The following is a 506,840-nucleotide window of genomic DNA, read 5'->3' on the forward strand; positions in this document are numbered from 1 at the left end:
TCTTTCAGCCTCCTTCTCAGTTCCCCAGTGGGGAGCCCGACTTTCCTTCATTCTCCCCTTCATCAGTCACACCCTCTAGAGTAGCGGTCTCGGTCGCCAACCTTTCGGACCTCAGGAACCATCAGTGGCCTGCGGACCACTGTTTGGCGACCGCTATTCTAGAACATCCTTAATGCGCCACATACACACACTCGCCACGTGTCAGGCGTCTCACTGCCGGGCACGTTTCGTTGCCTTACTGGAGTTCCCAGCCCTGGTCCAATTTTTTTTGTTTTGTTTTTTTGGTAATCCTCATCTGAGGATATTTTTCCATTGATTTTTTTTAGAGAGGGAGGGAGGGAGGGAGAGAGGGAGGGAGGGGGAAACATCAATGTGAGAGGCACATCGATTGGTCGCCTCCTGCACACACCCTGACTGGGGCTGGGGATCAAATCCAAAACCCAGGTATGTGCCCTTGACCGGGAATCGAACCCGCAACCCTTTAATCTGCAGACTGACGCTCTAACCACTGAGCACACAAGCCAGGGCCTGATCCACTCTTGCCTCCTGCAGATTTTGAGGCGCGCTGCAGCCACCCACCGCAGGAGTTTGAATGCCCGAGAACACCCACTCCTCTTGTCAAGACACCCAGAAACCTTTCAGGCTGATGAGACCCCTAAAGGAAACCCTTGTATTTCACGCATAGTGACGCATGCCAGAGGCGTGCATCGGCGAGCCATTTAGTCTGGTTTCCTAAGGTCTAGAAAAGATCCTTTAGGCTTTTGATTTTGTGCAAATGGTATCAGGTTGGGCCTAATTTTCAAGTGAGCAGATTCCAAGTTGTGAAATAGAAAGAGGAAGAAGGAAAGCATTGTCTATAGTGACACTAGGGTGGGGTGGGGCCTCCCCAAATAAAGGAAAACCTGACTCTGAAGTCCTGAGTCATAAACCTAGACTGAGTCTGGGGTTAGAAAGGAAAAAAAATTTAGGGAAATGGACACAAAATTGTGAACCCATTCCAGTGTCCCTTAGAATGTTTTCTGAATCCCTGGGTTTATGTTCCTACAACAGTTGTTCTGAATGGAAATGAAAGTGTATAAACCATAAACTTAAGTGTTTTCTTTTAATCAGGCAGCTTAAGTGATATTTAATTTGTGAGAATCAGAAGGTTATTTTCTTCGAAGTCCCCTAGTCCAGTGGTCGGCAAACTGCCGCTCGCGAGCCACATGCAGCTCTTTGGCCCCTTGAGTTTTTAGCAAAGGCCAGGTTAGGAGTACCCTAATTAAGTTAATAACAGTGTACTTACCTATATAGTCTAAGTTTAAAAATTTGGCTCTCAAAAGAAATTTCAGTCGTTGTACTGTTGATATTTGGCTCTGTTGACTGAGTTTGCCGACCACTGGGCCCTAGTCCATATCAAGGGAGGGACCAAAAATGTCAAAACCAGCTTTCTGGCTCAGACGAAAACTTGAGTTCTGAAACTGCAGTCTGTGTGTAAGAACTTTTGACAGCATCATGTGAATGTGTGAGCCTGCTGGGTACAGTAGTGTCTGATGGAGAACCCCGTGAGCTACATGCTGGGGCCTCTAGTAGAGCTGGGATTTCAGGCAAAGCGGTTTGTGTGGGGAAAGCGGGTCCCAACTCCTGGCATCACTTGGTCTCTTCTGGTGCCCCTCCCCGCTTCAGAGAAGTGCTGTGCCCCCCACGCCCTCCCCCCCCTCCCCCCCCCGCAGGGGGAAGCCCAGTCCAGAAGCCCAGGTGGCTGACTTTTCTGTCTTAAGATTGCCATTTCATTTCTTTTCAGTCAGTTTTGCTCTTCTGCCCTCTTGGCGGTTTTGTGCGTGGAGTTTACCTTATAAGATTACGTAATGATGTACAACAGCGGTCCTGCATTATATCTGAAAACGGCTCGGCCTAGCATATCTATGCAGATGTTGTAACCCCCTTATTTCTGTGACCTGTGACTGACCCCAGCCTCTCCTACGCACAGAGCTGCCAGGGTCACAGAGGTCTGTAAACCAGGCAGAGTCTGCACCTTGGAGAGAGCAGGTGTCCGGGTAAGTGTGGCCTCCTCAGCTGGCAGGGCCATGTGGTAGTTAGACCTGCACAAAGAGGAATGTGACGCCAGCGGCTGCTGCTGCCTGAGGGACCTGTTTAAATGGGGGTGTGCACTCACTTTGTTTCAGTAACAGAGTGAGTCAGGCACAGCTTGGGAAGAGCCAGTCCCCGCCGCGGAGCAGCAGACCCTGTGCCTGAGATGGGAGCAGAATGGAGGGAAGGCCACGTCCCACCCCCGCCCAGCCTTCTTCTTGCTGATGGCCGGTGAAAGGGACCGTTTCAGAATGTTTATGAAATCTCTAAGTTGAGAGCTCAAACCCACTCCAAAACGATAAACACAAGTGTGGGGATCAGATTGCTTTGGGGCAGAAGAAGGAAGTGAATAGGGTGGGGGAGGGCACGGGCGTATTGAGTGTCTGTTTTACTGTTGTTTTTAATATCTTACATAGATATTAAATAAAAAGTTTTGAAACCTTTCAAAGAAATCTCACCTCCCCTCTTAAGGGCTTGCCGACGGCTTCTGGAGATTCAGCCCGGAGTGCCTTTGTGCACCCTCTGTTGGGAGCACCCCACGCCCCAGGCCAGCTGAATGTGACTGCAGCCCAGGGGTGCTGGAACCAGGGGTAGATGTGCCTCGGGGAACTTCTCACCCCACTCCCCTCCTTCCACAGGGAAGACACTTCTGGCAGAGCCCTGCTGGGCCTGCGGAGAGCACTGCATTGCTTAGGATGCACCATGGATGAGGCGTTTTCTTGCCCAAAGAGCAGCAGACCTGCCCGCCCCCCCGCCCCCCCTGGACTGTGCTGTCTTGCCTGGTTTGTGATTTGGGTGGGAATTAATCCACTTCAGTCCCGATGTCTGATGCTCCCAGCTTAGCCACGAGGGGGTCAAGCACCGCCACAAGTGAATGCAGGGTTCAGATGGGCTGGGGCTGAGGGAGAGGCTGGTCCCCGGGGCCAGTGCCTGATGGGCAGGAGGCAGCATTTCAGAACCAGCCCCAGCCCTCCAGGGACCCTCCAGAACCAGCTGAGTGAACCTGACAGGTAAGCAGCAATTCAGCCAATGCCAGTGATTCTCTGCTGGCTGCCTCCGTACACACCATAGGCCCCTGTGGGCAAGTGTTGCACCACCAACTCCACCCCGGCTTCTCTCATGTACGGTCCCTGCGGCTGAAGAGAGAGTAAGTGAATGGATGAGTAAGTGGGTGAGTGGGTGAGTGAGTGGGTAGGTGAGTGGGTGAGTGAGTGAGTGGGTGAGTGAGTGGGTGAGGGAGTGAGGGAGTGGGTGGGTGGATAAGTGGGTGAGTGAGTAGGTGAGTGAGTGGGTGAGGCAGTGAGTGAGTGGCTGAGTGGGTGGATGAGTGGGTGAGGGAGTGGGGGAGTGGGTGGGGGAGTGGGTGAGGGAATGGGAGAGTGGGTGGGTAAGGGAGTAAGTGAATGGGTGAGTGAGTGGGTGAGGGAGTGCGTGAGCAGGGGAGTGGGTGGGGGTGTGTGTGAGTGAGTGGGTAAAGGAGTGGGTGAGGGAGTGGGTGAGTGGGTGAGGGAGTGGGGGAGTGGGGGGGGAGTGGGGGAGGGAATGGGAGAGTGGGTGGGTAAGGGAGTAAGTGAATGGGTGAGTGAGTGGGTGAGGGAGTGCGTGAGCAGGGGAGTGGGGGAGTGGGTGGGGGTGTGTGTGAGTGAGTGGGTAAAGGAGTGGGTGAGGGAGTGGGTGAGTGGGTGGGGGAGTGGGTGAAGGAATGGGAGAGTGGGTGGGTAAGGGAGTAAGTGAATGGGTGAGTGAGTGGGTGAGGGAGTGCGTGAGCAGGGGAGTGGGTGGGGGTGTGTGTGAGTGAGTGGGTAAAGGAGTGGGTGAGGGAGTGGGTGAGTGGGTAAAGGAGTGGGTGAGGGAGTGGGTGAGTGGGTGGGTGAGTGAGTGGGTGAGGGAGTGGGTACACAATACTAACAAAATCTGATCCCTGCCTCTGGGAATGGCCACTATCTTTGATACAAATGGCACAGGCCAGAAGCCTCTTTTTCCTAGGTTGGGGACTGGTCATTAGTCAATTCATATTAAAAACTGGATAAAGGGCAGAATTTATTTAGTAAATATATTGTTAACTATATCAACTACATTAAATATTAATATATTATTAAATCTAAATATTTGAAGTTAAAACATGACAATGTAATTAATTCACCAATCTGCTGGTATCACTGTAGCCAAGGTCTTCTTAAAAAAATCATAGTCGTCCTGATTAGAATTTTGTGTCTTTCATTATCCACACCCTTATTATGAGTTCCAGTTTGGATTTCTTTATTAAGGTTAGCTGAGAACAGGGTAATCAAGAACGCATGCCATCCTGGATTTTTATGTTTTTCCTCAATGTAACCAGGACACTCACACCTATTTTAACAGCAGGTTCGCTTTTCGTTAGCAATTCACCTTTATTGGACTTTCGAAAGCGTTAAAACCACTCCTTCTTTTCAAATGTGTGCTTTATCGGTTTACATAACAAATGGTTCAATTGCTTAATCTGGACACCGGCAGGGAAGCTTTGGGAGCAAACACAGCTGTCTGTGGGTGAGCCCGGCACTTCCTGGTGGGGACCGAAGGACAGGGCGGGCGGGGAGCCGCCAGCAGCTGCTAGCCGGCAGGCTGAGCGCTGGGGGCGACCTGGGACCCGCGGGTCCCCTGAGCTGGCTGAGCAGAGCCGCTCATTGAAGTGCTGTCAGAACGACAATCGTCAGACCGTGGAGTCTCGGTGTGGGAGACCCGCCAAGGAGGTCTCCCAAGGGCAGCATGAAGAACGTTTGGGGGCCTCTGCCCCTGACTTAGCCCACTTCCTAGATAGGCCCCTAACCTCCCCGGGCGGGAACAAATGAGGAACAGCACGTCACTGGCTCTGGTCCCAGCATCTCAGGACAGTGGTTCTTGCTCAGCTCCCCAGGAACCAAGCCTCTTCTCCCCGCTCCCAGCACCCCTGCCTCACACAGTGAGTGTCAGGGAGGACATCCATGCCCTGCCCTGGTGGCTCGGTGAATTGGAGCGTTGTGCCGGACACCAAAAAGGTTGTGGGCTCGATTCCCGGTCAGGGCACATACCTAGATTGTGGCTCCATCCAAGGTTGGGGTGCCTACGGCAGGCAACCAATCTGTTTCTCACATCCATGTTTCTCTCTCTCTCTCTCTCTCCCTCCCTCTCTTTCTAAAAAAACAATCAATAAAAACATATCCTTGGGTGAGGACTTTTTTAAAAGGAAGGACATGAATCCAGGTGGACAGGACAGTTGACGGGGAGCCCCTGAGCCAGTATTCCCATCTTGCTCTCCCTGGCTCTGCTCCTTTCTTTCCTTCCCTTCTCTCTTATTTATTTATTTATTTATTTATTATTTATTTATTTATTTATTTATTTATTTCTAATTCTCACCTGGGGATATATTTTACATTGCTTTTTAAAGAGAGTGAAAGGGAGGAGGAGAGACAGAGAGAAACATTGATGTGAGAGAGACACATCGATTTGTTAACTCCCATGTACACTCAAGCCTGCAACTGAGGTACATTCCCTTGACTGGAATCAAACCCTCGGCCCCTCAGTCCACGGGTCCATGCTCTAGCCACTGAGCCGAACCAGCTAAGGCCTTCCCCTCTCTTTTCGGGTTTCTGCCTCCAACATCGTGTTTTACTAGATGGGAGAGTGAACGCCAGCCAGAGGCAAAACCGGAGATCGCAGTTAGGCCACCCACACCGAACACGAAGAGAAAGCCAGGAAAGATACAGGACAGATGGTGGGGACGCCCGTGAACTCATGGAAAACCAGGATCCACTAACTGGTCTCACACGAAGAAATCACAACGCTCAGAGCGGTCTGGAACCGCCAGTGACTCGCCAGGGCCAATACCCCCCTCCCCCCCAGGCCTGGAGCCCACGTGCCAGGGTGGGCTTACTTTGTAAAACTGAGGAAAGAGGCAGCGCTCTCCAGCCTCCCGGGGAGGTGCTTCCAGTACTTGACCTCTCACCTCCTTCCCCGTCTTCGCGTCCCCTGGAACGGGCGGGAAGTGGCTGCATTCACAGCTGTGCCTGAGCAGGGGACCTCAGGGAGGCCACGGAAAGCCCGGTGCTTATCGCTGGTCTTCTCCGTCACCCGCCGACACGTGGCAGCACTCTGTGAATAGAAAAGACCAGCATGTGGAAAAACTAGAGATCAGATTAGCAGACTTCTGCAGAAGTACCTAACAGGCTGGGGGAAATCCTCTTCAGGCCGTAAGACGGGCGGTCTGGGCATGAGAGCTGCTCCCCGAATCTGTCATCACCTTGACCCTGGGGGAAAGGCAGAGCAGAACTGTCCTGAGTGCGCGGTGACGCGGTGACACGGTGACCTGGCAGGAACACGCAGGCCCCGCGCTCCGCCTGCAGCCCCAGCCGCCGCTCTGCCTTCCCGTCGGTGTTCCCTGAAGAGGAGACCTGACCGCGGGCTCACTCTCCAGCATCCACCCCACGCTCACTCCAGAGGTGCCTAAGAAAACAAGGGGGAATGACAACATTCGCTCCGTCTGGGCTTCTGTCAGTCTCTCAACCGATTGTAGGAAGTGCGATGTTTCAAAGGAGAGAGCGGGGTCCATTTATTTTACCCAAATGGGGGAGAGAGAGTAAGAATACTGTACCAGTGGGCCGGGGCTGCCGTCACTAAATCCCACGGATGGGGGGACTTGATCAACAGAAGTGTATTTCCTCACAGTTCTGAGGCTGGAAGGCTGAGGCCAGGATGGCAGCAGGGCTGGGTTCCTGCGAGGCTTCTCCTTGGCTTGCAGATGGTGCCTTCTCTCTGTCTTACGGGTCTTGCCTCTGTGTCCTAGGGCCCTCCTGTGATGAGGATGCCAGTCCCGCCCTAAGGACCTCCTTTTAAAGACCCTCTACAGCAGGGGTCCTCAAACTTTTTAAACAGGGGGCCAGTTCACTGTCCCTCAGACCGCTGGAGGGCCGGACTATAGTTTAAAAAAAAAAAACTATGAACAAATTCCTATGCACACTGCACATATCTTATTTTGAAGTAAAAAAACAAAACGGCAAAAACACCCGCATGTGGCCCAGGGGCCGTAGTTTGAGGACGCCTGCTCTACAGTCACATTCAGAGGCACTCGGGTTGGGACCATGTGAACTTCGGGGAGACACAACGCATCCCCTAACAAACCCCTTGGGGGTGGAATTAAGGAACTGCTGCTGACAAAGGGACACACCACTCCACCATGGTGACGCTGCTGGGGCAGAGAGGGGGCCGGTGGCTAAGGCAGCCCCTGGGGGGCGGGGGGCAGCGTGTGTGAGACAACTCCGTCTCTCTAGCCTCCGGGTTTTAGGGGCAGCAGCCCTTCACGCTTTTGGATTGAGCTGGTGAGGTGACTGCATTTCTGCCATGTGCCTACCTCAGCGCATGGCACCTCATCGCACCCTGCCCAAGGGGATGGATGGATCAGGCGTCAGCCACCTCGGCTGCCTGTGCCATTGCGGAGCTGCTGGCGGCGACAGAGCCCGGGCTCCTTGGAATCGCAGTGTCTGAGCCCGGCCGGCCCGCTGGCCTTAGGGAAAGGCTTCCACCGGGAGCAGCAGGGCACCTGAGCCAGGGAGCGCCGTGCTGCCCACGTGCCGTCTGACCCGTGCACCCCGGGCCGCGTCCCACAGAGGCCAGGGGAGCTTCTCAGGCTCTGACTGTCCCCTACACAGCCACGGGGTGAAGTGAGAAAGCGAACTGCAGGGGAAGCTGGGCAGCGGTAGCCCGTGGTGTGCGGCGATGCGGGAGGAGCGGTGGCTCTCGGTGGAGATGTGCTTTCTGGAGAAAGCCGAGCGCCGCGGGAACATGTGGGTGTCTACGAACTTGGCTTACGAAACTCTCTGTTCTTCCTCCTTAAAATGTCAAGTGATTAAGATTCTTAGAAGTCATCATGAGACCCTCCACCCAATGGCAGAATCCCCCGCACTCCTCTTCGGGGGGGGGGGTGCCCTTTGTGCACCCCCAGGCTGGGACTGGGAGCCCTCGGCACAGAGTCCCGACCTCAGGGCTGCCCTGGGCCCCTGGACTTCCCTCTGGACGGAGCTCCCACAGGGAGGGTGAGGACACCCTTTGGCGGGGCCTCCGTGGTGGCATGGGGTTATTTGGATAGGATCTGAAAGACGAACCATGACATTTAACCTTTTTCTTTTTTTTTTTTCTTTTTAACCAACTAGTGTTTTAAAGCCAACCCCTCTCACTCCCTCTCCCAAGCCTCGCCTTCCCAGGGGGTTCCGAGGCAGGGTGGGGGCTAGGGCTGGGGAGGTCCGGGATGGGCTGAGACTCCAAGAAGAGTGTCTGGAAGGAGGGCTGCTCAGAAACGGGTCGGTGTTATGGGTTGAATGTTGTCCTCCCAAAATGTAGGCTGAAGTCCTAACCCCCAGTGCCTGCACATATGCCCTGAACTAGGGTCTTTTCGGGTTTAATGAAGTTTAATGACGTTAAGATGAGGGCATGAGGGTGGACCTATCCAAGATGGCTGGCGTCCTTGTAGAAAGACAGAAATGCCGTGTGGAGCAGACACAGGGAGAACGCCGGTGAAGATGAAGGCAGAGCCGGTGATGCATCCAGGAGCCAAGGAACTCCAAGGATTGCCACAAAGACCCGGACGCTGGGAGAGGCCTGGGGCAGACTCTCCCTCACAGCCTCTCCCTCACTGCCTCCCCCTCACGGCCTCCTCCTCACTGCCTCTCCCTCACGGCCTCCTCCTCACTGCCTCCCCCTCACGGCCTCCCCCTCACTGCCTCCCCCTCACGGCCTCCCCCTCACTGCCTCCCCCGCACGGCCTCCCCCACATGGCCTCCCCCTCATGGCCTCCCCCTCACTGCCTCCCCCTCACGGCCTCCTCCTCACTGCCTCCCCCGCACGGCCTCCCCCACATGGCCTCCCCCTCACTGCCTCCCCCTCACGGCCTCCCCCTCACGGCCTCCCCCGCACGGCCTCCCCCGCACGGCCTCCCCCTCACGGCCTCCCCCTCACGGCCTCCCCCTCACGGCCTCTGAGGGAGCCAGCCCTGCTCACACTTGGATGTTGGACTCTCAGCCTCTGGAACTGTGAGAGAATCAGTTTTTTGTTGTTTTAAGCCACACAGTTTATGGTACTTCATCACAGCAACCCTCGCAAACTTATACCATGGGCAAGAGATCAGATGCTGGCGTGGGCATCCGAGGAGGGCCAGTGGTTCTCACTCGGGAGCATGCGACCAGATTACCCCAAAACCTTGCCGAAACACAGCGTTGGGCCGCACCCCCAGGGCCGTTGCTTCGTAAGGTCTGGAGTGTCAGCCAGGAATGTGCGTTCTAACAAGTCCCTGGTGGTGCCGATGCTGCTGGCCCGAGGACCACGCTTTGAGAACCACTGCTCAAGGGGCCCCTGTGGCCTGGGCTTGGACCTCTGGCCCCGGGAATAGATGTACATCCCCGCGGACTCGAGTCGTGCCAGCTCACTTGGAAAACTTAGTGGCCGCAAGCAGGTGTCATTTTAAATGACCCCTTCAGTCTTAAATGATTTACACATGTATTGGTTCATGGACTCCCACAATGAGCCCATGTGGTAGAGAGTATAGTCCCCTTTTTTAAAAAAATATGTTATTATTGACTTCAGAGAGAAGAAGGGAGAGGGAGAAGAATAGAAACATCAATGATGAGAAACATCAATGATGAGAAACATCAATTAGCTGCCTCCTGCACACACCACACAGGGGATGGAGCCTGCAACCCAGGCATGAGCCCCGACCAGGAATCCAACCATGACCTCCTGGTTCGTAGGTCAACACTCAACCACTGAGCCATACCGGCCGGGCTATAGTCCCCATTTTTATAGACGGGGAAAATGAAGCTCAAAGGGAGTGACTCCTCTGCAGGACTCCTCCTCTGGCTCCCTGAGCTCAGATTCTGTACTCAGAGCCCGGCCTGGAGCATCCCTGGCTCATTCAATCCTCAGAACTCAGATTTCCCTGATCTTTGTAAATCACACCCATTGTCGCCTCGTCTGAAAAGAAAGGCATTCACATCCATCCACAACCAGTTGCAAACCTGTGTATCTGGGCTCCGCTCACTCTCCCACCCACTGTGGCCACTTCCTGCTGGATCTCATGACCTGGGTCCTCTTTCCTCATCCTCTTGTTCCCAAATGCCATCGGATGTGACTTCCTTCTTCCTGCTTCCATAGGTCTTAACAAACTGGCCCCCAGCTGCTGTGGAGCTAAGAAGCCCGGCATGAGAAACACCTGGGAGGATGGTCGGGAAGGATTTGTAAGGTCTGGCGTTGGACAGTCCTGCTTGCCTGGCCCCTCTCCCAGGAGGGGCCTCCAGGTGATGAAGGCATCTCTGGTCGTCACACCTCCTCACTGGGCCGGCTGGCCAGGCCCCTTCTTGCCCCATCCATGCCCTTGGACAAGTGCTGGGTTGGTGCAAACTGGGGTGGAGTGTGAGCTTTGAACCCCAGCCAGGTGGGCACCTATGAGATTCACTCAGAGAGGCAGACATAGGGTGCAGAGGCACCTTTCAGCTGAGTTCCAAATTCTCTGAGTCTCTGACTCCCCACCTCCCGCAGGCCGGAAGCGCCTCTACGGTGGGCGCTGACCAGCGCATCCCCAGGACTGGTGTGCAATGCTGAGGCCTGTCTGGCCACGGACACCCACAGCCACGTGTCTGCAGGTAACCCTGGAGCCAATCGTCCTGCCCGCTCCCAGTCCCGTGGAGCCAGAGTTAGGGGCAGAATGGAGGAAAAGCGTGCCCAGAACTTTAACATGAGCCCCAAGGGCTTTTGATGGTGTGCAATGTACCACACTGCAGGAGAGGAATTATCCTCACCCACTCAAACCAGTGAGCACGGGCTGAGCACTCACCCTCAGTACAGAGGAGGGCTCAGCACACACATTTCTCGGGAACTCCCAACCTGGGTGCCACCTGAGACAGTCCCCTCAAGAGAGAGCATAGTGTAAAGCTCCAGTAGGAAGAGAGTCGAGTGCCCAAAATGCAGTCAGAAATGTCAAGATGGCAAGCGTCAGGTCACCAGGAGCAGAGAGGGTCCTGCTGGGCCAGGGGCTGAGGGCGACTTCAGAGAGGGCCTCATCTGAAGTTTGAGGGCTGGGGAGGGGAAGGAGAGGCGGGGGGCGGGGGGCTGTGCAGCGGGAAAGGCAGCTGTGAGAAGGAGCAGGGCGGGCTGGGGCCCACGCGAGACAGACAGCCCCCTGGCCCTGGTGCTCCCCGCGCTTGGGCAGAGAGCTGCATGTTCTATTTTACTAAATGCAGAATCGCCCAAGTCAACCGCTCTCTGTACGTTGCTTAGACTCAGGAAGGCGCAACGGAAGCTTTGCCGTGTCTCATGGAAGCAGCACCTAAGGGGATCGGACCTGCCAACCTGCACCTGCACCGATGAAACCGAGGGCCTGTCCCTCTGACTGTCTTCCTCCCCCAACGCTGTTCCCCATTAATCACACAAGCCGTGCGGGATGCTTTCCCAGGGCACAGCTGTCCAACTTCTCAGGCCACAGTTAACGGAGTCCCTTCGACCCACCGACCCCAGGCATCGGGGCCAGTAGCTTGGTGTGCCTCCTCCCCCTGCTTTCCGACCTTTCCAAGAAAACCTTGTCATTTTTGTAAATGTTAACTCTAAGTTTTTACCGATTTTGGTTTGGAAGAAGGATTATTTGTGCTCGTTAGAACGTTCTGCTTCCCTAGATTTGAAACGTAGTCTACATAATTGATCTAGTGCTCAGCCGACAGATCTTTTGGTGATGCCTGTATTTACTGTGGAAATGCTCTTTTCCAGAAGAAACAGCACAGACCCCCCCAACCCCAGCAAGGCTCAGGCACTTCACTGTTATTTATCACGATGCACTGCAGGTGGATGAAGTTCAAGCTCTAGGGTGAAGTTCAAGCTCACTCACCACCCAAGACTCTGTATCTACCGTACAAGACAACTTTTTAAGCCATGAAAATCTTCTCAAAAGTCGGGGGTCTTATACGCCGGAAAATATGGTAACCCACCCATCATTTGGCAATAACTCACTTTAATTCTAAATTGTAAATACCGTATTTTCCGGTGTATAAGACCCCCGACTTTTAAGAAGATTTTCCTGGGTTAAAAAGTCGTCTTACACGCCGGAAAATACAGTAGTTTTGTATTTACCATTTTGTGTTTTTTTCTGTTTTAAAATTATTTATTAATTATTTTTTTAATCCTCATCCAAGGATATATTTTCCCATTAATTTTTAGAGGGAGTGGAAGGGAAGGAGGGAGACACACAGAGAGAGAAACATTGATGTGAGAGAGACACATCAATTGGTTGCAACCCAAGTACGTGCCCTTGACCGGAATCAAACCCAAGACCCTTCAGTCCACAGGCCAGCACTCCAACCACTGAGCCAAAACAGCCAGCGCTATATTGTTTGCCTTAAAGAACCCTCCCACTCCCCCCTCCACACAAAAATTACATACACGTCAGGCCGCCAACCCCGAACCGCTCCCTGGATGCAGTTTTAAAGCCATTAGACTTTATTCTCCTCTAAGGGCAGAGCCTCCAGCCTGGTGGTGCTTTGTGTTTCTGAGGAAGTTCTCACTGGGGAAGAAGAAGAGGATGCTGACGCCCTGAGTTTTAAAATGTCGAGGAGCCATTCCCTGTAACGTGTAGATGCAAAGAAGTAAATGAGGGGGTCGATGGCACAGTTCGTGTTCATGAGGGACACGGTGAGCTGCAGGGACACTTTGAAGGCGCTCTGCTCGGGGCAGGACGGCAGGTAGAGCATCTGCCTCACCATGAACTGGGTGATGTTGAGGTGGTAGGGGCTGAAGCACAGCACCAGAGCGACCAGCACCACCAGCGTGAGCAGGCAGGCCCGCCGGTGGTGCCCTTTCTCACTTGTCAGAGGGTTGTCCCGGGCTGTCCTGCACAGCTTCACCGTGATCTTCACGTAACAAAATAGCATGACCCCCACCGGCCCCCAGAAGCCCACGACACAAGCCCCCAGGACGATGGCGGACAGCCTGAAGACCTTCTCAACGCTGTCATACTCCATGCAGGTGACCTTGCCTGCCACAGGTATGGTCATGGTTAACAAGAGCAGGGGCACCGTCTGCAGGACCGCCAGGGCCCAGACGGCCACGCAGACCAGCTTTGCTCGGCTGGCACTGCGGAGCCGGGGGCGCTGGTGGGTGCGGACCACAGCCAGGTAGCGGTCCACGCTCACGCACGTCATGAGGTAGATGCCCCCGTAGGTGTTCAGGTAGAATATGAAGGCCGTCAGCCTGCAGAGCCCTTCCCCAAAAGGCCAGCTGAAGTCCAGCGCGTAGTAGGTGATCTTCCCAGGCAGAGCCAGTGTGAACAGAAGGTCGGACACCGCCAGGTGGACCAAGTAGACGTTTGTTGAGTTGCTCTTCTTGTCCTTTTGACGGGCAAGGAAGAGGGCGAGGGTATTTCCCAGGGTGCTGAAGACCAGGAGGACTGTGTAGAACAGACAGAGCATCACGCTGGCTGCCCGGGGTGGGTGGTGAGGAAGGCAGAAGCTGGCATTGTGGGAGATGCTGCTTGGGGTGGCTGTGCTGGAAGCCATGTCAGAGAGGTCCTTGGGGAGACAAAAATAAGTAAACTGTGACACTGAATCTGTGAGGTGACAGCTCTATCTAGCAATAATTAAGAGTTTGCCTAGGCAACATGCACACGAAAAACACATCTTTTCAAGTAAACTTTTTGTTGAAGTGTAACGCACTGTTCCAGTTACGATTGCTGCGTAACAAATCACCCCTGAGATGTAGCAGCTTAAAACAAACTTTTTATGCTCACAGCAGATTTTGATCAGGACACTGTGAGAATGGCTTTTCTCTGCTCCTCAATATTGGGACGCTCAGCTGGGAAGAGTCAAGGGCAGAGGCCAGGACCATCTAGAGGGGACTTCACTCAGTGGGTGGCAGGTAATGCTGGCTTTTGCCTGGACCCTTAACGGGGGCTGCTAACGAAGGCACCTGTGCGTGGGCTCCTGGGCCGGGCTTCCTCTCAGCATGGCAGCCTGAAAGGAATTAGATTCTCACATAGCAGCTTGAGGCTCCAAAAGAAAGCATCCCAGTGGCTGGGTAGACGCTCCATGTATTAACCACGTCTTTTATTTTCTGTGTTCTGATGTAGTGACCGCTTGCTGCCTTGCAGGGAATGCCCCTTCCTGGGTTAGCCAGTTCCTTGAGTGTGTCTTTCAAATGCAGACGAACCCATCCAGAGCCACACCTCAGCCAGCTCTTTGTTGGACTCTTACACTCTGGGCCACTATTTCCCCCTCCCCCCGCCCCCCTGTCCTAATCACCCCAGGGCCAAGGTGCCTGAAGACCAGGAGCAGCCTGGATGTCCCAGAGCCTATGAAATTATTCAAACTAGCCAATCCGACACCTGCCTGCCCCGCCTTGCCTGTTCCTTTCCACAGAAACCACAATAAAGGCCCTTGCCCTCACTTCCGCCCCTCTCCCTCTGCCTCCAGGCTGACCCAGAGCTTCCTGTGGGGCCCTCTGTGATGTGGTGGGCCCCTTCTTGGAATCTCTAAAACAAACCCTCCTTTTCAACAGCAACTGTCTCCTGATCTGTTGGCCTTACGGAACCTCACATTTTCCATCGGGGCACTGCGCCGCCGCCTCTAACCTCGCCTGCACCGTCTCTCCTGCCACCCCCTGTCAGTCACGAGCCCGCCCCGAATCAGGAGAAGGGGACAGAGCTGCCCCCTCTCAATAGGAGGAACGCCAAAGAATTTGCAGCCATTTTAAAATCCAACACATACACGCAAAAATGTACGCGAATCGTAAAAGTACAGCTTGATGATTTCCACACGGTGAACACGCCCTGTGATTAGCACCCGGATGAGGACACTTACCTCATCAGCCGCCCAGAAGCTCTCCTTCACCCGCCCGCCCCCCCCCCCCCCTCCACTCAAGGGCGACCACCACCCTCACTTCTGAAATCACTGCTCAGGTTCTGACCGCAGTCCTTCCCACGCCCCAGAGGATTAACCTGCTCAGAGACTCAGCGAGCAGCCCTAGGCGGCCTCCTCCTGCCTCCATCCTGCCTGCTCCTTCCCGCACCCTCCCGCCTGCCCCCCAGCTCCCCCTGTGTCCTCCCATTTCTCTCTTCCTCTCTCGCACAAACACACACGTGCACTCACACTCTCACTCTCACACACACCCCTGTGGCGGTGCGACCTGCCCTCCCCCCTCCCCCCCAGTGTGCAGGCTGATGCTGCCCAGGGAACCGAACCCCCCACTGACATCGCTGCCTGAGGAGTAAGCTCTTCCAGTGCCTCTAGGGCAGGCTCCTCTTCCTCCCCTCCTTCCCTGAACAATCCGGCCTCAGGCACGCTGAGTTCCAGGGCACCATGTGGAGTTGGGGACTATGGGGAGGGGGCTTCTTGCAGGAGCCAGAGTCCCAGTAGGGCAAGGAGCATCATCTGGGGGGGGGGGGGGGCAAATTGAGCTCAGGAGGGTCCCAGCCACAGCTCAACTCACCTTCTAGAATCAACTTCCCCAGTCACAGAGCGGCTAGGAGACCCCTGGTTCGAAGTAGTGTGCCCTTTCCCTGTTTGTTCAGGACTCACAGGCCGCAAGCATGGACTGGCGCCCGAGGAGACCCCAGCCCTTGGCCATTGTCCCCCGCTTCCTGACTTTCCCGGCCTCTTCCCCAGGACACAGCACCAGGCAGCCTCGCTGGGCCTGGCCCTCAGCCCGGGGGCCTTGGGGCTCACCCGCAGTCACTTCCTCAGCCGAGGGTGCCTGAGCCCTCCCTTCACTGCCTGGCACAGCACACAACCCCTCGGCCCGCTAAGTGCCACCTCCTCTCTGAAGCCTCTGAAAACTTTGTGAGCCCCTCCACCCTCGGGGTCACTTGATGGCAACTCTCAGGTGTGCCTCTCACAGCGAACACTCCCCAGTGAACCTCAGCAGCATCCGCACCCAGGATGCTGCGGCCTGGCCTGGGCCTCCTTTTTTTTTTTTGTCTTTGGCACAAAACAAGGGCTCTGGACCTTGGGTCCTGCTGGCAGCCCCTGGTCCCCCTTCCCAGAGACACCCACAGAGAAGTCACCTCCACACCCCGGGGAGGGGGCAGGTGCTGTCACACTGTGCGTCTAGTTGTGACTATTTCCTCTGTCCTATCTCTGTGTCCTCCACGGGCTGGGATTTAGGCCATAAATGTGACTATCAAGCCACGGGAGTCAGTCTGGGCAGATCAGACCCAAATTCAGAGCCCGAGAGAGAGGGGCACACTCTCGGGCCCTAACACCTGTCGTCTACACTGCTTCCAGAAGGTTCTAAAGGTCACCCCTGGCATCTGACTCAAGGGAGCCAGCCTGGGCCTCTCAGCAGTTTTCCCTTGAGGCTGATGCTGGCCGTCGATCCCTCTGGCCTGGCCTAGCTTTCTGCCCAGACGGGAGTGGCAGGGACCCCTGGCCGGGGAGCTGGGGCCGGGCAGGGATGTTCCACCCGCTGACAACAGATTCAGAAAGCGGGCATGTGAAGAGCAGCTACAACCTGAGCCTTTCTCTCTGAGCCCCAGCACCCGTCTCCTGCCTTGAGGAGACTCACCTGCGGTCCACTTACCTGGCTCACCAAGGGCACGTGCAGCGAGCCCACAGAGCCCTGGCCAGTGGCCAGCTGCCTTCCTCAGGTGGTGCCTGCGCCCTCTGCTCTGCAGGAATGGAATCAGTTCACCACACTGGAATCCACACTCTTGGGGCTTCACCCACTCCTGCTGAAATTTTTTTAAAAAAGGAAACAAAACGGGGTATGATCTTCCTGCCACAGGACGTGCACAATCAGCCACAAGACCTCCCAACCAGGCCTGGCCCCCGTGGCTCCCAAGAACGAGGGAGGGAGGAGAGTCGCTCTGGGAAGCCGCTTTCTGTTCTCTTTCTGTGCCCCACACACAAAGGCTGGGGTTTAGACCAGAGACATGACTACCAAGCAGCCACCATTCTCCCCTCTCACCCCCCAAGCCCCCGCCACTGGAGTGAGGGCAAGGAAAGCGAGAGGTGCCATGTGGGGACTGGGATAAGCTCAGCCTCCTGTAGGCAAGTGGAGGGGAGACAGCCGGGCTCAGGATCTCCTGGATTTGAGGCCTTAATGGTGCCCGACAGCCACATCTGCGGTCCTGATGGACAGCAGTCCGAGGGCTGCACGAGGCAGGGCTGGGCAGCTGGATGGTCCCAGCAGGGCCGCCGCTCTTCTCTCCCTCTCGTTTCCCAGCAGACGGTTTTCTCCACCACACAGCTGGCTAATAAATGAGGTATCGCGCCCGTCCTGTGATTGGGACTGTGCCTCGCTCCTGATAGTCATCCCTGGCTTTCTCTGAACACCTGGTGAAGCCTGCTTCCGTCAGCAGCCAGCTCTCCAGCCCGCCTGAAACACTCCCCGAGCCCCTGTGCTCCAACACTGCCTCGGTTTCCCCCAGTCCACAGTGTGGCTCAGCACACTCCCCTACAGGCCTCCCACTGACAAAGGCCACAGGACCCAACTTTTCCCAAGTATAAATCGGGTCCTAAAAGATGTCCCCCGAAGCTCCTGATCTATTGGAGAGAAGTTTTGTAAAGAAGCCCTTTCTCACCAGAAGCTTACCATTAACTTCCCTCCCGGCACCCCCAGAAGGAAGAGCTAATGCAGCATCCAGAGCTGCCTGACTTATGCACGCTTCCCAAACCCGCGGGGAACCTTCCTCCGTGTCCCCAAGACATTTAGGGTTCTCCTAGAGAAAGGTGAGACCCAGAAGGCTGCTCTTCCTGGGATGGGTGGAGCCCCTGCGGCTGCAGCTGCATCGGAGCTTGGTGACCACCCTGGGTGTTACCCTGGAAGCAGCTACACAGGGCACTGATTTCTGACACCATCTGTGCCTGCCCAAGAAAGCAGAGGTGGCACCCCTATCTCATCTCTGTGGCTTGCACGTCTGTGTTCCGTGAGCATCTTCAGCCCCAAGCGTAAGCAAGTGTAGCCTGGTGTGGTTTAGTTCCGGGTACAGCAGCTGTCCGGGGGCTCTGTAAAGCCAGTGCATCCTCCCCTCTTTTTTAAAAATTGAGGAAGAAAAGGATTGAGAATGGGTACAGATGTATTTGTTTCCTTTTTCAAAAAATCTTTTGAATCATTAATGGGACTTCTGGACACTTTTAAATAACCTATTTATTCACTCACCCATAGTGGATGTCCACATTACCCTGAACTTCCAGAACTAGCGAGGGATACCACAGCGACAAACCTTCCTTCTGATAAGCAGGCAGGTGAGACCGCTATGGAGAGACAGACACGCAGAGAGAGTGAGTTCAGGACCTCAAGGGAGTACCCGGGAGGAGGCTCTACCAAGTCCTGAGTAGGCAGGGAGGTTTCCCAGAGATGAATACATAGGATGGGGAGCAATTTGCCAAACATATCCCGCCACTGAAGCAAAGGGAAAGAGAGCGGGGAGTTGTGCACTTGATCTTTGTGTCACTTTCACTCATATTTCATTGAACCACACAAGTCACATGGCCACGTCTAACTTCAAGAAGACAAGGAAGTGAAATCCTGCTATGTGCTGGGGAGAAACACTGGGAAACCAAAGACACCACCAAATGAGTCTGCCTCTCCATCCCAGGACTCATGTGTCCAGCTACCTACGGGTGACCGCCTCGGCACACAGGATCAGGCCAATGTGTTTAACTCCTCAGACCCATTCCACCTCCTGGATTGGCCCATCTCTACGAACACTGCCCCCCAAGGCTATCCTGCAAGCCTCCCTTGCTCTCCCTCAATGTGCCATCAACCTGCCACGTCTCTTCTACAACATGCTTGAGGCAGTGGCCATAGAGTAGGCTTTGCCATCTCTCTCCAGCAAGCCAACCACAGCTTCTCGTTCCCCAGTCCTGGCTCTCGACCTTGACACTCCAATCCGCTCTACATTCTCCATCCCATGGTGAGAATGAGTTTGCTAAAATGTACAGTGGCCCTACATTTCTCTAGAACACGACCCTAATTCCATGACCTGGCATTTGTTACTCTCTTTGCCTGAAATGCATCTCCCCCCTCCCACCTGTCCTAGGTCAAGTCAGCTTACTAGTAAATCATCCTCAGTCAAGACAGCTCTGGCACCTCTCCTCCAGGCAGCCTACCTTGACTGCTCCCATCCCCCCACTTCTTATACATAGATGCTCATCTTCTGACCTCCCCTGGTACCCTACACATCTCTATATTAGTGTACACTATAAATTATACCATCGTTTGTTGGATTGTGAGCCATTGTGAGACGTGATGAGCTTTCGTAAATTTTAGTCTCTCTAGGGCCTGACACAGGCCTTGGCATGGAAGAGGAGCTTAGTGAGCGATCTCTGAACACAGGAGCAGTGGTGAGGTACTGCTATTCTAAGCCTGCCTACCACAGCTCCTATTGTTTCACCTCATCAGAAGCCTTCCCTGTATTACTCATGGGGGAAGGGATGCAATGTAGTCTAAGACATTCACAGGATATTTTTGAGTCAGGAGTCGGGGTGTCTGCAGGTCACTGAGAGCCACATGATGCTGAACCTGGAGACAACAGCTGGGGTTGAAAAGCCATCCCTTCTATCTTCCCATGACCTCATCGAGTCACCAAATAGAGGAACCCAGTAGACGCACCTGTCCAGTCTTCCCACATTGCAGATGAGGAAGCTGAGGCCCAGAGAGGTGAGTGAAGTGAGTCATCCAAAGTCATACAGGCAGCTATAGACGGCCTCAAAGCCTGGACCAGCCTACCTCCCACGCAAATGCTCTTCAAGAAAAAGAAGATGTGGGTGCCTCCCACTCCATCCCACGAACAATGAGAACGTAAGCAAACCCTCAGTTAGCTAGAACCAACCCTATTTTCCTTTATCTAGACCAGTGATGGGCAACCTTTTGAGCTTGGTGTGTCAAACTTCGCCAAAAAACTGAGCATAACTCGGGTAGTGTGTCAGTTTGAGGAAAAAACATTATTTTGCAAATGTTTCATCCTCAGGAGCAGCAAATGTTTCATCCTCGGCATGCGGCCGTCTCAGCGGCCGTGTGTCATCAGAAATGGCTATGCGTGTCAGTGCTGACACGCGTGTTATAGGTTCGCCATCACTGATCTATACTCTTCCTTCAAGAGGGACTTGAAATTTGATTGAATTACTTCTTTCTCTCTTTCAGTCAATAACTCTTATTTATGCATCCTTCATGCTCAAGGCACTGTGCTGGGCACAGCTGATGATCCAAGAGAAAAACACACCCTTTCTTCAGATTGTGGGAGCAGGACATATATGCCTGCACGTTAACCAAAAAATGTTAAGGGAAATGCCAAATGGGTAGTTCAGGCAATCAAGATAGTTTGCAAAAATTTCACAAGAAAATGCCCCCAGGAGAGATTTAGTCAGAAACGTAACTCCTGGGGAGATTCCCTGGGCTCCACTCAATCCCCAACCCTGATCAATGCCCACCTGTGACCCTACTGTGCAGTCTGACTACACCGATGAGCCTACAGCTGAAAAAGCACAGAATCAACAAAATGAGATGACTTTGTAATCAACTGTGTTCAACTTTCTTCTAGACCCAAATTCCTCCCCAGGGCCCTGCACAGCGCCTGATCGGTCACCACTAACCGATGTGTGTTCGGGGATTAATGTGTGCATTGTTCTATCTAAAGGTTACCTATGGCAGAGGTTGAACCCAAAAGGAGTATCTCCTGAACTCTTAGTTGTTCTGTTAGTAAGCTTTTTTTTAATTGAAATACAACATACTCACAGAAAAATGTCCAGGTCATAAACTCAATGAATTTTTATACAATAAACACACCCATGGAATTAGCACCCAGAGAAAAAACCAGAAGCCCCTTCTGTGCCCCCCAGAAGTCCCTTCTCATCACCACCTCCCAAAGTTCTATCACGTAGATTACTTTTGCCTGGTTTTGAACTTTATATAAATGAAATCACATGGCATATGTCCTTTCAGCTCTGACTTCTTTTGTTCAACATTATTTTGGTGAGACTCACTCATATTGTTAATAGTTACAGTTCTTTCACTCTCATTGCTGTACACATTCCTTTGTGTGGATGTACCAGCCCTTATTTACTCATTTTCCTGCTGATTAACATCTGAGTTGTATCCCATCGGAGGCTCTAGTGCTGCTATGAACATTGCTGAGCACACCATTTGGTGAATATACTAGTATGTATTCATTTCCATTGAGATATGCCCAAGGCAGAATTGTTGGACTTCAAGGTATGTACATGTTCAGCTTTAGTTGATACTACAATTAGTTGGTATTTAAAAGAGAAAAGAAGGGCAATGGAGAAAAAATTGTAATTACCTGAGAAAAATGTAATCTTAACATCTTATCAATGAGGCACTTATCTTCAGTGATTGCAACAATTAAATTTTTAAAATAATATTGGAGTATACTAGATATTGGGTAGTCCAGTATTTTTCAACCATTGGATTGAAATTTACAGAAGTTTTTAAATTTTTTATTATGGTGGAACATACATAAAATTTACCACTTCAAGCATTTGTAGTGGATTTTGAAATTATTTTAGTAGGTCATGATCAGAATTTTTTTAAAAGAGAAATAGAGTAGAAAATGAAACAATAAAAAAGAAAATGCATCAGTAAGCATAAATACTATTTTGTGGAACTTTTGTTGTAGTGTATGTGCTCTGAGTCAAAAAATGTTTGTAAAACATGGGTCTAGTTCAACTCTTTCAATTTACAGAGTGGAAAATATACTAAAAAATGTAAAGTGATGTTTCTAAACGTAGATTTAACTAGACCACGACATCCTAGCTTCCAATTCAGAGTATTTTCCAACTCCCACCTCATTATCTTTGCTGCCAATCTTTTCAAACTTATGGGCTAGATTCTGGGGCCCTATCTTTGTGGCCCCACATTTTATTGGTGAGAAGGCTCTCAGGGTCCCTGCCCAGTAGGCTACAGAAGGGGCCAGAACCCCGTAATCGGCACCTTCTGTACCTATTAAAACCTGGGCACCCCATTTGACCCTATTTACCTTAGGGTCAACCAGGAATAGTACAAACCTAGAAATTTAAAAGAAGAGTGGGGAAAGGACCTGTGGTTTGACATTTTTCAGAATTTTTTTCTCTTTGGTGTGTTTCAAGCGCAGAGATCAGGAAAGGAAGCACTATAAATAGAAGGGGACCCAGTGGGGAGGGAGGGCTGGGGGAGGAGGAAGTGTGTTCTGAACACCTGCTTGTCTCTAAATCTAGGGCCTTGATGGGGCTTTTCAGATGGCCCTTCCCTACCCCAACCGTGCGTCACCCCCAGCCTCTTATTTAGACCCTCAAAACTAGGGCTAAAGTCTAGTGTCTGGCCTAGGACACCAAGATCCATCCCCAGCCTGGCACCACCCTCCACTGAGGGCTCCTGGGAGGAGGGGATCTGCCCTGTCTTGAACCTAAGTTCAACTCAGGGCAACTGATGGACCTCTTGAGGCATTAGCTTCTCACCAGCCCAGTGATGTCTCACATCAATTAGGTTGTGTCTCCCCCAAGTGCCAAACTCAGCCATGTCTTCCCAACCTCTTAGAATAAAACCCACCCACAGCTTACGAGCTAGCACTTTGGCCAGGTAGACACAGCAGGAGGGAAGGGAAATGAAAATATGCATCTTGAGGCTGTACCTGGGTAGCAATGTGTTTTACTGAGTGTAACTTTGCTTGGGGGCTGACCTTGGTGGGAAGGGACGGAAAGGCCAGGCCATGGAGAGTGTTGCGGGGGCAGACTTCCCCCTCTGTGCTTCCCCACTTCACTCGCTGACCACCTTTCAGTCCTCCCAGCTGCAGCCCCGCCACCCAGAGCCTGTTCTCTACTCCTCACCCGAAGCTCCTCTCACCCTTCAAGCTCCCACCTCAATATCACCTGGGTTGGCCAAGTTCCCTTCAAGGACCCCTCTAAATTAGAACTCCCTGTTGCATGATGGGCCCTTCAAACACCTTATGTGTTGTAATTTAGCTTTAATTTGTGTGATTCGGTTAATATCACGCTCCCCCAACAAACTGTGAACTCTGAAGACAGGTCCTTCCGAGTTGGTTTTGCTCATCCTTAGATATCTACCTTCTGACACAGTGTCTGCACTGGAAATGGTGCTCTATTCATTACGTGGGAAAGGAGAGGTGGGAGGGGAGGAGGAAAATGGGGAGGAGGAAGAAGAGAGAAGAGAGGATGCAAGGGAGAAGGGAGAGGGTGAAAGAGAGAAGGAAGGGAAGCAGAAAGGGGAGGTTGTGAAAGGAAGGAGGGAGGGGAGATGGGGAAGGGGAAAGAAGGGAAGAGGGGATTCTGGGGAGAAAGGAGAGAATCTAAGGGACAGAGGGAGAGGCGAGGGAGCCAGTTATCAGCAAGGAACCAAGCAGTTCTGAAACACCCAAAGCCCCACAGCCCCCAGGAGAGAGAGGGTCCTGTCCCAGGTTCGGAGGAGGCCTTTACCAAGGTGACTGGGCACAGAGGGAGAGCTTGAACCCAGTGTAAAAAGAGGGTGGGTACAACTGACCTAGGGCTTTGGTTCGGCCGACTGGGGAGCTAAAGCTGAGCTGTCTGAGACCATAAACTGCACGGTTCACTCAAACAGTGTTCAACCCTCACTCGTCTAAGGTTCTCAAAGAACATCCATTCTAGGAGGGACTCAATAGACTAGTCTGCCTGCTTTACTCTATGGAGGGATGATTGACATACTCTGGAATGCAAGCTTTCTGAGTGTGGTTCAGTGATTTTTAAAGCTGTGCAACCATCAGCACAATCCAATTCTATAATATATCCCCATCACCCCCAAAAGACCCCTGTGTTCATTGGCAGTCACCTCTCATTCCACCCAGATCCAGTGGACCTGTAACCTGCTCCTTCAGATTTGCCTTTTCTGGGTGTTTCATAGAAATTGAATCATACAATGTGTGCCTTTGACATCAGGCTGCTTTCACTGAGCGTCATGTTTTTGAGGTTCATATTGTAACATGCATGTTTGTTTCCTTCTATTGCTAAACAGTGTTCCTTGCTTGGTTTCTTATCTCGAGAGGAAAAAGATATTTTCAATCATGTAGAAACCACTCCTTCCTTCAAGGACTTAGCTGAAAGGGAAGTTGGCCCAGGAGAGGCTTCGTGCCTGGGAAGTGGAGAGAACATCCCGCCATGACGATAGTGAGACGGAAAGCATACACTGGGCGGGGAAGGCGCAATAAGATCACAGTGGGATAGCGCGATGAACAGAAACCAGTTGAGGAAAAAACCTCTCCTCTGTTTCAAATATCAGGTGCATAAATTGGTAGTGCCAGACTAGATAGCATCTTGGGGCCGGGGCGGGGCGTGAGGCTGTAATAGAAGAACTGAAGAACCCTGAATTTGGAGAGACAGCCTTAGGGCTACACATCAACAAACCCACTCCTGGACCAAGTATGAGAGTCCCCAGTGCAGATTAGGCCTCAGGAGCTTTTTCAGTCCTCCAGATAATTCCAAAGTACAGCCAAGATCAAAGTCAAAGGTGACTGACCGCACACTGAGGTCACTGGGCACCCAAAGTAATGACCTGACTGCACAAGGATGGACGGTTCCGTGTCTTCCTTTCCAGAAGTGGAATCCTGGTCCTCCGCCAACAGCCCCATGCAGACCTCCTCTCCGCTCCTGAGGACAATAGCTACCAGGAGGGTGCAGCTACTGTCCTCACAGCCTCCACCAGTGCCCTGACGCTGACCCCACAGAGGAGGCCTAATGGCGACACAGAGACGGCCAGCTTGTCACAGGACTGAGAAGGCCAAGTTCTCCTATCTTATTAAAGAGAAAGGAGTTCACAGGTAAAGTTAGAGTTGGCAACATGAATGTACAACATGAGTACATTTATAAAGGAAACATGCCCTGGGATTAAGCACAAGACCAGTTTGATGTGTCTACATCTACGCATTTTTCTATGCATTTACTTCTGTAGGTAAATCCACAGATATATAGTTTTATGTTTTGTTTGTAAACGAATGATATGATGCCCAAAGAATTATGTGAAACTTGCTTCTCAATATGCCACTAAGGTCATGCCATGCAGGGCTCACAGCTCTGCTTCCTTCCTAAAACAGCTGCACCAGGGGAGGTGATGTTTCTCATTTAACCATCCCGCACAGATGAAAACTACAGTGTTCTCAACAGCGTTTCCTTCTGAAAATGTCATTTCTGCAAGCCTCCTTGTACATATATCTTTGCGCACATGTCCAGTTTTTTAAGTACATATATTTTTATTGATTTCAGAGAGAAAGGGAGAGAGAGAGATAGAAACCTCAATGATGAGAGAGAATCATTGATCGGCTGCCTCCTGCACACCCCACACCCCAGGCATGTGCCCTGACCTGAATCAAACCATAACCTTCTGGTTCATAGGTTGATGCTCAACCACTGAGCCATGCTGGCTAGGCCATTTTTTTTTTTTTTTAATAAGGTAGCTTCTTAGAAATGGATGTCACATTCTGGGCTCTCCATTCAGCTTTGCTCATGGGTCTGCCTGTTTCCATGCCTGTGGTGTTGCAGGGGCTATAACACATGGTTTCAGTCTTGGTTATACTATGGATTCTGTTGCTCCTGTGAGTAGGCTTCCTTCCTCCTTGCATTTCTAACTGGTTATAGTTAGTGATTAGGAAAACCATTGATTTTTATCAATTTGTATAAAATACACATAACAGAATTTACCATTTTAACCATTCTTAAGTGAACAATTCTGTGGCATTAAGTACATTCACATGGCGTGCGACCATCACCACCATCCAGCTCCAGAACTTTTTTCATCTTCCCAAACAGAAACCGTGTCCCCATTTAGCAACAACTCCCCTTCCCCGCCTCCTCTCAGCCCCGGGCAACCAGCATTCTACTATGTGTCTTTATGAGTTTGACTACTGGAGGAACCTCATGCAATATTTGTGCTTTTGTGGCTGGCTTCTTTCACTTAGCATAATGTCTTCCAAGTCCATCCATGTTATAGCATGTATCAGTACTTCATTCTTTCTGTGGCTGAATAATATACCAGTGTACATAGACAATGAACCTGAGCTGCTGGGCTGGGCAGGACTGAGGCAAAGCTGATGTGTCTGTGGAATGAAAAGGAGGGAGAAAAGGAAGAAGAGGAAAACTGAGAGACCAGGCAGTGCTTGGGAGAAAGGAGAAAAAGAAAAGGAAGCAAACCTTGGCATTGGAGCATCCAAGGCCAGCCACTGGGAGAGGCAGTCTTGAAGGATGTTTGCTGTAATTACAGACTACTGATTGCTTTTGTGCAACCGGAGCCCACTGGCGAGCAGGGAAAGGGGCCACATTCTGTCTGCAGCTGGAGGACACCATGCAGGTGCAGGGTAGGAGCTGAGGGCACCTGGCTCCAAGCCACCTCAAGGTTAAGGAGGTGGCAGAACCTTGCACCTGAGCCGAATGGGAATTGCAAGATGACAGGACAAAGTACAGCTTGGGAGACAAAAGGTCTAGGCTGGTGTTTCTTTTTTTCTTTTTCTTTTTTAATATATTTTATTGACTTTTTACAGAGAGAAAGAGAGAGGGATAGAGAGTTAGAAACATGGATGAGAGAGAAACATCCATCAGTTGCCTCCTGCACGCCCCCTACTGGGGATGTGCCTGCAACCAAGGTACATGCCCTGGACCAGGAATTGAACCTGGGACCCTTCAGTCCCCAGGCCGAGGCTCTATCCACTGAGCCAAACTGGCTAGGGCTAGGCTGGTGTTTCTTAATCGAGTGTGTGTAGATCCTTCAAATAACCTGTGAATAGAACTCGGGAGGTTCATGAACTCAAATGGGAACTTTTTACATCATTTTGTTTTCACTGGGGCAGAGCAGATGAGTTAGGAAATGTCCCCTTGGGTATGCCCCACCAGGGAAATGTCCATTCTAATCGTCCTGGGATCCTTTTTTCTTGGAAAAACTTACAGCTCTATTTTCACGAACTTCTAACTGAAATTGAGCATTTCCTTCTATTAGGAACATAGGCAACAACCACTTCGGTTTAGCCATAGACAGAGAAAAACAACGGACATTTTTATATCACACTTTAGTTGTTGCTAATAATAAAATATTGTTAAAACTCATTAATACTTTAATCCTGTGGCCATGGGCCTGTGGGTATTAGGAAGAGAGTGGCAGTGCAGGACCCTAGCACCAGACTGAAGCAGGCGGCGGCGTGCCCCTGGCCTTTGATGATGTCATTCAGTCCAGCACATCCTCTGTAGGCCACAGGTGGCCCCTAGGGCAGTGGTCAGCAAACCGCGGCTCGCGAGCCACATGCGGCTCTTTGGCCCCTTGAGTGTGGCTCTTCCACAAAAGACCACGGCCTGGGCGAGTCTATTTTGAATAAGTGGCGTTAGAAGAAGTTTAAGTTTAAAAAATTTGGCTCTCAAAAGAAATTTCAATCGTTGTACTGTTGATATTTGGCTCTGTTGACTAATGAGTTTGCCAACCACTGCCCTAGGGCAGAGACAGGCAAGGCGGAGCCCTGCCCTGGGGCCTCGGGGGCTGGGAAGCACACAAACAACTGCAATGTGGGTGTATTCGTGGTGTATTTATGCCACGAGAGTGAGAGCACAAAATACCGGTTGGTGTGGTCAGACTGGGTTTCTCATGGGAGCTGACATTTGAACTGTCTTTTCCAGGATATATTAAGAAGTGTGCACAAGGACATCAAACTTTCCTTTCACCAGAAAAATCCCTCATCAAGCGTATGTGTACCTCAGCTTAGAGTTCAGAGGGGCAAAAAGGAATTTCCCCTGGCTGTGGGGCTGAAACAGGAAACCACCCAGAAGCCCTCGGCTGGAGGAGGCCGGGAGTTCCCAGTTCCCCAGGACCAAGTGGATATTTTCACAGGAAGCACCTCTGGGGGCAGCGCATCTATCCTCCCTCCTCCGCATCGAAATGGAGGCTCCACGAGCTCACAGGTGTTGTCTGTTCCGTTCGATGATGAATCCCAAGCACCTGAGCCGGCTCAGATCTGGCCCCTGCATGTGTTGGTTGAATAGGTGAGTGGATCCAGCCACATCCTTCCACAGCCGAGGGGCCAGCAAGACAGGCAGTCCTGACTCTGCCTCCCTGCCTGGCGTGTGTGTCTCCCACTCGTCATGGTGCCGTGCTCTCTATGTGACCCGGGAAAAGCCCCACCGAAACCCCAGTGGGTATGGAACTGCTTCTCAGCACCGAGCAGGTGAAGGGCCCACACCTGGCTGCTCAGGTGTGAGCTACCCCTGCTCTCCTCCAGGGTTGCAGTTTTGCTGCCGCAGGAGCTGGAGGGTCGTAGCAGGTGTCTCAGCTGCCTGGATTAGGGGTCCTTTTCCTCTGAGTGTGGTCCAAGCTGGAGGCATGAGTCCCAGGTTAGTGTGGACAGAGGGCTGGGAGCATCCCCCCTGGAAACCCCCAGCTTTGGGCTCACAGTGGGTGGGAAGGTTGCCTCCTCACGGGGCCTGACCTAAGCTGGTGGCTCATGGGTAACAGAAAGCACAGAGCATTTCTACATCATCTCTGTTCCCTCCAAGCAGTGGTATTAGTCAACAGAGCCAAATATCAACAGGACAACGATTGAAATTTCTTTTGAGAGCCGAAAACCGACTTCTGCGCATGGGCCACGAAGTTTCAATCGCACTGTTTGTGCGTGCCCACACGTGGTATTTTGTGGAAGAGCCACACTCAAGGGGCCAAAGAGCCACATGTGGCTCGTGAGCTGCGGTTTGCCAACCACTGCCTCCAAGGATGCTCTGGGCTGCATTGTGTCTCCCCCTCACCCCCACGCTCCGAGCCTGCCACATTCATCTGTGGAAGCTCTAATCCCCAGAACCTCAGAATGCGACTGTATTTGGAGATGGGGGGGGGAGGGGGCGGTCTTTAAAGCGGTTATTAAATTGAGGTCCTTGGGGTGGGTCCTACTCCAATTGGATTGGTGTCCTGATAAGGAGGGGTTAGGACACAGACACTCACAGAGGGAAGGCCATCTGCCAGCCAGGAGAGAGGCCTCAGGGGAAACCAGCCCTGCTGATGCCTTGCTTTTTAGACTTCCAGTCTCCAGAACTGCGAGGAAATACATTTCTTAAGCCCCCCAATCGGGGGTGCTTTGTTGTGATAGCCCCAGAGGAGCATCTCACGCCATAGATTTTTCAATGGGCTTTCAGAGGCAGCACCCTCACTTTCTGTCCCCACAAAGCAGACATCAACAGAAATGCCCTGGGGAGGCTCAGAGGCCTCCTGGCCGCAGGAGGGGTTATTTGGTTACTTGGTGACCTCATTGTGTGCTCAAGTAAGAAGAGCAAGGCCGCAGAGCTAGAATTTCCCAGAAGCACAAGCTGCTCCTTGCTGATGTCAGAGGACGCACCCACGGCAGTCAGCTGAGGTTTGCTCACGGAGGAATCACACATGAGCAGGAGAGCCACAGGTGAGTCAGGCCAAAGGGCTAATGTCTACAAGGAGGTTAGTGGGTTTCGATGTTAAAAAAAAAAAGTTATCTCATGCCATGCCTTTGTCTTTTTCCAAGTTTGCTAGAAATGTGCTGACTTTTATTATTCTCGGCACAAAGAGAGTAATAAAAATAAGTCCTGCTGTGAAGTTTCATGCCGCATTCAGCAGCCAGTGTTTACATTTCAAACGCCTTCCCCTGGTTCCCAGGAGAGGCGGCAGAGGACTCTGGGAACACCGCCCATCCCACATCTCACCCCGTCTCTCCAGCTCCCCGTGCAGAGAATGGTCTCCAGCGGGGCGCCACTTTAAGCGACTGAACCCCCGCTTCCTCCTCAGAGGGCCCAGGAGATTTTGTCTGTTTCCAAAAGAAGCTTGAATGATGCCCAGATCTCCTGCCCGAGACCCTTGCTGTGTTGCCTCACGTCCCACCATCCACGCGGCCCCAGGTTAGTGAACCCCTCTCCAGGCGGCTTGCAGGACCCGAGGTGCAGGCCGTGTTGTTATCTGGCCCAATTGCCACACTTTCTGGCTTCGGTTTCTCCTGGTAAAGTGAGAATAAGACTGACGTCCCCTCAGAGCGCCTTGGTGAGGATGAAGGGGGTAATATACACATGAACTTGTCTGGGGTCGAGTAAATCCTGTGTCTGGCCCCTTTCTTCCCTGGCCCTCCCTTGATGGCAGGACTTAGCTCTCCTCATCACCCAACATAACGCTGGACACACACTGAAGTCAAAATGAATCCCTGGCCTCCGTCTCACTCCACATGTCACTCACCTGTATCCAGCTCAGCTGGGACTGCCTTGGAAGAATGCAAACTTTAAACTATTTTTCTTATCAAAGTAATTCATGCTGCCCTGCAGGTGTGGCTCAGCGGTTGAGTGTCAACCTATGAACCAGGAGGTCATGGTTTGATACCAATTGGGGCACATGCCCAGGTTGTGGGCTTGATCCCCAGTAGAGGGCATGCAGGCGGCAGCTGATCATGATTCTCTCTCATCATTGATGTTTCTCTCTCTCTCATTCTCCCTTCCTCTCTGAAATCAATAAAGATATATATACTAGTAGCCCTGTGCATGAATCCGTGCGCCAGTAGCTCGCTGCTGCCCTCCAGTAGCTCTCCATCTGCTGCCCCACCCTCCTGTAGTTCGCCCTGCCCCCCACCCCATAGCTTGCTGCCCTGCCCCCTCCTGTAGCTCTCTGCCACCTGCTTGTAGCTCAATGCCCCACCCTCCTGCTGATCTGTGATCCAGTCATTACGCAGTCGGTTGTTACACTTCATGGCATAACAACCATTTGCATATTACATCTTTATTATATAGGATATATTTTAAAGTAATTCATGCTCCTTGTATTCAGTTTGGACTACTAGTATGTATGAAACTATAAAGAAGAAAATAAATATTATGACAAACTCTAACATCTAGAGAGAATCATTGGTTAATATTTGAAGCAATATTTCCTTCCAGTCTTTTTTCTATGCACATGTGTCCCCAGTCTGTTTTACTCAACTGCCTGAGCTTTCTGTGGTGTTTGCTCTAGGCAGTGGTTCTCAACCTTTCTAATGCCGCGACCATTTAATACAGTTCCTCATGTTGTGGTGACCCCCAACCATAAAATTATTTTTGTTGCTACTTCATAACTGTAATTTTGCTACTGTTAATGAATCATAATGTAAAGATCTGTGTTCTCCGATGGTCTTAGGCTCTACAGCAGCGGTTCTCAACCTGTGGGTTGCTAGCAGGGTTGCCTAAGACCATCGGAAAACACAGATATTTACATTACGATTCATAACAGTGGCAAAATTACAGTTATGAAGTAGCAACGAAAATAATTTTATGGTTGGGGGTCACCACAACATGAGGAACTATATTAAAGGGTCGCGGCATTAGAAAGGTTGAGAACCACTGCTCTAGAGCAGTGGTCGGCAAACTCATTAGTCCACAGAGCCAAATAGCAACAGTACAACGATTGAAATTTCTTTTGAGAGCCAAATTTTTAAAACTTAAACTTCTTCTAACGCCACTTCTTCAAAATAGACTCGCCCAGGCCGTGGTATTTTGTGGAAGAGCCACACTCAAGGGGCCAAAGAGCCGCATGTGGCTCGCGAGCCGCAGTTTGCCGACCACGGCTCTAGAGCATCTCAGAGTAACTGCTCAGCTTCTAGGGTCTCAAAGAAAGGACCTACAGCAGAGCTGCATTTGATAGCTCTTCCTCTCTCAGCAAGTGAGGTGTTTGTATTGTACACAACCTCTGTGTATGAGCTCACATGTCTGCCTTGCGGAGAGTAAAACCTGCTCCCATACCAAAAACACACCTGAGAAGGCTGCCAAGACATCTCCTGCCTCTGGGCTTGTAATGAGTGCCTATTTAAGCTAGGTAAATAATTCAGAGGGAAAAATTTCTCTGGGTTTCTTGGCATTCTGTCCTGTGCTCTGAAATTTAGATGAAGAAATATAGTGATGGTTTTATTCTGGTTAAGGACACACTAGCCATGGACCCCCGAGCTGAATCCTTTCCCCAGATGGAGGCTTCACAAAGGCCATCTAAGGGCCTGCACCCCTGCACCTCTCAACTGTTTCATGGTTGCTCATTCCTTATCTTACCAAAATCAACCAGTGTGCCCAGTTAGGCTAAGTGGGTCTGCGAGGCTGGGCAAATCCATTTGACCCAAAGCCTTTTTAGGCAGTGGCAATGCAGAGATCCTTTTGCTCTGTTATAAGTCATGTATGGAGCCCAGCAGGGTTGTTGCAAGCCTCTCTTGATTTGGGGCAGTGTGTCCACAATTTCACACAGAAGTAACAGCAGAACCACAGTTTTGGTGAGTGATTCTCATATCATTGCAGTTTGGCTTCCCATGATGGGTGCTTTTGAGCCCTGAAATCTTCCCTTGGTATCTGTGCCCCTCCACCTGTGTGTGGAGGAGCCCAACAACCCTTCAGATGCACTTAGAGGTGTGCAGGTGTATGTTTATATATGTGTGCAATGAGTGTGATTTTGTGTGCATGAGTGTGTGTATGTGTGTGTGTGTGTGTGTGTGTGTGTGTGTGTGTGTGTGTATAAAGGGATGGAAAGGGAGAAACACTCCAAGTTCAACCTTACACAATTTCTCCTTTGCTAGGTCTAATTTTTAAATATATATATATATATTTACTGATTCCAGAGAGGAAGGGAGAAGGAGAGAGAGAGAGAAAAACATCAATGATGAGAGATAATCATTGATTGGCTGCCTCCTGCACTCCCACACTGGGAATGGAGCCCACAACCCAGGCATGTGCCCTGACTGGGAATTGAACTGTGACCTCCTGGTTCATAGGTCAGGGCTCAACCACTGAGCCACACCGGCTGGGCAACTAGGTCTAACTTTTTAAACTGTTTTGATCATGAAAATATCTGCTCCTCCTTACAATTTTTCTTCACCCTGAAATATACTAAACCGGCTCTCTGACATCTCCCGAGGGGGTCCCAGATTGCAAGAGGGTGGCCAGGGAGGGACATGGGAGGTTGGCCAGCTGGGGAGGGAACGCGGGAGGGCTCCGGGGCGTGTCCGGCCCATCTCGCTCAGTCCCGCTCGGCTGGACCCCAGCAGTAAGCTAACCTACTGGTCGGAGTGTCTGCCCCCTGGTGGTCAGTGCATGTCATATTGAGCGGTTGAGCAGCCTTAGCATATCATTAGCATATTACGCTTTGATTGGTTGAACAGCCAACCCGACAACTGGATACTTAGCATATTAGGCTTTTATTATATAGGATTTCTGTATTTTATTTATATGTGTATTTATCTATGTGTGTATGTACACACACACACACACACACACACAACCTCACTTGTAACTTGAGGGAAAGCTCTGAGTGGCCTTAAATAGTTTGAGCTGACGCTTATGCCCCCTAGTGGTTGAAAGGCAGCAAGACAGGGTGACTGGTCCGTGGTACTGAAAATGTTTTCTCTGGGTGAATGGGAGTTATTTCTATGTTTTAATTATTATTACCATTATTGTTGTTATCACCACTTTCTATCAGCTATTATTATTCACGAGGACACTATTAGCCATATAGCCTCAAACTGTGCTACGAAAGCACTTCACACACCTTATTTCAGGAAAGACTTGTAACAACCCTCTGGTGTAACTATTGTTAGCACTGGTGTTGATGGAACAGGAAGCTACAGCTCAGAGAAGTTGCATAATTTTCTCAGAATCACACACTTGTAGAAAATGGGTCTAGGACTTGACCCCAGACTTGATCCCTGCTCTTTACCACTGCCAGTTAGAGCAGCATTTCTCACATGTGAGCTGCATGTGGACCTCTTTCAAAGAAAATACTTTCTTATGAACCAAACTAGTGGCCCGGTGCACAAAATTCATGCGGGGGTGGGGTGGTGTCCCTTAGCCTGACCTGCACCCTCTCCAATTTGGCCTAAACTGGCAGTCAGACATCCCTCTCACAATCCAGGACCGCTGGCTTCTAACCACTCACCTGCCTGCCTGCTTGATCACCCCTAACCACTCTGCCTGCTGGCCTGCTTGCCCCCAACTGCCTCCCCCACCGGCCTTCTCACCCCCAACTATCCCCCCTCAAGCTGGCCTAATCACCCCCAACTTCCCCCCCCCCCTTGCCTGCCTGCTCACCCCCAACTGACCCCCTGCTGGCCTGATGGCCCCCAACTTCTCCCCCCGCTGCCAGCCTGATCGCCCCCAACTGCCCTCCCCTCCTGGCCTGATCGCCCCTAACCACCTCTGCCTCAGCCCCGCCACCATGGCTTTGTCCAGAAGGACATCCGGAAGGTCTCCCAGAAGGTCTCCCGGTCTAATTAGCATATTGCCCTTTTATTAATATAGATAACATTGACACTCCTTTGAGAAACTGCATTAAAAGTAAAACCCTGTAACTGCAGGTGATCCCCGAGCATCATCATAGCCATCCATATGGCAAAAGATTCACCTGCAAGGGGCTTCCCTAAAGGGCATCCACTGAAATGAAAGTATAACTAAATGTAATTCCCAAGGGACATGGGGAAGGCACTAACTTCCTCCATCAATTCTGCAGAGCCCAGTAGGAGAAATACTAGTGTAGAATATGGGGAAAGAATAAAGTGGTTGGTGTCCCATTGTCCATTTAATAGTGCATATAAGAGAGTTCCTCACTGGCTGGCCCTTTAATTGTCTATATTTTTATATTCCATAAGTGTTTTCTTGGACTGCATTTGAAAGTCCTGAGTCGCAGAGCTTCAGAGCTGCCTTAGGCAGTGTTCTCCCCGCGCCCCTCCCCACCCTCCCCTCCAGGCAGAGAGAAGACAAAGGCTGCAGTAAATCTGATTGATTAGGAAGTGATTCCAGGGGGCAGGATGAAGAACAGGAGAAGCAAGGAAAACCATAGGAGACTGGCTCTTGAGTTGCCTACCAGGACCTTCTGCAGAGTGTATAGAGTGACCTCAGGGTTGTCAGCCTTCCTGAGGGAGGAGTGGGACATCGTCCTCCCTTGCTCGGCTCATTATCCCACTCCCCACGGGTGCAGGGTCCCAGGCACGCCCCACGAGGTTGTCTGTGGAGCACTGAGCTCCCGACAAGCCCCACGTGGTCTGCTCCTTTCCTGTAGCCACTGTGACAAATCACCACAAACTGGGCGCCTTCAAACAGCAGGTATTTATTCTCCCACACTTCTGGAAGCCAGAAGCCCAACATCGGTTTCACTGGGCCGAGATCACGGTGTCCTAGAGCCTTGCTCCCACTGTTACCAGATGGGGTCTGGGCCTCGAGTGGGTCTGCCTCAGGCCGGCCGGTGGTGTCTGGGTGTTTGACTTCGTGCAGGAAGGATTTCACAATATGGGTCCAGATGATTTTGAGAGTACGTCTATTAAAGCTGGGGACAGGGAAACAAAAGGATGGCTTAAGGTAGAAGAAGCACCAGGAGAGAGCCTAGGCAGGGCTGCTTTAGCTCACTGGGAAGTCAGAGGAAAAGGGGGCCTTGGAGACAGGTCCAGGGGGTTAGCCCAGGATGAGCTGCCACTGCCCATTGCTCCCCCGATTGCAAGTCTCATGGGGACCCTTAAAGTTTAGGAGAAAGAGAGCAGAGATGCAAGATGTGGGCATGCTCTAGCGAGTACACCCCACAGGTCCCTTGTCTTAAGACTTCTTATCTTTCTTTGGCCTGCGGGCGTCCTAGGGGAGGGCTCAGGGGAGGGTCTTAACAGAATATGCATTATCTTTCCAGGTGTGTCCTTCAATATGCTGATTCATTAAAAAGTGTGTAGAGAGGGGTCAGGGTTATTTTCTGGTTAGTTTTATTTTTAAAGAACGTCATCAAAGAGGGACCGAGGCCAGTCTGCCCCAGGAAGGTCTGGAATGTGTCATTGCTCCTAAGTGTCCTTGGTTAGGGAAGACAAAACCTGTGACTCCTTACCTGGCTATAAATTGCTCAAGTTGTGTGGCCTTGTTTAATTATTTTGTCTCAGTTTTCCTTGTTCCACTTGCCAAGGAATGTCCCTAGCTTCTCACTATCCTGTCTCACCTCTCAGGCTCTGGGGGGAATCCCTCCGGGTCCCTTCCAGCTTCTGGTGGCTTCCACGTTCCTGGGCTTGTGGCCCATCACCACATTGCCCTCTCCTCTGTATGCGTCACATCGGCTTCTTTCTTCATCATTGTGATGGCATTTGGGGCCCACCTGAAGAATCAGGGAAATCTGGTCTCAAGATCCTTAGTCACGTCTGCAAAGAATAAGATGGCATCTGCCCGTTCCAGGGATGACGATGTATATATGTCATTGGGGAGCCATTTTTCAGCCTACCACAGGTAGGAAGCAAGAGATAAGCCTTGCTCCACAGCAGATGGAGGCGCCTTGGAGCTGGTGATCCTTCCTGGGGCTGGAAGCACCAGGGCAAGAGATGCCGAAGAGGATGACACTGCACACCTTTTCCTGACAGGCCAGAAATGTTCTGGGCCAAAGGATACATGTGTTTGCAATTTTGAAAAGTATTGCCAAATTGATCTTAAAAAAGAAGGGATACCAAAATGTATTAGAATGTCTATTTCCCCACATTGTTTTTACACAGTGTATTATCAAATATTTTTATCTGTGCCAATCTCAAAGATGAAAATGGCATCTCAGTATAATTTTAATTTGTATTTTTCTTATTAAAGTGAAATTGAACATCTTTTTTATCTGTGTACAGCCTGTTCTTTCTTTGACCATTTTTCTTGTTGTTTTTTTCTTGTTCATTTTTAAAACTCTTTACATATTAGGAAAATTAAGCCTTTGTATGGGGTATGTCTGTGCTAAAATAGAAACTTTATGTCATTGAAGCAACATTTTTCTTTAATTTTGTGAATTGTAATAGTATAACTGATTACACAAGGCAATTTTCTTATTTACTTCTGAGAATCATCTATCTTATCTAATAAAAGAGTAATATGCAAATTGACCAAAACTCCAACACACAAGATGGCCACCCCCATGTGGTCAAAGATGGCCACCCCCATGTGGACACAAGATGGTCACCACAAGATGGCCAGCAGGGGAGGGCAGTTGTGGGCGATCAGGCCAGCAGGGAAGGGCAGTTGGGAAGGACCAGGCCTGCAAGGGAGGGCAGTTGGGGGGGGACCAGGCCTGCAAGGGAGGGCAGTTGGGGGCAACTAGGCCTGCAGGGAGGGCAGTTGGGGGCTACCAGGCCAGCAGGGGAGGGCATTTAGGGGCGACCAGGCTGGCAAGGGAAGGCAGTTAGGGGTTATCGGGTCAGCAGGGGAGGGCAGTTGGGGGCAACCAGGCCTGTAGGGGAGGACAGTTAGGGGTGACCAGGATGGCAGGGGAGGGCAGTTAGGGACAATTGGGCCAGCAGGGGAGCAGTTAGGCATCGATCAGGCTGGCAGGGGAATGGTTAGGGCAGTGATGGCGAACCTATGACACGTGTGTCAGCACTGACACACGTAGCCATTTCTGATGACATGCGGCCGCTGAGGCAACTGCCGAGGATGAAACATTTGCTGCTCCTGAGGATGAAACATTTGCGAAATAATGCTTTTTCCTCAAAGTGACACATTACCCGAGTTATGCTCAGTTTTTTGGCGAAGTTTGACACACCAAGCTCAAAAGGTTGCCCATCACTGGATTAGGGGGTGATCAGGCTGGCAGGCAGAAGCGGTTAGGGGCAACCAGACAGGCAGGCAGGCGAGCGGTTGGGAGCTTGGCGTGTGACAGTTGTGTGACCGCAGAGGAAGGAATCCAAGTTTCTCAGCAGAACACCAAGGACTTCTTTCGTGTTCTGAACCTTAATAAGAAATGTGATACCTCACAGCACAAGGTGCTGGCAGTGTAAGTGTGTCCTCAGTCTCTGCCTTATTTTGCTGCCACATTCAGCCTCAGTGTCACTGATGCATCCAGAAGGTTCCGCAGCTTCCTCAAAAGCCTTGGGGTGCACTGTCTTTGACATGAAAATAGCTGCGGACTTCAGCATCCTGGAGAGTCAGAAGGAATTTGTGCATCGGTACTGCCAGCACCGTAAGGAAGAGCCCCGGCTTCCCATGCTGACCTCCGCCTGCCCCAGCTGGGACCAATATGCAGAGCATGTGCTGGGTCACCCCATCACCCCCACCTCTGCACGGCCACATCTCCCCAGCAGATCATGGGCTCTCTGGTGAAGGATTACTTCACCAGATGGCAGAACCTGTCCCCAGACAAGATTTTCCACGTCATTGTGGCCCCGTGTTATGACAAAAAACTGGAGGCCCGTTGAGATGATGTTCCCACAGCTTTGCATAGTTCCCAGGGTGCTGACTGCGTGTTAACCTCAGGTGAAACTGTCCAGATAATGGAGCAAAGTGACCTCGCCTTGAATGACGCCGCCGTGGACACTCTGTTTGGAGACATGAAGGAGCAGGTGAGGCTCCACGAGGGTGCCAGCTCTGACGGGTACCTGGCACACATCTTCAGGCACACGGCCAAGGAGCTGTTCAGTGAGGACGTGGGGGTGCTCACCTACCGCACCCTGAGGAACAAAGACTTCCAGGAGGTCACCCTTGAAAGGGACAGAGAGGTTCTGCTACGCTTTGAGGCTGCTTACGGCTTTCGGAACATCCAGAAGTGGTCCTGAAGCTGTAGAGGGGCAAGTTCCCCTGCCACTTCGTGGAGGTCCTGGCCTGCGCTGGGGATGCCTAAGCGGCAGGGGCCAGGCCCAGGTGGATGACAGGGCACTGTTGCGGCAGATGGAAGGCATCTATGCTGCCATCCCGGTGTGGCCCCCGGAGACCAGTGCCCATGTGCAGGAGCTGTACTAGGAGTGGCTGGGGTGAGGAGTGGGGCGAGACTCCCCCTGGGCCCAGGTGGCCCTGCACACCACCTAGCAGGGCCCAGGGCAGCCTGCCAGGACATCAAGTGGTAAAGGTCCAGCAGACGCCCGGCCTGCAGGCCGTGTGAAGAGGGGTGTCAGACACATGAAGGAAAGGCTTAGCATCTCTGTCATCGCTTTGGTTTTCAGAATTCCCTGCTCCCCATCTGTAGACTCGCTCCCTCTGAGGGGTGCTGTCATCATCACATGGGTGCAACTGGAATATCGTATCTCGAGAGGATTGCCCCAATGTACGTATCCTTTTATCCAACGATGAAAAAATTCCAAAGAACAAGAATGGAGACAGACTACTGTCCTTTAGGCTTAAACCCCCAGAAGTGTCCTGCGAAGAGCTGAGACTTGGTTCTGCCCACGCGCCTCAGAGAGATTGGATGAGGAAATGGCCCGGTTTGGCCCTGACTTTACCCACTTATGTTACTCTTGAAGGTGTCTTTGCCACAATGTGAATAAACTGCCACCTTTTGGAATAGGGGCTCATAGGAAAGTCTGTATTCCCAACTTTTCTTGAAACAGATCTATGCAGCTGTGGCCACCGTCCTGAGATCAGGTCCTGTCAACCAGGTCCTGATGCTGGGAATCAGGGGGCACTGGAGTGGAGGCCCCCCCCCCCCGCCCCCGTGCCCTTTTACATTCAGGGATTGAGCTGAACTCACTTTGGGGGAGGCCTGGCAAGGGTGACAGGTGTCACAGATGGAAGGATGGAGAATGGAGAGGCGGACACCCTGCTCGGTCCCTCCCTGGGTGGAGTCAGGCAGATGAAGGCCGGCCAGCCCACCCCACAATTGGATGAGATAGCGTCCTCTGTGTCCACCTCTCACCCCGTGGGCCCGGCCACGCCCCTCAGCTCCAGGCAACCCTCTGTGTTCCAAGATAGCGTGCTCTGCCCTCACATGCTGCTTGCCCTAAGTGAGAAGGAAGAGAGCAGTTGGCCCACAGACAACTACACAGAAAGATAGGGCTCACGGCTGGCGAGCGCAGTGGCAGTGGCGGGAGCCTCTCCTGCCTCCGTGGCAGCACTAAGGAGCAGCGAGCTGAGTGGTAAAGAGCAGTGAGCAGGCGGTAAGGAGCGAGGGTCCTGGACTGCAAGAGGGATTTCCAACTGTCGGCTTAGGCCCGTTCCTCTAAGCCGGCAGGCGGACATCCCTGAGGGGTCCTGGACTGCGAGAGGGTGCAGGCCGGGTTGAGGGGACCCCCCCCACCCAGTGCACGAATTTCGTGCACCGGGCCTCTAGTATTAATATATTTGATTAAGATGGTAAGCTTTTATAATTGGTAAGCTTCCCAAACTTAATCTTTAGGTTAGTTAAATATTAAATCTCTTTGTGGAGCCTACTTTTCTTTCTCGAGGTTTTATTTAGTTCACACTGTTTCTATCGCCCTTCATATGTCCTGATGGTTCACATCCTGCCATCATCCTAAGCCCATCAAGTCCCATACCATCAAAAACACGTGCCCGGTTGTTCCCATCCATAAGACCTCTCCCTTTTCTCGGTTCCTGTAGCACCTAAAGTGTGAAATTCGTCCCACAGTGTTTCACACAGCCCAATGTTGTTTCCTGGGTGTTCCACACATGTAAGACTTACCCTCCTAAAAAGCAAGGACATCGTTCATGGTCTTCACACACTTAACACTCTCCCAGGAAGGAAGTCCGAACACAAAAATACTAACTGAAAATCATCTTCAGAGGTTCTTAACCTATGTTCCAAGAATAGGATCCGAGGTGTCTGAATTACAGCTGGAAGGGACGAGGAAGGAGCCCCTCCTAACGACCGCGGAGGGAGAATGCCCTTCCCACACCGTGATTTTGGGCTTCTGGCCTCCAGAACTGTGAGGCAATAAATGTCCATCGTTTTAAGCCTCCCCGTGTGTGGTACGTCTGTATGGCAGCCTAGGAAACTGGTACCCGATATCTGTAACTTTGTCACCAGTAGAAATCATATTTTCATGCAAGATTATTGTTGCTGCAGATAATCTCAAAATATTGTTTAAGTTCATTTCCACGTTGACATTACCATAATAAGACCCAAAGATAGATTTTTTATTTAATTAACTAATAAATAACAAATTTATTTTAAACTATTTTGATATTCTCATAAAATGATTTCCTCTCTTATTTTCTTCATTATATTTTATGCATTTTAAAACATTATTCTGAGGAGTCCCTAGGCTTCAACCGGAATGCCGGGTGACTCCATGGCCCTAGCAAGTTCCGCCTTAGCTGCAGTATTCAAATATATCCAGGAGAGGGCGCTAGAGCACCAATGCAAAACTTCGTATACATTAATACTGCATATTTTACTGTATTTTCTCCCATTGCAGCAACAGAAATGTCCTTTAAATTCATATATTATTTTTAGAGTACTAATAATGTAGTCAGTATAATCAGAATATGAAAATACTTGCAAGCCTGCTATCCTATTAACTTGTTAACTCTTAAAATTTCCATACCATTTTTAAAAAATATTTTTTTATTGATTTCATAGAGGAAGAGAGAGGGAAAGAGAGTTAGAAACATCAATGATGAGAGCGAATCATTAATTGGCTGCCTCCTGCATGTCCCCTACTGGGAATCAAGCCCACAACCGGGGCATGTGCCCTTGGCAGGAATCTAACCTGAAAGATGTGGGAAATGTGTAGCTAGCAATGGACATTACTTTGAATAAAGCACTTTTGATGTTGCTCTTGAAATTATCGTGTTTTCTTTGATTACAAAATCTGCATTTTTAACCGGTTAATGGTTAATCTGCATTATTAACTGGTAAGCATTAGCATTAACCAGTTAATGCAAATTGTTAACCGGTTAATAATGTGGGTTAAGCACTAACCGGTTAATAGTGTGGATTAAGCCCTAACTGGTTAATAATGTGGATTAATTATTAACTAGTTAACAATACGGATTAAGCCCTAACCGGTTAATAATGCAGATTAAGCATTAATCGGTTAATAATTTGGATTAACTGTTAACTGGTTAATAATGCAGATTTTGGAATTCTCAAAATAAATCCACTTTTCATCGCCAGTCACAATTCAATGCAAAAAAGATTTTCTTTCGTGTTGTTGAAGCAACACTTTACTGTTTTCCATTTGTCTTTTGTTCAGTGAAGTGGCACCTTTCCTTCCTTTAAAATCTTTCCCATTGCTTGTAAATGATCAGAAGTTGTTTGCTGAGCAACGTTTAATCTTTCTGCAAGTTGTTTTTGAGTTTGACACGCATCTTCATCCAATAATGCTTGTAATTGTTGGTCTTCAAACTTTTTCGGTTGACCCGGACGTTCTTAGTCTTTCACATCAAAATCATCACTTTTAAAGCTTTTAAACCAGCATTCACAAATATCTTGAGATGGAGCATGTTCACCATAAGTTTCCTGAAGTATATGATAACTTTTTTCTTCAAAATAAAGTAATGAATTAAAACTTCCCGCAAATGCTCTTTTTTGGCATGAAATTTGACATTTTTAAGTGTAAAAGTATCTATGATGTTAACACCTTCAGAAAATTTGACACAAAGTTTTGAAGCTTGTTGTCAATACAACAAAATAGCATACATATCAAATCGCATATAAACATATGTGTAACTCCATCTGTTAAAAAATCCGCATTATTAACCGATACACCTAGTACATTAGGCTCAATGTTTGTTTAGCACATGGCAGGAGTGCCTGAATTTGAATTCCCTCAGAATCAGACACTGAGACAAGGATTCCAGTGCAAGTACTTTATTTTGGAGAATATGAAAACACCTTAAAGGAAGTAAAGAAGTAAGACCAAGGCCCTGGCCAGTATGGCTCAGTTGGTTGGGCATGCACTGAAAGGTTGCTGGTTTGATTCCCAGTCAGGGCACATGCTCAGGTTTCAAGCTTGACCCCCAGTTAGGGGTGTGCAAGAGGCAGCTGATCAATGTTTCTCTCTCTCTCTCCTTCTCCCTCTCTCTCTAAAAATCAATTTAAAAATCATTTTAAAAAAAAAAGGAGAAGGAGGAGGAGGAGGAGGGAAGGAGGGAGAGGATGAGAGGAGGAGGAAGAGGAGGAGCAGGCAGTCAATGTGTGGTCAGCAGTCAAGCTCGGAGGTACTGTGGACATAGAGAGCTTGGTCCTTCTAGGGAAACAAAGTGGGCACGGAATCTCAGGGAGGTGATGAAGCTGGGGTATTTATACACTAGCTCCTGTCAGCCATTGGTTGAGGCTGCTCCTGGGGGGGCATTAATTCCCTGTCCCCAGCATAAAGATAACCAGAGAAAGTCCTCCAAAAAGGGAGGAAAAAAAAAAAAAAGGAGCTTCTGGCCGTTTGGAGTTATTCTGGTGTGCACTGAGGTGGTTTGAACAAGGAGATGTAGGCAGAGCACTGAGAGAGTGCATACAGGGGGTATGAAATGGTGCCCATCTATTCACAAGGGGCTTAAGTCTCATCAAGGCAAGATGTGAACATGTGGCAGAAATAGAGAGCAATCAACGAGATACACTGACATGACAAAGACGATCTGAACTATGTGCCGTCAGGAAGACAAAACTGGCGACCACAGATTGTAAGAGTCCATTCATATAAGATGTCCAAAAAGGCAGATCTATAGACTGCTGGAGTAAGAAACATCCACATGTATCAATACATTGGTTCATCAATTGTAACAAATAATCACATTAATGCAATATGGTAATTATAGGTGTTGGGGGGGGGGTGGTGGTAACGATTTTCTGAACAATTTTTTTGTAAACTAAAACCTCTCTAAAAAGTAAAGTCTATTCAATTTTTAAAGCTTTTTAAGGATCTGATACCTAATGATGTAAATTAAAGGTGGAGAAATAACTTTTAAAAAAGAAAAAAATATCTAAAGCAGGAGAGCATTTTTATGAGTTTATTGAAGCCTAACTGATGACATTCCAAGGAAGCAAGATGTCAAATGCTCCAGAGAACGACAATTTTGCACCTTCTTTTATACATTTGGGATTGAGGACAGAAAGTAAGGGAGATTACATGAATGTGAGACAAACCAAGGCAAGGAAAGCTCTGTGATTGGATTATATGATAGTTAACAGGATTATGTGCTCTTTTGCGGGTGGTTAAGCTTCTGGGGGATCTAAAAAAGAGGCATTTCACAGGTGTATTAACCTAGATGCACAAAAACCATGTACAGGGCTTGCTTAAGGCAAAGATGACCTTTTAGCAGTGTGGACAAAAGGGGCCACATGCTCACCTGACAGCTCAGGGGAGGCCTGCATGGCAGTCTTGCAAACTCAGAGACCTAAAGTAACCACAAAGGATGGTCTGAAATTAAACTTTAACTAAAAGCAGTTATGGTGGGCAGTTACGTCCTAGGCCGATATCTTCACTGACAAGGTCAACCTTTACCTTAACTGAGCCTACCTGTCTTTTTGCATCTATGATAACATACCTTTGAAATGTCTGGGTAACTTGTAACTTCCCTTTTTCTGGAGCCCCTGGGGCACAACCAAATGTGGTGGGCGCCAGGACAGAGACCACAAATTCCTTCATTATCATGTTAATTGTTCCTGCACCCACCTAAGTATGTGTCCATCCTTTTACTTTTTATCCAATCCCAGGGGTTTCCCCAGCTTTGCTTTATCCCACCTCCTTAATCTATCACCAATGAATTTCATGTAACCCACCTATGTCCCTCCTTTGATGGCAATGTATAAATACAAATGTAACCCGCCATTCTCCGGAGAATTATCTCAATTCATTGAGGTTCTGCTTCCCGGCATCTGTTGACAGTTTGGCTCAAGTAAACTCATAAAAATTCTTTACAGGTTTCAATGTTTTTTTTTTTACGTTAACAGCAGGGAAGTTATAGACCACAGGAGTGAACACCTACCATGACATGCCCAGTTAGGACTTTGTGATCAGATCACCCTGTCAGGTTACTTTCCGTGAGAGTTATTACAGAGCCCCCTTTCTGTCTAAAGACCAAAAGGCAGATCCCTGGCTGCCTGGAGCTGGGGGTGGGACCAGGAGTGGTTGACTGAATAGCCCAGAGGGCTCTTCTGCAGGTGATGAAAATGTTATCAAATTGGGTTGTGGTGATGTCTGCACAACTCTGTAAATGTGGTAAAAAACCACCCAATCCTACACTTAAAATGAGTGAATGTAAGGTATGCGAACTATACCTCAATAAAGCTGTTTTTATTTATTTTTATTTTTATTTTACTGCTGAGGCTCGGTGGATCTCCCGTGCCTGGATGAGGACACAAAAGGCCCAGCCTGCAAGCGGATGCTTTATTTTATAGTCTGATTAAAAAAAGGGTAGATTAACATGTATACAAATGTTCTTGTTTTGGCAACACTGCTGCACCTCCCACAGCCCACTAGCTACTTAGGAAGGAATTAGGGTGGGCTACAAGGTCAGGCTTAATTATGCCAGGAGAGCTCTGCCCTCCAGGCCGTGCCTTGTTGGTGGACCTGCCACAGGTCAGCCCTAGGCTTCACCCTAGACTCATTCCCTACCTCTCCCCTTTTTGTTTTTGTTTTTAAGCTACTACAATTAAAATAAGCTTGAACATAATTCTCTCTTTTAAAACAATAACAAAACAATGCTAAAGCAACACAGCAATAAAAGAGAAATCAAACTACAGACATGTTAACATTTTTAGCTACTAAATGAAAGTTTCTTTGGCTGCTGGCATATATTTATTCAGAGTCCTCGGACTTGGCTGTGCAAGACTTTGCAGAAGACTGATAGCTAACCAATGCTAGCATAGCCAGAACCATGGTTGAGGGCATAGCTTCCACTTCTTCCTTTTCTACCATCTGCTGGGCTTCAGTTGTTAGCTTCTTCAGCTGACCCCATGTTGGCCCCTTGGCCCCTAGCTTAGCCTTCGTTTTCTTCTTCTCCCGCATTGCTGTCATCAGGGCAACTCTGTCTTTTGAACAAAGGGACACAGAGCTTCTCTGGGTCCATTGTGGTGACGCATGGAACGCTCTGGCACCCAAAATGGCTGTGCTGCTCCTTCTGGAAAGATACTAGCACAACTGCTGCCCTACATCATTACTGGATCTGGCCCAAACCATTGTCCAATTTGTGCATCCTTCCACTGGGCTAGACTGGACAAAAATCATACACCTATGGATGAGGACAGTGGGAGGAGGGTAAGGGTATGGGGTGGGGGGGTGGGAACTGGGTGGAAGGGAGCTATGGGGGGAAAAAAGAGGAACAACTATAATAATCTGAACAATAAAGATTTAAAAAATGTTTTAAAAAAATGCTGCTGCCTTGCGCAAACCATTCTGTATTTCTCGGGGGCAAGCTCCTCAAATTGTTAAGCAGTGCTCTCAGTGTGTAATTCATTGCCCTATACAATCATTAGGGATTAATTCTAGGGGTCTTAAACCTAATCAAATCTGGCAAATGGATGTCACCCACGTCCTGGAGTTTGGTAAGCATAGATGGGTACATGTTAATGTAGATACCTGATCCCGCTTTATCTTTGCGACTCCCCAAAAGGGAGAGAGTGTCAAGCATGTAATTAGTCATTGTTTAGCCATCTTTGCGGTACTACAAACTCCCTTAGGGCTAAAAACAGACAATGGACCCGAATATGCTAGTTCTGCTTTTCAGCACTTTTGTCAGCACTATCAAATTTGTCATAAAACTGGTATCCCTAACAACTCTCAAGGACAAGCTATATAAGAAAGAGCCAATCATACTCTTAAAATGCAATTACTAAAACAAATAAAGGGGGAGACAGATGTTATGTGTCACTTCAAAACAAACTCAGTCATGCTCTTTATACCTTAAATTTTTTTAATTTCGATGCAGAGGGTTGTACAGCAGTTGAAAGGCATCGGGCCTCCAATACAATAAAGCTGTGTTTAGAAAATGGTGCCTGCAGGCATGGGTATTCAGGGCCAGCCTTGCTCCTCTGTTAAGGTGACCAGATGTCCCACTTTTGGCGGGACAGTCCCGATTTTTAACAATTTGTCCCGCGTCCCGCAGCGTTTTAAAAAGTCCCGATTTTTGGAAAGAATGCACGACAAGCTAGGGAATAGCGGGAGAACGGGAAGGGAATATACGGTTTTCGGCGGCCATGTGGCTATTTAGCCAGGATATGGGTTTTATATTATTTTTGTTAATTTTATAATGTTAAACTTTAATAATAACAAATAATTATTGAGAACTGATTATCGAGAACTGCTTATCAAAGTTCGCATTGTTGATCAGTTGTTAGAATTCGACCACCACTGTTTGGACTTAATGAACAATGGCATTTTTTGGGTTTGGCAACGACAAAAACATTTTATAACTGTCTCGCAGACGATACACATCGTACTGCGTGCTAGTAAGCTAGTTAAACAAGTGATGTCATTACAAATCAGCTATTCAGATAATTTAGGTAAATAACTTATTTATTTATTTCATAAATACATAAATTTTCTCGAATTTAGCAGACAGTACTCGTATTATTTATATTTTATAGTGGCGGCAAAAAGTCTAGCACCGGCCTTGAAAGTGACACTTATGACTTACATTATGGCAAATTCAGAGGAAAAATAATACAAGTTAGTATTGTTATTATTTAGAAAGAAATATAGGATTAAAATAATTTTTAAAATATAGTTACTTTATAACAATCAAATTAATTTAATTTATAAACTAACAATAAAATATGTTCATGCAATTATGTACCTACTTACTGTGTTTTTAAGCAATATGTATATAATAATTTATAATATAATTTTAAATTATTTTTTTAGATTTTTAACATAATGAGTAAGAAAAGAAGATGCAAATTCAATGATGATCTAAGAAGTGAATTTCCTTTTATTAAAAAAACCAAAAGCGATTACAATATAGACCAAATTTTTAATCAAGACCCCTCCCCCCCCCGGGCCGAAACCAGTTTGGCTCAGTGGATAGAGCGTCAGCCTGCTGACTGAATGGTCCCAGGTTCGATTCCGGTCAAGGGCATGTACCTTGGTTGCGGGCACATCCCCAGTAGGGGGTATGCAAGAGGCAGCTGATAGATGTTTCTCTCTCATCGATGTTTCTAACTCTCTATCCCTCTCTCTTCCTCTCTGTAAAAAAATCAATAAAATATATTTAAAAAAAAAAGACACCCCCCCCTCCCCCGGTCAATGGTGTCCCACTTTACCAATGTTAAAATCTGGTCACCTTATCCTCTGTCTACCTGCATACCTGCACACTGCGCTGCCTTGGACAACTTTGCTGCTGGAAATCAATCCATCGGATAGTGCCTGCAGTGAGCTGGATAGTTACCTGATCTCTCTACGTTTTACTTTCTTCATCTGGACAGCGGACAGCATTGGGTGTTTTCTGACAATCACAGGAGTACCTAGAACCTCAGAATCTGATAATACTGTATTGATACAAGGTGCCATTAGAGATGATTTCTTGGCAGGATGAAGCATAAATTCCATAAGGAGGTAGTCAGCCAAACAAAAGTGGATTGGGAAAAGCATCCTAGCCCCAGGACACTTTATAAAATGAAGGGGCTTTAAAAATGAATAATGTAACACCGCTAATAAGAGCACAGCACAGGCCATAAGGAAAAGTGCACCAGGGAAGAAAATGGCAGTGAGTAGCTTTCTAGATGTGAGGCTTTCAATGATTTATGTGGTTGGTAGAAAATCTGGCTTCCGGAAACTTCTAACTGAGCTTGGGGAGGAATGAAAGGAATTTCCATTAGTTACTCCAGCTCTTACTCAGTCCTGATAACAAAAGAAAATGGAAACCGCTGAAGCGTGCTTCATTTAACCAAGATTACTGATTTGATTTGAGCAGGTTATAAACTGAGGGGGGAGGGGGGCATGCCTCAGATGATTGGTTGAATTAGGCCACGCAGTCCTCAGTTTTAGTCAACTCATTTCTAAATGCCAGTCCAGAAATTTCTCTTGCATTAGACACCTCTTAGTAGCTCAGTTTTCTATCCCGATTTTTCCTCAATGCAAGTGTTTTGAGATTGAAGTTTATTAACTGCTAACAAAATCAAGTCAACCGATTAAAATTATTTGGAGGTGGGTTTCATGAAATATTACCTTATGGGTGTCTAATTTTCAGGATAAAGTTTATCAAAACAAGAGAATCCTGTATCTGACCAATCATTCAAATGATTTTGCTTATAGAAAACTAGAGGCCCAGTGCACAAATTCATGTACCAGTGGGGTCCCTCGGCCTGGCCTGCAGGATTGGGCCAAAACCAGCTCTCTGACATCCCCCAAGGGGTCCCGGATTTCGAGAGGGTGCAGGTCAGGCCAAGGGAACCCACTGGTGCACGATCGGGGCTGGGGAGGGATATGGGAGGTTAGCCAGCCAGGAAGGGACCACAGGAGGGCTCCAGGGCATATCCAGCCCATCTTGCTCAGTCCCTATCGGTTGGAGCGTCTGCCCCCTGGTGGTCAGTGCACATCATAGCTACTGGTCGACCAGTTGACTATTTGCCTCCTGGTGGTCAGTGCACATCAGAGTGAGCAGTTGAGCAGCTTTAGCATATCATTAGCATATTATGCTTTGATTGGTTGAACAGACACTTAGCATATTAGGCTTTTATTATATAGAATAATGATCCTACTGGTGATTTGTATTATCTTCTTTATTTTTTCTGAATTTTACAAATATTTTAAAACATATTGGTGTTGTTTTACTTTAATTGTAGGCATTTTAACTTATCTAATTATACCAAATAATGCATGAATAGTTTCTACTCATAAAAGATTCTACTCATAAAAAGTGAAGTCCAACCCCAACTCTCTTTTTGATGCAGCTGTAACTACTGTAACAGTTTAACGTGCATCCTAGTCATGCTTTATTATACTCATTTGTAGTTTCCATGGTATTATATGTTTTGATTATATGATATGTCTGTTTTGATTATATGATATTTCTGGATGATCTTTAAAAATATATGTACATAATATACACTGAGTGGCCGGATTATTATGATCTCTGAATGCATAATAATCTGGCCACTCAGTATGTGTGTGTGTATGTGTGTGCGTGTGTGTGTCTGTGTGTGTATATATATACATACACACTCACACACACACACACACACATATATATATACTAGAGGCCCGGTGCACGAAATTCGTGCACGGAGGGGGGTTGTCCCTCAGCCCAGCCTGTACCCTCTCCAATATGGGACCCCTCAAGGGATGTCTGACTGCCCGTTTAGGCCCGATCCGGGTGGGATCACAATCCAGGACTGCTGGCTCCCAACTGCTTGCCTGCCTGCCTTCCTGATTGCCCCTAAGCGCTTCTGCCTGCCAGCCTGATCACCCCCTAACCACTCTGCTGCCAGCCTGTTTGCCCCCAATTTCTCTCCTCTGCTGGCCTGGTCACCCCTAACTGCCCTCTCCTGCAGGGTTGATCACCTCCAACTGCCCTCCCTTGCAGGCCCGGTCCTTATCAACTGCCCTCCCTTGCAGGCTGGGTGCCTCCCAACTGCCCTCTCCTGCTAGCCATCTTGTGATGGCCATCTTGTGTCCACATGGGGGCAGGATCTTTGACCACATGGGGGCAGCTATATTGTGTGTTGCAGTGATGATCAATCTGTATATTACTCTTTTATTAGATAGGATAGAGGCCTGGTACTGGGGTGGGGGACAGCTCGTTTGCCCTGAAGGGTGTCCCAGATCAAGTGGGGGTTCCCTTGGGGTGTGGGGCGGCCTGAGCGAGGGGCCAGTGGTGGTTTGCAGGCCGGCCATGCCCCCTGGCAACCCAAGTGGAGGCCCTGGTATCTGGAATTTATTTTCCTTCTACAATTGAAACTTTGTAGCCTGGAGCGGAGCCAAGCCTGGGGCTCCCTCCGAGGCTGGCAGCCATTTCTGTTGGGGTTATAATTGAAACTTTGTTAACTTAAGCGGGTGGGCCCAGCCAGGGTGTGCGGAAAACTTTGCTTCCCCTGTTGCCGGCGGCAACCCTGGCCTTCTCTCTCAAGCTCCATTCTGCCGCCATTTGTTTGAATTTGTTTACCTTCTATAATTGAAACTTTGTAGCTTGAGTTGAGGCTTAGGCCTGGCAAGGGCAGGCGGAAAGCTTGGCTTCCTCTGTTACCTAGGAAACCTTGCTCTCTGTGGCTGTAGACATCTTGGTTTGGGTTAATTTGCATGCTCGCTCTGATTGGATGGTGGGTGTGGCTTGTGGGCGTGGCTTGTGGGTGTGTCGGAGGTATGGTCAATTTGCATATTTGTCTATTATTAGGTAGGATATATATATTAGAGGCCCAGTGCATGAATTTGTGCATAGGTGGGGTCCGGCCAGGGGGAGGGGACATGGGCAGTTGGCCAGCCTGCCTTCTGGTTGAACTCCTGGTCAAGGGGACAATTTCCATATTAGCCTTTTATTATATAGGATATACACTGGCCAGATAATTATGCATTCAGAGATCATAATAATCTGGCCACTCAGTGTATATTTATACGTAAAATTACAAATATCATGTATAGAATTTATTTATAATGGCTGCATAGTATCCCAATAATGTAGCTTGTTTTACAATTGATGACATTCAGTTCACTTGGTTTTCCAGTTCATCAAGCATCCTTTATACATACATGTTTGCACATATGAGCAAATATTTTTATAGGAGAGATTCCTAGAAGTGGAATTGGTAGACCAAAGAGTATCTGCATTTGTAGTTTCGATAGATACTGCCATAGTGCTGTTCACACAACCTAAATCATATCCACTCCCACCAGCAGTTTATGAGTGATTGGTTCTTTTACAAATCCTGATTATCAATTTTTTAAAATTTGCCAATCTAATTGGCAAAATATATTCCATTTCTTGAGTGATAATAATGTTGAGGTTAGGCATATTTTCATATATTTATTGATCATAAGTGTTTCTCCTTCTGTCTTTTGTCCATTTTACATGTTGCAAATATATTCTTCCAGTCTTTCTCCTAACTTTTATTTCTGGGATATCATTTGTCATACAGAGATTTTTTTATTTTCTAGCTTTCAAATCTGTCAATGTTTTCTTTATGGCCTTTAAGTTTTGATTCATTTAGAAAGACCTGTTGCATGACAAGATTATAAATTATTCTCTTGCATGTACTTGAAAATCTTTAACACTTTCATCAAAGGGAGGTGAGTCCCTTCCCTTTTTGAGGCCAGCACCTTGCCCTCCCTGAGAGTTTGGCTGTGGGTCACAAGCTACATGTCTGTATCTGCCACTAAGATCAAGTAATCAGAGTCTCCAAAATGCTCAGATATTTGGAAAATTCATCTAAGAGCAAGGGGCTGTAAAATTTATAGATACTTGTAGATTTTGTTGAGCAAATTGATTGAGATAAAGAATAAAAGACATGATACCATAGCCACTTAACTGGTTGTTACTTATCATTGTGCAGAAACTTATATCTCATTGAGTGTTAAAAAGAATCACAGTTGAAACAAGAGATACCATGAGTGTGTGACTGCTGTAGCTGGGTTATGGGCACATGGAACTTTCTTCCAATTTACATATAATTTGAATTTTTCCATAATGAAGGGTTCAGAAAAAGAGAGAGAGAGTCAAAGTAGGTCTATTCTGGAGAAGAGGGATGTCACCTGACTTTAGTGTTTAAACAACTGAAGAAATTACTTAACTTTCTGAGCCTCAGTTTCTTCATCTGTGATATGGAATTAATAATGCCTCTCTCAGAGAATAGTTTCTTAATAAGGGGCTTCAAGGACAATACCCTTTTGTCTGCCAAACAAATACCTGTTTGTAATGAGAACTTTTTTCTCTGGTTACTATTAAAGGAACCCTCAAAATATTTGAAGTCTCTAGGTAGGAAGTTTGCAGCCTCATTACAATGCGTTTGGATTTTGCAGCAATGCTGTTTTAAATATAAATATGCGATTGGCTTTTAGGGAAATGCTTTGAAGGGCTAGGAGGATAATTTTGTCTGGCAGCCCCTAATGGCTTGTCTGTTGTCTGTGGATTTGTGACTCCAGCCCGGCTGCCTTGTGGACCACTCCTCAGAAGACTCCAGGCTCCTCAGCTGACCCACGGGAGGGAAGACCCCAAAGGCCATCTCAGCAGGAAGCAGGACAGCCTGAGGCATCTGCATGGCTACACTGAACCTGCTGAAGTTCACGGTTGACTACAGTGTTCCTCCACTAACCAGATGAGGTTCCCTGAGGAAGGAGGTCCCCTGAGGACCCCTCTGTCTCCTCCACCAGCAGCAGGCACGGACACTTCTGCTCCTGACAGTTACAGGTTGCAGTCTTTAACTGCCTTCTCTGGCTAGAGATGAATTCTCCCCGTTCTTTCCCACTGCGTCTTGGAAGGATGACAGGTGATTAAGAGGGGGAAAGAACCTGCTTCTCTTTCACTTTGAAACTAGACATTTATTCCTTAACTCAGACTAATGCAGATAAACTAGTAAAGAACTTGTCGTTGCTCTCAATCAATATTAGTTTTCTTTCTCCCTGAGTCCCCACAGGTCTGTGTCTAAGCATTTGGAATGTTCTGTTACAGCATTTAGAACATGTAGTGTATCATTTCTTTTCCCTCTTAGACAATGAATTAGAATACTAGTATAAGATAGATGCTCAATGAATGTTTAGAAATGGAGGGATGGATGCACGGATGGATGCATGGGTGATGGAAGGACGGGCATTTGGGTGAATTAGTACAGGTCAATGGATAGAAGGCTCTCTGCATGCCAGAAAAGAGCCCTGACACAGACCCGACTTTTCTAGTCCCATGATCATGGACTTTCCAGCCTCCAGAACGAAATGTCTGCTGTTTAAGTCACCCAGTGTAGGGCATTTTGTTAAAGCAGCCTCCCCCCAAAAATAAGACAATTTATTTCTGCTTACAAGTATATTTTTGCATTCAGCTCTAAATGCATGTGAGCTTGCTTATGTCTTTGTGCAGGTATTTAAGTGTTTCTCCTTCTGGATGTGGTTTAATTGAAAGAACCAGTAATGCTTTAGGCATTTCTGTAAAACAGATAATAATAGCATGTATCTCATAAGATTGTTATAAGTATTAGGTATGATCATTATTTTACAGTGATCACTATTTATCCCTAGATTTGAAGTAAAGTTTAATTTTATCTTATGTTGCATCATCATTTATAAAGGAGGGTTTTTTTTTTTTTAATCCTCACCCAAAGAGGATTTTTTCCATTGATTTTTAGAGAGTAGAAGGGAGGAGGAGAGAGAGAGAGAGAGAGAGAGAGAGAGAGAGAGAGAGAGAGAGAGAGAGAGAGAGAGATGAGAGAGACACATCGTTTGGTTGCCTCCCATGGGTGCCCTGACCAGCGGTGGAGACCAAATTGGCAACCCAGGTAAGTGCCCTTGACCAGGAATTGATCACTCCAGTGTGCAGGAGGATGCTCTAACCACTGAACCACCGGCCAGGGCTATAAAGGTGGTTTTAATGGTTAAGACTGACTTTGGATCTCAGCTTTACCCAGCCAGCCAACCATCTATCCGTCCATCCCCTCAGTTTCCCCATCTGCAAAATGGACATAATAAGAATATATTCCTACAGGGTAGGATGAACTAATGCATGTAAACTACTCAGTACAATGCCCAGCATATAGTAAACACATGCTAAATGTCAACCAATAGAAAGAGCACTGTGCTCGGTTGGAAATGATGGTGCTCGTAGGGAGCAAATTCACAGATTCAGGCGATGGAGAGGCTGCAATGCTGATGGCCCCGTGGGTGTCTTCACAAGGCGCCTTCCTCTTCCTGGGAAGAAAGGGAAGATCAGCCACATTGGGGCTGTGATGAAAACAGCCCCCATCCACACTCACACACCCATGGGTGAGATAGATGAATCGTCACGGCTGACAGTGTTGGCTTTCTCCACTGAGGAAGAATTCGGGCTTACCGTAGCTGGAGGATGAGCCTATGTTGACAGTTTCCCTCTACAACTGGGTTGAACAGGAATTCTTTCTGTGTATGTGGGATGACGGACCTTTGTTGATCCTTTATTGTGCTTTTCAACTGAGTTTCTTAACACATTTTTAACACCCGTGTTTATAAAATAAGATGAACTAGACACACACACAAAAATATATTACTCCCACCCTCCCCCAAAGTAACTTATCTAGGTGAGAAAGTTTCTTATTTTCTTGGAGCCTAAATTTTCTCATGTATAAAATGAGATTAGATTAACTGTAACTCTGTGTCTGGTTTTCTGGATGTACCTGGCACTCTCAATGGGGTTCCCTAACTCCTGGGCCCTGTCCCAATTGTGGTATGAAACATTTTTCTGAAATGTTGTTTGGAAGGAAAATACTGATATTAAATGGCACCTGGGGACCATCTCCCAGGTTCAAGTGCCCTGCTGTCTCCATCTGCACACCAAAGACCAGAGGCTGCTGAGTAAGGCAACACCTGATTGGCAGATGCAGGGAAAAGGATCAGGGAAACTAAGTGATAATAAACCTCTACCTGCACCAAATCTTTCCACTGCTGGGATTGTTGGCCATCCCCTACTTCCCTCATTTCTTCAAGGAACGTCCAGGCTGTGTGTTTATTAATAAGAAGAAAAGTGTAAGCAGGGGTGCTACACTGCACAGCAGCCAGCATTGACCATTCCAGCTTATCTCATTCCCTCTCTTTCAGGATTGTTCTTAATCAGGACTCCTGTCAGCGTGGGGCACTGTTCCAGCTTTACCAGCTGATAAAATATGGAAATGCTACAGTATTGGTTTATTACTAGGTGAGGTCCAAGCCTCCCATCTACCCACCACTCTGGCCCAGGTAAGGCAACCTGCTAGGACTGCAACAGCTCCCACCCCAATTGTTACCCCCACATCCATGGGAAATTCTCAGTGCCGGCCTGGCTTTGCCAGGCTGTGTTTACCTGGCAACATCTGGCTCTCTCTGTAATTACGGTAGCTGATTGTTGGAGTGGCCTCCATGGTGTATAATTCAGGTTATTCAAGATTTTGAACGCCACCCCTGCCTCTTTTTTTAGGGCGGGGGGACTGGAAGGGGAGGTACCAACTACAACAGATTAAAGCAAACCCAAACAAAAGATCTTTAGAAATCTCCCCAGAAATCAGATGGTTTTCATTTTTACCTGCTGTCTTGAAGACCTTGTTTGTATACATCCATAATTATTACACAGTTATAATCATAGCAAAGTTCATTTTTGTGTCTTGCTTCTTATACTTAACATTGTCACAAACATTTTCCCAAAGTAATTTATATCGTTTTCAAAATTATTATTCTAATGACTTAATAGGTGCCACTTTGATTTAGGCCAATTTTCTGTGCTCTAAAACTTACGTGTGGGGGTGTGGAAGAGAGAGAGAAAAGAAAGACAAAACAATGTTCTCTCTCCCCATTTACTGAGACCTCCCACATCTCTGTAGATTTCCCCAACAGTGTCACATAGCTAGACAAAATAGAAAGTACAGAGTTCTCCTGCTGGGCTAGAGAAGAAATTCCAGTGCAACTTCACAAATGGCTGAAATTGCAGCTTCCCCGAGAAACCTAGTTCTTTGGTTCTGCATTGCCTGTTTTAAGGCCCTTTTCCTGGGGGGAGCGCAATCCCCTTGATACTATAAAGCTTTTTGCAGAGGAATTAAGACTACAATTAAAGTAGGGCAACTAGAACAAATGATTAGTTTTAAAACATAACCTGAACATTAAATTCTAAAGATCATAAACTTCTCAGAAACATCACTTGATCTCAAAGTGACTAATTTGCTTATTTATGAGAACAATTTTAAAAATTAGGTCATCCTTTCCTATGCCCTGTATCAGTTGTCTCTATACTTCTCCATGTCTTCTTTCAAGTTCAAAAAGTAATAAAGAGCCCTAACCGGTTTGGCTCAGTGGATAGAACGTTGGCCTGCGGACTGAAGGGTCCCAGGTTCGATTCTGGTCAAGGGCATGTACCTTGGTTGCGGGTACATCCCCAGTAGGGGGTGTGCAGGAGGCAGCTGATCCATGTTTCTCTCTCATCGATGTTTCTAACTCTCTATCCCTCTCTCTTCCTCTCTGTAAAAAATCAATAAAATATATTTTTTAAAAAGTAATAAAGAAAAATGAGAGAGGACTTGATAACTCTAGATATTCTAGATATTTTGTAACTTTTCAGTTATGAAAGCTTTAACATTACTTTGTTTGTAGAACACAGTGTTATCCCCTGCTTAGCTTACTGTAAGCAATTTAGCAACAGGCTTCACCTAGCAGAGCAGTTTTTGCTTAATCTAATTTTAGGTAATCACCTCTCTTTCACGCTTGTTTCTCTAGTACTTCTATTGGTCCTGGTTTGTCACACAGCAACATTTGCCCCAGGATCCCTGCTCCTAAGGCAATAGAAAGAACAGCTCAATTTCCTTCATTGAATGTCAAGCATGAAATATAAGTAAATGGGTAAAATAAGGAATTCCACAGAAGTCATAAAAAGCTACCCATAAACAGGTGGAGACTGAAAAAACAAAACCTGAACCAGAATGCCTAAGTCAGTGAAAGATTTCATAAAACCAAGCCAACACTAACGTTACTGACAGCTGGATCTCTCATCTGAGTCATTACCCAAATAGGACGTCCTACTCTATGTGCATCAGATACTGGGTGGGGATTTTCATTCAAAAGGCTATGCTTTCCTGGAACTGGGCTTGCTAATAACAAAGTTAAGTCCCTGGAAAGAAAGAAGGAAAAAACAACACCCTTCTTACTTATAGGGCTTCAATCTTTTTGTTTGAGCACATTAAAAATGGCTTTACTTCAAATAAAGGGGTACATTTCTAAATACTCATTACATGGAAGAGACAGAAAATACAATTTCTTCAGGGCCTCCTCTGTGCCAGGCTGCATAGGCGCCTCTTGGGTATTTTCTCATGGAAACTCAGCCAAACCGCATGCTGAAAACCGTCCCCAGAGGCTGCATGGCCCTGGCTCTCTGAGCAGGCATGGTAATAGCTTCCCTGCCTGCACCACAACGTTTCTGTGAGGACCGAGTTAATGAGGCGGTTAGGGGCAGGGAGGACGGCAAACTCCTCAGAGCCATCATCTGTGTGGGGTAGAGGGCTACCTTTTACATCTTTAACATTATGCATTACATTTGGAGCAATCAACTTTTCCTTTACCAACAGTATGCTAAAGATGTCTTACAGTCTATAACATATTAAATATAACAATTAGTATTATTCATTTAATATTTAACTATTCCCCTCAAGCCTAATGAAAATAAAAAAAATACTATCTGAAATTTTCCTTTTTTAATCAATAGACTATGTTTAGAGCAGTTTTAGGTTTACAGAAAAAAAGAAATTAGCAGTAAATACACCTTGTCCTCATATACCTCCCTCTTCTCCATACATCCTTTCCCTATTATTATCATGCTGCATTAGTGCAGTACTTTTGTTATAACGGATGAGCCAAAGTTGGTACATTATTAACTGAAACCCAAACTTCACATTAAGGTTTCACTCTTGGTGGTATACATTCTGTGGGTTTTGACAAATGTATAATGACATGTATCCACCATGACAGTATCCTACAGAATACTGAATGCCCTAAAAATCTCCAGTGCTCCCCCTACTCATCCTTCCCTCCCCTGGTCCCCTGGCAGCCACTGACAATAATTCTCTTCAAACTCTAGCCAGGCTCCTTTGAGTCCTCTTCTTGGCTAGGCCTTTACCTTGGTCTGTAAACTTGAACAAACACTAACCTAGTTTCTAACGTCTCAAGGCAGCATTCCTGGGATGACCCTAGCCCCACTTAAAGCGCCTGCCTGAGGAAAGTCAAGGCTGCCAAAAGAATGGACTGTTTGTTCCAGCTGACACCTGAAGACAGGGCCCCTGTCTCCCAGCCTCTGTGGGAGGGTAGGAACCTAACTTTGGCAAGTGCCAGTTAGCAAATCCTGCCGGTTTCACCTGGACCAATGCCCCCTTCCCTCTTTTGTAATTTTCGTTCCCTAACTCTCTCAAGCTTCCTCCATTCTGCCTCCCTACTCCTTCCTTCTCCTTTTAAAACATCCAGTCTTCTCTGTGTAGATCAAAGTTGAGGTCAGTTTAGGCTGGATTCTTTTCCCTATTGCAGCTGGTTAAAATCTGTCCTTACCACTTTAACTTACAGCTTTGTTATCTTTGACACCACTCATCTCTATACAGTCTCCAGAGTTTTGTCTTTTCCAGAATGTCACATTATTGTTATCATACAGTATTTAGTCTTCTCAGCGTGGCTTCTTTCACTTAGCGATATACATGTGAGGTTCCTCCATGTCTTTTCATGGTTTGACAGTTCATTTCTTTTGTAATATTCCATTGTCTTGATTTACCACAGTTTATCCATTTACCCATTGTATGATATTTTGGCTGCTTCCAAGTTTTGGCAACTCCGAATAAAGCTGCTAAGAACATTTGTGTGCAGGTTTTTGTGCAGACATAAGTTTTCCGGAAATGTAGTGCTCAGTTTGCTTTTTCTACCTGACACAAGTCACCTGAACACTTCCAGAATAAGTAAGATATAAAAATGGTAAAACTTTAATGAGTCAGAGCAGCAGTCCCCAACCTTTCGGACCTCACGAACCACCAGTGGTCCGTGGACCACCGGTTGGTGACCGCTGAGTCAGAGGATTTAACATGTGCAATGTGCAATTAACCAGCATATTTTCCTCTGTATTTGACTTCTTTATTTTTTAACCCCCACCTGAGGACATTGATTTGAGAAAAAGAAACATCAATGTGAGAGAGAAACATCTATCAGTTGCCAGATCTAAATTTCTAGTTCTATTGGGCTTGGTTCTCCTACTGGTCCTGGTTCTCCTACTCACGCTGTATTCTCTGTGCCCACAGTCACATGTATCCTTCACCCACTCGCCCTATTACCAAGTCCTCTAAAAAAAACGTAGCCAGATCATTTTGTCACTGTCTCCTCTCTGCTTCCTTCTCACTTACTTATGGAATTTGTCATTCTGAATTACCATTCTCTTGTTTGGCTTCCTCAACAAACATTGAGTGAGCTTTTCAAGAACAGGAACCTTTTAAATCCCCCCACCAGTGAAAGCCTGTTGGTATCCTCTTTTTTACTTTCTACCCAGTAAAATGCTGCCACCTTCCTCTAGAGCTGACATAGATTCAAAGAGGTTCTTTCTCAAAAGGACTCGCCTCACCTCACCTCCATGATCCTTTACTGTCTAGACCAGTGATGGGCAACCTTTTGAGCTTGGTGTGTCAAACTTCGCCAAAAAACTGAGCATAACTCTGGTAGTGTGTCACTTTGAGGAAAAAACCTAATTCAAAGACTTTAGTCGCAAATGTTTCATCCTCAGGAGCAGCAAATGTTTCATCCTCAGCATGCGGCCGCGTGTCATCAGAAATGGCTACGCGTGTCAGTGCTGACACGCGTGTCATAGGTTAGCCATCACTGGTCTAGACACTCATATGTCTGTGGATGGTTCTAAACATGTCTCTTCTACCCCTCACTCCCAACTTGCTTTTCTGTCTCCATAAACTGTCCAGCATATGCTCCCTTCCAGGCCTCATTTCTCTTCTTCTGTCATGTGGTCACTCTTTTTTAATAGTCTTCCACTTCACATTCACTCAGCAGTGGTAATGGAAATAATTCCATCTGAGAGCTGTTTGAGTATTCTAGACCAGTGGTTGGCAAACTCACTAGTCAACAGAGCCAAATATCAACAGTACAACGATTGAAATTTCTTTTGAGAGCTGAAAACCGACTTCTGCGCATGGGCCATGAAGTTTCAATCGCACTGTACGTGCGCACCCGCACGTGGTATTTTGTGGAAGAGCCACACTCAAGGGGCCAAAGAGCCGCATGTGGCTCGCAAGCCACGGTTTGCTGACCACTATTCTAGACCATCAAATTCTATTGAATAATTTCTCCAAGTTTTTTTTTGCCCAACTATAAAACTACCTTTCCTATCCAGTGCTATTCAAATGATAATTCATTCTTTAGGTGCTGTGTACCCTTCCAGACTTTCATAATTAGGAAAGAATGGAAGACACTCATTCCTCTCATTTATCTGTCCTAACTCCTTAAGAGCACCTGCTTTTATAAAATAACAAAATGGTGAATTTATCCAGCTTTCTTCTTCCCCCAAAGAAAGATCCTAATACTTGTACCCTTTCAAAACACTTCCTATGCATGTACTTATATGTTTGAATAGACATAGAAAGATATTGAATTTTTGGTTTTACTTTGAGTTGCAGAGCTATTAATGGGTATTTATGAGAGTCAAGACCAAAACCCTAAAAATTATAATATGCCAGTCCTAGCCTTTTGTCATATCCTTGCCCTGGGTGGTATAGCTCCCAAGGCAGCCAAATGCTCATTCTCCAACTGCCAAACTGAAGCATAATGTCTGGTAATAGTTATGGATTTTTTAGAAATAACTTGGCCTATAGGATGCCCGTGGCATCACTTCCTGCTGGTAGCATGGCGGGAATAGATGCGAGGAGTCTGGGATCCCCTAAGGAGTGGTGAGAAGGATTGACTGCCATGGTCCAGGAGGGGTCCAATGCCAATTCTGCTGTCAGAAGCTCAGGCTTTGGTGGGCAAAGAGGCTTCATTGCATTATTGAAAAAATATCTTTTAGATAAAATGTTTCACTTACTTATAAAATAATGACCACAGAGGCCAAATGCACTTGATGTAAGTTCTATCCTCTAGATTTTTGGATAAAACCATTAAAAGATTTCATCTAGCATAACTTTGGTTACTTACGTAAAGCAAAAATCAAATAAGCCAACTGCTATTGGAACTCCTGGCAGCTTCCTAATGCTTAATACTTGATGAGAATTCTGATCCATTTATAAGACAAGCTAAAATGGATGAGAAATAAAAATAAAAAAATACTTAGTCTCTGAGTGCATCATCGCTTCTACATTTTTCCATTTCAGAAGGAATTCTGGCTGCATACTCAGAAGTGGAAGTTGTTGGTTAATGGATGCTAATGGGAAGCCTAATGGTGCAGCAAAAGGACAGGGCACTTCGTGCTGGAGCCCATGGCAAAGCACAAGATTTACTGAGCGATGACAGCACTGCCAGCTCTTTTATAAGTTAGAGAAACATCTTATCCAAAGATATTTTTTCAAAAGGCATTTTTTCAATAATGTAGTGAAGCCTCTTTGTCCACCAAAGGCTGAATCAATGTGAAATAATGGCAGGCATCACTCAAATTTTCCCGTAAAATGGTATCTTTACACATATACTAGTACATATACATATCCTATCTATATAATATTTCATTACAAATGAAACACATGTTCACTATTTTTAAAATGAAAATACTACATCATTGTGGAGGCTAAAAATATTATTACTTTTCCTCCCACTTTCTAAATTCTTCTAGCTGGGTTAATCAACAAATTAACAGAGACAGATTAACAGGAGAAAATCAAATTTTAATACATGCCCCTGAGGAATTCACATACGCATGAAAATTCCAAAGACAGTGAGGCAACATTGGGTATAACTGACATTTTGGACAAAGGAGAAAAAAAGGGGAAGAGGGTATTAGATTTCAGAAGTAAGCTTGGGCGATTTACAGGCAGTTGAGGAAGAACTGAACCCACATGGGCAGGCAAATTCTTGCTAGGTGACTCAAACAATAGGACACAGGGGATATTTAGAGGCCCCTGCTTGAATATCAAATTTAATTCAAATTAGGCTAAAGCAAACATCCTAAGATTCCCTTCCTGGAGTGGCCCTTTCCAACTGAATCTCTTAGGCATGAAGGGGGATAGTTAAAGGTTATTTCTGAATCTTATGTCTCAATAAAAAGCTTAAAATCAATTTCCTAAAAAGTCAGCTTCAGGGTGGCAACATTTTGGTTCCCTTCAAAACTGAGAGGGAAGAAAGTCAGCCTATTTTTACTGCATAGCCCACTGTAAGAGTTTTCATGTGTGTCCTTCCATTCTTCATGCTGTGATTATGAGGCAGGATAGAAAGAAGTTAGGGAGCTCCTACAAGTGGGATGAGGAAGTAGGAATGGACATCACAGGCTGATAAGCCTACGTCCTCTCATCAGAGCCCCCATCTCCGTGCATGATCACAGAGAAACAGTTTATGGCAGGAAATTTATGGCGGTGGTCACATAAGTCAACAACAATAAGATGTGGCTAAAACAAGATCAATCCAAGATGTAGGAAAAATTGATCATAGAATGACCCCAAAGCTCATTATACCATTATTAGGGGACCCAGGGGAACAAATACTATCACACTTCCAGAACAGACCATGTTAGGAACAAGACCTCCCAACCAGAAGACAGACAGAATTTGGTGCCACAAAGTTTAGGAATAACCCACCCTTGGAAACATAAAATCCCAAGAACTGACTGATCTTAGCACACAACTCACTCTCGAGTTTCCTCTTGTCCATTTGGATGTGTTCTTTCAATTCTTTCACGGTGGCACCCTGTGAGACTAGCAACCAGGGGAGCAGCAGGCAGCAGCAGCCAGTTCCAGGCTTAACCTCTGATCCTGTCTCCAGGAACCCAAGTCCTAGCCTCTTTCTTTCTCTCAACCTAAATAAAACTTGCTTTTGAATTCACTCAGACTTGCTCTTGAATTCTTTCCTGTGAGAACACAAGAACCTGCAGGTCACAGAGTGCATAGGGGGCCCATTTCAGGTCTGCCTCTGGTGACAATCTATACTAATAATAGAGGAATATGCAAATTCCTCACAGTAACAGTAATGACCAAACAGCAGGCTGCGTGGGGTGACAAGGCTGGCAGGGGGGTCAGTGAGGGACAACCAAACAGCTGAACAGCAGGTTGCGTGGGGTGACCAGGCCGGCAGGGGGGTTAGTGAGGGACACCAAACAACTGAACAGCAGGCTGCATGGGGTAACCAGGCCGGCAGGGGGAGCAGTTGGGGGTGACCAGGTTGGCAGGGAGGGGCAGTTGGGGTTGACCAGAACCTGCTTCAGAAAGAGAATTTAAGGATGTTTGCTTTAGCCTAATTTGAATTAACTACAGTACATAAGAGGGCTTCAGACAGGGACCTGTTAGCTAGATACCCACTGTTTCTGAGTTTCCTAGCAAGAATTTGCCTGCCATGTGTGTTCAGTTCTTCTTCAACTACCTGTAAATCGACCATTCTCACTTCTGAAATCTAATATCCTATTCCCCTTGTCTCCTTTGTCCAAAATGTCATATATACCCAATGTTGCCTCGCTGTCTTTGGAATTTTCATGCTTATGTGAATTCCCTATGCACATGAAATTTTAATTTCTCCTGTTAATCTGTCTCTGCTAGAAGAACTTAGAAAGTAGAAAGTGGGGGGAAATGCCTGGCTGGTGTGGTTCAGTGGTTGAGCATTGACTCATGAACCAGGAGGTCACGGTTTGATTCCTGGTCAGGGCACATACCCAGGTTGTAGGCTTGATCCCCTGCAGGAGGCAGCCAATCAATGATTCTCTCTCATCATTGATGTTTCTCTCTCTCTCTCTCTCCCTCTCCTTTCCTCTCTGAAATCAATAAAAATATATTTTAAAAATATATATTACACTGGTAAACATACTCAGAGCTAATCTTTTTTATACATTCCAAATATTGCCTTAAGATAAATCCTGAGAAGTGTAATTGTTCTTTCCGATTATGTACATTTAAAAAGATTTTGAACAAAGTACATAATGCCAAATCGCCCTTCAGACTTTTTAACTCTCATCATCTATAATAAAAGTATAATATGCTAATTAGACCAAACAGCCTAACGACCTTCCAGACATCATTCCAGACGTCCTTCCAGATGAAGCCAAAGTGGCAGAGGCCAAGGCAGAGGTGGTTAGGGCCAATCAGGCAGGCAGGCAGAGTGGTTAGAGGCGATCAGGCAGGCAGGCGAGCAGTTAGGGGTGATCAGGTAGGCATGCAGAGTGGTTAGGGGCAATCAGGCAGGCAGACGAGTGATTAGGGGTGATCAGGCAGGCAGGCAGAGTGGTTAGAGATGATCAGGCAGGCAGGCAGAGGGGTTAGGGGTGATCAGGCAGACAGGCAGAGTGGTTAGGGGCAATCAGGCAGACAGGCAGGTGAGCAGTTAGAAGCCAGCGATCCCGGATTGCAAGAGGGTGCAGGCCAGGCTGAGGGACCCCCACCCCTGTGCAGGAATTTCATGCACCGGTCCTCTAGTCAGAGTATAAAATAACATCAGACACTATTATTGCTTTTCAACCTTGCTTCCTTGGTAGATTTATAAAAAAGTATTTCATTGTTGTTCTTTAAATATGCCATTCTTTCATTACAAATAAGGCTGAATATTTATGTAACTGCTATTTGCCATCTGTACATCTTTTTGTGTGTGCATGAATTGTCTCTTCATGTCCTTTATGCATTTTTATATAGGGGTAGCTCATCTTTTTCTTATTTTTCTATAATAACTTCATTTTACTGCAAATGTTTTCCCCCCACCCAGAGTTTTATTTTAATGAACCTTAATTGTGCAAGCACCTTTTGAGTCTTTGTTCACATCCTTAGTAAACCAAAAATCTTCTTGTTTTAAATATTACATATATTTTATTGGTTAATATTATCTAAATACACAGACCTTTGCTAAGTTAATTTTCAAATCCAACATGGTAGAAAAGAAGCACATGGCTTTAGTCATATTGCTGTCTCTGGAAAATCTTGTTCACTTTTTTTAAAATATATTTTATTGATTTATTACAGAGAGGAAGGGAGAGGGAGAGTTAGAAACATCGATGAGAGAGTAACACCGATCAGCTGCCTCCTGCACACCCCTTGCTGGGGATGTGCCCACAACCAAGGTACACGCCCCCGACCGGAATCGAACCTGGGACCCATGAGTCCGAGGGCCGACGCTCTATCCACTGAGCCAAACTGGCCAGGGCTCTTGTTCACTTTTTTTTTTTTTATTTTTTTTTATTTTTTTTTATTTTTTATTTTTTATTTTTTTTTTAATTACTTTATTGATTAAGGTATCACATATTTGTCCTCAACCCCCCATTCCCATCCCACCCCTCTCCCCACGATGCCCCAATCCCCTGTTGAACTTAACCGTTGGCTTATATGCATGCATACAGGTCCTTTGGTTGAACTCTCCCCCTCCCCCCACCCTTCCCCTACCCTCCCCTATCCTCCCTCTGAGGCCCGATAGTCCGATCGATGCCTCCTTGCTTCTGGTTCTGTTCTTGTTCCTCAGTCTATGTTGTTCATCATTTCCCCTAGTGAGCGAGATATATGTCACTAGATATATACTAATAAGAACTGAATGTGAGACGAGCAATAATAGTTATGCTGACAGGCAAATGAATCAATCTGTAGCGAGCTTCCCCCTGGACCAACATTTCTTTTGAGACCCAATTTCAATGTCCACCAGTTCCTTATGTGTACATGTCAGCACTGACCCCTCAGCTCTGGATGGTGGACAAATGGTGGTAATGGAGGTCCGACTCCCTCTGGTTTGGTCTCGGCCGAACCCAGGGGCACGGCGTCACCCAGACTAAGGGGCACGTGGCCTCACCCCTACCCAAGGGGCGCGTGGTCTCACCCGGGCCTGGGACCCAGCCTCACCCGGATGGATCCAGGGGCGCACGGCCTCACCCGGACCCAGGATCTGGCTTCACCCGTACCCAGGGACGCTTGGCCTCTCCCAGACCCAGGGGCACTTGGGCTCACCCGGGCCTAGGTGTACGAGGCCTCATCCGGATCCAGGGACACATGGTCTCACCCAGACCCAGGGACGCTTGGCCTCTCCCTGACCCAGGGCCACTTGGGCTCACCCGGGCCTAGGTGTACGAGGCCTCATCCGGATCCAGGGACACATGGTCGCACCCGGACCCAGGGACGCTTGGCCTCTCCCAGACCCAGGGCCACTTGGGCTCACCCGGGCCTAGGTGCACGCGGCCTCACCCGGATTCAGGGACACATGGTCTCACCCGGACCCAGGGATGCTTGGCCTCTCCCAGACCCAGGGCCACTTGGGCTCACCCGGGCCTAGGTGCACGAGGCCTCACCCGGATCCAGGGACACATGGTCTCACCCGGACCGAGGGACGCTTGGCCTCTCCCAGACCCAGGGCCACTTGGGCTCACCCGGGCCTAGGTGCACGAGGCCTCATCCGGATCCAGGGACACATGGTCGCACCCGGACCCAGGGACGCTTGGCCTCTCCCAGACCCAGGGCCACTTGGGCTCACCCGGGCCTAGGTGCACGCGGCCTCACCCGGATCCAGGGACACATGGTCTCACCCAGACCCAGGGATGCTTGGCCTCTCCCAGACCCAGGGCCACTTGGGCTCACCCGGGCCTAGGTGCACGAGGCCTCACCCGGATCCAGGGACACATGGTCGCACCCGGACCCAGGGACGCTTGGCCTCTCCCAGACCCAGGGCCACTTGGGCTCACCCGGGCCTAGGTGCAAGAGGCCTCATCCGGATCCAGGGACACATGGTCGCACCCGGACCCAGGGACGCTTGGCCTCTCCCAGACCCAGGGCCACTTGGGCTCACCCGGGCCTAGGTGCACGCGGCCTCACCCGGATCCAGGGACACATGATCTCACCCGGACCCAGGGATGCTTGGCCTCTCCCAGACCCAGGGCCACTTGGGCTCACCCGGGCCTAGGTGCACGAGGCCTCACCCGGATCCAGGGACACATGGTCTCACCCGGACCGAGGGACGCTTGGCCTCTCCCAGACCCAGGGCCACTTGGGCTCACCCGGGCCTAGGTGCACGAGGCCTCACCCGGATCCTGGGACACATGGTCTCACCCGGACCCAGGGACGCTTGGCCTCTCCCAGACCCAGGGCCACTTGGGCTCACCCGGGCCTAGGTGCACGAGGCCTCACCCGGATCCAGGGACACATGGTCTCACCCGGACCCAGGGACACACGGTCTCACCCGGACCCAGGGACGCCTGGCCTCCCCCAGACCCAGGGGCACGTGGCCTCACCCGGGCCTAGGCGCACGAGGCCTCACCCGGATCCAGGGACACATGGTCTCACCCGGATCCAGGGACACACGGTCTCACCCGGACCCAGGGACGCCTGGCCTCCCCCAGACCCAGGGGCACGTGGCCTCACCCGGGCCTAGGCGCACGAGGCCTCACCCGGATCCAGGGACACACGGTCTCACCCGGACCCAGGGACGCCTGTCCTCCCCCAGACCCAGGGGCACGCGGCCCCACCCGGGCCTAGGTGCACGAGGCCCCACCCAGATCCAGGGACACATGGTCTCGCCCGGACCTAGGGGTGCGTGGCCTCTCTCAGACCCAGGGGCACGTGGCCTCACCTGGACCTAGGTGCACGAAGCCACCTGGACCCAGGGGCACGTTACCTCTCTCAGACCCCTGGTCGCGTGGTCTCACCCGGATCCAGGGGCTCACGGCCTCACCCGTACTCGGGACCCAGCCTTACCCGGATCCAGGGGCCCACGGCCCCACCCGGACCCAGGGTTCAGATTCGCCCGGACCCAGGGGCACATGGCCTCACCCGAACCCGGAATCCAGCTTCACCTGGACCCAGGGGCGCGTGGCCTCACCCAAACCCAGGGGCGTGAGGCCTCACCTAGACCCAGAGGCGTGTGACCACATCTGAGCCCAGAGGCTCGCAGGCTCGCCTGGACTCGGGTCTCAGCGGGGTTTCGTCTTCTTGATCCCAATTCTTGTTGGTCAATTCCCTCTCAGCAATTCCTTCGGTCATTTTCTCAGAGCTCCAGGGCGGCTGCCGCAGAACTCGTTGGGCGGCGGGCTCGGCAAGGCTCCGGTGTGCCCGGTGCCCGGCGGTGGGCTGGTCCGGTGTCGCTGCGTCGGCCCTTGGGTCTGCAACGGTGGCCAGTCGCTGAGCGTGCGCACCTGGCCACTTCGGGGCATTGAGATTCTTGAAGGACTTGGAGGTCAGCAAGCACGGAGTCTCCCACCCCATGTCTCCCAGGGGCTCGTCTGTCCGTGCTCGGCAGCGAGTGGAGCCGTCCCCTCAGCCGGAGACCGCCGGGGGAACTGCGCCGAGCACGTTCCTGGCCACCATTGTGTCGCCTGAGCCATAGTTCTTAAAGTGTGGACTTTGGGTCACCGGCATCAGCATCATCCTGCGTACCCCTCTCTTTTATTCTAGTTGTAGAGCATCTGCTCTGCCAGCCCCCCGGTCTTTCTGGCTGGTGTCTGCTCTGCTCTCCCGTCGTAGTCTCAATATTGTTGTGGTAGGCAACGATCAGGCTGCCGCCCTATGTCTCCATCTTGGTCCTCCTTTGTACAGTTAAGTCTTGAATGTTGTTGGTGTCACTGGGAGGAATTGTCCTCCAGGCCAATTGGCCGTGAGGACCCTCTTTGTCCATATAGGAAGAGTTGCTGTGCAGGAGACATGTTTGTGGGCCGGGTCTTGATGCAGCAATGCCTTGGCGCTCACTGAGTCTGCCTCTAGAATGCCTCCCTTATGCAAGTGATTGAAATCTGGTGTCATCTCCCACCAACCACTAGATGCCCTCGTTTCTGGGTCTCCAATGCAGTGTGGGTCAGCCACTACCTGAGGCACTCAGCAGGAAAAAGCTTCTGCTCAGCTTGGCTGGGGCGGAGCTACAGGGTGGAGCCTACAACCTTGGCTTCCTGTCCGCCCCGCCCTATGAGGCTCCTGTGTCTGTGTCCCTCTGTATTCCTTGCAAACACCTCTGAGAGAAACGCGCCCTGGAGTTTCGCCCACTGCCAAACAGTCCAGTCCCTCCCCTAATGAATCTGGACTCCCAGATTCTCGCCTGGAACTGGGTTTCAGTGCAGTTGGAACTGGGTCTCAGCGCAGTCTGGCGTCCCTGTCTCCTTCCCAGCAGGGCCACCCAGTGGCGCAGGCAAAAGTCCGTCCTCTGCGCACCTTCCAGTGCGCGCGTCTGGAGCCGCCGCTTCTCTGTGCCTCCGCCACCACAGCCCAAATTCATTCCCCCAGCGTGCGCCTGGCTTCCCAGGGTTTCGCCCGGAACTGGGGTTCAGTGCAGTCGGAACTGGGGTTCAGCACGGTCCTGAGCTTATGTCTCCTTCCCGCTAGGGCAGTTCAGTGGCGCAGGCAACAGTCCGTCCTTTGCGCCCCTTCCCGTGCGCGCCTCTGGAGCTCTGCCTTCCCCCGCTCCTCTGTGCCTGCGCCCCACAGCCCAGATTCATTCCCCCAGCCTGCGCCTGGCTTCCCAGGGTTTCGCCCGGAACTGGCGCTCAGTGCAGTCGGAGCCGGCGCTTAGCGCACTCCGGAGCCTTTATCTCCTTCCTGCCAGTGAACGCCGGCCAGGCCGTCTGCCGCCCCTTCCTCTCCGGCTCCATCCTCCCCACAGGCGCGCGTGCTCGTGTCTCCGCCAGTTTCTCCATACCTCAGGCTTTTACGGCTCCCCCGATTGTCCCCGTGGCCTTCTCCTTCCCCCCAGCTGTGGGCATTTCAGTCCGCCAGCTCTCCTGTGGTTCTGGACGATGTCCGTTCTGACCTCTAGTTGTGCCTTTGAAATTGTTGTGCCCGGCTGCAGGTTAGGTGTTTCACCTATGCCGCCATCTTGGTTTTTCCAACTCTGCCTTTCCACGTTTCCAAGTCCCTGCATCCCGCGCTCCAGCGCAGTAAACACTGATTGCTGGGCGCACCTCTGCAAAAAAGTCACTCTCACTTTCTGACCCTACTGATGAGAGTCCAGCTTCTCCCCATAGGCGTCTAGGTCCCCCTTGTGTCTCAAGAAACTGGATTTCAGAGTGATCGGGAGCTTGTCTCCCTTCTGACTGAAGAAAAGCCGCGCACCCAGTAACCCACCACCAGCCCGATTCGTGCGCCTCCGTACCTCAGCTTTTCAGCGTTTGTGCTCCTTTCTCTTCTTAGTTGTAAATCTTCCACCCAGCCAGCTTTCCCGTGTTTCTGGGTGGTAGACGTTTTGTCTTTTAGTTGTATGTTTGAAATTGTTGTGTGAGGCAGCAGTTTAGTTGTTTAACTTTGCCGCCATATTTTGAAGAGACTGGCAGATCAAGGAGAAACTCAAACACTTACAAATAATTATGTATACATATATGCATGCATAAATACATATACATACACACAAACATGTATGCATATATTTAATCTTTTTATGAAAGTTACACATGCAGAAAAGTAGAGAGAATGGTTATAATCCTCCTGTACCCAATACCCAACTTCAATAATTGACTTTTTCACAATAATGATATGTATTTTAATACAGTTTTTAAAAAGCATAACATATAGAAATGTGAACTGATCATAAGTGTACTGAATTACTCTATGAATTACTACAAAGTGACAGCAGTTACATAACGACCACCCAGGTCAAGATTCAGAACACGGCCAGCACTGCAGCGGCCCCACTCCTGCCCTCCTCCTCATCACCTCTTGATAGCTCCCCAAAGCTACTCACTAGCCTGATTTCTAACATGATAGGTTGGTGTTGCCTGTTTTTGAACTTTATTTACGTGGAAGTATACAAGTTACTTCCATTAATTATCTTCCTTTTACTTAAGATCATGTTTGTGAGTTTGATACACGTTGTGTGGGGCGCCGGCACCGCCATGGGTGAACCCGAGTGGGGGCGGTGAAGGATTAGAAAAGACAGACAAGAGAAGGAAAGCTGGGACTCGGTGGGATGCTGCTTCCCTGATGGGAACCCAGCAGCGCTGACGCCCACAAGCCGTGTCTTTATTTTACAGCCAGATGCCACGAGGCAAAGTAAGGGCGTGGTCAAGATGTTTACAACATTCTCCTGGGTTTCGACCCTACTCAATTTACATGCACCTGATCAAGCTTTGTTTACTTGCAGCCTATATCACTTAGGCACGTGGGGCCTCGTGTGCGGACCACAGGTTCAAGCTTACAAGTACAGCTGTTGGCTATCATTGTGCTGGGAGGGCTCTGCCCTCCAGGCTGGGACTTGCACGTGTCCACGAGGGGGCTGTGCCCTCTCATCAGTCCAAGGCTTGAATCTGTCCAAACACTGTAGCCGTGCCCCACAATGTTGTTATATTTAATAGTAATTTTTTTCATTGCTGTGTAGTATTCTACAGTGGGACTATACTGTATTTATCCATTCTACTATAGATAGACATTAGAGTTATATTTTGGTGAACACACCTTTCAGTGAAAGTAAGTAGGCATTTCGATTTCCTGGGTTATAGAATATGTGTGCCAAACAATTTTCGACCAGGCAATGAATGAGCATTCCAGTTGTTCCACATCATTGTCAACACTTGGTATTGTCAGTCTTTAAATTTTAGCTCTTCTGCTGTGTGTTTAGCTATATCTTATTGAGGTTTTAATTTGCAGTTTCCTCATAATTAATGAGGTTGAACATGTTTTCATTTTTCTTGACCATTAGCTACCTACTCTTGTAATGTACCTATTCTATCTCTTGCCCCCTTTTCTACTTAGTTGTCTTTAAAAATATTGATGAGAGAGAGAAAGAGAGAGAGAGAAAGAGAGAGAGAGAGAGAGAGAGAGAGAGAGAAATTTGTTATTCCACTTATTTATGCATTCATTGGTTGATTCTTGTATGTTCCCTGACTGGGTATCAAACCCCATAACCTTGGTGTATCAGGACAACACTCTAACCAACTGAGCACCCCAACCAGAGCTGTTAAGAGTTTTAAAAAAATTTTTTCATAGGAGTTGTTGCAACCTGGATAGGAACACTTTGGTGGTTATATGCACAGCAAATGTTGCTAAACTGCATTTAAAGGTTGCAAAGTTGTGAAAGAAAGCCTCACTTATAAAAGGATGAATCATCAAATCATCCATAAAAATGATCACAATCTCAGTTTGGGGGTTTGAATTTACCCAGTGGCCTAATATTTTTGCTGAAGCTTCAAGAAAAGGGGAAATATATCTAGTGATAACAGAGGAATGAGTGGCTGGCTAGTTACCCAAAGTGCCCACTAGGTAACATTATCTTGGTTCGGAGTTGGCCTGGTACTCATATCTAGGCCTTGTTGAATATAAACAATTTCACAGAACATAAATATCAGACAAGGCCACTCTGACCATGTCAAAACATGACCCTTCTATAATTATATCTAAACAACAGAAAAAACCTGACCATTGTCCAAACCCCAAAATGACCAAATATCTCCCTACTCTGGCTAAGAATAGTGACTGCTCTTTTGTTTTGTTTTTGTTCTTACCAATTACAGCTTTAGTCTCAGTCTAGCCTACCCCCCTTCTAGATGAGACTTACATATTACAATATCCAGTCTTAAGAATTATCCCTCCTTCCTAGCAGCATCCAACCCAGAGCAAAACTCCCTTTTTTCTTCTCCTCCTTCTTCTTCTAAATCCTTACCTCAGGACATGTTTATTGATTTTAGAAAGAGGGGAAGGGAGAGAGAGAGAAACATTGATCAGTTCCTTCTCACACATGCCGAAACTGGGGATCAAACTGACAACCCAAGTATGAGCCCTGACCAGGAAAGGAACTCACTACCTTTTGGTGCATGGGATGATGCTCCAACCAACCGAGCCACACTGGCCGGGGCTCTTCTTTAAACACTCCCCGAAATCATCCAACAGAAGCTTGAATCCTATGAGTCCCTTTCTAATACCCACTTACTGAGATGTCCCATGGTTCTCCACGGTATGCATTCTCCCTCACTGCAACAAGTAATAAATGCAATAAGGAATAAACCCAACCACTGATGTATTCCTGTGGTCTCTGGTTAGAGGGCATTGACATTGGGGAAACCAGGACAATCTAGCAGCCTGAGACAACTTACTTGTCAGAACAGAGAAAATGAGAAAATGACCTTTACCTAGGGTAAATTTACATTAGCCACAGACACAGACACTGATGGGTAAATAAAACTATTAATTTATTTTTAAAAAATAAACCCCGAATTGTCAGAAAAGGCAAATTAAGAGAGACAGAAAGTAGATTAGTGGTTGCCTGGAGTTGTGTATAGAAAGGGGATTAAACATTAAAGATCATCATATAGAGGTGATATTCTAAACCTGTATTATGACAATGGCACTGTAACTCAGTAAACTTGATAAAAACCACTGCATTTTATACTTAAAGTGAGTAAAGTGCATGGCTCAATAAATGATAGCTCAATAAAATCGTTAAAACAAAAATTCTAGAGTAGACCAGCTCCTTGAATCCAGCAAACATTCTCTCTGTGCCATCAAACTACAAGGCAAGCTACATTGTAAACAGAAAACTGGCTGAGGGGCATAAATTCAGAGCAACCCAAATTAGCTACAGGCATAATTTGTTTTATTGCACTTAGCTTCATTGTGCTTCACAGATGTTGCATTTTTTACAATTTGAAAGCAAGACCTTTCACCAGCAAAAAGATTACAACTTGCTGTATTGCAATACTCACCTTATCCTGGTGGTCTGGAACAAAACCCTCAATATCTCCAAGGTATGTTTGTCTATTGTTGTATCGTAAATCAGCAAGTGAGATACAAGACCCCTTAATGAGCCAATTAATTGGGAGTCGTTTATTGTGCGAGGCCCAGAGGGAGGTGTTTCTTCCAAATCTCTGAGCGAAGTCACACCAGAAGTTTCCTGTATTTATACCTTTTGAGCTTGTCTTCAGGTTTTACAAAGGGCTCTGTGTGAGTTATTGTTACAGACAGTTTGTAATCTTGGATACATAAAGAAGAAACATTTGGCATAAGAATATGGGAATTATTATCAGTATTAGTCCATTACGTTAGATGGCTAGCTTGCAAGGTCAGACAGTTAAGTTTTTATCTTTTTCTATTATTCAAACTAAAACAGTTATTCTACAGAATAAGAGACTGTCTAAAAATGACAGAGTTTACAGAACAAGGGACTATCTAACAATAGCAGAGAATTTCAAACAGCAGTTTTTATACAAGATGGAGGTTACTATGCTTCAATATGATTAGAATATGTCCATCTACCTCATAGAGACACACCAACAATGCTGGAGTCTTTGGGCCAGGCCATTGTCTTCTCTAACACTTTGGTGTTTGCCTCTGTGGCTCCTTTTTTCCAGGTCCTGCTGCATGAATAAATTCCTCTTCTGGTCTTAAATTCAATCTTGTTGTCCTGGGAAACATTCTTTTATCTTAAAGCTTATGAAGATCTCTCATTCCTTGGCTCTAAACTACCATGACTTGCATTTAGAGCCAGTTATTCAGGGCCAGTTTTATTTGCAAGTTGCAGTGTTTAGACTAGGAGAGAAGGGGACTGTGGACGACTATCTGTCCTTTGGATTATCGCAATTTTATATCAGAAATTGAAGATGAGGTGGTTTTTATCTTTCTAGAAAATCTTGAAAGCCCATTCATTTACAGGCATGCAACTAACAGTATAGCTACCTTTCCTGCAACTTGACACGGAAGTGGGTTGCCAAGTAAAATACCCGCATGGCCCATGGAGCATTTGGGACATACAGATACTGAAGAATTACTCATTGTTAATCTGAAATTAAAATTTAACTGCGCATCCTGAATTTTTATTTGCGAGTAAATACGAAGAAGCTGTGGGTAACGCAGAAAAACCGGCTGTCCAAACTACTTTGGCAAAGAGGAGTGGAAGAAACACCAAATTATTAAGAGTCTTAAATAGGCAAATGTTATCTGTAGCAGAGGAAAGGGGGGAAAAATCCTATCCCTCGAGTTTTAAAATTGAGTCAGAAGCATTAGTGCTTTCAGAAGGGGAGCATCAGTCTCGGGGAGGATGGAAGGAAAACTTCATTTATACTAGTTTGGAACCGGAATCCCTACCCAGCCCTTCTACTGGACCGCGCCCAGGCGGAAGCACCTACAAGGCAAACGGATTCTGTCCTGTGCCCTCGCGGAGGCTCGGAGCCATCTCCCTGCGCCACGCCTTGGGCTACGCTCAGACGCCGGCGCCAGGTAACCCGGGGAAATACCGGAGTAGGCGTTTCCCTGGAAAGGCCGGATCCGGAAATAAGAGGTCCGCTCTGCTCCCCGCGGTCCCACCCCGTCCCCCGCCCCGCCCACCAGGCCGGCCGCACGGGTGACGTGTCTGAACTCTGGAGGCGGAAGCCAGGAAGAGGTCGCAGGGCAGGAGGTAGCTAGGAGCGGCGGGCCAGCCTTGCGCATGCGCGATCGGCGCTCTACTAGGAAACCGTGTCTATTTAGGAAGACTCCACTTCTCCGGGTTTTTGCTAATGCTGAGCTCGGGAGGTTGATGCGGCGGTGGGGTTTGGAGGGAAGAAGGTTTGAGGACCCCTTTGGACTCCCAGGCCGCTGCGGGCTGGGCCTCCATGAATAGCCGAGTGGCTGCGAACAGTCACTTGCCTTTCCTCTGTAAGAGGAGGAGAGATGAACCTTGTCGGGAAAACCTGAGGGTTTTTTTTTTTTCCAGCGCTGAAAGCCTGCAATTCTAAATTCTGACCTGGAATTTCTGTGGTCTGGCCAGTACCAGTCCTGTAGTGCTTTCCGGTTACGTGTGTACCAGAGGCTGCTCTAGGTTCTGGGGATGTAGAGATACAGGATGTAGAGATGAGGTCCTCCCTTCAGGGAGTGTACATATATGCGGGGGAGTGAGACAATAAACAAATAACCACACTCATTCCAAGCAGGGGTGTGTGAGGCCAGGGATTAAGCAGAAGAGTGGTACTGAGGATATTAAAAACTTTTGCCACGGGAAGCTTTTCTGAAAGAAAGGGTTTATTGAGCAATATGCTTAGCCAGAGAAAGGACCAGGTCCTGGGGCATGCAGACTAAGCCACCAGCAGCAGTGCTAGATGGAGAAAACAAATACGTCTGCTGTTCTGGGGCTGGGAAAGAAAAATGTGAGTTGCTTTGAAGGGATTGACATTGGTTATAGAGGAAGGGTGTGGGAGAAGGTGAAGTGGCGCTAGTTCTGGGATAGGTCCTAAAGAAGTGTTTGCTCTTTGGGATGGGTTGTGGGCAACAGTCTGGAAGATGCCGTGGCACCTGGCTGTAGGCTTATTTCAGTTAATTGTGGGAATAGCCACCTGGAAATTAATGCAACGTTTCAACATACATTCAGGAATATTATCAGTCTTTTGTTGGTTTCTGCCTGTAGTTTTTAACTCTTTAACCTCTCTGGTCTCTTCCACCCTCCATAGCCCTGTAATTTAATTTTGGACATCTCAGAATTTTCCCTTTGTCGAGGGATTTGAGGATTGTTTTTTTAAGGTCGCTCTTGGTAAGAGTGGAAGCCGAGGAGCTATTGCAGTAAGTAGTCCAGGTCAACTAAGATTTTGACTTGGACTGGGGTGTAGCTGGAAAGTATTGAAAGGACTTGGTTTAGTTTAGCGATTCAAGGACTATAACTCACTCACTGAAGGGCTGTATGTAGAGAGTGAGAGAACCAGAAATTTAGGTTATCTTCCAGGTTGGGGGCCTGAGAAGTAGGGAGGCAGCGGGGCCATGTTCTGAGATGGAGAAAATGGGGAGGAGCAGGTTGGGGTGAGAGGGCAGTGAGACAGTGAACTAATGGTACTGAATAAATCTATGATGGGGAACCACAATGTTCGTTTTCTTCCCCTTCCTAAATGAAGAGAACACCCTCTCCCTCTTATACTGGAAATCTTCATGACATCAAATACAGAATATTATAAATTCTTTCCCATAGCTTAAGTAGATATTCAACCAATATGTTAATTTACTTGCTCAAATGAGAGGGAGAGAGACGGGGAAGTGACACTCCCATTGCTAGATTGGCTTTTGTAAAAATGTTTGCTATTCCTTTGTGCCTAGAAATGTGTTCAGTGATTAACCCACATATTTTTTTTCCATTTAATTTTCACAAGGACTTCAAGAAGATGGACATTTTTTTCTCTCTCTGCTTATTAGTTCTACCACTTGGGACTTGATTAATTAACTTGCTCAAGGCCACATGACTAGATACTAAAGTTCCACAGCTGGAGCTCTCAGCGCAAACTACCTTTACAAGCAAGAATTTTATCTTTGTTCTGGTTCTTAACCTTTTTTGCAGGGTCATAAATCCCTTTGAACATTTAATGAATGTTAGCAACTCTCCAAGGGGGAGGGGATGCGCAAACACCCGTAACAAGTTAGATAGAATTGCATGGGGCTCCACACTTTTCCGAATTGTCCGTTTAGCATATTACCCCATTTTTGCATTCTGAGCTGGAGGTACTCGGGTTGATTCCTTACTTTACAGTGGTTAAGTTGATGCACTCTCCCGACGTATTAGATTGAACTCTTAAGGCTTAATTGAATTGACTTCATGTCACCAAAAGCAAATTCACCCTTGAAAAAATACTCAGAAAATGCACCACTGACACACACACACACACACACACACACACACACACACACAGAAACACGGACATCACCTCATTTTAATAGGAAAAGAGAAACTTTCTCAGGGATAATCATAGCGCATTTCTATTTCGCTAGGACTACTTTCTACACTGAGCTCTAGGGTGTGCCCATGTCTTCCTTTGCAAAGTGTCAACACTAGCTGCTTCTATTCGCCTACTCCCGTTTTTCTCCCCCCTCTTAGCACTCACTCCTAAGAGGTCTTGTTTGTTCTGTGCAGTCACTGTCCCACACGGGAATGCGCCAACACATCCATGGCTTGGAGCCTGTCGGTGCTGACACCTCTGAGTAGCTGTCTATTGGAGCAAGGATTTGCTCTGCTTCCCCATTTGTTTCCTTATCCTGCGCCTAACCAGGTGTTTCCCGACCTTCTTCCCGCCTCCATGAGCAAGTACTCCCCGAAGCACCAACTCTGTAGTAGGGGTTAGCCTGCTGCGGGCAGCGCGGTGAGAACATTTCAAGATGTTTAAAGCAGACAAAGCAACAAGCCGGGGGCGCCAGGCAAGCGGGGCTGCTCCCCGGGGCCCCCGGGGGCTCTAGATCGGAATTTGGAACAGGAACCTGAGCGCCGGAACTTCTCGCCCGGCAACTACCCAGCGGGCCCGCCGAAAACCCGGAAAGTGGATTTCGTCCCGGAAACTCTTCAGCGGGCTTGCGGCGGCTCTCACTGAGCATGTGCAGGCGGCCTTGCGCATGCTCCGTCGAGGTCCGGTTCGGTTTGTGTTGCGGGATCCGCGGTGTCTCCTAGCGTAACCGGAACTGTCCGTCGCGGGGCCGGCCTCCCTCTGCTTGGGCGGCTTTGGCACAGTCTCCGAGCCTCCCCGTCCCTCGTTCTCTCTTCACCCCTTCGGCGCGTCGGCCCCTTTCCCCGAAACAGCCGTCATGAGCGCGAGGCGGTCGGCGGCGTCTCCCCCTCGGTGGCCGCGGCTGTGGCTGTTGTGGCTGCTCCTGCTGGGGGCGGCCCCCGGCCCGCGTCGGGGCGCCGCTTTCTACTTGCCAGGCCTGGCACCGGTCAACTTCTGCGAAGAAGATAAAAAGAGCGACGAGTGTAAGGTGGGTGAGGCCTGGTGGACCTCGAGGTGCAGTGTCAGAAGGGGAAGCCTCCCTCTGCCTGGGAAGCTGGGGTCCGAGGGGAAGGGGGCGTAGCAGTGGGTGGGGTCAGGCGTCTCCTGCAGCGCTGGGCTGGGTCCGCTGTGGGTCGGAGGCCCCAGAATGGCCCTGTAACGGGCTTAGATTCTGGAGGACTCGGCCTCAGGCTCGCCCCCCGTCCGGCAGGTCAAGTCGCACCAGCCACTGTATCCAGTTTTCCTGGGATTGGACGCGTGCATTTCAGCAGCGAGCGTCCCCGGAGTGAAAGTGTTCGCTCACCGCACGGTGCCACGCACTCCGAGCAAGTGGACCACCAGGGCTTCCAGTAACTTTTTATTTCGTTGCTTCCTATTTCCTTCTACTGGAACTCTTGGTTGGTCACGAGAGCTTGGTCTTTCTAGGACTTTGATAATTTAACTTCCCGATTAACAGTTGGTTCCTTAGTTATGGAATATAATACCCTGAACCGCGTAAACTGCATTCATAAAGAGTTGCAGTAATGGTTGAAGCAGTTCATTTCTACCCTTTAAGTGTAAAAAAAAAATTAATATACATAATTCCACTATTTAGTTTCGCTGAGATTGTTTTAAACACTTAAAAAGAGCAGACGGCAGGAGAAACTGGTGTTTTCTTCCTAGAGCAACTCTTGAAAACGTTGATCTTCTAAGACCTTCACACTCAAGGTTTTCAGTTTAACTGCTAGCAAAAGAGACACAAGTAAAAGTAAGCTTTTAGATTATTTGGCATAGGGCATAATGATATACATACACATTTTAAGTTGGTAAAACAACATTTTGGGTTTCAGGATCTCTTTGAAACCATTAATTTTAACAATTCAAATAATCGTTTGGCAAACTTTTACAATCTATAAATAGGTTTATTTACTACGTTTGATTTTAAAAATCTGGTGTTTATTTTATTACTACAGGCTTTACAGTAGCTGTTAATATTGAGCTTATTGTAGGGCATTAAAGAAGCTATTAAATTTTTCATAGCATTTTACAGTTCCTGTTTAAGAATTTGGATCTCTGGAAATGTCTAAGGATCTTTAAGGTTTACTGAAGTCAATATTAGCACTTGAAACTGTAACTCTCATACTTTGTAATGCAAGAAGCTTTCACTCTGAGTGTTCTGACTGGAAGAATATAGTGCTTCCAAGTGGAAGGAAAAGCTAGTCTCACAAGCACACTGTTTTTTCCACTAAATATTTTAGTAACCAGCCTTTAAAAGTTAGTATGTGGTATTTAAATTTAACAACAATTGTGTACTGTATTCCTGGTGCCTCAGAGACAAGAAGCATATCTCTGTCTTGTAGGAACCTCAAAATAAAGGATATAAATTTATGAACAGATTACCAAAATCTGATATGTTATTGAAGATGTATGTCCAAAGTGCCTTAAAACAGAAATGAGGAAACATCTGTGGATTGGAGTCTTCAGGGAAAGCTACAGAGAGGAAGTGACATTTGAAATGGACTTCAGAAAGTGATTATGAGTGAAATTTACGGGTGGTCTGCCAGTTAGATGATTTTTGTTTTCTCAACAGGTCCTCCTTTAAGTAGCTACTTTTTAGTTGACTTTTGGCTCATTTCAGAGACCTTTGGGATTTTTAATTTTCAAAGGTATAGGAATAAAATAGGCAAGGCACATTTTTCTGAAATGTTTGGATTTCATCTTTGTTGCCAACTGCTTTCACATATTGGTCAGTTGAAACAACTCTTTGACAAGAAGAAAGATGTACTTTTAGCAGTTTTTGTTTTACCCTACAAATTGACTAACAGGTAAGAGAGCTTGAAGTAAACTTTAATATTTCTTCTCTGCCACTCAAAGAAAAGCAGTAAACAGTTTAACATTTCAATTGCTTCATTAAGGATATTAAAATTTTTTCTCTCATCTATTCCGTATTTGTCAAGGACAGTCTTGTGTACACTATTCAAAAAAGCTGAAGGCACTTATTTTAAATAGTAGAAATGGGAGTTGTGAAATGAGAATAATTATTTCCAGAAGATGCTGTTAGAGTAGGGAGTCAAGAGTTGGATAAATAGGGCATGTCATTGATAGTTTCCATCAGTTTTTCCATGTGTAACAGGGGATAATCATATTTGCTTATTACTTCCCTTGAAAGATGTGCATTTCTTAGAGGCTAAGTACAATATTTATCACCATTGTGATATTATAAAATATTTATAAATGTAGAGATGGAACATGTATGGATATCTTCAGCATAAATATAACTTATGTAGTATAGTCTTTTTTAAAATTAAATTTAGAGAGAGAAATATCGATTTGTTCTTCCACTTATTTATGTATTCATTGGTTGATTTTTCTATGAACCCTGATGGGATCAGACCAGCAACCTTGGCCTATCGGGATGAAAATCTAACTGAGCTACTGGGCCAGAGCTTACGTAGCATAGTCTTTATATATACTGTAAAGTTCATGCCCTGCATTTAGCTCACTGTATATAGAGAGACAGTCAAAAGAACCCTGAGGATTTGGTCATTTTCTCCTTGCAAAATATTTTATGTCCAGTTTAGTGGCAGAGGAACAAAAGTTCAGTGAACATGAAATTCTACTTATATTGCTCTGACTTTCAATTTATAATCTGTATTAGCATTTATAAATGCTGTGACTATTCTGTGGCTTACTTTTTGGTCATTACATGTATATACATTTGAATAGTGCACATTCTTATTAGTTTTTATTAATTACTAGAGGCCTGATACACGAAAATCCGTGCAAGAGTAGGCCTTCCTTCCCCTGGCTGCAGGCACTGGCTTCCCTCCGGCACCTGGGACCCAGGCTTCCGTCCTCCAGCCACTGGCAGGCACCCAGGACCTGGGCTGGCTTCACCTGGGCAGCCCACAGGCGCCCAGGACCTGGGCTGGCTTCCCCCCAGCCCTGGTTTTGTCTGGAAGGACGTCTGGAAGACGTCCAGTCTAATTAGCATATTACCCTTTTATTATTATAGAAAGCCCGATGCACGAAATTCGTGCAAGAGTAGGCCTTCCTTCCCACAGCTGCTGGCACCGACTTCCCTCTAGCACCCAGGCCTGGGCTTCCCTTGCAGCCCCAGCTTTGTCCTGAAGGTCAAAGGTCGTCCAGTCTAATTAGCATATGCTTTTATTATTATAGAAGATAGTAATTCATTCTATTACTATACTATGGTTTGCTTAACCATTTCTTGCTTGCAGGGCATTTAGATTTAAATAGCTTTGCTAGAATGTATTTAGCAGGAATTACTTGCATATTCCCAAATATAAAACTACTAGGTCAAAGGCAAGAAGCAATTTTATAGCTCTGTTTAATATTACCAGGTTTTTTCCAAGGGAAATGGGTTTGCTTTACCAATGCCATTAGCTAAATGATTCCATGTCTCCACAATATTTTAAAATTTTTATTTATCAACTTAATATCTATGTGATGGTGCTTAAAACATTTTAAAAATACATAAACTATTTATTGTGTGTTCACTACCCCAAGCCAAGTCTCCTTTCATCACTATTTATACTCCCTTATACACTCTTCTCCTTCCTCCCACCGCCTTTACCCTCTGGTAATCACCATGTTGTTGTCTGTGTCTATGAGTTTGTGTGTCTGTGTGTGTGTTGTGTGTGTGTGTGTGTTTTCCTTAATCCCTTCACTTTTTTCACCCAGCTCCCTTCCCCCCTTCCCTCTGACAGCTGTCAGTCTGTTCTCTGTATCTATGAGCCTCTGTCTATTTTGTTAGTTTATTTTGTTCATTAGATTCCACATATGAGTGAAATCATGGTATTTGCCTTTCTCTGACTGGCTTATTTCACTTAGCATTGCATTCATTGCTATTGAGGTTTCTCTGTTTTTTTAATTCTTTTATTTGTCTTCTTTTTGTTAGTTTTTGAAACCAGAGTAATAAAGAATTGAACCATGGTTTTTTCCCCTCCATTTTACTTTATTAAAATCAAGGGACAATAAGTTGACTGCAATAAGTAGAATAAATCTCTGATCAGAAGCGAATAGATCTTCACAGGTTAAAATGTGCGGTTCTAATCTACTTTGTAAAAGGTTTGGCTATTTCAGTTAGCTGCCACATGCTGTTCAGCTTTAGAGTGACTCTTAAGTGTGGTGAGTGGCATTCTGATAGCTGAAGATTAGTGAGCAGTTAGTTCATTGTTGCCGCTTTTAAAGTAATTATTGGCTTGTCAACATGAATTCAAACCTAACAACTAAACTTTCCAAACATCTGCCACTCTTTTACTATTTGATGTATAGGTCATGTTCTTAAATGAAAGATTAAGGTTTTCTTTTCTGTCCAGTAAGGGAAAATGACCAAATATACTTACTAGTGGCTTTTAAAAAAAGGATTGTTTAGCCCTGGCGAGGTGACTTGGTTGGAGCATCCTCCCGTACACCAAAAGGTTGTAGGTTCGATTCCTGGTCAGGGCTCATATGGGAGGCAACCAATCGATGTTTCTCTCTCACATCCATGCCTCTGTCTCTGTCTCTCTGTCTGTCTCCCTCCTTCCTTCCCTATGTCCCTCCTCTTCTTCCTCTTTCCTTTCTCTCTAAAATCAGTAAAAACATATCCTCAGGTGTGAATTAAAAAAAAAAAAAAGAATGTTTAAATGAATTTGTAACTTTTTGATAAAAAGGAAACTTTATCATACTTTTAAACTTCCTTTCTTGCTAGTTATTTTTAGAAGCTTTTAATAAATGGTACGTCTGTTATTTTTTGGAACCATTGCCTATAATATGGAATAAGTCAAATTTAAGGAAACAGTTCTTAATGTTGCTCTGAACAGACACAAATATGAATTTATAGCCACTTGTTTTAATTTGACCATAGAAATAGCTTGAAGATTTTAAAATACCTAAAGAAAATATGTAATTTATGTTGTTAATATAATTGACATATATTTATTTATTGATATTTAGTTTCATGTTCTCGTAGTTTTCTCTGGAATAATAGCATTGATTCTTAGATTCTGGAAACTAATCAGTGTGTAGCAGTTATTGATATTGTTTCAATATAAAATTTGGCATTGGAAAGAATAACTGACTAGGATAAATTCACATTCCAACAATTGTTCTTCCTTCTGTGAAAAAGACATGGAACTGAGTTAGAAAGTTTGCTTTCAGAAATAAAATTTTTGATTAACATTATTTTAATATTGTAATTGTTCATTATGATGGATCTGAGAGCTAGGGTTAGAAAGCAAGCAAGATCAATACAGGTAAAATAATGTCCTGCTACCCTGGCCAGTGTGGCTTAGCTGGTTGGAGCATTGTTCTGTGCACCAAAGGATCTCTGGTTGGATTCCTGGTCAGGGCACATATCCTGGGTTGTTGGTTCAATCCCGATCGAGGTGTGTATGGGAGGCAGTCGATCGATGTTTCTCTTTCACATTGATGTTTCTCTTTTTCTCTCTTCCTCTCTCTTGAATCAATGAAAAACATATCTTTGGATAAGGATTAAATAATAATACTTATTATTAACTAGAGGCCCGGTTCATGAAATTCGTGCGCGGGGGGGGGGGGGTCCCCCCCTCAGCCCAGCCTGCACCCTCTCCAATCCGGGACCCCTCGGGGGATGTCCAACTGCCAGTTTAGGCCTGATCCTAAAATTGAATCAAGGTTCAATCTAGGTTCTGGGGACCGGGCCTAAACCGGCAGTCGGATATCCCTCTCACAATCCTGGATCACTGGCTCCTAATCGCTCACCTGCATGCCTGCCTGGTCGCCCCCAACTGCCCCACCCCCCGCCGGCCTGATCGCCCCTCACTGCCTCTGCGTACTGGCCTGATTGCCCCTAACTGCCCCCCCACCCCCCCGCTGGCCTAGTTGCCCCCAACTGCCCCCATCTGCCGGCCTGGACACCCCTGACTACCCCCCCTCCCCCGCCGGCCTGGTCACTCCCAACTGCCCCCCCTGCCAGCCTGGTCGCCCCTCACGGCCCTCCCGCCAGCCTGGTCGCTCCATACAGCCTGCTTGTTCAGTCGTTTGGTCATCCCTCACTAACCCCCCTGCCCGCCTGGTCATAGATAGCCATCTTGTGAGGGCGTGAGGGTTAATTTGCATATTACCTCTTTATTATATAGTATAATAATAATAACAATGTCCTGCTGCCTTGGTTCTCCAAAAAGCGAAGCTCCTCAAACAAAATCACAGACATGGGCTCCACCCCTCGTACCCTCAACATACCCAAACACAAATTCTAGAGACTGGTCTGTGCTGTCAACCTTAGAGCCCAGTTCCTGTTCTTCTTTGCAATTTTATATCCATGTCTTTTCAGTAAGTGTTGTAGTTAATTGTAGCCACTTTAAGTGTGTTCTACAAGGTGATTCTCTGTTGTCATTAAAATTAAATAAGTATCCATGAAAGGCTTTGGATGAAAGGTGTGAATATTTTTTTCTTTGCTCTTGTTACTCTCAACTTTCAAACCTATTTTTGCCTTTTGCTAATAATGATAATGATTAAGATGACACATATTAACCTGGCACACACAATTGTAACACAAGTGTCATCTTTATTATTATTAATAATAATGATATCATTAATACTCAGAACAACCTTGTGATTTTTATTTTATTTTTTTGTTAATCCTCACCCAAGGGTATTTTTCCCATTGATTTTTAGAGGGAATGTGAGGGAGTGAGAGAAATATCTATGTGAGAGAGACATAGCGATTGGTTGCCTCCCACACGTGCCCTGACTGGGGCCTGGGATCAAACCTGCAACCCAGGTATATGCCCTTAACCAGGAATTGAACCTCGACCCTTCCGTGCAAGGGCTGGCACGCTAATCACTGAGCACACCTGTCATGGCAATCCTGTGATTTTTAGATGAGGAAACTAAAGCTGGGTAAGACAGAGTAACCTTCTCAAGAATATATAGCTAGTACAATATATAGATGTTGTATTATATAATTGTACACCTGAAACCTATATAGGTTTATTAACCAATGTCAACCCAATAAACTCAATAAAATAAAATAAAATCAACATGAAACAGATTTTTAAAAAAAGAATACATAGCTAGTAAGTAGTGAAACCAAGGTGCAAAACCAGGAGTGTCTGAATCTGGAGTCTGTGCTCTTCACCTTGTTGGGGTACTGCTGTATCTTCCACCTGAGCGCTCTCTACTTCTTCTCCTGCCTTATTCTGGAGATTCCTGGTGCTTACAATCCTGGACTCCCACAGTTAATACAGTCACCAGCAAAAACCTCTTTACCCATGTAATCTTTAAGTAGTCAGATTTTATATTTATTCCTTTCTTTGGTATAGTCTAAAATTGAAATTTTACTTTTCTGTGGGGAGAGGAAGAACCTTAGCATCTAGGACATCAGCTTCTGGGCATTGCTGGCCAAGTAATTCCTAGCTCGTGAGTACCCATTCATGTGTTCCACCATTTTTATTGTCTGATGTCAGATTTCCCTTCAGAATTTTTGCCACTATAAATACTTCTTCGGTGTTTAACAGTGGAAGCTTTTCTAGTTTTTCTTTTTTTGTGGCTCTGCCTTGGTATATTAAACCCTTTTATCACTAGTCACTTGCTTTGATCCTTGTACAAAGTCAAATTTCTTCACTGAGATTTCTTTCTACCTTGAAAACCAATTATAGATGTGGGGTGGGGCAGATGTGATGGCAGTCAGGTAAGATGTAATAAAAGCCGAAACAAAGGAACAAGGAAATATAAAAATGCAGTCTGTGGCATGGCCCCATGTGCTTTACTTAAGGGAATAAAATAGATGTAGTTGTGACCAAAGCTGGGATCAAATGTAAAATGGACATATTAGGTCTTGAAATAAAATTGTACATTTAGAAAAAGGATTTAGAAGAGAGACCATAGATCTCTAAATTAAATTAAACTATTTCCATTAAAAAGTTTTTATGGTTGATTGTAATCAGTCTTTCTAAGTATTTCTTTAGAACTTACAGTCTTGATTTAGGTTTTATCTGTAACTTCCTTAAAATGTTTAATGTAACAACTTTTCATGCTTGTAATAACTTCGTTTAGGACATTTTGAAAGCAGGAGTGAAGTAATTAAGTACCCCATAAGGCTCTTTTAAGTTATGTCAGTAATATTTTGGAGATGGCCCCCTCTACTTAAGGCAAATTTCCAGAAGGAGAGGCACTTAATTAACTTTTGGATGAGGAATAAAGAAGTTTAGAGAGGAAAGTGACCTTAAAATTACTCAAATATTGTCCTCTCATAGTACATTGCTATTTTAATGATAAGAAAATTAAATCCTATAGTGATTCCATGAGTGCCCCCAAGAACATATAAATAGCTTTGTCACTTTTTCTTTTACTTTCTTGAGTGTATGCCTTGTTTCCCCATCTGAAGGCTAGTATTGATGTATTTTCTATTATATTACAGTATCTAGTTTAGGACACTGTATTAAATAAATGTGTTGATTGAATGAATTTCTTCTGGTTTCTCAGGATTTGTTGTTAATGTTCTTTAGTTTTCACATACATTGCAAATTCTATAATTTCCCCCATTTAATACTTCTTTTGAAGTCATCTTTCCTGCTGCTTGAACATTTTTCCACCCTAAAGTTTAGTTTTTTTACCTTATTTCTTACTGCTTGATAATAAGACTAAAAGTCTGTTTTCAACATTAAATCCTTTTCTTTTTTCAACTCTTAATTGTGACAATTTTCAAAATTCAGATATGTTGAAAGGATAGTATAATGATGACCTGTATATCCACCAAGGTCCCTAGAGTTAACAGCTGTTTATATTTTTCCCTATTTGTTTTATCTATGTGTGCATTTATATTTTAATCTTCATTCGAGGATGTGTTTTCTTTTTTATTGATTTCTAGAGAGAGAGGAAAGTAGGGAGGGAGGAGAGAGAGACAGACATTGATGTGAGAGAGAAAAATCGATTGGTTGCCTCTTGTACACGCCCCGTCCAGGAATTGAACCTGCAGCCATTTGGTGTTTGGGAAGATGCTCCAACCAATTGAGCCACCTGGCCAGGGCTGTATTTATATTTTTTAGGGATGAATGTCATGATATCTGTAGCATACTTTTGCCCTTATCGAAACCACATAAACTCATTAGTGTCTCATTTTCTTTCTCCTTCCTGTCAGTTTTTAACATTTGCTCTAATGCCATATTACAAAGATCACATTCTTACTACTTTTCAAATTTTCTTGTTTCACTATAAGGATCAATATTTAAAACAGAGTATTGTAAATGTAGTATATTTACAGATGTTGCAAATTGCTCTATTTTATGTTAAAGGTATTATTTTAATTTACATTTCTTAGCGTGTTTTAAAGGAGATGATGATTCTTAAATTTTCAGATTTTTACAATTTAAAAAAGGAAGAATGAATGAAAGTGCTATAAAAATAGTCATGATAAACTGAATATCCGAGGTATGTTTTGATTAGTTCACTGAACAACAGAAAAAGGGTCCATAACATACATATATATATATATATATATATATATATATGCATTTGGATTCTGATGTATCTTCATAGCAGTGAAAATTATAATTAATGAACATTATTTTGTCATTGTAAGCCATCAGCTGGAATTTGGCCTTCACAACAGTTAATATATTTGTGTATTCATGCATGTTGTAATGCTTATCTTTTTAGCTAAAATGACCAATGATAAGGTCTTGACTGTTTTATGCAGAGACATATTGTCTTTGTGTGTTTGAGATGGTTTTGCCATTGAGTTGTAATTTCATTTGAGTAGAAATTTAGGAGTTGTTTATGACACTATGTTCAGTACTATATATAAAGACTAATGTCTTCCATCTTACAACATGAATATTGAATGAACATTTTAGTGGATAAGCAGTGTAGCTTAGATAGTCCTGATTCTGAATATCATAATTATTTTATTTTATTTATTTATGATGTACTTTATAAACATTAACTCATCAATACCCCATATGAGGTAAATACTGTTATCCCCATTTTGCAAATAAGGAAACTGAAGCACCCATGAGGAAACACATTGTTAAATAACTTGACTGAAGTCACACAAGTAGAATTTGCACCCAGGCAAACTGGCCTCGGAGTCTGTACTCTTGCCTCTTACGTTTTGCTGCTTTTCCCATGGCAGTGTATTATTTGTTTGTTGTACATCAAACATCTTGTCTTGCTTTGGGATGTTAACAAGTATACAGAATGGGCTGACAACACTAGTGAATGAGATCAAAATGACAAATGTGGCTTTATACCATTCCTGAGAGCCTCATGATCACGGACTCCAGAGGCAGCTATAGCGGGCTAACTATAAAAATGGCTTGTCCCAAGTAAATAACTCCTTTTTAGTTCTTTTTGGTTAGCACACCAATTGCTTACTTGCTTTTTCAACTAAAGAATTCTGTTATGTATAGCAATGAATTCCTGCTAAGAGAGTAGGCATGTGTTTTAGGTTCTGTGGAAAAAAGAACCTGAAATACACCTTGGAGAAATTTTGGGAGCTTTGATAAGAAGATGTAGCTTTAAATTAGCCCATATTTCCTAGGAAACTGATACAGCTTTTCTTTCCCTCCCCCATTGTTGAACTTGATCTTGTCTTGTAATTTTCTTTGTTGTTAATACCACGTAGTTCAGCATTCTCAAATTGATCAAAGCAGCCCTCTAAAGTTAGCTCATGTTGTCGTTGTCCATCTTCTGTTTGTTTACGATTACACAAGTGCATGGGATTCTATTTCTAGTATAGCTGATCTAGAAATTTCTTACCAACTTGAAAGCATGTCTTGATTGCAATGAGAATGTTTTAAAACATTTAAAATATAAAAATAATTTTTGTGCTGCATAATGAAATACTGAGTTTAAAAATCAGGTTTTTAAAAAACTATATTGATGTGAATGGTTTAGTTAAAATATCTTATTTATTTTTTTAAAATTTTAGAACTTAAAAGGCATTTGGAAAATATTGGCTACATTTGCACCTCTTAAGAATTATTTTGGTGTAATTTAAATGTATATAAGTCCCACTTAGTGAATGGTTTTATAAGAGAATTGTTACAGTGGGTTGGTTATAATGAAATTTCACATTTTATACATGTCAAATTCATTTTAAATTCTAAGCATGATTTAAGTTTTTATTTTCAGTTGTTTATATTCTAATTCTGTGTTTCCTTATTTTCAGTCTGACATAGAGCTATTCGTGAACAGGCTTGACTCGGTGGAATCTGTTCTTCCTTATGAATATACGGCGTAAGTTTTCAGCTTGATTTTTATATAAAATTTTATGTGACCAATCAGAATTTTGTGCACCTAGAATTTTATTTTCTCCACAGATGTATAGGAAACACATTGTTAAATAAACAGATATATATATAAATTTACATGCTTTTAAAAATGGACAGGGCCTGAAAACATTTTTAAATGGGTAGTCTTGATTATTAAAATGTAAAATGTGTTTTTTATGTCACTGCAATACAATAGAAGCACCAACTAAAACAAGGGATTTTCTTTTTCATCTGACTGGACAAAGCCATTTTGTTCTTTTTAAGTTTTTTAATAATACCCCCTCCCATTTTTAAACAAAATCCTATATGCCACATAATTAGTCCCCAGAAATACTTACTTTAATGTCTGGTCCTCCACATTTTTTCTCTGCATATTCTAACTTATATAACCACATTTATACATTTAAAAAAAAATAGGTTCATGCTATTATACTTGATTTGCACCTTGGTTTTCTCACTGAATCTTTTGTGGGCATCTTTTCATGATAATACGCAACTACCTCAGTATTTTTAGTAGGTGTTTGTTATTCCTTTGTGGAGATTTGTGTCCATGTATGATTTGTTTCACTAATTTTCTGTTTCTGAACATTTGGTATTTCCATTTTTTAATATTATTAAAATGCTGCATAATACCCTTTATGCATTTGACCACTTTATATCCTATTTGGTGCAGAGCATAGTTCTTAAATTTTAGTTGTCTTCTAAATTTCTCTGGTATCTAAGAATTTTTGGAAAAAACAATATTTACTCTAGGAAAAAATATACACACAAAAAAGTAAGACTATCCTATAAGAATTCATGTTCTTAAATATATATGAGAAGAGAGTACAAAATTCATGAATAGATGAACCATAATTTATATTAAACTACTAGAAACTTGAATGCTTTTTCTAGTTCTTATTTGTTTTATTATATAAACAAACATCTCTCCTTAAATCTTTGTGAATATTCTTGGAAAAACTCAATGGATCTCTTAATCTAGTAGATGGAGAGTCTTCATTTTGGGCTTTCCCAGTCCCAGTTTTTTGATCACCTGAGATTCATCTTCCTCTTAGGGATCTAACTGATTTGTAGCCATCACTGTGCTGGTCTTAAGTACTCCATATCATTCCAGTGTGAACACAGAATTGTCTCTTAGTTGTTGTTGTTATTGTTGTTGTTTTGTTAATCCTCACCTGAGGATATTTTTCCGTTGATTTTTTAGAGAGAGTGGAAGGAAAGGGGAGAGACAAATAGAGAGAAACATCAATGTAAGAGAGACACAACAATTGGTTGCCTCCCACACAGCCTGATGGGGGCCTGGGATGGAGCCTGCAATCGAGGTACATGCCATTGACTGGAATCAAACCTGGAACCCTTCAATCTGCGGGCCGACACTCTATCTACTGAGCCAAACTGGTCAGGGCTGTCTCTTAGTTTTTTAATAGCAAAGTTGAAAGTAGGCTGTAATGTTTAAACAAAACTTTATTAAAATCTGGTTAGTTATACAAAGGAATATAGCACAGAGAGAAGCTTACAGCTGACTCCGGTCCCAGAGAGTCTCTCTAGCCATGCTTTTCAGATTTGGGATGTGTTGGCCAGTAAATCAGGATGAGGCAGAAACCCAGGGAAAATTGACACATCTTCCTTAAATGTCATTATTAAGTAAAGATTTGGATTAGAAAATTAAAAGGAGATAAGTTATGTAAAATTCACTTGAAGAGTAAGGATATAAATCATTTTATCATTGGAATGAAAAAAATAAATTACAATGTATCAGTCATAAAAATTTTATAATTTACATCTCATTGTAAGTATTTAAAAATCAAACCATTCTAAGGTACAATTTTCAGATGTTTGGGGCTTTTTTTTGGTTTTGGGGTGATGTGGTACATGGAACTTGGGAGTATGAATATATTTCTTACTCATCTATTAGAAGTGCTGTAATGATCAGCACCTAATCTTTATTTCACTATTTCCATTTATGTTTAAAAACTTAAATATTCTTTCCTCCAGGTTTGATTTTTGTCAAGCATCTGAAGGAAAACGCCCATCTGAAAATCTTGGTCAGGTGTTATTTGGGGAAAGAATTGAACCTTCACCATATAAGGTTTGTATTTAGTGTTATATGTTATTTAATTGCAATTTTTTCCTTAAAGAAAATGTTGAGATAACTTGGCTCTCATAACTAAAGAGGAATTCATTTCTCTTTTGCATACAGAAATAGTTTCTTGTGTTGTTGTTTTTTTAATATTTTTTTATCAATTTCAGAGAGGAAGGGAGAGGGAGAAAGAGATAGAAACATCAGTGATGAGAGATAGTCATTGATCGGCTGCCTCCTGCATGCCCCCAACTAGAGGTTGAGCCTGCAACCCGGACATGTGCCCTGACAGGAAATTGAACCATGACCTCCTGGTTCATAGGTCAAAGCTCAACAACTGAGCCATGCCAGCCGGGCAGAAATACGTAGTTTCTTAAAGTTACAGTTTAGAAGAATCCCTCCCCTTCTCACGATATGTCATGGATAAGTTCGTCTTAACAAGCACTGTTCTTTAGTGCTCAGACCCCTGCCTCACCTTACAGAGGGACCTGGAACCCAGCCTTCAGTCATGAAAAGTAGCCCCCAGCTGCTCCACATCTCCTTCCTCTCTTCGGGCACGGTGTCCATAGACTTTCTCTCTTAGCAAATACAGCAGGGCTTTGACTCCTTCATTGGGTTTTTGGGAAGCTAGCCTTTCTGTTTTGACCATTGAAAGTATATTTGGAGCATCTTTATATTTTTAGGGCATCAGTTAAAGCAATCTATGCACAATAAGATATTCTCTTCAAGATACATACTCATCATCACCCAAAATTATTCTACCTTTTAAATCTAGTATCTTTTAAGTCTATTATCCTTCTATATTGCTCAGTCCTGTGTTCATTTTACATCTGCTCTCCTGCTGCACAAAAAATAATGGTCTCTCTTTTTTAGAAAAATTAAGCTAGTTTATAATAATAATGTATCACCATATACTAGTAAAAAAAACAGTACAGAAGAATATAAAATGAAAACTAAATCTCTTCCTTCCAGTTTCACATCAGTTTCTTGGTTAATCTTTCCTGACATTTTACACACAGACAAGCATATATAAATAAAGTTAGATATGTTTTAACATATTCTGCACAGTGCATTTTTTCTTTAACTCTCTATCTTGGTCATTTGTTCACATGAGCACTCCTTTTATTTTTATTTTTTTTTTATTTAATTAGTGACCAGGTGCACGGATTCGTGCACATTGAAAAGAAATTAATTAGAAGAAATATTTTAATATTGCTATTCACCCTTTCTCTACAATAGAAGTGTCAACCAAATTCACAATCGACAATGACAGGTTGAAACACACGCATGCAATTGGCACTAGCAAGAGCTTTATATGTATCGCGCATGCGTGAGTCAACTTAGCCTTTTATAGATATAGAACAAACTTACTTAATTAGACCTGCTTTCTGATTTAGCTAAACTTTTTTCAGGCCAGTGAAGCACCCCAACTTCTCTTTCAGGTAATTGTCAGCAACACAGCAGTAAATATCAACATGAAGCAGATTATTATTGTCGATCACGCAGGGAGAACAAAGGGTAAAATATTTAACTGTAGCAGTGTTTGACTATATTCTGTGCAGTGAGAAAACCTGAAGTCATTTTTTAAGTACCACCGTTTCTTCTTTTCAGTCAGGTCAAATTTCTAAACTTTCTAAATCTTCATTTTCTGACTAATGAAGATAGGATTCTACCGAGTCTCCTATCTACCTACTATAGGACTTCTGTGAGGATCAAATGATATGAGGCACGGGAAAACACTTCACAGATATTTGGTTAAAGTGTAAAATGTTTGCACCTGGCTATAAAGCAAGTCATATTCCTGGGCTGAAGAAACTGCAAGGAGGCCAGTCGCTAGGGAGAGAAGTTGGGCATTGCTATGTGACGTCATTACCCGATGCCCACAGCCACCGTTTCTGGGCTGGGCTGGGCTGTGGGCCACATTTTGCACCATGGGGGTCTCAGTAGCATTGGCTGCAATTTGATGGGCTGTCACTCCAGGGTGGTGGCGGGGCCTGTGTCCCACTTGGGGGAAGCTGAGTGTTGCTTTGTGGGCGCCAGGTCCGCAGTGCCATTTCTCTGTAAATGGCCTGTGTGTGTCACAGCAGCTCCTGCGTTGAGCGTCTGCCCCCTGGTGGTCAGTGCGAGTCATAGTGAAACAGGAATTTTGGGGGGTGAAAAAGACAGGTTTAGGAAATTTTAGAAATTAAGGGGACCATGGAAGAAGCACAGTACTGCAGAGCAGCAGAAGATGTATTTCCATAGAATAGGGAAGCTGAAAAGCTGCATCAGGTACATGTCTATAGAATGAGGGAGCTGGGAATAGCAGAAGGTCTATATTTACAAAATAAAGGGAAGGAAGCCCCTCATCCAAAAGGAGAAGAAAGCCCAAAAGGAATAGGAAAACAATAAGGAAGGAGGGGAGGAAAACCTCCCATGTCCCATGTGAGGTTCACCTTTGAGCTCAGGAGTTACTATAGTAACCAGTCTGAGGGAATAGTGACCAATCAGAGGGGATATCAAGGTACAAAGATCTACAGCCTTTATAAGCTGTAGGAAAAAGGAACTTGTGGGACTCTTTCCCCCTCCCCATGTGGGACTCTGTGCTGTGAGATTCTTTCCCTTTCTCCACGTGGGAGTCTGTACTTGTTCTTCAATAAATTTCCACCTTTGCTATACCACCTTCTGTTCATGGATTCATTCTTTGACTCTATTGGACAAAGAGCCCAGGAACCAATCTGCCCAGGGGAACACCATGTGTTCAAGTCCAAAAATTCCATTTCATTAGCGACCAGTCGGACGGTAGGACACTTAGCATATTAGCCTTTTATATAGATAGATTTAAATATATATATATTAGAGGTCCGGTGCACGAAATTTGTGCATGGGGGGGTGTCCCTCAGCCCAGCCTGCACCCTCTCCAATATGGGACCCCTCGAGGGATATCTGACTGCCTGGTGGGATTGGGCCTAAACGGGCAGTTGGACATCCCTCTCACAATCCAGGACTGCTGGCTCCCAAACGCTTGCCTGCCTGTCTGCCTGCCTGCTGGCCCCTAACTGCTTCTGCCTTCCAGCCTGATCACTGCCTAACAACTCCCCTGCCAGCCTGATCGACACCTAGCTGCTCCCCTGCCAGCCCGATTGCCCCTAACTGCCCTTCCCTGCCAGCCTGGTCGCCCCTAACTGTCCTCCCCTGCAGGCCTGGTTCCCCCCAACTGCCCTCCCCTGAAAGCCTGTTCACCCCTAACTGCCCTCCCTTGCTGGCCTGGTCCCTCCCAACTGCCCTCCCCTGCAGGCCTGATCTCCTACAACTGCTGTGTCCACATGGGGGTGGCCATCTTTGACCACATGGGGGCGACCATCTTGTGTGTTGGAGTGATGGTCAATTTGCATATTACTTTTATTAGATAGGACAGTGATGGGCAACCTTTTGAGCTTGGTGTGTCAAACTTCGCCAAAAAACTGAGCATAACTCGGGTAGGGTGTCACTTTGAGGAAAAAACATTATTTCACAAATGTTTCATCCTCAGGAGCAGCAAATGTTTCATCCTCGGCGTGCGGCCGCCTCAGCGGCCGTGTGTCATCAGAAATGGCTACGCGTGTCAGTGCTGACACGCGTGTCATAGGTTCGCCATCACTGAGATAGGATGTTCTTATTGGTTTTTAGAGAGAGAAGAAGGGAGAGGGGGATAGAAACATCAATGAGAGAGAAACGTCAACCAGCTGCCTCCTGCATGCCTCCTGCTTAGGACCAAGCTCAAGCTCGCAACCCAGGCAGGTGACCTGATCAGGAATCAAACCAGTGACCTCTTGGTTCATGGGTTGACACTCAACCACTGAGCCATACCCAAGCAGGCTGAGCACTCATTTTAATGGCTTGACCCCAAGTTTTATTCTCCGCCTGACAGTTCTATCTCTTGGCTTCACATTCTTCTCTTCTATGGCTTATACCCTATGGTTAGCTGCCTTCCCTACTTTCTCACTAAGCACCTCATCTATCTCCCTTGGCACTTCATTACCTGAGCATCTATCTGTTCAGCAAATCCCCAAGCCTTGATTAGTCCCACTAGTCCTCTCACTCCCTCTAGCACTATACCTACACCTGAAGCTCTGGGAGAGAAGACACATAATTATGCACGCTTAATTCACAAGTTTTTTTATAGTTTTCAATCATTAGTATATTCTCTTAAAATACTGTAATTTGAGATTTTCTACCCTAAAGATGCCAGTAATTTAAAAAATTAAAAAAAAACAATAGATTTGAAGGTCTAATGGGATGAAGTCATTGGGAAAGGAGGAACTCCAGGTGTGTGGACATGAGTTGTATTGAGTAAGGCAAGTATCTTAATTGTGTAATATCTCCCCAATGTGATATTTTAAAAGATTACTTTAGGAGTTATTATATTCCTTTTTATAGCATAGGGTAATTTTCAGGCATATTTATTAAATTTTGAAATGAGCCCTTTTGGCTCAGTGGATAGAGTGTCAGCCCGAGGACTGAAGTGTCTCAGGTTCAATTCTGGTCAAGGGCAAGTGCCTCTGTTGCAGGCTTGATCCCCAGCCCTGGTCAGGGTACATGCGAGAGGCAGCCACACATCAATGCTTCTCTCTCTGTCTCTCCTCCTCCCTTCCACTCTCTCTAAAAATCAATGAAAAAATATCCTTGGGTGTGGATTAACAAAATAAAACAAAATTGTGCAGTGACCTTAAAATACTCCTATGGTCTCTCAGCCCTAGCTTTCTATGTATTTATCTCTTGGCCTTCAGAAATGATGGAAAGGGGAAAGAACATTAGTAACACCTTTAGTGAACTTAGGTGACAGCAAGAGTCTCTAGTAGTAAAGAGCCCTTAACAGCAGTAAATAGGGAAGAGCAGCAGAATATTCAAACCCATGGAGAAGTTTTATCCCTTTGGGGCTGACTGTCCCCCCTCCCCCCTTAGTAGGATTCCCCTCAGGGAATGTTTATTTATGTGTAAAGACCATGCCTTGCTCATGCAAAAGACCCTTCTTTTAGGCCTAATGCTAAGAGATCAGATTTTTTTTTAAGTGTAGTTTTTTTAAAAACATATTTTTTTTTTATTGATTTCAGAGAGGAAGGAGAGAGAGAGAAACATCCTATATAATAAAGAGGTAATATGCAAATTGACCATCACACCCTTGCCACAAGATGGCCGCCCCCATGTAGTCACAAGATGGCTGCCACAAGATGGCTGGCAGGGGAGGGCAGTTGTGGGCGATGAGGCCAGCAGGGGAGGGCAGTTAGGGGCGACCAGGTCGGCCTGGGAGGGCTGTTGGGGGGGGGACCAGGCTGGCAGGGGAGGGCAGTTGGGGGCAACCGGGCCTGCAGGGTAGGGCAGTTGGGGGTGACCGGGCTGGCAGGGGAGGGCAGGTGGGGGCAATTGGGTCTGCAGGGGAGGACCATTGGGGGCGATAGGGCCGGTAGGGGAGCCAGTTAGGTGTTGATCAGGCTGGCAGGAGAGTGGTTAGGGGCGATCAGGCAGGCAGGCAGGCGAGTGGTTGGGAGCCAGCAGTCTCGAATTTTGAGAGGGATGTCCCAAATTGGAGAGGGTGCAGGCTGGGCTGAGGGACACCCTTCCCCAGTGCATGAATTTCGTGCACCGGGCCTCTAGTCAATGATAAGATTGAATCATTGATCGGCTACCTCCTGCATGACCCCTACTGGGGATCGAGACCTCAACCCAGGCATGTGCCCTGACCAGGAATCTCTTGGTTCATGGGTCAATGCTCAACCACTGAGCCACACTGGCCAGGCAAGAGATCAGTTTTTTTTTAAGCCAGCCATAAATGTATTGACCTATATTTTTCAGTATTGATTCTTTGTCCTTTATTTTCAAAGAATTTCACTTTAAAAGAAATGGTAACGACCAGCAACAAAACAAAACCCCAAATCTGTTTTGCCATTTTTTACCTATGATTTTTAGTGGAGGTCAGAAGAACAGCAGTGTAAGACATTGTGTGAGTTATGTGAAGCTGGAGCCACACTTCATAGGGTCATAAACTCAAAGTCTCACCATTGATATTCACTCATTCACTAGTTAACTGCGGGGCCTGATGCGGCGGGGGCCAAACATGGCAGGGATCTCCCTTTTTCGCGTCCCGCGCGGGAAGAGAGATGAATGAACCGGTTCTAAGGGGAGGCGGCCAAGGATTGAGAAATAATAGACAAAGAGAAAAAGCTGGGTCTAGGTCAGTGATGGCGAACCTATGACACGCGTGTCAGCACTGACACGCGTAGCCATTTCTGATGACACGCTGCCACATGCCGAGGATGAAACATTTGCTGCTCCTGAGGATGAAACATTTGCGACTAGAGTCTTGGAGTTAGTTTTTTCCTCAAAGTGACACACTACCCGAGTTATGCTCAGTTTTTTGGCGAAGTTTGACACACCAAGCTCAAAACGTTGCCCATCACTGGTCTAGGTGGATCTTCTGTGCCTTGCTGAGGCCACAGAACAGATCCAGACTGCAAAGCTGAGGCTTTATTTATAATCAGGGACAAACAAGGTAATCTACAATGTTGTTGTAAGTTTCACTTGTTTTGGCAGCACTTGCTGCCCCTCCCACAGCCCATTAGCTACCCAGGAAAGATCTAGGGAGCAGTTACAAGATCAAGCTTAATTATGCTTAGAGGACTGTGCCCTCCAAGCTGGGACTTGTTTGCGACTTTGCCAGCAGGTCAGTCCGAGGCTTAACCCTATAACCGCTTCCTACAGTTAACACATCTGTTGAATGCCTTTCATGTGCTAGGCACTGTGGTAGGTGTGGGATATAGCAATGAACAAGACGAAAATCTCTGTCCTGGTGGATCTTATATTCTGATGGTGAAAAAAAGAAACAAAATGATTACTAAAATATATAATAATATATAGTGTATAAATTGCTCATGTATAAGCTATTGAAAACAAATCAGAGAAGGTCGTTGGAGAATTTGTAATTTTAAACAGGACAGGGAGAGTCTCACTAAGAAGGTGACATTTGAGCAAAAGACATTTGAGGCAAGTAGGGGAGTGAGCCATGTGAATATCTGACGGGAAGATGTTTTAGGTAAAGAGAGGAGCAAATGAAATGGTCCCAAGATGTTGTGCTTGCGTGGTGTATTCAAGGTACAGAAAAAAGTTGGTGCAACTCAAGCAGGTGAGCAAGATAGAGAATAGGATATGACAGCAAAGAAGTAACAGGACCACATTATATAGTGACTGATAGGCCACTATAAAGACTTTGGCTCTACATCTGAGTGAGCTGGTTTGCATTGGAGAGTTTTGAGTCAGCTTAGATTCAATGAAATCACTGGGGTTGCTGTGTTGAGAATGGACCGTGGGAGGGGAGAGAAGCCAGGAGACCCCTTAGAACTCTTGCAGTCATTAAGATATATATGACCTGATAATGGCTCAGACTATGGAGGTACAGGGAGAAGGGTTATATAGTGATCAGAATCTCAGAAACTGGCTATATTTTGAAGGTTAGGCCCTCAGAATTTGCTGAGGGATGTGATGTGGGGTATAGATGGGAATGTCTGTGGAAAGAGCAGGTTTGGGGGGGAATGGAGAAGAGTTAGTTTTGGACATGGTAAGTAGGGATGTTGACAGTTGAATGTATGTGTCTGGATTTTGGAGGAGGGGGTTCAGGCTAGTTCGTATATTTGAGAATCATCAGTGTATCGATGGTATTTAAAACCAGGACTTGATAAAATTCCCAAGGGAATAGGTATAGATAGTGAAGAGAAGAATCCCAATGACTGAGCCTTAGGGCACTCCATGTTGATGGATCAGGATGATGAGGATTCAGTAAGGAGACTTCCTCTTAGGATTGTTGGATTACATGAGGTAATAAGTGTTTATTATTATGATTAAATGTCATTTTTCAGGTGTGCTGTTTTCTTTCACAATTGAACACACAGTTGACTTGCCTAAACCCAGTGAGCATTGGATTGAGGTGTAAGATTTGCCACTTTTAATATAATGTCTATTTCTGCTTAATTTAAGGTTGATACCTATTTCTCTAATCCTTTAGTTGTTTTTAAATCTCTACCCTTTAAAAAGAAACCTGTAAGGTTTATATAATGTTAAAAATATTAAATAATTGCATAAATATTGCTGTACTTACAGAAATGGCAATGCCTCCAGAGCAAAACTCTTGGCTGATAGGTGGCAGCAGTGGGCCACATTTGGAACATTCATTTGTCAGCAAATGCACAGAAACTGGTTTAAGCATTTTAATAAATGATGTACAAAAGAATGGACTACTTAGAAGTGAAACATATGCAGGTGTTTTTTGAAGTTCAAATTTATTAAAAGGTACACAATTAGGGGCTATATATATCTAATTTAGTAAATTACAGCCTTTAGAATACCAGGAAGGATATTTTTTAAATTAAGACATAAATGGGTCTTGATAAAATAAACCTACATTATATAATGTGTTGTGAATGTCATTATTTTTACACACATGAAATTCTAGACTCCCAAATTGGAGGAATCTTTGGTTTTTAAACTTTGGTTTAAAAAATTACCGATTTTTTCAACCTTACTATTTGTTTCAGTTTTATTATTAAATAAGATCCTGAAAGTTGACAATTTCAAATGTGAGTAAAAAAATCATGTCTACTCTGATTTTATTAGTAGACATCCAAATGTAACTTTAACATCACAGTCCATGTTATTCACTGCTGAATCTCCCATTACCTAGCTATAAGGGGGATAACAAACATCCACCAAAATGAATATAGGGACATAAACACTTGTCTGCTTATTCCTAGAAAGCCTTCAAATCCATAATTTCCAAAATATTGTCAGGAGACATTACTCTGGAGAGACTGATGTTCATTTTCTTCTACATGTAGGGTTTTTTTGTTTGTTTGTTTTATTTTGTTTGTTTTTTGCCTTCTAAGACTTGTTTATATTTAGAAGGTGGATTGATTAAAGTGATCAAAAAAATAAAAACTGTTACTTATCAAAATAAAAATATATTTTTATTTTTTCTAATTTTTAAAAATATTTTTACTGATTTTTAGAGAGGAAAAGAGAGGGGAGAGAGAGAGAAACATCAGTGATGAGGAATCATTGATTGGTTGCCTCCTGCACATCCCACACTGGGGATCGAGCCTGCAACTAGGCATGGGAATCAAACCATGACCTCCTAGTTCATAGGTCGACCCTCAATCATTGAGCCACGTTGGCTGGGCTTATTTTTTCTAATTTTTAAAAAATTTTAATTGTATTTATTGGAGTGAAATTGGTTAGATGATAAGTTTTGGAAAAACAGTAAGAGTGACTTTAAATCTGATTGAGCTATGACAAATTTTAAAATGTTTGTTATCAATATATTAATGCACTTAATTAATGAGAACAGTACTTTATGATATAAGTGTGAAAGATCTGGATATTTTTACTTAATTTTCTTTCCATTTTATTTTAATACAGTTTACATTTAATAAGAAGGAGACCTGTAAGCTTGTTTGTACAAAAACATACCATACAGAGAAAGCTGAAGACAAACAAAAGTTAGAATTCTTGAAAAAAAGCATGCTACTGAATTATCAACATCACTGGTAAGACATGGAGATTTTGGACTTTTGACTTTTTCCTTTTCAAGATGAAACTTGTTTTACTGAATGTATAAATTACTTTATTGACTATAAAAGCAAATTAATTGATTTCCTTTTTTTTGTTATTAGTATTAACATGAAATAGTGACTTTTTCTTGCAAGAGGATTGCTGAGGTTGACAGCTTAATGTATTACTTTTTGTGCTTAGATCACTTTTATATCTAGTACTTGTTTTGGTACATAGAGCATTTCTTTTATTCATATACTAGAGGCCCGATGCACAAAATTCACACAAGAGTAGGCCTTCCTTCGCCCGGCTGCCGGCACTGGCTTCCCTCTGGCACCTGGGACCCAGGCTTCCCTCGCAGCCTTGGCTTCATCTGGAAGGTCATCCGGAAGGACATCCTGTCTAATTAGCATATTACACTTTTATTATTATAGATTAGAGGCCCGGTGCACGAAATTCATGCACGGGGGGAGGGGGGTCCCTCAGCCCAGCCTGCACCCTCTCACAATCCGGGACCCCTCGGAGGATGTCCGACTGCAGGTTTAGGCTCTATCCTGCATCAGGCCTAAACCGGCAATCAGACATCTCTCTCGAAATCCAGGACCGCTGGCTCCTAACCACTCTCCTGCCTGTCTGATCGCCCCTAACCACTCTCCTGCTTGCCTGATCACCCTTAACCACTCGCCTGCTTGCCTGATCATCCCTAACTGCTTGCCTGCCTGCCTGATCATCCCTAACTGCTTGCCTGCCTGCCTGATCACCCCTAACCATTCTGCCTGCCTGCCTAATTACCCCTAATCACTCTGCCTGCCTGCCTGATTGCCCCAACTGCTTGCCTGCCTGCCTGATCACCCCTAACCACCTTTGCCTCAGCCCCCTGCTGCCACGGCTTCATCTGGAAGGACATCCGGAATGACCTCTGGAAGGTCGTTCAGTTCGGTCTAATTAGCATGTTATGCTTTTATTATTATAGATAGTTAATAGGAACATATTTATGCTTTGGGGAAAGTACCGGGGTCAGTCTTCTAGAAAAATACTGTTATTTTATGCTTGTACAGCATGAAAAAGACCATTGAAAAACAAAATTTAACTTTTGTTTGATGTTTGATAAATAACATCTACTTCAAATAAAATACTTCTATTTTGTGTAACCTATTTTTTATTTTATAAACATGATGTAACATTAACAAGGTTTTTACCAGTTTGTGTTGTAATAAAAAAGCATTTAAAAAACTTTTCTGCTTCTATAAAGTAATATTTACTTAACAAACTATCAAAATCCAGTTTTAAGTATAACTATTGTTATTCTTCTAGATCAGGGTTGGGGAACCTCTTTTCTGCCAAGGGCCATTTGAATATTTATAACATCATTCTCGGCCCATACAAAATTATCAACTTAAAAATTAGCCTGCATATATTTGGTCAAACATTTAATTCACCCCTAATGCCTTGGCAGGGCTAGACCAAATGATTTTGCAGGCCTTATATGGCCAGAGATTCGGACATTCCCCACCCCTGTTCTAGTCATGTTATTATATGTGCATTCACGGTTTATGTATTTTGCCTCTTCTAATAAGGATAGCCCAGCCAGTGTGGCTCAGTGGTTGAGTGTCGACCTATGAACCAGTAGGTTGCAGTTCGATTCCCAGTCAGGGCACATGCCTAGGTTGTGGGCTCAATCCCCGGTGTGGGGCCTGCTGGAGGCAACTGATCACTGATTCTCTCTCATCACTGATGTTTCTATCTCTCGCTCCTTCTCTGAAATCAATAGAAATATATTTTTTAAAAAGTATAATGTGCTGGAGGTGGTGAACACAATGACTATCTTCATGCACTTCCTCTTGAATGTTTGTCCTATCAGTATCTCAGATTGACCCATTTGTCTATACCCAGGTAGGTTAGGAACCATTGATCTCAGTTTGGACATGATCAGATCCTGTGGCTCAAATAATATCGTTGGAGCCACTCATTCCCTCTTGCCCTCTCAGTTCTTTTCCATCTTCCTTTCTATATACATAGAACAAAAAGTCATAGGGAGGGGCAACCTTGGGTCACATGTCTATTCATGTACTAGTCTGTGATTAGGGGGATTCCTTCTGTTAGAAGGAAGGAAATTTGCATATTGTACTTGTGTCAGATTCATTCTCATCTGAAACTTAGTGTAAACAGGAACTTGAAAGTCTCCTCTGTCTCCTCATTTCTTTGGTCTCTGGTAAGCCAAGAGCTTTTTCCCTCTAAGCTAAGGTGAGACTATTACTTAATTGCTGAATTGATGCAACTTGGGGTACATTTGTTTATTCGTTCATAAGTAATTGAAATTTCCCTTAGTGTTTCTCTGCTTCAAATTGTTCTTTACAACATTTAAAATCCTATTTAAGGCTCAGTTCTTAACGTTTATGTGTTAGCCCCATTCACCTCTATTTTCTCCAAAGTTGCTCATTTGTTGATCAAATGAAAGAATGACTCTTAAGGTGATTTTTAGCTATCTCTTCTATCCTCTGTTCTTAGAATACTATCTAGATAGAGTCTTGCGCCTAAAGGTAATAGAAGCAGCTCTTCAGTAACTTCCTCAGTAATGTACTTAGAAATATTTTTAACTAGTTTATGATGCAGTTAACATAGGTACTATTTTGATGCCAGGATGCTTAATAACAAGAATAAATAAAATAGTTTATAAAGTTAGAAAACATTTGTTAGTACAGTTTATTAAACAATTTGTGATAGGTGTATCAGTTGCAAACTTAAACTATTCTGCCTTAAAAAGCAACAACTGGAAAAGTGCTAATGAATAGTGATTTTGTAGCTGTATCTGAAAAGTTTATGATTTCAAGTCTGAATCCATTAACAAAAAAATCTAATCCATATCACAATATACAGTCTGATAATTTAGGCAGTGGGCTTTAGTCCTTAAATCAGTTCATTACATACTTGGAAAATGTTAATTCACTTTGATGAATTTATTTGAACTATAGGTTGAGTATATCTGTCCTTGACTTACTTCAGAAAGTTTGTACTATGTAATTTGATTTTGAGTATAGATTACAGAATTGAAAGAGATAAAAAAGCATGAGCCTTTAAAAATCTGAAAGACTTTAAAAAGTATAGTGTTCTATTATGGAATTTTATTGTGAATGCAGCGCATCTTGTTAACCTTTGCACTCAGACATTTTGGGAAGAGCATAATCGTTTTCTAAATTATAAAGCAATAAATACATGTCTGTGAAAAAAACATAAACAGTACAGAAAAATCCTATATAATAAAAGGCTAATATGCAAATCGACTGAACGGTGGAACAACTGGTCGCTATGATGCACTGACCACCAGGGGACAGATACTGAACGCAGGAGCTGCCCCCTGGTGGTCAGTGTGCTCCTACAGGGGAAGTGCCACTCAGCCAGAAATCAGGCTCGCAGCTGGCGAGCGCAGCAGCAGTGGTGGGAGCCTTTCTCACCTCCGTGGCAGCGCTAAGGACCCCTCCGTGTCCCAGATTGCAAGAGGTTGCAGGCCGGGCTGAGGAACGCCCCCTCCCCAGTACATGAATGTCGTGCACCAGGCCTCTAGTATTAAATAAAAAATAAAGTCTTCTATCACCTTCAGCTTCTTTAATTATGTTCTCCAGAGGTAGCACTATTATTTCTTATGTATGCTTCCAGGTTTTCTATACATATGCAGGTATATGAAAGGGTGTGTACATTTTTTAAATAACACAACCAAAATATTATACACATTATTTTGCAACTTGCTCATTTCATATAAGAAAATATGGGCATTTTTCCAGGTAAAACACATCTAAGGATCTGTATCTACCTCATTCTTGTCATAGTTGTATAGCATTCCATGACATGAATGAACCATTCTTTTCCCCCATAACATTTTAACCATATTGTTTTGTTTGTTTTTTGTTTGTTTTTGTTAATCCTCGCCCGAGGATATTTTTTCCATTGATTTTTAGACAGAGTGGAAGGCAGGGGGAAAGACAGAGATAGTGTTTTGATACTAGCACTAGACACTTGAACTCCTTTCAGCTATATTCTACTTGGTTTGTAATTATACTTCTTGCCTAAGTTTCCAAAACTTTGTGACACTTATTTATAAAAGTATAATTCTTTAGCTATCAGAGTACTTAAGTTTTCTTAGTATCATAGAACCACTGGACTGTAGCTTCTTTGACAGAAAAGTCTTTGAAGATTTTTAGTCTAGTTAATTTCAATCCTGGAACCCACCAAGCTACCAAAGGAGAATGTTGTGCTATTTTTACAATTTAAAAATCTAATGAGTAATGTAAATTTACTCAGGTTGGAATCACATAGAATAAATTAGATGCCAACTTTCTTTGCTTTTGGTTGCAATTTTCTGAATGTATTTTAGCAACATAGGTTATTCCATTCTCAGAAATTCTGGGAATTTATTTAGAAAAATGAGTTATTGATAAATGAAGTTTGATTGATAGAAGTATTTCAAATGGAATCCATGAAGGATAGAGGGAAATAATGGAAAGGAGTCCTTAATGGTAAAATAATTGGACCAATTATTCAACCTTTATCCTTTTGAGTCCTCTCCTTATTCTCTTTTTCATTATGAGATTGAAAATGTGATATTAATATTTTTTTTTTATAAATTCAAATAACTACTACTCCCTAACTTAGCAAGCAAGGCAGTAATTGAAAATGATACTCTTTAATTTTTTTACATTTATTTCCAAGAGTTAGTTGTATTTTGTTTGTTTTTTAATGCTTCCTATTACCAGGGAAAGGTTTATTGTGTCAGGTCATTAGATAAACGATTAATATAGGATGTTTGCTTTTTTAAAAACCTAAAATGCCACTTAATTTCTTTTTATGTAACTAGCACTATAATTTTTATGTGGTACTTTCTCTGATATGATAGCTTAAAGATATTATATCCTAATATATATAAAGAGCCAAGCGGCGTAATGACCGAATAGGCGCGGTCACCATGAAGTGCATGGAGCACCTCTCGGTTCCCCCTCTCCCCCAGCCCCCGAGCCACTCACCATAATGGGGGGCTGGTGGTGGGGCGGGACTGGGGACTGTTGAGCGGCGGTGGTGGGCTGCTTTGTGGGGTGGCTGTGAGCTTAGCGGAGCAGTCACCCAGGCAGCAGCGAGTTTCGTGAAGCAGTCGCGGGGCAGGGAAGTTTTGCAGAGCAGTTGCGGGGTGGGGGGAGTTTCATGGAGCGTCCAGCGGCGACCTTCGCGGGGGCAGCAGCAAGCTTTGCGGAGCGTCCCGGGGCGGGGAGCTTCCCGTAGCGTCGCAGGGCGGCGGAGGCCAGGCTAAGCCTAGGGACCCTAACCACGCACGATTTCGTGTGCACTGGGCCTCTAGTATATATATGTAAAAGCCTAAGCGACCAAACAACTGGTCAACCGGTCGCTATGACGTGCACTTAACACAGGAGCTGCCCCCTGGTGGTCATTGTGCTCCCACAGCCAACCTCCTGCGGCCTCTCTAGCTGGTTAACCACCTTTGGCCCCTCCTCGAGGCCAGCCAACCTCCTGTGGCCCCTATCCCCCCAGCTGGCCGGCCCCAATGGCCCGGATTGGAACCTCCCATGGCCCCTCCCCCCAGCTGGCCAACCTCCCGTGGCCCCTCCCCCTGGCCAACTTTCTGCCACCCTGATTGGCTCCAATCACCAGCCAGGCCGAGGGACCCCACCCGTACCAATTCATGCACCGGGCCTCTAGTATTTAATATGTTGGTAGTATATGTTCATTGATTGAACTTCATCCTCTAAAAAATTAAGGCAATTAACTGATTATTTAGGCCTTCAGAAAAATCTGAATTATTTATAAGCATTGCTTTCATGCTTCTAATATTTTATAGTGTGTTTTTTTTGTGTGTGTGTGTTTTTTCATGGAAACCACTAGCCTGCTGGTTATAATAATAAGCAACTTAATAGTATAGGTGATTTTAAAACTTGGTACATTGGGTACTATTAAATAGCATTTAAATGTGACCAGACATGTTTTATTAGATCATTAATGTTCACCTTGGGGGAAATATAAAATCATAATTTTATTTCCTACGGCATACATTAATTAACAAATAAAACATGCCCTGGAGTGTTGTCTTATGACTGTAATACAGCTAGTATATTTTCAGTAATTTTTTTATTTGTATCCTGCAGTGTGTTCTGGGCATAGGGGACCACATGCTCGGACTTTAATGTAGTTAGTTACACAATGCTACAGAACTTTATTCTTTATTTTTATCATTTTTTGTTTAAAAAGTTCTTTTTCACTATAGAACTTGAAAGATCTGTTTCTGTAGCTTTATCGCAGCATTTCTTTTAGACATAAGTTGGATTTACGCAGTTTTAGAAATACTATATTTTTCACTTTTCCACCTGGCCCTTAAGTTAAATATTTTCCCATATCTTGCAATTATATTCTTTTCCTTTTTATTGAATTGCCTGAGTAATAAAAGACATTTGCTTCTATTCTGTTCCATAAATTTTTCCTGAGGAACTAGATATATTGCTTTGCATCTATTTAGTAAGCTTGTAAGTGTTCTGCTAAGAGACCATTATACTTAGGTGTCTAAATAAGGATATTGTTAAATTAGCAATTGCAGTGTATCAATTAATTAAACTTCCTCTCCTATGTACATTTATAGTTTCAACTATAAACTTTTTTTTCTTCACTACAGTATATCAAATATTGGCATAATGCTATTACTTATGAAATATCACATTTCATTAACTTTTATGAAGTGATGACATATTTGGGCAGTAATTCTTAGTTACTTTTAGTTATTACTAACTTGATTTTTATTTCTGTGTGTAGGATTGTGGATAATATGCCTGTAACATGGTGTTACGATGTCGAAGATGGTCAGAAGTACTGTAATCCTGGATTTCCTATTGGCTGTTACATTACAGATAAAGGCCGTGCTAAAGATGCCTGTGTTATTAATGTAAGTTTGTGATAAAAATGCTATGCTTCTGTTTAAAATACGTTTTTATTGATTTCAGAGAGAAGAAGGGAGACACACACACACACACACACACACATATCAGTGAGAGAGAAACATTGATGCACTGCCTCCTGCACACTCCTTATTGGGGATCGAGCTCAAAACCCAAGCATGTGCCCTGACCACAAATCGAACCAGCGACCTCCTGGTGCATGGAACAAAGCTCAACCAGCTGAGCCACATCACCTGGGCTCTATGCTTCTTTTTAAAATATGGTTTTTGGTAGAAAGATTCATTCTTTACCCAGACCTAATTGTTATACTCATCAAATGAGTGCAGTTCAGATGTTCTGAATTACAACTACTTAGATCTTAAACCGAAGTCAGATTAACAGTGTGTAAATTTAACTCTGGAACAAAAATAATTCAGATTTAGTTCAGCATTTACTTAGTGTGTGTTACGTGCAGAGGGCTAGGACTTTGTCCGTTCTGATTCTGTTAAAAGTTAGATTCATAAATCTTATGTATAAAAATGTATAGATAATGTAGTGCCAAAAAGATCTCAATGTAAATCCATGAAATTTGTATTGCAAATTTAAGTCCATGTGTTGCAAAAGTTGGGTTTTACACCTTTTTTAAAAGGTATCTGTCTTTGAGGTCATAATAAAGTGAAGACATCAATATAGAAAGTAATTAAAATTATTGGGGATGTATATTAAATTAAATTTTGTGTAATCAGGTCACCCTGATTTAATCTCTTAATGAATATGACTTGTTAGAAGTTAGCATGAGCTTGGTCATGAAATTGGTTATATCATTGAACACTTTAGTGAGAGTTGACCAGAGACACTGGAATAATTTAGGTTATTAGTTTAGACTGAAGTTATAAACTTCCATGGAGGAAAAGTGTTAAAATGTTTAAGTTTTAGCACACTTAAAATGTAATATTTTAAAATTTATTTTGTAAGTTATTGTGAACACCTAGACAATATTAGATGTATCCTTTATAACAAGCACTTATTAAGTTTTATGTAAGAATTAAAACATTAAAGAAATGTAATTTGTACCTCTGCCAATTAGTTTGGCTTATAAAGAGTTTAAGCTGAAAACTGAAATATTTTTATTGGGAAGGATTAATATCCTGCCTAAGCGTAAATGTTCCTAGTTGTTGTGACTAATTTTTATGTTTTAACTCTTATATAGCCAGTTTCTACCTTTAACTTTAAATTCTGTTCCACAGTCAGATTTCCATGAAAGAGATACATTTTACATCTTCAACCACGTTGACATAAAAATACACTACCACGTTGTTGAAACTGGGTCCATGGGAGCAAGATTAGTGGCTGCTAAACTTGAACCAAAAAGGTAACTATACAAACATAACAAGTAATTAAATATAAGTGAAATTTAGACACAAAGACTAAATATTTCAGGCCTTATTAACTTTTCCCTTAATCAGCATTCTAGCATATAATCTGGCATTTCAGGATTGATTTTACTAAAACTCCCTTGGGCATGATTTGTTACTGAGTTCCAGGGTTTTTTTTTGTCAGCGGTCAAGTGGTCAAGCCAAAGTGCCTTTTTTTTTTTTTTTTTTTTAATATATTTTATTGATTTTTTACAGAGAGGAAGGGAGAGGAATAGAGAGTCAGAAACATCGATGAGAGAGAAACATCGACCAGCCGCCTCCTGCACACCCCCCACTGGGGATGTGCCCGCAACCAAGGCACATGCCCTTGACCAGAATCGAACCTGGGACCCCTCAGTCCGCAGGCCGACGCTCTATCCACTGAGCCAAACCGGTTTTGGCGTGCCTTTTTGTTTTGTTTTTAAGTCAGGAAGTTTTGACTTTTCCATGTCAGGTTGGAATGGAAAATGTGAGGTGTTTGGAACAGAGTTCCCTTTACAATGGAAAAGCATTGCTTCAAATATTTGCAGCTTGACCTCTCATCAGAGGCCTAGATGAGCTGATTAGTGCTGTCATTTTGAAAGTCTCCATGCAGTGTTAGATGCCAGTATATGACAAGTCATTAAAAGGGCATCTTTTTAGCTTGTCAATTTTTTAGTGTTAAAGTACCTATTAGTTATTTGTGAGGTTTTTTTGATTGAGCATTCCACTTTTTCCAGGAACATCCCCACCACCACCAATTGAATTAGCCATTTTCACTGGTGGTAAAGAAATGCACCCCAGAATAAGATGGCAGTTAATTTAAACTCCCTCATTGTTTGTTTCTTTGTTTGATTGATTGTTTAAGATTATTTAATGCTTTTCAAGTATAGTGTTTTCAAAAGTTTGTTCCTAATTTTGAGTAATAATTTGTATCCATTCTTTTTTAAAAAATATATTTTACTGATTTTTCACAGAGAGGAAGGGAGAGGGATAGAGAGTTAGAAACATTGATGAGAGAGAAACATCGATCAGCTGCCTCCTGCACACCCCCTACTGGGGATGTGCCCGCAACCAAGGTACATGCCCTTGACCGGGAATCAAACCGGGACCCTTCAGTCCGCAGGCCGACGCTCTATCCAGTGAGCCAGACTGGTTAGGGCTGTATCCATTCTTATAACTAAGCCCATTATCTGAGTGAAGTAAATGTTTTATACTATTAAATGTGACATGAATAATTTCATGTTTGATTTTCAGCATTGTGAAATATTTACAAAATCTCTAACCTTTACCCCATTTTTTGAAACTGTACTTTATCAGCATCTTTCCAAAATGTTTCTTCCCACAGTTTCAAACATACCAATATAGATAAACCAGACTGCTCTAAAACCCCCATGGATATAAGTAACAAGGCCTCTGGGGAGATCAAAATTGCCTATACTTACTCTGTTAGCTTCAAGGTGAGTTTGTTTTTATTTTTGATGTAACTTAGAAATTGATTTTAAATTCATACTACTTAAACTAATTAAAATATTAATGATTAAATTTGTCAAATATATAAGCTTTTAATGAGCTGATTTTTGGAATAGTTTATCAGTGCACCAGGCAATATAATCACACTCAAAACTAAGTCTTCATTTAAATGAGAAGCATAGCAACTTGGAGAATTGAGTCCGATTAATTAAGCCATAAGAGATACATATAAGGCAAAAGGTAGAAAATAGGCTTAGAAGTTGGTGTGAAATTGTCAAAGATATATGCTACAAGCATTTGGGAAAAACACCATTTTTAAATCTGGGTTTGAGTATCTATATAAAAGGCTAATATGGAAAGTGTCCACTTGGGAGTTTGACTGGAAGACTGGGAGTTCAATCGCTCACTATGATGTGCGCTGACCACCACGGGGTGGCTTGGAATGAAGGAAGGCCCCAGCAGGCAGCTGGCAGCCAGGGAAGATAGGCCCCTGCCAACAGCCGGCAGCCAGTGAAGAGAGGCCCTGGCCGGCAGCCGGAGGCCCTGATTGTCCCTGATCAGGGACAGGCCTAGGGACCCTACCCGTGCATGTATTTCGTGCACTGGGCCTGTAGTAAACAAATTTAAAATTTCCTGATGGTAGATGATCTATATAGGTTCTTAGGGAATTCAAGGGGGAATGTTTTCATTAATGGAGAAGTTTTTTAGGAGGAAAGTAAAAGTTTATTTTATGAGGATCTTAGGCAATATTCCACCCCTATTTTTAATAAACTATTTTGGCAATCCAGTTTAGTTGTGACATTTACTATCCCCATATAGTGTGTAATTTTGTAAGCCTAGTATAATAAACAGTATATATTTCTTTCTAGGTATTAAGAGCTCCGTGTGGGTGACAACTGCCAGATGTTCAGTGTGCCTAGGTTATAATTTGGTCTACTTAAGTGTCTTATAGGCGTAGATAGATGGTGTCAAAGCAAATAAGTTATTCCACTCAATTTTCTGAAAAAAAAAAAAAATTAAATATAGCCCTAAATTTTAACATCTAAAATACACCCTTACTATTTAAAATTTAAAGCAAGATTTTGAAAAAGTACAAGTAAGTAGGTACCTGTAGGAACTCTTATTATTTTTTATTTACTATTTAATCTCATCCTGATTTTCCTGAGACTTAAGTAAATTGAAACTCCCTGAATCTCATATCTAACCCAAATTATGATAATAAGAAATTACATTTGTTGATTGAATGGAAGGTCAAGCTGAGAATGGAAATTTGGGAATTCTTAATATATTTTGTCAGCAAATGCTTATTTAAAGAGTTTTGTTTTGTTTTTAATCCCTGTAGGAAGATAAAGAGATCAGGTGGGCATCTAGATGGGACTATATTCTGGAATCTATGCCTCATACCCACATTCAGTGGTTTAGGTAAGACTATAATTAATCTGCTTTCTGCTCTATACTTATTCTACTCTTTGTTCCTTTAAACATCTGATTCACTCTAATTCTCCTCAGTTATTCAAAAGTCTGACCTTTTAAATCAGAGATGGGTTCAATCCTGGACTTAAGTTACTGGTTATGAGTCAGACCAGGTCACTCCATTTTCCAGAGTCCATTTCTTAATCTAGAAATAGCTGCCTCATGGGACTGTTCTAAGGGTTAAAGGAAATAATGAAACAGAGCATTTGAGCACCTTACCTGGAAAGGAAGAGTGCTCAATAAACAAGCTACTGCTATTGTTATGACTATTTATTCTCTCTTAAAAGAGTGACTCAAAACTTTTATCTAGAAAACTGTTCATGGTGCTATTACTCTCCTTTTTCTACTTTGCTAACTATCCTTTGACATTCATTAATTTACTGAGTAAATTTGTTCTTCGCTAAATTTCTTGAGAAACAGATCAGTCCATCAGTCCTTTGTTGATTCTTACAGCTTGTGTTGCACTGATTTGGGCACCCTAGTTATTTAATAACTAGTAGACCTGCACACAAATCCGTGTGCCAGTAGGTCGCTGCCTCCCTCCTGTAGCTCTCTGCCTGCTGCCCCGCCCTCCTGTAGCTCCCCCTGTCCCCCCATAGCTTGCTGCCCTGCCTCCTCCTGTAGCTCTCCGCCTCCCACTTGCTTGCTGCCCTGCCCCCTCCTGTAGTTCTCCACCACCCGCTTGTAGTTTACTGCCCCACTCTCCTGCAGATCTGTGATCCAGTCGTTACGCCTCACGGCGTAATGGATAATTAGCATATTCCTCTCTTAATATATGGGATGCTGACCATGGGGAAAAAAAATTCTAGTTCTCAGCAGACCACAAAACTATGTTATAAGTGTACAAAGTTATGTATACACTGGAAGGACACATAGCAGAATACAGTTCATTAAATTTGTTGAATTTTAGGTAAAATTTTTATTTTGAAAAATACTGTATTAATGTTATTTAGTAAACAACTTAAAAAGGAGTTTCACTGTTGCAAAGATTAAGATACAGATTAATCCTGACGTGTTTTTCTACAGCATTATGAATTCCCTGGTCATTGTCCTCTTCTTGTCTGGAATGGTTGCTATGATTATGCTACGGACACTGCATAAAGATATTGCCAGATATAATCAGATGGATTCTACGGTGAGTGAAACATTTGAACCGTTCTTCTGTTCCAAGAAATGTCTTTATATTTTCTTGGGAAAGGTTTGATTTTTTTTTAATTTTTCAATTACAGTTTATATTCAGTATTATTTTGTATTAATTTCAGGTGATCAGAATAATGGCTCAACAATTACGTATTTTGCAAAATGGTTCCCCCAATATGGAAAGGTTTTAAATAATAACTTTAGGTAGAATGTGCTTTTAAAACATTAGAAGCCCAGTGTGCGAAAGTGCGGCCCTGCCCACCTGTGCACACCTCGCCCACCTGCCCACTCCCCAGCCTTGACACCCACCTTCTCCAGGCACCTCCCCTCTTCTGCCCCGTCTCTGGAGCAATGTGGCAGCTCCACCCCGCCTTGCACGCAGCCTCCTGCTGAACGGTTGTTACAGCATGAGGGCATCACAACTATTAGCATATTAGCTCTTTATTATATAGGATTCTTTTCAAAAGTTATCCTGAATTCACATTTTCAAATAAGAAAATGATCATTAAGAATTTGCATTTTCTAGAAAGTCACTCACCACAGCATAGAGAACTGAACTGTTCACAGCCTCATCTGTGTCAGTATTTTGGTGCAGAATGTAGGTGACAGCTGGTTCTGTCCTCTTTTTAACTTATGTGCTGTCAGGTCTTTCAGATACTCCATTCCCAGCATACACTCAGTGTGTGAAACAGCAAAGTTGAATGAAATAACTCCCAAGAAATTTTTATTTGTGTGTATATTTAATTTTTAAAATTTTATTTTAATTGAACCTTTATCATTTCTACCTTTGGGTATATTCAAAGTAACTTACTGTCCCATCCTCATTTATTCTCAAACATTTTAAGTTGCATAATGTTATACATTTTATAGCTTTTCATTTATAACAGCTATTTAACAAAATTTCCATAAGAACCACAGTGACTTGTCATAAATACAAAAAACTCAGATTTTTCTTGTTTTCTCTTCCCCAGCCTCTTAGCCTTCCCTCTTAACCTTTCTGTCATCTTCTAATTAGAAAAGAACATGTTAATGTTTATAAGCTTTTTAGCACCTCTATTCTATAATCCTTTCTCATGATTTTTTATTGTTTTATTACATATTTTATTAAAATAACTTCAAGATACTTTGTTCATAATTGGCATTTCCAAATAATCACTGAGTTAGTGGCATTTTCTTAACCTTTTGCACTCGGATGTCGAGTGTGACTCGACACGGTTAGCATTAGAATAAAGGAATCGAGAAAAAAAAGCAAGCGAGTGGAAAGGGTTAATTTAATCAGAGGTGTGCCATGGGATACAGGTCAGGGCAACCCTCCTTCCATTCTTGCTACCATTCTTTTCCTACCTCCAGTGTCTTGCTGTAGCAGTCAGAGCAAATCTGTTCAAACATAAATCAGATCATTTACTCCTGATCACAACCCTTTAGTGGCTTTCCATTTTACTCAGAGTGAAAGCCAGAGTCTTTACAGTAGTCCGGAAGGATCATTGCTTTTCTCTATACCTCAAATGTTCATCCCTCAAATATTTACATGTCTGGCTTCCTTACCTCCTTCAAGTCTTTACTGAAATATCATCTTCCCATGTTCTCCACCCCACATACATATCCATACTTCCTGATTTTTTTCTATAGCACTTCCACCATCTAATGTACTACATATTTTGTTTACTTACTGTCTATCTTCCCAATGAGAACACATACTCATGAAAACGGGGATTTTTCTGTTACACTCACTGTAGTATCACTGGTGTTTTGAACAGTTCTGAGCATATAATTGGTGCTGAATAAATATTTGTTGAATAAATGAATAAACTAGTCAGTCCTTTATGTACCACATTTGTTGGCGCATGGCTGAGCTCGAGGTAGGCAAGAAACGTATCTAAGGACTCCCCCCACTGCACTACGCCCCCTTCCAGAAAAGTGCACTGAGGCCAGAGCAGGAAGCAACACAAGCATGGGAGGTCAAAGTTCTCCTTTAAGGCAATGCTTATATAAAGTCTTTAATCAATTGAGAAACTAAATCTTAGGTCATTAGTGAGGGAGCTGAACCTCAGTCTTCTCCTACATTAAATTAAGCCTGGCTTTTTTTTTTTTTAAATATATATTTTATTGATTTTTTACAGAGAGGAAGGGAGAGGGATAGAGAGTTAGAAACATCGATGAGAGAGAAACATCGATCAGCTGCCTCCTGCACACCTCCCACTGGGGATGTGCCCGCAACCAAGGCACATGCCCCTGACCGGAATCGAACCCAGGACCCTTCAGTCCGCAGGCCGACGCTCTATCCACTGAGCCAAACCGGTCAGAGCAAGCCTGGCTTCTTGAAGGGGAGTGGGGAGGGCAAAATGATGCTAGCTTTGTAAGTGCCTTTTGATTCTTGGCAGATTCAAGTAGAAATTCTCTGAAGGAAAGTTTTCCAAATTTAGCTACAGGATTCTCACAATTTAAGATCAACAAAATATGGTCTATTAGTAGAAATTCACAAAAATTTATAATAAACAACAGATTTAGACACCCCCCCCAAGATTTCAGATACTAGAACTATTAGATACAGAGTATAAAATATATGGAAAAGTAATAGGTTTACAGAACAGATGAAAGATTAGAATCCATAGATACAGGAAACAATATATCCCAAGCAGACTAAATACAAATAAATCCACACCTAGATCAACTGTGACAAAAATCAGGCAGAGGATCAACAAAGAATAAACAAACTAGCAGTAGGAGCTCAAAGACAGAATATCTTTAAATTGGTGAGAGAAATTATTTACATAGCATTAAATATCCAGAGAAGCTATCTTTCAGAAATAAAGATGAAATACAGTTGACCACAAACAGACCTTCACTGCAGGAATTTCTATAGAATTACTTTAGCAGAAAACACAATCTATAATAATCCTATCTAATAATAGAGTAATATGCAAATTAGGCATCACTCCGCGACAAAAATGGTGGCCCCCATACCCACAAGATGGTGGCGCCCAGTCCCCTCAGCCCCGCTGCTGGAGTGTCTGGCCTGTCCCACCAGCAAACAGAGCACTGAGAGCAGGGCATGGCGTTTTCCTTAGTGCTGCGGCAGCGGGAAGCCGCCAGGCCTGCGCACACAAAGCCGGTGGAGGAGCAGGGCCTGGGGTCTTCCCGTTGGTTGCCGCGGCGATCGGGAGGACGCCAGGCCCTGCGCACATGGAGCCGGCGGAGGAGCAGGGCCTGGGGTCTTCCCGATGGTCGCCGCGGTGATCGGGAGGACGCCAGGCTCTGCGCACACGGAGCCGGTGGGTGATCGGGAAGACTCCAGTGCCAGCAGAGCAGGGCATGGCAGCTTCCTGATCTCAGCAGCCGGGAAGCCGCCAGGCCCCGCATGCCGGGCATGGCGGCTTCCTTAGTGGGGCAGTGGCAGGGAAGTCCCCAGACATGGCAGACAGAGCCCAGACAGCAGGGCTTGGGGGCTTCCTTAGTGGGCAGTGGCGGTGGGAACACCCCCAGGCCCTGCAGACAGAGCCTGGACAACAGGGCATGGGGCTTCCTTAGTGTGTCCATGTCTGGGAAGCCCCCAGGCCCGGCAGACAGAGCACACTGCAGGGCATTGGGGTTTCCTTCACATGGCACATGGCAGCAGCAAGCAGAGAGCGACAGCAGGGCATGGGGCTTCATCTCCATGGCTGCAGGGAAGCAGCCCCGCAGAGAGCAGAGAACCACAGGGAGTGGTCCTAAGCCATCAGTAGGATATCCTCTGAGAGCTCCTGGATTGTAGAGGGTGCAGGTTGGGCTGAGGGACCCCCGTGCACGAATTTCGTGCACCGGGCCTCTAGTAAAAGCATAATATGCTAATTAGACAGGACATCCTTCCGTATGTCCTTCCAGATGACCTTCCGGATGAAGCTGGGGCTGTGAGGGAAGCCGGTGCCGGCAGCCAGTGGAAGGAAGGCCTGCTCTTGCATGAATTTCGTGCATCAGGCCTCTAGTAAATGAATAAAAACCAATGCTAAAGAGATTTAGGATTGGTAAACCAAAAAATTCCAAAAAAACATTTTCTGTATCTAGTAATATGAGTCTGAAATTGGAGATTAACAAAATTAACAAAAGTATATTTTAAAAAACAGATTGGATACATAGTATTGAATAAAGTGAGTGGCTATCTGGGGAGATAAATAAGGTAAAGACCAACTTTATTCCTTACATTTAAAGAATTAATGATTTAGCCGAAACCGGTTTGGCTCAGTGGATAGAGCGTCGGCCTTCGGACTGAAAGGTCCCAGGTTCGATTCCGGTCAAGGGCATGTACCTTGGTTGCGGGCACATCCCCAGTAGGGGGTGTGCAGGAGGCAGCTGATCGATGTTTCTCTCTCATCGATGTTTCTAACTCTCTATCCCTTTCCCTTCCTCTCTGTAAAAAAATCAATAAAATATATATTTTAAAATATTTTTAAAAAAAGAATGAATGATTTAAATGAAAATGTGACACAATAAAATAGTAGTACACATGTGAAGTTATTTTTATAAGTATGACAGAGAGCCAGAAGCCATAAAATAAATAAATGCTACATTTAAAAATCTGAATAGCAAAAAATACCTAAGTAGAAAGATAAATATTAAATGGAAAAATATTTTAAAACCTATTAAAAACACAAATTGTTTAATTCCTAAATAACAAAATCCTAAAAACAATCAACCATCCAGTAAGAAACTGGGCAAGGTACATGAAAAGTCTATAAAAAAGAAATACAAATGGTTCTGAAACATATAAAAAGATACAACATCACTTATTATAAGAGAACTGCAAATTAAAACTGCAGTGCAAGATTTTTCACCTGGTACATTAGCAGAAGTTTAAATGTTTGATATGATAATGTGTTGGGGATTGAGGACATGAGCACTTCGATGCACAGTTTATAAGAATATAAATTGGTGTAAGTTATGGAAAGCAGTTTGGCAATGTTAGATTATAATGTAATTTGACCCAACAGTTCCATTTCTAGAAACTAGTCAGGATGTAAAGGATTTTACTATTGTTATTTTTTATCTTAAAACAATGAATATATGTTGTTTATAATAGTAGATTTCAATTATGGAATATTCATTCAGTGGAATATACTTTGTAAGCATTAAAAAGAACAAGGCAACGCTGTATATACAAATGTGGAACAGCAGTGCATGATACTATTAGACTAAAAAGATAAGGTATGAAATATCCTATATAATAAAGATGTAATATGCAAATGGTTGTTATGCCGTGAAGTGTAATGACCGACCGAGTAACAACCGGATCACAGATCAGCAGGAGGGTGGGGCAGGGAGCTACAAGCGGGCGGCGGAGAGCTACAGGAGGGGGCAAGGCAGCAAGCTATGACGGGGGGGCTGGGGGTTTGGGGGGAGCTACAGGAGGGCGGGGCAGCTGGCAGAGAGCTTCTGGAGGGCGGCAGTGAGCTACTGGTGCACGGATTCGTGTGCAGGGCTACTAGTGGCATATAATATGCTACCATTTGTGGGGGGAAAGAAGAAAGTATTCATGCATTTGTTTATATATAGGTAGAATATCTCTACAACAATAATAAAAACTAGTCACATTTGTTTACTCCAAGAAAGGGGACCTAACTCTCTATTGGAAACTTAGCTTTCACTTACATTGTTTGAATGTTTCAGTATACTTGTTCAATAAAAAAGTAATCAGAAATGGTTCCTTGTCTAGCTAATGTATTACATCACCTAAAAGAAGGGATGCATATAATTTCCGCCCATACTTTTAACACAGACATTCATACTGGCAAGGAGATTAGTAGACCCATCACCCTGGGCCAACAGTTACCAACTCATGTTCAGTTTTGTTTTATCTGTAGAATCCCACCTACTCTTTCCCCACCCCCAATTACTTTGAAGCCAATATCAAATATAATTTTATTTAATCCACTTAGAGCCCTTGTACTTTTAATAAAACTTCAATTTGTACATTCCTCGTAAATGACGAGGTAAAGTCTAATTCCCAGTGTGTGTAAGTGTTGTGTACCAGCAAAATAGGTATGAGATCTAGTTTATTTTGGAGATTAATGAGTGTAGGTTGAAAAGGATAGAGTGTGATTAAAAATTAAAACATTAAGATGGATCATAAAGCTTAGACTAGAACTAGGTAGGTATAACATCTTTGTATTTCTTTTTAAAATTTCTTTGTAACTATAGTATTAGTAGACTATAACACACAGCATTCCTTTAAAACAGTTCAGGAAAACTGTAAAGCTCCATAATTCAAGCTTTATTTCAAAATTGAAATAAATATTAACATTTGTAAGTTTAAAATTTTTTTTCTGTATCAGTCTATTCAACTGTGAATAAACTGTCTAGTTGTCTTGGTGATATCACATGACAAACAATTTCATTTTCTTTTTAGGAGGATGCCCAGGAAGAATTTGGCTGGAAATTAGTTCATGGTGATATATTCCGTCCTCCAAGAAAAGGGATGCTGCTGTCAGTCTTTCTAGGATCGGGAACACAGATTTTAATTATGACATTTGTGACTCTGTGTAAGTATTAAGTGCAAATTAAATAGAAAATACTTTTTCTAAATAACTAGAGGCCCAATGCACGAAATTCGTGCAAGGGCCTTGGCCCCGGCCCCCGTCTGCTGCCATAGCTGGGGGCCTCTGCCACGGCCCCCGCCCACTGCAGCTTTGTCTGGAAGGAAGGACATCAGGTCTAATTAGCATATTACGCTTTTATAATTATAGATAGATTGCTTGAAAGCCAGTTTTTCTAAGTGAGGTAGCTAGGCTAGCTGTCTCTAAGAGTCCTTTTGGTATTTAAATCTGTGTTTTGGCTGTACGTGACTGGTGGTGGGATTAGCTGTGCCCAAAAGCTGACCCTTCATATCTCTGTCCAGCCTCTGTCATAGCAGCACTGCAGCCGGAGATGACTAGGTCCTGAAACATCATCTGAGTCTGAGTCTGGGTGGCTTGGAAGCAGGGTCATGCAGGCTGACTGTTCTGCCTCACTGGGAGCAGTATGATTAGATCCCAAGACATTCAGTGAAAAAGACCAAAAGAAGAAGAGTGAGTAGGGCAGGAAGATTTTTGTATACCTTTCTCATCTTGGAAGGATTTTAGGAAGCAAGACCTCTGTCTTTCCCTAGCAGTGTTCAGGAAAGATCCTCCTCGGGGTCGGGGAGGAATGGATCTCCTGTGCCACCTGAAAATCTTCAGGAATTTTACTTAATTTTTGTCAATTAGATCAATCAATTTTTTAAAATAGACTTAATTTAGAGGTATTGATTGGCAACAGGAGTACCTCTGATACTCTTATTTCCAAGGTCTTCCAGTTTTCCTAATTTTAAGAGAAAAAAAATGTTTGAATAGAATTTCCTAAATTTTGCATTTATTTTTTTTATGTTTCCTTCATGTTGCCTGTTAATGAACAGTAACAAATGAATATTACTAGAAGAATTCAGAAACCACTGACCTTTTAATAATTTTTTCAGTGAACATTTGTTCTTATGTTCAGTGCATATAAATATTTAATACTAAAGTCATTTTCTGTTAGTAAAATTCCAAATTTTTATGATTTACTTATTCCCTATTTTATTCTTTGATTAAATTCTGTCTTGTCTCTCATGTTTGAATGTTACAAGGCTTTTTCACCCCAGAGGTCCTTTTAAAAGGAACAAAAAATAAATTTTAACTACATAAGTGCTTTACAAAGAGGATTATCACTTTGAAATGTCTGGCACCTGAACATGAACTACTGACTTACATCTCCAGGTTCAGTTTGAAGACTAATTTGAAGATTAACTAGAATATGTGTATTTATTTAGTAAGGAGATGCAGCTGCTATGGGTAGGGCTACAATTAGTAAGTATATTACACTGAAGAGGGTAGGATGGGACAAGTCATGAAATACCTGGACACTGCCAGGTAGTATGAAAGCACTAGACTACCAGAGAACCAGGGTGGAGTTAGAGCAGAATAGATGCTTGAAGGTAAAATTCTTCTTTAAATTTTTATTTGGAGCTGCCTTCTGCCACTGTCTGGTCTTTGTTTGGGTTAGCTAGGAAATGAACTTGTGAGGAAGGAAAGTTTCAGAGAGCTTAGGATAGCAAATGATAGGGATCATTTCCCTTAAAAGCTTGAATATGAACTTTTCAGCCTCAGAACAGTCCATTTCTCAGTCCCGGGGGTTGCGGAGTGCATATTAGCTGGTAGATCTGACGTTATCCTAACTATTTTCCTGCTGATTATGAATTTCTCCTCTTGCCCCCTCCATGCTGATCAGAAGGTGTGCATGGACATGTACTTGGTTATGTGCACCTCAGGGGAAATACCAGGAACTTTCTTGTTCCTGGGATTAGAAAACTACTTGACTTTCTGTACAAGTCATAACTTCTGAGTTCTAGCTTAAAGTTAGAAGCCTTTTATTAGTAGAGAGGGTTATACAGAGAAGAACAAATAAAACTAACCAACTGAATAAGGGTAGGAGCCAGAATTTCCCGAAGTCACTGATCAGGTCTTTCAGCAACTTGTATTCAAAAAGTTAATATTACTATGAAATCTTTTTTCCCTATTTTATTCTCTGATTAGATTCTGTCTTGTGTCTTATGTTTGAATGTTACAAGGTTTTTTCACCCCAGAGGACCTTTAAAAACCAACAAAAAGTGAGAATATTTCATAGTGGGAATATTTTTATTGATGTTATTATTTTTTTGTTGTTGTTTTTTATTATTTAAAGTATTACATATGTCTCCTTTTTTCCCCATTGATCCCTCCCTGGCCACTCCCACCCCCCAGGAAAAGCCCCCACCGCCCCAGTGTTTGTGTCTATTGGTTATGCAATATGCATGCATGCATGCATACAAGTCCTTTGGTTGATCTCTTGCACCTTCCCCACAACCCTCCCCTGCCTTCCCTCTGAGGTTTGATGGTCTGTTTGGTGTTTCTCTGTCTCTGGATCTATTTTTGTTCATCAGTTCATGTTGTTCATTATATTCCACAAATGAGTGAGATCATGTGATACTTATCTTTCTCCAACTGGCTTATTTCACTTAGCATAATGCTCTCCAGGTCCATCCATGCTGTTGCAAATGGTAAAAGTTCCTTTTTTACAGCAGTGTAGTATTCCATTGTGTAGATGTGCCACTGTTTGTTTGTTTTTTTTTTAATTTAATTTTATTGTTTAAAGTATTATAAATAGTAGTACATATGTCTCCCTTTTTTCCCCATTGACCTTCCCCCAGCCTCCCCTACTCCCTGGCACATGCCCTCACGTCGTCGTCCCCTCCCCCCCCCCAGTGTCTTGTGTCCATTGGTTATGCCTATATGCATGCATACAAGTCCTTCGGTTGATCTCTTACCTCCCCCCCAATCCTCCCCAGCCTTCCTGCTGTAGTTTGACATTCTGTTCGATGCTTCTCTGCCTCTGTATCTATTTTTGTTCATCAGTTTATAATGTTCTTTATTATCATAAACTAGGTGCACAAATTTATGCACCTTGAAAGGAACTGGGGGCTGTGAGGCTGTGGTAGGCACAGGGGTGGGTCTCAGCCCATCCTCTGCACCCCGCCTGGCCCCTCCTGCTGCAGCCCCCCGGTCCCCTGTCTGCTGGCAGCCCCGCTCCCACTGCCACCACCCCCACGCACTGATGGCACCAGCCCCACTCGCACCCACTGATGGCACAGAGCAATTGGGGCTGGCACCAGCAGCAGGTGCAAGTGGTGGTTGCTGCCCCGATCGCCCCTAAGGAGCAGGGGGGTGTGGAGAAGCCCTCAGGGGCGATCGGGGCTGGCAGCTGCTGCTCACACCTGCTGATGGCGCTGAGTGATCGTGATCGGTGATGGGCACCAGCAGTGGATGTGAACAGTGGTGCCGGCTGTGGGTGCAAGCGGGACCGGCGCTGGCAGTGGGTGCGAGCGGCAGCTCTGGTGCCATCAGTGGGTGTGAGCAGGGCTGGCGCCAGCAGCAGATGCGAGCGCCGGGTGGGACTGTGGCATGCAGGAGCAAAGAATTTTCAGTAACCACCGGAGGCTCACCCTGATGACAGAGACCCCGGTGTCCCACCTTGGTTTGGCACCCCCGCTCACCTGCTCCACCATCCCGCCGCAGCCAACGCCCACCATGTTTCGCACACGCCCCCTGGTGATCAGTGCACGTCATAGCTACCGGTTGTTCGATTGTTCCGCCATTTGGTCTATTTGCGTATTAGCCTTTTATCATATAGGGTGAGTGAGATCATGTGGTATTTTTCTTTCACTGACTGGCTTATTTCATTATAATGCTCTCCAGTTCCATCCATGCTGTTGCAAATGGTAAGGATTCCTTCTTTTTTATAGCAGCATAGTATTCCATTGTGTAGATATACCACAGTTTTCTAATCCACTCATCTGCTGATGGGCATTTAGGCTGTTTCCAAATCTTAGCTATTGTAAATTGTGCTGCTATGAACATAGTGGTGCATATATCCTTTCTGATTGGTGTTTCTGTTTTCTTAGGATATATTCCTAGAAGTGGTATTACTGGGTCAAATGGCAGTTCCATTTTTAATTTTTTTTGAGAAAACTCCATACTGTTTTCCACAGTGGCTGTACCAGTCTGCATTCCCACCAGCAGTGCATGAGGGTTCCTTTTTCTCCACATACTCGCCAGCACTTGTTGTTTGTTGATTTGTTGATGATAGCCATTCTGACAGGTGTGAGAATGACAGGTACTTCGTTGTTTTGATTTGCATCTCGGATGATTAGTGACTTTGAGCATGTTTTCATATGTCTCTTGGCCTTCCTTATGTCTTCTTTCAAAAAGTGTCTATTTAGGTCTTTGCCCATTTTTTTATTGGATTGTTTATCTTCTTTTTGTTAAGTTCCCTGTAAATTTTAGAGATTAAACCCTTATCAGAGATAACATTGGCAAATATGTTCTCCCATACAGTGGGCTTTCTTGTTGTTTTGTTGATGGTTTCTTCAAAAGCTTGCAGAATCTTTCTATTTTCGTGTAGTCCCATTTGTTTATTTTCTCCTTAATTTCCATTGCCCTAGGAGCTGTATCAGTAAAGATATTGCTACAACATATGTCTGATATTTTGCTGCCTATTGATTCTTATAAGATTTTTATAGTTTCCTATCTTATGTTTAAGTCTTTTATCCATTTTGAGTTTATTTCTGTGTATGGTGTAAGTTGGTGGTCTAGTTTCATTTTTTTGCATGTATCTGACCAATTTTCCCAGCACCATTTATTGAAGAGACTGTCTTGACACCATTGTATGCTCTTGCCTCCTTTGTCAAATATTGAGTATTAATGGCTTGGATCGATTTCTGGGTTCTCTGTTCTGTTCCATTGGTCTATATGCCTGTTCTTGTGCCAGTACCAGGCAGTTTTGAGAACAGTGGCTTTGTAATATAGCTTTATATCTGTTATTGTGATCCCTCCAAATTTGTTCTTCTTTCTCAGGATTGCTGTGGCTATTTGGGGTCTTTTTTTATTCCATATGAATTTTTTGGAGAGTTTATTCTAGGTTTGTGAAATATGTCCTGGGTATTTTAGTGGGGGTTGCATTGAATCTATAAATTGCTTTGGGTAGTATGGACATTTTAATGATATTGATTCTACCAATCAATGAACATGGTATATTCTTCCATTTGTTTATATCTTCCTCTATCTCTTTTTTCAATGTCCTGTAGTTTTCCGAGTACAGGTCTTTTACCTCCTTGGTTAAGTTTATTCCTAGGTATCTTAACTTTTTTGGTGCAATGGTAAATGGGACTTTTTTTTTTTAGTTTCTCTTTCTGTGAGTTCATTATCCTAATATATAAAGAGCCAGGGTCCATAATGTCCAAAACAACCAAGCGGACGACCGAACACGAGGCTGTATACAGCAGGCTCGGGTGGGCGGGGACTGGCGAGTGGGCTGAACTGCTGATCTCTCTGTCCCTCCTGGGTCGCTGGCACTGTGACGACCCAGCACTGACTGCTGCGGGTGCCGCAGCGACCCAGCACTGACTGCTATGACCACAGGCACCGCGGCTACCCAGCACTGACTGCCTCCGCCAAGGTGGGGGTGATGCGATTGATCGGGGGGCCCCGCCATCACCCCACAGAGGGAGGCCCAGGCCACCGGTGGGGGGCTCCACGATCGCCCCAATGAGGGAGGCCCAGGCTACCCGGCTGGCAGCGGTGGGCGGGACCTCCCTCTGCAGGGCGATCAGTCGCAGGGCTCCTGGACTGTGAGAGACCGCAGGCCAGGCTGAAGGACCCCTCCCCCCCACTGAATGCATGAATTTCCTGCACCGGGCCTCTAGTTGGTGTATAAAAAAGCCATAGATTCTGTGTGTTAATTTTGTATCCTGTTACATAGCTGAATTCATTTATTAAGTCCAGTAGTTTTTGTATGGAGTCTTTGGGGTTTACTATGTACAATATCATGTCATCTGAGAATAATGACAGTTTTACTACTTCTTTTCCAGTTTGGATGCCTTTTATTTCTTCTTCTTGTCTGATCGCTATGGCTAGTACTTCCAGTACTATGTCAAATAGGAGTGGTGAAAGTGGGCATCCCTGTCTTATTTCTGTTCTTAGGGGAAATGGTTTTAGTTTTTGCTGTAGGTTTGTAATATAAGGCTTTTATTATGTTGAGGTATGATCCCGCTATTCCCACTTTGCTGAGGGTTTTTATGAAGAAAGGGTGTTGGGAGGGCATGAGTGGGGGGATGTGGGGATAAGGACACATATGTAATACCTTAATCAATAAAGAAAAATAAAATAAATAAAAAAAGAAAGGGTGTTGGATTTTGTCAAATGCTTTTTCTGCATCAATTGATTTGGTTATGTGATTTTTGTCTCTCAATTTGTTTATGTGATGTATCACGTTTATTGATTTACATATATTGTACCATCCTTGCATCCCCAGAATAAATCCCACTTGGTCATGATGTATGATCTTTCTAATGTAATGTATTGATGTTATTTTTAAAAGCTATATTTGAATTTTAGAAGAGCTGAAAGTACTAATGAGCATTCGGTCAGCCTCCTCTGATAACAGGAGAAATGGGGTCTTACAGATTCTTCCAAAGTAGAACTTGCCTTATGTATGATCTATTGATGCAGTCCCTTAAATATTACTAAGATTTAGTATGGCTGCATGGTAAGATAGTGTACTTTCATGAAGTTGTGTCTAGTTTATTATTTTTAAAGTGTGTGGGTTTTTTTTTTTTTATTTATTGATTGGTTTGAAAGAGAGAGAGGTAAAGAGACAAACATTGATTTGTTGTTCCACTTATTTATGCTTTCATTGGTTGATTCTTATATGTGCCTTGACTGGGGATTAAACCTCCAACCTTGGTGTATTGGGACTACGCTCTAACCAACTGAGCTACCCGGCCAGGCTAAAAAAGTGGGGCCTTATATCACTTCACAACAAAAAAAAACATGACTAAATTGTGTAACTTTAAATTACTTGTTTTTTAGTTTTTGCTTGCCTGGGATTTTTGTCACCTGCCAACAGAGGAGCACTGATGACTTGTGCTGTGGTCCTATGGGTGCTGTTAGGCACTCCTGCAGGCTATGTCGCTGCCAGATTCTATAAGTGTAAGTAAAAGCCATCCTGACTAGGTATCAGATCAGGAATCCAATATGCTATATCATTGTGTCTGAGCCTTGATGTCTGCTTGTTGATGCTTTAAACCAGTGGTTGCCAACCTTTCGGACCTCACGGACCACCAGTGACCTGCAGACTACTGGTTGGCGACCACTGTTTTAAACAATATGTGTTATAAGTGTGCATTCTTATTTAAAAGAAGCTTGTGAAGTGGATGACTATCCCTCGATTTATTTGTTCAGAGATGCTTATACAGTGAAATAGGCAAATGTAGGCTGCTTATCCACCATCCCATCTTTTTTTTTCTTTTAATTTTGACTTACAAGTTCAGCTGAACAATTTAATTTGCTACATTTATGGAAATGTGGACTAATGAAGAAAGTCTACAAATAGTTACCACCAATTTAATCACTAAAGTAATATATACAGGTATGCCTTTCCTTACATGAGAAAAATCATACTTATAATTAATGTAATATTTATAAAAATAAACTGTATTTAAAGTAAACTAAGATCTCACTATTTTAAAGAGCCTTGGAGTAAGTTACTTTTGTAATATAGTTGGTTGCAATCTCTTATATTCTTGCTTTCCAAAAATAAAGTTCAGCGGATAAAAGGATCAGGGCCACAGAGTACAGATGGGTTGGAATTAGATGGCTTAGAAAGCTGCTTCGCCAGGGGCAGTGATTGCCAGAGTTTGCCTGATTTAGGAATCCTGAAATCCACTAAGATGGTTTCATAGGTAATCTGTGAATTAAAGTGCCAGGGAGATGGGACTGAGCTAGGGTTAATAACGATTAAGGCTTGAGCTAAAACAGTAGGGTTACATAGCTGGCCTTAACGTGTGGTTGGCTAGACTCAACCCTAAGTAGAATTATTAGTTAGACTTTGCCAAATAAAATTTTCTCTGGAGTATGTGAAGTCTGTATGTATGTATACATAAGTGTGTTTAATTTCTGTTACTTTTGTCAAGTTTTTTCCTGCATCCTTAAAAAGGACACAGAATTAAGGTAGTCATGTATATTTTAATACATGTCAGATAATAATTGGACCACTGCTTGTACATAAGCTCCCCATACCCTTTTTTCTAATATATTTTTATTAATTTCAGAGAGGAAGGGAGCAGAAGAGAGATAAAAACATCAATGATGAGAGAGAATCATTGATCGGCTGCCTCCTGTACACCCCTCACTGGGGATTGAGCCAGCAACCCGAGCATGTGCCCTGACTGGGAATTGAATCAGAAACTCTGGTTCATAGGTTGATGCTCAACCACTGAGCCACGCCAGCTGGGCCCCCATTCTTACTGTTTCAGCTATGCTGACTTTCTTTCAGTTCTTCAGTCAGGACCCTTACACCTGCCTAAGGACCTTCCCACATGCTGTTTCCTCTGCTTGAAGTTCCAGTCCATACTTCCTCATCCCAGACAAATCCCTCTTCAACTCCTCTTCATTCTTAAGATCTCCCAGTTACAGATTAAGTAGCATATTAATCAGGCAGAATGTTCTGAGAGGTGCTGTTCCATGGCCTCAGTCACAAAGTACTTCATTATGTAGAATCATTTCCGATGTTTCAAAAAATAATATTTGAATTTTGATTGGAATTGTATTACACCCAAAATCAAGAATTTCACAATATCTCTTGAGAATAGTGCTCTGACTTCAAATCATATATATAATTGTCATTTTCTTTTAGGCAAGTAGTACTTGCTTATAAATTGTGTTAACGCTTTTAAACAAAGTTGTTCTCAGATCTCAGCCAGTTTCATCTCCAATTTTTAAACTGGGAGCAGAGGAGTACTTTTACGTTTTATTCTATGTACTTGAGTTTTTGGTGTTTTTTTAAGTGAGGAAAAAAATTAAAGAGGGAAGGAGCAAAGGAGAGTAAAATGTTCGTAAGCAAATCTGTTCTGTCAAGTGATCATAACCCTTCTACTCATAATCACCTGATCTGACACTGATCTCCCACCTCCACCCTCCTTCTAGCAGAAACTACAATGCTATAGGAATCTTTATGATTCAGACTTACTATGGAAGTTTAAATGTGTTGCATGTCAGGCTTTAGGGTTCTTGGTTTTATAACAAACTAGAGGCCCAGTGCATGCGGGGTCCCTTGGCCTGCCCTGCACCCTCTCGCAATCCGGGACCCCTCGGGGGATGTCGGGTAGCCGGTTTTGGCCCGATCCCCACAGGCCCAATCCAGACAGGAGGGAGCCTGATCCCTGCAGGCCCAATCTAGACAGGAGAGAGCCCAATCCTGTGCATTGAGCATCTGTCCCCTGGTGGTCAGTGCACATCATAGAGATTGGTCAACTCATCGTTCGGTTGTTTAGGCTTTTATATATATAGATTCTGAGACTGACCTCAATATAAACAAGAATCTCTTAACATGCCCTTTTTCTACTCAGTCCCATTATTGAAACTGGCCTAGAAGATAGGTTTGTTTTATTTTGAAGTCGAAAAAAAGAATGGAAAAGAAAAAATGGTATGGATGACTTTGCTTTGATACTAGATTTATTTTATGCTGAAGCAAAAATCATTAAAGCAGGACTTACCTAGGGCAGTCTTGTGATGTGCATCTCTGATTTGACTCACTTGGGTAAGGAATAGCAAATAATTTTTTAGTGCCATTGTCTATGGAAAGGCACCCAGGACTCTCTTACAGTTTTTCTAATACCAGACTTGAGTATAACTTTGAAGAAAAGTCTTTATGTTATGCCATTTGTTTTCTTCTACAGCCTTTGGAGGTGAGAAGTGGAAAACAAATGTTTTATTGACATCATTTCTTTGTCCTGGGTAAGTGACTTTTTCCATAATAACTTTCTTAACATAGTCATATTGTAGTTCTCAAATTTTTAATCCATTAAATCTTTAATCTTTTCTGTCTCTAAACTATGTACTCAAGATAATGAATTGAATTTTTCAAAAGGGGTAAAATGAATATTTAATAAACATTTGCAGAATGATTAAGTCTTTGTCTTAGCCTGTGGAAGTTAGTATGGCATGTCGTTGTGTATGCTGTGTTTTAAAGCTTTAGGCATGATCATAGAAAGGAGTCCTCGCCTGAGATAATTCAGGCAGGGATACGTTTTCAGGTTTTTATTGAAAGCTTTGCTGCTTTGTAGAGTTAATTCCATTATATAGAGTAACATATACAAAAATTTTTTTGAAAAATTTTAGAAACCACCACATATAAAAACAAAACAAAAATGTCCCTTTGGGGATAGCTTCCAATAGCAAGTATCTGATGTACATGTAACCCTAGAAATAGAACCCATTTCTTCCCAACTCCCCAAGCTCTCCCCATCTGGTGGACAAGAACTAGCCTCTGAACCGTCTGCAGCAATAAAGCAAGCCAAAGGTTAACTCGAGAAGCCAGGACTGTTTCACTTGCAGGCCAGAAGTGAAGGAGTAACAATAGCCAGAATTTTAATAAACATTTGGGATAAATATTCTCAGGTTTTCATCTCTATTGAAGATTCCCATGCCTTTCAGCCATTCATGTTCTATTCAAATTTTTATGCTTTTCTCAAGCTGTATCTTTCGTCCTCTTTTTTTCTGCTGTCAACTTAGAAAGTGTCCCTCCTTACCAGGACTCAGCCATAATTTCCTTCAGAATCTTGCCTTTCAAATGTCCTTCCTGATCTCTAACAGCTTCCATTTCTCCCTTTCTCTATGTTCTGTTCATGTGTTTCATATATTATTCCTACAAATATGCTTAGGTGTCCCAAAGCCTAAAAAGAGCTTCGATATGCACCTTCTGTCTACTATCTTATTTAATTTCCATTCCCAACAAAATACCTTGAAAAAAATAGTCTACACTTCCTTTCTCTCATTTTCTCAACATACATTTACAAGATAAAGCCATGCTATCTGTTTTGTTTTTTTTTCTCCTGTCATTTTAGTGAACTTCTCTCTAAGGTTACCAGTGATGTCATTTTCAAATCTAGAAATGTTTTTCTCTGTCTTTACCTCTGTACATTGTCTAACATTGGGACACTTTCTCTTTGAAACTCCTTCCTTTTTTGGCTTCATAGAAATTATCCTTTCCCTGTTTCTTTATGTCTCTGAAAAACCCTTCTCTTATCTTTTTTTAAAAGTAGATGTTCACCAGTAGGATGGTGAGGTAAACAGAGAGAGATAGAGACACAGCCAAGAACCCAAGTTCCCGCCTGGAGCAAGAGAAATTGATGTTCACCTAGGAAAAGAAGGATCATTTAATAGTATTAAATTAATTCATATAATTTTATATAAATAAACACCTGCATATAATTATTACAGTAGACACAACAAAATGTCATTTGATAATATTAAGCATTATTTCCAGATTCAAAAAGAATTTAATAGAGAAATGCTTTCTTATATTAATAAAAATCTCATCTCTAATTCAAAACCAACATTATTTAATGATGAGACACTAGACACATTTTTATTAAATCACTTTTGTGCCTTCAGTTATTTAAGTTCTATTCACAGCATGAAACAAGGAATACATTTTAAAAAAGTGGAGATCATATTATTATTTATTGGTGACAGTTTGTATACAAAGAACATTAACAATTTTCAGATATATAAAACTTGTAGAATTAATAAGAGTTTGACAAAATGGCTAGATATCAGCTAATATTCCAAGATCATGAATACCACCAATAACAAATTAAATATTTTAATCCTAATGGTATTTTTGTGGGAGGAGAAATCTATTTACAGGATTATTAGGAACAGAAAACATTTACAATACCTAAAGTAACTTCTGAAAATAGGCATGATCCATATGACAAGCCTGCAATGCTTATTAACTAGTAAAAGATACAAATTCACCATGTTACTTGATGAGAAGACTTAAGTATTCTGAAAGAGTTTGGAGATGTCCCATGGCTAGCAAGACAGAGAACACAAAAATAGACCATGTACTAGTATACATGGAATTATGCTAGATGTGGCATCAAAAACCAGAGGAACCGTAAAATGATGCTAGAACAATTGATTGTCTTTATGAAGGGAAAAAAATTCTGTTTTTACCTCACACATGAAATCAGTTCTAGGTGGATTAAAATAGAAATGTAACAGACATAACAATTAGATGAAAATATAGAAGTTTAGGGAAGGCTTTCTTTTCTTAAACAAGTTACCCAAAGGATAAAGGAAAAAAGTGATGACTTTGATGAATGAAAAACTCTGTGGGTTATATAGAAGTGATTGTAGTATGATTATAGCTGTGTTTTCTAAAATGTACTCATAGAAAAAAGACTGAAAGGAAATTAAGTACACATATTTAAATGTTTGAGTTCATTAAAAGCCATAAACTGGGAGAACAGGATATTTAACAAGGAGTTCGTTGCTGGAGTATATAAAGAGCTGACATATGTGACTTTGCAAAAGTCATGCAACCCAAATGAGAAATGAGTAGTGGATGTAACCAGCAAGTCAAAAAAAGCCCAACAAGGCCTCAGAAGCCAACAAACACAGGATGATCAGCTATAATTGTCAATAGAAAATGCAAATTAAACAACAAATCTGACAAATATAATGAAAATATGTAAAGAGGTAACTTTCAGAAGCTGCTGATGGAAATTTAAATTAGGCAAAACCAATCTAAAGAGCAATTTGACATTTTCTACGAAGTTTTATTGGTTTTTTTTTAAATATATTTTATTGATTTTTTACAGAGAGGAAGGGAAAGGGATAGAGTTAGAAACATCGATGAGAGAGAAACATCGATCAGCTGCCTCCTGCACACCCCCTACTGGGGATGTGCCCGCAACCAAGGTACATGCCCTTGACCGGAATCGAACCTGGGACCTTTCAGTCCACAGGCTGACGCTCTATCCACTGAGCCAAACCGGTTAGGGCTACGAAGTTTTAAATTCACATAGTCTATGACTCAGCAATTTTTCTTTGTATATAACACAGAAATTGTGATATTATTACATATAAGAGGCCTGTTGCACGATATTCATGCAAGAATAGGCCTTCCTTCCCCTGGCTTTGCTCCCGGCCACCCAGGAGCCTGCAAGTCCCCGCTGCCAGGGAGCCGCCAAGTCCCCGCTCCTGGCGGGAGCACCGCTCCTGTAGCTCCCTCCGCCACTCCCCTCCCCCTCATAGTAGGTGTCCCACCCCGCCACTCCGCGCTTGCATATGCAAATTAACCCGCCATCTTTGTCGGGTTAATTTGCATACTCCTGATTGGCTGTGGGCATAGCGGAGGTACGGTCAATTTACATGTTTGTCTGTTACTAGGTAAGATGATAGCTACTATTTCATTTTGTTTCTAACTCAAATTTTACCTAAAAGCCTCTTTTGTCTTTCAGGATTGTATTTGCTGACTTCTTTATAATGAATCTGATTCTCTGGGGAGAAGGATCTTCAGCAGCTATTCCTTTTGGAACACTGGTTGCCATATTGGCCCTTTGGTTCTGCATATCTGTGCCTCTAACATTTATTGGCGCATACTTTGGTTTTAAGAAAAATGTAAGTTTATAGGTGTTAACTTATTCAAATGAATTTCAACTGTGGGAACTACTTTATGCCACCTTAAAAGATATGTCTAAAAGATATAGACTTGTCCTGTGAGATCTGGATTTCACAGAAAATTGATGACTTCAAAGTTTGATTGCAATCATTTAAAAAAAGTTGTACATACTTAGAAGTGTGGTATAGAGATTATAGATATAAACTTAGATTTCAAAGTTTTGTAAGTAAATGGAAACTAATACAAATTGATAGGAAATGAAAAGCTAATTTAAACTAATTAAAACTGAATTTTTGACATTAAAATAAATTATTTTACTTTTTTTTTTTTTTAACCTAAAAAGTATGTGCATTTTCTCCTTAACAAGAAGTGTTTCTAGTTTGCATTACTTAACTAAGTAAACCAAGAGTGTGGGTTAGGACGTGAAATAAAAAAGTGACCATAAAATAAGACTAGCAGTTTTTAAAATATGTAGTTTAGGAATAAATTTCATATGCTTACCTGCTAATACTTGATTTTAAGGAAGATTATAATCAAGTTCAGCCTTTCTCTTTCTCCTCCCTATCTTTCTCTACCTCTTTTTACCCTCAGGCTAAGAAGAAAATTAGAATTTTTTTCTTCAGTGTCATTCTCTAACTTCACTATCCTTGATCTTCTCTGAAAATACTCAGTCCACAAGGTTAAAAGAAATAATGTATCACAGTATACTTTGTGAGGCAACCTGGAACCTTTGGAAGAAACTATCAGTGCTTCATAGTCTCCAACGCATCTACCATGCCAGTCTACTAAAAGATCTTACAGTTTTTTGGCATTTTGTTTAATTTATGGTTTAAAATCTAAATAGCATAAATAGCAAACTGTTTGAAATTTTTTAAATTACAGATTAAATAAGTACTGGAAATTATAAAAATTGAAGAAAGATATGTAATGATTCTATGCACATATATACATATATCTACATGTAAAATAATCTGGTACATGGAAGTATAATCTCAATGAGACTGACAAGTTTTAAATTTTTATGTATCATCACAAAAACTTTAGAAGTATGCTTTGAACTTTCTTGAAAGAAAATGAACTTCTACATACCTGCCCTTTTCCCCTCTCATGTAACTATGTTTAGGTACTTTAGTTTTTAGTGTTTTTATACTATCATGTAATACTAGAGGCCCGGTGCATGAAAATACATGCACTGGGCGGGGAGTCCCTCAGCTTGGCCTGCCCCCTCTCACAGTCCGGGAGCCCTCAGGGGAAGTCCTACTGACAGCTTAGGCCCGATCCCTAAGCCGCAGTCTGGTCTCCCTCTGGGGGAGGCAACTGGGCTGATCAGGGGAAGGCGCCGTCTCCATCACCCCGCTGCTGCTGCCACTGTCGGCTGCAAAGGCCTGAGCCCCAGGCCTCACAGCTGCTGGGGCTCATGGCTGCCTGAGCCCCGGGCCTTGCAGCTGCCGGGGCTCAAGGCTACCTGAGCCCACAGCTGCCTGAACCCCAGGCCTTGCAGCCACTGTGGCTTTGTCCGATGGACATCTGGAAGACATCCTCCCTAATTAGCATATTACCCTTTTATTAGTATAGATGTTATGAAAGAGAGAATAATTGAGAACATCTCTCATACCTTATAGTCATGAAGCTTCATATAGCCATTCATTGTCTTCTTCATGTTCTTAAGTCTTAGGAAAATTGAGCTATTTTAATAAAGATGACATCGCCCATCTCCAAATTAAAATACATTAACAATAGTTTAAGAATCAGGTGATTTCTTACAGTGGGTATATATTTAAAAGGGGGAAAAAACCTTTTTATTAACTATTATTTTCCAAGTATTATATTATGTCCTGTGTATTTCATACTTTGGGTAAAGCCATTAGTCAGTGGATAACTGCTGGAAACAGTGGTGGCTTGTTCCAGTAGACAGACTGTTGCACCAGATAGTATCTGGTTTGTGGCTTCTAAATACAGATTTCTGTTTGATGACTTAAGTAGACTTGTCTTATCATTAGTGTCAGCATGGAAGCTGAGAAAAAAAAACAAACGGGCAAATAATCTAGTACAGAGAAGAATTTTAAAAGTATATATATAATTACGAATCCTTTCTTTCTTCTTTCTTTACTGAAGGCCATTGAACACCCAGTTCGAACCAATCAGATTCCACGTCAGATTCCTGATCAGTCTTTCTACACAAAGCCATTGCCTGGTATTATCATGGGAGGAATTTTGCCCTTTGGGTGCATCTTTATACAGCTTTTCTTCATTCTGAATAGTATTTGGTAAGCTAAGGACTAAGTCCTCTTATTGCCGTTACCATTATATATATTACTAGCTTTCTCTTTTTGCTTATATGGATTACTGTTTATATCTTACAAATGTAAGCTGTTCTCTAATAATCAGAAATCTTAAGAGTAAAAAAGTAATTTTATTTTTTTCATGTGGGAAAAAGATAATAGTGATAACAGCTATTATTAATTGAGGCTTATTAATTCTTACTCTAACTTAATTCTCAGATCTCTATGAGGTGTTTATTATCCACATTTTACAGAGATTAAAATGAGGCTTTAGAAGTTAAGTAATTTAATTTGCCTGTGTCACATAGTTACCATGTGACAAAAAAATTAATCCAAGTCTTCAAACCTATGTTCTTAAATAAGTCATCTGTACTGCTTCAGAGAAGATACTCTGAGCTCCTGATCAAGAGGTTTCGAGCAGGCTTGGGAGGAAGGGTTGAGCTAGCTAACCTTTCAAAGTCCTTTATTTTTCCCAGGAGTCCTTCATTCTCTGACTTCTTATTTTCATTGAAAAACTCATAGAGGTAATTTTAAGCCACTCCATTAGGGTGTATACATTGCAGTATATTATGATAGTTATTTGATCACATTGACATATGTTACAGAAAGTATCGAGGTTTGAGGTAGCATAAAGTGAGAACTAAATTTGAGCTTTTTTAGTGATTAGAACCTCTTTCTTTCAGGTTATTATAATATTTTCCAAATTCAACTGCTTTTATAATATATACTAGAGGCCTGGTGCATGAAATTCATGCACTGGGGTGGGGGGGTCCCTCAGCCCAGCCTGCCCCCTCTCACAGTCCGGGAGCCCTCAAGGGATGTCCTACTGACGGCTTAGGCCCGCTCTCCATGGGGAGCGGGCCTAAGCCGCTGTCTGGCCTCCCTCTGCAGGAGGTGACTGGGCTGATCAGGGGAAGGCACCACCCCCATCACCCTGCTGCTGCTGCCACTGCCGGCCGCTGCAGCTGCCAAGGTGTTTTCCTCAACACGGACTCCAGTCCCTTCACCATGAAAAAGTGACAACTTTCTTTAGGCATTTTTCAAGATGTATCTTTCATAGGCTATGACATTTCTTTCTTTCTTTTCTTTTTTTTTATCCTCACCTGAGGATATGTTTCCACTGATTTTTAGAGAGTGTGGAAGAGAGAGAGAGGGAGAGACAGAGAGAAACATCTGTGTGAGAGGGACACTTTGATTGGTTGCCTCCTGCATGAGCCCTGACCTGGGCCCCGGCCAGGGAGGAGCCTGCATCCTAGGTACATGCCCTTGATCAGAATCGAACCCGGACCCTGAGGTCCGCAGGACAAGGCTCTATCCACTGAGCCAAACCAGCTAGGGCAGGATATGACATTTCTTAGCCCCTCCAGCAGCAGACCTTCGTTTTTTCCTCCAGGAGTGAGGTGGAAAAACCCTAGATCACCTTCTTGGATTCTTATTACCCAAGTTACCAAGAACACTGCGAGTGGTGGCGTACAGGGAGCTTAGCCAATGAGTGGTCAGAAAAGGTGTTTACTCTGTAGCTCACGCGCAGAGGCCCCCCTGGTATGTGTCCGCTGGGGTGGGGGCGTGCTCTGAGCTGCGCCACGGCCACTCGGAGCATGCCCCCACCCCTGGTGTGTGTCCACTCTGGCCCGCCCCCAACCCCAGCCTCCCTGTGGCCCCTGGGGCTGGGGGCAGCACGCAGTCCCCTCCCGCCCATCTGCGGGCACAGCTCCTCCTGAGCTGGTTGTGATGCAGCCTCCTCTTGAGCCGGTTGTGATGCCTTAAGGCGTCCCAGCTAATTTGCATATTACTCCTCTCTCTCTCTCTCTCTCTCTATATATATATATACACACACACACACACACACACACACACACACACACACACACACACATACTAGAGGCCCGGTGCATGAAAATTCATGCACTGGAGGTGGGGGTCCCTCAGCCTGGGCTGCCCCCTCTCACAGTCCGGGAACCGTCGGGTGGGAGGCGACCCGGCGATCAGGGGAAGGCAACGCCCCATCACACCTCTGCTGCTGCCACTGCCAGCAGCACAAGCCTCAGCCTGGCCCTGGTTACCTGAGCCTCGGGCCACCCTGGGCAGCTGGGCAGCCGCCATCCAAGGCTTGACTGCACCTTGTGCTGCCCTGTGTGGCTGGGGGGCTGAGGGATTGGGGGACTCTGGAGGCTGGCGCACAGAGTGGCTGGGCCCGCCTGCCACGTGCCTGCCTCCCTGACGGGGCTGAGGGGACTGGGTGCTGCCATCTTGTGGCTGTGGGCGCCGCCTTCTTTGAGGGTGTGACAGTCAGTTAGCATATTCCCTCCTTATTGGCTGTAGGCGCCACCATCTTTGAGGTCAGGGCAGTCAATTAGCATATTCCCTCCTTATTGGCTGTGGGCGCCGCCATCTTTGTGATAGTGTGAGGGTCAATTAGCATATTTCCTCTTTATTAGATAGGATAGATACTAAATGTGACCATTTCTTAGTTTGGCTATGCCTTTCCATTAACCCTTTGCACTCGCTTGCTTTTTTCTCGATTCCTTTATTCTAATGCTAACTGTGTCGAGTCACACTTGACATCTGAGTGCAAAAGGTTAATTTTTTATCAAATTTTTGAGACTCACCAGTAGTTAGACTAAGCACATTTGAATAAATAAGAATTTTAGGTTCTACCTGAGCAGGAAAGCAAAGTCCATGACATTGCCATATCCTTCCTCCCCTGCCCCACTCCTACCCTATCATTGTCTAAATCTATAAGAATTTATCTTCTTTGATTAGTTGGAAGAAGACCCTGGCAGGGTAGCTCAGTTGGTTAGAGCATCAGCCCAAAATGCCAAGGTTGCAGGTTTGATCCCTGGTTATGGCACATACAAGAATCAACCAATGAATGCATAAATAAGTGGAACAACAAATTGATGTTTCTCTCTCCCTCTCTTCCTCTCTCCCTTCTGCTCTCTCTCAAATCAATAAATTTGAAACAAAAAGAAAGGTAGTCCTGGTTGGTGTGCTTCAGTTGGTTGAGCGTTGTCCAGTGCACCAAAAGGTCCCTGGTTCAGTTCCCAGTCAGGGCACATGCCCAGATTGCATGTTGGATCCCAGGTCAGGGTGCATGCGAGAGGCAGCCTATCAATGTTACACTCTCACATCAGTGTTTCTCTCCCTTCCTCTCTCTAAAATCAGTAAAAACATATTTTTAAAAACATATTTTACCCCAAAAAAGGTATATCTTGATTAGTTGGGAGAAACAGCAAACATTTTCAGTTTAAGAAAAATGAAAAGATTGTGTTATTTACTATGTCAAAGAGAAAATATAGTTTCATTTTGATATGTTTGATTATAGGTCGCACCAGATGTACTACATGTTTGGCTTCCTGTTTCTGGTGTTTATCATTTTGGTTATTACATGTTCTGAAGCAACTATACTTCTTTGCTATTTTCACCTATGTGCTGAGGTATGTATTAGCAGTATTCACTTATGTTAATTTGTACACGGTATTTGTAATTTTGGCATAAGACTGAAACTATTAATTGAAATAATTTTTGCAGATATGTGTCATTAAAGTAGAAATTGACCTGTATTCCTAAGTTAAATGTAGTCCTTTTTAGGATTGAATTAAGATTGTATCCCAGTTCAGTAATAGTATTTACTTTGAGCTTAACTTTAAAATGTTAATTTCCTAAGAATAGCACATCATGCTAAATTTTTATTTTTTTAAATGTCTGACTTAATTAATATTCTTTTTGTAACAGATATTTCCAGACTGAAAATTTAGAAAACATAAACAGATTTTAGTGAAAAAAATGATTAAAACATTACATTGTAATGAGTGATATTCGTGGCAAAATGATGGTATCCTATATAATAGCTTTGAGTTGATGTCTAAAGATTTAGGTTGTGTTAAATCATTTTTTTATAGTTATTTTCTTTACAGGAGATAAAATCTAACTTTGTTAAAATTGAGATGCTTTTTTAAAAAAATTAAGGTTAACAGAACAGTCATGGGGATGTAAGGTACAGCATAAGGAATATAGTCAATAATCCTATCTAATAAAAGAGTAATATGCAAATTAACCATCACTCCGCTACACTCACCAGCCACGCCCACCAGCCAATCAGGAGCAATTATGCAAATTAACCCAACCAAGATGGCTGCGGCCATGGAGATAGCAGGAGGGAGGCTTGGGTTTCCCAGGCAATGGAGGAAGCCAAGCTTTCCACACACCCTGGCCGGCCCAGGCCTCTGCTTAAGGCTACAAAGTTTCAATTGTAGAAGATAAATCCCAAGAAAAATGGTGGCAGCCACGGAGCTGGAGAGAGCAGGCTAGGGTTGTCCCCGGCGATGGAGTTGCCCTGGCCAGCCTAGGCCTCCACTCCAGGCTACAAAGTTTCAATTATAGAAGGTGAATAAACCCCAACAGAAATGGCTGCTGCCAAGGAGCGAGCAGAAGGCTTGGCTCCGCTCCAGGCTACAAAGTTTCAGTTGTAGAAGATAAATATATCCCAGATACCAGGGCCTCTGCTTGGGTCGCCGGGGGGCATGGCCTGCCTGCAAACTACCACAGGCCCTCGCCCAGGCCGCCCCACGCCCCAAGGGAACCCCCACCCTGATCCGAGACACCCTTCAGGGCAAACCAGTTGGCCCCCACCCATGCACCAGGCCTCTATTCCTATCTAATAAAAGAGTAATATGCAGATTGACCATCACTCCAACACACAAGATCAAGATAGCTGCCCCCATGTGGTCAAAGATCTTGCCCCCATGTGGACACAAGATGGCCACCACAAGATGGCCAGCAGGGGAGGGCAGTTGGGAGGGACCAGGCCTGCAAGGGAGGGCAGTTGGGGGCGATTAAGCCTGCAGGGGAGGGCAGTTAGGGGTGACCAGATTGGCAGAGGAGGGAAGTTGGGGGCAAACAGACTGGCAGGGGAACAGTTAGACATCAATCAGGCTGGCAGGGAAGTGGTTAGGGGGTGATCAAGCTGGCAGGCAGAAGTGGTTAGGGGCAATCAGGAAGGCAGGCAGGTGAGTAGTTGGGAGCCAGCAGTCCTGGATTGTGAGAGGGATCCCAGATTGGAGAGGGTGCAGGCTGGGCTGAGGGACACCCCCTCCACCCCCCCCCCCCTGCACCAGGCCTCTAGTATTCTAATAACTTTCCTCATCTATGGTGTCAGATGGGTATGAGATTTATTGGGATGATCATTTAGTAAGTTATATAATGTCTAATCACTGGGTATACACCCAAAATTAATATAATATTGTATGTCAGTTGTAATTGAAAAATAAAAAAAGTTTAAAAAACAAAATAATTTCCCAGAAGAAAAAAAAAATCAAGGTTAAATTCATATAACATAAAATCAGTCATTTTAAAGTGAACATTTCGTTGGCACTTACTACATTTACAGTATTGTATAATCACCACTTCCATCTTGTTTCAAAATATTTTCATCATCCCCCCTAAATAAAACCCTATACCCATTAATAGTTACTTCCCATCCTCCCTCCCCAATCTGCTTCTGTCTCTACAGATTTACCTATTCTAGATATTTCATATAATATGTGTAGCCTTTTGGGTCTGGCTTCTTTCACTTAGCAGACTGTTTTCAAGGTTCAGCATATTGTAACGTATTAGTACTTCATTTTATTTTATAGCTGAATAATATTCCATTGTATAGATACACCCCAATTTGTTCACCTGTTGGTGCACATTAGGTTTGTTTCCACCTTTTGGCTATTGTGAATAGTACTGCTATGAACTTTGATGTACAAATATTTGAGTATCTGTTTTCTATTAGAGGTATATATGTGGAAGTGGAATTACTGAGTCATGTGTTAATTCTTTAACTTTTTTGAGGAACCACCAAATTGTTTCCACAGTGGTTGCACCATTTTACATTCCTACCAACAGTTGCACAAAAGGTTCCAATTTCTCCACATCCTTGCCAACACTGTTATTTTTTTATTTTGTTTTTTTAAATAATAGCCATCCTAGTATGTGTGAAGTAGTGTCTCATTGTGGTTTTTCATTTCTCCAGTGACTAATGATGTTCAGTGTCTTTTCTTGTTTGTTGACCATTCTATATCTTATTTGCAGAAATGTCTATTCCATTTGTTTGCTCATTTATAAATTGGGTTATCTTTTTGTTGAGTTGTAAGAGTTCTTTCTATATTCTGAATATTAGATCTTTATTAGATCTATGATTTTCAAATATTTTTCCCATTCTGTAAGTTGTCTTTTCACTTTCTGGATAATATCCTTTACATGAAAGTTTTTAATTTTGATGAGTCTGATTTTTATCTATTTTTTCTTTTGTTGCCATATCTAAGAATTTATTCCTAAATCTAAGGTTACTTTTATGTTTTCTTCTAATGTATAATTTTAGCTCATATATTTAGGTCATTGATCCATCTTTAGTTAATTTTTGTATATGGTGTTAGTTAAGGGTCTGACTTCATTCTTTTGCATTTGAATATCCAGTTTTCCCAGCACCATTTGTTTAAGAGACTATTCTTTCCTCATTGAATAATCTTGGCAACCTTGTTGGCCATTGGCCATAGATGTATAGGTTTATTTCTGGATTCTCAATTTTATTCCAGTGGTATATATGCTATCCTTGTGCCAGTACCACACTTTTGGTTAGCATAGCTTTGTAGTAAGTTTGAAATCGGAAAGGGTAAGTCCTTCAACTTTGTCCTTGTTTTTGAAGATTATTTTGGCTATTTAGGGCCCCTTGCAATTTCATATGAATTTGAGGATCGGCTTTTCCATTTCTGGGGAAAAAAAGGGGGGGTGGGGAACATTAGAATTTTGATAGGGATTGCATTAAATCTGTAGATCACATTGGAGAGAATGGCCATCTTAACAATATTACGTCTTCTAATCCATAAACATGGGCTGTCTCTCCATTTAAGTCTTCTTTAATTTCTGTTAGCAATGTTTTGTAGTTTTCATTGTACAAGTCTTTCTCCTCCTTAGTTAAATTTATTCCTAAGTATTTTATTCTTTTGGATGCTGTTGTAAATGGTTTGTGAAAAATGTTTGTTTTTTGAATTGTTCATTGCTGGTGTGAGAAACACAAATGATTTTCATGTTGATTTTGTATCCTGTAACATTGCTGAATTTGTTTATTAGCTTTGTTAGTTTTTGTGTGGGTTCTTTTGGATTTTCTAATCTTGGTATGCTTTTCAAATATATTTATTTTTCACATACTCAAAAGGGTAGAAGAGATAGTGAAGTATTTCTTTCACAGATCTCCTGCTAAGATATAAGCCACTTTATGTAAAAGTAAGAACTGCTTTAGCCCTGGCTCAGTTGGCTCAGTTGGTTGGAGCGTTGTCCTGTACACCAAAAGGTTCGATTCCCATTCAGGGCACACATACGTATGGTGTGGGGCAACTGATCGATGTTTCTCTCTCTGTCCCTTCCTCTCTCTAAAAAAAAAATCAATAAACATATCCTCACATGAGGATCTGGGGGGAAAAAAATTAAATAAATAAATGAAAGAACTGTTTTAACTGTTTAAAAGAGCTGTTTAAACTCACCTTGTTTAAATTATCTATATATATAAAAGTCTAAGGGACCGGCTGACTGTCGACTGGCCGACCGGTAGCTATGACGCACACTGATCACCAGGGGGCAGACGCTCAACGCAGGAACTGCTGAGCTGTGGTGACTTGGCAGCTGTGGTTCTTAGGTGACACATCCGGAACCAGAGAGGAGGGAGCCCAATTCTGGAGTGCATCACCTGAGAACCACCCTCTTGCAATTCAGGACCCCTCGGGGGATGTCGGATAGCCAGTTTCCGCCTAATCCCCACAGGGCCAGCCAAGGGACCCCACCAGTGCACGAATCCATGCACCGGGCCTCTAGCCCATTGGCTCCCCACTTCGGGTCTGGCTCCCCAGCAGGCCTCTAACCCATTGCAGAGGTCGTGGGTCTGGCCCTTACAGAAACTTTTTGACTCAATTAGCTAAGTGATGAGACGTGCAGTACCTACTCGCTGCGTCCCCACGTCGGGCCCCTGCGCTTAACACATTGCAGACGGATCACAAGAATTCTCGTGTTTTCTGTTCTAAGGCTTGTGGCCAATCACGAGAATTCTTTTAAAAAGATATTAGCTTGTAAGAACATGTGATAAATAACTTCAAAATGCAATAGGTATTTAATTTTAAAGCGTGCCTTTAACATTTATGTAAGACGCTTTTTGTACTCGTTCAGTAGAAATTTATCTGACCACTGCGTAAAGCTAGCAATAAAACTACCAGCCCGCAGTGTGTTAATATTGATTTCCAATGGAGGCAGCGAATTTTCCTGCTACCCCTCTCAGTTGGGAAACCGGCCACGGCTTCCCTTCTTCTGGGCAGACTAGCACCAGCGGGCAACCTCCGGGAAGGGAAGGAGGTGAAGGAGCAGCTCAGGTGGGAAGAAGGAGGTTCCCGCCACCACAGGACTCCGCCTGGGCAGAAGGGCCTGGGTGAGAGCATGACATTGAGTAGGGTCCTGCCCTAGGCCGACTAGATTCCAGGCTAAGTAAATCCAGTTTGCAAAATAATTGGCATTTTGCAGCTAAATGCCCACAAACTGTCAGTTACTGCCAAACTTAGGGAACAGTGAGATGAAAGAAGCGAGACAGATACAGAGAGAAAGTGACATCATATTGGGAGAAGAGAGGAGGGAGCCAGATTCCGGGGTACGTCACCCGAAAACTAGGACCCCTTGGGGGATGTCGGAGAGCCGGTTTTGGCCCAATCCCTGCAGGCCAGGCCAAGGGACCCCACCGGTGCACAAATCTATGCACTGGGCCTCTAGTGTTAGTAATAACTGAAAATGGATTTCAAACCCCCTTAATAGACTAATCTTCTTCCTAATATAGTTGACCAGACTATAAGATAAGTAATGTTAATTTTTAACTATGTAAATGTAAATAAGCCTTGTAAGTAAATGAATTATCTAAGTAAAAAGTATATTGCTTTTTTTGGGGAAGCATGCATTTTAAAATATAGTTTAACGCTTCATTATTCATAAACTGTTTAAGATTTTCCACATGTTTTTAGCCAGCACTAAGTAGCTCCACCAAAGACAGGGAGTGCTTTTTAGTCCCGTTAGTGAGGAGGGAAATTGACAAAGTTCAGTAGGAGAAAAAGACTGGAACCAATATAAAAAATTAGGTTTATGGGCTATTTCACTTAGCTGTCTTTGATTTGTAACTTTATTCTGCTACATGTTATCTATTAATTGGAAATTAATTCTTGTTCTTTGATTATTTTTCTTTTCTACCTAGGATTATCATTGGCAGTGGCGTTCGTTCCTTACTAGTGGCTTTACTGCAGTTTATTTCTTAATATATGCCATACACTACTTCTTTTCAAAACTTCAGATCACAGGAACAGCAAGTACAATTCTGTACTTTGGTTATACCATGATAATGGTTTTGATCTTTTTTCTTTTTACAGGTAAGAATTTAAATGATTATTTTTAACTAATAAATTTTTAGGCCAGTTATTCAAATTATTTATGAATATTTTCCCTATAAAACCCAGAAGGTTTCTACTACTCAGCACTCCAATATTTAGTCCTCAGTGCAACTAAGTATAGTCTGGTCTGCCCCTCTTTGTGGTGAATATCACTAAACCAAGGTGAGGAAACAGAAGCTAAGGGAAGAAGTCTTAACAGGGTCATTGTTGTGCTAAAAGTACTGGAGTACCTGGACCAGTACATCTCAAGGTTTTCCCCTGTTAAGCTCTTTTTTTTTTAATCTTAATTGTTGAAATTATTGCATATGTCCCCTTCCTTTCCCCATTGACCCCTTCTTAGCCTGCTCCTGCCCCCTGCCCCTGTCCCTCAACACACTACTGTTCGTGTCCTTGGATTATGCATATACAGTAGGTCCTCAGGTTACGTCAGGGATCTGTTACGGCGTACATAACGCAGTTTTTGCCGTTAAGTCAGAACCCACTTACATAAGCACCTACGTCACTCACATGGAGCACATACGCAGCAGTAATGAAGTGAAACAAAAAAAAAATTTAAAAGAAAGATAACAATTCCTGACCTTTACTTGTGGTAAATAAATAATAAAAACCATAAAGCACATATGTACATACGTCGAAATGATGGAACTTTTTTTTTTTTTTTTATAAATAAATGGGAGATGGCGATGTAACCACAAAATGACGTACGCCGAGTCCAATGTAACCCAAGGACTGCCTGTATGCACACAAGTTCCCTGGTTGATCTCTTCCCACCTACCTACCCATTCCTGCCTTCCCTCTGATATTCAACAGTCTGTTCCATGCTTCTATGTCTCTGGATCTATTTTGTTCATTCGTTTATTTTGCCTGTTTCAAAAAAATAGAGTAAAAGTCTCTAGCTACTTAAGTTTAGGAGTAAAGTAGAAATTGGAGAGGTGAAGTCAAGATGAGATTGAGAATAAATGATATCAAGAAAAGATAATCATAGTACTTCCCTTATTCTATAAGTTTTAAACTACAAGTTTAAAATTCAAGTACCTAATGGTGTACAATGTATATTATAGTGGTATTTATGTATGTATTTTTTCTCTAAGATAAGTTTCCTATATCTTAGAGCCCTATGGGTGCTTGTAAGCATGTGTGGAATAACTGAACTAAAAAAATAAAACTCAGGGACCTTTCTTTGTCACAAAAAAATGTATATCTAAAATTTTATCTAAGGTTGTGTTGCATGCTATATGAGGAAATATAGGAGCCCAAAAGAAAAAAATATTTAAATTAGAAATGTTCTACTTTTTACTCATCTGTTAACATTTAAGAGAACTAAGTGGGTTTTTTAAGTGCCCCTGTTGCTATATCAGTATATGACAAGCTTCAGGCACTTACATCAATTCTGTATTCCAGGTCATTGGTCAGACATAATGAGGTTGGTGTTTTCTAAAGTGGGGTATACCCATAGTTACTTCAGGACTCCAGACCCTTATCTAAGTCAGTCTATTTTACAAAACAAAATAATATTCAGTCATTTAAAGAAAAATGCTTTAAGTATTTATATTATATCTATTCCATATTAAGAAAAAGATAAAATACTAAAAATATTTTGTTAAGAATAAAGTAAACATTCTTAGGGTTATCAGTATGGTGATAAAATGTTTTTTTCTCTTCTTAACATACCTTCTCTTAAACATAGGTTGTTTAAATAGATTTATGTTTTCATCATTACTTTTCTGAAATTAATTCTAACTTCATCCCTAGCGAAGCTTACTAATGATCCTTTGAATAATCAAAAGGTACTGTGTATCCTCCCAAACAGTGACTTGTGCATAGTAGGTACTCAGTACATGTATGCTGTGAGAATGAGTATAATAACATTTATAGCTTTCCATAGTAATGTCCCACTTGACTTAGAAAATCTCCTTTAATACTTTTTCTTCATATTACATTTAAAACAATATTGAAAACCAGACATACACAAGGAGTATATATGTCCCCTTTCTGTATTCTTCTGCACCCCCACCTGTTGGCTGTTTCTCAGGGGTAATCCTGGAAAAAATGGTGTGCCTCTCAGTTTTTAAAAATATGTTAGGCAGTTTCATAATTTATATACATCCTTTTGCAAAACAGAGTCTCTAAATTTATCTTGAATAAATCTAAGCATGATATAGTTTTTAAAAGTACTACACTTGAAGTCAGAAAAAACGGATTTGAGTTCTGGTCCTATTTATCAGCCACGGGGCCATTTAGACAATCCCTCGGAGCCTCATTTTTTTCACCTGTCTAGCATTCAGTTTTTTGGAATCTAGATTGATGAAGATACCTATAAATCAAGGCATATATTTTTTCATGAATCATCTCATGTACTCTGCCTGACAGTCTATGGAGGCAGCTAGGGCATATAAAATTATCTCTGTTTCAAACAAGATAAAGAAATGGGCTTGTAAATTCAGTGACCTACTCCAAAGATGTTCTACACACCTCATGACAAATCTGCTCTGTCCTCTGGTACCACACCACCTCTCATTCTCAGTGGGAATGCATCTTTATTATTATCCTAATGATATTGCTTTAAACACTTTGTAAAAACTTTCTGCGTTATTTTATTATAGTTCTTTGAAAACCGGTAATTCCCAATAACTATACTTAGAAAATATCCCCATTTAATTATTCTATGAATCTGATGCTCTAAGCTAGTCATATCAGACCTTGAATTAATTTTAATAGCACCTTTCCATTTTATGATAAAACATTCTTGAAAAGGAAAGGAAAATTGTCATCCTTCTCATCTTAATTTCAGTCTTTTGCATGTAATAAGAAAAACGTATTATAGAAAGCTTAGGTAATCTTATAGTATAAAAAGTTCTTTCTGTCAATTTCTGTAGGAAATTTGATTTCAGGTGGTTGTATATTTTTCAAAAAAGCTCTATGGTATATTCCTTGAAGGTAACAGTTTTTAGTTTTATGGCTTTTTTTTTTAAGGAAACAGTCATTTTAAATCAGTATTTATGTGTAAATTATTAGGCTTTCTTTGAAAAAGCATTTATTTATCTTTTTTCTCTTATAGGAACAATTGGCTTCTTTGCATGCTTTTGGTTTGTTACCAAAATTTACAGTGTGGTGAAAGTTGACTGAAGAAGCCCGGTGTGTCCAGTTAAAACAGAAATAAATTAAATTCTTCATCAACAAAGATCTGTTTTGTGACTACCTTGAGTTTTATCAGACTTATTGGCCTAGTAATCCTTCAGAAACAGTATAATTCTAAATACACCTCTTCCCATACACTTTTCCCCACAAAATGTGTTTTCAACACTAAAACATTTATATGTGATTTGATCAAGTATATATTCAGTTGTTCTCAATGAAGAGCAAATTTAAATATTATGTGCATTTGTAAATACAATAGCTATAAAATTTTCAGTACTTCTAATGACAGTAATAGAGGAGGCCGCATTAAACAATACCAATGAAATGCCGCACAGTTCATTGTAAATAGAATTTTCTAGGCTCGGTAGGTGGAAAGAATTATTTTTCTTTGAAGGAAATAACTTTTTATCATGGTAATTTTGAAGGATGATTCGTATGATGTGTTTATTGGGGGGATGTGGCTTTTTTAAAAAAATTCTGTATTGGTTGTAATTGTTCATACTTTCTTTTCTGTGTTGACTTCATTATTCCCATGGTATTGGCCTTTTAAACTATGTGCCTCTGAGTCCTTCAATTTATAAACTTGTTATCTTAATAAATATTGTAAAAATGTCTTCATTGCATCATTACCTGTTGTATATTCAAAGGGAATCTGTAAATATTGGTGTTTTAAAATGAGTTATACGATTTTATCAGATTTTACTGTTTTTGTTAATGTAACACTTTCTGAGTTTTGATTTAAATGAAATTCCAGTGTCCTGGGCTTTGTGACAAATCTAAAATTTTTACCACTAGGCAGTAATGGAAATTTTAATCATGTATATCTAGCCAGGTAATTGATGTACTGGTAAGTCTAGTAGTTGATATGGGCCTTTACTACATTGTCATTAAGGACTTTATGTTTCTGACCAATTTTTTAAAAATACAGCATTTTTTATGTGTTTTTTTTTTAATCCTCACCTGAGGATATGCCCATTGATTTTTAGAGAAAGGGGAAAGGAGAGAGAGAGAGAGAGAGAGAGAGAGAGAGAGAGAGACATCAAGTGAGAGAGAACATTGATTGATTGCCCTCCATCTTCGCCCCAACCAATAACCTAGGTATGTGTCCTGAATGGGAATCGAACCCAAAACCTTACCGTATATGGGATGATGTTCCAACCAACTGAGCCACACCAGCCAAGGCTGCATTTTTTATGTTTTAAAAGTCGATTTTTATGATTAGCAATGACTGGGAAATCTTCCTCTTTACGATTACATTGTCTTAATTTGGATTTCACAGTTTTATTTCTTAGAGTTAAGAAATAACTATTTCTCTTTCACATACATCTGATTAATTGCAGTTCATTTATGTGGAATATAGAAGTTTGGGATTTCAGAAACATTAGTCTGCATATATCTATGAGAATATTCAACTTGCATTTTAGGGGCTCAGGGCTTGCTGCTTATGAAAGCAAACCAGATACTGTCATTAAACTTACAACTAAAATTACTCTCTTTTGTTCATATGATGTTGGTAGATTCCTGCTCAAGAATTTTATATTGATATCCTTTTTAAAAACTGGCCTATTGGTTTTAAAGAGCGAAGGAGCTTTAGTTATTTTTAACCTCTGAAATAGATTAAATTTAAATAAGTTTAAATAAATTTCAAACATATATCTCTTGCAGAATATTTAGTTTTTTATACATAATACTGTTAAGGTACCATTGCAATAGGTTGGTTGACTAAATAAAGGTTTTATAAAATCCTCAGATTCAGACCCTAGGCTAGTTTTGTTGGTCAAGTTAAGTTTCTTCAGTTTTATTTTTCCTTCAGTGAACAATTAGTTTAGTGATTAAAATAGTCAGCTTACCGTTTTAATGTAACTTTCTTTTTCTTTACACTTTGAAGTAGCCATATTTCACACTTAAACAATGAAGAGGCAATTGGAAAATAAAAGTACTGTATTAAAGGAAAAGACTTAGAGGGAGGATGAGGAAGGAGACTATGAAAAGGCAAGACCAGTGGTGAGGAAGGTAGTGGAAGAAAAGGCCTCTTCTCCATGACTTTTATCCTGACTTTTTAAGTCAGCTGCTGTGTTTTGTTTAGGAAGTTCTCTGGGATAAAAGCACACTGGGTAGGCATGTGAGGTGGTTGATAGACTCTCAGGAGCCTTGTCCTTAGCTTGAGTGTACCCCAGGAAGAGAACAGTTGGGTTGCATTGTGCTCTGAGCACAGCGACTGGGCTTCTCATTGTGGAGAATGACACCCTCACCCCCCCCCCCACCCCCATTCCCCCGCAGAGGAGAAAGGGCTTCTGGCCTGGACCTTTATCCTGCTTCTGATAGGACCAGAATTGCTCAGATAACCAGTGAACCTCAGCTGCTTGGGAAGGTTTTTTTAAAACCCTCATTAATAAAGACCTCTTGCTTCATAGTTTATAATGTAATTATTTATCAGATGTCTGTCTACCGTCCACTAAGATTATAAGTAAGCTTACTGGAATATGGTCTCTAGCTTATCTTGGTTGTCATGGTGCCATGAACACGAAAGGCAGTCATGTGCTTCTGGGTTTTTTTTCCTCTGTCACTTCAGAATTTGTGTCTTTTTTTTTTTTCTTTTTTTTTTTTTAGTGTCCCAACTCTTGACTAATTTGATAATCTTAAACAATGTCAACACATAATTTAAAAAAAATTTTTTTAATGTATTGATTTCAGAGAGATAGAAGGAGAGAGTGAGAAATATTGACTCATTGTTCCACCTATTATGCATTCATTGGTTGATGTCTGCATGTGCCCTGACTGGGGATTGAACCCGCAACCTTGGCCCCTCAGGTCAACACTCCAACCACTGAGCCAGCCGCCCAGCCAGGGCCAAAGTAATCTTAATAAAGCTATTTAACATTTGCACTTTAAGTTTTGTGGCATATAATCAGTACATTAATTGGAAGGAGTGACTGGAAAGTGCTATTTAGGTAATGAGACAGTTTTGGGGAAGTAGGTGAATGTAGACCTTTCTGTGCCTATCAGACCATATAGGGGCACAGGGCTTGTGCATAGTACAGCCCAGAAGTTGTTCTGTGGTCATAAATGGGCATCTTGTACCTTTATTCTAACTTGAAAATACCTGAAATCTGTGCTATCAATTCCTTATACTTTTATATATACTAGCTAAGATAATGTAATGCCACAAGTCACAAAAAAACTTTAAAAAATTATAAAGCATTACAGGTCTTAAAGGTTTTTTAAATCGTTAACTTTAGGCTTTATCAAGGCCTGTTTTTTAATGAACAAAATAAGTAACTGTTAATAGAATGCATTCTTCCTCAGCTTCTGCCAATGGATGGACATTCTGGTGTGTCATCAACATGTAAACTTGTGTCATGAAGAAATGTAATTCCATATCTGTATTTTTCTCCTATAGCCAGAATAGATGGTGCCCATATCATGCCTACAATGAGATCTGTATGTAGAAAATAGTACTTTGCTTTCTCGGGTATATTTACTTTGATAGAACCAAACCTGTTTCCTTCTACTGATTTGTTTTCTCCTTCAATGTGACTTGAAGTTGTAACACTAAAAACCATTGATATTTAAAAATCTGCACATTTCCTATAGCTTTAGAAGTTCTATTGGATTTCTTCAGCCTGCTCATTTTCCCATTTAATTATCTTCTTTCCTTTTCATTCGTTGACCTATAGCTAAATTTGACATTATCATTAATAAAGAATTATGTATTTTGTAAAGAAGAAAACACAAGCTCCAAAAGGTTCTATTATTTCCTTTGGTTATTTTTAGCAAAAAAACAGTCTGGGCCACATGAATGGTATTGACCATGATAAATAAACTGGTCATTCATTTCTCTGAAAAGAATTACAAATACGACAGATATAAGTCAAGAATGACAGATTGCATTCACTTTTAAAAGCTAGTTTTTATTGATACCTTGCAATCAATGACATTGTTTACATAGAATTCAAGTTTAATTTCCTTCCTAAATATAAGCTAAAGCTTTTTGGTTATCATTATTAGCAAAGAAAACCATAGGTGGGTGGGTCAGAGTGAACAAGGCTGTTCTGGCTAAAGCTACAGTCAGACATTTATGTTGTAGCATGTTGACTGGGACTGTCTTGTGTACAGCAGTAAACTAGGGTGTATACTTTTTCAGTGTTTTGTGGTTTTTTTTTTATCTCGCAGGTTCCAGAACATGCTATTTCGAGTCCATAAAAATTACACATCTTAATGTGCATCCAGCCACATTGTCTTGTACATTTGTTCTATGTTCGCTGACAGTTGTTAAACAAATCAGCACTGGCAGAACTTGGCCAGCTCTTCTCTACACTTAGTTTGAACTGTTACCCATGGAAGCAGCTCAAACATAAAGCTACAAAGAGGCTAATTGAAATCAAAATGCTGGGTCATTTCTCATTCAAACAAAACAGATGGCCCTCCTCGCCACACTTCTGTCGGACGTTGGGGGGAGGGATGATTAAATGCATGTTTAACTCCCACACATGCTTCCTGCTCCTTAAAGGAATGACACGCAGCTATTGAAATGCCTGGGTGGGGGAGGTGGGCTTTTTTAAAACAGCAGAGCTTCTTTCCCTTTATTGTGAAGGTTTAAGAAAAAAGCACTTTAATGGGGATATTCAGTATTTACAGTTTCAACTTAGATTCGGAATACCTATTTTAATTTTCACTTTAATTCATGTTTTCCTTTGGAATAGGTAATCCATGCACATGGTAAACAATTCAAAATGTACAAAAGGATATAGAGAAAAGCAAGTCTCCCTCATCCTTCAGTCACTTGAGTTCTCACCCCTGCAGACATCACTGTTAATGGTTTCCTGTGAATCGTTCCAGAAATTCCACCTTTATTTTTAACTACTTACTGAAACCTGTGTGTGGATACCTATTTAACTGACAATGTTAATAGTATTTGGTTTCAAAATGGGCGTGAGGTTTTGTTTTATGAAAGCAACTTTGGAGGTTGTGTTTTTAGTGTACAGCGTGTTCAGCATATTAGCACAAAGCAATACTTAAGTGACACCTCATTGGTATTTAACATGTAAAGTGGTATAAGCCACCTCTTAGGACCTGTTTGGGGAAGAAAATTTGAAGGAGAAACTATTGCTCCAAAGCTCAACTACCCGCAGTCAGTACATGATGACAAAAACTACCCAAAGCATTGCCGGACCCCAGCTAATGGTGTGTCACATGTACAAAAATGTGGCCCCGATTTCTCATCTTTGAAAAACAAAACAATTTGATGCCTGGCTAAAATGTGCACTTGGCAGTTTGGATCCTAGAACCTCCCAGTTTGCCTCGAGCCCAAGGCATAGTCTCCCAGCTTCCTCTCCACTCCCCACCACCACCCGCCAGTCTTATCAAAGCTTAACTTCCCAAGAAGTCACGCTATCGTTTATGTCTACCTCGGGTGTGAATTTTGTTTTTTCGTCTCTGTCAGGGTGGTTGCATTTTTTAGCCCTGTGAGTAACCATGGAGTGAGCTTTGTATGGGGGGAGAGGGGATTAAAATGTGTTAACAGATTGGGGGGGTACACTTCCTTCTCAGCACCCTTGACCTTGCTCCACCGAGGTCACTTAACTTCATGTCTCTGGAGCAACCACGGGGCTGGTTTGAAGGGAATGCCCCCTTTGTTTTCTCTCACCTGTCCTCAGGGCTGTGGCCAGAAGCCCAGGAGATCAGGTACCTCAGAGCACACTCCCAGCTCAGGCTCCAGGTTCTAGCAATTCCCCAAACACATCCTGCTCTGTCCTGGCACCCAGGGTAGTCCCAGAAGGCTGAGTTGCTCCCCACCAACTTAACCCCGAGGTGGTACTGGTTAAAGGTTCCCCTGAGGAAGGAAGAACAGCAGGCCTCACGGTGCTTATGAGTTGCCCTCTACCATTGGAAGGTGTGACCTATTTTCAAAACTGAAATAGCTGTAATTTTATCCTTTCTGACTTACATTTACATTCAAATATTTAATCTGTAGGTTGCTATAGTTATATGTGAGTAGATATATGTGAAATTCTTTTAGTATGACAAAAGGCTAAATGGGAATTGGGTAAAGATGTAATTTTATATTAAGCCACAGTTATCTTTGATCCTACCAATGTTCTAGTTGCATAAAAACAGGGTGGGGCAAAAGTAGGTTTACAGTTGTTCTTATGGAAGATAATCTACACTAATAAAAGAGAAAGATGCAAATTGACCGTACCTTCATGACACCCATCAGCCAATCAGGAGTGAGGAGGCAAATTAGCCCAACAAAGATGGCGGGTTAATTTGCATACACAGGCACTGAGTGGCTGGGGGCAGGACGCTTGCATCATAGCCATGGTGATGATGCAGGCGTTCCGCACCGCCCCAGCCGCTCTGGGCCTCTGGGCAGCGTGGGAAGGTGGAAAGGTGGCTCCGGCAGCCAGGGGAAGGAAGACCCATTCTTGCATGAATCTTCATGCATCGGGCCTCTAGTACAATCCTACCTAATAAAAGAGTAATATGCAAATTGACCGCACCTCTGCTACACCCACAAGCCATGCCCACCAGCCAATCAGGTGTGAATATGCAAATAAACCAACCAAGATGGCTGCAGCAGTGGAGAGCAGGAGGGAGGCTTGGGTTTCCCCTACCCTTGCTGGCCTTGGCCATGGTCAGAGCTGGGCGATGGGAGCCAGCTGATGTCCCCTGCAGGCGATCAGAGCCAGCTGGGGTCCCCTGCAGGCGATTGAAGCCAGCTGGGGGTCCCTGCCCAGGGCCTGAGCCTCAAACAGAGGCTTTTGGCCTTGGCTGGGGGTGGAGCTGGGCGATTGGAGCCAGCTGGGGGTCCATGCCCAGGGCCAGAGCCTTGGCCAGAAGCTTTCAGCCTTGGCTGGGGGCGGAGCCTGGATATCTAGCCAGCTGGGGGTCCCCTGCCAAGGGCTGGAGGCTTTAGGCCTTGGCAGGGGCGGAGCTGGAAATCAAAGGAGATAGGTGTGAACTACAGAGGAAACACCTTTTCTGACAGCTCATTGGCTAAGCTCCCTGTATGCCACTGGTAATATTCTTAGTAACTTGGGTATAAAAATTCAAAAAGGTGATCTAGGGCTTTTCCACCACACTCCTGGGGAAAAAAACGAAGGTCCGCTGCTGGAGGGCTAAGAAATGTCATAACCTGCCCTACACGGTTTGTCTCAGTGGATAATGCCTTGGTTTGCCAACCGCAGAGTCCAGGTTAGATTCTGATCAAGGGCATGTACCTAAGTTGCAGGCTCCTCCCTGGCTGGGGCCCAGGTCAGGGCTCATGCAGGAGGCAACCAATCAAAGTGTTCCTCTCACTTTGATGTTTCTCTCTGTCTTTCCCTTTCTCTTCCACATTCTCTAAAAGTCAATGAAAACATATACTCAGGTGAGGATAAAAAAAAGAAAGAAAGAAAGAAAGAAAGAAAGAAAGAAAGAAAGAAATGTCATATCCTATGAAAATAGATACATCTTGAAAATGCCTAAAGAAAGTTGTCATTGTTTCATGGTGAAGGGACGGGAGTCCGTGTTGATGAAAACACCTTGGTGGCTGCGGTGACTGGCAGTGGCTCCAGCAGCGGGGTGATGGGGCTGGTGCCTTTCCCTGATCAGCCCGGTTGTCTCTCACAAAGGGAGGCCAGACTGCGACTTATGGGGAGCGGGCCTAAGCTGTCAGTAGGACATCCCCTGAGGGCTCCCAGTATGTGACAGGGGGCAGGCTGGGCTGAGGAGACACCCCCCCCCCCAGTGCACGAATTTCGTGCACTGGGCCCCTAGTAATAAACAATAAAACAAGAATAAAACTGTTTCATGTACTCAGAACTGTCAACATACTTTTGCTCCACCCTGTATTATGGTTTGACATTTGCATTATTTATCCTGATTTTACCAGATGTTCTATATATGCATTTTAAAGAGTAATATATTAGTCTTTATTTTCTTAAAACCATATTGTGACCACTATGGGAAGGAGAGGATGTTAGCATTGTTGTTAAGAGCATGGAGAGTGCCATACCCTAATCTTGCTCACGGGCAAGGAGCTGACCTGTGGTTCATTTTGAGGGTTTGAGATGCTGGTTGTGTGGTAGGAGGCAAGCCAAGTCCCTTCCAGTCAACGCAAGGGATGACTGTGGAAATCAACTGGAGGTTGACCAATGTTCATTGACTGGGCCCTAATGGTTGAGGAGCCCAGATCTACTGGTTTCCTGATGAACAGAAAATATGAATCAAATATAGGAGAGGATGTGGCAGTTGAATGGCAACTGTCATTGAGACATAATGTGGAGAGGTAAAGGGAGGACACTGATTGGTCTCTGTGCCGCCACTCTGCTGTGCTACTTGCTCTGAAAAAGTGAAGTGGCCTCTTGACTGAAGTGATGCTCAAAGTGTCGCCCTTGGTTCGTGCCTTTTATTTCCGTGTGTGTGTACTGGGCAGGGCAGGAAGCCAAAGCTGCAGGAGTCTGTGAGCACCCCACAAGCACTGAGGGTGAGAGATCCAAGTGGGTGGGGTGCCCAAGGGTGTGGTAGGAGAGAACTCACGGCACTCTCGGTCTGTGGGCACGCAGCAGTCCTGGGGGAAAGGAAGAAGGGATTTTGGATGTTGGGGGAGGGAGCGAGTTCAGATCCTGGTGGGGCCTCTAAAAGAGGAGATATATATATATTTGCCGAAACCGGTTTGGCTCAGTGGATAGAGCGTCGGTCTGCGGACTGAAAGGTCCCAGGTTCGATTCCGGTCAAGGGCATGTACATTGGTTGCGGGCACGTCCCCAGTGGGGGATGTGTAGGAGGCAGCTGGTCGATGTTTCTCTCTCATCGACGTTTCTAACTCTCTATCTCTTTCCCTTCCTCTCTGTAAAAAATCAATAAAATATATTTTAAAAAATAAAAATAAAATAAAATAATAAAAGAGGAGATATATAAGAGAATAGGAAAGGTCCAATGACAGATTTCACCTCTCCTGAATTTCCTTCCCCAACAGTCTGCTTTCTCATCCTGAGCTGACATTGGTTTTCGCCATAGTTACCTGTGTCTGTTTAACCTTTGAGACTTCAGGCACCCACGACTCCCTCTTTGCCTGTTAAAGTAGAATATTCTGAAAGGGAAAATCATGACCCTCAGACAAATATAAAGTGCTTACATGTGAAAGATTTTATTTAACTCATAAATTAATGAAAGAACCAGTAAGATGTTCAAACCAGGTCAAATGAGATTTAGACTTAGATTGATATACTCTACCAGACTAAATTCTTTTGCATTACTATGAACAGGACTCATTGATGTTGCTAGAGAGAGAAAATGTTTGCACGACTGTCCATTTTCTACAAGTTTACTTCTATCTTTATTTCTATCTAAACTAGTCCAAACACAATCAAAGGTGCACGCCCCCTTACAAGATCCTGTACTCCTAGACATACAACTTTTCGGGCCAGGGATGAATGGGAAGGAACCTGTCACTAATCCATAACTGTACCTGAACTCAAACCCCAGTGGGTCTGGTCCAGTCTGTCTTTCCTGGGCTGAGCTGAAGTCATCTTATTAGTTGGCCTCCTCCCAAGGCCATGTGGGCCCCACTTGATCTGCATCTACATCCCTGGGACCCTTTATTATTTGGTGCCTTAAGGGAGAACAGACCCTTTACCTATAGTCCAGCATTTTGCCACTTTGTCTTATTTAATCTACTGTGGCCAAAACTCTGAACATAGTCCCAGCTTGACCACCCACAGCTGCTCCTTAAGGTCTGCATCTACTTTCTTGATTCCAAGTTGGGAAGCCAAAAATCTGCTCCTTTAGTACAGTCCTTCCTCACCCCTCCTTATTTTAGTGATCATTTTATGGAATAGGCAGATTACAGTTCACAATGAGGCATAAAAAAGGATTTAACAATATAAACATTTTTGACAATATTTAAAACATTTATTCAATTTGAGTCCTGATTATATGTTATGCTTTATGGTAAGAGCTAAGATAGATTTTTTTTTTAAAGGCCAGTCTTCACAATCTAATGGGAATAATAGCCAGGAAAGCAGATAATTACCAAACTAATGATCTGAGAAGTGTCATTACTATACATGGCCTTCTGATGTCCCCATCTTTTTCTTTTTTAATCCTCACCCAAGGATATGTTTTGCTATTTATTTCTGAGAGAGAGAGAGAGAGAGAGAGAGAGAGAGAGAGAGAGAGAAGAGAGAAAGGGAGAGAGAGAAACATCGATTGGTTGTCTCCCGTACATGTCCCAACTAGGGATTGAACCCACAACCTAGGTATGTGTCCTGACCAGGAATTGAATCCACAGCCTTTTGGTGTACTGGACGATGCTCCAATCAACCCTGCCAGGGTTGATGTCCCCATCTGTTAAAGGCTTCATGCTTTGCCTGGATTCCCCATAGCTCTTGAAGAGCATATCCTTTAAGTTACCCCAAGGACCTCTTGTGCACAAAAGATGACTTATTGGGACAAGCCATTGCCACATAGGCAGGGTTTTCCAAATCTCACCTTGGATATTTTTTCCCATAGATATATTAGTTAATATGCTTTTGGCTCTTCCCTTTTTCGGCCAGTGTAGAAGTGCCAGTGGTCAAAGTGAAGTTCAATCCCTTTGTGACTTCTGACTGGAGCAAGAACCATAAAAAGCATTTCAACGCACCTTCCCACATTTGCAGGAAGAGGATGTCTTCTCCTTTTGCCAAAGAGCTGAGACGGAAGTACAGTGTTCGACCCATGCCCATTCGAAAGGATGATGAAGTTCAGGTTGTGCAAGGACATTACAAAGAGCATCAAACTGGCAATGTAATCCAGGTTTACAGGAAGAAATAGGTCATCTCCATTGAACAAGTACAGCAGGAGAAAGCTAATGATGCAACTGTTTATGTGGGCATTCACCCCAGCAAGGTGGTTATCACTAGACTAGAGGGGGACAAAGACCGCAAAATGTTCCTTGAATGTAAAGCCAAATCTCACCAAGTAGGAAAGGAAAAAGGTAAATACAAGGAAGTAACAATTGAGAAGAAGCAGGAATAAAGTAATCTTATATACAACTTTCATTAAAAACTTGAAAAAAATAAATATGCTTTTGGAAAAATCTGGGTTTGATTAGGAAAGAGAAAGGGATAAAGAGTCCTGAGTAGATATTATGGGTTAATTGTGTGCTCCCCACAGAAGGTACCTTGAAGTCCTAACCCCCAGCACCTCTAGAATGTGACCTTATTTGAAAATAGGATTGTTGCAGATGTAATGAGTTAAGCTGAGTGTAGAGTGGCCCCTAGTTCAATGGCTGGTGTCTTATAAGACGAGGTGAACAGCATATGAAGATGGAGACAGGCATGTGATGAATAAAGCAGAGATTGGAGTGGTGCAGGGGTAAGCCAGGAATGTCCAGGATGGGCAGAAAACCGTGAGAAGCTAGGGAGAGGCAAGGAAGGACCTCCCCTACAGGTTTCAGAGGGAGCAGGGCCCGTGGACCCTTGATTTTAGACATCTAGCCTCCAAAACTCTGAGAGAACAAATTTCTATTGTTCTAAGCCACCTGACTTGTGGTAATTTGTTACGGCAGCCCTAGGAAACGCACAGCAGGCAACCAATAATGGCCCATACTCAGTAAATAGTGGGTACAGAACTGAAATAAAAATATCCACCCGAGGGAGCTCTGGAGCCTTCACTTCCTCAGCCCTAATAGCCTCTACACTAGATGATGGACAAATAATAGCTGTTTTAAGGAGGTGACTCTCTTAACCACCTTTCAGTGACTTTGATTATGTTTAGTTTCCGTTCTACGGAAATGTGGATTCAGGCCACAAATGCCCTTATTGTACTGAACGCCTTTAACCTGAGGTGGGTTTTGGCTGAAAGTGCAGGATTCTGAGGGTGACCGTGGGGTATTCCCAGGGGACAGGAATAATTTTTTTTTTTGGGGGGGGGGGGTAATTTTTCAAGGCATAGGAAGCAGCAAAATCTGCTATTCTCTGGAAATTGCTCTCTGGGTTGACAACATAGACAATTTCTCAATCTGTTCACTACTTTGTGCCAAGCCTCTGAGGTATTTGATTTTCTTAGCCACTCACTCCTTTTTAAAAATCTGGCGGCGCTCAGTGTAGTTCCCAGACCAGCAGTGCCATCATCACCTGAGAACGTATTTAGAATGCAGATCCTTAGGGTCCCCCCCCCCCGCCCCCGCCCCAGACCTACTGGGTCAGAAACTCCTCAGTGGGCCCAGCTATCTGAGTTCTAACAAGCCAGCTGAGGTGATTCTGATGCCCACTGATGTTTGAGAAGCAAAGTTTGAATGTCTTGCCATCTGTGGCCATGCTCTGTCTTACAGCACTTACCTGCCTTTCCAGCTGCTGCTTCTCTGTGTCCCAACCTGGCTCATCCCTCCTCATTTCCCTGCTCTGTGTGTGTGTGTGTGTGTGTGTGTGTGTGTGTGTGTGTGTGTGTGTATGCATTCAGCAGACATCCAGGAAAGGGTAGCCTATAGTCAGTTTGGTAGCTGGATCTAGATGGGTCTGCAGCTCTGATGAGATGTTGGTTACGCTCCTTCAGTTGTAGGAGCGAAGGCCCTTTCAGATTTCTTCAGGTAACAGCACTTATTGTAAAGAAACAATGAGGACAAGCATCTCTTACTGCAATCGGGAAGAAACAGTATAAAGGAGTATGTGGCAGAGAAGGTGGTCTGTGTGTGTGTGTGAGAGAGAGAGAGAGAGAGAGAGAGAGAGAGAGAGAGAGAGGAGAGAGGAAGGGAAGGGAAGAAAAGGGGAGGGGAGGAGAAGGGAGGGGAGGGGGGTGAGAGGAGAGGGGAGGGGAGGGGAGGGAAGGGGAGGGGAGGGGAGGGGAGAGGAGAGGAGAGGAGAGGAGAGGAGAGGAGAGGAGAGGAGAGGAGAGGAGAGGAGAGGAGAGGAGAGGAGAGGAGAGGAGAGGAGAGGAGAGGAGAGGAGAGGAGAGGAGCAAAAAGAAGGAGGAGGAGGAGAGAAGAGTGAAAGAAAGAATGAGAATGAGAGAAGAGAGGTAATGAGAAGTAAGAAGGAAAGGAAGTCACCTCAACATCTAGGCTCCATGGAGTCTTGGAACATCCTCCACTATAAGCAGTAACCCCAGCCACTCCAGCAGCCCAACCTTGGTGTCCTTCCCTCCTGGCTCTAAGAACTCCTCTCACCTGTGGCAGAGCTTTGCTGCATCTCTGCTTCTTCTATCACTATTTCTGCTTCTCCTCAATGCCACTGGGTCTGATTGCCTTGATGGATCTGCATATTGGCTTCCCTTGTCGTTTTATTTCAGTAATGGCTGCCAATATCAAGTTCCTCTTTGTCTCACATTGAAAAGAGCCCACAGAGGTCCCATTGGGTCTCCATTGGACTGTGTCAGTATGGAGCTCCCCCTATGGGTAGAGCCTTGCCATGGCCAGTCCCTGGTTGGTCAGCTGTGTGGTGAATTCCTGCAGAATTAGGACTCTTGGATTCCTGAGCCAAAAACCCAACTCAAGCTACATATATACACATACATGTTGACTCATATTGCTGAAAAGTCCAATGGATGACTCTGTTTGCTCTAGGGGTTAAAACAACATCATTAGGATTCTCTCTCTCCCTTTCTCTTGCTACATCTCTCATCTCTGCTTTTCTCTGTTACCTGTATCCTCAGGCTATCTCTCTCCCCAAAGCTGCCTAGATGGTAATACTATCAGGTTTATGGTGTGCTTACTGCTTTTGACATCAGAAGAGACCCTTTTCTCACCAGTCATATTCATTCCCTCCCCCCCCCACCCCCCCAAATGGGACTCTTATTGTCGGATTGGCTCACAGGCCTTGCCTGGATCAATCATGTGGCAGAGAAGGTGGTCATGTGACTGACAGCTCCACCAACTCCCAAAAGGGCATTTCCCACGGGAAAATTGCTGGGCAGACCAAACACCCAAGTGTCCCCCACACCTGCCATATGTTACCGCAATCCTCACAACCCTGAGAGTTGTTGCAGGAGAGGACACTAAGGCTCAGAGAGTTTAAATAACTTGGAAAAGCCCCACAACCTGCAATAGACCAAGCCAGGATTAGCAACCTGATCTGTCTGTTACAGCCGGAGCTCTTTCTGCTCCACCACAACACTGCCATTTGATTATACTGCTGCATCTTCAAACCCACCACAGTGCAAAGGGAGATCATCATTCTTCCTAAAATCATGTCTGAGGGTTGAAGTCCCTGAAAGTTATTGCCTTTTCTTAGGTTTCCCTGGTGTGAAAGCTTGCATCCTCTTCCATTGTTTCAGCATTTTCTTTCATCCTCTTGGCCAATTCTTTGTCAATCTCTTCCCTCTTCTTCCTGTTCTTTTTGTTCCTACTATCTGCTCACCTGCTGAACACCTGACATCTGGACTACTATACTATCTGTTCCCACCTTAATCCACCCTGTACACATCCACACATTAAACTCCCTAAAGTACAGGATTCCTTTTTAAAAATGTTAAATTTATGGTTAATAACATTATATAAATTTCAGGTGTACAACTTATAATACAACATCTGTATATTCCACTGTGTGCTCACCACCCAAAGTCCAGTCTCCTTTTGTCACCATATATTTGACCCCCTTTACCCTCTTCATACTCCCCTCACCTTTTCCCCTCTGATAGCCATTCTGTTGTCTCTATGAGTTTGTTTGTTACATTTTTTTTTATATACAGGATTTCTTTTTTTTTTTTAAGTCATGATCCTTTCTGCTTGAATATGTGTGTCAATTTGTATTACCACAATAATGCAGCATAGCAAAGCACTCCAAAATTCAGGGGTTTAAAACATGGCTATTTATTATTGGCCAATGTGTGTGGGCCTGCTGAGGTTCGGCTGATCTGGGCTGGCTGGAGGCTCTGCTTCCAGCTAGGGCCGCTTTGTTTCTCACTGCAGGTCTGCAGGGCAGCTCTGCTCCACAGGTCTCTCCTCCTCCTCACTGAGGTGGGCTTTGCTTGTCTCATGGTGATGACATAAACATGTGAGGCCTCTTAAGGCCTAGAGCTGGAACTGACACATAGTCATTGGCCAAGCTCCAAGTCTAGGGACAAGGAAATGTATTCTACAACACTTAGCCTATGGAAGGGTGAGGCTAAAGAGAGAGGGAAAGGACTGGAGTCATCAACATAATCTACCACAAATCGTCAAGTCTAGTCTCCACTGCCTGTATTTCAAAGTCTACCATGATCTGGTCTCACTTCATTCATCCAACCCAAGCCCCTCACTTTGGGCTATTCATCTGGGATATAGTTCATGAACCTTGGGAACCCTATAGAAACTGGACAAGACTGGGTAATTTTAGACAATTCACTATAGTCTAACTGCAGACCACACTCAGCCTGTCTCCTGCTTTCCCACCACATAAAAAAAAAAAAGAAAAAAAATTTATGGCCCCACTTGTTATTGGTAGTTTTAACAAAATAAACAAATGTTAAACAAAATTTCCTCTAGGAAATACACTAACCCAGAGACATCCTTATGATTTTTTTAAACAGTTTCTTGCGGGGGGGGGGGGGGGGATCTCAAGGAATTATTTTCTCAGTAAACAATGGCAACAGTTTATTTTTGTTGGGTAGACTTGAATCCTCTCCCGCTTTCTTTTTGTGGATTGAGAGTTGACTACAGAAATAAGAAGAGATAGTTCTTTTATTCTTTCTGTGTGTGTGGCTGGAAAATAAAAGCTCTGCATTTTTTCTGTATTCAGCGCACTTCAAAGTTATAAAAATTTAGATAAAGTACATCAGGTTGTTCTAGATTTCAGTCTATTTATAACTTCCTCATATTTCACATTTGTTTGACCTCAGGTTAAAGGAATGCTTTTGAAAAATATAATAATTTGATCCTAGCAGTGGATGCAGCAAAAATACTTGGGTCAATAAGTTAAATTAAAAGGCTTCAAAAAAAGAAGAAGAAAAAGAAGCAGCAAAAACTAGATTTTGCAAACTTTAAGCTTAGGACTGCATGACAATGGGAAAATTTTCCAGCTGTATTCCTATAAAAAGTTTGTGTGAAAAAGACTTTTTGAAGTTTACCAGAGTGAAAATGTCTGAATAAGAAGTAACTAATTTCCTAATACTCTGAACTCATTTTCACAGCTTACATAGGAACCCTCCTTGGATTTGTCTTTACTATTTTTACATATGTATTTTGTTTCTTTTCCTGTCCACCAAAGTCTGAATATATCCATGTGTATTGTAGTTTTATAATACAGTATTATGTAAAATAAATGTTTCAATGATTTACTTGAGAAGAAAAAGCAAGTTGCAAAACTGAATGTATATGTGATATTATTTTTGTTGATATATATATCAACATATATATGACTGTGTGATATATATATGAGTGTGTGTGTATATATATATATATGTATATATATATACATATATATACATATATATATATATATATAGATATATAGATAGAGAGAGAGAGAGAGAAATACATACACATGCCAGAAAAATAGATACCTATACACCAGAAAAAAGCATAAGAACATATCTATAAGGAAGATATCAGAATATTAACAATTACCTTTGAGTGTTAATTCTCCCCCATTCTCCTATTGATTTTTCATATACTTCAATTTGTCCATAATGAACACATATTGCTACCTATATAATACTAAATGGGATTTTAAAAAAGAGGGAGAGAGATTTAACAGTTTGGTCTTAGCATATGAGGAATTCTAAAACTCTAATTTTCAGGAAACTAATGACAAAACCTTCAGTAGGGGCCTTTTTAAACACTCAAAATTACATGGCCAGTTGCACAATTTTTCATTGGGCAGAAAAATTGAAAGAAGAGAATTCGAGTTGGGAAGGGATGAGTTTGGACTCCAGAGATTGCCTTCTTCCTCTGGCTGGTCCTAAGGGATCCCTCCAGTAGCACCAAGTGCAGAGGTGCCAGAGTTCCCTCTGAGTCTGGGCTTGTGTGTCAGAATTTCATCTGCAACTTACAAAGGGAAGTAGAAGACCAAGGTCTTGCTAAGTAAGATACTAGCTTACGCTTAGAATTTTTTTTTCTTGTGCAGTGATACTTAAAAAATAATCATATTCCTTACAATATTATGGATAAGATTCAATACTAACAATATGCATAGTTTTGGAATTTGGCAGATAGCATTTTAATTCTCATAAATAAAAAGGAATGATAGGTCTAATGTAAATTAATCTTTGTGTTTCCAAATGTAGTCTACTAAAATTTAGATATCTGAGAACATTTTAACAGAGAAATTATGATAGTTTATGAACAAGGCAATCCTACAACTGGTTTAAGAATTTACTGTGTATTAGCTACTATACCTGTGGCTGGGAATACAAAGATGAATGAAAACATGGAGTTTGCATTCAGGGAGTTTGGCTTACCACAGTAACAAGTTTAAGATTTGCTCTGTCCTTTACTTCAATAATTCTTAGAGCAACAAATACAAAGGAGGAAAAGTAACTAGAGAATCTCAGGCACGTAAACAGTTATGAGGTTCTTTTGTAGATGGACCATTTGGCATCCTGGATCAAGGCTGTTCTGCCATTATGGGCACGGTGCAAAGGTTTAACAAACAAGGATTAAGTAACAGCTCAGAGCAATCAGATCACAGAGTCTCAAAGGCCGAGTTTATCAGGATGAATCCACGTTTGGCTCCTGTTGCTAAAAGAAAAAAAAAAAAGCGATGCACATGTTACGTGCCAGCAAACCTGAGGGCATGCCATCTATTATCAGTAATAAACAGATTTGATTCTTTTGTAAATGAGATTGTCAGGGCCCAGGGGATTTGTCAGTGCCTGGATAATCCTCAAATCATGTCTGCCCTACCGTGGTAATAGGAAATTGTCAGCAATAAGGCTGGTTAACAATTTTCTTGTCTGGTGCATTAGAGATTATTCCACAACACCCAGAGGGTCTTAAACAACTAGCCTCATTATAGGGTTCAACATTACGTATCTTATCAAGTCTCGTGTCCATAGAGGCTGTGAAGACTGTCAACTGTGCCAGTCACTGGGACTTGAGGCGTTTTTAATCCAATATGGGATATGGCACAGGTACAGAACTCAGCAGCCACAAAGATGCCCAAATGCAGATGGTATCCCACTCCCCACACATAAGATGGGGCAGGGCGTGTTCTGGGTCACCCTGAGTTCGGGACCCACAGCTTTATGAAGGTGAAATGTGGTTTCTCTTTTCTTCGCCTCACTGTTCATATGATTATGACTTTCTTTCTTTTTTTATTTTTTGTTCCTTCTGTTTATTTTCCTGTTCATATAATTTAAATTTAGTTTTGAGTAAGTAATACATATATGCAGTTCAAAAGTTTTAAATTGCAAAAGGGATACAGTAAACATTGTTCCCATCCCTTTCTCCACTTGCTGGGTTCCTAACTCCCCAACAGGTAACCCCTGTCATCAGCAGTATTATTTTACCCTTTCAGAGTTTTTAAATAATTGACTACTAGGATATATAAAACACATATTTTTATTTTACTCTTTTTTACACAAAATATAGACTATGATACAATTTTTTTTGTGCTTGCTTTTTCCCTGTCAAAGTGTCTTCTATTATACATAACAATTAGCTTCTACAGGGTGCCCCCCCAAAATGTTATACACACTTTGACAGCTGACAGCTCAATTTTGAAAATGAAATAGATTTTAATAAACTGCCTTTATAATTATTCAAAGTGTATGTATACATTCTGGGGAGGCACCTATATATTTGTCCACGGAATTTGTCTTTATTCTTTTTACAGTTGTATACTTTTCTGTTGTTTCTTGCTTTGTACTTTAAAAATTGCTCCTCTTTTGATGGACATTTAGATTTATTTTCCAATATTTTGCAATAGCAAATAGCAAACACTGGTATAGTGCATAACCTTGCACATTTGTTCTTTCATGTGTCATGACTATTGGTTTTTCATAGACTACCTGGTAGTGGCCAGGACAGGGCCTCTCACCTGCCTCGGTAAGTTAATAACCAAAATTCCTAACAGGTTATTACAGTAGGCAAACATCCTCTTTTATTTTCCCCATACGTGAGTAGCCAAGGGATCATCTCTGAAGCCCAGCTATACCTCCTGTGCCTCCTCCACACTCACCCTTATCCTTATATGTCACCTTAATTTCCTACTATCACAACTAACATCCTGGGGCTGCTTGCCTTTTTTTTTATATATATAATCATCATTTAAAACTGCAGTTGGATTGTTATAATTTATTCCTTCTGAGATACCTCAAATATTTATTAGCATCTACTCTGTCTCCAGCATCATTTTAGGCATTGATAATATAGTAGCAAACAAAGTCAGTTTAGTTCCCACCCTCATGGGGCTTACATTCTAATGGAAAGTAACACATCACAAATGAATAAAATGACCGTAATAGCATGCAATAAACAAATCAATGTTTAATATAATGTCAGGCATGGTTAGTGTTCTATGTCTCTATTTAATTGGTTCAGAGATGAAGAGTCCTTTTCAAATGACATCAAGAGAAAGGGTTCCAATTCTCTCTTGAAAAATTATGGAAGCTGCTCTCTTTGGAACGTTCATATTGAAGGGAGGCTCTGACCAAAGCAAAAGCTTGTCAGTTCTCTCTGACACTGACAGAGACGTCTATGGTCATTTGAACCAGGCAGTGTCACTTTGGACTTACCAATGGCTTTAAAAGAACTCTTAAGAAGTGGTTTGTACGTGGAGGTGCTCTTGGGAAAGTTTCTTATCGCCACTATAATAATTTACTACAACCTTCGTGGCTTAAAACGACACAGCTTTATTATCTTACAGTTCTGGAGGCCAGAAATTTGAAATCGCTTTCATGAGGATAAAATCAAAGTGTCTGCAGGGCTGCGTTCATTCTGGAGGTCGGAGGGGAGAAGCCGTTTCTTCTCCTTTTCCAGCTTCTAGAGGCTGCCCATATCCTTGGCTCTTGGCCCCTCCTCACTCTAGCCTAGATTCCATCAGTCTAGCCTCCATTCGAAGTCTTCTGACTCTCACCCTCCTGTTTCCCTCACCTAAGAACCCCGAGACTGCATTGGGCCCACCCCATCATCCAGGATAATCTCATATCTCAAGATTTAATCAGACCTGCAAGTACCATATTCACAGGTTCCGGGATTAGCCTGTGGACACCTTGGGGGACTGTTACGTAAGTGATTAAGAAGAAGCAGCCAGGGAGCAAGATAATTATTAACACACAAAGTGGATTAAAATAACAGGGGAAATTATGTAAAGAATAATCTTGGCAGAGAACCCCTCAAGATTCAACACTTTTGAATTTAACAAATATGTTTTGAGCATCTGTGCTGTGCCAGGCGCTCTTCCAGGTGTTTGGGATACATCAGTGAGCAAAACAGGCAAAAATCCCTACTCTCATGGGCCTTATATTCAACAAAGACATCACAAATGACAGCGTTATCTAGTAATTTAGAAGGGAATTCCTGCTATGGAAAAAAGGAAGAGTGGGCCTGGCTGCGGTGGCTCAGTGGCTGAGCATCTACCTATGAACCAGGAGGTCCCTGATCGATTCCCAGTCCGGGCACATGCCTGGGTTGCAGGCTTGGTCTCCAGTGGGGGGGGGGGGGGGCAGGGGGGCATGCAGGAGGCAGCCAATCAATGATTCTCTCTCATCACTGATGTTTCTATTTCTCCCTCTCTCTTCCTCTCTCTGAAATCAATAAAAGTATATATTTTTTAAAAGAGAAGCAGGTGCATTCTAAATTCTGATCAATAAAAACAACATCCACTTTTATATAAAAAAATAGGAAGAGTGGGTCAGGGGAAGGGTTGTAAGAGCAGTGAGGGGGCATGAGGGAACCCTCTGCCTGCTGACACTAGGGGGAGCTGCAGCGCAGTTATGGCAGTGAAGGTTAAAGAAAAAGCCTATCTAATAAAAGAGTGATATGCAAATTGACCATCACTCCAAGACACAAGATGGCCACCCCTATGTGGTCAAAGATGGCTGCCCCCATGTGGTCAAAGATGGCTGCCCCCATGTGGCCACAAGATGGCCAGCAGGGGAGGGCAGTTGGGAGGGACCAGGCTTGCAAGGGAGGGAATTTGTGGGTGATCAGGCCAGCAGGGGAGGGAAGTTGGGAGGGACCAGGCCTCCAAGGGAGTGCAGGGGAGGGCAGTTAGGGGTGACCAGGCCAGCAGAGGAGGGAAGTTGGGGGGGGAACAAGGCCTGCAGAGGAGGGCATTTGGAGGAGACCAGGCCAGCAAGGAAGGGCAGTTGCGGGGAACCCAGGCCTGCAGGGGAGGGCAGTTGGGGGGGACCAAACCTGCAGGGGAGAGCAGTTGGGGGACCAAGCCTGCAGGGAAGGGCAGTTGTGGGGGACCCAGGCCTGCAGGGGAGGGCAGTTGGGGGGTACCCAGGCCTGCAGGGGAGGGCAGTTGTGGGGGGCCAGGCCTGCAGGGAAGGACAGTTGTAGGTGACCAGGCCTGCAGGGAGGGTAGTTGGGGGAGACCGGGCCAGCAGGGGAGGGCAGTTGTAGGTGACCAGGCCAGCAGAGAGGGCAGTTAGGGGTGACCGGGCCAGCAGAGGAGGGCAGTTGGGGGAGACCGGGCCAGCAGGGGAGGGCAGTTGGGGGGACCAGGCCTGCAGGGGAGGGCAGTTGGGGAGGGGACCAGGCCTGCAGGGGAGGACAGTCGGGGGGACCAGGCCTGCAGGGGAGAGCAGTTAGGGGCCACCAGGCTGGCAAGGGAGGGCAGTTAGGGGTGACCAGGCCAGCAGGGGAGGGCAGTTGGGGGTGACCAGGTCAGCAGGGGAGGGCAGTTGGGGGTGACTGGGCCAGCAGGGGAGGGCAGTTGGGGGCGACCAGGCTTGCAGGGGAGGACAGTTAGGGGTGACCAGACTGTCAGGGAAGGGCAGTTAGGGGTGACCAGGACAGCAGGTGAGGGCAGTTAGGGGCAATCGGGCCAGCCAGGGATCAGTTAGGCATCGATCCAGCTGGCAGTCGAGTGGTTAGGGGGTGATCAGGCTGGCAGGTGAGTGGTTGGGAACCAGCAGTCCTGGATTGTGAGAGGGATGTCCGACCGCCCGTTTAGGCCCGATGATGGGATCGGGCCTAAACGGGCAGTCGGACATCCTTCAAGGGGTGCCAGATTGGAGAGGGTGCAGGCTGGGCTGAGGGACACCCCCCCCCCCCCCATGAATTTCGTGCACTGGGTCTCTAGTCCTATATAATAAAAGCCTAATATGCAAATTGTTTGACAGGGAGTTCAACCACTCGCTATGATGTGCACTGACCACCAGGGGGCGGCACGGACCATGGCGGGCATCAGCAATGCAGCGCTGGCAGCGGGTGGCAGTGGAGGCACTGCCAGCCCCGATGGGCCCCAATGAGAGTGGGACCATGGTGGGATGGTGGAGCAGGTGAGCAGATGGCTCCAGACCATGGCGGGGTGCCAGGCGGGGCTGCAGGGCTGTGAGGCTGGGGGGAGGTGAGCTGGGGCTGCAAGCCTGGGGGCGCGAGCTGGGGCCCGATCCCCACAGGTCACCCCGAGGGACCCCACCTGTGCATGAATTCGTGCACCAGGCCTCTTGTCTTAGTTATAAAAGCAGTATTTGGAAGCCTGAAGGAATTTTCACATCAGCTGGTCTAACTTCCTCAGAGAAACGCTAAGGCTCAGGTCCCTAACATGGCTGCTAGTTATTCTGCATTTGGCCTAAATCTGAGAGACAGTTTCCTCCTCTCTCCCCAAGAAGGCCAGACACAGTCCTCACGGTATCAAAGCCAGCTCCTGCCAGGAGGCAAGGCTGGGAGGGTTTTGTATGGGAGCAGCAGGAGGGATGGATGATTTCAGAGTGTAGTTCTATCTGTGCCACTGTTGAAAAATCATTCCACAGAACTTCTAATATGCCTCTTTCTAAGTGGAGCATTCTGAAGTCTTAAAACAGTGTCTCTGGCCCGTCAGCCTTTGAGACTCAACTTTGGTGAAAATAACCTATATCGGCCAGACACCAAAAAGAAGGAAAAAATAGATTATGATAAAGAGCCTTTGGTGTTTATAACAAAAGAATAATGCAGCTTTGTTTTCCTAATCATTACTGCTTTAAATGGTTATTTAAGTTATTTAAGCTTTAAATTACCTAAGTTATTTAAGCTTTAAAAGGTTATAGTAAACCATGGGCCCTGGCTACCCCCCTCAGGCCCTGGCTACCCCCATTCTCCTCCTCAGGCCCTGGCTACCACCATTCTCCTCCTCAGGCCCTGGCTACCCCCATTCTCCTCCTCAGGCCCTGGCTACCACCATTATCCTCCTGTCTCTATGAATTTGACTACTCCAGGAAACTCAAATAAGTGGAATTATATAATATTTGTGTGTGTGTGCGCACGCGCCTGGCTTATTTACCTTAGCATAATGTCTTCAAGGTTGTTCATCCATGTTGTAGCATGTGTCAGACTTTCATTTAGATCACTTCTTGAGGTCAGGAATCATGTCAATAATTGTGTAAGTCTGTTTGAATTTTTTAAAATAAAGAGTAGATATGAATGTAAAGTAACAAGATCTGCAAAACTATCTCAAAAGAAAGCTAACACTGACTGCCCCTTGCCAACAGGGTGAGCCCACAGATGAAGAGGCATCCATGTGCCACAGGCTGCAGTGCCTGGTTCCCATGCTGGCCTGCTGCTTCACTTACACCTTTCAGATTGTATGCAAATGTCTCTTGTGAACAACTCCAATTTGGACCCCACACAGGCTAGGAAATTCTGGAAGAAGTGGTTCTCCAATGTGAAAGCCACCACAATGCTACCGGAGTATATTCCAGATAGGAGAGAGCTTCTATGTTGATCAGACAAAGACAAGAATGAAACTGTGTTTGCAACTTTACATATCTGGTGACTAGAGGAATCTTCCACAGATGGTCTCAGACTCCGTACATTTCAAACTTTGTTTCTCTTCTGCTACCCACATACTTCTGGTGCGAGGGGCTCGAAGGGCACTTTGTTACTGGACTATGACCTCTGACCTTTAATACCTTTACACAGGTGAGTCAGCACAGTGGGTAGCAGTATTCCTGGAAGCCATTCCTAAACCAGGACTGCTAATAATAACTAAACATGGAAGTGACTGCAAATCACATAAACACATTCTACTAAACCGAAACCAACTCCATCCCAGTTTAATGTCTTCTTAGCTGGACTCCCAAAATACTGCAGCCACCCCAGTGCCATCCAACACAAAAGAAATCCGAGAGGGAAAGTCGGAGTAGGCAGAGGAAGTATCATAACCATTGGTAATTAAAATGTATTACTTTGTACAGTTTACGAAAACAAATGACCTTGGGAACACATTGGTGGGCACTTGGAAGGGGCCAGGGCAAGTCAGGGGCTCTAGGCTCACCTGCCATTGGCTCTGGGAAAATTTGCCTCTGGCTCTTTCTATACCGAGCATTAGTGGAATCGATTTTTGTTTTCAACTTTTTTATTAAGAATATTTTCCAACATTCACAAAGTTGAGGAACTGCCCCTCATAATAAACCCCACTCCACCTCATGCACTCATCACCCAGCTTAAACAATTATCAGTGTTGGTTGATTTTTCTAGTGCCCACCATCATCATCCCAAATCCATTATGCAATAGAGGTGTGATATTTCTGGCTCCTATACTTCTTTCTCAGATCTCTGCCAGGTTCTTACCCCACCAGATTGCTTAACTCAACAGGGTAATGGGTCTCATCGGATTATTCACCCTGATAAATTTCATATGTTTTCTTTTAATGCCCTTGGGGCAAACATACTTTATTTTCCTTTCAGTTTTGGGGACTGTGAGTAAAGACAGCTTTGACTTGCCTCAAAGGAGAAACTCTGAATCCTTTTCTCTATTAGATCTGGAAATACATCCTCCAGAATTCCACACTCATGTAGATAAAGTTTTATAAAGCCTTATTTAAAATATACCAACATTAGAAGACAGTTCTTAAAACCTACCAGTTTGTAATTTCATGAAGAAAACTCCATAAAACCACAACATCCTTGGTGAGAATAGGCATAGCTATACTTTTTTCAAGGAGAATCAGAAAGAAATTGAATCAGCAAATTAGCCTTAAGGTTCAGGACATTCTTTTTATTGATTTTAGAGAGAGAGGAAGGGAGGGGGAGAGAGACATCAATTTGTTGTTCCACTTATTTGTGCATTGACTGGTTGGTTCTTGTATGTATTCTGACAGGGGATCAAACCCGAAACCTTGGCATATCAGGATGATGCTAACCAACTGAGCTCTCCAGCCAGGGCTGGGCCAGGGCATTCTTAATAAGGATAACTGTTATGGCAGTTGTCAGAATTATAATGAGGCTAGTGGGACATTTTCATTTTATTCCTGTAGATGGAGCACTAGCAGCCTTTTTAAGTGGGACTGCCCACACAGCCCCAGCCCTGCCTCCTAAATGATAACAACGCACCCAAAAAGCCCACCTGATTACAGTTCCCTCCCATGTTGGAAACTGCTATTTCTCCCACTGTGGGGAAAGCAACAATAAAGTAAATTCACGCCCGGCCGGCATGGCTCAGTGGTTGTCGACCTAGGAACCAAGAGGTCGTGGGTTCGATTCCCAATCAGGGCACATGCCCAGGTTGTGAGCTCAATCCCCAGTGTGGGTTGTGCAGGAAGCAGCCGATTAATGATGTTTCTCTTTCTTTTTTTTTAAAAAAAATATTTTTTTATTGATTTCAGAGAGGAAGGGAGAGGGAGAGAGAGATAGAAACATCAATGATGAGAGAGAATCATTGACCAGCTGCCTCCTGCACATCCCCTACTGGGGATTAAGCCTACAACCCAGGCATGTGCCCTTGGCTAGAATCGAACCCAGGACCCTTCAGTCGGCAGGCTGATGCTCTATCCACTGAGCCAAACCAGATAGGGCAATAATGTTTCTCTTCCATCGATGTTTCTGTCTCCTTACCCGTCTCCCTTCCTCTTGTTCTAAAAATCAATTAAAAAAAAAAAGAAAAACAAAATCAATAAAAACATATTTTTTTAAAAAAGAAAGTTCATAAATTCTCAAACATTGTGATGAGGTTTGTGATGGAAATGATCAGGTTACTGTGAAAATGAAATCAATTTATTTATCGAGTTTGGGTCATCTGTACAGGTCCCTTTGCACAGGTGGCAGGTAGGGTAAGTGTCCTGGAAGATGATAATTTGTAGCCATGAGCGTTCTGGAGACAGGGATCCACATGTTCCAAGGCCCTGAAGTGGGAGGGGGTTTAGTGCACTTAAGGAAGACAGGGAAAGTGAGACAAGACTGGAAAGACGGGCAGGTGTCAGATCAGGGTTGTAGTGAAGAATTTAGGTTTTACTCTAAATGCTTCCCATTGGAAGCCACTAAAAGTTTTAAGAAGGGAATTGATGTGATGATAATAATGAGAAGTAATTGACACTATTGATCACTTGCTCTGGGCCAAGCAAGGTTTTAAGCTTATTAATTAACTCAATATATACTTATAACAACCCTAAGAGGTGAGTACTATTTATAGTCCCATCTTTTAGACGAGGAAACTAAAGCACTGAGAGCTTAAGTAACTTTGCCAGTCACACAACGAGTAAACTCTGTTTTAATACCTTAGCAGTGTCCCGACTATGAAGCCGGAGGAGTTGTATTTGCTGAAAGACTGGCCAGAGTCGCAGGGGAAGGTTATGTTTCTGGCTCAGACAGCTGCCTATTACAGGCATATACTTCCCATAACGGATTGTTAACCAAGGCATGCACATGGTGACGCTCACAAACTTTTTAAGGCAGGGTTTTTAACAACAACAACAACACGTTCCTAGAAAACGTGTCCTGTTCAGGCTAGAAAATGCAAGGTGTGTCAATAGCCGCCTTGAAAACCCCACAAGTAACGGGGAAGAGTTGCATTCAGTCAGCAGAAAACCTGCTCAGGAAGGAGCCACCCGCAGCTCTGCCCAGGAAGTTCTGATCGGGGCAGGTGCGGAGAGCAGGTGCGCAGCGGGGAGGGCGTGGCTTGCAGGGGCTGGGCGGGGCGTGCAGAAGAGCGGGGGAGGCGGGGAGGTCGGGAACGGGGCCTTGAGACCAGCGAGGGAAGTAGTGTTGAGGGGCGTGGCCACGCCGCGGAGAGTAAGGGGCGTGGCGGCGGGGGCGGGGCGCAGGGGGACGGGCAGGCGGGGCTCCGCGCATGCGTGGGGAAGATGGCGCTACGTCTGCTGCGGAGGGCGGCGCGCGGAGCGGCGGCGGCGGCGGCGCTGCCGAGGCTGTGAGTGCAGGTTCCCTTTACCCGCCGCTCTGCCGGGCTCAGCCCGCGGCACCATGGGTTTTCCCGAGTCCCGGTAGGAACCCCTGCGGGGCTGGAGTGCTGTGCGCCCCCGTGCGCCGGCCGACCTCTGTCTGCCAAGGTCGCCCCCTGCTCGCGCCCCCCTGTGGGACGTGGGTGCAGACCCGGAACGTGGGTGCAGACATTCGGTCTGGCAGCCCCGGAAAACGAACCAGCCTCCCCGCTAATGGGAGCGGTGAACGCGCGGAGGCTCCATAAAGGGGCCTGGCGTCACCTCAGCTGCTCACCTAAGGAACTGGAGCACCTTCCCTGGTGTGCGCCGCAGGCGGTTCCCAAACTGCTCGGTCTAAGGACCCCTCTACACGTGAAAAATTACTGAGGACCCTTAACAGCTTTTGCTTGTATCTTGGTTTTTACTGTATGAGGAATTAAAACACTTTAAAATATTTATTTAAAAACAACAAACCCATTACATTTTAACACAAATGACATCTTTAATGTATAAATAACTATATATGTATATATATGTATATATGTGTGTATATATGTATATATATGTATATATATGTGTGTATATATGTGTATATATGTATATATACATATATATATGTATATATATGAGGTAAGAAGAGTGGCATGGTTTTATATTTTTGAAAACCTGTGGTTTAATAAAGGACAATTCTATCAACTGTTCTGGGGGAAATATACAAGGAGATTTCGATCTCACATAGATGCAGATACTTGTTGGAAAAGGGAAGCCCTCCTAGACCCTTTCAGAGAGGAGGGTCTCGGGGACCCCTCAGGTGTCCTCGGACCACACTTTGGGAACCGTTGGTCACCCACTTGCCTGAATACCCCTTATCTCATTTGCTTCCTTGACCACCATGTGAAGTCCAGTGACTTGTTTATAAAGATGGGGAAACTGAGGCTCGGAGTTTGGTTCAGAAACCAAGTCTGTGGTTCCAGAACTTCTTACATCTGCTTGCTCCCTGCTTCCTGACTCACCAGTGTCCCATGCCAAGACCGACCAGGTGAATGCATCCCACCTTCCCATTTCCTACACCCAGGCCAGGGACAGGGCCCCCGGCTCAGGGGATCGGCCCTGGAACCAGAGGAGTCATTGAGGTGTATATGCAGACCCTTCCAGAAAGTCTCTTTTTCTGGCCTACGAAGGGGCCTGTTCAACAGTGGGTCCAGTGACCACCCGCAGTCACCTACTTGTAAGGTGCTCGGTGCTCAGCGTACAGTGCTCTTCACCTCCATCAGCACTGGCTCATTCTCAACACACCTGCACACCCCACCACGGCCTGGGCTGCAGGCTTCCATGCAGGCTGCTTTCCAGAGGCTACACCCTGACTTAAATCCTCCCATCCTGGTGTCTTCGAACACACAGGGATGGGAGAGGTAAAGGCACCAAACGTGAACTTAGGAAAGCCTGATTAGAGGAAGTCTTCATTTCTACCCAAGTTCAGTTGCATGAGCCAGTGCTAATGGAGGTGAAGAGCGCCGTATGCTTTTGCTGGCTTTTTCCTCCGGTTTTTAGAGCATCAGCACCATTGCTGACAGGCAGGGACCATTCCTGACTCCTCTTCCCAACCCTCCAACCTTTGCCCCTGTTGCAGTGCTGTCTGGTGCTTCCCTGCCCAGCCTGTCTCCAGCCCTGCTGCTCTCTGTGGCCACTGTTCAATTTATGTACTCTGCCCTCAAGTTGGGGGACCATAACTCTTCACTCCTAGGTGTTGCTATTATTAGGGGTAACGTTTCCATTAACCCCCCCTTAGCTGATAGAGCAAAGAAATATATGTGCGTGTGAATAGCAGCCCATGCATATACACACATCTACAAATATTTCTATATGTAACCATCTGTATCTACATTAGTCTAAACATGAATTCATATATAGGGTGTCCCAAAAATATATACATACGCACTTTGAATAATTATAAAGGCAGTGTTTATTAAAATACATTTCATTTTCAAAATTGAGCTATCGGGTGTTAAAGTGTGTAGACATTTTTTTTTTGGACACCCTGTAGCCTCCACTTCTAATCCATTACTATATGGCTCATTCTAGACTTCTCCCTTGCTTATTTGTAAAATTCCACTCCAAACAGTGAGAAACCTGGATCCCACCATAGCCGTCTAGTTACTTAATTGTTTAATTTCAGCATACTCATATAGCAGTATCTGAATTGTTAGACCATACTTCATGGGGGCAAAAACTTTATCAACTGGGTAAAAAGAAGACAAATGTAAAACTTTAGACAATAAAAAAAAAAACTTTGTCAACTAGAGTACAGTGCTTATGTGCAGTTCCTTTCCCTTTAGTCTTACAGGGTCTACTCATTTCCAGAGTTAGTTAGGTTAGTCCTTTTTCTCCCATTCCCTTCCATGAGGTTTTTTCCTGTCTTTGTACTACAGTTAGATTCTCTTGTCACGGCCTGCATTCTTTCCTGGGATCCCCCTACCTCCCAAATGATTTTTTTTTTTAAATAACATGTATTAAGGCTCACTCTTTTTGCTATAAAGTTCTTTGGGTTATGGCAAATGCATAATTTCATGTACCTACCATAACAGTATCATACAGAATAGTTTTGCTTCCCTAAAAATTCACCTGTGCTTTGCTTATTCATCCACCCCCCTCTCAAACTTCTGGCAAGCACTGGTCATTTTACTCTTTCTATACAGGGGTTGGCAAAAGTAGGTACAGTTGTGAGTATACAAAACACAGTTTATTCTTGTATTATTTATTAATTATTGTATTACAACTGTACACCTACTTTTGCCCACCCTGTAGTTTTGCCTTTTTAGATTGCATTCCTTCACTTAGCTATAGGTATTAAGGATTCTCCATGTCGTTTTTGTGCCCTGATAACTCATTTTCTTTTATTGCTGAATAATATTCCATTGTATAGATGTACCTATTGAAGGACATTTTGGTTACTTCTAGTTTTTATTGATTATGAATAAAGCTGCTATAAATATTCGTGTGCAGGTTTTGGATATAAGTTTCAAATCAATTGCGCAAATACCTAGAAGTATGAGTGTGTGGTAAGACTATATTTAGTTTTGTAGGGAGTACCAAGCTGTCTTCCAAAGTGGCTATTCTCTTTGGCATTCCAACTATGATGGTCCTGTCGGCAGTTTGCTGACCACTGGAATATAGGAAAGCAATAGACTTTTTAAATATTAATTTGTGTCCTACAAGTTTGCCATAATTACTTGTTAATTTCATGAATCATTTTTTGTCAGCAATTAGTATTGTCAGTTAAAAATTTTTTTAGCCATTCTAATAGATATGTTACTGTTTTAATATGTTAATTTTTTTAAAACTTGAAATTGCCTGATGTTGAGCATCATGTGTGTATCTTTGGTGAGGTGTCTATTCAGATCTTCCTATTTCTTCATTGGGTTCTTTTCTTATTGTTGAGTTTTAAGCATTGTTTTCATATTGTAGATATAAGTCCTTTATCAGATATATATTTTGCAAATATTTTCTTCCAGTCTGTAGTTTATCTTTTCATTTTCTTATTGGTACTTTTCATAGAGCAGAAGTTTTTCTTTTCATCAGTCATATCAGTATTTTTTTTTTTCATGGATCATGCTTTTGGTGTTATATTTAAAAACTCATTCCCAAATCCAAGGTTACATAGATTTTTTTCCCACATTCCCTTTTAGAAATTTTACAATACCGTGTTTTATACTTAGGTCTATGGTCCATTTAGAGTTAATTTCTATAATAGGTGTAAGGTTTGTCTAATTCACTTTTTTGCATATTGATCCAATTGTTTCAGCCCATTTGTTGAAAAAAACTATCCTTTCTCCACTAAATTGCCTTTGTCCCTTTGTCAAAGATCAGTTGACTATATTTGTGTGGGTCTATTTCTGGCCTCTCTGTTCTGTTATATTGACCTATATGCCTATTGCCAATATCATGCTGCTTTTATTACTATAACTTTATATTAAGTCTTGACGTTAGGTGGTGTCAGACTTCCAACTTAAGTCCTCTTTTGTACTGTGTTGGCTATTCCGAATCTTTTGCCTTTCAACATAAACTTTATAGTCAGTTTGTTGATAACCACAAAATAGCTTGCTGAGATGTGTTTGGGATTGCATTGAATCCATAGATTAGGTTGGGAATAATTGACAGCCTAACATACTGAGTCTTCCAATCCTGGAACATGAACTGTCTCTCCATTTATTGAAGTGTTAATTTCTTTCATCAGAGTTGAATAGCTCTCTGCACATATATTTTGTACATGTTTTGTTAGATTTATGCCTAATTATTTCATATTTGAGGGTGCTATTGTAAATGATATTGTGTGTTAAATTTCAAATTTCAATTGTTCATTGATGTTATATAGGAAAGCAATAGACTTTTTAAATATTAATTTGTGTCCTACAAGTTTGCCATAATCACTTATTAATTTCATGAATTATTTTTTGTTAATTCTACATAGACAGTCATGTCATTTGCAAACAAAGACAGTTTTATTTTTTCTTCCCAATGTGTATACCTTGTATTTCTTTTATTTTCTAATTGCACTAGACTAGTGGCCCGGTGCACGGATTCATGCACATTGAAAGGAAATTAATTAGAAGGTGGCCGCGGGGTGGGACTGGGCAAGACAGGCCAGACACACCCTGGAGCCAACCTCCTATGGTCCCTCCCCAGTCTGCTGCACCTGGGACAGCGCCTTGGCTCGAAGGGCATCTGCGGAGTGAGCGGGGGCCCCTCTGACAGGTGGGGTCCCTTAGCCTGGCCTGTGGGGATTGGGTCGACACTGGCTCTCTGACATCCTCTGATGGGTCCCAGAGTGCAAGAGGGCACTCTGCAAAGTTGCTGTGGTACAGGGTGTGGAACGCAAACACAAGTGTGCAGTAAACCAGATTCGGGGCCGACAGTGCCCCAGCAACAACATAACCCATGGCCGAAGGTGGAATCACACGGCCCTGGAAGGAATCTGGGTCCCTCCTCTCTGGTTCCCGGTGCATCACCCGAGAACTGCCACTGCCAAGTCACTGCAGCTGGGCAGCTCCTGCATTGAGCATCTGCCCCCTGGTGGTCAGTGCACGTTATACCTCCTGGATGGTTGGACGGTTGTTTAGCCTTTTATATATAGAGATGGGGGTTTCAGTATAGAAGTGATAAGAGGGGACATTACTCCCTCGTTCCCAATCTTAGGGAAAGCATCCTGTTTCCCACCAGTAAGTCTGACTTAGCTGTGATGTAGATTTTTTTTAATCTACAGTTTGCTGACAGTTGTTTGTTGTGTGTGTGTGTGTGTGTTTTGTCATGAATGGGTGTTGGATTTTGTTAAGTTCTTTTTCTGCATCAATTGATATGATCATATAATTTTTTTTTTGTAGCTTGTTGATGTGGCAGATTACACTAATGACTTTTGAATGTCGAACCAGCCTTGTATACCTGGAATAAATCCCCTTGTTCATGTGTATAACTCGTTTTATTTTTTAAAATTTTTATTGATTTCAGAGAGGAAGGGGGGGAGAGAGAGATAGAAACATCAATGAAGAGAGAGAATCATTGATCGGCTGCCTTCTGCACACCCCACACTGGGGATTGAGTCCGCAACCCAGGCTTATGCCCTTTACCGGAATCGAATCTGGGACCCTTCAGTCCGCAGGCTGATGCTCTATCCACCGAGCCAAGCCAGCTGGGCTATAACTCTTTTTATTGGATTTTATTTGCTAATATTTTTGGATTTTATTTGCTAATATTTTTATTGCTAATATTTTTGTTGAGAGTTTTATACCTATGTTCATGACAGATATTGGTCTGTAGTTTTCCTTTTTGTCATGTGTTTATTTGGTATTGGTTTCTCATATGTGTATAAAGGGTGGGGCAAAAATAGGTTTACAGTTGTGAGTATGCAAAACACAGTTTATTCTTATATTGTTATTTATTAATTATTGTATCATGTTCCATACAAACAACTGTACACCTACTCTTTGCTGCTTGCCGGAGCCTGCCAGCATCAGTCGAACAGTACCTGCAAGGGGGGAGAGGATGAGAAAAGACAGACAGAAAACAGAATGGGATCGGGAGGACAGTAGCACTTCCCGCCTGTCCCGAGTTTATTTTTCTCCACACTTTTATACAGGGTCAGTTACATTCCATACAATACATCATTCCTATAATGTGGTAAGCATAATTATACCCCTTTGTTTCAGGTTTCCTACTGACCTTTACACAAAGCTCCTTATCTTGGCTAAGATCCCAACGGCTATACCTATACATACACCTCTGACGCCACCTACGTTCCTTTCCATCAGATAATCTAGCCATGCTTCTTGCTGAAGGATAATTATGCTTATACATTAACTGTGCTTAAAGGTTAACTAAGCTCTAGGGGACAGAATGTGTGATTACTAAACTATTGTGCTTAAGGGTCTCTAAGCCTAAGGGGGGCAGGATGCATGACTAACCTTGGGAACAGGCAGGCCACTTTGTGAAACCTGCCCTCTCGGGACTTTGTCAACTGAGGTCGCTCCCGACAGCTGCTTTCTTTTGTTTTAAGTTAATATTTTCTAATGTAATATTTTCAATTTCTTTAATGATATTTTAATTATTTTTAAAGTTTGGTGTTTTTTTTTTTTTTTAGTGACCATATACTTTGGGGGGGGGGGGGCTTACCATATACATTTTTTTAAGTTGTGGTAAAATAGACATAGCCTTGCCATTTTAACCATTTTCAGCGTACAACTTAGTGGCATTATTAAATTCATACTCTTGTGTAACCATCACCACTCTCTATTTTTTTTTTTTTTTTTTTTTTTGTCACTTCAAACAGAAACTCTGTACCCGTGAAGCAGTAACTCCTCCTTCCTCGGTGCCTGGTAACCTCTAATCTATTCCCATCTCTCTGACTTTGTCTTTTCTAGATATTTCATATAAGTGGAATTATATAATATTTGTCCTTTCGTTTCTGGCTTAGTTTACTTAGCATAATGTTTTCAAGATTCATCGATGTTGTAGCATGTATCAGAACTTCAGTACTTTTTATGACTGGATAATATTTCATTGTTTGTACATTACCATATATGTTTTAATTTATTGGAACCTACTTTTGATTTACACTTAATTCTAGAAGATAGAGAAATGTTACTTCTATATAGTTTTATCCCCCTTTCTTTTTTTGTGGCTTATTGCTATACACATTATATTTATATATATTTGTAAACTTGGTAATACATTGTTATAGTTATTACTTATATAATTTTATCTCTTTTAAAGAAACAGAAAAGGAGATGGAAGTATACATACAAACATACTATATATAAAACATATATATATGTATATGTATATATATAGAGAGAGATACACACACACTTTATAGTATATTTGTTATAATAATCTCACTATTTCTGGTTCTGTTCATTTGTTCTTGTGGATTTGAGTTGCCATCTGGTGCCATTTCTGTAGCCCAGTACATCTTTGCTCCCACCCACCTCCTTTGTGTTATTATTGGCAAATATATTACATTTCTGTATGTTAAAGGCCTAACAATACAGTTTATACAGTATTTTTTTATACCTTTGTTTTTTAAATTAGGTAAAAGAAGAAAGGAGCAAAAATATGCACTTATACTGTGTTTTATAATTACATATTGCCTGTACCATTGCTGTGTGTGTGTGTGTGCGTGTGTGTGTGTGTGTGTGTGTGTGTGTGAATTTGAATTATGGGATCACTTATTTTCAGCCTGAAGAACTTCCCTTAGTATTTCTTTTAAAGTGAGTCTGCTAGCAGCAGCCCTATAATTGTGCATGTCCTTTTAGATTTACTATGGATATCTTATTCTCCAGTTTTTCCTACTAAGCTTTTTGATCAGTGTGTTTTTGCACCAATTGTTAACCACCATCTCAGGTAGCTGTGATGTTAGATAATTGCTTCAGATTGTTTTCAACAAATGCCCTCAGAGAAAATGCTGTTTTCACTTTTTGAGCTCCAAGTCAGGTCAATTTTGCAAGTGGGCTCTTCCAGGGACCCACCAGACAGGTCAAATAGTGACAGTTCTCTGGGGATGGGGCTTTGAAAGAGCTCTAATCCTGCCCTGCCTCCTCCAGTGGCTGCCAGGCTGCTGGTTTTCAGGTGATTGTGGCTGTTGATTTTCAAGGCTACCACCAAATTGGGGAGAGGAGGCATAGGGTAAGTTAAAAAAACTTACATAGTTTGCTGTTCGTCCATGTTCAGTAAATGCTTCCAGATTGCTGTAAGACTGGTTAATTTCTAGAGTTCTGGAAAAAGTTGATTCTGACAATGTTGGTAAATATTTTCATTATTTTTATGGAGGGTAGGATTTTTTGAAGGTCCTTTCTCTGCAATTTTGCCAAAGTCATCCCAGCTTAGAGTTTTGATCAAGAATGGGTTTGAAGGTGAAGGGATTAAGCAAAACACATACACACACACACAACACATAAACATGGACAACAGTGTGGTGATAGCCAGAGGAAAAGGGGGTGGGGAGTAGGTGGAGGTGGGCAAAGAGGGGCGGGGGCAGGTAACGGGGGAACGAAAGAGACTTTGCTTTGGGCGCATGTTGCAGTGTGCAGATGATGTTTTATTGAGTTGTACACTATATGGTTTTGCAAACCAATGTCACCCCAATAAATTCAATTTAAAAACAAAGAATGGGTTTGAGTTTATAAAATGTTATTTTCGGTATTGTGATTTTTTAATATATATTTTTACTGATTTCAGAAAGGAAGGGAGAGAGAGATAGAAACATCAATGATGAATGAGAATCATTGATCAGCTGCTTCCTGCACGCCCCACACTGGGGATCAAGCCCAAAACTCGGGCATGTGCCCTGACAGGGAATTGAACTGTGACCTCCTAGTTCATAGATAGACTGACGCTCAACCACTGAGCCATGCTGGCTGGGCAGTTGCTTTGCTTTTATGTTTTGGTTAAAGTTTAGAATGTTAACCTGACCTTGGAGCACTGATGTTCACTATTGTTCCACAACTCTCATACATACTTGTATTTGTATGTATATAACCACAGTTGTTCATGTGGTCTATTTCCAAGTTTTCTTTCTTAGAAGTACAGAGATAAGTGTCCCTATACCCAAATTTGGCTACCCTTACTTGTATCCTTGGAGGTAAATTTCTACATGTGAACTTGCTGGATCAAAGAGTATGGACATTTTAAGCCTTTTGATGCTTGTTGTCAAATCACCCTCCATAAATTCAGGAGATAGATACCTGGATTCCAGTATGTTGTGTGGAGGCTTATTTGCCCATTTTCCTTGGCATCAGCAGACCCACGCACGGTACAGGAAGCAGGCTGTCTTGTTGGTTACACAGCAGGCAGCTCCAGGCCTGGAAAGAAGCCCTCCCCCGGCTGTCAGCCACTGGTGGTTTTACCCTCTGGGGCCTCGGCTGTCACACTGACCTAGCTACAAGGTGTTTCTGTAAACAGCCATGAAGTTTTACCTCTCCTGCAAGTTCTCTTCAGAACTACACCACATGTAGCATCTTCCTCTTAGCTAGGCTTTTGTATTAACAAAGATGCCAGATTTCATAAAAAAGGAACAAAGCCAATTTCCATGAGAAGCAAGGGTTCTATTTCACTAGGACGCTTGGTTTGGGCAAGACTGTCTTAACAGTTTCTCTGCATTATATTCTGACTGAGAAGGTAGTCACTCCAGTGCGGGGTATTTGCAGGATATTGAAAATTTTAAGACAACACTTTTTAAAAAAACTTTATTATTCTACTTGCCACCCCCAGTAAAATTAGGGTTACAGTTTAGTGGTAGGTGGTGTTTTCTGTTTAATTGAAAGTTCTACAATGCCGAACAATTGTATATTATCAAAATAAGGGCCTCTCTTTGAACCTTTTTAAAGTGTATATGGTCATTTAAAAACATCATTGCACATATATACATTGTATCAGTTTACAGGCTGTGCAGGCTTATTTTAAAGCACTTGCACTTGAATTGTCTTCTTAATTAGTCTCAGTATTTTTTGTGAGAGGGATGATATGCCCACTTTATTTTTTGGCCAAATACAAAAAAAAATTAAGGGGGAAAAAAATCCAAGCCAAGTGCTATTTTCATACAGAGACACTGGAGGGCGCTCTAGCAATGGAAGATGTAAATTAGTAGCCATGGGAGATGTAAATTGTCTCCTTACAAACATGCCTATTAGAATAAGATAGGGGAGTTAGTTTTCCTGATCATTTTTACGACAAATGAAAGACACATAGATGGTAGAGGAAATACTTCTGTACTAACCGACTGTCCTTTGAAAAGTTTATAAGAAACAAGAAGTGGCTCTGTGTTCTGTGCTTCCTATTCCCTCCTCCACCGCATTACCCCTTCCTTTACAGAGCTGTGTCCGCTGCCTGCAGCACTCTGCCACTTCAAGTCTTTGCTCAGATGTTACTCCTGGGAGGATTCTTTCCCAACCACCCTGTAATCATAGCACCCCTCCCCACATCAGCCTCTGCACTCTCTTCTCCCTCACTCTGCCTAATGATTTTTCCATTGCACTCACTTCCACCTGACATTGTACATTTATCTGTTTATTGTCTGTCTGCACCCTACCCCCACCCCCCCCAAATGTTCATGAGAGCAGGGACTTGGCCAGTTTATCCCAACCTTTATTCTTTTATACCATACTGTCTGGCACATAGTAAGTCTCAAGTATAGATTTGCTGAATGAAAAAAAAAAAAACACAAACACACACACACACACAACAAATTTAGGAAATGAAGTATTTAAGATAGTTTTCTTGGGGGATTAGTACCCTTTTTATTGTAGTAAAATATACATAACATACTTTCATCAGTTTAATCATTTTTAAGTCTACAGTTCAGTGGCATTAAGTTGTTTTAATTGTTGTACAACCATCACCACCATCCACCTCCAGAACTTTTCCATCATCGAAAACTGAAACTCTGTACCCATTGAACAATAGCCCCCCATTGTCTCCTCCCCTCAGCCCCAGTAACTACTGCTCTCCTTTCTGTCTCTATGAATTCGACTATTCTAGATTCTCATATAACTGGAATCATGCAATATTTGTCTTTTGTGTCTGGCTTATTTCCTTAGCATAATGTCCTCAAGGTTTATTCATGTTGTTGTATGTGTCCGAATTTCCTTACTCTTAAAGGCTGAATAATATTTTATTCTGTGTATGTACCTCATCCTCCCCGCCCCCTCCCGCCACACACACACTCATCCATCAGTGGACATTTGGATTGTTTCCACCCTGTGGCTCAGAAACATGATGCTAAGGTTTAGAATCGAAAATGGATGTCTTTGAAATGGTGATAACATCTTTAAATTATACCAGTGGGTATGATTTCTGCCTTCAGGAAAATGCTTTTAGTACAGATTAAAATAGAAACTTATTCAAGATCCTAAAAATCAGAATTGGTTTAATATCCCTATTGGTGCTATTCAGGTTATTCTTACAAATTTCAAAAGAAGAAAGCATTCACAAAATCAAGTTATTAATTCTCTGGTATAAGCAGGAAGATCCTGGATAAATACTGTGGGGTGCTAGTCCAGTGCTGACCTTGACCTTGTTCAAGGGCCTTGTCTAAATTGAGCTTTATTTTTCTCACAGTTGAAACAAGGAGGGTGGACTAGATGCCTCCTTCCAGTTGACATTCCATAATCTGAAAGGAATTTGGAGAATTCAGGAACACCAAACATGGCTTTTTGAGCTTTGAATTATTTTGGTCCATTTCAGCTCAGTTTGACCAGAGAGTGAAGATAATAGCTCTGCCCCCCCCAAACTTATGGGTGCAGTTTGCACTCAGTTAAGTTGAACTCCTCCTGCCACCGCGGGAGGTGTTTTTGTCTGTGTGTGATGCTTCCTCACCCTTTAGGTCCTCCAGGTCGGAGGTGCCTCCGTCATTGCTCTCTCTGCAGCGGGGGCTGCTGCCAGGTACCCGGTTCAAACACCCAATTCAGGTGTCAGCCTGTGTTTCTCCTGCTGTCTTAGTGCTCTCATGTTGACCCACAGATGCCCCAGTGCTTGGAGGACAGTGCTCTGAGGGCCCGTGGTCAGCAGTCCGCCTAGTGAGCCCGTGGATGTGAGGAAACCAGCATGTGGTAATGTCATGTGTATCCCCACTTGAATATAGTACGTTTTAACGAATGCTTTCTGTGCATGCCTTACCCGCAGAGGAGTCGGGCCAGTAAAGAGAATTTCTCCTCTACCAGGGAAGCAAATGTGGACATAGAGAGGCTCGTGATGTTCCTTCACCCCCAACCTCTGGACAAGGGCCCGGGCTGTGAATTTGGATCATCAGTGTCTTCCTGGTGCTGTAGAGCAGTCAGGTTTACCAGGTGACCTGGTGACATGCCTGAGACTGGAGAGAGTCTTAACCTTAGAACCTGCCCCCACCCCCACTGCTACCCACACACTCATCACTTCTTACTGACTCTAAGCTTGCTAAAGTGGACTCCAATCTTGTTATCCAGACCCTTACCCAGTGCAAATTCCCTGCTGTCCTCCAACTGTCCGCTGCATGAAGTCTCGATCCCTCAGGGTATTATGCACAGGCCTTCTCATCCATCGCCCACCTTTTCAACATCTCTCCCAGTGCTGTTCACCTTGCGCCATTCAACCAGAATGCTCACTGTTCCTTGTACCCACTCAGCCCTCTCCCCCTCTAATTTGCTCACACTCTTTCTCCCACCTTATCCTTCAGGTTCTGCCAATTCATCAGGGCTCCTGGCAAATGCTACTTACTCCTGGCAGCCATCCTTCCCCGGTCCTCTCAAACAGCAGCCCTCTCTCCCTTTTCCTCTGAAGCCCCAAGCCTCCTAATGGCTCTTGCCACCTTTCCTACATTAAGGTGATCTAGGATCAGAAGTCCGAGTTGACTTTGATGCCTTCATCTTTTTCCCACCCACACCCCATCTGTTGCCAGGTCTGTTGAGTTTCCCCTTTAGTTGTCAACGCTTCCCTATGGTATTAGTTTTCTCTTGCTGCTGTAACAGATTGCCACAAACAAGAGGTTTAAAACAACACCAGTTTATTATCTGACACTTCTGGAAATTAGGAGTCTGAAGCAGGTCTCAATGGGCTGAAACTAGGTGTTGGCGGGGCTGTGTTCCTTTTTGGAGGCTCCACAGGAGAATCCATTTCCTCGCCTTTTCCAGCTTCTGGAGGCTGTCCACATTCTTTGGCTCATGGCTCTTTTCTCCAGCTCAAAAGCCAGCAAAGCCAGTCGAATTCTTTTCCTGCTGCCATCTTTTTGGTTCTCTGTCTTCTGCCTCCCTCTCCCACTTATGAGAACATTTGTGATTATATTGAGCCTACCCAAATAATCCAGGCTAATCTCCCTATCCCAAGGGCAGCTGATTAGCAACCCTAATTTGATCTGCAAGTTCAATTCCACTTTGCCATGTAACCTAACGTATTCACGGGTTCTGGGAGTTAGGGCATGGACATCTTTGGGGAACCATTATTCTGTTTACCACACCCACTCTCCTAGATTTAGGTTTGAGCTTTTGGAGTACCCATCCAATTAGAACCTACCCCCTGCTGCCTGCCTCACCTCCCTCATTGCCTCCTATGTTACATGCTGCCTGCATAAATATCCTATTTAATAAAACCCTAATATGCAAATCAACCGAACAGCGGAACGACCGGTCGCTATGACATGCACCGACCACCAGGGGCCAGACACTCAATGCAGGAGCTGCCCCAGGTGGTCAGTGTGCTCCCACAGGGGGAATGCCACTCAGCCAGAAGCCAGACTCATGGCAGCACTAAGGACCCCTTGGGGGATGTCCTCCTGCCAGCTTAGGCCTGCTCCTTGGCAGGTGGACATCCTCCGAGGGGTCCCGCACTACGAGAGAACTCAGGCCGGGCTGAGGAACCCCCCAGTGTGTGAATATCGTGCACCGGGCCTCTAGTTACCATATATATTCTGTTTTCAAGATTTGTTGAGTCTGCCTCCAAAAATACTCTTGAATCTGCCCCTTTCACTTCGTCTCCACTGCCACCACCCAAATGGTCATCTCTCGTCTGGACCATTGTGAGAAAGGTTCCTTCATATCTACTCTACCTCTCTAAGCCATTTTTTAAAAATTGAGGTAAAATTCACATAACTTAAAATTAACCATTTTAAAGTGTACAATTTAGTACATTTACAGTGTTGTACAACTATAATCCTGATCTAGTTCCAAGACATTTTCATCACTCCGAAGGAAAATCCTGTACCTATTAGCAGTCACTGCCCATTCCCTCCTCCCCCAACCCTTGGCAACCACTAGTCTGCTTTGTGTCTCTATGCAGGTACCTACTCTGGATATGTATCTAATTGAATCATACAATAAGTGGCTTTTTATGATTGGCTTCTTTTACTTAGCATAATGTTTTCAAGGCTCATCCATGTTGTAGAATCTATAAGTATTTCATTCCCTTTATGGCTGAATAGTATTCCATTGTAGATATAGAATATATTCTATTTATCTACTCATCATTTGATGAACATTTGGGTTGTTTCCACCTTGTGACAATTGTGAATGGTCCCATTATGAACATTCAAGTGTTTGAGTACCTGTTTCCAGTTTTTCTGGGTGTATACCTGGGAATGGAATTGTTGGGTCATATGGCAATTTTACGTTTAACTTTTTGAGCAACCACTGAACTGTTTTCCACAGTGGCTTCACCAATTTACATTCTGTTGACAATGCACAAGCGTTCCAATTTCTCTGCTCCTTGCCAAAATTAGTTATTTTCCATTAGTTTTGACTTTAGACATCCTAGAGGCGTGAGTGGTATCTCATTGTGTTTTTTCCTCCAAACTATTTTTAAATATATAAATTGGTTCATTTCCCTCCTCTGCTTAGCATCTTTAAAGTACCTTCCCGGGAATGTCTGGTCTTGCCCCTTCTAACTCAGCATCTTGTTTCCACAAGCAAAGAAAGCAATGTTGAGGCTCAGCGATGTTTAGGCACTTCTCCAGGGTCACACAGACCTGAGCCAGAGCCCTGGCCATGCCATTTACTAGCCAGCTCCCTTTACTTTCCTATCTGTAAAAGGGGCTCATGATACTTACCACAGAGAGTGGTTAGAATTACGATGATGCACTGAATGCTGGACATGGTGCTTGGCTCATAAGAACATCAATAAACAGTGCATGTCAAAAGGGAAATATAGTAGTTCCCCATTATCCATGGGGGATGTGTTCCAAGACACCCCCCCCATAGATGCCTGAAACCTCAGATAGTACAAACCTTATATATACTATGTTTTTTTCCCTACACATATATACTTGTGATAAAGTTTAATTTATAAATTAGGCACAGTAAGAGATTAACAACAGTAGCTAATCAGAACAATTATAGCAATATAGTATAATAAAAATTATGTGAATGTGGTCTTTCTTTCTCAAAATATCTTATTGTACCACACTCACCCTTTCCTGTGATGATGTGAGAGGATGCAGTACCTATGTAATGGGATGATGGAGGTGAATGGTGTAGACATTGGGACGTAGCATTAGGCTACTATAAGGGTGACTTGAACACAAGCACCAGGGTACCACAGCAGTCGGTCCTATAACCAAGATGGCTATTAAGTGGCTAATGGGTGGGCAGCCAGCCTATACAGCCTGGATACCTTGGACGAAAGGGTGATTCCTGTCGTGGGTGGGATGGAGTGGGACGATGGCAAATTTCATCATGCTGCTCAGAACAGCACACAATTTAAAACTTATGAATTGTTTATTTCTGGAATTTTCTTTCCATTTTATATTTTTGGACCACAGTTGACCATGGATAATTGAAACCATGGAAACAAAATAAGGATAAGGGGGGACTACTGTAAAATACATACATAAAAGCCACCTCCTCAGGGAGGGGGATGACCATCTAGAGCATGTCCTCCCTCCCAGTCCCATTGTCCTCCCTCAGCGCAGCCTGTTCTTCATCACACTTAGTTTCACGATGCAACATGAATGGGTGCATTGCCCTCTTTTGTTTGATCCCACCCACTAGCCTGGGAACTCCACGCTCACCATGCTTGCTTAGCATGGTGTCTGACACATAGTAGGCACTTATTAAAAATTCTTGAATGAAAATATCATCATATGGGCACACTACACAGAATTCATTTCCAGTTATTCAGTTGACATGAGAGGATGGGAAGGCAAACTTTTCATGTGTGACTGTGGGCGTATGTATGTTTTCTTAGATTATAGATTTGTCTAAACATTCCTGCTAATTTACGAGGTCAAATCTGAAGGTTCTTTTTTGGCTTGAGTTTTTGAACACAGTCCAGGGCTGTTTTCAGATTCTTTATTATTCTCCTTTTTGTGAGAATTTTCAAAAGCACAAAGCAATGCCTTCTGTACATGTTTGTCTGTAATCATTTATGTAAACAAGTCCTGGGCAGAGGGGATATCTGAATGGCCAAGCATGGCTTTACCACAGCACCCAGGTGTCACCAGGGAGCCACACCAGTCCGAGTCCATGGGGCTAACAGTTCCCCCCCAGCCCGTGTTTCTGTCCCAGGGACATTCTGTTTCCTTTGGAATTTCTCACCTGTGGAACACACTTCCTTCCCTCAACTCAGGACTGACTTAGGATCTGGAAGGTGTGCTCAAAAAAAAGGTAACTGTCTTTCAGTTCCACGGAGGAATCTTAGCAGGATCTGAGACAATATTCGCTTTCATTCTAAAATTTTCTGTTTTTGTTTTCTCCCCACCCTTCCTTACCCAAGACACCCTGGTTATCACTAGAATGAGGTGTCATGGAAGGCGTGGACTCTGCCTTTGATTGGGAACTCCTGTGGCCAACATGGGATACTAGCTGCTGTTGGAAAAGATCCAGTGCCCTCTACTGCCCGTCTTCTCCCTCGGGCATTAGTCATGAGCCCTCACACCAGTTTGGGGCAGAGTTCTGCTGTTGGTCTCATGCCTGTTGGGCGCTCCTCTCCTGGAGGACAAGGCCCATGGTTTCCTCCGCATTCCTGTCTGCACAAGGCCTGGGTGGAGCTGCTGACCAGGGGGCTTCTGAAACCAGCTGGAAGGCTCCACACATTCTGTTACATGTGGGAACCTCAAAGCATTAGCAACTAGCCAGTGACCAGCAGCCACAAGCAGCTTTTAGGCTCCACAAACATTTAATGTACTGAGATCCCCAGGCGTCAGCTGAAGAAACGACTTTGAAAGATAGAAACAGGACTGTTGGCACAGGTGCATTTTACTAATTAGTATAAGGTTTTTGAGGAATTAGTAAAAGTTGTAATATTTCCAGGATTATTGTTAAAGAGGGATAAGAAACTTATCTTCATAATCATATGCTTATCAATTTATTGCTTGATATAGTTTCTCTCTTTAAATGCTTTTTAAATTCGTGGTTTTTTTTTTTATTTTAGTAAGAAGGAAACCTTTTTCTTGCAGGACTCATTATTGAATTTATTATGAAGTAAATGGGAAAAGTATTTCATATAACTTTTTTTACAACAAAAAATTCTAGACTATATCAATGGTATTCTTTTTAAGAGTACCTACAACACATTTCTTTTTATTATTCAGTCATTCATTTATACATTCTCCTGAAAAGAATGAGAATTACGCCCCTACTAAGTCCTTGGCAGCTCCTAAGAAGTGGGAAGGTGAAAAAATTTCCCGAGGGCCTTTTCTGTGAGTCTCCTGTGAGATTAGTGTGCAGTTTGAGGTAGCTGGAGAAGAGAGCCTGAAAGGAGTAATCCTACCTCTGTTGTATCTTATTCTTGAGTGATCACCACAGTGCCTTGGCCCATGGTAGGTTCTTAGGAAATGCTGATTAAATGGAATTATCATGGAAAGCAGTAAAGCAGAGGCCAGAGTGCCTTTCTGAGGACATGCGACTACTCATAGGGAAGTGGATCTCTGAGCAGATTTAAAAAGATCATCAGAGAGGCAAGGGCATTCCTGGCGAAGGGAACTGCAGGTGCAAAGGATGGCAAGGGAGTTATGAGTGGGCCATTGTAGAGTATGGGCAGTGGGGATGGACATGAAGCTGAACTGGTGTGTTGGCATCAGGCTGTGAAGGGCCTCCAAGGCCAGGCCGCATTCCGAATTTATATTCTGTTGGCAACAGGGAAGCCGTGGAGATGTTTAATCTCTCTCAGTCTCCCTGAGGTTAGTTCTCCACTCTATACTCTGGTCTAAGTGGTAGGCCCATGTCATTTCAACCTCTTGCCCTTCTCTTTTCTTTTAATTACATTCAGAATGTGCTGGGAAATCTAATTGGGATAGAGAAAAAGTGATGAAATTGCAGCCTCTGGGGCAGGCTAGTTCATCCCTTCCTTCTAATGCACTCACTACATTTAAATACTTCTAGTTATTTGGAGCCTTCAGGTGACTTCATTTCTCTGAGTACTATACACTTAGTTTCCTACATCTGTAGTTAATTTCTTAAGAGACCTTAATGAGAAACTTCAAACAGTTTAAATGTCAATTACCAAAAAAGTGAGGTTTTCAAGTTCCAGTAATCTGCCCATATTGGTCATTGGAACATAATCCCAGGTGGATGTAATTTAAGACAGATGACATTCCAGAGCTTCAGTTACAAAGAATTTATACTGTATTTTTTCAGGACTAACAAGCCAGGCCCTGTTGTTGCTATACTTGCAGGACTGTCTACATTTTTGGCTTATCTGACAGGGCTCTAAGCTTCAGTTTACTACATTCATTCGGGCTATGTGTTTTGGCTGGCACTTTTGAATCTGAAAAGATCCAAAAGATACTATGTACATAAAAATACGTTGAACATACAGTAAATATAACAATTCCAATTTTAATCCTACACTTTGGAGAGGAAAAAAGTATTTGTGATGTATTTTGTCATAGGTTTATTCTTAATGAATGGGTTATTTTTTAATTTGTAACCAGGAAATCCTGACTTGTTTGTTTCTTGTCACTCCCTCTGTTTTTTTACCCCTGTGTTCCTTCCTTTGCCTCTATTTTTTATTAAGATAAAATGCATGAAGAGTTGAATATGGTGATGAATATTATTTTAACAGAGAGCAAAACCAAAAACATGCAGAATAAATTAACCTTGCATTTTCTCTGCAGGTCACTTAGTGGGTGTTACATCCTTAGTCGTTTGTGCTACAAAGTAAATAATTTTTGGCAGCTGGTTTAGTTTTCACCACTTCTAAGCCTATGACAAATGATCTTAGGATATCCTTGGTCTTAAAAGGAAAACTTTTATGTGTGAGTTTTAAGTTCAGTTTTGTTGTTTTTGAAGGCTTTTTTTATGTAAGATATTTATGTGGAATTTTGTTTTATTTGAATTTGAAATTAAAAAAAATCTTTTTAAAAGTAGAGTCTGCCATATTGAACTGTTTTTATGTTTGACATTTAGAAGTTAATTTGCCTGTTTTAAAAGACACTGAGAAACATCCCCCACACCCCCGCTAAGCATTCATTATTTAGTAGTCAACTGCTTTTGAAAATTAAGAAATTATTTTTAGTTTGTATGGTTTTAGGTTATCCCCCCAACCCCCAGGAGAAAGAATGTTACTAAATATACTTAGACTCACCGTCTCTCCATTTATCTCTTTGGTCTGCCGGAAGTCACTTTCAAGGTAAGAAAGTAGTCGTACCAAGTTAGATATACCTATAGAATGTGTGGATTTTATGTATTTTCTGGTAATCAGCCCTGCTTTAAAGGTTTCTAGGAGTTCTCGCCAGAGCAGTTCATTGGTGCTGTATTTGGCGTGTTGTGTTATTAAAACTTCATATAAATGTTACTAAAACTTTATATAAGCCTTAGCTGGTTTGGCTCAGTGGATAAAGTGTCAGCCTGCAGACTGAAGGGTTCCCGGTTCGATTCTAGTCAAGGACACATGCTTGGGGTTCTGGGCTCGATCCCCAGTGAGGGGCGTGCAGGAGGCAGCCAATCAACGATTCGATGTCATCATTGATGTTTCTATTTCTCTCTCTCCCTCTCACTTCCTCTCTGAAATGAATAAAAATATATATTTTTTAAAAACCTTCATATAAATTCATTCAGAGGTACTGAATGAGTTGTGCAGTTTTCAGAGCCCATCAGGACACTTTTAGTTGCATGCGATTATGATCACCTTTCCAAGTTTGGTAATCTTTGTGTTGTGAGATACATGTGACATATCTCACGCATACAAAAATCATGTCTGCCTTATCTGATTGGAATGTGAAATTTAACATTTTCCTGTAGTTACTTCTCAACTGATACCACAGTGGTATCAGTTGATGCAAATCAACTGATACCACTAAATGTATACTAGTACATCAGTCTAACTATAAAGGATCAGTTGCTTAATCAGCTTCATAGGTGTAAAGTTAGGATTGATTTCATGTCCCTTCTCTCTCCAGAGAGATAAACTTGATGGCTTACTCCTGCTTTCCCTGAGTACCATGGTAGAGCCCATTTGGCTTAATCAGCAGCCTTGGGAGTTGGAGCAATCATTTGAAATATTGAGTGAAAAAGTCCCCTGTACTTGGAAAAGTCAGGAGGCCAGGAGTGAGAAACATATCCTCACCCTTTCCCTGGTGGCCCCTCACCTGCAAATTCGCACCAGGGTGGTAATAAAATTGTAGGAGTTCATTTTATGTGAACCATTAGCAGGCCGAGAATTTGGGGCTAGCTACCCCTCATACTTTAAGACACTGGAAGGCGTCATTTATAAGCATGGAGAGCCTGAAGGAAGGCAGAACAGGCTTGTAAACCGTAGCTTTAGGCTCTGGACGGTAATCAGTTTGTAATATAGTTTAAAGTCTTCGGTTATCAGCATCACAAATGTGCTGTTATGTGTTGCGGGCAAATCCCATGAAACATCTGACTGTAAAAGGCGGAAACAATGGCCACTCATTTCCTCCTCTTTATTGTGATAATATTTTTTATTCTGCCTTCGTAAATGAGGGTGGAGGGGAAGGGGGCCATGCTGCAAGCGGAATAAGTACAACGGAATATTTTTGATAGTTAAAAAAAAAAAAAATGTGGCCATGATGATGGCTGAAAGTGTCACAGCCATCCCTCTTCTTTGTGCTTATATGTGCCACTGAGTCTGTTCCACCTCCAGGCAGCCCTGTGAATGCGTGATGTCCACAGTGTCCTGTCCTCAGCAGCCATGCTCAGCTCCTGGAGACTAAGACCTACGGCTTCTTTTATGGCGTCAATCCTTGTCATATTGGGTCTTCCTCTTTTCCTGCTGCCTTTGATTTCCCCCCAGCATTATTGTCTTTTCTAAAGAACGTTGCCTTCTGCCTGGCTGGCGTGGCTCAGTGGTAGAGCGTCAACTTATGAACCAGGAAGTCACGTTTGATTCCTGGTCAGGGCACATGCCGGGGTTGTGGGCTCGATCTCCAGTTGGGGGCATGCAGGAGGCAGTCAATCAATGATTCTCTCTCATCAATGTTTCTAGCTCTCTCTCTCCCTCTCCCTTCCTCTTCTGAAATCAATAAAAATATATAAAAAATAAATAAATAGAAGAACCCTGCCTTCTTATGATGTGCCTGAAGTTGGGCAGCTTCACGTTTGTCATTTTTGCCTCCAGCGGTGGTTCAGGCTGCATTTGCTCTAGGACCCACATGTCCACCTTTCTGGTGGTCCAGGGTGTCCCCAGAGCTTTCCTCCAGCACCATCTTTCCAATGAGTCAGTTTTTTTCCTGTCAGCCTTCTTCACTGTCCAACTGTACTTAGTAATTGGGAGTACAAGGTGTGGGTGATCTTAACCTTGGTCTCTAATGACTCATCTTTGCTCTGGGGGATCTTTCCCAATTCTTCCATTGCTGCCCTTCTGAGTCTCAGCCTTCTCTTGATTTCTTGGCTGTAGACTCCATTTGAATCGATGACTGAACCAAAGTAAGCACAATCTTTAACAATTTCAGTCTCGTCATTGTCTATATTAAAGTTCATATTTCTTCTGTAGTCATAATTTTTGTCCTTTTTATATTGAAATGCTGTCCTGCTTTGGCACTTTCTTTTACTTTCATCAGAAGTTGTTTCAGATCATTGCTAGTTTCTACCAGTAAGATGATGCCATCTGCATATGTTGTTATTGCTATTTCTTCCACCAACTTTCACTCCTCCTTCCTCTGAGTCTAGCCCATTTTTTCGTATGATATGTGCTATGTACAGATTAAACAATAGGGAGTGTGCGGCTGACTGAATTCCCAGGCTGGGGCAGGTGACAGGCTCTGCCTGTGTGATAGAGCCCTTGGGCAGGGGGAATGGGGACCCATTTCCAGTTTCCATTTGGCTGATAAGGTGGAGGGTTCCCCGATGTGGAGATAGGATTCAGGTTATTAGCCACCTGTGGGAATGACAAATGGCCCTCACAGTGAGCTAGCCCAGTTTCAGCATCTCTGCTGATGATCCCAAGAGTGGTGTGTGTTTTTTAACTGAAACCGTGAAGAAAACCAGATTAGGTGAGAATACACGAATCCATTCTATAGATCACCAAGAAGCTATAGAACCTCTCTGAGTGTAACGACGTGTGTACCAGGGTGCTCCAGGTTTTGCCTCCTGACCAGTACAGATGTGACCGTTTAGATCTCAGTGCTCCAAGAACCATTGAGTCCAAGTCCCAGAAATTAATGTGTTACCTGAACTGCCCCTCATTGGCCCCCGTCTGGTCAGAGCTGTCCTTGTTGCTCAGTGGTCCTCCTGCTGTGGGGTTCTGTAGTAGCGAGGGACACGTGTTTGCACCCCCCTCACTTGTCTCTCTGGCCAGTAGGAAACATCCTTTTTGATTTCACAGGCAAACTGAGAGGGGCTCCCGGCTATTGTAGACATTCGGTGATATTTCCATCCTTTATATCAATCCATTTCTTTCCAGAGGATACAGATGGGCTGGAGAGAGGAGGCTTCACACCAAGAAACCAGTATTATCTGGGAGAAACCATTGCTCCCTCTGGGCCCCAGGTTCCTGTCTTAAGCCCAGTTCCTTTTAAAGATTTCTTCCTTTTCCAAGGAGAATCCATGCTGATCCTCTCTTTAAAAAAAATATTTTTATTGATTTCAGAGAGGAAGAAAGAGGGAGAGAAAGAGCTAGAAACATCAATGATAATAGAGAATCATTGATCGGCCGCCTCTTGCATGCCCCACACTGGGGATCGAGCTCACAATCTGGGCATGTGCCCTGACTGGGAATCGAACCGTGACCTCCTGGTTCATAAGTCTATGCTCAGCCACTGAGCCATGCAAAACCATCCTGTTATTTTATGCCTTTCCCCTTCTTTACTCTGGAGTCCCTTGTAGTACAAGCATTAATGTATTGGTGAGGATGGTCTTCCTGGGATTGAGGGAAGCTTTAGGAGGACTGCTGGTTAGTACATCCCTAAAAAAGTTCCTGGTTATAACTCAGGCATCAGGCTGGTAGGAGCTCAGAAGGCTCAGAGAAGTGCTGAAACTGAAGGGCTATGTGTAGGGGCTTTGCCTATTTCATGTGTTGACCAAAGCAGTTCTGAACAAAAAGAGCGTTTGATGGAATCTTGCCTCATACAAAGACAATATTTTTGGCTTCTCTTTTTTCTTCTTTCCTCTTTTCTTTCACCTTTTCCTTGTGACCTTCCATTTCAGCCCAGCTCTCTTGTCCCCAGTTGCCCTACACTATTCATCTTAACCCAGCTCTGCCTTCTCCTGAGTCCTGTTCTTTATTCTTGGGGAGGAGTACACTCTATTGAGCCCTTTCTGTGTATCAAGAACTGTGCTTTATATACAGTATATATATTATCACGAGGAAAGTGTTCTTTTGCCTATTTTACAGATGAAATAAGTGAGATTCAGGGAAGTTAGGTGAGTTACCCAAATTTTCATACCCACAAAGGACTGGAGCAGGAGCTGAATCCCATTTCTGGAGCCTATTTGCTGAACACATCATTTTAGCCAACCAGTCTGGACACCTTTGGAAATGAAGATTCTTTTACTGTTACCAGATGAGATACTAATATAAAGTGTCCATTAATTGAGGATTTAAAAAATAAGTTATGGCCCTTAGGCTCAGTGGATAGAGTGTCGGCCTGCATACTGAAGGGCCCTGGTTTGATTCCTGTCAAGGGCACATGCCCGGGTTGCAGGCTTGATCCCCAGTGGGGGGCGTGCAGGAGGCTGCCAATCAATTATTCTCATCATTGACATTTCTATTTCTCTCCCTCTCCCTTCCTCTCTGAAATCAATAAAAATATATTTAAAAATACTATAGTCATACCATAGTAATGATGTAGCTATTAAAAAGTATAAGGTAGTTTCCTTATGAATGGTGAAGTAGTGTGATTGCACCAATCCCCCTGTAGATAATATTTATAAAATCTTTTTTAGCCCTGGCTGGTGTGGCTCAATTAGTTGGAGTGTCATCCCGTACATCTAAAGGTCACGGGTTCGATTACTGGTCAGGGCACATACCCAGGATGCTGGTTCGCATATATGAGGCAACTTGTTGATCTCTCTCTCTCTCTCTCTCTCTCTCTCTCTCTCTCTCTCTCTCTCTCTCTCTCTCTCTCCCCCCCCCCCCATAAAATAAAAGAACCAAAAAACCCATATTCTCAGGTGAGGATTTTAAAAAATCTTTTTTAAAACCAACTATTTTAAGACACTGGAGAGCAAGCAAAATCAGGCAGAATCTGGAGCAGACTGTACCTTTGAAAGACAAACTAAAATGGGTAAATTTGCAAGTTTGTGCCTTTTTACCTACAGACACTCTCAAATCCACCTAACCTAAGTGGCAAGCCATAGCCTTACTGTATTGAGGTGTTAGAAGGCATAGATGGTGACTGGCAGAGTAGCAAGGAAGTTAGGAGGGAAATCCCAGAGGAGAGGGAGCTACAGAGGGGATAAACCCTGCAGTCTATATACAAAATGGCAAAAGTCCTTGGCTAGCCACTAAACTACTAGTATATGCATGTAGGGAAGATCCTAAGAGGACTGGCGAAAAAACATCTTCTGGAAGCTGAAAGAACTGAGCAGAGATCTTAGCTGCTGCCTACCACAGGGGAGACAGAGTTCAGTGTTCTCAGCTGAATTGACTGTCTACTAGAACAAAAATCACTATACACAATTCAGAGTCTCTGTAACATGTTAACCATAATGCTCAATGTCCTATCACAAATCACTATGTAACATATATCAAATCATTGTGTGCATACCTTTAACTAATACAATGCTATACATCAATTATATCAATAAAACAGAAAAAAATCACTATACAGATGAAGAAACAGGGGCAAAAAAGCAGTTAATTGAAACCAAACTCAAGATGATCCAGATGTTGCAATTAACAAAGACTTGAAAATATCTATCATATGTTCCAGAACTTAATGGAAAATATATGCACAATGAATGAGAGATTGAGGGCTTAGCGTATGGAAAGGGAGATAGAGTTTTGTTTTGAATACATTTTCATGCGTGCATATAACTTATATATATTTTTTAAATAAAAATTTAAATGCCATGCAATAGCTGTGAAAAATAGAGGTACTTGGTATGAAGTGGGAACATATTCTGTCTCTACCTTATAAGGAATTTGACAGAAAGGAAGAAAATGTGAACTGGGAGTCGGGTTCTGGATTTCTTTTCTGTTCCACCAACAAGACACTGTATCATTTTAAATATGTTTTTATTGATTTTTTGCGAGAGAGGAAGGGAGAGGGAGAGAGAGACAGCGAAATATCCTGTGAGAGAGAAACATCAATTTGTTGACTCCCGTATGCACCCTAACAGGGGACCAAACCTGCAACCTGGGCATGTGCCCTGACTGGGAATCAAACCAGCAACCTTTTGGTGCATGGGACAATGCTCCACCGACTGAGCCACACTGGCCAGGGCAAGACAGTGTATCATTAGCCCGGCCAGCGTGGCTCAGTGGTTGAGCATCAATCTATGAACCAGGACGTCATGGTTGGATTCCCAGATGCTGGGATATTAGGAATCAGCCAGGACCGTCCAGGCAAGCGAGGGCTTGTGGTTACTCTATACACAGCATGTTACTTACTGCCTACACATGTTTGTATAGTTATATAAATTCTACTAACTGCACAAAAATAATTCTATGATTTGATCTTACATTGTTTCATTAATATTGGTACCCATAACAATCCTTGGCCAAATCCAGTTCTCGAACATAAGCATTTGTAGTCATTCTTAAAGGAGTGCTTCAGTGGTTTAGCAGTCATTTAAATGTGTTTATATATAACAAAATGAAAGCCAAAAAATAAAGTAAAAATTTTAATTTAAAAAATATGTAAAACCCATCCTATTTGCCTATATAAGGTGATGCCACAAATTGGTATACACAGTCTGAGCACATGATTTGAGTTCACTTATAGAAGTGGCTCATGGGAAAAATATTTGAAAACGAAATTATCTTGGAAAATTCCAGGCATATGATTACTACATGTGGAGTTAAAAATTTATATTCTCCATGTAATGTTGAGTTTACTCCTAATTAAACAGAATGATCTGATTTTAGTCTGACTTTTGATATTATAAAAGTAAGCTTTGAATTTACTTTTTCTTTATTTTGTGTGTGTTTTTTTTTAAATCATAAGAACATATGCTCAAATCACCTATTAACGTAAAGCAATTATTTTATTTATCTTTCATGCACGGCAATTTAATAGACTGGACAATTGCATACTTACCTTTTGATATTTTTGCTCATCTTATGGGTTTTAAAAGTCATTTAGTTTGGATCCAAATGTATTTCCCTTTGATTTTTGCATGTTAATAGACATGAAATGTCATCTTTAATATTTCACTAGCTTTACCATGTTAGACTTAAGGTATTTTTTGTTGTATCAAATTACCCTTTTGTGTTTTATTTAAATCCATACCTACTTGCTTTAAATAGTTTGAATTAATTGCTAATGCTAGTGAAAAATATTTTAAGTGTGGATATGTGTTTTTTTATATAGTGCTCTTTTGCGTAGTTGTTAGATGAACATTTAGCAGGGTTCCTCCCTTTCTACCCTCTATTAAGCTGTGCTTCTGAAGACATCTTCATAGCAGAACATTCTGCAATATGTCAGAAACACTGCTGTATTACTAGTACACATGCAGCATTGTCTAAAAGGAAAAAGTGAGTGTGGGTTTGAAGTTGACAGGTGCTGAAAGTAGCCCTGAAGTCATCAATTAGAAAGTGAGGGCCTGGAACTGATAACTTAGTGGGCATTGCCCCCTACTATTTTGCCTGAAGGACCGTAGTGTTTTTACTGCTCTGGAAATATGTCTGCATGTTCCCCGATATAGACATATGTGCACAAATACACACACGTGTGTACATGAGTATATGGTGGGAGGGGCAAACCCAAGATTCATGCTGATATGTTTCCTAAAAATGTCCCCTTTGTGGAGGGACTGAACAACAACAAGGAAACAACAGTGCCTGGTTTTACTTTGTTTCACATTTATTGGTTTTTTAACGTGGGATTTTCATCGGTTGGTTTTATGACCTGTATTGTCAGATAGCAAATGTGAAAAATATCTAATTTTTGTCTGTGGGGTTTTCTCTGAAAGTTCTTGCTTTCGGTCCTGCTGGGAGTCTTTTCTCAGATCACCAATGCAGGCCTGAAATTGTGCCTTGTTTGCAGCTGATGCAATCCCAATTGACATAGCATACATTTTGCTGATTTTAAAGGATCAGTAATTAATCATTTGTAACCTGTAGATTAAAGTGAAATTATTAGTGGATAAAGGTAGGAACCCTTTATGCAACTTTCCATTCTTTATTATACAAAATAATATTTCTTAAAAATGGTCCTATAACAGAAGAAGGAAAGAGGAAGTATAGAAATAAATAGTTCAAGATGAACTCAATGGAGTGAGATATTTCTGAGAATGGTGCATTAATTTTTTTGAAATGTCAAGTCAGATTAAACCTTTTAAAATTAAAATTGAAAATACTGCTCCCCAGTCTTTTGAATGGAATTTTAAAATAAAACGTGACAGGATGCAAAACATGTATACCTATGATAATGAAAACCCATAGGACACATCTCAAGGCGGACCCCCTCCCCTGGGAGCAAAGCCTATAAGGGTTCCAAGTTCTCAGACACATGCAAGAGGATTCTGAGAGATTGTAAGGAAGATTCTCATTTTATGATCTCCAACTGTGGGTAGGTTTGGCTGGGAGGAGCAAACTGCTGCGGGCCACAGGGAATATTCAGTCACTGTCAGCCAAAGCCAGGTGTGGGAGGGCGGGAGGCAGTGGTGGCAGGTTGCTTGAATCCACCACTGGGTGAAATCCAAAATGTTGTTCCTTTCTAATTTACTGAACTCAGCTGCTCGCTGGGCATGGCCTTCATGAAGACTTTGCCCTGGGCTCATGGGTTCTTCCTCTCAGGAATTTACTTGTTCCTGGAGTCACCAGAGTCATCTCTTTACCCAGAATCTTTTACTTTACTCTGGAGAGAAAACTCAGTGAGTCTGGATGAGGGGCTAGCAGGCTTGGGATACTGTGCTTCTGCCTGATTCCCGAGGCCACCCCGAGTGGATAGGAATGACTGGTTCCCACTCCTAGCCACACTTTGCACGTTGCTCTGGTGATAAAAGCCCAAACACTGATTGCATTATATCCATGTATTCTGAGTAACCAAAAAGACTTAAGTTTACAGATATTGAGGCTTTTCATCAGCATGATTTGTAGTCTCTGTCTTTGTTATCTAGAATCTATAATTATCTGAAACCTCAGGTTTTCTGCCAACACTTGCATCTTTAAAAAGAGAAAAGGAGGAGAAAGGAATTGCTTAAACAGGTGGGAGCCTGAACCAAGAGCCAGGTGGATTTCTGACACATTTGCAGAAAATTATCTCATTTTATCTTTTTTTTCTCTCCATAATGACATTAAAATTTAGGAAGTTGAGGGAATGCACATCAACAGCCACCATTCTCTACCCTTTGCTCCTCGGTTTGGGTCATTCAGGGCAACGGTGTTTTACACTGGGGCTCCAAACCCATTAGTGAGCTGGAAATTAATTTATTGGGTCAGTTTGAGTGCTTACAAATCCTATATAATAAAAGGGTAATATACAAATTGACCCTAATGACAGAATGACCACTGGACCAGTCACTATGAGGCGCACTGACCACCTCTTGGTCCCTGTCCCCGGCCGTCAGGCTCCGATTGCCTGATGGCCACCCGTGGCGGGGGCAGGGCTAGCAAGTGGGCAGGAACAGCCGACCTCTAGGTCCCTTCCCCCCGGCAGTCAGGCACCAATCACCCGATGGCGAACAGGGAACCAGGGGTGGATGGTGGCAGGGGGCAGGGCCGGCTGCGGGCAGCTGGGGAAGATGGCCCTGATTGCAGGTCAGGGCTAGGGACCGTACCCGCACACGAATTTTGTGTGTTGGGCCTCTAGTGAACTGTAACAGCCCTGGCTGGTGTGACTCAGCAGATAGAGCATCAGCTCACAGACCAAAGAGTTGGGAGTTCGATTCCTGATCAAGGGCAAGTACCTGGTGCAGGTTCGATCCCTGGCCCCATCCAGGGTGCAGGAGGTAACCAATTGATCTCTCTCTAACATTGATGTTTCTCTCTTTCTCTCTCTCCGTTCCTCCTTTCCATTCTCTGAAAATGAATGGAAAATATCCTTGGGTGAGGATTAATAAAAGAAACAAAAAGAACTATGATAGAATAGAAACTATTCAGAGAACTATTCTATTCAGAGCACATCACATATAATTCGTTTTATGAAATGTTTCTTTTAATTTATGGGGGATCTGTATATGTGTATGTTTATGGGCTCTGAATATAAATTATGTTTCTTCCTGTGGATTGCAGTAAAAAAAAATTAGAAAAATGCTGCCTTGGAGGAATTTCTGGTCTCAATAGATGGCTTTCTTTAGGAAGGTTTGGGGCATTTATAAGCTCCGGGGCTGTGAGCTCCCTAGTTTAAACTCAAGATTCTCTTCCCAAGAATATGCTGTTATAGGACGGTTGGGTGTAGTCCAACTAGCAATCTGGGACATTATGAGGTTAAATGGCCTTTCGTGAGCGCTCCTGAGGCCCTAACCGTCATTTGTAACATCCTTTCCACTGGGGAAAATTCATTTGCAAAGAAGCAACTTCTTGGTGAATTTTTTTGAGCAGAACCCTTTTATACATTAAGCACTTGTTTTATGCATTTTCGGTATTATCTAATAGTAACATCTATTTGTGCCTTTAGTTGTCTGTCACACTCTGTTACCCTTTTCCCATTTCTGATGAAGAGTGATGTGTCCTAGGAGCGCAGGGTGGCCTGGGTTAAGGGGTAGTGCTGACAGACAGTGCTTCTAACGAGGGAGCCTGGCAAGTGCAAAGGTCAGAACGTGTGTGTCTGCGCCCCTAACAAATCTCAGGAGGGTGTCTTCTTGCACTTGCAGTGATTTATAATTACCTAATCAGGTTCCTTTTACCATTGAAGCCAAGGGGTCTTACAGTGTGAAGCGCTCTGTGTAACTGCCGTGCACACAGAGTCTGCTCACTGTTCTTCAGGAGGCGTTTACCAGCACCCTTTCTGTGCAAGGCCCTGAGTGTGGTGGTGAGCAAGCTGGGCAGGGGCCTCCCCAGGAGCTTCTGTGCCAGTGAGCCTGCTCTTGGGTCATCTCATACTCCGGCCTTTTGGTCCATTAGTCTTGTTGGGACTGATCTGTGCAATACATTTACCTTCCAAAGGGACGGCTGGGCCCAAGCAAGGACCACTCTCTCCCTACCTAAGTGGAGCCAGGTGTCGAGCACGTGAAAGGCTTGTAAGAGAAGTTATTTTCTTCTTGGGAAATGGTACAGATTCTTTTTAAAAAAATAAGTTTTTATTGATATTAGAGAGAGAGGAAGGGAGAGGGAGAGAGAGAGATAGAAACATCAATGAGAGAGAAACATCATTGATTGGCTGCCTCCTGCATGCCCCCACTGGGGATGGAGCCTGCAACCTGGCCTGTGCCCTGACCAGGAATCAAACTGGCAACCTCTTGGTCCCTGGGTCAATGCGCAACCACTGAGCAACACTGGCCAGGCTACAGACTCTTTTAATAATTAAAACCTTAGTAAGACTTTGAGAGCCCCAGCTCAACAAAACCATAGTTGAGGCACAAACTTGTTCATAGACAGCAGTCAGAGAGGACAACATGCATCAGATTAAGATTTATTGCTCCAGTCTCTGAAAAACAATGTTAGGGAAGCACCCCATTCTCACCTATCACTCCCCAGTTCCATAGTCTCTAAACCCTTGTGGATCTGTCCAAGCTCAGCACCGTATTAGGAAGAACTTATTTCACTGCCTATCCCCGCCCCCGAGGTTAAAATGAAATGTGTGCGGGGAATATATGCTGATTCTCTTGGGACTAATTAAACAAGCCGATCCAGGGAAAGAAAGAGAAGATTTAGGATAGTTAAGATGTAAAAAAAACCCACGTAATTTGGGAGATAACAGCCGTCAATTTTTCCACTCCAGTGTTTTTCCGAAGGGCAGAGGGCAAGAAGCATCTTACATCCTCTCAAAGCTGAGACACATTTCAACATGGAGATATTGGAAGCAAATTTGGTGCCCAAGACAGGTGCCAGATTTTAATTACAGTTGGCATTTCTGAGTATGCTTTTGGCAGAGGTGGCTATCTTGTTGGAAAAGCCATAGATTTTGACACTAGCAGTATGGGCGCCCCGTCGAAAATGATTGAAGATAATTTCCCTCCTATTTTCATCATGTTGGTTATGAGAGAAAACTTCAGTGGTTACTATTTAAACAAGATAATCCCTGTTCAGGGAAACCAGTGGGCCATTGGTGGTTTGGTGTGTTAGCTCTGGGGGTAATAATATCTATGTTAGAGCCTTTGAAAACGCCCAGTTAAAACAATAAAATAGGATGTTTCATTACCAGAAATGAAGTTGGCATCCACCAGGTTTTCCATTAAGTTCCAGGTCACCGACAAATAAAGAAAGTATGTTAGGGGGAAAAAAATCCTTTTTAAAAATAATTAGGGAGCTGTCTGTTTTGTTCACCAGATGGAAAATCCGTAGTTGTGGGTGGTCTGTGTTGGAGAGGGCATCTCACAATTGGCAGGACCACGTCTTTAACTTTTCAAGTCCTAGGACAAAAATCTGAAGGCCGTGGACTGTTCAGAAGTCTCCCAATATATCCGGCCCTTCTCGCGCTGCTTCCTGAATTTTGAGTTTTCTAAAAGAGTGTGTAGGTAAAATGATCATGCCACACCAAAATAAGAAGTCTGTTGTTCTTTGAATTCTGAAACAGTGTTCCCGTCAGTCCTTGTTTTCTGTGACTTCTCTCGAAGTCCATGCATTATGATGATAATCTGATTAGAGGAACTGCCTGGGTTACTATTTGGAAGCCCCTTTTTATTACGCTAATGTATTCCAGAGCAAACGGGGTGCCCAGTGTGACTGGCTTCAGAAATCGTCCCAAGATGGTTATTTGTTGAAGAAGGATATTGTACTGTCATCGGTGTTTAGGGTCTTTTACTTGCTTTGATATGCTGATAAAATTAATTTGGTTAAAAGATAAGCTTTTCTTACCAGTACTGCTTTCTTCCATGGATAACAGAAAGTTAGCTATCTAGCTTCACTAGTAATGTTTTAAAACCAGTAGTTGTTTTTACATGCATCAAAGTATCATTTATCTCCAGCCCAGTCTTATGTGTTACACGGTTTTACACTTTGAGATGTGTGTGTTTTATATTTGAACATAAGGATGTATATATGTTTATATTAATATTTTTTTCATAACTTTAACCCCCAAGTGAAAAAAAAAACTGTTAATGATTACAGGAGAGTTATATTAATAAAATCATTTCAGATGCCTAAATGCATAAAATTTCAAATTGAGTGGGGAAAAAAAGCCCTGGAACGTAAATCATTTTTCTCGGACAGCAAATGTTTGGCTTTGGATGTACGATGATATTCTGCCTGTGCGTAGTAAAAATGGCAATGATTTACTAGTTCTGTATCCCCCCAGCACAGATGCTGCACAGTCTGTCCCTTTTTGGGCACCAAACAGTGGGTTTTAAAAAACATAATTTCACTCAAGTTTCCCGCTTGCATTCTGTGTTGTACTATTAATAGCAACCCTTTGTTATTCATGCCAGCTCACTTCTAGCATAGACAATGATATGCGGGAACCGATTTTAACTAAAGTACTTCTAATAGGCACCCATTTTTCAGAGGATAGTCCAGGTGCATTTCTGGGGAGAATATGAACACCCTTAAACAATGTGTCATGAAGGTAAAGAAGCTAAACCAGTGTAGCAGTTAATAGCCATTAGTGTGAGGTGTCTTTGCAACATCCTGATGCCCTTGGCAAACCTTACTTATTTGCTATTAAAGGTTGAGGAGGGGTGGGGGAATTTGAAATAGCTATGAAGGACTTAATGTGTTAAGTATTCTATGATTCTTCATGAAGAAAATTCTTTTCCAAGAGGGGAAGGAGAAACCTCAGGTGTGTGTCCAATTTTGCCCTCACTGCCCCAGAGACAGAGCTATATCTCTGAATTCTCATTCACAGTGGGGTTGACTCTTGACGTGGCTGAAGGTAAGTGTGCTCTCATAAGGAGCAAGCTAAGCCAAGCAGCCTCTGAGTTAGCACACCACGCAGGGCCATGGCTCTGAAGCTTCACGTCTTGTGGCTGAAATCTTGGCTCCATCCAGTCCCTCTGCCTCTGCACATCAGCATCATGGCTCCCGCCTCCCTGCCTCACTGCTGTCCTGGCCCATCACTGTCTCCTCTTGCTGGTCTCTCATTGCCAAGCTCTCTAAAAGTTTCCATAGCTCCCATCCCTGAAGAATGAAGACCTTGCATGACATTCCATATCCTTCCTAACTGGGCCCCAGATCACCTTCTCATTATCATCTCCTTCCCACTCCTTGCACCTGACTCCAGTCTCATGGAAATTCTTAATGTGATGAGACATGCCCCCACCCATTCCCTGGCCCCCACTCTTCCCATCTCTTCACTGTTGCTCATGCTATTCCTTCTGCCTGGAGTGCCCTCCTCCCCATTTTCCACCAGGTGAAACTCTGCTAATCAGATATCACCTTCCTCTTATGACCTCTTTCCAATCACCCCACTCCCCCTGGCTAGCAGACCCTCCCTGTGCACCCCTATAGCTCTGCTTGTGTGTGACTGCTGTTCTTTGCATCCTGTTCTTTCTCGTATGTCAGACTAAACCTCCTGGAGGGTAGCGCCAGTCCTGTGCCTGTTTGCGGGCCAAGCACCTGTCTTGGTGCCGAGTGCATGACAAGAATTTAATACATTGTCTTAGAATGAAATGGGATTCTGGGCTGTGGCCTTCAGTCAGTTAAGATTCTTGATTATCAGCAACTGAGACCGAATCTGGCTTTTTTTTAGGCAAAAGGGGGATTTATTGGAAAGATACAGACACACTCACAAAATCGCTGAGAAGGCAGCTCTAGGCATCTTGGCATCAGCCCTGCTCCTCCATCTAGTCCCAGTTCAACTGCCAGCATATCCAGCCTCTAACTCCATGTTCAGGATGCCAACTCCAGGAATGGTTGAAATGGGCCTGCCCTTTGGCTCTGGGAGAGCTGGGCACCTTGATGATAATTCCAGCAGCAGACTGAGCTATGGGTCGGAGGAGGCCATTCCTCAAGAGGTGGAGTGGCTCTTGTGGCATGAATAACCAAGAAGAGTGCATAAGGGACTGAGCCTTCCGTGTTTAGTACGTGGGCATCGACTGGCCTGTCTAGGGGTTCTGAGCGAGCCTTTCTACCCCAAAGGGAAGGAAGTTCTCCATGAAAACTCAGTTATCTCTGGAAGAGGTGATACCAGCCCCTGCCAGTCAGCATCAATTTGCCAAAAGTAGAACCTGTGGGTGCAGGGGGCAGAGTAGGCATGAGAACAACAGTGAGCGTGCCCGCAGTACCACGCACACCTCTCAGTGGTGCCTCAGCCTCCTTCACCTCCACACTTGTGGGCAGAGCCGCTCGGAGCCAGCCACCGTTGGAGAACAGTCAGGTTCTGGGCTGGGTCCTGGAGGCGAGGATGCCCCCTGAAGCTTGTTTCTCCTTAGACATCCATCAAATCGCAACCATGGATCCCGCTGTAGCAAGTGGAAAGGGCTTTGCCAGCCACCTGGAGTGGCTGATACAGAGGTGGGAGGAGTTGCAGTCACGAGCTGGAGGAGACACAGTCTAAAAGATGACGATGAATAACAGGTGGCAATAAATAACATGCCCATGATGAGTAAGCTTTGATCACGATGGTAGAAGGGGGATGACGCTGGGAGGTGGGATTATGTGAGCAAAATCGCTGGGGGCAGGAAGGGCTGCAGAGTGCTGGGATAAGACAAATAAGCCAATGAAGGCAAAGCTTTGTGTGGGGAGTGGTGGGAAATGAGGCTGGAAGGTCACGCTTGGGTCAGGTGGGGGAGAGCCTGGACCTCTAGGCTAAGGATTTTAGAGGTCATTTTGTAGGCAACTGGGAGCCTGTGGATTTCAGAAAGGGAGTATCGTGATGCATGTGCTGTTTTTAAAAGAGCAGGATTAAGTAGCGGGCCACTGAGGAGTCTCTGCCAGGAGGCCGATGACCTGGGAACAGAGATGGCTAAGACAATGAAATCCTCTATGGGAGGGAGCAGCTGGACTTAAAGCTGCCACCATCTCCTGGGCAGTGTCTGTGCCTGAGTTCACGCACCGGAAAGGTCATGGTGCTTCTTCACTGGTATTGTTATGATCAAATGAAATAATGGCGTTTCATTTAAAAATGTCTACTTAGTCACCTACATCTATTGGAAAAATTTAAAATACCACATGAGAAGCTGCTATGATTATTTTCTTTTTTCCTTGGCTTTCCATTTGTTCTCCAGTTTTTTCTTTTCTATTTTACCCCTCCTTGCTAGTTTTTAGTAAACTTCCTTTATACCTTTGAACCCCCTAAAGGTCCAGATGTCCTAGCAGACCAACAGTACAGCTTTGGTTTACTTGTTTCTCTCCTGCTCAAAATTAGATGGATTCGGGTGATCGTACAGCAGGCAAAGGGCAAAGACCCATTTCATTTAAACACAGCCAGTAACTAGTATGTACGTTAGGATACAGGTGTAAGTGTTGCGATCAGTAAGACCCCCAAATACAGTGCCTTTATCAGAGACTAGCAGCCCAGTGTATGGGATTTGTGCACTGGTGGGGTGTGTGTCCTGTGGGGATCAGCCACTGTGGGAGCAGCTGCTCATCCTGGTCAGCTGAGAAGCGCTCCAACTGTGGGAGCACACTGACCACCAGGGGCAGCTCTTACATTGAGTGTCTGTCCCCTGGTGGTCAGTGTGCATCATAGCAACTGGTCGACTGGTCGTTCTGCCGTTTGGTTGCTGGGCTTTTATTATATAGAATTATTTCTCTCTCACTTTAACTAAAGGTAGATGATGGAGGGCTGATATCATGGCTCAGTGAGGACCCAGGTTCCTTTTACCTTATGGCTCTTTCATCCTCAGCATCTTACCTAAGAATGCTGCTCAGACCTGGGCCAGAACACAAGGAATGGAGCAACATGCCCCTTCCTTTCATGAGACTTCCTTATCTGTGCTCACCCTGACCACATCCCACCAACCAGAACTTTGTCCCATGAATGCACCCAAATGCAGGAAAGGCTGAGAAATGTCCTCGTTAGCTGGGCATCCATGAGCCTCTCCCTGTGTCCATCCTAGTGGGCAGACAGTGCCAGTGGCAGCATTTGCACCCCAGAACAGGGGTATCTGAGAGTGGGTGAGCTGGGGAGTGAGGCCCAGAGCTTGGATGAGTAGGCTGGCCTGTCCATACATGTGCAGGACTGAGCCAGGGGAGGGGCTGACTGGGACTCCAAGGATCCTCTGTACCTGAGCCTGCAGCCCCCTTGTGGCTGATGCTCCCTGTGGCAAGGTGGGTCTGTCCCACCCAAATCTTCTGGTCTCTAGTCTTCTCTTTCCCATGATATTATGTTGCTTTCATGTCACTATAGTCTTGCTCACCGTCAAGGTGTCCAAAGCAGTCCCATCAGAGCAATGGTTGAAAGTGTAAGTGGGCAGAGCACGGAGCCTCCAGCCTCAAAGCCACCTGGAGACAAGTTACAATTTTAAAATTCAGTGGTATTTTTAATATATATTTTTATTGATTTCAGAGATGGAGAGAGAGAGAGAGAGACATCGATGGGAGAGAATCATTGATCAGCTGCCTCCTGCACGCCCCCTACTGGGGACTGAGCCCACAACCTGGGCATGTGTCCTTGATGGAAATCGAACCCAGGACCCTTCAGTTCACAGGCAGATACTCTATCCACTGAAAATTTAGTAGTATTTTAACAAATGAAAAGGTCCAAGAGTCCTTCTGACAGCACACAAAGGCAAAAATGGAATGCAGGAAGCTTGTCTTATTAATGATAAGGAGAAATAACAGTGCTGATATTAATCTTATAGGGTCCAACCCAGTGGTTCATATCTCAAATCTCATGCTTCCACATGTGTTCTAGACTGTATCCAGCATGTCCTACTTCTGTGCCTCAGACAGTCCTGTAGGCTTGGTCCTCTCATCTCCCCCTTGTATTCATTAGCTAACACATTCACTGCAGTTAAAAAACTTGGCCAAGCTTACTGAGAGGACAGGTAGAGAAGCTGGACCTGCGTACCTAGGCCTGCCTGACTTTAGAACCTGTGTTCTCAAGCATTAAGCTATGCTCACCTGGCCCGTTTAGCATGGGCAACGAGATGCGGGCAATGCTATAATGCTATAGTCCTTGTGGTGCCATTCCCATGGCGATGCATACCACCATCATCCCTTGGTGATCCCCTCCCTTCTCCTGTCAGTCAGTGAATATGCATTTAGCCCATTCCTCTGTTGGTTCTGAGCTTCCTGAGTACATCATCTCATTTACCTCTGGTGCCAGCCCTGTAGGACAGGGGTTGTGATCTTGTTTCATATTGGATGAGCATGAGACCTAGACAATTAAGGGTCTTGCTAGGATCACATGCTGATGTGGCAGAACCAGGATTCTGGCCAAACCCATGCCAAAGCCCATTCTTTCCGTACAATCACCAATCTGTCTCAAGAACCACCCCCTCTCCCAAGTCCAAGTAGGTAGATTATAAATGTTCTCACTACACACACAAAAATGGTAATTATGTGAGGTGATGGGTGTGTTAACTAACACTATTGTGGTAATCATTTTTCAATATATGTGAACAGGTACACCCCCAAGATACTGAGGGTTTGGTTCCAGACCACCACAGCAAAGCAAATACCACAATAAAGTGAGTCGCACTGATTCTTTTGTTTTCTAGTGCATATAAAAGTTATGTTTACACTGTATTGTAGTCTATTAAGTATGCAATAGCATCATATCTAAAATAGGCAATGTACATTCCTTAATTAAGAATACTTTATTGCTGAAAAATATTTTATTGATGAAAACCATCATCTGAACCTTCAGCAAGTCATAATCTTTTTGCTGGTGGAAAGTCTTACTTTCAATTTGTAAAAAAAAAAATAATAATAATCTACAATGACTGTGAAGCGCACTAAAACGAAGTATACCTGTGTCTCGTATCATTACGTTGTACACTTTAAACTTACACAACATTATATATGTAAGTTATATCTCAAAAAACTAGTGGTGGAAAGAACCCATAGGAGTATGGTGAGTGCTACAATATTGCATTTTGTTACTGTCAGTGTGTCTGCCCACAGAGTGTGACGCACAGAATGAAGCCAGGACAGCGGCCTCTAGTGGCCAGGACAGGTGTTGGAGCCAGTCAGCTCTGAGCCTCTCTCCGCCCTCCCCGGGCCTCAGTGCACGTAGGGGAAGGTTCCCAAGGGACCCACTGAACGCTGCCACTTTAGGTGGCCCAAGGGGTGCTGTGAGGAGTCGTGCTTGAGATGTTAACCACTGTGTTTGTCCCAGTAGGATTAATATCACCACTATTATTTCTCATTATTATTCATTAAACAAGCTTCCTAATTCCAGTTTTGCCTGTTGGGCCCTGGAATGATTGGGGGGGCATCCTCTCTTAGTCCAGAAAACGGCACATTGCAGGTTGATCTTCCATGTAACTTACAATCTAATTAAGTATCTGAATTATGGAGACTGCTGGCCCTCCCTCCTCTGCTGGATGTCACAGCTGATGGCCTCACACAATAGTAAAAACGAATACCACTTCCTGTCCCAGTGGGCTTGACTCTAGGGAGCGTATTTAGCAACCCTCTCTGAGCTGTTCGGGCAGAGATCACATCCCCATTCTATAGATGAACAAGCTGATGCTCTGACATTGCATGGCTTGGCGAAAGCTACATGGCCGGGGACCACTCACTACATGGCATGTCTGAGGGCCAGCCTGTTAGTCCCTCAGCTCCTCTGTAACTGTCAGATGCTGTAGGTGTCCATGTTTGCGCACAGAGGGAAAGATGCAGCACCGGCCGGAGCCAGACCCAGCGCTCACTCCCAGCACTGCCACAGGCCAGTTCCAGCTGGCCCCACGGCACCTCTAGTCCCGTCTCCTCAGCTGTAACCCGGGAAGGATAGTAATAGTGCCTACTCCAGAGAGCTTCTGTGAGGATTCGGTGAGATGAGATTGGAAGAGCTTAGAAGGTGTGTAATGCCATCATTTACTATTACTATTAAAGTGGAAAAGGAGGGGAGCAGGGGTGAGCTAGTAACTAAGGAAAGTCAGTTTAAGTTTACCTCCTCCAAAGGCCCTGGTGTGCCCGCGCTGCTTGTGACTAAGCCCTGGGAAGGGCTCATGCCAGCATTGTCTGCACAAGTGCCCGCTGTTTCTTACCTGAGCCACTGTCCACCCTTCTCTCGGCCACCCCTTCTCGGAGCAGGAGGGGATGCTGAGAAGAGGCCTTGTTCCCTTGAGTCACGGGATGAAAATAAGGAGTTGGGATAGGTACTGTCCATCTGTAGCAGACTGCCTCTCTTTCTCCACCCTCAGGACCTATGGAGCAATGTTGATGTCCAGTCACAGAGCTAATTATTTCCCCCAGAAAGACTGACAGCAGAGAGTGGGCAGGTACAGACAGTGGGGTTCCCCACTTATGTAGTCTGGTCCTTCAGGTGCGGTCACAGTGATTCCTTATGTAGAAACCTCCCCTTTCAGCGTCCCCACTGGCTCGAGGCAGTCTTCAGCGGGGACACCTGTGACACCGCACCGCTTCTGGCAGGCCCACCCCAACCTTTGGGAGCATCCTTCTTATGGTTTTGTCTTCTGAAGCTTTTTGTTTTCCCGGTTTATTTTTGTAATTAGGGCAGGAAAACTACCATTATTGGGCAGGAGGGTTGGAAGGACTGGAATGAACTAAAATGAAGTGGGGGAAAAGGGGGTAGAGAGCTGCAGATCCGAGGGTTTCTGGTTTCACGTAGAGTGCAGTTCTAGGAAGACCACTAGATGGCAATCACACACTAGTGTTAGGACTGGCCCATGGTTACTTTCCACTTTGGGCTTTGGTAAAATCTCTCTAGGGACTAGCCAAAGCATCCTATCTGCCACCCCCATCCATCAATCCATCCATCCATCCATCCATCCATCCATCCATCCATCCATCCCTCATCCCTCTAACCTCTCTTGATCTTCTACGGATAGGTAGATGTGCCTCTCCCTCCCCTCTCCACCCCTCTTTCTCTCTCTTCTTCTCTTTAGTGACCTTAAAAACCTGCCAAAAACACCCTCAACACCTCCCACCTTTTTAACTGCAGTGCTGTATTTTTACTGTCCTCCTAAGCAAATGTTTATGTGGGAGCGCATCCATTTTTAGAGTACGTAACAGGGAACCTTGTTTCTCTCTCCAGTCATTCTGAGAATATGTTCAATAAAAGGGATGGGAAAGGAGTTATTTATAAAGGTAATAGATAACAGCAATGTTTAAAAATAGTTTCATTCAAAATGATGGGTTAGTAACTTGTAATGAAGTAAAAAAAAATCACTTAAGATGAGTGAGTTATTTTATCAAACAATTGTCCATTGTTAGAGAATTTTCCATAAGCCGAGATTCAAGAGCAGAACGTCTTGTTGCAGACTGCTGGGGGTGGGAGGGAGAAGGGGCAGCCGGCAATCACAGCTGACATCATCGTCTTTATTAGAGCGCAGGTTGTGGAAAAGCAAAACTCCTCTGATGTTTTAACGATCTGTCCTGATATTTCCAAGAAATTTTTAAAAAGAATTTCTATGTACCATCTAAAATGGTCTTTGCTTTCGCCTGGTTCATTTCTCTCTGCCGCGTGGACATCTTGGGGAGCTGTTTGAGCGTCCACGCAGACCTGCTTCGTCTGTGTGCGTTCTTAGCTGCGCTACGGTGCTCTGAGCCCCACTGCTAAGGTTAACCTGTGCGCTCAGAAGGACAACAGATGGAAATTCGGGTTTGCAGCCACTGCAGAAAAATAAAAACATGTTCCAAAGGGAAAAGGATCTTGTATTTCTGTGTTTGAACCTTTGATCTGCGTTCACATCTGAAGGGAAGGCTAGACCTTTTGGTGGAGACACATGGCTTTGCATCTGTGAAAACACAGCTGTATAGAGCAAAACAAAACCAGTGGAAAATACAATGGTTTTGCTGTGTCAGGCTAGCTGCTAATGCTCAACTTCTACACAAATATTGTCTTTCGATAGCTCTCACAAAATCCTTCTTGACTTTCCGCGTAATTGTTTAGGGGTGTTTTCTTCTTTTAAATTCGGATTTTGAGCTTTTTAGTGGTGAAGGCACATGGATCTCTTTCGTGTCTTTTCTTTTTAAAAGGCAGTCAAATAAATGGCTTGTAGTTACATCGTAATGACATTATCTGAATTCCAACCTAATTGGGAGTGATCGGGTGTGTGTGTGGGGGGGGTGGGGATCAAACCTTTTTTAAAAAAGGTACAGCTCTATCTTGATCCCTGATCCTGAAAATCTTCTATTTTTAAAGATTATATTGCCTGGGCTTTGTGCTGTGAGTTACTCTCTGAAAGGCCTCTCCAGCATTCTGGAAACTTAGCGGCTCTGTTTTGAGCAATTAGGATGCATTATGGAGTGAATTAGCAGCTCGGCTTTCCTTCATCTTTAAATAGTCGTCCTCAGCTACTTTCTTTATCAGCGTTTCCCTGGAACGTAAGCCAAGTCTGTTTCATTAGGAGGCCTTTGCCTTGAACCTCCATGTTTCCTCTCAGTCCCAGACACAGAGCTCAGGCCTGTGCGCCTGCCTCATCCTGCCTGGTGCCGTGGGTTTCCTACTATTGAATTGGCCACCTTTTCCGTCCCTCCCCTTTCCGTTGGAGCGCTGGCCCCTCGCGGCCCTCCCCACTCCCTGCCACAGGAGTGGGGTGCCCAGAGGCAATGGACAAAAGATGAGGCTGAGTTTGATGTGTGAGCAGGAAGCCGCCTGGTGCCCCCCTCTGTAGAGGTGTCCCTGGCATTTTTCTGGGAGGGGCCAAGTGAAGGGGAAGCCATTGTGCTGCCCCCCTCCCCACCCTCTCTGGCACCAACAGTTTCATCAGCGATTTGGAAGAGGGACCATGATTTTTTTTTAAGAGGGATCATTTTAGTTGTATCGATAATAATAACAACCTTTGTGTTAATCACGCAGCTGGGGAGAGCCTGAGCTTGATAACAAGTCCTTCCCTGCACCGAGAAAGTTTCCCCTTTGAAGTGCCGGGTCCCTCCTCACCCTTCCAGGAGGGGAGAGGGGAAAGAAAACAAGTGTGAAGATCTGAAGCTACTGAGGAATGCTGAATTGATGTCTTTCCTCGGCATCCCTGCCCCTCTCACGGTCCTCCCCTCCTTTCAACTCCCTGCCCTTTGAAACTGCAGGGCTGGGGTGGCCAGCCTTCCAGCCAGGCCCGCTGAAGCCACAGGCCATCTCCAGCAGGCCAGGCCGAGGGGCGGTGTAGGCAGGGAAGGAGAGGGAGAAGGAGCAGGAGGAAGGTGGCCGAGCATCGTGCAGGTCCTCTGCAGGCTTATAGCTGAAGGCTTTATCCATCGCGATGACAGAAAAACCAACAGACAAAACCCCCCAAAACAAACAAAAAGCCCTCCCCCAACCCCAAACCCTCCTTCCCAGCTGCATTTTGTCCCCGGGACTGATGGTGTCACTAGAGCCTCTGTTTTTGCACTTCTAGAAGCTACTTGTCGAGCCTATTAATTTTTCAGGCCGAGCAGCTCATGCCTGCTTTTCACGAGGCTGCTTCCCTATTTAGTATTCAAAGGTAAAGAATCCCACCTTCTCCTCACTCTTTGCATAATTAAAGAAGGTTGTCCCTTCTCCCCCAGTGGCAAAGAACTAGTCACGTATTTTTTTTTAAAGTAAAAGTCTAATTTTTTATATAACATCTGTTCTCATGCTCTTTTCTAAATATACCAATATTTACTTTTTGCTGGTACTTAGTTGTATGCCATTCACCCTGCATTTTAATTTCCAACAGATGGGCTTAAAAACAGTGTTTCTCCCCCCACCACACACACACACCCATACACACCCCCTGCAGCTCATTCCGTTAAGTTTCAATATGCATATGTAACAAACCTCTCCAATCGTTGACTAGTTTTATTTTACACTAGAGCATTCTCAAGTTCACACATGTGGACTTTCACTCTTTCCCTCTGCTGAGTTTCATAACAAATTGTGACCCTCGCAACCACTTCAGGGCCTTTTGTGTTCTTATCTGTGCATTTCAATACTTTCTGGGGAAGTGCCTTTGGTTTCACTACGTATGCAAAGAGCCCGGCTGGAATTTTAACACCCCCCTCTCCATTTGTTGGTGGAGTCCTGTTTTCTATTGTCTGTCTGGTTGTTGATGTTGGCAAAAGTCATTTGTTTAAGGATGCCTGCCTGGGATACTGTGCCTCATTCTTTATTGGAACGAAATCCGAAAATATCCTGAAGTGTTTTAAAAATTAATGCATGCTGTTGAAACTGTTACATATGTGCATAGTTTTATTTTCCCATCATAAGGTGGATAATATTTTAAAGGTATTAGGTAATAATAGTCACCAGAAGCCAATTAAAACCTCCAGGAATACACACACACACACACACACACACACACACACACACACACACACACACACAGTTTGACGGTGTAAATAATTGATATCTGGAAATGAAGCCGCCGCTCTATGCAGGGCTCTGCTGTATGTGGCTGGCAACGTCGGCCATCCCTGTACTTCCACAAACCAGGGACGATTCCCGGGCATTATGTCGCCTGGTTTTCAAACTTGATAATAAGGCCACATGCAAACAGATTAACACACACACACACACACACACACACACACATCTCCTTTGTCTGTAGATAAGAGAAATAGTTGACATTATTTTCAGGTGTTTGAATTCTTAGAGAAAAGGAACAAATACCCAGCCTCCTCATGAGGTAGGTGTGAGCAGAATAAATTGAGGCACTGTCCTGACCCATCCAGCTTTTTAAAAATGATGTGATTAAAAGAGGACATCTGAGAACAAATTTATGAAGTTGTTATGGCAACTGAAACACTTGGATTGAAATGTGTGTATCTGAAACATGAAAGGTTGTAGGGAGCCGAGAAATAAGCGCGGCATTGTATTTGGGAGAGGCGATTGAACAGTGGTTGCCAAATATTATTCCTCTGTCGGTCATCATTCAGGGTTACTACCTTGATTTCCACTTTTTAAAACGTGTGGTGATTGATGCTTCCCCAGACTGCGTCGCCCGAAGTCGCCGGGCCTTGTACCAGCGTTTGCTCATTGGTCGTTTGACCTGTTGAGAATACACTCCCTGTCGTATTGTGTTCAACGTGGAGATTGCATTTAGAGTTGTCTCAGCATTTGTCCATTACTTTACACTTCTGTGTTCTCATAATTATGTCCGTGTTTGTGAATAATCTCTGTGGTTTTTTCATTCACTATCATCCCCAACCCAAGCCCACCAACACACAGCTGCACTCAAACGAGTCAAAATATTTAAATATTCCCTAGACTTCTCCACTCTCTTTTAAAAGCTGTTTAGCCCGTCAACGTAACTTGTTCTTCTCTTAATTTCTCATGCTTTTTTATTTTCTTCTCCAGAACCGGCAAGGATTTTAAAAATTAACACCTACAAATTTGTATTACAGTGTTTTGGGAAATCAGAACTTTAAGCCACATCTAGAATGCTTCAGATTTTTCAGGCATTAGATTTCAGATCTATACAGTGTCCAGAAAATTGTTTTTAAACAGCTTCCTTGCAATATATTTGGATTATTTTCTTTAAATAAAAAGATAGTTAAATGTCAATTATAATAATTTTAGCAGACTTTCCCCACAAGAAATATGTTATTTTAATTGAAAAAAAGTTTGGCACTGAAAAATACATTTACATTGAAAAACACAAATGAAATTTCTTCGTTATAAACATTGATGGTTAAGCATTGATTACTAGTTATTTGGTCTCCTTGATTTTTGACATAATACTTTTTACTTTGGTTAATCTTAATTCCTAAAATTAGGCTAATTGAAGCAAAAGAGGAAAAAGTAAAATAATTTTTAAAAAAGTTATTTCCCTTAAGTCATGAAGTGGAACTTTTTACTATTACTGAAATTACTCAACAATTTTCAGTTGGATAAAAACTGCCCTTATATAATTGGAGTGTTTTCCTAATCTTTAAAGGCTGAGATCAAAACATTTTTCTATTCTATTACAAAATTAACTGCTGTTAATCTGTCAGACTAATTGTTCATTTTAAATATTTGATTAAACCTGTGCATTTGTGTATTAAAATCCTTTTTTGCATATGCACATGAAAGTGATTCTGTTTTGACATACTTCCTTGTTTGAAAATCCATGGATCAAAAATGGTATCAAAATGAAAAAATGTTTCAAGAGAATTAAACAAGAATTTAGAGTCTGCACATATTTTACAGTAATAAATTTCTTTTTTCTTTCTTTAGTCTCTATTTTAAGTGTTTTTGTTTTTTTTAAGTATGATTTTGATGCTTCCAAAGTGGATACTATTTTATTTCAGGTGGGTCGTTTAATAGTTTGTTGATGTTTTCAAGGTCTCTAAACAAAGTCTGATGTGTTAACAGTCTTATTAACGATGTTAAAATAGAATTAACAGCTTGTGGATGCCTCCAGAGCACAATAGCCTGTCAACCTCTCCTGCCCCCTTATAAATTGTACCCCTGCTGTCTTCCCTTTGTTTCATGCCCAATCAGCAAACTAAACTTTTGTGGAGGGAGAAGGCAGTTCAAGTGTTTCTGCGGCAGCTGAAGGGAGGAGCTAATGTGGAATTTACTGGGAGACCAATCAGTGCTGGAGGGAAGAATGGCCCCAAATTGGGAAGAAGGACTGTGTTGACCTGCGTGGCTTGCTGACCTTTCCTTGCTATTCTGTTGCTATAAAGAGGTTTACTCTGGTTGCCCCGCATTTTATGATGCTTTTATTAAAGCCAAAGAAGTTTTAGAAGTTTGGGATTATTCAAGATCCATCTCAGCACAGATTTAATTGTGCTTGGTGATCTTTAGTCATTTGACTAGATGTTAGCACTCACAATCATTTTTTAAAAATTTGACACAGCAAGTAATAGCGGTGTGTTTTTTAAAAAGTGGAATACAATTTCATCAATTATCTTGAGCCAAAATTGATTCTAAATCTTTTGTAGTGTCTCTTCCCTGTAGCTACTGTCATGGAGAGAGAATAAGATAACCTACTGATGTTAGACGACTGGTCTTATTTTGTTGAATTTATGCTTTGAAAAAATAGATTTATATCTTCTAAGTCTTTAAAATATTGCCTTTGTTAGGCAATGGTTATAGTGAGTTGAAAATAAAGATTATTAGGAAGTCTATTTTTTATTGGTTTTGCTAATTTGACAAATTGTCTTATTTAAAACTACAGATTTATGGGCTCACCTGACAAATCAGTTAAACTGTCTTATTCTTTGCCACCATCTGATTTAATAACTTATAAAGTATATCACATTTATAAAGTATTTCCCAATTCTTATTGAGTGTTACTCCAGTTTGGGTAAGAGATGAGACATTATTGAGACTTAAGTAGTTTTAGATTGCACAAGCACTTTCCTTGTCATTTATTGGCATTGTTTTCTCTTGTAATGTGTTTTTTTGGTTTATATTTACTTTTCAACAGGCCACTGTTCAGTGGCTCAAAATAGAGCCCTGAGATGCGAGATGGTCACAGTCAATATATAGAAAAGCATCTCACCTTGGACGCAGGATACTGAACATTTTCTTTAAACTGAGTACAAGTGAAATTACTCAAATGCATCCAGACACAGGGAATGAGATACAGTTAAATGAACTGTGGTTACAAAATATTACTATTTTGTCAAGGGATATGCTAGAACGAAGACAGGGCAGTGCCAGCTTATCACCTGTCGTAGTTCGTGTTGTGCTAGCCCCAAAGGGGATAGTTTCTTATACTTGATAAACCCTACAGATGTGCATCTATTGATTGAGCAGTGTATGAAACTGGAGCACACAGGGCCTGGTCTGATGTTAGCCACATGCACCAGTGTAAACAATAACATGTTCAGGCTGGATTTTTGAATGTGTGCTGCTTAATTTGGGTCATTTTACCTGGCCGAGGAAGAATATCTCTGCAGTTTTCCCAGGACTGTAACTGCTGGTCATTTTTACCCAAAGCCGTTGTTGCTGCCCACCCTTGTCCCATGGGCAGCAAAATCACCTCGCTACCCAGTATAGCTGACATCATTTTTGCATGCTTGCTCAATGAGCACTCCAGGCCTGGGTGTTGGGGATATGCATGGGGGTGTGGGCACCACCCTATCATGGAGACCAAACATCAGTACGGTGGCCGCCTGATGGAAGTGTCCGGTGTATGGCTACATAACTAGGGTATGCCAAGAAAGCCAAAGGGATTAACAACAAACAAAGAAAGCTTGTCACCTTTGTGCAGAAGCCAGCTGGCATCTCCCAGGGACAACCTGAGCTGCTCCATTGTCACCTAAGCTGGGTTCCTATGGATCCTGTTTGCTTCTGTTATTCCAGGAGCATCTGCAGGCTTGGCCATCGTAGGGGAGGGGGAAGAATAACCTGGGGGCCCAAAGCTGTGACCCACTTCTTTGTTGATGATGCAGGGAGGGATAAGACTGCAAAATTAATGAAATTTTAATAATCTGTACAATTTTTCTCCTTAAAGACTTTGTGAATACCATTTATTCTCCAAGAGTTCTCTCTTTCTCACTCTATGATTGATTTTATACACTTGAAGGATAAAGAGAAAGAGTCAGTGGTCCCAGCATTTGCCTTAGTCGGTGACCTAAGTGGATTATGACACTTGACCACTGACATTTACCAAGATAATCAGGGTCAGAGACACAGAGCTGATCCGGCTCTGTGGCCAGTCCCCTCCGACAAGTTTTCCTGTGCTCTCAGAATTCCGAATTGGTCACAGCAACATTTAGGAAAGTCAAGGATTAAAATAAAGTTTCTGACAATGTAAATGTTTACTTCTGCATTTCAAGATTTGTGAAGTGTAGAAATAATCTTTCTTTGAAACTTTTTAATATCCTGAAGTGGATACTTTAAAGAGAATTGTGAAATGCTGCCTTAGAAAGGATCCATATAAATGTGCTTCTTTATTTAATCATAGGAGAGATTTGGAGAAAGGATGTTTTATTTTCAGTAGTGTTTTTCCCCCCATAAGAATATGAAATTATTGTTATAATAATTACTAATGAGACCTTATATTTGCACAGCAATTTATAATTTTAATGTACTTTTACAACCATTATTAAATATAATCCTTAAAAGAGTTCTTTAGGACAATATTATTATCCTGGTTTTATGGATGAAAAAACAATAAATGCCACATGGTGCCAGCTTGTATTTCCAGAGAATCCTTTATTTTAGGAAATATATTTGATGTGAAAATGTCTGGAAAACACAAATCTAAGACTGAAGTTATTTTGATTCTTCATATAGCTATAAAAGATGACCAAAAACAGAAATGAAACTGTGATAATACTCAATCCCCCTTATAATGCACAATTGCATGAATTTTGGCTTTTTGGTTGCTATGTTTTCCTGTGTTTCATGTGTAAAATACCATAATATGCTACATAATTACAGCATAGTAAAATAAAAAATTTCCCTCGTATTTTTAAACATATAAATTATAATCACAAGATCATAGCACAAGAATGTTTTCCAATGAAAGGATAGTCTGGTTTGTAGTTTAAAATATGATTATTTTTCTTATGAAATGGCAGAATGGACAAAATATATTACTCTTAAAAATGATATTTTTTCTTCTGCTTGTTAAAGGCTAGGTAGCCAGAGTATTTGTTTTGGAGCAACTTACCGCTACGGTTCAGAAACAGAACTATATTGAGTGCAGAGCAATGTGATTAGTGTTTCTAAGAATTATTATAGCACAGCAAGACAGGAAAGCAGTCCAAGTGCTAAAGGTTAGAAACAATTTATAAAAACTAGGAAAAAGATTTACTTGTTAAAAAAAATACATGTTTCTTAAGGATAATTAAAATTGTCTAATAAATATTTTGGACTACACTTAATTATAATACTTCCATATTATTTTCATAAAAAATCTTGGTTTTGGTTGAGGGGAATAGAGGAGGAAGAACTGAAGTGAGAAAAAGGACAAAAAATGTTTACTATTTTACAAGTTCAAAATCTTACCAATATAGTTTTCAGTGAAAAAATGATTATTAAAGTAAACTTTCATATGATAACCCTTAGAAAAGTCTCCACATATGGTCCCAAAGATTTTTTAAAAAAATAAATAGAACTCTGGGGCAGTAATCATTTTATGAAAAAAAGTCTATTTAGAATTTCACCAGGGCTGCTCTTAGATTCAAATCAAGCTTCATTTTCATCTTTAATTGTGATGATCAAGCATACATTTTACATCCTAGAATTTTAGAGGAGGATAAAACTATTATTATTATATGTCCGGGGTTTTCTTTAAACAACTCTAACATCAAAATGGCCAAACTGTTGGACTGCTTCGTGTTAGATAAAACAGATGGGATTCCCAGATCGTGCACCGTTCAGCCGTTTGATGGAATTCGCGCCACCCTGACCAGCGAGCCCAGATGGTGCTTAAATCTGTCACTCTTTAACGACCCTACTGTTTTTTAAAAAATATTTTTATATTTGAGCCCATTCAGTTAATCTGAGAGATTAATCATTTCCAAGGTATGTCTGGGGAGGGATTTACTGTGGGTTTCCTTTGGAGGAGCTGAGGATGAGAAGAATGAAGAGCCCCTCCTAAATACAGGTCTACCTGCTAGAGGGAACGTGGGGCTTTGGAACATTTTCTAGGCAGCACGGCAGAGAGGCCGCATGGAGAGTAGTAGCGATGGGGGTTAAGGGAAGAGAGGATGGACATTTGGGATGGGTCGTGGGTGGGTAGAGGTGAATAGATTTCTCCCAGAGAAACTATGGCATTGCCAACCTTAACCCCCAGCACGGGGGCTGAGTGCTGATCCACCACACCAGGCGGCTGTGAGCAGTCTGACCCTCCCCACATCGGGATGACTCCGGTGGGTGTGCCAACTGGAGCAGACCCCAGAGATTGAATCCAACATGATAAGACTCTGAGATGGTTCTAGAAAGAATCTGTCCTGCATCAGAACTTTCACACATCTCACAGGGTTTTTCCCTGAAGGTGTTTTTTCTTCTTCTTCTTCTTTCTTAAATTATTAGTTTGAGTCAGTCTACTGAAATGCTTCAGTGATTTGGGGCATGAGATGCTGGCCAGCTCCTCCTTCCAAAATCTCTAACCTTGGATACATTTTCAGAATGTCTGTTTTGGAATTGCTTTCTATTCCTGCTGGGACAGGAAAGGAAAGAATGAATGGTTTTTCATTATGCAGATTTTTTTGGATTATTTTTTTTTTTTTGCCTTTGAATCAGATGAAGCAGATGTCAAAATATGGTGCAAAATTTATACCATTAATTCGAAAATTTCCACTGACCCAAAAAGCCACCAGGGACAGGCAAATCCACCTACATTAACAAAATTTAAAATGCCTTGCTGACTTTGAGGATGTTCTTTGGTATTTGGACTGCTCAGGGGTAGTTTTCCTATTTTTCAGTGATGCTGCCCATACTTGAGGGTCCGTGGAAGGCTCGCTGATGCATCTCACCCTTCTGTGTGGCTGAGCACACGGGGTTGTCGTCACAAGGCCCCACCTCAGTGCCTGCACACTACAGGCATGTGAGAATTCTGCTTCAGAGGGTTTCCAACCTAAAGTAAAAGACCTTCATGTAGACTCTGAAGTGAGGAGAGAAGCAAGTTGTGTTGGGAGGTTCTTTTGGAGGCTAGAGAGTTATGGGACCCGGGTCTGTCAGAAGTCACTGCTCTACCAGAATGTGGTGGGAGCCGACACTCGTCAATAACCCCCCATGTGTAACCATCCCTAGGGATAAAGCTAGGCAAATTCTGAACAGAGTGGAATAATGGTGAAAACATAATATATTTTCATTGTAACTCTACTGTAAACATGTAACTCTCACTGTTTCTCTCCCCCCCCCCCCCCTCCCAGACCCTGTTCTCTCTTTTACACATAGAGCCAGATTATGGAAAGGATTGCAGTGTAATCCTGATTAAAGGACATTGCTTTTTACAGACATTAAACTGGCACTGGAAGAGTGGAGAAGCCACCTTGCAACTAATTCTGTAACAGGTTCAGGGTTTGCTAGTAATCAGTAAGACACAATTTTCTGTGTATGCATGTTGTGTCTTGGCCTAAATTTCCTAAGTAGTCTTGGAAAGACTACTTTACATAGTAAAGCTGAACATTTTAGTAGGAGCAACTAATGTTCACATTAAAAATTATTTTTATGAAGTCATATAATATAATTGGCATTATGTAAGAAACTAATTTCTTACCTTTCTGATGAGAGTAGTTATTTCTAATAGTAAAATTAAACATTCTCTCTTAAATTTTACCAATTAACTCACTCCATGCTCACCTGATTGTCTCTCAAGACTAAAATCTTCCTGATATTCCTGTTGGCAAAAATAGTCTGTTTTTGAATAAAAGGTACATGCATGGCCGCCAGAGAAACAAGGCCTGTCCACCATTTCCCATTAATGCTTGGCAAATAAGTATGAAAAGATGAAAAGCAAAAAATAAAACTTCATTGTTCATCAACTGTTGGTTGTTTGGACTAGATAAATGTGTTTTGGTGGATAGATGAAAGAGGAGCACTAACACCGTCTATTGCCTGTATCTGAACTGCCTTGCTGGGCATGTTGCTGTCCCCGCAACCCTAGCAGGGCCTTGGGCTTCTGGCTTCCGGAGCTGAGGGTTTTCCTGGCCAGGTTCAAGGTGCTGGGCCCAATCCAGGAGGTAGGATTAAGGGATAAAGCCAGAGCCAAACCCAAAGGCCATGGTACAGTCGGTGGAATCAAGATACTAATCTAGATGAAGAATTGGACAGACCAGAGCCAAGTTCAAAGCAACCAAGGAGCTGGACAAGCTGTTTCATGGCAGAAGGCAGGAGATAGAGCCCCAAGACCGGTCCTCAGCTGTCAGGCAGAACCCCCAAAGCTTTTATAGGGTCTGAGCTTTGAAAGGGGAGTGAGGCATTAAGGATCCTAAGATACTTGATGAACATGTGGGTTGTCCTCTTTTCTTTTGAGAGCCTTCTCTAGCCATTTGCAAAAATTCCACAGGATCCTTTTAGAGTCACGGTGAAAGTCAGAAGCCTTAAAAATGTTCGGTATCCCCAGGAACCCCAGTTTTCCAAATAAGAAATGTAAAGTTGGGTGGGGATTTCAAATTATTGTTTCATTTTCTTCACCTCCAAAGGATTTACCAGTTCACTGAGAACCTGCCTTCAATTGCATGGATATTATAAAGTTTCTTTTCATTCCCCATAAAGATCCCTATTTTTAGCTTTTAAGAGCTGTTACAATTGCGATAGGAATGAAATTCTACACACCACACAGTGCACATCTCAGGATTAGAGATAGAGTTCCTGCAACTGCAAGACAAATTTGGTGTTTGTCATTCTGTTAGTTTTCCTTATAGGCAAATTTTCTCATTCTGTTATTTAATTTTTGTGAAAGGTCTGTTAGAAATTTCCATGTCTATAAATGATGCTTAAAAAGATCTCACTATCCTTGCCCTAGCTGGTTTGGCTCAGTGGATAGAGCATCAGCCTGCGGACTGAAGGGTCCCGGGTTTGATTCCGGCCAAGGACACATGCCCGGGTTTTGGGCTTGATCCCCAGTATGGGGTGTGCAGGAGGCAGCCGATCAATGATTCCCTCTTATCATTGATGTTTCCATCTCTCTCTTCCTCTCCCTTCCTCTTTGAAATCAATAAAAATATATTAAATTTAAAAAAAGATCTCACTATCCAAATTATTTTATGTGGGATTTACCAAGGTAGTCTATCATTTCCTGAATCATAACTTGTTTGCAATTTCTAGACACGTGCTCTATAAACAGGCACCTGTGAACCCAATCCTTAATAGGACGCTACCTGCACCTTCTTTCAACTGTTCATATTAAACACAAGGGTGTTTGAACATTTCACGTATGTGAAAATATCCTCTATTACTGACTTTCTGGAATTGTATGGTTTATTCATGTTTTGTTTTGTTTTTGGCCGAAACAGCAGCAACAACAAAAAACAAATTTTGTTCATTGCAAAATTAACACACTCTCATCTAGACTTGATCCCTGTCTAGCATGCAGCCTTACAGTCCACCCATTCCCTCACTGGGGAAGTCTCAATACTCCCAATGCTTTTCACCTTGTTCTTGTTTCAGCATTCTTGGAAGAATGGATTGAGGGGTCTGTTCTTTAAACAGCAAGCTAGAGAATCAGATCACGTCAGTTCTCTGCTTATGGTCTTTCCTGTTGAACTTAGAATGAAATGCACAGTCTTCACCATGGCCTGCAAGGCCCTGCATTTCCGGCCCCTGCCGGCCTCTCCACCTTCATCTTACACCACCTCTCCCTCGCTCACTTGTTTTAAGCCACATTGTTCTCCTTTTGCCACCTCTAATATTCGGCAAGCCATTTCCTACCTCAGGATCTTTGCACTAGCTGGTTCCTCCCCCTGCTTCTGGCTCCTTTTCATTCTGAGGTGCTGAAAGCCCTCCCTCCCATCCTATTTTTAACATCCTCCCTCCCTCCACCCTGTGTCTGAGTCTCTGTCACAGCATCCTGCTTTTTTCCTTCGTAGCATTTATTGCGAACTGTAAAAGTGGTGGGTTTTTTTTTTTAAGTCCTCACCGGAGGATATGTTTTTCATTGATTCTAGAGAGAAAGAGGGAGAGTGAGAAACATCAATTGGTTGCCTTCCGTACGGGCCTTAACTAGGGATCGAATCTGCAACCTGGATATGTGCCCTGACCGGGAATCGAATCCAAGATGCTCCAGCCAACTGAGCCACATGGGCCAGGGCAAAATGTTTTTATTGATTCTTTTGTTTTCTCGTATAATGTTTGTCTTCCCCACTGCAACATAAACTCCTGGAGGCCAGGGATTATGTCTGTTTTGTTCTTTCTGAGTATCCCTAGAGTTAGTAGAGTAACCAGCACATAGTAGGTGCTCAGTAAATAGTTAGAACTGAATGAATAAATGAAATGGCTCACAGTGTTCCTTGCTGCCTTACGTATTAATCCCTGTGCTCTATAGTGCCCACCTTGACCTGGGCAACTGGGAACCCTATGGGGGAGTGATTCTCAGAGCTCATCTTGTTCCACTGTTGCTGGAACTCAAGATGGCACTAGGTGGTCCAAGAACAAACATCTTTTTACATGTGTGTTTAATGTTCATTAAAGAAAACTGTAATTAGTGCTTCAAATCCAGAATTTCTTGCAGAATATTGCTAAAGCAAGGCTAAAAAATACATGCATGTCTATTTTTATTTTTATTTTTTAAAATATATTTTATTGATTTCTTTACAGAGAGGAAGGGAGAGGGATAGAGAGTTAGAAACATCAATGAGAGAGAAACATCGATCAGCTGCCCCCCGCACACCCCCCACTGGGGATGTGCCCGCAACCAAGGTACATGCCCTTGAGCGGAATCGAACCCTGGGACCTTTCAGTCCGCAGGCCGACGCTCTATCCACTGAGCCAAACCGGTTTTGGCTGCATGTCTATTTTTAAAAGTGAGTTGATTGAGCTCTGACCGGGTAGTTCAGTTGGTTATAGCATCATCCTGATATGCCAAGGTTGCGGGTTTGATCACGGGTCAGGACACATACAAGAATCAACCATTGAGTGAATAAATAAGTAGAACAATAAATCGATGTTTCTCAAATCAATAAATGAAAAAAATTTTAAGTGAGTTGCTTGAAAAAAATGAAATAATAGCACAAGTGGTATATGGATATGGTAGATGTTGCCAAGTGTTCCAAATCGTGATGAGTAGGAGAAGTGTGGAAGACGTAGGAGCCAGGTTCTGAAAGACTTTGGCCTTCCAGGCTGAGGAGTTGGATCTGAGTCTCAGGGAGCCTCTGAAGGTTTTCAGTTGGGAAGGGACATGATTGCATTTAAGGAAGATAAATCCACAGCAGTGGGCAAGATAAATTTAAGGCCTTGGTGGAGGCCAGGGGGAGACTGGAAGTAGAAAAGCTAAAATTAGGAAATTATGGTGAAAGTCCTATTAGGAGGTGACAGGGACCCAAACTTTTAGGAGGAAGCAATGTGTGAGAGACTCCCTTCTTGCCTGGATTCATTTTCTTTATTTGCACTCTTCCCTCCCTCCCCACACTGTGGGCCCCACCACCAAGCACACACTCCTAACCTCCCCTTCTCTCCACCTTTAGCTCATGCGCTCCCTTTGGGAGACACCCCCTCCCCTCCCCCTGCACAGAGCTGCAGCATCGAGGCCAAGGACTGTGCCTTATTGTATTCTTATTTTTAGTCTCTAGTAGACTAGATGGCACATAGTAGGTGCTCAACAAATACTTGTGAATAAGTAAATCAAACCTGAAAACAATTTACTATGCAAACTTTTAGTAATTTATATTATAATTTTGGAGCAGTTAGTGCACATTCCTTCACTTTCTGGTTTTAATTTGGTGGCAGGAGAGCATAATGGTTAAGAGTATAGGCCCCCAACTTTAGAATCCTATCTCTTCATGTTTGTTGTCCTGTGACCCAAGCCAGTTATTTGGTTTCTCTAAGCTCAGTTCTCTCATTTGAGAAATGAGGATACCATTACAATGATCAAATGCCAGAGACCAAGTAGCTAAACTTCTAAGATCATTCCCTAGCACAGTGCTAGAGCTTTGGATAAAAAGTTTGCTGATAGTAAGAGATACATTGGGACTTGAGATGATAAGCATTATTGTTTTATTCAATCCTTCACAACAATCTATGGGGCTACTCATCTTTTAAAATATTTGAGTATAAAATGAAGCCTCTGGATAACCATTAAAGTTTTCCCAAGAGTATATTAAGAAGATCGTATTGAATATATTTAGAGCTTTATAATGAGGTAGTACACAACTCAGAAATGTCCGTGTGGGGGCCGGTTTTACCCAGCACAAATTACAGTGGTTCCTGCGTAGTGTGGGCCAGCTCCAGCTCTCCTGACCTAGTACTGGGACATGACATGGACTTTTTTATAATTAAAAAAGATGTTTAGATGCAAGCCAGGCTGAAGGTCCAGGGGTATAAATCGTAATCAGTCTCTTAACATTTTTATTTTCCATTTTAACTCCAAGCACCACCTGTGCAAGCTACAGTTGTGAACACGGGGTTGCTTCTTGTTGGAACTGTCACTTCTGAAGCAGATGTTCGTGGCTTCCTGGGTGCTGCTTGAGCGTCGCATCTGTCTCATTTCCTTTAGGAGACAATATAACCCCTTCTCAAGTAAAACCAAATACACTGTAAGTGACTACTTTAGATCTTTTTCACTGGGAACTTCTTTAGTCTTAATCAGAAAACACCATGCAGTAACGTTTTTTAATAATAAAATTTTGACTTAGGATATGGCAGTGCTTCCACCGACTCATAGGAAAATTTCATATACCGTTTCTAAGGTGGCATTGTGAATAGGATCCACATCTTCTCGTTTCTAAACCCAGCAATGCACTGCGCTCACAAGAAGACCAATGTTATTCACAGCTCACTAACTTTTCTCCTTTTGTAGCACGGACTATTTCTAGACTCTCTCCTGTTTAAAGACCATTTGCACATGTCATTGCAGAGAGGAGCAGCACTAGAGAGCCCTGAACATCTCAAAGATCCCTTGAGTCTGACAGACCCCTCTATACTCTTCTATTTCCTTTCTGCTCCAAATGTTGGGACTTAAACTCTTGGGAAATCTAGAGCACATTCTCCTCCTTTCCTTGCAAATGTTCATTCAATACCCACAATTTTATTGTAAGACTCATGGAGTTGAGAGAATCTCCTCTGTGTCACCTAGCATGTTTCAGGACTATCATAAATATTAAACAGCAGCAATAACTCTTTACCTCAAGTTTCCCCACTGTTCATTTTGTTTAAAAATCTGTGTAGCAAAATTTTATGCCCTTACCTCATAAAGTCGCCGTTAAACAAATGTTGGCAGGTAATGGGTCCGGTGGGATTTCAGCACTCATTCATTCATCCAACAACTCTGTATTCAGGAATTACCATGTTCTAGGCAATTGAGATTCTTCTGTGAAGAGAACAAAGGTCCACCCGCCTGGACCTTACATTTTAGCAGCCTGACAGTAAACTGCAGAGAGAATAAATAAGTAGGGCATGCATAATTTTAGAACATGGTGAAAGAAAAGGTACAGCAAGGCAAAGGAAATGGGTGGGGGCTGGGAGTCAGGTTACAATTTGAAATAGGGTGCTAAGGATTAAGTCCTATTGAGAAGGTAACAATTGAGCAAAGGCTTAAAGGAGGGGAGGGACTTATATATGTTTTATATATGCACATATCTTATACATGCCTGTGTCTCGGAGAAGAGCACTGTAGACAGAGGGCCCAGCCCTGGTGTCCATGGACATCAAGAAGGCCTGTGGGCTGGTGTGGAGGGAGAGAGCGTACAAAACAGTAGGAGAAGCGGTGACATAAGAGGTAATGGGAGAGGGGGGCCAAATCGCTGTAAGAATTTTGATCTTTACTCCAAGTGAAGTAGAGAAGCATTGCAGGGTTTTGAGTAAAGGAGAGAGACTGATCTCTCTGGAACCTGTGTTAAGAATAGATTACAGGGGGCCCTAACCGGTTTGGCTCAGTGGATAGAGCGTTGGCCTGCGAACTGAAAGGTCCCAGGTTCGATTCCGGTCAAAGGCATGTACCTTGGTTGCGGGCACATCCCCAGTAGGGGGTGTGCAGGAGGCAGCTGATCGATGTTTCTCTCTCATCGATGTTTCTGATTCTATCCCTCTCCCTTCCTCTCTGTAAAAAATCAATAAAATATATATTTTTAAAAAAGAATAGATTGCAGGGGGCAAGGATTGAAGCAGGGAAACCTGTCAGGAGGGGATTGCCTTGAGCCGGGTGAGAGCAGACAGCAGCTCAAACCAGAGTGGAAATTGGTAAGATGTATTTTAGATATATTCTGAAGCAGAGGCAACACACTTTCCTGGTGGATTGAATGTTTTGCAGTTGGAAATGGGAGAGAAGTGAAGGATGACTGTCAAAGAATTTGGCTTGAATCGCTGGGAGGAAAGAGATGGCCTCAAATGTTATATGAGAGGCTATAGATGGAACATGGTTTTCTTGGATAGTGGGGGAGGGGAAGGGCAGGGAGAGGGGGAGGGGAAAGGATCTGGAGTTACACTTGGACATGCTGAAGTTGAGATTGTCAACTAGAAACCTAAGTGGAGATGCCAAGTCAGCAGTTGGACATTGAAGGCCGGCATTTGAGAGGTCTGGACTGGAGAGCCACCTGTGGAAGTCGCTGGCATCGAGATGATGTTTAAAGCAGTGAGGCTGGTGTTTAAAGCAGCGAGAAAGTGTGTGTAAGGTTACAGACATGGTCTGGCTGTGGTCTACCCCAACATTAAGGGGCAGGATGGTGGTGGGGTGGGGAGAACTAGCCAAGTAGATGGATAAATAGGGAACAGAAAGATAGGATGATAACCAAGGAGTATGTGTCCTGGAAATCAAGTGATAACAATGTATCGAGATGGGGTGTTGATGGTGCCAGATGCTGCTGATGGATCAAGTAATTTGGGAACTGAGAATTGGCTACTGGATTTGGCAACGGGGAGGGAATGGGTCACTGCTTGGCTCAACAAGAGCAGATTTAGAGGCAGTATGGGTTTTTCCTAATTTTCTTCCTCTTCAGTGGAGGACAAAATTTAAATAAAATTATATTTGGAGCACTCATTAATCTTTATGATTGCCCCAGAAGCTTACACTGGAATACACATTAAAGGAACCAAACATACATATATATATATATATAAATAAATATGTAAAAAAAATTCATGCACTGGAGGGGGTGTCCCTCAGCCTGGCTTACCCCCTCTCACAGTCTGGAAGCCCTCAGGGGTGGGAGGCGACCTGGTGATCAGGGGAAGGCAATGCCCCATCACACCTCTGCTGCTGCCACTGCCTGCAGCGAAAGCCTTGGTTCGCCCTGGTTACCTGAGCCTCGGGCAGCCCTGTGCGGCTGGGCAGTTGACATCCGAGGCTTGCCTGCTCCTCAGGCCGGCCCTGGGCGGCTGGGGGGCTGAGGGGACAGCACTGCCACCTTGTGGCTGTGGGCGCCGCCATCTTTGAGGGTGAGGCAGTCAATTAGCATATTTCCTCCTTATTGGCTGTGGGCGCCACCATCTTTGTGAGGGCACAACGGTCAATTAGCATATTCCCTCTTTTTTTTGGATTTTTTTTTATTGAGGTATTATATGTGTACATATCTTACCATTACCCCCCACCCCCCACCCATACATGCCCTCACCCCCCAGAGTTTTGCGTCCATTGTTTATGCTTATATGCATGCATACAAGTCCTGCGTTTGATTTCACAACTCCCCCATCTCACCCTAACTTTCCCCCTGTAATTTGAAAGTCTGTTTCATGCTTTACTGTCTCTGTATCTATCTTTTTGTTCAAGTTTATAATGTTCTTTACTATCCATAAATGAGTGAGATCATGTGGTATTTTTCTTTCATTGACTGGCTTATTTCACTTAGCATAATGTTCTCCAATTCCATCCAGGTTGCTGCAAATGATGAGAATTCCTTCTTTTTTATGGCAGCATAGTATTCCATTGTGTAGATATACCACAGTTTTCTGATCCAGTCATCTGCTGACGGGCACCTAGGCTGTTTCCAAATCTTAGCTATGGTGAATTGTGCTGCTATGAACATAGGGGTGCATATATCCTTTCTGATTGGTGTTTCTAGTTTCTTCGGATATATTCCCAGGAGTGGGATTACTGGGTCAAATGGGAGTTCCATCTTTAGTTTTTTGAGGAAACTCCATACTGTTCTCCACAGTGGCTGCACCAGTCTGCATTCCCACCAGCAGTGCACGAGGGTTCCTTTTTCTCCGCATCCTCGCCAACACTTGTCGTTTGTTGATTTGTTGATGATAGCCATTCTGACAGGTGTGAGATGGTACCTCATTGTTGTTTTGATTTGCATCTCTCGGATAATAAGTGACTTTGAACATGTTTTCATGTGTCTCTTGGCCTTCCTTCTGTCTTCTTTTGAAAATATTCTGTTTAGGTCTGTTGCCCATTTTTTTATTGGATCATTTATCTTCCTTTTATTAAGTTGCATAAGCTGCCTGTAGATGTTGGAGATTAAACCTTTATCAGTGATAGCATTTGCAAATATGTTCTCCCATGCAGTGGGCTTTCTTGTTGTTTTGTTGATTATTTCTTTTGCTGAAAAAAAGCTTTTTATTTTGATGTAGTCCCATTTGTTAATTTTCTCTTTAGCTTCCATTGCCCTAGGGGCAGTATCAGTGAAGAAGTTCTTTTGGCATATGTCTGAGATTTTGTTGCCTGTGGATTCCTCTAGTATTTTTATGGTTTCCTGTCTTATGTTTAAGTCCTGTATCCATTTTGATTTTATTTTTGTGTATGGTGTAAGTTGGTGATCTAGTTTCATTTTTTTGCATGTATCTGTCCAATTTTCCCAACACCATTTATTGAAGAGACTGTCTTTACTCCATTGTATGTTCATGCCTCCTTTGTCAAATATTAATTGAGCATAGGGGTTTGGGTTGATATCTGGGTTCTCTATTCTGTTCCATTGATCAATATGTCTGTTCTTGTGCCAGTACCAGGCTGTTTTGAGAACAGTGGCTTTGTAATACAGCTTGAAATCTGGTATTGAGATCCCACCTACTTTATTCTTCTTTCTCAGGATTGCTGTGGCTATTTGGGGTCTTTTTTTATTCCAGATGAATTTTTGGAGAGTTCTTTCAAGGTCTGTAGCATATTCCCTCTTTATTTGATAGGATATAAATAAAACAGTTTTATTAAAATATAATTTATATATCTATAATTTACCCAATTAAAGTGTATGCAATTCAGTGATTTTTAGTCTATTCATAAGTTATATAACCAACAATCAATTTTAAGACATGTCATCACCCAGAAGAAACCTCATTCCCATTAGCAGTCATTGCCCTCCAAACTCTCTAGTCCTAAGCATCTGTTAATCTACTTTTCGTTTCTATAGATTTTGCCTATTCTGGGTATCTCATATAAATGGAATCATATAATATGGTCTTTTGTGACTGGCTTCTTTCTCTTAGTGCAATGTTTCATCCATGTTCTAGAATATATCAGTACTTTATTTTATTTTTTATAGCTGAATAATGTTCCACTGTATGGGGATACCACATTTTATTTATCTGTTGATCAGGTGTTGGGTTGATGGATATTTGGATTGTTTCTTTTTTTTAGCTATTATGAATAATACTGCTATGAACATTTGTACATAAGTTGTGTGGACATACACTGAGTGGCCAGATTATTATGATCTCTGAACACATAATAATCTGGCCACTCAGTGTATATCCTATATAATAAAAGGCTAATATGCAAATTGTCACCTCGACCAGGAGTTCGACCAACAGGCAGGCCGGCCAAATCCCCTCCCCCTGGCCAGGCTGGCCAGACCCCACCCATGCATGAATTTATGCACCGGGCCTCTAATACACACACACACACACACACACACACACACACACACACACACACTGAGTGGCCAGATTATTATGTGTTCAGAGATCATAATAATCTGGCCACTCAGTGTATATCTTCTGGGGTATGTGCTTACTTAGGAGTGGAATTGGATATCTACTTTTTTGCTTATATCATCAAATAACCTATATCAGTATTGCCAAAATTTCAGGGCAAGAAATAAAAAATGAGACAAAGTTGAAGAATAGAACCTAGAGCACACAGTATCTTCTGTTTTGTCCCAGCTCCCTAGGTTCCTAGAGCTATTTCAACCGTAGTTACCATTGTGTTCCTGCGGTGCTAAATGAAGGGGTATTTTTCTTTGTTCAGTTTTGAAGCACAGTACCAGAGCAAGCTGCATCAAAGAGGCCAGGGAGTGTGGGAGAGAATCCACCCGCATTGGCGTATGGAAAAATAAGGTTATTTCAGAATGCAAGTCATTGTTTACTTTTAGCTGCATAAAAATTAGGTAGATTTTCTTACAGCATCTCCAAAGTAAAGATGCCAGGAAAGGCAGTCAAATACATTGCCTTCAAAAGAAAAAAGACTGGTAATTGCTTATCAGTCCTTGGATTCACTTCTGGGGAGCACCAATTTAAAATCTCAAATGTGGCTTTTTCCCCCCAGTGGAATTATATTAATACAAAAGAGATTTATCAAATATGATCACATGTGTGCATGTACATGTGTGCGTGTGTGTCTGTGTGTGTGGTTTTAAACATTTCCATAATGAGTTCCCAAGTGCTTTTTTGGCCGCGGTTATTAAAGCTTGTGTGTTTGCGATTTATTTGGCAAAATGCCTTTGGTGAAGAAAGGATATAGTGTTCTCTTGGTCTTTTGCCCAAAGTAATTTTGGGGAAGTCTGTGACTGTGTTTAGTTCATGTCATTCATTGGAGACAAGTCATTGTAATTACATTTGATCTCAATCAGTTTACAGTTGTTTTATCATGTTTTCATGCTGAATATCTACTCAGACATCATAGCAAAACTTAATGGCTACTGTTTTATTTGTATATAAAATGTTTTATAGCCTTTTTTTGCAGTACACATCAGGTTTCAATCATCACTGCTACATAGTGAGAGGAAAGTGATGGATAAAAAACTATCAAAAATCTTTAACTACATAAAATTTTATTTCAGGTCACCTTGCCATAAAAGATATTGAATGCATTTTGTGGCTTTCCCCCCGACATGTTAACCATTGTGTAAGGGTCACACTGTATGGAGGAAACCAAGTGAAATGTGGAGCTTATTCACCTAAGACGGCTTACATTCGTGCTCATTTTCCATTGGAAATGGGGCTACCAGCATTTTGAGTGGCTCCTAGGTAATAGGCAACCTGTTGTTATTTTGGGGATTTAAAAGCGCGTTATCTTCTTAACTGTAAAGCTAAACACTTTGTCGTGGTTTCCAAAAGTCTGTGGCTAACATCTGCACTGTGAGGCAGAGCTACATTTCAGGGTGTTATTCACAGCTACCAAATGCTGGGGCTCTCAAGGGTCAGACAGCCTTGCTTCACCAGTGAATTTGGGTAAATTCACTAGTTATCTTCCAAGTGTCAATTCTCACCATTCCTTATTTTCCCCAAAAGGTCCAGCCCTTCTGAAAACCGCTGTTGGTCTATATGTCTGAGTCTGTGTGGTTGGAGAAGCTCCTGTTAGAAAAGTGTAATTAATGGGAAACTTTGACATCCAGCTGAGAAAATTAGTTTGCATCAAAAAAGGCAAGATAGAGGATTAAAGAAATTTTAGTCCTAATCTAATTAACACCAATTAAAAGATGCAGATGAATTTGCACCAACAAATTGTTAATTATGCACCAATTTGCCTTTTCTGTAACCAAACTAAAATTAGGGAAGTATTATTATCTTTTTTTTTTTGTTTTAGGGGGCTTTGGAGTGGATTTGTTACAATCATCTTTTGTATAATTAAAGAAAAGGTAGGAGGTAAGAGTTAGTGTGAAGTATTTCACTCTCCCAATGCTTTCATGTAGGGCTAGCTCTTTAAAAAAAGGAAAGTACAGGATAATTCTTCTAGCATTCACTCACTTACCAGACATTTAATGAGGACCTACTGTGTGCTGCATTGTTGCTCCACGCAGTGAAAAAACAGCATGGATGCAGTGATTGGTTTTTCTCATTCAGAATACTTTAACTTTAAAGAAAAATTTTTTAAATTACATTTTACATTCAATATTATATTAGTTTCAGGTGTACAGAATAGTGGTTAGATATTTATATAACTTACAAAGTGATCCCCCAATAAATCTTGTACCTACCTGACACCATTATAGTTATTACAGTATTATTGACTAGCTGCATTCCCTATGCTGTACTTTACATCCCTATGACTATTTTATAACTACCAATTTGTAAAAAAAAATTTTTTTAACAGTTTGTATTGTTGATATACTGTTCCTTGTGAACTAAATTGTACAGCTAATTAAACTCTGCCCTGGATACATATTATAAAGGGAGAATTGAACTTCTTTTAGGCCTCAAGAAATGCTCTTTAATGTCCCAGAACTCCTATTAAACCACCCGGCCTTTTGGGGTATTATGCTTGTCTTCCTCACTTGGCAGATCTGTGTTTCTGTTTACCAGAGTGTTACTCAGATGTCCACTGTGCTGGGACTGTCTTTTTACCTTTTGAATCACTCTTATAGCTCCTCAGATGGTGATCTGAGTAATTGTGTAGGGGGTGGTAAAGCACAGACCTGTTATATCTGCAAATGACACATCTGTCCAAGTGTCATGTAATGAGTAACCACAACCCACTTTATAGAAACCATATTTCTTCTGTTTCTAAAACGGAGAGGGAGGGGAGAATGTCTGCTGGAAACGGGAAGAAAAGCATATCTATGGATTCCTCTAGCCATTAATTATACACAAAATTCAACAGCTGCCCTCAGATTTCCAGGTACCTATTATTAAATTTCATTTAAAGAAAATGTTGGCCAACTATGTCCTGGTGTCAGAAACAGCATTTTAAATGGTGTTTCTTCAAAATCTACCAGCCTGATGGAACAGCAAACTAAACGATCCCCTCTGAGTATATATTACTGTCTAGTGCATATACTTAGAATTTAGATAACAATATATAAATGCCCATCTTTTATTTTGGGGGCAATAGTTAATATAAAAATTTAGAATGCTTGGTTTGCATTTTTTTATCCTCACCTGAGGATATGTTTATTGATTTTGAGAAAGAGAGAGAGAACGAAACATCAATGTGAGAGAGAAACATTGATCGGCTTCCTTCTTTACATGCCCCTGCTGGGGGTTGGACTAGCAACCAAGGTATGTGCCCTGAATGGGAATCGAACCTGCAACCTTTTCGTGTACAGGATGATGCTCCAACCAACTAGGCCACCCGGCCAGGGCTTGGCTTGCTTTTTTTTTTAATATTTGTGTTGTAAACTTTCACATTCATGACCTTGGCTGAAAGCAAACTGCCATAAACTAGCTTTTACTGGCTGGTGTTTCATGGGTAATGGTACGAGAAAGTTGGCCTACTAATGGGAGAATTTCAAAATGGCAATGCCCGGGACTACAAGTGCAAGGCATTCTTTAAAAACAATGTTTCCCTCCACACATTCATAAGAAAATATCTGATACCATCTTTGACTTTTAGAGCACTTACTGTCCTTCTCTGCGCTCATGCCTACAGGTCTCTAGGAGCAGAGTGCACCCTTCCATAGAAAACATATTCCCATGTCATAGATTCCACATGAAATGTTTTGTGAATCAAGTTAGGAGGTGAGTAACATAGCCTGATGAAATGGCATTAGTAGGGTTAGGATAACAGTTGCCTGACTCATGTTCCTGTTGTGTTAAAATGAAAGGATGATACCTAAATTGACCAAGTCTTATAAAAGACAATTATGTATGAGGCCTCCAGAAATAATTGGCAAGGGCAGGTCAGCTGTAGACCAAAACTCTCACCCCCAATCCAACGCCTAGAGTTTGCCACTATTAGTAAGAAAGCTTGTTTGTTTTATACCTAAGAAGATCTTGAGTTTCCCCGTATGCTTGTATCACTGAATGGTGATGATTATTGGAATTCTCCATTGCTGCTACTGCGTGCATAGGCAATACCTGTGCTCCACACGCAGCACCACTCAGGCCAGCAGCGCAGATGTGGGAGCCACTGGGATTAAGGGCCCAGTCTCTAACCACTTTGTTGGTCTCCCTAGTCATTGCACCAGGCTTGAACCAAATAGACAGCCTAGTTATGAAACTACATCACATTTTTCATGATGTTTTACTACATGCTCTTTCTTATCCCATTAAAGGAAGAAAAAATAATTACATTTTTTCCTATACACTTTAATTTTCCCCATGTGATTAAACCAGAGCCATAACATCAGAAGATTATGCGGGATCATTTGTGAACAGTCTTTAAGAAAGATGTTTGCAATTTAGAGTCTAAAGAGGCATGCAAACTAAATGCAATGAGTGATTCAGGATTGGATCATGGGCCAGAAAAACACACACAACATAAATCACATTATTTCGGACAGTTGATGAAATTTGAATAAGGTCAGTAGAATAGATAACGGCGTTGTATCCGTGTTATAGTTCCCGAATTTGATCTTGTAGTACCGTTGTGGAGGACAGTGTCCTTCGTCTAGGGAAGTATTTTTAGGAGTTAAGGGGTGCAGCTCTCGAATGGTTCAGGAGAAAAAAATAAACATGTACATAATATAGGAACATCAATCAATCAATCAATCAATAGAGAGAGAGAGAGGGCAGCAATGATAGAGCAAATGTGATAAAATGGTAACGGTGAATTTGCAAAAGGGTATTTAGGAGTTTTTTTGTGCTTTCCTTGCAGATATTCTGTTAGTTTCAAATTATTTTTTTTTATTTAAAATTTCAGGTAGAAATGCTAGGTTCTTCCCCCACATTAATAAACTATCTTGTGCATGATTATGGAAAGTCAGAGGCTCTACTACAACAGGGATTCTCAGACAAACGCTGCCACTGTGTCCCACATAGAGGATGAGTCGTACTGACTCAGCCAGTCAAAATGGATTCTTAGGATGAACGTTTACCAGGGCAATTGATTATCTTCAACGGTTTAATGTGTTTCTTCAAAATCTACCAGCCTGATGGAACAGCAAACTAAACGATCCCCTCTGAGTGTACAAATAAGAGGAAATGTTCCCAAGTCCATTTATTCCTCACTCTCACCTCCCCTGTAAGATGGAGCCATGGGTTAAGTGAACATGAGGACTGAAGTTCACTGTACTGTATGTTTCCTTTCAGACAGGACTTCACAAAGACCCCCTTTAATAAAGAGTACAACCAGCCAATAAAATGGTATTAGAGTACATTATATATGTGACCAATCATTTTTATAAAATCTGATGTAAGCCTTCAGGCATAATTGAAGTTCTTAGCAAAATACTTTGGTTTTTAGTATTTCTATGACCCTCTAAGGGGGACTTAGCAATTACTCTTAAATTTTCAAAGTGGTACATGGAGTTTTAGCTGTGTGACTTCCATTAAAGCCCATAGGAGTCTTGTTGCTAAAACATCACACAACTCATGAAAATGTGCTCCTTCTTATGAAATTGTTAGAAGTAATGGGTATGGAGGTGTAGCCGGTATTCCTGGTACATTTACAAGCTTTCTGCACTTGTTTCACATTTTATACTTTTATAAAAACTGAACAGTTCTATAGGAATTGGAAAAAAAGGCCTATTATGTGTATTCTAAAAGTGAAGGGTAGAAAAATATAGTAGAAATGATAAAAAAAAAAGAGAGAGAAAAAACCCAGGTTCTAAAATAATTCAAAAAATCTAAATGTTTAAAAATATTTATGTTTTTATTTCAAAATTAATATATCAAATTCCAGATTTTTAAAGTATGCCTTAAAGTAACAACAATTTAAAAATGACACTTAATGACAAACTTTCAGTAAAATCACGTACTAGGTTTTGGGTTTTCAACCGCCTCTTCTATGAAAGCCTTCGTAGCTTAAGCGTCAGCCGAACAAAACTTCACTCCTTCAGATGGGAGGTCTTCCCAGGGGATAAGCCTTAAGGTTTGGTGAGTCTCTTCTGCCAGGAACCTCACACACATCTCAGCTCAGCAGCCTGGCCCAGCATCAGCCTGGCTGGCGCTTCAGCTGAGGACTCTAAGGGGGTGGGGGGTTGCACCCTATTCCCTCTGGAGTTCCTTTCCTCGGCCCTTTGGGGGACACGGGAGATCAGGAACTGGCCTCAGACATAGATGTATTTGTTTCAATACATTCAGAGAGAAGGGGAAGAGGAAGAGAGGGAACTCAATGACTACTTCTTGAGTTAATTACTGTTGGCTCAGTTTCAGTGGTTCTGTTTTGCTGTAGATTTCTTTTTTTTTTTTACTAAGCAATATTAAATTATCATTTTTATTCCTTATTGAATCTCAGGAAGATCTTATAGGCATTGTTTTCTCCTGAAATCTCTAGTAATGTCTGGATAGTCCATTTTAGGATAGGTTTAAAAAATAGAGGACCAATTATTTTTTAACATAGCATTGAATGAATAGCATCAGGCTGTGAACTACAACTGCGGATTTGAAGTGTCCCAGCTGGGGTCAGAATTAGAGACCATCTCAATAAGGGAATTTCAGAAAGGCAGGAGAGAATATCAAGGTACAGATGGGAGGAAATAAGCCATTGTTCCTTTAAAAAGCATGGTAACCTCGATAATGAGAGGCTATGAAATCGTTCTTTTTATAACAGTGACTTCTTAACTTCACAGCCCTAGGAGCTCCTAGGGTCACTAGTGGAGAGCCCCAGGGCTACACCTGCCTTGCCTAGATTAGGCCTGCTGCAGCTGTCTTCATTTGCAAGACTAAGGTGTAGCCCGATGGGGTGGTGGATCTCAGCAGGGTGTGCTCCTTTTCGATCTCAATAGGCCTGGCATTTCAGATTAAGATGGCCATTGCAAGCCAGGCTCAGAAATTGCAAGATGAGGCAGGTAGCCGTTTCCCGAGTTTTATGTATTAGACCTTATGAGGTAGGTAGCGGGAACCCATACATTCCGCTGCCCGAATTCACCATGCCTTTCCCAATCAGCTCTGCCTTAAGTATCTGGCATAGCCATGGGCCGAGCTTGCCTTTGGCACACAAACATGTTTGTAAAGAGCGTGTGAATGTATAGAATGATCTACTGATGAGGACCGGAAGGAATGCTCCTTGGAACCTCTACCCGTTAGCACCAGTCTGTGGATTGGATACGCTTCCTCTGTAATGTGCGTTCGTTTCACAGAAAATACCATTAGGATAATTCTTGTGTGTTCTCTACAGGAAGGAAGTAGTATACTGCTTGTGAATGGTAGGCTAAATGAGGGAATCATTAAAGGGTTTTTAATAGACTTTTGAACCAAAACACATAAGGGACTAGAGTTATGTTGCCTTAATTGAGAAATATTTTGCAGTATGAGAAGACATAATCAGATTTCCATTACATACCTGGTCAGGGACTAAGCTGAATGTTTCTTTAAGCGACTTGATAAAATGCACAGGGAAGACTTATTAGTTATGTGAGAATCTGTATGAAGTGCTTATCATCTCTCCTGTGGGTGCCTGAGTAGCACATACTTGGTTTACTGTGCTGGGTTGAATGCTTCTGTTCTAATTTCTAATGAACTTTACCACCGGACTACTTGATCATGACTAAACCCAGGAACAATGCAAATGGAATTGCCCCCTGATGGGGAGGAATGGGCCCAGATGGCCCTTAAAAGGTGATAATTAGGAAATATAGCATATCTGAGTAGCTAGAAAGAGAGAAACTTGTTAAAGACAGTCAATCTGTTTGAAGCAATGGTCTTTCCCTTAATTATATGCATTTTTACTTAGAGTTGCTTTAATGTAAAAATTTCCCAGGGAAAAATTTGTATTAGTACCTAAACCTAGAAACTACAACCTTTTTTTCTCACTACTTTGAGGTTATTTTGAAAATTCCTTTTTCATACATTTTTTGTGTGTTTTGTTTTGTAGATCTGTGTGACAGACTTGCTGTGTGTGTGTTTAGGGGGGTGGTTCAGGTTATTTTAGCTCTTATGCTAAAACAGTGGGGGAGTGATTAAAAGTGAGAAAAATATTGGTATATATTTGTAAACTGAGCTTTTAAAATTAAAATAGTTGCAGGATCTTACAGTCTGTGATTTCATATACTTTGTAAGATTGCCTTAAATGTATTTGCCTTCTTGGCAGCATAATCTCCAGAATCTTCTTGAATATGTCATTAGAGTAATTTTACATATGACAAGTTGGACTTTTAAGCATTACATTTTTATCTTAATTAGCGTATTTGCATTTGCTAATGATATCATTCCTTTGGCTTTCTTTAGTCAGAGTTTTTTTTAGTGTACAAACTTGGCATTACAAGAAGAATAACAAGTGAACTGAGAATGAGAAAGTGGTGACATAGAGAGAATATGCTCAGTTTATCTCTTCCAGCTTCTACATGGAATGGAGGGTGGACAAATGAGCTGCTCCTGGGAATTAAAGCACAGAGCAAAAGCTGTACTGGCCAGAAGGCAACTTTTTCCTTACTTGTAAAGTCAGAAAGTAAAATCACATTGAAACGCTAAATTACATTATTCCAAATATCTTGGCAGTCATATTCTGGCAGATGAGTTGCTTTCCTGAAATTACTCAACACCATCCTTCATTCTGACAAAAGCCAGTGGTACAGATGCCCCTTTGGGACTGTGGCCAAGGTAAGACCAGCATTTTCCAGGTCTGCACCCTCAGGTTTCAAAGAACTCTCCATAAAATAAGCCTCACCCTCCAAGGGTTGCCCTTCCCATCCTGAGCTAGTCCACTGGCTGAAGTGGAGGGGTGTCAAGAGCTAGTCCGTGGGGCTTCATACAGATTCAGATAGTATCTTCTTCCAGTCAAACACCTCTGGTAGAGTCTTTGACATTTTAAGCCTAGTTATTGAAAAAGGGATACAGTTCATTCTCAAGTTCAAGGTTCCAGAGACACTTGTACCAAGACGGGATGAAAGAGCGTCATGCTTTCCTTCACCAAGCGTCAGGGTTAGGGATGAGCCATAAGTACGTTTTGAAATGTATCCTTACAGTCATTGACAGGTTGTCCCCAAAGAAATAATCTATCTGGAACTTCTTGTTATCAATGAAAACCAAAAGTTATTTCGTGCAGGGATGCTTAAGGGAAGAAAAAGTCAAGAGGAAAATTGGAGATGAAAAGCAATGCTATCTTCCCCCTGGCTGGGTAGCTCAGTAGGTGTACATCCCATGTCCCCAACTATATCTGTAAATGAGATTATGCGTTTTGAAGCATACTGAAGTTACATTTACTTACTGTTACTTTCTAGCTACTGTCTAAATTGAAGCCTTTATAGTTGTTGAAATGTTTACCATCACAGAACAGGCTCTGAGGAGAAAAGCCGCTTCAATTTTTCAAATGTTTTTTGAAAGGGACTTAAATTTGATGAAAACCCAATTTGCCTTTTCTTAACTAAAACATAATTGCTATAACAATATTTGGAATTTTGTTTAACAGCAAGTATAAAGAACCAAGTTGAAACAGCCCAGAAGATGGGTTGCAATTAACTCTGCATTCTTTTTCAGACTGTTTTATTAATTAGCTCTTTAGACTGAAATAGGTTATATCCTCTAAGTAGTAAATTACATTCCCTTTGTAAACTCTGTGGATGAGATTTGCATGTAGCCTAAATGCCATCCACATTGTTGTGTTAAGTAGCATTTTCTCTCTCTGGACCCTCTCCCCACCCAAATGGTAAGTTTTATCCATTTTTCCTGCAGGAAGAGAAGGTCCCAGGTAGCTTGGCGCCATCTTCTTTTTTTATTGTTAAATCCACTAAAGCCGGTCATGCCTGGCGGTACCAACCACGCAAGCTCTTTCCGGTGTTCTGGTCTGCTAAGCATTCGGAGCTCTTTGCTGTTTATTTACGTGGAATGTTTTCAGCTTCTGTCTTTGCTTTAAGAGCTGATTAAAAGGAACCTTTAAAAAAAAATGAAAAGAAAGTAGTTGTTGATGTAGGCTTTTTCTTTCTGGAATCTTCCCTTGTCTTCCTGGCCGCCCCTCCATCACCTCCTTCGCCCTACCCCCCAAAAGCATGTAATTTTTTAAATGTTAAAAGTAGTTTTAGGAAGCTCATTACTATTGCACAGCGTGGAGGGTAGGAGACCTGGGTTACTCCCCCAGCCCGAGTTGTTCCCATCGTCAGTGCTCCAGTCCTACTTGCGATGATGTGAGAATGTTCCTGAACAGCCCCCTTCAGAAGATGTTGGTACTAAGACAAACCCTCCTGTCATTGATCTGACTGCCAAGCACAACTCTTTTAAGATAATTAATATCAAACTTACTTATGTAGGAGAATCTACCATTTAATGGGCCGATTCCTTTTCAATACCTACTTTTCAGTTCACCGGAGGGGGGGACCCCACCTAATTTAAAAAATAATTAATCACATACTTCTGACATTTTCCCTTTGTATTTCCTCAGGGGCAAAGCTATTTGAATAACAAACAAACAAACAAAAACCCCCTCATCACAAATAGCTGTCAACCTCCTACTTTCAACAAAAGCTTTCTGTCTTCCTGAGACTCCAGTGTCCTGTTTGGTTAGAGGCGGAAGGGTGATGTAGACACTATGCAGACAGGCATGGGTTAATAGCACTTTCTGGATTTGGTGTCTCTGCGAATTAACTCTTGAATTGCTGCTTTGACTCTCTAGCCCATATCACTGCCCCAGAACGTCCAACATGGTAACCGCTTACATAGATGGCTCTCCCTAGTTGCCCTGAGGGTAAACAGCATGAAAATTTGTAAGCACTCTGGTTTTCAAATGAACTGAAAGCAAAAAACTTAAGCAGTACTTCTTGTTTCTTTGACTTAAGGACCAGTTTCTTAATGAATGCATAAGTGGAGCTACAGCTGTAAATAAGCTGTACCAGTGAATTTTAAGACGCACATCTTTAGGTCATTAGTTTGAGCCAACTCTTATGTAAAAACTCTGATTCCTGTTTTGCAGGAGGTAGTCATGGATCAGAGGCCCCTCCTTGTCTCTCAATTGGTATTCCCTGAAGGAGCTTTCAAAGCCCCAAGTTTAAGACACATTTTGTGTAATGAAATAGGACTGTTTCTATCAAAGTAATAATAGTTTCAGAAAGTGGAAACTTAGTGTCTATTCCTCATGCCAGTAGGTATCAAAGTGAGCAATGAATCCAGTGACTTATCTGTGTGTGTGTTTTTTTTCATTCATTCATTCATTCATTCATTCATTCATCATTTGAGGAAAGTACTTAGGGTCCTTACTATGTTCTTTTTTAAAATATATATTTTTATTGATTTTAGAGAGGAAGGAAGAGGGAGAGAGAGAGAGAGAAAATCATCGATCAGCTGCCTCCTGCACGTCCCCCACTAGGGATCAAGCACATAACCCAGGCATGTTCCCTTGACCAGAATTGAACCTGGGACCCTTCAGTTTGCAGGCTGACGCTCTCTCCACTGAGCCAAACCAGCTAGGGCCTTACTATGTTCTTAATACAAACAGCCCTATTCCTTTAGTCACAATTACTCCCAACTCTAAGCTTCCATAGCATTTAACCCTTTGCACTCGCTTTTTTCTCGATTCCTTTATTTTAATGCTAACCGTGTCGAGTCACACTCAACATCCGAGTGCAAAAGGTTAAAAATAATAGTTTTATTGAGATATCATTAAATACTATGAAATCCACCCTCTTAAAGTATACAATTCAATGTTTTTTGCCTCTTCACCCAGTTGTGCCATAATCTCTACTATCTAATTTCAGAACATTTTCTTTACCCCTAAATGCACCTCTGCAGCCACTGACAGTCACTCTCACGTTCCACTATTCCCTTCCCCTGGTAACGCCTTTTAATCTATAGATTTACCCATTTGGGCATTTCATAGAAGATTAGAGCAGCATCTTTATGATTTATTCTCTACCTTATTCTCTGTCTCTTCCACTAGGTTTTAAGTTTCTTGAGACAGGGATCATTCTTGTTCCTCTTTGAGCCCTCCTCCCCAGTCCAGCACCCACCAAGTGACTAATAGGTTCTCAGAAAGTTGTTGAGAATGGAGCTGACAATTGTATGTAATTGTAAGTTGTGCCCTTTTGTGTCTGGTTTCTTTCACTTAGCATAATGTTTTCAAGGTTCATTCCTGTTTTAGCAGGGACCAGTATTTCATTCCTTTTTGTGACCAAAATGATGTTCCATTGTAAAAAATATACCACATTTTATTTATCTATTCATCCATCACAGACATTTGGGTTGTTTCCAGTTTGGGGCTATTATGAATAATTAGAGGCTCGGTGCATGAATTCGTGCATAGGTGGGGTCCCTAGGCCTGGCTGGCAATCAGGGCTGGGCCTATCGGGGCCTGCCTGCCAGGGGGAGGGACGGGTCATGGGAGGTTGGTTGCCAGCCCCAAGGAGGGAGCCGGCCTTCAGCCCCCCTGGGAAAGGGATCAGCCACTACCCACCCCCGGTTCCCCATCCCAGCCACAGGGCCAAAGGTGACGGTCGCCAGCCAGGAGTAGAAGGAACAGACGCTGGCCGCCTATGCCACCGGCCAGCTGTGGGAGGTTGGCTGTGGGAGCACACTGACCACCAGGGGGCAGCTTCTGGTGTTGATCGTCTGCCCCCTATGCATCATAGCAACTGGTTGACTGCTCGTTCTGGTCATTTGGTCCTAACCGTCACTTAGGCTTTTATATATATAGATGTTGCTATGAACATTAGTGTACATTGTGGACATATGTTTTCAGTTCTCTTGGGTATACCTAGGAGTAGAATTGCTGCGTTATATGTTAACTCTATGTTTCAATTTTTGTTGTTGTTTGTTAATTCTCACCCAAGGGTATTTTTCCATTGAATTTTTAGAGAGAGTGGAAGAGAGGAGGAGACATAGAGAGAGAAACATTGATGTGAGAGAGACACATTGGTTGGTCATCTCCTGCACGCACCCAACCTGGGCCAGGATGGAGCCTGCAGCCCAGGTACATGCCCTTGACTAGAATCGAACCTGGGACCCTTCAGTCCACCGGCCAGCGCTCTATCCACTAAGCCAGACCGGTTAGGGCTCTGTGTTTCACATTTTGAGGAACTGAGATGCATGTTTTGTGCCTATGTTATGAAACTAATTATGAAGCAACTTTGGTCAGCTATCATTAGGCTTGTCTCTTCCACTAGGTTTTAAGTTTCTTGAGACAGGGATCATTCTTGTTCCTCTTTGAGCCCTCCTCCCCCGTCCAGCACCCACCAAGTGACTAGTAGGTTCTCAGAAAGTTGTTGAGAATGGAGCTGACAATGCAGTGCCCCTTGCCTATGACATCACCAACACTCCTGATTCTCAGACCTGAGCCCCCCTTCCCTGTAACAAGTGACAGCTTGTCAGGAATACAAGCTCTGTGTTGCCCAAGGAGCTTTCCAACTGGTCGCTGACCCTCCTTATCTGCTGTGGGGCCTTCATTTGAATCTCGGGATTTCTCCAGGCTGCCCATGCTCACAGCAGCATCAGGACCCACTCCGGTTTGTGCAGATGCTTTAAGAGAGATTATTTTAAGCACCACGGAAACCCCCAGAGGCAGGACTGGTGGAAACCCTGGCATTTGGGTGCATGGCCCCTGTTTGACATGGTTCACACATGTGCTTTGGGGGGATTTGGACAAGGAGGCCCTAAAATGCCTCTCCAGGCTTTGACTTGGAGTGTTATGTAGGAGGTTTAAGAAAGCTTATTTTAAGACTTTCTCAGAAGATCAGAGCAGCATCTTTATGATTTATTCTCTACCTTTTACTTAGAGCCTGTGATTTGCAATAACATCTATTTCAGGTTGGATTTAAGAGACCGAGCCAGCCTCTACTGAATGGGCCACCTTTGATGTTACAGTTCCAAGGAGGGGAGGGACAGATGGAACAAAAGTCGTAATTGCCCAAATTTACAATAGCTTTCCAGCAGCAGCCAGCACAAAAGAAATGTTAATGCAATAAACTGTAAATGAAAGGAAGCTAAGCGGGATTTATGGCTGGTGCAACCCTGCACCCAATCACTGGACCTTCCTCCATCGGGCAGGCATTTCAATAGTCATCAGAGAACTGAGTTCATTTGAAAGTCAGTGACCACTCTGCATCCCTCCTTCTGTATATGTCTATGTCTCTCGCCCCTTCAACAAACAGATTCCTGCAGAAACTTGGGAATTCTGATAGAACAGTTTGGGGGGAAAGATCAGTCACCGAGGGCTGAAACCTGAAATCCTGGCTGTGCCACGGAGCACACATCAGCTGTGAGCAAAGTCATTGCAGCTGCAACCAAAGGAGTCGTTCTCCTCCCCTCTCCCCCACCGCCTTCTCTCCCCCCCTCCCCTTCCTCCTCCTCTTCCTCCTAGGTGGGGGTTTCTACAGATACAACAGATGGCCAGAGTGTTTCCGTGTTCCAGCCACAAAGTGAGAGGGCAGCCTGTCATTCGCCAGTCAGGTACTTACCCATCCGTCAGGGCCACTGCTGTAAGTGGCTGTTTTTCACCTTTGGGTTCCTGCAGTTTTTGTTCCCATTTAGGCTCACACATACCTTTACCTGGGTTGTAACATGTGGCTTTTCGTTGTCTCCTTGTCCACACTGCTGTCCTGTTTTTTGTTTGTTTGTTTGTTTGTTTGTTGTTTAATTAGCCGAGAAGCACAGTCTAGATGGCAAATTGCTTTCTGAGATCACTGTTCTCTGATTCCATGCTGGGCGGGGCTCCCTGTAATTAAACACGTTTTGAGAGTCCTCTCTCTTGCGAATGTGCTGTGGATGTCAGCGCTTTCCCACTAGCTGCAGAGTTCTGTTTTGGGCCTGAGACTTAAATATTAATATTGACACTAGGTGTAATTAGAAAGAAAACCTGTACATCAATCAATTAAATATGGGGGATTTCACCCCTTTTGGGATTTGGTGGAAAGCAATGTTTATCCCTCTTAGGGCTAGGAAGATGACTAAGCATCGAGAGGCACTGAGAGAAAGCTGGATAGGAGGTCACCAGTTCAGGAGCACAGATGTCAGCAAATTTGAAAAGTCTTCAGTCTTGGGTTGTTGGTCCCCACAGTGAGGAGAACAAAGTCCCCATGCAGATCTAGAATTTTGACTTTCAAAATAAAGCATCCACATTTCAAATTCCTGCTACAGTTTCGAATGCTGCACAAGCAGCTCCATAAGCTTGCACACAGAGTGACATATCATCAGGGCCCCTTCCTTGTGGGGGATCAGTTCATGAGTAAGTAAACAAAGGATGAAGGAAGCCTTTATGAAGTTTCGGTTTAGAGGTTCAAAATATAAATTTAGAGCCATAGTCTGTAAGGCAGCCGTTAGAAAAAGCATGACATTCTATGTTGAATGGCAAGCTCTCCTCTGCAAATCTCTTCTGAAAAAGACTTTGCAGTCATTTCTAATAAACACATGGACAAAGTTATGGGGCATATGGCAGTCTATCACCAAAACCAGAGTGCCACACTCACAACTCAGGGGTTCTTCAAATCCTTATCAGAATCCCATGTGTGTTCTACTGTCACGTTCCTTAAACATCAACTAAGACTCAAAAATAAGAAAGCAGCTTTTAATTCCAAGTTATTGGAATTAAAATCCACTATTCAGGTCCCAACATATGACACAAGGCACATGGTAAAAATCAATTTGATCACTTCCCAGAAGGCCCAGATTTGGGCAAGAAAGGAAAAGAAAGAAGAGTGTATACACATACTCAACCTCTATTTTCCCCCCACAAATGTGCACATCTATATTTCATGACCCATGTCGTCTTCTGATCCTATCTTCTCTGTGAGTTATAGCAGAGCTCATGTTTTTCTATGGATTTCTGCTGCTGGTGTTTCCTAAACCAGGGCCCGGTATACTCTATTGCTCTATCTAACCCACTGAGTCAAACTCTTTGAGCTGCTTTCTTATTTTTTAATCTTAGTTGATGTTTTAGGAACGTGACAGTAGAAAACATGGGATTCTGATAAGGATTTGGAGAACCCCTGAGTTGTGAGTGTGGTACTCTGGTTTCCTTATCCGTAAAAGGAGTCCAGAGTCCTGGAAGGCTGGTTGCACAGAGGTATGCCGACAGTGGTGTTGTTATCGTCCTATTTCATTTCATTTGCAAATGTCACAAGCTTGTGATTTTTAGTCTCACTTGGATCCTCTTTTGTGCCTATGGTGCCTCTGCTTTACCGCTTTACCCCACAGCTTTTTTTTTTTTTTAAAAAAAAGAGGAACTCGCCCAAACCTCTTTTTAATGTATGTTTTTATTGATTTGAGAGAGAAAGAGGGAGAGAGAGGGAACCAGAGAGAGAAACATCCCTGAGAGAGAACCATCAATTGGCTGCCTCCTGCACAGCCGCTCCTGGGGTTCGAGCCTGCAAACCAGGCATGTGCCCTGACCAGGAATCAAACTGTTAGGATGCTCAACCAACTGAGCCACAGGGGCCAGGGCTACCCCACAGCTTTTTAAATCTCAGGGTTAGCAGGCCACTGGGTCAGCAGGTGTATTTGGCAAGATGCATTTGGTTTAATATTAACAGGAAAGAGATTAATTAAGGATATTAATGTGGTTTAACATGAAATCTTATGAACCCTCACAGGACACATGAAACACCAATCCATACAACATTTACATACCGTATTTTCCGGCGTATAAGACGACTGGGCGTATAGAAGATTTTCCTGGGTTAAAAAGTCATCTTATACGCTGGAAAATACGGTATTCATATGCTTCTAAACATTTTGAAGACTATTTGCCTGGCTATATTTTTTTTAGTTGTTGGTATCAGATGGGCTCGGGATGGTCACGCTTTGATGGAGTTTCCAGTAGAGGGATTAGTGTCATTTCTGGGCCCCCACCAGAATTCTGTTCAGGCTATATGTAGTCATGCGAAGTCGTAGGTTAAATGATTAGGGAATAAAATGTCATTTGACGTGACAGAAATGAACCCTCAGAGGCCCACAGCTCCTCTGGGACTTGCTCTCACTTACAGTTCTTGTGTTAAGTAATTTTATTAACCGAGGCAAGGAGGGGCACGCGGTGACAAGAGAAATACTTTTTTGCTAACATTTTAATCCTTATCACAAAATTTATTGTGTGTGGCTTTCTATGCAATTGTAGCTATAGAGGCCTGGAAGACGATGAAAGTAGAAATTAGAATGCGTTGTTTTTCTTCCCAGGTGTTATTTCCGGCATTGTATGAATTGTCAAAAAGATTAATTGTTGTTGCTTGCAGCTAAACAGATGATAAATTTTAAAATTATATTATTACTGTGTGTCAGCATAAAAGCTCCGTGTCCCCAGTGCGTCACCTTCCTCTGTTGCTGTTGACAAGGTTCACATTTTATAGCACACCGCCAGAAGGTGTTGACATTTATTCAGATCACTGATTAAATGTTTTAAAAACGTGCCACTCACAAACTAACCCCGATGTTCTATGAAAGAGTCATTTTTTAGGAGTAAGATTTTTTTTCCCTTCGTCACTGACACAGAAGAGATTTTAAACATTGCCATTTTTATTGGAAAAACCTAAAGTGATTAGGTTTTCTTATTTTAAATTGTGGCACAGAAGAGAAAATGTTTTCCAGCCTTCTTGTTTCTTCTCCTTCCCAGGAAAGGCAACAACACAGTGTAAAAAATATCTGAAGGAAGGTGCTAAATGGCTACTTGTAAACCCCCCTTGTTGGGCACAGGACCCAGGATGTGGGAGCGCGAGGACAGTTCTGAGGTTGTGTTGGTGCGGGACAGTCTGGTGTTGCGACTCCTTCACAGTTCAATGCTCTGACAGCCCTTGTGCTACCAAGTCTAGCAACAGACAACTTCCACACACAGCTGGGCCGTGTGCAGCCTCCGTATTCCTTCCCACACTGCGACGCTTGAAGATGTCGCTGGTCATAGGCTTTTGCATTTTGTGGATGAAATAACCCACTCACACCTCCTCCTTTGATTGTGATTTATAAAACAAGGTAAAAAAGAAAAACAACTGCCGTTATCCAGAGCATTATCTCAATACGTTGAGATTCTGCTTTCTGGCAATTGTCGACAGTTTGGCTCAAATAAACTCACAAAAATTGTTAAAAAAGAAAGAGAGAAATAGCCTGGCCTTTACCCCAAGGCCTCACTGAAGCCAGGTGTGTATTTGCTACAGTGGTAAACATAAAGCCTCAAGAATCAACATTTGAATGCTCTTCTTTTCGATGTATTTGTGGGACACAGTCAATATATTCTCTTGTTCCTCTGAGCACAGCATGAAAGAGCTTTAAAGCAAATAATTTCTTATTCATGATGGAAAAGTTGGATTTCCCCCTCCCTGATGGTCAGGATTGCTTTGTCGGTGTCAGTCTGGGCTGTGGATTCTCCCGCTCTGTGCAGAGGAAGTTGACATGACCTCAGTGATGTTGCCGAGGATGATGTCAAACAGCCGAGAGCCCATGTCGATTGTCACTTCACCCCAGCATGGGGCAAATGTAGAGATGTTTCCGTGACAGCCTGTGTGCCCTCGGGGACCAAGTCTCCAAATGATCTCTGTGACCAAAAGTCTGTGGGAGGTTACGGATCGCTCATGGCAGCAGTAATGATAGCTGTCAGTTACACAGCACTTAACGCGTGTCAGGACCTCTGCTCACGTCACACACTTTGCCTCACTGAGTTCCAGCAACATAGCAGCAGCAATGTGCGGGTGTGTGTTTCCCCATTTGTACCCCATGAGTGAAGTAGGACTCAGGCGCCCCCATAAATGGCAGCCAACATTTGAACCCAGGTATGTCAGATTTTAGAGCCACATCCCATTTGTTCAACAACTACTTATTATGTGTTAGGCACTGCTTTTCATTACGTGTCTTTTAATCTGTTTTTTAAAAATTTAGTTTACTTACTATTTATTATTATTTTTAAATATATTTTTATTAATTTCAGAGAGGAATGGAGAGGGGGAGAGAGATAGAAACATCAATGATGAGAGAGAGTCATCGATCGGCTGCCTTTTCCACGCCCCACACTGGGGATCAAGCCTGCAACCCTGGCATGTACCCCCACCCAGAATCGAACCATGACTTCCTGGTTCATAGGTCGATGCTCAACCACCAAGCCACGCTGGCTGGGCTATCTGGGGCTTTTAAAGAATTGGCTCAGGGGGATGGGGGCAGGCTAGAAGGAGTCAATGAGGTGGGAAAGGGGACATATGTGATACTTTCAGCAACAAAGATTTAATTAAAAAAAAAATTGGCTCAGTGTTGAAAAAGGAAGCCACATGTAGAATTCCCTGCAAGTTCAGGATTAAACACTGGAAGCCTTGAGGTTTCCTGCCTTAGAGCAGGTGTGCAGGGAAAGGTTAAGATGCTCCCTGGAAAATGCCTCCTCATGGCTCCAGCTCATTTACTTGGGCATCGGGAGGTGCCTTTGGAGCTTCTGAACTTCTGTCTAAGTACTTTGCTCAGTTACACAAGGAGCTGATACCATCAGTGGGCTTCACGGAGGTGAACTGGGGACAGAGGGGTGAGGTGAGTGAGAGGAATTCTTTTCACTAGGAACTCTTTGGTAGCTTTCTGGAACTATGTGCATATACCTTTTCAAAAGAAAATGATACTTTCTCATAACAGTGTAATCTAGTGGAAATGGGAATTTCCCTGGATCCAGACCATCATACCAACATCGGTAGTTCTAAGCTTATCTTTGTTTTGTAGGTTGCGCTGCCACTCAGTTTGTGTTTCCATTCGCTGCTTCACCATTTATTTCCTGGGCCACCAACTCCACAGTGCTTCCTTTATTTGATTAACCATAGACTCTTATATGAAGTCAGGTGATTTTTTTATTTCTTCCTGCCTCACAGCTCTTGTTTTTTTTTGTTTATTATTATTATTTTTTTTAGTGAGTAGATCTCTTTGAATGGCATTTGTTTCATAAATATATTCTTTTCTCTATAGGAGATTTACTCAGAAAAATCTTAATGTAAATTTTTGTTGTTCATCCTCACCTGAGGATACTTTTTCCATTGATTTTTAGAGAGAGTGGAAGTGAGGGGGGGGGGGGGGGGGGCGGGTAAAGAAAGAAACATTGATGTGAAAGAGACACATCGATTGGTTGCCTCCCATACGTGCCCCAACAGGGGCCAGGTGTAGAACTGCAACCCAGGTATGTCCCCTTGACCTGGATTCAAACCCAAGACCCTTTGGTGCAGGGGCTGACAGTCTACCACTGAGCAATACTGGCCAGGGCTAAAAATTTGCTTTCATACAAAGCATTTGTTTTTTGTCCTCTCAAAAACTCATCTTCTGTGTTTAGAGTAGAATAGAGAATTTGACCTTAGTCTTCTCCTATCCACTAATTGGGAACTTCTCTTTAATATATCAATAGGCATTAAAAAACTTGTACATCTATAATAATAAAAGTGTAATATGCTAATTAGACCAGACAGCCAAACTACCTTCTGGACGTCCTTCCAGATGAAGCCGCAGTGGTGGGGTCCAAGGCAGAGGTGGTTAGGGGCAATCAGGAAGGCAGGCGAGCAGTTAGGAGCAATCAGGCAGGCAGGTAGAGTAGTTAGGGGTGATCAGGCAGGCAGGCACAGTGGTTAGGGGTGATTAGGCAGGCAGGTGAGTGGTTAGGGGCCATCAGGCAGGCAGGTGAGTGGTTAGGGGCCATCAGGCAGGCAGGCGAGTGGTTAAGGGCGATGAAACAGGCAGGCAGGCCAGCGGTTAGGAGCCAGCAGTCCCGGATTGTGAGAGGGATGTCTGACTGCCGGTTTAGGCCCGATCCCACAGGGATCCCTGCGGGATCGGGCCTAAACTGGCAGTCAGACATCCCCCGAGGGGTCCCGGATTGTGAGAGGGTGCAGGCCGGGCTGAGGGACTTCCCCCCACCCCTCTGCATGAATTTCGTGCACCGGGCATCTAGTGTACCAAGTGTACTGGTTAATAATGTGGATTTTTTTCAATAGGTGGATTTACACATATGTTGATATATATGCGATTTGATATGTATGCTATTTTGTTGTATTGACAACAAGCTTCAAAACTTCATATGTCAAATTTTCTGAAGGTGTTAACATCATAGATATTTTTACACTTAAAAATGTCGAATTTCGTGCCAAAAAAAGAGCATTTGCAGAAAGTTTTAATTCATTATTTTGAAGAAAAAGTTATTGTATACTTCAGGAAGCTTATGGTGAACATGCTTCATCTCAAGATACTTGTAAACTTTGGTTTAAACGCTTTAAAAGTGATGATTTTGATGTGAAAGACAAAGAACGTCCAGGTCAACTGAAAAACTTTGAAGACCAACAATTACAAGCATTATTGGATGAAGATGCGTGTCAAACTCAAAAACAACTTGCAGAAATATTAAATGTTGCTCAGCAAACAATTTCCTATCACTTACAAGCAATTGGAAAGATTTTAAAGGAAGGAAAATGAGTGCCACATCAACTGAACGAAAGACAAATGGAAAACCGAAAAGTCATCAGTAAAATGTTTCTTCAACAGCACAAAAGAAAGTCTTTTTTGCATCGAATTGTGACTGGAGATGAAAAGTGGATTTATTTTGAGAATCCCAAATGCACAAAATCATGGGTTGATCCAGGTCAACCATCAACATAGACTGCAAGGCCAAATCACTTCAGAAAGAAGACAATGCTCTGCGTTTGGTGGGATCAGGAAGGTGTGGTGTATTATGAGCTTCTAAAACCAGGTGAAACCATTAATACTGATCGCTACTGACAACAAATAATCAATTTGAACAATGCTTTGATCGTGAAACGACCAGAATATGCCAGAAGACACGGCAAAGTAATTTTGCTTCATGATGACGCACCATCACACACTTCAAAATGTTAAAAGATCTTGTCTGGGAAGTATTAACCCACCTGCTATATTCACCAGACCTTGCTCCTTCAGATTACCACTTGTTCCGATCGATGGCACACGCACTTTCTGAGCAGCACTTCAAAACATATGAACAAGTGGAAAATTGGGTCTCTAAATGGTTTGCCTCAAAACAAGTTCTATAGGGACGGTATTCACAAATTACCTGAAAGATGGGGGAAATGTGTAGCTAGCGATGGACATTACTTTGAATAAAGCACTTTTGATGTTTCTCTTAAAATTATTGTGTTTTCTTTGATTATAAAATCTGCATTATTAACTGGTGCACCTAGTATAATAATGTGTAGTGTTCATAAACACATGTAGAACACCTATATGTTCCATAAATTTTATATTTATAAAACAAAACCAAAGCTTATGTGCAGAGAAATACTTCTGTGTCTGAGTGGTCACTGACTTCTAGAGGAAGCCGGTGGGTGCTGTGCCAGAGGGAAGCTCTGATGGCCGTACCCAGCCCTCAGGAAGTGCTAAGCCGTCTTCACGCACTAATGATGTGCAGATCTTCCCTCTTCTCCTCTGTGAGCGCGCCATTCATTTCCTCCAGACCTTCAGATGTCTTTTTTCTTTATCTAACACATTATAGCGAAGAGTAAAGGAGAGACTTATTCAGATTACTTTGATGGTGTCTTTCTCTTTTGGGGAGTTCAGTGGTTTAGTTATAGGGATGTTATTGAAATATTTAAAGCCCAGGTCTGAATTTTAACATAGCCCAGTGGGAATAGGTTGATTTCCTCTAAATCTAAATTATGATTATAAACTAATTTGGATGCTAATTAGGACTTAATACTGATCATATCATTAACTTGTTTGTCTAATGCACGGGTGGGATATATCCGGCCCACGGGCCATATAAGGCCCAAGAAATAATTTGGTCTGGCCCTGCCAAGGCATTAGGGGGAGTTAATTAAATGTTTGACCAAATATAGCAGGCTAATTTTTAAGTTGTTAATTTTGTATGGCCCATGAATGATGTTTATAAATATCCAAATGGCCCTTGGCAGAAAAAAGGTTCCCCAGCCCTGGTCTCATGCAATGCATTTCTTTCTTTGATAGGTTATGTATTCACATTATGACCTGTGAACAGGGTATCCAGTCAATGTGTTGAATACTTTCTGTGCACCGGGGACCCAGCAATGTACAGACAATCCCAAAAGAGATAGATCCACACCCCAAGATTGGAAGCTGTTGGACAGTCAGCACTCAATAAATACCTGTTGTTTACATTTATGAAATTAATCCAGTAGACCATTTGATTGTCCCAGATTTTTTTGTTTTTGAAAGAGGAGTTAGGGATGGGGCTTGAGGATAGCAGGGCCCTTAATTGAGTAAGGTACTTCCTTATCCAGCCTCAGTTTCCCCACCTATGGATATTAGAAAAGCAAAATGTGGAATGATTCACGAATTTGTTTGTCATCCTTGGGTAGGGGCCATGCTAACCTCTGTATCATCCCAATTTTAGTACATGTGCTGCCGAAGCGAGCACTGTTCCAGATCATTAAGAACTTGGTTAACAGACTGACTTCCTTCATCTGCACAGGTCATCCCTAGCTCTTAGCCTTTTATTTCCCTTAGCATTGTGCACACAACCAAATTTTGAAAGCATTGAGGTGACTCTCAGTTATCTAAAGCAGCGGTCGCCAACCTTTCGGACCTCACGGACTACCAGTGGTTCGCGGACCACCGGTTGGTGACCGCTGATCTAAAGCATTTAGGAAACCTCAGCTGCCTTCACCTGACCCGGCACATTGCAAGGATGCATCTGTTTACAACATTTACAATGTTTGCAATATTACGTGTAAGCAAAATACAATGAAGGCATTAAACATGGAATTACCATATGATCAGCTATTCCACTTCTGGGTATATATACCCAAAAGAATGGAAGGAAGGACTCTTCACAGACATCTACACACCCATATTCATAGCAGCATTATTCACAGTAGCCATAAGGCAGAAGCAACTCAAGTGTCAATTGATGGATGAATGGATAAACAAAATGTGGTATATCCATACAATGGACTATTATTCAGCCTTAAAAAGGAAGGAAATTCTGGCACAAGCTACAATGAATGTTGACAGTGTTATGCTAAATGAAATAAATCAGATGGAAAAGGACAAATACAGTATGATTTTACTTACATGAAGTACCAAGAGTAGTTCGTAGAAATAGAACATATAATAATGGTTACCAGGGGCTGGAGGTTGGGAAGTTAGTTTTTAACAAGTATAGAGTTTCAGTTTGGGATGGCGATGAAAGTTCTGGAGATGGATAATAGTGATGATTGCACAATAATGTGAATGTATGCAGTGCCACAGAACTGTATCCTTAGAAATGGTTAAAATGGTAAATTTTGTATTATATATATTTTACCACAATTGAACAAACACACAAGATGGCAAAGCTACTGGAAAAGGTACAATGTAAACCTGAACGAAATATACTCAGGAGACCAAAAATATAAAAAATGTTTCAAAACTTTGTGTAAATTGTCTACGACCTTCTAGGTCTCTTGCCTGGTCTGCAGCCTGAGAGGCCCTGTGTTGAATGGTTGTGGTTATGGTGTCCTTGTCAGAGAAGTACAGGGCTGGCTTTTGGATTCTTGGTAATTTTGGATTATCTGTGCCATATATTTCTGAGACAAAAACTTATCAATAGAGTATCATGTGTGGAAGGTGATATGGAGTAATTGCATCTTTCTTGGGCATTCGGCATAAAGACAGTTGGTAAAGGGAAAGTCGCGTCTAGTCAAGCTCAAATCTGTCCTGATGTTCCGTTAGACCAGCATGTCACTAATGGGTCACAGAGTTGTTTTCCCTCCAGCCCTGGAGCAGATCTCCATTTCTTCTGCTAAGTGTCAGAAGGAGAAGTCTGAAATTAAGGCAGGGCTGGTTAATATGCTGAGTAATATGTATTTAGAGTTAGAGATGCATATTTTAATATTTTATTTTAAACTCAGGCATCACATTTAGTCCCCAAGACAGGATGGGAGACTCAGAGGATCTGGGAGAGTTTCACAGACTGACTTACGTCTTTTCTTTCTTCTTAGTGAGTTAAGTGGCAGAGCCAGGCATACTGTTCAAAGTATTTTCTCTTTCTCTTTTCACTCCCCATCCCCCCTCACCCCCTCCCAAAGCACATTTAGTTGAATTTGAGTACTTTAAGTGCTGTATGACATGATTTTTTTTTTAGGATGAGGGTTGGCCTTGATTTTCGGATTAATGATTTTGAATGATCATTTACAATGGTATGTTTTATAAGAAAAACACATTTTAAAGTTTAAAACACTAGTTACTGAAAAGAGTTCTCTCTGCAATGGCAGTAAATCATATTGCTGCTGAAATGACAGCTGACCTTATATTAGGCAGTTGATAAAGCCTGGTGGTTTGCATAGTTGCCCAAATTGTGTGTTTTTCCAGGCTAGCTTCCCAAATATCATCATTTCAGAATTGTTTCATTAGAGTTGGGGCACACACAAATCATTAATGCTGTGTCTCCTGCCACCAAACACATTCTGTTGGACTTCAGAGCCTCTGCTAGATGCCCTTAGCATTCACCCTGGACTTAAGGATGCTACTGGTAACCTGCTGGGTGCTTTGGACAATGGCCCCACCTCACTGTACTTTCAGTAAAAAGAAATTCTGAAACCACCCATCAAGTTTGCTCATTCTGACTTCAGGTACTTCATTCATTCATTCACTTGAGCATTCATTTATTGATTCTATTCCAAAGATATCTGAATGGGTGGAATACTGTCTTATTATATACAGAGTAGAGGGTAGTGGTTAGCACTTTAGACACATAGGGACCAGGTTCTGAAATCCTAGCTCTATTAATTACCAGCTGTTTGATCTTGGGCAAATGACTTAACTTCTCTGTGCCTCATCTTTCTCATTTACAGAATAGGGATAATTGATTAAGAGGATTACATGGAACGTGCGTTGCACAGTGTCTGGCACCCAGTAAGAGCCAATAAATATTAGCTGTTGTTACAGGATGGATTACACACAATCTCCCCAAAACTCATATGTTGAAATCCTAACTCCCAGAATGAAGAATGTGCTTATTTGGAAATAGAGTTGTTGCAGATGTAAGTAATAAGGTGATGTCATTAGGGTGGGACCTCATCTAATATGCCTGGTGTCCTTAATCAAAAGGTCATTTTGGCCACCGAGATAGACCTGCTTAGAGGGAAGACTGTGTGAAGAGATACGAGGAGAAGAGGGCCATCTACAAGCCAAAGAGAGAGGCCTGGAACAGGTCCTGCCCCCACCCTCAGAAGGAATCAGCCCTGCGTTGATTTCAGACTTCTAGCCCCAGAACTGCAAGATAACGCATTTCTGTTGCTTAAACTACTCGGTTTGTAGTACTTGCTCCAGCTGACATTGTCATCCTCAGTATTCTGTGTTTCTCGTTGACCTGAGAACCTAACTCTGCCTATTTCCTGGCCAATGGGAAGTACATCTGCTCCTTTTCAGCTTGTACTTCCCTCTCTCTCTCTCTCTCTCTCTCTCTCTCTCTCTCTCTCTTTCTCATGAAATAGCATGCAAAAAAAAAAAAAAAAGTTCCTAGCGAGTACAGGTGTTCAAAAAAATTCCCATGCTCTTTCCTTCCTGTGTCTTCCTATAAAGCTGTAGTTGAAAGTTTGTTTTCTCTCTTAGCACATTTCTTCTCGCCTTCTCAGCTTGATTTCTCTTTCTTTGAAAGATCATAACCTTTTATAAATATTTAACTCCCAGAGATTGCCCACCTTCTCCCAAATTCTTGAGGAGAGGTGGGAGTTTATTTTATAGACTTTGATGTGTGAATTCTTTCAGTAAAAAGAAATGCAGATGAGCAGCTGTATGAAATGAACTGATAGGAAAGATGTGGTCGAGAGGAGAGGAGAGCCCTCCTCCTGCATTTCAGAGGCTGGTGTCGCTCCCACCTATCTTTAAATTGGTGGCTTGGGTTTTTATTTGTTTGTTTGCTTTGAAAGAAACTTGAGATTGGACAGTGTTTCTCCTTCCCCTCCAGAGGCCCAGAGCAATGTGTCGGTTGCATTCTGGACTGAACAGCACTAACATTTGTTCTTTCCGAGGACCGTCTGCTACTTTTCTCCGCCCCAGTGAAGCTGGGGGAATAATAAAGCTGTTATTATTTATACTGCACAGCATTTTTGTCAGTGGTCTTTGTCATTGAGACTTCTGAGGTCATTGTAGGACGTAGGGAATTTGTGAGTTTTTATCCAGCAGGGAGAGAGGCAAAGATGGGTTATTTTCCCAAGGATGTTGCTTTTCCAAACCCCATCAGTTTTCTTAGTCCTTTTCTTTGCCCTTTCTCTTTGCTGTTCTTTCACCAGCTTTATAGTGACCACTGACCTCACCACCCTTGTCCAGCCTTTGTCTCCTTGCTGCTACCATCACCCGACTGATCTGCCTCTTCTCATCTGTACTATTCCCATAGCTCCCAACCAGTTTCCTGCCACTGGGGAATATATAAAATCAGTCTCCTTAATCATCAAGTTTCTTTATGGTTGCTCTAAGTTCCCTCTCACTTAAATATCCTTTTCTTCAAGGCAAAAGGAGTAATCCTTGGTCTCGGAAAGGGCAGGCCTAGGCTTACTCTCCTACCCCTCCACTCTGAAAGGAACCTGCTTCCCGCCTCCCTAGTTTCCTCAGGGAGACGAGCCATTCTTCCTCTTCAGTGTTACCCCCTCCTCATTTCCTTCTTCTCCTTGGGGAGTCTTGGTGCGCCAATTTAGCCCCTCTCTCTTAAAAAAAAAATTTATTGATTTCAGAGAGAGAGAGAGATAGGAACATCAATGATGAGAGAGAATCATTGATCAGCTGCCTTCTGCATGCCCCCTACTGGGGATCGAGCCCACAACCCATGCATATGCCCTGACCTGGAATCGAACCCTGACCTACAGTTCATAGGTTGACACTCAACCACTGAGCCACACTGGCTGGGCTCTCTTCTGGTTTTTTACTCCTTGCCCCTTTGTGGAAATCTTCTCCACAGCCTGCAAGATATTCTACACACATGCTTGTCAAAAATGAAATAAACCATAAACTTTCCTAAGCTGTTCCAACTTCTCTTGATGCCTAACTTCTTGTACAGTAGTCTGCATCCACATTCCCTATCTTCCATTAAAGTCCCATTGAATTCTTAGCCCCTTAGGGCCATGTTCTTCCCTCTAACTCCGAAACTGACCCCTAAGGCCTCAGATGCCTTCAGTATTGCCAAATCCAAGCCCCTGGTTTTTTTTGTTTATTTGTTTTTTAAATGTTTTTATCGATTTTTAGAGAGAGAGGAAGGGAGAAGGATAGAGAGATAGAAACATCCAATGAGAGACCAACATCATCGATTGGCTGCCTCCTACACACATCCCCACTGGGGATCGAATCTGCAATCCAGGCATGTGCCTTGACTAGGAATCAAACCAGTAACCTCTTGGTTCCTGGGTCAAGGCTCAAACACTGAGCCACACCGGCTGGGCTCCAAGCCCCTGTTTTTCATCCTCATGCTAGTTGACTCTTTCCAGTTCTGTGGTGCTGTAGATCATGTTCTATTTCTCAAAACTCTCTTCCCTCTCCCCCAATATCAATGACCCTAATCTCCCTGGATTTCATCCTGCTGTAGGAATATCCTTTTCTGTTTCCCTAAAAGGGGTTTTCATCCTTCAATGGACCCTAAAATCCTGATGCTGCCCAGGGTGTCTTTTCCTCCAAGTCTTTTCCCTCGATGATAATATATTTTTTTTTTATGATGGTCTCAGAATCTTATTTTGTCATGGATATTTGTATGGCTGCTCAAACTTTGTGTATACCAAACTGAGTTTATTAGATCTCTGAAAAAACGTTTTCCTAGATAATGACTCAGTATCAGCACCTACAATGTTGTGTTGTGATTTATCTCTTTGCCTATCTATCAGTGCAACTAAAATTTTAAAGCCACAAAGGCCAAGACTTGTGTCCTTCTTACAAAATCTGTGCTTGATTGTTGCTGGTATATGGAAAGGCTGCATAATTTAAAAAAAAAAAAAAAGGATATTTAAATTTTTATGAAGTAATACAAGATACAGAGTTTTAAAAGTCACATAATTCTGGCCCTCACCGTGTGGCTCAGTGGATAGAGTGTCAGCCTGCATACTGAAGGGTCCCGGGTTTGATTCTGGTCAAGGGCATATGCCGGGTTGTGGGCTCAATCCCCAGTAGAGGGAATGCAGGAGGCAGTCAATCAATGATTCTCTCTCATGATTGATATTTCTCTCTCTCTCTCTTCCTCTTCCATCCTCTCTAAAATCAATATAAACAAACAAACAAACAAACAAATAAATAATAATAAAAATAATTCCCTTCCGTTCCTCCCTTCCCCCACCCCAGACCCCATGTCTGACTCCTAGCTTCCCCAGCAACTACTTTGAACTCTTTTGGTGTTTCATCTCCATGCTTTTAAATAATATATGTTACTCTTGATTTTTACTTCAATTTTAGACATTATCCCTTAACTTCTTCCTATAAAAATAAGATAGTACATCTGAAAAACAAGATGTACTATCATTCTCCTTTGTCATACCATACCCCTGTATACACACTACACACTTCTGTGTTTATCCTATGCCAATGAAAATACTGTTCCCAGCTGAGCCACATACTACACTATCCTTATTTCCATTCTTGTACAATTTCTTCCTTTCTCATACAACTTTTGTTCCCCTAGAGTTCATCACTGATTCTATTTTTTAAAAATATATTTTATTAATTTTTTACAGAGAGGAAGGGAGAGGGATAGAGAGTTAGAAATTTTGATGAGAGAGAAACATCGACCAGCTGCCTCCTGCACACCCCCTACTGGGGATATGCCTGCAACCAAGGTGCATGCCCTTGACCAGAATCGAACCTGGGACTTCTCAGTCCGCAGGCCAACGCTCTATCCACTGAGCCAAACCAGTTAGGGCTGATTCTATTTTTTTATTGACTTTATTTTCTACTTAGGTAAAACTATTTTTTTCTCCAAACTCTCTGATAAAGTCATCCATATTAAGCAATGTATCTTTTCCTTTTTTAAAAAAACTATTTAAGAATCCTTTCTGTAGCCTTCTATCCTGAACTTGTTACTTTCTAGGCCAGTTGTATTTTTATGTTTCTAGGACTTCTCTTATCTATAATCCTGATTTTTGTGACTGACTCTCCAAACCAAGCCTTCTTTCTTGGCTTAATTCTTCATTTGGGGTTGCATATCATAGTAGTTATGTGAAAAAGGGTATTTGACAGGAAAAACTTTTTGTGTGATTTTATATATCTGAAAATATCTTCAATGTTCTTTAGACTTCATTGAGAATGTTTTCTTTGGAAAAAATTTTCTCAGAGAATGTTTAAAGGCATTGATCCCGTGTCTTTTCGATCCCTTTTTATATGAAAATTTTCTCCCCTCTTGAATATTCTAAGATTTCTTTATCCCTGGTCTTCTCAAACTTTGCAATGATATACTTTAGTGGGAGTCATCTATATTAATAAAAGGGTAATATGCTAATTAGACCTGATCGACCGATGTCTCCCGGACATCTAGTGTCCTTCTGGACAAAGCCACGGTGGCGGGGGCCGAGACAAAGGCGGTTAGGAGTGATCAGGCTGGCAGGGGAGCAAGCAGTTAGGTGCGAGATCAGGCTGGTGCGGGGGAGCAAGCAGGGGCAAGATCAGGCTGGCATGGGGGAACAAGCAGTTAGGGGCACAATCAGGCTGGTAGGCAGAGGCAGTTAGGGGCAATCAGGCCAGCAGGGGTACAGTTAGGGGTGATCAGATCAGCAGGGGAGCAGTTAGGGGCATCAGGCTGGCAGGCAGAGGTGGTTAGAGGCAATCAGGCAGGCAGGCAGAGTGGTTAGGGGCGATCAGGCAGGCAGGCAAGCAGTTAGGAGCCAGCGGTCCCAGATTGCGTGAGGGATGTCCGACTGCCAGTTTAGGGATCAGGCCTAAACTGGCAGTTGGACATCCCCCGAGGGGTCCCAGATTGGAGAGGGTGCAGGCCAGGCTGAGGGACCCTCCCCAATCTCCACCCCCTGTGCATGAATTTCATGCACTGGGCCTCTAGTTTTTAATAATTATGTAGGTTTCAATAGGCCTGTCAGCCTGGAAACTTGACTTTCAGTTCTGGGAGCTTTCCTTGTATTTCTCTTATAAATTTTTATTTTCCCCACTTTTTTCTAGTTCCTCTTTCTCAAACTCTCATTGCTTGAATGTTGGATCTGTTTCATTCTCTCATTTTTTATCTTTTCTATTTTCCATTTTTAGTTCAACTTTTTGGAAGCTTTCAACTTTATCTTCCACTACTTTCAAAGGAAAAGTATTTTGCTTTCATATTTTTATTTCTGATAGCTTTTTCACGTTCTCTAATACGTTTTTTAAGTGATATTCTTGTTTTTCAGATGTACTATCTTATTTCTTTTAAAATATTAATAGTAAGTGTTTTGTTAGTTTTCTTCTGCTCTCTGCACTGTCTGTTTCTCTTGAATGCTCTATCTGGTTGTTGTGGTCTGTCTTTTCCATTAGTACCTCCCATTGAATGTCTGATTTGTAGGAACTTAAAAACCAATACAGAGTTCTTTGTGTGTGCTCATTGATGGGCCTCACTGTAGGCTTATCAGATGGCGACCTGACACCTTCACCAGGGGATCCCCACCTATCAGTTTGTCTGTTAGGCTGTTCTCTTGGGCCCTTCGTTGTTACTCAGAGAGGAATCTTCCACCCTTTTGGCTTCTGGGGATAAAACCAGGCTGGCAGCATTCTGGAAGCCCAGGGGAAGGGGCCTGGAGAATCCCCAGCTTTCCAAATGCAAACTTTCACTTCCTCCTAATTTTCACCTCCTTGACTAACTCCTCCCCATTGTTTGGCATCCACAAATTGGAAGCTGTTTCTTCTGTTACTTCCTTTGCTCTATTGGAATGGGGAAGTTAATAGGGGGAGGGGTCTAAGTGCTCTCTATACAGATTTTCAAACAATCCTTTTGTTTAAACCCACAACCTTGCCTTCAGAGGTATCTGGGCCCTCAGTTCTTAAGCTTCCCCAGAATTCTCTTGTGGAAACAAGCTTGATTCCTTTTGGCCTGTCACACACACACCTCTTTGTCCCCAGTACTGCTGGCAGTTAGTACTTAGCTTTTCCTCTGTTGATTCACTTTCTTTTTTCCAAATTTGTGGAAATCTCTTATAAGAGGTTTCTTCCTCCATTATATCTGTTCCTATGGGTTTATACTCCTCCCCTCTTTAATGTGGGTTTTTGAAAGGAAGTGGAGAGAAACACTTATTGATCAGCCATGTTTCTGCTTTTGATTTTAGTATTTTGATCTAATATTCAGCCAACCTTATGAACTTTTATAAGTATTTTATATTACGATTATTGACTTTATTTTTTAAATTTTGTTTTATTGAGGTAAAATACAAGTAACAAAATGTATCACTTTAACAACTTTTCAGTGTACAATTTGTTGTCATCTAAGTACATTTACATTGTTACAACCATAATTATCACCCATCTCCAGAACTTTATCTTATCAAACTCCATACCCATTAAGTAACAACTCCCCATTCCATCCTCCTCTCAGCCCTGGGGACAACCACTCTACTTTCTGTCTCCATGACTAACTACTCTTAAGTCCCTTACGTATGTAAGTGAAACCATACAGTATTTGTTTTTGTGACTGGCTTATTTCACTTAGCCTATTGTCCTGAAGCTCATCCATGTTGTGTGTGTCAGAGTTTCCTTCCTCTTTAACTCTGAACAACATTCCATTGTATGTACACACTACATTTTGCTTATCCCTTCATCTGTGATGAACACTTGGGTTGCTTCCACATTTTAGCTGTTGTGGAATGCTGCTTACACACACATGTACTGATCTCTCTTGAAGACCCACTTTCAGTGCTTTCCATTATATCCAGAAGTGGTTTGGCTGACTCATACAAAGGGCTTTATTTATTTTCTCAGAGCCCAAGCCAGACCCCAAGCTGCCTTGCTGTTTCCTTGGTGGGCATCATTCTTCTCGTTCCCTATTCGTGGACTAGATAACTCTTTAAGGGGTCCTGTGGTCCAGTTCCCTCACTTTGCACCGGTGTGCACACTCCGTCTCCAGCCTTGGTCCCGGGCTGATACCCCTCTGCACACAGCATCGCAGCCCTGGAGTCCCTGCTTTGTTTCATCACTTGAAGAGTTCATTTCCTTTTTTGTTTCAAGCTCAGCGATACGTTAAACCCTTTTTAAAAGAATTTTTTTGCTTTAGATTATCCAATATTTCTTTGTATTTTAAGCAGGAGTGGGGTCTGTATTAACTCAGTCTGCCATGAACCTTATTCGTCTTTGTACTGCTCAGCCCAGACACTGATGACTGACTGACTGACTGACTGACTGACTGACTGACTGCAGGAACGAATGGATGAATGTTTCACCTGCTGAAGCAGATGGAAGCCGTGTTCCCGTGAGTGACGCCTGTTATCTGTTCGGGAGCACTGGGGCAAGCAGGATTTGCTTTCCAAGGAGGACATAAGTGCAGAAAGTTCCCAGTAAACAGAGTGAAGAGAGACTAGGACTTCTTACATGCTTTTTCTTTAAGTCCCGGAACCACGGGAACGTTTACTGGCTCATACTGCTTGCTGTCCAAAGGTGGACTGACAGTGGACCGAGGAGTGAGTTCCTAGACGGTTTGCTGGTAGCTCCACGCAGCATCCTGACCAGGAGGAAAGATTAAAGCATCGCAGAGAACAGGGCGCTAGGCCTGTTTATTTCCCTCCTCTCCCCTGTTTTAAGAAAAGTGTGCCTTTGATGAGATATAGCCGCAAGCTCTTGTTTTACATTTTCCGTCAACCACCTTTGTTAGAAGCTGGTTATTGATGCCGTGCCCTGTTTTAATTCACACTTCTCGGCTAATCAATTACAGCGTTTATCCATTAATCAGGCGTTCTGACAGGGTCAGTCACTGCTTTTGGGGGTTTTTGTGAGGGGCTGCACGTTATCAAGCAAGGAAGAATGCCCAGGAGCTCACTTTAAAACAGTGTGACTTTCCCAGGCTGGTGGACTTCCGGAGCAATAAACATCTAGTGGGGATTTCATATGGTGGCTTTTTTTTAATATATTCGGTTGATGGGGTTTTCTCACTGAACACTTCATTAGCAGGGCTCAACATTAGTAAAGTGTGGACAGGTGTGCCTCTGTTTAAGAAAAACAGAAACATCAAAAGGTAATTATTCCCATCACATACAAATGACTGCATTTACCTAACAAAGTAGCATTGAATCATGAGCTTCCTTCCTTCATATTAAGTGTTTACAAACAATCTCTTCTTGGCAGTGGAGTTCCAGAGCAAGGAAACTTAAAGCCAAAATGTTTCGAGCTGCTACTCAATGAAAAACCAATCCAAAATGTCGGGCAACTATCTCTATAATTATAATGTGAGTCAAGCAGAAAAATATTTTATAAACAAAAGCCGAGTTTATACACAAATTCCTAAAGCCCATCTTTTACACAGAGTGTTTTAAACCTTTGTAGTCACATCCCCGCACATGTACACACACACATTTTTCAGGACCCCTCAGGCCTTTACCATTTTTTACAACATAAGCAGATGTAAAGTGTCAGAAATAAAATCGTGTCATTTCAGCAAGGGTAAGAAACAGAGGTGGCAGCATTTAATTGCAGAGTTACAGTTTGGGCATATAAGTTTACCATACCTAATGATGCTAACAGGTTTTAGCCCTCTTTTTTTTTTATGACAGATGTACCAACATTTAATTGTTTTTTTTATCAAGGGTGGAAAGAAAAGACACTTCTGTAGATTTTTCAATTCTCCTACGTGTCACTTAGCTGTCCTCACCATTGTCTGAGCTCCTTTCTCTCATCCTTTCTGCTGCAATGAGTTGTGTCATTCCCTCATGATCAGCACTTTTGTTGTCTTTGTTTTTTGCTGTACCTCAGAAGTCCATCTTTTCTTTCATCTCCTTCCCATTCATGCATGAGGGAACAGTTGTGCCCTGTTGTGGGGATGTTCCGCTGGGTTTCAAACAGTAGGGTTTCTTTTTATTCTCTTCTAAATAGTACAATGGGGCTGAATGTCTGTTGCAGAATGCACACACTAATATGCTAGGTTATTTGGTTCCTAAGAAGTCAATAAAAATACTACATTTAGGCTTAGTCCTTGGCTTGCTTTTCCCCCTGTTTGCCTTTCAAGTCTTCTGTTATAAATCTGTCTGTTTGTTTCTGATCGTAAAATACAATCTTCCATATTAAATCGAAGCGTGGAATCAACAAACACTTAGAGAAAAATGTTCCTGGCGGCGGAGTACTTTCACACTAGCAGATTTGGCAGTCTGCACCCTCCCTCGACAAGAGCCCAGAAACACCCGCCAGAGCTAATTAATGGCAGCTACAGCTTGGAGAGGATTCGAGAAAGAATGGATCCCAAGTTGGTCTTGGCAAAACTTTGCCGGGTAGGAAACTAGCCCTTCTCCGCTTTGAGAGGTGTGCAGCTCTGACCTTGCCTGGTTCTCATTCTTGGGGCAGGTGAGTGTGAGCATGAATGTACCTCGTCACAAGCACAGACCCTAAAGGCCATCGCAGCAGTAAAAGGCTAAAGACACAAGAAGCTAGAGATGTCTTAAGACACTCTGTTCTCATATTCAGGGACAATCTTCAAAATCCTCCTTAATGAGGTCATAAGAGAAAAAAATGGAACAAGTGTGCCTTGTGTATCTCACCGGGGCACGCCATCAGGGTCACTCACCACCAGGATCCCATTTAAAAAGGGATTGGGGTGGTTCAATCAAGCATTGCATTAAGAGAGAGACTTTGATTAATTCCTTCTCTTCTCTTTTGTGCCACAGATAATTCCAGTAAATTTGTGATACTTTCTGCTTAGCCAGGGCTGAGGCTTAAAGTTCTTGATGCGTCCTGCTGAGTATTAGCATTTATTGGGCCTACTTGGCTCTGAGGAAGGAGAGCGTAGGCTGCAGACAGCTCTCTAATCTTTGACGAGCAGGGCCAGTCTCAAACCTGACCGTTATCTGAGAGCTTGGCTCAGGGAAGACCCACTCTCAGGTTGGTGGCAGAAGGGAATCGGGTGTAAAAGAAGGAAAGACCTAACAGTAAGTAAGATGGTGATTTATGATTTTATTAGCCAGTGACACCCCAATAAATTCATTTTTTTTAAAAGGCGGTGATTTACCATGATTAACTTTTTTTAAAGGTACTGGATCTGCCTCTTATTCAGAAACTTGAAGCCTGGGGAAGTTTCAGAACAGGTTGGAAACTGGATTCTGTTGTCTTTTTTTTTTTTTTTTAAACTAGCCAACTTCGTTGAGAAACCATCAGAGACATGGAAGAATATTTTAGTATTTTGCTATAGAAACTCAGTGGCAAAGGTTAATTCTTTTGGTTGTTTTGATCTCTAAACAATTTAGGATGTGTTTAAAACAGTTTAAAAAAACACATTCAGTCACATACCTATTGTATTTTATAAGCTGATTTTGCAAAGGTACATAATGTTTACTTTATTGCAAATGCAAGGTCTATTAGGTATCCATACATTTAGGTGTTATTGAAAAGTTGGATTTGGGTTCTGATGGACCAGGACAGTTTGAACAGGCGGTTGTGGTGGTGTGTAACTACCTTCTTATTTGTGGTTTACTCACTATGTACATGGGATAGATTTTTAAGGCTGCTGTTTTCTGCCCTATTAACTCAGCCCCTGCACATGGGTATGAAGGCCACAGGCTAGTAGTCCTGACTTGAGGAAGATAATTTTGGGTAGATAGAATCCCATCTTTTCAGTGGAAGGCCTTGTTTTTTTGTTGAAAGAGGGGTAGTTGGGTTTATTTTAATGAAATGATGCATCAGATATATTTATGTAAACAAGGCAAAATGTCAGAATTAATTTTAGAGTGTTTCATGATAATTACTACTATCCCTGCTAAAGGCTTAATAGCCAATCATAAGAGTTTATAAAATTATTTTAAAATGAATAAGATGTGAGACTTCTTATTAATTTTTTTTTTGGGTGGGGTACTGTTCCCAGGTTAAGGAAACACCCACTTTCTGCCAGGCTCCTGGTATTATTACACCATTGTTATAATTCTCAATGTAACTGGTTTTTAATTTATATTTGCAGTGATTATTGTAAGTTGTGGAAACCCTTAAGTATCCTAGTTTTTTTAAACATAGTTTTATTGATTTCAGAGAGGAAAGGAGAAGGATAGAGAGGCAGAAACATCAACCTCCCACCAGGGATGGAGCCCGCAACCCGAGCATGTGCCCTGACTGGGAAATGAACTGTGACCTCCTGGTTCATAGGTTGACGCTCAACCATTGAGCCACGCCAGCCGGGCAGTATCCTAGTTTTAATCACCAGCTTTGACTGTGGAGTGATGATATTGTCTCTGAAGCACATCTGTGAATAGATTACTCAGGCCTGGCCCTAGTTCTGGGAATGCTAACTGAAGTGGCGTGAGTGATAGATTTTTCAGACTTGAAACTGGAGAGTCATGGTGGCAGAGCGGTGTCATGGGAAGGACACAGGCTGTCACTTACTTTTCCTCACCTGAAAGGGAAGAGCTACTGCTCAGGTCTTGGTGTGAGAATCAAACCAGCGTGGGGCTTGGTCCACGTGGTGCCTCCTCCCCCACCCTCTTATTCCTAAGACACAGGTATCTACAGGACATCACCGAGCGCTTACATTCTGATTCCCATCATGCACACGAGCGCACCAGGAAAGTTACCTGGTCATTACTTCGTGCTACCAAAAAGGGTGCAAGAATGTATATTCAGAATTTGAAGCATAATTACAGATATTTTAAGTATTTCCTACAGTGGAAATCTTCCAAATTTTGCTTTTTCACCATCAGCATGGTGATTGCTGAGAAGAAAGAGGCCACAACCTGAACTTCCTCAATAAAATCAAGACTGTCTGCATTTCTTCCATGGTTGCAGGTCCTTTTTCAGATCCAGGTTTCAGAGGGAGGCAGGGCAGAAGGTCCTCTCATAAAACAGAGGAGTGTGGTCCTCATCTTCTGAAACCAGGTGGGAGAAGGGGATGAACAGAAGCACATCACCCTCCCCCAAACCTCCTCAGGTCAGATCTAGGATCCAGAAAGTAGCAAAAGTAGGCCACCTAACAAATGAGCCAGTTCCTTTGAAGCAGGCAGGTAAGAGATCTGGACTTAAAAATACATCTAGTACTCTCTCCACAGCCAACGTGTAACAAATGCAAGCTGAAGAAATTGTCCTTTTAAATCTTACAATAGACCTCACAGAACCTTTTGGCCTTCCTTTACAGAGAGGATTAGTATTAATATTGACATATCTCATAATGCTGCTTTTAATGTGTTTTGTGATGATTATTTCTCAAAACCCATTCAGTATAAACTGGGTCCATCTCAATACTTAAAACACAGCAGTTTTTTTAAACCTCCAAGATAGCTGGAGGTTTGGAATGCTGAAAATTTCTTTCTGCACAGTTATGTTCTAGAAGTTCTACAGGGCCTTGCTCTTTGCACCAGAGAAAGCAGAACGCAAGGACCATCCAGTTGTCTTGGTCCTGTAGACCAGGATGAAGAACCGCATTAAAAGTTCTTATCACCTGACCGGTGTGGCTCAGTGGTTGAGCACCAACCTATGAACCAGGAGGTCACGGTTTGATTCCCAGTCAGGGCGCATGCCTGGGTTACAGGCTCCATCCCCAGTAGGGGGTGCAGAAGGCAGCCCATCAGTGATTTTTTTTCTCATCATTGATGTTTCTATTTCTCTCTCCCTCTCCCTTCCTCTCTGAAATCAATTTTAAAAAATTATTAAAAAAAAGGTAATTTCTCATTTTAAGCTAGAAACAATCAGCACTGAAAAGAATGATCTGGACTGACTTCTCTCATCTTTAAAAAACGTGAGCCCTAAAGCTGGGAGAGAGTGTCTTCTCAGGCTGTGGTGTGCCTTACACATTATTGGTGACTAACAAAGGTACTCAGCCATTTACATAGAGACGATGCACATGTGGTCTTAGCTCTGAGACCCTCCACCTGGCCTGTTAGGTGGGACTCCTTTGTCAGCCATCTGCTTGAGTATCAGTTGTGTTTAAGGAAAGGACACAGGCAATGGTGGTCAGTGGCACATGCCCTAAATGTTTCTCTGAGGCGTAGTATCCTCTGTGTTCTTTAGACACATGGGTCTGCTTGGGGCTGACTATCTTCCAAATTTGATGGGCTTTGGAAATGTACATAAATGGGAGGAGGGGAAAGATAAGCCATAAGATACATCCTCACTCTTCTCCTCCCCTCCAGCGGGGGCCAAAGAAAGTGCAGATGGGCATTGGCCCATTGGTGAACCTTTTCCTTTCTCTGTCAATTAGCACAGCATGATTTCCGTCTGTTGATAAATGTTAGGGAGAAGGGAGAAAGAGGGGCACTGCATCCTGGGCCACTTTCAGCCTGTACCTGAGTGTCTTGTAGGTATGACTGCCCTGACTCCAAGTGACACCATCACTCCAACCCACCCCCTATTGGTGCTGTTAATATTGCTAGTGTTGTTGCCAGACCAGCCGCTGGCTAGAGGGTGGCAGGGGATGGAGATGGTCTTTCCAAGGCCTTGTCACCATAGCTGTGGATCTCAAGATGTACCTGTGGGCACTCAGGAAACTGGTTCCTTGGTTGGTAGTCAAGGCCTCAGGTTCCTGGGTTGACGTCCATTCAATAAATGGGCTAGCAGGTGTGTGGAACCAGCACCACCACAGTCTGCAAGTGTGTAGACAGCGTGGTGGCCTGGTGGCAGGTGGGAGTGGATGGCCTTCCTGGGGAGCCTTGGCACTGGCCATGCTGGGCAGAAAACATTTGGCTGCACTGCTGACCGCTTTGTTAGTAAGAACCTGGGACTTGACGCACTTTCCCTTCATCTTTCTTAGGACGGGCCATACTAGGCCCAAGAGGAGGGGCAAGATGGCTCCTTCCTGCGTGGGGTAGGACTGGGGGACAGGGCGCCTCTGAGCAGGAGCCCCAGGGGCCTGGGGGCAGCAATGCAGCCCGTGCAGCCCGATATGCTTCTTCAGGGAAGCCCGGGGCGGGGGGGGGGGCAGGTGCCACCGCCTGGAGCCTCAGCGGGAGGACCACAAAACCACAACCGGGAGGATGGTAGTGCAACACCCGCCTGCGAGAGAGCGGGAGCCCCAGAGTGAGCGTCCCCCAGGGGGGTTTGGGGATGAGGGTGTTATTACAGCCAAACATTGGCAGGTTGTATCATATATAGAAAAATAAACATGGACTGTAAAGTTATATGGATTGGTATAGTCAAAATAGGCTAGCAATTCCTTGCTCAAAAGCTGAAGATGACTTTAATTTCTTCACTTAAATAAAGAGCCTAGCCACAGAATAAATGACTCTCTAGCTTGCTTTGGAAAAGAAAAGAACACCTCAAAACATTGAAATAAATCTTACTCTGGTTCCATGGAAAGAACAGAAACATTTGCATTTGGTTAGGCTGCAATAGGAGATGAGGCCCATTAACTTGCTCTTCTAATTTTAAAAATGCTTTACAATAATCATTATCAATATCATGTAAGGAAGGGAAATTTATTTAAAGCTAATTTAATGTATTTGGCTTCTGCATTCATTTATTTATTCATGTCTATGTTTAATGAGCATCTGTTATATGCCAGGTATAATGCCGGGGTCAGCAAAAAGAACATGAAAATCGCCCAGCTAGTGTGGCTCAGTGGTTGAGCATCAACCCATGAACCAGGAGGCTGCTGGTTCACTTCCTGGTCAGGGCACATGGCCTGGTTGCAGGCTCATTCCCCAGTAGGGGACTTGCAGGAGGCAGCCGATCGATGATATTTCTCTCATTGATGTTTCTATCTCTCTAGCATTCTCCCTTCCTCTCTCTAAAATCAATAAAAACATACTTAATTTTTAAAAAGTACACAAAAATTATGACACCCTGAAATCATGCCTCTTAAAACCCGTTGTCTCTGTCCGCCCCGACTATTACTTCATGTTCTGCCTTATCGTGATTAGAGAGTTGGATTAATTTTTAAAATCTTGTAATTACAATAATGTAATACGCGATAGGGATGGTTGGAGAAGATAAAATCTTTAAGAAATTTTAATTCCTGGGCAGTTGGCTCTCTCGGGGAAATTAACAGACTTGTCCGTGTAGACATGGAGGGCTGCTCAGGCTGAACTGAACCCCTGTTGTAATTTGAATGCTTGAAAATGCTTTCCATTTTATTGTCAAAATTACTGCCTTGACTTCCTCCCTCTCTCCATTTGCCTGTTTCCCTTGCTTTTTATCCTGTGCTCCGCCAGTGTACAACATAGTGGTGTTTAACTACTTCCTGGAGGCATTGTTAGTCATCAGGAGCACTAGTTTGTTATGGGTGCAGATAAATGGGGGTTCAGCCCATCAACTACAAGTTGGGCTAATTTGGAAAATCTGGTTCCTCTCCTCATAAGAAACGGCTCACGCGCCTCCTATAAAATAGCTGTGTGTGTGCATTTTGTACTCCTTCAGAACCGCTAGAATTGGGGGTCCTGCTTGATGCTAGAACTGGAATTTACTTGGCAGTGGCACGGCAGCTTTGCCTAGCAGGTCCGTCCCCGGGGAAGGCGGGGACACGCTGGACAAGTTCCGTCTCCCTTGCCGCCTGTGGTGTGTGTGTGCCTTTGACTTTTCTTCTCCATGATTATTATTGAGTGGAATGTAACCCCAAATCTTTCACCAGATGTTTGTCTCGCCACCTTAAAGGGAAGAAGAAAATTAAAATGGATGTTTTGAATGTGCTCCACTTTTATTTTGTTCAGGCCCCAAACTGAATGAGGCAAAGAGGTTAAAATCTTTTCTTGTTCCACCTGAGTAAGCATGAAAACCTACAATCCTTAATCTTTTAAAAGAAAAACAACCGTCCTCTGTTTGTGGGATTTCTGATTCATTTCTTCCACCCTGCTCCCCTGCTCGGCATTTTTTTAGTCAAATACTGTCTGGACTTTTGTGAGCCAATAACCTCCCTCCTCACCTCTCCCCCTTCACCTCCCCCACCCCTTCTCTGTGGTCACACAAAGCAAGGAGCCCACAAAAGACAGAGTTTCTGAGTTTGTATTTAAAAGGAGGATGAAATGCTGGATATATTTAGGAGTACAGAATGGATCTGTTAAAATTTTATCAAAAAATCAATTATTGATGTCAGGATAGGGGGACTAAGGAACATGAGAGAAATTGAGATTAAAAATAAATAAATAAATAAATAAATAAATAAACAAATAAATAAATAAATAAGAATAGAGCATTGCTTTTTGTGATTCACACCAAACCGACTTTTCTTTAGTGCAGCACAACCCAGTAGGTGTGGCAGTGATTTCAAACCTCCTAAGTTAACAAGTGATATTTAAAAAAATGAGAATCCCACAGGAGGTAGGGGAGTGGGAGCCGGAGGGGAAGCTTTCTACTTATTGGTGTCCCTGAATAATAAGCAGGGCTGGTACACCCCCTGCGATTAAAAGCCGAGGGCCTGAGTCCTGGCCATTTCCCATTGCCACGATCATGGCGAGGGCACATCTCCTGTGTCTGCGAAGCGCTGCGTCTCCAGGGCATATGAGTGTGTCTGCAGCTAAAACCTTAGAGAAAAGTTCTCAACCAGGGTCCCCGGGCCAGATCCTGCCCTCCACCTGTTTTTGTTCGGCCCTGAAGCTAAGAATGTTTTCTTCAGATGAATGATTTGATGATAGGGAACATTACCTTTGAACTCCAATGAAGCAAAATGTTATCCCTTCCCAAAAGAATGCCTTTTTTTCCCCCCCCCTCAGGAGTAATACTGTATTACCTAAAAATTGTACTCAATTTAATTTTTAATTTTGTCAATAAAAAACTGTGTGGGAATTTGCGTTCTGTCTTGTTATACAAGTCCTTATATAATACGTCTGCATTTGTCTCTCAGCTTACAGGGTCTGAAATATTTCCTATCGGGTCCTTTCAGACAAAGCTTGCTGAGCCACGTTCTAAAGTTCTAAACTGTAGCACAAAGCGACAGATTCTTTGCCTGAATCTCTGGGTTTTCCTTTTTAAGAGTCAAGCTTTTCTGGCCAGGGTGGATGTGAGTGAATATGCTTCAGCTTGTGCCACACCCTGAGAAAACAAGTATCAGCTGGGAAATGGGGCAAAACGTGGTCAGTAGCTATGTGTTTGGACATTGAAAGTTACAGAATAAAATGAACTGTGCTTCCCTGTATAAAATAGCAAGCAATACTATGGTAGTCGGTATTCCATAGGAGTGTTGAAAAGGTTTGGTGAGATAGTGCAAATGAAGGACTCAATGGATGATAGAAAAAGAGAACAAAGTCTACCACTGAGACTTTAGTTTATTCGCCTTCGTGTGGCTCCTGGTGCCTTTCGTTTTAACATTTTGTGTCTGTGTATAGACACACTGTTCCTTGTACGCTGGTGGTACCTACATAATGCTCTCATAAGTTTCAGGTAATGGAAAATATACTCTGGTTGTGTCTCTATTCAGTATGATTCTGATTTTAAAGGAAGACCCCATCTGTTTAAAATAGAGTTATTACTTAAGTCCTATCCATTTCTAAGGTGATTTTTAAAGCATAAATAAATCTTGTCAGAGAGCAAAAAGGGGAGGTTTTGGTTCAGAAAAATTTAGGATGTTGGGTGTCACTGTTTTAGACTTATAGGATCAGAAAAAGGACACTGTCTTGGTATTTCAAATAGCTAGATAACTGCGGATTCTCCCCATCCACTCCCCATGGGCAAGAAAAGCAAAATTGCTAATGATAACAGAGGAGAGGAAATTGGTGAGTTGCCTGTGTCCTACCTCATTCTGCTCGCTCAGGATGTACTTTCTGCCTCTGGAGTTTGTCCTCCCCCCTCCAAGGCCCTATTGGTGTCACCACTTCCGAGAAGCCTTCTTTGAATTCCCCCTCTCACCCCTGAGTTCTGGGCCACTGTTTTCCAACCAGTGTTAGCATTTGCCCTTTTGCCCTAGAGACTAGAGCTCAAACCTGCCCCTGTCCCCCACAAAGGCTGATTCTCTCCTCCTCATTTGCAAATCCTCCCCCACCCTCATACTCCCACCCCTGCCTACTTTAGGTGTCTAATATCTATTTGTTGAATCAATGAAATACTGAATAAAAATTTGTCTAACATTAAAATAAAATGAACAGCAAAATCCTTTTGATTTTTTTTCTTTTCAGATGTAGATTAATGTACATAGATAATCATGAAACATTATTGTACAGCTGATTACAATTTCACTGATAAGGCAGAATTTTTATATATATAGCTTACCAAACTATTAAGTTCTGAAAACCTGGGACCATCAGCGAGGAGATATAAATCTGACTTCTTTATTTTCTGCAGGGCTGACCATAGCATGGAGACAGGCTCCCCGGCCCCCTTGGCAGGTGTGCTCCCTAGATGTGGCAGTGCCTGCCACTGTGTGTGTGTGTGTGTGTGTGTGTGTGTGTGTGTGTGAGAGAGAGAGAGAGAGAGAGAGAGAGAGAGAGAGAGAGAGAGAGAGAGGGAGAGGGAGAGGGAGAGAGGGAGAGAGGGAGAGAGAGAGAGAACAGCATGCCTGAGTCCTGGGTGACACACTGCTCCAGATCCCGACGCATGTGTCTAGTTCACGGAGGTCAGGAAAGTGTCTCCTTCATAGCAGCTGATACTGATAGGACTTGCGGTGTGTGAGGCACTTTATCGGGTGTATGTGCACCTCTTCATTCACTCTCACAACAATCCAACTCAACATCTGAGATCTAGAGAGGTTGAGTAACACACTCACGGGGTCACCAGATTCAGGTCTGCTGGATTCCAGAGCTCATGCCTGTAACTGCTGCTCTTTCCTCACCGGTCACCTCCTTTCCAGGGAAGTGGAAGGGTCTCCTGAGCTAGCTAGTTTGGGACTCCATCATTGTTTTCTCCTCAAAACATGGTCTAGAGTAGTGGTCGGCAAACTGCGGTTCGAGAGCCACATGTGGCTCTTTGGCCCCTTGAGTGTTCTAACGCCACTTCTTCAAAATAGACTTGCCCAGGCTGAAAACCGACTTCTGCGCATGGGCCACGAAGTTTCAATCGCACTGTACGTGCACGCCCGCACGTGGTATTTTGTGGAAGAGCTACACTCAAGGGGCCAAAGAGCCGCATGTGGTTCGCGAGCCTCGGTTTGCCGACCACTGGTCTAGAGCAAGTATATTATTAATCACTGTCTTTCCTCTTTTCTGAGCTCAAGAACAACTGATCTCAGAGACAGGAATTGTGTCCTGGTCACCAGGTCCCCCTGTTCCCCTCCTGACTCGGGAGTCATCACGCATCTGCAGACATGGCTAGGCTGCAAGTCAAAGGTGACATGTGAGGCAAACTGCAATACATGTAAGAGCTCCAACCCTTAGGGAGGGCTAGCTTCTGAATACTTCAGTTTCTTCTAACCTTTTTTCGTGGATTATATGGATTCACATGCAAGTTAAATCCTTGAGCACCACGTGTTGGAAATTCCAGGCAATGAGAAATGAGCTTCCTGGTAATTGAGAATGAAGCTAAGGAAGAAAATTTTATTGTTAATCAAAGGCTTAATTGCCTCTGGGACATTTTAAATAAATGCCACGCCGTACTTAAGGAGCAATGTTCTGTAAGTGAGATGCAAAAATTCTTTAATTAAACCATCTTGGGTATTCCCTGATTGAAATATCGGCTTTTATTTTCATAGTTAAACCTTCATGACTCATGTAACAACTCAATCAGGGATTGAGTAAATTAAAGGCTCCTTGAAAGAACAAATCAATTGTATAAAATTGATTGAAATTATTTCTGGGACAGTCTTCATTATACTTATTTGTATTGATCAGAGCATATTTTTGGTGCATTTTCTCGTTAGTGGTCTTGTAGACTAAGCTGTTTTTCAGCCTGCAGGGGCCAGATTGTGACTCTGGTATATAGCTGACAGTTCTTAGAAGAATTTGTCTTAGAAATGGAACAAAAGTATGTGTTTCTTGCCATTGAGAAACGCAATGATGATGACTTGGATGGTTCCTACATTTAAGCAGGAAAGAAGTGGGTAAGCAAATTGGTCAACAAGCATGAGGGTGACCACATACCAGGCCTGTGCTAGATGCTGATAAACTCGTATCAGTGTCCCATGAGCCAAAAGGCCGAGTTCTTACTGCCAACTAAACAGACCCAGAGGCTCAGATTCACAAATAGACTAGGAGACTTGCTGGCTCTCTCATCATACTTGGAAAAAAGAAAAAGAAAACTTAGGTACTCAAAAGTTTTGATTTAATAGATTGCTCACTTTTAGTGGCAAAGGAGCCTGACATGGGAATCAGTGAATTTTTTAAAAGCAGGAATGGCTTATTTTGCCAAGCTAATGCTGTGATTTCATTTAATTCTTCAAAAAAGAAAAATTACCATCTGAAGTCACCAAACCTTAAAACATACAATCACAGATTTTTAAAAATTTATTTAGAGTGAGTTATCAGCAAATAAAGAAGTCATCAAATAATGGTGTTTTATAGAATGAGTTTATACTGAAACATTTACCTTCTATCTTCAGGGTTCTTGACTTAAAACAAGTGAGCCCTGTAAAAGTGGTTGCATATTCAAATAAACACACTTACAGACACACTTTTGAACTGAGCACTTGGAAAAAGGAAATGAAGGGAGGAAAGAAAAATATTTGAAGTCATATTATCATAAAGGCTCTGTGGTCTTCAGCACACGTTGACCGATTCAGGCCAGGCTCAGAATGATAGGTCAGGTTTTGCCCACTGTCTCTGGACCACACTGACCCGTGTGTCCTCTGAAAAGTCTCCCATCCTCCAAAGCCCGTGTTATGGGCACAGAGAAAGCCCGGGTGGTGCCCACCAGCTGCAGAAAGATCCCTGTGATGGGTGAGATGTGAAATCACACTCAATTCTAGGGCAGTGTCTGGAAACCTGGCATTCTGATGTCACAGTGAGAATAGAAATTCCTTTAGACTTCTGCATGATGATTCAGAGCAATTACTTCTGTTCTAATTCCCTGGCCCCGGGACTTGGACAGGGACAAGCACATCTTCACAGTCTGTGAAAAAAGGAAGATGCACGGTGGACTCCAGAGCAAAACTAGCTGCCTTGCTCCTCAACTGGTTTCCAAATGATTCAAACTTATTGAAAGAGGTGTTTATGAGCCCATGAAAATGAAACATCTTAGCGTTCTCTCATATCAATATTTTTTCAATTCTTCGTTGTCATGTGAAGTATTTATGACATCACTTTCTCTGACTCCAGTGCATCTGCCTTTCTGGAGCTCAGTAGTCAGTACACAACTCACATGGATACTAGGATGTTCGAGGTTCTCAGAACAAATTCGTTCCTGCTCTTTGCAGAGCAATAATGCCTACGAGTATGTCTCAAGTGCCCCCTTGCTCCCTGGTTTGGGTTCCAAGGCTCTCAGGTCACCTCATGAAAATCGCCCTCTGGGCATCATTGTTGCAGGGCAATGGTGTTTGCAATTGTTGTGGCTATTTGGGTTCTGTTTGAACCTTTTCCCTCTCTGTCTGACTGGTACATCCTGCGTGCTGGGCTTATGCTAGCTAGTTCTATGCTTCGGGAGAAGGTATCAAATTGATGCCCATATTATGACTTAACGAGTTGGAAAGTCTGCATGTATAGATTCTGCATCTCTCAAACTGCGATTTTTGATTCAGAGACAGGTTGCCTGGAGACACTTTCCGGAGGCCTTGGCTGCTTGAGACACAGATTGTAATCACAGTAATTAGGCTGCATTTTCAAGTCCTGCTCTCAGCTTATCTGGCAGCATTTAGCCAGCGTGCACACCGCTGGATCAAGGGCAGGAATCGAAGGGCCAGTCGTGGGGCTGCTCCTGGCAGCCAGCAGTGGGCTCCATCCCTGGGGAGTTCCAGGGGAGCTGCAGGGACAAGGGAGCAGTGTGGAGGCCTGGGGCGAGAGAGGAAAGAAATCTGATATTGATAAAACACCTGTTTGTGGGAATTGTTACAGAAGACAGATTGTAGTCCAGACTTTTCCCAGAAATTCATTATCAATTAATTCATTTTTCTCTTGTTTAGTTCATTTTTGAGTATTCCTAAAATGTCCCCTGTTAAGACAAAGTACCTGCCTATCTTGATCCAAGCTAGTGAAAAATATTGTAAGAGTTGAAACAGATATTTTGACAGATCAAAAATGTCGGTTTAGTGCCCTGCTTTCAACCAGCTTAACTTGAGCAGCACAGTTTGGCAAAGAAGCACTGATGCCTGATCATGAAATCACTTGTTTGGGAATTTGGTGGTGATGGTGCAGAGACAGGGAATCAAGCTCAGGGGTGCTTTTGTCATCCACTTGCTCTTCTCAGTCCCACAGAGTGTCACCTCACCAGGGCAGCTGGAAGGCAAGGGTGATGGGGGTGTCAGCTCCACAACCCCCACCAATTGAGGGCTATTGATTTTGAATGACTACTTGAAAACAAACTGAACACCGAATAATAATAAATAGGGTGTTTTTTTGTTGTTAATCCTCACTGGAGGATTTTTCCCCCATTGATTTTAGAGAGAGTGGGAAGGAGGGAGGAAGGGAAGAGAGGAGAGAGAGAGAGAACATTGATGTGAGAGAGCCACATCAATTGGTTGTCTCCCCCATGCGCCCCAATCAGGGTGGGGAACCTGCAACCCAGGTGCATGTCCTTGACTGGAATCGAACCTGTGACCCTTCAGTTCGAGGGCCGATGCTCTAACCACTGAGTCATGCTGGCCAGGGCAAAAGGTTTGAACTTATAGAAAATGACTTAATTTCACAACACAAAACCATTTGAGCATCTATAGTATTTCCAACACTAGGATCAATATAGTTGAAAAGCATGGACAGCAGATTTTTTTAAAAATTGTAGATTTTTTTTTTTAAAGTTTGATTTTACTAAAGACAGAAACACAATTTGTGCCATTTTGCATTGGTAGTTCATATAAGGTTATACTTTTTTTTTTTTAATTGATTTGAGAGAGAGAAGAAGGGGGGGGGGGAGAGAGAGGTGAGAGAGAAATACCGCTTTGTTGCTTTGTTGTTCCACTTATTTATGCATTCATTGTTGCTTCACCCACAACCTTGGTGTATCGGGATGACACTCTAACCAACTGAGCTACCCATCCAGGACTAAGGTTAAACTTTTACATTTTCAGGTGTGGGTTTTTGCACTCACTTAAACTGCTAGAATATTTGTGTGGAAAATGAACTGTTCTGTGTTTAAATGAACTGTTGTTGGCTATCTCACTTGACAATTATTTTATGATTTGAATGACAAGTCATATGACCCTGGCATACTCACACATGGTAGTTTTCAGGCCACAATTACATTTGCCACTGATTTGCATCTTAGAAAGTATTTATAGGTGCAGCTGTGAAGTGCTGTGTTCTAGTGACAAGGAGTGGGCTGCTTCCAGAATGCACCTTATCCTGGGAGTAACCTGGCATCTTCCTAAAAGCTTAACATCCAGCATCAGTTTTCTTTTTCCTCCTTCATTTCCTTCTGTGTTTATTTCATTTTGTAGCAGAGAATTGTGGATTGTTGGGTGTTTTTTTTTTCACTTCAGACTTTCCTTCTCCTTCTTCTTTCTTTTGCTTGACAGTTCACACTAGGAGAGGGTGGTATGTGCTTAGCATTTTTTCCTGAAATTCTTTCGTAAATCAACAGGAAGCCTTCCTTCCCGTTTTTATTATAAAGGGGGAAATGATGGTAAAACTTAAACACACATTGTTATTTTAACATTTAGATTTACATCTGTTGGGGAGTTACGTTTTTACTTAAAAATACTTTCGCCAAGAATCAAAACCAGAGAATTACCCCTGTTCCCCCACCTTCTGTCATTGATGGCTCTTTGTTAAGTGCAGACAGCAGAAAACACCGTGTTAAACTCATGTTGGCTCAGAAAGCCAAGTATGAATGAAGCCTAACCGGCTCAGCACCCAGTTTCTTTTTAGTGATTTAAGTAAATGGCTTTAGAAATCTTGGCCAAACTTTCAAAAAGTACTTCGCACACCTTGCCTTTATAAGTAACTGTGGAATTCGACACACCACACATTTATTTTTTATTTCTCTTAATGAGTTTAAATGTTCAGATAGCCTCTACTTTTATGGTATAGATCGTACAAGGCTGTTTCATTTCATGTTGAAGAGACCCAGCCAGTATTACTACACTTCCCCCCCCCATCCCCCACCCCCGCCCTTAAGTGCAAAGGTTGGGTTAGGACAGGAACTGGTGAATTTGGAAAGCATCAGTTTTCTTTTTCCTCCTTCCTTTCCTTCTGTGTTTATTTCATTTTGTAGCAGAGAATTGTGGGTTGTTGGTTTTTTTTTTCACTTCAGACTTTCCTTCTCCTTCTTTCTTTTGCTTGACAGTTCACACTAGGAGAGGGTGGTAAGCTTTTTGTTGTTGTTTGGTGATGGTTTTTCATATGTCTCCTTTTCCTCCAGATAGTGTTGCTGACCAAATTTAAAACAGTACAGTGTTAGGATCCCTGCAGGGCCATTTTAACTATGTGGACCCGTAAAGGGCCCCAAGCAGTAACTACCTGAATTGTGTTTAATTACACTATGTAGCTGCATCATTTTACTTTAGGTTCTTTCTGATAGATGCTGCAAGGCAATTGGAACCGCGGATGATGGGATTAAGTGCCTCTTGAAGTGACTTTAGCTTCTTGTGGGAACAAAGGGAAAGAGGAGAACACTTAGTCCCTTTTTGCCTGAGCTGCCTTTTTCTTCACTTGCATATAAGGAAATACAATTAACAAACATTATCCCCAGAGGTAAATTGAAATGTACATGCGGGCAAGAACCGCTCTTGACTGCAATTAGACATATATGATCCGAGGTATTCTGACCATTCATTAGTGCTAATTGTTTGAGAAACAAGCCCAGAACAAATGATTAAAATGTAGGCGACATAACTGGGATTATTAGCATGTGTGATAAAATGTGTGCTCTGCAGCTGCACCAATAAAACGCTTTGGAAAGTGGCTCTGATTAGACAAATGCTTGGTTTGGCTCTGTGGTGTTTGCTCAAGACCTGGTGGTGTTTATAACAAACAACTTATATCTTTCTTTCTTAATTAGTGGGAATTACTATGCAAATGTTGCTGTTTTGTAATTTAATATCCTATCAGTTTCCCTGCCTTTGGATTGTTATTGCAGTATACTGGTCTTGCTGGGGTGGGATAAACTGAGTTCTTGGGTTTTGTTTCTTTGCTCTGTTTTCTTTAAAATGCCATGGAGGCTCTAGCTGGTTTGGCTCAGTGGATAGAGCGTCGGCCTATGGACTAAAGGGTCTCGGGTTCAATTCTGGTCAAGGGCACATGCCCATGTTGTGGGCTCAATCCCCAGTAGTGGGCAGCCGATCAATGATTATCTCTTATCATTGATGTTTCTATCTCTCTCACCCTCTCCCTTCCTCCTAAAATCAATACAAATATATTTAAAAATAAATAAATAAAATGCCATGGAGAATTATGTGAAGTTTGTTTTTTTGTTTTTGAATAGTCATCACATCTAGATGTGATGAGTTTTGCTAGATCCTCTTGTATTTGGGACTGGTGTTAAGACCACAGAGATCCAGCAGAGTAACCTAGTGAAACATTTACTGGGAGCTAGTTGGCCCATATGGACAGTCAACATTCTGCTAAGTCCTCCAGCCCAACCCAAGCAAGTGAGTGGACCCAGGGGGAAGGCAGAATGGACCAGAGGAATAAGGACCAATGCAGAAAGTTGGAGAGCTATTGGATTCCCCTTGGAAATGTATCTAAGAGTTTGGGGTTAGCAAAGAAATGTGAGCTCAGCTAAATGTGGAATCTGCAAGAGATTTGAGGCACAATTGGGAATGGGAAGTAGATATGAGATGGAAGAATGGAACCAGGTGCCAAAGAGGACTTGGGAAATGTGCCAGGCAGACAGAAGCTGAAATCCGAGGTCAGTCTGTCTAAGAACAAATGTTTGGGGCCTCTTACCTTATAGCTCAGTGTTCCTTTGTCCCCTGCTTGCATTTCTGAAACCAGAGTCAGGGGAAGAACCATTTGGAGATTGTCTGTTGATGCTATGAAAACCTGCAACAACTTTTCAATCTCAAGTGGTCTGTCCTTTGTCACCCAACAGATTTCTGAGACACCTACCTCTTAGCATATCATTAGCACTTTCCAAAGGAAGACAAATACCAGTGTTAGTCTACATAAAATATAAGATTAAATTAGTTTTAAAATTAGTTAATGCATTCCACAGACAAATAAAAAAAATGTCTGATTATCTTGGTCTCTGGATAACCTATTTCCTCTCTCTTACCATCATCATAGAAAATTATGACTCAAGTCATAAATAAACCATAACATAGGTTATTATGGACATATTGCTTAGGGAAGGTTTCATCTCTCAATTTTTAATTTTATTTTCTTTGAATTTATAATAAAAGTATTACTCCCTGAGTTTTACCAGTTCATTCCACACTACATATTCAGTAAGAATGGATTTTGAGGGGAACTGAAAGTAAAGGGGAAAGGTGCTGTTTTGCATTTTGAGCTAGTGCATTGCTAAGTGTGGCACCGAATTAAGAAAAAAACATTAAGCTCCCCTAAAATTAGAGCAAGTTCTAGGAAGTCCTGCTTTAAATAGATATTTAAAGGAATGAGTGCCTGTAGCACATTAACCATACTTTAAAAAAAAAACTATTAGAAGAACCCTTCCTGATCATATCCATATGTTTAGTTTTAATTTTCATCACACTTAGCGCTGAATAATTAAGGAAGAAAAAAACAATCTTAATCTTATTGTGGGCCCCACACAATCAAAGGCACAGGCACGTGATTCGTGATCGCAGCTTGTATTCACAGCTTTCATGTATGTAGAATGGGTCTGGCAATTAGGCTCAGACTGGGTGTTTTTTCTAAAAATTATTCAGCGCTAGAGAGCAATCAATATTAAATCCTCCCCAAATCTGCAAATCAGGGTAATCAAGGGACGGTCGTTAATAAAACATCAGAATTCTAAGCTATGTAACATTTTGGCCTCATTTGATTGAGATTGACACTTGAAAGGTATTTTTGAGAGAATCTAGGAAGAAGAAGAAAATGGAGATGCCATTAATCAGATTATTTTCATGACAGTTACAAAGAATAGTGAAGATGCAGAGAGACCTATTTTCTCAAGATTGCAGAACCACTTTCTGGAAGGAAAACACTTTCCCCCTCCATGATTAGTTTCATATCAAAGAACCTGGTCATGGGCAGATGCATTAATCTGACACTTTAGCAGCCTTTGTGCTTTTGGAGAACTCTGTGAAAGAATCCATGGTTACCCTCTGTCAGGTGGACAGTCTTCTGTCATGACCTTTAAAAAAAAGTTCTGGAAAAATTTGATCTTTCTAGTTCACATTTGCTCAGTTACCTCCTGTGCCTGAGCCAGGAAATAATCATCTTGGCGTTAAATTTATTATTTTATTTTTTTTGAGATAGAATAACCCAGCACTCACGGAATCTGTAAATGAAGAAACTGTGTGAATGGCCTTCTTTGTGAAACTTTCTGGCAGTGCTATGGTAATCATGTTTCCTATACCCTCCACTGGCTATTTCAATACAGCAACTACTAAATACTATCTTTTCTGCGACTGGTTTTAGAATCAACCTTCCCTGGCGGGAATGCCAACAATGAGCAATCTAAACAGAAGGCTGTGCTCTGAATGTTAACCTTTGGCCAGGACTGGAACAAGTATGCTCTATTCCTGACACTCAGCATTTCATGATCAAAATACCAAATCAGCCCTAGCCGGTTTGGCTCAATCGATAGAGCATCTGTCTGCAGAACGAAGGGTCCCAGGTTTGATTCTAGTCAAGGGCACATACCTTAGGTGCAGGCTCCTCTTGGCTCAGGCCCTGGTCAGGGCTCATGCAGGAGGCAACCAATCCCAATCTATGTGTTTCTCTGACATTAATGTTTCTCTCTGTCTTTCCCTCTCTCTCCCATTCTCCCTAAAATATCAATGGAAAAATATCCTTGGATGAGGAGTAACAAAAAAACAAACAAAACAACCACAACAAAAACACCCAAATCCTCTCTACAGAGGCAAAGGGAAGTAAGAGGGCATGTTCTTTAGGTTTTAGTTACAATGTATGAAAGCGCCATGCTCTGTGCTTGACAGGTGCTATCTCTCAAAGTCCCCGACACTGGGATTGCAGTTGGAAATCCATCTATCAAATCTCTCTGAGTAGAGGGTCTTGAGCGTCACTCCTGGACCAAGTTCTCAGGGGCTTCAACAGTTAACTATTAATGAACAACATCTCCGGACTCCTTTGTGTTTCCAGAGGTCCCAGGTCGAAGCAGGCCAGAAACAGAAGAGATGCTAATCGCATTGTGTGCTTCACCGTGTTCAGTGAAGGAGGGCCGCTTTCCCTCTTGACCTCAGTGTCACTCCAAGGAAAAACCCCTCCAGTGTTCCGTTTAGATAAACCCTCTGCTCCCCCTTCTCTCACCAAAAGTGGAGTGAGAAAGTGGGATTACGGCGAATACCCACCAACAGGCACATGCTCCATTGTTATCCTCTCTACAACACTAAACAGGGGGCTTTGTTTTTAGCTCTTCGGAAAAACAAAGCTCCTCTCCCCCCAGTCCCCGCTGCCTTTTCTCCCTTATTTGCCTTCACCTCCACCTTCCTCTCTTCCCGCCCACTTTCTTATCCACTCCAACTTTACCTCCAGGACCCATCCCTTTCCCCTCCCTCCTTTCCTTTTCCTCATTCTCTCTCTCCCTCACCTCCTCTCAGATATCACCTCCCCACCCTCCCCTCCTTACTGTCTGCTGGGCTGATGTAGTCTTAGCTTGTGTAGAATTCTCCCCTTCCCTTCATCTTCCTTTCAGAGACGGAAGTGTTTGCTGTCAGAGAAGCTACCAGGCACCCAGGTGCCAAAGGGTGGAGTGACCCTGAATGGTGACACCGCCACATTTATTAATAAAGTCTAGTCCTGACCAGTGTGGCTCAGTTGGCTGGGCGACATCCTGTGCACCACAGAGTTGCCAGTTCGATTCATGATTGGGGCACTTGCCCAGGGTGTGGGCTCAGTCCCCCGTGGGGGCATGCAGGAGGTGGCCAATCACATTGATGTTTCTCTCTTCCTTTCTCTTTAAAAATCAATAAACTATTCTTTAAAAAAGTCTAAGCCATATGGGATATAAATGTGGATCTCTATTTTCATGGAAAACTTGCCTTCTTTTCTGGGACCCATTAATGCTCACACAGTTGTATGAGGGTTTCCCTGTTCCTGGGATTTACCGCACTCACACGCTGTGTGCCTGCCTGGAGAACTAGACTTATGTGGCCATACCAAGCGGACTGAATCCTGGGCGGCAGTGCGGGTCTGCTGGTCACACAGCTTTCTGTCCATGTTTACACACCCATGGCACTTACTGAGCAAGGGCCAGCTCGTGGTAAACTCAGTATTAATTGGCTGCTGATTGATACTGAATTTGACCAATACCCAGCATGGATATAACAAGGGAAAGTGATTTCATAATTTTAATTTTTTTCATTGTAGTAAAATATACATGATACACAATTTACCATTGTAACTGTGGTGTTTTGTTGTTGTTAATCCTCACCCCAGGATATTTTTCCATTGATTTTTAGAGAGAGTGGAAGGGAGGGGGAGAGACAGAAAAAGAGAACATTGGTGTGAGAGACACATCGATTGGGTGCCTCCCGCCTACAACCGAGGTATGTGCCCTTGACCAGAATCAAACCCAAGACCGTAGGCCAATGCTCCATCCATTGAGCCAAACAGGTGAGGGCCCATTTTAACTGTTTTAAAGTGTACCGTTCAGTGGCAGTAAGCACATTCTCATTGCTGTGCAACTTTCACCACCATCTCCAGAATTTCCATATTCCCAAACCTCCCTATTCTCCCACCCTGTTCTCTTGAAATTCTGGTCTCTTGAAATTGACTGCTCTAGGTACCTCCTATAGGTGGAATCATACAGTATTTGTCCTTTGTGTCTGGCTTATTTCACTGAGCATAATGAGTGACTTTAAATTTTGACAAGATGTGTGTTTGCTTTCTTTCACATCCTGTGTGAAGGAAGACCTCTCTCACTGGGGTCACTCGCTTTGCTCCTGGTGTTCTGAATGTCTGAGGAGGCAGAGATCTGCACTGAAACAGTGAGAAACAAACTTTACCAAACTGGGAAGAAATAGGATTCTGCTTTTTTCTCTACTCCTGCCAAATCTGTCCCTTATCTGACACCTACCCCTTTTCCTGGAATTCCCTCACCAACGCCCCTCCTTGTACCTGGCACCCCACAGTGGCCTGGGTCCTTCCTGTGCCTGGGTCCTTCCATAGCAGCAAACCCACGGTGGACCACAATTGCTATTCTGTGTGTGTCCACTCTAGACACTAAAGACGATTTCTTCATTTCAGTACAAAAGAGAGCACTTGGTTAAGGTGTGATGTAATTGCTTCATGAGAGAGTTTGCCCTGAGAAGATCTTTCTGGCTTTTCTGAAGTGGGATGCGTGCTTATTTGCATTTGTGCCACATGTTAATCTCCTGAGGGCCCTGTTCTGCCAATGAGAGGACAAGTCGCTGTTGTTTTGCCCTCATGCCTGAGGAAAGCTCCCCATTTCTCTGTGCACTGTTGTCATAGTAACGGAAACAGTTTTTTTGAAATAGGGAAGGAATCTCTCTGGGCACTTGGGAACTTAGTAAAGTGAGGACATAAGTAAGCCTCAATTATTACAGATGCTGGCATAAATACTGAGTTATTAATAGTCATAGCATGGTTGAAATTTGTTGGTGAAGTTTACTGTCTCTGGGGCGGGGGGGTTGTGGGAGGGAAGGAGGGAGAGGGGAGAGGGCAGGACCAGTGAATGGGCTCTAATCTTCACTCTAGTTGCAGAGTCTTCCATAAACATCAGATTGTCCTGCAAGCTCAGAACTCAGTTTTCCCCACTATATAACCTTAGAAGAGGCTACGCTCCTCCAACCCCCTCAAAGGATTGAAAAGACAGACCCAGTAGAGGAGTCTGCCAGGAATCTGTCACACAGCTGTGGATCTGTGCAAAATTTTTTGTAAAAAAGTTTTACTTTCAACCTTTATCTGATCTTAGAGTCAGTCTTCTTAAAATAATTTGAAGGGCCATATCATTTCTGTATGGTATCTTAAATGGAAATGTATTGATGTATTATTTTAAAATGATGCTCTATATGTTTTCTTCTTATTATTTCTTATGTTTATAGACAAATGAGAATTTATCAAAATTTATTAGAATTTGTGGAGGCAATTTCTAAAGATCAAGGACACATAAGAAATTATTCTTTTTTTCTGGTCCTAAAACACCAATTTCTGAACTTGAATGCAACATAATGTGTTTTATAATAATACACTTTGGGAGGAAATGTAAAATGATATGGCCACTGTGGAAAGCAGTATGATGGTTCTTCAAAAATTTAATATAGAATGACCATATAATCGATCAAATAGAATTATCAATTCCACTTCTGGGGATATATCCAAGGCATTGAAAGCAGAGACTCAAACTGATATTTGTACATCAGTGTTCATGACAGCATTATTCCTGTAAGTTTGACTATTCAAATGACTGTTTCTTCTGGTTTAGAGTTTCTTCCTTTAAAAGAAAATTTTTTTATTGGTTTCAGAGAGGAAGCGAAAGGGAGAGAGAGATAGAAACATCAATGATGAGAGGGAATCATTGATTGGCTGTCTCCTGCACACCCCACACTGGGAACTGAACCTGCAACCCAGGCATGTGCCCTGACTGGGAATCGAAACCTGAACTCCTGGTTCATAGGTCGACACTTAACCACTGAACCCCGACAGCCGGGCTAGAGTTTCTTTCTCATAAACATGGTCAATATTCAGTTTCAGGACTTCTTTCTGGGTGGCAGGGGGTCCAGGAGAGCCTACGTAATGCCTTCTGGCAGCCTTCTCTCCCTACTCTGATGAAGAGTAAGTCACCTCTCATGGCCCTTGGCTTCTGTTCTCTGGTGCAATTCTAACGGTCGTTGGCCTCATGTGGTCTGTCCCTGGGTGTCCCGTGGATGTAGGTGATGCACAGGGTTTGTTTGCAGGCTTTGCTGGAGGCCCTACTCTCACAGGTGCTGCTTAGGATGGAGACTCTCAGTGCCCCCGTCCTGGCTGTCCACCTGCATCCTCTGATATGGCATGACGTCTCACTCCTGCAGCACAGGCAAAGGGCCAGTAGAAACTTCTGGATTTCTCACACATCCTGGGGGGAGTAGGAACCTCCTGCTCTAGCCCTTTGTGTTGCTGTGTCTACTCACTCCACTGCCCCATGACGTTTCCTTCCAACGTTTGAAATGGGAAGTTGGCACAGTCGGTTTTTTGCTCTCAGCTGTGCCCTTAGCTTACCTGCGTTTTGTCACCTCTCTACCCATCTTTGCTACCTGCAGGTTCCTGGGATGGGAATGGGCCTGACAGAACCCTCCCCCAGTCTCATCACACCCACTGTCCCCCTTGGAGCTTCTCTCAACTTCCGAAGGGCCTGGGCCCTGACAATGGCAGAGATTTCCTTTACTTCTAGTCCCCCACCCTTGCTCACTTGCCTCCTGGGAACTCTAGGTTAAGGCCATCAAACGTTGAAAATTAGACTTCCTTCCCTGTTAAAAAGGCACGTTTATGATCTCACTGTGGAATTGATATAAAACTCTAATTTGAGATTCTAAGCGCAGCATGGATTTCTTGGTGTTTACTACCCCAAATCTTTGCAGTGATGGCTACTGATTCAATGGGTGGGGGAACAGAGCACCATGATTTCTGAGTGAGGAAACTAGCACTCCTCTGAAAATATCTTTTCCCAGTCGCTGATTAGCACCCAACTCCCCTGCCTAAATCCGGTAGGATTACATTCAGCAACTGTTAATGACCCACCACCCAAGCCCTGTCTAGGATTAATAAAACACTTGCTGTACTTGCAGACCCTGGTCGGAGGTTCTCATCCTTGGGTGCACTTCAGGGTCTCTCCAGAGCGTTAGAGAAACACCAAGGCCTGGGATCACCACAAGGCTCAGGTTTAATTGGTTTGGGTGTGGCCTGGATTGTTTTTCTTTTCTAAGTTCCCCAAGTCAGTGGTCGGCAAACTCATTAGTCAACAGAGCCAAATATCAACAGTACAACGATTGAAATTTCTTTTGAGAGCCAAATTATTTAAACTTAAACTTCTTCTAACGCCACTTCTTCAAAATAGACTCGCCAGGCCGTGGTATTTTGTGGAAGAGCCACACTCAAGGGGCCAAAGAGCCGCATGTGGCTCGCGAGCCGCAGTTTGCCGACCACGGCCCCAAGTGATTATAACGTGCAGCCAAAGTAGAGACCCCTGTACTACCTCTCAGCTTAGTAAATAAACCGCTAACTTGAGTGTAGAAGTCACATCTAAGTTGTAGATGCGCAAATGGACACTAGCATAGGTGGTTATTACTGCTATTTCTAATATTGTTAGCAGTTTGTTAATTTTTTTCATCAGAAAGACTTTTCTTTAAACATGGACATTTTTCATGTTTGCAGCATTTTTCAGTTGTGATCTTACTACTGTCACAGCCTTCTGTGTGTATATATATGGGTAGCACATGACTCACTTCAGAGTCTTTTTTGTGGGAGCAGACTTTCCTGCATTAGGGCAGTGGCTGCACGCTGGAATCATCTAGCGTGGTCCTCCAACTTGGCTACGCATCATAATCAGCAGGGAGATTTTAGAAGTCCCAGAGCCTAGGCCTCACCCCTGACTAATGCCATCACACTTCCTTAGGTGGGGGCTTTCGGGTCAGCATATTAGAAAACTCCCCAAGTGATTGCAATTCGCCCCCAAGTTTGAGTTTCTCAAGCTTTCATGTGATAAGCATCCCCTGGGGAGTTGTTTATGTGCAGGTTCTGATTCAGTGGGGCTGGGGCGGGGCCTCAGATTCTGCATTTCTGACAAGCTCCCAGGGAGAGGAGCTGCTCCTGTGAGAGACGGGAGATGCTCACAGGAGAACAGGTAAGAGACCAGTGATGCTGCTGGTCTGCAGACCACCTCTCTTGAGTGGCAAGGACCTAGAGAGCTTCCAAACAAAACAAGAGCACAGAGCCTGGGCCCTGTTACCAGTGGATGGAATTTGATTGCAGTGGGTGGGGTCCAGAATTGAACCCCAGTTTTTAAAAGCTCCCCAGGTGATGGTTATGTAGATTCCCAGGTAGGGAGCCCCTGCAGCACTGGGGACTAGCTCTGCCTCTATTTATGTAAGTGGTTAATAAGTGGCATCAGAGAGAGGAAGAAGGGGCCCCCTCCAGCCAGAAGAACCTCCCGGGCCTGCTGAGGGATGTCTTGTCTAAAAAAGGTCCCCTCTGTGGAGAGAACTCACCATAAGGTGACCAGATTTTTTTTCCCCAACTCATCTTAAGCCCCTGTTTTGCATATTGTTTGAATATATTTACATGTTGACTCAAAATATGTAAGATAACATAAAATAAGTTAGATCTTGTCGCCTACTGCAGTTGTGTTCATACACAGTAGTCAGTGCTGAACACACTCAAGTAGGGAACAGATTTTAATGCAGCCGGGCATGGGGGAAGGAGAAGGCTCACCAGCAGCACGTGGAGGAGGGGTTGCCCAGTGACAGCCCCTCCTGGACCTCAGAGTCTGCAACAGAACCTGAAGCCTGACCCTCTCTACACCTTTCTTCTTATTATTATTCCAGTTTTGCCACCTTTGGTCTCTTTTCCCCTCATGCTTCATCATGTATGGTCTTTAGCCTTCCTGACCTGGCTTGCAGGCCATCCTTTGCATGTTCCTCCCTGGACCTTCTGGGCATGTCCTGTTTCTTTTATGCTGCTTCCCCACGGTGCTCAGCACAGTGTGGGTCAGGGCCACTGTGTACAATTGTGTGGGGTGGGGCACCTACAAAGGGACATGAGTAGGGGCTGAGTTTCAGCTCATCTCCACTCACCAAAGCATGCTGCCTCAGGAGCAGTATGTTACCGGCTGGAAGGCACAAGGGCATCTTTTCCCAATTTGTACAAAGGTACCTGCCACGTGTGCTAGTGCAGGTCGCTCAGTGGATGCTTACTGAGTAAGTGCTCATAGAATGAATGGATGACTGAATGAATGAATGAATGAATGAACATATGTAATAACAAAATGGAGGCAGTGAGGATAAAAAAGAGGCTTCTGTAGTCATCTAGGTAAAGGTTAGTGAGATCCTAAATGGGATGTAAACTGTAGAGAAGGAGGGGATAAATATAGGAGAAGAAGCAACAGGCCATGGGTTGGATTGAAGGTTCCATGATGGCAAAGGAGAGAGGGAATGAAAATTGCCTTCTACCTGTAATCACCATTGAAACTTGACTGTTGCACAAGAAGAATAGGATAGTGTGGTTGCAGATCAGTCGTACGCACCCACTTCTGGGGAGAGCTGGTTTTGGTTAGGTAGCAAGGTGACAGGAATTGTATGCCTCTTATATGTGGAACCCTGTGCTGAGCAGTGCTGGGGAGATGTAAGACCACCCTTCCCTCAGAGAGCTTATGATCTCGTTAAGGTGCTGGAGACAGGATTCCTGATGCAGGGCTCTACTGACTAGTGTTGGGCATGGGTGACAGGTGTCAGATAATCATAGCAGCTACGTGTGCATGCTGCTTTACTGCTGTGCTGAGCTCTCCCCTGTACAAGGTAGCTATTTTGTTGCTTCTCACTGAAGAGGTCATTGACACTGAGAGTGGCTTGCTTCTCATCCCATCTTCTGACTGCCAATCACAATATTGGGTTGAACTATATAAAGTTACCGTTTTTTGCAGGTCAAAAATTGTTAGAAATCAGCAATGTCATATAATTCATCCAAACACTTTCCACTACATTATGCTGCCATTTGAGACCTTTTTGCTATGTCCTCACATGGTGTAAGGGGCGAGGAAACAATCTGTGGTCTCCTCTATAAGGGCACTAATCCTATTTATGAGGGCTTCACCCTCATGATTTAATCACCTCCCAAAGGCCCCATATCCTGATACCATCCCATTAGGGATTAGGTTTCAACATATGAATTTGGGGGGAGAGGCACAAACATTCAGTCTATAGCAATTCACAAAAGAATTTAGGTCAAAGTATTTGAAGTTCCTATGTCAAGAAGCGGGACCTTTTAAAATCTCTTTCTCTTTTTTAAAGTCTCCTCATTGGTGTCATCAGTTGGCTCTCCAGAAAGCTTGTGCTACCTTGATTAACTTCCGTCTTGATAGCAGAACCAATCCTTTGCTGGTTCTGCTTTGGTTATGACAAGTGAGTTTAAAGATAAGAGAGTTTAAAGATGAATAGTCAAGAAAGGCTTAGGGATCATGGGGACCTTGAACTGAGCTTGAAGGATCCATAAGGTTCAAATAAACTGTGAGGGAAAACTTTTCCATCAGAAGCAAAGATACAGTGGAAACAATGAACATGTCATATTGTGGAGACATCACAATCTTATTTTCCTTGGGTGGATAGTTACTTCATGGGAATAGTGGGATATAAACTGAGGAAAGGAATATCAACTGAGACTGAACTTCATCGGGTAGGTAATGGGGAGTTGTTGACAGGTTTTGAGCAGGGGAAGAGATGAGCAAAACATTATTTTCATGATTTCAGCAGACTTTGGGAAACCAGAAACATTTTGTTGTTGTATTTTTTAATTTTTTAAAATATATTTTTATTGATTTCAGAAAGGAAGGGAGAGGGAGAGAGGTACAGAAACATCGATGATGAGAGAATCACTGATCGGCTGCCTCCTGCATGCCCCCGACCGAGGACTGAGCCCACAACACAGGCATATGCCCTTGAAGGGAATCGAACCTGGGACCCTTCAGTCCACAGGCCAACGCTCCATCCACTGAGCCAAACTAGCTAGGGCTGTTCTTAAACCAGAAACATTTTTTACAGTGGCAGAATATTTGTTTTAATGGTCATCTGTTTTAAAAATCATACATCATATAAATGTCCTAGGAATGATTTGCCCTAGTGCTTAGCATGTGACAGTGGTCTGACTAGTTATACCAGAGATGACATGTCATCCGTGTCTGGGTGGCTCAGGATCTGAGATTCAACGAGTTTGGAGATCATAGTGGCTGGACCCAAAATGATGCTGAGCAGCTATTTCACACGGAGGAAATCTCAGTGTTCTCGAAGGGAAGGTCAGTTGTGGCTGCGACAGAGATGTCTTGGCATTCAAGCTGTCAGACATGTGGAAAGGAAAGGTGAGGAAGGACCCTCTTTACACTACAGCTGCTCTGATCCTCACATTGGTTGTTTGCTGGGGCTGACCAGCAGCCCCTGAACAACCAATGAACTAACAGATTACTCCAACACAGTTTCACCGTGAAAGAGAGAGCTAAGGGGTGCCTGGCTCAAGGGACCAAGACCCCTCGATTGCCTGCCTCGTTAGCCTTTTATTGTAACAGCAGTTTGAGATAAAGTTTATCTTTTAGATACAATCAGTAAGGTAAGTAATATTGGGAGGACACATGTGTTTGTAATGTCCTTTAAGCAAGGACACCCAAAGATTAAGCATAAGGATTCCAGTAAACACCCCGGGGTCTACACGTGCACAGACTTGTTTGGAAAGGTCAGGGAATAATTAGGGGTGCCGCCTTCAACACTTCCCTAAGTCTCCCTAAGTCGGAATTCCGATGAACAGGGCAGGCGGCCTTCCACGTACTTTCCTTTGCTCAGAATGTTCTCCTTACAAACTTTCCAACCAAGTCTCGTGTGCTCCCCAACAGTTGTTACACATGTGGTTACCACAAATCCTGATGAGAAGTGACTTTCCACCAAGCATTTCCTGGAAATAAAACTTGCATTTCTTTTAATAGCATCTTTGCTATTTTTAAGGAACTATATTTTGAAAATTCTGCTTTCCAGTGTGAATGATAAGTGAAATGTGATTGTTGCTGCTACATCATTATATTTCCTCCCTTTTAAAAAAGATAAGTCAGATATTTTCAATCAGTGCAAAATGATGACAGATATTTCAGGCATTCTTCAATTAGCAGACCAATATTTTATATTAATTAAAATGTCTTCTAAAACATGTACACTTTAAAAATCCATCTATATCTCACCAAACCTTACATAGCACAATGCTTATTTGTGAAAAAATAAGACACAGACTCGAATTTTAGAGTTTATGAGGGTTGGCAGCAAGGTGGAGTGAGGGGTCCACACAGCATCTGTAGGCCCTAGAGAGATAGGGTTTTTCTTGAGATACATCATCGGAAGGCACACTAATCATGGCAAAATGTTACAACCAGTCAAAGTAGTTGATGGCATTAACTTAGGTAACTACCAAATAGAGCTTTGGTGAAGAGTCAAGTCGACCTGGTTTTGGATAGGATGCTATTGGTTACCCAGGAGAGTAAACAGGGCATTACCAGTTCGCCGGAGCTTTACCCTCTCCCTACCTGGAGTCTTCATGGCATTCAGCTCTGTCTGTGTGGGCAAGGCCGGCTTCCTGATGTGTAACTGGGCTTAGAAGAGTCCGATGCTTAGTTTGATGTTCTTCTATCCCCATCTTGAAATTCCGAATAGATTTTGAACAAGGGGCTCCACATTTTGATTTTACACTGGGCACTTCAAATTATGTAACTGGTCGTATCCTGATTCTGAAAGCTGATTTCACCTTCCTTTATCATATACTAGAGGCCCAGTGCACAAAATTTGTGCACTGGGGTGAGGGGAGGGAGAGTCCCTCAGCTCGGTCTGCACCCTCTCGCAGTCCGGGACCCCTCCTTCCTTACCGCCTGCCTGCTCGCTGCTCCTTAGTGCTGCCACGGAGGTGAGAGAGGCTCCCACCACCACCGCTGCGCTCGCCAGCTGTGAACCCGGCTTCTGGCTGAGCGGTGCTCCCCCTATGGAGGAGCTGCCCCCTGGTGGTCAGTGCGCATCATAGCGACCGGTCGTTCTGCCAGTCGTTCCACCAGTTGTTCCAACAGTCAGTCGATTTGCATATTAGGCTTTTATTATGTAGGATTATGGGATAAAAACTTGGTTTTCCCAGGATCAAGCTAGGGACCAGGGGAGGGGTGGGGTAAGGGCTACAGTGAGCCATCGGAGCTTCTAGCCAACTCCTCTTATTTCCTCAGGAAGCCAGACTGAGCACAGTAGGAAAAGGAAGGAGAGCGCAGTGTCAGGAACGGGCGGGGGCTATTGACAGCTAGTTTCTCCATTAAGAACAACAGCAGCTGCTACTACTCTTGCTACGCCCACCACACATCAAGGAGCTAATATCTGCCAGGCTCTCACTAAGTGCTTCATGTGCATTAGTTCCTCTTTCTTAATCCTCTTCACATCCTGCAAAATGAGTATTTTTATAAATGAAGACTCTGAAGTTTCTAGTAATTAAATTGCCTGCAATTACAGAGCTAGTAATGGTCTTTTCTCATTAACTGTCCTTTCTACTCAAGAAGTGGCCAACTATCCTTTGTTGTTAAAATTGAACTTGAATCATTTATTTGTCTGCTAGAAAGGACTCAGGCTTACATAGTTTATATTCTATTTTTTTATTTTCATGTAATTATAGATAGTGTTGTTATTTAGGAACTTTTGGATATAAATATGTCTTTCCTTTTTCTCCACGGATATCTGGACAGCATACTAATACTGGAAGTGTTTTCCCAAGAAGAAATAAGTACACTCTCCTTTTCTCAGAAAATTGTGCCACTAAACAGTGTTATATACTAGTAAACCTCAGCCCAAATGACATTTTGTTTCTTGGTTATTTCTGTTATTATTGTTTTCCTACTTGTTATGTGTGATTGTGTCCTGCCATAATTAAAACAGGGTATCCATGTTTTCTATTCTAATTTTGAATTAAAGTGAGGTTTTTCAAAAATTTGTAAATAAACTCTATTCTGGACTAATCCCAATCATGTCTCCTGCAGGAAAGCTTCTCTGGCGGCTGATGTGCTCAGGCTTGGCTATAGTTCCTCATCCAGTCACAAGTATATTCCCCGGAGGGCAGTGCTCTATGTACCTGGAAATGATGAAAAGAAAATAAAGAAGATTCCATCCCTGAATGTAGATTGTGCGGTGCTCGACTGTGAGGATGGCGTGGCCATGAACAAAAAGGTAATGGCGTAATTTTTTTTGCTAAGGATGGGAAAAACAAATGGATTGAAATGTGGTGCTCTCCTGGGAACATTGGCTCGCTTATTTGGAAAGATTCGACTGCTCTCCCCTTTTGCTGATGACTAATCTATCCTTGACTCAGCCCTTGTATGGGTTCTGAATGTGTGTGTCTCTTTTCTCCAAGAGAAAGGAAGAATCATTTCCTTCGGGACATTCAGCTATGTGTGTGTAAAAAGAAATAGTCACAATCCTTTTTGCCCCTGATATTTGCTAGTTTGGATAAGTGACTTATTTTTAGAAATGTAGCATAAATTTTTCAGGCCGGTAAGAAGCAATTGGGAATTTATTTTTTATTTATTTATTTATTTATTTATTTTTTACTGCCAGGTATATTAAGTAGTGGTCTTATCTCTTATGGGAAAAGTGCCAAGAAAATAAAAGAGAGTTTCTACAGAGAAGTCACTATTTTCTCTACTTAATTAAAGGGAAACTGTGCATAGAACTTAGGGTTGCAGCTTTTGGCTGATTTACGCATGGCCTGACCAGAGAAATGAGCCTCAGAAAACATCCAATTGTAAACAGGTACAAAAGATTCTTGCTGGATGGTGGCATTGTGGGGGCTTTTGATTCATTTTGGTTTGCTTAACTTCATTTTCCAGGTTTTTATAATGAACATGGATTTTTTTTCAATAATTTAGGTGAAATATGTAAATCATTAGAACAATAACTAATGTTTGCATTGGACTTTCACTTGACGTTTATCTAGTCCCTAGACAGTGAGGTTGGGCTGGGAATGGATTGTGGGGCCTGGGGGCAGAGGAGCTGACCATCTCAATATATGCCTATTGGGATAGTTTCTTGCCTTAGGTGAATAGCATGGCTGTACTATACAACTTTCTCGATTTATTGCTTTCTTGGAGATTCTAGCAAACAAATATTTGCTTTATTTTTTAAGAAAGTTAATTTCTAGCATCTTCCTAATGGTCAATTCAAGGCTTTCCAAGTATTTGGGAAAGGTTGAGAATAAGCATGTGGAATTTAAAGTGTCTACTCAAGGTCTTTGACATGCACTAAGGAAAATACAATTAATCTTCTTTCTGCCAGAGATTAAGGTAAATCAGCCTTTTCTCGAAGGACATAATGTGACTCCAGCATGCTCCCTTCCAAAACTCATGTAGTGCACACTAAGATGAAATACTGTACTGTAATTCCAATTCTGTGTGACCTAGGGCAATTAACTTTACTTCTTTGCCTCAATTTCTTATCTATACTGTGGGATAACAAAATCTTCTTTGTCAGGGACAGGTATTATTAGGAGGAAAAAATGTGATAAAATGCCTCTGAGTAGCTTGATTTCCTATAGGAAATAGATTAGATAAATCCTGCAGTAATCATGATTAGAGGGGAATTTATTTGGCATGTAGCACAGTGAGGCATTCAGTGCCCTCATAAACTTCTAATTACATTTCTTCACATATTTTGAGGCCATCTTCTCATACCCACCTGAGGATGTGTCCTGCCATCCAGATGAGTTGGAAATGTGACTTGTTATTGTCTCTCATTTTCTTTCTATTCATCTGTGTTCCTAAGCTAATACTTGTACCCAGAGCTCATTCTTTTTTTATACATTTTTTAAAATTGATTTCAGAGAGGAAGGGAGAGGGAGAGAGAGAGAGAAACATCAATGATGAGAGAGAATCATTGATTGGCTGCACTGGAGATCGAGCCTGCAACCCGGATATGTGCCCTAGACCAATATCGAACCTGGTACCCTTCAGTTGGCAGGCCGACACTCTATCCACTGAACCAAACCAGCTAGGACCAGAGCTCATTCTTGTACCTGGAACCTAAGGAGGGGAAGGGAAAAAAAGAGTTTATGATGGACAAACCGTGCCTGCCCTCTTGGCGTCTGTGTCTTCATCAGGACACTCCAGTTCTCCTAATACACTTAAACTTCACATTAATTAATAGACACACTGTTTTATGAACGCTGAACTTTTTTTTTTTTAAAGAAGTTCTTTTTAAAAATATATATTTTTTATTGATTTCAGAGAGGAAGGGAGAGGGAGAGATAGAAACATCAATGATGAGAGAGAATCATTCATCGGCTGCCTCCTGAACGCCCCACACTGGGGATTGAGCCGGCAACCCGGGTATGTGCCCTTGGCCAGAATCAAACCTGGGATCCTCTCTTTAGAGTTAGAAGCTATGACTATATTTCTTTTATTGATTACCCTTGAAATTTTACCACATATACTTAACAAAGCCTAAAATTAACCTGTATCTTCTTCCTGGACAACACAAAAATTTCAGAAAATTTTAAATCCAATCATCTTCCTTGTAGTTTATGTTATTTTTGCCCACTATTGTAGTTATCTCTTTTAAACCTATGAATTTTGCATTATTAATATCAATATTTTATACATATAGTAATTATTTATATTAACCTACATATTTTACTACTTTCTCTGCTCATTATTCCTTCTTGCATCTTCAGGTAACCTTTCTTTCTCCTGATGTGCATCTTTTAGAATTTCCTTGTAGCTAAGGTTTGTTGATAGAAAGCTGTCACAGTTTTTGTTTATTTGAAAATATCTTTACTGTTAGGCTGCATACACAACTCTAGTTTGTCAATTATTTTCTCTCAGAACTTGGAATATATTATTTCATTGTCTTCTGGTTAGTATTGCTGCTATTGAGAACTTCGTTGCCATCTGAAAACTAGGTTACTTGTCTTTTCTTCCTTGGCTGGTTTTTAAGATCTTTGTCTTTGGTGTACTGAAGGTTTACTAAAATATTGACTACAGTTAATTTATTCCTTCTTCCCTCCCTTCTCTTTTTCCTTCTTTCACATAGTATAAGTTACTTTTCCTATATTTGTGGGTTTGTGTCTTTTATCAGCTCTTTAAATTTCCACCCTTAGTACTTTAAATGCTGTTTCTAGTCCATCCTTTCTATATTTTCCTTCAGAGATGCCAGATAGACATATTTAGGAGCTTTTTAGTCTATCTTCATTGTCTTTTAATATATATACATTTTTAAAAAATATATTTTTATTGATTTCAGAGAGGAAGGAAGAGGGAGAGAGAGATAGAAACATCAATGATGAGAGAGAATCATTGATTGGCTGCCTCCTGCATGCCTTCTACTGGGGATTGAGCCCGCAACCCAGGCAAGTGCCCTTCACCAGAATTGAACCTGGGACCCTTCAGTCCGAAGGCCGACACTCTATCCACTGAGCCAAACCGGATAGGGCTCTTTTAATATATTTTTATATTTTTTGTCTCCTTTTATCTCTGTGCTATATTCTGGATTAGTTCTTCATATCTGAGCAACACTTTTCTAATTCTTTTTTCAGTTGTGTCTAATCTGTTTAACCCATCCTCTGGTTATATTTTTCATATATGGAAGTTCTGTTTTATTATTTTTCATATCTGCTGAATGTGGAAACTTCAAGATTTTTGCATCTAAATTGCTTTGTTGTTCACTGATTTATACTCATTGTATGAACCCATATTGATTGGAATTAATTTTTGGAATTATAAGGGTCTAGGATGGGCAGGTTTTCCTCCAAAGAGAATATGTGTCTGCCTGGAGTCAGGGATAGTACTAATAGTTTATTTTCCCCACCTTCTAGTTGTTGCAGGCTTAGAACGTTATACCAGGTCTGATAGAGGCTTTGGTTCCTAAATTTTTAATTTTTTGACCTCTTGTAAATCAGAATTCAACTTATTTGTTGTTATCGTTTTACATTGGCCTCTGGAAAATTACCTTACCTTCTTGTGATTCCAGCAATACATTAGAAAGTGCTTTCGTTGAAATTTATCCATTTCATAATAGGATGGCCCTTTGGAGAATATGGTCTGCCAAATTGCCAAAAGTAAAGTATCCATTCTTTTAAAAAAAATTTATTGTAAACTTGAACAAATTAGTCTAAAGTTTATTCTTATACATAAAGAGTCAAATAGTTATGAAATAAAGCAGCCCCCTAACTATTATTTCATTTCCCCTCTCCAGAGAGAATCCCTTTTACCTCTTCTAGCTTATTATGGAATTCACTCCCATATCTCTAAGTAACATACTTCTTGATTCCCCCCCCCCCAATTTTAGGCATGATATTGACTCCCTGCTGTGGGATTTGTTTCTGTCCCCATTATCACCTTACCCCCACCATGTGTGAACCGTCCCTCAGTTGTCTCAGTACAACTGTATGTAACTTTGATGAGATTAGAATTCAGTGTATAAACTGTTTAGAGTTGAACTATGTTGTAATAAACTAATTACCTTTCATTTTCTGCCAACCTACTTTTTTTTTCTGGCTTAGTTTTCTATTCAATTGTCACTAACTTAACACCCACCTCTTCACTAGTTGTCTAAATCTCTTCATATGTTCAGAAGCATCCAGTATTTTATCATTTTCATCTTCTTGGAGAAATCTCTCTTTGAATCTCCTGATCCCCTCAAGTCTGGACTGCGACTCCTTCCCCTCTCTCTTGTGTTAAGATATCCTGTTTTCTGTGTCCCATGGCTTTGTGTATCTGGTATGCTTTCTTATTTGGGTGAGCACAGCCTCTAATAATTCCTGAGAAAACATTCCCCTCTGAAGCACAGAAGCAACTTATATAAACATAAACTCATGTTCTTTCTAATTTGATTTGTAAACAGTGGGGATAGGTCAGGAGTTTATGGTCATAAGAGATCTTATACTGACCATTTAAGAAGTCAAAGGAGGAACTCTGAATTGTGATTCAAGAAAGGCTTTTCTATAGGAACCTAAGCTAATGAAATCTGGGATGTCACTTGTGGGCAACTTACTTTGATACAAACAGCCTGGTTCAGTGAAAAGGGTAGGGTGCTTGGCAACTGATGACCCGCTTGAATTTCCCTATCTTAACCCTTTCTGGCTAGGGAACTTGAGCCCTGTCATCTCCTGAGCCTCTCTTTCCTTATCTGTCCCCATGAGATGGGTAACAATGAAACCTGCCCTGCCAGCCACAGGACCAGCTGTGAGACTCAAATAGAAAAGCACTTTGTAAACTCTCAAGTGCTAAATAAATATTGCTTTTTTTAAAAGCAGCAGTGTCATTTCTAAAGGAATAAAGCTTAGAAATTTTAGGAAAATGGATAGTGAGCACATTCTCTTTCACATAGAGGAACATATTTGATGGCCAAAAACACAGACTTTGGAGCTAAACTGTGTCTGGATTCTGTTAACATCTCATCGTAAACAGTGTGGCATTGGGCAAATTACTCCACCTCTCTGTGCCTCAGTTTCCTCTTCTATAAAAGAAGGGTAATCATAGTAAAAATAGTATTTACTCCACAAAATTATATTAAATGGGCTATTTTTTAAAATATATTTTTATTGATTTCAGAGAGGAAGGGAGAGAAAGAGAGAGATAGAAACATCAGTGATGAGGGGGAGTAATTGATTGGCTGCCTTTTGCACATTGGACTGAGCCCGCAACCCAGGCATGTGCCCTTGACTGGAATCGACCCTTCGGTCTGTAGGCCAACACTCTACCCACTGAGCCAAACCAGCGAGGGCTAAATGGGCTATTTTTTAAGTAGTTAGAACAGTGCCTGGCACATAATAAGTGCTATATGTGAGTTTGATTAATACCTAAATAGCAGTTGTACTCCTGGGCACGGGTCTGATGTATAATTCAAGTCTCTGATGATTGCTTAGAATGCCCAGGTGTGCTGGGATTGATTCATACCTTAAATTCCTGCCTATTCATAGGGTAAAATATTGGCACCTTAGATTCCTGCCTATTCATACCTTAGATTCCTGCCTATTTCATAGGGTAAAATATTGGCACAGATAGGAGTCTTCCAAGTTTGCTGTTGTTTTAACCTTCTCCCTAAACTATTGTAGACAAACAAAAAACTCCAGAGACAATGAATCTGCCTGCGAGGGCCCGGGCCCTGTGAGAACAGTTCAGAGCAAGAGAGAGCTGGGCTGAGGTCTGGGTCCTGAGCAAGACCCATTCACAGTGACTTTATCTGTATGGGAGCAGGACTGCCATGGGGAGAGGGATGGGCTCTCTGAGGAGAGCTGTCTTTAGCAGTGTCCAGGGTAGCCCTTGGCCCATAGGGATAAGAGCAGGGACTCCCTTCCCCACCACCTGCTCTGCCTGGCACAGGGCACGGCTGCCAGGAGGCTGTCTTGTCCAAGCTGTCTTCCACTATGAAAAGCAAGAGGAAGCCATTTGTCCTCTGGCACCAGTCAGTTTTTGAGAAGTTCCATAGGATCACACACACCCCTCCCTGGGCAGTATTCTTTAAATGCTTCTGCTCCCTCCATCCGTCTTGGATATCAGGACACATGTGAGACCTTAAGGAAGGTCAGTGGTTGTATAGGCCAGGGGAGTGTGATGGTGTCCTCCACAGTAAGCCACTCTCAAGGTGCCTCTTCTTGAACAAATAATTCATAACAAGGACTCCTGTCAGACTCTGCAGAATCTACAGTCATTGCATTTGCGAATGAGTTGCTCATTGAGAAACACCAACTATCAGTGAAGGTTATTGGCTCATTATTAATCTTTGAGTAATATGAATGATTTCCGGACACTCCTTGTTTTAAACCAGTTAACTCTTGAATTACTCTCTAATGCCTTTCTTTATGTGCCAACCACATGGAAGATCCTTTTCTACCCTGTGAACATATGTATTCTCTTTAATTTGTGCTCTCTTGTTTGACTTCATTTTGAGCATGTGCACACACACACATACATGGACACTAAAGCGCCATTTGTACTTACCATATGCACACGCAAATCCATTTGGCTAAATGTTAAATACCTCAGTGCTGTCACTTTGAAATAAATTAGTAGACTAGCGAGGTGTACTCTCCCCACAGGGAGAAAGCTAACTGACGGGCAATGAATGTTTAAATGTATACAGGGGCGTGAGGAGCTAACTCTTCTTCAATAGGGGTGTGAAATTAGGATGGGAGGGCTCCTCTCCCAGGGGCCTTGCCTTTATTAAAAGACTTGAGAGCTTAGGAGATTTCTTCAATAGAAATTGGGGTATCTGTGAGTCTTTTTGGAACAGTATGGAAAGCTGAACTGTGCTTAGCAACTCTGCAAGGTCTTTTTGATCCTTAAAGGTTCGGATATAAAAACCTATCCAGGTTTTCATAAAAGTAGTAAAGTATTTTCAGTCTTTTGTCAGTCTCTTCATATCCTTAAATAACCTGTCCTCTTTTGTGGATTAATTGTTTTTTAAAACCCAGAAAACAAAATGAAACAAAATACCCTCCACCTACCCTCATTGTTTTAGTCTTTAAAACAAGCATCTTCTTAATGCAAGAATTAAAATATCTCTATTAGGGTCATAATAGTCAGCAATTTCCCTTTAATGAGCTCAACAAAATCTCTTTACAAAGAGATGCAGGCTTCAAATTGTCAGTTATTTCTTTTCCTGCAATTCCTAGGAATCCAATTAAGTAAGACTGAGTATGATCTCTAATATGAAATACCTGACTACGGAACGCCCAGGCATAGGCAATGACAATGAAACAGATCTTTCAGCTCCATCCAGCTCAAAATTAGGATTGTAAGAAAGGAACCCAGCTTAAATGAACTGCAACTTTATAAAAGTGGGAACTGCAGCCATTTCCTCTGAAATGAAGTAAGAAATAGCTTAGAGACTATAGTGAAAATCATTCAACTTACTTATTCCAAGTTTAGCTACCAATTAAAAACTCCTTTTTTTTTTTTTAAACCAGGAGACTACAGGTGATTTTCACAAAATGAGCCCAAGAGGTTGCAGTTTGCTAAATTTCTGTGACTAAAGAACAAGTATACGTAGCCACCACCAAAATAAAGGGGTGACAGCAGGAAATCTTGCAGAGTAACATACTTGATACCAACGAATAGTGTTTTATTTCAAGTTTCCTTATTTTAGAGGCCACACTTCAAAATGAAGAATTAAATACCACCATGTTTTCAATAATAAATAGATGGAAATATTTTAAGGTATAATGCAACATTTTTATTTAGAGAGATAACAAAAATAATAATAGTATTACACTTTCACCATGTATTTTAACTATAGCAGAGCTTCTCAGGTTGGTGATGGAGGTGGTGGTATTGGTTTAATTTCTACTATAGATATGCTGTCTATTTCAAATATATTTTTACAGTTTTCCCCATGTGATGCAATTGTGCTAACCATTGGTTAGAAATTAACCTCCAAAATTTAGCATTTGGGCCCCGAATTTCCATCTAATGTAGTCTAAGAAGCAGTGTGTTCTTTGGCAAAGAATTGATTAGCTCCAGATAACTAGACCAAAAATACCTCCCTAGACATCTATCTGAAGAGCAAAAGCCTAGTGAGAAAGATGATCCAGTGAGCTGGCCTGAGGTGAAAGTAGGTTTTCCAAAGACTTCCCAAGTTTTTTTCAATTGAGAGTTGGGCCCCAAAAGGCTATTTCCCTAAGCCTATCATCCATATTGTCTAATCTCCCTTCCCTAGTAGCAGGAGAAGGTTGATGGTCTGGCCCAACTGATGCAGGGTTTGCAGGGCACAGGGAGTGTCAAGAGGTTCTCTTTACTGAAGCTGTGATGGATAGATGCATGTGGGAAGGCAAAGTAGAGCCAATAAATGGGAAAAAAAAATGTTCCAAATAGGCTTTCAGAGCAGAGGGAACCTGAAGTCGGTATGTAAAACCCAGCTTTGGAGTCAAGACATGAGAGAGTCAGGGAAAACCAGATCAAGCACTCCCATTGATCCGGGCAGTCATGGCTCTGTGGCTGGGAGACACAACTGGGTTTTCTCCATGTTTCCCCCAAAGACAAATTACATATATAAGCCTTCAACTTTGAGGGTCAGAGGAGGGACATGCATGATCACACCTCCCTCCTGGGTTGTCTGGAAGATGACAGCCTCCTTGAATTTTGGCTCATTTCTGGGCTGAAGGCAGTTTCCCACAATCATTTTATCCCCCGGCTGCACTTCCTACGAGGACAGGGACTTAGAGCTGACCATGGTGCTGAAAGGTGCAAGACTTAAGAGACCATTTAGTGAGTACTCGTACTTCCGGTGTGGCAGCACTATCTGCAGTTTAGCTTTCTGCAATTTCAGTTACCTGGGATCAACCAGTCCAAAAATGTCAAGTGGAAAATTCCAGAAATTAACAATTCAGAAGATAATTGTTAAGTGACTGGTCCACCTACTCCATCATGACAGGATCACACCTTAATGTAATGACTTGTTCCACATCTGCTTCCCTGTTAGACTGTCAGCTTTGTGAAAAGGGTACCACTGTATCCCCCACACCTTACCATAGTGCATGCTACATAGTAGGTACTTAGCAAACATTTGATGAATAAATGAGTTACACGTGATCAATATAACTAATATTACATGTATTATTTCAATATTAATAGAAGCACCATAAATCTGTTAAAATTGGGGAAAAATAGAAGCATGTGTTGTGGAAATGATAGTTCTTTAGTATTTCATGTTTGTAATGCCCCATCTCAGGATTTACATGAAGTTCAGAGTGCACCTTAATCTTTCACAGATGCATCTGTACAGACAAAATGGAACAAAGAACTAAGGTCATAATTTGGACAATATGAATGCCTAAACATGTATATGATTGAATTATTGTTAATATATGAGGTTTTAAATCTTGTCCTGTATTTTAGATTTGGGTCTTATGTCAGGAAGGTAGCTCCATTGACATGAAAACAACTCTGAGCATCTCTTTCAGAGGGTGTACAGCATTCTGTGGTAATAGAGCTTGTCATGGTAATTATAGCACATTCCAATCAAACTTCCCATTTTGGAGCTGAGATTACTGCCTATTTGTTGTTTGATTTTAGGCAAGCCATGTTTTTGTTATGTTGTGTTAACATGTAGAAGATTTCCATATCTGCCATGTTAACTCTTTTCCAGCGTGTGTTTTGAAACAACACTCCCCAGCCGAGATCTTGGAGGACCGGCCTATTTTGACAGGTCCTCTTAGTCCATGTATCACCAAGCTCGTTCCCTGCCAATATGTTTCACATGATTCTGTGGACATGTGTAGTGTGCCTGTGCAACTTGCAAACACCCATACATTATTACAATAATAATTGGGTTTTGATGCAACTGGAACTCAGTACTACCAAGCTGCCAGCATTTCCTTTTGGCTACCAGTCCTAGGCAGGAAAATTATAGGCTAACTGTCTTCCTGTTTATTGATAAACAAAATGGCCAGCCCAGCAATGGAGCCTGATTAGCAGTTTGCACCCTTGGTGAAAGGATAAACAGAACCCTACTGTTTTCTGTGTTTGACTGCAATTTGCATCTTTAAAGAAGTTGGACTGCCCTGAGATTCATGTTCAACTTCCTAGTGCTTGGAGATTCTTTGATATGTTACATGTCAGCCTCCTTGTTTTCCCCTCCTTCATCTTGAAACAGTACTTGCCAGCATATCTCTGCTCCCATCTGGCCTACCATAAGCTTCCCGATAGTCACCTGTCTGAAGGAGGAAGGGTGGGAGGGGCGGGAGAAGAAATATGTCTGTTTCACAGCGCTCGAATTTTACATTCCCAGAAGGCCCTTTAATGCCGACTCAACTCCATTTTTGAAAAAAGGGTGCTACAGGAATGAGGAGCCAGAGACAAAAGGGAATCATCTTACCATTCTCTCTGGCTCATGGGATTATTTTGGCCCCCTTCCCTTATCTTCACCCACCCTCCAAAAAATGCCCTCCCCCTTGCAAAGTGAAATATGATATCAGCCTCCGACCTTGAGTTTGGCATAGTGTTTGTTCTATTCTGAAATGTATTCTAACCTAATTAGGTTCTTAAACTAAATGGTAACAGACCAAGTAGTTGACTCCCCCTATAATTATTTTCAAATGAAAGAAATGAAGATCATTTTTAACTTGAATTTGCATGATGGAAAAGGGAGCATCAATACATGTAAACATGAATTAATCTGTTTAAATAAACTTTCCCCATAATCCTTACCGTATGTAAACAACATTTGTTCTGCCTTAGAGATATTGCATGATTGGACCCAGGAGACTCTGGTTATCCCACTGAACAGTTTCCTTTTATAACTTCAAAAGAAATGTTATGTATTTATTGGAGGTTGTAGGGTGTTAAGTGTAGTTAGACGTAAATTGTACCTCAGCTATTTTGTTAATGCCAATAGGGATTAAATTAGATTTTATAGCTGTTGTGGAAGTCTATTTGCTAGCTAACAAGTGGGGTTTTGAAATCCTGGAAAACATAATCCTATTATAAAACAGGCAGCTGAATTAACATTACCCAGGAAGGTTCTCTTCATGGATTAGCATTTTTTGACAATAACAAAGAAAATAATCAAATTCTATGGGGATATTACATGCTTTTCTCAAAAGTCAGAACAGTGAATTGGGAAAAAGGAGCAAGATAAGTGACTAAACATTCTATTACTTAGACTGTTTCTTTTTAAGAAGAGCATGGAGGCCAGGAAGTGAAGCTGAGTGTGGCCTTGTCTGTAACACGGCACGTGCTCTGGAGTTGGAAATGTGGCCCTGCTGGTGCACATGTCAGCACCCCACCTTCAGTTGTACCGTTGTCTGCATCAGTAATTCCCTTCTCGTGGTTTTTTAATGTTGTCCCCAGTGGGCCAAAAATAGTCACTAGAAACCAAATTCTATGAACTAAAACACAAACTGATGCTACTTTCTGTGACATCATAAAAACATTTTCCTAGATATTGTTAGACCCTAGAATCTGAGAATTTTAGAGCTGGAAAGAGCCTTGACATTTTTCCCCCCACTTTTATATTCCAATTCCAAATTTTACTTTAAATGCTACAAAAAGATGGATCTCTCTCTCACACACACTTACACTTATACACACACGTATAGATATAGATATACATATACATTTAACAATGTATGGGTGGCCTTTTTATTTTTAAAGAAGAAACTTCCTTACGGCTTAACCATTGGTTTTGGCTTGCTGGTGAGGGTTATTATTAGAGCTTGCAGGACTTGCCAATTTTCATTTGCATGGGTATCATCTTAGCAGATAATGACATGGTTATCAATCACTGGCATATCATTGTGCTAGATAATTGCATGGGCATCAATCACGTGTGTATCTGGAGGAAGTCACCACGTGAGTGTCAATTCTGTCTACACGGAGGAAGGTAAACGCATTAGAATCAGGGAAGGGCGTGTCTTCACGGCAGATAATCACATGGGTATCCTGTGCATATCCATCCCATGTACTAGTAGGGATAATTTTGTGGCTGTCAGTCACATCAACACCCTGGTTTTCTGGTAGAGGCTTACATGTGAAGCGATCATGCCATGTCTTATCACGTCATATCATGTGTTTGCTTATGTTGGAGAAGAGCTGCGTGTCTCTGTGCACACACCAGGCCAGGTGGCGGCCGGGTGCCTTAGGGGCTGAGGGAGCAGTGCCTTCCTGAGCAGAGCACTGGCATCTCCCATGATCCAAGAGCCATTTAGACTTCGGTTTTAAATCTTTGTCTCCGGCAAGAGTGGAAATGCTCCTGGGAACAATGTGAATGGGTCTAGAAGACATTTGTGGTTTGCCACCAAGCATGCATTTTTCCTTCCTCAGTGGTCAGCTGATGATTTCCATTCCTGTCCATGTGGTCTGAGTGTGGCTTCAGCCCCCAGGGAGTCTGGGATCCAGGGGTAACCCATCAGTGAATTGCACTCAGCTGTCCACAGTAACTGGCTCAGTCCAATCAGAGTGAACCTCAGTCCTGTTGTGAGACGAAAGGATACATGTGTTTGTTTGTGTTTTTTCTCTCAAAGGATCTCACCTGAGAGGAGGTGAGCCTAGGGCTGCAGCAGCCATGGTGCCTGGGCAGCCACATGGAACCGAAAATGAAGCCTCCCCAGAGAAGATGGGAATGAGGGATAGAGAGGAACCATGCCTGAGAGTGTTGGCTGGGGCTGATTCTAGCAGAACCTGAAGTGAAAACACCCCTGACCTGAAAACACTCACCTGAGCCCCTGAAGCCACTTTGGGTGTAAGCCTGTTGGAGGTGCTTTTCTGTCCTTGCTTCAGAAAGAACCCTAACAGATATAATCACTTTTTCGATCCTTTCCTGAGAACAAGGTTTCGTTGGAGCAGGCCCTGTGGGAGCAGACCCTGCTCTCAGGGAGGAAGTGAGGGCAGAGGGGAGGCTGGGCTTCGTTAAGGAATAATCACCTTGGACCTCAGCCGGGCCCTGAGCTGCACTTGGCCCTGTGGGAGTGCCCCGGTCTCCTGGCCTCTACACATCTGAGCTCAAGCTGTGAGGAACATTTATTAAAGACCTTTAAATGCAGCCTGAATGTTTTCCCTTTTCCCCTGCCTGTTCTTATTACTTTGATATTTATCAAGTACTCACAATGTGCGAGTTACACATCCAAGTGCAGTTTCAACCACCAAAATAAATGAAAAAATAGAGACGTCCTCATGGAAAGAATGGTACTGTTCTAAGGCATTCTTTTATTGACATTTCAGAGGACAGATTTTTTTAAAAAAACACACAACACAGACTGAATGCAACATCTGATGATTTTTGATTGATTTGGAAAAAGCCTAAAGTTTTGGAAAATAAGTAATAGAAAGAAATAATTCTCTATGAAGTAAAATATGCTGCTTCCTTAAATAGAATGTTTCTCAGAAAAGCTAAGGGAAATTTATATGCTTTGTTTACCGAATTCTGTATGAGTCAAGCAGCTTGTTCCTTTCCCCCTTCAGTTTGTATTTTTATTGAAACTGTCACTTTCTGCATATGCTGAGGTTTGAAATCCGAAGCTAATGGACCTATCCATAGAAACTCCTAATAAAGGAACACGAGTCATTGAAATTTACTTATAATTTTAAAACCTCATTTTAACTTAATAATTCCAAATTCTCTTCCTTGCAAACTGAACTCAAACTTTAGAGATAGCAAAATTTACCACTTGTGGTTTGAAATTCAGCACTTTTTTTTTTTTTGTGGGGGGAGTGTCCAGACTCCAGTGGAAGTTCAAATAAACAATAGAATAAAAGTGAGAAAGAGGGGGAAAGGATAAGGCTTGGCTCATTCACAGGCTAATCATCTGTTAAGTAAGTTCCTTTTGCCATGGATGTACATGAGTTCTCACCTGCTGCAAGGAGATATTTGTGAAATGAATGCAAGCATGAATGAGTGACTGAGCAAGTGATTTGTCTCTGGCTGGGAGGTGTCCCCAGGGACTTAAGGTCAAGGGTGAGAGTTGTGCTCTTCCCTCTGCCAGCCTCCTTCCAGTCTCACCAGGAGCACCATCCCTCGGCGGCCTCCCAGAGCCACTGAGATTCAGTGATCTCCCAGTTCTGTGTTCTGCGTGTGCTACATGTACTTTCCCTTCTGTACCATGCATCGTACCTGTCAGACTTGGGCAGTGTTTGGCTTTCATATGGCCTGGAAGCCCCATGAGGGCAGGGGTTGGGTCTGTATCCCCATACTCAGCATTCTGCCTGCCTGTGCTGCTTTGCTGCTCTCAGTAGAGGTGGCGTGGCACAACTGTGGTGGACTCCCCTTTCCCCAACATTGAGCAATGGATATTAAGTTCAGGGAACCCATCCTGATTCAAAGGCTAAATCTGACTCAGCCAGAGAAGGGTAATTTAATCCTCCTTACCAGCAATCACTTTTTACAGCCACTGAGTTATCTGGAGTAGCTTGCAGAAGGTTTCTACTAAAGTGGTTTTTCCTCTTAGAAGAGAACCATGGCAAATCAGTTTTTCTTTCCTGCTAGCAGTAACAAAGAGGCATGTCGCCACGGTTACTGCTAACGACAACCTGCCTTAGAACAAAGACAACATTATGGGTGGCAAAGTGGGTACAGAAGCAATGGGCATGACATTGTTGAACTGCTGGCTTTGCCAACCCAGAAGCTCCCCTACCACTGGATACTGTCACATAAATATCCCTAGTGTTCAATTGAGTCTGAATTGGATTTTGCATTCTCTGCAGCCTAACATATCTAAACGGAAATGTAGAAAGCAAATGGGCTTTGGTGTAAGATGTGTTGGTTTTGATTCTTATTGGTGTGAACTTAGGCCTGACTTTCTTTTATTTATACATTAAAAAAATACTCGAAGATATATTTTTATTAATTTTTAGAGAGGAATGGAGAGAGAGAGAGAGAGAGAGAGAGAGAGAGAGAGGGAAGAAAGAGAGAAAGAGGTGTGTGTGTGTGAGAGAAACATTGATCAGTTACACCCCATACATGCCCTGACCAGGATCAAACCTGCAACCTTTGGGTGCATGGGATGATGCTCAACCAACTGAGCCACGCTGGCCAGGGCCTGACTTCCTTAATATATAGAGTGGAGGAAGTGGTACTTCTACATAGGTTGATGTATGGGTTAAATTATATATTAAAACATCTACCAGAATGCCTAAAATAGATTAGGTACTGGACCATTGTTATTTCTTTTCCACTTAGGAGAGATGTTTTCTATATTGATCTTGGGGATCCAATGGGTTGAATTAATGAACAAGGAAATGGTTAAACCACCACATCTTTTGCATATGAACTGTCAGTTGGTTTACAGTCTAGCCTGGGAGTCAGACATTCATAGTCACGATTACAGTGGGTTTCCACAGCAGCCCTAACTGGAGAACAAGTCTGCTAAAGGAAGGTAGGAGGATGGTCAGGTCACATCTAAAGGCCGGAGTTCAGGTCTTGAAGCCAAAGACAAGAGGACTAGGAGCAATCGGAGGTGCTGCTGATGTTAATTCTCAAGAAAAGAAGAATTGAAACCAGAAAAGATTTCAAAGAGAAGAGGGAGTGGAATTATTATTATTATTTTTTAATGAATCTTTATTGTTCAGATTACAATTGTTTCTCCTTTTTCCCCACATATCTCCCCACCACCCAGTTCCTACTCCCCCCTCTTCCCTTACCTCCCCCCCCGCTGTCCTTATCCATAGGTGTATGATTTTTGTCCAGTCTCTTCCCATACTCCCCACACAGACACCCCTTTCCCCCTGAGAATTATCAATCCACTCCCATTCTATGCCTGATCCTATTAAGTTCACCAGTTTATTCTGTTCCTCAGATTTTTAATTCACTTGACTTTTAGATTCACTTGTTGATAGATATGTATTTGTTGTTCATAATTTTTATCTTTCTTCTTCTTTTTCCTCTTTTTAAAGAATACCTTTCAGCATTTCATATAATGCTGGTTTGGTGGTGATGAACTCCTTTAGCTTTTTCTTATCTGTGAAGCTCTTTATCTGCCCTTCAATTCTGAATGATAACTTTGCTGTGTAGAGTAGTCTTGGTTGTAGGTTCCTGCTATTCATCACTTTGAATATTTCTTGCCACTCCCGTCTGGCCTGCATGGTTTCTGTTGAGAAATTAGCTGATAATCGTATGGGAGCTCCCTTGTAGGTAACTAACTGTTTTTCTCTTGCTGCTTGTAAGATTCTCTCTTTGTCTTTTGCTCTTGGCATTTTAATTATGATGTGTCTTGGTGTGGTCCTCTTTGGATTCCTTTTGTTTGGGGTTCTGTGCGCTTCCTGGACTTGTAAGTCTATTTCTTTCATCAGGTGGGGGAAGTTTTCCTTCATTATTTCTTCAAATAGGTTTTCAGCATCTTGCTCTCTCTCTTCTTCTGGTACCCCCATAATTCTGATGTTGGTTCGCTTGAAGTTGTCCCAGAGGCTTCTTACACTATCTTCAACTTTCTGAATTCTCTTCTCTTCATGCTTCTCTGGAGGAGTGTCCTTGGCCTCTTTGTATTCCAAATCTTTGAGTTGATTCTTGCAATCCTCTAGTCTGCTTTTGGGTCTCTGTATAATATTTTTTATCTCAGTCAGTGTATGTTTAATTTCTAGTTGGTCCTCATGGAATTTATCGGCCTTTTCCATGAAATTCTTGAAAAACCTTATAACCGTGGTTTTGAACTCTATGTCCAGTCGCTTGTTCTCCTCCATTTCTTTGGTTTGTGATCTGTTTCCTTGCCTTCTCATATTCTCTGCTTCCCTAAGTTGGTAGGGTAGTTTTGTGTACTAGGTGTCCTATTGGTTCAACGGGTCAGCCTCCCAGTTACTTGAGGTGGACACTCTTGGTGTACCCTTGTGTACTGTGTGTCCCCCAGCAGGAGCTACAGCAAGGGCTAGTTTTCTCCTCCTTTGCTTGGGCGGTTTTGGAGCAGTCTGACTGGAGCTGCAGTTAATTTGGTTAAGCTGCTCCAGAACAGGCCATTTATATGCAAAAGCCGCTGTGTGGAGCCGGGGCGGGTTTGTAGAATGTGCGGGGCGGGGCCTCAGGGCGGGGCCTCAGGGCTGGGTGGGGTCTCAGGGCGTCACTAGGCTGGGGCGTGGCCAACGGCGATGGCTGCCATCAGCCGTCTCTGCCTTTCCACGTTTCCAAGTCCCTGCGCCCCGCGCTCCAGCGCAGTAAACAATGATTGCTGGGCGCACCACTGCAAAAAAGTCACTCTCACTTTCCGACCCGATGGCCGAGAGTCCAGCTTCTCCCCGTAGGTGCCTGGGTCCCCCGAGTGTCCCCAGAAACTGGATTTCAGAGTGATCGGGAGCTTGTCTCCCTGCGGGTTGAAGAAAAGCCCCGCACCCAGCCGCCCGCCGCCGGCCCGATTCGCGTGCCTCCGTACCTCAGCTTTTCAGCGATTGTGATTCTCTTAGTTGTAAATCTTCCACTCAGCCAGCTTTCCCGTGGTTCTGGGTGGTAGACGTTTTTGTCTTTTAGTTGTATTTTTGAAATTGTTGTGTGAGGCAGCAGATTAGTTGTTTAACTATGCCGCCATCTTGGTTCCTCTCGGGAGTGGAATTATTCTATGCTGCTTCAGAGGGCAGAATGGGAACAGAATCCCATCAGTGAATACTGCCCAAGCCTGACAGGTACGATGCATGTTACAGAAGGGAAAGTAGGATATAGATTTGCACTCAACAGGAGAAAGAACTGTTGAAGAATGAGCAGTGCATAAATGGGAGAGAGCCCATCACCCAAGCAGAGCAGCCTGAGTGCCCTGTCATCGGGAAGTGTCCCTGGCAGGAGCTTGGGCCATCTGGCTCCCAAGGGCTCTTGCAAAGATCTGGATTTGATGTTGAACTGTGCAACTACTAGACAACTGTTTGGACTATGACAGGTGGATTCAGAGGGCTTCTCTGTTGGTTTTGCTATCGCTATTGTTTTTCTGAGTTCCTCCTCTGTTGTCACCATGACCACCACCACCATTCCATCCCTAAACTGACCTCTCACCTCTGACTTTTTTCCACACTCCTTGATGACCAGAGTGATCTTGTACAGGCAGGCAGAGTAATGGGATTTGTGTAGCTGCAGTGCCCTATAGTCTTCTGTCTCACCTGCCACAAAAACTGAAAATTTCCCATTTTTCTCATCTTTCACCCAAGGCCTGGCCTCTAGAAAGTACTTGGTAAGATGCCAATATAATGCTTAGGAAGCTGTTAATGCCCAGGTAAGTTGTTACCTGTGAAGGATGCTAATACCATATACGTTTTTTGAATTGTGATAAAATTTACCATTTTAACCATTTTTAAGTGTACCTTCAGGGACATTATATAGGTTTATGTTGTTATGTAACCATCACCATCATCCATCTCCAGAATGCTGTCATCATCCAAACTGAGACTCTATACCCATTAAATAATAACTTCCTATTCTCCTCTCCCCCAGCCCTTGCTATCCACTACCCTCCTTTCTGTGTTTGTGAATTTGGCTGTTTTAGGCACTTCATGTAAGTGGAATCATGTAGTATCTGTCCTTTTGTGACTGGCTATTTCACTTAGCATAATGTCCTCAAGTTCAAACATGTTGTAACATGTATCATAATTTTCTTTCTTTTTAAGAGTGAATTAATATTCCAGTATATGTGTATAACACATTTTGTTTATTGATTCATCTGTTGGTGGACACTTGTGCTGTTTCCACCTTTTGGCTATTGTGAATAATGCTGCTATGAGTGTTGGTGCACACGTATCTGTTCGAATCCCTGCTTTCACCTCGTTGGGATATATTCCCAGAAGTATAATTGCTAGACTATAGTAACCCTATGTTTAGTTTGGGGAAACTGCCATGCTGTTAATACTTTATGCTTTTTAAAAACTGTATATTAACCAAGGAGAAACAAACAAATTCATTTTGATGAGAATCAGAAAGTATGTGTCTAGATCCTATTGAACTCTAGAAGTCATAGATTAAACACAAAAAAAAAAAAGTGAAAGCAACACTCGCTGAGAAAGAGAGAGGTGCAGAAGTACAGTGTGATCACTGTTGGTCCTGCAGCCTCAGGCCAGTGGAGCTGGAAGGAAGGAAAGGTGAGGGGTATAGAGCGACCCTGATGGGTGCTTGTAGGAACTATTTCTAGGTGTTTTTGCATCCATTAACTTATTTAACCACCAGAATAGCCCAGCAGGTGCCCTTATTTTTATGGACAAGTTTTGTTAGCCACTTTAAATTTTTAATTTTTATTGCTTTAAACTGCAGCAATAAAGAATATTTTTACAAGGGAAGAAATCATTCTTAATCTACAGTCCCACAATAGGTTGCTTCAATATTTCCCTGTTCTTTTCCAGTCTTTGTCCCTTTGCAGCCATAATCTTAATATGATTACAGTTTGATAAATTTATATTCTGCTTTTTTATTACTATAAAATATTTTATTTTAATAGATATAAATATGCATCAAGTGGTTTTATTTTAATGCACTTAATTATTCTTCTGCTGAATATTTAGATGGTCTCCAGTTTTTTTTACTACAATTTAGTAGTTAGCTATTATATAACTTTATTATAAAATTATTGTATAACTTAAAATTGTTTAATTTTAACAAAAAAGAGTTTCATGTATATAGCTTTTTCCTTTTTGGACTTATTTTCTTTTGTTTCTTGAGGTTATAATTGATATACAACATTATATTAGTTTCAGGTATACAACATAATGATTTGATATTTGTATATATTATAAAATGATGACCATAATAAGTCTAGTTAATATCCATCATCTTTCATAGTTCCAGAATTTTTTTCTTTTAATAAGAACTTTTAAGGTCTACTCTCTTAGCAACTTTCAAATATGCAGTACAGTATTGCCCTAGCTGGTTTGGCTTAGTGTATAGAGCATCGGCCTGTGGACTCAAGGGTCCTGGGTTCGATTCCCGCCAAGGGCACATGCCTGGGTTGCAGGCTCGGTCCCCAGTAGGGGGCGTGAAGGAGGCAGCCAATCAATGATTCCCTCTCATCATTGATGTTTCTCTCTCTCTCTTCCTCTCCCTTCCTCTCTGAAATCAATAAAAATATATTTAAAGCCGAAACCGGTTTGGCTCAGTGGATGGAGCGTCGGCCTTCGGACTCAAGGGGGACTCAAGGGTCCCAGGTTCGATTCCGGTCAAGGGCATATACCTTGGTTGCGGGCACATCCCCAGTAGGGGGGATGCAAGAGGCAGCTGATCAATGTTTCTCTCTCATTGATGTTTCTAACTCTCGATCCCTCTCTCTTCCTCTCTGTGAAAAATCAATAAAATATATATATTTAAAAAAAAATATTTAAAAAACACACAAATATGCAGTACAGTATAATTAACTATAGTCACCATGCTTATGTTACATCCCATAACTCACCTGGGCAGAGATCTGTGGCCTATCAGCAACCTCAGTCCCCAGTAATTTATAGACTTACAAATATTGGGTAAGGTTTGGCTTATTAGGTCAAGCATTTGAACAACTTAAAAAGAGCATGTATTAAGTTCATAAATACAGATTTTAAAATTTAAGGGAATTTAATAAAGTTGTAAATGGTGCCTACTGAGATGTGAACTTACTTAAATCTATTGAACTTGAATCAATCCATTTTATTTATAAACTAGTGCCCTGATGCATGGATTCGTGCACATTGAAAGGAAATTAATTAGAAGATGGCTGGTGGGGTGGGACTGGGCCAGATGGGGCTGGACATGCCCTGGAGCCAACCTCCCGCTGTCATCCCTCCCCGACCCGCAGCACTTGGGGAAGCGCAGTGGCTCGAAGGGCATCTGTGGAGTGGGCAGGATCCCTCCAGCAGGTGGGGTCCCTCGGCCTGGCCTGCGCGGATCGGGCCAAAACTGGCTCTCTGACATCCCCCGAGGGGTCCCAGATTGAGAAAGGGCAGTTCTTGGGTGACCCACCCTGGAATTGGGCTCCCTCCTCTCTGGTTCCGGGGCATGTCACCCAAGAACTGCCGCTGCTAAGTCACCACAGCTTGGCAGCTCCTGCGTTGAGCATCTGCCCCCTGGTGGTCAGTGTGCATCATACCTACCAGGCGGTCGGACAGTCATTTAGGCTTTTATATTTATAGATAAGATTGTAGGCTAAACGCAAAGGCCTAAAGAAGATAGATTTTTTTTTTTTAGTTGGCAATTTATTTTTTAAATATATTTTATTGATTTTTTACAGAGAGGAAGGGAGAGGAATAGAGAATTAGAAACATCGATCAGAGAGAAACATACCTCCCAGAGACCTGCTACAACTTCTGTTTTGATATCTATGTGAACATTTGCTAGATGAAACCATCTACTTATTTTGATGGATTATCATAATAAATAAATACAATTGAACAAAAAAATTATGAGGCCTATTTTTTATTTTATTGTTCTCATAGGAACCTTATGCGGTAGTGTGTACATGATGGGTGCCCAATCCTTATTTGTCCACATACTCTCCCCAAAGCAAAATGTTAATGTCCTTCTGTGAATGGCGACATCACACAGAAGACCATCCTCTGCCACACTGGGCCCACAGTCACATCTCTGACGTCCAGAGGCACTGCATTAGGAGAAAGGCATCAAGATTTCGAGCTTGATAGCAAACAAAGAGAGGGCATCCGGAGCATCTCTGATACAGGAGCGAGTCTTCCTGCCTGGCCTCCTCTCCTGGCACCTTTTCCCCTGGTGGTGGGGCAGGTCTGCAGTGAAGAAAGGGACCGCTTAGGTCCTTGGCTGTCATGCTGTTAGTGATTAGCTGTTTTCAGCAATTATGCCCTTTCATCCAGGGTGTGACGGCTGGCGCCTCTGGTAATGAGATGCTTTCTGGGGCTCGCGTGTTTAAGGCTCTGCTGGCTTCCTCTTGGCCTTCGCTCACTGTTCTCCTTGGCAACTTCCGAGTTTACTGACATTATTACCAATGTGACATGTTCTTCTTGGCCAACACAAAGACTCAGGGAAGATATGCCAGTATACCATCAGAGAGGGCCCTGGGGCTTCCAGAGAGAAACGAAGCGGGATGTAGGCTGCAGGGAGTGCAGGCACTGGCGCACTCGTCCGGATTCTCAAGAATAACCCACACCCGAGTTTTGCCAGCCAATGGAAATCTCCATTCTACACTGAAGTAATGTAGGAGTTGTTTTCTTACATAGGAGTAGCATAGTTGGTGAGGTTGTCATACTAGCAAGATAAATGATTCACTCAGTAACTCATCAAAAGATGATTGAGGGCCCTAGCTGGTTTGGCTCAGTGGATAAAGCGTCAGCCTGCGGACTGAAGGGTCCTGGGTTCGATTCCGGTCAAGGGCACATGCCCGGGTTGTGGGCTCAATCCCCACTGGGGGGCATGCAGGAGGCAGCCAATCAATGATTCTCTCTCACCATTGGTGTTTCTCTCCCTCTCCCTTCCTCACGGAAATCAATAAAAATATTTAATAAATAAAAAAAAGATGATTGAGGAACTGTTGTCTGGCAGCACAAGGCTAACACTGGAGGTGATAACGGTGAGCAAAGAAAATGCAGTCCTTCCTCTCACAGAGCTTATGGGCTGATGAGAGAGTCATACATCAGTCTAATGGTCACTAAAATAAATGTGTGGTTGTGAATTGTGGAAGGTGATGGGAAGGCAAAGTACAGGGTGCCATGAGAGTATAAAACAGGACTCCGGGCTGGAGAGAAGGAGTCTCTATGGAAATGACATTTGAACTAGGATGTGAAAAGATAACCAGGTGATAACTGGACTAAGGGTGGGGTGCAGGGGGCAGATGAACAGAAGAAGAGCCTTTGGGCAGGAGGAGAAGCTTGGGCAAAAGCCCAGGAGCAGCAAGAAGCCTGTGAGAAGGCCGCTGAGGCCAGAGTGCCCAGAACGTGGGGGTCATGCAGGATGAAGCTAGAGAGGTGGGCAGGGGCCAGGTGCTGCAGGACTAGGGACCATGGTAAGGACTGTACATATATTCTTAGGACAAGGGAAGGCCAGTAAGGGTTTTAAACAGCAGATATGGGTATCTTACAAAATATCATTCTGGATGCAGCAGGATGAAGTGAATCTGGGGAAGGGTGGATGAGGCCATTCACACACTGTCACAGTGGCCAGTGAGCGGGAATGAGGGTGATGGGGATACAGAAGGATGTGGGAGACAGGACTTCCCTTCTTCTCCACACCTAACCCACCTTGTCTGCTCCAAAAGACAGACATGGGTTCTTTTTCTTCGAAGACCTTTCTCTTTATAGTTTTCTAAGTAAAATGACATCCTCCTGTCTCTGTGGGGAAATACCTCAAAGAAGCAGGATGAAAACTTTCAGGAAAGCCATGTGCCAGTTCTGAAGAAACGAAGGGGCTCCTCACAAACGTAGACCCTCCTGTGCCACTCCACACCCTTCATCCAAACCCATGAGAACCCCCAACGTGATCCAATTTCCATCAATCCCAGAGCCAGCCAAGCAAGGGCATGTTTATGGGACTCCCTCCCGGCAGCAGTCCAGAAAACAGTAAAAACAGATGCAAGCGCCGCTGTGGTACCGAAGCCCGCTTTGGCAACCAGGGGGTCAAGTGCCCATTATCCAGGTAAGCAGGCTCTCCCTGGGAGACCAGAAGTGCATGATGACACGCCAAGCGAAGAGGGGCTGGAAATCACAGGGGCCGCCTGGGAAAGGAGGCCTCAGCCAGGCAGTACTAATAAAACCAGACAATGCCGTGGAGCTGGCGTGGCTAAGCCAGGAGCAGGGGAGGATGGGCTGGGGGCGGAAGGGCCTCCCTTCCTCCAAAATCAATGTCCCTGTTAACTTGGGCAGAAGAAAATCTGACAGCTCTGGAAACCTGCCCATCTGCTGAGAAGGAGGAAGCTGAGAAGCGGTGGGAGCCCGAGGAAGCCCAGGGATGCAGACGTGATCAGTTGCCCATTGGGGACCTGGTGGCAAGCCCACTCTGCTCTGCTTTTACCAAAGCCCAGGAGGACAGGTGCTGCTGCTGCCAGTCCCCAACACCACCTCCCCAGCTGCCTTATAACGTGCCTGCCCGCTGGTGATCCCAGCTGGATCTGTTTTAGAAAAAACCCAAGTAACAAACAGGGCATTCAGCGTCTGAACCCAAGCTCCCTGAGGTCTGTGCGGTTTGGAGCCATTTCGTCTTGTTATCTGGGGTAGAACTGAGAGGCAAGTGCCATAACTGGAATTTACAGAGAAACAGAAGTCTTGCCAAAAAAAAAACTCCAGTGAAAAACCACCCATTTCTTGATAAAGTGATGCAATCTGACTGGCCCAGGATGCTTATTTAAGGCCACGTGTGTGAAGGCAGTAGTATGAATCCACAGTCGACGTTTTCAAAACCCAAAGAGCTCTGAAAACCAAAAGTTTTATCATAAGCTTTCAGCAAACTCATTCGGCAGCAAAATTGGACCTAAACCAACGTGAGACAGTTTGTAGACTCCTATTTTCTTAGCACGATTAGTCCTATACTTTGCCCCAAGTTTCCAGGGGGAGGTCATATAAAATAGACTGTATAGGTACCGTTTTACCTTTCTAGAGTCCAAAACACTCTTCATGTCTAATAAAGGATTGTAACCTTGTATTGTTAAGGATTTGAGGACTTGTAGTCCAGTAGACAAATAGGAAGTTCAAGGGCAGACTAAATAGAGCCCTTGACAATATAAATATTTCATTGACACATAGATGTTCGGGGTTGATGGAATTGCAGAAGTCTGAGTTCAAATTTCAATGGAGATAGCATGTGGTGAAAAAAGCAAGGGTCTGGGAGTCAAAAGGTGCCTGGACAAGACTTTTTCTCCTCCCTGGATCTCATCCATAAAATGAAAGATTTGGACGAGATGATCTCTAAGGACACTTCCTGTTTCAAAGTCCATAATTCTACGAACTACTTACAGGAGGAATAAGGGACTGGGTAACCAGAAGCTCAGAAAAGTCCTCAAAGTGGCAAAAGCAAGAACAGAGTTGCATGTTCTGTCCATTAGCAGGCATGGAAATAACACAAGCTGGTCAACTAGGATTTGGCAAATTATGCCACCATTTATGGAACTATTCCTGGATCCTCAGCGGCTGGGTGATCAATCTGCCCAAGACCCTGATGGAAACAGCCCTGGCAGTGAGCGAGGCTGAGGAGGATCCCTGTCGTGCCGAGGCTGTGACATTGCATTCTGCTGAAATCAATTTGGCTCTGTTTCATGCGTACCTAGCAGATTTACCAGATTGTGAAAATGAATGTTTTCTGTGCGCGTGGCTGATTTTTGCATGCATCTGTTCACTCATCTAAACCTTAGTTACATGCTGCTAGGAGAATGAAAGGGTATAATTTTTTCTTTTTGAAGCAGGAGTGGTAGAGGCACCATGATTTCTGCTTTACAATTCTGCACCAAAATGGTGAACCACTTTCCCTCTTATTGTCTCAGAAAAAAAGAAGCAGCAGCAGCAGCAATACGGCCGTATTTTCTTTTGGATTTGCAAACGATCCTGCCCTTAATGGGAGCCCAGTGCCCTAGAATATGGTTGTCAGAATATAAATATCCAGTGGAATGTGAACATGAGTATTTAACTATATCATTTTCCTGTGACATTAATAAGCCCTTGCTAGCTTGTCACGTTTTCATTTTAGATGACAGTGCTCCCTTCCGATGTCAGTGGTCAAGTGCAGGAACGGTAATACTAGTATTTACTTAGTACTTTGCATGTCTGGGATGCTTTTATTACCATTAATTAGTAACCCTCAAATCATTTCTGCTCCATAGCTGCAACAGTCCTCAGTGTCCATGCTCTAGTATATGCTCTAGTGACTATTAAATAGGATGGACTTTGGAATCAGTCAAGCGCAATTTGTGCTCTGACTTACTGTGTATCTAGTCCATTCAAGCCTCTGTGTCCTCATCTGCAAAAGGGGGATAGAGAGAGAGAGAGAGAGAGAGAGAGAGAGAGAGAGAGAGCGGGTGTGAGGATTCAATCAGAATGTGCACTTAACACCATAACCTAGTGCCTGGCAGAGGGCAAGTGCTTACTCTATCTTACCTGTAAACTGATGGCCACGTTGCATTCTCCAAGTCCTCCAGCCTCTGGGAATGACATCACAGACAATAAACTACTTACAATAGGAAAATTGCCCACCACTTCTCCAGAGTCCCTCTCCCTTTCTTTCTCAAACTGCTAGAACCTCTTCATTCCTGACTTTATTTTGCAGAGAAATCTGATGTTCTTTGTCCATCCCCATCTTACCCTGAGGGCTATCTTCCCACTAGCAAATGGCCCAACCAGTTTCTTTTTTTAATAAAACAGAAATCATTCTTTCTACCCTTAGCCTAACTACATTAAAGGTGATTAAATTTATATTTTTCAAAAGGGCTTTCTGAACAAAACAAAACAAACAAAAAACTCACTGGTACGGTGTTTACCAGAGAGAAAGGGGGGTATAGGTGCAATTATCCATACTTCAATAGTTTCTGAATTACAGTCAAACAACATGACATAATTAATGTCCATAATGATTACCTCAGTATTTACTAAGTACCTAAATGTTCAAGGCATTGCACTGGTTAGTCTTGGCAAGGGAGAGAGAAATATAAAATAGCAATTTTACTTTTCTCATTGTCCAATCTAAGCTCTGGCTATATCTTAGATATTTGGCATAAACAACACTCACCTCACTCCACCAAGGACCAGTGAGATTTGGTGATTGATTCTGACTTACTTGGATGGATTTGTTCACTAAATGAGAACATTTGACATAAAAAATGCCAAACTTGGGACAGAAATCTGTTTTCCAGGATGCTGGAGCCTTCCCCAGAGTAATATCTTATATGTGTTTAAGATGTTTTTGCTTGAAAATGCCTCTCTCAATTACTGCATCCTTACTTTTGTTGGTCACCACCACAGTGGCATGGACCTGAAAAGTTGGGAAAGGGCCTAGTAAAACTGGCCTCAAAGAATACAAATATGCCAACTCTTTGTAGTGCCTTCTGGCTGGGATTCATGGGCAGTGGTAGCGAGTCTTAATGTGTGCTACAGATAGGATTTGATTTTCTTCTTACCCATCAGTAATGGGATGATGCCTAAGCAAAGATGTGCATGACACCAGAAATATAAGGGTCATGTAATGATGTCGGTATTTGCTCACTCTTTCTCAGCCAAGTCAGCTCTTAGTCAAATTCTCTTGTTCCAGAACCTTGGATTTATCCCTGGTAACTATTTTCTTCCCAGAGATGATTTTCATTGAGAACATAATGTGTTTCCTAAAAGGAATCAGATTATGTATTGGGAGTCCTTAGATGTAGAACAGCTGTTTTCTGTTTAGATTTCATAACATAAAAGTAAGTCTTTATCTTTAATGTATGTGTATGTGCACCTGCATATGTGTGTGAGAGAGAATGAGAGATGAAAATGTAAGTAAGCACTGATCTAAGAGAGGAAGGCCTGGGATTCAGTTCTTGCCCTACCTCTGGTTAGATGTGAGAATTTGTGTGACAGGGATCAGCCAGCTCTTCACCAAAACCCACTTCCACTTCTTCCTGGCACATAGCTGATATTTCCCAGCCTCCTTTGCAGTTATGTATTGCCTTGAGATTAAGTTTTGACCCACAGAATGTGGGTAGAAGTGACTCATGCTACTTCCAGCCCTCACCCATAAAAACTCTTCACTCTCCTCCATGTTCTTTCTCCTTGTTGATTGTTAATAGCCAGAGAGAGACTTTGGAAGTTGTAGGTTAAAGATGATAGAGCCACTGGCTGCCTGGGTCCATGAAGACTGCATGGAGTAAAAGGCACAGCCCCTGCCATTCCACCTACCACAGAGTAGATCCAACACGAACAAGAAAGGAGCTGCTATTGTGTGAAGTCTCTATGATTGTGGTGTCTGTTACAGCAGCTCACATCGCTGTAGCTAAAAAGTGAAGTCCCTCCTCAGTTTCTATAACTGTAAAGTAGGATTTGCTTTTTGCAGAGCTCCGCTTAATCCCCTTGAGATTGAAATGCGATGTGTGTAAAATGCTTTCTTTATCCCATGTTTCAGTCTAGCCTTTTCCCATGTATTTTTACTTGTAGTTTAAATATAAGTTTATATTTAGCTCTCTTCACTTGACACCACAAGCATTTTTCCACATTGCCACAGTCTTCATAATTATAAATGTTAATGACTGCTTAATATTACATCAAGCTGATGTACCATAATTGTCTAAAACAAGTGTGAAGAGGCTGCTGTTACACCCTGCTTTGAGAAAAATCAACTTATCAGACCAGTTAAATCCGGGGTTGGGGGCGGGGGAGATTTACTAATCCTAAAGGTAAAGGAATTTTTCTCATCCGAAGAATTCTCCACAAGGACTTTTAAATACTAAGCTCCCCTTGTGTTTCTTTGGTATAATTGAAATTATAAAAATGTAATACTCCCTCAGCTACCTACTATAGAAAGCAAAGGATTTGTAAAATATATGTATACTTTGATGCTTGCATTTGGCGGCCACTGGCTGCAGAGAATCCCAGCTTCTCTAAAGCAGGTCTGACCCAGGTGATCTTTCCTGAGTGCCCCACCTTCTCCACTTGCAATAGTCTAACTGGCAGAGGATCATGTGGGGGCAGGGTTGGGGGTATTGCATTTATGTGTACTCACACTTATATTTGCACATGCCCATATTTTAAAAATCTTGTCTTAACTGCAAAATCAACACTATAACTAACATGACAGTAGAATAATAGAAACAGGAAACATCACTCCGAAACATAGCACAGTAACAGATGTGCTGCTTCAGTATTCTTTTTTTTTTTTTAATTTCTTTATTGATTAAGGTGTCACATATTTGTCCTCATCCCCCCCATTCCCATCCCACACCCCTCCCCACGGATGCCCCAACCCCCTGTTGAACTTAACCATTGGTTAGGCTCATATGCATGCATACAAGTCCTTTGGTTGATCTCTCCCCCCTCCCCCCACCCTCCCCTATCCACCCTCTGAGGCCCGATAGTCCGATCGATGCCTTCTTGTTTCTGGATCTGTTCTTGTTCATCCGTCTATGTTGTTCATCATTTCCCCTAGATGAGCGAGATCATGTGTCACTAGAGATATACTTATAAGAACTGAATGTGAGACGAGCAATAATAGTTATGCTGACAGGCAAATGAATCAGTCTGTAGTGAGTTTCTTTCTGGACCAACAGTTCTTTGGAGACCCAATTTCAATGTCCACCAGTTCCTTATGTGTACATGTCGGCACTGACCCCTCAGCTCTGGATGGTGGACAAATGGTGGTAACGGAGGTCCGACTCCCTCTGATTTGGTCTCGGCCGGACCCAGGGGCACGGCTTCACCCGGACTCAGGGGCACGTGGCCTCACCCAGACCCAGGGGGCGCGTGGCCTCACCCAGACCCGGGACCCAGCCTCACCCGGATCCAGGGGCACACGGCCTTACCCGGACCCGGGGCTTCAGTATTCTTTGTTCACCTTGCTGTATGCATACAGAAGGAACACCTACTTGCATTTGTCTGGATACAGTTTTATTTCCCCCTTTGATCATGTAACCCTCTGCAGGATCATTGTCACCTTACTTCATACTCTCAGTGTTAGAATATAAGTCCCCACTATCTAAACTCTCATCATTGGAGTAATCACTATAACAACTTATAGAAACTTTTAATCCAGATTTCACCATCTGGATCAAAATTCCAACATGCGTTTGCAAGTGTGTGCTGGCAAAAACATTGAGGTTTCACATGGATTGGGGTTAGTGGATTGGAGGGTGTTCAGCTGATCTTCTGGGGGGATTGCAATGCGTGTCACTTAAATGTGTGCATTATTAGTAAGGTCCACCTCATGCTATTAAGTCTTATAAGAAAGGTTCCTTTGCATGTTGTTTCATTATTTATGGTCATTACCACACATGTTTAATATGGCATAGAATGAACATGTACCCACTATTATATAATATCCTATCCTATAAAAAACGCATTGTAAAAAAACACATCTACACTAATAAAAGAGAAACTTGCAAATTAACCATCACTCCACTATGCCCACAAGCCACACCCACAAGCCAATCAGGAGCAAGCATGCAAATTAACCCAACCAAAATGGCAGCAGGCCACAGAGCTGGAGCAAGCAAGAGGCTTTGGTTGCCCGGCAATGGAGGAAGCTTAGCTTCCCGCCCGCCCTGGCCAGCCCTGGCCTCTGCTCAAGGCTACAAATTTTCAATTATAGAAGATAAATAAATCCTAGATACTTGCTTCCAGCCGGCCCTGGCCTCCGCTCAAGGAGTCACTGAAAAAAAAGAAAAAGAAAAAGAAAAAAAGGAGAGGCTGGGACCTTGGATCACCGGGGGGTGATCAGGCCAGGATGGGATGGCAGGGGCTGTTGGGGGTATGCAGACCAGCAAGGGGGCCAGTTGGGGGTGAGCAGGCCATCAGTGGGGGTCAGTTGGAGGTGATCAGGACAGCAGAGGGGGCAGTTTGGAGTGAGCAGGCCAGCAGGGGGGGCAGTTGGGGGTGAGCAGGCTGGCACGGGGGGCAGTTGGGGGTGATCAGGCTGGTGGGGGGGCATTTGGGGGTGAGCAAGCCAGCGGTGGGGGGCAGTTGGGGGCAAGCAGGCCGGCAGGCAGAGTGGTTAGGGGAAATCAGGCAGGCAGGCAGGCAGGTGAGTGGCTGGAGCCAGCAGTCCCAGATTGTGAGAAAGATGTCTGACTGCCGGTTTAGGCCCGATCCCTGTAAACTGGCAGTAGGACATCCTTTGAGGGGTCCCAGATTGGAGAGGGTGCAGGCCGGGCTGAGGAACACCTCCTCCCCCGTGCATGAATTTCATGCACTGAGCCACTAGTATACTATATAAAACACTACTATACAGTATCATGTACTGTAAAAAAACATATTCATGTCTTTTTGTAGCTTGATAGCTCTTATTTTTATCTCTGAATAACATTCCATTGTATGAATGCACCAGTTTGTTTATCCATTCACCTATTGAACATGCTTTATTTTCTATATATTGTTATTGCTCTATAATTGAGTCCCAAACTCTCCAACAGAGCTGTAAAGTGTCTTTAAATACATGAAGTAACCATAAGTTTTTTTTCTTTTTTTCTAAAGTCACCATCCACACTGTCCTAGTCTGTGATGGCTGCCCTCTAAACTGTTATCTGGTAGCTTTCTTTTCTATTATGTTGGGAAGTCCTTGGGCCTGATTTCTGAGTTGGATCTTCATTTTTCTGAACCTCATTTATTTTTATTTATTGCTTTATTCCCTCGTTTTAATGGAATACATCCTCTAGTAACTTCCTCAGAAAGGATACCTGGGAGATAATTTTTAAAAAGATTTAGAATGTCTGCAAGTCTTTATTGTATCCTCATAGTTCAGACTTTTCTAGAGTTGAATTCCTAGAGGAAAACTAGTTGGCTTGCTGGTGGCTTAGTAAGAGAATGCTATTAAGAGATTCCTGAATGGTTAGCATTCTATTAATTCTTATATCTTTGTCTAATTTTTCTTTTCTACTAGCTTGAAAGCCTTCTGACTAACAGCCCTCCCTACCTAATCTTTTCATAAAATAGCTTGAATTGGCCACACTTCATTAACTAAGCATTAGAAATAATCTCGGTGCAGAAATCTATATGACAGCATAAGAATGGTTGTGTTCATTTATTAATATTTTCCTCTCCACTTTTAGATTGAAGCAAGTACAGAATAATTAGAGAGGGACTATTGCTGCCAACTAAAACAGTTAATAGTTGGAAAGGTATGTTTTAATGAAGATTGTTTATAAACACACCTCTTGCTGCCAAGATCTGAAAGTCTAATTAATTAGCATCACCCCAGCTTCACCCTTCCTCTTCTATAACCTGCTTTCATCTTCCTTCATTTATACACATCCACATGAGCATGCGCCTTACTCTCTTTTCCTCTTTAACTCAGTCTGCACAAGTTTGCACACAAAATCGGCTTCCCTTCTAGCTGTTTTGTCTCTGTACTCCATCAAAAAATATTTTCTGCATCTCTAATTTCATCAAGATATGCCTCAATGAGAATGTCAAAACCACTGAGCAGAAGTGTTTAATCCAAAGTTGGCTCTGCCAGTGAGGATCAGCTGAGAACACGACCTCAACTTTTTTCTTAATTATTTGTTAGGACGTAAGGCTTCACTTTGCGGATGAGATTCACATCCTTGCTTTTCATCCCCGGCTCTTTATTGTACACAGACGCCCACTGACTTCCAATAGTGCTCCCTGTACCAGGAAGGACAGATGGAGAGGGAAAGATACCTAGCCATAAGTGGGAACACTGCCTTCAGTGAAGGTTTTCTATAGTAGAGAGTAATTTCATGATTTATTGAAACAGTCAGATTCTGGCCATGCTTATGTATCTCTGTAAACTAGGGGGTTGAGAGTTGAACTTGTCACCAACAACAAGGCCTGGAGAAGTCTAGGCAGTTCCAGGTGTAGCTAGGGAGAGCAGATCGCTGTTCCAGTCCCTGCTCAGCAATCGGATGGCTGTGTGCTATCAGGAAAGTCTATTAACCTCTCTGAGCTTTTGTACCATCATCTGTAAAATGGGGAGAAACCATTGACCTCCCAAGGTTTCTGCAAGGAGAAAAATAAAATAAGTGTATGTGAAAACACTTTATAAATGATAAAGTACCATGTAAATGTTACTTATTATTATCTGACCTTAGAGATAAGAACCAAAATGGTACATTTTTATTCCAAAGGTGTGGGTTTTTTCCCCCTGTTGATTTAGAGTCTTAAAATGCAGGCTGTTTTGTCATTTAAAGTATTCTAGAACTATACAAATTATGAAAGGAAAGACTCAGAGTATAATTAGCAGGGAAGGAAGCTTATTTTTCTCTGGGATGACTTGCTGGCCCAAGACAATACATTCATTATCTTATTTCATGAGGTTCATCCACATGTTGAGAGCATATGCTGCTCTAAGAGAAGGATGGTGATGAAGAGCAAGTGTCAGGAACTGGTCAGGTGGGCAGCACAGGCAACTATTCATGTACTGATTGTAGTTGGAGCACCTGCTTCAGAGACACTGGTGGAAGCAGAGTGAATACCATAAAACAGGTGGATTTCCTCCCCTTCATTTCAGCCTGTTGTTTGCCAGTCCCCTTTGCTGGTGCACCTCTGTACCAGGCTCAGGATCTGCAACCCTCTTCCAAGAAATCTTGGAAAAGGCTATAGAGCTACCGATCACTAGTGTATCATGTCTCATTTGATGGGGTGTGGCTTCTCCCTTCCAAAAGGGAGAAGGCTGAATCTTCATGGACAGAAGACATTTCTTATTTTATCAGTTTGGAAAAAAGCTGCTGTGATGAACTACTTTATGGGTCAACTTGGCTAAGCTATAGTACCCAGTTATTTAATCATATGCTAACCTAGATGTTGCTGTGTAGCAATGGGATGGCTGTGGTTAATATCTACATAAAGTTGACTTTATGTAAATTAGATTACCCTGGATAATGTAGGTGGGCCTCATCCAATCAGTTGCAGGCTTTAAGAGCAAAAACTGACATTTCCTGGAAAAGAAATTCTGCCTCATGACTACATCCACTCCAACTCACCAGCTTGTCTTGTAGATTTTGAATTCCTTAAAGTAAACCTATCTATCTACTATCTATCTACTATCTATCTATCTATCTATCTATCTATCTATCTATCGATCATCTTTTGGTTCTGTTTCTCTGGAGAGCCCTGACCAATACAGCTTTTCTCTATTTATGGCTTACCTTTTTCTTTGACTGTATTATAACCCAATTTTCAGCAGTCCAGGCTACAATTTTTTTTTTACAAGAAAAATCAACTACAACTGGAACAACAAATCGTGTAAATTAATTCCAAATTATAATCCAATTCTGATCTTCTTAAAATCTACTAAACTTTGCCCTTGCTGGTGTGGCTCAGTTGATTGTGCATCATCCCATACACTGAAAAGTCACTGGTTCGATTCCTAATCAGGGCACATGACCAAGTTGCAGGCTCTATCCCTGGTCCCAGTGTATGCGGAAGGCAGTAAGTAGATTGATGTTTCTCTCTCATATTTCCCTCTCTCTCTCTCTCTCTCTCCTCTTCCTCTCTCTCTCTCTCTAAAAAAAAAAAAAAGCAACAATCCACCAATAAAAACAAAAAATCTACTAAACTTTTATATAAGTGACATACATTTTTTAAAATCCTTGTCAATTTTACCTCATCAAAAGTTTAAAACATCTGCATTCTAATCCACCTGCCTTGGTTGTTAGAACTCTGCAGTCTCTAATTATCCCCCTAGATGGTCTCCTTATGTGAATACTTGTCAAATAATAGGGAACCTCAATATACCAACAAGGCAGCAGCTGACCCAGGGTGCTGAGGCAGAGGAATTCAAGTTATAAGTTTTATATTTAAATGAATTAATCGTTCCTTTGACACTAAACTTGAAAGGGGGTGATCTCATAATTCAAGGATTCAGGCTCACTCAGGAGTGAAAAACTCATCCCTGTTTAAGTAGTTACTTTTATTTGCAAGGCCAGACCTGAAATCCTTTACATACATTCTAGTCACTTGAACTCCCAGAATCACAAATGTTAGGAGCCTCCTGTCTTCTGGGGAGACTGGTCAGGGTCTGGGTTCCATGAGTCATTTATCACAGACTTCACTTTTAACCAGTTCCCAGTGGGGTTACGTGTGAGCCTTTGCATTTGTCCATGACTGCGTCATATATACACATATCGATCGTCCTCTCTAATTCCCAGACCTGGTGCCCTGCCCTTCTATCTGACTTGGGTGAAGCAGCATGGAGGCCCCATGCTGGCCCCTGACGGGTGGGGAAAGAACCTGGCGCCACTGAGCAGATGTCCCCTAATGGTAATCCTCCAGTGAGTCAGTGGCCTCCAAGAGACCATGAGTGTGGCCTTGTTGATGAGGAATGTAGTCATAGTCACACAGAAAAGTCCCCAGGCTCTGTCTTAGGACCCCATACATGGCCCATTATCCCTGCTACAGAAAAAAAAACTGGACAGGATCTCCCCTTAGGCGCCTGTCAGCCCTCGTCACTAATCAGCCCAGGGGCAACTCGGAATGACTGGAGGCACTCACTTCCACCCCCCCCCCACCAACTACACTGCCCGCTCTCAGCCCCTGCCACCTGGGGAGCCCCACACCAGGCCAGGGCAATCAAGCTTGGCTTCTGCATGGTTGTGCAGAGCTTGCCATCAGCCAAGCTCCTAAAATATTTATACAGGCAGGGCTCAGGCTCTTTTTCTACCAACAGAAGCCACAGCAGGTAAGGACCAGATGTTTTGGGGGGTTTGTTCATCCCAGATAGCAAACCTATCAGCAGTGGCTCACCTGGCAGGGATCTCACTTACCAAAAGAGCCAAAAAGTTGGCCATGGTCACAATCTGTGCATTGGAGTAAGTATACATCAGAAAATCACATAGTTTCCCCTCCCTTGTATTCAGAGATTGGATTCATATGTGCACAGGGAAAGGTCAAAATGCTGCACCTGGTGGGCGCCTGTCTCAGGACGCCATGCTAGCACATTGCTGGGTGGGGGAGCACAGTATATATACCTATTTTCAAAGATAGCATGACATGTCACCGTAGAGCTTTTGTGGATACCTATTCTGTTTGGAACTGTTAGAAAACTAGGTGATTGACAAGAAAATCGATAAAAGGGAGGGAAGCGGGAAGATCCAATTTCAGCAAAGATGGATGGGGTACTTGAACCTCAATTAGCAATTGTTCCCCAATATGGTAGCAAACACACCTCAGACACAAGTCTTCCGAGAGAAGACAGTGATAAAAGCCTGAGGGTTAGGTGAATTTTTCCATGATAGTGACAGCTATCTCCACAGATGCACCTCATTTTATCTCAAAACTGAAGGTTTCACTAGCTTGCACCTCTCATCAAATTGGTTTTACAAGGATGAGAATTATTTTTAAGTACTCTAAAATGGTATCATTTCCTACGGCAAATTATTTGGGTGTATTTTGAAGCTAATTAAAAGGGAAATGTCCTATTTTGTAAAGAGCAGCATTTCTACATTTTAAAAATCAGATGTTCTCAGTGGGGAGCAGGGTTTTATCTTTGTCAGTGTTGGCTGTTGCTAAGTGCATCCCAGATTGAAAATCTAAATGAAATAACGACAACGAAAGGCATGGGGGAAGTTTATGTTGGGAAAGCAGGAGGGAAACACATATACATATATAATACAGAGACAATTTGTGAATTTAGAAAGCCTTTTCATGTCATGTTTTTCTTTCTATCTTGCTAGTTCCTCATTATTTCACTGTGAGCATTGCAAACATGGAGGGCTGCAGAGGTGCCAAGCTCCATCATGGTGTCCAAAAATTGGCTTTGTACATATGCTAAATTAGAGATTGGCTGGCAGAATCAGTTCACAGATCCTGGATTGGCAAGGATTTCTTATGAAAGAAGACAGGGCTGCAAGCCCGCGGGACTCACACTCCAGCCAGCAGCAATGCAACATGCTCCATCCAACAAGCCAAAACCCATCTTAAAATAAATTCTGAATCTGCATCAGGCATCGGGTCCAGCCCAGGTGAAATACTACCCAGAAGTCTAGTCCCCTTTCCTGTTTCATGAGGAAGGATTGTGTTGAATCTTGTGTGGGCCAGAGCCTTGAGATTGTTTTACCAAAAGATCCAGGCCATTTCATCCAAAGACCCAGGTCATTGGCATCCTGCATGGACTAGGCTGCTCCAGTGTTGAAGGAGGAAGGGAAGGGAAGAATCCTACAGACAAAAACCTTTCTGTTTTTACCTTCCTGGGAAGTAAGCAAATTGTGCGATGGTTCTGATATACTAGTAAGAAGAATTAATGCAGTGAAGAAACATATTAGTCAGCCAGAGCAGATAAGTCTATGCCAAAAGGATCCGCCATATGGGTCTTTTTTCGCTCTCTGTATCAACTAGAAAATGCCTCTCTCATTTACAAGTAGCTAGTTGATGGCTTTACTGTCCCTGAGAGGTATACTTTATTCTGTGGAGTTTAATAACTTAAAAAAACAGCTTTTTTTTTTTTGTTTTGTTATTGTTGACCTTGGGTTCCTGATTCTCTAGTTAGGCACTAGAGAGGAGTAAGGAGGCTTATTTTCTAGGCCAAGAAGTGCTTTTGACTGAAATGATGACATCTGACAAGATAAGGAATACTTCTAAGTGGGGACGGTAACTCCAGTTGCTTTACCTTTCCTCTAAGACAGTGATTTTCAGCTTTCTCATCTCATGACACACATAAACTAATTACTAAAAGTCTGAGACACACCAAAAAATATTTTTTGCCAGTCTGTCAAAAAATAAAAATAAAATAAAAGGTATGATTTTGATTCATTTACACCAGACGGCTATTGTTGTGTTGACTGTTGTCATTTTTTATTTGACAATCTAAGGGAAAAGAGGTCACTGCTCCTGACTACATAGAGCCTTGCATCTTGGAGGTACTGTCATTAGTCACCTACCTGAATGTGCAAGCTCCATGAGAGCAGAGGCCTTACTTGCCCACAGCACACTAAATAGCATTGAATATTTCATTAGGTTGTGTTTTTGTTAGTTATGGCTGCTATAAAAATACCATAGACTAGGTGGCTTAAACAGCAAACATTTATTTCTCACAGTTCTGGGGGCTGAGAAATCCATGATCGAGGTGCAGGGTGGTGTGGTTCCTGGTGAGAACTCACTTCTTGGATTTTTGATGGCTACCTTCTTGCTATGCCCTCATATGGCAGAGAGAAAGATCATCTCTCTTGTATCTGTTCTCATAAGGGCACTAATCCCACTCAAGGGCTCCACCCTTATGACCTGATTACCTTCTAAAGACCTCACCCCTATATACCATCACATTGAGGGTTAGAGCTTCAACATATGAGTTTTGGGGAGACACAAACATTCAGTCCATAGAAGGTTGGTTATCTCACTGGGTGACACCAATGAGGCCAACATCTTAAGAGTAATTCATGTAGGAGCAAGCTCTGCAACACATTCTGTATTATGTGTGATAGTGTGAAAAGTGCTTAAATAGGTGTCAGGAGACTTGAGTTCTAGTTCTGGCTCTGCCACTATTATGTTCAGTGACTGTCAGTAATTTGTTGATCTCTCTGGGAATTTTATCTCCTTGTTTCTAAAATGACTAAATAATTGCTGAGCTTTCTTCTGCCCTAAAATTGCATGATTTTATGATTCCAAACCTTAGCCAACCATCTAAAAATGCATTCTCTGGATGATGAAAAGTATCGACTAGGTCAGTGATGGCGAACCTATGACACGCGTGTCAGCACTGACATGCGTAGCCATTTCTGATGACACGCAGCCGCTGAGGCGGCCGCATGCCGAGGATGAAACATTTGCTGCTCCTGAGGATGAAACATTTGCGAAATAATGTTTTTTCCTCAAAGTGACACACTACCCGAGTTATGCTCAGTTTTTTTGGCGAAGTTTGACACACCAAGCTCAAAAGGTTGCCCATCACTGGACTAGGTTTACATGGAAAAGCCAAATTTCTTGGTAGAAAGAATTACTCCAAGCACACGGCCTAAAGACAGTGAATCAGAAGCACCACCTTTTTCTTTTCCTTAACAGGTGCTTTTGTGGTGGAGGTGAGAGGCAAAAAGGGAGAGAATAGGCGCTGATGCATGGAATGAATTGGGAGACAGAATATGGCTCTAAACCACACTGAGGTCTATCATGTAGTATTTAGAGAGGGAAGAATGGAAAAGGGAGAACTCACCTTTATTAATACTATATTCTGGTAGTTCTTTTAAGGAACCATTCAATCCACTGGTCATGTAATATGCTTCTTCTAGTGGATTGAATGCTGGCTTCTCAAAAGATATGACCACGTCCTAATCCCTGGAACCTGTAAATGCAGCCTTATTTAGAAAAGGGGTCTTACAGGTGTAGCTGGGATGTCAAGATGAGATCATCCTGGATCATCCAGGTGGGCCCTAAGTCCAATGACAGGTGTCTTTATAAGAGATGCTCAGAGGTGAAGGCCACATGGAGACAGAGTCAGAGGTTAGAGTAGTGCAGCCACAGGGAATGCTGACAGCCAGCAGAAGCTGGGGGAGGCAAGGAAAGAGTCTCTAGGGAGGGAGCACAGCCCTGCAGACAACTTGATCTTAAACTTCTGGTCTTTAGAGCTGTGAGAGAATAAATCACTATTGTTTTAAGCAGCCAAGTTTGTGGTAATTGGTTATGGCAGCCCTAGACTAAACTTCCGATGACTAAATTTAAAAAGATGGACATCATTAATCAAGAACTCCAGTATCTTCTTTCCTATTAACATCGTAAAAGACTTGACATAGAACATTAATAATATTATTAAAAAGCAATCTTAGATCTCCTTTGAAATAAACATATTTTTTTTTGCCTGCATAGTAGCTGTCTGTAAATACCACCTCCTAAATGAACCGCTATTTTCTTAAGACTGGTTTGTAGAAGGAACACCCCACTGCCAGAGAAAGGGGCTCCATTTTCATATTTCTCCTTCCCTGACTCTGTTTTGGTAACTTTGTTTCTGTACCAGATCCACACTGTTCATTAACTTCTCCATTTTAGGGTATTTCAGCTTCATAGAGGAATAGTAGCAATAATATTCTGCTGTTTTATTACACGTTTATCAGCCGACTATCTGTTCTTTTGGCCAGAATTTGTTGGCCTTATCTCAGAGCTCTGTCTCAATACATCTTTTAGTGACTGTTTTCCCAAATTTCAAATTAAGAATTTGTTAATCAGTTTACTAGTTCACATTTGAAGGTGAACAGCTTATAATGTTTGTGACAATATTGGATTTCTTTATTTCCAAATGAGTGATTTTTATTATTTTTAATTTTTTAATTAATATACTTTTATTGAAGCCCTGGCTGGTTTTGCTCAGTGGATAGAGTGTCAGCCTGGAGACTGAAGAGTCCCAGGTTCAATTCCGGTCAAGGGCATAAGCGCGGGTTGTGGGCTCGATACCCAGTAGGGGGGGTGCAGAAGGCAGCCAATCAATGATTTTCTCATCATAGATGTTTCAGTCTCTCTCTCCCTTCCTCTCTGAAATCAATAAAAATATATTTAAAATACATATTTTAAATTAAGCAGAAAACAAAATAGTTTATTATAGGCTACTGGGGAACTCACAGACCCAGATGCATGGAGGGTTCCACAGACAGAGCACCAGCTTGGGCGCCAACACGTGAGTTGTGCCTCACCTCCACTGCTGACCAGCTGTTCGATCTCTGGATAAGTTACATCTTATAACCTACATGTTCTTCAGGCAAACATGGTGAATAAGGCCTGCCTTGTCTGCATCTCAGAACTGCTATGAGGGCAAATGAGAGCAAGCCCTTTAAAGAGTTTTTAAAAGAACTGTGTATACATGTATATCATCATTGTCAAGTGATTTAGGATATTTGAGCACATATACTTAACTCCAAAGCCATATTACTCAGCACTGGGATGCCACTGGGACCCCATTGGTCCTCTCCATTACCTAATTGCGCATCACGAAGCATTAAATTGCCCATGGCAATGGTCTGAACAGAAAGCCTGGTAATTCCAGCAGTTGTGTTTGCTAAACTTGTCCTAAAACCACCTTCCACGTGACTTCAGCCTCTCTCCTGTGGGTGATCTGTCCTCTTCTCACTAAGCTTGTCGACATGGGGAGCTTGTTCTCATCTCTGGGGTCTATGCTGCGCTGGCCTCAAAGCTTGGCTTCTTCCCTGAGAGTCTTCCCTAAACAGCATCCCAAGGGTTGACAGCTGGAGCCTTGTGTTCAGAGTCACTGTCCACCAAGGCTTCATGCATGGTTTAGGCATTGGTTAGGTACATAATCAATGAACTTTAAAATTCAGTGAGCTTTAAAATTTCCTTATATGGTTGACCCTTCAACAACACAGATGTGAACTGTGCAGGTCCACTTATTTTTTTTTCTTCAATAAATACTGTAATTGTATTTTCTTTTATGATTTTCTTAATATTTCCTTTTCTATAACTTACTTTATTGTAAGAATACATATACAAAATATGTGTTAATCAACTGTTCATGTTACCAATAAGGTTCTTAGTCAACAGTAGGCTATTAGTAAATTTTTAAAGAGTCAATAGTTATACTTGAATTTTCAACTGAAAGGAGGTTGGCCCCCCTAACCCCCACATTGTTCAAGGGGCAACTGTAATTCCATTTTTTGCATATACTCACTGCCTATCATCAGAAGAAAACAGCATTGTGATATGATGGGGCATTTAACGGGGTTCTGATAGCGTAAAGAAGAACTTTAATGTTCCTGAAACCAGGTGTGTGATGCCAGGTGGAGTGATTTCCCATTTCCAGTTTGTTCAGAGGCCTTTCCTGGCAGAACCCCTAGCCCATGAGACTTCCTCTTCATCTTGCACGAAGGCTACAGTGTGGTTCTGACGCATGGATTCTTGGAGCCGCTGTGCGTCCCCGCAATCTGTTATGCTAAATCACACCTGGTGTCTGCACAGAGAAGGCGCTGGCAAGCATCCTGGCCGCTGGGACCCAGGCCTCTGACTCTGACGCCAGAACACGGCAGTGTTGCCGAGAGCCTTCCGAGAGCCTGGCTCACCGGCACGGGAAATTAACCTGCTTGTTCTCACGTTAAATGGTTTATGAAAATTTACTGGGCGCAAAAGGAAGAAAACCCAAGTGGTTCTGCAGTGAGCCTGCCTGGCACCAGTGGAGGAATGAAGCCGCAGAGAAAGTCAACCTGAAGAGCTGGCAAGAGGAAAAGGTGTAAAACGCAATGAAAATCAAGTGTGGTGCAGCCATTGCATTGTTTTATTAGCATCTTGTTGAGGAAGATGTTTAATTATAGAAGATCTGTGTTCTTGAGCTAGGTCAGATGACACTGGGCTCTGCCACCTTCTCCACGGTACCCAAATCCAGAGGAATTGTGGCTTGCTTCAATAGACTGCAAAGAGAAACCTCCTTCTGTGTGGCTTGGACTCTTCCCTGTAACCAAACCATAAAGGGCAGAATCTGCCATCCTATATAATAAAGAGGTAATATGCAAATTAACCTCACACCCTCACAAGATGGCTACCTACAACCAGGCTGGCAGGGGGGTTAGTGAGGGACGACCAGGCTGGCAGGGGGGGGGGCAGTTGGGGGCAACCAGGCCAGCAGGGGGGCAGTTAGGGGCAACTAGGCCAGCAGAAGGGGGCAACTGGGGGCAACCAGGCTGGCAGGGTGGGCAGTAAGAGGTGACCAGGCCGGCGGGGGGGGGGGGGGGACGGAGACAGTGAGGGGCAACTAGGCCAGTGGGGGGGCAGTTGGGGGCAACCAGGCTGGCAGAGGGGGCAGTAAGGGGTGACCAGGCTGGCGAGGGGGCAGGGGCAGTTAGGAGTGACCAGGCCAGCAGGGAGGGGGCAGTTGGGGTGACCTGGCTGGCAGCAGGGGGCAGTTGGGGGCAACCAAGCTGGCAGGGGGGCAGTTAGGGGCAATCAGGCCAGCGGGGGGGTGCAGTTAGGGGTAACCAGGCAGGCAGACAGGTGAGCAATTAGGAGCCAGAGGTCCAGGATTGTGAGAGGGATGTCCAACTGCCAGATCGGGCCTAAACCGGCAGTTGGACATCCTCTGAGGGGACCCCCCCCTCCCCCGTGCACAAATTTCATGCACTGGGCCTCTAGTATGTACATAATACTCTGATGGCCATCATCACCCTCCATTCTTTCCCACATTATATTTTTCTTTTCCTTGTTGATTTTAGAATAAAATAAAATAGGTAAAGAATACAGTGCAGAAGTTCTACTTTTTAAAATACCTGTAAATTTGCCATCTAAAAAAAAAGGTTTTTTTAAGTACCACTTTCTTTAAGAAATAATTAGGAAGCAAGACAAACAAGAAACCATGAAAAACAAATGATTAGCTCCTATAAAACAAGGGTGTGAATATATATATATATATATATATATATATATATATATATAATATGCAAAGAGAGAAACAACTGGCAATATTTTGCGGGGAATTTTAAAACTGCTTTTTTTTTTAAAGCTCACCTATTTCAGAGTAGTTTGGGAGGATAATGATCCAGTTCAGTGTATGCAAGAAATCTTTCCTTATGGTCTATTTCTGCCATCACAGAGCTTACTCGGTTACCTGATTTCTTCCTTCAGGGCTGCCAGAAAGGCTGATTGATCAGCATTGAGGAATGTAAAGAATTCTGTGTGGGACCCTAGCCGGTTTGGCTCAATGGATAGAGCGTCAGCCTGTGGACTGAAAGGTCCCAGGTTCGATTCTGGTCAAGGGCACATGCCCAGGTTGCAGGCTTGATTCCCAGTAGGGGGTGTGCAGGAGGCAGCCTATCAATGATTCTCTATTATCATCCAATCAATGATTCTCTATCATCATTGATGTTTCTATCTTCCTCTCCCTCTCCCTTCCTCTCTGAAATCAATAAAAATATATTAAAAAAAAAAAAAAAAGAATTCTGTGTGGGACGCTGCCCTGCCCCCAGTACAGCTTCCTCCCCAGAATGAGAGAACAAGGCCTGGCCCTGCAGCCACCACAAACTCCCGTTTAACTGCAAGGCTATTTGTGCCTTAGCACTTCTCTCTGTAAGCTTTTACAGCCTCCTACTTATGGAGACAAGATTCTTTGTGTCAGCACCTTAGAGAAGTGTTGTTGAAGCAGTTGGCACACAGACAGGAACCCCGCGCACACAGCCCCTTCAGAACCTACCTGAGTGTGGCCTCGGATGGAAGGGGCCCAACTTGCCTCGGATGGAAGGGGCCCAGCTTGCCTCCAAAATTTGGTAATGGGCAGGGAAGCAAATGTTTTCCTCCATAGAAGTGAAGAGGCTTTGGCTTAAAAACAAAACAGACAAAAAAAAACACAAAAAACCCGGTTCTTGATATTTACATTAAGGGGACAAATTTGGATCATTTCTAGCAATGTTCCTCAAGCCAGCTTGAGAACTAAAGGAAGTCACAGTAAAACTGCTCAGGCCAGGACAGGTGACAGGCTGTTATCTGATGCGGATCTGGAACCATGGCAAGGCTGCCTCATTAAATTATGAGCCGATCATTCTTGATTTATTGTTAAAAAAGCATGAAGGGCCAATGGACGCAGCCCTGCGTGGGTAACCCGTGGCACCTGTGGCCAACAGTAGTGCTTTCACCCTCAGAATGAAGAAAGGTAGGTTCCAAGACCTTTGATGACACTATTCCCTTTAGCGCTTGTTTATTTTTTTTTCTCCCACGCAGACTGCAACCCAGCAGGGGGCTTTTAAACCAAAACAGTTAATTACCTCCTCTAACCCAGAGAAGATGCACAACACAATATAGCTAGTTGCAAGGGAGAGGGCAGCTTTTCTTGGGGCTGTGCTTTGCACCAGGTGAGAAGGGAGGGCAGAGGGAGACCAATTAGAAGGCCCACGTTCGGGGGGGACGGAGGGCACCAGCATGTACTTGCGTGTCTTCTTCATTGCACTACACTTCGCATCCCCAGACTCAGAGACCCCTGTGCAAACACCTATTCCAAAGACAAAGTTGAGTAGCTTTGGGACTAGAGCCCTCTCCTGATAAAAGTGCATGCATACTTCGCACTCCAGGGATGCCCAGGGTCAGGGCAGTTTCAAGCAACAAGGACCTTCTCCGCTTAGTGCTCAAGGGACTGCAAGGGACAGACCTTCCAATAAAAAAGGTACTTTCTCAACTGAACTGCAGCGCTTGACCTCTCCCGTCACCTCTTCCTTCCCCAGTTGAACGGGGCCTGAGCCCTTTGTTCCTACACTGTGGGCTCACCCTTGCCTGCTTTGGAATCTCCCATCTTTCGGTCCATTTCCTGGCACCAGCACCTTTCCCGGCTAACCTCATATGTCCTGACCATCTGCCATTGCATTCACTCACCCTTCCTGCCTCAGCTCTGTGCCCATTTCTGGCTCCCCCCTGGGTCCTACCCCTTCTCTGCACCTATTGAAATCTTCAACTCCCCTGCCCCCCCCCCCCATCTCGGCCTGAAGTGCTCCTTCCCACCTCTAATCCCGGGGTCCTATTGTCTGTTCCACTGGCTAGACCTGTTATTTCACTTCCGATTCTGTGGGCCTTTCATCGCCACAACTAGAGGATGACACATTCCTCTACTGATCTATACGGCAATATAAAGTGATCTTCGATATCTTTCCCTACCACTCCCCGCCCCCGGCCCCAGCACCTGCATAGTGATGATTCTGCATTTAATTGATTCCTCTCGTATTGGTTAAAAATTTTAAATGCAGCAGACCAGGGACATCGGGCAGAATCTGGGGATGGTATTCAGGAATTTTCCTTTTCAGAATCACAATCTTAGAGAAAAGAACAAATCCTGTCAGTTATTTAAATGTTTCCAAGTATCTGATGTTTAGCCTTAAGTACGTAAAACACCTACTGAGTGAGGGCGTTGTACATTGATCCTCTGAATCCTGCCCAGCATGTGGACGTGCTGGTAGGCCCTCTGAGAGAGCACGTCACAGCACCCATTCCTTCGTCAGGGAGTGCCCCACAGGAACAAATCTCCTGCTCCTTGTGCCTCCGCTGCCCTGCCAGAGAACAAAAATTATAACACTGCCCCACTGAGGCTGTGAGAACAAGCAATGAATGAGGACAAAGAAAATAGTACAAGTGGGAAGAACCATGAACCTGCAGACTCGAGAGCTCCACAGACAAATCTGAGCATGGCGGTTATTACTGGCATCGAAAAGATCCACACAGCGGGCCACTGTGTCTCAGTGGTTAAGCATTGACCTCTGAACCAGGAGGTCACGGTTTGATTCCTTGTCAGGGCACATGCCCGGATTGTAGGGCACAGGGGATCATGCAGGAGGCAGCCGATCAAAGATTCTCTCTCATCCTTGATGTTTCTATCTCTCTCTCCCTCATCCTTCTTCTCTGAAATGAATAAAAATATATTTTAAAAAGAAAGAAAAAGTCACCACAAGCCTTTACTTTTTTAAAAGTTGCATGCAAAGTGTACCTCAAAGCCGCACTACTACATCATAAAGTTCACAAGAAATGTGAAAGGTATAGGCAGCTGTGCCGTGAGGAACATCTTCTCAGCCCTGTGAACTTGGATTTGAGGCCCCTCAGAGGCCATGAGGATGCCTGGCAAAGTTCTCACAAAAACACAAGGTCTATCACAGGCAGTTGAGGACAATCCATCAGGAGCAGGTAGGGAAAGGGCAAAAGAAACAAGATGGAGAGTGGGGAAGGGGAATGGATAGGGCTATGGCAGCAAGAAATCCAAACGCCAGCCCCTTGCCACTCAAGGACTGGGCAAACCCAGGTGAAGAGGCTGAAAGTAAGCCCCTTCTTTCCACTTGAGTTTTCTCTTCCCAGAGAATTTTCATTGTATTTTGTTGAATGATAAAGACTGAAAACACAAAATAAAAATATCATAAGCCTCCCTATCTCACAACATATTCAAAAATATATACTCAGAATATACACGGGCCTAAATGCTAGAACTAGAAATAGAGCACTTAAACAAAAACACAGCTATACATCTTCTTGACCTTGGATTAGGCAGTGGTCTCAAAAAGTGGTAACAAAAGTGTTAGAGGCACCTCTCACCGACACCAGAGAGGTGTTACTGGACAGCTCCCTGAGTCAGTGGGAGAGGGCTGTTCCCAACCTTGAGCCTCGTCTTCTCATATAAATGAATTTATACAAGAGACCTTGGCTGAGTTGTGAAAAGCCAATTTATTAAAGCAATTAAAGCGTGCACCTTTATTGAAAAAGCAAACCAAACAAACCTATACATCTGGCTCAGGAAGCGTAGACGGGCTCTCCGCTAATCTGAAGAGTGAGTTGGGTGGGGGTCCGACGCATTATATAGCCTCCTGTCTGTAGGCTTCAAAATTTGTTGGCTGAATATTTTGGTACAGATTAATTCTCCAGGTCCCTTCTTTTTACTTTATTGTGGCCTTCCCAGAATTCATGAGAAGCACCTGGCAACTTGATCTTGCCAAGCCTTGAGACTACTGGCTTTTCTCTTTAGGGAGTAAAACTGCCTTTTTTCTTTCTTTCTCCTTTCCCCCTCCCTTTCTGCATTCTCTCCTTAGGGAGGTGTGTGTGTTTTTTTAACCATTGGCTGGGGAAGATAATGGCTTGTTAGTTACAAGCTGGCTGCAAATTGCCCACATTGTTTTAAACTTTCCTGCCTCAGTTTCCCTATTCCTCCTGCCCTGGAATCCTGTAACAAAAGCACAAGCAACAAAATAAAACAATAGGTAAATTGGACTTAAGCAAAATTATAACTTTAGTGCTTCATAGGCTACCATCAGGAAAGTGAAATAACCTACAGAATGGGAGGAAATATTTGAGAATCATATATCTGATATCCAGAATATATAAAAGGCACTCATAACTCAACAACAAAAAAACAAACAACCCAATTTTTTTAAATGGGCAAAGGACTAGATAGACATTTCTCCAAAGAATGTGGACTGCTGGCCAATATGCAAACAAAAAGATGCTCAGCATCATCAGTCATTAGAGAAGGGCAAATCAAAACCACAATAAAATACATGTCATACCCACTAGAATGGCTGTTATCTTTGATAACAAGTAAATAAATAGAAAATAACAGGTGTTATTAAGGATGTGAAGAAATTGGAAATCTGGCACATTGCTGATGGAAACGTAAAATTATGCAACCAAATTGTGGAAAACAATATGGCAATTTCTCAAAAAGTTGAACATAGAATTACTATATGGCTCAACAATTCTACTCCTAGATATATTTCCAAAGAATTAAAAACAGAGATTCCAAAAGCCACTTGTATGCTGCATACAAGCATTATTCATAATATCTGAAAGGTAGAAACAACCCAGATGTCCATTAATGGATGAATGGGTTTTAAAAATGTAATATGTGTGTGTGTGTATGTGTGTGTGTGTGTGTGTGTATGAATGAATACTAGAGGCCTGGTGCATGAAATTTATGCACGGGGGGGGGGGGTGTCCCTTAACCCAGCCTGCACCCTCTCCAGTCTGGGACATCCCTCTCATAATCCAGGACTACTGGCTCCCAACTGCTCGCCTGCCTGCCTTCCTGATTGCCCCTAGCTGCTTCTGCCTGCCAGCCTGATCACCCCCTAACCACTCCCCTGCCAGCCAGATTGATGCCTAACTGCTCCCCTGCCAGCCTGTTGCCCCTAACTGCCCTCCCCTGCAGGCCTGGTCACCCCTAACTGCCCTTCCCTGCAGGCCCAGTTGCCCCCAACTTTCCTCCTCTGCCAGCCTGGTCACCACCATCTTGTGGTGGCCATCTTGTGTCCACATGGGGGCAGCCATCTTGTGTGTTGGAGTGATGGTCAATTTGCATATTATTCTTTTATTAGATAGGATAGAGCAGTGGTTGGCAAACCACAGCTTGCAAGCCACATGCAGCTCTTTGGCCCCTTGAGTGTGGCTCTTCCACAAAATACCATGGCCTGGGTGAGTCTATTTTGAAGAAGTGGTGTTAGAAGAAGTTTAAGTTTAAAAAATTTGGCTCTCAAAAGAAATTTTAATCGTACTGTTGATATTTGGCTCTGGTGCACGGGTGGGGGCCAGCTGGTTTGCCCTGAAGGGTGTCCTGGATCAGGGTGGGGGTTCCCTTGGGGCATGGAGTGGCCTGGGTGAGGGGCCTGTGGTGGTTTGCAGGCCGGCCATGCCCCCCAGTGACCCAAGCGGAGACCCTGGTATCTGGGATTTATTTATCTTCTATAATTGAAACTTTGTATCCTTGAGTGGAGGCCAAGGCAGGCCAGAGCGGGTGTAAAGCTTGGCTTCCTCCATTGCTGGGGGCAACTCAAGCCTCCTGCTCTCTTCGTGGCTGCAGCCATCTTAGTTGGGTTAATTTGCATACTCCCTCCTGATTGGCTGGTGGGCGTGGCTTGTAGGTGTAGCAGAGGTACGGTCAATTTGCATATTACTCTTTTATTAGATAGGATTATTAATCATAAAAAGGAATAAAATTTGGATACATGCAACAACATGAATGGACCTTAAAATACTATGATACTAAGTGAAAAAAACAAATATTGTATGATTTTACTTATATGAAATACCTGGAATAAATGCATAGATACAGAAAGTAGGTTAGAGGCTACCAGGGGTAGGGGTTAAGAAGGAATGACAAATTTTTGCAAAAATGGTTATAGAATTTTGGTTTGGGGTGATGAAAAACTTTTGAAATTAGATAGTGGTGATGGTTGCACCATACTGTGAATGTAATTAAGACCACTAAGGTACACTCAAAAATGGTTACAGTGGAAAATGTTATATGTATTTCATCACAATGTTTTTTATGTAGTCATTTTTTTTAAATACATCTTATTGATTTTTTACAGAAAGGAAGGGAGAGGGATAGAGAGTTAGAAACATCGATGAGAGAGAAACATCGATCAGCTGCCTCCTGCACACCCCCTACTGGGGATGTGCCCGCAACCAAGGTACATGCCCTTGACCAGAATCGAACCTGGGACCCTTGAGTCCGCAGGCTGACGCTCTATCCACTGAGCCAAACCAGTTAGGGCTACATAGTCATTTTTCCAAAGAAGGTATATAAAAATGACACATGAAAAGAGACTCAACATCATTAGTCATCAGGGAAATAAAAACCATAGTGAGCATAGTGAGAGACACTTCACACCCACTAGGATGGCTATAGTAAAAAATATCATAACAAATGTTGGTGAGGCTGTAGAGCAATTGGAACCCACATACACTGCTGTTAGAAATGAAAATTGGCACAGCCACTTTGTTAACAGTTTCTCAAAAAATTAAACATAGAGTTCCCATATAACCCAGCAATTCCAATTTCTCCTAGGTATGTGTCCAAGAGAAATGAAAACAGATGTCCACATAAAAACTTGTACATGCACGTTCATAGAAGCATTTTTCCTGATAGCCAAAAGTGGAAACAAACCATCTGTCCATTAACTGATAATAGACAAGCAAAAGTGGTATATCCATACAGTAGAATATTATTTCACAATAAAAAAGGAAGGAAATACTGATACATGCTACAACATGACGAACCTTGAAACATTGTACTAAGTAAAAGAAACCAGTCACAAAAGATCACATATTGCAGGATTTTATGCCTATGAAGTGTCCAAAATAAGCAAATCTGTAGAGACACAAAGTAGATTAGTGGTTACCCAGAGCAGAGGGAAATGGGAGTGACTGCTAAAGAGTATAGGGTTTCTATTTGGGACATTACAAATATTTTAAAATTGGATATGGCAGTGGTTGCTCAACTCTGTGAATACACTAACAGCCATTGAATTTTACACTTTAAATAGGTGCATTATGCCATTTGAATTTTATCTCAATGAAGCTGTTAGAAAAAAAATCACAAGACTAAAAATAATCTCCCCCAAAATTATTTCCCACAAATAACAAGTAAAATGAAGTTCAAATCATTAACCAATTTTTAACATTTGCAAATATATGCAAATATATGTAGTGGAAATATTCAAATATATGCAAATGTAAAGAGAATAGTGTAAAGAGCCCCCATATACTACTCATCAACCAGCTCTAGAAATTATGTCTCAACATTTTAGACAGATTTTTAAACATTTCCCATGTTTTATTACAAAAATTTCAAACATCAGTAAAGTTGAAAGATTGAACAGGGAATACCCATATACTCACCTCCTATACTCTCTGTTATTGTTTGACTCTGCCTGCTTTAATATATATCCATGTATCTGTGTCTCTACTCATCCATCAATTCATTTACTTTTTTTAAAATTACAGTTGATATTCAGTACCATTTTATATTTGTTTCAAGTGTATTCATTTACTTTTTAAGTTCATTTCAGAGTAAGTTGCGAAAGAAGCAGTACACTTCTCCTTAAATACACTGTGTGCTTATCACTGACTAGAGCCCAACATTTGTTCACCATTCTCTTTGTCCTTTGAGGTAAAATTTATATACAATGAAATGCACAAATTTTAAGTGTGCATTCTATGAAATTTTTCAAAAGTATAGGCCTGTCTAACAAGTTAAAGCCATTGTTTTAATGTCTTTTAAAAACATTTTAATTGCTCATAGACCTTAAAAATAATTTTTATAGATTTATTATATTTTAGTTGGTGTTTTTTTTTGGTAGAAATTTTTCTTTTTTCATTAAATATCTAAGGAGCAGAAATGGCAATTACATATTATGAGCCATCCATCCATATACATCCTGTGCCTTCTTAGTTTTTTAATGAAAACTGATTGGGCATTTTACTATAAACTTATGTATTAATGTATCTTTCATAATTAACACATCAGAAACTTTGCTCTACCAAAATCTATGTTTTTAAAGTAATCATGTAATATTACATGGAATGTAATAATTTGTGAGATGCATTAAGTGCATTTTTCACCTGTTTTAACTGTTGTAAAATACATATAACAAAAGTTACCATCTTAACCATTTTTAAGTACATTGTTCAGTGGTTATTAAATACACCCATATTGCTGTGCAACCATCACCACTATCCATCTCCATAACTCTTTTCATCTTGTAAAACTGAAACACTATACCTATCCTAATATATAAAAAGCCAGGGGCCGTCACGACCGAAACAATCGATCGGACGACCGAACAGCAGGCTGCATGAGGCGACCAGGCCGGCAGGGCGGGACAGTGAGGGGCGACCAGGCCGGCATGGGGGTAGTTGGGGGCGACTAGGCCAGCAGGGGGGGCCATGAGGGGCAACCAGGCTGGCATGCAGAGGTGGGTAGGGGTGATCAGGCTGGCAGAGGGGGCAGTTAGGGGAGATCAGGCAGGCAGGCAGGTGAGCAGTTAGGAGCCAGCGGTCCTGGATTGTGAGAGGGATGTCTGACTGCCGGTTTAGGCCCGATCCCTGGGTTCGGGCCTAAACCGGCAGTTGAACATCCTTTGAAGGGTTCCAGATTGGAGAGGGTGCAGGCTGGGCTGAGGGGACCCCCCCCCCCTCCGTGTACGAATTTTGTGCACTGGGCCCCTACTCTACATATATAAAAGCCTAAGCGACGGGCTGACCGGCCAGTAGCTATGAACTGACCACCAGGGGGCAGACACTCAATGCAGGAGCAGAAACCACAGGCATGGAAAAATGGAATAGACTGATGAATCTCAGGGGGGAGGTCAGGAAGAGATTAACCAAAGATCTTATATGCATACTAAAGGCCTAGTGCACAGATTCATGCACTGGTGGGGCCCATTGGCCTGGCCTGTGGGAATTGGGCCAAAACCCGCTCTCCAACATCCCTTGAGGGGTTCCAGATTGCGAGAGGGCCAACTGCCTGAAGCCCCTCCCTCTGGCCAGCCCCACCCTCAATCCACTCCCCTACCCCGATAGGGGTGGGCTGGTTGGACCCCACCCATGCACGAATTTGTGCATTGGGCCTCTACTCTACATATATAAAAGGTTAAGTGACCAACAGTCTGACTGTCTGACTGACTGACCGGGTACATATGACACGCACTGGCAATTTAAAAATAAATGTTGACTTGTACATGCGCGATACATATAAATTTCACCAATTGCACGCATGTTTTAATTTTATAATACTGTAATATACATACTATTTTGACATGTAATTTTTTGCACTAATGTAATTATCGCATGAATCTTTCTTCTAATTAATTTCCTTTCAATGTGCACAAATCCATGCACTGGGCCACTAGTATATATATATAAAAGCTTAAGTGACCGCCGACCAGCCAGTAGCTATGATGCACACTGACCAACAGGGGGCAGATGCTCAACGCAGGAGCTGCCAAGCTGCAGTCACTTGGCAGCAGCGGTTCTTGGGTGATGCACCCAGAACCAGAGAGGAGGGAGCCCGATTCTGGGGTGGATCATCCGAGAACTGCCCTCTCACAATCTGGGACCCCTCGGGGGATGTTGGAGAGCTGGTTTTGGCCCAATCCCCACAGGCCAGGCCAAGGGACCCCACCATTGCACGAATTCGTGTACTCGGCCTCTAGTTAAACAATAACTCCCCATTCTTTCCCCCTCCCCCAGCCCCTGGCAATCACCATTCTACTTTTTGTCTTTATAATTTTGACTAAGTATCTCATATAAGTGGAATCATATAGTATTTGTCTTTCTGTGACTGGCTTATTTCACTTAGCACAATGCTTTCAATGTTTATCCATGTTGTAGCATATGTCAGAATTTCCTTCCTTTAGAAAGCTGAATAATATTTCAATTATAAAATAAAACACATTTTGCTTATCCATTCTTCTATGAATGGATACTTTGGTTTCTTCCACATTTTAGTCGTGAATAATACTGCTGTAAACATGGGTGCACAAATCCCTTTGAAACCTGTCTTTAATTCTTTTGGTTATATATCCAAAAGTGAAACTGCTGGATGATACGGTAATTCTATTTTTAAGTTTTTGAGGAACCACCATCCTATTTCCTATAGTGGCTGTACCATTTTACATTCCCACCAACAGTGCACAAGAGTTCCAATTTCTCCACATCCTCACCAACCCTTTTATTTTTGTTTTTGTAGTTGTGTTTTTGTTTTTTTAATTGTAGCCATCTTGATGGTATCTCATTGTAGTTTTTATTTTTGTCTCCCTAATGATTAGTGATACTGGGCATCTTTTCATGTGGGTACTGGCCATTTGTATAATCTTATTTGAAGAAATATCTATTCAAGTCCTTTGCCCAATTCTTAATTATATTGTTTTTTTTTATTGTTGACTTTTAGGAGTTATGTATATGTACTAGATATTAATTATTTATCAGATATATGATCTGCAAATATTTTCTCCCATTCTGTGGGTTGCCTTTTATAAATGTTTAAATTTTTTAATGTTTCATAAAGTCCAACTTATTTATTTTTTTCTTTTGTTGACTGTGCCTGCAGTGTTACTAATGATTTCAAACCAGTTAACTCATGGTATGTTCAATAGTGTTGTAGATTTTCTGTTTTCAAAAACAGGCAACCCAAGATTTGTTTTTCATATGAAAGATTCAGTGGGATAAAAAACTCAACACTATTGTCTTGCCTAAAGAAACACTACCAGGTTGTAATAATTAATGAGAATTCATTTGCCTTTATTTTTCAAGCAGTCACTACAAGTCTCTGTGATTATAATAACTTTTATACATTTATAAGAAAAATACAAAAATATGATTTACTTAGTTATGACATGTTTTATGTCACAAGCACTTCCGTTTTTTAATATAAATGTATGAAAAGAAGTTATATAAAGGAGACCTTACATGGAATGATTCACTCAGAATTTATTTCAAACATTCTCAAATTTTTTCCAAAAAAAAATTTATATTGATCCTGATATCCAGCCGTTCTGCCAAAAATTTGTTCCACTCCATGCCTGTGACATCATTTTAAGAATTAGATAAAATGGAAATGAGATGAGCCGGACCAATTCAGAAAAGAGAGAATTCACTATCATTTTGGATTCGCATATCATTTTGGATATGCAGCGTGGCAGCGTGCCTTTTGCAGGATGAAAATATTAATTACACATTTTTAAAAATCACAAGTGTTATGCATCTCCCTGGAGTCTAAAAAGTCTTTGGTATTTCTTAATTACCAAATCTAGGTCCGGCTGCACAGCTTTCTTTCTCATTGCTCCTGTTGCATCCGGGTAGTCTTTGCGATTTCCTCTGAAAATGACTATACATTAACATACAAGGTTTCAGTGTGTGCGTTTGTGTGTGTGGTGGGGGGGGGGGGGGGGGATGGAAGGGAAAGGTGTTAATTCAGATGTTATGAAACTGTGATAATGCTATTATTTAAGGCACTTATTTGGGTCTGTTTATACTTTGTAGTTTTATAAATAAGCCCAAGGGGCCCCTCCTGGTTGTCACAATCCTCCTTGAATCTGAATCCGGTCTGTCTCTTCCTATCCGACAGTAGAATTGATGCGGCTCTAATCCCTGGAAGTTTGGAACTAATGAACTGACTGCTGAGCTGCCGCCACGGAGCTTGGTCCCAAACTATACTGTACTTCACACTCGATTTATTCTCCAGATGGCGAGACTGTGCCACCCCGCCGCGAGGGACCACCTCTTCCACTGGAGTGTAAAAGTGGACGGATGTTGTTTTCTTTGCAGATTTGATCATTCTGAGCTAGAAACTTGCGAGGATGATTAGTTATTAGCTTTAATGGGTGCCAATTGAACCAACTGCACGAATATTTTCTCCTTTAATTTCGGAGTCTGCAGGTCTCGGTGATGGTTGATTTATCCGCTTTCTGACGTCACCGGAGCGTGTCTCTTCCCCAGGTGACAAGGACCCAGGCTCTGAAATCATAGCACGCCTTGGTTCCTGGCCCAGACACAGTCACATAATACGGTGGCTTATGTAGAAGGACAAGTTTATTAGCCACCGGTCCACTGCACTGAGCAGCCCTTGGCACGGAATATCGATTGAATGCGGGAACTTTGCTAGCACCCCCTTTTCCACCAGGGCCCTGGGAAGATTCAGATCCGGGCCAGCCTTCTCCGTGACCTCTGCAGGGCCCACCTGGAATCAGACCGGCTGCAGAGCACACGGCGCTGATTAGTCTCTGCAAAGACCTAATGTAACTGTTGCTGAAGGCCTTCGCTCCATTATTCCGACCTTTCCAGGTTGTCAGTTCTTAGGGGAACAAGTTCATCCGACACGAGAAGCGCTCACCAAAGCCATCCTGTGGTGTTGGCACGCTCAGAATGCGGTTCCATCTAAACCTCATTTTGAACAACCCGTTTTGCTACCAGAATATGACATTCCCGTACCCCCGCCCCCAAAAAAGATCTTTTCTGAGTGGCCTCTTTTTACTTTCGTTTTCACTTCCTTCTTTCTCCAGGGCGCAGTCAGCTCCCCATAATCTCAGCAGATCACCTAGCCAGCCCTTCTGAGGAGATGGTGGCTGCTGGGCTGTGTTTTGCTAATCCCCTAACAAGATAGAAATGAAAGGATGTCAGGGCCAAACAGGAGCGAAGAAAAAGAGAGAAATGTGAAAGGGAGTGAGGAGATGGAGATGAGAGAGAGAGATGTTAGCAAGAAGTTAGAGAGAGGGGAGGAGGAGGAGAGAGGGAAAGGCAGAGAATGAAATGAACCCAATTTCTTTCTTTTCACAACTGGGTGGACTGTGGCTCTCTCTAGCTGAACACCCAGAACTAAACTTAATTGTTCTTAGAAACTGCCTTCCTCTCACCCGACAGATGGCATGGGTATGTTTGCTAGTACAGTAACATATTTCACCATTAAAGTACCAAAAAGAAAAAAAAATCAACATGCTTGTTGGTTGGTGTGAATTCCATGATTGGATATTTTGGGATACATGGCAGAGGGATGCACACTTAGTTTATGTAAATTGCAGCAAGCAACAGCCTGTTAATAAGGGTGTTGTGTGGCAATATACCTCCAAAGCCATCTTTTTGTTTTTTTGGAAAGGTACAGAATGATGAAGTGGAAAGAGCTCCGTTTTAATTCTGAGCCAGAAGTAGGGGCGGGGGTGGGGGGGGAGTCTAATAAAATGCTGATTATTTGCTGCTCATTATTATAACAGGAAAAGTACTAATCAGATTACGCCTAAAGTTGGAATTAGGTACTTCGTTTGCAGCCAATTTCACAAGGGCAGAATTTTACTAAGTAAACCGGAATGTGCTGAAACCATGGCAATCTGACTGGAGATAAAAATCACCAACGGGTTTAGAACATGAGCTTTGAACAAACAGTCCCCTTTCAAATCCAAGTGAAAACAGCAAAACAACTTAGAGGTTACATCTTGTTTGACACCAACATTAACAATGTAGGAAGTTGATGTTGCCAGTGATCCTGTGACCTTGAGCACGCAGGCAGATTAAAGCAGAGAATGGAGGTGAAGATTCCAACAGCTCCAGTTTTAAAATGCATTTCAGCCTAAAGGATCTAGTGAGTTCCCTTCCATTCTCCACTCATTGTCCCAACAGACCCTTCACAAGCTCGACCTGCTGTTGGAAAGAAATCCTGCAAGTGGAAATGTTTATGAGCTGCAGCAATCCTGAGTTTGTGGTTGTGCAGGCTACATGGAGCACAGCACCTTTTAGGCTCTCTGGGGCCAGGGATCTAAGTACATGCACTGCCCAAGCGCTGGGAGCATTTCTCTCGCCAGCTCCAGGCAGCCTTGGAACTGTGACATTGAGTTAACGTCTGCCTTTCACCTTCAGGATCTTTGTATTTAGTGGATGTGACAGGAGGGCATGGTGAAGGAGTGGGTGAGTTTTACAGCCGTGGAATGGCCAGCAGCATGGTGTGGAACCAGGCCGCTGTGGCTGTGTCACCCTCACGTCAGCTCGTGTGAGCGCTCTCTTGCTTTTGCCTAAGCTTGGTCTAATTATTGGCCATCGGAGCTGTGTAAATCAGGGCTCCACGGAGCCGTCTTAAACTGTCCTACATACTCTGTTTCCATCTGACCTGACAACTCTAAGCTACCGTTTCCTCACACTGTTTAACTCGGACCACATTTGGAAGCCTTCCCTGCTTCCATGGGGTCGTAGGCCCACTTCCGTCTGGTTTAAATCTACTGTCCTGGCTTGTCTTGTTGATTAGACTTAGATTCAGTATCAGCTCAAATCATTCTTTTTTTTTGTCACCGTTTCGGTTTGCTGTTTTCCTAGATAAGTATTGCTGTGCACATGGCTGCATATTGTTAAAACTTTTCTTTTTAAACCACATTCATCAGCAGTGAGAAGCTTTAAAGTTTTATTAGTATCATAAAATCTCTTCCCAAATGAAACTACTTTTGATACGTGTTCATTCTGACAATGAGAATTAGTTGAGGGCTGTTGGCAAGTTGGAGGAATTTGTTTTTGAAACTGAAATAGGCAGGAAGTAATGACCTCAAAGTACTTTTCTTTCAACTCCAACCCCCACCCCCCCCCAATCACTCCTTTCCCGGCTCCCCTCACCTTCATCACCCCCAACTCAAAGCCAATCAATAACATGTTTGGTTTCATATAGTTTTGCCGAGGACAATTCAGATACTGAGGCAGGCTTTCAACCTTTCAGTTTTCCTTAACTGGAGCAAAGACTGTCAAATCAAAGGAAAAACATGTATATTTCCCTCCACTTCATGAAGGGGTTTCTTGGTGCTTCCTTTTGAATAAGTTGGAGCTTTTTTGTAGTGTGGAGTGTCAGTTTCCTATGAGTGCCTTCCTAATTAAGTGTCAAGATTCAACTCCATTGCAAAAAAATATATTTTTTAAAAAGTGAGTAAAAAGGCATGAAGCATATGGAAAAAGAAAAACAAAATTTTCCCCCTAATGTGACTACGCTGACAGATGAGATTGCCATTATCCATATTATCTAGCTTCTCATATTTATTAAATGAGAAATAGCAGATAGAAGACGTAGAACCATGCCTTGTACTAAGTAAATGCTCGATAAATGCTACCTATTAATTAATTTGCTTTTGCAATTGAGAAGTAATGTTAATGAGCAAAATGATACTACTATTTAGAAGTATGCTAGTATACATTACAGTGACCATCACCTATGTTCCAAGTCACCTTGAATGAAGTCTGGAAATCAGTCTATCAGATCGGATGACTTATTTCAAATACCCTTTACTAGTAGTTGGTGGACCGGAAAGTTGTAGATACAGTAATGGGGCTCAGGCCTGAATCCACATAACAGTTTCACAGACAGCTGGATCGTTTCCTCTCAATGATAAATATACTCAGGAGCTTCATTTTCTCAACACTTACAGAATGAAGCTCGATTAAGAATAGTAAAAACTCTTGAAGACTTTGATCTGGGCCCAACCGAAAAGTGTGTGAGAATCAACTCAGTGTCCAGTGGTCTGGCTGAAGAAGACCTGGAGTCCCTCCTGCAGTCCCGGGTCCTTCCTTCCAGCCTAATGCTACCCAAGGTGGAAGGTCCTGAGGAAATCCAGTGGGTGAGTAGTTAATGCTTTGCTTTAATTAAAGACTCAAGACTGGCTAAGAAGGAGTAGCAGAAAGGAAGCATTTGGGTGCTGCCGGTTTTGAAAATACATGCACAGAGCAGAAAGAGAATTCAGAAAAAGGAGTGAGCCCAAGAGACCATATTCTTCACCCACAGAGAACCTGGCTTTGCCCAAAGTGTCCTAACGGGACAACTCTACTCCTGAAATAATGCCTCTGCTCCCTCATCAGATTTGTGGACTGGACAGCACAGCGGCCTCAGTAGCCCTTACAGAGCAGTCCTTGAAAACTAGCTTGCCTGAGAGTTGGATAGCTTCTTACACCCTGCCAGGCCCCAGCCCTCCACCTGGGAGAACAGTGCTGTAAGTGGGCCTTACCCAGCCGGATTCATTGGAAGACAGCACAGACAGAGAAAGCACATTAGCCACAAATGAAAAAATGAACCTGGAGGAGGAGAGGTAAAGGTCACTCCTTGGGGCAAATAGAGGAATAAACAGGAAGCTTTTAACCAGTGGTTTTAATTAGCACAGATATTATTTCCTGAACAGTTCTCTAGTTCCTCCTTTTTAAATTGCTGACAGGTGTGTTTGTGTTTCATGACAGACTTTTCGGCCAATAAAAACCTGGCATGTCAAATTACTTAAGAAAACTTTGAAATGGGCCTAATTATACTATGATTGTTTTCATTGTTAAAATGGGGCGGGGTGGGGGGCGAGATTTTACTTAAGGGGTGCTATGATTCTGCAGATCTCCGCTGAATAAAATAACATCCCATTGTGCCACTCCAGGGCAGAGGGCCTGTGACACGTAAATGCTGGAAGTGTGGTAAGGGCGTGGGGACAGTGGTGATTTTGGTGCCACATCTGGGATTACTCTAAGGCTGCGGCTGCAACTGCAGCAATACACTGAGTAGTTGTAACACCCGAGGAAACTGGTCACCTTTTTAATGCACATAGACACGCTGGACCTGTGCTTTCCAATGCCGTGGCTGCCTGCCACATGTGGTACCCAGAACTTGAAATGTGGCAAGTCCAAATTGAGATGTCCTGGAAGTGTAAAACACACGTGGGATTTTTGAAGATTTTGTAGTCCCCTGACCTCTTACATGTTGCAATGATAATATTTAGGCTGCATTGGGTTTTAATAATGTTAATTGCTTCATTTTACTCTTTTAATGCAGCTACTATAGAATTTAGAATTGCATAGGCAGCTGCCATTATTCTTCAGCTGGACAGCTCCATGTTGGTGCCCTCTGAGCCAGGTGTTCAAGGACTCATATTTACTCTCTACACCGAAGCTCTCCTTTCCAAGGTCAACTCTCCGAGGCCGGGAGATGCTGGTTATACTAGGTTATATATCTTCAAGGGCTTCTATCCTGGAATGTGTCTTAAATTGATTGAAATGGAATCCAAAGTCACTGTTCCCTTTTGGTTTCAGAGTTAATGTCTATTTATCACCGTTATTACCCTCATTTGAGGGGAGAGGACCCACCCCAGCCTTCAGCTCCAGCTTCTGTTCCCTGTTTTAAATCCCTGGATGTGAGGAACGTACCGAAATCTAAATAGGATTTCTAGTTAACAGAAGTCTTTTGGGCTGTTTATTTTTTCCTCTCCGTTTGTATTTATGTGAAGCATAAAATCCAGAGCCTGATGCACAACTGAAAGATGGGCTTCCTTGTTTTCTTTTGTGTGAGAATCTCTTGCTGGCCTTTTGTCGCTAGTGTGGGTTCTTGTTTGACTGGCACGGCTTATTGGACTATAACAAGCGTGACTCTGCCTCCTTTGTCGTGGGACAATTCTCCCACAAATCCCGAACAGTGTGCATTCTTCCAACACACTATTGGGTGTGCACTGGAATTGAAAGAATTGCTGAGCCTTGCTACTTCATCTCCTCCCCAATCTCTTTGTGATGTTCCCCCCTTCTTTTCCTTCCTCCACCCCCCGCCCCTGCCCCCAGTCCCTCCACCTCGCTGAAATGAACACTTTACCAGGCCGGAAACATTTAATCGTCTCCTTTTGAAAAAATTAATTGAAACTTCTCCACTAGTTACCTTTTGTGTGCGTACTTAATGCAATTTTTTAAGAAAGAAGGGGAGGAGGGGAAGAAGGATGGGCTGGAATATTTAATTTTTAAATGCCCCTATTGGCTTAAAAACAAAAGGCGTTGGAGATTTTTCTCACTGAGAACAGGGAATAAATTGTAGAGTGTTTACCTAGTTTTAAACTTGATGATTTTTATAATTATAACTATTATCACAAACCATGGCGCAAGTAACATTGCAAGATTTTTTTTTTTTTAAATGAGAAAAAAGAATCCCTCCACTGGATATGTAACACCAAAACCACCAATATGTCACTACCTACTTTCTAGCTTAAATGTGACATAAATTACGTTTTATTTTCGTTTACATGGAATACTATACGTTGTGTCCCCTTAAATTGTAGCCCTCTCTTCTTTCTTGCTATTTCGGCTGAGTTATTCCTTCCCTTGCAAAGTTACTAAGGAGGTGATGATGATGGTGACGGAGGAAGGGAGGGGGCAGTGGGAGCAACTGGGAATAATTCTTCATTACTGAAAGCTGTGATTTATTTTAGCCTAATTGTAAAGTTACTGCAAATTGCTCAAAAGCTTTTTAAAGATCCCAGTGATTAGATTTTTTAGGGGGGGGGGTGCTGCACAGGCAAGGAGGGGGCAGCTAAAAGGGGAAATAACACCTCTAATCCTGCTTCTGGTAAATAGGCTGCCAGCTTTTAAAATGAGTTTCCTTTCTATTAGTCAGAATATTATGCTAAGCCTTAAGCATTAGTTTTTTTATGTTGCCATAGCAGCCCTATTCCTGCAGGGTGGTGACCTGCGATGATTACAGTACAAAGCTTATAGGGTCTTGAAACCCCCTTTGAAGATGAAAAGTCTTTGATGGTTTATATTTATGCAAATCTCTTAGATATGATTTACCCAACTGAGACTGAATGGAGAGATGATTAAAATTCCCTTTTCCTTTGATATCCATTAATGGATGAATATTCCTTAAATTTAAAATGGATATATATGTTTTCATCTTTATTTACAAAAATATCTTTGTCATACCTGTGTGTGTTTTTTTAATCTTCCCACATCTTATTAGATCTAGATAGACATAATAGATTTACAATTTAGAGTGTGGTGAGGTTTTTTTTTTTTTTTTTTCCCTTTTGAAAGGGGGGGGTGGGTTCTGTGCAAGAGCTTTTGTATGTTTCCAGATGATAGATTTTGGAATTTGGGCTACCCCACTGGCAGCACAGAGCTAGCTGTGAACTGGTCTCATGGAAAAAATTGGCGAGCTTTGGTCTTCAAAGAATTAAACTTCCTTTTTAAGGTCTTCCTAGGTAAGCTAAAAAATTATGAAGAAAACCCTCTTGAACAAAGGGTAATGGTACGATAATGAATAATACGGATTCCACGTAGAAGGCTGAGCAGTTACACTGATGTCAGTGCTGGGTATGAAACAAAAACAGAATGGCAGGTAGGGCAAGGAGGCATTGTTTTAGGGGCCCACCACTTGCATTTAAAAAGTGAGGGTGAGAGGTCTTAAATATGTTTTTAAGGGAAGCATTTAAACTCAAGAATCTCTCCTTCCAGTTCTAAGTCCTAGGCCTCAAATTGCTCCTTTAGAAAAAAAAAAAAAGTATAATGCTTGGGGTTTTACTATTTAGTTTGGTGGGAACTTTGTTACCTTTTTTCCTTTGGTCTTTCCTCTTTTTTCTTTTCTTTTTTAAAATTCTTTTGTGTGGACGAAAGAGGCTGGGATATTACTTCCTCAGGTCAAAGACTTAAATACTACTTCTATGTCTACATTCCAGTGGTTATACATTTTCCCTCACTAATTACCTATGACGATTTTGATTTTAGTTTTCAGACAAATTTTCATTCTACTTAAAAGGCCGAAAACTTGAACAACCTATGAATTTAATCCCTTTTGTGGAAACTGCAATGGGTTTGCTCAATTTTAAGGTAAGAAAACCCTAATGTGGCTTAGAAGTTAGTATTTTATTACCTAAAGAGAACTCTTCTTTTCAATATTAACTTAAAATATTTTTCTGAAAAAATTTATAAGCAAAGTAAATCTTGAGCACAATTTATTATTTGTAATTATCCAAAACCAGGTTGTGAGCATCTTAGAAAAGAAAGAAATTGACTAAGTAGCAAGGAAGAACTTCCCAGTCCTAAATATTTAAATTGTAGATTCCTAGCAATAATTTTAATTTAATAATCACTATGTAAAATATGTGCTTTGAATTATTACATTTATAGATTAAATGTGCATGAAAATTTATTTTGTCACCCTTATGAATTAACTTTCAATTATTCTCTTGTAGCAATTGTCTTTTATTGGGAAACTTTCTGGTCTCTGTAGCTACATCATCCATAAAGTCCAGTTGATAGCATTACTATTTGCTAGTTAGTATATGCCATTAATTTGTGGTAAAATATTTCAGTTTACCACATTAGAACATAAAATATTTCCTAATATATATCAGGAAGATTATCTTACCCAAGTGTTTTCCAGTATTTCTTGGTTGCATCAAGCTGTTTGCCTTAACAAATTAATAGCTAGCTTGTAAAAAATCCCTTTATCGGTTGTCATTTAAATTATTTTCCAAAATATGCCTCACATTACACCTGACCTGTGAACGTCAATGTAGCACCCTATCCCGGAGGGCACGAGGGAAGAAATTCCTAAAAACAAAACAAAATAAAAAGATAGTTGAGCGGTACTGGAGAGGTAATATGTGAGCAAACGCTCTGAGAGGAAACTCTGAGACCTGCTGGACCCTGCAGGAGGGGCAGAGTGCAAGTGTTTGGGGAGCTACTTCACGCGTGTTTACACCACTAACCACAGATTCTTCCAAGCCCAGCCTAGAATTCTGGGAATATAATCAAAGCATATCTTTTAGATGCAGCTGGATTCATATAACGATTTAATTTTGAGCACTGTTTTGCCATTTTATTCCATAACGTACTGAGAAGCACTTACAACCCCTGAAATTAATCAGCAGAGTCCTCACGGGTTTCTCATGTCACCCCCACCCACATATATTAGCATGAACCTTTGTAGGTTCACAGTTCTGTCTTCAACGAATGTCATTTATCTTTATTTCACATAGAAATATCGAAGTTGCTTATTAATACGTCTTGGGTGACTTGTTGCATTTTTGTTTTCCCCTCTGGCATTGTAGATTTTTGTATTGTGTGTCTTTAATCCTAAAACCACTTACTAAGAAATCTTGATCCTAATGCAAATAATCCAATTAGTTTGATTTAAAAATTCTTTCCTTCTTTCCTGTGGCTTTATGTGTATGGTTTGAGTCTCTTAAAGCAAAAACAAATTTTGGAAAAATATAAATTATTTATAGTACAATCAAACTGAGTTAACTCCAAGTTTTTCTAGAAATTGGATGAACTACAATTCAAACATTATAACTATATTAATGTATGTTGATGGCTATATTAATATAATCCATTAAAGCAAAGCCAATGTATACAGCATACCTATCTTGAACAATGTTAAATGCCTTTCGAAAGGGGTGATTTGGGGCTGCATTTTTAGGACTGCTTTCAGACAAACTGTCTGGTATTCAGAGCTGGATCTTTCTGGTGTGAATCTATACCGTGCTGCTTCTCTCTCCTTCGTGTGTTCCTGTGAGATGTTCTGCTCTACTCTTTTACAGGCAGTGTGCGAAGAAGCAGTAAAGGCCGGGCCTCCAGCGGGCCTTTTTCTCGATGCTGTCGTTTTCGGAGGAGAAGACTTTCGAGCCAGCATAGGTGTCAAAGACTCATTTCTCTCTCTCTCTCTCTCTCTCTCTCTCTCATTCTTTCTGTGTATACATGTATACTTTTTTTCTTGGGCCCCTTCACAAACGGACATTTACATGACAATATATTTGCCAACCATGACAATGGTTTTCAGCTGAATGGACAACACTTCCTGATAATTTAGGACACCTCACCGTTGTCCTGCTTTCAGAACACAACACCATTATGTCTATTCACTTATAAAATAACTAATAAAAAGGCTGTTGCAGCCTCAGACGTGTTCGGGAAGAGACAGCATCTACTTTGTTCATAATAAGTATTATGTGAACATCCTCTCGGTTGCTTAAATATTTTGTTTTCACATCAGTGTAAAGGAGATTGAAGCCCCTAACACAAATTTAAAGCAATTTCACATATGCTCTATTGAATCATTTTCTATATTAAATGTAGTACGTAAATATTATTTAAAATAGATTTTAAATACCTCCTCAAATCCATTTCAGAACCCCTGTTATTAAATACTCATTGAGATAGTATGCATGCCTGTTCTCACTGGTCTTCCCCATCACTTGGGCACGATGTGCCCCTGGTCTGAGTGCATGTGCAACCAGAGACGGTGCATCTGGAAAAGAAGCCAAGGTCACAGGTGTTTCAGAGCCACAGTCCCAAGTGACCCGAGACAGGAGCTTTTCCTGAGCAAATGTAAACACACGCCCTCCCACCCCCAGGGTGAAAATAAAAGGAACTTATTTTAATACCAGTCTTTCCAGGGGACTTAGTATCACCGATAGTTTAGTGGAGACTTTCTGCCTCTCTCAAAATGAGTGCCCTTCCATTTCTCTAAGTTCTCCATCCAAACCCCGAAGTATCTGGCTCAGAACCTCAGTGATAACAGGGCATTGCAACCACAGCATGTGAAACTCTGGGCTCAGTGAGAGAACTTAACCGTTTCCTTACACAGCCCTTTGGCCACCTTTTGCGGTGCTACCTTTGGCCCGACAATTTCCGAGTGATGGCAAAAGGGAAACATACATATCGGAAGTCATTTGTGACCGACCTACCAAGTCATTCATGATTCTGGCTCCTGAGAGGGGGGAGGGGCCTTTTCTGAGTGCACACAGTCATTATCCTGAAAGATGCCTTGCAAGAGGGACACATGAGGTGTAACTCTGCCTCCACATATCCCTCTTCGTTTATATTGAATCATCACCTCACTGGGCAGCAATTCCAAGGAGGACTCAGACATCCTTACAAACTGAGTTTTTACAAGAGATGTATGGGTTCAGTTTCCAAAGTTAACCTCTCTCCTTTTTCTGCCAACATCCCATTTTCAGGTGCAACAAGTAGTAAAGAAACCCAAGATATTCTCTACGCCCGACAAAAGATTATTGTCGTGGCGAAGGCCTTTGGGCTACAGGCCATAGACCTGGTGTACATCGACTTTCGAGACGAAGAGGGGCTCCTCAGGCAGGCGAGAGAAGGAGCTACGATGGGATTTACGGGTATGGTCCTCGATGGTATCTTGAACAGCAGTGTCTAGATTTGCGAACATTCCAGAAATCAGTGTTCCTTAAGGTAGCCAGGTAGTTCACATACCTTTTCTACTATCTGAAACAGGAAAAAGCCATCCAGGGCAAGAACCCACCCAACAAATGGTCAGGTTTTTCATTGGCTCTGCCAGTCAACAAGCAAATCACTCATTTTATTTTCTCTTTAGAATAGTGACCATTTTTTTTTCTGTCCTCTTAAGTATTTTGTTGCAGTTTTTGCTGACACGAGGGGAGGGATGAGACTGTCGTAGAAGTATTTTTGGGTGAACTGCCTTAAGAGTTTGTGTTGATGGGTTGAAGAAAAATTTCCTCCCGTAGTCCAAATATTAATGAATTTCAGAAAAAAAAATGTTGGTGATATCTTTTTTATTTTTTTCACTCATAACTAGGTTTTTATTCATCTGCCACTCCAAGCCCCTTCTTTCTCTCCCACCTCCCGATATGTGTCTATGCACCTGGCAACACCTACGGGCATTGGCTGGCACTGCGATCAGCGGGTCCCTCACAATCCGGTCCTGGAGCGCAGGCGGATATCTGTTGATTGGTGTGCCTGGTCACTCAGGCCCCAGGAGCCCAGGGAGCAACTGAAAATTGTGTTTTTGCAAACAGAAATCTATTTTTTTTGAAAAACCACAATAGAATTCTACACCCAAACACATGTCTGCAATTGCATACACATGCATGTGCAACCATGGATTAAAAAAACACTCTAAAATCTTTTATTCTTATCTGTCCTTCTGCTGCACGTTCTAGAAATATCATGCTCAGAATTGTATCCAAATAATAAGGAAAAAAGACAAGCATCCATGCTATCCCTTTGGTAAATATTTTTGAAATGTGTCCAGTTAGGGGTTACTAAAGAAACATGTCTTAAGGTGACTTTCAATGCACAAGATATCTAAAGGGATGATGATTTAACCCAAAGTGAAATTGAAGGTTTAAGAAACCATCTTAAGTGGTTTATTAGAATTAAAGAAAGCTTTGACATTTGATTTTGTGTTTTTAACATAAAGAGTTAAAATGGGACCCCCGCAAATTTGTAAATAAATAAATAAATAAATACCTGCAATCTCTTACAGGGAAATATTTTTCAGTCACCTGAGCTATTAACAAATCCTCCCTACATTTATTAGTGACTGAGAAAGAGAGTGCCTCTGCCCTGCTCCTGGGGCTGTCCTTTTCCCGCCGGCCTGCACACCAGTCTTTTCCTAACGACTGGTTAGGACGTGGCCCAAATGGGAAAGTTGGAGAAAAACTCCATGAAATCTATCTAATAGACCCCGATGTTGTTGGTCTAAAATGTGCGGCATTGGCTGCCAGGCAGCCAGATGTTGCTCTGAAACGAGCACTAATGCAATAAGAAACAGAAAACGCTGAATTGGATGCGGGCCTCGGTCACCACCACTCAGTATAACCTGGGTGTCCTCGGTCTCCTCTGGGGTAAATGTTTGCTCCGGAACGTACAAAGGAGTTTGAGGGTTTCTCCAAGATACAGGACTGCATTAAATTGGCCCCTAATTCAATCGCAGAAGACAAGTTATTTCAAATCAGATTTAAATTTCTAGACTGTGCCCAACTCAGCATGAGGAGCTTATGGGCTTGGCACTATTGTTTCTCAACAACAGGGAGTATTAAATCACACAAAAAATGGAAGGGGGGGATGGGGAGGCACAGAGGGTACAGTGCCCATTATATATTCAAGCAAACAAGTCAGTAAAGTAGGGAGCTACACTTTATGGCCATTTTGCAATTTTTAGAAAGAAGGTCTTTGTTGTCCCAACTATATTTCTACATGCCAATAAAAGGTAATGAGTCTGATAAGACATGAGATTATTTGTAGTATTTTAAAACAATGAATGATTTAATAAGTATTTTAGGCCACTTGTAATCTGTTTGTCCTAATTATTTATCATTTAATTCCATACCTTGGGCTTTGCACAAGAAGGGAGGAGAGTAATGAAAAAAAGGAAGGAAGGAAGGAAAGAAGGAAGGAAGACACGTCCTGTCTGAAGCAGGTGGTTGAAAGTTTAAAATTCAATGGAAGTATTGTGTTATCCATAACACTGATAAGAAACACCCAGTCTATGTTACTGGGATTTTCTGTACTTTAAAAAATTACATATATTTTTAATGAGTTGTAGTTTTTTAAAGTTAACCATGCACGAAACAGTGGGTTGTAGTTTCTTCTCTGTAATCTGTTTCACAGAGCCACAACCCATGTAGGCAGATTTTAAATCAATGCATTGGCTGTATAAAATAGCTGTTAACTTGAGGTATTATTTTTATAAAAATAAACCAAAAATAAACCTTAGAATAAAGCTCTAAGACCTGACTCCAGTACTACATGCTGAGAAGAAAGATTATAAATATGAAACTCTAGAGGTTTTCCTCTTTTTTGCAGTCTTTTATAGAAGACAAAAATGACAGCATCATACAGTTACCTAAAAGACTTGACAGGTATTGATTTAAAGCATGATATATCAAGTGGTACTGTAAAAAGGATTTCATGGTCATAAATTTTAATGTCTTCCAATTTTGCACCCTCTCAGTAACTTGTCAATAACAACTCTTCTGTATAAAATATTTGCTTTGCTCCCACATGGCATTAAAGTCCAATATTCAGTTGTTGGGGTATACAAGATTCAACAAAAGATAACTTCACAAATGAATGTTCATAAATTTCTAAAACCTAACGCATATCTTAAGATTAGCCTCATTACCAACATATGGGTACTTGCAAGCCATCAGTAGTTTTACTGTATTTTAAATAGTTTGTGTCTTGCTCCTCAAATTATCATGTCTGTACTATGAAGTTCCCATGAAATTTGGCTTTTTACACATCAGTGTAAATTATGTACATAAATTATAAAATTCAGGACCAACAATTAGTACAAAATGACTACCAGAACTGACATCCTTTATTAATAATATTGTAACAACTATTAGATTATTTAAATATAATTTCAGTACCTACTATTGAAAAAAGCTCTCATTTGTCATCATTGATGTTATTTGTTCCCAGAAATTATTCCTCAAATAATTTAAAGCAGCTTTATTTATATAGTGTTTTAATGTTTTATTAATATGCTGACAGATTAAAAATGAAATAGCAATGTGAGGATGTTTTAATTATGCCACTGTAAGAAAAGATATTACTATATTTATTCACGGAGACTCATAAATACAAAAAATTTTTTTACAAACATTGTTCTTTTTTCTGTTCGATAGAATAATGGCAGTAACAGGAATTCACCTTTTTTAAAACATCAATGATATACTGTAATTTCTAATGATTAAATGTTAAACACTATTTCAGAAGCAAAGCAAATTGATATACCAACAAATATACTTAGCAGAGTAAGTTATCACTAAGTGTACATTCATTTTAAAGAACCAAATATGTCCATAATTTTATTATGTAATAAAATATAACCTCAACATTATTATAACATTAAATTATGTTTCATTTTATTAATGACCTGATTAGATTCCATTCTTCCCTGATTGTTAAACTGTTTCTTTTTAATGACTGCATGATTTCCTAGAATCCTGTGACTCTTATCTTTGTATAATGTTTTTATTTAAGATCCTTAAACTTCAAAAAAAAGATATTACTACAAAGATAAAATTTCATCTGGGTGTCTAAGTATCTATATAAAAGGGAAACAAAATCTTCATTCTATAAGAAAAAAGGAAAAATCTGGTTATGTTTTTAAGTCAATAAACTTTCTGTAATTTTTATTTAAACATTTTTAAATGGAGCAATTTAGGGACCACACTGTTTAAATCTGCCTTCTAGTTTATTGTACTGAATAAAATTTTCTCATTGAAATCTAAATTTCTACTAGTGGTTAGAAATGACATATCATCCCTAAGAGGAAAAAAATAAATTATTATTGTGAGACACTATTTGATATTAATATAGTTGTAATACCTGCTTCTGTAAGCTTTATGAAAACCAACAGACGACTTCTAAAAGAAATCGTGGAAGGCAGGGTAATGGTGCCAAATAAGCCAAAGACAACTTATAAAATTAGAAAGAATTAACATAAAATTTATCTTCTTTACTTCAAAATAATCACTCTAATTTGCCGACATTATCCTTTAAAGTTCCAGCCAAAGCAGTTATTCAACGAGCTGCTTAGTCAGTCCACCTGTAGCTAAAACTGAGAGATTATCTGCACCAAGGTGGCATTTCTATAGGATCGGAAACACAATTACTCCCATTGTTGTGTTTGTTCTGATGTGGTATTCTGGAGAAGCCTGCCCAATTGCTGTTGTTTTCTTTTTAAATGTGGTAAAATAATGAGTTATTTTACATACAGTCTGTGAGGCATTCAGGAGCCTCTTATGGTTAAGACGTTCTGTGTGAACATCTACTTGTTGTTTTGTGTTCCCGGTGTTGTGAATCCCCTTGTAGGTAAGCAGGTGATACACCCTAACCAAATTGCAGCCGTCCAGGAGCAGTTTTCTCCTTCCCCTGAAAAAATTAAGTGGGCTGAAGAACTGATCGCCGCCTTTAAAGAGCATCAACAATTAGGAAAGGTAAATGTTTTATTAATGACTTGGATGAAACTGGTGTTTAAAGTACTGTGGGGAGGAGTGAAAAAAAATCATTGTTTAGATGATTTTGGTGGAGAAGGTTTGAACTGGGGGGACAATATTCATCAGTGAGAAATTCGCCTAAGGTAAATTTGCCCTGCCATGTTCCTAAATATTTCACCAACTGGCTCTCACATCTCTCTCTCTCTCTCTCTTTTTTTTTTTTTTCCTTTTCATAAGCTATGTTGGCAGCCTTTGAGAAAAGAGAGGAAGTCTGTTTAGTTTTTCTCTATAGACTCTGATATGCAGCTGTCATATGAAAATAATTTTAGATCAAAGTGAGAGCAAGTTATAATGAAATAAACACAGTTTGATCAAATGGTTCTTGTGGAGAGAAATAAATTTCAAGTTACTTTAACATTGGGGCAGAAAAGTACCAAAATCTCCTCCGGTTTAGTCATATAAGAGTGGGAGGTTGTATATGTACTCGTACCAATTCCTGGACCTGAGATTTGGATAGAATGAAAAGCAAATTAACACTGGAGCACGGTTGTTCCTAATTTAGTGCATCATTGAGCCTCGCGTTTCCTGCGCTGTGGGTTTCTGCTATGTAAATATTGCAGTGGTGATGCGCAATCTGTCTCCACTTTGTGCCAGTAACACTTAAATTAGGTGTCGCCTGAAGGAAGATTTTATGCTAGTTGCAGCATTGTCAGTTAATTATCTTAAAGGTTATTTGCAATAATACCGAGTGCCTCCCTTTAAGAGGGTGGGGGGGGGAGAGGAGTTGCATTTACAAAACTGTCCTAGAGGTAATATCTAAATTCGCCCTTGTTACTTACAGAAAGAGTGAGGTTTTGATATCTCCAAGGCAGAAGTACTTAGAACCATTATTAAGGTTCTAAAGGTTAAATAGTCCCTGTTACCAAAAAAAAACACACAAAAAACCAGAAACAAAAACTAACTGGTGACATCAGTGTGAGAAGTGTCACTTGCACTTTCCACTGGCAATAAAAACACCTGAAAATCCCAGGACTTGGGAAAGTAAGTAACAATATTAAATGGGTCACTCCCTCCCTCTCACTATGGACGCCTGCCTTCAATTCCAACCAGGCACGCATGCTCACCCTCACACACCCACGAGATCATCTTTGTACAAGTTTGCACTTAAAATCAAAAGACAGGATCTGTGATAACGGTAATATCCCATTTGGACATACACCACTTTCGGGATAAATAGCATCCTCTCATTTCAAATCGGTAATGACCATTGGAAAAACATTGCAATTCATAGAAAAACATTCTTGACGTTGTGTTTTATGTTCACTTCTCTATCTTGACCCAAAAATCCATATCCTGAAACATAGGTATTTATCTAGAGAGAAGAGCCATGTACTTTTTCATTCATACATGCAAACAACTCCATCCACTCTCCTCTTTCCCATGCTTGCCTGCACACACACTCCCTAAATATTCTACACCTCTGTGTGCACCTATGTCAGCTGAGGACATGCATGTGACGAATACTTCCAACTGAAATAATCAACTGAGGCGGGATGTGGGCCCCCAAAACAGCAGACCAGGCAGAGTTCCAGTCTGGGTTTCATGTTGGATAACATCAAAGGATGCCCCTTGGCATTGTAAGCAGCTAGGGTTTGGGAGAAGTCACCCTAAATTTCAGGTAGCCAGCAAACATTCCAACTAGAAACACTCTTTCACTGGCATTTAAGTTCTTGGATGAAGAAAAACACAACACTTTTCCATTGTGTCTTAAAAGTGTTGTTCCCAGGGAAAATCGTCTCAGGGTGTTCTTGCCTTTTGATGATGGCAACTTAAATATTAAATTCTGAACTTTTTTTTTTTTTTAAAAAGAAATGCCCTCTTGTTGGGGCATAAGCTTTCACAATAGTGTGGCAGCTTTTGCTAACACAGACGGGTAGAGATTGGAGCAGAAGGGAGACTAACTATTAGGTCATTTCTTCCCTGCCCCATTCGTGTAGGTTTGTTTCCGACAGCAAATTCTCGTGGTGCTTTGTCCAGCAAGGTTTAAGTGATTCAAGTAATGGGGCTTCCAGTGGGGACACACGGTTGTTTTATCCAGTTCCCATGTTTCTTTCACTTTGCCTATAAATTGGCTGGCCACAAAAATAGGGTCTGCAGGTAGGTAACGCCAGGTCTTGAGAGGTCTTGGGGTTTAAATAATGTGGGTTCTGTTTGTAGAGATTTAGTATAAATAGGTTGCTCAGTTGTAGGAAGTATTGCTTCCAACAAACATCTAATCTGTTGTATTTCAAATGTGAATCACTGATGAAAACATACACCCTCGGTTACTTTGTCCAAAGCACAGGTGACTCTGTCAGTGAGGGGAAGCTGATGGTTGGGTCCCAGTGAGACACTTACAAATTTCTGAAAGACCTTTTTTCCCCCTCTGATGAAAAACTTCATTCAAGAAATGTTTATAAGTAGAAATGACCCAAGAAGGCAAAATTATATGTCTTTGCTTTTCTCTACTTCCTGCTCCCATCTTAAATTATATTCTTCCCTAAGAACAAAGGTATAGCTGAAGTTTACAGTTAATGCTGGGTAATTGTGTCGTCTACAGTAATAATAATAATTATTATTACATAGCTATTATTATTAAAAAATAAAAGTTCTTCCTTCTTTTCCCTTTCCTCTCCCAATAACGAAATTCATGGGAATACTTAGGTCATGAGTAGATAAGTTATTGGGGTTCAGTCTCTGGTATCACATGAATTTTCTTGTTTTATTTTAATTAGAAGTTCTAAGGAAAGCAAGTTTGAGGCCCTTAGTGTAATGTCAGATGAAAATACTTTACATTAAAAAATAATAATCTGTCACTGTTTGGCAGATTATTGTGACTACTTTAAGAATTTGCCTGGTACACCAGTCCCCACTAATAAGAATTAGGTTACCAATTGACATTAAGGACTGAGGTCATCTTCTTCTATTAAATCTGTTGGAAAATGTCTAAACATTCCACATACTCTATGCCCCTATTTTAATTCCCATAAGCTAAATTATTTCTAATTTAGCTGATATCAGTTGGGAGGTATATATCCATAATGTTAATCAAACTTGATTCTTTCTTTCATCCTTCCAGAAAAATATATTCTGAGATGCAAGCTGCATGTGATTAATTATTTTAGCTTTGAATTACTTAATAAAATATTTTAGCCAGGATAAGTCACTTCCATGTAATTTGTTTTAAATTTATAAAGGGTTTTTGAAAGTTAATTTCATTTTTATGTCATTTCTTCATAATAATGTTATTTCATAACATTTGAAAATTCTCCATCAACTAAATTTAGTATTGCCTACTTAAAAATACGATTTTAACAGTTTTTTTTATCAAATAAGAATTGTATGTAGTATGAAAAGTAGATCATTGAAATGAAAATATCTCAAGTAAATAATTAGTTAATATTAGTTGATATCAGTGGAAACTATAATTTGTTTACAAATAAATATGTGTAACATATGTATTTATACTACATATATATACATCCATGTATGTATGATATTATGTCTATATGATAAAGTCAGTGATAATTTTTTTCTGCTTCTATATTCATCACTTCTTGGACAAAATTGACAGCTAAAGGAAGTAGTTGCTTGTTTTAAATGATAATCCCAAGAAATCTTAATATAAGAATTTACCATTTATTTCCAAATGGAGGCTCTAACAGAAAAATGTTAAAGAATAGCAAAATGTAGCACATGTGACCAATTTTTAAAGGTACTTTGCTAGAATATTCATATTTCTGCAGTATCTGCCTATAAATGTGGCTCTGCTCCATTTCCAGTTTTCCAAGCACCCTGGTTTATTGCTATCATTGCCATAAATGCTTTATTTTATTTTGGAAGGATTTCATTTAACTTTTTCAAGATTTTTCGTTTGTTACAGCTTTGCAAGCTGGCCAAAAACCAAGGAAGGTTCATCTTTAAAATCTAGGTTCAATTAACAACTTAAAGGTCAAAAACAAGGTCACTATCTGACATAATGACTATAAATAACACACATAACTAAAACATTCTAATTTCACTAGAGCAAGCAATAATGCAAATTAATAAGTTTGTGTTCAGAAGCAAATCCTCTACTGGAATATAAATTAGAACTTATATCTTAATAAAAAAAGAAAAAGGGTTTTTTTTTCCTCATGTAAGTTTTTCACCTGGAAAATTACAAGGAATACCCCCCACACCAATATTGAAAGAAAATTATTTTCTTAGGTATCTGATTGCAGCCCGCACACCTTTCATTTGTGTTCCCAAATGCAGAGCTTTACAAAAGAAATACTGTTTGGTCCAGATGGCCTTCTAGAAGGCTCCCTGAGAGAACTCAGAAGTCTCTCTAGCCAAAAATATTGTTTCCGCTTATTCAAGTGCCAGAAATCCCACTGCCACTCTTTCACGCAGATCAAATAAACCATCTACAGATTTGGTTGTTGTCTTTGTCAACTGAAAGGGTTGATTCCACTAATAGACAACAATGTACCCTCCCACACCCCTGCTTCCCACCACCCACAGCCTTCCCCTCTTTATTTGGAAGCAGGAATACTAAAATCCAAATGGAGTGATTTCCTGTGAAAATGAAAGGTGAAGGGACATAACTCTATCTTTGAGATTCTTACTCATGCGGGTCCCCCTTTATTTCTTATTCATTTAATATTTTTTAGAACTATATGCCATAATTTGGGCTTGAAAAATTCAAATTCTTAGGCAAGCTGAGAGTCTGCCAATGGTGACTTTAAGGTTAATTTGATTAACAACAAATTTTGCAGCAATGTGACACAATTCCAGTGTAGATCATATCCTATTTCACATAGTTTTAGTGACCAACGGCTGGTTCCATATTAGAGGATAAGATATTTTGTGTGTAGGTTAAATCTGATAACTGCTGTTTGCTTCATCCTTAATTTAGAACACATTCTTAAGTATATTTTAATCAAAATAATTTTATTCTTGTTTATACTTTTCAGGATTTTTTTTCCCCACTCAGCTTCAATGAAAAAGAGTAATTTTTTTAGTTGGATAAAATCTCAGAAATTTTCTAGTCAAATCTCTTCTGTTTGCAGCTTAACACACCAAGACCCAACAAGGGTTTGGAAGTTGCCCCAGGTCACTCACAGCCCAGGTGATGGTTAGAGCCCCAACCAGAATTCTGGGCTCACTTAGTAAATAATGAACATAGTTAGCATAAATGCGGTTTCACTTGGGTCACAGAGAGTCCCCATGTTAATGACCAAAACTAGATAGAACCTTGAAAATATTTGGTCACAAACAAAATGTGAATTCAGTTAGTTCCGATTAGCATGATTTTCTTTTTTTTTTGGGGGGGGGGCTGGCCGGGGCGGGGAGTTGTGAGCAGAAATTCTGATGAGGCAAGAAAGAACACAGAGTATCTATGCCTTCCCAGCCACGATTTCCCACATCGCTCCCTCCCTCCCAATTCTGTCCTGTACTTGCCCACCCGCCGGACCCCAGAAAGATTTCTCAGCTCTGATCACTGCAAACCCTGTTCTGTTTCATTCGTCATCAGTTGTTCGGTCTCCCAAGGTAGACTGCGAGCCTCAGGCAATGAGGCCATAGCTAGTCCCGGCCTCTGTTTCATCTCCCTCAAAGGGCAGGTCCCCAAGTCAGTTCTCGGTTACACCTGTGGTTGCACAAACACACCATGGCTTTCAGTGTCTTTAATAGCAAGACCACGGAAGGATGGCTTTATTCCTTGGACGTCTCTCCGTCTCTTTTCCTTTTAGTATGCATGACTCTATATGTGTGTTTCTGTGTGTGTCTCCTGTTCCTCCCTTGTCTTCCTCTCCAAGAATTCTTTTTTGTTTCCTCTTTTTCTTTATATTGTTCTTTCTCACGACAGCACTGCTATACCCCAACCACCATCCCTTGCCTCCTCTCCTTTAACTAGTTTTAATAGAGAAGTTTAGAGCATTCTTTTAATTTTTGTTGTATTTATTTTAAATTTTTAAATTCTTTTTAACATTAAAAGCAGGTAAATGAAATTGTATTAAAATATATAAACCAAGATTTTCTAGAATTCTTTTTTTCCCTGTTTAGGTTAGTAGACCCCAATGGAAAAAAAAAAAAAAGGGGAGAGGGGATTCTCACTACTACCCTAAAGAGTAAAGAATTTTCTCTTCTGTATCAGTTACCGTCCTGCAGTATCTTGGACAGAAATAGGTACACAGTATATGTTTAGTAAATACTAGTTAGATAACTGGTTTCAAAATTTCTGACAGTGCTAAAAAGAATTATTCATTGTACTTATAGAATATATGACACTGACTTTTTGTTTCCTTCTAGAAAAACCCAAAGGAAAAAAAATTGTCACCATTTATTCCATCCATTATTGTTATCAGTTAGTTGTATATTAGTAAATCCTTTAAAGTGCCTTAAAGTTAATGTTTGTTCATTTAGATGTGTTTTCCCAAGAAAGAATAGTCTAAGGTGTATAAAATAGAAGTTTAACATTAATGGTCTTAGCAGCAAGCTGCTATAAAATGGCCTTCATTCTCTGCTTTTCTCATAGGCAATACCAGCTTAAATTTGACATGAAATATTCTAAATTAAATTTAAAATATTTACATACTTATTTGATAAATAAAAATCTTTCCAGACAAAATTTCTGATTAAAAAATCTGGGAGGGAAGTGATAGTTGTAGAACTCTAGATAATTACTAAAAATTCAGTGAATTATACACACTTAACAATGGTGAATCTGATGGTATGCAAATTATACCTCAATAAACCTATTGAAAAACTGAGAAAATTAAGCACAATATATACTTTGCTAGAAAATGTGGAAGCTCCTTTAGGTTTTGTAACATGTTTATAAATCCAATTGTTTCACTTCAGTAGGTAGCTTTCCACATGACAAACTTGGCTTGATTTTTTCAGATTTAAAGATATTTAAAACAAAGACTTGTCTATTTCTGTCTGATCATTCTGCCTAAAAATTTTAAAGATAAACCTTGCTGCCTACATTTTGTGAGCTCTGAAAAGAATTTTAAAAACAGAAGGCACCTTTGGTCTTCCCTATCTGTGAAGTAAGGATGGCTCTGGCCCACTGAGACCCTCCATCTGGGCAGTAGAGGGCTCTGGACATGTCAAATCCTATATAATAATCCGATATAATAAAAGGGTTATATGCAAACTGACCCTGACAGCGGAATGACCAGTCACTATGAGGCGCACTGACCCCCTCTCGGTCCCTTTCCCCGGCCAGCAGGTTCTGATTGCCCAATGGCGAACGGGGAACCAGGGGTGGGTGGCAAGGCCCCGGCCCCACCAGTTGCCCCGCACACAGAAGGCAATCGGCAGCAGGGGCGGGGCGGCAAGCGGGTGAACGGCCGACCTCTTGACTCCTCCCCACAGCCGGCAGGCTCCAATCACCCAATGGCGAATGGGGAACTGGGGGTGGGTGGTGGTAGGGGGTGGGGCCGGCTGCGGGCAGCTGGGGAAAATGGCCCTGATCGCAGGCCAGGCCTAGGGACCGTACCCACGTAAGAATTTCGTGCACCGGGCCTCTAGTATTAAGATAAACGACTCAGACACTCACCTCATCTGTCCTCCCTACGGTTCAGCCACCTCCACCTCCCCTGCCAAATTCATTTTCCAAATCTTCTACTGCTTTTTTTCTCCTCCAACTTCCTAAAACTGTTAGTAAGGTCCCAAATCAATCTTACTGATGTACAATACTGTTTCCATTTTCTATGTAGAGTTAAAGCTAAATCATTCCTTTCTAAAAAGCAAAATGTTAATGGTGTCTATTCATTTTACATCTACCCACTAGCCACATTTCAAGGGATTTCCTCCTTCTTTACAAATGGGCGCTTGTCTTTCCTGGGACTTCCTTGTCCTGTTCACCCTCCACTGAAAACTGTCCTTCCTTCCCCGTTGTTCCACTCCCTCCTCCAGCTGGTAGTCTGAGTTTTTAAATTCTATTAAGTATATTTGCTTTCAAATATCGATGCTGTGTCAGAAGAAGAAACTGAGGCTCAGAAATGTAGCATTATTTGCTGTGGATCACACACAGCAAAAGAAAGAGTCTGGACTCAGTCTCAGGTGTAGCTGACCCAGAAGCCCATATTCCTAACCTCTGCATCAAGGGCTCAAGCGGGAGAACCCCGAGAAGCAAGTCCCTTTCTCTCCAGGTTTCGGTGTGTACTTCTTGTCTCGGCAGCCGTTGCTGAACGCCACCTCAGAACGTGCCCATCCTGCAGAGCTGCCTATTTCTGTTTGGTGGGAAGTCACAGAGGGGCTGCTTGCCAGGTGGCCCCTGGTGCCCTCAGGCCAGCACTGACCTGGCAGGAGGGTCTGCCGGGGAGCAGACTTGGCCATCCATTCAGGTCTCCATTGATGGTTTGTGCTTTTTACAGCCGGAGAGCCACAGGGGAAAGGTGGGAGGGATGAAGAGGGAGCTTCTCCAGGCTTTTCCACCTTTCAGAACTTGGAAAATAAATTCCATAGGCTGCCCAGGACGCAGGATCCCCTGCACCCCACACTCCCTGAGGCTGCGCTCCTAGGCAGGGGCAGAAAGCACCATCCCAAGCAGTTCAACAGGCCTGAATTGTCACTGCATCCCCCAGTCAGGTACGAAACTAGCCCCCTTCAGATATTCCAACTGTTTTATTCTCATTTGAAAGGCTTCCCCATCAAAAGCCGTGGAAAGTCATCTGTCAGAATTGCCGTGCCAGGAGTAACGAGAGATCAGCCCAATGTGGGTCATTGTCCATGTTGAATGGCTTCAGTAGAACTTTTAGAAATTCCATGTAGAGCTGCATTAGCATCTATAAATTCTCTGACCATAGATGTAAATAGCATTGAATTTTCATTCCGAACAGTATTAAAATACCTATCAAATTATCACTACAATTTAAAGTGTTTAAAAAAATGTTCTCTATTTCCCAAGTCTTCAATAATATCCTTTTACTCTCGTCCTGGCAATTTTAAAAGATGTTTATTCTGACATTCAGATGCATATATAAGGATGAAATGTCACTGTCTTTAATCCTCCTTATAAATGTTTTGGGTTTCTTTTCAGGACTTAAAATGTCATTTACGTATATATAATTAAGTTTTTTCCCACTGAAAATATCCTTTGGTATTTCTCATATCAAAATAATTATACTAAGAGCTTTCAAATGGAAACTCAGGGTGGAAGCATGTTATATTTTAGCAGTTCCCAATTCAGTTATTAAAACTGTATTTTCACATATTTACTTATCTGCACCTTACCTATATATCATTATTTTTTTCAGTTTCATCCTAAGTAATATCTCTGAAATAACCATTTACATATGCTGGTTATTTTTTATAAATCACATCAAAATAAAATTTTAAGGTATATAGTATACTTTATATGATTATATATAAAATTTTTGTATATAACCACAGGTACCACCGTTTAAAGCTATACTTTGAGATATATATATTAGTGGGAAGAGTTAGAGATTTTGGATGAAAAGTCTTAGATTCTAGTCCTCTCCTTCTCATATGTTCCTTTAAAAAAATTAATACTGCACCTCAGTTTTTGCATCTATTAATCAGAAACAAGCATGCCTTCCCTACTACAAGTGAGAGAATGACTTTGAAAATATTTTGTAAAAGTATAATGTACCATCGGATGAACCCTCTTTTTTTTGGTAATGGGTCTTCCTAATAAGATTGCACCCGTCCGATTTTTAGCTTGGAAGTGAATATTCTAGGGCTTACTGAGGGTATAGCTTGTAGTGTATAAACCACAGTTGCTGAGAGAATCTTGAGATTTCCTCCTCAAGGGAGAATAAACATCCTCCACCCACTCCCCAACCCCTCTCCTGGCGCCAGAGAGCCATCTGTGTTTGTGGGGTGTGGGGTGGGGGGTCAGGCCATCCATGATGGTCTCACTCAGCAGCAAGGCTGAGCCGGGCAGCGCCAGCTCTTAGCTTTCCCATTGTTGGGTGCCCAGACCACCCCTGGGCAGAGGGAAAGTGCCCAGAATAAAGGAAAGGAAACAGGTGGTTCAACTTCCTCTCCTTAGGGTCCAGGAAGGAGCCAGTCTGGGCCCACCGGGGGTGCAGCAAGAGCAAAGGGATCCAGGGGGTCCCCAGTCCTGCTTCATCCAGCAGAGACTGTCTTACGTGCTGTGCTTTGTCATACAGACAGTCAAGCAGCTGATGAGGAGCAGAACCGATATTTTAAAATGTTGTCTGTCTTCAGATTGCTTTATTTTGGGCTAGTTTGGGCTCCCTTTCCTCGGGCCCTAGAGCAGTGGTCGGCAAACTCATTAGTCAACAGAGCCAAATATCAACAGTACAACGATTGAAATTCCTTTTGAGAGCCAAATTTTTTAAACTTCTTCTAACGCCACTTCTTCAAAATAGATTCGCCCAGGCCATGGTCTTTTGTGGAAGAGCCACACTGAAGGGGCCAAAGAGCCGCATGTGGCCCGCGAGCCACGGTTTGCCGACCACTGCCCTAGAGAAAACCCTAGAAAGGTCCTGCATCTCACACTGTGGTCCTTCATTTTGCTTGATCTGTTGAGTCATTGACAACCAGAAGCGCGTGGGACTCCTGAGGGACAGAAACAAAGCCAACCCCACTCTCAGTCCCCCCCACCCCTCTCTTGACCTTCATTTGGCATCCCTGACCTTCTACACGTGACTTTAAAAGTACCTGTTCCTCGAAGCCCTTCCCTGGGAAAACCATGCCTGTTTCGATGGCTCCTTCTCTCTGTGGCTCCTCTGTCTTTGCACCACGAATATAACATACTCACTTGCATTTTAACTTTTAAGTCATTTGCATGAGCTAACCTGACCTCAACCCAGCATCACGTTTGTTGAGGTTAGACACTGTGTCAACTGGAGGCTCAGCAAATATGAGCCAACTGACCAGTGAGCATTACGAGACCAGGGAAAGACTGAGTGGTACAGAGAGGTGCCAGCAGGTAAGGAAAGGAGAAACAAGATAAATCCTATCTTCCCAGGCCATGGCCCACCCAGTCACCCCACTCCAGCCCCACCAAAGAGCCAGACTCCACTCTGAACCATGTTTTGGGTACTAGGTTCTGTAACTTCAAAGAAATATGAGACTGGACCCGTCCCCTCAAGAAAAAGTGCGAAAGATAACAATGTAAACAGGTAATTACAGAAGAGTGACAGGGGCTATGAAGGGAGGCTGCCTAAGGAAAGGAAGGCATGGGATTAGCCCTACAAGGAAGTCTAGAGATGCCTGTGATATTTCTGTGCCTTGAAGCACAAGAAATTTGCCAGATAGACATGGAAAGGGCCTTCAGAGCAGAGAACAGTGTGTGCGAGAGGTACCAAGGGGTGTGTGTGTGTGTGTGTGTGTGTGTGTGTGTGTATGTGTGTGTGTATGTGTGTGTGTGTATGTGTGTGTGTGTATGTGTGTGTGTGTGTGTGTGTGTGTGTGTGTGTGTGTGGCTGCACTGGCAGGAGACGAGGCTGAGAGCAGAGGCAGGGCCTGCCCTGGTCAGGGGAGCATTGCATTTGATTCTGTAAGTCCAAAGTGAGCCGAAACAAGGTTTAAGCAAATGGAGATCCCACCTGATGTTTTATAAAAATTACAGCATGATCCCAATTAGGAAGGGGTGACTCCCCTGTTAAGCGTCCAGCACTCTCCCAGTGAGACCTCACCAGCCTGGGAGCCGGGCAGCTTAGCCCTGAGCTTTGAGTAACAAGCAACCAAACTCACATCCTTAAACGGAGCGTCCTAACCAAATTAGGACCGGTCCAAGGACTCTCCAAGCTGATAAGTTGCAAAAATTGGAAAGGAAGAATGAGAATGAGACAGTGTCAGCCAGAGCATCATCTCCACCCATTGTGAGGAGCATCACGGAGCAGGTGGCTCTGTGTATATGGAAGCTGTATCGCAGGAGGTCGTGGCTGGGCTGAGAGGATTTAGCAGGTAGAGACACAACCAAGATCTTGTAGAGAAATCTGATAATGGCCAACGCTGACTGATAGTTTTAGGAATTCCCTGGGAACTGTTGTGAGGTAAATAATTAATTTGCTGGGTGTGAGACTTTGCGTCACAGAGGAAGAGTGTCACCCTGAAAAAGAAGGACTGTAACAGCTGTGCTCAAATGCTATCATTAAAGCCAACAGAGAAATCCCCCTCACAGTGAATTGCAGCAACTCCGTCATTGGAAAGTGCCAGAGAGAACTCCCAGAATGCCCAAAAAAAGTTATTTGAAAGCATTAGATCAAATTATGGTTTCTAAAGAATTACTCTTTGAGTACTCTAAAGAAAAAATATCTCAAGTACTAAGTGCCAGAAATGCAAAATATGAATATTTCCCATAGATATGTTTACTATTGTCATCACCACCACTATCATCAATACTTCTGCAATCAAATTATAAGTCAGATTCCCCCTGCCATGAACAACTTCAGGGTCTAATAATGTTGACGTGATTTCGATGCCTAACTTGCCACCAGGCTCATTCTAAGGGGATACCGCCCTTCACATCCAGGAGACTGAAGCCACAGGCATATATGTAGTAAAATGTGCCAAAGCAATTGATCAGTCATTTTTCACAAGTAACTCAATAGGTAATTGTAGAATAAAAGCCCATTGCGCGAGGAGCTCCATGGCAACTCTAAGGGGGAATGCCTGGCATGCTGTAGGTACACGACATCATATCTAAGTGAACTGGGCAACTGGCAGCAACGACCCTGATTGGGAAGGGCAGCCGTTTCAGTCGCTCTGTGCTCAGCACACTGCCTTTTCCTCTCATTCTACTGCATTATTCTGTACCTGCTTCTTTCTTCCCTGTCTCCTCCAGCAAACTGTAAGCAACTTGAGGGCAGGGATGGAGTTGAATCCATTTCAAAGCCGGCCTAACCATTTCTACCCAGGGGACCTAAAACACAGAACTTCTCGAACTCAAACGTGCATTAGAATCATCAGAGAATTCCTGCCAACCCACAGGCCTTCTGCATCAAACCACATGGGATCCAGCCTGAGAGTCTGCATTTTAACAAGCGGCCCTCCCCCTTTGGTGATTCTGACTCAGGTGGTCAGGGCACCCACTCAGAGAACACTTCTCAATCAACAAGCCCAGGGTGTAAGCCAGGGACACGAGAGAGCCAGGATCCCCCCACTTCTGCATCTACTAGCCAGAGGGCAGACAGGCACAAGTTCCTTCAATTCTTTGTGCCTCAGTTTCCTCAGCGATGAAACAGGGATGAATGGAAATTCGTAGAAACAGAAAGCAGACGGTGATTGCTAGAGGCTAGGGAAGGAGAACTGGGGAGTAGTTGTTTAATAGGAACTGACCAAGTTTTACCTTTGCAAGATGGAAAACGTTCTGGAAATTGATTACACAACGATGTGAATATGCTTAATACTACTGAACTGTACACTTAAAAATGGTTGAAATGGTAAATTTTAGGTTATGTTTTGACCACAATTAAAAAGAAATGGAAAAAAATATTGTCAATGGGGATGGGTGATAGTATCTACCTCACACTGTTGTTACGAGCATTACGTGAAATAAAATACGTCCAGTGCTAGGCTAGCAACTGCTCAAAAAATTATAGCTATTATTGTTGTTCTAGTCATGGTTCGTAAGGTCTTTAACCATGAGTGGGTTACTATTTAAACCAAATGATAGTCTGAATCTTCATGCTGATGGAAGTTCCTTTACTTGGCAAATGGCATGTGTGCCACTTTCTCAGGAATGCACGGGGCTGTGAAACTGAAACTCACCTGTAACCGTTTATTAAGGAATGTTTCCAACCCTCCCTACAGATCCAAGCAGCTTTTGACAATCTGCGTTTCTCTAAATCCTGACCAACAGCCCATTCACATTTCACAGGTAGATCCATATGTTAAAAAACCAACCCATATTGTTGGCTGATATGTGAGAAAGCAGGGGAATATTCATGGTGGGCGTCGAATTCTTAACCCTAAAATCCTCAGTTTGCTGAGATGAAGGAAACAAAGAATAAAAATGTTGAATTTTGTTTTCCAGCTTAAGCTTCATAAAGGAAGCTAAGCAAGATCTGCCACTGTAGAAGGAAGAAATGGTGTCTTCTGTCTTAAAACACTACGTGGAATAGTCTGCCTCTTTGATATGCATGTGGAACCAGGGGCAGATTTGGGGAACGTGGCATAGACCCAAAGCCGTCATTTTGATTCTCTGTGCGTTGTTTTGATTTCATGTGCATCTATGCTAATGTCATCTCGCCAGCCTATTATTTCAGCCTTGGCAGGACAGATGTGCTGTTTTACAGGGCCGTAATCCACTCGGTGGGCGGGTAACCAGGAGGCCTTTGGTCCTCATCATTTACTCCAATAAGGAAACTAGACTATTGCCTTGTAAAACAGCATGAGACTCACACCCTGATTTCACGTCTCATGCTAACGCACGGAACATCCTTGAAACTTCTACCAAATTCATAAAATTCATCATAGTCACAGAGCTGACCAAAATTAGTTCTAGGCTGAATGAAATTAGTCACAGGCCAATCTGGGGGTATAAATGGAAAAATAAGAGGGTAAGAGATGACGGATTTTAGTCCATGCAGGTGTTCATATGAATCAGATTTATCATTTCAAGGCTGGGAAGGTTAAGCAATACACCATGCGTCACTTAACTATTAGGATACTTTCTGAGAAATTCGTCATTAGGCTCTTCCATTGTTGTGCGAATACCATTGGGAGCACTTACACAAACCCAGATGGTATAGCCCACTACACCCCTAGGCTATGAGGTATAGCCTACAAACCTGTCCAGCATGTTACTGTGCTGCATACTGTAGGCGATGGTAATGTGCTGCACTATGGTATTACAATGGCTATGACATCACTAGGCAATAGGAATTTTTCAGCTTCATTATAATCTTAGGGCACCACTGTCATATATGTGGTCTTGGTCACTGACTGAAACATTGTTTGTGGTGCATGACAATCCTGGTGAAAATTCTAACCCTAGTGGCTTTTACGCCTCTCTGTTGATTGAAAGATATATTCTGAAGTCACTGCTAAGGATTCCCTGCCAATTTTATTTTACCTCCATCCTATGTAGAACTCAGTGTTATTGTGGGAGATGAAGGTTTCTAGAGAGCCCAGGAGACCCATCCAGGAAGTCCTGAGTAAGGACAGCATTGACCATTGACAGGTAGTACTTGTGAAATCCAGAAGTAGATGGCAATAGATGCAATCAATCAGCTAGGACTGATTTTCTAGTCCACTTCCAGGTCTCAAAAGATCATCTGCTTTCTACTCACACCAGCATCCTTGCCATGAATTAAGATGAAGAGTTGTGATTGGAAACAGCAAAAAGAAGTGACTGAAAGAACACAAATATCCAAACATTAACTTATAATCTGGACATGCTACCTTCTGTCCATTAAGTTTTTCTTTTTCTGAAGCACTAAGAACTACCTTGTTAATGGGGGGTCTGTGATGAAGGCTTGAAGTTCTGAGATCCAAGTATTAGCCCCTGCTCTAACATTTCCTAATCATCTTCACCTGTTTCCTCAACTAGAACAGGACCTAGATCCCATGATGCGTTCAATAAGTATTTCCAGAAGGTTTAAAAAAATGAATCTGTAAAATGGAGATAAATCAGATCTCAGAGATTCTTTCCAGTCTTGCCATTCAACAGACCTGTGATTTTTTGGTTACAGGCTCATGTCCCTTGTCAGTCTAATCCTGTCCTGCAAATGTCTACCAACAGAGGAATCTCTTTTTACTCAGTACAATCCTACCTTACATTTTCTCATCCCCTGATAGGGTTACCCCTCAATTATGTTATAGCAAGTTAACCTGATCATACATTTATTTTTCAAATAGTATTCAGTTGTCAGAGCATTTTACTGTTTTTAAAGTTCTATACAATATTTCAAAACCTATAAGGAAGTATTTACCTTTTCCTTCCACAGTTGTTTCCTACTTGATTTCAAGAGTTAAATGAACAGTTTCCAATACCTTGTGTCTGATGTTTTTCCACTCCATTAAAATGCTACAAGATTTTTTTTCCTCTTTAGAAGGGAAAAAAAAATCTTTCCCCTGTAATTTTCTTTGGCTTTCTCAAAAGTTGGGTTGGAAAGTCAGTATAATTCAGGTGGAATCTGAAATGTTCTTGTGCCTAAAGGAAGCCTATAATTTCCAAGCTTTCTTTCAGGAAGTTTGCATTCTCTGTTTTCCAGGGAGCCTTTACTTTCCGAGGGAGTATGATCGACATGCCATTACTGAAGCAGGCCCAGAACATTGTTACGCTTGCCACATCCATCAAGGAAAAATGATCTGCTAAATCAAGCTCTCATCAGGTGGGCTGAACATATACAGTGGATTTCTTAAAGACAGACCATAATACTCAAGGCAACTTGTTAGTATGCCAGATTGGAACCTTTCCCCACTTATAGTTCATGTTAATCACAGTTTCTTGTGGTTGTCGTTATCTCACTGGCCAGTTATTCCTCTGAAAATGAACCTTCTTCTTTTTGGTTCCAAGCTTATGATTTTATTGTTCATTAATGGACTCATTTCACAAGGAGATAAAATAGTAGGGAAAGGTGGGCTGGAAGGGGAAGTTAGATCTTTAATGAAACAGGTCTTTCCCAAATAGGTGTACTCCCTTCACCCTCCTCACCTTAGATGTTTCCCCTGGTGTTCATTTGTTCACTTGACCCCATAAATAATTTCAAGAAGGGCCAGGCTTTTAAAAAATAATAACTAAAAGAAGGGGTTGTGTTCATTTCACTAGAAATCTGATAAAAACAACAGAGATGGCATAGAAAAGTTGATTATCATCTTGGTTTATATAGATACCTCTAAAAATACATCTTCAAAACTGATGGCTGTTAAGCTCCACCCCCCAAAATGAAACATCCATAATCCTTGAACCACTAGGTGGTGACTAAGAAAGCCCGCATCCCAGGCCAATGCTTCGGGTCAACAGTTACCAGCAATTAAAAAATAAATGCGAAGAAACACAAGACCATCCATCTACCCCCTTTATTTCCCATTTAACTGTTTGCCATTGAGGCCATTTCCCCTGTAAATGTATGGCCGGGACAGGCCCCTCAGCAATAAACTTGTAGCCTCTGCGAAGACACAATGCACTGAGCTGGTGCACATGGTGCCCTGCGAGATTTGCATCACATTAGAGATGCGGCTGCGGGTCAGATGGGTGGTGTGGTTAACGGGCTTAGGAAAGCTGTTTTGAAGAGGTTAACCCAGCTTGTAGGAAGGGTAAATAAACATAACAACCGGCCATTCTTCCCTATTCAGCATGTGCTCTTATATTGAAGGCTAAAGGGTATTGAAGCTGCGGAGGATCAACTTGTGTTTGCCAGAGGACGCCAATGAAATTTGAAACACCAACAATCAGAGATTTTGTTTCTGCTCCTCATTAAATCATGAGCTTTTGTGTCGAGACTCTGGCGACTGTTCTTTAAGAAATTAACAGAATGGGAAGTTTTAAACTCTACACCAACCTTTTCATGACCTACACAGCAGCAAGGCTGCCACTCTTAGACAAACACCGCGGGGAAGGCTGTTCTGTTTATTTAAATTTGTAAATAGAAAACAGTTTGGTTTTTTTTTATTTTCATTTTTCACCTCCTCCTCTGTCCTTTTTGTTTATTTCCTATGTGGCCCCTAGTGTGTACCAACCAGGGGTCCGCTTTTCCTCTACCTCTTCCATTCCAACAGGAAGCCCAGAGGGGAGTAGAATTGAAGGTTATACTCAGGGAAAGGCCCCACGGAACCAAAGCAGAGTGGGGAGGCCCCCATGTTACCCTGCCACACCCACCCACCAGTGCTCAGCAGGAAGGGGCAAACAGCTTTGCCGGGGTCACCGGAGGAACCTGACCCAGCAGGACGGTTCTGTGGAAACACGTTCTTGAGAAACCAACTAATATGCCCAAGCAGAGGACCCTTGAAGTCAGCTCCTAAACCAAGGAGGTGTGCGCCTGGCAGTCCTGGCCTGCCTTGGGCAGTGCATCTCCCCTCCTTGAGGCACCCCCTCCAACCACTCATGAGAGCACTGTCCCCTTCACCTTGGTCCTCTGTGCTGCTTCAGGGTTAGCAGGACAAGAAGGTGGGAGATAGCCCTCTCCTCATGCAAGGGGACAATAAGGAGAAAGACGGCCTCCGGCCCCACTGGGCTTCGGGACTGCGGGCAGGAACAGTGGGCGGCAGTTACAGGAGGACCAGCCCCGCCCCACCTGGTTGTTGCAGTTGTGCCCACCTAGGCGGGTAGCCAGGTGTGCACAAGAGTAATCCAGGACTACAGGTGTCCACACCGTCAGACCGCTCTGCTCAGAGCACAGACACAGGACTGCTCAGAAGGCAAAGGCCCCCTCTCATTCTGACCTGTCATGTGTACTAGTACACACACACACACACACACACACACACACACACCCCTCAGGGTGCTAAAACTGTAGGCAGGACTGGTCTTAAGCAAAAGAGTTCATACTTCCCCCACAGGCAACCCTCCTCTCCAACCCAACTGCCCTTCCCATCCTCTGTGCTGGTCCCGATGACCCCTCCAGGCTCTGACAGGATGAAAGCGCAAGATGTTCTAGTCTCCACTCCAGTTACACAGGCAACCCCCAAACCCTACAGGGGGCCTCCTCAAGCCAGGAGCTCCCTGTGAGGAACCTCAGATGCAGGGGTGAAGGCCTTTGGATCTTGGGAAAAGCAGTCCCCTCAGCAAGGTCTCCACACTCATCACCAACAGGCCCATGGGTTCCTAGGTCGCCAACCATGTCACCTCACCCTAAATCGCAAGCTGCACTTTGTTCAAACAAAGCCGCCGTGCTCTCTAAATCTCCCCAAGTGTCAGATCCGTCATCTTCCTTATAACCCCCTGGTCCTGATTATGGTAGGGTCATGAGACAGGAACCCACTAGAGCCAAAAAATCTGGACCAAGTGCCCACTCTGAGCAGAGACTAATGAGGGTTCTGGAAAGGTTTGGTGGGAGTCATACCTGTTATGCCTCATTCCTTGAAGAAGAAAACTTCAAGACAAGGAGATGCTGGGAGATAAGGTATCTCCTCTGTTTTCTCACCTGGATCTCTTTGGGGGGTGGGGCACAGGTAGCACAGGGAGTGAGGAACTGGGTGAACGGATCCCACCTAACGTGATAGCAATGCCCAACCTGGCGAATTCCTCTGTGCTACAAAAAGAGGACTTTGCAGTCAATCTGATTAATTAAAAAAAAAAACATACCTGTTTTTATATTTTGTGTAGCTCATCACAAACCGCTTTGCCATATCACCCCCCTGTTATTAATTCGTGGGGCCTAAATTATGGGCAACACTATTAAAACATTATCAGAACTAATGAGAAACAATTACTTAGAAAATGAGCCTGGACAAGATTGAGTTGAGAACATCAGTGGTGATCACTGTAGATTAGTTTAATAAATCATCAGGTGCAAAGCAAGACTGACTGTATGTGTGCAAAGCCCTGTCACGGGAAAATGAAATTGAGACTTTTTTTGCATAATTTTTTCATTAATCTCAATAGGACCCGTGTGGTGTAGATTGTTTTATTCCCCTAATACCTTGCCTGAGGGGGGTGCCCAATAATGTCTTCATTGTTTTACTGTGGTCTTAATGACACTCGGTGACAACCTCATTTTAATGTATAGAGGATTATATCAATACAATCATGTTTTATTGAAATGGCGAGGGACACTCTGGTGGAGTCAGGCACTGTCCCGAAGCACAAGTTGGGAAGTTCCCGGGCATCTGGGAGCTGGTCCTTTCAGATTTGCAAGTGTTCAACCGCTGGCTGCCCTTCTGGCTTGTCCTCGGGGACCGGCTGGGAAAAGTGTCCTCCAGAACGAAAGACTTCCCACCTCCGATTTGAATTTCAAAGGAACTCGTTTTCTGGCATATCTTGCTAGGCAAATGGAAAAGACCATGTAGGGCTGTTGTCCCCTTGACTAAAATACACGCGCAATTATTATCATTAGCACCTTTGCCCCCAATAGTTTTGCCTGCTGGAAAAACTGATTTTCTTTGGGGACGTTGAATTGCTAACGACATCTTAAGGAGTGAAACAAAAGAATACACCCCCCCCTTTTTTTTTTTTTAACTTGAAGCACGTTCTACTTTTATGGTTTCCAATTTATCTTGGAAAGCTAAATGTCTTGCGTTTTTATTTTTACCTCTAGTTCTTGGAAGACAAGCGGTCGACGGTACCAAAGAGGCTCTAAGATTATCCGCAGCATCTCGTGCCCATTGATCCTGGCGAGGGTCCCCGAGCCCGTCCGTCACCGCAGAGCGTGGGCCCCAGGCTCGGGCACTGTCCTCCCAGCCAGAGCCCCCCCCCCCCCCGCGAGGTTTTCACACGCAATTTAGGGGGAACGTAATTAGTCGACCGCAACATTTAAATGTTAAAACCTTACTTATTCTCTCCGGGCTTTATTTTAAATCGGGGTGGGCGTAGGAGGGGGTTAAGCGGACGAACAAATTGGGAAGTAACTTACTTTCGCATCCCTAACCTGGTGCCCCAGTATTGCGCGGTGGGAGCGGGCAGTGCTTCGCTGTTCTGTGGCGGGTGATGTTTGTGGCTGGAAGTTGGTTTACATCCCAGCAATGATTTGGCAGCACCTTTCCTCCCGGATCTGAGGAATGCCAACGGCACGGAGAAAGGGCGGCGATGGAAGGACCGACATCGGCGTTAGCGCCTTTTGTGGCCGCGGTTTGCGGCCGATCAAACCCAGTGTCAGCTCAGAGGGCTGACATCCACGGAGTTTTTTTGTTTTTGTTTTTTTTCAATTTTACAAAATCTTTTTACATGTGTTGCTCGCGCCCTAACTTTCCTGTATTTTAGTTTCTTTTCTTTTCTTTTCTATTTAAAGTTCTGTTGCTGCTTCCGACGGGAAGGGCCCGGCGAGCCCGGCCGAAGGACCTGCGCCCGTGGGGCCGGGACCCGCCGAGTCCGCGGCCCGCGCCGCCTGCGCCCCGAGGCCCGAGGTCGGAGCGCCCGGACGCGGAGAGCAGGGGGCCCGCAGGCACCGCCCTCGGTGGCCGCTCCGGGCGCAGCGGCCGTCGGGGCGGGGGGCGGGGGCGGGCCGGGGAGCCGGTGGCCGGGACCGCGCCCACCGCGGGCCGCCCGGAGCCCGCGAGCCTGGCGCGCAGCCCCGCGGTAATGGTGGCAGATCAAAGGCTGCCCCGTGTCCCCGCGGAGCCCGGGACAATCCCGCGCCTTTGTGCGCTGTTGCTAGGAGCCCGAGAAACTAAGAGAAAGTGTCAGGAGCATGTTAATCAGACTCGTTACAGTGTAACAATAACGTCCCTCTCGGGGCTTCCAGGCCCCCAGCACCCCGGGCGCACAGGCCCGACACCTGCGCGGGGCCCTCGCGCCTGCCCTGGGGACCGGCCGGCCCCCGAGTCCCGAAGTCGGCGCCCGGGCCCGGCGCAAGGACCGGGACCCACGGTCCTGCAAGCGGCAGGCGCCTGTCCCGGGGCCCGGTCTCCTTGGCTGGAGCCCTGCGCCCTGAACCTGCCCAGCTCAGCGCGGGATCCGTGGGATCCGTGGCCCGAGGGACTCGCGGAAGATCCGGGTCCCCTTGCTTTTCAGTCATTAAGTCGAAATGCACGTTAGTCAAACACGGTATTAGAATGAACAGAAAAATGAACATTCCATCTCAGAGAGCTTTTGGTTGAGAGTTTCTTCAAAAAAACTCTAAAATCAACTTTGCAGATTTTCCTTTCAAATGCATAGAGTATATACTTTAGTAATAATCCCGAGGGGAGGGGGGGAATTGATGTTTTCTTTCTTAAACCACCTTGCTGAAAGTCAAGATTTCGCTGAACTTTTTCGAGAGAATCACTTCCTTCGTTTATTCACTCCACAAACATCTGTTGAGCCTGTCTGGGTGCCAGGCAGCTAGCCTAGAAGTCGAGGGCTGGTTCCAGATGTACTTTTGTTTATTGTATTTATTTTATTCTCTGTCAACGATTACTTTATTTTTATTGTTGACGCTATTCGGATGCACTTTTAAAATTAAGATGCTCCTGTGGGAAGTCTCGGGAGGAGCAAAGGCGTAAAATGCTGTCAGGTGCCACCACCAAAAGAAGCGCCATCGGCCACAGCCGTGACAATAACAAAGAGGTCGAATTAACAATGTAAAACCTTGGGAAACTACACACCGTGGGCTTTAAACACCAGCCACTCTTTTTCACCCATTTCCTCTCCTTCTCCGCTCTTCTTCTGGCCCCTGGGAGCCCAGCGAGGCTGCAGTCCCGGAGCCAGGGTCCGGCCTGGGGTCTGAGGAGTGAAGTCAGCCCTGGGTGTTTGTCAGCAGCCTGTCAGCCTGGCTGAGGGAACGGACACTTCTGGGCCCTTCTCCCCTCGGCCTCACAAAGGGAACTGCAGAGCTGGGCTCGGCCTCAGGGCAGAATGGGGTCCGTTTGAGATGCTTTTCTCCGATGTGAGCTCTTGTTCAGGCATCAACCCATTCAGAAAGGGCAGAGGGAACCACACTTTCCCGAGTATAACTGCTGAACCTTAAATCAAAGACAGAGCTTTCTATTACCATACAGAGTAGAAAATCCACTCCCCAGTCACCTGTGCCTATCTAATGAGGGGGGGGGGGGACCCTGTAGCTATGTTAGACTTCTCCACTGATCAAAATCAATTTCTTTCTCATCCTGTGTGTGCAACATGCAAACATATAGAAAGCTGGACCTGGTCCCAGCGATTAGTCTAAACCAGGCGTCCTCAAACTACGGCCCGCGGGCCACATGCGGGTGTTTTTGCCGTTTTGTTGTTTTTACTTCAAAATAAGATATGTGCAGTGTGCATAGGAATTTGTTCATAGTTTTTTTTTTAAACTATAGTCCGGCCCTTCAACGGTCTGAGGGACAGTGAACTGGCCCCCTGTTTAAAAAGTGTGAGGACCCCTGGTCTAAACCCTGGGAGGAGCTTTAGAGATCGCCTTCATTACATAAATAAGAGAGTTGAGATATTGAAAACTCCAGCTTATGGAAAACAAGGGAGACTAAACACCGGCCATCCTGTGATGTTAAAATGTCTAGCTGAAGGAGAGAAACCCCATGAAAAGGAACCAGATGTTTTTGTCCACATAACGCCAAAGAGCTGGCTTGTCTGGGTTTGGTTTTGTTGTGAAATAATGAATCAAATGGCCTTAGTTGTTCAGACACAGCAAAAGAGGCAAGAGGAAAATGAACATTCCGTCTCAGATAGCTTTGTGGTGCGGAGCTCCTTCAGAAGCCTGTGCACTCGAAGGATCTGGCTTAACTTTTTCTTTTTTTTTTAACAGGCTCTTTGGGTTCCATGGAAGGAAGAATAAAAAAAAAAAAAAAAAAAAAAAAAAACCAACATGAACTTCTGGCTTAGATTCCCTGGGAAAACTGTGTTAATACCTAAACTCCCAGATGAGGAAAGGAGCGCGTCCGTTTCCTCCACTGGGTTTCCAGGAACGGCATTCCTGCCGCGGTCTCCAGGGGAGCTCAGGCCACCAGGAGCCCAGCGGCGTCTCCACACCAGCAACACGTTGCCTCTGAAGGGGCCTGGGCCACCATGCAACCAGACTGGGCCTGGCTGCAGGGCCTGTGGCTCCTTCCTACAAGCCATAAGCAACCCCTCCCTCTCCAACATGCCCAACAAACTCCTCACCGTTCTTCAAGACACAACTTGAAGGCCACTCCTGTGAGGCCTCCCCAACGCCCCAGAGACAACTCCCTGGTCCTCCCCAAGCAAGTCCTTCTGTTCCATTGGGTCGGATTTCTGTGGTAGCGCTTTTTCTGTGTGTATCTCCCCCCCCCCACCCCCGCCAAAAAAAGAGAGTGTGAATGGTCTGAATATTGGGCACTGCCCTGCATCTCTGGATCCCTCCTCTCCCGCTCATCTCTCACCCCCAGCAAGAGCTCGATCAAAGTGTTCATTAAAATTAGGGACCGAGGCTCTCCTCTATCAGACACGTCGGTTTTGATCCTGGCTGAACAATTAACGGGTTGGGTTACATTCAGACAAGTCATTTATTCTCTCTGAGCATCAGTTTCTTCAACTGTAAGGAGAAAATTGCCTAACAAAGAGTGGCAATGTTAAGGTGGTGGGCACAGAAATTTACCCAGCCCCCCCCCCCCCCGGAGAGCCCCACTTTCCAGCTGGGGCCGTGCCTCTGCCTGGGCCAATGACAACTGCCTCGTCCAAGGTCTCGCCTTTCCCAGGGCAGCCTGCATCTGGCGGATTTTGTGTTGCGTATATTTTATCAGTTTTAAAAAAGAATCTTTAAAAAAGAATTGATGTCAAAGAAAGATAGATAAAAACCATAAATAAATAAGTATATTGCTTTGTAAAAGGCGCCCTCACAAAAAAAAAAATACAAATAAATAAAAAGCGCCTAGCATTAATGCTTGGTGCATCGCAGGCATTCGGTGAAGGCCAAGTGACTCCCATCCAGGAGCTAAACTGTGCTGCAGTCCAGGGCGGGAATCCCACTGCAGCAAAGCTGGCTGGGATGTGAATTTCTATTAAGTGAACCCCATTTTCTCATTCACTGTTACTGGCAGGTAAAGGATGTGTTCCCACAGGAAAACAACATATTAGTGGGGCCAATCCCTGGACATGCTGGCTATGGCAGCACACGCCGACAGCTGCACGCGTGCCAGGGGAGTTCTGTGGCTCTTTTGTTGTCGCTCAGAATCTCCTAGTCCCATTCCCGGACCGTGGAGATTTCTTTCACTACGAAGCCGTTATCATGTTGTCCAACCACCTGCTTTTGGAGGGGACACTGAAGCCCTGGCGGACTATGCAGTGCCCATTGCTGGCTGAAGGGGGCCCCATTCACAGAAAAATACAATGTAAGTGTGCCTCCTGGAGTTGCGGGAATATTGACCCTTTCAGTGGACTTGCTCAAGGTCACACAGCTGTCAAAACCAAGTCTACAGCCACAGCCTCAGAACTCAAGCTCTGAACCACACAGCTCCACACCGGAGAACGCCTTACATTTACGGTTTCACATTAAGTTCCCCACGAAGGTAGTTCCGAGAGAGTTTTTTGAAACAATGAGAAAGCAGCTGAAGCCTGTTTTTCAACAACTGGCTCCCTCAGGGTCAGTGCCTGACCAGGGCAGGGATATTTGAGCTCCTCACAGTCCAACAGCTAGGCCGCAGTCGCATTGCGCGGTGCCTGGGCCCCTGGTGATTCCCACACTGAACGGTCCCTCAAACCTGCTGCAGGTTGTGCACTGGAGACTGGTCGGAATGGCTGGAGGGTGCCGTGGGTGGTCTAAGGAAAGGAGTCCCACCCAGTGGAAGGATGAAGGACCTAGATCTCAAGGGCCGAGGGTGCACTCACCAAGCTGGGCCTCCTCTCAGCTCTGGCCTCACTCGTGTGGCCCCATCCTCCATGGCCCTCATCGTTCTATGTGTTATCGCTCACTCACTCTCCTCCCTCTGTCTGCTGTGGTCTGCTCCACTTCCCTTCTCCTGTTTCTTGTTATCTGACCTTCCTCCCTCTCCTCACAATTCCAAGAGCAACATTAACAAATATAGGAAAGAAAACAAACTTTTCCTTAAATTCTGTAGTTTTTTTCCCTCTGATATTTATATTCCAACCACCCCGCCCCCATCTAATTTCGTGTCCATGGTTTGGAAGTAAGTCTAGTGTCTTAGGCCGTTGTCAGGATGTTCCGTGGTCCATTTCCTGGGAACCTGGCACGGGAAGTTTATCAGCCCATTTTACCGCACAGAGCCCGAGTGCAGGGGACGGCTCCTGGTGTACTTTGGGGATCAAAGTAGAAATGTCAATGAGGCTGCTAATTACTCAGAAAATTAAATATTGCTGCCAAAGCTGCTATTCTTAATGCCCTACATTTGATCATGCTGTTTTAATGTGGAGCCAACATTCAGATTCTGTTTAAGTGATAAAGAAGATGAGGATCTTCAAATTGGTATTGGTTCTTTATGTTTTAGTACAAATTATTTGAGTCTGCAGCCTGAAACTCACAGGGGAACCTAGAATGATGCTTGTAAGTACAAAGTTTAAGGAGATAACATTTTATTTCTATCCCCTTCTTAATCTTATTCCTTTGGGGGATGAGGGGTGGGGAGGATAATACCAGAAAGGTAATAATAAAGGATCATTTACAAAACCAGATATTTTCAAATTGTGACAAAGATTCCATTTCAGATTACAGAGGATGTGGTGACACACACACCCTCCCCCCCACCCCCCGCTCCAAAAAAATCATTGTTTACAACCACGCTTCATAAATAATATTAATAATAATAAACTTTTTAAAAGACAGACAGTCCTTGTGTCATCTAAGGAATTTTAAATTATGAAATATATTTATGAGAATATTTACGGTAAATAATCTCCAAATAAGTAGCAAATGAGCGGGTCACAAGTTTGCATGCGCTACCTCTGAAAACGAGAACATTTAAAAAGGTTTGTTCAAATGGCGCCATTGGTCCTTTCCCTCCTTCTCTGGGAGCATGTGTGTTAGATTAGGGCTCAGAAAGGAGAGCGTGTTTTCATAGCCTCCGGTGCTGCATTTATAAAAATCACGATGATTGTAGGACGGCACCTTCATTTTTTTAATTTTCAAAACTTGTCCCCTTTTACTCTTTTATTTTCTTTCAACAAAACAAAGGCTGAGGAACCCCTTTAAGAAATTTTATACATTCCCACAGAGTCCCAGTTTGTTGACCTCCAGGCCACGGAGTAAAACCTCTCTTTTAAGTCAAGCATTCCCCATTGGGAAGCGCTCCAGCTTGTTCTTTTTATGAGGAATTTTAACTGCTGGGCTTAATTTAATTATTGTATTTTGTACATAACTCCCAGAAGCCCCAGGGCAGGAGCTTGACTTTTTCAAAACTTTCAAATGAATATCTTTAGGATTGCACATTTCTGATGGTAATGTTACTTCTTTCTCTTGTATTTCTAATCTAAACACCAAACATGGGTCTTTCTGTCTCCCAATTTATTCACAGAGAAGTTAGAACCTCAGCTTCTCTTTGCCACAGACAATCTTACTGGGTAGACACGGGATATAGTCGTTTGAGTCCTTAGTGCAGACGCCTAGGTTTCATAACAACAAAATAAAAACCATCTCCTGTTTAATTACATTTTTAAAAGTTGATGGTGACACAGTCCCCAAGAAAAAGTGTTCCTAGGTGGACATGGCCTTGAAATCGCTGCGTGCTGCCCCAGGGCTGCATCTGCCACCATCTCTCCCTACGGTTTCTATGAGGTACACCCCGCATCAGCTGCTCCTCCGGGACCCACAGAGGCTCCTGAGTGAACACACACACACACACACACACACACACACACATACACGTACACACACACACACACACACACATACGCGCGTGCGGAGTTGTCATCCCAAAGTTAACAGCAGAGATTCTATATCTTCATTTCTCATCTATCTTTATCCATAAACATTTTCATTTGATTCTGTTTTATTTCCACATGGAAATCAAAAACTTTGACCACCACATCTTGACTCTCAGAGGTGAAAAATACTTGTTTTGGTAATTGACTTAAAACGCCTGTTAGAAATAATGAAATGTGGGGGCAAACATAAAATTGCCCAATTCATAAGATCTGCCCAAAATACTTCATGGGGGTTGGGTCACTTAAGAAGTTAAGTTTCAGTTGAGGACTTCTGAGATCTCTGACTTTAGGAAGATGTTTTAGGGCAAAATTATCTGAGGTGAATCTGATTTTCTTAGTTACCTTGATTTAAATTTTAAAAGACTAGAAATCACCATTTTGGTGCCAAAGAAGGACTTGAGAGACCACCGAGGCCAAAGGTTCTGGGCCTGGGCTGCATGTTAGAACTACCTGTGCGTTAAATAAACACCAATGCCAGGGCCCCACCGAGACTCGATACACAAGGCTTCAGTCTAGCCCATCGGCTTGCAGTTAAAAGGTGAAACAGCCACACACAACCCTGACAGATAACGTGTGGCTTGTGCATTAGAAGTCCAAGGTGTGGAACTATCACCTGGTTTGGGAACTCCTGGCCATGCTAAACTTTAAAAAGCAAACTTAAACGAGTAAGTTTCCATGATTACGTTTGGGGCCACATGAATTGTAAAGCAGTTGGTGGTTCCTCCCAGGTGACAGGCTTTCTAATGTCCACATTCACATCCCCGGCCGACCACAGAAGAGTGGAACAGCCCTGGCCTGGAAATGTTTCACAATTAACTTTTTTTTTTATAATATATTTTATTGATTTTTTACAGAGAGGAAGAGAGAGGGATAGAGAGTTAGAAACATCGATGAGAGAGAAACATCGATCAGCTGCCTCCTGCACACTCCCTACTGGGGATGTGCCCGCAACCAAGGTACATGCCCTTGACCGGAATCGAACCTGGGACCCTTCAGTCCACAGGCCGACGCTCTATCCACTGAGCCAAACCGGCTTCGGCCCACAATTAACTTTTAAAATAAGGTACATGTGTATGGATGGCAGCCTCCCTACAAATTGCACTTAAAAGTTTGACCATCATGTGTCATGACCAATATTCTGCGAATTTATTTTTCCTACATATCTTTAAACTCTATAGGCAGAAGGCAGTATTTGCCCCAGTGTCATCTGAAGAACTCAAAACACCTGGACCATAAAGCTTCACATTGTACCATTTTTATTTTTAAAAAAGGAGGCAAAGGCCCTAGCTGGTTTTGCTCAGTGGTTAGTGTCGGCCTGGGGACTGAAGGGTCCCGGGTTCGATTCCAGGTCAAGGGCACATGCCCAGGTTTCGGGCTCAATCCCCAGTAGAGGGCATGCAGGAGGCAGCGGATCAATGACTCCCTCTCATATCTCTCTCCCCCCTCTCCTTTCCTCTCTGAAATCAATTTAAAAAATATTTTTTTTAAAAAAGATCAAGTATATGGTGATGGAAGATTTGACTTCGGTGACTTTCTATGATACCTCATCTGTCTATTGGGTGACAATGATGAGGTATCATAGAATGGTACAGTTGAAACCTACAGAATCTTATTAACAATTCACTCCAGTAAATTTAAATTTTAAGTAATGGAAGCAAAGGGATGTCAGTCAGATAACAACGCATCCGAGGGAGTCCCACGGTCCCAGGAAGGCGGAAGTGAGCTTAGCCTCCTCTCTGATGGCTTCAAGAGAGGCCACGCTGAGCGAGGGCTCCTTCTGCTAAGAAACCTCAGCTGGGGGCGCAGTGGGCCTTTGAGGCATTTTTGTAAACACACCCTCACTCTGAATCTGCCTACTTCTCCCCGCTCCCCATTAGGGATGGCTGCTGGCAGGTCACCCAGGGAAAGAGAGAGCTCCAGTCCTTGTGACCTGAGACCTGGTCCTCTCAGGCCAGAACCTCCAGGGAGATCGGGGAAGCTTTGATCTCAGTTATCTGCCTTGGGCTAAAAGACCTCGGGTTGGCACTCCTAGGGGATCCTAAGAAGGCCAGGACCTGAGATCACAGATGCAATTTTTTTTTTTTTAACCAAGGGAATAAGATGCAATGATTAAAGCTATAGTTACTACTACATGGTAGGTTACCATATGTTGGACCTACATATAGAATACATTCACTCATTCGCTCCTCCAGCAGATATCTATTATGTGCCTGTAGTAAGTGGTGTCACTGAGTTTTTATCTCTCTATCCTCCCTTCCTCTCTCTCTAAGAGGGTAACCCTTAGGGTAACCCTAAGACCCCAGTTCCAGTAGTTCCAGCAGAAGTGAAAGCAGGATGGACAGTTAAGGACTTTCCTATTCTGGCCCTCCCCCTCCCCCAATTCTTTTCTAATTATTCGTCATTATCTTTTACAATAAACATGCAAATTAACCGAGAATCTAGCTCCAGGTCTGAGACCAAAAAAAGGAACAAAAAGGAAGAAGTCTAAAAGTAGTTTAGAGCTTGATTCTCATGCAGCCATAAATAAAATTTTTAAAAGTTTACAAAAAGTTTTAAAAATTTTTTAACAGCGCCCTAGCTGGTTTGGCTCAGTGGATAGAGCATCAGCCTGCAGACTGAAGGGTCCCGGGTTCGATTCCAGTCAAGGGCACATGCCTGGGTTGTGGGCTTGATCCCCAGTGTTGGGCGTGCAGGAGGCAGCCAATCAAAGATTCTCTCTCATCACTGATGTTTCTCTCTCTCTCTTCCTCTCTGAAATAAATAATATATATATATATCTTTAAAAAAATTTTAATGGCCAAGAGAACTGCTAAAACAAGTAATGCAAGTTTTTTGCCCATCAAATTTATTAATCATTTTTTGAGGGCCAGTGGCAATGTGACAAGGTGCAATCTCAAAAAATATTTGGCAAAGTGTATCAACAGATTTAGTATCATCTTCTTGTACCTTTAAAAAATATATATGTTTTTATTGATTTTTAGAGAGACGGGGGAGAGGAATGGAGAGAGAGAAATGCCGATGATCTCTGCTGGTGATCGAGCCGCAATCCCCACTGGCGACCTCTTGGTTTCTGGGTTGACACTCAACCACTGGGCCACACCAGCCGGGCCGGTTTTCTTGTACCTTTTAAATCTAGATCTAGGCATTTACTCTAAGGAAATTCTGTGATCCTAAATATAGAAAAAGCCTCGTTCACAAATACTACTTAATTGGCAGTTTCATCAATTAAATTAGAGAGGTAGATTTAGTAAACCATGGGAAATTTATTTGATGGAACATTAGGCAGTCATTAAAGTTGGTGTTTCTTAAGAAAATACACTTAATATAAAATTAAGTTCAAAAACAGTCAGCAAACTGCATTTGCAGAGTCTGGAGCTAGGCTGCCTTATTTGCTGAGTAACCTTGGCTAAGTTACTAGCCTCCCTGTGCCTCAGTTTTATTATCTGTGAGATGAGATGATAATAGTACCTATCCCATAGAATTGTTGAGACTTGAATGAGTTAATAGATATAAAGAACAGTACCTGACACATAGTAGGCCCCTGACAAAATGTTAGTTGCTATTATTACAATGTGATTACAACGATGTTTAAAAGGATAACAGCCCGGCCAGTGTGGCTCAGTAGTTGAGCACCAACCCAGGAACCAAGAGGTTGCTGGTTCAATTCCTGGTCAGGGCACATGCCCAGGTTTTGGGCTCAGTCTCCAGAAGGGGGCATGCAGGAGGCAGCTGATCGATGATGTTCCTCTCTCATTGATGTTTCTATCTCTCTATCCTTCTCCCTTCCTCTCTCTCTAAAACTCAATAAAAACATTTTCTTTTTTTTTTAAGAAATAACATCAGCCTGGCTGATGGCTCAGTTAGTTAGAGCATCGTCTGGTGCACTGCAGGGTCAAAGGTTCAGTTCTCACTTGGGGCAGTTACCCAGATTGCAGGTTCGATCCCGGTCAGTGGGTGTACTGTAGGCAACTGATCTATGTTTCTCTCACATTGATGTTTCTCTTTCTCTCAATCTCTCTTCTCTCTCTCTCTCTCTCTCTCTCTCTCTCTCTCTCTCTCTCCCCTCCCTTCATGAAGACAAATATAGAAGAGGGGAGGGAAAGAGAGAGAGAGGGAAGGGAGGGAAGGAGGGAGGGAGGAAGGGAAGGAAGGAAGGGAAGGAAGGAAGGAAGGAAGGAAGGAAGGAAGGAAGGGAGGAAGGAAGGAAGGGAGGAAGGAAGGAAGGAAGGAAGGGCATCAGCCCGGGGACTGAAGGGTCCCAGGTTCGATTCCAGCCAAGGGCACATGCCTGGGTTTCGGGCTTTATCCCCAGGGGGGATGTGCAGGAGGCAGCCAATCAATAATTCTCTCTCATCATTGATGTTTCTATCTCTCTTTCCCTCTCCCTTCCTCTCTGAAATCAATACAGATATATTTTTTTAAAAAGAAAGGAAGGAAGGAAGGAAGGAAGGAAGGAAGACCATCAGACGAAAATATGTCAGAAAGATAGCAATCACTGTGTTTGGATGACAAGACTACAATTGATTTTTTTTTCTTCTTTTACATGTTTGTATTTCCAAAGTTTTCATTAAATATATGTCAAATTTTAAAAAATCAGGATGGAGCTAATTACAAATAGAAATCTGTTAAAACCCTGCTTCTGATCATTCTATGATTAATTATACCTACAAGACCCTGACTAGAGGGGCCCCAGCAGGTAGTTTCCATGTGAGCTCACACACCCTGCTGCCAGGACTGGGCACAGGCTGCCCAGGGCTCCTAACATGGGCCAAGCCACTTCTCCTCACGGGGGGCGGGGGGAGGTGGTGGGGGGGCGCTGGCTCAGCTGTGCTGGGCAGAGGAAAACACCCGGATGCACAAGAAAGTGACCTGAGTTCCGGTCCCGCTCTGCCACCCGCTCCCTGTGGGCTGTAGGTTCTTGAAAAGAGCCGTTTCCCTCTCTGTAAGGAGGGATCTCGGATGCAATTAGCAGCCTCAGGGAATCAGAAATGCAGTCGAGGGGAATTTTGAGATACTGCCTCAGTGGTAGGGAAAATTTCCTTGAAAAATACTCCACTCCAGCTGTCCAATCTCAAAATTCCTTCTTCCAGGGCGGAGGGCCCGGCTGCTCTGTTTACACACCTGGGCCTGGTGCGAAGGGCGGCGTGGGGGAGGGTGGCTCCCTGGCCATTGGTGGAGTCATTCCTGCTCCCAAGCCGCACGCTACAGGCAGGCCTTCAAAGAAATACCAGGAGCCAAGTGTACTCTCTGTCATCACTTCATAATGCTCGAAGCTTTTCATATAACAAAAGAGGATGGAACAGCCCTGCCTCGCATGTGGGAGCCCAGTGCTCCCCCCATCAGCTCTGTACCAAAAGCGCTTTCTCTTAACGTTAAATATTCGATTTGACTAATACGGGCAGCCAATGCCCTGGGTAAGTAAAATAGGAATAAAATGGGTGTTTGCATCTTCAGTTCATCATACAGTAGTATGATAAGGAGGGAATGAACAGTCTGGTGTTATTTTTTGTAAAATAGACATGTGAAATTTAAAGAATGTCAACATCACTTCTCTATATCTATTTTTGTGAGGTTGGAATTCAACCACGGAGACTGAGAGTTTATTTACTTTGTTCATTCCTGACGTCTAGCGTGGTGCTTGCCCTTAAAATTTTTTCGTTGAATGCGTCAGTTACCGGATTAACGAACCCATGAGAGATGTTCCCCTCTGTGTTGTGTGAAATGCTGGGGGTTCAGGAATACGTGATTCGGGGTCCACTCCTAGAAGCTCACTCAAGTGGTGGAGCCAGACACACACACAGAGAAATGACTCAACTACAAACGCGATGGAGTCCTAAAACCGTGCCATTGACAGTCAGTATTCATGTTTCAGCTCTTCGTATGCGTCAGAGTAAAGCATCACCCTTTCCTTCAAAGCTCACAGTCTGGCCTGGAAAACAAACCTGGAGCGCGGACAGCCCCAAACCACACGGAAAGCAGCACCGAACTCTGTACACGGCGGGTGGAGAGGAAGCTCGCTGTGACCTAATCATGTGGACCCCAGCACCCGACTGCTCACGTTCACAAAGCTCTGTGACCTTGGACAAGTTGACACCTCTCTGGGTTTCATCGTCCCGTTTGTAAAATAGGGTTTCTAAGAAGAGTACATGAGTTAGTATCTCATACGACACTCAGGACAGTGCCAAGCCCATACTCAGTCCCAAACATAAATATCCGTGAAGCAAAGAAACCTTCCCTCTGTTCTCTGGATTTTAAAATCTCATTAAGCTCTCTCTGGCTTTCTCTTTGTGCATGCCCGATTCTTCTTCCCAGATAGGACTTGTGACTAAATGCAACTCCAAAGCTGTGGACTCGGGTTCATAAGGGAGAAAAGGGTTAGATTCCTATCTGTTTGTGGAACATGATGAGCAACTGGCCAGAAGAAAAAATTCTCAAAGCCTCGAGACACCTAAACGAGGATGGCAGACCCATTCTAACAACCACTACCTCCCCGCCTGGTTCAGGACAGACATTGCTCATCATCTTCAGCATCTTTTCTAACTGCGTCTAAATTAAGACTCAGAACTACTTTCTAAACGGGGCCAGGCAGTGACTGCTAACCAGGGCCTGTGGGTGTCCCTGGCCTAAACCTTACCTTCTGGCCCTCAGGTTTGATTTTCGCAGGCCCCTGCTGCCAGAGCTGCCTGCGACGGCCCTTCTCCCAGGACTGGAGCCCAGCTCCCACAATGCCCCGCCAGCCCCCACTGAGAGGACGTGGTGGAGCGGCTTCTACTGGTACTTTGCCCTCCTGTGTGGGTCCATGGCCACTGCCTAACTCTGTGACCTCAGCTGTGCAAGTCACTTAGCGCTCTCTGAACCTCCAATTCCTCCAAGGTGGACAGGACCCCGCTCCTGGATTGCTGTGGATTAGCTGTGACATGTGACTGGAGCCGGTGGACTAGGCCCTCAATAAATGGAAGATGGCATTGTTTCTAAGCCCAGCTCTGCCTTCCCCCCAGCCTGGCACAGTGCCCCCATTCCTTCTCCCCCAGGGTTCCCCCATAACATACAACAGGGCTGGGTTGCTCCTGTTTAAGTCACTGCTGCCCCCTCAACATTAACTGTCAATATTAATTCAAGGTCACATGGGCTCAGACACGTGGGAAGAGGTGAAGGCCAGCAGGGGTGGGAAGGGTGAGGGGTGGGGAGTGAAGGGATCCCCAGGTGTATGTTGGGGCTCCACCATGGACCCCATTGGGAAACAAAGGGACGGGACATTGGAGGGGGCGTTTTATTTCCGTAGCAGAGAGGTGCCTTCTGGCATGGACCAGGGGTGAGACCAGGTGGCCAGGACCCTCCTGTCTGCCTCCCCCAGCTCCTCTTAACTCAGGGCTGACTTGCCTCTCTTTCGGGAGCCACTCTATTTACCTCCTCCCAACTGGGCCTCAGTATGGACATCTCACATAGGAGTTCCTGGCCACTCTTCAACTGGGAAGGTTGTTCCCTGAGGTTAGCCTTGGCCTTCTCTCTCTGCCTCAGCACGTCCGCCCCCGCCTCCCTCCCCCCCCCCCACTCTCCAACCCCCTCTGACTCTACCTCTCCTCTCTGACTGTCTCTGGCCCTGTGACTCAGCCTCCTCCTTCTGACTGGGTCTTGGCCTGCTCCTACCAAGGTGTGTATGACATCCCCTCACCATCGCACAGAGGAGGAAGTCCTACTTCCCCAACCAGAGGAAGCAGGCTTCCCTTTGGACCCAGCCCATCTCCAAGTACAGCCAATGAGTCAAGGGCTGGCACCTCTCAGTTATCCATGGGGTAGCCTGGGACCCCCCTCTCCGCCGGGTCCCCGCCACTCTTCCTGGGCCCAGTCTGCGAGTCAGTTCCTCCAAACCCAGGCTTCTTCGATGTCAACATCGCCACTGTCGGCTTCCGTCCCAGAGTTGACAAGTCAACGGGGAAACAAATGAGCCCAGGCGGAAAGCGGCCTCACCAGGGAGCAAATCTGGGCGGAGAGCGCGGGGCAGCCCTGCTCTCAGCGAGAAAGACTCAGCATTCAGATCGCGACCAATTGAATGTCTACATTAAAAATGGATTTGTGTGCAATGCAGCCGCTTCCTTTAATTGCTGCAAATAAATATCCTGTGTAATTTTAGGCCATATTTTACCAGGAAGTGCTTAGGGGCATTGTTTGCTGAGCAAGGCGTTACAGAAATTGAAACTCCTTTTGCTTAGAGCCGAGTCCAGAAAGTTCACGCCGTGAGAAATATTTCTCACTGCGCACAACTGTGAATTGTATATAAAATTAAATTTTCTGCTTAAAATCTGCATTGTTGGACCTCCCGCTGGTTGCCACCATTTTGCTGAAATAAGATACTATTTGTGGTAATGGCAGCGAGGGAAACCTGTTATCATTGATTGTAAACTGGCTTCGCTCCTACGGCTTAAAAATCTGGAGAGCTTTATTGTGCAAACATTGCATTTTCCGTACAAATATTACAGAGCAAAGCTTTACTCCCGATTCATCAGCCAGGGTGCAAGCGGGTTTACAATGCGACCCCAACAGCCCTAAATCTCCCGCACACCCACCACCGGGCAGCAGTTGGGGGCGCCAAGAGGTGGATGGGGGCAGCAGGAGAAGGAGACAAGCGCGTACGCAGTCGTCTGCTGTTTCTTAATTTTAAAAATCTTTTTCTTCGCCAGGGCATTATTGTTTGAAAGAGAAAGGAAAAGATGAGGCCTAGGAAGGGTTCAAATTTCAGAGCCCTCCGGCCCCAGGAAGCCGGCAGCTTTGCCTTTTAAGGATTTGCACCATCCCCACCCCCAGTCGCCTCCCTGACCACCATCCTCCAAGCCCCAGTTCTGAGACTCAGCCTTGTGAAAATCAGCGGCAACGCGAGACGGCATTACCGATAGAGGGTTCCGCGTTAATAACTTGGGTTGACAGACGCAGAATCTGAAACCAAAAAATGAAGATTTATTTATTCTTCCCTAAGAAGATGCGTGCTCACAATTAGAACCCCAGGGCTGGCTTTTCATCTTCCATTTCCCCCAGCTTTCCGTTTACAAGTGCACACTCTCCAAAAGTCAACATCAGCCAGGCGCGCGTAAATATTGTTTATTGCCTTCTAGCCATTAGAATAGATTGTCCCTCTCTTTTATTTTGTAAATCATTTTGTTGCTTGGGTAATAATACAAAATAGCTTTGACTTACAAAGAAAGGTGGGGAGGGGAAAAGGAAGATTTAGCAAAATGATTGACCCATAGCAGTATAGCTCATATTTTGACGAAAAAAAAGATGAAGTCAAAACGAACCAATTTCTTACGGAACAAGCTAGTCTGATTACAGTGAATCTCACCAAATCTTTTCTAGAAAAGAGCACTGAGGCTACCGCAAAGCCAGTGCTGGAGTAGAATAAACTCAGCCATTTCCTCTGAGGCAGCAAATGCAGAGGAAGTGGGATGAGGTGGATGGGCACTCAAAGGCCTGAAGTTCAAAGGCACGGACCACCTGGAAGGCACCGAGGGAAAATGGGTGGGATCTCACACACCACGAGAGTCCAGAGTGTCCTTTAGCAGCTTCTTTGTTGAAAAAGCCATCCTTAGGTATTCATATGCATTAGCCTAAGCTGGTCTCACCTGTGGAGAAAATACCTGGGGATACAAACAGGAAGTGCCCCGGTGGGGTTCCTGACACAATCCCCAGATGTATTACCTAGCCTATAGAATAGCGTTGGAAGAAACTACTATTATGCCTTGTTTTCAATTGCATAACTGTTAAGTGAATTAAAATAATTTACAAATCTATGAATTAGCTATCTTTGAACATTATTCTACAGGCTTTCTTTTCTCTCTCTAAACTTCTCTTACATTTTCTAGTCTTCCATAGTCTTCACAAATCTAACTAGCTCTACCCTGAGCTTCTACATGGTCATAGGGTGGGTGGAAAAAAATAATCTGTTTTCTTGCTGTTTTCTTCTTACTTAACCATCCATCTATGTGCCCTCTATTTGAAAACCAATGATAAAATCAGCTGCAATGTTTCACTCATTCATTCAATAATACATCTTGACTTTACTAGGTGCTAAGAGCCAGGCTATTAATCCTCTTTCATTCAAGTGTTCTGCCAGCCCTTGGAATACTTCAGAAGTCTCAGCTTTGAACTAAGATTTGAAGACCCCGGAAGAACCTACAAAAGGAACTTGCAACTGAAGGTGCCTCCTTCTCTCAACTTCACTTTCCTCCTTTGTCTCCCTTCCGGCCTCTTTCCAGGTAACCAAACAGCCCTGTTCCCCACAGGGCTCTGCTGCCCCAGGGTTCCTGCCCACGGCTCCATGAGCTCCTCTAGTCTTGACCAAAGATGGAATGCTTGACCTTCCCTTGCCTCTGTCCAAACCTTGCCCACATTCTTTTTATTTATTTACTTATTTTACTTACTTATTTTATTTACTTTTTAGAGAGAGAGGAAGGGAGAAGGGAGAGAGAGAGAGAGAGAGAGAAACATCGACATCAATCAGTTGCCTCGATGCCCAATCAAGTGAGCGCCCACATTTTTGCTCTAGGCTTCCATTGATTTCTTTACTAGTAAATAGGCACCAATTATTTGTTTCTATAAGAAAAATCCTCAGCAATATTTCACTGACTTACCACAGCTTGCATCAAGAAGACGTGATGCCTGTCCCCGTGTAGGGCACAAAAAGGCAATGACGGGAAGACACATGTAAAAATGACTCAAGATTTAATAAGCTGTCCGAACCAACCATACCCTGCTTATGAATCCTGGCAAGCACGGCCAGAGAGTGGGGAAGTCTGACCATAGGGCAAGGGGGGAAGAGCTGGGGTGAGGAGGAGCTCCAGGGGCCAGGGGTATTGTCACCACCTACCAACACCACCAAGGCCCTCATGCCCAGGCATATACTGAAGAACTGGACAGTAAGGCCCTGTCCCTATTTTGGGGTATTGGTGGATGCCCCTAAAAGGGATGAATATCTCAGTCTCCATCTCAAGGAAGAGTTAGGAATCTGCAATGCTGATCGTTAGCCATCGCTCAGTTCTCTTCCCAATTGATTCCTCAAAGAGAAAGGCCTACCCCCATCTCTCCATGAGCTTACTCTTCCCCATCACTGATCATAGAGGCTCCGGGGTCAGCAGGCAGATAGCCCTGGGGATATCACTCTCCTCCTCAGCCAGATGGGGAGGTGAAATCCCACCATTTACCAATGAGAAGAGGATCCAATGGGTATAGCACGCCAGGCTCATCTCCCTTCTTCCCTCTCCATTCCCTTCCCTCTCCATCTCCACCTTCAGGTATGGAGTGTCTTCTTTCTACTTCCTTCTACTTCTTATCCCCTTCCTGAGTTCTAGCTCTTTCTTTGGGTTGGCTGACACCAGAGGGCAATGTAATCTCACCTACCTGTCAGTTCTTTTTTTTCTCACCAACCAGTAGAGGGAAGAGCTTGAGAGAACCTATAAGAACTAGGAGGTCTGTGGAAAATATTTTGAAATATGGAATAAGCTCGTGCAACAGAACAGCTCTCTCTAAAGCATCCCTTGCCAAGGCATTCTGTTCCCGTTAGTAAATAATCTGTTACAAAACTGTTTAAATGCGTATTAACTCACCAGAGCACGACACTGGCAAAATTTCCCTCCAGGCTGTGTTTTGCAAAGACACAACTTTCACGTGATTGTGGGACCTGAGATTAAACTAACAGAAGTCAAACACTGTTCAAGGTAACACTGCTGCTCCATCCCTTTACCCGCCTTTTAGTCTTTTTCAGATCCGGATTTTATTTTGTTCCAGAAGTAATTGGTAAGGCATCGAGCCATGAATGTGTTGTTTTGAGTACCTGTCATCGTAGTACCCTGGGCGCTTGAAGAGTACATATGGGCTTATTTGGGCAAGTGAAGCTGAGTCAATCAGCACCAATGACTGTGAACCAAGGAGCAGTGCCCTGGGGACAAAAGGACCAAGCAGCCCGGGGTCAAACTTGGAAATCCATGTGAGGGCATCCCTTACAGCACCACCATGCCTACTGAGAAAATTAAAGAAGGTTCCATTTGAAAAGAGTTTGAAAGAAATGGATTCAGAAATTGAGATTGTGCCACTGATCTAACTGACCACTTACCAGTTAATCACCCTGGCCAACGTAACATTGCTACCTTTTATTTATTTATTTTTAAATATATTTTATTGATTTTTTACAGAGAGGAAGGGAGAGGGAAAGAGAGTTAGAAACATTGATGAGAGAGAAACATCAATCAGTCGCCTCCTGCACACACCCCACTGGGGATGTGCCTGCAACCAAGGTACATGCCCTTGACCGGAATCGAACCTGGGACCCTTGAGTCTGCAGGCCGACGCTCCATCCACTGAGCCAAACCAGTTAGGGCATATAGCTACCTTTTAAAAGTAGACAACGTGGAGCTAAGCAATCTGTTCAACCGCTTCAATGTTCTCAACTGTTTGAATCTAATTACCTGGCCTGGATATTGTCTGCTTAGTGTCCCCAGCTTTCAAGCCATTTCCAAAGACAGAGCTTTATAGAAAGGTCTTTTAAAACCCAGAGAGTCCATAATTCTATCCTTTAGATGAATTTTTAAAATCTGATTTGCTGAATTTATCCATATGACTTTGCCTTTATTTATTCATCAACACCGTTTCCTTGATGAATTATCTAAAGCAAGGCTTGAGCATTTCCATGAATTCCTTGAAATTGTGAGCAAAATTCGATGTGTATTACATCACAGCCTTTCTGGGGAGAGGGGCCCACAACTTTCATCAGATGCTCAAAGGGCTCCGTGACCTCCATCTTGTGGCTGTGTAGTCATGATGTTCCCTAGACAGAGTTCGCCCCAATCCCGACGAAAGAACGGGTTATCCGTGTGCCTGAGCCACCGATCTCAGCGCTTGGGCGGCTGAGCAGGGCCAGAAATGGCTGGAGCTTCCACGCTGGTCTTCTCCTGCCAAGAGCTGCCCAGTTGCTATGAAAATACTATTATTTTCTCTGTGCCACGGTGGAGGAAAGGTGGGAGGCACTGCAGTAAGCTTTTCACGTTTATCCCACCCACCATCTCTGCTCTCTCCATCTCTTCCCTCACCCCCATGGCCTTCGTTCTCCAGAGAGAAGCAGGGCATTGGTCTGGCCGCCTGTGGTATAATCTGCACGGCATGTACTTCGCCAGGAAAGAAAGTGGCGTGGTTGTCGCCCCTTCTAAAAGGTTCCCTGGCCCCACAGCCTTGGAGTTTGCCTCGGTGGCGGCCAGACTGGTCGTGAGAGAGCTCCTTTCCCCGCTTCCCGGGCAATTCCTTTGGCTAATCCCACGCACCTGCCCCCTTCCCTCTAGTAGCTCTCCCCTGCCTGTGTGTCTAGCAGAATCTCTCTGCCAGTCCCCTAAATGGCTCCCAGCTTCGTTGCAAATGTTCTTCAAAAGCACTTTTATGCAAGGTTCTTCCCAACAAAGAAAGACATTAAAATCTGCCACAGAACCCACGCATACCCAAATTCAAACTCAGACACTGCACACGGGCAGGCAAATCCCATGACTCCTGGCTAACAGGAGCACCCCAGAAGTAGTGTGAGCTTCCAAGTCCTTCCCTGCCTGACCCCCCAAACACAAGAAGAGTCACAAGTCCACCAAGAAGTCTTTTTACAAACAATCTGCCACCACTAACTCTAAAATAAATAAATGGTTCTTAGGAGATTCCTGACTGCAGTCAGAAAGCTCGCCCCTCTGGGTGCTCCTCGCCAGCAAGCGCCGCGGGCGGCTCACAGAGCCCGGCGGAAGGACGTTTATGCCAAGAAGAGCTACTGCCTTCTTAACGAAACTGACAACCAGACTCAACTCAGGATTACTGTACTTGAAGGGGATAATCCCTGGAAAATCCGTTAAGAAAGCAGACATATCACTTTTCTATGTATTTTAGAAATAGGAGGAAGTATTTGGATAAATGCCTGAAAATCACTAGCTGTCATTTTAAAACCTTTTTTTTTTTTTAGCCAATATCTAGAGCTACAAAAAATTATGTGATGGAGTCCCCAAAATAAAAGAGAGAAAGAATATTGCATTTTCTTTTTACAGTAAAATAACCTGTAGATTCATAACTTGCAAACAAATTTAAATCTTGTTTTTAAAATATTTGCTGAATTGGCAGACACTGAAATGCTGCACTCCCATCTGAGGCCATTCTAATGGTGGACTTACTAGTTATTTGAATGTGGAGATAAGTGTATTTGGGGGGGGGGGTGAATACATACAGGAGAGATCTGCAGAATTATTATAAATAAAGGAAACATTAAGCATCGCCCTAAACCAATCTCCTATTCAAAACATATACAGTGGAGGTCATGCTGTTTGAACTTGGTTTGGATATCCAGATCTCAGCTCTCAAGGGCCTGAAAAAATTCTGTAATTCTAATGATTAACAATATTTTTTATTTTGTCTTATTTTGAATTTATTTATTTTTTAATTTTTATTTATTGATTTTTTTTTTTTTAGAGAGAGAAATATCAATTTGTTGTTCCATTTATTTATGCATTCCTTGGTTGATGCTTGTATGGTATGTATGTGTCCTGACTGGGATTGAACCCGCAACCTTAGCATTTGGGAACAATGCTCTAACCAACTGAGCTACCGGGCCAGGGTGAGAGCCCTTGAATTTAGTTTATGGTGATTTTTTTTTTATGTTTTCTATTCATTTTAATGACCAAAGTTTGAACCATAGTGAAAGTTTCCCTCTCCTTTTGCACTTTTTGTGTACTCAGGAGGTTTAAAGTATAATGTTTTAACATCTTTTCCCTTGCCTTTTGATCAATTGAATAGCTAAAGCTGCTTTGATATATATACTTCTGTTGTTTGGCCATCTCTAAGAAAATAAGAAATGCTTTTTACTTGATGCTAACCTAATATGTTTTTCTGCACAGGGTTTCCAAAGCCTCATGAGCATCCATTTGCAAATCCCCGAACGGTCCCGTGAGGAAGAAGCCATAGGAAAAAGTGCGTAAAGCAACTGCTATAGCACGAGATCCAGCATAATGTTCTGCCTGAACCCCAGCTGATGGCCTTTCATTTTCCAATATTGTCTCTCCTACAACATAAATGCACAATAGGAACATTGAATAATTCCACATGTAATGAAAATTGAGTAATTCCATATGTAGAATAGCACAGTGGGTTCCTGGATCCTGGCAGGTGCCAAAACCCAATTGTGTCATGCCGCACCTGAGCTGAGTGAGCTTTCCTGACCCACCAAGCCCCAACTGCTCCTCTGTGCCCCCGTTGGTCCCTGCATGGCCTGCACATCAGTACCCATCGCACTGAAACTGCCCGTGTCACTGGCTTCTACATTTTTGTCCCTGGCCGCACCTCAGACTGGAGTGCTGCCTCTGCCCACCGGATCCCCATCAACTGCCCCGGCCCCTCTGCTCATGGGTGTGGAAAGAACAGTCCCTTGGATTCTCCAGAATCCTTGTTTTACTCTTTCATTCCCACTCAGCGCATTTAACCGGAAGCTAGCTACCATCTAGAACAAGCATGTCAAACTCGCAGCCCGCGGGCTGCCTGCCTCATTTATTTGGCCCATGTTAGCCTTTGAGTTTGACATGCTTGATCTAGAACAAGGATGAATCAAGCCTCTCAGATTTCCTCGTAGAGACCTCAGATTTCCTACTAAAACCCAAAGAAGTGAGAGGAAGCTAGGAAGTAGAGACGTATGGGTGGGGTGCACTCAGGATAGGCTAGGAAGAAGGTGAATGGGAGACAGAGACTCCAAAGAGATCATGGAGCAACTGGGAACTGGGCAAAGGAATGGAGGAGCCACGGAGGAATTCTGGCATGAGTGGGGACATGTCCCCTGTGGCAGCCTCTGACCCAGGAACAGAAGTGCTGCCCTAAATCGCGCACCTCCCCTGGGCCGCCTGAGGCCTTGCCGTCCATCCCAGGCTGCTGAACAAGGTCTCCAGCGTCACATCTTCTCCCTGCCTTTCCCAAGCATGCACGCCCCGGACGGCCTTCCCAGGACTCTGTTCCAGGTGACCAGCCCACTGCACTCCCTCGGACACGCTAGACTCCTCCTCCCAGGAACTCGGTTCCATGTTACAGGTAACCTTCCTGCTGGGATGTCAGGCACCATGCCAACCTGGCAGAGAGCACCTTTAGGGGCAGATGGACATATTGATGCCCACAACACACTGGTATTACTGCCAATGTTGCCACCTGTCTCCAAAAAGGCCTACCTCCGAGAGAGCTAAGAACCCAGTGAGTTAAACTGCCTGGTCCTACACACTCAAACTGCTAGTTCCTTAAAGGAGGGACAGTGATTAAAATGTTCAGCGTGTGCGGATCGTGTATCAACAGGTGCATGGGTAAACAAAACATGGTTACATCCATATCGTGGAGTATTACTCAGCCTTAAAAAGAAAGAAAACTCTGACACCTGCTACAACATGGACGACCTTGAAGACATTATGCCCAGTGAAGTAAGCCAGTGACAAAAAGACAAATTCTGTATTATTCTATTTACACGAGCTTCCTGGAGTAGGCAAATTCATAGAGACAGAAAATAGAATAGTGGTTGCCAAGGGCCGAGGGAGGAGGGGAAGGAGAGTGGCTTTCTATCGGGTACAGCGTTTCGGTTTGAGAAGATGAGGAAGTTCTGGACATGGATGGTTGTGGTGGTTGCACAACAATGTCAATGTTCTTCGTGACACCGAGCTGCACTCTTATAAATGGTCAAAACTGTACATTTTATGTTCTGTGCCAGGTACTGTGCTAAGCATTTTGTTAATCAACTCGTTTGAATTCACGCAACAATCTAATCAGTTAGTTCTCATTATCATTATGCCCATTCTATATAATAAAATGCTAATATGCAAACTGATCGAATGGTAAAACAACCGGTCACTATGATGCACACTGACCACCAGGGGGCAGACGCTCAATGCAGGAGCTGCCCCCTGGTGGTCAGTGCGCTCCCTCCACGGGAGTGTTAAGGATGCCCTAAGCCATCAGTTGGACATCCCCTGAGGGCTCCCGGACTGTGAGAAGGTGCAGGTCGGGCTGAGAGATACCCGCGCCCCCCGCCCAGTGCACGAATTTTGTGCACCAGGCCTCTAGTTGTATAGATAAAAAAGCCGAGGCTTAAGGATGCTAAGTCATTTGCCCAAGGCCCCAAAGCCAGGGAGGCGCAGGGCCAGGATAGGAAGCCAGCACGCTGACCCACAGACTGCGTTCATGAGAACCCATTAATAAACCTCAAATCCTGAGTGACACATCTTCATTCTTTCCCTCGCTGATGTTAAAATTAATATTCAGGGGAAAGGAGGAAATGTTAGCTATAATCTGACCAGTGCTTACTTCTGAAAAAGGAGTCATAAAAGGAGCCAGATGGAAGCTAAAGGGCCCACTGTGTGTAAAAATGGTAAAAAAACAAAACAAAAAGAAAACAACAAAAACTCCACATGCTTGCATCATAATAGCCCACCGAGGCCAGAGGTTCAAAGCTGACTGTTTTCTGAGCGCCACTGGCCCGTTAGCTTTAAACCCCAGCATTTAATTCGTGATGTTGAGGAAGCCCGTGAGGAGGGTTTCCATAAAAAGCAGCAAGTACAGTCAAATTCTGGTCTTTTCCAAGCACAGACCCACGTGGCCGGCTGCCTCTCCAGCACACTGCAGCACCGAGGTGTTTAATTTGGAATCTGATAGCTCCTACATTTTGAGATCTCCGGTAGGTGCTGCACACAGAGAATGCTCCGTGGCCACCGGCAGAAATTCTTAGAAAAACAGTCCTCGGGCTTGTTGAAATCACAACTACCACTTTCACTCCCCGCCTCCCTGTCACCGAGGAGGCTGTTTTGACTCGAATTACAGGGGCCCCCGTGAGGACTACCTGCGGTCCAAATGCGCATGTGACAATGGACACTCCTTCCCTGGCCGTCCGGTGTTATTTCAGACCCTGTTGGACATATGGGCTCTGTTCCGAGTCGGGGAGATCCACGCTTGAGAGAGGAAATTTCCATAGAGCCTCCTCACCACGCACAAAATGTCCTCATCGCTTTGCCAGGGTGAATGGGGGCTGAATGGGGGCAGATCGCTTCTGAATATCAGAAGGCCATTTTCTCCCCTGGCATGTTCTCTCCAGTCTAGGGGGTGTAATTGCGGGGATCCTGGTTGGTTGCTGCTCCCACCCCGCGCCCAGCTCCTGTTTCTGCCATGTGTGGGGCAAGTGCTTGGAGCTCCGCAGCTGTTGGAGCACAGTAAAGCCATTCACACACTGATGGAGCCCAATGACGAGTACGGGCTTAGCAAGGAAACAGAAACACTGGGCAGGCAGAAACAACTGAGTTACTTGGGAGGGGTGAGGAAATGACACCCCCGAGGGGCTTGATCTCACCATTTGGTTTGGGCTGGGGAGCTCACCGTGAAGGCCACCTGGATGCCATCCCAGTCACCCACCATCATTCATTCTCAGCAGAAGAGGCAGCCAGCCAGGCTTGGGGAGCAGGAGGAAGCTATAAGGAGTTGGTTGTGTTGAGACCATGAAGAAAATAAATCGAACCCAAATACTTGAAGTTGAGGTGGTCTGATTTGCAGTTTGGAGTGTGGGTTTTGGAACCAGACAGAGCTGACTTCAAATCCTGTCCCTGCCACGCAGACTCTGACCAACCCATGTAACCTCTACGCCTCTGTTTCTTCATTTGTAGAATCAGAATAATAGTTGGGTTCCTACCTCATGGGGCTGTTTCAGGAATGAATGAGACTATTGTATAAAGCACTTAGCACGTGTGTATAAAGCCTGATATGCTCCCAGCGGGTGTGGCTCAGAAGCTGAGTGTCAATTTATGAACCAGGAGGTCATGGTTTGATTCCCAGTCAGGGCACATGCCCGGGTTGTGGGCTCGATCCCCAGTGGGGAGTGTGCAGGGGGCAACCCATCAATGATGCTCTCTCATCATTAATGTTTCTATCTTTCTCTCTCTTTCCCTTACTCTCTGAAATCAATAAAAATACATATATATTTGAAAGTCTGATAGTCAATAAGCACTTAACAATAGGTATTAATAATAATAGTACATTTTATTTTTTAATATATAAAAATATATTTTTAAAGCCTGATATCCAATAAGCACTTAGCAATAGGTATTAATCTTAATAGTACATTTTATTTTTTTAAATATGTTTTTATTGATTTCAGAAAAGAAAGGCGAGAGAGAGAGAGAGAGATAGAAACATCAATGATGAGAGGGAATCATTGATGATCAGCCGCCCTCCACGCCACCCACTGGGGATGGAGTCAGCAACCCGGGCATGTGCCCTGACTGGGAATCGAACTATGACCTCCTGGGTCATAGGTCAATGCTCAACCACTAAGCCACTCCAGCCGGGCTAATAGTACACTTTAAATAGAAGGCAATAAACTTTGTATTTGTCCACACAGGCAGACAGGTAGCACAGAAATCAAAATGATGCTTGACACTTAACTGCTTCAGAACACACTTTCTCACCAAGACCCCCAGAACCGCCTGCATCAGAACCTGTGCCACGAGGTGAGCTGGAGAAGGAACATCTGGGCTTGAAGGTGTCAGGGCCCCACCGGACTTTGCTCTGAAGTAGACCTCCACGAACACTCTGCTGTCTAACGGGGCGCACCATTCAGAACAGGTGCCCACAGCATTCCCATAGGCTACAGGGCAGCAAGCTGCATGGGTCTTCGGCCGTGGCGTGTGGGCCGTCTCATCCCGCGGAACCTACCGGCCTGGATATTAACAAGTGTTATGCAAATACAGTATTTTATTCCCATCAACAGCAATTGCCATAGCCTCCGCTTCTGAAGTGTACCTACTGAGGATGAGCCCTTCCTTCTCGACATTGCAAGTCCACCAGTCAGAACCCACCGGAGCCCCTCCTCAGGCCAGCGGAGTAGGGGAGAACAGCTGTCCACACCTGCGACGTAACCCAGAATGTCAGCCAGGAAGGTCGTGGATTCGGCATGTTGACAGTCAACACTGATCAAATGAAAAGGTGAATTACCCGTGACTAATAACTAGTCATGAGCTGGATAGAAAACAAGGAGAGAAACTTGAATCCCACATGCAAAACGGTGAAAGTGGAAAGCTGGGGAAGAATTCGACCCCCTTCAAGGAAGGCTTTCTCCCGCGGCCTCCTCCTGTTGGCCAGACCAGGGCAGGGCTGTGCCAAGTGAGTCACACGTTCTCCCCCACACCCCTTAGTCCCTGCAGACCCTTCTCGTCCTTGCCTGGCTTCCCCTTGGACCCGTGGTCAGGACATAAATGCTGCTTTCGTTCTTCCTGTGAAGTTCATCACTAAAAATATATTTTTAAAGCCTGATATCCAATAAGCACTTAGCAATAGGTATTAATCTTAATAGTACATTCATTTTGGGTGCCATTTGCAGCCCATATTTTCTTAATTTTTAAAAAATATATTTTATTGATTTTTTTACAGAGAGGAAGGGAGAGGGATAGAGAGTTAGAAACATCGATCAGCTGCCTCCTGCACACCCCCTACTGGGGCTGTGCCCGCAACCAAGGTACATGCCCTTGACTGGAATCAAACCTGGGACCCTTCAGTCCGCAGGCTGACAGCTCTATCCACTGAGCCAAACCGGTTAGGGCTTTTCTTAATTTTTTAAAAATATGTTTTTATTGACTTCAGAGAGAGGAAGGGAGGGGGAGAGGGAGAAACATCAATGATGAGAGAGAATCATTGATCAGCTGCCTCCTGCATGCCCACGCTGGGGATCGAGCCCACAACCCGGGCATGTGCCCTGATTGGGAATCGAACTGTGACCTCCTGGTTCACAGGTTGACGCTCAACCACTGAGCAACACCGGCCGGGCCTATTTTTCTTCTTAATGACGAAAACTGTGAAAACTGATGTGCTTCAGGGTCCTCTCGACGTCTGCCATCGCACCCCAGCAAACACTGGTGCCTGCTCTTTTTACAGGGCCCTCGTCTCCACCTTCTCAGCCCCCCACTGCCGGCATTCCTTATTTGCTGAGGCCGCTGTGCACCCAGGGAGCCTCCGGGTCTTGCACTGAACCAGGGTGCCTGAGGAGATGCCGAGCCTAGCGTCTCCAGATTTCCTTTACGCCTTCGCCCTCCATTAGTTCTAACCCCATTGACTATTTATAGACAACTGATCAAGCCAAACTGTTTGAAGATACAGGACAGAAGAAGTTCTGAGGGCTGCCATTTCCTTAGACCTCCCTGAGAGCTGTCTCCAAGAATTTAAAGAGAATTATTGAAACACATTTCACTGATTTATTATTAATTGTCCCATGGGCAGGCACAGAAAGTGCCAAGCAGAAGAGTGGTCACTGAAAAACTTTCAAGTGTTTGCCCAGGTCCCACCCAAATTTATGCCACGGACAGGGGAGCCAAAACGAGGGCACAAAGGAGATTAGGGGTGAGGTGAAGGGGTAGGTTAGGGGAGGAAGGAGGTGTAGGGGGAAGGAGCTTGATGAGGAATGGGAGCAGAAACCAGGGAGCTGAGGGAGCTGGGGGGGTGGGGGGGGGCAGGAGGAGGCTTTCATGGGAACGAAGCCAAAGTCTACCGCCAGGGTGTGGGGTCCAGGAAAATCTCACTGGTGGACAGGAATAAGAGCCACCGGCAGAGAGACAAACACTGCTTCCGTCCCAAGACGCAGTGGCGTGGATGGCCAAGGAAAGCAGATTCTTATCTTCTGGGCAAGGGCTCAGCAGCACCAATTCTGAAACGTCACCAAGAAAGGGACACAGGGGCAGCTGGAAGTGGTTGCCGCAGCAAAGGGTCTAGGAACCCACCCTCCGTGGAAGAAAACAAGACATTTGGGGATGGGAAACCTGCAAATATCTGACGGGGTCCCTGCTTTCAATTCTTGTGGGTCTATACCGAGCAGTGGAATGCTAAATACATTCTCTAGTCCATGTGACGGTTTTCAGATCACGTTTTACCAGAGAACAGGTGATGTCAGTGAACGACTGGGCTGGTGGTGGCCAGAACGCAGTACCTTGTGGGGCCTGACTTCCGATTCCAGCGGCGGCCCAAGGGCTCACCTCTGTCCTCTGCCACTCACTGCCTTGGGCAAGTTACCTAATCGCCTTACCTCCGGTTTTCCGCTGTTACAGAGAGAAGATGGTAAACACAGCCCCTCCCTCCTAGACTTAGAGTAAAAAATGAGACAGGAAGCCCCTGTGCAGCCACCAGCAGCGCAGCTGCCCGCAGTGGGTGTGCACTCGGTGCCGGCCTCCCTCACACCCGCAGCGTGGCTGTTGCCGGTGCGGGCCATACTCCCCAGCACACGGAGTAGCTGTGGCAGACCCTGCGTGGTGCTGCCCCAGGTCTTGTCCGCTCCCCTGCTTCCCCTTTTACCGAGTCCGGATTGGGTTTGAAGGAGTCACCTGCTCAGTAACACACTCACCTCCCACACACCCTGGCAGTGGGGTGTGGCCCATTCGACCCAGTTCTAGCCAACAAACTGAAAAAATATGTCTACATGAGGCTTCTTTCCTTAAAGAGCTTTTAGGTACATTTCCTGTTGTCTCACCTCCATCTCTGCCTCCCACACCTTGTTCCTTTCTCCTCCTCTAGACATTTCTTCCCTTTTTTCTTCGTTTCCCTTGCAAATACAAGCAAGTACGTATGTTTGTGTATTTCTTTCCTTCCTTTTGTACATACAAGGATATATCGATGTTGTTCTTACATCTATGTTGCTCTTTTTAATTTCATATTCTTGAATCTTGGAGGCCACTCCATCGCTGTTTCTGTGGTGCTTCCTCATCTCTTTTTATTACATGGTATTTGATCATGTGGTTATATTATGGATTATCCAAACCAGGGGTCCTCAAACTTTTTAAACAGGGGGCCAGTTCACTATCCCTCAGACCGTTGGAGGGCCGGACTATAGTTAAAAAAAAACAAAACTATGAACAAATTCCTATGCACACTGCACATATCTTATTTTGAAGTAAAAAAACAAAACGGCGAAAACACCCGCATGTGGCCTGCGGGCCATAGTTTGAGGACGCCTGATACAAACAGTTTTGTTTTGTTTTTAATCATCATCAATGCCACAGTGAATATGCATGGGTCACCTTGTATTTATGCCTGATACCATTTGGGCTGATTCCTGGAAGTGGGATTGTTGGGGTCAAGGGTGATGCTGTATGCCCCTGTGCTCAAGCTTGCCGGTTTCTCGGTTGTTGGAGTTGGGCCATGCTGTCTTGCAAAGCTTTCTGTTTGCCCTTTGCTCTTTTCTGTCTCCTTTCTTCCTGCCTAGGACACAGCTGGTTCTGGAGAGTGCAGCAGCCTTCTCACCACCTAGTGCAGAAAAGCCGCACCCTAAGGAGGCAGAGCTGGAAGCCAGGAGAGCTCCAGTCCTCCACTGCCCAGCACCGCCTCCCCTCATGCGATGGGAGGAATGCAAACCCCTCGCCTGGATGGCCCTGGTTATTCAAGTTCCCATTACTCACAGCCCAAGACAATCATAATCATGTACATACTGAATGAATCTAATTAAAATTATGTTACATCCATTGATATGCTTGTAACTCATTAATAAATCGGTACCTACTACAAGCTCCACTGTCCAATACGGTAGCTACTAGTCACACGTGGCCATTTAAATTCAAATTAAAATGCAAATGTCAGTGGCCCTCGCCACATTTTAAGAGTTCAATAGGCACAGAACAGCCACCATCACAGAAAGTTCCACACAACTCAAGTACCACTGAGGGGTCATTCTGTTACAACCATTCTGATGAACTCTTAAGTATTATTGTAAACATAACTCTGTGAGACTAGGTTTACCTATCAATCATTTAATCCAGGGTTACAATAAACAAAGTGACCTGCCTCAGCTTCTTCCATTTTGGAAAAGCCCACCCCCTGTGGCTTCCTGCTTCCCCATCAAGGACATCGGTGCTGTGGGCAATGGCCCGGGTCCACGTTCCCTTCCCTTGCAGCCTTATACACAATGCAAGAGTGTCTTCCAGGAACTGAATTTATAGCCTCTCCTCCCCCCCAAAAAAATGTATAGACAAAAATCAAAAAACACAATCACCAGAGAGGATAATCAGGAAAGAAGGCACGATTTCATCAATCACGCAGAAAACAGCCCAGTGACGGGAAAAGCATTAAGAGGCGAGCTCCGGGGAAATTTCAGGGGAGAGACCCCACGGTGTCTGAGAAGGACCTCTCCACCTCCACTTCAGTTTCAAAGGGGAAAGCAAGGGCTGAGGCGCAGAAAGCAAGGAGGACGTTTGCAAGTTCCTGGCGCTTTGGGGGTTTTCACACAGTGCGGATGCCCATATTGTGTGATCGGATAGAGTGGAATCATCTGTCAGCCTGTCTGTTCACATAGCTATGCTATTCATAGAAAATGTCCCTCTTCCCCCAAATAAACACCATATGCCTCTCCTCTTACCTAATTGGGTGCCCGCCTCCTAGAGACCTGTGGCAGGTAGGGGGAGGAAGCGAGGCCAGGTGACTCAAGGGGCCATTCTGGGCTCTTCTGTAGAACATTCTTCGGGGATGTCACGAGCAGTAGGGAACCGTAGTAAGTAATAAATTTGAATTGTGGTTTGACTCCTGCCATCTACAGCATCATGAGGAAGGAAAGGAAAGAAGATGGCACCATCTTTTGGACTCCAATTCCCGTCAGCTTTTGTGCGCATGCGCGCGCGCGCACACACACACGCACACACACACACACACACACACCCTCCTCCTGCCATTTCTCCAGCCCATGTTTCATGATCACCTCCTGTCTCAGACTCCTTTACTCTCTTTCTCCCCATCCCTCTCCCTAGCCAACCCTGCGAAACTCAACTGCCCACCCACTCCGTGTCTACACCCGAACATTGCTGGGGGGAGAAACGCTCCACCTGTGGTGTCAGGGGCTGGGGCAGGGAGAATGGGGAGCTACCCTTCAGTTTGGGAGGAGGAAAAGTTCTGGAGATGGTGGTGATGATGGCTGCACAATACCGTGAATGGACTTTTAATTTCAAGTGCACAAATAGCAAGTGAACATTTGACCCTGGCCATCAACCCTGATATACTGCCCCGGTTTTTTCATTTTCCCGCTCTCCAAATGGTTATTCCATCCTTTCTCCTGACCCTCCTACACTCATCCCTTTCCTCATTCTCTTGCTTCAATGAGAAAACTCGAGAATTCTGATAGAAGCCCCTTTATCTTCCCTTCGACAAAACTACCAGCCCACCCCTCCCTCTAGCCAAATTCTGTACCTCCCCTTCTGTTATTGGGGATGAAGTGTCCTGCTCAAAAATTCCTCTCTGCGGGGGGCGGGTATTTTTTTTTAAATATATTTTATTGATTTTTTTTTTACAGAGAGGAAGGGAGAGAGATAGAGAGCTAGAAACATCGATGAGAGAGAAACATCGACCAGCTGCCTCCTGCACACCCCCTACCGGGGATGTGCCCTCAACCAATGTACATGCCCTTGACCGGAATCGAACCTGGGACCTTTCAGTCCGTAGTCCGACACTCTATCCACTGAGCCAAACCGGTTTCGGCAGAATATTCTTGCTTAATGGTTCAAGTTTCAGTGTGAGTGATGAAAAACTTTTGGAAATAGTATTATCTGGTTGTACAATGTTGTGAATGTAATTAATGCCACCAAATTGTACTCTTAAAAATAACTAAAATGGCCCAAGCCAGGTGGCTCCATTGGTTGGAGCATCGTCCCATGCATTAAAGGGTTTTGGGTTCAATTACCTGTCAGGGCACATACCTAGGTTGTAGGTTCAATTCCTGGTCTGGGCACATATGGGAGGCAACCCATCGATCGATGTTACTCTCTCACATCAATGTTTCTCTCTCTCTCTCTCTGAAATCAATAAACACATATCCTCAGGTGAGGATAAAAAAGTAGCTTAAATGGCAAATGTTATATATATTTTGCAATAATACATTTTGTAAAAAACTCAACCCCTCTTGCTCCTGCACCATTGACCTTTCGCAATCTCTCGGCTCCCCTGCCCCCAAAGAGACCACTTGCATCAGCGCCCAAACATGTGCCACCTCCTCCTATTTTGAGAAAACTCCTGTGAGCTTGGTCCCCAACGTGTTACTGCCCCACACTCTGCTCCCTTCACAGCCATCCTCCTGGAAGGTTTCTAGGTCACCCTCTTTCCTCACCTCCCCCACCCAAGCAGCCTTCCCCTCGAACCTGTCCACAGAGGCTGCCCCTATAAAAGCCATCGATCAGCTCTATGTCACCCAATCAGCTGAGCGCTCAGCTTCCTTGATACACTTTTGACTTCCAAGGCACCATCCTTTCCTGCCTCACAGAGAGCCCCGTCTGGATCTTCTCTGTTTCTTCCTCTGTCTGTCCCATGCCGGGCTCCCTTCTCTTGTGCACTCACACACTACCTAGGCGATTCAGTCACGTGGTTTTAAATACCAGTAAAGATCAGTGTAGAGGGCCGCCTGGGAAGGCACATGGGCATTTCTTTAAATTGTTGTCAGCTGAGTCCGAGGCGACTGGCAGAGCCGCGTCTGGGATACACATTTCCCCAAGAAGGCGGACAGTGTTGTCTGCTTGGCCTTCATATCAGCCCAGGTGTCGGCAGGGGCGGGTCTAGATATGTAAATCCAGTCAACCTCCAGGAATGCTAGGGCCTACTTAAGAATGCAAATAAGCTCCTTTGATCCTAAGTTTTTTGGTGATACTTCCTGATATTTGGAGGTATAAAATAAATGTGCTACAGTAGCTCAGGGTCGTCGTGCTGCCTCTCCTTCAGAGAGAATGGCGTCCCACCTGGCTCCCAGCTTTATAAATCTATTTCTTGCTTTCTTTCTTTCTATTATTTCTCAATCCCTGGCCGCCTCCACTTAGAACCGGTTCATTCATCTCTCTTTCCGTGCTGGACGCGGAAAAGGGAGATCCCTGCCATATTTGGCCCCCGCAGATCAGTATGTCCCAAACTTCCAAACCCACTCCCTGAGTCTCCAGAATCGAATATCCTTTTGTCTACCCGGCATCTCCACAGAATGACCTTCTGTCCCAAACCAGCTAAGGCCTTTCTAATGGCACTGCTGGACTCAAATCGTTAGTCACTTCCTTCATCCTTCCCTCCCTCACCTGTCACTGTTGATTCAGCAAGTGCTGTCAGCTAGACATCTAAAACTCACCCTGAACCTGTCCGCTTTGCTCCATCTCCCTTCCCCCATCATCTGGAACACTGCAATAGCTTGCTCCCAGGACCTCCTGCTCCCCGCTCCCCCCGTCCCCCCATAACAACCAGTCTCTCCCTCTGCCCAAAAAAGTAAATTGCATCATCCCATGCCCCAGCTTCACCCCCTCCACTGGCTTTCATTGCATCTCCAATAACATCTAAACTCCTTACATGATCTGAGCACAGCCTACATCTCTCCAACCTCATCTTGCACTCATCCATCGCGTTCACTATGCTCTTGCCATGCTAGCCATCTTTCTGGCCCACTCATGCAGTGGTTCTCAACCAGGGATGGGTGATTTTGCTCTCAGGGATCATGACAACATCAGGAAACATTTTTTATTTTTATTTATTTTATTTTTTTTAATTATTATTTTTAAATAATATATTTTATTGATTTTTTACAGAGAGGAAGGGAGAGGGATAGAGAGTTAGAAACATCGATCAGTTGCCTCCTGCACACACCCCCACTGGGGATGTGCCTGCAACCAAGGTACATGCCCTTGACCGGAATGGAACCTGGGACCCTTCAGTCTGCAGGCTGATGCTCTCTCCACTGAGCCAAACCGGTTTCAGTGTCAGGAAACATTTTTTATTGTCACAGTTTAGAGGGGAGCAGGTTACCACTATCATCTAATGTGTAGAGGTCAGGAGGTGGGGGTGGGAGGAATACTGCTAAACATCCTACAAGGCACAGGAAAGACCCCTACAACTAATAACTATCTGGCCCAAAATGTCAATTGTGCTGCTATGGATTGAATGTTTGTGTACCCCGCCCCCCTCAACTCTTATGTTGAAGCCCCGATCCCCGATGTGATGGTATTTGAAGCTAGGACTTTAGGAAGTAATTAAGTTTAACTGAGGTCATGAACGTGGGGCTCCCATGATAGAATTACTGCCCGCATAAGAAAAGGAAGAGACTCTTCGCCGTGGGGAGATACAGCAAGAAGGCAGCCATCTGCAAACCAGGAAAAGGTCCTCATCGGGCACCTGCCAGCACCTTGGACTTTCCAGTTTCCAGAACTGTGATAAATAAATGTTTGTTGTTTAAGCCACCCAGTCTCTGGTCTTTTGTTACAGCAGTCTGAGCGAAGACCTGTGCTAATGCTGAGACATCCTGCAAACTGCTAAAGTAACTGGGCACCGATCCCCTTCCTGCCTCAAGGCCTTTGCACAGCTAGTCCCTGGCCTAGAATGCTGTTCCTCTACTCTCTGCATGGCTCACTCCTTCTAGATCTTATTTTTCCAAAGAACCCCTTTGTGATCACCCATTCTGATTTTTCAAATATACTGCTTGATAGTTTTCTTATTTTATCTGTTTGTTTATCATCTGTCTCAACTAAAATTGTTTCTTTTTTTAATTTAATTTTTTATTTTTTTAAATTTATCTTTATTGTTGAAAGTATTACAGATGTTCCCCCTTTTTTTCCCATTGACCCTCTCCACCCCGCACCCACCCCTCCTGGGCCTTCACCACACTATTGTTGGTGTCCATGGGCTATGCATGTAAGTTCCCTGGTCAGCCCCAGACTTTTTAGCTTTTTAAAAAAATTATTATTGTTGTTTTTCTCCCATTTTATTTTTTATATTTTTATATATTTTTTCTTTATTGATTAAGGTATTACATATGTGTCCTTATTCCCCAATGGCCCCCCCACCCTGCCCAAATTAAGTATCTTAACAGCAGGAATCTTATCTGACTTGCTCACCAGGGCCTAATCGTGCTTGCTGCATAGTTAGTACTCAATGAATATTTGGGGAACAAGTGATTTTCCAGTTGATTTAGCTTTATTCCAAAAATAAGTATAACAAGTATGTACACTGAATAGGTAACAGGTACTATAGGACATTTAAAACAGATCAATACAGTCACCCCTCTCAAGGAGCTTACAATTACCTAAGAAGGATAAAATGTGCTTTTACACACCTAAGGCAAAATAGGATGCACCCATAGCTAGGGAGATGGCACAGCATCCTGTGGTCAAGGGCACGCACTGAGTTGTGAGATAGTTCAAACACGATGCCTCACCGTCTTAAGACTGCCCTAGAGAGGAAGGGCAGCATCGTATACGGGTCAGAAACATGGACGCTGGAGCCCAGATTAGAGAGGTTCAGTTCCTAGTTCTATCCTTCTAACTGTGTGACCTTGAACTAGCTTCTTAACCTCTCTGTGCTTCAGTTTCCTCGTCTGCTACACGGAGATAATGAAAGCATGTGCTTCATAGCCTTGCTGTGGATTTAGATGAGCTACGGAGGACACTGTCCGTCTGGCCATTAGTGTTCAAAGAAAGGAATGATCACACGGGACTAGAGACAGGGGTGATGGAAGGGCTGACTTTTGAGATAAGGCGAATTTGAATGGAAAGATGATGAGGGTCTTCTCAGTGTAAATATTATATTGTACATTCAAGAAGAGGTACCACGGCCTGGAGTGTTGCTTAGGAATGGGGTCGGGCAATTTTGAAAGAGAGCAACTGATGGAGCCATGATCTTCCCCTGATCTTATTATGTCCGAAAACCTGAGAGATCTGGTCACCAAATTACAATATCACTTTCTATTTTCTTTCTTTCTTTTTATTGCTACGTAGTATGCTTTGGTTTAAAAAAACAAAACAGACTTGAACTAATTTGGTTCCACACTTACTACTGTGTAAGCTTAACTTTCTGGTTCAGTTTCCAGTGAAACCAACCCACTCTACTTTAGAGAAGTAGTATGTGAACGAATAGTTAATACATGTGCAAGGCTTAGATATAACATAGATGTAAGACACTTTCTACAAACTCCACCCAGGGTTTTACTCAGAAATACGATATGCATTGCATTTTAATGTAGATGAAAGGAATTAAAGAACTTTAAAACACTTTTTTTTTTTATTTCTCTCCCTTCATGTTTCAGAGAAGAAAAGAGAAGGCAGGACTGCAGCTAAGAGGCCTGGGTTCCTGGACGTGGGCAGAGCCAGCCACACACCAGTTTCTGCAGCAGATGAGGGAAGGCCAGACACTGCTCCTACCACACGCTCCTTGGGTGCCGTCCATGTCTACCCTGCCAAAGGCAAAGCCAGACGCAGCATCCATCCCAAAGGAAAGGCCAACAGAATAGCCTCTCCTTATTTCTTCAAAAGAAGAAAGGAGGTTCTTTTACTGTTTAGTCTAATGAGCAGGGATCTGGGACCTCTGGCTCCATCCCATGCATTGTGATGTTGGGCAAAATTCTGCAGGACTTTCAAACCTACGAAATCCTAAAATCATATCAGAAAGGCAAGCTTGGGGCGAGGATGCCTTTAATGTGTAGATGTCTCAAGACATGTCAATCCCTATTTTTTAGCCTCCCCGTAGCTTTCTTTCCCTCCTACCCTCACCCCCAATGATAGGACTAAACAACAAGAATGATACTCTCCTAAAAGAATTACTACAAATAAAATAAAATAAAATAAATTACTACAGGGCCCTGGCTGGTGTTGCTACGTGGTTAGACCATCAGCCCGTGCACTTAAGGTTTGCTAGTTGGATTCTCAAGCAAGGGCATGTCCCTGGGTTGCAGGTTCAATCCCGGCCAGATCAGGGCGCGGGCAGGGAGGCAACCAATCAACGTGTCTCTCTCACATCGCTCTTTCTCTTTCTCTCCCTCCCACTCTCTCTAAACATCAATGGGGGGAAAGCCTCGGGCGAGGATTAACTTAACGACAAAAAAGAATAACTACAGGGATAAGGAAGGAACTCAGCCACCGCTCTGGGAAGAACCCCGGCCCCGCTGCTCCCCCGCCCCCCAGAAGAGCCTGCCAGCTGATCAGGGCCGGAGGCCCGGCTCCTGGCGGGGCTCCGCCAGCTTCCTCCGCCCCCGGGGTGTGGGGCACCCCCAGACTTGGGGAGTTTCATTCCCCAGCAGGTGCCTCGCAGCAGGCTCAGGGCATCGGCCACCTCTGGCCCCGAGCGAAGGCCAGAGCGGGGCTCCCGGTGTGACTCGGGGGCCGCACCCCCTGGAGGGAGGTGGGGCTCCGGCTGGGAAGCGCGGAATGTGGGACCCAGGGCGACACCGCCGAAGGAGGCCAGGGCTTTTGGTATTTTAACCCTTTGCACTCGCTTGCTTTTTTCTGATTCCTTTATTCTAATGCTAACCATGTCGAGTCACACTCGACATCCGAGTGCAAAAGGTTTTAACCGAGAACCAGATAAAAGCCAGAGGGGGGAAGAAGAAGGCCCCCCTCTCCCAGCTCTGGGAGGCGGAGGGAAATGGAAGGTGGGGTGGGCGTGTTGTTTCGGAGAGCTGCCCCGGAAAGGGGTGGGGGCGCTGGAGAAAGTAGTGCCCCCCTCTCCCCCGCCCCCCCAAGGAAAAGCAGTCGGGAGGGGACAAAGGAGAGAGGCTGGGACGGACTGTGAATTGGGACTGAAAGGCCCTGTGGGGGAGGGGAGGGGAGGGGGAGGAGGGGAGAGGGGAGGGGTGCAGGGGGAGGAGGGGAGGGGGGAGGTGGGGGCCGCAGCTCCGGGCTGGAGCAGGAGCTGGAGCTGGAGGTCGCCGCGGGCAGGAAGGGAGGGCGGCCTGCGTGCCTGCCTGGCCGCGGCCCAGAAAACTTGAGCTCAAAGGAGTCGTTCGAATTTAATCCTCCCCCAGGACTGGGGAAGAGGGGAAAAAAAAAGGAAGGGGGAAACAAGTCAGAAGTCTCCAGAGGAAGGAGCTTTTTGTTTTAAAGGGCTACCTCTTGGGCCTGTCCCCAATTTTCTGGGTTTTGTTCCTGCTTTAAAAGGAGAGGTTTTAATGTCACCCGCGAGAGTCTGCATTTTTGTGGGATTCAAGTATTCCTTAATTAGGTGTTGTCTCTTTACAGAAAGAAAAGACGCCTTTTATTTCATTTTACTTTGCCATTTTAATTTACTCCCTTTCGTGTTTAATAACTAGGTAGGGAAACGTTAAACAGCGGCTGTAAAATATTACAAACCCTGCTCCCTGGGAACTGGCGAGAAGGAACTTTTCAGTGCTGTCTCCCGTCCCAGAGAGGAGCCGTGGGAGGGACCCACCCACCCCAGCTTTCGGGCGGGGGCTGGGAGGAGGAGGGATGCGTTTCCCCTCCACTCCACTGGGTCCCACCCCCACCCAGTCCACCTACACCCCAGCCTTCTTTTGGGGTTGATGCTGGGGGTGCGAGTGCAGGGCTGAGTGGAGACGGTAGAGGTCTGAATGAAGAGGGAGAGTTTCGGGGAAGCTGAGAAACATACATCCACCTCCTCCAAGGAACCAACTGGCCCCTTTTCTTCCGTCCTCGTGAGGGCCGAGACGTGGGGAACTAGAGAATGTGACCCAGAAAGCAGAAGTGGCCAGGAAAGTGTTTGGCTTTGGTCTACGGGAGGCAGGCTTGCTTACTGTGTCCTAAGGAATAAGGCACATTTTTCTAAAGGAAAATGACAGGAAGGGAAGGGGCTGTAGTTTTTCTACGGCTAAACATGTAAGGGGGGCATGCTCCCCGTGAAACGCTGGGCCGACCCTTGAGCAAAGGGTTAGTAGTTGTCTGCAAACTGCAGGAGCTTCCCAAGGGATCTGGAGCACAAATTTGTGGGGCAGCACAGGGCACCAGTTTCCGTCTCCTGAGCTGTGTATGATGCTTATACGCTCATTTTGCTGGCAAAAGAGCCTGTCATAAAATGTAATACTGACTATAAAACAAATCAGCGCTTTGAAACGACTTGCTTCAGATGTTTTCATAAATCCCTAATGGCTCAGGCACTGCCTGCTATTGATAATATTAATGTGTTAATAGTTCCTCTGAAGCAGCAGCACTGGGTAGGGCGGGACACACACACACACACACACACACACACACACACACACACACAGTCACACACTCACACAGCTGAGAATGCCATGGAGCTGGAAGCAATGCTTGGGCTCTCCAGCGAATTCCAGCTGCACTTCGTTGACCTCAGAAAGCCAGACCCAAGTGAGATATCTGATATCATTTTAAATTCTTGGCCGGAGCACCCCTTTAGTTTAAAGTGTTTTACACTGGTTCATAAAAAAAGTCTATGATATAGGCGCATACGTACATATAAAAGCGTGGCGCACACCCATGTTCCTAGGAGCACTATTCACAATAGCCAAAAGGTGGAAACCACCCACATGCCCATTGGTAGGTGAGCGGATAAACAAACTCATGTCTATCCATGCACTGGAATATTATTCACGCATAAGAAGAAATGGAGTTCTGATGCATACTACAACGTGGTGAACCTTGAGAACATTATGCTCAGTGAAATAAGCTAGACACTGGGGGGGCAGATAGTGTATGACTGCATTTACATGAAGTACCGAGAGTAGTCAAATTCATAGAAATAGAAAGTAGAATAAAAGTGATCAGTTTGGGAAGATCAGAAAGTTCTGGAGAGGGATGATGTGATCGTGACACAACAATGTGACTGTACTTAACGCCACAAAACTGTATACTCAAAAATGATTCAAATGGGAGGTGTTACGTTACGCATATGTCTTACCAGAATTCTTAAAGGGGCCAGAAAACATGTGAGTAATGGATATTAGGCTTCTCTACCACCTCCCATGTCCTCTCCTGTTGAGTTCCCTGCCTAGGCCCACAGCTCTGACCCCAGGCTCTCAGAGTGCCCAGCTCCAAGGGAGGCCGCCCCTGGCTCCCCCAGCACCCAGCTGGGCTTTCTTTGCCCTTAAGGAAATGAGAAGCTTCGTGTCTACAATTCCCCAGAGACACCCACCTGGCCCAGAGAAAACTTCCCATTAAAACCCAGTTCCCGCCCCAGCCGGTTTGGCTCAGTGGATAGAGCGTCGGCCTGCAAACCAAAAGGTCCCAGGTTTGATTCTGGTCAAGGGCACGTGCCTGGGTTGTGGGCTTCATTCCCAGTGGGGTACTTGCAGGAGGCAGCCGATGATTCTCTCTCATCATGGATGTTTCTATCTCTCTCTCCCTCTGCCTTCTTCTCTGAAATCAATAAAGATATATTTAAAAACATAACAAAACAAAACCAAAAAGCCAGTTCCAGTCTCAAGAAGGGACTTAAAGAACCAAGAAGGATGCTATTTATGGTGCAGTGTCTCTGCTGCGTCCCTAACAGGCACATTCCCACTGGAGGAGTGTCAGACAATAGCCGCTCCAATCTCCTCGCCAAGTGGCCAAAGACACTCAAATTCTTTCCGGGCACATCTCTCTCCTGGGACCACCCGGCCCTCTGATTTATGAGATGGATAGAAAGATTCTAGAGAGTCAACGTTAAGAAATAACAGGTGGAGTGGGTGGGGAGCGGTGGCCTTGGTGAGACTGCAGCGTTTTTCCTGGACCTGCCCCCATCTTTTGGGGTTCTTCCTTCCTGAAAAGTACTTGCCTAGAATCACTTCGTGGTTTTACTCCTCACTGTTATAAGCAGCAGAACCTGGAACCCACCGAAGAAGCCGTCGAGTCTGACGGCAGAAAGGGAAGGCCCAGGCTGAGGCCGATGCCTACCCAGAAGTTTCTCTCCGCAACACACAGACACTCGGCCTAAGCCAACGGTTTTTCTGATGCTTCCTCTCTGGGGCCAGTGTAAGAAATGGTCAGAGCCGTCAAACCTTTGCCCTGTGCCCTAAAGGGAGACAAACCTGGGCTTAATGCAAGTTTCCCCTGGGCACTCCCTTAAACTTCCCTTACACATCATTACCCAGAGCCAGGCTGCCAAGAGCTCCTGGGTCCCCTCACAAGGCGTTGGCCCAGCTTTGCATCTACGGTATGGCAGTGCCAGGCCTCCTCCTCCCTGCCAGCACAGGAAGATAAACCCGCAGCCAGTGATGAGACAAGCCTGTTCAGAGCCCTACGTAGAGATGACAGAATGGGAGCATGATGCCTATTAGTTTCAGGCTGACAGGCCCAATGGCATGGACCCCAGACAAATAAGGAGCGCATGCCAGCAAGGAAGGGAAGCCCCACTGGAAGGAAGTGGGGAATGGCGGGAGGACAGGGCTCCCACTAGGCAGGTAGGGTGCCAGTCATGTACACAGCCCAGGCAAGTCGGAATCAGAACAGAATCTCAGGTGTGAGCCAGCTAATGGGTTAAACGCTATTAGGACTCGGAGCAGGGGGAGAGAGACGCAGAATCGGAGTGTCACTAAGAAAACTTTGCAGCCAGCCGCCAGATTTTCTAAACCAACCGCTTCACCAAATTCCCTGCCAGCTCGTAAAATGCTTGCCTGACTTGCCTTCTTTTCTCCAACTGGTGCTATTTTATTCAACGGTGTTGGGGGTGGGAGGAAGAGGGAAAAGTGGAGAGAAGAGTCAGGAGTGAATTACATTTTAAATAAAATTAAATTTGTTTAGGTTCAGGATGTATAGACCCTGATCATCTGCAGGCTGGATTTAAATGTGCTATAACCGTGTGCATGTGTGTGTGTGTGTGCATAGACTTGTCTGATCAAATATACATGTAACACGCACAGGTATTCACTGTGCACAACCATGTGCAACAGACTCTAGAGGTCGTCTGTGTTGACAGTGGTTGGAGATCTATTCATATTTTGCTGTTTATGTAGACATTGATTTTGTTCTTTGTAATTCTTCTGGGAGCCTGACCGTTTTTTGTTTTACCTTCTTTGGGGGTCAGTATGCAAAGTGCTTTTGTATTATAAAAGAGTGCCGACCTGCTAGTGGATGGACCTTTTCTCCATCCACTTCCTGTTTTTCAGGCTGACCCAAGCTCTCAGACCATGCCAGTGGGGTGGGGCAGCAGCAGCTGGGGATCTCAGTGGGATCTCTGCAATTCAAGCAGGCCTATTTGGAAACAGGATCTGAGTTGCTGCCTGCCTCTCTCTCCTCCTGTGTCCACCAGGCACAAGGATGTATAAGACCCTGAGGTAGAGGGCCAAGGGACCTGTGAGTCAACTGTGCAAAAAAAAAAAAAAAAAAAGGCACAGAATGAGTGTAGGATGATGAGATCTGAGGAAAGGGAGAACAGGAGAAGACTGGGGGACTCAGGAAGCTGGAGATTTAAGACCCCCTCCTGTGAGCCCATGAGTTTGGGCTCACCAGACAGGAGGCCTCAGGAGAACCCAGGTCAGGGCCCCTGGCACTCCGAAGAGCGCACCCACACTCCGCAGGATCAAGAGGCCTTCGGGCCACACTTCAACTCTGCCCTCCCCACTCCCATCCAGGTCAGCCCCTGTCACCATGCAGCCACCTCTGATGCGCCGAGCTCTCTCTGGGCCCAGGAGAGGACCAACACTCCAAAGGCTGATGCGGTCTGTATGGACTCACTAACAAAGCAACAACCACTTGCACACGTTCACAGCCTCCAAATAACGATTCGGAATCAAACAGGCCTGGCCACTAACACCAGTGGGGAAATCCTCCGACACACCGGGTCCCCCTAAGAGACTAACGTCTGGGGCCCCCTCTGGGACCCCTGTTTCTTCTGGAAGGACCTTTCCCTAACCTCACAGTTGTTCACACTCGCCCGCTCCTGAGTGAACCCGAGACGGGGCATCCGTGACCCTTCGCCCCGCCCCAGCCCTTCTGGGGTCCCCTCCGTTTCCTGAGGGGAACCGCCGGCAGAAGTTGCAAGTTTTCTGTGCTGGAGGGACTTCTCCAACTTGCGGCGGAAATCGGATCGGGGCAAGGCCTGGGGCCGGGGCGGGGACGCGCGGCCCGCGTTCCCGGCCCCGGGAGCCCAGGCTGCGGCTCTCCGAACAGAATCGGGCCGGCGCTGCGGCGCGTGGGGACCCACGGTCCCACGCCCACGGAATCACGACTCCTCGCGGAGCCGTTATTCGCGTCGCTCCGCACGCGCAAGTTCTGGCCCGGCTCTCAGCAACTCCCCCTCCTCGCCCACCCCGCGCTCGTAATTTGTGGGCCGCCTTGGAGCTGCGCCCGGGGCTGCAGTCCCCAAATTAAAGCCCTTTTTGCAGCCGGGACACCTAGCGAGCTGCCTCCGCACACGCGGGGCCGGCACTACCGCTGGCGCTCCCCCTCTCTCCGCCCAGACCCCCGGCCTCCGAAATGGATGTGATTTTCACGCACATCCTGCGCGCGCACACGCACGTGCACGCACACGCATCCCCCCTCTCACGCCGTCCGCACACACGCACGAGCCTGGACGCCTGCCTTTTTGTGGTTTGCTTCGCAGGACGTGCTTTCCTTTTCCTGACCCTGGCTTCCTCTTTTCGCTCTTTCATCTCCTCTTCCTTCGCCACTGCCTTCTGAGCGCCCCTGGCCGGGCTCCTGCCCCCTCCGACCCCCCGGCCCCGGCCCCGGCCCCGGCCAGCCCCTCCGCCGCTCCGCCCGGGCGGAGAGGGGGCCGCGGAGACGCGCCCTGCGCGCGGAGCGAGGGCCGCGTTCTGCGGGCGGCTGGGACCGCAGGGCTGGCCTCTGGCCTGCGCCCTGTTTGTTTTCCCTTCGCCCCTTGAATGCTAGATTAAGACGTAAAGATTACCCGGGCCGAATAATGCCGGGAGTCAACACTCCAGCACACAAAAGTGCTTGCGCAACTCCGCCAACCCCGCTGGGACCCGGGCCGCGGGGCTGGGGAAAGGGAACGCGCTCCTCGCTGCTAATTACGAATAAATGATGATGTGCTCACCAAGTAATTGATTTAATGAAGTTCCTATGAAACTATTAAACCCGGGTGGAGGTCAGGCTGGAGGCGCCCCAGAGCGCCCATTGTGGGCTGTTTAACTCCACCGGGCTCCTCGGAAAGACATCGGGGCTAATAGGTGAAGTCACAGCTGCTCGCGCTGACTTCTCCCGAGCGAGCGTCCGGCCGGCCGCGGGCACCCTCGCGCCCTTCGACTGCCGCGCCCTCGTGCCCCGCCGCCCGCGCCCCGCGCCGGCCAGCTTACCCACGCCACTCCCAGCCCCGCCGCCAGCTCCCGAGGGCCTCTCCAAAGGGATCCCGGCTCTCGTTAAGAGCGGGAAGTTGAACACTGAACTTGTGCGCACCGCCAGCAGTCGGCAGCGTCCACCGCCACCCACCCTCCCTCCTCACCCCACCCCCGCCACTTCGTGCAGGAACTTAAGCCAGTGTGCCACGCAGGGTGCTCGCGCGCTCTTGGCAAGGTGCCTGGAGCCCGAGCATGTGCCCAGTGCACTGGCTGGGGCGGAGGCGGGGGGTTTAGTTCTGCGTGTGTGTGTGTGTGTGTGTGTGTGTGTGTAGGGGCGCGCGCCCGTGCGTTCCGGGCCAACATTTTTGCATCTTACCCTGGACTAGGGCCTGTTCATGCAAAAAAAGTAAAAGCAGGGAGATGGGGACCAAAGAAAGTTGCAAAAAAAAAAAAAACAACAACAAAAAAACATCACCCAGGTTTGCTACTGGGCCTTGGAAGACCCAAATTTAGGTTTTGCAAATCTGTTGCGGGGGGGTGGGGGTGGGGAGGGTCTGGCAAACCTCTCTCCTCCTCTCCACCGCCCATCTCCAGTAGCTTCCAGAGTTGGCTAGGCGGTTCCCGCCCTAGAGCAACGCCTCCAGCTCCCAGTGGGGCGGAGGGTGTAGCTGAAGGCCCCAGTCTTGGGACAGACAGATCCCAGCTTCGCCCCCCTCCCCCTCTAACAAAGCCCAGCCTTGCAGGATGGTAGAAACTGCTTCCCGTGCAGGGTGGCTCTGGGTGGAATAGGTGACCCTCCTAACCCAGGAGGTTGGAGGGAGCCCTGAGGGCATATATCCCCGAGATGGAAAAGCAGGCGTTGCAAAAGAATCTAGAGTCAAGGGTGCTAAAACCCTGCACCTGGCCGCAAGGACCCAAATCACAGTCATACACACAGGAGGGAGCCCCACCTCCAAAGGGTCACGTGATAAACGATAAGGCTCGTGTCCATCTGGAACTCCACACCAGGAAACTGACTCCCATGGGGGTTTTGGATGCAAAAATCAATCTGCCAGGGTCCCCTGCACCCCTCCACTCTGGCAAGCCTTGTCTCTTGTCATCAAGAGCTAATAGTTAACATAGTTACTTAAGACATGCATTTCATTTAGGCCACAGTTAGTTGGCAGTAAGCTTCATCTCTCTCTCTCTCTCTCTTTTTAATGTTAGGAATTTCCAGCTGCTGGAACCAACTTCCATTGGACTTTGAATCAAACGCTTGGTATTAGGTTGGTATTAGGGCGGAGGGGATACTTTGAAGTGGTTGTTGGTGTCCTTAAATAGACCTGCTCTCCTGGTTGGGTCTTTTGACTCAACTAGAGTCTCAACTTGGGACTCCTTAGGGGAATATTGACAAATCTTCTCTGAGTCTTGCTTGAGGTCTCAGTTTCACCATCTGTAAAATTGGATCGCAGGCCCCTGGCTGAGGCCCTCTGGGCTTGCTTTATTTGTGTTCTGTGAAGGGGACCTTAGGGGGGCAGGGGTGGGAGGAAGAGGAAATCGGTAAAAAGGCCTGTTTGCCTCAAGCCTTTGTCTGTCTTTGTAGATGCTAGTCTCTTTGGAAAACAGTGCCCCGCCCAGCTGCCTGGTGGATTTTTTGCAGGGCTGGGGTTTTCCTTTCCTCCACGCAGGAGCAGACCGGGGACTGGATGTCCCAACCCGGCGAGTCCCGCGTGGCCCTTGTCTGCTAAACGACGCTCTCCAAACTGTGCCAAAAGCGGTTCACGCTGGCGCGCTCTCTCCGCCCCAGCCCAGGGCAGATGTTCCTATTTTGTTCCTTGCCTCCCCTCCCCTCACCCTAGCCCCTCATATTCCTTTAACGCCTGCTGATGACTACATGCCCGCTGCCCTTAACGCAGGACGGGCCCTTCTCTTCAGCCTCCAAATGAGAAGTGACATTTGCACTGGGGCTCAGCCAGCGCGGGAGCCGGGCGCGGGGACACAGGCCCATGGACCGAGCGCGGCCGGGCGGCCGGCGGGCTCGGCGGCACCCGAGGCCGCCTTAATTAATACCATCTTAAATGGTCCAGCAGCCACGGAAGACAAAGTGGAAGAAAGACTTTAAGGCTGAGTGCCCCTCGACAAGCTCTCTCTCCCCCCCCCCCCCGCCCCCGTGTCATTCAATATTTAATGCGCCCGCTTCTAATGCTACTACTGGTGTTCCTTTCTCAGCAAGGACATTATTTTTTCACGGTGCCCATAGCCAGGGAAAGCCCTTTAGGCAAAGAAAATCAAAATGTTTGTTGTTTTGGATGACTTATAACTCTTGTTTAACACAAGCACTTTCAGGGGAGTATAACAGGCGCAGCCTCCAAAGCAAACAACACAACCCTTGTGACAGAGCCGGACACAAAAAGCACATTGTCTGCCGGACTACCCCTTTTCTCCGGTGCTAGATGGGGGCCTGCCTCGGAGTGAGCACCGCGATGCCATTTCACTTTTGAACTATTGTTTTTGAGTTATGCCATGTGGTCAAAGGGAGCGAGAAGGGGGCTCTTTCCAGGCTCCTAAGACAAACGAGTAGGCCTTTTCATGGAAATCCCCCTGCGATCCTTGAAAACGGGAGTTTAAATGTCACCTCCGCCTTTCTAATGGGCACAGGGCTGGAGGCGACCCTTCAAAGCGCCCGAGTGATAAACGACCCTTATTAAATATGGCCGGGGCCGCTGGCAAAGCCCCGCGCCGGGCCGGCGCGCCGGAGAGCGCCCCGAGCTGGAGGGCCCGGGAGGAGCCGGGCCGCCCTCGGCCTCTGGGCTAGGCCCAGGCGGCCGGGGTCCCAACCCAGACTAGGGGGTCGGGGTGTTGGGGGGGGGGGCGTTGAGAGCCCGGATGAGGGTGGGGGGGCAGTTGTAATACAACTTCTTATCTGCCGCCCTACACGCCCGTGCGCCCCCCCCCCCCACCCCCCAAGCCCCATCCCTAGAGATTCGGCGTGAAAGGCCAGTGCGTTTCCCCCTGACTTCTTTTTGTCCGTTGCCGAGTGGCGTCTGCAAGTCTGAGCTGCAAAGTTACTGATCTGCAGGCTGCATGTTAAGGCAGCCCATGTAAGTAATTTCTGCGGGCACCCCGGCAAAGGAGAACAAATCGCTGACAAAGGCGAGCGCTCTCGATTCAGCGGCGTCGTTAAGGCAACCCCGAAGTATTCCTCCTATAATAAGTTCCACTTCAAAGGGCTTCTCATTCAGCGGTGACTTGCTTCGCACTTTTATTAAGTCCGGGCTTTTTCACTCGGAGGAATCATCTGTTTGGTTATTTTTCATCGTGTTTATTTTTCACCATTCACACAGTACTTGTATTAAATAAACAAGGAACAATCGCTTTCCAAATAAAAGTCCTTAGGTGGGAAGAGAAGGAAGAGGAACCGGGGCTCTGGGGCTCCAGCTCTCTCCTCCCCTTTTCCAACATCACCCACACCCACCCCCACCCCCACCCTCCCTCGGCTTTCTCTCCTCCTCTGTCTGCTCATTCTTTCTCTTTTCTCTCAAGCTAGGAGGTTCTGGGGAGGGGGGGGGGGGCGGGATTCCTAGCAAAAAAGTAAAGGAAACACATATATTCTATGCCACACATATTCCAGGTGTAATATTATACGTAAAATATGTATTTCTGATGAGGTGAAAATTGACTGAGCTAACTTGGCATGAAAGTAAAGGTCACAGCAACTGTATCTTAATAGAGTGTCTCGAATCGCTGTGGACCCTCTGCCAGCGACTGCCCTGGCCCTGTCCATTGCCATAGCAATCCTGATGCTCTGTGGATGTACCATAAAAGCAGCAGTTTGAATTTCAAAGAACATGCCTTTGAACTTCTCCCTGCCTGATTAGGCACTGGCTTCGTGTGTGTGTGAATGCATGTCCTCTTGAGTGTCTGTGCGTGGGCGTGTGTGTACGTTTCTGTGAGTGTTTGTTCAAGGAGGGGAAGTGTGCTGGGACCCCAGGGCTGAGGGTTTCACTGTGGGCCTCCTTAGCCAGCCCGCTCGCCCTGGAAGAGTGGCTTTCGGTGGCCGTGTGTCTGTTTTAGGAGAGGAGGGGTGAACGGGCAAGCCAGTAGCGTAATGTGACAGGCTGGGAGTATTCATAAGTGCCAGGATTGTGTTGTTTGTCTTGTGTTCAGTTTTCCTTTCCTCTGACGTCAGGTGATCACTGGAGAAGCCAGGCTGGCTCCCCTTCCCTTTCCCAAATTGTGTTTCCTAACCAAACTGGGATAAAAATAAATAAATAAATACTTCAGGTGAACATCTCTTGTACCATTTTATAAAGAGATGATTAGGTGGTAGGTCATAGGTAAGTAGGGAGAGAGAGAGAAAGAGAGAGAGAGAGAGAGAGAGAGAGAGAGAGAGAGAGAGAGCCACTATCTCAAAAAGCTTCCACAAAATGCAAGATATAAATGACAAGACTGCAAGTGACACAAATATTTGACCTCTACCATAGTTGGGCCTAGCTTTCAAGAAGTTTCAGCCTCCTCTTTTTCTGTCCCCAGTGCTATCCCTCCTGTGTGGCCATCTCCAACTTCTTAAAAGAATATAATTCCCACCCCCAGCTTTTTTTCAGTATTTTCCATGTAGTCGCTAGCATCATTCACTTTACCAAAGAACATCCCGAATGGGGAAAATATATACATAAACCACAAATAGTATGTGTTTGAAGATTCTCCTAGCCTGGAAAACAAAGGTAGATGATCTAAACGTTTTGCCGAGGAAAGATGAAGTCTTTGATGATAGCCAACTTAGTGTCAATAAGTGGCTTTCTCTGAGACATATTCAGATGGGAACGTCTTGCTTGCCAATTGCCATAGAAATCTTAACACACCATGAAGATTGTCCAAGCGCCAAGCCTTCCGTTCTGGACTAAATTACTTTGAAGTGGCGCAGGCCGAGCAGTGGTCAATTTTAACTCTATAGACCGGACAGAGAACGCTGGGAGTGGGAGATGGTGCGTTTTAAAGCAGAAAACAAGAAGGGGAAACTTGTGTTAGACACTCTATACAAGGTTCTGCTCATTGTCAGATCTTTTATCTTTTATATTTCCCATGAATGATTCATGTCTTGGTGGCTTTGTGTCACCCTTCTTTTCACAAGAAACTTCATTAGAGAGCTATAAGTTTTCCCATTGATCGGGGCCCTCAGTTATGAGTGTTTCTCCTTCGTGTGCTGGTCATTGTTATCTGGCTTAAAACAACTCTTTGCAACCTGTTTCACCTTTACTACATTTAATAAACCTGACTTTTCAAAACCACTCTAACCTCTTGGAGAACTGCTTATTGACATTATTACCAATTGTTTTTAATTATTTGCCCTTTATTGGTTTTGTATCAGCTCACACGAACAGGCAAACATTCGGCCTTGCTCATGTAGCTAACCAAATTACATTAGTTTAAGCCACTTGGATATTTTGTTAACATAAATGTAATTTCTCCTTAACACCTGCCTCAACATGCTGTTACTTATATCCCCTCAACTTCCAAATAAACCACAATATTCATTGGATTCTGCCCGCGCCCCCCCCCCATTACCTGATGCCCACTACTCAACTTCTTTCAAGACCCACCTCAGCTCCTGATTTTGCTTGTATATCTGGAAGCCTCTGCCCCTCCCTCAATCTTCTCATTCCTTTTGACATTTACTTTAGAGGCTAGGCACCAAAAAAGAAAAAAAGTTAAAATTCACTTCTTACTGATTAGGATCACTAAGGATATTAATTTTAACAAATAAATGCGGTAACCCCTAAGATTTATGCTAGTGTTAGGTGCAACCTGCAGGGTTTCGTCTTCATGGATATATTGCATTTTCTAGATTGGATTGTAAATTAAGCCAAGCTATAAAAATATTTTATTGCTTGGGGAGAGGCTATGAAATAAAGAGGTCAAGGAAAGAGAACCTAATGTTCATTATGTCAGCAACCTGTTCTGTTTGGAAGAGAATGGCAGAAATAACCATTATGTAAAACATAAACAATACATAGGAAGAATACCTTTATTAAATTTTTACTCCATAATCATCCTTGCTTTCTATTGAAGGTACACATTTTGAGTTTTTCATTTTAGGTGTATCAGGAACCAATAAATCTGTGGCAGAGTTAACCTATGCATGGCAAAATACATAAAATACATATTCTTTTGTTTCATAATAAATAAACCTGTAGCATAATAAAGAATAGTGCAAACTACCATTGAAAAAGTTGTATAAATAAAACAACTCATTACAAATCAGAATTATTTTGTTCTAATAAGTTTACAATACATAAATTATCCCCCCAAAGTTCATACCTTTTTTTGTCTATTTGAAAGTGAATAGGAAAATCAAATAAACTTTTAAATGTAGACTCATTTTATATCAAGTTTTATGATCTTTTTCTTTATAAAGGAGGGTCTGCATGTTTAATATTCACCATAACAATTTGAAGACAACATTGAAAGGCTTTCAAAGTGACAGCACCATGCACTGTACTAGTAATATAATATATCTATAAACTATATATAATCTCAACACAATGCAAAAAAGACATGCAGGAAGAGTCCTGGTTTCACATTACGTTGTTCATTCAAGTAAGTTTAAAAATATATGTTTCCATTTTCTCTCCTTTTTTTTTTTTTAAATAAACCGTGGATCATAAACAACAATCTTTCACCAAAATGTATAATATAATTCTTTGGTGTGCTTTGAACTCTTCCAGGAAAGAAAAAAAAAAAAGGATGTCAGAAAATAAATTAATTCAGCTGTACAAATAGTGTTCCCATACAGGTTATTAACAATGATCAGACTACAACCACTCACAGTACACGAAACAAGTTTCTACAGACCCTAGGGAGGGGTGTCTTCAGGGTCTCCGAGGATAAATTAGTGCTCTTTAGTATATTTGTATGATGTTTATGATGGACTACATTTTGCACACAAGATGTGTTGTACCAACCGAAAATAAATTGACTAAGAGTTATTGTCCTAGGTCCTTGACCTTTTTTATCCTAGCTTGACAGCTCTGGCAAGGTCACACATTCATCAATGTTTGGTGGTAACTATAAACCTTTTAAAAATTTTAATATGTATAGCAACTCCCTCCCCTCTTCTAATGTAAATCATACACTTCACACACTGTCATTTTCAAATGGGGTAGAGTTCTGTGTGCTCAGTGCTCAGGTGGAAGAAAATGCATTAAAATGCACTTTCGGGCATCGAAAAATAAAGGCTTTTTAAAAGGTTAATACAAGAGTACAAAAGAGGAGTTGGCCTATTTTAAAAACAACAGCTTTCAAAAAAATAGGCATGCTGCCAACTTCACACCTCCCTAGCCGTGCCTGTTAATTCTGGCATCCCAAAGAACTTATGATCTAAAACATGATTTCCTTATTACACAAGAAGTTTGAACATAGTAAAGAGGCAGCATCTGAGATTTCAGAGTTTTAAAAAAATCAGGAAAAAGAAAGCACTTGAATTTCTTCTACTTTATAAAACAGCAGTTTCACAGTTGTTTTTTGCAGCAGCTTTTTCTCTTATCTCCACTTTTGCTTGAATAATCACAGTAGCACAATATATGGAAATGTAGTAAGGTTGCTGCATTTTTCTTAAAAAATCATACAAGCAGGGTACTGAGTAATCCTGTGTAAAAAGTATTTAGGTGTGATCCGTAATAAAAAGCGGAAATGGAAAATGACAAATAATAAAATTTAAAAGGTTTTTACAAATATTTTTGGACACAGGTACAATCTAAGAGTCCCAATATCTGTTGGCAATGCAGCAAGTGTGTGGTTTACAATCAAGAGGCCTTTGCAGAATTAGGGCCCAAGAAGGAGGCTAAGAGGCTCCAAAGAAGCCCATGTTATGGTATCAAAGGCATTTGCAAGGCACTCTAGGAAATGCAGAGGGCCTTGTTGCTCTGTTGAGTTCCGACTTATTGTTCTTTCTCTCCATATATATACACGTGTGTGTGTGTGTGTGTGTATTTATTGGCAGTGTGTATCTTGATCAACTACTCTTCATTCATTTTTCTTGGTACAATTTGCTCCCAGCCCTGTCCCCCTGCAACGTGTAAAGTCCAGCTTGGTTGTTTTTTGTTTGTTTTCTGGGGGGGGGGGGGGGGGGAAAGCCCAAATATCTTAATTAAATTAATTAAATGTACAAACACCATAGGGTTTCATACCAAATAAATAGGGCTAATTAGACCCGGTGGCAAGTCTGAGTCACAGATTTTCCCAGGCTCAGCATTGTCTCAGGTTAGGATATGGTCCAAGAACTCCCATTTACTATTTTACTTGTTATTATTATTAATAAATTCTAATGTATCGTCCGCACAACTTCAGAGTTCCCATACATCTCCTCATCTTCAGACTCAGAAGTGGTTCCGTTGCTGGAAGGTGTGTGGAGGTGGCTGGGGGCCCCACTGGCCTGGCAAACGTACCACTCATTGAGGTTGGTCACCTGAGGGGACAGAGTGCTAGAGCGACTCCTTGCTGGGTCCAGCACAGGGGACAAGGGGGCACCCATGGGAGTCCCCACTGATGAGTAGCCAAGGGCTCCTGGAGAAGGTGGTGGAGACTTGCAATGAATCTTCATGTGCTTCCTCAGGGAGCTCGGGTGAGTGTAAGATTTGTCACAGCCTCGAATCTTGCAGTAGTAGGGCTTGTCGCTGGTGTGGACATGGGAGTGTTTCTTTCTATCGCTGCTGTTGGCAAACTTCCTGTCACAGCCATCAAATTCACATTTGAAAGGCTTTTCCCCTGCAACAAAACATAGGAAAGGTTAACAATTGCTTTTCATAGATCTCTCATACTTAGGAGAGAAATCTTGGAGCAGAAATGAGGATGCATTTTCCCATTCTCTAGAAGACCAACTCCCAGCCTAATACCTGTGTTCCAGGACGCAACAGGGGAGGAATACTTCAGGGAAGGGGTGCTGACCACTGGTCTGGAGGCTCTCCTTGGACTGGACTTGTGAGATGCTAGATGTCAGCCCTGTGGCACCATAAGGGCCAGGGAGAGAATGACTAGAACATGGTCCAAGATGTACCACCAAAACCCAACTAGGACCTGAATAGCCATGTCCTCCTTCCCCTCAGGCTCTATACATGCAAAAATACAAGCAGCCCCCCCCCCCCCTGTCAAGAGAAATGCTGATAAAATGATACTTTTAATACAAGAAAAATGAATACATACACTAAAAGTACCTGGGGGTGTTGTAATAAAATTATTATGGCATTTTGTTTCAGAGTGTTCCCCAAGATTTCACTTATGGGAAAGGAAATAAAACAAAATCCTGTTCCCTTCAGGAATAAAGGCACCTGTGAAACACACTATTCGACCACTAGATTTCCTATAAGCCTGGCACAGAAATGGCCATTGGCCTCTTCCTTCTACCAGCTTTCCTCACAACTTGCAGGGCAGTTACGAGCCCAGTGGAATAGAGCCTTAACAAACATCAATAAAGAACACCAGCCTCTGCCTGAACCGGGCTTTTACCTGCTGCCATAAGTAAAATATGCCAATAGTTTCTACATTGTTTGATAGTTTTTTTTTTTAAAAAAAGGGCTATTTACCAGTCTTTTGGCCCATCACCCCTTTAAGCTGCTCTAACCTCCCAGGAACACAAGTGGAAGTGGAAATGCTCAGTAAGACAAGAACTTCAGCCACGTCGCACCTTGGTATTAGAAAGCAAAAAAAGAAGACAGCAGGTAACAGTATGGATTTTCCCTCTCACCTTAGTATGTATGAACTTGATGTATCCGAGTCCATAACTGAACAAATCACTTCATACATACTACCATATTAATATTTTCCTCATATTTAAAAAGTAAAGTTGGGTTTCTCCACATTTCAGCAGCTACTCTGATGATGCACAGGTTATGCCCTTTCCTTGGTTTTGATCAATTTCTTTTTCTTCTTAAAAACAACTAAGACAGTTTAGTGTGTCTAAGTTATTGTGGGGAATTTTATTATCTTAATACAAACATTTCAGTGTAGTATTTATTGTTATTAACTTCACCAATACCAGTGTATGTTAGCACCGCTGAAAGTATTCCGATGCCTGGAACATTAACTCCTCCTACTTGGAAATAATGTTTGAGAATAAAATTAGATACTATCCAAATATACTTCCTACACTGACCCCCATAAACAAGAGGAAAACAACACAATGATAATCACAACCTTTAAAAATTCTCTGTAGATGAGCTGCAACAACAAAAAAAATTAATCCATTTTTTAAAAATCAAAACATTGGTTATTTGCCCTGATTTCTGTATTCTACTTTAAGTTGGAGATAATAATGTAGCATTCCTTTAAAAAAAATTATAACCAGCCTTTCTTCAATATGGAACTTTAGGTGGTTTTATTCACTGTATGCAAATGTGCAACGTTGTGTTTCAGACTTCTCATGTTTCTGTACACGCTGCACCCTCCAGACCATGAAGGATAAATGGCCTGGACATTGCTGGCACCAGCGCTGCACGTGAAAGAGAAGCAGTTGGACCCGGTAAAGGGGAGAGATGGGGTGGAAAGGTAGAAGATTAAGGCTGAAGAAATGGAGGAAACACGAAGGGGGAAGATGGTGACAGAATTGCCTATTTTGTTCCGGGGAACTAAGGGACAGTGAGCAAATTCTCCCTAGCCAGAAAGGGGGAGACCCCAGTGTTTACGTTTCAGACTCTGACATGGAGGTCACGTCAGACCCCAGCGACTCACAGAGCTTGAGAGAGGAATGGAAGCTGCGTGGGGGCGACTCCCAGATCCGGTCAGGCCCCTCTCCAGGGAGAACTCCAGCCTGGCCCAGGGGAAGGTTATAAAATGCAACTGGGGGCACGTGGGTCAGGAAACGGGCCTTCAGGAGTGGTCAGGGGATTATTCCTTTTGATCAGTATGCTCCGGGATCGCGGGTAACCCCCAAAAGGGAGCGTGGCATAGCAGGGAGGGAGGGAGGGAGTCCCGGTGGTCCCTCCCTGGGCACACTGTTCAATGACTAGGCGGCCCAGAGACCCCCAACACCACCCCAACCCGCGCGGGTTTGAGTAGGAGTGTGCGGGGTTCGCATCCCTCCCCGGGGGACCCGGCGAGGCCTACGCAGCCCCTGGAGTCCGGCATCAACGCAACCACGCAACGTGGAGCCAGAAAAAGCGGCCATAGGTACCCGCACACGCCCCCTCCTGGGGCGGGGGGGGGGGGTTGGTCAGGAAGGGCGGGAGAGCAGGACCCAGGCCAGCTGCCCAGCCATCCATTTCCAGGGCCCGCCGCTCTCACGGCTTCCAGTCCCGCGAAGCCAAGGTCCACCGAGGCCTGGGAAGGAGGGAAGGAGGGAAGGAGGGAAGGGCCGAGGCCGCAGGCCCCGCTTGTAGGGGTTCCCTTTGGGGACCTCTTCGCCCCCTGCATGCCCGCATCCGGGACCCCAGGCCCCGGCCCCGGCCCCGCCCGGAAGCGCTGTGCACAGGGCCAAGCAGCAGGCCCTAGTTTTACGAGAGCCTCGTGGGAAGTTTCCTTTTGGAAAAAAAATCACCATGGCGCACGGACCCGATTAGAAAAGAACCCGGCAGGCAAAGGGGGCTCCGGCCCATCACCCGCGGAGCCACGCGAGGCCGGTCAGGTGCGGGCCCCGCAGGAGCGAGGCCCGGCTGCAGCGCGGGCCGCCCCGCCTGGCTCCCCCCGCGGATCCCGGGATGCCCGGGCGGTGAGGCCAACGCCCCGCGGCTGCCTCCGCGCCGATAAATCAGCCAAGTAATTACTGAACGTAAACTCCAGCTCCTCAAGTGTCCTCCGAGGGGTAATGCCGCCTGTCCCTATAAATCCCGGCTGCGCTCGCACTCAGCAGCGCCTCCTCACCGTGCGCTCGTCTGCCCAAAGGGAGCATGCGACCCACAAGGCGCCCCCTCCCGCCCCCCGCCGCCCTCCCCCTCACCCAGGGCCTTGCGCACCCAAACTCAGGGCTTGGGGAGGGTCAGGAGGGGTCTCCCCCTAAATTAAATTCTAAGGCGGGGGAGGCTTTGCAGCTAGCCCTGTACTCCTCCCACTAGAACCTTCTGTAAAAGGACAGACGCCGCCTTGTCCAGTAGCTCTAGGTCATGTGTGATACATGTGTGATAGCACTGTGTGTGTGAGCATGGGTGTGCATGAAGGTGTGCAAGTGAGGACGTGTGAGTGAGGGAGGGTGTTGCCTGTGAGGTGAGTGTGTCAGGTCCTATGAGGAAGGGGGGGGCGCAGGAGGGAGTACAGGTGTGTGAAGTTCTTTGTGTGATGTGTGTGCACGTGAAGGTGAAAGTGTGGGGTGTGTAAAAGTGGGGCGAGTGTGTGTGTGTAGGGGGGAGTCTCCAGGGGCCTAATTCCTTTAGTATTTTTGCATCCCACCCCGGAGGGGAAGGACCACACCGAACTGGCCTGGCGGCCCAAAGACCGCAGCAAATACCACCCGCCCCTTCCACACGCGGGTCCTGCCACCGCGTGGGGAGGAAAGAGCCTCCGGGGCGGCTCCGGCTCCAGCCCCAGCCCCCCCCCCCCTTCCCCCATCGCCCTCCCCAAGATCCCGGGGCCGGACGGGTGGGGCCTGCCGACTGTCCAGGGCGCCTTCCTGCTCCGGGGCTGCTGCGGCTTCTGTCGGGGCGGCGGCGGCGGCTGGAGCGTGTGGCCGGTCCCGGCGGAGAGGCTGCGGGAGCGCTGGAGACTCCACCATGTGGGAACCCAGCGCGGGGCCTGTGTGTGCTATCGAATTACTTATTCATGGAAAAAAAGGGGGGAGAGAAAAAAAAAGAAGTCACATGTCCGGGTTATACGTATGCGAAGAGAAGCAGCAGAAGGAGGGAAAAATTAAAAGCGAGCAGAAGGAGGAGGAGGAGGAGGAGGAGAAGCGGCGGCGGAAGCGGCGGAGGTGCAGGCGGCGGCGGCGGCGGCGGCGGCGCGGCCGGGGACGGACACCCACCTGTATGAGTGCGCTTGTGGATCTTGAGGTTCTCGGAGCGCGCGAAGACCTTGCCGCAGCCCGGAAAGGGGCAGGGGAAGGGCTTCTCGCCCGTGTGCACGCGGATGTGGTTGATGAGCTTGTATTTGGCCTTGAAGGGCTTGCCCTCGCGCGGACAGTCCTCCCAGAAGCAGATGTGGCTGCTCTGCTCGGGGCCGCCCACGTGCTCCACCGTGACGTGGTTCACCAGCTCGTGCATGGTGCCGAAAGTTTTGGAGCAGGGTTTGGCGCCGCCGGCCGGGGGCGGCGGCGGCGGCCCGGCCAGCTCCTCCGGGTCGATCCACTTGCAGATGAGCTCCTGCTTGATTGGCTGCCGCATGTAGCGCAGGAAAGCCCCGGCCGCCCCTGGAAGGTGGGGGTGGTGCTGGTGCGGGTGCTGCGCGGGCGCGGACGGTGGCGGCGGCGGCGGCGGCGGGGGCGGCGCGTGGTGCTGCAGGTGGGGTCCCGGCCCGGCCGCCGCGGCGGCCGCCGCCGCTGCCGCCAAATTCAGGTTTAAGTTCACGGCTCCGTAGCCGTGCAGGGCAGCGGCCGCAGCGGCCGCCACTGCGCCGTAGTGCGCATCGCCGGAGCGGGGCGCGAAGGGCGGCTCCGCGCGGCCGTACAACTCCGCCGCCGCCGCCGCCGCCGCCGCCGCCAACCCCAGACGCATCTGGCCGTTGAGCGGGTGCGGGTGGCCGCTGGGAGCGCCCGGCATGTCGTGCAGCGCGGGGAAGAGCGCCGGACCCCCGCCGCCGCCGCCGCCGTCCGGGCCCGCGTAGGTGCCGCTGGCAGAGATGAACATGCCGGCCGAGTGGGGAGGCGGGGCCGGGTGCTGGGGGGAGCCGGTGCCGGGCCGCTGCTCCCCTCCGAGCGGGGCCCCGTGCATGGCCGCCGCGGGGGCCGTGGCGGAAAGGTCCCTCCGGAGGACGAAGTCCCTGCTGCGGCCTTTGCCGCTGCTGCCGCCGCCGCCACTGTTGGTGGTGGTGTAGCCCGAGAGGGCAGGAGGAGGAGGGGGGGGAGGGGAAGGGGGTGAAGGGGAGGGAGGAAGAGGAGGGGCCGGGGGCGGGGGCGCGGAGGGCAGCACGCTGCTGCTGCCCCCACCGCCGGGATAGGTGCCGGCTCCGGGGTGTGCCGCCGAGGCCCCGGCGCGGGCGGCGACCGCGGGAGCCTCAGGCTGTGCCGGGAGGGCCTGGGAGGGAGGGCTGAGGCGGAGTGCGCTCGCCTGGGCCATGTGCTCGGGTCCGAGCGGAGTGATGGCCACGCCGAGGTCAGCGCCCAGGTCCCGAGGGCGGAGGTGCGTGGCTATGGCGCGAAGTTGGGAGTGGGCGGGCGGGCTGGCCAGCGCCGGGAAGCCTGTCATAGTCTGAAGAGGCCTGGCCTGAGCCGTTGCCAAGTCCGCTAATCTCAGCGCTGGCGGGTTCCTCTTGCTCAAAGGGGGCTCCATCAGAACCACACCATCAAACCCATAGACCCTCTACTGGGGTGGCTTTTCCCCCCCTCTGCCCTCCTCCAAAAACATGTATATATTAGGGGCTCTTTAACGTCTTTGTCCTGGTCTCCTAACTCTGCTTATTCCCGTTCCCACTCTGTCCTCCAGCGATTGGCAGAGTGAACACATTTGAGCTGCACAGTGGGACCAAGATTTTGGAAATGGCACGGGTGGGATTGGAGAGAGCCGCGTGATTGGCAGCAGTCGCGGCTGCCCGATTGGCTCCCTTTCAGACCCTTGGCCCAGCGGGAATCCGCCCCGCTGCTCGCGGCCGCCTTAGCTTTCGCTTCGCGCGCCCCCCCCTCCTCCCCTGGAGCCCTGCATCCCCACCTCCCCGGGGATGTCCAAGTTGCACTTGCAGAAAGTTTGCGCTGGGCCTGCGCGCGCAACGCTCCGCGTTTCCCAGACGCTCCTTGCGGAGAGCGTGCGCCGGCACGCGGCCGGAGGGCGAGTGGTGGCTGAGTGCTGGGGACCCCCGCGGGGGACAAAAGGCGGAGGTGCGGGGGGGTGGGGGGGGGACTTCAAACCCTCCGCCTCACTGCACGCAGAGCCCCTTCCAACATCCACACACTTCCTCCTCCCTTGGAAGAGCCCTAGGCGACGCCGAAGGAAGAGGGTGATTAGCTGTTTGCCCATCATCGTGCTTGCAGAGACGATGCTAGAAACTTGTTTGGGAGGGACCCCAATCTGCCGAACGCTCACGTAGGGCTCACACACAGGAGACGGAATGAGGAAGGGTATTAAAATCCTACTGGTTGCAAAACAATCTGAGCAGTTTGGCTCCGCTCAACACCAAGTGAAGTCAAAATACATCTTTCCCAAAAGGAAACGTTTCACCTCGACTTTTTAGCTCGTGGAGTCCTTTTTAATATGCTTCAAAGGAATTGGCTCGAAATGGAATCTCACTGCTCATCGGTTCTGGATCTGCCACTTCCAATTAGATCTGGGGGGCGGAGGAGGCGGGACATTGGGCAGCGATTTTTAACTTTTGCCTCTGGGAGATACAGTGGCAGGGCAGGCCAACAGCATCTCTCCAGAAGGAAGCTACTAAGTAAATAATATCCTTTAAGCAGAATCTCTCCTTCCAGTGCAGAATGTACTCCACATGTGTGCCTCAGTTTCTTTGAAAGGACCATGAATTAGAATTGATCCAAGAAAACAAGCAATTATTTTTAAATCAAGCAATGTCTTCGTTATATATTTACTAATTGAATAGCCTTTTACCTTGCTATCAATTGTCTAATAATTGATAGCTGAACTAGCAAGAGAGATGTTTTATTTTAAAACCATAAAAACTGGCTTTTTAAAAAAAGTGAAACCCATTATCTTTCAAGCGATTTGCCATCAAAGTAGTTTTAAAAGGGTTTCTGCATCACTTTTCAAGGGGGGGGGAGAATTATTGCATCCCCCAAACTTTAGGGTTCTTACTGCCCAGTGTACCACTTCAGCTTTTAAAAATAAAGCTATTAAAATTGTGTGATGTTCCAAGATGCTCAAAATTTAAAGTCAGAGGTTTTAATTTTGTTGCCCTGCATAACATTATTTGAAAAAATTTGATAAATGATTTTTTTCTTTTGGGATACAATAAAACGTTATTAGTTTAATTCATTTTCAGCCCACACATAAATAGACTGCACAAAGCCATCCTCCAGGAGATGGCCCTGGAAAGAGGTAAGACATATTTTCAAAAGCCCTGATTCAATAGCCCCATTTACATTGATGTGAACAATGTTTAACAGGAAACTTCCCTGTGAGCCCAGGAAATGTCATTTCTCTTTTACAAAACTTACAGCCAAACAAATAAAATACAATCAAATTTCAAATGTCTTGCTTTTCTTTAATTTTCGATGACATTCAAATATGGGGGAATAAAAAAGGTATGAGTGCAAACACAACAAAAAATTTTAAAAATAAACAACAGTGACAAAATCCACATCTGTATTTGGAGAGGACAAGATCTCCTACAATTTCGTTTTAAAGACTCAAAACCACCTCAAGCCATCCAGGCAAGGGTGGAGCAAGGACTGTGCCCTCTCTATGGATGGTTTATCGGGAAAGCATCATGTTTGAGATTGTCACCACTGTCCTCATTATCTCTCAGAACATTTCAAGTGAGTTCCCTTTATTTGAATTCCTTGGCAGTGAGCGTCAATACTTCCATAATGGCAGCTTTACGTTCAATTCTGCAGGTTATAAGTAAAAACAAAGCAAAAAGAATGCATAAAGAAGAAAATAACCACAACATAACCTTTAATATGGACTGTTGAGCATTTTTATTGTGCAATAAAATGAGTACCTCCACCCCCTTCAAAATAGCTTTTCCTCAAAATTATAACTGCTTTGTTTTATTGAATTGCTGAAATTTAATGGTTTAATGAGTGAAGGCATGAAGGAAAGGCTGTAAAAATGTGAATAATGGTGCAGCAGAGCCCTGTGGAATCTGGAACCCGCCTCCTTGTACAACTCTTGTTAAACACAGCATGATATGTATCTGTCATCGATTTAATATGTCTTAATTCAAATATAGTTCCCTGATCAATTTCTTTTTATGGAAGCCTTAAAAAAGAAAAGACTTTCTTAGGAAATAATAGAGGTTTGGGTGGCGATTGGAAAGAGGGATATTTACACAGTGCGTTTAATGAATATTTGCAAATTTATGACTAAACCCAGACCCTAAAAAGATAATTGACTCAGGTAAATCGACTTGAAATGCTAATTCCTAAAAGGAAGAACTGGGAACAAAATTCAGTCAACACCAATAAGGCGCCAATAAACTGCCTGCCAATTAAACCTGAGAATAGGCCCAGCTAGACGGTTCTCAGGAAGGCTCCCAGTGAATTTCCGGGATTGCCTTTCTTTATAAAAGAGCTTTTTATTTTGTAGACGCGCTTTTTGTTATTATGATGACCCGCCTAACCCCAGGTGCGCTGTTTCTTTTTAAAGCCTTTTGGGAGCCAAATCAAACCCCCTTAACATCCCAGTAACTGTGTCATACTTCCTAAATAAACACCAACAATTTCCAGGGCGTTGGAGAACATAATACTAGTTGAAAGGCTTGGGGGGTGGTTCTGCGGATTTAGCCCCATATTCCCTCAGTGGCGCCGGTAGTCATGGCCGATCCTCAAAACTCATGCCCTTGTCTGCGCTTTTGCAGCGGACGGAGGTGCTTGTGTGGGAGCAGCTACGTGGCAAGACATGGAAATGCCCTTTCTGGGGTCAACAGGTACTCCTGGGGAGCACTGATTTCCAGACTTCACTGTGGCACCCCCGAACCCCACCCTACTCGCAGCCCCGAACAAAGGCGCGAGGAGGCCGAGGGGTAAAAGTAAAACACCGAGCTGGCCCGGAACCACACTGCGCTCAGCTGCCCGGAGGCAACAGGACCGGGTCCCTGGAGGTGCCCAGGCTGGCGCGGAGGGCTTCCCGCTGCGCAGAGTTGGGTCTGCGGCTCCCCGGTGCCCTCCGTTCGTCACTGAACGCAGAGTTTATTAATTGTGTGGGCAATTAATAAACTCTAAGGGAAGTGAACGGGACATTTCCTGGCTTTTGAGCCTTTGTGTGATTGTTTCTGCAGGCGGGCGAGGGGGTAAGCCAGGGACGGTGAGGCAGACCCGGAAGGAGCAGGAGGACCCACCTAGCTGGCTGCCTTTTATTGCCCTTGCAATTGCTTTGCTGCTCGCCAGTCCGGCAGTGGTTTCCGCGGGAGCTGCCTCCTTGCTGAAGGGCTGGGTGCCTGGCGAAACTGGAGCGCCTAGTGCCGTTTGGGCTGCGCCAGAGGCGGGTTCAAGGGCGAACGCGGTATCCCGAGTTACCCAAGGGATTAAGGGACTTTGAAGCGCAGCCCAAAGGCGGCAGTGGGTGCTCCACTGGGAGGAGAGTTACTAGCAGACACTGAGAAAACGGGAGACACACTCGAGAACTCTTTAAGCCGAGGTGAGATGGGCAAAGGGACCCACAGAGCTGCATTTTATTGAGCTTTATCAGGGCCGGAAGTGACAAAGACTTTGGGGTTCAAGGGCTTTTTCCAAGCGAGGCTCGCTAGGCATCTAGGCAGTGAGTGTCCCGCTGCCCGCCCCACCTGCACTCGGCACGGACCCGATCCCTACGCTCCCACCCGCCCTCACCGCTGGCGCCCTGACGGGTGGGAACCGAGACCCGCCCCGGGGGCCCTGAGGGCTCTGAGCTCCGCAGCCCTCGGAGCGCCTCTAGGAGGGTTCCTCTCTTTTCCTCCCTTCTGAGCTCGCGCTGGGTCCTCGGGCTTCACGGATACTCGTGGAGCTAAGAATAACCCAAATGTGCTTTTTTTGCTAAAGTTTATGACCCCGGTCACTTTTACCTGGGCTTAACGAGGATTTTTTTTTTTTTTTTTTTTTACCAGAAGATTGGAACTGTATAGCTGTGATTGGGATTTGTTTGTTGTTTTGGATAGTCAAGAATTGGACACACCCCATGTCCACCTGACTTCAGTGGTTAAAAGCCCTTGAAAATGAGGGCTCTCTCTACTTCCCCACTATTAAAACAAAAATAAACGCGGTAAAATTGGCCTGTCGTCAAATATTCTCATTTGGTTATCAATCACTTTTACCCTCAAAGATGGAAGTAGTTGGGAGACTGGCCTTTGACCCACATTTCACCATTAGGATTGGTAAATTCTTGGGAAGTGCCTCATTGTTGTGCTTTAAAATATGCTTATAAGGTCAAAACAGGAACCACAAAACTCCCTTATGTGTTCACAGGTCATATAACTACCCAGTATTATTATTTGTATTGGCTTCAAGATGTGTTCTTCTTCCCTTCATTCTTTATCCTGAAGGATGTTTTTGGATGGGGGACAAAGGAGGAGCAGAGGTGGTGTGGTATGTTTTTGTTGTTTTTTTTTAATCTCAAATTTTGTGGGGAGCCTCCACACACACATTTCGCACCGCTCCCAATATCTATACTTCAATATTTGAAGAAGCTGTTGAGAAAAATCAAATAGTGACACGTTGACGGATTTACTTGTGTAAGCAATATGGTTGACATATGGCATCGTTATTTATGAATGACAGCATAAATTGTATTACAAAGTCTATTGCAATAATACTGCAGTTTATTGGAAAGCTGCTTGCCTGTCACCAGTATTCAACCTCCCTGGATGTAGTCCGCCTGGGAGCCCAAAGGATAACGGTCCTCGAAATAATTAAACACGTTCGTGTAAGCGAATGCCTCCTGTTTTTCGGTTTGTTTTTGTTTTGTTTTGCAGCAGTAGAAACACTCCCGTCAGGAAAGAGGAGACAAAGTAAGGACAACCAGTTTTCTTCCTTTTGCAAAACCACAACCACTGTGACAGAGAAATGGTGGTGTCTATTATTCTCCGAGTCCCTAATGACAAATACACAAACATTTGCGTCCCAATCACTCAACTGCTGGTGAGCACATATTTTATAGAGAGACTTTTTATAAGCCCAGTTACAGAATAGTAAATTTTAACTATAGGCAGAAGAGAAGTTCTTTTCGCAGACAGGAGAGGGCCTTATCCTATGATACCTCCCCATCTCTACTCCACCTCTCCCTTCTAAAAAAAAAAAAAAAAATGGCATTTAAAAGTTACAACGTTGGCTGAGATTTTCACGATTTCCCTTTCTTTTATATTACACTTCCCTAAAGCTCTGACAAAGAACTTTTGTTCTATGTGGCTTTTACTGAGGGGGGCTCCCCCACCACACATGTGGTCCTTCATGGGTCAGGGGTCGCCCGGCCCAGGAGTGGCTGAGAGGGCTGAATCAAAGGTGACCTGCAACTTAATATCCTGTTGATGATCTTGTTGAATTTATGAGTCTGTGATACAGAGGATGGTGCTGAAATCCTGTTGTGGGGGGTAGCGGGGGTGGCTTGGGGGTCTGGTGTATATAGACATCTGATTCTACATTTGTTCCTCCCATCTCTTTCCCCGTATGCATCCCTGTCCTTAGGAGACTATTTAAAACGTTGAATGATCTAGCCACCAAGTGTTTCTGCTTTCCAGTTTAAAGGCTGGTTGTTTTGTTTGTTTGTTATAGTTGGGTTTGTGGGGTGGGTTTTTTTTTTTTTTTTTGGCTTCTGCTGCCCAGCAAGATGTACCTGTGTGTATGTAGTGTGTACATATGTATTGTTTTTATGTATATGTACACCCAAAATACCCATCATACTACAAACGAACGCAGTCAACCATTCACAGAGGCCCTCAACGGCAATGAGGTGCTCAGTGAATGAGGCCCGGGTGTTTGATGGGATTTTCCGATTTTTTAAGGCACCCGGAACTCTCCGTCGCACTGCCATTCCCTCCATTTGCCCTGACATGTAAGCCAGCCGGGGCGCCCAGGGGCCCGCCAGGCGGGGTCATCCACTGACAGCAAACCCCCCACTCTCTCGCCGGCTTGGCGCAGGCTCCGTGAGATCTTCAAAGAGCAATGTTGGAAAACTTACAAAAAAAGGGGACTTGTTTATCCGACGGAGACAGTTGTGGGCCCCGCGGATCTGACTCCGCCACAGAGGGTCCTTCCAGAAACCTGTTGAAAAAATGAAATCACCCACACGGTGCAGAACGCAGCTTGGCCGCCTTTTCCCCTTTCGGCCAAGGAATCCAAAATCTACTTTTGAGGCAATGGCTGAAAAGCCTTCACAGTCCCTCCCCACCCCCCATCCCCCACCCCCGGCTTTTGCTTTCTTGCGCGCACTCTCTCTTTCCTGCCTGAAAAAAAAGAAAAGAAGAAGAAAAAAAATACTATGTCATGAGGGAAAGGGCTTTGCGGTTTGTAGAGAAATAAAACACTTCTAAGAGGGGACGGCGACGTGACTTTGAACTTGGCTCAGCTCCTCTGTGTCCTGCCGAGAGAGGAGAACTGGAGCGGAGAAAGAATAGCCAGGAGGGCCCAGCCCGCGGGGTCTCCGGCGGGAATTGAGGCGTCTGCACCGCTACCCCGCCGCGCGCGGCCCGCGGGATCCAGCGCCAAAGAGAGCCCGGCCGCCCCCATCCGAAGTGCGGGCTGCAAAAGAGGAATCAAAACGAAAGGAGAGAATGGGGCAAGGAAGAGGGGTACAGAGCAGTGGGGAGGGGGGCGAGAAAGTGGGAAAGGAGGACAACTTCCAGTCTGGTGGCTCGGAAGGAATAAAGGAAGTGAGGGTTTGGGTGTGCAACACTGCTCTTCTCACGACGAGCCTCTAATGAAACGTTTCTTTTGGAAATACTTTCGGAGCAAGCTTTGTCAGCCATTCTCTCCCTCACCCCACAGACATTGATGAGGAAAGTACACAAGGGTGAGAGGCTGTGCAGGGGGCGATTTTTTGACTTAAGGCAGCAGGGCCAGCTTTTCTGGCCGGAGGTGTTTCCCTGTTCCCTCCGCCTCCATCTCAGGCTCCTCTCTGTTTAGGGGAGCAGTTCGGCATCTGCCTTCCCCCCCATCCCTCTTTCTGCAGAGGGTGGTGTGTGGAAAAGAAGAGCATGTCCGCCGTGGAGGGAAGGCGAGCGTCTCCAGCTCCCAGGCAAACTCCTGGGCTTGCAGACTACACGCTGCGGCCTGGCCTCCCCTCTCACTCCTCCCCGCGCGGTGGGGTGGGGATGGGGACAGAGGGGGAGAGAGCGCACAGCGCCCCTAACGACAGGGGCTGCGGGGAGCTGCGACCTTGAGACCCACGAAAGCCGGGAGAGGCTGCCTGGGCCGGGGCTAGAGACCCCAGGCTCTGCTGGCAATAGCGAGCTGGAGTGGTCTTCCCGCGTTTTTGCCGGATTCATTTTCCACATGAAAATGTGAAATGCATGTGGATGATTTTTCTCTTCCTTGAATTTTATTTCAACTCCGAGGAATGGGTAAATAAAAGCAGCTCTCCTCGGACCTTGTGCATTCACACCTTCGCCGCCTCGGGGCTCGCGGTTCCCTCGGAAGCGCCAGCTTTCCCTCGCGGGACAGGAGATGTCTGCCGCGGTCAACCTGGGGCCCGAGGTGGGGTGGGGGTGGCGGGGGGCGGCCAGAGTCCCCAGGGCCGAAGGCCAGAGCGGGCACCTCGAGGGGAGGGGCCTCGCGGCCCCCCCGCCACGGGGGCAGGGGGGTTGCCCACTCCCGGAGGAGTTCTAAAGATCTTCTAGAAGCCCCACCCGCCTGGAGATTTCTCCTCCCGAGGCCCTGCGCCTGACCCGCGGCCGAACCCCAACCTGCGCCTGGCTTGGCCTCGCGCCTCGGGCACCCCCACACTTCCCACCCCACCGTGGCAGCGGCCTGGGCTTCTGGGCATCTGCCCCGAGGGTGTCACTGTCTTTAAACGAATCCCAAACGCGGATGCCCAGCGTTTACTGCTGGAATCGGAGCAGCGGGTGGGGGCCGCGGCCCAGGAGGGGGGCGGTGTCCGGGTGTGTGTGTCCACAGAGTGGGAGGCACGGGCGTGTCTGGCTTTATGTAGGCCCACCACCACCCAGCACCTGTGTTTTCCAGACCACAGAGCACGTTTACAAGATGGGGAGGAGAGGGGCCGGGAGAGTGCCAACCGACCCAGACACCGGCGCCCGGGCCGCTCCTCGCGGCGCGCTGCCGGCGGGACCCGGGGCCTGTCGTGCCCCAGCGCACAGGGCCTCCAGCCCCGCGGCCCGGGGTTAGCCACGTTCTCGAGCCGCCAGGGGGACCGGTTTTCGGTGCCCGTCGGCAGTGAGTGGCTCGGGTCCGCGGGGAGCCGGGGGCCGCTGCGGAAGGGCGCGAGTGCAGGGTGCGGACGGTCCCCTCCTGGCCCGGCCACGCGCCCTGCCGGTCTCCGGGCACTAGGAGCGCCGCGGCCGGCGGGGGCAGGAGCCGCAGCGCCGGGAGAGCACGGGCTCAGCGAGGGAGGCCGGCAGGCCCGGGCGTTCGCTTCTCTCCGCCGCGGCGGGAGCAAAGGGGAGCTCCGAAGGCACGAGGGAGGGGCGGCGGACCCACCGCGGGGCGGGGGCGCAGGATTGACGGGGCCGCGGCGGCCAATGGCGGCGCGGGGAGAGCGGGCGGGGCGGGAGCCGCGGTTAAAGGGGCGGTGTGACCCGGAGGCCCTGCCTGGAGCTGGTGGGAGGGAGGCCGGGAAGGCAGATGCGAGGGTTGGGGGGGGGGGGGGGGGGGCGGGGGGCGGCGGGAGAGGAAAAGGAGGAGACAAAAAGTAAAATAAATAAATAAATAAAAGGCTTCGGCGTCGGTGGCGCCCACGGAAATAAACAGGCGGAGGCGATGGCGAACGGACCCCACCTCAGCTAAAAGCGGGGGGGGGGGGGGGGGACCTGCTTTGGCCTTTTCTCATTTGCTTGGGCCGCGGATTCCGCTCGGTCCTCGCGCTGGCAGCTGTCCGCTTCTGGTCCAGTGCCCCGGGCCAACTGGAGAGAGGGAGCGAACAAGCGCTAGAGATCACTTTTTTTTTTTTTTTTATTGTTATCGTTTTACAGCCCCGACTCCCCCTCCTCCTCTCCCTCTGCCTGCCTTCTCCCCTCCCACAGCCCCCATCTCCTCTCCCCCTCCTCCCCTCCTCCCGCACAACTTAAAGAAAGAGGGAGCCGCGCGGCCGCTTCCTTCCTCGGGGCGAATTCGTGGCTGCCGCAAGTTGACTACGCCGGGCGCAGCCAATGCCAAGCGCGGAGGACGAGGACGGCTAAACCCCGAGGCCCCGGCGCCGAACAATACCGGCCGCGCGCGGGAGGAAGCGGCTGGCCGAGCGCGCCGCGGAGAAGGTGCCCGGCCTCCGCCCGCCGCCCCAGCGCGCCCGGGCGGCGGTCAGGTGGAGCTGCGGGCGCGCCGGGCCCCGGCGGCCAGCTCAGGACCCGCCTGCGTCCTTTTCTCTCCGGTCTGCCTGGCCCGCGCACAGCGTCCGCGCTCGGGCGCCGTGGCCCCGCCGCCACTGTGATTTCATTTTGCGGGTGCCTCTTGGCGTTGCCGCCCCGGGGTTCCGCACGGCGAACGGGAGAGAGAGAGAGTGAGTGTGTGCGTGCGCGCGCGGGTGCGCGCAGAGGTGGGGGCCGCGGCGCTGCGCTCACCCCCCTTCGGCCCCCCTCTCCGTTCAGCTCCCCGCACCTCCCTACTGCTCCCTCCTCCTGCCCGCCCTCCCCTGCCCTGCCTGCCCGCCCGCCCCCGTCGCAGCTCCTTTAATATACTTTGGTTCTCCGCCTGGCTTTGGACTCTTCTCCTCCTCCACCTCCTCCTCCTCCTCCTCCCGCGCCTCCTCTGTGGCTGCCTCCTCCTCCTCTTCGCGCCTTCGCTCGGCTCCGGGCCGCCCGAAGCAGATCCAGGCGGCGGCGGCCGAAGCCGGAACGCGGCTCCCGGGGCTGAAGTCGCCACCGCCACAGCCGCCTCCGCTCGGAGCCGGGCGGCCGCTGGACTCGCTGCGCGCAGAACGGGAGTGGGAGCCTAGAAGGCGAGGGTCTCGCCGGGGTCGGCGAGGCGGGCGGGCGCGCTGGCCATGCTTCTGGACGCGGGGCCGCAGTTCCCGGCCATCGGGGTGGGCAGCTTCGCGCGCCACCATCACCACTCGGCTGCAGCGGCCGCCGCCGCCGCCGCCGAAATGCAAGACCGCGAACTGAGCCTGGCGGCGGCGCAGAACGGGTTCGTGGACTCGGCAGCCGCACACATGGGCGCCTTCAAGCTGAACCCGGGCGCCCACGAGCTGTCCCCGGGCCAGAGCTCGGCGTTCACGTCTCAGGGCCCCGGAGCCTACCCGGGCTCCGCCGCCGCGGCCGCCGCGGCCGCAGCACTCGGGCCCCACGCCGCGCACGTCGGCTCCTACTCCGGGCCGCCCTTCAACTCCACCCGGGACTTCCTGTTTCGCAGCCGCGGCTTCGGGGACTCGGCGCCGGGCGGCGGGCAGCACGGGCTGTTCGGGCCAGGAGCCGGGGGCCTGCACCACGCGCACTCGGACGCGCAGGGCCACCTCCTCTTCCCCGGCCTCCCTGAGCAGCACGGGCCGCACGGTTCACAGAATGTGCTCAACGGGCAGATGCGCCTCGGGCTGCCGGGCGAAGTGTTCGGGCGATCCGAGCAGTACCGCCAGGTGGCCAGCCCGCGGACTGACCCCTACTCGGCGGCACAGCTCCACAACCAGTATGGCCCCATGAATATGAACATGGGTATGAACATGGCAGCGGCCGCGGCCCACCACCACCACCACCACCACCACCCCGGTGCCTTTTTCCGCTACATGCGGCAGCAGTGCATCAAGCAGGAGCTCATCTGCAAGTGGATCGACCCCGAGCAGCTGAGCAACCCCAAGAAGAGCTGCAACAAAACTTTCAGCACCATGCACGAGCTGGTGACCCACGTCTCGGTGGAGCACGTCGGCGGCCCGGAGCAGAGCAACCACGTCTGCTTCTGGGAGGAGTGTCCGCGCGAGGGCAAGCCCTTCAAGGCGAAATACAAACTGGTCAACCACATCCGCGTGCACACGGGCGAGAAGCCCTTCCCCTGCCCCTTTCCGGGCTGCGGCAAGGTCTTCGCGCGCTCCGAGAACCTCAAGATCCACAAAAGGACCCACACAGGTAACTGCGGTCCGGAGCAGGGACGGGACGCGGAGGTGGGAAGAGCGGCTGTGGTTGATTTGCTGAAGGGAAACGCACCGGCCGCCAGCCTTGACTCTGGGACGGGAGGTGTGTGTTTGTGTGTGTGTGTGTGTGCGCGCAAGAGAGCCGGCGGCTTGTTTTGGTTGGAAAACGAAAGAATATTACGGGGCTGGGTTTTTTTTCCATGTGTGGAAATTGAGTTTTAAATAACCAGTGTCACATCAAACGGACGCTTTGGGTGATGCAATCGGCTTCACCCGGTTCATAATGGCTCAGCCCGGTTAATAATTTCCGTTCTAAACGGAGCGCACAAAATAAAACCGCTCTCCCACTCCGTGCCTGGGAACGGAGCCTAGAGCGGACTTGCCAGCTTGCCTGAATGTGCTTTTCTGCTTCGGGTGGGTCTGTTTGAGTGGCTTGTGTGTTTCGCACTTATTTTTTTACCCGCGGTCCAAAACGTCCTCACAGGACTGGTTCCCACTAAATGAGTCTGGTGTGAGCCCAAGCGGTGAAGCATCTCTTCGTTGGTAAAGCCCATCTCAGGGTTGGTCTCGAGGCTCTTACGGCGAGATCGTAGTAGTTCGGGACATTCTCTAATGGGCACCAGAGGGCTTAAGATTCCACACTTGGACCTTACAACCCGGGGAGCGAGCGCCCGCGGCAGCGCGGCCCGAGGAGCAGTCGCGTGACAGGAGAGAGCCGCAAAAGAACGCGCCTCTCGCCTCACAGATAATTCATCCGTGACCAGCCAAAACCGTGCCAGACGATTTCCTAAAAGAAAGCCAAATGTTTTAGCAACTTCCCCCGTCAATATTTACTCCGAAGTGGGGATGCGCCAGCGGCCTATTGTTCTCTTCCGGGAAGGGAGGGAGGCGAGGTGCGAGACAAGCGCTTAACAAGGTTTAAAATTTGAGAAATTTATTTGCATGAAACGCTTGCTTTCGGGTCCTGTGTCTGAGCGGATGTCTTTAAAAAACAATTTAGGTGCTAATGGAATTTAACGTTAAATGGCCCCCTTTCCAAGTGGAACAATGTTAGTCCTCACACCTCTAAATGACTCCAAGCGTTTGGAATTCTGGCAACAGGATGCAGGGGCCGCCAGAAAATTAACAGGAAGGTTTTTGAAAGCCTTTGCTAATGCCCCCACCCCCACTGCCCAGCCGGTGCCTCTGCAATCTCGAGATGCTGCCTTATCTCTCATATTTACATTTTCCCCAAACTTATTTAAAAAAAAAAAAAAAAAAAGCTGGGGCCGAGACTAGAATTATGGTTAATTTAATTTGCAGAATTTTGGATGGAGAATACTGGCTCAGCCACTGTGCACAGCCCGTCCCCCAAACAACACACAGCAACTCCAAATCTAATTGCCTACTGGCCCCAGAGAGAAACCGACAGCAGCCCTGCAGTCTGTGTGATTTTCATAATGCCCCAAATATTTTGTCATAATAACAGCTTCTCCATGGCCAGACTAACTTGTCGGGAGCTACAAATCCAAGAAGCTCGATTGAAAGGCGGCGCTACCCCAAGTTAAACATTTGAGGCCACGGGCGTCAGCCTGAAAGAAAAGTAAAATATGAAATAAATGAGCAGGACCGTTAGGTAGAAAGGGTTATTAATTTCATCTTAGTTCTGCCACGGAGGGGGACCCATCTGTTTCAGGGACCCTTCTTCCCTCCTGGCAGAGGCCTTGCCCCCTCCAGGGTGGGTGGGAGTCCCCCAAGGGGCCTGGGTGTCCACAGCAAGTGCCCGTGTTTGCCTTCCACAGGCGAGAAGCCGTTCCAGTGTGAGTTTGAGGGCTGCGACCGGCGCTTCGCCAACAGCAGTGACAGGAAGAAGCACATGCACGTCCACACCTCCGATAAGCCCTATCTGTGCAAGATGTGCGACAAGTCCTACACGCACCCCAGCTCTCTGCGGAAGCACATGAAGGTACCACCGGGGCGGCGGGCACAAGGGCACAGCGGCCGGCTGCACCGCCGGCTCCCAGCCAGCCTGAACCACCTCAGCCGGCCTGGGAAGGCATGGGTTCCCCAGGGCCAGGGCGACAGGGGGTCTTTCTGGGGTGCTCCTCCGGGGGCCTGGCCCCACAGCAGCTGCACTCACACCCAGTCCCCTCTGGTCTCCCCTCCCGGCTTTTGTCTTGCAGGTCCATGAGTCCTCCCCGCAGGGCTCTGAGTCCTCCCCGGCCGCCAGTTCGGGCTATGAGTCGTCCACGCCCCCAGGGCTGGTGTCCCCCAGTGCCGAGCCCCAGAGCAGCTCCAACCTCTCCCCCGCGGCGGCTGCGGCTGCTGCGGCGGCGGCAGCGGCGGCGGCGGCGGTGTCCGCCGTGCATCGGAGCGGAGGCTCGGGCAGCGGCGGCGCAGGCGGCGGCGGCTCTGGCGGAGGCAGCAGCGGGGGCGGCGGCGCGGGCGGTGGGGGCGGCGGCGGCTCTGGCGGGGGCAGCGGGACAGCCGGGGGCCACAGTGGTCTGTCCTCCAACTTCAATGAATGGTACGTGTGAGGGGCCGGGGTCTCTCTCCCTCTCCCAGTCCCCGCCCCGGCGCAGCCGCCCTCCACCACCAAGGGCATCCTGTGATTGTGATGTTAAAATTACGAATCTGATTTTTATGATGACAAAAATGATTTTACCAGCAGAAGGATTTTTCAAAGTTGTTTTTTTTTATTATTGTTATTATTAAATAACCTAGGCATGAAAAGCAAAAATATCCCTAACGGAGTCTCTGAAGCTGAAAATATAAAATAAGGAATAAAAAATTAAAAAAAAATAAAAACCCATAAAAATATTGAACCAAACCCCCTCTCCTTCCCTCATGCCCGCTTTCCTTCTCACCGCACTCCCAGTCTTCTGGCAAACTGTACATAGCGGACTCCTTCCTTCTCCGAGGTGGTTTTAATGGCTTCTTGGTGTATAGAAGTTTGTCCATTTGTAATGCTCTGGATTGCGTTCCTCCCTGCCTTTTCTCCCCTTCCCCAACGTGATGGGCCTTTTCTTTTCTCTTTTTTAGTTTACTCAGTTTCTTTTTTAAGTAACGTGGAAGAAAATGGTTTCTTTTGTATTGTGGTATTGAATATTGTGTTCCTTTTATGAGGCAACTTGATTGTAAACTTCATGCAACTATAGACTGGAAAAAAAATGAGCCGTGCCAAAGTCTCCCTTCTGTTTCTTCAACATACTGACCCACACAGCACACACATACACACCACCAACGCTTGTGAATGTATTTTTCTGTTAGCTGGGTTTACATGTGATGTTTTAGTGCTTTTGCGAGTTCAATTTGTTAGTTCCTGTATGAAAGATTGTGGGGGGGGGGGGATGATAAACGTCGTGCCGTTAGCTTTTTTTCCTTAATAACACCCTTCCTTCTGTAAATACCCGTTGCCATATTTATCCATTTGTAATTAAATTATGGTATTAACTTGCTACAGAGGAAACAATATTTATAAAGAATGTTTCTTAACTATAAATATGTACAATTGTGGGCATAAACTGTTTCAGATTTTTTATTTGAAGGTTTTAAGTGGTTTGATCATTTCTTGTGATATGTTTTGAAAGTAATGCATACAGAAATATAATAAAACGTGTTGAAACTGCATGAACATACTGTTTTTTTCTAGCGAAGTTATTGAAGAGAATGGGAACAGACAGCTGAGGGTCCACATGGGTATGGATCCGCTGCCGGAATGAATGGGAGCACCGCCTCACATGCTGGAGAGGAAGGTGTATGTGTGCAGAGAAACTGGGCCAAACTCCCCCTTGGCAGAAAGTCTCAAAATTCTTTTCTGTGTCCTTTGTTTCATAGCTGAGGGTGAATTAAATTTTTGGAAAGCCCCTGTGAGGAAGGGCGGCAGGAACCTTCAGAGTTTCTAATGGCTCCATTATCTGAGGGAATGCCTTTCTTTCAGCTATTTGGACTGGATTTAAGAGCACTAAATATTTCCTTATTCTTTGTTTTCCCTCATCCCTGCCCCCTTCCCTCTCCCTCTGAAAAGCCGAGGTACAGTTATTTTTAATTGCACATTTAAAACTGAGCTGAGTACTTTGTTTTTGAACTTGGCCCAATGATTTCAGTCTAAGGGACCATTTCTACCAAAAGTTGTGTGTTGTTTTTTTTGTTTTTTTTCTTGAAAATTTTAACAGCTTGCTCAAGAAATCCTGCTTATCTGCACCGCCACTGCACGCCAATAAACAGAATGTTCGAGAGAAGAAGGTGGTAAATCGACTACTTTTAAATTTTGGAAAGCTACAAAACCGTTGGCCCAGAATGAAAGAGAATCTCTTCAAGAATTCAGTGAAAGAAAATTAGAAAGACTAAAACAGCCAGGTGGACGTAAGGCAGAGAACCCTGACCACCAGTGTTCTCTGTTTGCAGCCTCACTTCCCCTCTGCAAGAGTTTATCAAAATTTCCAAACAAGTCGCTCCAAGGAGGAAGGCAATTTTAGTGATTGAGGGAAGGGATGGGGGAAATTCTTTCTAAATCCAGGCATCTTCATTTTCCTTAGTATCCTTGTATCTCTGCGAGGCCCTGCCAGTGCCCCAGTCTCACCCCCGCACCCAGTGGTGAAAAGATTTGGGCAGTGGCAGGGACACTTCCAAAGGATCCCCAGCATGCGCAGGACTCTGCTGGCGGAGAACAAGAGCACAGAACGGGTGGCTGCTGCAGAGACCTCTGTATCTCTCTCCCCTTCCGCCCTCAACTGAGCCGCAGGGCCAAGGCAGGCTAGGCCTAAGGGCCGCTTGAGGGGAGAAAGGCAACCCTGACCTCTTTGGAGGCCATGACACCTATTCAAAGGGGAGGGAAAGACTCCAGCCCCGGGGCTGTGTGTGTGTGTGTGTGTGTGTGTGTGTGTGTGTGTGTGTGTCCCAGAGGGTGACAGATGCTGGACTAGCCCTCCCCAGCAGCCTTGAGAACTGCCCAAGCGCCAACTCCTGAAGCAATCAACCCTATTAAAATCAAATTTATAACCCCTAATAATATTAAGGAAAATTATTAAAATAATTGGCATATGTTACTGATCCTTGGGGGAGATTGCACTCAACACATTATAAGCTGTGAGGAAAATCCTTTAGGGTTTTCCAAACCCATCTTGGGGAGGGGGCAAAGGAATCATAAAAAAATTAGAACTTGTGCAAGAATGAGATGGTCTATTCTAAATATTGTAAACTGTGTGTGTGTGTGTGTGTGTGTGTGTAAATTACTGGCTTTCAGACATCTCTCAAATCTAAGAAGGCTGAAATGGGGGAGGTGGGACTTTAATATCAACTCAAGGCCTTGGGGGTTTGCTTCTCATTTGGGGGGAGAAGGAACCCAGCAAGAAGAGAAGGACGATCTCACAGCCATGGCTGGATCGCTTTCCCGCTTTCCAGATCTGAACGTCGGAGAGCTGCCGGGCGCCCCGGCGCTATCCGAGTTATCAGTAGGCTATAAAGATGGGAAGCGGGGTGGCGTGAGAAAGAAGGTGGCCGCCTGGGAGCGGTCTCCCAGTCCACCCTAGGACAGTGAGGAACCCATCGGGGCAGCTTTCCCGCAAAATGCCTCCTAGTGCTCCGGCCCCTGCACCCCACAGCTCGCTTTGTCCAAACAAGTCACGGACCCGACGTCGCTGCCCAACCTCCGCCTTTCTTCGGGGGCCCCTCGAATCCCGGAGGCAGGACGGGGGCGGGGGTGGTGGGGAGATGGCCAACGCGTCAGGACATCAAAGTTGTCCGAATCGCTCCACTTGGGACGCGCGCGCGCGCGGGTACTGGCGGCCCAAGGACCTGCACCGCCACGAGGCGCCCGGGCCCTGGGGTGGAAGGTGCCGGCGTCAAACCCGCTCCCCCCACCCACCCCCACCCCCGCCCAAACTCCCCACCTAAAAGGACCTGAATTCTAGCCTGCCCCGGCCTTGACTCCAGAACCACAAAACGGAAGGCCGCCTTCGCCTCCCTCTAGGAACCACAGCGGTGCCATGGCTCGCCGCTCGCAGGGAGACAGACCGCCGCGGCCGGAGGACGGTGTCTGCTCGTCAACTTGAACTTCGGAGCGCCCAGGCTCGCTGCCCTCGCACTCCGCTCCACGGACTGCCCTCCACACAAGAGCCGCGTTATCCGGAGGCAGCTGGAGCCCCCTCGGGAGGCCATCATTATTATTATTAATTATCGTGATCCTCGCTGCATTATTAATGACTGCCATGATCACTGGCATCGGTATCAGCGTCTCCTGGCTCCCTGATGTCCCCTGAAGTGCCGGGCGGGGAGGAGGTCACTCCTAGGGTAGAGGCCGGGTCCGCTCTGCTCCGGGCGCGCGCCGGGGCAGGCTGCCGGGGGCGCGAGGGAAGGAAACAGGTCCCGGGCCCGGCACAGCCCGGCCCACGCCGGCCCAGCCTTTTCCTCCTGCCGGTACCTTCTCTCTTCCTCCCACTCCCTACCCCCGGGGCCCCTTTGTCTCTTTCTCAGACGGATGTTTTCCGTCTCAAGTGGTGTGTTTTCCGCACAAAACTCGGAGATCAAGGGCAGACCACAGGCTGGCCCGGAGGTTTGGGTTTCCCTGTGCCCCTCCTTGTTCTCCCGCATCATCGGGGGGACCTAGGGAGGCCTGGGCTTTCCAGGCGACCCGAGGCCCGCCCGGGTCCGCAGGACGGGGTGGGGGGTAGGGGGGGTGATGAGTTCTGGTAGGTCCCTGATGGGTGCACCAGCCACATAGCGGACACGCAGGCACCCACCCAGGACGCACCAGGGACTCGGTCCTCCCCTCCCCCACATCACTCCACCGAGCAAACCCGAAGGCCCCCGCTAGGCCTGGACCTCAAGGCCTCAAAATAACAGTCCACCGCGACTAAGTTGAACCTTGGATGCGTTTTTGCTTCAATGGACACGGAACGCTACCCTCGGGATCCAAAGTGGGCAGTTAATAAACACCGGTGAATTGATTGATTATAGCCTGATAATAGCGCTCTGGTTCTGCAGAGACGGAGCTGCTCAGCCCACTGCCACCCCCAGCAGTCCGAAATAAACGGTTTCTATTTTTACCCAGCAGCTCAGAACAGGCCTGGAGAAATGCCCCCCTCCTCTCTAACCTCCCCCGCTCCAGCCCCCAACAGATGGTTGCTGGTTTTGTTTGTTTGTTTGTTCGCTTTGTTTTAATGTTAGGGAAGACTCTAGGTACTTCAGGCTGGATCGGGTGATCGGGCGGGCGATCGCGCAGAAACCCTCAGGTCCGTCCCGCTGGGCCGTAGCAGCCTGAACAGGGTGTTACGAATGACAACTTCCATCAACCTTAACCAAGGCAGCCCGAGGGTTCGAGTTCATGGTCAAGTCTGTAGGGCTACTGGGGCCGCACTGTGCACGCCCCGCCCCGCCCCTGAGCCGCCGCGGCCCGGAGGTCGGGCTGGGCCCCCGGGGCCAGGGTCTCCCCGCTCCCGCCCCGCCCCCGCAGGGCCCCGTGTGGGAACTGTCCTCGCGGAGGCCACCTGGTCCCCTCCCAAGTTTCCCTTTTACTCCCCAGGACGGACGCGCTTTTGAAGCTATGACACCTCCATGGGTCTACAGCCCCTGCGTTCTGCCCTCGTCCCGCATCGGGCATCCTGCCTGCCCCGCCATTCGAACAGGGTTCAGCGAAGCTCCCAGACCAGACTAGGGGTACCCCTTGACTTGCGTGCGTGCACACGGGCAGAAACACACACACACACACACACACACAGACACACACACACACACACACACACACACGTCTCTTTCAATCTCTCTCCATGCCCCAGCACACACACGCATGCACTCTCACATGCTTACACGCTACCTCCTTCTGTAAACCCCAGCCACGGGCTCGCGTGGGAGGGATGGACCTGAGTCGCAGTGATTGGGGGCAGATGGCGGGAGGACCCATCAAGAGATGCTCCCCTCACCCCTCCGCTCTTTCCCAGCTCCCCCCCGCAGGGGGCCAAGTGCACCCAACTTGGCTTTTGAGAGTCCACAGCCCAGGCCGCACTCCCGAGGCGCACACCTGGAGCCGCCAGGGAGCCTAGGTGGGTGGGAGTTGGGTCCCTCAGGCCCATTTACCCGGGGAATGTCATGGGCCAGATGGTCCGGCCTGTCCTCGCCTCACGCCCTCTAACCCTGGGTGTGCATTGGGGGGAGGGAAGAAGGAGCTGACTACCCTCCCACCCGCCACACACACACACACACACACACACACACACACACACTCTTCACCTCCCCAACCCCTGCTCCAGCCCCTTCCTTTCCTAACCTACTGAAGCCAGGATTTTTTTTTTCTGTCCCTGAGGCCAAGGCGGTGGTCCGAGGCAGCCAGCAGAAGCGCCGCGCCGCTGGAGTAGGTGGGGGGTAGAAATAATAGTAATGTTAATGTCAGAGATAACCAGCACAGCTAACGCTCCGCGCCTGGGTGCTCCCCAGGAGCCGGCGGAGGCCTGGGGAGGCTCCTGGCCTCGCCGAGCTGGGGCTGAGCCGGGGGGTGCCCTTTGGACCGGGGCGCGGAGGAGGCTCTTCTGTTGCCTCCCTCTCAAACAAAATCTCGGGTGTGGAAGCGGGCAGCGCCCACGAGGGCCTGGCCAGGAGCCGCGCTGGGCCTCCTGCTGCAGGCGCGGCTCGTTCCTTTTCTTTCTCTCGGCCCACTGGGCCCACGGTGGTTGGTGTGGCCGAGTGCGGTTTCTCAGAACTCTAGGCGTCGGTTGGGTCAGTTTGCCCGCAGCACCTCTCCCCTCCCCGCGGGCCCCCCTCCCTGCCCGCGCCGGCAGATGAATGGTGGCTTTAATGAGCTGGGGCGCGGCGCTGGCCGGGCGGTTCTGAAGATGCTCTGACCTGTAGGGAGGGCGCGAAAGGTCAGGCGCACGCAGGGGCCTGGCCGGGGCTCCTCCCCGGCCCATGCTGCTCCGATATTGATCCTGCGAGAAAGATAAACAGAAACGCTGGACATTCAGTCATGAATACTAATGAGCCAGGGTAGGGGTTTCAGTGGCTAGGAACTTCCTTTTTCCAGTTAATCTTTATTACGGACTTCGCTCGAGTCAGTCTTCGCGAGCTCGGTTTTGTCCCCTTCCCTCCCCGCCCTCCTCCTTACATTTTCATTTGAAATGCCCAGGCGAAAGAGAGCCGTGTCAACTTGACTTTCTCCCTCTCGCGGAGCCCGTGTGAGCGCGAGAGCCCACAGCCCGCGCGTTCCCAGCGTGGCGCTTCTTCTGCTCACTAATTCTGGAAATGTAGGGGATCTTATAAAATAAATTGTTTCAATGTGGCTTTGGGGAGCCTGCTTCTTGACTTCCTCACCCTTATTGTTTCAAAGACTTCATGTGTCCTTGGCCTTTAAACTTCCTCTTGACAACTGAATCTTTTCCCCAGGCACTGGAACTCCTTTCTACTCCAAACCGGTGCATTCCATCCCCAAACAGTCCCGTTTCTCTCCCCACGACTTGGCAATGGCTTTGCCAACCGCAGGGTCTAAGTGTTTCAATCTAGCAGTGAATTCTTAGGCAAGCAACTTCACCAGTTTACATAAATGTAGTGTTTTCTTTGGTACCTATAAGCAAGAGTGAAATCTGAGACAGAACCCCAAGGGAATTTTTAGAAAAATTTCTGCCTCCATTCTTGCCTCTATGCATTTGATAACTTAGTTATACTATTTTTCTTAAAATAAAGCCATTCTTGAGTCTTCTCTGGAAGCTGTATAAATTGACTCTAAATCCCATAAAGCAGTTTTCGGCTGTGTGATCAGGAGAGAGAGAGAGAGAGAGAAAAAAAAAAGCAAGCCTATTTCTACAACAGGCTATATAGACATGTGTTGAAAACCAAGACAAAAAATAAAAATCAGCTGCACCAGAATAATTTCCAGTATTATTCTGATCCTTAAAGTTTTGGACAAAATAAGCCCATAGTTCACATCATTGCCAATAGGTCCCAGCATTGGAGTCTCCTGGGGATTCTGCTTCACTTACACTTTTCAGCCCAAACTTTTTTTTTCTTCACACAATGATTTATTATGTAGGTAATTTTAGGGGATACAGTTTACAGCTTGAATTATTAGACTGAACACCTCTGGCTGACACCACGACGCCTTTTTTTCTGCCCGCAGCTGTGAGTCACAACCCCATTTTCATACCCAACCGCTGCACATTCCTTCACAATGTATATTTCCTTCTTGCAAAGATCAAACACGCTTTGGTCAAAGTGTTTATTTTAAAATACAGGAAAATTAAAACTAAACACAGCTCTACTGAAAAATCCCCAAATGTATCATATTTTCCTCCTCCTGTGCCTACAAAAAAAATGTAACAAATTGCACCACTTTCTGGAATAAAATTTCAAATGGAAAGAGAACACACAGGCACATGCAGACACAATTTTTCATTTTATTATTGAAACACATCAGGAAAACCCCCACTTCTCTTCAAATTTAAATTCCTGTTTGGATGCCTTTGGTTTTTACCTCATAAATACCACAAGCAAAACAACACTAACAGCTACTTATCTGTAAGAAAATGCTGACAGGTATCTACTTTATTCACCAACCTATGACACTCCTCATTTCTAGTTAATTTTTCCATTTTAATATTTTTCTCTTAATTGCATCTTCCAAAATATAACTTCAAAGAGAGACTATTTTGATGTATTTGCCAAAAGGAAGAAGAAGAAGAAAAGGAACTCAGAAACAAGTTAACATTTCCCAAGCATCTCAGAGGTCTTTGCTCTGTGCGTTTCCCTTTTCCCTTCAAATTAAGGTGAAAAATGATAAGGCAGAATCGCGCTTTCTCAGCACCTAAATCATGTACAGTGATGTTAGCTGAGCATTTTGGTGGACAACTTGTCCTTCTGCAGCCCACTATCATCACCTACTGTATCATCACCTACTGCTTTTCTGGAGCTTCTCTTGACTCCCATATAAAAGGGGTACAGACCTCAGCCGCTTTTCTCAGAGGCAGTTTGCTCAGCTTCTAAAGCCTCACAGTTCTTTAATGGGGCAGAAACTGATAGGCTGTTTTTAATCAAGTTTGGCAGTAGAATCTTTTCCCTGGGACGACTGTGCCAGGGGTGGATCCAGCTGAACGTCTGGCGCTGCGGGCAGTGACTCGGCCATCCGTTTTTCAGGCAAACACCAGAGAATGGCACTGAAATAACCGCATGCCACAGAAATGTTTAAAACTATTAACCCCTCTTGCGTCTCATTTGTCTGAACTAAAAGGCAAAAGAAACCAAAAGGAAATTCCAAATGATATTAACTTACCTACCTGAGGAAGACCAAGAAACTTGATGCTTTGAAAATGTACTCTACAGAATCTTTTAACTAAGATGCCGCTTGGGATCAATGGCAGTAAAGAATTTTTTAATGATCCAATTGGTTAAGACTTTTCTAGATATTATTGACAATGAATTAACAGACTAGAAGTATTTTTCTAGGAAGAATTTGAGAGGCATATAGAAAATAATCTTTGTGTCATCCTCTTCTCCCAGTTCTTCTAGGGGAGGTAAATTATAAGTACATACTATTTGGATTTTATTTTAGAGAAATAAATAAAATATTTAGTCTTCAGATATCACTGACAATTCTTTGCAAAGTGAAGAATCAGGGATTTTCAAGATGAACAAAACAAGGAATCAGATTACAATCTTCCTCTAAAATACGTTTCTTCCTCTGCTGGGTTTCCAAATGACCTTTTTGGTGACTTTTTTTTTTGTTTCGTTTATTTGAACAATCTCTTCAAATTAAAATATGTTGAATATTTGTCCCTGGATAGCTTAACGTTTGACAAGCAAACATTCCTAAGCATTTTAAATGAAAATCAAAGGTTTTAAAAATATATAGCCTCAGTAACAACATTTCATGTCACAGCAAACCAGTTTATTTGAACTTCCTTTCCCTTTTGGTAGATTATCTGATACATTAAAAACAAAAAAACAAAAAAAAAAAAACCTCACCTTGAAAATGTGAACTCTTTTGTCAATCTTATGAGAAACTAATTTCATAATATGCAATTTGGCTTTATGATTTCATTTCCTTTTTTTTAAATCCAAGGGAATTAATTCAAAAAATTGATTTGGACTAGAGAAGAGACATTATCAGGTAAAAGTCTTACAGTATAAATCAAACACATCATCCATTCTTCCCAGTACATACATACACACACTCTTCTTGAGAAAAAAAAAAAAGGAAATGTTTAAACGGAAGAGATCAGCATATCAGACAGCTGGCTTCAAATATCTTCTAGAAAAGTCTAATACCAATATGGCAAAACTATCACCTAAAGTTTCCCAGTGACATCTTTCTAAAATCTTCACATGATAATTTAATAATCCAGAAATGTAAAAGACATTTTAATTGACTTTATTGGGCAAAATCCTGCTTTATCTATTTGTTAACATAGATATTATGCAGAGGGTGCTAATGTAATTTGTGTAAGTTCTCTTTTGGGGTAGACAGTTGAGTTCACTGGTAGGCAGTGTATTCTTCTCTCCTGCCGCCAACACTTTTGCACTTGAAAGTTGAATGTTGGGCACTCAGGTTGGAAACCAAACCGATTGCCTTTCCTGGGAGCAAAAGATGTCTCCCTCTGACAGATGCTACCTTGGGTGTCTTTCCTGCTAAGTGTATCTCAGAACTAAATTAGCTTCATCATTTGCCCCTCTGTTTTTGTAAGGGTTGTGGTCCAAGTGGTAGCCCTCTCTGGAATGTACCATAGGCTCTGTTTTATAATGGCAAAGTCGGTTATTTCTTTGCTTAAACTTTCGTTTTGTGTTCAAAGTACAATAAAATAAGTTTAAAATAATTTTTAAGAAAGCACTTTCAAGAAGCACTTCCTTTCCTACTGCCAGATAGCGCTGCTCCCCAACCTCTTGGCTGGAACCCTTGCTTTCGATTTGTTTGTTTCACGCATTTCCCTTATAAAAAAAAAAAAAATCTCTTTGTGCTGTTTAATTCTGCTTTAAAAATGCATCGCTTCTGCCCAGAATCCTCCTCTGAAACAAATTGCTATCAAAAGTGTATCTGATTCGTTCCAAATATGGGATTTGAATCAATATTCCCATACTAGAAAATTTTTTAAAATTGTTTTTGTCATAGGAGTCCACACTTTTGCAATATATTTTCAATTGAAGTTGGGTTGCCTGTAGTTCTCATGATAAACAAACAAAAAGTAGCGATTACCGTCTGCTCAGACGCTCCTTCATTATTATTTTTAGCCCGTGTATCATTACCTAACCGGTATGTGTTCTTCTGCCCAGCTCTTGATGATCTAGTTGAATTCTAGACATTGTGCCAAGAAGTGTATTTGAAGCAGATAAGTACGTACAATACAAATGCGTTTTGTTAGACCTGATGGATGCTATTTTTCTTTTAATAGGTTTGTAGCAAACTAACACAATAACACAATGTATTCCTTTTCAAGGTACATTGTTGAAACAGGTCTATTAAGAGCCCGTTGAGCTATTTCTCGCTTCTATTGAACAGTCTGTTGCTCAAACACAACAGCCAACAAACGCCAGCTGCCTCAACAAAAGTAGAAACCTAACCCTTTTATGTAATGTTTTAACAGAAAGGGTAGCTCTGTTTAATTAAAAACATTGATGATTCAGTGAAACAATGGAAACTCAAGTTCAAGTGGTGCTCTATTGATTTAAGGTGATTTTTACTAGCAATGGGTATAATTCATTTTCCCCCCAGCTCTCTCTTGTGTAAAGGGGTTCCTTCTCCGGGCATTATTTGGGTGAATAGGAAAAAAGACAGAGATGGCTATTGCCTTAGAAACCTGATTAACGCACGTTGCATTGAGGGTAAGGTGTTTAATTTATAAGTGCACCCCATATTTTTTGTCAGTTTGTTCGCGGCGGGGAAGCTTTGAAAGTAGCTCCTCTCAGCAGGTTAAAAAGTGAAGTCTGCGTCCTGGCATTTAAATGTCTTTGTTATTGTGTCAAGCAAGTTGTTGAAAACCGCATGCCCGGAATACTAAGGCTGGGCAGTAGGATGAGGCGTGTGTGTGTGTGTGTGTGTGTGTGTGTGTGCACGCGCCCCTGGGCGCAGGGCTGTGTGTGCAGGGACCATTATCTTCATCAGCTGCTGGCGTGCCCGCGCCCGACTGCTCCTCTTTGCAGATCCGACGGCCTCGGGCTTTTGACTCTGGAAGGGAAGCGGGAGGAATTCCTCCATCCAGGCTCCCTCCTTGGGGGGCGTCGAACTCCGCCCGGGGGAGCCGGGCTGGGTCTAGGACACCCGGGTCGCCGCCCCCCAGGCAGGAGCCCTCGAGGCTGCGCGCTCCCAGGTTTCGAGCCCTCGGCCAGGTGGGCCCCCGAGGGGCGCCAGGAGCTCTGAGCTGGGCAGGAGGGAGGCGGTCTCGGGGTCCAGGTGGGCGGAGGCAGGTGCTTCCTGCAGCCCCGCAGCCCGGGCTTCCCAGCTCCCGGACCCCCGGGAGAGAGAGCGCGCGGCTCCCGTCCACCTCCCTCCCGCACACAGGCCAGGCGTCCGCCAGGTCGCCCTGCGGGCCCGCCCCTGGGACCTGCGCGCGGCCCTTCCCCGGCGGGGCGCGCCTCTCCGCCCGCCGCCGGGGGAGGGAGGGACGCGGCTCGAGGGCAGCGGCCTCCGGGGCTCCGGGTCAGCCCAGCGGCCGAGCTAGTCCCCGAGGTGCGGGCGGCCACCCCACGCCGCGGGCCTCGTTTGTTCCCCACGCCCGCGGCCTCGGAGCCGCCTCCTCCAGGCCGCCGGCCGGGGCCGCTCTTCCGACGCTCCCCAGGGTCAAAGGGCCACCTTCCCGGCCACGGCCTCGGCCTCCCGGGGCGCCGCGGGCACCCCAAGGCCGGACGGCGGGGCTGAGGCCTCGGGGCGCACGTGGCCGCCGCCGCCCGTCACGCCCCCTGTGTCGGATGACACTCGGGCGGAACGCGTCCGGGAGGGACCGTCCGCACGGGCCCCGCAGGCCTAACGTGAGCTGTTTAAGCTGTTCCCGGTGTTTAAAGAGGTTTTTCAGTTTTAAAAGAATGTTGTAAAAAAATATCAGCCCTTGTTAACTCCCTCATTATGTGCTTTCTTCCCCTCAGCTGAACAAGCCATGCTTCCTGAAACCGAGGAGCTATGTAAGTGTTTAAACATGTGTCAAGTGTCTTATAAATAATACAAATTCATAAAGAAGAGGGGGGAACTTAACCGATACCTGAAGTGCTTTTGGCATGGCCGCATTTCACCGCTGGGTTGTTTTTGGCGTGTAATGACAGCGAGGAAACCGCTGGGGTTGGGAGGCAGCTCCCCGAGCCCTGCCCTGGCCGCAGCCCCTCTCTCTGAGTCTGCACTCACCCTGATCTAGAAATGCCTGCTTGCAGCCCGCGAGGGCAGGTCCAGCGTCTGCAGGGCCCCTACAATACGAGGTTGCTACTCCACTCAGTGCTCTGGAGTCACTTTTCTGTCTCTGCCTCTCAGCCCCTTCTTCCTCACATTGTCTGCTGCTCTGACTCCGCTGACTTCCCACCACCGCCACGTTAGGATGAGGCTTAGTGTTGCTTCTGCAAAAAAATGTCAGTAGGAGAGATGAGGTCTAGGCTTTCATTTGGGGTTTAGGCTATGGCAAATCGTTGAAGTGTATGTCTTCATTCTCTGATCTAGAAAAGCGGAGAAAAGAGGTTGCCCTGACACAATGGGAAAACCTCTGGGGAAGGTTAAGTGCAAGGCATTATTTTACGCTAAAATGGCATGTTTTGTTTTGAAGTCAGATTAAACTGCAGAGTCACCCCCATACCTTGGATGACACTGTACCATCTTGGCTGTCATTCTGTGAACGATATCTGTGGGCATTCTATGCATAGCTGTTACAATGTCTAAACTAGAGGAAAATGTAGGAGCTGATGACCAAAAATGGACGGCATTGAAGACGTGAGGAGTAAGTTACACATTCACCCCCCACCATTCTTAGAGACTTGGTTCCTCTCTCTCATACCTTGACCATATGGTTACATTAGCCCTGATCCTAGTACTGGGTGCTCCCCTGGCCCTGTCTCTGGTAAAACTCCCTCCAAATATTTCTAGGGTGCTCAAGAGATGTCTTAGGTATTTTCAATAACAAGTCTGATAAGCTGCCAGATTTAGTAGTATTAATAGCATATCACATTTTAAATCCATTCTTCAATGATTTACTTTCTGTAGGGTTTTTTCATTCCCTTTGGTTGCCTCGCTGCGCCCATTGTTGCTCGTTTTGCTGGGTGCCGCCCCTTTTGTCAGGCAGCTCTTCTGTGTGCATTGTTGCTGCTGTTTCTGCATACAGCAGGTGAGGAATGTGCAGGTGATATGGAGATGCCAACGTTCATAGTCCATTAGCTGGGATAAACTCGGTCAGAGGGTTAAAATGGTCTGCAGTGTCTTCTGTCAGTGGTTTTAAAATGAACAGCTGCTTTCATTTTTTTTTAAGACATATTTTTATTGATTTCAGAGAGGACGAGAGAGGGAGAGAGATAGAAACATCAACGATGAGAGAGAATCATTGATCGGCTGCCTCCTGCACAACCCACCCTGGGGATTGAGCCCACAACCCGGGCATGAGCCCTGACCCAGAATTGAACCGTGACCTCCTGGTTCATAGGTCTGCTCTCTCAAACACTGAGCCACGCTGGCTGGGCGGGGCTTTCATTTTTATTAACAGCCTTCTCTCTCCTCAGAACCCAGATGAGAATCCATTGTGATCTGAGCTAGGGATAATTCCCAGTCTCAGGAACTATGGTGCATTCAAAATTACTCATCTCTTCTAAGCACCAAGACTTTGTTTCAAGATCAAGCTATCTAATCTTCTCTTGTCTAAACTTGGACAATAAGTTTATTCATGGGAGGCTCCACGTCTTTCCATGTAAATAGATTTCAGATGGTTGTTTTCCTATTTTTTTCAGAGTTGCTCAGATATGCCTGAACCCCGATGATGGAAACAGCTTAGACTATATTCTTGGGGAATAATTGAGAGTATTCCCCTTCCCAATAAATTCCCACAGTCAGATCTGTATATACACTAATAAATTCCCATATTGGCAGATGAAAACTTTGCTGAGCTTAGCAAATACCTTTTTGATGTTTAAGTAGTCCATAGTATAAATACCAACCATCTGTTGAAAGCCAAACAATAAACTGTGAATAGTGCAGTCAATGCATAGACAATTTTCTCATTTGTTGTTTGTACATAAATATTAGCCAGTTATCAAAAGTTGACATACAGGCACACTTTGAGAGGAGCCTCTGTTGCTAAACTCAGATAATGGCATTTTTATTTTTATTTTAATGTGCCACTCCCCTTTCCATAAGAGAACATGGTGCCTTCTTATAGAAAAAGATGTACAACCTTTAGTCCATTGCCAGGTAGCTTGTTCTCTCATGGCAGAGTCAAGGCAATTATATAAAATGACTAAATAATACAAGGAAAGTCAACTAAAGTATGGAGAATGACTAAATAATATGAAGTATAGTAAGTGACTAAAAGAAATGTCAATAAATTGCTTTAGGATGTTCAGAGATGGACAAGATAACACCAACAAACTGTAAAAGATCATATAAAAAGAAACAACATTTATGCTAACAACACACTTCTTAACATGAACAAGAGACATCTGAAGACAAAGCAATAATATTTTGAAAGGGCTGAAAGAAAAACTGTAACCCAGAATGCCATACCCAGCTAAGTTATTATTAAAAAGTGAGGGCTAAATAAAAACAGTTTTAGAAACAGAAGTGGGGCCCTAGCCAGTTTGGCTCAGTGGATAGAGCGTCGGCCTGCGGACCAAAGGGTCCCGGGTTCGATTCTGGTCAAGGGCACATACCTTGGTTGCAGTTTCCTCCCCGGTCCAGGCCCAGGCCCTGGTCAGGGTGCATGCATGAGGCAAACAATTGATGTGTTTCTCTCACATTGATATTTCTCTCTGTCTTTTTCTCTCTCTTCCACTCTCTAAAAATCAATGGGAAAATATCCTTGGGTGAGGATAAAAAAAAAAAAAAAAGAAAAGAAAAAGAAGGAAAGAAAGAAAGAAACAGAAGTGGAAATTTATCACCTCCCTTTGATAATTATTATAGAAAGTTATAGGAGAAACAGTAGGAATAAGTCTGTTAAACCCAGAAGGACAGAGTAGACTGCAAGAAGAAATGGTGCATACAGAAGCTGATCATCAACATGTGGGAACATTGAAACAATTATTGCATATATAAAATAGTAATGGTGCTGACTCATTAAGGTGTTTAAAAACATGATGGGAACACAATAAAAGCTGAGAGAATATTGCCGTGGCTTCTGTGGCTTGAGGGTTGGTTGAGGGTTGCCCATGCACCAAAAGTCAAAGGTTTGATTTCTGGTCATGCCCAGGTTGTGGGTTCGGTTCCTGGTCAGGGTTCATGTGGGAGGCAATGGATCAATATTTCTCTCTCACATCAATGTTTCTCTCTCTCTCTCACTCTCAAATAAATAAAAACATATAAAAAGAAAAAAAACCAGAATATGATATAGAAAGTAAATATGAGTAATTCATGGTAAAAACTCTCAGTAAACTAAGAATAGAAGGCATCTTCCTCAACTAAATAAAGAATATCTATCTACAAAAAAGTCACAGCTAACATAATACTCAAAGGAAAAGACTGAATATTTTCTCCCTAAGATTGGGAACAAGATAAGGGTGTCAGCTCTCAACAGTTCTATTCAACATTGTACTGCAGCCTAACATATTCTTTATTTGATACATTGCTTTAAGAAGAAATGGAAAACCTTTATGAACATACAACCATTAAACAAATGGAACAACTTGTTTTAAATTTTTCGTTAATAAAACACACCAGGCCCATGATGCTTTTAAACATTTAAGGCTCATGACTATTAGCTTTCAAAGAACACATCACTTCTATTTTATACGAACAGTTTAATAAAATTTTTAGAAAAAGAAGGAAAACTTCCCAACTATGAAGGTGGTAAAATTTAATAAGGATAGTAAGAGAAAGAAAAAGTATAGGCCAGTCTCACTTATAAACTTTATGTATGTAATACAAAATCCTAAGTAAAACATGAGTAGATCAAATGTGGCATGTGTATAAAAACACAATCTTAGATAAGGAGGATTTCTCTTACGGATTCAAGGATGGCCTAATAGTAGAAAACTTACTGATAGAATCTAACACATTTACAAATTAAAGGAAGAAAGTGATATGATCATCTTAAAGACAGAAAAATGTTTTGGTAAAATTCAAAACATTTCTAATACAAACTTATCTAACTAGGAATGACCAAAGAATTCTGTTAAATGGTAAAGAGTATCCTATAGCCCTAACTGATTTGGCTCAGTGGATAGAACGTCAGCCTGCAGACTGAAGGGTCCCAGGTTCAATTCCTGTCAAGGGCATGTACCTTGGTTGCGGACACATCCCCAGTAGGGGGTGTGCAGGAGGCAGCTGATCAATGTTTCTCTCTCATCGATGTTTCTAACTCTCTATCCCTCTCCCCTCCTCTGTAAAAAATCAATTATATATATATATATATATATATATATATATATATATATATATATATATATATATTTTAAAGAGTATCCTATAAACCTCAGAGTAAACTTAAGAAAATGTTCCCCTGAACAGCCAGTGTGGCTCAGTGGTTGAGCATCAACCTATGAACCAGGAGGTCACAGTTTAATTCCCAGTCAGGGCACATGCTCGAGTTTCGGGCTCAGTCCCCAGTGTGGTGTGTGCAGGAGGCAGCCAATCAATGATTCTCTCTCATTATTGATGTTTCTCTCTCTCTCTCTGTCTCTCTCTCTTTCTTCCTCTCTGAAATCAATAAAAACGTATTTTTAAAAAAGAGGAAAATGTTCCCCTTTAAATCAGAAACAAGACCAGGATGCCAATCTCATAACTAGTATTCCACATTTTATTGAAGATTCTATCCAGGCCAAAAGGAAAAGAAAAAGAATGAAAAACGTGATGACTAGAAAGGAAATCAAACTTGTTATTGATTGCTTATATGGAAAATGTAAGAATTCCAAATGATAAAACTTAATGAGAATTCAGCAAAATTATAGATTACAGGATTAGTATACAAAAGATTAATAACATTCCTATATGCTAACATAAACAAGTTTGAAATGCAATTTTTGAAAAGTATCATAGATGTTGAAGATCTTTATGGAGAAAATTATTATTTTTTAAAATATATATAATTGATTTTTTACAGAGAGGAAGGGAAAGGGATAGAGAGTTAGAAACATCAATGATGAGAGAGAATCATTGATTGGCTGCCTCCTGCACACACCACACTGGGGACTGAGCCTGAAACTCGAGCATGTGCCCTGACTGGGAATCGAACTGTGACCACCTGGTTCATAGGTTGATGCTCAACCACTGAGCCACGCCAGCTGCGCTAACAATGTTTAAATTGTAAACAAACTTAAAATAGTTTTTGTAAAAAATTATGTAGTTACCCAGCTTTCATTTTTGAGTTGCTTAAATTTCTATCCTAATTAGTAGTAACTCAGTTAATTGTTATTGCCTCACTGTGATCCAGAAATTGTTCTTAATTTATTTTAATTGAGAGAAATAATGTCTTTCTATAGATACAGGGATGGATTTCTCAAAAATAAAATTCAAAAGAATACACTTGGATGCCCGGCTGGTGTGGCTCAGTGGTTGAGCATTGACCCATGAACCAAGAGGTCACTGGTTCGATTCCGGTCAGAGTGCATGTCCAGGTTATGGGCTCAATACCCAGTAGGGGGTGTGCAGGAGACAGCCAATGGATGTTTCCATCTCTCTATCCTTATCCCTTCCTCTCTCTCTAAAATTAACAAAAACATATTTTTAAAAAACAAAACAAAATACACTTGGGGTAAAAAAAAATGTACTCATGTGGTAACACTTTATAATTCTCTTAGCAAATTTATGGATTTTCAATTTTTTTTATTTTAATGAATTTAAAGCAGTAATGGTATTGCTAAAAATTGTGTTAGATTACTTGAAATTTTATTTTGCCATCTGTGTATTTCTCACACTAGAATTTTCCTCCATTTGAAGTATCTATGCAGAAATAAGAAAGCAAAACATGTCAACCACTACACTTGGCTCTTGAGATTAGGGAACAATCTTTTTAAAAATATATATATTTTTATTGATTTTAGATAGCAAGGGAGAGGGAAAGAGAGAAAGAAATATCAATGATGAGAGAGAATCAAGGTTTGGCTGCTTTCTGCATGCCCCACACTGGGGATCAAGCCCACAACCCCGGCATGTGCCCTTGACCGGAATCGAACCTGAGACCCTTCAGTCCACAGGCTGATGCTCTATCCACTGAGCCAAACCAGCTAGAGCAAGGAACAATCTTAATGCATTATGGATAATCTAAAACACCCCCTGCTAAAATCTTTTGATTATGCAAAACCTATATGCGGAAAACTTTAAACGTTAAGTGAAAATAAATACAAATAATAAAAATTATGCATGGCAATAAATACCACAAACAATGTGAAAAGACAAAGGATTAAGGGGAAAATATTTGTAATTCATATTACAAAGAGATAATAGACCTAAAATATAAAGAGTTTTTTGAAATAAAGAACAGAGTAACAACCCAGGAGACAAATGTAGAAATATTTTAACAGATAGTTTCAGCAAAAGAAATCTTTCAAATATGTGAAAGGATGTTCAACTTCACTTGTGAATTAAAAATCCTACTGGGGCCCTGGCTGGTTTGGCTCAGTGGATGGAGTGTCAGCCTGTGGACTGAAGGGTCCCGGGTTCGATTCCAGTCGGGGGCATGTACCTTGGTTGTGGGCACATCCCCAGTAGGAGGTGTGTAAGAGGCAGATGATCAATGTTTCTCTCTCATTGATGTTTCTAGATCTCTATCCCTCTCCCTTCCTCTGTAAAAAAATCAATAAAATATATTTAAAAAAAAATAATAATAAAAAAAAATAAATAAATAAAATCCTACTGGGGCTGAAACCGGTTTGGCTCAGTGGATAGAGCGTCGGCCTGCGGACTCAAGGGTCCCAGGTTCAGTTCCTGTCAAGGGCATGTACCTTGGTTGCGGGCACATCCCCAGTAGGAGGTGTGCTAGAGGCAGCTGATCGATGTTTCTCTCTCATCGACGTTTCTAACTCTCTATCCCTCTCTCTTCCTCTCTGTAAAAAATTAATAAAAAATATATATTTTTAAAAAATCCTACTGGGGTAAACCATTTCTCACCTATCATATGGACAAACATTCAAAAGTTGAACATAAGCACATTGCTGATAGAAGTACAAAAGACAAACTTTATGGATGGCAATTTGGCAATATATACAAAATTTACATTTGTATTTACCCTGTGTATTAATTTCTTATGGCTGCTGTAACAATTTACCACAAACTTAGTGGCTTACAATAACACAAATTTGTCTTAGAGTTTGGAGGTCAGATGTCTAAAATTGTCCTATAGGGCTGCATTCCTTCCGGAGGTGTCTGTTTCCTTGTCCTTTCCCATTTACATCCCTTGGCTCATGGCCTCTTCTATCTTCAAAGGCAGTAGTATAGGATCTTCCCTCTGGTCTGACCTGATTCCCTCTTATAAGGACACCTGTGGTTACATCCAGCTCACCCAGATATCCCAGGGTGGAAATAAGAAGGTCCTTAACTTAATCAGATTGTATATGACAACATATTCACAGGTTCCTGGGATTAGGATGTCCATATCTTTGGGGGGAGGGCCTTATGTCTACCACACCTTTTGATCTAGCATTTCTACTTCTAAGAATCTATCCTCCAGATACATCTGCATATATAAGAATATCATTGCTTATAATAGCCAACAATTGGAAACAGTGTGTCTGGTAATAGGTGACTGGTTTAATAAAAACAGTATATCCACAAAATACAATATAATGCAGCTGTAAAAGAGAATGAAGAAGATATCGATATACTGACATGTAGAGAGATCTCTAGGATACATTAAAAAGTGAAAGAAGCAAAGAGCTGAAAAGTTTATATATTGTGCTACCTTTAAGTATAAGGGGAGAAATGTATTTTGCTTGTATTGTATAAAGAAATTCTGGATTGACAAAAAAATGAATAAAAATGGTTAATTGTACTGGTAAGAGAGACTGAAGAAGTAGCTAGGACCTCTCACTGAATACATTTTTGTATTATTTTGATTTTTGAGTCATGAAAATGTAGTACCGCATTTTTTCGTGTATAAGACGCCCCCCCCCCCCCCACTTTTCCAACCCAAAATTAAGAAATCAATATTTTAAACATAAAACAGAACACATTTGTATTTAGTAATTACCGCAGGTAATGTTTACGTACCAGTACTATGATATTATGCAGCATATCACTTTATTCAGCATCTGTTGCTTCACTGCTCTCTTCATCACTGTTAGTTCCAGACATAGCAATTTCTTCAACTTCTATTGTAGCACTGCTGTCTTCTGAGTCACTGTCTATATATGTGATCATCCTCATAAACTGGTGGCATTTTCTTTTTTAAAAAAAATATATTTTATTGATTTTTTACAGAGAGGAAGGGAGAGGGATAGAGAGTTACAAACATCGATCAGCTGCCTCCTGCACACTCCCTACTGGGGATGTGCCCGCAACCAAGGTACAAGCCCTTGACCGAAATCGAACCTGGGACCCTTCAGTCCGCAGGCCGACGCTCTATCCACTGAGCCAAACCGGTCAGGGCCTCTGGTGGCATTTTCTAAGCAAACTTTGTTTGTGTTCTCATGGCCAACCCTTCCCTCCTCATGAAATTGAGGCACCACCTTTCCTGTAAAATCAACAATGTTCATTTTGTTTGCAAACATTCTTGCCTGACATTGAATAAACTTAGTTGACACACATAAGCCACTCTGGTGCTGCCCCATAATCAAAGTCTTAAGCCTCTGCTCCAAGTTTTCCCATTTTGCTGGTTTTCCTCTTAAGGCCTTCTTCCTTTTTGGCATCTTCAGGAGTTGTTCTTCCTGTTTTCTCCACTGTCTGATCCTACACTCAGTGGGAGGAGGTCCAAATTGTCTCTCTACAGCTCTATTTCCATGCTCTTTTGCATAGCTGATTACATTCAGTTTGAATCTTACAGAGTAAGACAATCGCTTACCGGTATTAATCTTTTTTATTTTTTTACATCTTTATGGGCTCAGAACACTCCAGTCCCTGTTGCATCTGCACACTCTCCACCTCCACCTCTATGGCATCAGCTGACGTCAGTAACAAGAAGGCTCTTGATTGGAGGAAGCTTGTTTGACAAGGTATGGGCAGCTACACACTTGTTGGCTGATTTCTGTGTATAAGATGCTCCTTGATTTTCAGTCTAATGATTTAAAAAAAAATAGCGTCTTATACATGGAAAAATATGGTACATCATAAAAATAAGACCTCATGAAGCAGACAGCTTCCCCCACCCTGACCGACAGGTTTTCATGAGGCTTAACTTGAAGGATTCTATGAGCCAGTGGCCTGCCACCAACATGCCTGAAGTTTCTAATTTGAGTCCTTGACTTGAATTAGGGTCTATGTTCATTGGGGTCCCAGTTAGCATGCAAATGTATAGCATGCTAATCCAGATAATCATCCATTTATAAGTTAATATGCTTTAGAATCTACAGTTTAGTTGATTTAGTTTCATGGAATATTCAGGAAAGAACTGATAGAAGTCAGCGGGTTGGGAAATATAGTCTTGGGCCACAGTATGGGTGGGCCCTTGAGCAACTAAGGAGCCATGTGAAGGCACTTGAGTGCCTGGGGCTTAGTATTGGGGGAAGGATCTCAAATGCAAACTTCTTCTAAAAGATAGTTTTACTTTAATTTAGTTTTTAGTTTAGCCCTTGTCTGGAAAACCATGCTTTCTGCCCCATGCCACATATCTTTCATTTCTCCTTCTTAGGTAGTACATTTCAATAAAACTAAAGAAGACTTGGGTTTATGTCCTAGCCCTGATGTTTACTAGTCAGGTGAAATTGGACAAGTTTCTAAATCTCTCTTTGCCTCAGTTTTCTCATCTCTGAAACGGGGCTAAAAATACGAAGGTAATTGTGAGTGCCCAAATTAAAATGAAATACATGACAATATGAGATGAGCCTTGGACAATGAAAATTGTTACTGTCTTTTTGAAGAGATGAACAAAAGGCAGGTAGGCCCTGGAAACCTTGGACCCTATTTTCCTGATTTCCTAGGCAGTTCACAAGGAAGTTTCACAAAGGAGGCTTGAGTCATTCTAGTTGGAGAGAAGAGAGCAGTCATAAATCTGGAGGTGAAATGGAAGTTCGGAGATCATAGGAGCGGGTAAACCGAGATGTAGAGAAACTGAAGCAAAAACAAAGCAGAGATGCGTACCAAATTTGCAAGTAGGGTGAGGCATAGTTATAGAATAAGACTCAAGTTTCAGGATGAAACTTGAGAACTCATGGCCCAGTCTAGTGGGCTGTTCGACCAGGACAACACATAGACCTGACAGATGATAAAAAGTTGCCAACTGTTTTCTCAATAATTGGTATTTACACAGATTGAATTCCAAACAAATTGGATGAAATTCTAATTTAGTTATTATGCTTTTCATAATCCTCTTTCCTTTTTTAGTTTTGATAAAGAAATTAATGTATATTCCTTCAAGGTCAGGGATTATATATTTGAATCACTCATAGTACATTACACTCAGTAAATACTGATTATTGATGATAATATAAATAGTAGTAATCCTTGCCGGGGCTGACCAGCAGCCCCTGAATGACGGATGAACAGATTACTCCGATACAGTTTCACTGTGGCGGGGGGAGGGCTAAGGAACGCCTGGCTGAAGAAGCCAGGCCACCTTGATTGCCTGCCTCCTTAGGCCTTTATTGGAATTTTTATCTTTAGATACAATCAGTAGGGTGAGTAATCTTGGGAGGACACACGTGTTTACTGGTACATTGTCCTCTAGGCCAGGGCATCCAGGGATTAAGCATAAGGATTCCAGTAAACACCCGGGGGTCTGCACATGCACAGACTTGTTTGGAAAGGTCAGGGAATAATTGGGGGCGCCTCCTTGGACACTCCCCTAAGTCGGAATTCCGGTAAACAGGGCAGGCGGCCTTCCACACACTTCCCTTTTCTCAGAATGTCCTCCTTACAAACTTTCCAACCAAGTCTCGTGTGCTCCCCAACAGTAATCCTTTCAATTACATTATAGATGAAACACTTTTATCTTTTGTTTTCCCCTAAGGTTTTATTTTGAAACTTTTCAAGCATGGACATCATGAAACTTCACCCTAAACCTTCAACATGCACCTGCTAAGAATGAGGACATTTTCTAATATAAATATATTACCATTGCCACAACTTAGATATCACCTAATCATCAGTTCATATTCAAATTTCTTCAGTTGTTTCAACAAATGTCTTTTATAAAAGCTTTTTAAAAAAGATATAGTCAGCCCAGCCTCAGTGGTTGAGCATCGACCTATGAACCAGGAGGTCATGGTTCGATTCCAGGTCGGGGCACATGCCCAGGTTGTGGGCTCAGTCCCCAGCAGGGGATGTGCAGGGGGCAGCCAATCAATGATTCTCTCTCATCCTTAATGTTTCTCTCTCCCTCTCCTTTCCTCTCTGAAATCAATAATAATAATAATAATAATAATAATAATAATAATAATATATAGTCAAAGTTTCTACATTGTTATGTCTTTTTAGTTTTTTTAAACTAGAATAGTATCTTACTTTTATTTTCTTTTTATTACATTAAATTTTGAAAGGTCCAGGCTACTTTTCTTATAGTATTCTGTGTTTGTCTGATTATTTCCTAATCATGTCACTTCACCTGCTCTATACCCTCCCTTTTTTTTCTATAAGCTTGATGTAAGTCTAGAACAGTGATATTCAAATTTTTTCATCTCATAGCACACATAAACTAATTACTAAAATTCTGTGGCACAGCAAAAAATATATTTTTTTTGCTGATCCGACAAAAAATAGGTATAATTTGATTCATTCACACCAGATGGCTATTGTGTTGGCTATTGTCATTTTTTATTTGACACCCTAAGAGAAAAGAGGTCAGTGCCCTAACTAAATAGTCACGTGTTGCATGTTTTAAATATTCTTGCAGCGCACCAGTTGAAAATCGCTGGTCTAGAGGCTTGATTAGACTCATGTTAAATACTGGTATATAATATCAGTTTGTCCCAGTATTAGTGATGTTACATGGAGTCACTTGGTTAAGGTGGTGACTGCCAGTTCTCTAATTTTTCTCCTTTGTAGTTAGAATCTATGCAGTGATACTTCAGCACTGTGCCAATATCCCTTCACCCAGTGAGTAAACATACATGTAACTGTCTTATTTGGCTTGCCCTGATGTGGCCTGGATTTGTATTCATAGGCTCAGAATCAGAAAACACCTTCATCTAGTTCAGTGGTTCTCAACTAGGGGTGATTTTGCTCCTCAGAGGACATTTGGCGATGTCTGGAGACATTTTTGGTTGTCACAACTGGGGTGTTATGTGTGTGTGCATGTTACCTGCATGTAGCGGTTAGAGGGAAAGGATGCCGCTATGAATCCTATTAAGCACAGGAAAATCCCCCACAGCAAAGCATTATCCAGGCCAGAATGTAAATAGTTCCACTGTTGAGGAACTTTGATCTAGATGTATAGTTAACCTTCTCTCTCACACATAGTTCATTGGCCTTTTTGGAGAAACTAGTAAAATTTTGTAGCCCATCTTCAGCAATAGTAGAAACCAAGCAGATGTTAGGAGTCCATCAGATTTTTTTCTCATGTGTCCAACCAGGCAGACTTTTACCACCCACCTGTTCTGTCTTTCCATTTCTTTATAGGTATATTCTCAAGAATGATTTAAATTGCAGTCCTCTATAATAACGTAAGGACAAAAAAGAAAAGAAAAAGACTCCCTAGAATTAACACACTGAAGCATTTTTATTTTCTGTTTTCGGGTTTCCTAGAAGATTTTGGAATGACATCTTAAAAGCCCTATAGCCAGCGTAGAAAAAATGGAAAAAGAGAAATATCAAGTTAAGAATTCACTGTTACAAAAATGGCCCAGAGAGAGTAACCAAAGTTCAGGAAGGGGCAGGGGAGTGCAGAGGGCATTTCCACTCTAACACCTGTAAGTTATTAATGATCTTTGAAGTGATGGTTGATGGAAGCACTTGTACATTTGAGCTGCTTCATATGTATACTTAGTGTATTCAGAGAACTGCCTAGCTTCTGGAGCACTGAAATATCTTCAAACTGCATCAGAGATCAAACGGCAAAATCCATGACTTGGGAATATCATGTAGCCATGTGACATGTGGAAGGATCCAGTGTATGAGAACTGATGCCTCAATGACTACACTGTATATTTTTAACTCTGAGAGAATTAGCATTGCTTTCATAACTTTTAAAATAGAAATCTCAGAAAATGATGTCCCACAGTTTTAAAATAAGGTAATAAGAGGTAAATTATTTATACATTTATTTTGGGTTCCTATTTTTAAAGATTAGAACATAATTATCCTCCTTTCATTCCAATTGTCATTAGATAGCTTGTACAACATTTGCTTGTTTTAGGTTTTGAACTCCTAGGACAAGGACATTGCCTTTCCCTATTGAGAACTGAGTCAATAATTTTGTTTGCACTTAACAAACATAGAATTAGTTGAAATCTAATTTTTCTCTCCTGTACTGTGGAGCTAGTACATGAATGCATTCAGCAGCTATAGTTACAGTTTTTGGAGAAAGCAGCAAAATACCCAAGTCTGTACCTTTATTTTAAAATTTTCCTTGTCAGTATTTCTTAAAGTTATTTTTCAGACTTTTTCACCAATGTATCTTTCTAACTAGGATAATAGCAACTGTTGGCATGACATGATATTAAGAGCCAATCCTAAAAAATTCATTGGAAAATTATAGAATAATTATTTATTTCCAAAGTATATTTCTTGACTTCTTATTAGTAGGCAAATGTTTCAGGTGAGTAGTTTGATTAAAAAGTAGGAGTTAGAACTTAATAACTTAATTCTATTGATCATGATTTACATTTTCCCTGTATTTTCTCAATTTCTATAAAATAAGAAAAATTGAAGAAAAAGATGTGACATAGTGTATATCATCATTCTTTTATCTTATTCTCTAAAATGGTAAGAGGTGATAAGAAAGGAGAAATAGGAGGATGGTGAAAGTCATTATTCTAATATCTGGGACCTTACTGTAACTTTTTTTTATCCTTGAAATTTTAATTATTATTTATGAAAAAGAATAACTTAGAGCAACACCAATAGCTAACAAGGATAGTATAAGAAAAGGAATTTATAGGCCCCTCTCTTTCATAAATCCTAAGTAAAATCTAAGTAAACTGAATCCAATAATGAATAAAAATGACAAGTACAGCATGACCAAATTGGATTTATCCCAGAAATGCAAGTTAGTTTAACATTTAAAATTCAAATGTATTATAATTAAAATATATATAATTTACTATATTAAGAGAATAAAGGATAAAAAACATGATCATGTAAGTAAATGCAGAAAAATAAAAAGAGATTATTCTAAACATGCTAGGAATATAAAGGAACTCCCATTACCTGATAAAGCCCATCTCCAAAAACCAAACCAAACCAAAACAAAAAACCCACAGCAAATATACTTAATTTTGAAATATTAATAAAATTTCTTTTTATATTAGGAACAATATAAAGATGCCCCAAACCATCATTTCTATTCAAATTATTGAGTGTTAAGCCCAAGTAATGCCAGAAGAAAAAAAGGTATAATGTTTGCAAAGAAAAAAAAATCCAACATTTTTACAAATGATGATAGTCAATGTAGAAAAGCTAATACTAACCATATGAGTTATTAGGATAAATAAGAATGTTTAGCAAAAACACTATTAAAAACTCAATTACACCTAAACAGCAGAAAAACTATGTTAGAAATATAATTTTAAAAAATTTTATTATAACATCCCAAGTTATGAAGTACTTTAGAAAAATGTAATAAAAATAATTTATACAAAAGATCTAAATAGATCTTTTTTGTGTGTATTGCCAAGACTCAGTATTGTAAGAATGCCAGTTCTGCCCAAAGAATCATTGAAATTCTATTGTCCATAATAGAGTTTTTCTTTGAATTTAAGAAGTAAATCTATAATTGATATGAAGGAGCAAAGGTCCAAGAATATCCAAGACACTCCTGAAGAAATTAAACTTGCTATAAGACCTTAAAATTTGTTCTACACGTATAGTAATTGAGACAGTGTTGAACTGACATGAATAGGGATAGACCAGTTGAACAGAATGCAGAATCAGATCTCCACACATATATGGGCAGTAAGGGCACTGCAGATCAGTTGGTGGGAAAGATGGTTATTAAAAAAACTAGAGGCCCTGTGCACAAATTTGTGCACCAGTGGGGTCTCTTGGCCTGGCCTGTAGAATCGGGCCAAAATAGGCTCTCTGACATCCCCCGAGGGGTCACAGATTGCAAGAGGGCACAGGCCAGGCCGAGGGACCCCACCAGTGCACAATCAGGGCCGGGGAGGGACCATGGGAAGTTGGCCAGCCAGGGAGGGTTCCAGGGTGTGTCCGGCCCATCTAGCTCAGTCCTGATCGGCTGGACCCCAGCAGCAAGCTAACCTACCAGTCAGAGCATCTGACCTCTGGTGATCAGTGCATGTCATAGTGAGTGGTTGAGCAGCCTTAGCATATCATTAGCATATTATGCTTTGATTGGCTGAACTATTGATGACCAGACACTTAGCATATTAGGCTTTTATTATATAGGATGGTCCCAGTATAATTCAATTGGAAGAAAGAGTCGGGTCCCTACCTAAAAACATATACAAAGACAAATTCCCATTAAGTTAAAGAGTTTAATATGAAAGGCAATGCTATAAAACCTTTAAATGACAGTAACTTTATGCCCACAGGATAAGGAAGGATTTTGTTAATAAAACACAAAGAATTCAAACCAAAAATGAAAGGTTAATACATTTTATTACATTCAAAATGAAAAATGTTTTGTTTAAAAAAGAGATGAAAATATAAACTAAAAACTGGGAGAATATAATTGTAATATGTAAATGAAAAAGATTAACATCCAGAATGTATAAAAAGCCTTGTCCTACTTAATAATAAACAAATATGCAAATTGACCATACCTCCAACACACCCACAAGCCACGCCCACAAGTCACGCCCACCATCCAATCAGAGCGAGTATGCAAATTAACCCAACCAAGATGGCTACAGCCACAGAGAGCAAGGTTTCCTAGGTAACAGAGGAAGCCAAGCTTTCCGCCTGCCCTTGCCAGGCCTAAGCCTCCACTCAAGCTACAAAGTTTCAATTATAGAAGGTAAACAAATTCAAACACAGAAATGGCGACAGAATGGAGCTTGAGAGAGCAGGCCAGCGTTGCCCCCGGCAACAGGGGAAGCAAAGCTTTCCGCACACCCTGGCCGGGCCCAGGCCTCCGCTTAAGGCTACAAAGTTTCAATTATAACCCCAACACAAATGGCTGCCGGCCGCAGAGGGAGCCCCAGGCTTGGCTCTGCTCCAGGCTACAAAGTTTCAATTGTAGAAGGAAAATAAATTCCAGATACCAGGGCTTGGGTTGCCAGGGGGTGTAGCTGGCCTGCAAACCACCACAGGCCCTTCGCTCAGGCCGCCCCCTGCCCCCAGGGGACCCCACCCTGATCAGGGACACCCTTCAGGGCAAACCAGCTGGCCCCCACCCCTGTACCAGGCCTCTATCCTATCTAATAAAAGAGTAATATGCAGATTGGTCATCACTGCAACACACAATATAGCTGCCCCCATGTGGTCAAAGATCCTGCCCCGATGTGGACACAAGATGGCCAGCAGGAGAGGGCAGTTGGGAGGCACCGGGCTTCAAGGGAGGGCTGTTGAGAAGGACCAGGCCTGCAAGGGAGGGCAGTTGAGAGGAACCAGGCCTGCAAGGGAGGTGATCAACCCTGCAGGAGAGGGCAGTTAGGGGTGACCAGGCCGGCAGAGGAGGGAAGTTGGGGGCAAACAGGCTAGCAGCGGAGTGGTTAGGGGGTGATCAGGCTGGCAGACAGAAGCAGTTAGGGGCAATCAGGAAGGCAGGCAGGCAAGCAGTTAGGAGCCAGCAGTCCTGGATTGTGAGAGGGATTCCAGATTGGAGAGGGTACAGGCTGGGCTTAGGGACAATCCCCCTCTGTGCACGGATTTTGTGCACCGGGCCTCTAGTATATCAATAAGAAAAAGAAAACCCAATAGAAAAAAGAGCAAAAGACGTGCACAGGCATTTCATAGAAGAGAAACACAACTCATAAGTATATTTGAAGAGGTCAAACACATTTGAATTGAGGAAAATGCAAATTAAACCATAAAGATGCAATTTATATTAACCAGAATGAAAAAATTTTAGGGTTGGATAGAACCAAAAGTTGATAAATGTTATGGAATAAAATAATCTGTCATACACAGCTGGTTGGGATTTAAATTGCTACAATCACTTCGGAAATCATTTACCAGGACTTTTGGTCAACATAGCAGTATAGGTAGCCTGGCCGGCGTGGCTCAGTGGTTGAGCCATCGATCTATGAACCAGAAGGTCACGGTTTGATTCCCAGTCAGGGGCACATGCCCAGGTTGTGGGCTCGAGATAGCCAATCGGTGATTCTCTTTCATCATTGATGTTTCTATTTCTCTCTCCTTCTCCCCTTCTTCTCTGAAATCAATAAAAAATATATATATTAAAAACCAAAAGATGGCAGCATAAGTAAACATGATACTTGCCTCCTCCCACAACCACATCAAAATTACAACTGAACTATAGAACAACCATCATTCAGAATTAGCTGTATAGAAGTCCTACAACTAGGAAATTAACAAAGAAGCTACATTGAGACTGGTAGGAGAGGCGGAGACACAGAACCAGCTGGTCCCACTCCCTCACGTGGTGGATAAACATCAGAAGGGGTATCTTGGCTGCAGAAGTACCCCCTGAGGAGTGAGGGGTCATAGCCCCACACCAGGCCCCCAAACCTAGGGTTGCAGTGCCAGGAAGAGAAATCACCATAGTTTCTAGCTATAAAAACCAGTGGAGATTAAGATTTAGGGAGACAGAGAGCTACTGGCCCCAGGCAGTTGCCCTTAAACTGGCTCACACACAGAGTTACTTGGACTAACTCCCACTGAGCTCCAGCACAGGGGCAGCAGCTTGAAAGGTACCACAGGCATTCATGGAGGAACTGAATTGTCTGGCATCAGGGGGAGAGCTGGGCAGGGGCAGTTTTCTCCAAGATAAAAGTGTTGCTAAAGACCATTGTGCCTTTGATAAGCACTCCACACAGAGCCAGCAGAGAGGCACCTTACCTGAGGCTCCATCAACCTGGCTCACACTGTTTGGCCCATCCAGGTGGTTACCTGAGGCCCAGCCCCACCCAAGCTGTTCACAGTGGCTTTTCCATACGAATGGCCTATCACAATTAATGCTTCAGATTTTCCTAAAACCTCTCAAATAGTCAGCATCTGGCCACAGCATGTCCCATACCTCTCATTAAGTGGCCCAAGGCCTGGCACTAGCAGCATCCAGAATCCAGGTTGGCCTCACCTGAGCACCTTCAAAGCCAGCAAAAGTAGCACCCATCTCCAGATCACTTTGTAGCTCATTTTGGGTAGTCTTGGGCAGAATATGAGTGATGGCTGACCTTGGCCTCCATCTTCTGGTAGTCCTCAGAGCAAGCACACCCAGTGGACAGCTTCTGACCACATGGAAGCACTACCATAAGTGACACACTCAAGGGATGGACTCAGCAGGCACCAAAGCCCTGCTGAAGTAAGTCTTGCTCTGTGGGGTGGGGCCCTGCACAGCTGATCATCCATGGTGGTTGGAGGTTGGTGGATGTTGGTTGGTGGTCAGTGGTCACAACCAATTATTGTAGCTGATCAGCCTGGGAGTAAACCCCTCCTATTGACATGCCAATAGCAGTCAAGACTCAACTACAAGAGGAGGATGCACACAGTCCACACAAGGGACTAGTCCCAAGCTTGGGTGATTGGGGAGGCTATGCCATTGGACCCTATAGAACACCTACTACATTAGGCTATCCTACCAAGCCTGGGGACATGGAAGCTCTACTTAATACATAATAACAAACACAGGAAGGCTGCCAAAATGAGGGGGCAAAGAAACAGGTTCCCAATGAAAGAGTAAAACAAAATGCAAGAAAAATAACTAAAAAAATGGAGACAAGCAATCTGTTAGATGCACAGTTCAAAACACTGTTTATAAGTATGCTCATTGAAATTAGTGAGAACTTTTTAACAGCATAAAAAAGGACATGGAAACCATAAAAAAAGAGCCAGTTAGAAATGAAGAGTACACTAAGTGGAATGTAGAATAATTTAGAGCCCTGGCCAGTGTTGCTCAGTTGGTTGGAGCATCGTCCTGTACACCAAGAAGTGGTGGGTTCAATTCCTGTTCAGGGCATGGTACCCAGGTTATGGGTTCAGTCCCTATTAGGGTGCATACAGGACGCAACCAATCAGTGTTCCTCTCTCTCTCTCAAAAAATAACTAACTAAATTAAAAAATAAAATAATTTACAAGGAATCAATAGTAGAGTAGATGAAGCCTATAATCAAATCAGTGATTTGGAATATAAGGAAGCTAAAGCACACAATCAGTACAGCAAAAAGAAAAAAAATTTAAAAATGAGGCAAGTGTAAGGAACCTCTGGGATAACTTCAAGCATACAACATTCACATCATGGGGGTGCTGGAAGGAGAAGACAGGGAGTAAGAAATTAAAAACCTATTTGAAAAAATAATGACAGAAAACTTCCCTTACCTGGTGAAGAAAATAGACATACAAGTCCAGGAAAAGCAGACAGTCCCAAATAAGATGAACCCAAAGAGGTCTACACCAAGACACATCATAATTAAAATGCAAAAGGTTCAAGACAAAGAGATAATCTTAAAAGCACCAAACCAGTATTATATGAAATGTTAAAAGGGTCTTCTAGAAGAAGAAAGAGAAGGAGAAGAAGAAGAATTAAAAATTTGAACAATAAAATGGCAGTAAATACATATCTACCAACAATTGAATCTAAAAAACAAAATAAACGAACAAACAGAACATAGACTCAGATACAGAAAAAGTTTTGACAGTTGCCTAGTGGGAGGGGTGTTGGGGGGAGAATAGATGAAAAAGGAGTAGGGATTAGGAAGTGCAAATTGGTTGTTACAGAGTAGTTCATGGGAATATAAATACAGCATAGGGCATATGGTCAATAATATGCTAATAACCTTGTATGGTGTCAGATGGGTGTGAGATTTATCAGGCCACTGCTAGTCTACAGTAAAGTTGAATACTGGTGTATACCAGCATTGCCACTCCTAAGAGTGTATCCTAGAGAAAGCTCATGCATATTGAGAGGCAAATGCAAGGATGTTAACAGCAATGTTATTTAATGACAGAAATATAGAAGCAACGCAAATCGTTCACCAATACTAAGTTGGATAAACCAGTCATACACTGATCTATTTCATAGCAATAGAAATTCTTAAACTTTACCTATACTTATTAGTGTGGATGAATCTCACAAATGTAGTATTGAGTGAAAAAAAGTGAATATTATATCATTCTGTCTTAGTCAGCTCAGGCTGCTGTAACAAAATACCCTAGACTGGGGTGGCTTATAAACAGCAGAAATTTGTTGCTCACAGTCCTGGAGGCTGGAACTTCAAGATCAAGGTGCCTGCACGGTCCATGGAGAGCCCTCTCCTGGGTTGCAGACTTGGCTTTGTGTCCTCACAGGGCAGAAGGGGCTTGAGAGCTCCCTGAGGCCTCTTTTATAAGAGCACTTACTCCGATTTATGGGGGCTCCACTCTCATGGACCTAATCACCTCCCAATGGCCTCACCTTCTAATACCATCACCTTCGGGGTTAGGGTTCAACTGACGAATTTTGGGGGAACACCAACATTCAGACCGTAGCACATTCTATTTGTTTAAAATGTAAAAGAGGCACCTTTAAATTATACCTTGTTAAACTCTACATATATATGTGATGAAAACATGAAGAAAAGGATTGAATGATTATCACAAAATCCAGGACAGTGATTACCTGGGGTGAAATGAGGGGGTATGATTGGGCACAGCATGGGTAAGGGGGCTTCTAAAATTTTCAGTGTTCTGTTTTATAAGCCACAGCCTAGTTACACAGGTGTTCGTTCATGTGACTGTTTTTCAAACCGTGTGTTCATAATATGCACTTTTCTATTTGTGTGCTATTTTCATATTAAAGTGATAAAAAGATGAAAGATTTGTTAAAAAAACACACAAATATATGACTCTTGGTCCCTTTTTCTTTAATAAAGATACACATGAGTCATGATCTTGGAGATTTTTAAGAGGGGGAGATTTTTTTTTCCCAAATAAAAACCTTTGCACTAGTATTTGGAAATAATTTCAAACTTACAGAAAACACCTGTTTATCACCCTAGCCAATTTGGCTCAGCGGATAGAGCATCGGCCTTCGGACTGAAGGGTCTCAGGTTCAATTCTGGTCAAGGGCACATGCCCGGGTTTCATGGATGTGCAGAAGGCAGCTGATCAGTGGTTCTTTCTCATCACTGATGTTTCTATTTCTCCCTCTTCCTTCCTCTATGATAGCAATAAAAAAAATCACTTTAAACAACAACAACAACAAAAACACCTGCTTATCTGTTATCCAAATTCACTTATTGTTAATATTTTATCTTACTTGCTTTTTTGTTAGAGACTTACCATGCCTTTCTACATATTTTTTCTAAATTATTTGAGAATAAGCTGCATACATCATGCCCCTTCTCTTTCCAGATACTTCATTGAATGTTTCCTCAGAAAAAGGACATTCTGGCCCTAACCGGTTTGGCTCAGTGGATAAAGCGTCAGCATGTGGACTGAAGGGTCCCGGGTTCAATTCCTGTCAAGGACACATGCCCAGTTGTGGACTTGACCCAAGTAGGGGGCATGCAGGAGGCAGCTGATCAATGATTCTCTCTCATCATTGATATTTCTCTCTCTTTTTCCCTCTCCCTTCCTCTCTGAAATCAATAAAAATATGCTTAAAAAAAGAAAAAGGACATTCTGTTATATAACCACAGTACATTTATTAACTTCAAGAAAGTTTAACATTGAAACAACACTTTTAAATTATTTACCATCCACATTCCAATTTGTCAACTGAATAATGCCCTTTATAGCATTTGTGTTTTCCTCCACTAGAGGTTGCAGTATACGTATCTTATTTAGTTGTTCCTTTCATCTCTTTCATGTGCAACAGTTCCTGAGCCTTCCTTTGTTTTTCATAACAATGATAGTTTTGAAAAATTCTGAAAAAAATTTAAGAGAAAAATTCTTGAGTTTGTTTGCTGTTTTTTCAGGATCGTATTCAGTTTATGATCCCTAGTGACAATAAATTATGTATTTTTTTTCAGAGTGTATCACATCTTCAGGTGCATAATACGTATCTGCCTTTCATTGGTTATATTACATTGGATAATTCAGCCAAGGAGTTGCAATTTCTCCACTAAAAGGGAGAGGCTTTTTAAAAAGATTTCTTTGGAGAGAGCTGTTGGGCTTTGAACTTACCATGTCACAGGTCACTGATGTCTGAATCCTTGTCAGGAAATCTAGAGATCAAGAGAAAGGCTGGCTTGCTGCTTGGAGGTGAAGCAAAGGAGAGTTCCTCGTGGATTGGAATCAGCCTGTTCTACCAGAGTTCGTTAGGCAATCAGTGCTGAGCCCAATGTGAAAGAGAACTTGTTTGAGGTCATTGCAGGATCTGACTCAAAGGTTCCATAACGGTGAGCAGGCTCATAGAGTAGAAACTGGCAGAGTCCCATTGAGTTCCTCATGGTTAGGGGTGAATAAAATACTAGGAATAGAGTAGAAACCACAGATGAAATTCCAACAGTGATTTGTGGGGGGTAATTTCTAAGAACCCATGAAGAGCCCCAAAAGAGAAAGAGTCAGCTTTATGTATCTGCAAGCATAGGAAGCATGAAACCATTTTATGACCTTCCCTGAAAATAAGACCATTTCTCTCTCTCCTCCTCTGGGTGGAGTGGGGTAGGTTAGAACGTTAGTAAAATTCCAATGAGGAAGGTAGAAGCTTGCAGAGGGGACAGAGGGCCTTACTCCCCTCTGCCACGGGAAGGGTTACCCACTGCTGAGTCAGTCCATTTGTAGGATAGGACATGATTAACATTAAATTAACTTTGAAGCTCTCATTATTTTATGGGACTAGACATTTTTATTTAAGATGGAATTGAAACTATGTTTGTGATTTAAATGAACTATATGACTTTTGATTACCTAAGGATAATTAAAAACTTTTATTATTAAAAACATTTAAAATAGTTTTTAATAATAAAATTTCAATACAATTTTCTCAATTGTATTTCTTTTAGTTTTTTCATTGAAGAACAGGGAAGAACATGTCTGAATAAATTTGATTTATTTACCTGTCTGAAAAATCTATTCATTTTTGAATAGGTAATACATTGCATGATTTAAAATAAAAATATGAGTAGTGTATACTCTTTTCAACCTTCAAAACTGAAACTCTGTATCCATTGAAAGGGGGAGGGGACCTTTTTTTCTGCCAAGGGTCATTTGGATATTTATAACATCATTCGATAGCCATACAAAATTATCAACTTAAAAATTAACCTGTATCTGATCAAACATTTAATTAACTCACCCCTAAAGCCTTGGCAAGGCCAGTTCAAATGATTTCTCAGGCCTTATACGGCCTGTGAGCCAGATGTTTCCTACCCCTGAAACAATAACTCCCTATTCTCTCTTTCCTTAGTCCCTGGCAACCATCATTCTTTTTGTCTCTATGAATTTAGCCACCTATAGGAGGAATCATACTATATTTGTTCTTTTGTGACTGGCTTATTTCACTTAGCATCTTATATAATCCTATATAATAAAGAGATAATATGCTAATTAGACTGATGGTGGAAGGACCAGTGGGTGGGGAGCGCGGTCGAGAGGAAACCAGGGCTGCTGCAAGGGCTGAGCCCATTGCACGAATTTTGTGCATCGGGCCTCTAATAATAATAATAACAAGGTCATACATGTTGTAGCATGTATGTATCACTCTTTGTCCATTATTGAGGGACATTTGGGTCTTCTGCCTTTTGTCTGTTGTGAATAATGCTACCACGAACAAATATCTGTTCTAGTCCCTATTTTCATGTCTTTGAGGTATATAGCTAGCAGTGGAATTGCTGGATCATATAGTAATTCTATATGTACCTTTTTGAGTAACTGCCAATCTGTTTTTTCACAGTGGCCGTACCATTTTACATTCGAACCAACAATGCAGGAGAGTTCTAATATCTCCACATCCAACACTTATTTTCTGTTTGTTTTTGGTAGTAACCTTCCTAATGTGTGTGAAGTGGTATATTAGTATGGTTTTGATGTGCATTTCTCTAATGACTGATGGTGTACCTTTTCATGTACCTATTGGCCAATTTTATGTTTTCTCAGGTGAACCGTCTGTTCAAGTATTTTTATTGATTTTCCAAGAGGAAGGGAGAGGGAGATAGGAATGTCAATGATGAGAGAGAATCATTGATCAGCTGCCTCCTGCACGCCTCTCACTGGGGATCGAGCCCGCCACCCGGGCTTGTGCCCTGACTGGGAATGGAATTAGCAACCTCTTAGTGCACAGGATGAACCCAACCAGGCTCCCTCTCTTGGTTTTACAGAGGCCTACCTCATTCCCTTAGTTTCTTGTTGTCATTGACTTTAATTAGATTGATTTGGTGTTCAACACAAAGGGCCCTTTGTCTTTAAGATCCTCTGGCATTTTAATCCTGGTGTGGGCCTCTTGGGTTCACCGCATATGGGACTCGCTGAGCTTCCTGGACTTGTATGTCTATTTGTTTCACTAGGTAGGGCAAGTTTTCTGTCACTGTTTTTTCAAATAGGTTTTCAATTTCTTGCTCTCGCTCTCTCCTCCTTCCAGTACCCCCATGATGTGAACGATAGTACGCTTGAAGTTGTCCCAGAGGCTCCTTACACTGTCTTCCTATTTTTGGATTATTTTTTCTTTTTGCTCTTCTGATTGGGTGTTTTTTGCTTCCTCATATTCCAAATCACTGTTTGATTCTTGGTGTCCTCTACTCCACTGTTGATTCCCTACAAATGATTCTTCATTTTAGTTAGTGTATCCTTCATTTCTGACTGGCCCTTTGTTATGTTGTTGAGGTTCTCACTAAGTTCTTTGAGCATCCTTATAATCAGTGTTTTGAATTCTGCATATATCAGATTGCTTATCTCCATTTTGTTTAGTTATTTTTTTTTGGAGTTTT

General features: G+C 43.9%; 5 protein-coding genes, 1 non-coding gene and 2 pseudogenes across 12 annotated transcripts; 5 read left to right on the forward strand and 3 right to left on the reverse strand.

Moving 5' to 3' along the window:
- Positions 1-12,548: 12,548 nt before the first annotated feature.
- On the reverse strand, positions 12,549-15,582 carry LOC103288256 (G-protein coupled receptor 183-like). The gene is made up of 2 exons (XM_054720344.1): positions 15,538-15,582; positions 12,549-13,622 (listed from the first exon to the last, which is right to left on the reverse strand). Exon 2 carries the CDS (start codon positions 13,608-13,610, stop codon positions 12,549-12,551), a length of 1,062 nt encoding a protein of 353 aa, XP_054576319.1. The 5' UTR covers positions 13,611-13,622; positions 15,538-15,582.
- A 9,167-nt stretch (positions 15,583-24,749) lies between these two features.
- Positions 24,750-38,780, forward strand: LOC129149973 (nuclear prelamin A recognition factor-like; annotated as a pseudogene).
- Positions 38,781-78,620: 39,840 nt separating this feature from the next.
- Positions 78,621-149,778, forward strand: TM9SF2 (transmembrane 9 superfamily member 2). Its single transcript, XM_008143969.3, has 17 exons — positions 78,621-78,969; positions 90,115-90,182; positions 92,213-92,306; positions 101,721-101,848; positions 108,657-108,786; positions 110,026-110,150; positions 111,521-111,632; positions 112,988-113,067; positions 114,145-114,253; positions 120,638-120,770; positions 127,686-127,805; positions 130,553-130,610; positions 134,126-134,285; positions 136,402-136,553; positions 139,894-140,005; positions 145,834-146,005; positions 149,085-149,778. Exons 1-17 carry the CDS (start codon positions 78,799-78,801, stop codon positions 149,150-149,152), a joined length of 1,992 nt encoding a protein of 663 aa, XP_008142191.1. The 5' UTR covers positions 78,621-78,798; the 3' UTR covers positions 149,153-149,778.
- A 7,743-nt stretch (positions 149,779-157,521) lies between these two features.
- LOC114232354 (60S ribosomal protein L26-like) lies at positions 157,522-160,192 on the forward strand (annotated as a pseudogene).
- A 16,052-nt stretch (positions 160,193-176,244) lies between these two features.
- Positions 176,245-395,507, forward strand: CLYBL (citramalyl-CoA lyase). 7 transcript variants are annotated; one of them, XM_054719907.1, is made up of 10 exons: positions 176,245-176,334; positions 214,466-214,530; positions 304,155-304,341; positions 363,197-363,385; positions 367,281-367,382; positions 369,101-369,194; positions 370,520-370,687; positions 375,156-375,280; positions 391,471-391,590; positions 395,455-395,507. In XM_054719907.1, exons 1-9 carry the CDS (start codon positions 176,257-176,259, stop codon positions 391,564-391,566), a joined length of 1,104 nt encoding a protein of 367 aa, XP_054575882.1. In that variant the 5' UTR covers positions 176,245-176,256; the 3' UTR covers positions 391,567-391,590; positions 395,455-395,507. The 7 variants fall into 7 exon arrangements, with proteins under 7 accessions (XP_054575882.1, XP_054575881.1, XP_054575880.1 ...); XM_054719906.1 differs by lacking the exon at positions 395,455-395,507 and adding an exon at positions 392,555-392,693; XM_054719905.1 differs by lacking the exon at positions 395,455-395,507 and adding an exon at positions 392,575-392,693.
- LOC114232402 (U6 spliceosomal RNA) lies at positions 261,608-261,711 on the reverse strand. The gene has a single exon (XR_003618459.2). It is a non-coding gene; the product is annotated as a U6 spliceosomal RNA (small nuclear RNA).
- A 53,420-nt stretch (positions 395,508-448,927) lies between the features above and the next one.
- Positions 448,928-455,084, reverse strand: ZIC5 (Zic family member 5). The gene is made up of 2 exons (XM_054720253.1): positions 453,548-455,084; positions 448,928-449,370 (listed from the first exon to the last, which is right to left on the reverse strand). The coding sequence occupies exons 1-2, from the start codon at positions 455,007-455,009 to the stop codon at positions 448,928-448,930; spliced, it is 1,905 nt and encodes a 634-aa protein (XP_054576228.1). The 5' UTR covers positions 455,010-455,084.
- Positions 455,085-465,470: 10,386 nt separating this feature from the next.
- On the forward strand, positions 465,471-469,063 carry ZIC2 (Zic family member 2). Its single transcript, XM_054720254.1, has 3 exons — positions 465,471-466,542; positions 468,329-468,492; positions 468,710-469,063. Exons 1-3 carry the CDS (start codon positions 465,471-465,473, stop codon positions 469,061-469,063), a joined length of 1,590 nt encoding a protein of 529 aa, XP_054576229.1.
- The last annotated feature ends 37,777 nt before the right edge of the window (positions 469,064-506,840 follow it).

This window comes from Eptesicus fuscus, chromosome 8, assembly GCF_027574615.1.
Source record: "Eptesicus fuscus isolate TK198812 chromosome 8, DD_ASM_mEF_20220401, whole genome shotgun sequence".
NCBI lineage: Eukaryota > Metazoa > Chordata > Mammalia > Chiroptera > Vespertilionidae > Eptesicus > Eptesicus fuscus.

What these genes read in the sequence shown, in the direction of transcription:
- LOC103288256 (XM_054720344.1), bottom strand. Translation starts at nt 13,610, where the DNA reads ATGGCTTCCAGCACAGCCACCCCAAGCAGCATCTCCCACAATGCCAGC.
- TM9SF2 (XM_008143969.3), top strand. Translation starts at nt 78,799, where the DNA reads ATGAGCGCGAGGCGGTCGGCGGCGTCTCCCCCTCGGTGGCCGCGGCTG. An exon ending in AAAAGAGCGACGAGTGTAAG is followed by an intron (nt 78,970 to 90,114) that starts GTGGGTGAGGCC and finishes CCTTATTTTCAG; the next exon opens with TCTGACATAGAGCTATTCGT. An exon ending in CGCTGCCAGATTCTATAAGT is followed by an intron (nt 127,806 to 130,552) that starts GTAAGTAAAAGC and finishes TTTCTTCTACAG; the next exon opens with CCTTTGGAGGTGAGAAGTGG.
- CLYBL (XM_054719907.1), top strand. Translation starts at nt 176,257, where the DNA reads ATGCGTGGGGAAGATGGCGCTACGTCTGCTGCGGAGGGCGGCGCGCGG. An exon ending in AGACTTTCGAGCCAGCATAG is followed by an intron (nt 369,195 to 370,519) that starts GTGTCAAAGACT and finishes TCCCATTTTCAG; the next exon opens with GTGCAACAAGTAGTAAAGAA. An exon ending in AGCTACGATGGGATTTACGG is followed by an intron (nt 370,688 to 375,155) that starts GTATGGTCCTCG and finishes ATCCCCTTGTAG; the next exon opens with GTAAGCAGGTGATACACCCT.
- ZIC5 (XM_054720253.1), bottom strand. Translation starts at nt 455,009, where the DNA reads ATGGAGCCCCCTTTGAGCAAGAGGAACCCGCCAGCGCTGAGATTAGCG. An exon ending in CCACAAGCGCACTCATACAG is followed by an intron (nt 449,371 to 453,547) that starts GTGGGTGTCCGT and finishes GTTTTGTTGCAG; the next exon opens with GGGAAAAGCCTTTCAAATGT.
- ZIC2 (XM_054720254.1), top strand. Translation starts at nt 465,471, where the DNA reads ATGCTTCTGGACGCGGGGCCGCAGTTCCCGGCCATCGGGGTGGGCAGC. An exon ending in CCACAAAAGGACCCACACAG is followed by an intron (nt 466,543 to 468,328) that starts GTAACTGCGGTC and finishes TGCCTTCCACAG; the next exon opens with GCGAGAAGCCGTTCCAGTGT. An exon ending in CTCTGCGGAAGCACATGAAG is followed by an intron (nt 468,493 to 468,709) that starts GTACCACCGGGG and finishes TTTGTCTTGCAG; the next exon opens with GTCCATGAGTCCTCCCCGCA.